The sequence below is a fragment of the Acomys russatus genome, chromosome 26 (assembly GCF_903995435.1).
Source record: "Acomys russatus chromosome 26, mAcoRus1.1, whole genome shotgun sequence".
Lineage (NCBI taxonomy): Eukaryota > Metazoa > Chordata > Mammalia > Rodentia > Muridae > Acomys > Acomys russatus.
The window spans coordinates 34,183,063-34,759,778 of record NC_067162.1 but is presented as its reverse complement, the minus strand read 5'-3'; the positions used below and the strand labels follow the sequence as shown (position 1 = coordinate 34,759,778).

Genomic DNA, 576,716 nt, shown 5'->3' with positions numbered 1-576,716 from the left:
TTCCGGTATTGTCTTCATTTTAGGCATTAGAGGGAATTGGTTGCTTTTTAAATGTGATTCTTTTTAAATGTAATTTATTATTTGAGAATTGCATATGTGTGTATAGTATATTTTGATCATGCCTACCCCCCTTCATCCTTTTTCAACTTCCCCCTCCCACTTCCATAGCATCTTCTCTCTCTCTTTCTTTCTTTCTTTTTTTACAGCTTACCGATTTCAATTAGAGCTGTCAGTATGTATACAGGTATGGAAACATCCACTACATTATGGGTGACCTACAAGATACCACATCCCTATTATAAGATTCAGTTTTAAAATGTCAGTATATTAATGTTCGTTTTTTTTTTGGTGTGGAAACAAAAGTATATGAAGGATTTGTGACCTGTTAGATAAAATTGCTCTGTTTATAAATACTGTCAGGGCTATTCCAAACAGCAAATCCTGTAGTCAGTGAGCCCTGAGTACAATAGTCACAACACCAATAGTAAGCATAAAATATGCGCTGGAGAATTTGCCAATTTAAAAATGTTTAGTTCTCTTAATTACATGCCATAAATACGTTTAATGTTTCCAAACAGAACTTTATAAACAGTAGTCAGACTGAAAATTATTAGACCATTTGCTGCCGATTATGTAATCAACAGACAGCAGAGTCAGGGTGTGACTTGGGTCTGCCTAAATCTAAACTTCTGCTGGCAGTGGCGAGACAACCCTATCATTACTACACACACACACACACACACACACACACACACACACACACACACACAGAGTGAGAGAGAGAGAAAGAGGGAGAGAGAGAGAGAGAGAGAGAGAGAGAGAGAGAGAGAGAGAGAGAGAGAGAATTAGAGTAAAAATAATAACCAGCTTGGATCTTGTAACATTGGGCAGAATAATTAAATTAATAAACCTGGATTGTAATATTTAGTGCATTTGCAAATAGGACTTGAAGCTTTTAACATACTGTTTAGAAACAAATATTACAAAATTTAAAGTTTAAGACTAATTATAAGAGTTCCACACATATGGTCATAAAAACAATTTTTGTTTGTTTTACAACTATACCACGTAGTTAAACTTCACCCTTTATTTTAACATATATTCAATACTAAAACTCGTACTGAATAGATATAACTGACAGATATAAACTGTCTTTTAAAAAAATGTTTCACAGTAATTCATGCTTTTTTAATTAAATAGTGTTGAATCATTTACCAAGAGAGGAAAAGTTGAGGTATATTTTATAGGTTATGAGTATCATTAAAATATTTTTAAATTAACCTTAAAGCAGGAGTTTAATATTGTCATTAATAATGTGCTAACCTAAAGTATGCTTTTAACTAAAATAACTTTGTGGTTCACTCTCCAGCACAGCAAAATGATAAAAATAAAAATAAAAAAATGAAAAACAACAACTAAATACAATTACGTGGTTATAGACTGAGTTGTATTCCCTCGCTATAAAAGTGTATGTTGAAGTCTTAACTCTTGGTGTGATTTCCTTTGGAGATGGGGATTAAAGTTAAATAAAGCCATAGGAAGGGACAATAATCTAATAGAACTGGCATGTGTGTGTGTGAGAGAGAGAGAAAGAGAGAGAGAGAGAAAGAGAGAGAGAGAAAGAGAGAGAGGAGAGAGAGAGAAAGAGAGAGAGAGAGAAAGAGAGAGAGAGAGAAAGAAGAAGAGAGAGAGAGAGAGAGATCACCTAGGCCATGCAGAAGAGATGGGAGGAATATTTATTTATCTCTCTAGGTCAGTGGTTCTTAAGCTTTCTAACACTGCGACCCTTTAATACAGTTTCTCATGTTGTGGTGACCCCCCCAACATAACATTATTTTCATTGCTACTTCATAATCATAATTTTGCTACTGTTATAAATCATAATGTAAATATCTGCTACCGGCTACCTGGTATGTGACCCCCAAAGGGAACACGAACAGGTTGAGAACTGCTGCTCCAGTGAATCTTGTAAATGATTCAACCCTATTTAGTTAGAAAAGCATGAATTACTGCACCTTTGCTTCCTGCAACTGTTGCCTTCTGTTTAGTTGTTCACTGTGTTGGAGCCAAGTAGCTTCATTAAGTCGGCCTGCTTTTCTGAGTCACTCAAAGTGTAACTTCCACAGCTGGTTATGGTGGTCACACCTGTTATCCCAGCACTTGGGAGGCAGAGGCAGGTGGATCACTGTGAGTTAGAGGCCAGCCTGGTCTACAGATCTAGTCCAGGATAGCCAAGGCTACACAGAGAGACCCTGTCTGGAAAAACAAACAAACAAAATCACAGAGCCCCACCTCCCGCTGCCTCCAGAGTGCTTGGATTAAAGGCCTGCGCCATCAGGTCTTGTCTTACTTTTTGACCACAATCTAGCCCTGTTTTTTGCCTTAATGGTTGCTATTACCTGAGAAGAGTGCGACAGCCTATCTCAAGAAAAATTATATTAATGAAAAAAACAGATAAAAGGAAGGGTGATATAGATTACGCTGACGGGTGGAAAGTTAGTAAGGTCAAATGTTGTACACATAACATCTTAGCTTGGGCTTCTATGGCAAAATAGTGCAATTGAGTGACTTAAACTGCAGAAATTAAGGTTCTCACAGCTAGGGAGTCCAAGTTCTTGGCTCTCCTCCTGGCTTTTAAGATGTTCATCATCTTGCTCTGCCTTTGTATGACACAGAAAGAAATAAGCTGCCTGCTTCTTCTAAGGTGGTCTGGTCTCTTCTTGTAAGGGTCCCTTTAGTCTGACCACACTGACCGACATCTACTTAACCTTCTGCGATAGTGATCCTGATTGTCAACTTGATGTGACTTTAGAAGCGTCATAGAAATAAACTTCCTGGTTGTGCCCGATGAAGGTTTTTCTCAACTAAGTTACTTAAAGTGGGAAGACCTACACTATACACCATCCCATGGCCTGGGGTTACAGGCTGAATAAAAAGCAGAAAGTAAGCCATGCAATGGTGTTCGTCACTACACAACTTCTGAGTGTGGCTGCAGTGTGTCCAGGCACGTGTGCGATGGTTGTGTTTGGTGGCCAACTTGACACACCTGCAGTGAGAGGCGTTGACTCCATCACTTGGCTGAGGGACTGTGGGGACATCTTCTCGATTACTAGTAGGCCCTCAGGGGGGAGAATCAGTGTCGCCACTCCCTGGGCCGGAGGTCCCGGGTTGCATAAGGGAGCTAGCTGAGCAGAACGCGGAAACACGCCAGCCAACAGTGTCCCCTTTGTGGCTTCTGCTCTGTGTTTCTACCCTGAGCTCCTGCTTTGGTTTCCCTCCATAGTGGCCTATTCCTCCATGGTGGACTATATACAGCCTGTGACCAGAATAAAGCCTTTCCTCCCAACGTTGCTGCTGGTCATGGTGTTTATCAGAATACCAGAAACCGAACTAGAGCCAGCTGCTTCACAGTCCTGCCATCACGGGCTCCCCGCCATGGTGGAATGTAACCCCGAAAACTGTGAGTCAAAAACAAAAATGGAAAAAAAAAAAAAAAAAAGAAAACCTTCTTGCCTTGAGTTGTGCTTTGGGGTTATTTTGTTATAACCACAAGTAAGCAATATGCCTTCCAAAATCTTCAACCTCAAATATCATCACGGGGGATATTAGGCCTTCGGCATACGGATTTGGCAGTGGGAGAAACTCAATCCAGGGAAAATAGTGAGGAGCCGGGATACAGAGGACCACGGAAATTACATTTCTGCACCTGCTCTGTCTCAATAGGAGAGCCCCAAGAGAGAAAGAAGCAACCGTTTTGTTCTGAAAGAATTAGGGCCAATAGCGAAACAGTCGAACACATTTCCCGGAGGACGTTGTAAATTAAAGGGTGGTTAAATATCAAGTGAGGAAAGCGAGCTAACTCCACACCCTGCGAGCTTTCCAGCGACGGCTTCATTATTATTTATTATTAGGAAGCATCATGACACTTTATTTTTAACTGGAATCAATACCCAACTTGTTAAAGCAGGAGCCCTGGGGAGTTGGAGTGTTAAGAGCTCACTTAATGCTGTGGTGCCTTGGGATCCATAGGGCTCCTCTTCGTGAGTGGTGAAGCACACCAGCTCTGGCAGCTGAGCGCTGGGGCTGAACTCTGCGCAGCCTAGCTTTGTAACCCTGGGCAAGGAAGACCCACGAGGTGGCTTTAGGATTACCAAAAAAACATCAAGTACTTACTGGCTATGTGCTAGCTATACCTAGGAAATGCCAGGAGGTTTTGTTGTCTGAGTTCTGTTCGGTTTTTTGGAAGGCAGGGTGCTTAATTCAAACGCCCCTCACAGAGTATTCCCTCTGATACTTTTCCTTTATAGATTCAAGATCATCAGTAGGGGGGTGGGGGGAGCAAGGTGGAAGAGGAGAGGAGGAGAAGGAAAGGAGATGGAAGACACTCGGAGAGAGATGACTGAGGTCACATGACTTGATATCTGCCACTGAGAATCTGTCTGCACTATCTGCCTGCTGCCTTTCAACCACTTGGACCGATTTCAAGAGAAGCTGTCAAATGCAGAACACACATCACCTTGGATGCATTTGCAAACTGAGAGATGTTGAAGCAGGGGCAGAGTTTGCAAACACAGTTTTGCTTTGTATTATCATTTATGCGGTGTTTTAAATGTTTGGTGTGTTTTGGTTACAAACATAAAAAGGCTATTATCCAAACATGGGTGAGGAAAACATTTACCAACCTTGACAGAATAGTGTCTTTTGGGAAAGTTGAAGGAATCAGGCACAGGAAAGGGGCACAAAGGACATCAGTTGGATTTGTCATGTTTTATTCTTTTAATTAAGCCCCAAAGCAATAGTAAATGTTAGTATTTTTTAAATTGGGTAGTGGATACATCACTGTTATATTTTTTTCTCTTTACTCTGTATATAAAATACTTCCTAAAACTCTGGAATGCGACTAGGAAGCATGTCTCCCCCGTTCCTAAATCTATCCAAACTCCAACCCATTGCAGAAATGGATTTCTTGTTCAGCTAAACCATACACACAAATTATTTTCAGATGGACACATCCATCTCAGATCCAATGTAAAAAGAGATTTTTATGATTATTAAAATGGATTATATTACTTATGTACATTCACCAATGTACACTTCAAGTTCTGAGCTATCTGTATTGAGCTGGGTTTGTATTTCATGTCATTAGTGAGGCCCACTAATACCACATCTGGGGGAAGTGTTCTGTAGTTCACAAATTGCTGGTATATATGCTGACCGTAGTCAAGCAATTGATTTCATCTCAGAGGCCAAGCCCAACTGGTAGATGTTGGCTGCCTAGGGAAATTTGGGGGAAAGGCTGTTCTGTCAAATCTGGGCCTAGCAAGTGGCAGCGACTGGCCAGGGAGCAGTGTCAAGGGCAGGGTAATGGAGTGGTATGCCACATGTCCTGCATCTTTCCAGCAGTTTCCGGATTCTCTTTCTAACCACTCTGTTCTGCTCCCTTTCTGTTGCCCTTTCTACCCATTCCTTTCATCCTGTGCTTTCCAGGATGCATCATGTCCTTGTGCTGACATCCTCAGCCCCACCCAGGCAGGTGTGACTCCTCTTTCTCCCCACAGTGGGTACAGCATTTATCTCTAAGTATTCTAATTATTTGCTTCCCATCTATTAAGCTGCTGTTAGACTGTGGGCTTTGAAAGGACAAGGAGGATATTGATCTCTGCACTCCTGGCTTTTGGCACATAGTAAGCAATCGATAAATGTTTGTTAAATGAAGGAATGCTTTAATGAACAGTGTCCTTGTTTGGCAGGCAAGGAAAACGAACTCAGAAGTTGAGACTTTTCTCAAGGTCACCTTTCCTCCAGACTAGGATTGACAGATATATTATTTTTTTTAACAGTCTTTATTTTTTTCTAAGACAGGGTTTCTCTGTGTAGCCTTGGCTGCCCTGGACTCAATTTGTAGACCAGGCTGCCCTTGAACTCACAGAGATCCACCTGCCTCTGTCTCTGTCTCCCTGAGTGCTGGGATTACAGGCATGCATACCACCATGCCTGGCTGACAGACATGTTCTTGACCCCAGCATTTCAGCCAGCTACCATCCCCTTGTTTGTCTGCAACAAAACGTCTTGAAAATTCTCTTTCTCCATGCTGCCCCAGTTCCTCTCCAGCTATTTCTCTGAAGTCCACTTCCACCTGCTCTTCAACTCTCCTGTCTGCTGTCACCCTGGTGCCTGCACTGCTCAATCCAGTGGATGAGCCTTGCGACTTGTCTTCCTTCGATTCTTCAGGTGTATTTGATACAGCTGATCTCTTGCTTGCCTGTGGGAGCCCATGCCAAATTCTGCCATGTCAGAAATCCTGTGCTTAGGCTGTATGCTCTGACCTTTACCTCACCATGAGGTCTTGTGTTCTAGGCTATCCTTGGACTATTTACCTTTGAAAGAAGTAGGGAAGTCCCAACTTCTTAGGATCAAGGAAGTTCTTACAGGGAACTACTCAGAGAACTAGAAAGTTCTACAGGGAGCTATTTAGGCTATTGTATTCTTGCCTGGGGGCTAGGGTGAGTGAGATTAGAACAGATTCTATTGACCTTGCTCTATATATGTTTCTGCTAGTTGTCAATAAAGTGAATCTTGATCAGAAATTTCCTGACTTGATTCGTTATTTCTCACGTCTCTGTATCCTACTTTCAATCCCCACTCCCTCTTTCAGATGAACCCTGATTCAATTTTTACAGCGGGCTGAGACCCAACACTTTCCATAGATAGCAGCTCCTTACTTGGACTTCCAAACACTAGTCCCCTGGCTCTCCTCGTTAGTGACTCTCTAGTCAAGTTGCCTTCCTTCCCCCACACTTCTTTTTCTGTGCAGCCCAGATTAACCTAAAACTCGCTATGTTGCCCAGGCTTGCCTCAAACTCGTGTTTCTCCAGCTCCAGTCTCCGGAATGTTGGGAATATAAACATATGTCACATGCCTGGCTCTGACATCTTAATACTAGAGTGAACCAGAACACATTCCTTGGTCCTTTGTCTTAGGGTCTCTATTGCTGTGATAAAACAATATGACCAAAATCGACTTGGGGAGGAAAGGTTTTATTTCAGCTTGTCACAACCCATCACCAAGAAAGTCATGGTTGGAAGCTGGAGACAGAAGCTGATGCACCAACTATGGAGGGGTGCTGCTCCCTGGCTTGCTCTCCATGGCTTGCTCAGCCTGCTTTCTTAGAGCACTCAGGACCGCCAGCCCAGGGGTAGCAGCACCTACAATGAGCTGGTCCCTCCCACATAAATCATCAATCAAGAACGTGCAACATAGGCCAATGTTGTGGGGGAAATGTTCTCAATTAAAGTTCCCTCTTCCAAAATGACTTTAGCTTGTGACATTAATATAAAACTAGCCAGCACAGCCCTCCTCTCTGTACTCACTCTCTGAGGTACCTCACCCATTCTCAAGCCTTAAATGCCACCTACATATCAGTGACCTCAAAGTGTGTCTTTAGCCTAGATCTGTCTTTCAACCTCTAGTCTCCTAGCATGCAGCATCCTACTCAGTGTCTGCATTAGGATGCTTTCTTGGTCTGTTTTATGTTGTTGTAACAGAATAGCTAGAATTGGGTAATTATAGCCTAAGAGTATGGTACCTGTCACAACCCCTCCAGTGGAGTCTGTGTGACAAACGTTACCATGGAACAGAGGCGACGGCCCCTACTCATAGGGAGAGCTTCCTGGGAAATGGGTCTGATGTTCTTGACAGGAGTAGCTAACTGCAGTCCTCCTCCTTTTTTCTCTTATCACTCATTGTTTGGGAACATTCTGATTGTTTTTTCTTTCTGTCTTTTTAAAAATTTTTCTTATCAAAGAACTTTTCAGATGTAACTATGTTGCTAGGCGACCCTTTACTTGAAACTGCAGCCAAAGGTCATTCAGTCAAGTTTACCACTAAGTTCCATTCCACTTGTTAATGAAAACATGGCTAAGAATTAGTCACCAGTGAATAGTTCATATTATGGCTTACAAATAAAAGTTTGAGTAAAACTCCAGATAGTGGTGGATGAGCAAAGAAAACAAACTGTCTTGACTCACAGATGTTTGGCATAATGAGAGAACATTGACCTTTGATAAACAGGGCACATGCATTGATACCAATCTAATGACTTATGAATGATTGTTCAAGATTGATGACAACATAATTACACTGCATCCTGTATTTTTTATTTGTATGGAAAAATAATGTAACCACGAGTGTACACCCCCATTTTGAAGTGTGTATATAAACCTGGCTTGCTTGTCTCCAAAACACACTCAGGCTCACGCTTCCCCTGAGTTGGTCTGTTTGACACTCACCTATCTTCTGCCCACCGACGCTTCGAGAACTCCTGACCCCAAGGACCTATACCTGACTGAGACTTCTGCGGCAGGCACCTACTTCCTCAACTCATGGTGGAAGTAGAAAGGGAAGGGAGGATTGTAAGAAAAATATAAGGGTTGGCTTTTCTTTATCACAACCTTTTAGTAATTAATACAAGTCCACGAGAATAAGGAATCATTTGTGTAAAAAGGCATAAGAAGCCACATCCGTGGCCCAAGTATGTCCCACTAGGTGTGTGGTGGTATGAATGAAGTGCCCCCCATACTCTCCCACATTTGAATACTTGGTCCACAGTTGGTGATAGGGTTTGGGGAGGCGTAAGATGTGTGGCCTGGCTGGAGGATGTGCATCCCTCGGGGTGGGCTTTGTGGTTTCAAAGCCTCCAACCATTCTTTCTGCTTTCTGTTTGTAGTTCAAAGATGAGGTTGCTCAGCTTCTGCTATAATGTTCCTGCCTCAGCTTCTTTAGTGCTAGGGCCACAGGCGTATCCCACCGTGCCCAGCATCAGTTCAGCCTAAGATGCCCGTGAAGCAGCTGCTATAGCCTGAATATGGCTTCTTACCACCCAAACTTATAATGGAGCCTTAGTTCCTCCATACGAATCAAGAAATGTGGCCCTGAATTAGTTACTTTTCTATTGCTGTGATAAAACATCAGGACCAAGGCAAACTATTGAAGGAGAGGCTTATTTTAGGCTTATACTTCCAGGCGGATAAGAGTCCAATAAGATCATGGCAGGGAGTCATGACAGCAAACATGGGCAGAGAGAAGGAAGTTTCCAAGTGTGAGGCCGGTGTGGCCCACACAGAGAACTGTAGGCCAGCCCGAACACCACCCTAAGATCCTGTCTTAAAAATTCAAAGGGCCAGGAATGTGTCTCAGTGGTGCAGAACTTCCCAGAAACACACACAAACACACACACAACACACACAAACACACACACACACCACACCACACACACACACTGAAATGGATCCAAATGTGCACTCCTCTCCCACCTACAGCCTCCTATGTACCAACTACGAGAGACTGAGATGAAGCAGAAGCTCTCTCTCCCAGTTGGGCAAACATTGCTGACATCATACACGCTAATGCACTTGGAATACCTTTACTGTGGCTTTCTCACTAATGCCTTTTAACTTACTTGTGATCTTAAGGGTTTTTGTTTTGTTTTGTTTTGTTTTCGAGACAAGGTTTCTCTATGTGGCCTTGGCTTTCCTAGACTCACTTTGTAGACCAGGTTGTCCTTGAACTCACGGCAATCCACCTGCCTCTGCCTCCCAAGTGCTGGGATTAATGACGTGGGCCATCACGCGCGGCAAGATTCTTTTTTTCTTCCACAGAGCTCCTAGGTGCTAAGTTTGCAAAAGTTTGAAAAAGGTTTGTTCAGTGCACATGATGAAATCATACTGGGCCCTATTAATATGGACACTTGACACATTCGTGAAAAATTTAGAAATGAGAGTACCGCAGCTCTAGTTCTTTGACCTTTGTATTCACCATCTGGTTCACGAAATTCATCACTTGGCGTATTTTGCTTTTGCTTCGTTTTGCTTTCTGTTTTGTCTCACTGAATTCATACTCTTAGTAATTCCTCTATAGCTTGAAGCCATCTCAGCGAAGTCTTCTGAGGTTCTGCTCATTTTAGCCTATTTCAGTCTTTCCCCCTGCAGAACGCTTGCTTGAGCGTCACATTGTTCACTTCATCTTGCCCGTGCTACATCCTGACAGCTCTGCTCGGTCCCTTCCGCCCTGGCAAGGGAAAAATAGGTGAATGCTTATTGGCACCTTCCAGCCTTTGGCTAAGACCTTTATTCCTTTCCAGTGAATATTTTGATGCCTGGAGATTACTTTCCATCTGCCTTTTATAGCCCAAGGCAGGAGCTTAGAAAGAGCTCTGCAAACACCCAGAAGCCTTTGGCACAATTTAGCCTCATTCCCTCTTCCAAGATGTTAGTAATGCCTAGTTTGAGATATCCCCTTGTCCTAGTGTCATGGGAGAAGGGGGTCTCAATGGAGGAATTGCCCAGATAAGATTGGCTGGTGGGCCTGTGAGCATGTCTCAATTATTAATGTAGGAGAGCCCAGGCCACTGTGGGAGGTATGAATCCCTAGGCACATGGTCCTATGTTGTATAAGGAAGCTAGCTAAATATAAGCCCGCAATTGAGCCAGAAAACAATGTTTTTGCACAGTTTCTACTTCAGGTTCCTACCCCAGCTTTCTTCAGTGATGGACAGTGACCTGTAATTTTAAGTAAAAAAAAACTTTTTCTCCTTTACATTGATTTCTGTGATGGTGTTTTATCACAGGCACAGAAATGAAACTAGGATGCCTAGCAACACTGTAGGCATCTTAGCTTATGCAAGTGTATGTTATGATGTTCACATGAGGATGACATCACTCAACTTTTTTAGGATGTATCATTTTTATATATGACTATTATATATACATTGATATCTACATATACATAAGAACGTATCTACCCATACATACACACATACATACACATATATGCATGGCAATTTCCTCTAGCATTCTTAGGGGAATGGGGAAATAAACTGTGGTGACCCTAACAGTCCCCAAACGACCCCAACTACACATGGTGGCAAGTGCTGCTCAGCAAGCTTGGGATATTTTGGAGGGAGAGCAAGAGACCTCACCAATGCCTTTCTCACTTACTCTTCTCTGCAAACGAAACAGTCTGTTTTCTCAGCACCCTTGACCCAGAAAGACTTCTGCTGTGCTTGGCTTTAGAGCAGTAAAAGTGGAGTGCTCAGGAGGCTGTTTCCACTCTACAGCCATGAAGAAAGAAGCTCACCGGGATGAATGCAAGAAGACCACTAGGTAGGCTGGGCCATGGGTGACTTGTTAGGGAGATGCTTACAGTAGAGTCACAGCTCTCAAAAGAAATCTGGGCGTGAGCAGTGGCCTTGGGATGGAGGACAGAAAAGATGGAGGTGAAGTGAGGTGGGGAGATCTGCAAATCTCCCTCCACTGGAGAGACTCACAGCTCCAGGAGGGTGGAAAGCAAGATCCCGGGGAAGACTGCAAATGGAGCTGCTGACATCATGGGCTTCACCCTTCAAAGGCAGAAACCCTTTAAGCATTGATGATGACCCTTGTGCCCTTCCTCTTCAGGCCCCGTCTTTGTGATGGATTGCCACCTGCATGGTGTGCTGGCATTTCAACCCATGAAATAATTGCCTTTCTGTGGAAGGGAACTACGCAAACAAGTCCAATTCCATCAACTCAAATATATTTTTAAGATTTCGAATGTGAAAGGACCAGTTCTGGTTTTAGTTAACTTTTCTGTGATAGAAAATTGTGCTTTACTATAATGTCTAAAGTGAAAATAGGGGCCAGACGTGGTGGCGCACACCTTTAATCCCAGCACTCAGGAGGCAGAGGCAGATGGATCTCTGTGAGTTCAAGGCCAGCCTAGTCTACAAAGAAAGTCCAAGACAGCCAAGGCTGTTATACAGAGAAACCCTGTCTTGAAAAAAACAAAAAAACAAAAACAATAACAATAAAGTGAAAATAGTTCACTGTTGTGTAGTGAGGTAGATATTTACCTCATGGAGCTTGTTTGATATTTTATGGTTTTTTTTTCTTTTTCTTTCTTTCTTTCTTTCTTTTTAGATCATTTTTAAAGGGGCATAGAATTTTCTAGACTTCTCTAAGAGAAAGCCAGGGTTCCAAAGACTCATGGAAGTAGAGCTTAACAGACACGTGAAAGCTCCTTAAGATTTCTTTAAGTCTTTATGGCGTATTTTATTTTTTAATTATGCATTTGTATAGGTCTGTGTATATATATATATACCCATGTATGCAGGTACATGAGGAGGCCAAAAGAGGTCACTGGACAGCCTGGAGCTGGAACGACAGAGAGCTGTGATAATGCATAATATAAGTATTGGAACTTGAAGTTGGATCAGCACACACTCTTAACCACTGAGCCAATCCTCCAGTTACTGAAGATTCAAGCACATAGCCAAACCCTGTTGATGCTGTGAATGTTCATTTATAATAGCTAATTGGCTAATAGTAGCCTGTTGACTCATTTTAAATAGTTTCAGTAACTGCATTCACTTATTATCTCATTTAGCCTTACACAAACTATACGAGTTATTATTATCAATCTTACAGATGGGAGTGTGGCTTGCAGAGTTCTGAAATTCATGTACACACTCATAAGCTGGCATGTTGTAAAGTAAGGACAAGACGCCAGCTCTGACATATGAGCCTCAGTGACCATGGGAAAACCTTTATTAGCCACCTTGGGCTGCCTAATTAATTACCTACTCTAAATCTTAGCAGTTTACGGATAGACGTGTAGAAGGATGGCGTCCAAGTGGCTTAAAGCAGCATCTGCTTTCTCGTAGATTCTGTGGCTCAGGGACCTGTGCATGGCTTAGCAGGGTGCCTCTGTTTCAGGGTTCCTCCAAGGGCGACAATCAAGGAGCCAAACAAGGCTGCAGGCATCTCTGGGCTTGAGTGGGAAGGGTCTACTTGCAAGATCTTTCTGCTGGGTGTTGGGAGGGTAGTTCCCTGCTGACATTTGACCAGAAGCCATCCTCAGCTCTTTGCCTCACAGATTTTGTCAGGGGACACATGTGACAGCTTACTTTATCAGAGCCAGGCAAGGTGAGCCAGGAGGAATTTCAGTGACATGGAGGGCCTAGTCTTATAACCTAATCTTAGAGATGGCATCTCACCAGTTGATTACCATTTATATACTAGAAGAAAGTCTCTAAATCCAGTCTTTACTTCAGAGGAGAGGATGGCACAGGCGCGCGTCACCAGGACTAAATTGTCCTTGGGGGGTCATTTCAGAAGCCATCCATAACAGCACCCTTCTCAAAACTGCCCACCTGTTGTTACTTATGGGCTGTGCTGCATGTGTTTACATGCACATAAGATACCTGTAACCCCCTAAACACAGTGGCTGAACCAGAGATGGACCCCGCTCTCTACTAGCTTCTGAGACTCTCGATTGCAAGAGCTCTAAATTGTAGTTCAGAGACACGTGTTGCTCTCTGCTGCAGACTTGAAATGGAATTAATTGGGAGCTATGGGGGAAACCACTATCTACTGCTGTGGACTGGTGGGTAGAGATGGCTAGAGGAGAGAGAGACAATAAGCGACAGAGACACACAGGAAGATTGGCTGTGGCTTCTCCCCCTGGGTTTGAAGAAATTCAATAAAAGCATTAGGATTCTGTCACTCTGCAGCCAGGGTTGAAATCCATAATATTTAACAACCAATAATGCCTAAATACCAACCAATCCATGGAGAACTCTGCACAAACAACTCGGGGTGGGGGGGAGGGGCCAGTGTCAGGTCCTGGTACCCAGCAGTCCCCTTCCCAAGGTGAGTATAAACTGCCAAACCACAGTGCTGGCCTCAGGGGTGGTGGGGGTGGGGGTGGGAGTCGGGGTTGGGGGATACACTGGGGGAAAGGTGAGGCCTAAGAACCTCAAATCACCAGGGAAGGCAAGAAGCCTTACTCTGTAACCTTGGTGCAATCGCAGCTTTTTTTCCTGTGGCCCTTTGGGAGCCAGGATAGCTGTAGACAGCCCGCAGGCATGGTTTCTGTGTTGATGTTCATGGCTTCCTGGATCTTCACTAGAAATTATTATTGAGTCGCACACGCAAGCACCTAGTCAGGAACACAAGGCCCGTGTCTGACAGAATGGGATTCGGGAAATGAGCTACTTCTCTGAAATAGAACCCATAATCCAGGGGACTGTGAATCCCTCCACACTGTGTGCGGAGTTCTGTGGATATTTGCAGATATTAATCATTTACCACATACTCCCATGGTATCACCAAAAGGCAACAAAAAGAAAGCCCAAGAATTGGTTTGGGGCAAAAGAAAAAAAAATCTGTAATGTTTTTAACTAGCATATCCAGTTAACTAGATATTATCATATTCTTGTTTTTAATTAAATCAACTAGAGTCAGCACAATTAGTAGGTGCTCACACAGACTAAATCTGCTCAGAAGGACATTGACAAAGCAGTTGTCACTAAACTCAGCAGAATTTCCACCTCCGTCCCTGTGTGTGTGTGTGTGTGTGTGTGTGTGTGTGTGTGTGTGTGTACGCGTGAGCGCATGTATGCCCATGCATACAGAGGTCAGAGGTCCATGTTGGGTAAAGGTACCTCAATCCTTCTCTACCTTATGGTTTGTTTGATATTTTTCTTCCCTGAGACTGTCTCTCACTGAACCTGGAGATCAGTGATACAATTAGACTGGCCAGCTTCCCTCTGCTCATCCTGTCTCTACCTCATCAGTGTGGGCCACTGTGCCTGGCTTTTCAATATGGGTCCTAGGGATGAAACTCAGGCATTCATGCCTATATGACAAACTGAGCCACCTCCCCAGCCCCTCCACCATGGCTTTTTTCTCCTTGTCTAGAATAAATACCAATAAGTTTAGTCTAAGCCCCAGAGAGGAAGTGAGTCCTGAAGTTTCACCCTGAATGTGACACTAAGGCTGGCCTTCTTTTGAGAACTTCTGTTTGGATAAAACTTTTCCATGAGAGGACATAGGCAGGTGGTTATTTTTCTCACCTTGGCTATGGTGGACAATCGTTTTGCTTCCTCATTCAACAAAAGACAAAGTGAGTTATTACATTCAGCAAAAGATTTATGCTACTGCCAATAATAGCAGTTTTCCCTTTTAGAAAATAAGATTAATTTTAGTACACTAGAGTTCAATGCTCAGAATTATAAATTATAGCTCATAATCCGAGGAGGTGCTTTGAGTTACAACGCATTGTAGATCTTATTTAAAAAAAAAAAAAATCATTTGGGTGCAACTCTGTAATTCTAGCTACTTGAGAGTCTGAGGCAGGAGGATCACATGTTAGAAGCCTATATGGGCTACATAGTGAGTTCAAGGCCAGCATGGGCAACTTAGCAAGATTTTATCTCAAAATACAAGCAAAAGGCTTGAGGCTGTGTCTCGGTGCCAGAATGGTTTGTCTAATGTGTGCAAGTTACTGAGTTCTAACCTTAATGCTACAAAAAAGTGCATCTCTCTCTCTCTGTCTCTCTCTCTCTCTCTGTCTCTCTCTCTCTCTCTCTCTCTCTCTCTCTCTCTCTCTCTCTCTCTGTGTGTGTGTGTGTGTGTGTGTGTGTGTGTGTTCTAATTCTGCTTTCAAACTCTTAGATGAATTGTGACACTGTCCTGTAGTACCAGTTCAACCTATGACAATCACAGGCTCATACAGAGAGATGGCCTCTGGATATTTAATCATCACTACAGTGCTTGTTGGGATGAGATTGGCCCCCACGGTTTCATATGTTTGAATACTTTGCTTTTGGTTGGTGGGACTGGTTGGGAAGCATTAGGAGGTGTGCTGCCCGGGGCAGGCTGTGACTACACTGTGTCTCTGACAGGGATTGTGGCATAGTCAGTCTTCCATAAAGAGTAGGTCTGAGGGCGGAGGCAGAAGCTCAACTGAAAAAGTGCTCGTCTAACACGCACAGAGCCCTGGGTTCAGTGCCCAGCTCTGCGTAAGCCAAACGTGGTGGTGCTGCATCCCTATAAGCCCAGCATTTGGCAGATAAAGGCAGCTGAACCAGAAAGTCAGGGACATCCTTGGCTACATATGGAGTTCAAAACCAGCCTGAGCTGTGCTAGACCCTGTCTCAGGGGTCGGAGGAAAGAGGAGCTATAAGAAATGAATATAGTGAGCCTGTTCGGAGCAGCATTGACTGAATGCAGAGTGCGCGGCGGGTCTTGCACTACTCTGGAGACAGACATATGGAACCATAGTCACCCCTTCCATGAGGGGTGACTGGGGTTTAAATACGCGAAGGAGCTTTCTCCCAGCCCCACACTTCAACGCCGCATATAATATTCGCTTAGTGATTGCTAGCACAGTCCAGCCAACTGGCCCTGAGCCAGCAGTGCTGGTGGCTTCTGTTTAAAACTCACAGAGGCAGATCTGTTCCCTCCTGGTCTTAAGCATATGCCAGTCTACAGCTTAGACCTTTCATCCTTTTAGCTGAGGGCCTCATAAAATGCAGAGGGCCCCTGAGTTCATGCCTCGGAAGAAGCCCCTTTCCTGTTTACTTTGTTGGGAGTTTTTGCGGTGACTCAAACGGGTGTGTGGTACCCTGGGGGTTGGAGAGACATCTCTGCAGTGAGAAACACTGTAAGCCTTGGCACTCAGCCTGTAAGACTCTGGAGCAAAGAATGTGGGCTGAGGGGCCAGGAACCCCTTTAGGTCTGTTTCTTGATCTGCACGATAATCAGTACTTAGCTTCACCTGTCTCAGAAAATATTTCAGAGGACCCAAGGAGGCAGTGGGTGTCAGCATGCTTTCCAGAGGTCAAAGGTGAGGAATGTGGAGAGAAGCCAGAGAGAGCAGGCATGGGAGGAAGGAGGAAAACACTGGCGACACCGAGAAAAGAACAGGACTCCAAAGAAAAGTGAAGAGCCAGAGTATCCTTAGACCCTGCACACACAGGTGCATTTTCAGGCGTCAAGAACTCTTCCTAGGACCCTTGCTGAAAAGCAGACAGCCCCTCACTCACAGTGATGCGTTGGCTACACTGCCCCCTGCTGACCATCATGTGACAGAGCACAGATGCTGAGGAGCCTTCAAAAAGAATGAACCGGGCCTTTCCAGACTTCAGCCACCCAGTTTCAAGGCCAGGATTCTGAGCAGCAGCATCCTCTATCCTTTTCTCCCGGAGGTCAGGAAAATCCACGGTTTTCTTTTCCTCGGGCACTGCTGCCATCCATTCTATAAATCAAAGTTGTGGGGCTGGAGAGACGACTCAGTGGCTTGCATCAATTGATGCAATCCCAGAGAACTGGGGTTCAAATCCCAGCATGTCAGGTGGCTCACAACTATCTATGATTCCAGCTCCAGGGTCATGCCCCTTCACAGTCTTCCTTGGTTTTCACTGGGGGCGACGGGGCTCTGGTTTTGTTGTTGTTTTTTTCATTTGGTTGGTTTTGGATTTTTTGTTTTGTTTTGTTTTGTTTTGAAGACAGGGTTTCTCTGTGTGGTCGTGGCTGCCCTGGACTCACTTTGTAGATCAGGCTGGCCTCAAACTCACAGAAATCCTCTTGCCTTTCTGCCTGCCAGAGTTGCTGGGATTGCAGGCATACTCTGCCACAGCCCGGGAGGGGGACCTCTTCTAACTACCCCAGGCCACATTTCCCACTTTTCACTTACGTTATGGCTCCTTCCCCCAGTGCCTTCCATGAAGCATCAATGGCAGACACTGGGTGGGCCTCTGGTTACACCAGAACTTCCCAGGCAGGGAGAAATATCCATGCTTTGGGCACTCTGGGGGAGAAAGAGGGCCACTTGGGGGCTTAGAGCTCATTTGGAATAAGAATGAGTGAAATTCATCTGGCTTCAAGTAAAATATAATGTCCAGCAAACCTCTTTTGAGCCCCTGTTTTGGGCTAAACAATTCATCTGCACCGAAGAGGAAGAAGAGCCTGCTGTCTTCGCAGGATTGGCCAAAGTATGGATCCCATGAGAGGCGAGATAACACTGATAGTCACAGAACGCTTTCTGTGACAAGCACTGTTCTAAATGGCATCATGTGAAGTCAGAATCCCTGAGAACAAGACTCTATTGCTATTACTCTCTATTTATAGAGCAGAACCAGAGGCAATGAGGAGTTGACAAGGCCACTCGCCCAAGGTCATAGAGCACACCAGATCCCATTATAGATGGTTGTGAACCACCATGTGGTTGCTGGGAATTGAACTCAGAACCTTTGGAAGAGCTGACAGTGCTCTTTACCCCTGAGCCATCTCTCCAGCCCAGTCATAGAGTTCTAAAGCAAGAGAGCCAGACTGGGAACAAAGTCCTCCTGGGTTCAACACCCACCTGTATAGCCACTGAGCTCTCCTGTTTCTCACTGCCAGCAACAGGATTGATCTTGGTGGCTTGCGGATTTGGACTAGTTTGGGTGTTAAGCTTGAGCCCGCCACTCTGTCACTGGCTGCGTGTTGATGTGGGCAATACTCTTCCATCCTTACAGCTGCGGCTTCCTCATCTGTCAGATGCAATGAGAGGTGATGGTCTCTACCTCAGATGATTGTGACAGAATGAAATGGCACAATAAATGAGGAGAGATAGAGCCTGGAAAATACCAAGTGCCTTATAAACAACAACTGCTTGCTTCGTTTCATACTTTTCAATCATACTTAATCCATATGTTGTTGGGAAGAAATTAAAATTTTTGCTTCAGGGACTTGACACTAATTTCACTACCAGAGTGACAATTTATTTCCCATTTGGGTCATTGCAAAACCTCTTTCTGAGCCATACTTCCAGTTCCCTCACCATCCTACAATGAATTATATTCCTATGCCCTTAAAATTAAGTTCATCCCTTTACTTCCCTGCTTCTCAACGGTTTTCTCCCTCCCTCCCTCCCTCCCTCCCCCCCTCTCTCTCTCTCTCTCTCTCTCTCTCTCACACACACACACACACACACACACACACACACACACACCACACCACACAAACATCTAAGTGATATTAGGACAGCTCCGCTGGTAAACGTGGCTTCCACCAAACCAAATAGCCTGGGTCCAATCCCTGGGACCCACGTGGTAGAAAGAGAGGAGCAACTCCAGCAAGCTGTCCCCTGACTTGTACACACACTCCATAGCACACATCCACGCATATGTCCACCCACCTATGCATGCAATATAAGTAGATGTACTAAAAACGGAATCCTCCTGCCGTAACACCTGCTGTGACTTACAAACCTGCACCTACTATGACACTGTCCACCTCGCCCATCTTGCATTTCTCCTCTGCCTCACCCTCCCTCTTTGTGGTCCATCCACACCGGCTTTCCGGTTCTCTTCTTCAGCACGAGAAACTTATGCCTGCTTTGGAGTGTTTGTTACTGAAACAGACAGAATGGTATTGCAAGACTGGCTCCTTCTTGCCAAAGCCCAGCTGAAACATTATCCACAGACACGTGTGAACTTACTCTTGGGGCCGTCTTCTCCCAGAGCCACTGCACCCTGGTAACAGAGTTCCTAGACATTACCACTTAAAGTATAAATTGATTAATTAATCCATAACAAACTTCTTCCCCAGGTCCAGCTCCCTATAAAAAAATATCACTCCAAGAATGAAGACAGCTTCCAGAAGCCCCAGCACCTGGAGCAAGGACAGGTGATGCTATGTCACTGGAGTGGACATTTTCTGGCTTTTGTTCTATTTGTATAAAGTGTAATGGTGGAGAAGGGAGAGACAGATAATAACTCTATCTGGTTTGGGCCCTCACTGTAAATAAACCTTTTTCTTTTTTATATATATACGTTATATTATTTCCTCTTAATGGGAGCAAGTGGCCAGACCCAGAGCCAGGCTGTATGGCCAGGGATTCTGGTCACATTGCTTTACCTTAACTTCTTCAAGACACTCTCCACTCTCAAACTACCCCATGCATCTTTCTATCAGTGCCTCCTGGCTTCAGTGTCACTCACTAAGATACAAAGCACGCAAGGAGTGTAACAAGGAACAAGTATTAGCAGCTCAGAGCCTGGCATCCAGTAGGTCTTCAATAACATAGATACTAAATTAACGAATAAACAAAAGAATTCCATTAGCCTAAGACCCATTTATAAAACTTTATTATTTATGTATTTGGCAATATCAGTTTATTTTTCAGCTCTAAAAGTCTATGAGCTTCAGGAGCACCCTGAGATCCTGCACCCATTAGGGAAAGGAGAGAGAGAGAGGTCTGGACTGTGACATCACAGGGCATGCTATATATGCATGCACAGTTACTATGTGCCAGGTCTAGAGACAAGGCTGTAGTCATTGTCCATGGAACTAAAAAAAGAAACAAAACAAAACCATACATACTGTCAAAGCATCTTCCAAGCTTCTTTCATTGTAGCATTTACAACCCTTTCTTAGGCTTAGCTCTCTTCACGGTCGCGACCCACGGCAAGGAAAAGGGGGACTGACTATAAGATAGTGGTGGTTTTCCTGTGATAACCGTGATAAACACGGACCAAAGCCAAGTTGGATAGGAAAGGCTTTATTTTGCTTAAAAGTTAGAGCTTGTTGTGGGGGAAGGCAAAGCAGGAGCCCGAGGCAGACACCATAGACTCTATGGCATGAAGGAGCATTGCTCTCTGGACCACTCACCATGGTTCTGTCCACCCGCCTTTCTTACACATCCCAGGCCCGCCTTCCCAGGGATGGCACCATCCGCAGTGGGCTGTGCCCTACAGCAATCAACAATAATGCAAATGGCCCCGCAGACCAGTCAGACAGATGCGACTTCTCAACTGGGGTTTTCCTTCTTCCCAGTTAACTCTAGTTTGTACCAACTTGACAAAAACTAACCACTGACCAGCCAGCTAGTGGGACTTTACCCCTGATGCACAGATAATGTAGATTCCCAGAGGTCTTGTGGGAATTTTCTTGCGAGGAATGCTCATCTTAAGCTATGTAGGCACACCAGAAGGTTCTAGAGGGACTTGGTTTTATTTAGCATCTTAGCACTAAGACTGTCATTTGGGTGCCTGCCACATCACTTTCTAAAAAATATTTTAAAATATATTTTATTAATTTATTCATATTACATCTCAATGGTTATCCCATCCCTTCTATGCTCCCATTCCTCCCTCCCTCCCATTCTCCCCTTACTCCCCTCCCCTGTGACTGTGACTGCCCCATCACTTTTTAATTATTTCAACAAATGTGTTCATCCCCTACTGTCAACAGCCAAGGGATAATCTAAGGAGATATTAGTACTTTTAGGGAGTGTCAATTGATCAAACACTAAAATGGTGGCTGTTTGTCAAATGTAATAAAGACAATGGCAAGAATATTTTTTGGGGGAGGGGGAAGGTATTGAATTTTAATCCTGTGCCATAAGTAAAAAGATGGAGGTCACAAAGGCAGAACAATCCTTGCTGATATGGAGCAAAAGCCGAAACATCAAGCTCAAACCGTGTGGGGTTGAGAATAGCTCTCCATGCTCCTCCTGCCTGAAACCACCCTCTTCTCAGCCTTGGCTTGTTTGTGAGGTTCTAATTAGCATGTTTGATCGGAAGGCCAGGGACCCTGGGGAGCTGAACCCATCGTCTCTACATAGCGCAAACTGGCTTCCTTAAGACCCTGATGTCATCACGCACCCCATTTCCAGTACACGCATTAATTTGTGTTTATCCTTGGAGGGGGGGAAGGAGGAGTTTGCAGAAAAAGAAAGGTGAAGCCTTAGGCAGTACACAGAGCCCTGTAATGGGCAGGTTCTGGTAGGGAGGAGATTGCATCAGCTTCAAATAGCAGATGAGTCTTATTTTCTTTCGCTCCTGTAACCAGGTACTCTATAAATGTCAGGTGGAGGCTGGGGAGCAGTAAACAGTTTATTATAAAAGAAGAAGGGCGCCATCTGATTCCTGTCAGTTGTTTGGATTACAAAATATTGCAATGTCCAAGTGACCTTGGGAAAGGTGGGACTTGTGCAGTGCTGAATGCTTGTACAGACACAGGAAATGCCAGTGTAGGCCAGTGAGTGTGTTTGTGCAGGCTGCAAATCCAGGAGCCCTTTGGACGTGCTCACTCTCTTTCTGCTCTCTTGAGTTGGCTGTGTTCTCTGTGGCTGGGATTTGTTCTAAGCCAACCTAGAGGCATATGGAAGGTCTGATTCTTGCCATGGAGGGTCTACTGTGCTTGGAGATCTCTCAAAACATAAGAGAAGCATTTTTTTAAAAAGATAGTGGAAGCTTGGGGGTTCAGAAGAATGTGTTTCAAGCTGTCAGCAAGGCTCAGTCATCAATGCCAGCTTAGCTAGTCACCTGCACTGATGAGCATCACAGTTCTACACTGTGACAATCCATCAGCAGACACAGTCCTGAGGTGAACACTGTTATTCAGAAAGAAAACCAAGACTTTCCGTGTTAGTGAATAATACGCTCTGGAATGGATCTTTGTCAGCCAGCCTCCAGACTTACATGTCTAAAGAAGAAAATTTTATTTAAAATTGTTTGACACCAAAATATTTACACCTTAAGTCCACTTTACACTACCTTGTGGCCTTGAACCAGCTAAACAATTTCTTTTCTCATCAAATTATTTATCTAGAAAGTGGGGATAATTATTTATGAATAAGGTTACTTCGTGGACTAAGATTAATATATGCAAAGTGCTTGGGGAAGTGGCTGATGGCTAGCAAGAGCTGCTTTTGTTGTATGCATTTCTGTAACCCAAAAAATAGTTTGGGAGGCAGAAAAGAGGAAAGTCAGTAAAAGTGAAATCTCCTCGCAGCTCATTCAAAAGGCCATTAAGATCTTTTTCCTTATGTAACCTAGACTATCTGGCAGACAGAAATCAGCACTGCGGACAGCTCCATTCTCAGCAAACAAGCCGCAGGGAGCTGCTGGCTTTTCCTAAACAGGAAGGAAAAGAGGGTCCATTCCTGACAAGTGACCAGTTATAACTGTGTTCTGGAGAGCCCTTGGTTCTACCTGGCCTGATCCTTCAGCCTCCAAAGAAACCTGTGGGCTCTCAGTTCTTTCCATCATATTCCCTTTCATGCACATTAACCTGAACATTTAAGGAAAATGTTAAAAAGTATTTAACAACTGAGTCATCTGAATCAATGTGCTGAAATATGGTGCCAGAATGATGCCAACCATGGAACTGATGGGGTTGACCTGGTGTGTTTGAAATAAATATTATTAGCTCAGTGGGTCACCAAGAGAGCACGATAAAAATCCAACACTGCCGGCCCAGAAGAAAGTACAGGGTGTGGAACCGTGCTAGACTGAGAAAAGGGATTTAATGAACTTCAAGTCAATGGACAAATTATTTAACTAATAGTTTCCCAAAAAAGGATGGTGAACTTGACCCTCTGACCTCCATGTGGGTGCTGTGGCACTCACACCCATATATACATGCACATGTGGCACATGCATGCACACACACTCACATCCCCACCATAATAATGACAATAGTATTGATACTATTTAAACTTTTTAAATAAGTAAAATTAAGTCCTGGCACTTAAGTAGTGCTGTATCACACATGATAGACAAACTAAAATAAAGTCTTGAGCCAGGACTTCCTCGTGAGCCCCATAAACAGTCTCCTTTCCTCTACTTCTGTCTCTGTATCTTGTCACCACGGGGTGGTGTCACTAAAGCATGGCTACAGAATAGCACAGGAAACCTGGCTCTTATGGCAGGCTGAGGTCCCTCACACAGGCCACTGAACAGATGTTGATGCTTACACATTGCAGACAGTTTTGCCCTGGGCTGGATTCAATTCAGTGACCTAGACAAGATAGACTGTGCATGTCCCAGTTCCAAGTGTCTGAGTTGTGCATCTTGTCCTTCCATTTTCCACACTCATATCAAAGTCAATTCCAAAAGGCCCAAGAGTTTTCCTATAACCCATTTCTTTCTGAGATTTTCTTAAGCAACGTGGCCTTTAAAAAAAAAATAAAGCTAGCATTTAGAACTTAATATCCACTGGGCTCAATCTAAATGTCTGCCTATTCATACATGCCTTAGACACATGTCAATAGCCATAAAGCATATTTCAGGGAAACTGATATTTGAAGGACTGGGATACAAAATTCAAAAAAATTTAAAGACACAGATGATGTTAAATAGTATTTTACTTATTAATTAGATAAACACAGAACTGCCATGCTTACTTAATTAACTGGATCATCATGAAGCAAAAATTTCAAACTGACAGCCATAAATTGGGTCAGACCTAAAAACGGGGGAGGGACAAGGAAAGGGTTTGTTAAAAATCAGTTGCCTACAACTTAAAACTGAGCGCCTTCATGCGAAAGTATCCACTCCCACTTTCTTTCTGAGGAAGTACACTATTGCCAACAGGGCAGTTCACAATTACTGCCTCAGCTTGGGAGGTGGTTGTCCCTATTAGGTGAACCTCAGATGCTATAGTCAACTACGCTCCCCACTTACTCAAACTGTAGTACACCCAAGATTCTTACCTCACTTTTATTACCTGCCTATGATGGTTAGGGTTTTGTCAACTTGATACAGGCTGGAGTAATCTTGAAAGAGGGAACCTCAGTTGAGAAAATGCCTCCATCAGACTGGCCTATTCACAACTTTGTAGGTCACTTTCTTGATTACTATTGATAAAGGAGGGCCCCGCCCACTGTGGGCAGTGCCATCCCTGGCCAGGTCCTGAACCTGGGTTGTACAAGAAAACAGGCTGAGCAAAGCCTGTGAAGCAAACCAGTAAGGTGCATTCCTCCATGGTCTCTGTATCAGTTCCTGCCTGGAGTTCTTGCCCCCTCTTGTAGTGGAACTATGGACCTATAATAAGCTCCAAACTACAATTAGCCCTCTCCTCCCTGAGTAGCTTTGGCCGGTGTTGTATCATAGCAATGGAAACCTAACTAAGACATTGCCTGATACCAGAGACCAATAATAAGCCACTGCCTCTTCCCGTCATAGAACTGGCCATCTGTATCCAAAAGTATTCAATAAGGAGACAAAGTTTTACAAGTATAGGCATGCACCATGTCCACTTTGTTTTTCATGGTATCCCAAGCATCTTCCAGGCGCTCAATATATTTCTGGGATGGATGAATGGATGGATGGATGGATTCATGCATGCATGCATGGAGAGAAGGAGTAGAGAGATGAAAATATATCATCAGAGTCTATTGCCTTGAAAGAGAAAAAGAAGGAAAGGAAAGAGAAGAGGGGACTCCTCAAGGACGTAAAAGAGCACCTTGACAAGCACTGTGGCCATTGGCATCAGAAGAATCTAGATCTGAATCATTGATCTGCCACTCACTAGCTCTGGCCTTAGCTAAGAATGCCTTTACTCTCTCCAGACCTCCATTTCCTAATAGTTAAAATGTGACCAATACTTACATCGCAGAACTTTTTGTGATGTCTACCCCTAAACCATTATTATATTCAACAGGCATTTAATGAGAATGTTCATATAAAGCACTTAGCAGAATAACAGAAAATAGTAACATTTTTCCATCCATTCGTTGTCAGAATATGTTAACTGTAGAAAAATAATGTGTTTCATTATGGTACTTTCAACATGTATACAATGTGCTGTGGTCATATCCACCCCCAAGTCAATCCCCTCTTCTTTCCAAATAGTCTCCCTTTCTGTATATGAGAGAAAATATATGATGCTGTATTTTATGCTTGGCTCATTTCAACTAACATGACCAGTTTCCATCTACTTTCTAGCAAACCACATCATTTTGTTTTTCTTTATAACTAAAAAGCATATATTTACATATTTATATGTTATATTCATAAACATGCTAATTCCTTAACTTTGCTATTGCTAGTGGCACTGTAATAAACACTGTGTGCAGGCATCTCAAAGAGAAATATCTTAATAATATGCATTGTCATTATATCCTCTCTTTTCACTAAACTATTAGTGTTCTCACTTCTCTGTTGATTATTTCCATAAATATAAATTTATGTAATAGACCCCATTATAAAAAAGATTAATTAGAGGCCAGGCATGGTGATGCATGGTCTACATAGACTTGTCTCAAAAAAACAAAGAAAAAAGAGAGAGGAGGAGGGAAAGACAGAGACAGAGAGAGAGAGAGAAAGAGAGAGGAGAAGAAGGAGGAGGAGGAAAAGGAAGAGGAGGAGGAAGAGGAGGAGGAAGAGGAAGAAGAGGAGGAGGAGAGAAGTGGGAATCCTTCTCTTGATTATGCCCCTCTTTAGCTACCTTTTCTTTGTTCCCTTTTAGAGAAAAACTTCTCCAAAAAAGAGTTACCTTAGCCAAACACATACCTGTAATTCCAGCACTTGGAAGGCAGAAACAAAGCCAGCCTCAGATACGGAGGGGGTTTCTTGTGTGCTGACTTTCAGATGTGGTTCCCAGCCCAGACTCCTCCCTGAGCTCTAGACGTCTATACAGAATGGCCACGTGCATGTGTCTCTACTCACGGGTCAAACAAGATCTTAAACTTAAGGTTACAAAAGTTGAACTTCTGGACTACAAGCAACCAGCGCAGCCAGCACCTCTACCACGGTATGTATAGTATCATCCAATGAACAGGACCTGGCTTCTTGGGGAAATGGCTGCCTTGAGGGCTAAGGTAGAGAATAGATAAAATGATCCTAGGGCATACACATTACAGTGCCAGAAAGTAAAGAAGCCCTAAACACAATGCACATACATGCATACATGCACACACAATCACATACATGCACACATCTCAAAACGAAAACAAGAGTACCATACCAAATGGCCAGCCTTGAAAATGTATACATACCAGTAACATTATACAGGCTGAGGTTTTATTTATAGATTTTAAAATATATACACTTATGTAGATAACAACAATTAGCTAAAGAGAGATCATGAATTTGAAAGAGAGCAAAGAGAAATACGTGAGGTATGGACGATAGAAAGGAAAGGGGGATATGGTATAATTATATTATAATTTCAAAAATTAAAAATTAAAAACCAGGAGTGGAAAGAATATGATCAATGTATATTTTATGTAAAATAATTAAGTGAAAACAAAAAAAACAAAAGTAAAGGACATAGAAATCAAATGGAGCACTTCAGTCAAAGCTTGGATAATTTTACTAAAACATAAAGTAATATTAGATTATAACCAAAGAATAAAATAAACATCCTTGAGTCCATATTGAAATAAATGATCAAACATATAAGTGAAGGATATTAGATACATACAGAATTTGAAATAATTTATGTGAGTACTCTGCCACAAAAAAGGCAGTGTGGCGTCGTATTCTTTAAGGAGAGCTGCACATGGCCTCCCCTCAAAAATCTCAGCATGATGAGAATGAGGTGAAAAAATGAAGACTTTGTAGCAAAAACACTTGAGAAACAATTCCTTATACTCAAAGTAAGCTTGGGTACAAAGGTCATGCTGACAGCACACGCCGTTGAGAGGATGGGGTAGGAAGGGCATCTCGTCTCTGGGGACTACCTCTTCAAAGTCTATAGCCCTCTCGTGAGAAAACAGCAGACAAATCCTAACTGACAGGCGCCCTACGAAATACTTGATCAGCACTTTCTGAACTTTCAAGGACATCAGAAACAGGGTAAATCATGAGCAACTGTCACAAGGGAAACCTAAAGAGATAATGACACCCAAGCTCAAATGATAGCCTGGATGCGATGCTGGACATGAAGAGGGAAGGTGGGAAGAAACCAAGGATGTGTGACAGTGTATGGACGCCAGTTAGGAAGACATGTCCATATCCATCCACTCACTGTGACAAACACGTTGAGAATTGGGCAACCCGGTTCCTAGGAGTGGCTGCTGTTGTTCCACAAGTCACAGTTTGGAGCTTACTCTGCTCATCTAGGTAAGAACTGTAGACTTGGCCTTGGTGACTAATACCCTCTTGAAGATGGTGGCATCCTTCCCAATCCTAGGAATGTGTGGGCACGTCTCTTCCTATGACAGAAGGGAATCTGTTCGTGTAAGTTACGTGGAAGGTGGGAGAATGACCATGAGTTACCTGGGGTGGGGGGTGGGGGCCTTGGAAGAGACAGCACCATGTTTCCGGCTTGAAAGCGAAGAGACCACAAGCTACGGGATAAAGAGAAGCTGGGAGCAGAAAGAGGCAAGGAAATAGCTTCTCCCTCTGGACCAGCCAATGGGACTCTCCCTGCCAACACTCTGGCTTTTAATCCAGTGTAAATGATTTTGGATGTCGTTTTTTCCCCCAGAACTGTAATATTAATATTCTAAACCACTGGTTTTCTGGTAGTTTGTTATAGCTATAATATAAATATATACAGAAGCCCAGTACAAATGACCAATACTTCTTGGCAGCATTCAATCTGACTTACTTCCTTATTCCCTAAACCACCACCACCTTAAATAATTCCTTTTTTCCATCTTTCTGAGAAACCCATTGTTCCCAGAGTACATTCCCACACTTTTTTTCCCCCCAGGAGACATTATACACAGCTTAGTTCAGTCCTGGGGCTTCTGCCAGGCTTTGGTGGTAGGTCACGGAAGACCATCCTAGAATCTCAACATCTGGCTTCTCATCTGTCTCCTCCATCACTGCATCCCTACACCTCGATGATCATAGACACAAAAACTAAATAGCCCAATTTGTGAATAGTAAAACAATATTATTAAGGACTCTCTCAACAGTAGGATGGAAGAGAACATTTTAGAATCGTGCTTCAGATAAGCTAAGGTGGTCAAGCTCACTTATGATGGAAAAACATTTATTTTCTTCATTTCTTATTTTGAGTCCCTCTAAGGGTCCCATAAACCTTTTTTTTTTTTTTTTTAAGCTGAAATGACACTTGAAATAGTTCAGCCTTGGAATAATGAGAAATAAAAAGGTCTATATTGGAGCCAGGAAAACAAGTCTGGACTTAAGGATGAGAAGTGGCCAGAAAGAATGGCCTACCATACCAATGCCTCGCTAACCATTACTAACTGCTGACTCCTTACTGATTTCATGCTTTTACTTCTGAGACTATGAAAATATATATTCATTGTTTTAAGCCCCTTTATCCATGATGATTTGTTACAATGCCAACAGACTGCCTGGTACTTCCTCATGCATTGTCTTAGCTGACTCTGAAAGAGATCAAGAGTTACATAAAATTATTGTCCCTGTGTTGGGGCAATGGCTCCGTAGGTAAAGCACTTGAGGCACAGGCATGAAGACCTGAGGTTAGATCCTTGGAATGCGTGTAAAAATGGATATGACAGCACACATCTGTGACCCCGGTAGTCTTACAGTGAACTGGCACTCACACAGGAACACACACACATGAGAGAGAGAGAGAGAGAGAGAGAGAGAGAGAGAGAGAGAGAGAGAGAGAGAGAGAGAGAGAGATTAACGAGAAACCTGAGACGTAAAAAGCTGAAGCGGGAGCCATGAGATGTCTTCTCAGTGGGTACAAACATTTCTGGTCAAGCCTAATGACCTGGGTCAGTCCCCAGACTTTACAGTGAACCAGCTCCTGAAAGCTGTCTTCTGGCCTAGTAGACATTCTGTGGTGTAAACACACCTGCACATATGTGGGGGTTGGGAGACAAGTATTTCAATACAAGTAATTGGGGGAATTTTGTTTGGGATTACAGAATGTGTATGGAGTCAGACAGCTAACAGGTGGCAGCATTTGAACCCTAATTTGTGAGACACTAAATCGTGTGGTCTGGGCCATTAGAGACCTCGACACCCTTCTGCAGTGGGGCAGGGGTTAGCACTCTGAATTAGCACTTGGAAGGGGCATGCTGGGGACACCTAGGTACTAGCTCTTTGAGTTTAGCTCTCCTCCGTTCCTTACAGTCGATGGCTAAATTCAAACTCCAGAGTCCTCTGTAGGCCTTCCTGGCCCTATTGTTATTAACTACCAAGGCAACAGTTAACTTAGTCAGCACTTGTTCACGTGGGGCCTAGGTTGTGCCAGGCACGAAGGCTGGACCCAAAGTCCTCTACTCAATTATGCACAGCTAGAAAACATTGATAAGTCTAACTCAATCTGGAGACCCAAGAGTGATGCCAGCAACATTCTCTCTTCTGGTTTTGGGCCTAGGGCTCCCAAAACCCTTCAGGTGGCCAGTAAGCACCTCCATGCTACCCTCTGGTACTTTCTGCTCAGGATGACTGGCAAAAAGAATGACCGACTCGGAAGCTGCCTATCATCCCAGAAACAGAGTCTTCCTAAATTCAAAGTCAGTGCTCAGCCCTTGAACTGGGCTATGGAGTCTTGAAATAGCCAGCCAGGCTGTGCTTTCTGTGGACTCTCCAGGCGGCTTTGTTAGGGCCTAGTTGACATTTGCAGTAAAGACCTATTAAATCCAGGCCTTCTTTCTACAGCTGAGACTCTGGGACAGCTGCAGCTGACAAACAGTGGGGAAGAGCTATTGAAATCACACACAGGGTTGACAGCACACACACACACACACACACACACACACACACACACACACACACACACACAGCTTGTTCGAAACTCACAGAATGAAAACTCTACTTGATGCCTACTTTCCATGGCGGTGACTGAGGGGGAGTTCTGGAGGGAGTCACAACGCTGGAGGAGGACAGCGGCAAGTTCAAGAGCCACCATAGTGGGCCCGGCAGGGGAGGACTTCCTCAGGTCTAACTCATTTACTCTTATTGATTTTCAGATCAAAGGGGTCCAGTTCACAAATCAAAAGATGCTTCTCCTCACCGCCTGCTAAGCCTGCAGCCTGTCTCACCCACTTCACGAACCTTCCTTTGGTCTTGATTAGCCTAGACATCTCCAGGTTGGAAGCTGTGTAATGGGCCCAGAGGCTTAGGGGTAATTTGTATGGCACCAAAGGCTCAGCATGCGTGAGCTCAGAGGTCCCAGGCATTAGCTCAGGGATGAGAGGCCTGGGGGCTTATGTCCTGACACTGGTGTCACCATCTACTCAGTATATAATCTAGGTCAGGTCGTGTAAGGCCTCCTAGCGGATCTTTTCCTAAGCTATCAAGTGGAAACAAGAGCCCATATGCCTTGCAGCTTGGGAACAAGGTCTTCAGAAACAAAAAGGACTGGCTTCAAATCCAAACTGTGGGGCTGGGGAAGATGGCTCTGTGGGTAAGACCACTCCCTCTGCAAGCACAGGGACTGAGTTCAAATCCCCAGCATCCTCGTAAAAAGTCAGATGTGCCTGTATGCCTCTAACCCATTGGCAGCTGGGGAGCTGAGAGAGTGGCAGTAACTTGCCCCATGGCACATTTTTTTTTAATTAGTAGCAATACCAGGATTTGAAACCTGCCTAAGTCTAAAGTCTTTTCAAAGACTTTTATGATTTTTCAATTGTATGTAGGTTGCATGTATGTGTCCGCGTGTGGAATATGTGCACATGAGTGCAGAAGCCCACGGAGGCCAGAGACATCAGACAGCCTTGGGCTGGGGTTACAGAAGGCTGTGAGCCGCATGATGCGTGTGACAGGAATATGCAATGCTCTTAACTGCAGCGCTACCTCTCCGGCTTCTAACCACTAAGCTTAATGCCCAGAGAGATCCGCTCCAAAGAGTGATGCAATCGCAGAGGGATCGCTTCTGTTTTGAGTTTATTCATTCATTTTAGCATTTTTTCCTAGTACATGATTTTACATTTATATTGTAAAATACACAACATTTTAACTAGTTTTTAATTCTTATTTTCTGTGTATGGATGCATTGCCTGCATGTATGCATGTGTGCTATGCATATGCAGCATCTATGGAGACCAAAGGAAGGGATTTGGTCCCCAAGAACTGCAGTTAAAGGTGGCTGTGAGCTGACATGTGGGCACTGGGGATTAAACCTAGGTCCTCTGGAAAAGCAGAAAGTGCTCTTAACCATTGAGCCTAATGTAGAGCATTTAAAAAGACATCTTGAAGCTGGCCTACGGCGACCAATCCCACTTGTGAGGGAGAGACAGAGGCAGGAGGATTTCTGTGAGTTCCAGGTCTGGTGTACATAGCAAGTTCCAGACCAGCTGCGGCCATGTAGTAAAATCTTGTCTTCCTTCTTCCAGCCTCTCCCCCAAAAAGAGGCATTTCAGAGCCAGAGAGATGGCTCAGTGGTTAATAGAACTTTGCTCAGGCAGAGAAATCCAGCACCCATCTGACAGCTCACAACCATCTGCAACCCCAGTCTCGGGGCACCCTCTTCTGACCTCCAAGAGAGCCAGGCACAAATGTGGCACACAGACATTCATGCACGAAAAATACTAATACACACACACACACACACACACACACACAGTAAAATAAAATACTTAAAATAAAAAGACATAGTCAGGCAGTGGTGGCACACACCTTTAATCCCAGCACTCGGGAGGCAGAGGCAGGTGGATTGCTGTGAGTTCAAGGTCAGTCTGGTCTACAGAGAGAGTTCCAGGAAAACAGAGAAACCCTGTCTTGGAAAACCAAAAATAAATTAATAAACAAACAAATGTCCATAAAGTAAAGATGTGTGCCTTAGTAACTGAAGAAGAAACTCCATACAACTATCCCCATTCAGCTTCCCAGAGTTCTGTTAGGTCTTAGCTCCCTTGTCCCCCGGTCTCTGCCTAGTCGTGACTGTTTAACAAGGGAGTTGGATCCCATGAAACTTCTTTATTCTGTTAAACTAGGCTGGTTTTCTTAGTCTGTATAATATGGTCTAATATAATCTGCATTTTGTCAGAGTTGACTCCTTTCGATCAATACTACATTCTAAAGAGCATTTTCAGGCCGATCAGCAGTTCAGTTGGTAGAGGTGCTGAGCTGCTGTGCACAAAGCCCTGAGTTCAGACACTACTGAAAGAACCTGGGTGTGGTGGTGCCTGCCTGTAATTTCAGGACTCAAGAGATAGAGGAAGGATTGGAGTTCAAGGCCATTCTTGAGTAGAATGGGCCATCAGCAACGAGACAGACAGACAGATAGACACACACACACACACACACACACACACACACACACACACACACACACACGGGGAGGGAGGAGAGATTTTCTCATAGGTGGAAAGATCCAGAATGTTTTAAGTTTGAAATTTCATAAAGGGCTGCAGAGACTGACTTAGTTGATAGCTGCATGGTTGAAATTGCCACCTTCAAGGAGCTGGCATGGTTCCCTTTGAAGCCCTGGCCAGGTGAGAGAGGACAGAGAGCCCACAGTTGGTCCACTTCCTTGTTCTAAGTGGCACGCCAGGCTCAGGTTGCCCTTCCACCATCCCAGCTCAGCCAGCTGCATCTAAATAGATTATTCAAGCCCGTGCCACGGTTTCCAAATCGCTTCTGGGGTCTTGTGTTGCTCACTGCCCTGAGGACATCATGACCTTTGGGATTTGGGGGGTGGGGGAGGGGGAGGTACCTGTCCTCAGAGGAACTACCTGGGTTTCCTCATGACAAGAGTCTTCCCACCATGGAGACCCACGGAGTGTCCTCCATCTTACCCCCGCCTCCTTCTCTTTCTTTTCTTTCTAGTTAAAAATATTGTGATGGAAGCTTTCAACTATACGCTGGCGTACAGATGATGGTAGAACATCCACGTTATTTTTATCCAACATCAATGCCGACTAATACACAGCCATTTTTTCCTCGCTATGCTCACTCAGGGTTGCCTCCCGGAGCCCCGACTGGACTATTTTGAAGTGAAAACTGCAGCATACATCTTAAACATGTAACATATCTTTAAATCACAGTCAGACTATGGTTACCATCATCCCTTGGTGCCATCACATTGGTCTTCCAATTTTCCCCATTATTTCATATAGTCACTCATTCAAATCAGGATCAAAATGAGTTGCACACACTCCCTTTTGTGGAAATGACCCCTTTGTGGGACATGGTACTTAGAGGATATAAACTGAATTCTGGGCTCCTTGTTGCTATGGAGCTGTTCATTACATCTAAGCCTTTCTGGAGAAAATAGCAATACAATCTCTCCCCTCTCCCCTCTGTTCCTCTGTACCCCTCCCCAATTGGCTGCTCTGTGTATGCAGTGTATGTGTGTGTGTGTGTGTGTGTGTGTGTGTGTGTGTGTACGTGTGCATGTGATATGTGCAAAATAATAAAATTGCTCTATGTTTATGTGTGGGTTGTCTCCCAAAAGTCTCTGTGTGGCTGTTGACAGTCCCCAGTTTCAGGTATTTTGTTATAATAGTGACAGAAAATGACTAATAGGAATGCTAATGTTATTTCTAATGAAATTTTTACCTAGAGCAAGTTTGGTTTTAGTTATTTAGTTCTTGGGATATATTCTACTACACGTGTGCAGTTTAAATCACCATAGGGGGTTTCATGTGCCTTTGGGGGGGTGTGCATGAGTGCCCAAGTATGCTTGAGCATGTACTTGTGGGTGTGGGTATGGCGCTAGTGATACAGGTATGCCAGGCTAACTAGCCAGCTTGCTGAGAGGACCCCCTTCTGGGCACTGGGGTTGTTACAGCTCCCAGCTGTAGTCACGTGGTTTCAGAGGATTCCCAACACTGTTCCTTGTGTTTACACAGCAAGCCTTCTACCTGATGAGCCTAAATTGCTACATTAAAAAAAAAAAAAAATCTTTTTTTTAGTGTCTCCCACTTGATACATAATGACATTCATTCCCTTGTGTCACATTTCTTTCCTGTTTCATGAATTATTCTCATTTTTGAGTGAACTGTGTTGTAATTATGTCAAACATTTAGACTACTGAGAAGGTAAATCTACAGGAAAGGTACATCTGGAGATGTCCACATCTGTCCTTGTCCTCTTCCTGTCTCTTCCCATCACCTACAGAGAATTTGCATTTTACAAGTTATCGCTACATTACTTCATTTGTTAATACAATCGATACAAATAAGCCTATAATAAGCAATACAGAATTTTAAACACATTGTGCAGTGGGGGAAGAAAAACGTGTGCTTTTATACGGGGATCATAGAGGCTTCTAAGCAAACAGCACCGTTAGGCATTTCTTTCAGGAGCTTTCCTTCAGAGTCATTTATGAGAGAGGGGCTTGTCTCATTTAATGCACAAAGAAATGGGGAGAGAGGGGAACCTTTTCCTAAGAGCACATTGCAAATCCGCTAAGGTTCCTAGCAGCTCCGTGAGAGCATGTGATAGTCTCAATGTTAAATTCCTGTAAAGCCATAGACCACAGTTGGCTTCCCTATCAGGAGGTTGTGGTAACTTAGGAGGTGGGCAGAGTTGAAGTAAATAAATCACTGGCTGTGCTCTTGAGGGTTATAATCAGACTCTCTATGCTTCCTTCGTTCCCTCCCGCCCTCACTTCTTCCCTCCTTCCTCCTAACCCTTCTTCTCTTTCCTGGCTACCATGAAACAATCAGGTTCCTGTACTTTTGCCACAGAATTCTGCATCTCCACAGGCCAAAAGCAACAGGGCTAGACAAACACGGACTGAAAATGAAAGCCAAGATAAAGCCTTCATCCTTTTGAGCTGAGTTTTCTCGGGTATTTTTGTCACAGAAAGCTAACATACCCTCAACCCATCCAGCTGAAGGCACAGACCTGGCCTGCCCCAAGAATGCTGACTTCTCTGAGCCTGGAGGAAGAATCAGCTGCAGGAACATGCAGAAGCATGCTGCTAAACTGCAATCAAGTGTGGGGGGAAGTCAGGCCCAGGCTGTGCACAGGAGCGAAGACATGACAGAAAGCAGGGCATAAACACATGGGGGTTTTGCAAAGCTCCCAGGGGATTCTGCGTAGCAGCCCTGATGGCTCAAACAACACAAAGCAACAATACCCAATCTAGTTTCTTTTATGAGACTCTTAAAGCAATTTGTTGTGGGAATAAATCCTGCCTCCAAGATACACGGCCACAAGAAACATGACCCTTATTTACGACTTAATCTCTCTTCTGATCCCTCACCAAACCAAAGAACAGATGCTAAATCTTGGCTGAAATGAGGACATTCAAATTTCTCTTCTCTGCAATATGTCCGTAGAGTCCAAGGAGCGTCGAGGGTTCTGAATATAGTCATGTGCTTCTTGTCATCTCCTTGGACTCAACCATCACCTCGCCTTCCCCACAGAAGGCGTGGTTCATCCTGACCACAGGTTGTTCAGGGTCAGTAACTCTCCAACTGGCTCTGACAGCACACCCAAGCACTGATGACATCACTATGCTGCTCAGGCTCACTGAGGCTTCTGTGACTTTCACTCTAAGAATTTGGCAACACCCACTACCTTTGGCCACACCCCACATCTTTTCCCAGTCATGGCCCAGGAAGCAGAAGGTGAGCTCTTTTTTCGAGTGAATCAACACTGTCTATACACTTGTTGCTTCTCCCTCCAACAGTCCAAGGACGCTTTATTTAGACTGATATATTCTTAGTTATTTGCTATTCATTCACACAACCTTTCATGGATACTACAAGTCTCTTTTGTTCACTAAGACCAACTTGTGAGAAGTTAGAAGCATTACCCTTTTGCTGTTGCTGTTGTTACACCCCTTACCATGTTGTGTAGTTCCAGGAAGCTACGTGCATGTGACCTGGATGGTCTTAGGCAGTGCGTAACCTGAGTGTGTATTTGCATATAGCTTTTCATAAGCAATTCACCGTCCTTATTAAAGCTTGAAAGGTGAGCCTGGGTGGTCACTTGGAAAATTGTGAACAAATATTAAAAGCGAGACTACTTTTCCTCTCTCCGATTTAGTTTACTCTCTCTTTAACCTCATCACCTCGGCACGCCAAAGAAAAAATTCATCTGAGCCTGAGTCACTTAGAATCTAAGCTGGAGACATCCGATATGACCAGGAAGACCCTTAGTCCCTTCCCAGGCTACAGTGAGTGCTGGTGTAGGTTGGGGGAACCTCGGGCAAAGTTAGCACTCCATGGTAAAGCTCCAGAAACCTGCAGGATCAGAAAGGAGCCTCTTAAAATGTACCTGGTCCAGCCAGCCTGTGCTCAGTCCCTCAACTTCTAAAATGTATCAGTTGCCATGGCAGCCACTGTCCAATTGAAATTCTCCATCACAGAGATGTCACTTTCTAGGGACACAAAGGCTCCTTTGTCCAGAAACCATCCACAGGACCTGGCCTGAGAGGAGATCAGGCCCTGACACGGAGGCACCAGGCGACAACGAACAAATGAGCTGCCCAAAAGATGTTTGCACTGATGCCCACAGTGCCCGACGTACCACCATTGACTCTCCCACTCGACAATATCAAGCCCTTTTGCCATGTCAAGCAAGGCACTGAGAGACACCGAGTCCCTGTGGCCACCAATACATTTAGCCAGGGAAGCTGATTAGGAAGCAGAATGAGAAAGCAACTTAATAAAAGCGATGAGAGCAGGCGTGCAAGGGCTGCAGAGGCACCAGACTGGGGAGGAAGAATCAGGATGTCTCCCAGGTGGGGGCTGAGCCGAGAAGCTTCTCATGCAAAGCTCACTCATTACAAACATTTCCATTTTTAAATAGGGAGGGTAAAGGGCCTTACCCACTGATGTGTTCCCTGGGTGAGGCTAGGGAGGAAAAACAAGGGCAAGATGGGGAAGAGAGTAGGTCTGTGAGGCGAAAGGGAGTCATGTCATTATCCCACCATCGTTACGTCCCACATCACAGACTTTCTGTGTGACGTCCAGTGTCCTATGTTATTTCTAGACCATGCGGGGATTCACTGACTATGAACACGTGTCTATGTTCGCTTCCTTAGCGTCTTAAGAGAGTTCTACCGAATGGCTGCAAATATTTCTGACTTCCTCAAGCTTACCCTGAGCCCACAGTTCCACATGGAAAAGTGTAAAGAAACTAGCCAAGAGAGCAGCCGCAGAAACTGCTTCTCTGTTAATATTAGAAATGGGCATAAATGTTCCATGCCTGAAAATAATAGACACGATAGCTTCTCCCTAATGACAGAGAACTGGCAGAAGAGAAGGTCAGAAATGTAGCTTGTCACCCAGGTGCGATGGTGCACGCCTGTAATCCCAGCACTCGGGGAGGCAGAGGCAGATGGATCTCTGTGAGTTCGAAGCCAGCCTGGTCTACAAATTGAGTATAGGATAGCCAAGGCTACACAGAGAAATCTTGTCTCAAAAAACAAGAAAAAACAATGCAGCTTGTCTGGAGCTTTAAAAAGACCTCATAGGACAGTATGCACAGGCATGGGGAAACTGTCAACAGATGTCATTGACCCTAAACAAGTTCATACGACCACAAACATGGAAATATTCACAAAAGTAAAGGAAGTCAAGGGGAGAACAAAAATGTAGCTAAAAGCTAACTCAAAGGGTGAGACCGTGGGAAGCTTTTCTTTTTGTTTAATAGCATTTACTACAATGAGTAGAAAGGATTTTTTTTTTTTTGCAAAGACATGCATATGTGTGTCTGTGCTTATGTGTGCATATGTGTGTGAGCACACAGATCTAGCCAGAAAGCCTCGATGTTAGCGGGTCACTGGGTAGGTGGGTGGGGGCCTGGATTCCTCTGGCCCTCAACTTGGTAGAAAGGCAGGTTTTGTTCTCAGCTCCATCAAAGTCAAGTTTATGTTGGAGACTATCACAGGGCTGCTCCCTGGACCAAGCTTGGGAAATTCAAAGCCTACTGGTGCCTCCCTCCCTTCCCAACACAGACTTCCTGTGGAGAGCTGGGGATGATGGGAGTGACACATGACCAGGGTACCAAACCATCCAGATAATTAGCACTGTGCTTGTCAAAGGGCTTGGTGTTGTTTTTTTGTTTTGTTTTTGTTTTTTCATTTTTAAACCTACTTTTATTTTTTTACACATTTTTTAATTAAAAAATAAAATAATTCATATTACATTTCATTTGCTATGCCATCTCATGCATCCTCCCATTCCTCCCTCCCTCTCGCTTTCACCCCATTCCCCTTCCCTATGACTGTGACTGAGGGGGACCTCCTCCCCCTGAATATTATGCTAGGGTATCAAGTCTCTTCTTGGTAGTCCTTCCTCCAAGTGCCATCAGGCCTCCCCATCAAGGGGACACGGCCAAATATGGGGCATCAGAGTTCATGTGAAAGTCAGTCCCCAGTCTCCACTTAACTGTGGAGAATGTTCGGTCCCTTGGCTAGATCTGGGTAGGGGTTTGATGATGACTGCACATATTGTGTCCTTGGTGCTGTTTTTACAATCTTTCCAACACATCCATTGTCTTAGGAGAGGATTCCAGGAGCCCCGCTCAGTTACCTAATGCTTCAGGAAGGCAACAAAACCACACAGAACTTTATAGGAAGATGCCCATCCCCCATCTATAATGGGGGTGGGGATGCGTCAACGAGAATATTTTCATCTGTGGCCCTGGGATTTGAATGTGAAAAGTCTCCCAAAAGCTCACTGTGTTTGAACACGAGGTCCCCTCAGCTGTGGGTGGGCCTCTTGCAGGTGAAGTGACTCATGCAGACTTGGAAGAAGGTAGTAGTATACATTAGAAGACAAAAACCCACAAACCTGGGCCGTGGCAGGGCCTGCAGGGGACCTGGGCAGAGCACAGATGGGGTTTGCCCTGGATGTTCCAATTAATGAAGCTGGTCCGGCAGGAGTCAGGGTGACAAGCACTTGAGTGTATTTATGTGTGCTCCTTGCCACCTTCTCTTAGAAATAGGAAGTAGGTGACACCCACTTTGCATCTGACAAGTAAATGACACCACGCAGGCCAGGTGCTGGGGACCAACCTCACAGAAGGCACTTACTAAGACACCACCGGAGGATGAGAAACCTTGTAGAGAACGAAGCTCGGAAAAGGAATGACAGTTTTCCTCAGGCGCCTCTGAAATTGGGTTGGCATTGTGCAAAGCCCACCATAGTTTTTTGTTGAAATACCACTTGAGGAATAAAGACCAAATCTGGGCATCTGTCCAGCCAATTGGGGACTGAAGCGCTGAGCTGCGTTCCAGGGCCTGAGCTGGGCCTCTTCTCCGTCTAAGACTGACCCTCAACTCCAGACTTGGGAGAAAAGATAAAAACAAGCTGGGCTTGCTGGGCAACGTTAAGCAGCTAGTAGCCAGCACATCAGAGACCTACAAGGCAAAGCCATTAGAAGCACAAGCTGGCTGGGCAGTGGTGGCGCATGCCTTTAATTCCAGCACTCGGGAGGCAGAGGCAGGCAGATTGCTGTGAGTTCGAGGCCAGCCTGGTCTACAAAGTTAGTCTAGGACATCCAAGGCTACACAGAGAAACCCTGTCTTGAAAAAGGAGAAGAAGAAGAAGAAGAAGAAGAAGAAGAAGAAGAAGAAGAAGAAGAAGAAGAAGAAGAAGAAGAAGAAAGCCAATTGCCACCAGGCCTCAAGGACAAAAACAAGGGGTGGGCTGACCTGGGTCTCTATTGCTGTGACTTGGTCATCGACTCCATGTCCCTTCAGCACTATATGGTTTATCCAAGAGGCCTGAAGTTGCAGAGAAGTCTTGAATTTATATCAGTCTGTCCCTGGTGGCTGAGTCCACTACCTGCCACCAGGTAGGAGTGAAACATGTCTCTAATCCCAGCACTCGGGAGGCAGCGGCAGGAGGATCTAGAGTTCAAGGCCAGCCTGGTCTATGGAGTGAGTTCCAGGATAGCCCTTGTCTCAAAAAGCAAAAGTAAACCACCACCACCACCAAATAAACAAAAACCCTATTTGTCTTTTTATTTTGGTTATAGGCCCAGAAGCGTCTAGCTTCTATCCTTTGAGATTATGCCACCCTTCTGTCTGTCTGCCTCTCTCTCTCTCTCTCTCTCTCTCTCTCTCTCTCTCTCTCTCTCTCTCTCTCACACACACACACACACACACACACACACACACACAGACACACACACCACAGCTCTTCAAGCTCTGCCACTCAAAGCCTTAGTCCCTTAGCCCAACCTCCTGGGAGAGAGAGGGTGTGATGCATTAAGTCACTCACACCTTCATGTGAACGTATTAATCAGATTCTTCCCGCTGCATTAGCCCGGTGTTAAGAAAGTCCCTAGCTCTGAGGTTACTGAAGAGATGGGAGCGGGGAGAAAAGCACAGAGCAGAACCCAGGCAGTCTCTGATGCTCTGGAGAACACCTGGGAAGGGCCAGGGACCCTTCCAAACTCTTTTGCAACCTCCCGCTCTCCAGGCCTAGAGAGAAACAGGCTTCTCGTGTGGTGTTCTTTGTCCACCGTCCCTGGGGATCTGCTTTCAAGTGTGGAGATGATGACAAGGGGACAGATGTGCTGGTGTGCAGGAGAGCCACTGATGGTAGCTGCACAACACTGGCCTTAGGGCTCATACCAGGTCGCTGAGAAGAAAGGCCAGGTGAGCGGTACCTGTCCGTCCCTCCCCAGCCCACACCTGGCACATGGTATCCTGGGGTCCGTACACCCTGCTCCTGAAGCATCTCTTCCAGACCACCAGGATAGTATCATTACCACTTGACTTAGACATAGCACCCATGAATAAACTGAACGGCACTCATGTCTTACCAATAACTTTGTCTTTACCAGACACTACGTATAGCCGCCACAGGCCCCATTCACCAAGCAAGGCTCAACATGCATCAACTGCATAGCCATTACCCACCTCGGACTTAACACATGAGAAAGCATGGAGTGGAGATGTTGGTGACACGCAGGGCCACGGAACACAACACTTAGGTCTGCCTGGTCCACATAAACACAGCTGAGCAATGGTGGCGGTGGCATGCTCTGCTGCTGTGCCACTCAAAACAAGCGTAGGGCCACAGTGCCTGTCATGAGAAAAGGCATGACTGTGACTGTTCCAGAAACCAAGGTGCTAGCCCAAAGAGCTGGGCTCTAATGAGTGGTGGGGATGGGGGGTGGATTATAGTCTGAGGGAATATCTTAGTCACCTCTAAAATCAGAGCTCCAAACAGGATTTCTTGTGCCAGGAGGAAGGCTCCCGGGGACACCTATAAGGAGGCATAGGACAATAGACAGCAGAAGAAACCAAGAGGAAGTACGTCCCAATGGGGACTCTGCCTCATGAGGCAAGGGGTCAACCCTTAACCTCTCCTATCTGTCAATCATTTGCTGTGGGCTTTCCTGCATGGGAGGTGGGCTGGGCATTTTGGGCCAAGTGACAATTCCCCCAGAGAATGGTGCAGCTGCGAGCATCAGCACCCACCACGCACAGCATATGGGACAGGCTGGAAGCTGCTAAAGGACCTGGGCAGGATGCCATGTGCATCTGCTGGGAGCAGAGGACACAGGAGGCAGGGTCATCACTGACTGCCTTAAAACTGCCACGAAAGTGTGTAGTCGTCCTTTTCTTCCTCCCCTTCTCCCTTCCAGATCTTGTAGTCCTGAGGCAGCACTGCTCAAGTATCTAACCATCGGCACTCACAGCCAGCTCTGAAGAGTACAGGAAGCACCTAGTTTGAACTCTTCCAAGCTGGGCCTGCTCACCCTGAGCCCCTTTCCTGCACTCTGTCTGTGAGGGGATTCCCAATGACGCACTCAGGAAGGCAGCACAGAGCAACGGGCCCCATGCCAGGCCTGGGGATCATGAATGAGGCCAGAGACCGGGCCAGGCTGTTCCTCCTCACCAGCCGGAGCTGCGGCCCCCAGCAGGGTGAGCAGCTGCCCTCCTGAGGCAGCCCAGGCGGGCTCAATGCCCAGCCTCCGATGGCCAAGAGCTGAGCTGGCCATGTCCACACAAGAGGTCATTTCTATAGCTTCTAGAGGGGCCCCCTGCTCCGCGTGCTGTAATTCCTTTATCCTTCATTCTTGGGTCCTACCCTTATTTGTTTTGTTATTATTCCCTAAGCATAGATGGGAGCTGGTGGAGGACGATGTGTAACACACAAAAGGTCCTATCCTCTGTCCCAGATCAGGAGAGGCCTAGGAGGAGCCTTAAAGTGTCTCACAGACAAAGAAACTGGATTCCTCTGTTTTCTCATAGGTCTGAGTTTCGTCCAGGATAACCACCCTGGGGTGGTGGACAGAGTTTGTTTTTATTTCTTTTTATTTTTTATTTTTGTTTTTCGAGACAGGGTTTCTCTGTGTTAGCCTTGGCTCTCCTAGGCTTCTAGGCTTTATAGACCAGGCTGGCCTCCAACTCACAGCAGATCCACCTGCCTCTGCCTCCCAAGTGCTGGGATTAAAGGTGTACACCGCCACACCCGGCAGTGGACAGAATTTAAACTCAGCAGCTATGCTACCTTCCAACTCATCCACCTTAAGAAAAGCTCCTTTCTCCATTGGTGAGGTTAGAGACATAGATTTGAAGGCCGTGATACCATGAACCCTTGAAGCGGTCTCTGTTCTTCCAATGGAGGAGGGAGCACTAGAGGGACCTCAAAGCAAAGAGAGACCCCAGGGTGAGAGCGTAGGCCCAGCATAACCATGCCTGACCCTCAAGCTTTTGAATTTCCAAGCTTACTTCTCCCACCCAGGACCCTCTTCCAAGCTCTGAACTCACACGTCTTCCTGCCAGGCTCACTCTTTTTATTAGTTCCTTCATCAAAAACACATATGTTTTGTTTGGGCTGGTTAGACAACAGACAACTATTTCTCCCCATTCTGGAGGCTGGGAGGTCTAAGGTCAGTGTTTTGGCAGATGTGTCTGCTGGGAACCTTCGTCCTGGTTTGCAGTGACACTCTTGTGTCCTCACGTGGCAGAGGAGAAAGAGAGGTTCCGTGCACCCACATTATCTTATGACAACATTAATCCTCTTCATAGGGGTTCCGTCCTCATGATCTTATCACCTTCCAAAATGCCAGCCACCAAATAGGATGCTGGTAGGGGTTAAGCTCAACATGAACATTTGCAAAGCATCATCAACATTTAGTCCGGAGCAGACTAATTCAGAGTGAACTCAAACAACACACCTGATGTGACTGGGGCTCTCCCTCCCAAACTGGGCTACCCAGCAGTCATAGGAGCATTTCTTTCTCCCCAGCCACGGGTGCCCTTCAGTGCCAGTTCCCATCGGCTTGCTCTGTAGACCAGGCTGGCCTCAAACTCAGAGATCCACCTGCCTCTGCCTCATGAGTGCTGGGATTAAAGGCATGCGCCACCATCACCTGGCTCAGGCAGCTCCCATTGGTTGTCCAAATAGATTCTGACTGCTTCAGCCCACATCTGCTGGCCCTTCTGAAGTCCAAGGCATAGCTGCTCCCCGAGACAGCAGAAAGGGTTCATCACTTATGCTGCTCTCTGGTCACCCCCTTAGAGGCAGAGGAAACCTTTACAAAGGCAAATCCGTCGTGGCTCCTGATGGAAAACCTTTGAGCAATTCCCAGTCCCCTGGATCTGGCGTTCTCTCTCTCTCTCTCTCTCTCTCTCTCTCTCTCTCTCTCTCTCTCTCTCTCTCTCTCTCTCTCTCTCTCCCTCTTCTCTCTCGGGTTACTGTCCCTAGGGATGACACATGTCACATACCCCATGCCCCTCCTGCACTCTAGTCCTTCTGACTCACCTGCATCTATGCCTACATGGGGCCCCTGTGCCCATGTTCAAATCCCCAGAACTCTCACCCCTCCCTTCTTGTTAATTCTCTCTCAGGGAAGCTCGTAGATTTGCTGCACACCATTCCACTCAGTGGCCTGATTTGACCAGTGTCTCCCCCACTGGACTCTTCTCTGTTTATTCATGCTGCCCTTGGACTCATATTCTTCTCTCTCAGCCTCCCAAGTAGTGGGATAACAGTCAACTACCCACCGGACTTTAGCTTCCTGAAGGGAACATCAGTTTCTGTTTTATTAACCTAAATTAAACCCCGAAGGCCTGGTACATTGCCTGGCACCGTGTAGATGGTAACTAAATTTTTTTTTGTATAACCTGAATGAATAAATATTAAACGATTCTTATGTGACTCACAGAACGAATGAAGCATAGCCCTCATCTTTCAGTGTCTCGTTCTAATATTCCTATTGCATCCTGGAGAATTCTGGAAGTGGGACACTGCCTCTCTAGGGACATTTTATTTTCCATCCTGGGTATACAGGTCCAAATTCCCAGCCACCAGGAAGTTCCATTCTGGCAGGAAGTAGAACAAATTTGTTTTTCAAACCAAGCCGGGTGTTCCCTGCCAGGTCCCTGAGCAGAGCCAAGCCAGCCTCCCTCTAATGCACAGATCCAGGTTGGTTTACTATTGTGTCTCCTCGTGTCTTGGCCTGGGCATTGCCTTCATCTACCTGCTCCTCTGTCTCTCTACACTGACCCTGTCTCCTGGTCCAGAGAGAAGTTATCAGCCCAAGGAAGACAGAGAGGCTCTCCAGACTGACGAGGTAAGTCAGTGGGACTGGGGTCCCGCAGTTCTGAGAGCCTGCCCTGAGGAAGAAGCAAGAGGGGCCCCCTGCACTGTGCTGGTCACTGCTCTGAGCACTCTGCAGACACCGAGTGGCAACAGTCCTTCCATGTGGCTTCTCCTAGCATCTCCTGCCTGGAGGAAAAAGAGGCTTGGAGAGGTTATCGAGGACCAAGATTCCTTTAGGAGATTAGGTGTCAGCTTACTATAACCTGCAAGCCAACTACAGACCAACATGTGGGGGCAAGAAAGTTTTATTAGTACAAATCTGTGTTCTTTGGTTTACTCATTTGCCTATGGCTATTTTTGTGCTACAGTGACAGAATCCCTGTAGTTAAAAATCTAAATATGTATGTGATTGCATATATATGTATATGTGTATGTACATGTATGTGTGTGTGTACAATATGACCCTTTCTATTTATTATTTTATGTCTGTGTGTCTGTGTGTGGGTATGTGCATGCAAGCAAAGTGCTCCCAGAGGCCACAAGAGGGCATTGCTCCTCCTATGGCTGATATTACAGGAAATTGCAAACCATCCAATGTGGATGTTGAGAACTGAATTCTGGAAGGAAGGAAGGAAGGAAAGAAGAAAGGAAGGAAGGGAGGGAGGGAGGAAAGGAGGGAGGGAAAGGAAGCAAGCTGCCATAAGAAGGCTTCACTGCTAGGTGTAACTAAAAAGTCTTAAGTTGCTTCAGGCTCAGCTTGATCCAGCAGCTCAAATGATGGCACCTGTGACGCCATGCCTTTTAGATTCTCTGCCCTGCCTTTTGTGAGAGTGGCTTGATCCTCAGTCTCTGTCCTCTCCCATCCATGGCCACTCTAGATTCTCCACTGGGTGATCAAGATGGCTGCAGCATTTCCAGACCTCAAGGCATCATGCCAGCCTGCAAACCAAGATGCAATCCCAGCATCCCTTTCCACTTTGGGTCCTGATACCTCGTCCATTATCCCCGAAGCAATGTCTTGGGCTGGTGGAGATAAATGTGCTATTTAGATGAGATTCCCCATTGCTTCCTTCAGTTTTTCTACTTGCAATAGCAGCTGCTTGTTATGATCCAGGTCCCGGAATGTTTGTCCCTTAGGTTACCTCCCCTAAAACTCACAAAACCTTACAAGACTATTTCCATTTTATCGATGAGGAAATCAAAGCTCAGAGAGTGTAGCCACCTTATCTAGGATCACACAGCTAGCCCCTGACAGTATTACCAGCATCCAGGAATTAAAGCAGGCATGTGAAATTCAGGACCCTGAGCTCTTTGTGTGCCTGCCTTTAGCAGCAGGACTCACTTAATGGTCACTGACCCCACCCATCACTGCTCTTCCACCACTTGCCCCTATCTTCTGAGTGTGGTCCCTTACACACAGGGGTTTTGGGTTTTTTTTTTTTCCTCAAAGACCCTGAGCTTTAGATTGTGTAACTCAAAAGTCTTGTTTCCCACCTCTGGGTTCCTCTGGACTCTATTCCCACCATCATTTCGAGCTGTTTCCATGGAAACTGCTGGGCTCCTGCATCCCTTTCATCCTTCTTTCTGGGAAGCAAGGCCAGCTCTCTGGCACCCTGGTAGCCAGGCCTGACCATTATAAAGACCAAAGAGTCAATATCTGAAAGAAGCATTTGCAGGGAGCAGGAGGGACCAGGATGCGCTCTTGAGCTTTCTTTGAAGTGCTCTAAAATAACTCCAGGTGCTCTGAGGAACACAGCCAGTTACAGTCTACTGCAGGCTGCAAGGCGTTCACCATCCCATCTCTGGCATCGCATATCATAGTCACATTCTTCCCTTCCTGGGGACCTGGTACAGAGGCTTCATGGGGGGAAATCTGCTCACCATGCCCTTGTGTTACTGATGGCCCTCAGAGGGGACATTCAGTGGGCTGGGGGTATTGGTGCAAAAAACAAGCCCTAAGCTGGCTCCCCTGGAGGAAAAAAGATCCAGCCATTGCATGTCTGGTGGGCACCAGCAGACACTATGCATGTCTTTCTAGATATTCCCCAGGAACAAGGCACCTGACATACAAGGACCCTGGTACCCAAAGTGACCTCAATATCCCACCCTGCTAGGCCCCTACTTGAGTGTTGCTTCCTCCACGCCTTGGTTTTCTTATCTTGAAAATGGGTCCAAATCTTATAAAGTATTACACATTACCACCACTGGTGAAAGAACATGGAGACACCACCACTCGCCACTACCATCATTATCATCATAGCTGTTATAAACCTCAAGTCCTAGAGGAAGAACAAAACCTCAGGCATTTGAAAGTATGTGCAGGTTTCAGTTCGCTGAGAAGCAAGCAGAAAAGCATCGCTTCTATGTCACAGCTTTAAGGTAAACTCATTGGCTCTCCCTCGCATCGCTTGCATCCTCACCTTCCTTCTGCTCATCTTAATCTGTCTGGGACCACACAGGCTGGCAGTGCCCCTTCCCACAACAGCCCTGGGACCCGGAGAGGTTTCCTACCTTCGAGGAGCAAAAACCATACCAGACACCGCTTTCCCAGTTAGGGGTCACAGTTGGAGGCAGAGAGCATTCTGGGCAAGCTAAGCAGAGTGGAGGAATCTGGCCCCTGTGTCAAGCCAAGTTCCTGTTAGCCCATGTCGATACCTGTATCTATTTTTCCATTTAGCCCTGACCACGCACAGGAGCCTTGGTAGTAAATCTTTGGCTACATCATTTGTGGTCCTTACCTTGACCTTGAGAGACTATTTTATTATTATCACCATCTCTGTTTTCTGCCCAAGGCCTCCCAACTAGTTATTTTGTTTTTTTAAAAGCACAGTTGTCTGACTCCAAAGCAGGGACTTCTAATACCTAAGTGACTTTTGCAGAATTCAGTTTGAGTAGGAAGGGGCTTGCTTGGACTCTTTGGTCCCTCATGGACATGTGGCTGAGACAAGCTAAGATGGCCCCTATTAACAGACTCATGGTACCTCCAAAATGAACAATGTAGATCATCACCATGCAATATTTGGGGTCCACAGTTCACTCATTGCATTCATACCCAGAACTTTCTTCCCCTGGTGAACAGCTCTAGGAAGAAGGAATCAGGCACAGAGCCAGCAAACAGTTTCTTCCTGAAGTCCTGGGCTGAAAGGGAACAGGAAGCACCTCAAAGGGATCCCAGTGGCAGGTGCCAGAGCCAGAAGGACTGAGCCTTACTCGCCCCTTGGGTGCACAAGAGTCAAAGCTGGTATTCTGGAAACAATGTTTGTCCGATGTGTCCCCGGGCCTCACTTTGGCATTCACCCTCCCAAGATCCAGTAGCAATTTCAGTGGTGGATGCAAAAAGTCAAGAATTTGAATCTGGACCGGTCTCCAAAGGCTTGTGTATATTAAAGGCCAAGTTTCTAACACATCAGTGTTCTGAGTTGGGATATGGGGACGGAAAAGTCAATGGATGGTAAGGGCTCAGACTTCATTTATGGATTGATGTATTGATGGGCTCATACTTGAGTAGATTACTGAAAGGTGTAGAGAGTCTGTGGGGGGTGGGTGAAGGGGACTTAGTTGGAAGCAATGTGTCACTAGAGTATTGGTGGGAGGTTGTATCTTGTCCTAGTCTCATTTCCTGGCCACAGGGTAAGGAGCCTTCTTCCACCACCACAGGCTGCCACTGTGACATGCTGCCTGTGACATTATCATGAGCAATGAGCCAAAATGCCCACAGACTAAAACCTCCGAGAGCATGAGTCAAAACAAGCCTTTTCTCCTTAAACCTGACTATCTCTGGTATTTTGTCACAGTGACAGAAAGCTGACCAATACATGGATCAAAGGATCCTTGCCGAGCTCACCAGAGATCCCAAGCACCAGCTGCACGAAGGATAGGAAGACAAACTCCCATAACATTCCAAGACGTCAATACCCACACTCCTATTCTATGAACTAGAAAAGGCGAGGCACAAAGAGCCAGTGTAATCCAAACAAGGTCTGTAGAGCTTTGTTGTTGTTTTGTTTTTAGGAACCAGACCCAAGGAGCTTGATTCTAGAGCGTGGTTTTTTTTTTTTTTTCAAATGGACTCTTTGTTAGTTTACAATAAACTATATACAGTCAGAACAGTTGTGAAACAATCAGGAAAGCCGCATGTAAAAGTTACATTCAGAATGTTTAGCTCCTTTGTATTTGGCAACCTTGAAGAAAATACTATCTATCCTGTCTAGGTGAGCTAAAGTTTTGTGCCCTGTCACATCTTGTATTTATCGACTTTAAAAAAAAACATCTTTTTTAGACCTTAAAACATTTTCTTTAGGACTAAGCCTTCTTGCCTTCTCAGAGGCCAGACTCAGGCAAGGGGTCTCCAGCTTGGGAATTTCCCAGCCCTGGCCGCAATGGATGCTGGGATACAGAGGCCTCAGCAGCTAGCTTTTCCTGCCTTTTCTTTTCTAGTCTGTTCCTGTAAACAACTTCAAAAACATAGGGCCTGGCCAGCACACGGGCAGTTTTGGAACTTGGGCTCTATGTTCTCCTTTGACGTTAGCTCAGGCCTGCCCCAACCTGACCTCAGGAGTTAGCCTGCGCCTCTCTGCGGCCCCTCCCCCACCGCTGGCTCTCCTCTCCCCTGGCGACCTGCTTTTGAGTCTCACCTCCTTCTCTTCTCTCCCTTTCGAAGGCAGCTCAGCTAACACTCATTAGCACTTGTTAATGAGCACCAATTCACGTCTCTGTCCTTCTTTTTATGGGCGGGCGCCACTGTCATTCTGAGGGTAAGAGTGTCCGGGAGGCAAGCGCAGACAGCGGACCTTTATTTAGAGTGGGGAGGATATGGGAGTACGGCTGGTTCTGGGGTCCTTACAGTATGCTCGCTGTCTGTGGGGGCTTCTGTTTTGTCTAAAAGAATCAGAGCTCAGAGCATCATCCCTGGGTCAGAGCTTAGTCCCCCTGCTGGAGTAGACACAGCCCTACCATGGACCCTAGGTGGGTGTGGTTCACACCTGGAACTAGAGGCTCCAGCCTGCCACTCCCTGGACAATGGTCTAAATTGTCCCAAGAAAATGCCAGGCATGTGGAAGATACCAGAGGGGAAAGAGGAGGTACTGAACAGGCAAGTAGCTCCTCCATCCTTCACCTGACTCCTCCCTGTGCCTTACGGATTCCAGCTGCCCACCTAAGGTAAAGATCTTGAGACCTCTGCTTTCCTGAGATCCTGGCACCCCTTGATGGAGTCCGAGGGCGTGAAAAAGAGTTCTGGGTTCAAATCTTAGCTTTGCTACTTGGTAATGTTATTGCTGAGGCTAGACACTGGATCTGCTCAGGACAGACAGAGAGAAAGGGAGGCAGGAGAAGCTTCTCCCTATTTTCAGAGAAAAGCCTGCGGTATCCCCAGCGGGCACCCAGGAGTCTCATTGGGGGGTCCTCAGGAACCTAACCCTGGCAGAGAGGAGCAGCCTCCGCCCGCCGGTGCAGCGCCGCGCCCTGCGCGATTCCCTGAGCATGCGCGCCCCCTTCTGGCAGCCCAACGTGGTGCAGCTCCGGGCCACATATAAAGGCAGCGTGGCGCGCAGCCCCAGTGCGAGAACCAGAGTCGAGCCGCACCGAGTGACAGCGCCGAGAAGCTTAAGATCTCCGGAGCGGCTCGCCATGGCTGGCCCGCAGCAGCAGCCCCCTTACCTGCACCTTGCCGAGCTGACTGCATCCCAGTTCCTGGAAATCTGGAAGCACTTTGATGCAGACGGTCAGTAAATCTCCCAACTTCTGGACCCGTTGACCCTTGGGGACCTGAGAATGGCAAAGAGGTCAGGGGCATGGCTCAATGCGGGCAGGTGGGCTTTGCCCCCAAGTGGTTTGTTCTGGTGGCAGAGCCTGCTAGGGTCTTGAGTTTGGGAACCGCCCGACTGCCCTGGTGACAACTGCCAGTAAGTTTTCCCAATGCAGGGTGCCCAGGGCCCACGTTCTGAGCAAGTCGGAGCTTTCCCAGAGAGGAGGCATGGGCAGAAAACCCTCCCCGTGACTCCCCTGCCTCCTTCTCCACCTTTCCTTTCAAGCTAACGCCCTGCCTCCAGTCCTGTAGCCACAGGTCTCCAAACCCTGCTCTCTTGGCCCCTTCCGCTCCTTACCCTCATCAACAGTACAGGAGCTGGGAAAAGCTGAGCATCCTGAAGGGAACCTCTAGGGCCTCTTTAAGCCTGGCTGGCCAGGAGCAGGAGTGGAGAACGGAGTTGGGGCTTTTAACAAACCCGTGCTTTCTTTGTGCATTATTCCATCCCCACCAATATGTGCGTCCCCAACTTCAGGAACAGTAGGTGTGGTGGGGAGGGTCCTGGTGCTAGCCTCCAGCATACTGCGTGGAGGTATAGACTCCTGGATACCATGAGCCGTTGTCTGTGGTTGGGAGGAGCAGGGGGAGTCACTCCCCAGTGAGGAACACTTTGCTCTACATGGTCTCTTCACAATGACCAACCCAAAAAGTGAGGTCCAGCTGAATGGCTTCCAGACCTGGGATTCCAAGTGTCTACAGCGATCTGACTCAAGTATACACACAGCACAGATGCACCACCCCAGGCCCTCTCCTCTCCTCTGCCCCGACCCCCCAGAAGACTTTTCTATCACTCCAAAAAGAAAAGAAGAGGGTGGAGGGAGCCCATTTAAATTCACCCTCCAAAGTCCTGGCTGAGATGAGAACCCAGAATGCGCTGGCATCTCAGACCTGTTGGCAGGGTGGTGGCTGGGGGTGTTTATCCTGGGACTGAGAGGGAGTGGTAAGAAATAGTTCTTACCAGGTGGCAACTCCCTGAATTCTCTCCCTTGTCTTTGAATCCCCTTGGTAGTGTATGGAGGTGGGCGCACAGAGGTCCTCTGCTCCCAGTGCCATGGCAAGGAAAGGGTTAGTGTCTGAGGATGCCAAGAGAAGTTTTGTTTTCCTGGAGGCAACTAGAAAGCTTCAGGGGCCAGGGGACTAGGTGTCCGGGAATACTGGGGTGGGGTGCTGATCTGCCTGCCTGGCTCAGTTGCATAGTCTGAAAAATGGGGCCAAAGAAGGGGGGCTGTATTTCTACCTCCCTGCTCCTGTCCCCACGCCCACCCCCAGCCCCCTGGATGCAGAGGGCTCTAACAGCACTGCAGCCTTTCATTGCTGCGTTGCACGGGACATGCTTTGGCTGCTGTTTCTGCACCGGAGACTTGCATGAGTCAAGGAAAGTTACCAAGCCATCAAGGTTATACCACGGGCCTCCTGCTAGATGAGTCAGCTATAAACAGCAGACTCCGAGTCTACTTTTCCCTAGGGACAACCAGTAACCCTCTCAATCATCAAGGAAATGTGATGTTTAAGTCTGTTCTGAGATACTTATTTAAGAACAAAAGCAGTTGCATCCTACCCTGCGAAGCTTCTCAGCAGATTCCCCTTGTGAGGTGAGGAAGCTGACAAAGGACTTGGTTGGTGATGCTGGCTTCCAGCTGGAGCCTGTGCCCTCATGCAAGGGGACTTCTCTTGGGGTAGAAAGAGAAATTTCTCTATGATGTAGTATTAGCCCACAAAAGATCTTCAGCCTAGCCTTGGAGGTGGTGGGTAATTCCTTTTTCCAAGAAAGGGAAACTTGGATGCAACACACACACACACACACACACACACACACACACACACACACACACACACACACCTCCTCAAGGAAGTCCCAAAGTGGGAGCAGAAATGAAAGTGATGTGAATAGAAAACACAAATATATGGACAAACTGGAATGCCACTGAGGGGTCTAGAAGTAACCCTGGGACTGCCTTCCTCTGTACCTTCGTGGCTGACCCTCTCTTTGGCCTCTTGAACACCCTAAAGCTGCAGATGCGCCCAACACCTCATCACTTGACCCACGTTGGCCCCGTCTGAGCCTCTCTCTCTTCCCCACCCTGGCTTCTGTTTGCAACTTAGGGATCTGTTGTAGGAGGTTTGTCACTCACTACTTCAGAGACCTCTGGGAGATTCTCTGCAGCTCACGGGGTCCCTGGAGTAAGCTCACTTGAGCCCAGTTAATCACGGGCACCAGGGAGAGGAGCCACCTCCCTACCCTCCCAGGCTCTTGTAAACAAAGAAGGCTTCAGAAAAGACCTTGGTCCAGGGAGAGCAGGGTACGGGCTGAGAGTGGTTACTCAGCCCCTTCAAGTCAGAAAGAAGAGGTGCTACCCAGTCCCTTAATCCAAAAAAGGTCACTAGCAATGAGGAGGGAAGGAGCAGGTATTTAAAGAGTCAGGAGCTGGGCAGGAAGGGGCCAGAGATCTCTCCTACTCTCCTATAGCACCCCAACTCTTGCTCATTGCCCACCAAGGGTAGGTGGTCCATCTCATTAATGCAATGTTAGGCATCAGTGAGGTGGCAGCCAGCCCACCCTATGCCTTAGTAGACTCTGAGGCTTTTCTACATGTCCCTGCTCTGAGTGACATAACTGTCTGAAACCTTCACTCTGTTGTTTCCTGGTCACTTTATCAACAGTATTTTTTTCCCCTCTTTAAGATTCAAGTGGCTGTCAAGCCTGGTAGCACAGGCCTATACCCAGCTACTTGGGAGAAAGACTGCAGATCCCAAGACTGCCTGGGTTATAGAATGAGTTTCAGGCCAGCCTGGGCAACTTGGTGAGACTCTGTCTCAATATACAAAGCAAAAAGAGGGCTGGAGACGAAGCTCAGAGGTGTACTGTTATCTAAATGTTTATCTGGCATGTACCAGGCTCTAGGTACAGTCATCAGCAACACAGAAAGGGGGAGGCACACAGAGAGACAGGGGGGGGGGAGGGAGAGAGAGGAGAGAGAGAGAGAGATCTCCAGGTGGCTGAAGGATGGATGCCCAAGTCACAGTGTACATACCATCTCTGTGTAGTTCCTACAGATACCACCAGGCTCCTAGTCCACTGATAACCTTCTGTGTTGTGGCTCAGGATAGAAATAAAGGAGTTCCTGACAAGCTTCCAGAAGCAGTGAGAATGCAGAAGAGAAAAAGGAACAAGCAAGCATCCACAGACCAAGAGAGACATCACTTGACCCAAGCCTCTGTCCTATCTATGTAGAAAGGTAAACAAACAAGAAAGCCTATTAAAGGAGTCGTTTGAAAGTAAAACCAAACGCGGATTATAGTCAGTTCCACGGATAGTACACAGGGTAGTACACAACCATCAACATGAGACTGAGTCTGCGTGAACACGGGAAGGTGCCCCCAAAGCGCTACTTAAGAGACAGCAAAACACAAAGGTGAGCTGCGTTTACTGGGTAAGAAGGAAAATAAATTTAATGGGCATCTTTCCCCCAGAGGACGCACAAGTAGCTGCAAGTACAGGGACCTACTCAGAGTCTTCTGAATAGCCTTGGTGGGCTAGCTTCTCAAAGCCTTTTCCAAGGACTGAGTCCTGTCCCTTATCTTCGTGGGATGTGGAGGTCCCCTACACTGAGGACTCTGAAAGTTAATAATAATAACAAAGGACCACATAGTGCCCAGGAGGGCTCTGCCTGGCTGTTCTTTTCCTCCTAAGCCCAGTGGTTCTAACAGAAGTGTCCTGAGAACCCACACACCACTGAGGATCCAGAACCACGTACCCAGGCAGTCCTGCCCAGAGTTCTGTGCCTTGCCAGCTCCATTTGTAGTTGGGGGAGGGGGAGGGGGTGTTGGACTTGAACAGGAGCAGAACCTCTCAGCGGTTGAAGTGGCCTCTGGGGAACAACATTAGGACAGGAAAGAGAGGAGCTGAGGATGTGCCAGAGAGGCTGATCATCTGCCTATCATGCCCGAGGCCCTGGATTTCAACCTCAGCAACAAACATACACACACACACACACACACACGTACATACATACCACACACACGTACACCACACACACATCACACATATACACATACCACACACACACACACACACACACACACACACACACACACACACTGACAGCTCATGGGACCTTAAACAAAAAGACTTGTGAAAACAAGGGAACAAGACACACAAGTAGAGCCGGGCGGTGGTGGCACACGCCTTTAATCCCAGCACTTGGGAGGCAGAGGCAGGTGGATCGCTGTGAGTTCGAGGCCAGCCTGGTCTACAAAGTGAGTTCAGGACAGCCAAGGCTACACAGAGAAACCCGGTGTTGCAAAACAAAAAAAAAAAAAAAAAAAGACACACAGTAGGTATTAAGTACTCTGCATACAGTTCAACAGAACGCTATTCTGCTCATGGATGTATAGAGATGACTCCACAATAAAATGCTGGCTTTGCAAGCCTAAGGACCTGAGTTTGATGCTCAGAAACCACATTAAAAAAAAAAAAAACTCAAAGAGTGCTAGTGCACAATTGTAATCCCAAAGTGATGGTACAGAGGTGGGTCCTTGAAGTTCACTGGACAACTGCAGGTTAGCAAGAGACCCTGTCTAAAAGAAAAAACAAAAACACAAAACACAAAACAAACAATGAGAAGATGAATGGCATCTGAGGAATGATATCCAAGGTTGACCTCTGACCTCAGCAACACACACACACACACACACACACATTGGGTCTCAGTTCATTACAGTCGGCAGGGTCTAGGTCTGGGGACCAAGGTGTTCTATACTTGAAGACGGTTTTTTTTTTATTTCTAATCCTGTAAGTGAAGCCCTGGTGGACATTTTGGCTGGGCTTGGCGTCAGCAGTAAAGGCTTGTTGAGAAAGCCGCCTGCCTCACCTAGAGAAGCTCCTAGGCACTGTCTGGTCCCCTTAGCCTCTTTCACCATCACACTAATTGCTTCACCAACAGTTTTCTTTGGTGTGGGGTGTGAGCCATGTGTTAGCTCTGAGCCACGCATCCTCTGGGTAGCCATCACCTCTCCTCTTGGACTGTGATTGCACCAGCCAGGAGTAGGGAAGCTAGGTCTGCAAAGGGGCGGGGCTCCCCGAGAGACAACCATGAAACAGGGCTGAGGTAACCTGTTTGCGCTGACAAGATACTGAGCTGCCTTAGCCCAGGCAGCTGCTAGCTAACCCGGGGGGCGGGGGCTCTACGTCCGGCCCTTGCTTCATCTCGCTTATTCCCACTCCAGACACAGACATTTCTACTAGCTAAGGCCCTTGGGGAGGTTGCTGGGACTCAGGAGACCCCTCGGGGAAATCTTCCCCAATTCCCACGGAGCCAGAATTAATAGAGCAGGCACTAGGCTCTTGAAGAACAGCCTCTGCAGCACCCGGCCGGCTGGCATCCCTCCTGGCTATTACATCAGATGCCCTCCTGTGCCCAGCCAGCCCCATCTGGAGCCTCAGGCTCTGGCCTTCTCCCCTCCTCTTCGCCTCTCCGCGGTCTTACCTCTCGCTCAATCTGCCCCTTCCTTCTAGCCTCCACACGCTTGGGACTCAGCCCAGCGTCAGTCTGCCAGCTGTCCACAGGTTCAGGGGACCCAGCCCAGCTCCTGGGCCCCATTCCAGAAGTAGCCCAGCCTGCGAGCAGATTAAAATGGGAGTATCCAAAAATTCTTCTTGGGGCATCAGGTCTGAGTTTTTGGGGTTTTTTTGTTTGTTTGTTTGTTTTTGTTTTTTGTTTTTTTGTTTTTTTTAACTCCAGGAGCCTCTAGGAGAGATGTGGGGAGTTGTACATGTATGTGTGATGGATAGAGAGAGAGAGAGATCCAGACAAGTACAGCTATGCGCATACCTCACGCTTGGAATGAGCAAATAGAAATTGTGACCACTGTTAGCCATGCAATAGAAACCCCTGATGCCCACAAATCTTCCTTCCCAAGGTGGGATCAATACGGCACCTGTGTTCGTGTGACAGAAGCCGAAGTGTAACAAGACAGAAATGGAAGGCCTTAGGAAATGGCCGGTGCCTGCCATACAAAGTTGCATGACCGTTGACAGGCTTCCCGGGCCCACCAATGCTGACACCACATGAGGTGAAGAACACCCAAGGCACGGTTAAACAGATCTGTGAGCACCACACCCAGTGAGAGATACAGAAAGCTGAGGGAAGGGCCTACGATTCTGCCCTTTTGAGGGGTAGAGGTTAGCTCTGCCACTGAGCTGGATTTGGCTGGCGTTTCTAACCAGATCGCAGGTTACCACCAGTCCACATCCCATGCAGGAGCAGCCAGCTGTTCTGTGGTACTCTAAAGTTACCAAACTAAGGCCCTTCCCTTTAACAAGATCCCCAGGTGATGATTATACACCTTCATTTTTGACATGTACTACCATCCTTGGAAGCTTCGAAGACACCCACACCCCAGCCGCTAAGCCTGGTGCAGGGCGCAGCCAATGGTACTGTTGTTAAAGCTCCCTGAGGCCCCAGTTGAGAACAGCAGGCTAAAGAGATCACTCAGTGGTTGTCAGGGACCCTTGAGGTTGAAGAGGTTATGAATATGAAAAATGATGCCTTCCTGTTTATAGATGTTGCATTTTCCAGGCTGTTTCCAAAGCATTGCTCTGTATGGCTCTCCTGGTGGCTCTATAAAGTAGAAAGGGTTTAAGTAGTTTTGCCCATTTGAGAGAGAAACTGAGGCACAAAGGAATTGACTTGTCCTAGAGTAAGGGACAGTCGTCAAACCGGTGGTACAGTCAGTCCCTTCTCCTTGGGTACCTTCTGCCTGCACACCTCGGAAAATCTGTACATACGAACCTCAGGGAGGAACAAATAAACCTTTCTGGGGTGCAGCATTCTTCAGTCAAGAATTTCCAGTCCTCTGTGGTCATATTAATGATAACAAAATGTTGTCTGTCCTTAGCTTCGGGATGCATGGTGGTGAGATGTGGAAGCAAAAGTAGGTCCAGGAAGGATGCAAGGTCCCCAGCTCCCTCTTAGTCCCCTCTCCCTAATGTTCATGGTTTGGAGGTTAGCAATGATGGTTACTATGGTAACCACATCTTTATCAATGCCCATGCACATGAGATTTACTTGGTCATCCCCCTTCCTCTCAAACTGTACCGAAGTCACAGAAAAAGAAAACCATCTACCCAGAGCTTAAATCTTCCTAGATGGATTCTGGCCAACTGCTCCATATTCCAAGCCTTACAGGATAGGACCTGTTAAATGATGCTTGGGGGTGGCCTTATGGTGGAAACCCTTCTTCTTGACCCACCTGTATGGCTGCTCCCCACTTCTCCCTCTCCACTTTCAATGACTTGTCTGGCCTCTTCAATGGATGGTCTCACCCCTGTAAACCGCTCTGCTTTGTGGGAACAGGCCCACTTCTGCGGCTTGGAACTGTTGTTCAGTTTAAAACAAAGGCTCATTTTCATGGAACTAAATTTTCTCCTTTTGTTCAGGGGTATGGGGAGAGTCTTATCATGCCCCAGAGGGGTGTGTGGGAACCCCCTTGCTGCTCACTCTATCCAGGAAGGGAGATTTGCATAAAGCCACCATCTTAGCTCTTGGTCCCCTCTCCCTGCCTCTAAATTTATTCTTCCTTCTCTCTCCCTCTTCCCATTGCCTGGAACTGCTCAGTGAGGCATTTCTTTCCTGTCCTGCCCAAAGGTCCTTGAGAAAAATCATCTCTATTTCTTCACATCATCATTTAGCAGTCTAAGGCTGAAGTGTTCCTGACATGGGGAACCACAGTGGTAATGATCACTGGCAGTTTGTTTCCTTTTGCCTTTTTTTTTTTTTTTTTTTTCAAAATAGGATCTCACTCACTAGATAGCTTCAGCTGGCCAGTAACTCACTATGTAGGCCAGACTTATGTTGGCAAAGTTACTGGCCCTTCGCATCAAGGGACCAACTCCTGATCCTTCTGCCTCAATCTCCCAAGTTCTGGCTGGCATGGGCAACCATACCTGAACCATTGGCACTGTTGGCATTTGTGTAGGCCACCACCATGCTTGCAGCAATGGTACTGTGGAGACTTGCTGTGGGCTAGCACTGTGCCTGCAGCACTGGCATTGTCGCAGCTTACTGTGGGCCAGCACTGTGCCTGCAGCACTGGCATTGTCGCAGCTTACTGTGGGCCAGCACTGTGCCTGCAGCACTGGCATTGTTGCAGCTTGCTGTGGGCCGGCACTGTGCCTGCAGCATTGCACTGTGGAGGCTTGCTGTGGGCCGGCACTGTGCCTGCAGCACTGCACTGTGGGGGCTTGCTGTGGGCCAGCACTGTGCCTGCAGCACTGCACTGTGGGGGCTTGCTGTGGGCCAGCACTGTAAGTTCAGTGTTCTTCCACTGCATCTCTCCAGCAGTCACAGGAGGAGGAACAATCACTGCTCTCATTTCATAGTTGAAGAAACTGAGGCTTAGAGAGGTGATTCTCACAGTCGGGGTTGGGGTGTCACAGGAAGAGAAGTGGCTGTTGGTCCCTGGCTGAGAAGGGGCAATAACTTTACCGACCCCTATGCAGCACGTAGAGGGCTAGAGAAATGACAGAGCACCAGGGGCCACATGACGAGAGGCTCAGGTGAGGGCTTTTGGTAAGGGATGCTACGCAGAGCTGACTGAAGGCGGATCTTCCTCCTGTGGCTGCCTCTCCTTCCAATTCCAGTCAGCCACCTTCTAATGCTCTCAGGGAACACACACTCACCCATGTATGCACCTGACCTAGGCTCCTGGCCCCAGCCCCTAAGGCCTCTACATCATGGACCACACTCCATGTTCATAGTACCAGCTCTAAGCCCCCAAATTCCACCCACCTTAGTCTTGGGCTTCTGGAAGCTGCAGATGGATGAAGAGCTGAGTTCACCTTCCCACCACACTTAATCAAGGGGAAGCTGCACCTAAGCAATGGGATGACTGTCAGATCACATCAGGAGAAAGAAACCACTAGAAGCCTGCCCGCTATGTGGGTCATCACCAACACCTCTACTTCTTTGCCTAGAAAGCTTCTGTTCACCCTCCCTCACCTTAGCTGGCCTCCCACGCCCTTGTAAATTTCCAACTCTCCTGTAGTACTTTATAGAACATCCTAGACAAAAAAGACAACTGCCTCATCCCGGAGAGACCCAGGAATCACCTTTTCTTTGTGGACAAAAATAAATGCATAATTCATCTCAAGCCATTCTCTCTGCACGGTATTTATTGAAGCATCTTCCCCAGGAGGGCTTGCCTCCAAGGTTATTTATTTGGGACATAAGACCTCAGGGCCACTAGGAAGGGAGATTATTTCCTCCCACCCCCACGCTACCCACAGAGGCCAAGACAAATGCTTCTGTGTTGTTGGCTTTTGTTATTGTTGCTAAGTCTGCAATTCCATATGCCCTACAAGAAAGTGACCACCTTCTTAATGATTCAAGTCGGACCTCTTCTTGGAACTTGACTTTACTGACTGTCTAACGTCGCTGTACAGGGAAACCACCTGGGAGCCTTAAAAAAGAAAAGCCACAGTGCTTAGTCCACAACCCAAGCTAGTGGTATCAGAATGTCTAGAGGTGAGAGCCAGACATCTGTATTTTTTTTAATGATCCTCAAGAGATCCCAGTATGCAGTAAATCCTGGAACTGTTGCCCTGGGCACGTCCGGAAGAGCTAGCACAGACCCGTGACCTTGGCCATGGACTCAGCACAGCACTAATGTCTGGGCCATTCAGGCTCCAGTTGCAAGAACCTATACAACCTCTCACTACTCGCGTGACCTTCAGACAAGTCAGGCTTTGACCTTCAAACCTGGTCCTGACCACTGCGCTTTTCCCTCGGGTCCACTTCCATCTTCTATGCACATGCCAATAACCGGGCCCAAACAATTCCGACACCTGTGACACACCGCTGATAGACGGTGCAATTTACATACCAAAGCTCCCCCGACTCAGCAGCTAGGGAGGTGGCTGAACAAGCATGAGGACGCGAGTTTGATTCCCCAGCATGTGTGTCAACGCCAGATGTGGTTGCACACATCTGTGACTGCAGAGCTTGGCGGGAGAGAACGGCAGATCCCTAAACTCACCAGCCAGATAATCTAGCCGAATCAAATCCAGGCTCAGTGAGAGAATCAGGTGGAAAGTGATAGAGAAAGACACACGACAGACATGGACCTTTTGTCTTCATGTGTGCACATATGGGTGCACACAACCTTCACATACATGTGCATATACACATGTTCTCTCTCTCTCCATAAAAAATCTTATGTAAGTCACATGGCTATAATCTTACCACTTGGAGGCTGGGGTGGAGGGTGGGGTGTGGGGGAGGGGAGGGCAGAAGCAAAGCAGTAGGATCGTAAGTTTGAGACCAGGCTAGGCTTCATGGTGAGATGTTGTCTCGAACAACAGCGAGCAGACCCATTTAACTATAATAACCCATTCAGCAGATGAGATGAATCAAATTATTTTCTCCCACGGCTCCCTTCTATATTTATTTCTCAGGGCTGCCATAGCAAAGTACCCCACATTGGGTAACCTAGTACAACAGAAAGGAATGCCTTTCTAGTTCTTGAGACTAGAAATTTGAAATCAAGGTGTGTGTGTGTGTGTGTGTGTGTGTGTGTGTGTGTGTGTGTGTGTGTGTGTACATGTGCTCATGTATTACTATAGGCTTTGGGGGACAGACTCTGCTGCATACCTCGGCTTCTAGAGGCAGCAGCAATCTACAGTGCTCTTCAGCGTGGAAACATGTTGCTCTCCTCTTTGCCTCTGTCTTCCCTATGCTTTCGCACCTGTCGCGACAAGTGACATCTATAAAAGCCTCACTTCCAAATAAAGCCACACGCTAAGAAGGTTCCAGGTGGATGCCGGAAGAACACTCCCCAACTCTGTGTACCTTCTCCACCTCCGAAACCCAACTTCTGCCCCAGTCCCAGGCCTGCCACCTGATGACATGTCCTGATGTCCGGTGACACTTCCTGTGGGATCTCCAGCCCTCAGTTCTTGCTCATGAACAGCGGCCACCTCTGCCAGCTGACCAAATGTGCGTTCCTCCAACGTTTCTCCAATTCTGCAGCTGTGGGCTGAATATTCCAAGGGCCCTCACTAACCTTGGATACATGCCTCCAAGTACTTAGAGAACAAGGACCCACACTTAACATAGCTGACCAAGATGCCTGCGTTCATATTAGCGGGAAAAAAGGTTTTCATGAAGTTGCTGGCTTCCTCTCTCTGTCCTAGTCTTACTGTGCAGCTCTAAGATAATTCTCTTTTGCTTGTTCTCACCTATCTTTACAGGAAATGGGTACATTGAAGGGAAAGAGCTAGAAAACTTCTTCCAAGAGCTGGAGAAGGCAAGGAAAGGCTCTGGCATGGTAAGCCTGCACTCTGTCTCCCAAGTGGGGTTTTCTGTCACTTTGATTTATCTAGCCTTGAAAATAGTCTGTCCCATGATGCATCTAGTCAGCAGACCTGGACTCTCTGGTCTTGGCACGTAAGAGTCTTTCATTTGTAAGGACATGAAGAAAAGTCAGGTCCCCCTCAGGGATGCCTCTTCTCAGTCTCCTTGGGTGTCTTAGAGACATAGCCGCCATGAAAGCCAAGAGCTGATGAATTCCCCCAACCTACAAAGGTATGTGTTTGGTGTGTGTGTGTGTGTGTGTGTGTGTGTGTGTGTGTGTGTGTGTTTCCCTGGGAGCACAGTCCAGAGTCCCGAGGGTTTATAATTCAAGATGGGGTTCTCACAGAGGGCCCCAGGTGCCTGCAGTCTAGATGAGAGTCCCTCGGCCTCAGACCTGTTGCCATCTGAGCCTGGATAATTTTTTTGTCTTTATATTACAGTGTGTTTAACAGCACCTTTGCACTTACCCAGGAGATAGCCAAGTCATGGCAATCAAAAATGTCTTAGGTTGGGTGTAATGGTGCACACCTTTAATCCCAGCACCTGAGAGGCAGAGGCAGGTGGATGTCTGTGAGTCTGAGGCCAGTAGGAAGCTACATTGTGAGTTACAGGACAGCCAGGGCTACATAGTGAGACCTTGTCAAAAAAAAAAAATGTCCCAGATATTATCAAATGTCCCCTGCTAGAGAATGGGGAGCAGAATCCAGTATTCTAGACAACAAATGCTGGTTCCTCTGTAAGGACCCAGAGGGAAACTGAGGACCTCTCAGAAGCAACCTCTGAGCCCTGAGCATACTGTTAGTATGGAGTCGTGAACTTTGAACTGTATGCAGTGACTCCTGATCGTGGTCCAGTCCCTAATAGCAGGAATGCTATTTCCTCTGGTACCAAGCTGTTGAATTTGCTAAAGCCTCCTAGAAAAGGCATGTGAAATACTGAAAAAACAAAAAAACAAAACTAAACTAAAGTGACTGGAGCTAGATCATTGTGTCCTGTGTCTATTCCAGAATATATGGAGCCCACTCCTTCCTTCTAGCTCCCTGAGCTCCTTCGAGGGTCTCTCTCTTGTCTCTTGCGTCCCACCCACTACCCCATCCACTACGTGCTAGTAATTCTTCTGGACTCTGTTCTTTAGACAAATTAGTTAAAAATGAGCTCCTGGCTCAATGCTCAGCAAAGCACCCTAGTGAGAAACATGCCAAAGCCATGGGCTTACGAGAGCTGGAGGTGGTGCACAAATGTATTTGCCAGCAGTTCTTTCATCAGCCCTCATTACTAGGATGATGTAAGCCCAGGTTACAGAAATCACAGCTTTGAAACTGACTCTGAGAATCATGGACTATGCAGAGGAATTGGTTTAATCAAGAGTTTCAAGTCTAACATCTTTTCTTAGCCATCCTCTTCCTCAGCTGGCATGAGAGTGACAAGTCTGTCCATAGCAATCCCAACTGCTGTCACATAAGATGGGTTCTCAGAGCATCTGTCATGTAGTAGAAAAGCCTCAGACTTTGGGAGTAGGGACTAGGCTTTCAATTCCTGGCTATATTTACCTGGCTGACCTTCAAGAAAGTCACTGCATCTTGGATTCCACTTAGACGTGAGATGCAGGGATGGCTTGCCCACTGGGACTATGGTAAATCTCTAAGAGGTTGCCCACATTTATTATAAGTACTTGGCATCAAACCTTGTAATACATACATATATATGTATATATATACATATATACACACATATATATTTGTATATATGTGTGTATATATGTATATATATGTATTACAAGGTTTGATGCCAAGTACTTATAATAAATGACAAATATTGGTAAATTTAGATCAGTGTCAAAGGACAAAGGTGATACAGAGGAATTCAGAAAAAGCTCTCAGAATTTGTGGCATTTCTCTTGGGCCAATCTCAATGGGCTTGAAACCCCAGTGGAAGTCCCCAGGTGAGAACAGGAAGAGCAGATGTACATGGGGTGGGTGCTGCAGCATTGACTAGAGATAAGAAAGAATTCTTTGATGATGGCTCATCTGCACCCCAAACCACAGAAAGGTTCCAGACTGCCAAGAGACCACTATACTTAAGTTGAGGGGTAATGAGCTAAGGGGACTCTTAATAAGTAATCTATCTTTCTATACTTAGAATAGTTGAGTGGAGAATTTAAATCCTCCCTCAGCCGTGTGATGTCCTCACATTCCTTCTGGCATGAAATCAGATAAGGGCACTGCAGAATTGCAAGCATGTCTTTGAAGAGGAAAACGAGGGATTCATTTTGTCCTGGTGAAGCGGTTGGAACGTATTGTGGCATAACAGGTTGAGATGGGTTGTGCTGAGAGCCATAACTCACATCTGAGAGCTGTGAACCAATCCATCTCAAAGGACAAAGGGTGTGTCAAATCACATGATACAGAACATGCCCACATGTCCTGTGTCCCTTTGATACCCATGGGACTGAGATCTCACAAAGAGACCGACACGCTGAGTGCTGGGCACCACCCGTTTCTGAGCCATGTGTTCAGGACACAAAACGCCCTGCTTCAGTCTACAAAGCATGGCGGCGAGATCAGCCTTCTTTCTCTGTCCACAGATGTCGAAGAGTGACAATTTTGGCGAGAAGATGAAGGAGTTCATGCAGAAGTATGACAAGAACTCAGATGGGAAAATTGAGATGGCAGAGGTGAGAGCCAAGCGGCTGGCTGAGGAGGGCTGTAGTCCCTGTGCCCGGCTCCCACCCCAACCCCGCACCCCGCACCCCTTGCTCAGGCACAGCCCGGAACATCCACACTTGAGCCAACCAAGCAGAACAAATGCAGCTTTCTCTGTGTGTTACCCAAGGAAAGAGGGAGCAACAAACAACGGTCTAGGGTCTGGTCCCGAAATGCTCTCAGTATCCAACAGATGCTGCAAATGTGTGAAAAGCCAAGCTTAGTGCAGTGGAAAGATTAGTTAACAGGAGTATACACACCTCGCCTAAAGGCATCCAAAAATGAAACTTAATATATATGTCATGTAGATAACTTGCATGTGTAACATACATTCCATGTAATTTCTAGATGCTTACACACACACACACACACACACATACACACAAATGCACATCCACACATATATGCTCAGACTTACACATAAATAAATATGTTAACTCTGATCATCGGTTTGTGACCCCTGGTCGCGAGGTCAGGGATGATGGTGGTAGCACGTGAATTAGGGCCTCCCTCTCCCAAGATGTATTGGTTCAAATGCTACCATAGACCTGGATCCCTAGAGTCAAAGCTTGAGACAGTGATGCCAGAGGTTGTGGCATGCTGCAGAGAACAGAAAGGAAGTGGAGATGTCTACAAAGGGGCAGAGAGAAGGGTGAACCGAGAGGCCATCTCAGCCTATCTCCTAGAGAACTCTTTATTGTGCCATAGATTGTTTCCTTTGGAGGCTCCTGTCAGTAAGTCGCTGAGCACAGGCTGCTCCATCAAAGGACTGAGGGGACCACAAACCTTCCCCAGTAGGGCTGCTCTTACTTAGCTGAGGGTGGTTCACCTGCGGGGGAAGTTGTGTCCTGCTGGCCTTCAAGCTATGGAGGGATGGCACCGTAAACCAACTTAAAATGCTGTTGTAAATCTTGGGATCAGAAGACATCTTCTTTAATAGACACAAACTATAAGAAATGTTTCGGGGTTTATGGGCCGTGGAGTCTCTGCCCACAGCTCTTCCATGCTGCTACTGTAACTGTGGGGGTGGGGTAGCCACCAGAAATAAGCAAATGAGTGGCTGGGGCCATGTATCACTAGAACTTTACAAACAAGCCTTGGGCCCTGTGTGGCACTTGGCCATTGTTTGTTTAATTGTTCCTCGTTTAAGTCAAAAGACACTACTAATGAACGAAGCCATGGGCAAGGTTGGCTCTGGCTCCGGCCGTGCCTCTCTTCTCTTCTCTTGGCTCTGTCCCCCTGTTCCAAAACAAAACCCATTGTCCTTCCCAATCCTGTAGCCATAGGGCTGCAGACATTTCATAACTCACATCCAGATACAACCGCCATGTCCTTCTGCAGAGTGCGTCTCTCTACAAGCACAAGGAAAACTTTCCCACAATTCCCAGCAGGCGCTTCTCTCACATGCCATTGGCCAGAATGGGTCACATGCCTATTCCAAAGCCAATCGCCGGTGAGGGGTGAGGGGAATGGGATTGTCTCATTTAGCGGAGTTAAGCTAATGAGGATTGACCTCAGCCCAGGGATCCTGGAAAGAAGCCGAGGTGATAAAGAGCAGTTAGGTGGGCTGCCGGCAGTGTTGGTTGCATGATGGGAATTTGCAACTTTTAAGGATGAAATTGTTGAAGTATTCATTTTGCAGTCAGTAAAAACAGCACCCATTCAGGATTCTGCCTTCTTCCAGTTTAGACTTTGAACCGTGCCATTACCACCACAATCAAGATACCTGTAAAGGCTCCTCTTCCCTGGGGTAGAGCAGGTCCTCCCAGGCACCCACCCCTATACCTGCGTCAGTATGCACTTTTAGCACGCCTTTAATCCCAGCACTCGGGAGGCAGAGGCAGGCGGATCGCTGTGAGTTCGAGGCCAGCCTGGTCTACAAAGTGAGTCCAGGATGGCCAAGGCTACACAGAGAGACCCTGTCTCGAAAAACCAAAAAATAAAAAAAAATAAAAGTTTTAAACACGTGGGGAGGATCATCCACTGGGTGTTCTTTGTAGTCTGGGCAGCCACATTTTGAAGTAGTGTTCTGTCTGTCAAGCTGCCCCCCCCCATCATAAAGACTGGGGTAACGCAAGGTCTCTTCTCAGAACCTTCTACCCCTTTGAAGGGCCACCAGCCTCTGTGGTCCAGGAAGGAAACTAAATAGAGCAAAATGCGACTTCCATGCCGCTTGTCTGCTGGGCATTTTCCATCCTTCGAAAGCCGGCTCTGTTCCCTGAGGCCCTCGTCTCACACTGATGTGGTTTTCTGTGTTTCCCAGCTGGCACAGATCCTGCCGACCGAAGAGAATTTCCTATTATGCTTCAGGCAGCACGTGGGCTCCAGCGCGGAGTTTATGGAGGTGAGCCTTCTTTCCACATACAGAGACCTACTTTCCTCCTGTACTCAGAGAAGGGCTGCCCTAGCACCCGCGGGAGAGTCGCTGGAAGATGCTAAACCCCACAAGGCTCTACTCGTTGGTAGCTGCCGTGTCACCTGGCTCCTTGCAGGCTCCCTGCTACACTGAGTCAGAACTTATGCCTCCACAAGGGCCCCAGGTTGGAAGGAACCAGTTTTCAGGCTGGAAGAGTCATTCTTTTCCGTGAAGTTTGCCCAAATATCAGATAAGGGTTTAATTTTACGCCGATTTAAAGGATTTTCTCCAGTTTTTCTGAGATGGCAAGATTCTATAAGCCAGTAATTGATGTCCTGAATCCTGTCCTTAGTTCTTCTGCCTGTGTTGAAGAAAACCGGTACACCCCTAGCATGTGCAGGAGGCACTGTTTACAAGGGTCCTTTTTTTTTTTTTTTTTTTTTTTTCTTCTGTCTATAGAAAAATGAATATGGGGCTGAAGATGCAGCTCAGTGGCAGAGTGCTTAGCTAGTATGTGTAAGGGCCCAGGTCTTCCCAACACAGAAGGAAAAGCAAGAAGGGACAGGGGGAGGAAGGATGGGGACGGAGGAGGAAAAAGAAGGAAACAAAGATAAAAAGAACAGAAAAAAAGAAAGAGAGAATTGTGCCTACTCCTTTATGCAGAGATTGGCGCTCACACCATCTCTGGCCTGAGAATGGAATGCTTCAAAAGGAGCAAAGTTCTCCCTCCCTCTCTCTCTCTCTCTCTCTCTCTCTCTCTCTCTCTCTCTCTTTCTCTCTCTCTGTGTGTGTGTGTGTGTGTGTGTGTGTGTTTCTCTCTATAGTTTCTCTCCATGTGATTAGCATGATGCTATATTCTTGCATGCCTTTACCCTTCTAAAACCATCCATGTCTGCAGAGCAACCGTGCACGCGCACGCGCGCACACACACCTCCTGGGATCCCACTCTTTCTTCCTGGGGTTAGTCATCCATTCCATTCTTAGCGTCTGCCAACATGAAATGGTCCCCCCGGAAGCCCTGAAAGGCTTGTGTTCTCCCATAGACTCCACCCTGCTCAGCACCATATTTAGCATCTAATTTTAGGAACCTCAGGATTTTTTTTTTTTTTTTTTATTCTGCAAAGCCCAGGTCTCTTTAATTCTTTTCCTCAAATGAGAAGAGAATAAGGACACCTTAGTGGATAGACACCCTGTTGGAAGGAAAAGGAAGTCGAGAGCTTAGAGCCCAGAGCCTGCATAGAGTAGAAGTGGGCTGGGGGAGGGGCTGGTGGTCAGATCTGTTGTAGGATTGTGGCAGTCGGATTAGGGCAGTGTCTGGATTCTTTGCCCTGTGGAGAAGGACTGGGTGGCAGCCACTCAAGCTGTCTTGAGTATGGATTCGCTTGTGTTTCATAAATTGAAAAAAAAAATTCAAGGACCAGATACCCTAGTATGCGGTGAAAATCACACCTTTATTTTCTGATATAAAAGAAAGACCTTAAGCTGTTCATAAGTTCTAATGCTCTTGTCAACATGAGAGGCACCTATGCAGAGGTGAAACGTGACAGAGGGCAAATTTAGGAAAGAGGTTTGATCCTGTTCTCCCTCTTAAGAAACCCAGTATGATATTCGAGTGTGGATTTGGGGCCTAGGGTGATGGGCAGAAAAGTCAAAGGAGCAAAATATGAAAGAAACCTAAGAAAATATAAAACACAAGTATAGTCTAAAGACTTAGGGGAACTGGGACCCTTTGCAACAGATCCAGGCAGAACCCTCCCTGCCCTCTCTCCCTGAAAGTCCACCTTTTACCTGATGGTTTGAGAGCACTTGTATGTAAGACTGTGTGTTCTCAGGACATTGTAAGTTGCCTATTGCTGTGTAACGAATTGTCCCCCACATGTAACACCTGAAAGCAATGATGACTTGTTATCTAATAGCTGTCCTGGGTGGCTCTGGTCTAGAATGTCTCGTGAACTCAGTCAGGATGCCGGCTGAGCTGTAGTCCTTGAAGGCTTGACCAAAGCTAGAAGACACCACATCTCCATGGCGGTGAGACTCTCATGTCACCTGCTGAAACTGCCTCTAGGAAGGAATTAAAGGGTGCAGCTGCTGCGGTCAGCAAGCTGGGCCCTTGGTTTTGTTTTGGAGTGTGTGTGTGTGAGTGTGTGTGTGTGTGTGTGTGTGTGTGTGTGTGTGTGTGTGTGTTGTTTGGTTGTTGGTTGATTTGGTTTGGTTTTGGTTTTTGGTTTTTGATTTTTGGTTTTTTGAGACATGGTTTCTCTGTGTAGCCTTGGCTGTCCTGGACTCACTTTGTAGACCAGGCTGATCTCGAACTCACAGAGATCCACCTGCCTCTGCCTCCCAAGTGCTGGGATCAAAGGTGTGTATCACCACACCCAGCTGGGCCCTGGTTTTTATAGAGTTCTAATACCTTCACCAAATAAGAGACTCAGGCCAGAGCCGGCAGCTGGTAGTGGGGGGCAGACCTAGGTCTGGAGATGGGGGTCAATCTTCCGAGAGGCAGATTTCCAAAGAGGGAGGGAGAGAGAGAGAGAGAGAGAGAGAGAGAGAGAGAGAGAGAGAGAGACTGGTTTGTAAGAAAGGTAAGAGAGTGGTGTTTGGGGACAGTCTAAAATAATCAGTTGCATCACCAATTCTGCTTCACCATTGAGCATGTCTGTGGACCCATCATGTCAGAGAGGGATGGCAGAGCAAGAACAATACACAGCAACCCCGCCTGTTCCTGCTCCTTCTGGAGTTCTTCTCCTACCCCTGCCTCACCCCTCACTCCTCACCAACAAAAAGAGACCTTCTACCCAAAGCAAACCTAAGAGCCACCAGGCCCTCGCTCTATCCCTGATCAAAACTGCCTCATTAGCACTTAGAAAAAGTCAACCCAAGAAGAGACTTGATACCCTATGAACATATACAGGGGGAGGAGGTCCCCCTCAGTCACAGTCATAGGGAGGGGAGTAGGGGGAAAGCGGGAGGGAGGGAGGAGTGGGAGGATACAAGGGATGAGCTAACAATTGAGATGTAATGTGAATAAATTAATAAAATATTTTTAAAAAGAAAAGAAAAGGCCAACCCTAGTTCACAGGACTTGGAGCTAGGAGCCGCTGGCAGAATGGCACAGTGAATAAGGGCGACTGCTGCCAAGTCTGATGACCCGGGTTCAAACTCCAGAGCCCACATGTTGAAAAGAGAAAACTACTTCTACAAACTGTCCCCTGACCCCCCACAGACATGCAATGATAAGTATACCACACTTCCCCCAACACACAAAACAAACAATACAATTCAATTGAATACCTAAGCCATAATGAATTAAAGTAAGAGAGACCTCGTCCAGGCAGGCTTAAGCAACTCTCCCTCACTTCCTCCTCTGTGACACTGAAGGGACTGGCTAAGCCATTGTCCCATGTTAGAGTGAGAACTCTTAACATCCTTTAACACCAAGACCCTACAGCCCCATTATGGAGAACTTGGAGGAAGGTGGCCACAGGGTTTGATACGTTTTTGTGAATGGGCTGACATTCCTATTGCAGGCGTGGCGGAAGTATGACACAGACAGAAGTGGCTACATCGAAGCGAATGAGCTCAAGGTATGATGGGCCCTAGGGATGGTATAGAGGAGGGCAAAGTGGTATGTACCCAGGAGCCACCCAAAGGCCTTTACGGTCATAGCACAAATGGTAAGGGGCTGCGGGTGGGGTGGGGTGGGGAGTAAGAGATATAATCTGTGTAATTGGTAGAGCTTGAAGATCAACCTTGATTGTCTAAATGAATAAGTAAGTGAATTGGGTGAGGGGCTAAGTGAGCAAGTTGGGCTCTGAACAGGCCTTTGGTGTTTCAGGGATTCCTGTCTGATCTTCTGAAGAAGGCCAACCGGCCCTATGATGAACCTAAGCTCCAGGAGTACACCCAAACCATAGTAAGTGATGGCATTGCCCATCTCCTGGTGCTGTGGGGCATGGGTCCTGAGCCCCTAAGGTTCTAGTGTGCAGGGTCCTTTCCCTGGCAGTGCCTCGGAGTTAGGTGAAGTGACTCATTATAGCACGCGCAAGCTCATAGCTCAGTGAGAGGTGCTCACTGAGGTGACTTCCACTGTGATATTGGAGTAGGGGGTTCTTCGTTTCCACGGGAACTGATAAAGCTCCAGGAGGAGATGAACCTCAGGAGGGCGGGCCTTCAGTGATGGCTGTCATGTCTTACCACCGCAGAGACGGCAGATACTGAATCATCACTGGCTCCCCCAGTGACTGACTTAGACCATGCTTGCTGGTCCCTAGCTTCAAGTGACCCCAGTGAAAACGATGTCAGGTGGGGGACCTTATGTGAGGTCAAACAGATAACCTGTGCCTCCCCTTCCTGTCCCAAAACAGCTACGGATGTTTGACTTGAACGGAGATGGCAAATTAGGCCTCTCAGAGATGTCCCGGTAAGTGCTTTCCCACCCCTCGTGTCACGTGTCACTTTGAACAGGGTTTTAGGCTGCTGTCCCCATCTGAGCCCAAGACAAAACCAGCTGGAACTGGAAATCTTGATACCACACTTTGTCTCCCCTCACCCTTCTCTCTCTCTCTAACATTCTAAGCAGCACCTGATTATGAAGTGCTCAGCGATTGTTTCCATAGCTACAGATGCTGCCTCTATCCCCTGCTTCCCATCCGAGTAGCTGCTGCCCATGGCACATTCTCTAATCTCTGCTCTAATGTTTTCTTTCCAGACTCTTGCCAGTACAAGAAAACTTCCTGCTGAAATTTCAGGTACAAACATCACCTTGCTTTCTTCTGGCTCCCTCCACTCCCCTTATTTCTCTGAGCTTCAGCCTTCTGCCCTCCTCTGCTGTAATACAAACACACGCACACGCACACACGACTTCTTACACACTTACCCTCACTCTCCCACACTTACTGTTTGGGGCTTTGTTTCTTTCTGTAACCCTTTGGTCTTTCCAGGGTATGAAGCTGACCTCAGAAGAGTTCAATGCCATCTTCACATTTTATGACAAGGTGAGAGGGAACGGTACGGGGCGGAAGAGCAGAAACCCTGTCCCCTGCAGTGTCAATGGCCAGAATTGCTTTCCAGAGGGGGCATCTGGGCCTGTGTGGATTCTTTCTTCTGCTATGTGAGAAGACAAATGCATTCTTTGATTCCTGACCTCCAGAAGCTCACAGACTTGGTTTCTTACAAATGTAATAGAAAACAGCTAAGGGTAGAAGGCTGTGCTCAGAGACACGATGTGGTCATGATGAAGCATCAAATTCTTCATCCTCCCTTCTGGGATTACTGCCTTGTGGGGTTTTATGCTATATACATAGCTCAGTCAGTTGTTTTCTGGGTCTTTGGGAGTGAGAATTGTCTCCTAGCCCCACCCCAATCTTGACGGTCCCCTGCCCATGTGACTATGGTGCTCTGCTTTATAAAGAGGGGGTTGAAAGTTGGTTTAACAGGTATACTCAGCTATCTCTAAGCTTCTGAAAGTGCATCTAGATTTGCAATTCAAATAAAAAACACCACCAGAAAAAGGACCAGGCAATTTGTACTGAACAGCATGGTTCCTGTATTGACTGCTGATGACAGTGTGAGTGCATTGTTCTGTCCTTCTGTGGTCTGAACACTTCTCTGTAGAGAAATGGGAAGGTTTAGACAGTCCTTCTAAACACACACACACACACACACACACACACACACACACACACACACACACACACACACACACACACACACACCAGAGCTCTCGAAATCAGGTAGGAGAAAGAGCTGTGGTCAGGATGTGATGGGGCCTGCGGTTAAGAACCCTGCACTGACAACTCTCTACTGCCACCCTCAGGATGGAAGCGGCTACATTGATGAGCATGAACTGGATGCCCTCCTGAAGGATCTGTATGAGAAGAACAAGAAGGTGAGGGAATGAGCCCAGGAGTGGGTTAGGGTCCCAAGGCTGGGAGAGGTGAACACGCTCAAAGAGAAAAGGGAGAACAGATTCTTTTATCTCTGATCTGCGGTGACAAGACAGTAGCAATTTGCAGGACAGAGTGTCTTTTTTCAGCTTGATTAAAAATACACTTAACAAAATTTGTCATTGTAAAAGAGTATGCCCTAGTGGTACCCAACATATCCATCACACCATATAACTACCACCATCTCCATAACCCTTGTCCTATAAAGCTGAAACCTTATACCCATAATCCCAGCTCTCCCATCTTCTCCTCACAGTCTATATACGTTGAGGTTGGTTCATTTCTCTCAGCATGCTGAACTCAACTCATCCATGTTATAGCATGTCAGAATTCTCCTTTTAGAGCTGGATGCTAACAGCCTTCCATGTGTAAGCCATCTGGTCTACCTATTTGCCACCTATGCCCACATGTGTTGGCTGTTGTGAATGATACTAAGTACAACAGGGTTGATATAGCCCATTCTGGAAAACAGTCAACGAAATGGCCATCATGAAAGACTTTTAACATAGAGACTTTGGAAGGCAGAAGCCAACGGGGGTAAAGATTGTTCCAGCTTCATTAACTGAAGAATTTAGGGCTGGGGAAGAAGAGAATCACTGGAGAGCTTGTTTCTCTCAAAGTAACGGTGGAGAAAACTAGCAGTTTTGTGGCAGGTACTGTCTCCTGGGAGTCCCCCAGCACACCATGCCCCACTCGGTCTCACCTTGGTACCCTGGGTGGGAGGGACCCGATGAAATGGTGACCAGAAGACCCGAGCCTTTGCAGCTGTCTTTCTTTACCTGCCAGAAGTTGGCTTCCATGAAGAAAAAGACTGCTGCTTTCCTTAATTAGATGGTGAATGCTCTGTAAATTCTAGAGCTGTCTAACTGCCTCGGCTGCCAACTAAGAGCTAAATTTAATACTCAATTTCAGAAAAAAAAAATCCATGGCAGCCTCAGGGCCCATTTGTCTCTCTTTGAAGTTACTTTCTGGTCTCTCTGGCTTCACCCTGAGTATCAGCCTTTATTGATTTCAACCTACATTTACATTTTAATGTGGCCTACATGTGTGTTGGATAAGAAGAGTCCGGGAGTAAGTGATAAGGATTCAAATAGTTCCTAAGAAGAAGAAAGCCTTCACCAATAAACTCAGTAAACCTTTTTTTCCGACACTGTCTCCCAACAGAAAATCATTCATGCAGCCATATGTGCTCAAATGACTATTAGGAAGACAAAAGAAAAAGAACGCCGTTGACTTGAATTGCTCACAATGCGGCATAATTAGACTTTAAAAGGCCACACCTAACACTTGAGATTGGCAAGCTCTGCACACGTGCATGCACTGAACCTCAGAGTGACCTGCATGTCACAGTCATCAACTCCCCCGGCTCTTTTTTAGTTACTATAAAGAACAGAGCCTAGAGCTGTGCAGGTCCAGCCCAGGATTTGCAGACAAAAGCAAAGAGTCAGGTGCTAAAGTTTGGAAGCACCTCTGAAGGTTGAGGGACAAGGTATTAATAAGGCTGTCTACGTGGAAGCCTTCCACGAGCGCCAGGCCCCAGGCTTGACAGCTGGGCGTTACAAGATCAAATTAGCAAATAGAAAGAGAGCTGCATGACTAAATTCCAGCACCTGGGCCGGGAAGGGAAAAGGCCATTTTTGGTGAGCTCATATAGCAGGTGCAGCCTCGTTTTCATGGTGCCTGCATGGCCTGTGATAAGGTTTTAAAGCAGATTACTGCTGGGGGCTCCTGAAGGGACCAGCTTGTGGGACTGGACATCAACAGTTCCTAAGGCTGTGGGAGGTCCCCGAGGCCGTTCCCAGGTTTTAAATAGAACTCCAAGACGTAAAATTAGGCTGTCTCTCCCTGTCACACTTCTCCTGAAATTTTTTTTCAAGCTTGGGGTTGATATGCTCCCCCCACTGAAGGGACGGCCCTTCCCTGATTCCTAATTGAATGATGGACAGTTAGGTGTACACCCTTCCCCAGTGTGTACAAATCACACAACCTTTTAAAGAACTTTACAACTTTAGGGAAGATGTTCCTCAATCTAGAGATGCTTGGGAAATGCCTTTGGGAGGGGACAGTGGCAAAACAAAAAAACAAAAAACAAACAACAACAACAAAAAAAAAAAACCCAGAAAAACAAAAACAAAACAAAAAAAAACAAGCCTAGGGCTCACTGATTTGAGAGGTTGCCTCTGAACTATATAAGAAAAACACTTGACAGTTGAGCCCTATTTAAAAAAAAAAAAAAAAAAAAAAGAACAGAACACAGGTAGGCCAGGTAAGTAGGAAGAATTTGGGGCTCTGGAACTGAAGATACTTTTGATGAGGTGATCCAACCTTTTAGGAAGTGGCTTAACCTTTATCCTTCTGTTTTCTTATTGGCATAGTTGAGATGAGGAACCATCAGCCTGTAAGGGGAAGTGTATTGTTAATACAGCTGCCAGTGTTTATCACAAAATAAAATAAAAATAAGGAAGAGGGCCTAGGGATGTAGCTTGGTGATACAGTATTTATCTAGCATTAGGAAAACTCTGGCTTTGAACCCCAATAATACAAAATAGTAATAATACTCAAGATGAGAAGAGTGGAGGAGAGAGAAGGGGGGAGAGAACAGGAGAGAAGAAGGGAGAAAAGAACAAGATGGCCACTTCCCACTACTATGGTGACCTCACTGTATGTCGGACCCACTGGCCATTTGTATTGAGGCAATCACTACAAGGTACGTCTTTAACATAATAGCTATCAGGTGTTGGTCCTCTATTTTTGGCCTCCAGTGTATATGGGCCATGGGTGTATGTTTTTGGATTCTCCACCTTAGGTGGTCCCTAAAGACCACAAGAAGCCGGTGAGAGAGAGCTGATGAGCTTTATTGCTGGAGGAGACAGAATTCCTTGTTAAAATGGAGGCAGCATATGGACATAGGATCCAGGAGGCCTGAGGACAGGACCAGGGAGCTTTCATGGCTTCATTTGCAGAGATCCAGGTTTTCCCTGAGTAAATGGAGCTCTAAGGAGATGGAGGAGTAGATCTGAGTCATACAGAGACCATAACTGTCACTACAGTAGCCCCCCATCTCTGAACCACTGGCCATCACCATGCCTCCTTGAGACAAGGGGCCACTGATTTTCCCCCATTTTTTCAGCTAAGGTTGCTGAGCCCCAGAAAAGTGAGCTGCTTTCCTCAGAACAGTGCCACCAGTGAGTGAGAGAGGGTTTTAACCCAGGTCTGCCCGACTGCAAAATCCATGCTTTTTGCCTCTCTAGGCTGCTTACCCTAGGGCGAGATGAAAGGAAGGGTTTGTGAATGTGTGGGGGGCAGTGGTGGGCGTGGGGGCTGTGTGGGGGAGGCGACAGGAGACTCCTTTGGGCAAACTCATGCACTGAGCCGGCCCTCACCTCTTTCTCCCTCCTAGGAGATGAATATCCAGCAGCTAACCACCTACAGGAAGAGTGTCATGTCCTTGGCCGAGGCAGGGAAGCTCTACAGAAAGGACCTGGAGATCGTGCTCTGTAGTGAGCCCCCCATGTAAAGGGGTGAAGGGACAGGGGCTGCTTCTGCACCTCCCCTAAACCATGTGCCCCCCCACCTCGCCCCCACCCCGCGCTGTCCTGACTCTCTGACACTCCTTCCCAGACCTAGAGAGCAAGACCTCCCCTCCCCACCCCTGCAACCTGCACACACCAGCCTGTGGAGCAGGAAAGGAGAGATGGAGAGCGGGTGGCTGGTAGCGTTCCTTTGCACTGCACCAGCCCAACCCTGGCCAGAAGGACAGTGGTGCCTGCAGTGGGTCACCAGCCACGTGGATGGTGGGTGGGGCACAGGTTGTGCTTCCCTGGTCTCTTTGCTGTGATGCATGGGCTCCTTCGCTGTATGATTTAGGCTTCTGAGTCCAACGGAGTGGACTCCTCCCGTTTGCTGCCCCCCCACTCCCACCCCCACCCCGCCTTTCTCCCCAGGCCACCGCTGACCCCCGAATTTCCAGGTTCTGCCCACCAGCTTGCTAATGATGTAGCTGTCTTCTCAGAGCTCCTGTGGAGGGTGACTGCCCTCTTCTTGTGTTCTTGATGTGTGTGTTCCTTTTGTCTTCGGGTTTCCTGTCTTCTTGTTTACCAAAGAAGAGTTTACAGAGAATAAAGTGGAAAATGTTCTGCGTGGACACTCACCCACTTCTTGTCATGGGCAACGTTTCTCTGTGACAAAGGGTGGGCGGGCCATGGGGATGGGGAGGGCACTGAGGCTACCTAATTGGGGATCAGGACCCCCTTAAGACCCCTCTGGATGTGGCAGCACATGCCAGGGGGATCAGGAGCTCAAAGGCATCCTCGGATACACAGTAGATTTGAGGCCAACCCTTAAAATAGAAAGGAGGCTGTGGTGGTGAGGGTTCAGATGGCAACGCACTGGCCTTGCAGGTACAGGAACCTGTATCTGACCCCAGAACCCAGATCAAACTGGCAGGTGCTTGGAACTGTAGCACAAGAGACACAGAGATAGGGAGATTCCTGAGGGGTTCTAGCCAGAGAGCCTGTCTAAAAGGATGTGGATGGCATTTCTGAGGATGACACCTGAGGTTGTCCTCCAATTCCATGATCATATGGACATGGGGGTGGGGGGAGTGTGTGTAGGGGAGAGAGGAACACAATTTTGTTAAGAAGAATACCCTAAAACACTATATCTTTCATTTACTCTCCTAGTTTGTTTTCCTACTGCTATGATAAACACTAAGACCAACTCGGGGAGGAAACCGTTTATTTTGATTAAATGTTACAGTCCATAATTGAGGGAAGTCATGACAGGAACTCAAGGCAGGAACTGAAGCAGAATTGCTAGGTTGATTTTATAGCTTGCTCAGCTTTATTTCTTATACAGGCCAGCACCACCTGTCCAGGGGTGGCACCACCCATAGTGGCCTGGGCATCCCACATCAATTTTTTGTTTCCGAGATAGGGTTTCCCTGTGTAGCCCTGGCTGTCCCAGAACTCTCTCTGTAGATCAGGCTGGCCTCCAACAACTCACATAGCTCTGCCTGCCTCTGCTTCCCAAGTGCTGGGACTAAAGGTGTGTGTCACTATCCCTGGCCCCACATCAATCATCAACCAAGGAAATGCCAGAGGATTGCCTACAGGCCAATCTGATGGAAGGCGTTCATCAACCGAGAGTCTCCCCAGGTGACTGACTCTAGCTTGTGCCAAGGTGACAGACATCAGACAGCACATTTGTCATCACTCGCTTGGTCCCTACACCAAACCAAGTCATTATTTGCTTAGTTCCATGTTAGTGTTGTTTCTGTATCTCAGATTATGTCGTTATGGCAGTTTCTAGTCCATTTGCGGCTTTCTGAACTATAAGTAATTACACCGAATGGCTTACTTGAACATCCCCCTTCATCCTTTAAGAGAGATGCTATGATTCTAGTCTGCGGGTGGGGCAGCTGCAGATAAACACTGAGAACCAAGCATTACATCCATGACCAATTGGGAACTGAGCCAGGGTGCACCCAGGAACTCCCTGGATGTGCATTCCAAAGCACCACCTTCCAGAGATACCCAAAGTATGTGGCAAAGTGTCTACTTTTCATCTCAAACTGACCAGAAACAGCTGAGCAAGTGCCCGTACTGTAACGCCAGCTTGGCCTTTGGGTCCACAGAGCTATCTGAGATCCTAGAATAGAGAGAGAACTGGTTTTTTAAAACTCCTCTTGCTTTTTTAAAAGATTCGCTGTAATAGCGCTTCTTTATTTAATCTCCAATGAGTCTATGAAATAGACACTATACAGATGGACAAATTAAGCCTTAAAGACATTGAGTGTCTTGTCAAGGGAGTTGTAGCTCCTGAACGGCAGTGAGAGCTTACACTTGACTGGTCACCTGTGGAAATGTCCTTCTGTTTAATATCCAGGAGCCCATCTGGAGTATGAGAGAAAAGATCCAGCCACAGGAATCAGATGTAACACTCATTCTTTCTCAACCATACCCATTTCTGAGAGAACCCAACCCTGCTCACAGACTGGATGGCCCAACCCCAGAGAGCCACTTGACTTCCGTTCCCTCCCCTGTACCTGACTGGGCATAATGTGGACGTTGATCCTAGCTTCTGGAATTTGAAGTTGAGGCCCATGCTGCTAGGCAGGAGGTGTCATCGTGAGTTGGGTAGATGTCCCCTTGGAATAGGGGGACAGTGAAGAAAATAGTCAATGGAAAACAAAGGCCAAAGAATGATGAAAGGGAGGGAAAAAAACTGGAGGAAGGAGGGGAAAGAAGATGGAATGGAAAGAGAAAGGGAGGCAAGAAGGGAAGAGAGAAAGGGGGAGAGAAGAGATGGGGGGAGGGATGGAGGGAAGAAGGGAGGGAGAGAGGCAGGCAGGCAAAAATGCGGCATGAGGCAAACTACCTACCAGTATCTGTGCTCCTCTGGTTTTTGGCTACTGTCTCCACAGATGAGGAGCTACTATCCACACTCTGTGACCTTGACCACTCCTCGCTCTGCACTTCAGACCAAAGCCCCACCCTGGGCAAGAGGAGTGGAGCAGATGCCATAGTTTAGGATCTGTAGGGCATAGAGCTGGGTCCTGTCTACTTGGCTGGAGCTCTGCACCTGGTTCCTGAAGCCCTATCTCTGGGCCATGCATTCACCCCTGTCAGAAGGGAAAGCTATGCTCTCTTGATGCTGTGGTCTTTCTAAAATGGACCCTGTTGGTTAACCCTGAGCAGAAGTGTGTAGGCTCAATTTTCTTAGCAAATATATTTTATTACAAACTTATTAACCGAGAGTACTTCACTTATAACCTGACTAACCTAAACAATTAAAGATTAAAGAATACAATAACAAAACCGTAAGGATATCAGTTCCGAGAAACAATTCTCCTGGCATAATCAGCAGGATTTCTTCTGCTGGAACCTGGAGTAACCAGAACCTGGAGCCTCAGCTGGAGTCTGGAGCAGTTCTCTCTAGGAGGGTCTTGAAGTGGAGCGATGAACAGCCAAAACTATCCCAAGTCTCCAAAGGCCCCACCTCTTGCTTTATGGCTCACATTTATGCCTCCTCTCAGCATTTGTTCAAGGATGTTTTTCATCTGCTTAATAACCAATCTCCCCCACATGGTAGTTCGACTTCTAAGGGGATAAACATCACCTGCTCTCTCGAAAGTCTTTTTCTAATCCCCCACTTGTGATCTAAACAAAAAATATGTTTATCTCTCCTTCAGAAGTATCTGTGTATCAGGACAAAAAGGAACAAGCAATCCCACAGGCACCTGGTGCCATTTGTAGCGGTCTTCAGCCTCGTCTATGCTGAAGAGACCACATCAAATGGACAGGGGCTGGGATGGCATCTGATTCATTTGGACCACTTCTCTCCTTTTGCGACTGCCTGTCAAAGATGCTTTGGGAACAGGGAGCAGGTTTACCCTCCTTTAAACTCCTTAACAGCCCTGGGGAAGGAAACCCTAGCTAAGACCCTCCCCCCCCCCACCGTGTCCTGGGAAGGCAAGAATGCCGCATCCCTGCTCTAGAAGAGAAGCTTCAAACTCCATACAGAAGATCGACAGTAAAGCAGCCACATTCAGACTCAACCTCAAAGAAATATTTCTCCCACAACTCCCCCTCCCCCCTTTTTTTACAACTCCCCTTTTGAGAGCCTATCGAAAGCCAGGCACTGATCCACATGACCTTACTATAGAGGGGAGCCCTAGGAATCAGGGCTAACCCTGGGAATCTCCCAGCCCCTATGGCACCAAGGTTCTCTGAAGCTGAGGGCATAGCTCAGCAGAACAGTTACCTGGCATGCATAATGAGACCTTAGATCAGCAGCAATGAGGGAGGGATGGAAGAGGGGAAGGATAGAGGGAAGGAGGGAGGGAGGGAGGGAAGGGGAGGGGGGACAGAGAGGGAGGGAGAGAGAACTCAGTTTTCCTGAGTTGGGGGTGGTTGTCTCCTAGAACAGGTAATGCATTTGCATGTTAATGGTGTTTTGAGGGAGAGCCTTTAGAGGTAACTAGGATCGGATAAAGCCGTGAAGATGGAGCTCTGTGGTCCAAGAGGAGGACCAGAGGGCTTAGGGAGATGGCTCAGTCGGTAAAGCGTGAGGGCCTGAGTTTGGATCCCCAGCACCCATGTCAAAAGCCAACACAAGTCTATAGTCACAGTGCTGGGGAGATGGAGCCAAGGCAGCCCCTGGACGCCTGCTGACCAGCCAGTCTAACTGAACCAGCAAGTTCCCAGTTCAGTGAGAGACTCCAGTGCTAGGGCCCAGAAGGAGCTGCACACACCACTCAGACACCAGTCTCAACATGCCCCCACATCTTTATGTACCGGGATCAAATCTTTGATGACATGGGTTTTTGTTCATTATATCAGAGATTATAGTATGTTTAGTTTATCATGCAGGAGGAACATGACTGAGGACCCATTTTTAGTATGTCAACTGGCATTATAGGAACCCATCTGTCCCTTATGCCAGGAACCCTTTTGAGGTAGCATTTCGGCCTGGTAGGTGGGACGATAGATGATGTATTTGTACTCTCTTCTGTAACTACCTTCCAGCTGACATTAGGACGTTGTTATTGGGGCGCCAGGAAGGCAGAGACGCTAGTCAAAGCCTGGGCAGTGGGGCAGTTGTCAGAAGCATCTGAATAGTTAATCCTGCTGAACGAGAGGGAGCAATCACATCAGCTGGGCTGCTTTACATCAGATTTCAGGAAGTCCAGAGCTCAGCAGTTTGCCATCCATAGGTGATCTTTGAATGGATTCTGCCAGTCCAGGGAAAATCTTCTGAGACAAATGCAGAGTAAGGACAGAATTAAAATGTCCTAGTAATTGGGGAAGGTGAAAAATCCCAAGACCAGGGGGAAATTCCCATTTTTAGGCGTAGGTAGGTGTACTTATCTGGAGCCCATTTGACCTGCAACAGGTGGATCCAAGTCATTCTAAGAAGCTTATAAGAATCTTTTTTTTTTTAAGTTTATAAAAGGAGACAAATTAGCTTGAAATAATTTAAAACCTGATTAATGTTAAAATACTAAACAGTCTTATTATTATACTCCCTTAAATCATTTATCATTTTTGAAGTTTTTATCCTTTAACCTTCATAATTTGTACTTACTAATACTAAACATCTCTCAGAGCCTCAAACAATTTTAGAAGCTTTTTAAAAAAATTATCAACTTTTAAAACATTGTTTTAGTTACTAACCTTAAAATGTCTCCTTAGTTACCAACCTTAAAATGTCTTTTTAGACCTTCAAACATTTTTTTTCTCTGACCTTCATAGCTTGCATTTTAAAGCACCTTCTCAAACTCTCAATATTTTTTATTCTTCATAATTCCTCTAACCTTCATAACTTGTACTTAGCAACCTTAAAAGACCTTCCTCTGTCCTTTATATCTTGCATTTACTAATTTTAAAATACCTTTCCTCTAACCTTCATAACTTGTATTTTCTGAGAAGGCAGTTGAAGTGTGGTTTCTGCTGTTAAACTGATCCTCAAACCCATCAGAGACCTGAGAAAGATAAATTATAATCTAATGGCCTATATATTAGTTAAAACAACAGAGGCTCACCCAGTACCTAGACAGCCATTCCATTAGGCTCTAGTCATTTTGATGGCTCCACTGGAGCTACAGGCCCCAGGCAGCATCTGGCTGCCAGGGCCAGAAAATCTGAGAGGCCTTCTCGTGGAGGAGGAACTTATGGTGGACCGACCTTACCTTGTCTTAGGCAATATGGGACAGTGAACTCTCCAGGTGTTCTGTGCGTCCACAGTTCATGCTGGGCCCTGGCAGCAAGGGAGGCATTGGGGCACTCTCTCCCAGTGGCTAGCATACCATAGTCCAGGTGGAGTGGTCAGTGCCTCATCTATCTTCTTTGGAGACCTTGGGGTCATTGCTAAGAGTTGGGGCTCTCTTTTATAGTAAGCTTTTAAAAAAAAGCATTTAAATGACATATTCAGAAGATCTCTGAAGTGCCTGAGGACCATCATCTATTAAGTACAGCTGAACTAAACAAACTTTGTATTTAGTTATCCATCCTAGGTTTAACCATGAAAACATAAAACAGGAGACTAGGTAAAGCTTAATCCTGTAATTAACTGCATCAATTCTTAACATGACTTGAAAAATATTTTTGAATGTATTAAAGGGCCTGATCATACATAGTAGCTGACCATTAGTTTGCATTTCTTAGTTATCCTCAACACTCTGTAATAATGTAGTTACTTGTTTTTGTTTAACTTTGAAAACATACATAGGTCAAATAAAGCCCATCCCAGCAATCAGTCATGACCATAAGCACAGACAGGAATAGTCCAAAGAATGCAAGCCGTTACGAGGCAACCAACAATCAACCTGCATGATGCAGCCATCTTTAACAGTCTATAATAAAATGGCAACCACTGAACTAAAGATCCTTCAGCATCAAGATCCCTAAATACAGAGACCGGGAACTTCCCTGACCCCCACATAGCACTGATCACCATACAGCAAAACAGTTCACTGCCTGACCCAGTTTACAAAAAAACAGTTATGTCTTAATATTACTAGTACTGGTTTTCTGGGACAGGGTTTCTCTGTGTAGACTTGGCTGTCCTGGACTCACTTTGTAGACCAGGCTGGCCTTGAACTCACAGAGATCCGTCTGCCTCACCACGCCTGGCTGAGGTTAAATATCTTTAAATCTGTCTCTGTTAGCCTGAATAACCGTTATGAACCAGTGACTCATTTCTTTTTGTAACCTTTTAATATCCACAGCTATGTTGTTGTGGTGGTAACATTAATCAAAAAAATAAAATCTGAATTGTAGGCAATTCTAGGATATTCCTGTTTAAAAAAAAAAAAAAAAAAGTCTTGACCTCTCTCAAGGGCTAAGAAACTGTTTCAGGTTCTTTTTGTTAGACTGCCCAAGGTCATTGTTTTATTACATCATAAGACAGGAATTCTCAGGCACTCAGAGACTTTAGCTTTTTTAATCCATCAATTCATCACGATTATATATCAATAAAGACATTACAGCAAAATATTTGATGAACTTTGAAATTTCCATAGCCTTATATATTTAAATATTTAAAGCTGTTTTTGCAATATTAAAGTACTCTTTAAAAGAATAAAGTCACAGATCATAATCATTATTTAAATATTTTAAAGCTGTTTTTGCAATGTTAAATTACAGTACTTTTTAAAAGAGTGAAGTCACAGAGCATAATCATAATTTTTTAGAAGTCAAAACCTAATTTCAACAGTGCAAACAATTCAATGTCCTTAATACCAAGTGCATTATTTTAATGTTGTATAGTTTGCTGCTAACAAGAAAAGTTCCTGTATATGAGCGCATAAAGGTGCAGTTTTAATACCTCATTAATCAAGCACAGCTTGAAATCTTATTTTTATAAACCTGGTTTTTAAGAAGTGTACAGGAATTAGTTTAAAACCAAGAAACACAGAACATAGGAAACTCATATGGTTAAGACCAGTCAGAAACAAACACACGGTGGCCATATATATATTTATATACTTAAAACAGACAAAATTCTCCTTTTGTTCTCCAGCTGTAATTTCAAGGGAGGAGCATCTTGCTACCTGCTGAGTCTAATTTTCATGGCCGCAGAGGTTTTGTAGCAGGACTGGATGTCTGTTTCCTTACTGGAGCAGCTGAGAGGCTGCTGGTGCCTCTTTAAGAACAGCTTGTACAGATCAGGCAGCCCCAGGCTGGAAAAGGCAGCACCTTTCTAGTAGCACCAGTCTGTCAGTTGTTGTTGTTGACCCAACTGAGCTGTTTTTCCATTCAGGAAGTAAGGAGGAGGAGGAGGAGGAGGGCACTCAGAACCTTCCACAGTAAGCTGGAGTCAGTTGTCTCCTATGGCACTCAAGGCCAAGGTGGGAATGGGGCTAGAGGAGGCCAGTCCGTCCATTCTCCGTGTGCCACGCCACCAAGGAAAACTCTGTAATGTGAAGACCGTTGTGGTTGCTTGAAGACAATGCTGACACGTGGGGAGAGAGTGAGAAGACAAAGAGGACAGGCCTGGTGGCCGGGGAACCATGGCTCTGACCACTCAGATGGCCCCATGATAGGATGTCCTTTGGTGTGCCTCAGCATCCTTGTATGTGTGGCCCACTGGCATTGACATCACCACTTCCTCTGGGAACCCCTGGCTGGCATCCCGCTGTCTGAGCTGGGGGAGACATCTTGTATTTGCTCCGTTGTCTTCATTTGCTCCATGTCTTTACTTAGCCTTTTCATGATGGCCCTATTCAGATAGAATGGATGACAGTAATATAGTAACGCATAGGAGCCATAAGGGTTTTAAAGAAAAGGTAAACACGGAAAAGAAGGGGTGTGGTATATGAGATTCTCTGTAAGGAGGAATATTAAAGATTCAAGCAGACACCCAAACAACATGAGAGTGAACCTTGCTGCCTCGTGAAAGCAAGGAAGCAGCAGGTTCAAAGGCACTGAAGTGGAGGGGTTTCTTTGACACGTGTAAGAAGGTTTGTTGCTAGGTTGGTGAAAGGAAGAGGAGGAGCTGGAGGGGAAGGAAAAAGTATGGACGGTAGATCACACTGTGGAAAACAGGAAGGGCCAAGTCGTGTGGTATCCTGGAGGCCAAGAAGACATGGGACTTTGAATCACTGGAAATGTCAAGGGAAGACTGCAAATAGGTAATGTCAGAGAGGTGGCAATTTATTTTGAGGGATGCTCCAGCTTCAGTGTGGATTGTAGCAATAGGAGGCCAGAGTGAAAACAGAGAGACCAGGCAGAAAGATGAGGCTCTGACACAGACGGGAAAGGCTGGTGTCTTGGACCAACACAATGACAGAAGTCATATTAAATACCAGCTTCCTGGGACCAGAAAGATGACTCGGTGGTCAAGAGCCTGCACTGCTCTTGCTGGGGACCCAAGGTCAGTCCCAGCATCCACATCCAGAGGCCACAGCCACTTGTGACTCTAGCGTCAGGGATTTAATGATGTCTTCCGGCCTTCACTAGCACCTGCGTTCACTCATGCGCACACACGCATACACGAGCACATACAAATACACATGATTTGAAACAAATCTTTGAATTATCAGCTACCATCTCTCCATAAGGTTACATCAAAAGTGCTTGCTAGGTAGGGGCTGGAAGACAGACACAAATTTAGGCTGGGTATAAGGCTGTTGGCTTGCGTAACTGCAAGCCTTTCAGACTTGAGCTTGGAAGGAGAACTGGCTTGATGCCACAAAGAGGGGCAGGGAATTCAGACCTAGGACATGCTGCCTAGCCTCCTGTGACTCCATGAGGATGCCACCAGAAACCAGGTGGCACATTTGCATTAGGCTGACTTGGGGAGAACTCGTGGTCCACACGGGAACTATTTACCAAGCGTAGGGACAGGGCATAGAGGAGCCATGGGTGTGTGTGTGCAGTAACTGTGAGTAATGTCGAGGAGGGCCGGTTCCCACACGTGGGGTGGGGGAGGGGGAAAGAGATGAGGACTGACCACCTCTGGGATTCAAGAGAAATCAGTTCAAATGTCTCTGCCTTCTCTGCCCATACATTCCTGCCCAGTATGTCAAGGGGGACCTCTTTCTCCTCACGGTGTAGATTTTGCCTCTGCAAATGTGCTTTTTATTTTTATTTTTATTTATTTATTTATTTTTTTTTTTTGGTGTTATTTCATTTGGGCTTTGAAGAAAGGATAAATAAACTGGGTGGTGGTGGTGCATGCCTTTAATCCTAGCACACAGGTGGCAGAGGCAGGCAGCTTCTCTGAGCTCAAGGCCACCGTGGTCTACAAAGTGAGTTTCAGGATGGCCAGGGCTATAGAGAGAAAACCCTGTCCTGAAAATAAAACAAACAACACCTCCCTCCAAAAAGGAAGGGTAAATAGGGACGTTCCACCTCAGCCAACTCTGTCCTTTGCACCCAGGGAGATGAGGCCCTCCAATGCCACCCTCGATGCCACCCTCGATGCCTTCTTATTCTCCCTGTGCTCTAAAATGTTTACACTTTGAACGTTCTCCTTTTGCCTCTGTGTGCTCTCTGAAGAATCCAGGCAACTCCAAAATCTTTACATCCCTTCTGTTGCCATAGAAACCATGTGCCGCAGCCATTGGAAATCTGTTGTATTTTCGACCTGCCCATCATCACTGTCACTACCACTAACAATTTTCTCAGGGATTGTGATTGTCCCTACCTGCAGTGGAGAATCCCTGTCCCATTTCCCTCTGCCCTTCTTGAATAATGGATCGACCCAATCCCAGAATATTCAGGTTGTTTCCCAGGGCCGTCTCCAGTGACAATTATTAATTCAGTCAGCTCCCGAGAGACAGCAGGCAGTGCCTTCCAATTGCATCATTCAAGGGGGATTTGTTACAAAGGTCTTTTACTGGATGGAATACAAGGGACCTGTGAGTACTGTGAAGAGCTAGGGACTGTAACAATGGATTTGGCTGCTAACACATTCAGGCCACAAGAAGCAAGAATAAGAAGCAACCAGGAACTGGAAGGAATAATGCTATAGAACAGGTTGCATATTTGGTTTAAGAGCACAGACAGGCTAAACTCTATCTGGGGTGGGGTGGGGTCAAATCCTGGATCTCTTCTGGGTTAGCAAGCATCCTACCACTATGCTACACTCCAAGTTAACTGTTAGGGTAAATATTATATTCCCAGCCCACTGGCTGCTTTCCTTCCATCTCCTTTTAGGGTCCACTTTTAGGGTTCCACATTGCCTGAAGCCAGGGGCCTAAGGTGGAGTCCATACCCACCAGCCTCAAGGACAAGAGACAAGGCTGGGAAGAGTGGAGACCAAGAAAGAGGGGACTTGAAAGAGCACATTCAAAGAAAAGTGTCTGTGGGCACTTGAATGTATGGATTCAGGGTTCTAGAAGGAGTTGAGATGGAGGTAAAAATCTGTGAAACATCTATGGAAAGATGGGGCCAGGGAGATAAGAACACCCAGGAAAGCCACAGGGGGGAAGTCGGAGACAGTGTCACTTGGCCTCCCGTGCCCAGTGTTGGAAAAGAACAGGGTGAGTGGCGAGAAACCAAGAAAGGTGGCTCCCTGAGATGCAAGCAAAAGTGTCCCCGATGAAAGGCATGATGCAAGATCTCAGATCCTGCAGAGATGCAAGGGTTGGCATTATAAGCAGCTCTTGTTTCCTTGTCTGCATCCTCCAAAAAGTAATGGGAGCAACTTGAGTGGCGGGGGGGGGGGGGGGGGGGTAGTGGCGGGAGGCAGCTGGAATGTGATGTGTCCTTAAGGCAGAAAATGGTGGGAGCAAGAGTCAGTGAGTGCATGAGTAAGGTCACCATCAAACAGAAAAGATGGGTGCTAGCCTGCGCTTTACTTGGAAGAGCTTGTAGGAAATACTATGACAGGGGCTCCGGAAACCCTGAGGCATCTGCCTCTCGGGATCTTTGGGCCACGTCTTTGAGTAGAGCATAGTCATTCATATCTCCAACCAACTTAGGCCAAAAAGGGGACTGCTGGCCACCTCATCTCTCTGGGAGCTCTCCCAGGGCAACCTGAACTGGCGATTGAAATGCTGCCTGCACTCTTTCTTCCTGTCTCTTGTTTCTACTCTGATCTGACAGCTTGATTTTCCTCAGACTAATATCCTCCATACAGCCGGAAACATGTCCACTACTGGCTACATCCCCAGTGTCCAGACTATGCCAACACATAGCAGATACCTAGTAAACATGTTGAGTGAGCCAATTGGCTCCAAGTGGAAAGAGGCGCCAGGCTTACCTTAGCTACAGCGTAAAATGTCAAAGCTTTGACTCTTCTTAGATGTAATCTCTGGCAGGTCAGCTATGGCCAGCAGGTTGCAATCCTCATTAAACCTGAATAGGTGCGTTGAGAAAGGAAATTCCAAAGGCAGAATGGAAGATTCCATTGCCAGAGAAGGGCAGCACAGTGGTCACCCAGAAAATCCCCGTATTGTAAAATATAGTTTATGATTGTGTTGGTTTAAAACTGCATTATTATTATTATTATATACTTGTTAGGGTTTATCTAAGAAGTTTCCTTTGAGTTCAGTATATAGAAGCATGCTTTGGGGGAGTAATGGCAACATGAGGGGTACTAACTCCATCAATAGATTGATCCACTGATAGTCGCAGTTGGTCAATTGCAAAGTGGTGGAAACTGGGCCAGGCGGAGCCTGAGTGGAAGACGTAGGTTTCTGTTTCTGGATGTATAATTTGTCTCTGGCCCTTTCCACTCTCCGCTTCTTGGCCATCTGTGAGGTAAGCAGCTTTGTTCCACCACTCCTGACTCTGCCATGGTCAGCTACAACACAAGCCCATAGCAATGGGGCCAACCGCACAGTCTAAAAAGTCTCTGAGATTGTGATGCAAAATAAGTCTTTCCTTCTGATTCTCCCAGGTACTTTGCCACAGCCACGGCACACTGACAGGACACACACACACACACACACACACACACACACACACACACACATTTTCTTCAGCCTAAAAGGTCAGTTTTGTTCTTCAGATTAAAAAACAAACAAACAAACAAAAACAAAAAAAACAAAAAAACAAAACACCAAACACCAGGCCTGTGCTGGTTTGTTTTCTGTTGCTGTGAGAGAACATTGACCAAAAGCAACTTAGGGAGGCGAGGGATTTCATCTTACAGTTCCGGGTGACAGGTCATCACTGAGGGGAGGTGGGGCAGGAACTCAAGGCAGGTCCACGGAGGCTGGACCTGAAGCAGTGGCCGTGGAGGAGTGCCGCTAAAGGCCTGCTCAGTCTGTTCTCTTATAGAACCCAGGACTAGGCCCTGCCCAGAGATGGCACTGCCCACAGTGGGCTGGGCCTACCCACACTGTTAATCAATCAAATGCCCCACAGACATGTCCACAGGCCAACCTGATATAGGTAATTCCTCCACTGAACTCTTTCTTCCCAGATGATTCTGGTTTATGTTGAATTGACCACCGCTAACCAGCACGTAACCATTTAAGGGCCTTAAAGTAGCCTGAGTCCTGGGCCCAGCGATAACCAGGCTACTTGGAGAGGGCAACCTGAGAGCAAGTGGCCGCCACTGTCATTATAGGATCTAACTTGGAGCTGCGCATGTGGGTAGGGCCTCTTGACATGTTGAGGTTATATATTTAGCAATGCTTTTTAGCTGAACATAAGGGAGAGTGCAGGAAAGGAGTGTCCCAGCGGCCAGTCAGGAAAACTACACAGAGAATGGAACACGGCAGCACGGAGAACCATGAAGAAGCTAGTACCTTCTAGAAAAAAAGCCTTTTCAACCTGCTCTACTCAAAGCCCCTTCACAACCAAAACCTTTGTACACAACCTCCAATATACAAAATAAATACACACAAAGCAACCATTTACTAATAATGTAAGGTTTATTTTTAAACAGATCTTTGATATACATATAATTTTGCCATTTATTGAAAGTGAAAAAAAAGAAAGTGAAAGAAAATTTGCATACTAATAAGATGGGTGTGTTTGCCTAACAACATACAATCAAAGTCATACTAATTAGACACATACCAAGAAATGATGGTAGGAAAATATTAAACATTTTTGTTTTCCATAACTAAACTATTGTGTTCCTATTAGAGCAAATATCTTTGTTTATGTAATAAAAACAGTACAGTCCACACCTTGCAATAATCTCAAGTCTCAGCTGAGAGGGTTCTCGGGTGGGTTGGTTGGTGTATCATGCCGTGGCCGTATACACACTACACAACAAAGCGTGCTGGGCTGATTTTGTTTGGTTTTGATCTTTGGAAACAGGGTCTCACTGGTCGCCCTGGCTGGCCTAGGACTCACTATGTAGTTTAGAACAAGCCTCAGACTCGGAAAGCTCTTCTGGCCTCTGCCTCCTGGGTGCTTCCATGAAAGGCCTGCGGCCACCAAGTCCAGCCCACGCTACAGCTGATAGCCTATGTTGCAGTGGAGGCAGACGCTGTCACAGGTGAGTACCGACAAAAACACCTGGGCTCACGTGTCTGATCCAGAATTGTGGGCCACCGACTATTCAGAAGCTTTTTTTTTTTTAAAATCATGGCCAAGCATTTTAACTCTACCTCCCACTCCCGGTCCTGCCACCTCGTGTGAGGTCGTGTCCCGCGGTTAAGAAACTTTGCTCTCGCCGGGTGTGGTGGCGCACACCTTTAATCCCAGCACTTGGGAGGCAGAGGCAGGAGGATCACTGTGAGTTCGAGGCCAGCCTGGTCTACAAAGCGAGTCCAGGACAGCTAACGCTACACAGAGAAACCCTGACTCGAAAAATTTAAAAAAAATAAAATAAATAAACAAAAGAAAAGAAAGAAACTTTGCTCTCATCTTCTGAAGATCCTTCTCTTGAGCACTGATTGCGTGCCCCGTTTGGTTTCAGAACCAAGAGCGAAAAGCACACGTTGGGAAGCTGCCTGGGTTTCAGCCAGTGCGTTTGAGAGCTTAAGAGAACAACGCAAGGAGCTACTATCATAAAAGGATCCGGATGCACGTGCCCCGCGTCACGGGATGGCGCCGACCAGGAGTCGTGGAGAAGATATTCCTGAAAGTGTGGGCTACCTTTCTAATCAGGTCTGATTCAAACCTATGCACCAGCTCCACCAGCAGCAGGCCTACTGTATACGCGCTGTAGTTCTCTCCTAGGGCCAGTTAGAGGACTGGCTACCTTCATCCTCACACCAGCTTTATGGAAGAGTATAACAATTGGTCACTTTTCGATGCAGGGCGGCACAGAAGAGCAAAGTAATTCACCTAAAGAAGCAATGCGGTGGTCAAGTCAGGATCCAAGCGGGCTTGCCTTAGCCCACCGCGCGCATGTTCACAATGACTAGACTCAACACGTTTGATGAGGTAGACCCCCCATGTGAGATGCTGGGAACACAGAAGTAGAGGTGACCACCTGCCCAGCTGCTGGGAACGTAAAAGACTGTGGCAAGGAAAGCAGCGTCTTGGGACGGTGTGGTGATAGTGGTGGGTCCAAGAAAAGCACGGAAAGAGCTCCTGGCTGACGCAATGGAGCAGCTGAGGTCAGCAAGAAGTGTAAGATTTGGCTATGGGGGAGGGGCAGGGCGGGGGGAGGGTGAGAGAATAAGAGAACCACCAAAAATATTAACATCCGCGGTGGCCCCGGGTCAGAGGTAGCCTCGCTTCTCCCAGGAGCTCCAAGTTACTCAGTTACAGATGTTCAGAACCAGAAACAAGAGCCTCAGCTCAAGGAACGGAGGGAATTATCTGACTGGGAGAGCCCTGCAGGCCTGCTGGCTGGCTGGGGACGTCCTTACCCACTTGTCCTAGATGGCAGCACTTCCCTCAAAATGCTTCTAACGTCTTGGTGAGGCCCACTCTGGTCAGCTACCCTCTTCACTCCACAGCTGCTACCGCTGCCGCCACCCCTCGGACTACGATACTTCGATACTACCTTTTGGTGCTCCCAGCTAGGACACAAATGCTTCCGGGCTACCCACTCACCTCCTATACCTAGGGGCACCTCTTCCATCCAGGGCTCCACCCTCACCTACTGCCCTTCTCTTCTGTAGAGCAATCACGTCTCCAGGGCTAGGCAAGCTGTGTAAAGGTCAGGATAAGGCCACACTCAAATCCACCTATGTGCTGATAACTGAATGTGAAAAATACCGTTACTCTTGTAGCCAGGGAGACTTAGGCTTGGGGAGGGGGGCGGTGTCAGAGGGTTAGGGGTGGGATCAGAGACAATGATCAGATTTCAGGGTCACATGGATTCCTCTTATGACCACACAGAGCACATGCGTAGGGAAGGAGACTCTAAATCTGTGGTCATGACATAGTGAAAGGGGACACTAGAACCAGAATAGACTGGGGTGAGGAAGACCACCCTAGTCACTGCTGGCTTTGAAAACTGAAGGAGCAGCAACTAGAATATGGAAAACAAGAAACACAGGGGCTCTCGTTCCCCCAGAACCTTAGGAGGAAGGGGACCTGTTGGTGCCTTGTCTCAACCCAGTGAGACCTGTTTGCAGATGCCTGCCCTCCCATCTTGTCCATCAGTGTGCCCTGCAGCGGCCCAGGACTCATGGGGACCCAGCTGGTTTCAAGTCCAGGAGCTGAACTCTGCTGACCCTCAGACAAAGTGCCACACAAGGTGCCTCTTCCTGTGCGTCCATTTTCTATCACTTTAACAAAATACCCAAAACTGAGTGTGTACATTGCAGAGAGAGTCTAGTGGCTGGAGGTGTCCAAAACGTGGTGCCAAGGCTGGGAGAGATGGCTCAGTGGTTAACAGTACTTAGTGCTCTTAGAGAAGACCTGGGGTTGGTTCCCAGCACCCACACAACAGCTCACAACCACACATAACCCCAATTCCAGGGGATCTGAACCCTTGTGCTGGCTTCCATGATAATCAGGCATGCATTTAGTGCATATATATATATGTATATATATATATATACACACAAAACACCCACACATAAAAATAAATTTTAAAAATTTAGATATATGGGGCTGGAGAGATGGCTCAGCGGTTAAGAGCTCTGACTGCTCTTCCAGAGGTCATGAGTTCAATTCCCAGCAACCACATGGTGGCTCACAACCATCTATGATGTGATCTGATACCTTCTTCTGGCCTGCAGGTGTACATGCAGGCACTGCATTGTTTACATAATAATAAATAAGTCTTTAAAAATAAATTAATCTTTTAAAATATATATATATATATATATATATATATATATTTTTTTTTTTTTTTTTTTTTTTTTTTTTAAAGCAGCCTGGTACCAAAGTCTTGGTGACAACTTCTTGGCTGTGACATGACATGGTAGAGAAAGGAGAGAGGAAACGGCAATGGCAGCACATAGGAGTCAACCACAGAGGGTGTGGGTAGTGTGGGTAGGGATGCTCACTTTATAATAGCATGGAAACAAAAATGAACTCACTCCAAAAGACCGACACTAAGCCATTCAGTAGGCGGTGGGCCATGACCTATTTACCTCATGCTAGCAGGCCACAGCTCTCAAAGGCTCCAGCAGCACACTGGGGAGCAGCCTCCCTATATGAGCCAAACCATAGCCCCACGGGTCCACTGGGGCCTGGCACGCCCCAAAAGCGCACTTGTATCTTTCAGGGTAGTGGATCTAAACTGCACACACCCATCCCGAGGCAAGAGCAGGAGAGCTGCTGAAGAAATCCATGATCCATGGCCCAGGCGGTGCCCCAAGGCCTGTCTTGGTGTGCCAAATCCACCCTCACATCCACGCTTTGTTTCCATTCTAAGACCACCATCCTCTGGGCAGACTTTCTTTTCTGGACCCTCAAGTTCCTATGCCCACACAAGACCCTTCAAAATAGCATTCACTGACTAGTGTGTGGGAGTGAGTGACTGGCAATGAACGATGATTGACACCACTGGACACTGGGGAAAAGCAAAACGAAAACGACAGTCAGGCAGCACACCCATGCACACCCGTGGAAAACAATGACCACTCTCAAATGTTTTATTTCAGTTTACAAAAGCAGAATCTAAATAAATTAAATAATTGTTGGGGTTTACAGAGGACCGAATTGGCAGGGGTGGGGGTGGGGCTTCCCTTAGGTAGCCTAGAAATAGAGCATTAGCAATAGTTTAAATAAATAAGAGATCACACTGAGATTCTCCTGTTACTTCATACGGTCCTATGCAATTACGTCTCATCCCTCCCTCTGTGTAGAGGACCCTGTCTGCCCACAGCAAGCCACGTGCTTCTGGATCAGGAAAGGTTGTAGAACACCAACTTGATATAGGAGGCTGTCTCTGGTGGTCTGAGGGACTTCGCATAGTCATTCACTGGGAGGCTGTACGTCTTTTCTCTTAAGAGACACAAGCTACAGTGCAGGGAGACCTGCAGGCAGAGACCTCCCGGCTGCGGCAACATTCTTACCATAACCAACCCTATCGGCAAGGGAGAGAACCCTGACTCAGCGCAGGCGACTTCTCAGCAAGCATACAAGATCTAAACACCATTTTGTCTGTACAGGTGGAACTTGAGGAATCCTGGGCATCTCTTTGAATGTGACAACTCTTCTTGTACAGCTCTCACAGCAATAGAACAAACTCTCTGCCTCTCCAAGGCCCGCCCCTTCCTGGGGAAAGCTCCAAGACTGCTGTAGGTGCAAAAGATGCTCCCTAGCCTCGGGAGGCAAGAGCTGACGTGATGTTACAGCCAACGAAGGGCGGGGGGTGGGGGTGGGGGGAACAGGTGCTAATACATGGTCAGGGTGCAGGGAAGCAAACCGTGGTTACCCGTGGATGACATTCAAAAGCCAACAGAGCCAGGAGTGTCGAAGACGTGTGTCCGCATACAAACTCACGCAGCAAACATTCACACCAACATGTGTCACGGTCTCAAAGTGGAAGCAATTTAAAGAGCCACCTACCGATGAGAGAAACGAAACACTAAGCACATTAGGATAGTGGGGTGCCATTTAATTGCAAATAACACAGAATACTGCTGCAGGCCCATGCAACATTCACGATGCAATGTGAAAGAAACCAATCATAAGGGGCCACACATTCTGAATAAAATCATGTTTACATGAAATAACCAGACTAGGCAAATCCAAATAGACAAAACATAGGTTAGGAGGTCCCCTAGGGTGGAGATGTGGAGATGTAGTGTGAGATCCCTAGAATTAAAATAAGAGGTGAGTTAGCAATAATACTTACCCCCCAATAATGTTCTAAAAACAATCATCCTGTGCTCTTTAGCAAAACAAAGAAGATCTCTTTTTATTATAATAGCCTATATAGTACATGCTGCAAAATAAATAGTAAAATGAATGTGTGCTATTTAAAATTGAAGGGGTTTCTCTGGGGGTATGACAAATCCCACATAAAACACCAGAAAGTACTCTGGTGAGGTGCACAAGGCATGCTAACCAGAATGGCCCCTCAAGACAAACAAAGATTTCACCCAGGAGCTAAAGGCTCAGACCCGTCAATCCTGAGCAGAAGTTTGCTAGAAATGTGTTCCGCCCCACGGCTTCTCTTCCGGCAAACCACACTCACTTCCTTTCTAAGTTTTCATTGTCCATGTGGCTCTTTCATACTGCGGAACAAACTGTCATTTATCTAGAAACAGGGAGTCCACAAGGGCAAAACTATTTCCATAACAACCCCAAAATGTTATCTGTGTCAACACGCACTGTGTTCATTGTTGCTCTTTTAAACGAGTCCATACCTATCTTAAGTGCCTCTGCTTTTAGTTATAGCACTGTGAATATCAATTGTTTCTTGTTTTGTTTTGGTTGGTTGGTTGTTGGTTTTTTGAGACAAGGTCTCTCTGTGTAGCCTTGGCTGTCCGGGACTCGCTTTGTAGACCAGGCTGGCCTCGAACTCACAGCGATCCACCTTCCTCTGCCTCCCGAGTGCTGTGATTAAAGACGTGCACCACCACGCCCGGCGAATATCAATAGTTTTAACCCACATAAACAAAAGCTCTTTGGGTCATCTCAGTAAATTTTAAGCACATGGGGGACAATCCCATCTCAAAAGCAAATGCTGAGTAAGAAGGAACATGCCAAACGCCACCTATAGATAGTAAAGGTGCCTATCCACAAGCGAGACTCTTGGTAGAGGATTGGTTAGCGGCAGCGTGAATAGGTTTCCACGCGTGAGCAAGGCTTGGCACCAAGAAAGCCTGGTCAAAGAGCACAAAACAGCAAAGCCTAGCTGACATCACAGATAAAGAACTGCTATCAACTATGCCACATGCTGAATTCAGCCCTCTGCACAACAGTTTCCATGGCCTTGCTCAAAGGAAAATACCATCAGCTACTGATCCTGCCGAGGCTCCAGGTGACCGTGACAACAACAGTGACGCCAAAGATTACTCCTGGATCCCCAGCACCGTCGCCTTCCCGGAGATGCCCGTCCGGAAGGATTTCCTCCAACAAAACCACCCAAAGTGAGAAGTCAAGGACAGTCAGCCTTGCTGACAAAAGACACGGTGGAGGGGAAAGGGGGGCGGGGGATGAGACTTAGACAAAGAATCCGGGAGGGGGGGGGTTGTCAAAAGCTTACAGGTGACTGCTCTTTGGAATGTACAATTGGACCGGAAAGATGGCTCAATGAATAAAGTGCCTGTATGACAAGCGTGAGGGCCTGAGTTTGATCCCTAGAAAAAGCCAACCCGAGAGGCCCGTTCTTGAAATCCACTCCAGCACTGGGAAGGCAGAGGCAGGTGGATCCCTGGGACTTCCTTGCCAGCCAGCCAGCTTCACCTGATGGATGAGGTCCAGGTCAGTGAGGGACCCCTCCCCCCCCCACCCCACCCCCCGCATCTCAAAACAACAAGAAGAACAAAAATGACTACAGCTCCCGATGAATGCCGCCCGACGCTAGCCTCTGGCCTGCGTGTGTACATGCATGTGGCCTACTTTATACAGGCCATCAGTGGCTCTGTGATAACGCCACCTGACCCACTGGGTTCTGCTTCCCCCGGGGTCGATGGAAACCCACTGCCTGTCAGAGTAACACAGCTCACCATCACTTAGAGCGAAAGCGAAGGTGGTCACTGATGGCGGCGACTGTTCCCTTTGGAGCACTGCTTCCAGCCAGGCCTCACCCTCCACCAGGCCAGATCAAGGGCAAGTCATCCTAATCAAGAGCTTCCCTCTCCCTGAATTCCACACAACCCCCTCGCCCCCCCCCATGCCGGGTTCTCCCCACTTTGCTCCTGTTTAGAAGGCCTTTGAGTCTTCCTGCCCCGTCCCTTCTCCTCGCCCCCTGCAACCCTCTGGCTGCCCTTCCCCTCCCCCACCCTCAGGAACCTTCTACAGCACGCCTCCACTGTGACACTGTCACACTTCTTCTCTGATGCAACCCTTCTTCAGAACCACGGGACCGATTTGTAGAGCCCAGGTGCTAAAAGCAAACTATTTCAAAACTGATTACAAACTTCAAGATGGCAAGAACAGAGTGTTGAGCCAACCCCAAGGCCATGTGTAGCACACTGGCACACAGGCAGGCCTTCCAGGCTAACTCCTCTTAAATACAGAGGAAGAAAGGGGCCCCCAACAAGTAGTCCAAGACAGAGTGGGCCAAAGGTGGCTGTGCCACAACTTTTTACAAGCAGGGGCATGCTGCCTCAGAGGTAGCTGGGGAAGCACCCCAAAACCCTGCCGTGTCTCTTGTGTGATTGCTACAAGTGGCCAGAGCACAAAATGCAAAACTGAAAAAGGAACAGAAAGAATTCCAAACAGTCATTTTAAAAATTAAAGTCATGTTTCAAAGAGTTTTTCCGGCACAAAACCAAGCTTTAGATCATAAAGAACTACCCACCCCCACCTCATCCTACTCCATCCCACTCTTGCTCCCTGGGGTGGGTGACAGCAGCGGTTGGGGACCTCAAGGCAGGTATCATGGAGCCCAGAAAAGGCAAGAGGCTGTGAACTACTGGGAAATCTTTTTCCAGTGTGACTTCTCTCAGCCTCTGGTCTCACCCAGCCATCACCACTCCTCCAATGGTGGGAGGTTTCACTAAAGACAGAAGACGAAACCAGCCCATTGGGGGAGGAGCTGAAAAGCCACAGGCAAAGAGAGGGAAGGAGGGAGAGAGGAAAGAAACTATCCAAAAAAAAAAAAACTTGACACCCACAAGTTCTGGAGTGCTCAGCCCACCTCCCAGGGTGTTTCTGCAATGTGCTAGGAGCGCCACAAAAGCCTCAACCTCCTGGTGCCATTTACCTTATATTTCTCTTGCCAGCTCAGCCCCAGCGCCACACTGAACACCTGCCCTCAGTATCTGATACTCCAAGAGTGAGAAAGCTGCTGAACCCCACATGACAAGCCAGAAACTCGGACAAGTCAGAACATGTTCCCCAAGACAAGATATTGCCGGCCATGTCTAAGGACAGGCAGTCCTCCCCGCTGGCATAAAGGGGAAAGGGAGGGTGCCAAAATGGCCTGGAAGGCTCAGCTAGGAAGGAACCTCACACAAGCCTTCAAAAGGCTAGCAAGGTCAGGCACTGACCCGACGAAGCCGGGAAGAACCGAGAGTGGTTTGGAAAAAAAGAGGCTATCTTCCGGTTTTGTTTCAAGTTGAGGGCTGAGGTGGGAGCGGTGAGTCTGCTGGAAGAACAGGACAAGACGCCCCAGATGCCCTGCACCTCTAGAATACGGATGTGATCCCCCACACGCAGCCCTTGCTGGGGACTGCTGCGGCAAGCCCTGCTGGTGGACAGGCAGCTGATCAGGAAGGAGAAAGAGAAGAAGCCGCTTGAGGAGGTGAGCATGAAGGCACACCAAATCAAAAGCCTGGACAAAGACCTACAGCCTCCCGCTGACCTTGCCAAGTTCCCAGTCTGCAGAGAAGCCCTTCTTCCTAGCCCTAGAGGCTAAGAGAATGCTTACTGAACAGAAGTGGGCATCTATGCAACCTGAGGCACGGTTTCCTATAAACACATGGAGGGACAGAGAGAGAGAGAGAGAGAGACCCTACAGCTGACCCATACTCTCAGAACAGCTCAAAGCAGCAGCAGCGGGCTGAGATGCCCTGAAGATGCCACAAGGCTCTCCTGGCCTCCAGAACAGAGCAGCACAGCGTCACGAGCAGCCACTAGGTAACCCAAAGGGCTGCCTCTTCTCGGAGGAGGTCTCGTCTGGACCAGAAGCCTCCAATACCATACCCTAAGGTCACTGGAAGCCTCCAGCAAAGCACAGATGCCGCCTCTTTGAACCCCCCCCCCCCACCCGCCTCCCCCATTTGGTCCAAGTCCCACACCCTGAACAAGTGCGAGAGCAGCCTTATCTTCTGAAAAACTACACGGCCGGCACAAGCATCATGGTGACATCCATGATAAAGATGCCCAACCCACCAGGAAGACCACCACTCAGGGCAGCAGAGTTTGTGGCTCTCCCTTAACTCCACGCACTCATTGTTTATTCCCTCATTTCTCCTCAAGAAGGCATAGCCTAAATTGGATCTTCTGTGTGTCCAAAAAGATGTATACATGCCATAATCTGAGACTTGGGTTAAAAAAAAAAAAAAAAAAAAAAAAAAAAAAAAGCAACTCTTTGGCCAGTCTAGAAATATCCTTCAAAAATCTGATTCTCCCAACTGCCAACAGTGAGCTTTGACCCACCTCTGCCCACCGCATGCTGGGACTCTCAGCCCTGCCTGAGGGTTGCCTGCTAAGGGAACACACTCTACTTTGCCCCCTTCCCCTCTTCTGAAGCCTTCCTTGACCTTCGATCTGTGCTTGGCTGAAAGCCTTTGCTTCTTTGGGAAAGTGCAAAGGAAGCACTGTGTAAACTCGTCAAAGGGGAATGCCCCCTTTCCTGAATGTCCTCGGGTCCTTGGCATCTGCCCCTGACTCTCAAAAGCCAGCATCAGAAGGATTTCAAAGTGGGCCACACCTGATTTGCCCATCACAGGCCAACCATGTAAAGCATCATTGGCCCTCACCATCACAGTCAGAAAACTAGGATGTGGGCCTCAGAGCATTTAGAAAGACCTCTCAAGCATCCCAAATGCTTCTGCTATGGCTCCCCTCTGACCCTTTGGAAGAACTCAATACTTGTCGTGGTGCCTACCTGAATGAGGAACCATGCACTCTCAGGTTTGTGGTTAAAAGACAAAAAAACCTATATTCATATACAAGGAAATCCATCAGGTTTCTGTTCCCTATACAACATTCACTGTTTGTCTATGACTAATATTTTACCCAACAAGAAAAGACTGAAAACAGTTCTGTGGCACTTCATAACCTTCCAAACCTTTAGGTTTGAGTAACAGGCCATACAAGAACTGAGCAGCAAGTAGGCCACTGTTTGTTTCAAATGGGACTGGGATTCAGAAAGTCTATAGTCCCTCAACTTCAAAAGCACCTTTTTCCAGGGCTGCACTGGCTCCTCCAGTCATTTCAACAAACAACAACCGCAGCAGGCTATGTACTGAGTTTCACCCAAAAGGGAACATGGAAATGCGGTGATTCTCCACACAAGGGAACATGGAAATGCGGTGATTCTCCACCAGAGTGACACTCCTCCCTTCCCTGGGGGACATTCATCAAGGTCTCAAGATGTTTTCCTTAGTTAAAACTGAGACAAAATGGGATGGAAGGTGCTACTGGCATCTAATGGGTGGAGCCTGGATACTGCCAATCATCCTACAATGCACAGGACAGCCTGCCCTCCCCCCAACACACCCAGGCCCGCACTAATGATTCAGTTCCAATGTCAATAGTGCTGAATCTGAGGAGGGTTGCTCTAAATACAGGCACTCGAACCCCACAGTTGGCATCCAACCAGAGCCGGTACCTCTCTGAGCCCCTCAGCTAAGCTGTAGACTCCGTTGCCAGGAACAAACAGTGTAGACTCTAGAAATGCAGGCAAGAGACATGGAGATGGCCAAGATACACCCCTCGTGCCTATTCATGAGGCCTGTCATAATCCAATGCCCAACTATCAATGTCGGGTACTCTTTTTTTTTTTTTCCAAGTTGTCCAACTTTTTAAAAGAGCCTCCATAACTAAAAGGAAGCTGTTCAAACGAATCGTTTCTTCTCACGACATTTAACCCTCCCAGGTGGCCAGTCGGGACCATTATCCACATTTGACATAAATGAGGGATACAGAGGGATACAGAGATTTAGACAATGTTTCCAAGGTGACACAGCTAGTAAGTAGCAAGGCCACAAAAATGTCCCTACGCTTCTTCTCCACACACACCCCCGCCGCCCCTCCCACCCCCCCAGGAGGTTCGCGTTTGAAGAGCATTTGTGGAGCCTGCAGTGGGAACCCAGGCTCCATGCAGCTCGCCATTTGGTTCACACAGATGACGTGTGAATGTTGAGCCTAAAAGAACCTAGAGACATCCTCACAGGCAGATGTGTTCCGGCAGATGTGCAGCGGTATGACACGCATGTGGCCTGTGGAGGTGGGCTCCAGGCGTTAGTCTCTGATGTTCACCGGAGGCTCATCACTGTCCTCGTCTCCACAGGGGGCAGATATCTCCAGAGTCAGCTTCAGCCAGCTCTCCACTCCCAATATGATGCCTCTGGGGCTCTGTCAGCTCCTCCTCCATTTCACGCCCTCTCGCCCGGGCGTGGGGGAGGGGGCGGTGGAGTGGCCAACAGCACCAGTGGCTGATTTGGGACATCATCAAGCCAGCTCCAGGATTCATTTACTATCCCTGATTCACCATCTCACAAGCCACCAAGCCTCTTCCTGTGCTCCCTCCAGGTCAGAAATCTGCTATTATCTAGAAATAATGAAAAGAAAATAATCATCAGTGCCTTATTTTGCTTTGGCCGAACTGCTGCTGGGGTCCCTTGGCCTCTCTCTGCTTTCGTTTTGTAGCAGGAGGTTCTACCCACAGGCCAGGCAGGCTGTAGATTATGCAGTAACCAACCTCCTCATGCCAGGAGTTGGTCCTAAGGTTGAGACTCCCAGCCCAAGGAGTTGTACCTTGTCCCCGCAACTTCAGTCTCACTGCTATTGAGTCCCACCCAGCACGGCCCCTTCATGTCCACAGGAAGCCTGTGACAATCAAGAAGCTGAACTTATCCAAATTGTGTTGAGAAGCGTGGGTTGTTTTTTATTTTTTATTTTTCTTTCCCCTGTTAGTTTAGTGATACAGTCAAATCTAATTTTTATCTGTCTCAGAAAACAACAACTGGGCTGGCCAGCTGGCTTGGTGAGGGAAGGTGCTTGCCACCAAGCCTGAGGATGTGAGTTCAATGCTCAGGTCCTATGTGGCAGATGAGGACAAACCAACTCCTATAACTTGTCCTCTGACGTGTCCACACGTGCACCAGGGCAAGCGCGTGAGCATGCGCCCACCCCCACCACTCCCCTCAGCCCTGTGCCACACACATATAATGTATTTCTTTTTTCTTCTAAAAAGAAAACATCCAGGGCTGGAGAGATGGCTCAAAGGTTAAGAGCACTGACTGCTCTTTCTGGAGGTCCCGAGTTCAATTCCCAGCAACCACATGGTGGCTCACAACCATCTATAATGTGATCTGATGCCCTCTTCTGGCCTGCAGGTGTACATGCAGGCCGAGCACTGTATACATAATAAATTAATTGATTAATTAAAAGAAAACATCCAACCAGACTTACCACATGGAACATATTTTCCTGACCCCCTTTTAAAATTATGATTTAGGGGTGGGTGAGACGGTTCATCTAGTTAAGGGGCTTGACATGAGGCCTGAGGACCCACATTTGATCCCCAAGACCCAGACTGCGGAGAGAAAGGCCAACTCCCAAAAAGCTGTTTTTTGACTTCCACATCTATGCTTCACATACAAGTGCACATGCCCACACACATGTTCACATGTGCTCAACCAATCAATAATGTAACCTTAAGAATAATAAATAATTTTTAGATTGATTTTGTGAGTGCGTGGGTGTGTGTGTGTATGTGTGTGTGATACATGTACATGTCTCATGTGTGAGCAGTGCCTACGGAGGCCTGAAGAAGGGGCCCAGCACACTTGCACTGGTGTCACTGATGCTTGTGTGGCACTGTGTGGCACTGTGAGAGTGTTGGAGATCAAAACTGGATACTTGGAAAGAGCAGTCAGTGCTCTTTAACCCTCCATTTGTAGTTCATTTGTAAAGCTATGATCGCAACACGTATAGCATTTTACCATCACCAGCCCCATCTGATGTGCAGCCCTTCTCCAGACATGTCTTACTGTTAGGGGACTGTCGTGTAACCAGAACCAACGTGGCTTGCTGTCTGGTACATTTTGAGAGTTGCCAGGCACCATACGTCCCTGTCCCTATCTGTGTTCTCAACAGGCCTCTCTGGAAAGGAGCAATCGCTCCTGGGCTAGCTGCGCAATGGGTGGCTTTTGGAAGGGACTGGAAAATGCCCCCCTCAGGGGCCTCTCCTTCCACATCAGGAGCAGGCTGTGATCCTGTGACTCTGATCCCTTCAGGGTGACGGAAGCCCCCAAAGCAGGGGTCCAGGGCCCTCATTAGTCTAAACTGCAGCCCCTTAGCCCAGGATGGTTTGGAGTTTCTCTGTGTCTTACGTTTCTTACAGCAGTGGGGGAAGCAGCCTAGAGGTAGGTGGTCAGTGTGTCAAAAATCACACAACCAGTTGGAGGATGAAGCCACAGCTAGACCTGTGTTCTTCAGCCAGGCTAGTCTGCTCCTTTAGAACCTTCTCGTTCTGTATCCCACAGAGAGCAGGCTGTGCAGAGAAGATCCCGCTGCTCTTCCACCCTGACTGAGAGGAGCCCGGGTGCTGCAGTTATCCCCAGAGAGCAAACTGCTACCTGGGACCGGACGCCCAGCCCCGGTCCTCATCAACAGGGAGAGGACCGGAAGGCGAGAAACTCCAGCTGGTGCGAGGGCGCCCTCTGCTGGCTAACTACTGAACAAGTCAAATCTTGGACACCAGTCGGGGCGCGAAGCCCCAGGAGCCGTAGTGGTGGACAAACCATATCCCGTTTCCCTCTGGCGTCATCCCTACATACACCCGCATCATCGGCGCCGTTCTATACGGCAGGCCTTGGAGATGGCACTATGGGGACCAGGAATGACTGACTTTGAAATCACTATTCAGTCTCCTGTTGAGTGAGGCAGATGACAAGGGGAAAAAAAACAAAAACAAACTCCGCGACAATACAGATTTGACAAGACAAAGGCTAGTACAGTATGCGGGGCTGGAATAGAAAAACAAATGTCAAAGAAATGTAAAAGATGGGTCTCTGTGACTGAGCTTTTAAGAGAAGGGGAGGGAGATGGGGATGAAGAGGGAAGAGCATTCTGGGAGAAGGAACAGACACAGCCACCTTATTTCTTCCCCTGTGGGGCATTTTCTATATTAATGACTGATGCTGGAAGGGCTCATCCCACTGTGGGTGGAGCCATCCCTAGGCAGCTGGTCCTGAGTTGTATAAGAAAGCGGGCTGAGCAAGCCCTTGGGGAACAAGCCAGGAAGCAGAACCCCGGCCCCCCCCCCTATGGCCTCTACTTCCTTTCCTGCCTTCCTGCCTGGAGTTCCCACTCTGACGTCTCTCAGTGATGGAGGGTGATTAAGGGTAGTTAAGCCAAATAAACCCTCCGTCCCCAAGTTGGTCCTGGCCATCATGTTCATCACAGCAATGGAAAGCAAACCAAGAAACCACCTGATTCACCCACCATGTGCCTCTCCGCCTCCAGGGTGGCCCCATCTCTCTGCTGCACCTCCCTTTTAGGCCAGGTCTGTGTCTGATGGGATTCCTACAATATCCCCCAAGAACTTACACCTCAACACAACCAGTGTATCTCACATCATTTAGACATGGAACCTACACACACACACAGACTTTTTTTTAAAATCAATGAAGAAGGAAGTGAGTGGAGCAGCTCCTTACCAGCCCATTCTAGTTTTCAGCTAGACCTGAGAACCCAGAGCCGAGCCTCTGTGGCCCCCAAGCCGGGATCACCGAAAACCAGTTCTATGTGCAAGCTTTCAGGCTGGGGAGTTCAGTTGGTAAAGCACAAGCATGGGGACCTGCATTTGGATCCCCAACACCATGTATGCGATAATCACGGGCATTGTGGTGCAAGCCTGCAATCTGAGGATGGAGAAGGCCAGTCTAACCAATTAGTCAGCTCTAGACTCAGAGATAGAAACTGCCTCAAAAGCAAGATGGAGAAGGATTGAGCACACCTGACATTGACCTCTGTCTCTCTCTCTCTCTCTCTCTCTCTCTCTCTCTCTCTCTCTCTCTCACACACACACACACACACACACACATACTCACCTTGAACTCAGATTCTCGTGCCCATTAAAGTTTGAGACACATCTGTCCTTGTTAATAAAAAGGCATTTGAGAGAGCCTGCTCCTGTGCTGTACTGACTGCCAGTAGATGTCTGCATCTATTGGGAAAGGAAGGCACAGGCATCACACAAGTACCCAGACGCCCTGTGCCTGGGCTTGCTTCCCCTCAGCAACCCCCCCAACCCCCAACCCACCCCCGCTGCACCTCCCCACCCCCCATCCCCCACCACCCCCACCCCCACAGCTGAGACCAGGCACAGGATATCATCAACTGGTGCTGGGAGCACAGCGGCACTTGGAAATCGCATGAGCTCTTACCCTATTCCCTGGGGGAAGCCCAAAGATGGTTAAGCTACTCTCCTGGCCCAAGGAGCTTCCATGCTCAGGCCAGACACGTGTGGGAGCAGCTAAGTCCATCCTCTCTCCTGGACTTGCGCTATGAAACCACCTTGACACCTAGGGGAAACAGAGAGGAGTCAGCGTGGATGTGGATTGTGGAAGGCTGCTGCAGGCGGAGTTTGTGCAAGTGGGTTACATTTCAGAGACCTAAAGGACAGGGTGGCTGGATGGTACTAAGTAGGTAGGAAAGAAGCCGGTGTGACGGTGACCAAGATGAAGGACCAGGTGGCGGCAGAAGCTGAACATTTGAATGGGATGGAGGCTCAGAGCAGACACCGAGAGCTAGTCGATACCCTGGGCTTCTTAGAAGCCGTGGGGCAGCCATGCAAATGTGTTTTGGTTGGAGGTTGGGGAGTCTGGGCCATAGAGTGACCTTCTGCTGTTGGCTCTGTCCTTTATCAGATGTTGCTCGGCGCCGGACGGTACAGGTGCCCTCACCCTGGAAGCTCACGGAGAACACATCTCAGAGCTTTTTCGTCTCAAGATGAAGAGGGAGCACATCAGAGGGAAATCAGCCTTTAGGCCAAAGGCCATCCTCAGTCAGATTAGATGGCCCTCTCCTAACCACAGGTCCATTGCGTGGTAGAGTGGCTATCACTCTGGAAACCCCCTCCTGACGATGCAATAAGGATGCCCTGTGACCGTGCGCCACATACCTGGCTTTCAGCAGGCACACAAAGCCATGACGACTCCTCTCCACTGGATCCCAAGCCTTCCCGGACAGGGCTTCAGGGACTTGGCACCACCATGGCTTTCTCTGTGGCCCTGTAAGTTGCCCCTTATTAATGATAAGATCGGTTGAGGGCTTTTTCTATACCATGGCCGCACACGCAGGGGCTCATCTCACCCTGTGATGAGGCTTTGTCACTCGAGAGGTAAGAAAATGCAAAGCCAATCCTAGTCCTAAGGAGGTGTGGGGGGTGGGGTGGGATCTGTAGCTCAGTGTTATTCTTCGCCACATAGAGAGTCAGAGGCTAGTTAGGAGTACATGAGACTGTGTCTCCATAAAAAAAAAAAAAAAAAACAAGGAAGAAAATGAAAAGACACAGGCACAGAACCTGCGTTTGGACACAGAGGTACCTGGACCAGAAGCCAGCTTAAACATGTCTCTTCTCCTACATCCTCCAATGTGGGGCCACCCAGGATTCTGTGGCCCTTGGGGAACTCTTTCTCCCTCCACAGTTCATCCTCACATAGCTATGGGCATGTCTTATTTATTATTGAGTCCTCTTTGGCCAACAGGCCCACATTGCCAAAGGTCAGTGGGATATAGACACACACACACCTTTCTCCCCATGAACCTCAAGCAGCCCCAACTCCCAGCTCTACCTGTCATAAGCCTGGGGCAACTTTTCCCTAAGCCCTCCACTAAGGAGCAAAGTTCATGCCGTGCAGAAGTTCAAGTTCCTTGTGGCTGCACTGGTCTAGCTCATAGGAGCCTTAAGGGATCTCCTGCCCTGGTTTGTGACAGGATCCAGTGGGACAGGACTCTCCTCAGTGCCTGGTACCAAGCCAGGCAGATACAGGCCTCACCTCTTTCCCAAACCAGCATCCTTGGCCGGTTTCCCTTTTCTGCTCGTCCGACCAGTGGCTAGCTCTTAACCTGTCTCTCTCCAACTGTCTCCTTACCAGCCGTGACCCTCTCTCTCCTAGCCACCTTCTAACTGCCTCTTAGAGTGCTCAGTCTCTGCACATTCCAACAAACCAACTGCTCGTTCACCTCTGTGGCGGCTCAGGCCAGGCCCCTCCCTGTGGGGGACAGGCCCATTCTCTGGGTGCCACTAGAGTTAGTTTCCAGGGTGCATCCTTCCCAGGGAACCACAGACAATTTGGGGGGCACAAAATGCCTTAACTTTTCATCCCACAGTAACTGTGGCCTGAAATTGCTAAGTAAATTGATATGAAGAAAATTAGTTAAACCAAAAAGGGGCTTTCGAATCATATGAGCATTTGGGGTTTTAAAAACTGATACGACTGTGCTTCTTGATACAGAACGTGTCCAAATTACCTTGACACGGTTCTCTAGAGGAATAGAACACGTGGCAGGATTTATTAGATGGGCCTACATGCTGGGAAATGGAGTCAACAGCGCTCCACTGGAAAAGCAAAGAAAATGGTCAACCCAAGCCCCAGCCAGGGTGCTAGAACAGTCCTGAAGAGTCGCTGGTATATCAAGTCCATGCTGAAAGGCCAAGAAGCTTGAGTCTGAAGTCAGCAGAGGACAGAAGGCATTCAGAAAGAAGGGGCGTCAATCCTCACGTGGGATAGCACCTTTAAACCCAGGGCTCAGGAGGCAGAAGTAGGTGGGTCTCTGTTCAAAGCCAGCCCATCTACATAGGCAATTCCAGGACAACGGAGAGACCCTGTCTCAAACAGAAACAAAAATGTTTTAAATTCAAAAGGGAGGGAAAAAATTAAAAAGAAAGGGAAAAAATGAAGTAGGGAGGGAGAGAGGGAGGGAGGCAGGGGGGAGGGAGGGAGGAAGGAAGGAAGGAAGGAAGGAAGGAAGGAAGGAAGGCTGACTCAGGCATGTGTGCCTACCCTGCTTTCTCCAAGGCCTCCTTTTGCATCTGGGTTACCTGTTGCCCACTGCAGCCCACAGTGGGAGCAATCCCCTCCCATCCCAGCCAGCCTCTGCCCCACAGGGCAATCGTCTCAAGACACACCCCCACAGACGTACCAGTGTGTTGAATTCACCTGATTATCCTCTTAATGTAGTCAGGGTGACCGCCAAGATAGAATCCTAGAAAACTCCTAGAGAAACTGTTATAGGAAGAGGCCTGGTTTGCAAGATTTACTCAGAGTCTCTGGGGTAAGGCCTAAGGCAGCAGTTCTCAACAGCCCCCTAACACCGTGACCCTTTAAATACAGCTCCTCAGCTGTGGTGATCCCCCCCCCCACCAAAAATTATTTCATTGCTTCTTTATAACCGCAATTTTGCTGTTATGGATCATAATGTAAACACCTGATATAGCATATATGATACATGACCCCCAAAGGAGCCTCGACCCACAGGTTGAGAACCACTGGCCCAAGGGAACTTACTCTTTGATTTTTTTTAACTTTTTCTTTTAATATTCAGACTTACAAAACGGTGATGAGGGCAATAACGGTCCCACATAGTCTTTGCTCAACTTCCCCATTAACCGTTAACACAGAGACCAGAATCAAAAAGTTCGCATTACACTACGCTACAGACTACCCAGGTTCACCCACTTGCCCAACTGCCATAGTCTTCTCCCTGTCGCTGTGATAAAACACTAACCAAAACCAACTTTGAGGGCAAAGGGTTTCTTTTTAGCTTACAGAGATCCGCCTGCCTCTGCCTCCCAAAGCTGAGGCAAGAACTCAAAGCAGGAACTGAAGCAGAGACCACAGATACGCTGCTCAGCAGCCTGCCTTCCACGGCTCGCTCAGCTTGTCTTCTCCCGCACATACCCCAGAACCACCTGCCCAAGGTGGCACCTCCCACTGTAGGCTGGGCCCTTGCACATCAGTCATTAAATGAGAAAAAAAAAAAAAAGCCTGCAGACTTGCCTACAGGCCAGACTGAGGGAGGCAATTTTTAAAGGAAACAGAGGAAGCCTTGGTCAGAAGAGCTAAAGAGAAGGTGAAACAATTAGGTAAGAGCAAAAATCTCTGTAGCTGTAATTTCAGCTACTTCGCAGGCTGAGGCAGGAGGAACTGCAAGTCCGAGGCCTGTTTGAGCCCTACAGACTGAATTTAAGGCCAGCCCAAACAACTTAGAACTTCCTAACAACAACAAAAGAACAACCAGCCAAAAGCAAAACTAAAATAAAATAACAGCAGCAAAACCCAAAACCCAAAAAGGACTGAGTGTGAATCTCAGAAGAGGGGAACTTGCCAAGGCTCTAAGTATAATCCACATCATAGAAAAGAAAATAAATCTAAAATGGAAAAATGCACAGCGCTTCTGGAAGACAGACGCTGGCAATGGAGCCAACTGAGTGTGGAGTGAAACTTTGAGCCAGAACGAACCTTTTCTTCCTTTAAGCTGCTTTCCTCGGGTACTTTGTCACAGCACTGAAAGCTAACACCATAAATGCCCTGAAAATCACTGAACTGCCCATGACCCTCCATGTGTGTGTGTGGATTTCCAAATGAGAGGCTTTTTTTTTCCCTCACCTTTTCAAGATTTCCTTATCTTTATGCTAGCACCACCTGCATGCAGTGCCCAGAGCAGCCAGAAGAGGGCATCAGATCCCCTGGGCCTGGAGTTGTCAGCCACCATATAAGTGCAGGAAACCCAGGTCCCCTAGATCAGTGCTCCCAACCGCTGGGCCACACCTCCAGCTGGTAGTGCTTTTTAAAGTGGGGGTGGGGGATGGGGGGGTGGGGAGAGGTAGCATGGATTATGAATTGGTGAGAAAGAGAAATCCTTGATAAGAAAACGGTGTGAAAACGCATGACTGTGCCTTAAGACTTCTCATCCATTATAATGTTACTCATTGTGTCCCGTTGTGAATATGCCAAAATCGGCGTATTCATTCATCCTTGGTGGGCACATTAATTTTAAAGCCTATGTCACCCTACAGCACCACCTAATAGCTTCACTGGTGACCTCTATTCATATTCTCTCTCTCTCTCTCTCTCTCTCTCTCTCTCTCTCTCTCTCTCTCTCTCTCTCGATGTTTGTTTTTTGTTTTGTTCTGTTCTGTTTGTTTTTCAAGACAGGGTTTCTCTATATCACTCCAGTTGTCCTGGACCTCACTCTGTAGACCAGGCTGGCCTTGAACTCAAGAGTTTCACCTGCTTCTGCCTCCTGAGGATTAAAGGCGCGCACCAGCTAACTCTATACATCTTATATGGAATTTTAAATTGCCTACGTCACTTAAAGGCACATTGATAGGGGTTGACAAACTGTACCCAGAAGGCCAATTGGTTCCACTACTTGTTGTTATCTATAGAGTTTCATGGATAAATTCACAGTCGCTTGTTTATCTATCTGTGGCCGTTTGCATGCCACAGCAGGCAAGACTGCATGGTGGCCGCATCAATTATAACCCATGCTAAAACAGTCACTGCTAGGCCTTTTAAGTAAATATATGCTCTTTCCAGAGCTATAGTAACAGATGGACCTCAATATTAACAAAGTTTATCTATCTTTCATGGTGTCTTGGAGTTTCATGGCTGTGAAGAGACACCATGACCACGGCAACCCTTATAAAAGGAAACATTTAGCTGGGGCTGGCTTACAGTTCAGAGGTTTAGTCCATTATGGCGGGAAGCATGGCAGCGTCGTGCAGGCAGACGCGGTGCTGGAGAAGGAGCTGAGAGTTCTACATCTGGATCCGCAGGCGGCAGAAGGAGGCTGTACACCACTCTGTGCCTCGCTTGAACATATACTTGACCTCAAAGCCCGACTCCACGGAGATACGCTTCCTCCACCAAGGCCACACCTACTCCACCAAGGCCACACCTCCATAGTGCCACTTCCTCTGAGCCTATGGAGGCCGGTTTCACTCAAACCACACGGGTTTACAGCTTCGCTCCTTGCTTGATGCACGAACATTGGCTGCCTCCACCCTCTGGATTGCCAATGCCCTGGGGTCTCTGCCTCTTCTGCCTTGAGCTGACAGAGGGGAAAGTGTCCCTGCAGGAAACTTCTACCCTCTACTTGCTTAGGCCTGGCTCAGATGAGGCTCACTTTATTCGCTCATGGTCCCCTGAGAGGGAACTCTTAAGCCTCAAACATCGGTGGGCAGAGTTGTCTCCGCCATACCACCGCCAAGCAACAAAGCAGATGGGAGAGGGCGGAGATGCTTTTACAGCCTGGAGAAACCCAGATGAAACGTCATGCCAACACAGGTGAGTCCTCCCGAAACAGTGAGATAGGAAGGTTTGGGGTACTAAATGCCGCGATCGTGAGCAGGCCATGTACACTTTTTTGCATCGGTTACTTTACTGCTGCTGTAATAAAACACCACGGCAAAAGCAACGCACAGAAGGAAGGCCTTATACGGGCTCACAGTTCCAGAGGCTACAAACGCGTCACGGTGGGGAGACACGGCAACAAAGTGGCAGGCCAGACAGCAGGAGCGGGAAGCAAAGAGCTCACATCCTCGTCCGTGGGCATAAAGCAGAGAGAGCTGCCCGCCCCCCCCCCCACCCCCAGTGACGTACTTCCTCCAGCAAGGCTGCACCAATCTAGTCCTTCCCAGACAACAACACCGCCAGCTGGAGACCGAGTGTGCAAAGGCCCTAGACTGTGGGCTTACAATTCATGCAAATCACAGGCATCAGCAGTCTGGTGCGGTCAGCACTACAGAGATCTCAGCCTCAGGCTACAGGTCGGGCCAGCTTCCTGGGATGTTTAAACTAACAAATACAGTCTCAAGTTTCTGTATGAAGAGTCACTGTACTTGGCTCCATACCCTCATTCAAACCACCTTCGGTGGACACCAAAAGCCCTTTTATAAAATGCCATAGCATTCCATGCAGCCTGTGCTCAGCTTTCTATGCCTGAAATCACCTCTATTTTTTCATTTTTAAATTTTTTTTGGGGGAAGGGGGTTCCAAGACAGGCCTGAAATCATCTCTAGATCACTACAGTGCCCATTGTGATGGGAGTACCATGTAAATAAATGTTATAATGTGTTGTTTAGGGAGCAAAACAAACAAACAAACAAAAAAAAAACCCACACATTTTCAGTGCATTGGTTATATGCCAGGTGCAAAACCCACGGATACATAGGGCTGGTGGTTCAAGTATTTTTTTCTTACGTTTCTTAATCGTTCTTGGCCACCAGCACTGCCTCTAACGTTACAAATAAAACTAACTCTGACCTAACAGTCTTTCCTTCGTGGCATGTGAATGAAGGTCCCCTGTGGCCTCTGTGTCTGAACATTTGGTCCCCAGTTGGTGCAGTAATGCTGTCTGGGAAGTTCTGAGACTTGAGGGGGTACGGTGGGAGGAAGGATACCACTGGCTGCTCCCCCCCATCCCCCCCTCTCCTCCCCATCTGCCTGTCTGGCCCCATGATCCTGCTACCCTGCCTTCCATCCTTGTCACAAGACACTGTCCCTCTGGAACTACAATCCAAAAATAGATCCTTTCTTCCCTTAAGTTGCTTTTTGCCAGGCTTATTCGATGACGGCCCCAGAAACATGACTACCAGACCCGCCTGGGAAGAATGCCGGGCCCCCACCTGCTAAACGCAGATCGGAAATAAGCCACTACTATAACTCTGTTCTCTGAAACGCGCAAGCAGGTTATTCTGTGTTTTGCTCTATTTTATTAATTCCAAAGCCATATCTCATAAAGTCACCTGCCAAACACAGAGATCAGGCATAAGGGACGAAGGTAGGGGGTGTGTGTGTAGGGGGGGAGGGAGGAAACACTCCCAGGTATGTAGTCAAAGCCTGGGAGTGCAGCCAGCCAGCCATGGAGGCTGCATAGAGGGAGACAGATGCTGAAGATGGCCAGCACTGTGAGCTCACGTGGCCTGCTCTTTATGGCTCTTCACTGGCAAGACCATAGCCCACGGCCTTCAGTATAGGAGCTGGTACACCGTGCCATTTTCCTTGGAACCCGTGACCAGATACCGATTATCAGAGGACATGTCACAACACAGTATGTCGTAAGACTCCTCTGCCTAGAAAGAGAGGGGGGAACACCAGAAAGGGGGGGGGCGGTGGGGCTTGAGCCAGACACGAGGGACTTCATGTTTCAGAGTTCACGTAGACTCAAGGCTTCACTGGGTCACGGGCAAAGCTCAAAGTAAAGACCATGGGGTTCACCGACTCAGCCCTCAGTCTCTCCCACTATAGGATGCCTTCTCAGTGGTGTTTTACAGCTCCCTCTCGGAACCACCAAGAAGGGATCAGGAGCCACAAGCTCTGAGTGTCGCGGTGTGTACACTCCCAGGGCCCCCTGACTCCCCACCTCCGTACCTGGAACAACCTTCGTAGAGACGGCGCTGCTAAGCAGTGGATCATGTCATCCAGAGTGGCCACAAAATAGGTCCCTGGCAAGGGGGAAGAACAGGCGTGGGGGAGGGGCCGGAGGCCCAGCCTGCGTTCTGGAGTCCATCCAACTGTCCTCAAGTAGACTAAGGAGAGAGCAGCTACCTCCTCTGCCTCAGCTTCCCTGCCTTATGAAAACCAGGTGAGCATACCCCAGGGCCATCCCTTCACCTGCTGCCACTCAGGCCCCACCCCCAGGACACGGTAAGTTAGTACTGAGCAAGGGGCCCACAAGAAGGAACTCCTGCAGCGGCTGTCTACCTGGACCTTCGGGCAGCCTTCTGTGTGTGGGAAGCCCCTGAGGTAAAGGGAAGCAGGAGGAGAGGGGGCCGCCGGGCGTCTGACTCACCACAGGAAGCAAACTTGAGGTTGTGGTGTTGAATGTATCTTTGGACAACAGCTTTATACTTCTCCTCCCGGTGGACGTGTAGGATAACGATGTCACTCATCTTCAAGCCCGCCAGCACCCATTCCTCACTGGGGTCGTGGGTAATGCTAAGAATCTATGGGGAGATCTGGGTAAGTGGCGCAAGACTGCCAGTGCCCCGCATCAAAGCCCACCCCTCCCCCACCCCTGGGGTTGAACTTGCTCCTGGAGGCAACCAAGCAGGCACCTCATGACATAAGTTGTGTTGCTGCAGCTTCTTGTAGCTCCTCAGGTCCCAGGAACACAGGATGGTGTCTTCGCCACCTGTCCAGAACTTAAAGCCTGTGATGTCCACACAGCGGGACCCATAGCAAGGCACTTCATGTTTCCTGGTAGGAAAACAATTCAGAGGTTTTTCAGAAATGTTTGCTCCCTAGCCCAGAAGTTACAAAGTCCCCAGGTGTGCTTTCCAGGCGTTGCCCTACTGCCAAGCAGGGAAAGGGGGCGCATCTCACGATCGAGCCCTTCCCAAAGGAGACCTGAGCGGCTCTGGAGAGGGGCCTACCTGATCAAGATTTGGTTCCGCACATCCCAAATCTCCACGAATCCTTTGAAAGAAGCCAAGCAGATGTGGGCATCGGAGGAAAGGGCCAGGGAGTAGCACGTGGGGCCCGTGGAGGTCATCTGGGCCCTGATTTGGGGGGTGGGCGCCAAGTCCCAGAGAGTCAGAGCCCTGGCCACTCCCCCTGTGATCAGACTCTGCTCATCGGGGAACAGCTTGCACGTAAGGACACGGTTCCGAGGGTCCTGTGGGAAGGACACAAGTTGTCAACGCACTTTCCGGTGCTGAGGACAGAGACAACTGACCTCCCTAAGCCTGATTGACAGCCCCTCACCTGAAAGTCCATCTGGGCCCGAGGTGCTCTGTCTGAGGCATGCAGTGCATCTTCATCCCACACCCTGATGTAGCCAGTGCCACACGTGTACACGTGGTGTGGAGCACTGCTCACGGCAATGGCGTTGACTTGCTTCCCATGGCGGAGAGTGCCAATCCTCCAGGAGCTACGTGGAGACTTCCGCTTGACCACCACCTCATCTGGGATCGGAGGCTGGAGAGAGGACGGGACTGCTCTGTCCTTACTCCCCAAATTCCAAAGCTTTCTCATAAGAGTTTGGCCCAGGAGTCCCCAAGTCACATTGTCACATCTTCTGAAGAAGTGACACTGGGATAAAGGTTCTACTTATCAGAATGGTAGAACAAAGAGGGTAGCCTCATTAAGAAGGTGGTGGTATCCCAGGCCACCACTACCTAAGAGAAAGGGATTAGGGGTGTGCAAAGACGCCACTTCTGTACTAGAGGATGGGTAGGAAAGGAGGATGACGCCTGGGTGTTGAAATCACAACATTAAGGTACTTACAATGGTGTTGAGGAATGACCAGACTTCTTTGTTGGGCAAGGACGAAGAACAGAACTGGCCTGCAGGGAAACAGCCACACCCACCTCTCATGGACAGGGTCTCATAGCCACCCCCACCTCTCATGGACAGGGTCTCACAGCCACACCCACCTCTCATGGACAGGGTCTCATAGCCACACCCACCTCTCATGGACAGGGTCTCATAGCCACACCCACCTCTCATGGACAGGGTATCACAGCCACAGAGACACAAAGTCAGATGGAAAGCTGCTCTTGTAACACCAAACCGGGTACCTCATCCACCAGCTAGGATCCAGCTTGGGCCATATCCACTCCCTGCCCACATGGCCACAGCCAGAACTTACCAGTCGCGGCTCCTGGTTGAAAGCTATGACAGAGAAGACAGAGACGATGGCCTGAAGTCCAGAACTTAGTGCCAGGCCCTCTCTGCCCAGAAAAGTCCATCACTGCCCAGCCTCGCTCATGACAACCTTACCTTGAGCTGCTTCCTCCTTCTGGTTCTGCCTCAGAAAACAACACAGGCTGAAGCCCAGATGTGTCCTGGGCCTGGGGGTCCCACCGGTGCTGGGTCATACTATGCATCTCTTCAGAAACAAAGCAATGCTGCATTGAGGGACATGGGGGCAGCTGGAGCATTCCCTGTGTACTGTCCGTTTGGTGTTGCTCTTGTTGCCCATGATGAGGAAAAACACCAGAGTTCTCTGGCATCTTCTTTATCTCCTCTGATTCATCATAAATTCTGAGGGTCCTGAATGAGTCCTCCTCCCTCTTCACTCATATTCTTGGGTCAATCAAGTAAATGAACCATCTGGCTCTAGGAACCCAGCAAACAGATCCTGGGTTCCCCATTCATCCTGATCTCCTGCACTATGGGAGAGAAGAGAAAAGGGCTGGCAAAATAGCTCCATCATTGGTAAACGCTTGGTGCCCAAGCAGGAGAATCCGAGTGCAGATTCCCAGGCACCACGTAAAAAGCCAAGCATGCAACTGTGATCCTACTGCCAGGAAGGTGGCGACAGAGGATCCCTGGGGCTTGTTGCTCAGCCATTCTTCCTGAATTGTTAAGCTCCGGGTTTAGTGAGAGACCCTCGTTGCCCTGAAGACCAGCAGCTCGGGAGCATACAGTATAGCAACAGACGTAGAGAGACCCTGCCTCAAAGAAGGCGGACGAAGAGAACCAATTCCAGAAAAGCTGTCTCCTAACCTCTTTGTATGCTCTGTAGCATGCACATACTCACATTCACATATGCATCTCTCTCTCACACACACACACACACACACACACACACACACACACACACTCACCCCCAAAAAACGCAACTTCAAAAAGGTGAAGCATGGTTGAGGAAGACAGGGACATCAACCTTTGGCCCACACACACACATGCACACATGTACACACACATACCTGCACACACAGGAACACACACACACACACTCACACTCACACACACTCACCCCCAAAAAACGCAACTTCAAAAAGGTGAAGCATGGTTGAGGAAGACAGGGACATCAACCTTTGGCCCACACACACACATGCACACATGTACACACACATACCTGCACACACAGGAACACACACACACACACACACACACACACACACACACACGGAACAGAGGCAAAAAAAAAATCAGGTAAATTGCATAGTCTGTTCAGAATTTTCTGAGAACACCTCTTCAATGTCAGGCCTTGAAAGACATGGACTGTATTTCCATGTAGACAAAAATCAAACTCACCTTTTAGTTTGGACACACCCATTTCATATATAGTTCATCCCCCAATGTACCCAAACCCTAAGGTGACAGGACATCCATACACAGGCCACGGGGTGTCTCATGGGGGCAGCATGGAGGAGCTTGGGACCACGAACCCAAATATAAGGCACTCTTATTCAGTAAGAACAAACTACAGATTATGAAGACTTGGCCTGGCAGTGAATCCTGCACCCTGAGATAATTCTAAGATGGGAACAGACTCACACCTGCTGGCCAGAACACTCTAGCAGCAAAGTGATCCATGGAAGACACTGCACTCAACTGCAGCCTGTGCAGGGGAATCTGTGGACTTAAGACAGGCCAGTGTCCTAATATTCCTCTCCAATCTACACAACAGCTAACCCTAGAGATGTCCCTGGGAAACCCCAGGTGTTCTGTTAATAAAACCTAACAAACCTCAGGGACAGGGGTAGCCATGGAGAGGGGTTCTTCAGTGGTTTTTTAAAAATACTTACTCATTTATTATTATATAGAGAGAGCTCTGCCTGCATGTACACCTGCAGACCAGAAGAGGGTACCCAGATCACATTATAGATGGTTGTGAGCCACCATGTGGTTTCCAGGAATTGAACTCATGACCTCTGGAAGAGAAGTCAGTGCTCTTAACTGCTGAGCCATCTTTCCAGCCCCTCTTCAATGGTTTTGACAGGCAGGCTCAGTCCATGGCTCTCGCTAAATGCTCTAGCAAGCCTTCAGAAGAACGCTGGCACCTTGCTGATGGTTAGTTGTGTAATTGTGTATTTGGCCCTGAACTAAGTGTTTTACATAGAAGATCTAATTTTATCCTTCCACTATATGATCTAAATTTATGCTTGGCTGGTTGTTGGCTTGAAGGGGGGCAGGAGGGGGGAGTATGCTGTAGATAAACCCAAGGCCTCCCCTGCACATGCTACCGAAAGCAACGTGTCACTGAGCCCAACCCCCAGCCTTTCTGAACCATTTTATAGATACTGTTTTGAGATAAGATCTCATTCTGTAGCCCAGGATGGCTGCAAACTCCTGACTGTCCTCCTGCCTCAGTCTCCCGAGTACTAGGGCCCATTTCATAGACTTAAGAAGTGAAACGTGGAACAAATGAGCCCCAGGGCAAGCGGCTGGAAAACACAGAGCATCCTCACGCTGCGTTCTCTCTGGCTCACTTTCCTGCTGCCCACTAGGAGGAAAGCAGCACCCACCACAAGAACCCAAGCAATCACCCCAACATAACACCCCCACCTTCACAAAGCTATTCTCTAGACACAAGTGGATATGTACAGATGGTGTGTGTTTAAGTTGAAACAAAATGCAAACACCACAGGTGAAGACCAGTGATGTAAGCTATAGCCCATCCCCACAGTGGAATAGTACACAGTAGTTAAAAAAAAAACCATACGGACATATTCACTAGCATGGACTGTTTCATGGTATAATATTAGAGGGGCAGTTATAATAAGTTCAAAATAATATGTAGAAAAAAGGACAGAAATTAGAATTTATTTTCATTTATGTTCACATATGTGCAAGAGATTAAGAAGAATAGCTGTGATTCCAATATGGAAATTAAAAAACAGGAACAAGGAACAGGAGAGGAATTAGTCACAATAAGACCTGATAGTGTTTTTATCTTCTCTGGGCATGCTTCAGCCATGTTAGAAACTGTTGAACCAGGGGCCAAATGACTGCTCCTCTTCCCCAAACCATTGCCTCATGATTCTTAATTAGTTCCCTCACTTCTTCACTTAACATATTTTCTCTGCATGGCATCAGGCTTCCTTTAACTAGGGACACTTGGGGCTCGTTTAGCTCTGATGAGAACGGGCAGAGGGGGTATAGGCCACCTGCATCTCGAGGATCCCAAAGAAGTGGGGCCCTGCTGCTAAGTCCTCTTATAGAGGTTGGGTAAAGCTTAAAGTCAATGAAACTACTTAACCAGGGCTTCCAACTCCAACTTAACCAGGCTTTCACCATAAAAATAAGGCATGGCTTTTAGAGGAGCCACGTCACAGGTTCCCCTCTCTGCTCTCCAAGAGTGAGCAAATCCACACTCACAAATACTCTGGGGTGGAAAACTCACTTCAGAAGGCAGTCAAAACCTAAGAATTAAAAGCGGGAAAGACCCAGCTAGGTCTGGATGCACCCTTCTCTACCCGGGGATTGGAGAGGGGAGTGGGGGGCCGCAGCCAAGATGCCTAGCACTTGTGGTAAACAGGGGACTAACAAATACTGAAGGCCTAGGTGAGAGCTGGGTCAGGTGTCTAGATCCTGAATGGCTGGTCAATGCCAGGGTGTGGCCACACTTGTGCTGAGCTCTTGTGTCTTTCGCTGGAGAACAAGGCAGGCATCTCTCCACACAAATTCATCAGATAGAGTGAGAAATGTCAGGGGATGAGCCTCTGGGTTTCAGCTGAGCCATAGGAGCCAGTACTTGGTTAAAAGGCACTCGCTGTCTAGTTCCCACCTCTACATGAACTCCCTTTGCTCTTGGGCAGATCTTCAGCACGTCAAAACCAGGGAGTTAGTGGAAAGGACGGGGGGCCATCCCCTCTCCTCCTCCCTGTTCTGGCTTTGCGCCTGTCATCTTTTACCAGAGTTTTTCTGAAACTAACCATTAGAGAAACCTTGCATTTTCGGTGGCTGTCTGGTGGAGGGCTTCTTACATTTGAGCATCCATCAGAGTCCTCTGGAGGCCTTGATGGGAGTGGCAGCCCTGTGTCCCAAAAATTCTGATGCACGAAGGCAGGGGCTGAGAATCTGTACTTCTCACTGGGTGCTTGGGGATGATGGTCGAGGGCTGGGAGACGTGGCTGTGGTGATTAGAACGGAAGTGGCGAGGATGATGTGGGAAGATTGGTGATACTGGGATGGGAGTAGTGATGGCGATGAAGTTGGTGGTGGTGGTGGTGGTGAGGAGAGGTGGTGGATGGTAGTGATAATTGTAGATGATGTTACCGCAGTGGTGGTGGTGGTGGTGGTCAGGGTTGTAAAACTGGGGACAATGATAGTGGTAATGTTATTGTGGTAGTTTTGGTGACAACTGGTAATGTGACCGTAGTGATGGTGACAATGGTGATGTGGTAGTGAGCATACTGATGTTGGGTGCAGCTGTTGGTGGGAGCAGCACTTCTTGTCTTGGGTTCTTGCCCTTCCAAGCTCAGCATCTTGACCAAGAGTAACGCTTTGCCTTGTTGAGGCATCTCCATTGGACTGGTGGTCTAGTTCTTGCCCCATGAGCTTATTTTGAATGATGTGCTTGGCTGTTTTGGCTGCATGTGTGCCTGTGCACCACATACCATATGCAATGCCCACAGGCCAGAAGAGGGTGTCAGATCCTCTGGGACTGAAGTTATTAGATGGTTATGAGCCTCCGTGCGGGTGATGGGAATCAAGCCTAAGTCCTCTGGAAGAGAGCAGCCAGTGTCCTTAACCACTGGGCTATCTCAGCTGCCCCCGCCCCATCTGACTTTTAAAAATATTTGAAAGAGCTTTATTGAGCCATAAGAGTTGCTTATACATTCTGCACATATGGTCTGGTGTGTGTGTGTGTGTGTGTGTGTGTGTGTGTGTGTGTGTGTGTGTGTGTGTTTGCTCGTCTCCCCCTTGCTGTCCTCTGTTCCCTGATCAGTATTCTAACCTCTCCTCCATTCATATACTGTCTCAGCTATTGGCAATTCAGTTCTATGCCCAAGGGCATAGAAGCCACCCGGTCAAGGTTGCTGGAGTCAAATGCCCCTCATTGCTTCTCCTCTTCCTCCACCCTCCTACAGCAGGGTCAAGACTAGCCCTCTCTCCAGCACTTCTGGGTCTGTGATTGTAAGCAGATTCAGCTCCCTCCACAACCTCAGTTTCCTGACACATAAGCTTCCTCACAGGGTATCCGTAAGAGTGGGCTGGGACAGTTGGCAGAGTGCCAAGATCAAAACTCCCTTCCTTGACAAGAAATCCTGGCCCCAAGGCTGCACTCTCTGACCATAGGGGACCTTCCCAGCAGCAGCCTCTGCCTCTCTGAGGCCCCTAAGGATCACTGAGCCCCAAATGAACATTTATTTACTTGGAATGTGGCATCACCGATGTGCTCTCTGATCTAGGGGCCTTGCCCCCTTCCCACACCTATCCACTCAGAAGCAAGCTTACTCCTCCTCCAGAAACAGAAGTTTGTTTGTTTGGGTTTTTTTTTATATTTCCTCCAGTCTTAGGCAAGCTGTTTATTGTTAGCTCAATTTTCAGATGGGGAAACTGAGGCTCAGGCCGGTAACTTATAATGAAAAGGTTCTAAAACTAGAAAACAATGGGAGTTGCTCAACACTGTGATTGTCACTGAAGTGTGCATATTTTGTAGCATTCAAATGGTGGGTTTCATGTTGTTCTGTATATTAAAAAAAAAAAAAAAAAGCAATAAGGAGTTAAAGACTTGTAGGTTTTACGAGCCTTCTTCCTCTCCATCCAGTGAACTCCAGAGAGTTTGGCCTGTGGTTTCTTACCTTTACAACTCTAGGAAGGCCAGTCAGCTATAGATATCCCCTACCCAGGGAATACAGTCAAATGAAGTACGCAGAGGTGAAGGTGTACCCCAGCTGGTGGGCAACACCCCGGTCATACCAGAAGAGGTTTGGCCTGCAAGCCTTTATCTGAGACCGTGCCCTCTGGTGGACACGTGTAGAGTAGCTCAAATCTATTTTCCACCCGAAAAGACTCTTGCGGTTCCTGTGCAGTTCACTAGAGGCTATGCTCAGAGCACACCCTCCCCCTTCCTGTGCCCCACTCTAGGAGCTTCTATTTCAACACAGTGTCCCCGAGTCACCTAGACACTTATTGATGACTTATGTATAAGCAATCATATCCACGGGGACCAAGCACTTCCTCACTCCCTGATAACACTGTGCAAACATCTGCAGTTCCAAGTTCAGAGGGCAGAGGGCGGTAAAGAGTACGCTGAGGTCACAGAATGGGGGGGGGGGCGGGGGAGACACAAAGGAGAGGTCACTTTTGGGAGCAGTGTTCAGGATTGCCCTTCAGGGGGAAGGGACGACTTTGGACCAGGCCATTCCTCACTATTCATCTGGTCTTCTGACGTCCCAGGGAACCTCCAACCCTCCAATCCTTATGGCGTCTCCTTTCAGACAAGCTCGACGATGACGGTGGCCTCTCACACAAAGCGCTGTCCTTACCCACACCGAGACTGAACCCTTGCATTCTGAATCCTACTGTCTGCTTTCCAGAATTCTCTGTTTTCTTCCTAGCGATCTTTGAGCTAAGCCTTGAGCTGTCTCTGTCAGGGCCTTGAGGCGACACACCTCACCACAGCTCTTCTTGTGAGCTCCTCGGTCTGAGCTGTTTCATCACTGCACTGCTAGCCCGTGGGCTAACTGGGGTGCTCTACCCTCCCCCCCCCTCAACCCCTCTGCAGGACCTCTGGTTTCCGCCATCTTTTCGGTCTCCTCGCCCTAGGAGACCGCAGGGACATTTTCCCAACCACCACCTCAGTCCCAGCTGCTCTAGGGTCCTGCGTCTGAGGCAGCTGTAGAAGAGCTTCTCCTCAGATTCAGAGCGGGAAAAAGCGCCTTCGTGTGGCCGACGGGACCTGGTAGCCTCACGCTGGTGACTTGGCGACTTGCTTCCCGCCCTTCTGGAAGCGGCCAGGCGAGTTGCTCCACAAGGAGGCAACAGGAGCGGACGAGGACTCCTAATGGCTGCTGCCCGCCCTCCTCCCCGCGCAGGGCACCCCCAGAACCCGCATACAGCGCTCATGTCCCTGCCCCCTTGCACCACGACACCAGCAGCAGGCCGAGACAGCCCTGCACGAGGAACCCCGAGAATGGCGGCATCTGTGCAGCTGCGTGCATGCGGCTCGGGCCTGCGCTGGGAGGAGCCCTCGGAGGCCCACGCCCTGGTGACAAATGGGCGACCCCAGCCCGAGTGTGCCGTGGGGAGATAAAGACGGACGACAGACTAGTCTCTTACCGTGACTGGCTGCGAGTCTCTTGGGGCACTTGGCCGCCACAGGAGACACTTGAGGCAGTGTGCGGTTGAGGGAGGCTTCCTGGAGGCTGGGCTTGGACTGAGGGTGGGTGGAGTTTCCGCGGCCGATAGGGGGGGTGGGAGCCACACCTCAAGAACATGGCAGCCATTTGAAGACCCGCCCTGCTGTGGTGGATGAAACAGTAGCAGGAAGGAGGCTCTGATCCGACAGACAACGGAGTAGGCCGATGACTCCCACCTCCCTGACTGGTTCAGGCCTTAGCAGGGTGCCCCCAGGAAGCCTGGGAGGTGCTCCACCTGATCTGTAGTGTGTGGGCTTAAAGGAAACAGGGACCTTGCCCAACCCAGCGGCTGCGTGCTTATCCCCCAAAAGGCCAAGATCAGCTCATTTCCCGTCGTCCGATTCTTGACTAAGCGGAAGGAGCTGGCAGGCATTCTGGAATAGAACGGAATGCTCCTTGGTTCCTAGTCAGGCCAGACAAGAGCAGACAAAAGTGGCCAAGTGGCCTGGAGAGTTGGGGAGATTTCAGAGGCAGAGAGGTCAGCAGAGAGTCTCCTCTCTGACCTAGGTATGCCCAGTTGTTTTCTGAGGGTGACAGGTTTGGGTGGGATGGCATCCTCCACCCCTGCGACAGATATACTGATCCAGAGGGAAGGAAAGCGATTGTAACAGGTGCCCATCTGGGCCTAGAGCTCCACGTGAAAAATGTTACAGTGTAGAAACGAGTCTTTGGTGGCGCACGCCTTTAATCCCAGCACTCGGGAGGCAGAGGCAGGCAGATCGCTGTGAGTTCAAGGCCAGCCTGGTCTACAAAGTGAGTCCAGGATGGCCAAGGCTACACAGAGAAACCCTGTCTCAAAAATCAAAAAAAAAAAAGAAAGAAAAAAGAAACGAGTCTTTGGGGCTGAGGCTCCTCATTGTCACTGTAAGGCATCTACTAGACCCGGTAGCTGTGGCCCGTGTACTCTGCCTAGTGATGCCGCTTGATGGCATGAGGTTTTGCAGGCGCCGAATAGCTTTCTTTACCTGCTCATCTGTGGAGTCTAAGCAGAAAGACCAGTCCTGGACACTAACAAACCTACAGAGAGCCAGCAAGCATCACTGACCATCAAAACATGGCCTTCCATGGATCAGCCCTGGATCAGCCACTTTCTCATATTGGCCAAGACTGTGAGCCCCAAGTTTACACATTTTCCCATTGGTGGCAGATCTGGGACATTCTGATCTCAGACCTTCTGATCTCAGAGCGTCTCTATTTGTGTCTCGATACTACATCTGCATTGAGAACACAGGAAACAGGCCTGGGGGAATTCCTGATCCACACTTTGACTCCATCCCAGACACCAGCAGCAGCTGACCATGAGCTGATACAGGTGGAGCAAGCCCTTGCCATCTTTTGTGAGACAGAACGTTTCCTGGGGAGACTCAACATACACTAGAGAGCCCACGGTAGACCAAAGTACGGATACCACCAAAGTCCAACCTGGTGAACCAATGAGTCTTATTGGGCTTACATACAAGAACAGAAATGACCCAAAGACAACTGCATCAACCAAAGGCCACCCATAGGTGACAGCTCACAAAGCTGGGAAGCTGGAACACATTACACAACCTGCAGGCAGCAACAGGCGGAAGAGTGGCTTCCCCAAGTACCTCGGTTGGTCTGTATCTCTCCCAGACAGCTCGGCTGGTTTCTGCTTCTTCCAGGCAGCTGTTCTGGTCTCAGAGTCTGTCTGAAGGGAACTCTCAGCTTTCATTGCTTTCTCTAGTAGCGGGGAGGCCTGGTGAATCTACTCAGTTTTAGGAACTTCCTGAAGCTACTTTGAGTTGTTGACCTTCCTGCTTAAGGAGCTTCCTGCATGATGAAATGTTTCAACTGATCTCGCCCCTGCCTGAGATTAGAGACAGGTGAGCCATTGGTTTTCTGTGTGAACAACAGAGTGTCCCATCCATCCCTGGAGCTGGTTGGCCATAAGTAAACTAAGGACTTGGACCCATGGCTTGGGGCCTCTCTGGGTCTCACAGTGTATGGTTTGAAACTACCCAGACCAGCACCACAAGCAACCAAGGGAAGGGAGCGTCCTGCTCCTTTCTCTCTCCTAGGTGTGATGGAGGAGGCAAGGCTTGTGTCTATCTGTCCTCAGTTCCCAGCAGCCCCATGAGGTCCTGTACATGTCACAGATGATAGGGATGGCTTCTTTGAAGTACACAAGGCAGGGCACCTGGCCAGCATTGGTGGCTGAAGCTGTAAGAGCAGAGCAGGCATGCTTTAGGGCTGTGGTGTGTTTTACATGTGCTTCTGGGAGTCTGGGGGGAGTGGGGGGGTCTGTGTAGAACACTGTCTGTGGCAAAGTTTGTGTGCATACCTTTAGGCCAATGGGAGAGAGGCTTGGACTCTTGACTTTGCACAAGTGTGTGTATGTGTGTGTGTGCACATCTGTGTACACGCATACACACTGTGCAACAGATAATCAGTCTTCACTACCACACTTGGGAAGTAGAGCCTACCACCACCATATTTTGAGTGTGATAAAAAGGGAATCTGATGATATAGAGATGCTTCTCCGACCTTAGCCGTGTGCAAAGAAATAAGATCTCCAAAAAGTGGGATGTAGGCATAACAATGCTTTTATGAGTGTTTTGTTTTTTAATGTTTCCCCCCAACTGTCCTCTGACTCTCCTGGGGGATAAATTTGACAATTGTCTAGAACCAGTTGAGGCTCAATCTTTTCGCGGCACTATACACTTGAAGCTAACATGGTGGTGGTGTCTTATAGCCTGCCTGGTTGAGCCAATGCCTACACGATGGCAGTTGCTGGTGGCAACCACCCACCTGCTTTCTAGAGCAGCAACCTGCCTTTGACCTTCCTTGTATGTCTAGGTATGAGCATGGATCAGCGTCTGTGCTCTTGAAGCCTTGTCTTTCTGCTGGCTTACCCCCACCCCGTGTTTCTGTCTGAATATCTATTTACATCAAGAATAAAACATATGCTAACAGTGGTTCTGAGAAGTTTCCTTTAGAATAAAACCAGATGCAGTCCCCATCTTTGCTAACATCAGAGCCTCAGATCACAGTGTGTGGTGTAGAAACATATCGTTCCTGTGTGCTGAGAGATGCTATTGTGACCTTTTCTTGGATCGACTCCTTTACAATCTTTTTGCTCCGGCCCCATAAAATCCTTAGTTGGGACGGATAGAGACTGGTGAATTGCCTGAGTTGTCCTGGCCTCCCAGTGTCTGGGGACCCCTTCAGACCACACCCTACAGCTCTCCCCTACATGGGCATGCCGCTGAAGAGGCCTCAGGAAGCAAGTATCTACAGGCAAGTCATGGCACCAGGAGTCCAGGGAAGGACCCCAGTGCTGGGGACAATTGATCCTTGCACTGCCCCTATCCATGCATCTGACAATGGAGAATGTGGGTGATTCTGTCTGAAGCCAGTCATGAACTATTCACAGCCTCCCAAAGAACAGACAACTCAGTTGAGGACAGTGCAACAATGATGAACTATGGCTCCTCGGAGGGGACATTCTTTAGATGTTCTGAAAGCAAAAGCAAACCAACTGTCTATCTTGAAGTGGGTTAAGCAATTGTTGTATGCCTCCGGGTGGGCAGCTTCCATCTGGCTTGAGCTTGGGGTCAAAATAGGTGATGACCAGACAGGGCAGGGTCTTGACTAGGTACTGTGGACAAGGCTCAGTGCTGGGAGATTCAACAATGCACAGCTGCTGCTGGCTGTGATGTATAGAGAAGTTGGGTGGTGGCATGGGGAGGGGGAGTGAGGGAGTTCTGTAGCTTTATCTCTGTCTAAGAACCAGATTGGGCACCCTCTCCTGAGCTGGGCCCTGGACCATAAGAGGCCAATGGAACTTAGGCCCTATCCCATCCAGATGTCTGTGCTGGCTAATTTTTATGCCAACTTGATATTAGAGTCATCTGAGAGGAAGGAACCTCAACTGAGAAAATGCCTCCATGCAATTGGGCTGCAGGCAGGCCTGTAGGGCATTTTCTTAATTAGTGGCTGATTGGGGAAGGTAAAGTCCATTGTGGGTGGTGCAACCCCTGGGCTGGTGGTCCTGATTGCTGTAAGAAATCAGGCTGAGCAAACCATGAGGAGCAAGACAGTAAGCAGCACCCCTCCATGGCCTCTGCATCAGCTCCTGCCTCTGGGTTCCTGCCCTGCTTGAGTTCCTTCCCCGACTTCTCTTCGGGATGGACTGTTTCCTGGAGGTGTGGATGGAATAAACCCTCCCCCAAGTTGCTTTTGGTCATGGTGTTTCATCACAGCAATAGTACCCCTAACAAGATCTCAAAATAAGAAGAATCTGAAGACACCATGCTAAAGGTCACAGAATAGAGGAAGGGTTACTAAGGAAAGGGGACCTCACATTTCACAAAGATACACCAGAGCATCTGAAATAAACACATGGTCAGTGTCCAGGATGAGTGGGCCCTAAGAAGTTTCCATGTGGTCTACAGGAGACTTCTTGTCACATGCCCCCTACCCTCCTCCACCCCTCAGCACACAGGTCATTCTACCAGCCACCAGAAAAAGTGGCATGGCAGCCACTTAGTACCCTGTGTGGCCTCAGGAAGATGAGCCGCCTGGCCCTGTCATCCCCTGGCCCTTTCAGAGTCAGCTCTGCAAACAGTTCAGACCACTAGGGACTGAGGTGTGAGAGAACCAGCAAAGAGGGTTGTAAGAGAGCAAAAGCGGGGGTGGGTGGGTGGGAGGGCTGAAGGGGTCTGCAAGGGAGGAGGAAGGACAGAGAGGTGGAGAGATGCACAGAACGTCATGGGAAGGTGAGGCACACTGCAGGTGGCCTAAGCATCAGGCCCCTGGACCTCATGAGAATCCAGAAGACAGACCGTGACAGCCTCAGTTATCTGGGCTCTTCAGATGCTTTTGTTTGCCTCTTGGGGATGCCCAGTTACCAACAGGGGTAGAAGCATCCTGCTCTCATAGGTGAGCCAATACACTTGCTCAGTGCCTCCCAGGTAGCACTGGTGCCCTAAAACCTGGGTCTGTTTGATAGCTGACTCCAAGCTCCTCAGCCCAAGTGTCCATTTTAATGAAGTAAGGGTGATGACCCTCTCAAGACCCCAAGTGTCAAAGAGCACTAAGACTCTCAGAGGGTGGATGAGAAAAGCACTGCTGTCCTCACCTACAGAGCCTAGCCTTGAACTCTGGAGGCTAGCTCTTCATCAGTGTCCCTCTAAGGGATCTGTCCCCCTTAAGGACACCAATTTCCCCTGGGACATTCCCTGCCCTGTGCTTTGTCTAAAGTTTTCCTCAGCGTAAGGTGATGGGCCCCAGGGATATCCCCTGTAGAGTAAAATTTGAGCTACCTGTAAGAGCCTGGCCAGGTCTGTGGATGCAGGAAGGGTGGGGTCTTCCCTTAGATCTGCCTTATGGTTGCAGCTTTGTTTCTCAGGGATCACATCACTTACACAGGCTTAACTGTTCCTACTGGCCGTCACGTTCATCCAGACCCTGAGCAAAAGGAGCTGGTAAGAAAGAGGAAAAGAACAGTGTTGGGCAGGAAGAGAAGGTAGAAGGCTACTGAAAAGCAGAGCTGGGGATGGGGGTGGGGTGTATATAGAAAAACTCTTGTCTCGGCCAGGCGTAGTGGCGCCTGCCTTTAATCCCAGCACTTGGAAGGCAGAGGCAGGCAGATCTCTGTGAGTTCGAGACCAGCCTGGTCTAAAAAGGGAGTCCAGGACAGCAAACACGACACAGAGAAACCCTGTCTCGAAAAATAAAAAAACAAAAACAAAAACAAAAACAACAACAACAACAAAAAAAAACCTGCCAGATCTTCTCCAGGGCAGTTTTACAAAGTATGTTCTTATTGTGCTGTGTGAGCAAGAAATACTAGGGCAAGGTCACAAAAACTCTGGTATTGCTTTCCCCAGTGTTCTCTCCCCTGCAGAGAACAACTTCTGAGTATCCAAAACCTGCTAGGCTGTATTCTACTTCAGCTCAGTGAAGTCAGATCTGAATTCTTTCCTAAAAGATAAAAATAAATTTAAAATAAAATTTAAAAATTTGGACGGTTTTAGCTCTGTCTTATATCTTGATTATTTTTGCATAATCTTATGTCCAGATTAAGGAGCAGGTATACCAGAACTTGATTTTTTTCCCCACCAAACCCTCTGATTATTTAAACCCAGGTACTTCCTCAGACTAAATGTAGTCTTAAAAAAAAAAAGTTTCAGCAATTTTGCAATTTATTGTTTATTTGGATAGATGAATTACACACTTCAAAACAATCAAAATGCTTAATTTTGTTATAGGTATTTTAGCTTTTTAAAGTTACATTTGTTATTTTCATGCATGCACAGAGACCAGAGGACAGCTTGTGAGAGTCTGTCCTATCCATCACACGGGTTCTAAAGATGGAAACTCGGGTCGGGCTTGGCCTTTACCTGCTGAGCCATCACAGAACTTTTAAATGGAGATATCTGGAAAGAGCTGCTATATGGAAGAAAACACTGCTACTCTGCATTGCCTAATGTCTGTGTTCACAGAATTGATAGCTTTCATGTTGCTGTGTTTTCGTTTTATCCTATTTACTGCTGAACTAAAGGCACATAAAACCCCAAAATCCCCAAAGAGATGTATGGGGGCATGAACCAAGTAAGTGGGTTTGTGTGGCGTAAGACACACATTTGGCCTCTCCAGTTCAGCACTGCTACTCATAAGGTCTCCTGCAGTCATCTGCTCATGCTCCAGTGGTGAGCTAGCTCCAAGACTGGGAGCCGACTATGTGCTAAGAGGGCTGGAACTTTTGGCAAACTTTGTCGGCTTCTGGGAGGGCAAACTTACCCACTAACAGCCAAGGACTTCATCAATCACGGCTACACATTGTGATCTCCATAAAAGCCCTGAACAGTGGGGCTCAGCAGGATGAGGCACTCCGCCTCATTAAGGGCAAAATCACTTTCACAAGGGAACCCTGAGGATCTTGCTCTAAGTATCTCTTCATCTGGCTGCTCATGTGACATTCACGATATAACGGAGAGTAAATTGTAACTGTAAACTGTCTCTTTAAGGTCTGTGGGTTACTACAGCAACTTACTAAACCCAAAGGGTCCTATTTGTAGCCAAACCAGAAATGTAGGACTCATCACTAGTGTCTGAAGATGGGGCAGAGGGAGAGAGGCAGTCTTTTCAGACCGAGCCCACTTCACCAGTCAGATGTTTATTATGGATAGTGTCTAAACTGTTATAAATTGGAGGACATCTGGTTGTCCACACCACACTGACCTGGTGTGGAACCCTGAACATTTGGTACTAGAGGTGTTTTGAGTAGGAAACCTTTTCCTTTACCACCTATTAACAGTTGACAACATGGAGAAACAACTGCTGTTTCTCAGCTTCATGACAGCTTACATGATATTAATGGCTTACTTTTTTTTTTTTTTAAAGGGGTTAAGAGACTTCAAAGACTATCTTGAGAATTCTAACATTTTCATGGAGCCCAAGACCACAGAGTTGAAATCCAAAGCAGACACCTTTTTTCTGGGCATAGCCATGTTTCTATAACTCAGCCACTACAAAATACGAACTCCAGCATGCTGTTAAGTGTATTTTATGCTTGTATGGCAGGCATCTATAGCAAAGGCGGCATCTGCGATCACTGAGGGCTGCTAGTATTGGAGGAAATGCATATCAGATACTCAATGTGACATGCAAAAAAAAGGTCTTAAGTTCCACTCCTTGGGATACTACTGAGGTGGAATACTTCTTTAGAACACTTGTGATTTTGAAGCACTGTCTGTTAATGTCACTGTTGACTTTTTAAAGTTATTTATCTTTTTTTGAAAATCTGAGTACTAGATATTACACTTTATATCACAAATTTTACAAAGGTCTTTCCATTTGTGAGTACGTGTGTGTGCGTGTGGGATAGTGCACATCCGCAGATGCACTTTACATCTCAAACTTATTTGGAATTATTTACAACACACAGGTTTGTTTTTTTTTTTTCCTTTTTTTTTTTTTTTTTTTTTTTGTTGTTGTTGTTGTTCTTTTTGTTGGTTATTTTGGTTTATTTTTGAAAGAATCATTTGCCAACATTTTCCTTATTGTTTATCTCTACTTTGGATCTCATATTTTTAAAGGCTTCTTCTAACAAGTAATTTTTTAAATGTTTCCTTTTCTCCCCCTTTTAAAAAAGACATGTAATGCATCCTTGTTGTCAAAAACTTCGCAGAAATAAGTTAATTTCTCTCCACCCCTTTTACTTGTTCCCTTTGGTTTCCCTCAGTTAAGAATCCTTAATTTTCTTCACTCCCACAAAATAATTATTCCTAGAAAAATCTACTTTTCCTGATGCTGCTGGGAATGGACGTTTTCCTTCGTTATATTTCCTCATGGGTTACTGGCATAAAACTAAGTGATTAGTCAGGCAGTAGTGGCACACATCTTTAATCCCAGCACTTGGGAGGCTCTGAGTTGGAACCCAGCCTGGTCTACAAAGTGAGTTCCAGGACAGCCAGGGCTACACAGAGAATCTGTCTCAAAAAAGCAAAACAAAACAAAACAAAACAAGTTCATTTAAAAACCCAAGTTATTTTAGGTGTAACTTCCCAGCTGTTCATCTAATCTTGATTAGAAACAGAAAAGAGAACAACTGTTTGCAAGCGAAGACTGCCATGTCCTTTCCCTCTGAGGATTTTCCTCCAGGTAATAATTGATGAGCCATGAGCCATCTCCTATTGAACAGAGTTCTTTGTTTCAGTTTGACTGTTGTTGTTGCTTTCTTTGTCTATTAGGACTTCTCTTCACTATGAGCATCTTGGTGCTGACTAAGCTGGAAGCTAAACCTGAAAGCTTTCCCACACACATTACACACATAGGGCTTCTTCCAAGTATGGACAGTCTGGTGTATAATACAGTCAGAACTGAGGCTGAAGCCTTTGCCACACTCCACACATCGGAAAGGCTTTTCCCCTGTATGGCTTCTCTGGTGTCTAATTAAATGAGCATTGACATGGAAGGCTTTGCCACACTCACTGCACTGAAAGGGTTTCTCTCCAGTGTGGATTCTCTGGTGCACAATATAGTCAGAACTACAGCTGAACGCTTTCTTGCACTCCATACACTTGAACGGCTTCTCCCGAGTGTGTATCTGCTGATGCCTAGTTAACTTGGCATTGATACTGAAAGCTTTCCCACACTCCTTACACTGATATGGCTTTTCTCCAGTATGGGTTCGCTGATGATCAAGCAGGTTTCTCTTAGAAGTAAAGCACTTCCCACATTCATTACATTCAAAAGGTTTCTCCCCTGTGTGAGTTCTCCGATGCTGCATTAGTTTTGCATTAACATTGAAGGCCTTTCCACATTCATTGCACTTATATGGCTTCTCCCCAGTATGGATTCGTAGATGCTGCCGAAGCTGGGAGTTACACCTAAAAGATTTCCCACACTCGCTACATTCATACGGTCTCTCGCCCGTGTGGATTCTCTGGTGCTGGATTAACTTCCCTTTGGCACTGAAAGTCTTCCCGCAGTCGCTGCACTCGTAGGGCTTCTCCCCCGTGTGGACTCTCTGGTGCTGAATGAGCTTTGCATTTTTAGTGAAGCCTTTCCCACACTCACTGCAGCGATGCGGCTTCTCTCCAGTATGGATACTCTGGTGCTGCCTGAGCTGGGTGCTACACCTGAAGCCCTTCCCACACACATTGCACTCGTACGGTTTCTCTCCAGTGTGAATTCTCTGATGCTGAATTAACTTTGCGTTAACATTGAATGCTTTCCCACAGTCACTGCACTCATACGGCTTCTCCCCAGTGTGGGTTCTCTGGTGTGTAATGTATGCAGAACTACAGCCAAAGCCAGTCCCGCACTCCTGGCACTGATAGGGCTTCTCTCCCGTGTGAATCCTCTGGTGTCTGACGAGACTCCCATTAACGCTGAAGGCTTTACCACACACCTTACACTGGTACGGCTTTTCTCCACTGTGGATTGTCTGATGCGTAATATAGTGTGAGCTGTAGCTGAAACATTTCCCACACTCCACGCATTTGAAAGGCTTCTCTCCATTATGAAGTCTTTGATGCCAAACAAATTTTGCTTTCACGCTGAAGGCTTTGCCACATTCTGTACACTGATAGGGCTTTTCCACGTCACAGCTTTCTGGGTGCTGATTCACTTGAGAGCTACCCGGAGAGGTTGCTGCTAATTCTTTGTGCTTCAGCGGCCTTTCCTCTGTAGTACTTTTTTCATTCTTAGTAAGCTGGGTATCAGAATATTGTTCTCCAGTGGAGTTGTTATGATTCTGGGACAAGTTTGGAGTCTGACACAATGAATACCTCTCCATGGAGCTTGTCTTAGCTCTTCCATCAGTGACACTGATGCTCTCCTTCACACTTCCTGTTGACTGGACTTCCGGTTGTTGGTCAACAATATAAGTTTTTGAAACATTTGTTTCCTGGGAAAAGTCCTTCTGAAGTTCAAATAATATACTCTTTTTTTCCTCCCACTCTTCTTTTGTCAAATTATTGCCAGTCTGGATAGTACTGTATTCTACAAAAAGAAGTAGAAAATTAAAGGATGTCATATAGAGCCATACGGGAAGAGAATATATAGTGATCAGCAAGGGTCTAAACATGTTGCCTAGGCTGGCTTTGAACCACTGATTCTCCAGCATCTACTTCACAAGGGCTAGAACTACACATGTGTATCAACATGCCCTGCTCTAGACGGGTCTTTAAAAGTCACTTGTCAAGACAGGGTTTCTCTCTGTAGCCTTAGCTGTCCTGGACTCACTCTGTAAACCAGGCTGGCCTCGAATTCACAGAGATCCGCCTGTCTCTGCCTCTCTTGAGTGCTGGGATTTTTTAAAGCAAAATACAAGAAATAGAAAACAAAGGAGATTCCAAATGTGTAATGAAGAATGAAAAGACTAGACAAGAACATGTATCTCTATTTCAGAAAACATCTGGGAAAGGACAGCTATCCAAGACCACCACAACTATAAAAGGACCCCCAGCTATACTTTCCTAAGGCAAGGCCACTGCAAAAGGCAATACCAATAACGTAAAGGTTAAAAGTGATAGCAATGGAAGAAGAGTCTAGGTCTTGTCTATCAGATCAGTTCCTTCTCGGTTGTCCCTATGGATCAAGCCCCTAATTAATACAAGTAGAAAATTATTAACAAAGAAAAGGTGGTGGACCTAATGACACACAACAAGACTGGGTTTGACAGGCATCAACAGAGCAAAAGAAGAGCTATGTGTTGCTTTCCTAGAACTTCACTCTAGCCTTCTGGAAGCTGCTCTTTCCACTTCTTTCTGTGCCTCAGAGAAGCTCTGCTCTCCTAGGTGCTCTCACACCTCTTCCCGTCCCCTCCAAATACTGCTGCACAAGCTTTTCCTTCCACCAACTCTAGAAACCAATCACCTCTAAGCAGCCTTCTTTATAATCATAATTTTTACAATACTGACCTCTCCATTTCTCCCCCAAATAGCTTCATTTTTTTCATCTATAACTTCCCCCAACCATATAAAATATGCTCTTTCATTTTCTTTAAGTAGGCTTGGCTCCCAGCAGTAGGGCTGGCACACCAACCCAGGCACAAAGTTTCCACACACATCTGTCCTGCCTATAAGTTGTGCTAGGGCAATGGTGGCTCGGAGTCTATGTCCAACACTGCTTGGATGGCCAGGAACTGAAAGCTGGATGGCTCAGAGATATCGGGTAGAACGAAACATGACTGGCAAAAAAAAAAGTCAATAAAATAATGGTGCCTAGCCCAATCATCATCAGAGAGGCTTCATCCAACAACTGATGAGAGCAGATGCAGAGACCCAGAGCCAAACATTAGACATAGCTCCGGGAACCCCGAAGAAGAGAGGGAGGGAGGACTGTAGGAGCCAGAGCGATTGAGGACACCAAGAGGACACCACAGAATCAACCAAGCAGGGTTCATAGGGGCTCACAGAGACCGAAGGGGTCTGCACTACATGCTGTTGCTGTTAGCTTGGGGGTTTTGTGGGGCTCCTAACAGTGGGAATGGAGTATCTCTGACTGTTTTGCCTGTTCTTGGGACCCTTTCCCTCCTACTGGAATCCTTCATCCAGCCTTGATATGAGGGTTTGTGCAGGTCTTATTGCATTTTGTTATGCCATCTTTGCTTGCTATCACTGGGAGGCCTGCTCGTTTCTGAAGAGAAATGAAGGAGCAATGGATCTGGGGGAGAGGGGAGAGGAGATGGAATGGGGAAGCCTTGGGAGGAGCCAGAGCAGGGAAAGCAGAGGCTGCAGTCAGATATATTATATAAGAGAAGAATAAACGGCCAGACATGAAACAGGTGGATCGCTGTGAGCTCCAGGCCAGCCTGGTCTACAAAGTGAATCCAGGACAGCCAGGGCTACACAGAGAAACCCTGTCTCAGAAAACTGAGAGAGCAAGAAAGTGAGTGAGTGAGAGAGAGAGACAGAGAGAGAGAGAGAGAGAGAGAGACAGAGACAGAGAGACAGAGACAGAGAGAGAGAGACAGAGACAGAGAGAGAGAGAGAACACTTAAAAAAAAGAGCAAGGCCTTTTTCTTACTACTTCATTATAATTATTCTCAACAACACAAGTAACCTGGCTTCCTCTAGAAAGGACTTTAAAACAATACAAACCTTTCCAAAATTAAGAATATATCACCATAGACTCACTGTTTGTTGCTGTCCATCTCTACCAATTACCTATATAAACCCTAAATCACTTACAAGAGTGAGTATCTTTGGCAGAAAGCTCATACATAGAATTAACATGTTTTAAGAGATCTGGTAAAGTTCTCTTCCCTTCTACCATATAAGGACATAGCAAGGAACTAGCTAGCTGCATAATGATCTGGAAACAGTCCTTGCCAAACACAGAGTCCACCTGCACCTTGATCTTGGACTTTTGGCCTCCAAAATGGAAGAATAAACTTATGTTCTTAAAAACCATCTGAGGTAGTCTGTTATAGCAACTTAAACTATGCAAATTATGTTGTTTATAAACCACTCAATCTATGGGGCTCTGTTCCAAAACCTCAGACTGACCAAGACATCTGTGGTAACAGAAACTTAAAAGTTCAGTTATCCAAAACATGAGTTACCTAGTGCCTAAAAGTCACTACTCTAACATATCTTTTCTTTTCAATAATTTTTTCTAATTTTTCAAAAAACTAGAGTTTTCCCTTTTTTGTTTTTTTGGTTGTTGGTTTTGTTTGTTTGTTTTTGTTGTTGTTTTTTTCGAGACAGGGTTTCTCTGTATAGTCTTGGCTGTCTTGGACTCGTTTTGTAGACCAGGCTGGCCTCGAACTCACAGAGACCCACCTGCCTCTGCCTCCCAAGTGCTGGGATTAAAGGCATGTGCCATCACGCCCGGCAATTTTTCCTTCCTTTAATGATGAACATTTTCCAATATTTTTAAAGACTGCAAAAATTTAAGAGCTTAATTACTAGATGCTCTTTCAACCTGTGGTGGTGCCTCAACTTGGTCTTCTCTTCACACTGACAACCGACTGGCTTCGCTGTCTTGATGCCCAAGTGCACCAAGGATCTCTGAGTAGAGTTTCCCTACTTACGAGTCTAGAAAACAGTATTGAGGTTACCGAGTGCCAACTTTTCCTCTAGAAGGACTAGCAATTCACACAGAATTCACTCCCCTCCAAAGGCCACATACCTGTTTTGCTACCTCACTAACACTTGATGGAACCAGGTTCTCTGATGGCTAAGTGTTCCCTCACTACTGCAGCCACAGTGAAGGTCAAACCCAAGGCCTCATGCATTCTAAGCGAACGCTCTACTGCTACGCTGCGTCCCAACTTTCCTTCATTATTATGACTTGTTTGCCTTTGGTTTCTACTAAGGATAGATATTCTTCAAAATGATTAACAGCTGTATGGCAGATCAACAACTTAATCTTTATCAATTTTTATTATTGACCTTCCAAGCCTGATGGTATGGCAAGATGTTAATATCCAGTGCCCATTTCATCTTTACTAACATACCATCCATTTAATTTTTTGAACTACTGAGCTGCCCACCAAAATCTTATTTTCCAGTTTCTAAGGTCCAGCAAGTAAGACTTCTACAGAAATCACAGGGTTGAATCACGAAAAAGGCCTTCTGTTTTGTGTTGTATGGTTTCACTGCCACCACAGTCTCCCTCTGCCCACCCAGAGCCTGTCTCATTTATCACCAACAAATGAGATTAACTGCTGCACACAGAATGAGAATCAAGCACCCGCTTAAGGGCCTCACAATATAAATCTAGATGCAGACAGTTGGCTAGGCCCAAGACCTACTGACACTCTGTGTACCTGTGAGAATCCCAAGTAACCATTTACACACTGGCATTCAAGAAGCACTGAACAGGGTACGTTTTATTTATACTCTCAATGGATAGATAATTATAATTTAACTAAGCTATACCCTTGATGTGTATTGTCACATTTAGTCTTGAGCCCGTAACATGGCACATTTGCTGCCTCTCATCATCACATTTTCAGAGATTGGTTCACAGGACAGTACAGACCTCAAATAACTGACTGGAAAGAAACAGTTTCCTCACAGACACAGATGGGATGATACCTCAGCAAAGCCTGTGGCTTTAGCCATTTCTGCCTCTGTGTAAAAAAGCTGATAAGGCTACATCCTCCACTTTTAGTGGCAGTGCTCAAAAATGTTAAGGACCTCACACTCAAATCACTAGATCCATCATCTTATTTGAAGATGGTGGGGTCAGGGTTAGGATATGACATCTGGGGAAAATGCATTGCCATAATGCATGAATGTGGCACACATCTATGTTGCAGGCAGTTTGTGCCTTCCTTACCAGTCCAGAGGCCCTGGGAGCCTGTTCCAGTGGCCAGCTGAGACAGGTTTTCCAAGTCTTTTCCTTCCTCCAGCTGTGAGATCACAGCAGGTTTGACAAGTGGAAATCCTGATTTGGGAAAAGGAAACCAGAAGAGAATGAAAAATCTCCCATGTGTGCATTCTTCACTTCTGAGACTGCCTCAGCAGTGGGGGGGAGGGGAGGACAGAGCCAGGATCCCTCAGAAAGGAGGTGGCTGGAGATGAGAAGGGTCAGACTGTGACCGGGGACACAAGCAGAGACGCTGGAGTCGGCCCAAAAGGGACACCACGTCTTGATCTTAGCCTGAAATATCCAGAGTGCATTGAGATTCTTAAATATGACTCAAGAAAAGGCAGGCAAGGGGCAATCTAAAGTGCCTCTGTAGAACAGGGGTCTATTTTTCACACTGTATATTCCAATATACAGATCCTCTAGGGTCGTTCAGAGCACGCCTTGGTCTCCACAAAGTCCTATGGTGGCCCCAACAGATCGGGCTGTGTGCTTCCAGCCGCCCACACATAAGGTTAGAAGCTCACTCAAGAAGGATTACCAGATCCCCGCCCTAGGAAGAAAGGAACCAAGAAACCCAAGGTGGAAGCATCTGAGCCCCGGGGAGAGAGGCCTTACCCACGGAGGCCAGGTTCCTATAGTTCTCCAGCATGACATCCCTGTACAGCGCCCTCTGCTCAGGGGACAGACCACTCCATTCCGTCTGGGTGAAGTACACAGCTACATCCTCAAAGGTCACCGACTTCTGAAACAACAGGTTCTTGCTGCCCTAGGGCCAATTCCATGGCTCAGGCCCTAAGTGAGGTGCAGAGGGCAAAATAAGGGCTTGGGAAGGGGGCTTGTGAAGAGCTCAAAATTAGTAATAAGAGAAAGTGAAGAAGAAAAAACACCAGGAAAGTAAGCTATGGAATATCCGCCTTCTCTTACAGCAGAGAAACCGCATGCCACTCTCACACTGGGCTGAAAGAAAAAGAATTCCCATAAGCAAATTCTACTGCACAATTGTACTCTCAGACAGGCTACTCGCGCACTGGCAGACTGGTGGAAGCATCCGCAGTTCCCACCGCATCCTTGTGAAGTCTTGTATGGTTTATTTACCTCAAGTCCCAGCCCACTCCCCACACACTGCCCTCACCCACATAAGGTAAAACCCCTGCCCTGTACCCTTCCAGAGGTAATCTGGGCTTCTAACCCATCTGCCACCTGACTCCCCACATAGACCCCCAACCAAGGACTCCCAGGTCTCCTGTCTTTCCCTTCCTTGTTCCCACTTTCTATCATCGTCCCCATCCCTCCTAGTCAGAGGCAAAGCTTCTTTCTCACTGACCAGCTCTTCTCCCGCGCCCAGCAACCAATTACCCCAAACCCCTTCAGTTCCTCAGAAGCACATGGCTTGTTCCCATGGTCCCATTTTCCAAAAGCCCTCCATCAGGGCGCTCATGTACCACAGCATACAGACCCTTGTGTGTCTCCACCTGCTAGGCTCACTTTCCTGCCACCGTCTCTGGTTCTGCCCCAGTCTCTGCCCCCTGTCTGGCCACCCTTCCCACAAGATCCAGTTCGGCAGATAAAAGCACTCTTCTTTCCAAGTCTCACCCAGAACTCTCCTCAGCTCTCAATCTGCACTGCCCACAGAAGGGGATGAGGGGCCCATAGCTCACCTGGGGCCAAACCGATGGGATCATGGCTGCCATCACCTGGTTTCCCTCTCAAGGAAGGGCTGGAGCTGAGGAGAAACAGAGGGTGGGGGTGGCGGTGAGGGTGAGATGAGAGGCAAGCCACCCCAATCAGGGGCACAGCTGAGATCTGAGGCATGGGCAACTGGTATCCAAAGAGGAACAGGAGCTGCCAGAGAAGAGGGAGGAAGCGACCCTCTCGCCGGCTCCCATGCCCAGTGTCCTTCCCAGGACACTGATGATCAGAAGTTCGCTGTCAAGAAGCCTGTGATTTGGTAACTCTTACAAGTATCATCTAAAAGTGTTTCTAAAACTTAGGCAGACCAGGAATCGATGACGCAGTTCAAGAGATGACACTATCAAATCTAATTCATTTCTCTTTCTGCAGCCAAACATCGCTTGCAATCACACGGTAAGAAAACGGTAGCTAGGCGGCAGCCTCAGCATGGGGTCTGAGAGTCAGGCTGCAGGAAGACACCACAGAGAAAGGGGACAGCTGCTCTTCCAGCTCCTGTCAGTTATCTCATTCTTAGTGTCAAGAACCCTCAGGCTTGTCAGGAGTGATGGTGCATACCCATAATCCCAGTACTCAGGAGCTGAAGGCAGGAGAATCAGAGTTTGAGACCTGCCTGCGCTATACAAGACCCTGCTCCAAACAACAACAGAAGTTATCTTGATGCTTTCTGGGCACAATGATACAAACCTGTAGCCCTAGCACTCTGGAGGCCAAGGCAGAAAGCCCATGAGTTCAAAGCTCAAGGCTACCTTGGGCCACACAGAGATCCCGTCTTCAAACCAACCAACAAACCAAAACCTACAAATGAACCCTAAGGCTTTTGTGTGGGCCTCAGCAGGCTGGCTTCCCCTGTGGCCTAAGCTAATCCTGAGAAAGCTGGGCTAGAAGTAAGTGAGGGTGCAGGCTGCCTCTCAGTTCTCAATCTGAACTGTCCACTTTTGGGTCACAGGCAGGCCAAATGGAGGCTTTCTGCATTCTCCTAGGGAGAGAGCAGCTGTATAGAGCTGTAACCAACCTGCACAAGGACATACACCATAGATACGTCATTCCTGCCCTAGGGCTTCTCCCATATTTTGAGGGAGACCCCTGCTGGGCTCTGAACTGCAGGCAAGTAAACATCTAAGGCTATCCTTGACCAACAGTGGACAGAATTTGATGGGTAAATGGTTTTCCCATTAGCCGTAGAAGGACACCCTTGAGATTCCAAGACTCCTCTGAGACCCTGGAAGACAGGCGCTGTTGAGGGCCAAGCCTGATAAGGCAACCTTGTAGTGGTTTATTAAAACAAACTAAATTGGCCTAAGAAAGCCTCCCTACTTATAAACCTGAGTCCTTTCCTGTAGAGAGAACTGCAACCTATAAACAAGATCACTTCTAACTTAGGAGCTGAGTCTCAGCCAATCACAGGCGTCAGGCTGGTCAAACTAGGTTCAAATAAGGCAAGCCAACTGAGCTGGCTCTTCAGCAAGGTACTTCCTTCTCTTTCCTGCCTATAAATATCCTGGCCCATGGCATCATCCCCAGTGACTCACAAGTCACTGCACTGCCAACTGCCCAACTGTCAAATCATTCTGGACTCAACTGAGTGTTTAATTTGTCTATAATTTTCCCCCCTATTTTCCTCCCTCTCTCTCTCTCTCTGCGTCCTTCACTCTGTCCAAGTGACTACACTCACAGATAAATTCCCACAAACAAACAAACACCTTCATTCCATGTTCCATGCCTGGAAAAAACTAGACCACAACAGGATTTTTACATTTTTCTCCCTTCTTCAACCTGTAGGAGTTTTTTTGTTTTTTTTTGTTTTGTTTTCTCGGTTATTTTCATTGTTTCTTACTTGGCAATTAAAAAACATAAATTTTCGTCTAGCCTAGCACTAACCCTTAACCAAGAGTGCTCAGGGTTTCTCATGTTATGTATTCTAACTTCTATGTTGGAGCTCAGGGATCCTGATTTGTCTCTGATATAATAGCTAAAATATATCTGTGCTGCTCTCACTTCCCCCCACTAAGCAGCTCTGGTTTTATTACTGTATGTTTAAATGGCCTGGTTTCTTATTCTTTACAGTTTTTTTTTTTAAGGTTTTTATTCTGCCTTTTGTTCATTTAGTGTTGGTATTACTGTGTTTATTGATGCCTCGCTCTTCTTGAAATACCCTTTGGAAGTTAAGAAAACTTATTCTACAATGAAGAAGATGTAATCCAACCTGGAGATAACAAGTGGACTCCGTTAATAATGGTCCACCTCAATGCCAAAGTGAAAAATCCAATATTCACATCTGTTTTAAAAATGTATATACCATGGGGGTATCCAGGAGAGGGGTGAAAACGGTCGGAACGTATTGCATACTTGTATGACGTTCTCAAAGAATTTTTTTTAAAAACTTGAAAAATGTGTCCCTGTGGATATTCTCATTTACATAATAAACATATGCACAAAATATTCACCTTTGCCTCTATTTTTGATACATAACCAGCCTGAAAACAACTTACCTACCTATCCAGTGAAAAGACAAGTTTTCTGTATTGTTTTTCTAACTGCATTATTACCCAGCTGGTATATACACTAATGAATTTACAAATTAACTATGATGCTCAAAAACCCAAAGAAGATCAAATTGTTTACATATTAGTGCATATGGACACACTTTTTAAAACAGGCAGTGATTAAGACAAAATTCAAAATTGTTGTTATCTCCAAGGGTGGGAGAGTCTGGGAGTCTTGTGAAGAACATACTGATATGTGCAGCACTAAGGACCTTGATTCATTCTTAGTATGTACACACGTGCGCGCGCGCGCGCGCGCACACACACACACACACACACACACACACACACACACACAATCAATATCTATCTCTCTCTCTCTCTCTCTTCTTGGAAAAATAGTATTTTGAGTACGGTAACTTTAACCAAAGAGACCTGCATCCACCCAAATGTTGTACTGTCCTCTACGGGGTATGAAATAGCAATTCTGAAATTATTCTGCGTATATCCCAGCTATGTCGTAATCTTGTGTGCGTGTGCGGGGCCTGACGTCGATGCAGCAGACCAGGCCTCAAGTCTTCTGTCCCCACTGGCTGAGAAAGGGGTCCCGCTTTTCCTGCGGTACCCCGCGCCCCTCACCCTGTCTGGAGCCCGGGGACACGCAGTACACACCTGAAGCGCCTGCAGGGCCGCAGCGCGTCAAAACACTTGCGGTGTCACCTCGAGCCGCTTCGCCCCCGCACGCACGCAGTCACCCTCAGGCTGCAGCGACACAGCCTCCCCGAGCAGCCACCTGCTAAGCGCTCTGGGTCTGACGTGTGGCAGCCACACAAGCCTCACTACTGCGGGCACCGAGACTTGGTGGCCAGCGAGGCTGGCTGCGGGACACCGTGCCTGCTGACCACCGGGACACCGCGAACCGCAGCGAGTCCGCACTCACCTGCGCAGCACGATCTGCGGCGCGACCGGAAGTGCGTCACTGGCCCGCCCCGCCCCTCCAGGACTGTTGCCCACCCTCGCGGGGTGCCCCGCCCGGCCTCTGCGGTCCTCTTCTGTCCCCCTAGGTCCCAAGCCGTTCGTCGCGGGCGGTGGGATCTGACTCCTGAGGACCGTTACTCCTGGGGGACCTGGACAGGCCCACCCGAGAAAGGCATCCCGAGCTTGCGTCTTGGTAAAGCTGCAGGTGCCAGCAGGTGGACTGTGCCAGTGCGTCACAGGCTGGAGGAACCAGGGTCCACTTTAAAAATAAGTGTTACATAATGCCACGCAGGCCTGCCGGGCCTTAATCGCAGCTGTTCTGGAAGCTGAGACTAGACATGTAGCTTAGTGGTACACTGCTCGTCTGGCATTCTGGATTCAATCGACAGTGCAAATAACAGCAACAACCACTTTATTCTTAGCACGAACTTCTTAACTACCTTGGGTTGACACAAGAAAACAACTCTTAAAGGAAATAGAAGATAGTTTATTCTCGAACCAAATTTAAGTGATCACGGCCTGGGCATACAGATGTAGGTTACCCCAAATTTCCATGTTCCAACACAGAAGCAATGTCATAGTTTTACAGAACAACAAGAAAGTCCTAAATCAGGGCAAGTTTAAAACACATTGGTGAGTGCATCAGAGAGGTGGTTACAGCGAGTCAGAAGACACTTTCCTATAGGTCAGATAGATGTGATAGTCATTGGCTTTTGTGTCGGTGGACGCTGGTGTCCTGTTGCTAGATCCCAACAGATGGTTAACCTATTACCAGGGGACAGAAAAAAAAAAAAAAATCAAGGAATGGCTATTCCGAGTGCCAAAGCTAGCACCAAATAAGGTAATTAGCCTCTGTACTTGCGGCATCCCACCCTCTCTGTATCACTGTGGTTCTAACCGGCCAGACTTTGAAGACACAGCTTCTCTTCAGGAATTGAAGGTTGGCACTGCCTAGAAATTTACAAACAATTCATTGTAAAGGATATGTGAAAATGATTTATAGTAACAATTCTACTTTGACCTAATGGCATATATATTTGCCATTGTCACACATAGAATTTGGATGCCACAGCCACCACTGAGCTGCTGCCTTTTACTTGTGTCTTCAAAAATAGCATCTATATGACCTATGGAAAAGCATCCCCAATCTTCCTGTAACCACCTCTCTGACGCACCCACCTGTCATCTAAAATGTTGAATGCTTTTTGGCAAAGGGGTGAGTGAAACACGGGATGGTTTTTCTCTTCATTATGCTGTAGTTAGATTCCTAGAATTACTACATGTTAAAATTGCATGAGCATGCCTAGATTCAGGTCAAGGTTTTCACTCACATGAACGACCACTTGCAAGTCTAAAGTCTTCTTCTGTAGGCAAACTGTCCTATATTGCAGGCTTTGTGGCACTTCTGACTATGATCCACCATTTAACCACACTATTGCCATCAAATGTAAACAAAACAAAGCAAAATATATATATATAAAGTCCCAGAATGAACCATGGGGGAAAGGTAGACAGTACTAAAAGCCACTAGGTCAGACCCTCATTAGATATTCTCCTTACTGGGGATGCTCACAAAATCCAGCCTCTCATGGAGGAGCTGTCCAGAATTGATGGCTGCTGGGGGAGGGGGAGTCTATTTTCTTCTGAATCAGGGGTGTGGTCCCTGGGAAGTTGCCCATGCTCCAGCACTGGCAGCGCTAAGAGGACTCAGTGAGTTTTAGAAAGAGCACACAAAGTTGTAGGGAAAGGGGTAGGGAGCGAAGGGGAGAAGCTGGAGGGGAGGGAATGAAGATAGGTTTGGTCAAAACACATTACATGTATGCATGTATGAAATTCTTGAGGATTCAAAACAAAAAACAAAAACCCTCCCCCTTCCTGATTTTGATAACCTAGTTCTCCCTTCCTTCCAGCTTGCCCTCCCCATCCCCCACCCCCACCTCTGCCACATACTGCTGTACTCGAAGGTGGAGTGTGGCCCCGCCCACCTCTCCAGGCTCTCAACCCACCCATTCTCTTTTCTGTTCCTGCACTTGCACACGTGCTGTTCTCTAGACGAATAGCATGCATAGAATGTGCTCCCCATACCATCACAGGACCTGCAACAAAGATGGGGTTTATCCATTTCTCTGTGAAAACGGTGCCAAAAACATGAGTCTGGTTGGAGCTCAACATTTCATTTATATCTTTTTTTCCCCCAGGTGTGGTCTCACTGTATGGTCCATGCTGGCCCGGGCTCACCCTTCGGTTAAAGTTTCCTCCTCCCAGATTGAAACAGTCTATCCTGCAGGAAGCTCTTTAAGCAAGAAGGTCAGCAGCTCAAAATAGCTTCAGGAAGTCCCTGGAACTGACCAGATTTACAAGCCTCCTCCCTACCAGATTAAGCAATAAAAACTGAGGGTTCTCCCTCCGAAGATGGAAGCTGAGCTTCATAGAAGACTTGCACCATACCAGCGGTGTTGAAGAAGAAGAAATAAGTCTAGCCACCTGGAAGAGGCATAGACCAACTGAGTCACTTAGAAAGGATACTTTCCAACCTGTTGAGCCACAGGCTGTGCAGTGTGCTCCAGGTCTCCAGCTTACTGGGATAGTCTTTGGTGACAAAGCCATCCTGGAGTCATTTCTGGACATCCTGGAGTCTTCCTTAAATAACCCAAATAAAACTCATTGGCTCACCAAATTGGACTTCAGTGGTATCTGTACTTTGGAGTGCCGTGGGTTCCCTATCTGGGGTAAGTAGATGTGTGTGTGTGTGTGTTGCACCTCCCAGTTAAAGTTTTGTCACATGACACTTACTGCTCAGGCTGGTTTTGAACCCATGATCTTCCTATCTTGACCTACTGAGTGCTAGGATTTCAGGAGTGCATCACTACACCTTGCTCATGTACTCCTTGATAGTGTTAATTAATTTAATAGAGAGTGCATTCTACCATGTGGATAAATACATATTAGGGAAGGAAAGGTCATCCATAAAGCAACCAAAGCTAGATAAAGAGTAAGCTTAATAAGTGTTTAAGAAGTGATGGGAACACGTGCATGCATGTGTGTGCATGCATGCGCATGCGTGTGTTCAAATACTCAGGACCAACCAAACAAAAGGACCACACTGTAAGAGTAACATCACAGGCAAGTTTCTGGTAATGAAGAGTATAAAATCCAACTGGATTGATTCTGAAACTTCTGAAACTGACTCTAAAGTTCCCCTGGGAGGAAATGTTAGACATTAATAAAGCTTATCTAATACTTGGGAACATGCAAGAATTGAAAGCTTTAAAATGGAAATATATCCCAGAGACAAGTACTGAATTAAAGAAAATGGTATCTATATTAATATCTTGCAATAATGATTTTAAGACAAAAATCATTAGATAACGAAGAACCCTAGGAATTTAGTAAAGTTGTAATATACAACATCATTCTAAATACTTATCTGACACAGGGAAGCACAGCCACATACCAAAAATTAGTAAGAAATAAAGCCAGAGGTGTTGGTTTGGCTTAAAGAGCCAACAGGAATGTGAGTGGCAGATGTTTGTATGCCTTATCATATGAGAAAGCTGAATTGTAACGTTCAGAAGGCTAGAAAACAAGAAGTAGAAACCGTGATTGCTCTCTTACATAGGCACACGTGTGATGCCTGGACCCACGCAAGGATAAACTAGGGGGAGAGGTTGCACTGACGGTCTGCTTCAGGTACGTGTTCTGCCTAGCTTCTCCGAAACTTGCTCACAGCCATCAAACTTGGATGTTTTACCACAGAGAAGACAGACACAATCTGATGTCCATTTCTGCAATGATAGCAATTTCACGTTATCCAAACAAGATGGCACCAAGATAAAACTAAGAGCTGACCGCTAAGGAAGACCATCAGACCTGCTTTCTCATGGGTGTTGCCTAGGAACTTTCTTCTTGCATATATCTAAAAGGGGCCCTGGATGTTTTCCTTAACATGATGCACTGGGCATTAGATTCTCCCTGACCTTGACTACAGGGATGCTAACCTTCAGAACAATGCAACAGCGCCAGCTTTCAACCCCACAGTTTCTGCTGTATTAAAAAAAAATCAAAGAATCCCAACCCACCCTGTTATAAAGAGTCTTGGAAAAGGATGTTGGCTTTATGGAATTACAACCCCCAAGTGCACCAAAGTCCAAAGACCCAGGAAACCATCAGTGCTCCTACAATGTGTGTCCTGTCGTTTGTAGCACAGGCTGGCCTTGAGTTCACAATCCTCCTGTCTCAGCTTCCTGAGTGTTGGACAGATATGTTCCATTCTGCATGCCCAGATAAATTTGTCTTTTGTGACATCTTTAGAAGGAAACAGATTGTTTGTTATACTGATAAGGCTCTGCATAATTCAGAATACTGTTTCAAGGAAGGGAAATTAGCATGAACTGTCACCTTATTTAGAAGGGCCAAAAGTGGAAGTTATTGGTTACTGGTATTTAAACACACACACACACACACACATTTCTAGCTTCACGTATGATTTAGTGTCATTGTTCAACACAATCTCTAAGATTTGAATGATCTTTGGCTTTCAGGACTTTGGTTGGGCTGTGCTAAGTTTATCTTCACCCTCTAAGGTATCCAGAATGGTCCTCTTAGCTTAACCAGTAACTATGGCTCATGGGAAGGAATGTGCAGAAAAGCCAGACTTCTGACACACACTCCACTTTCGAGTGGGAGGCAGGCTCCAAAACTAAGCACACTATCACCGTAAAGAAGGATAAAACAACATTGGGTGGCCAAGATGGCAGATGTGCAGCCCAAGTTTGACAGAATGGATACGTGTGTAAAGACCTGCCTGCAAAGGGGCCCTGGAGGACTTCTCACACTTGCTATAGTCATCATGTTTCTTCCCAGAATGGAGATTTTGATCCTGGTGAAGACTTTCCCACACTCCTCACATGTACAGTGTGGGTTCTTAGATGTCTTTGTAATGTTCTTTAGCAGTAGAGGCTTTCCTACAAGACACACACTCTGAGAGGGTTTCCCTTTACTGTGACTTCTTTGGCACTGAGTAAGCTCTGTAGGAAAGTTGAAGGGCTGTCACAACACTTTATAAGAGTAAGGCAAAAAAAAAAAAAAAAAAAAAAAAAAAAAAAAAAAAGAGTAAGGCTTCCCCCTGTGTGAATACAGTGATTGTTGGCTAAAAGTCCTCCCAAAGTTTTTTTTCACATTCAGTACACACATAAGGTTTCTCTCCAGTGTGAATTTTCTGATGTCAGTGGATCATTATTAGTGAGAACCTCTCTACACGTGTTACATGCATAGGGTTTCTCCACAGTATGCTGTTTTTAAACAAAGTCCCAAATGTTCAATTTTACCAGTAAAGACTCAGGAGCCAGATGTTGGGGTGAAAGCCTACTAGATCAAAGAGGCAGATAAAACACCCCCCCGCCGACCTTCTTACTCAGCCAACATCCCAGAAGTAAAAATCCCTTTCTCCTTCTCCACTCTGTCTTAAAAACCGCTCAAACTGAATGTCCCTCCTTTCTACTTCCTGTGTGTCTCTCTATCCATCCTCTGGACTTCCTCTTATTCTCTATGGCTTTTTCCTATGTTCACTCCCTGTCAACTGGTTGCTTGCTCTTAGCCTATGCTTGACTTTATTTAGTCCTGTTTAAGAAAGTTCTCAGGTTAAAAGTGTGTACTAGGGCTAAGCCACACCACAACTAGAAACAGGGTTTTCCAGTACGCAGTCTTAGAGTACAGAGTGTGATTGAATGTCCTGCAACACCAGTGTGTACTCTCCTACTTATAACAAACTCAGAACTATTGGTAAAGCTGTTTCCACCCTCCACACATTGATAGGGTCTGTTTCTATTGTATATCTCATTTGCATTACCACTGGAGGCTACATGCCTCACACTGATAAGGTTTCTCTGCAGTGCACATTCTCTGATCCTGGATTAGTGATGGATTGCCATCGAAGGTCTTCCCATAGTCCTTATACACAAAGAATTTTTTTCACAGTGTAGATCTTGTGACGTCTAACACAGTAAGAAAAATACTCCTCACATTGGAAGGGTTTCCTCGAATAGTGGATTCTTAGAACCTTTCTTCAAATATCTGCCATAATGAGGATTTTCTGGTCCTTCCCATGTTCTCAAGTTTCTGGGATGTCATTTTTCATCAATCCACAGGACATCGCCATGCTGTTCTTTGCAGAAACTCCCTATGTTGATGTAGGCTTGCTGTCAATGTCAGTTGTGCTGGCTAGCTTTATGTTGGCTTGACAAAAGCTGGAGCCACTGGGGAGAGGGGAGCCTCAATTAAGAAAAATCCTTAAGATTGGGTTGTAGGCAAACCTGTAAGGCGTTTTCTTAATTATTGATTGATGGGAAGGGCTCTGCCTCCTGTGGGTGGTACCACCCGTGGGATGATGGTCCTGGGTTCTATAAGAAAGCAGGTTGAGAAAGCCATGCTGAGCAAGCTGATTAACAGCACACCTCCATGGCTTCTGCATCAGCTCCTGCCTGACCAGGCTCCTGCCCTGTTTGAGTTCCTGTCCTACCTTCCTCCCACTGGTCAACAATAAACCCAAGTAAACCCTTTCTTTCCTAACCTGCTTTTGATCGTGGTGTTCCATTAGAGCAATAGAAATTCTAATGGCGTCATCGGTCTTAACATCTGACGTAAGAAATAGAAAACATAAATGCCACTTCAAAGTTATTCTAGAAATGAAAGAACACAAAAAAATTATAGAGATTTGAAAGCTCTATACCATACCTACCTCTGCATCAGACTGCTGGGGGCAGGGGGGAAATGCTGTCAAGATGAAAATACTCAATACCACTGAAGCAGAGAAGAACCAAAGGACAGAACATAAGTGCGCACACCACGGAGCTGCCCAAGCTTTCCTAGGCTCTTGCACTTGAATGGTATAGCTTCCATGGTATAGTCTTCCTGGTATATTCCAGGACCTTTTAAACATATGCGCTACTTATAAGCCACTTGATACAGAATTTATACACACAATGTCAACGAGGCCTCCACTTTACATAGTGGCAATGGAATTGGTAAGACTCCGCGTCGGGAAATAAAAATAAGAGATTAAAAAAGCAAAAGCAATGGATGAGCTCTTGGCTCTTTAAAATTCCACACCCTGAAGATGCCCTGAAAGATCAGATACACTGCATTAAGGACACTCAGTTGTGTCGAGACAGCGAGAAGGGAAATTACAAGTGTGCATGAAGAACAGCAGCCCTCAGTGCACAGGACTGCCTCACGCACTAGTCCTGGCGGCAGGTCCGCATCCTTGAGATGGCAACAACAGTTGCCATATCTTCTCATCAGTCTCTCAAACTCATGCTGAGAAAGCACTGCTCTGATTCTGCCTACGTGGAAGGGGCAGAACACAGAGCACTTGGTCTCACTAAGGCTACAAAGTCCCTTCCTTAGTCTCATACTGGAGACAAATGACAGGCCAACAAGGCAGCTTCTGTGTTCCTAAAACTTGACATTGTGTCTTAGTTCTGGTTACTATGGCTGTGATGAAACACCATGACCGAAAGCAAGCTGGGGAAGAAAGGGTTTATCTGGCTTACACTTTCACAGTATTGAAGACAGTCAGGGAAAGAACGCAAACAGGGCAGGAGCCTGGAGGCAGGAGTGGATACAGAGGCTATGGAGGAGTGCTGCGAACTAGCTAATCATCATGGCTTGCTCAGTCTGCTTTCTTATAGAACCCAGGGCCACCAGCACAAGCATATCCCCAGCCATAGTGGGCAGGGCCCTCCACCTCCATGAATCACTAATTAAGAAAATGCCCTACAGGCTTGCCTACAGCCCAATATTAGGGAGGCATTTTCCCAATTGAGGTTCCCTCCTTTCAGATAACTCTAGTTTGCACCAAGTCTATGTAAAATTAGCCAGCATATATTGCAATACCTATTGTATATACGATGTTAGATTGACTTAGTTTCAGTATCCAGGTTACCTAAGGCCCCTCTGACGTTATAACTTCTTCTTTTGAGGGCAAGTGAATGAGTCCAGGACCTCAGAAGACAGGTCATGGTGGAGAAAAGATCTGAGAGTGCTGTCAGGCAAATAAGCAACAGTCTGGAAAGGAATGGCCAAGCCTTCTGAGACTCTGTGATCTGTCCTCGCGTTTCTCTTTCTTGCTGCTCGGTTGTTTGGCGTCATTCATCAAAGCTGGACGTTAGTCCTTAACTGACTGTCCCTCAACCAAGCCCCTGGAACTTCACTCACCACCAAGAGAGCTTCCGCCAGAAAACAAAGTGCGTGCGCACTTCAGACCAAGCCTTCTACAATGAAACCTATTTGTAAACACCATTCTAGTCTTTCATTCTTGTACTTACAAGGGGGGCAACAGGCCTCAATCTGTTTAGACACTGACACACCAATGACATCTCAGCGTACCCCTGCGCCCACTTAGCTGCTCCAAGTGTCCAGCAAATCCATCCACTCCATATACATGCTCACTCTGCCCCCATACCTAGCCACAGAGCGTGTGTACCATGAGTCAAGGCTGGTCCTCATCAGTTTAATCCAACCCCTCTACCTGACGCTGACGGTAAGCGCCATGCTTTAGGCCTGTTTTAAGGATGCCCAGCAGAGGGCGCTCGATGCCCACGGGGCCGGAGCAGTACATTCTCCCTCCTGAATAAGTCTTCCTGAGAAAGGAAGCTTCTAGAATCTGATGGCTGCTGCTGGATAGCTCCTTGGCTGTCACACCTAAAGAAGATGCCTTTTATACCTCTTCACAGGCGTCCATCTCCTTCAAGCAAGTACACCAAACGTAGGTGCCGTTCCACCTCACTTTTTGAGACAGGGTCTCTGCAGGGGACCTGAGGCTCACTGATGAAACCTGGCAGTCTGACCACCGAACTCCAGGGAACGCCCAGTCTCTGCCTCCCCAGCACTCCCATTACAGGCACACATGGTCCTACCCAGCATTTTGTGTGTGACCTTAGACCTTCATGCTCTCATAGCAAGCTCTGTGACTGACTGAGGTGTCCCCCAGCCCCTCTTCATAGCCTTCCATCCTCCCTCTGCCTCGGATCTCTACTTCCACCATCCCTCTTGCTCCCACCCTGGATGCCCTCCTAAATTGTTTTGGTTGTCCCTTACTGCTATGGCTACTCCCACGGGCACTATCATCTGCGGAGCAGCTGCGGCCACTTTTTTAGTGCTGCAGCTGCTGTGGTTGTCCCTGTCAGCAGCAGCCAGTCCTGTGGCTCTGCCTCTTCCACAGAAGCCTACCAGCTTCTCAACTCTTGCCCTTTCTTCTGTGAACTGAAACAGGAACACTATAACTTGCAAGTTAATGGGAAGCCAAAAAAGGAGCAATACACCTTGCAGGCCAAGGGCTCTGTTTGCTGTTAAGACACTTAAGCTCCTCCACAGGCTAAGGTTCCTCTCTGTAGCTAAAAAAATAAGTTCCTGTTTGTCCCGTGTTAAGTCCTTGCAAGTGAAGGTTTCTAGGTGTGATTAAGAATAGGTTCCTGTTTCTTAGATCTGACAGAAACTGTCTGTGACCCCACTCACGTCCTTACCCTTGCTCCCTCCATCTTTCTAACAATGTGTAGCAGCTGACTCTCTCAGTCCTGTTAACACCTCATCTCTCCTATCAAGGGGACTTCAAGAGGCCAGTAGAGGCTGCTCTCTTAAATGCTGACATACAGTGAGACTGCCAGGTGGCCAGTCCCTGGTGCACCCCGAGATACAGTTTGCCTTAATTGGGCAATTGTGGGTTTGGCCTTTTCTTCTTGTGATTTAAGACTTCCACTGCTCTACCATTTCTAAGCTCAGTGTGCTGGCTACCCCAACCCCAAACCCCAACCCATACCCCTACCCCCCTACTCCCCAGCCCATCCCTCATCCCCACAACTCCCCTACACACACACACACACACACACACACACACACACACACCCTGCCCAATCCTGCTCGGTTATCCCTTCTCCATGTTACCTGCTTGGCAACTTAAGAGAAGCCTTGCATTAGGCCTAACACTATGGGGGTCGGGAGTGTGGAAGGCTGTCTTCCATCTAGTTTAGGGAGTGAACCAAATACCCTGCTTCTATAGCCACAGGAGAAGCGTTTGCAACCAATCCCAGCCAACCTCTCATGGAAACAGAGGAAGCTTCATGTTTGCACTCATCATAGCATCTTCCTTTTAACAGCAGTCTCAAAGGGAGGCGATCCCTGTTCCCGAGTCATGGCAGTCCAGCTGGCTACTTAACTGAGAAGCAACAACCAAGAAGGATTGATGGGGAGAGGGGGGTGGGGTGGGGTGGGGTGGGGGGGTGTGAATGAGCAATGGAGGTGTTAAGTCACGAGGAGAAAGGACCAAACCCGCAATTGTTTTTTTTTTTTTTTCCTTAGTGCAGCCAAACTAGCAAGGGAAAAATCCAACAGCTTCCAATGAAAGAACCAAGCTGTCCCCTTTCCCAACACGCTTGCTTATTGATAGGTAAATGAACATCAGGAGTGTTCAGAGCAAGACCTTAACATTAACACAAACGGTGATTTAAAAGCAAACATGTCTTACCGGCATGTACCACCTGCTCAGTGCCTTGGGGAGGGGCGGGTCTACTCCCTGTACCCTGCAACTGAGAGCTTGGCTTCCTGTAGGTCCTGGCAGGATGCACATTACTGGCACATGTACAATCGGATTTCACCTCCGGTGCAAATTTTCTTTTTTAAGGATTTGTTCTGTGTATGTGCATGTGTGTGGCTGTGTGTGTGTGTGCCCATGTATGAAGTGCCTATAGGGTCCAGAAGAAGCGCTGGATCCCCTGGAGCATTGTGGGTGGTTGTGAGCTGCTCAGCATGGGTGCTAGGAACTGAACGCTGGTCCTTTGGAAGAGCAGCAGGCTCTCTTCTCTCTAGCCTTTCTGTGGTATGTTTTCTAAATTTTGTGTTTCTGGCACTAGGATTCAGTCCCATGAGCATCCCGTGACTTTGCTCACTTCCAGCAACTGGATTCAGATTATCAACATAGCCTTCCAGCTTTTGTTTTTCCTGTTATCATGCTTTTTAATCTATTTTATTTGGGGTTTCTCATACCTCTATCTCCCTTCACTCCAGTCCCTTCCAACACCACAACACCAGGTAGGAGAGAAAGAAAGCCCCTGGGGAGAGGAGGCTTAATTCTCTTTGGACTACTTCCTATTGGTTAGGGTCGTCGAGTCCCTTGGGCATAGTCCCATAGTCAGGATCTCTCCACCTTCTTCTCCTCATTAAAGTGCAACAAAAACAACCAGCAGTGAGAGACCAAAAGAATTAAAAACTGTATTTCAAGACCACTGGGGCAAAGTTTAAGAAACAGGCCTGAGCAAAAACCGGGCATGATGAGGTACGCCTGGCGAGCAGGCCACCCGTGTTGCATTCCTTTCCGCCCATAGGAGATAGGGTTGCTAGAAAACCGGCCCAGAGAGAGAACAAAGAAAACCAGAACTGTTTGCGATTTTGGCATCCTCTCACAACCAATCATTTTAGAGCACAATATACTCTTTCGTATCCCAACCAAATAGGCGCTCGCCAGGCTGGAACTTCCTTATTTTGGGTGCACTGGGAGGGAAAGGGACCTATAAATTACCCTCGGCTCAGAGCTCAGGACTCTTCTCGGGGTACCTCCACATTGGTGACCGTCAGAGCCTGGCTGGAGCTGCAGATAAAGATCCTCTTGTGCTTGCATCGGTTTTGTCTCCTGGTGGTCTCTCGGGGGTCTCGAGGAACAGGCATAACAGGAGCAGTAGGGAGATCAGCACCTTCATCCCATCAGAGGATGCCCCTCATCCCATCACTCTCTGGGCTCTGATATTTATTCCCTCTCAGAGTCCCCAGAATTAAAGTATCTGTAGCTGGCAAAGACCACACCCTTCTCAAAGCCCTGCTTGAGACAGCCTGTTGCTGTGGACTATCTGAATCAGCCCCATATTCCACAGCTGGAATTAAAATAAAAACATGTTACATAACATAACTCAGGTTTTGGAGTTTTGTTTTGTTTTTGGTTGGTTGGTTGTTTTGGTTTTTCAAGACAGAGTTTCTCTGTGTAGCCTTGGCTGTCCTGAACTCAGTTTGTAGACCAGGCTAGCCTCAAACACACAGAGATCCTCCTGCCTGTGCCTCCCCAAGTGTTGAGATTACAGGCCTGTGCTACCACCTCTGGCACATAACTGAGTTTTTAAAGAAACAAAAACTCCCACTACATTTTCCTTCAAGCTTTCTCCTTAAAATAGCAATGAATTATCTTTGTGATTTTGCTGGCTGCGTTTGAGTGCCCCTCAACAGGGTTCTTCTGAGCCACCCTTTTTCACTGGGTTCATTCCAAGGCCTTTCCCTCCACCCTCCCCCAAGAGCAGGTCCAAAGTCCCTATCTAAATTGTGATCAGTAGGTTCGTATCCTACCTTTCTTAAATATTTTATTTGGGGGTCTTTTGCAATGTAGCTCAGATCTGTGTGCATGGCAGGAGTCTTTAATAATATGAGCTGATGTGGACTCCCTCCCTGGGCAGAATTATTTTATTTTCTCCTTTGGGAGAACTTCTTCAGTCATAGTTAGTGTTGTCACTGTCAAATCACACTGTATTCTATCACGTGTGGGCTGAGGGGCAGTGGGAGAGAATTAATTCCCTTATCACACTGCCCAGTACCTTTCGCAAGCAAATTACTTTCATGTTATACAATGGCATCGTCTGGTGTTAGACTGAAAAACTTCAACTAGTTTTCTATTAACCGGAAGTTTTAGATCTCATGGTCCTTAACCTCGACTTCTTCCAGAGACAAGAAAATGTTGTTCTTCTCTGACTTGTAATTTACCACTGACTTTTCACATTATCAATCTAAAACTAATATAAGCTGGACACTTCTTAGAATACAGAAATCGGTAAGTCTGGATGAGCAGAGAACAAAATAAACAAAATTCGGTCTGCATAGGACCTCTGCTCTTTATTTTCTGAGAGAGGGTCTTATGTAGCTCAGGCTGGCCCCTAATTCACTGTATAGCTGAGGCTGGCCTTGAACTCTTGAACCTCTGGCCTCACTTCCAGAGTAGTAGGATTACAGGTATCTGCCACTGAGCCCCACCATAAGCTTTATTTTTAATACAAATTTATTCTTCATGGCTACTTCAAAGGGTATGGTCTGTCATGGTGGTGAAGGCAAGGCAGAGAGCATGTTGGCAAGATGTCCTCACATCTTAGCAAATCAGGAAGCAGAGGGTCTGGACAGAGGGACTGGGGCAGGAAGCAGGCCAAACTATCATCCTTCGAGACTCACCTCCAGGACCCACAGAGGCCAGCCAGGCCCTACGTCCTTTTCACATCTGAGGAACAGGTGTCCAAGTACATGATCCATGGAATCCATTTCCTGTCCAAAACATAACACAATTATATATTTAAATAATAAATTATTATTATTATTATACTTACTATAATTATTGTTGTTGTTATTGTTGTTGTTGTTGTTGTTATTATTATTATTATTATTATTACTACTGACTTCAATGTCTACTCATTGAAAACATGTACAGAGATCCTCCAGCACAGGGGCTTGACCTACATTTCTCTACAAGACAAGGTAATATCATTTTTCTATACCTTGCTTAGATCTTTCATTAACTAAAGGCCCTTGCTCACCAGAAAGACACTTGATGCTTGGCGGCAGCCTCAGCTTGTTTGCTAGCCTCCGAAGTTGTTCACTGGCTGAATTGAAGTTTCCTGGGGCTAAAGGAACACATGGAGGCTGGAGGGAGGTAGGACAGGAAACACCATCAGAACACTGGTTCTCAAGGCTGGCTGCATCAGAACCAGCTGAAACTGTCCAAATCTATGGTGGTTGCATTCTGCCTAGAGAGCACTAACCCTCAACCTGGTGATTTGAAATGCACACCCCAAGCTCTTGGACAGCCTTTAGCTGTGGCTGAAGGTGACCATCACTGGCCTCTGGTGGGGTCTAGGCTCCAGGGTGCTGATAAGTGTTTCTTGGAGCCCAGGGCAGCTGATTTACACAGCCCCAAGTGTCAATAGTTCAAGGGTTATGAAAAGCTGCCCTACCTTTTCTCCAAGATGGCATTGAAAGCTAAGAAGGCAGTGCTGAAAGACGTCCACAGCCACAAAAAGAAGATCTGCATGTCACCCACATTCTGGTGGCCCAAGACCTTGAGGCTCCTGAGGGAGCCCGAATACCCTCAAGAGTGCACCTAGGAGAAACAGGCTCGACCACTATGCCATCATCACATTCCCCCTGACTACCCAGTCAGCCATGAAGAAAACAGAGGACAATAACACACTTGTGTTCACTGTGGACGTCCAGGCTAACAAGCACCAGATTAGACAGGCCGTGAAGGAACTCTGTGACATTGATGTGACCAAAGTCAACACTCTGATAAGGCCTGACGGAGAGAAGAAGGCGTGGGTGCGGTTGGCTTCTGATTGTAGTGTTCTGGATGTTGCCAACAAGACTGGGATCATCTAAACGGAGCCCAGCTGGATAATTCTATGTACACACTTTTTTCACCATGAAAAGAAAGAAAGAAAGAAAAGCTGCCCCAAGCTCCAAATCATTAGGTATGAGCCCAGCGTAGGCACTGCATTTTTAAAAACCTTCCCCAGGTGATCTTAACATATAGCCAGGCTTGAGAATCCATGGCTAGCATCTGTTGCTATAGAATATTCCAGAATGTAGCAAATTTACACACACACACACACACACACACACACACACACACCACTGCCACTGAGTTTTTGAGCTGAAAGCTTTCCATTGGAGATTGGTTTGGGAGATGAAGGTGTCTGAAAAGAGACGAGCTCGTTGCTTGTGTTAATCAAGCCAGGGCATCCCACAACATGCATGATGTCTACACAGTTCAAGTTCTGTGGCTTATCACTCAGCTTGTGAGTTGGCCTCCCTGGCACAACTCAGGAGCATCATTAACCACAGTCAAGCAAAGCCATCCCTGGGAACCTTGAGACCATGGCAAGTGAGAGAAGCCAGGTACAAATGGCTCCCGTTTGTGCGTTATCATCCATTTACAAAAGGGTCTAAAATAAGTAAATCCATAGAACTTGGGAGGAGGGGTGCTGAAGAGAAGGCTCAACGGTTAAGAGCATGTACTGCTCTCACAAAGAGCCTTAGTTCCCAGCCCCCAAGTCAGGCAGCCCCCAAACCACCTCTAGTCCCAGGAGATCTGACTCCCTCTTCTGGACTCTAGTGGGGGCAGGGAGGTAGCACCTGAACTCATGTGCACATACACCCATACAAGCACACAAACATAATAATTTTAAATGTGTCTTTAGGAGTGGGAGTCAGCCAGTGTTTCCCAGAGGGGTCCCATGGGAAAAATACTTAATGGGTATAGAGTACCCTCTTGGGATTATTAAAAGAAAAATCCTGGAAATAAATAGTTGAACAGCATGTTGAATATATGAAATGCCACTGAGGAGCATTCTTTGAAATGGTGGCTCATTGAGTAGTGTATGAAAAATCCTTCAGAGAAAGTTTAAGTTATTTTTAGGTAATATTTAGCATTTCTAACATAAATATAGTTACAAAGATATACTTCAAAATAAAACTGTTATATCTATCTTCTAAATATATTCAATCTTAATGTCCTAGTTATTTATGGTTGATCAATATTTTTAAGACCTATGGCCAGAGAGATGACTCAGTGGGCTGTGGCATTGGTCACCATGCCTAATGACTTGACTCTCCTTCAATTTTGATAGAAATCAATAATTAGAAACCTGTAAAATATTCTGCTGCCTACTTACTTGAGTTATTTGATTCGTTGGTTCCCAGAAATTTGTACTCTCAATCCTTTGCTTCTGCCCACCAACTGTCAGTGAGCCATCACACCTGCCTGGAAATGTTTACTGTGCTGAGATAGCCTGAGTTACATAGCAAGACCCTGTTGCTTGCAATGTTATAGCCTTTTAAAACCACACTTACAGATTCTGAGATAAAGTTCATACATCAGCAAAAGTTTTAGAGCTAGAAGAGGGAGCAGTATTGGCAGTGTGAAACATCTGCAACTGCACTTTGCCATTTTTAAAGATAGTAAACAAAACCCAGAAAAGGAGTATGAGACAACAGTAATAGTGTCTTTTCCTGGGCTGTTCTGTTTTCTCTTTCCTATTTCCTGTCACAGAGTCAGGTGACCAGCCTGATCCAGAACAGAGACTTTGGAGGAAACTTTTAAACAATATGTTTGGGCAGCCAGATTCCAACTGCAGAGCCTGCCTTCTCCTTAGAATGGAACAGCAGAAAACAATTTTTCAAAGACATTTGGAACTCTGTACGACTGAACCCAGTAATCTACATAGCCATAACTAGCTTGTGTGAAGATGCTATAAGGAAAATTTGGAACTCATGGCTGGGCCCAGAACCGAGCCTAAAAAGACAAGGGTTAGTGCCAAACTGCCGAGACTATGCTTTAAGACCCTGAGTGACCAAACGCACCTGGAAATTAAGAGTGTCCCCAAACTATACAGTTCCAGGGTTAAGGAACGCAGGGCTAGTGGAAAGTTCTCAGAGCTTTCAGCTAAACAGGTGGAGGCGACAAATCTCCTGTGCAGAGAAAAGGCTGCCTAAGAGGAACACGTGGCCCCACAGGGCCCTCGAGTCCTGTAGTCCAGGCTTAGAGCTGCCTGCTAGGGTGGGGGCTCCAGGGGCCTTCCCCAGAGCTTTCTGCACCATATATTAGATTATGAAAAGGCAGCTGTAGAAAGACAGAAGGCGAAAAGAAAGAGAGGCTTGGGCTGACCTTAGATCAGAACACGTGGATTCACAACAAAACAGCATTTTGTCACACACATGTCGGAGTGGCCAAAAATGCCTACAGAGAAAGATGGGATCTGGCCCCTTATGGGGCGGAAAGGACTTCTGTAATCCGCAAGGGAAGCTGGGAAGTACAGTCTTTCAGCACTAAACTATCGAATACTAATGGTTGAAGTTGTCGCTCAATAATATACATTTTTCTAGTATGACTAAGGCCCTGGGTTCAATTCCTGGCAGTGACAAAAAGAAAAAAATATTTTTTAAAGAGAGAGAAAGAAAGGAAGAAGAGAAAAACTTCAAGAGATACCATAAATAGTTAACTTTTAGAATTATGTTTTTAACTAATTAGTTATACCCGTCATCTTTTCACTTCAAAGACCCCTTCCTCAGTCTGTCTGATATGCTCAAAAACACATAGGGAAGTCACACTGTTACTCAAAGTACCGTCACTAACTCAATATTTTCAGTAAAATGTTTATCTCATTCCTTTTAAATTCATTTTAACTTCATTTGCTTTTATTGTTCCTTGTTTCAGATTTATTTTTATTTACCTGGAGATGTGTGCTAGGTATGCCACATATGCAGTGTCTATAGAGGCCAGAAGAGGGCGCCAGAGTTAAAAGTGCCTGGTTGTGAGTCACCTACTACGCTTACTGGAACTGAAGTCAGGTCTTGGCAAGGAAGAAAACAAGCATTCAGCCACTGAGCCTTCTCTCAAGCCTTTATTCTTCTTGAAACAGGGTCTCACTCTGCAACCCAGGCTTATGCAAAACTCATGATCCTCCTGCCTCAGCCTTTCAAGTTCAGCGAGAGACTTTGTCTCAAAGTAGAAATGAGGAGCAGTAGAGGAAGAGACCTGATGTGACCACAGGTCACATGTGCAGACACACACACACACACACACACACACACACACATACACACACCGCAAATATATATTTATTTCATTCCATTCATGGAAAAATATCATACCTAATTGGTGATTCTGATCCTCATTGTCAATTAAGGAAACCAAAGTTAATTTCTATCTGCATTGAAATAGATATTTTAATAGTCATTTCTGAAGACCGATTTAAAAAAAAAATCAAGAAACAATTTCTCAAGGTATCTTATTAGCTATATTGTTGAACTAGGCAATAGTCAAATGGTGAAGCTCATAAATAATTAATGTTTATTTGGGACGATTTATAAAATAATTATTTAATTTATCATCACTCAATCATAACACTCTAAAGCACTGTGCAGCGAAGGTGTACACTATTTATAAAGCACGAAATGTGACAGAAGACATGCTGTCCATCTTCTCTGTGTGTATCAGAATAGAATACCACTTTTCAAAGCGACTGAGTGAAAGACCTATAAAATCATAGTTTTTCTAGACGAGGTTGAGCTTGAACTTTTCCTGTGAAAGAAAGTGTGTGTGTCGCACTTACTGGTTCAGCCTGTGCATCACTAAACAGTTTACAAAAGAAAACAAGGTGATGATTTGACTGCTATTGGAACAAATATTTCAAGAGAAGATTTGGGGGGGGGAAGCCCCATGTTAGCCAGGCATGGTGGCGAATGCCTTTAATCCCAGCACTCAGGGAGGCAAAGGTAGGCAGATAGCTGTGAGTTCAAAGCCAGCCTGGTATACAAAGCCAGGACAGCCAAGGCTACACAAAGAAACCCAGTCTCGGGGGAAAAAAAAAAAGGACTTGTCAGTTTATTTAAAAGCAACAGTCATACCATATATCACATGAAAAATATTTTGAAAAACAGAAAAAAATAGGTGAAACTACTGGCACCATTTTACTTTCTTGAAATTTTGCTTCATGGCTGGCTTGGTAGAAGAGAGCTAGAATCCTTTTCCTGCATTCAAGGTATTCTGAAATTATACAATAGACCTGGAAAAAAACCACACACACACACACACACACACACACACACACACACACACCACAGACACAGAGAATGAAAAAGGCAAATGTTACTGATGAAAATGGTTCTGCACTTACAGATCCCCAGAGAGGTCCTGGGCATCACACAGATCTTAGTGCACTCCCCCCTCTCCACTCCCTCCTCCCCCCAATGCCACTTATTAGCAATGTGACCAGGGCACATTAACTTCCTCTGGAATCTCAATTTCCTTAGCACTAAAGTAGGACTAACAATAGAAAGTCCCTTTTAATGACAATGTAGATTCCTGGAAGTATAGGTTATTTAAATATAGGAAGATGAGTGGTTAATGAAAATGTGGAACATTGGAATACAATGTAATTGTGTTTGCAATTGGGACACAATGGAATTTTATTCAACTATAAAGAATAAAGAAATATACAGGAACTAGATGGAACTGGAAAACAGTAAGATAACCCAGGCTCAGAAAGACAGGCTCTCTGTCTCTTTCTCTAGCCTCCAACTGTTAAAAACATATCATATATTTAGTTGGGAATAAATACAAGAATAGGAAACTAGCAAGGGGTCCAGGAGACTGGGGGAAAAAGGAGATTTGAAAGATCTGAAATACTAATTATTAAGAGTGTTCCTGTAGGCAAGAGAGGTGGTGTAAAAGTAACTTTTATTTGCCTGATGTAATCGGCATCTTGGAGGCCCACTGCCTTCATCTGCTAACCTAGACCTAGTCCTGAAAGCTTCTAGTCTCTGTACAACCCAACTAGGCAGGTTTTCAGCCGCTGAAACTTACTGCTGATTAAGCTCACGCTTTCTTGTTCTTTCTCAACTGTGGCTCGCTGGCTCAACTCAGCTGTCCTGGCTCAAACTCCTCTCTAAGCTGACTGACACCATCTGGCTTCTCTCAGCTTCTGACTGAATTGTTTTTGCCTGGCCTCAAACTAACTCTAGCAATCTGTTCTAATCTTCTGGCTCGCTCTCGTTCCCTGGCTCTCTCTGTCTTCACCTGTGTCTACACCTGTGTGTAGCTTGTTCTCTCTTCAACCTGTCTCCGTGAAACTCTCCAGGTAAAACTGCCTCTGAACTCTACGAACTGAACTGCCAGAAACTCAACTCCACTGCACCGCCTCTCAGCTCACTGACTCAGCTGAACTACCTGAACAGAACTGACTAGAACTCAGAGATCTGCTTGCCTCTGTCTCCTGGGATTAAAGGTGTATCTGTATTCCTGCCAGATCACAGAGACCTAGAAGCTCTTTGGATGTGATCTCTTACCAGAGCAGCCATGTTCTGAATTAAAGTTCCTCTAGAAGGTGGCTGTGTGATTAGGAGTTTTTATTGCTCTACCAGAGGACCTGAATTTGATTCTTGGAATCCAAGTGTGGCCACTCTCACACACCCCTACTCCAGCTCCACAACGTTGGACACTTCTGGCTTCCACAGGCCCCTCTGGCTTTTGCATACCCAAAACCACACATGTGCACATAATTAAAGCATAATAAGTAAATCTTTTATTATTTATTTGTTTGTCCGTTTATATTTTGAGACAGGATCTCTCTGTGTAGTCCTGACTGTCCTGGAACTCGATATGTAGACCCAGCTGGTTTGCAAACTCACAGAGATTCCTCCTGCCTCTGTACTGGGATTCGAGGTGTGCACTGCCATATCTGGCCAGTATTTTTTTTTTTCTTTTTAAAAAGTGTGCGTGTAATTTTCTGGGAGAAAAAAAAATATTAATGTAGGCTGTGAGGGTGGGATCTGCTGCCAGAATGCCAGGGTTCAAATTCCAGTTTCACTACTTCCTAGCTGATTCCTTCTAGAAAAGAGCAACCCTTCTTGATCTGCAGAACGAGCTGGCTAGCAAGGCGAGCCGTCCTGGGAGCTCTGGGCTGGAGAGCCAGGCCTGACCTTGTTGAATCAGGTGGAAGAGCAGCTGAGGATGATTCTAGGCTTCAACCCTGGGCCTCCACATGCATACAAGCCAGTGTGTTCATGTATGTACATACACATGTGCCCCCAGACATGCAAATCATATATGTACACACATGAATACTTCATACATGAAAAAAAGATAAAAAGAAAAATAATACATAAAAGTATATTCCCACCCTGGCGTGGTGGTGCATGCCTTTAATCCCAGCACTCAGGGAGGCAGAGGCAGGTGGATCGCCGTGAGTTTGAGGCCAGCCTGGTCTACAAAGTGAGTCCAGGACAGTCAAGGCTACACAGAGAAACCTTGTCTCAAAAAAAAAAGTACAGAAAAATCTCAACAAACACCACGTGGTCACCATATGATATGGAAGGGCTAAAGATGTCCACAATTGGTGCTGCCACTGACTGTTGATAGCTTCGGGTGGGGGGAGGAAGAGGTAAAGGACTCAGTTACCCTTGAAGGGCTGGTCCCTGGACGACTGACCATGCTCCAATAAATATATAGGCATGTGTGTATAAAAATAAAATTAGTTTTAAAAGGAAAAAGCAAATTAAAAAAATAAATGCTTGTTATTAATTAATATGACGTGAGAACGTGGCTACCTTTCTTGACTGCAAGCTATTTGTAAATAAAAGAGTGGTGTCACCAAGTTGGTAGTTGATACCCAGCTAGTGGATTATGTAAAATGACACTCCCACACCCAGAAGGTAAATATTGTCCTAACTCTGGTGAGCTATGTTCTTGGAAAAGGAGCTTAGGGTGGCTTACCCACTGTGTTGACTCGGATTTTGCCTACATGGAGTCTCATTCATCTTTATGTTTAATTTTCACTCCTGGCTTTCTTTTTTGACAGAACTAGACAGGGAAGTTTCAAAAGCAAAACGAACGAAAACAAGATCAAATACCCAGAGGAAAATAATTCATGGACGCTCTATAGAGTGAAGGCTGCCTCCCAGAAAGACAGAGCCAGCACTGTCATCTCAGGATAATTCCTGCTCCCCAGCATCTTCCCAGAGGATGTAAAGAGAAGCACACACAGCATTTACACAGTCGTATTTGGAATCCGATTGTTTGCTAGAATTGTTAAACATGCCTGACAGAACCATTCTTACTGTGTGCATCTTGAATCTGGCACCCAAGCTGACCCAGTGGGCCATTTGTCCCTCTTATTTCAACCTGAGTGCAGAGCAATCTTAGAAATCCCCTGAGGATATACCCACAAATGGCACACTCCATCCACCCCCGCCCCGCACCCCCACTAGATAACACTTTTCTCTTTCTCGGTTTTTCCCCCCCTATACCAGTGCAAATAATGTTTCTCCTTTCAGAAAGGGAAACCTCTTGATGCAATTTAGGAATGTCAGTAGTCACAATTGTTTGGCAGTGTGTACTGAAGATAGTGGAAAGGATATTTAGACTGAGTCACATCCACTTATTTACACTCTGTCTTTTCAAGGGTGTTTTAGGATTGACGTTATCTTTAAATTGGTCCACACGATGTAATAAAATGTAAAATGAAATGCCCAATGTTTGAAACATAGCCACTGTGCTCGGGGTGAAAGGGCACTTTATCTTCGACGGCTGCTTCACGTATCTTATTGAACTGGGTTTTCTTCAGGTACATTCATTTGATTACACTGTTTGGTCATTGGAAATTGCACCTGTCGCGCACACAACGTGGTGGGTTCCTTTCCCGGGGTTGAACAAAGGTCCACTGGCTTATTCTTTCCGCAGGCTTTGGCTGAACACTTTCTTCTATAGGGGCAGGTGCCATGGTGAGTGCTGGACATCTGTACAGAGAGGAAGCTCTCTCTCTCTCTCTCTCTCTCTCTCTCTCTCTCTCTTTCTCTCTGCCCCCCCCCTCTCTCCCCAGATGAGCTGGGGACATAGGCATAAGGCTTGTGTCAGAGCTCTGCCTGGGAGACTGTGCCAGCCACCTGATGCTCCAGTAATGCTGGGTCATAGTGAACCAGGGGCTTCAGTGGTGTACAGCAACTGGTGATTTCCCATGCACTGGGAGTGGTGCGACTGTGGTTCTGCTGCGTTGGGGCCGACTTCTTGAAGTGTCATGAGGTTGGCTGCTATTGGCTGATCAAGGGTGGCTTCAGAGAGGACCCCTGTGGTGATTTGGATCTGCCTTTCACGCCTCTTCTTCTAGCAGGCAGGTTCTCATGCAAGCAGCCTAGGCACAGGCCTGACAGTATACATGATTTTTCTTCTTTTTATTTGAGACAAGCTCTCACTCTGTAACCCAGGCTGGCTTTGAACTCTGCGGTGACCCTCCCATCTCTGTCTACCAACTGTTAGGATTACAGACATGTGTCACCATACCCAGCTGCTGAGCAAGCGACCTTTTTTTTTTTTTACAATTTCATCCATGTATGTAATGTGTTTATACATTCACTCCCATTACCCCCTACCTCACCCCACTCCAGGACTCCCCGCTTCCAAAAAAAAAAAAAACCACCTTTCCTACTTTTGTGCACTTCTTTGCGACTACTGATTTTAATAACAGTTGCTTGCATGGCCGTGAGTGAGGCATGGAGCAGCCCTCTCACAAAACACAACATTAAACATGAGGTTGAAGGTCTCCGGGAAGCTCTGACACCAAATGCCATCATCAAGACTCCATGTCAACTCTACATGCATGACTATGTCATTAGTCAGCACTCACGGGACTCTCTGGAGAGTCATCCTGCCCTCCAGTGTCCTTACCTCATCAGCCCCTACCTCCCCTGGTCACAACTCCCGTTCCCTCAGTCATGTAGCCCTCACACTCTTTTCATCATCCGGAGAAACGGTGACACTCTGCCTCTGGAATGTGAGATACCAGTTTCCGGCGATTCAACAACGCATCTCCATGGCTTTCAGAGTGGTACAGGCAAGAGTGAAGACAGGACATGAAACTCTCCCGGAAGGCACACTTTGCCTCTTTCCCCCAACTAGTTAATGTTCGGTCACCTCTATTGCCGAGAGACCATAAAACCATTTGCATGTCCTTTCCTGCTTTGCGGCTTATCCGGGTCACACAAGAAGAGCCGTTATCACATGGGTTGTTCTCCAACAATTGCACGCCATCATAAATATCTCATTTTCCGACTCCGTCCCCCACTCTCTCCATCCCTTGAAGTTTCCAGGGACTCACTGTTGAGAGCAGTGCACCGCATCCTTCACCTTCCTGCTCTAAAGGACCCGGGTCTTACCTAGGCCACTGCTTCCTCTGTCTCCTCTTAAGTGACAGCTGTGTCCCTTCCTAACCCAGAGGGGAGCACTCTGGCTTCCCTTTTCTAAAGATGCTTGGCTGTGAGTCTGATGTCAACCAGGCTTCCTACTGTGAGTGTGATCACGTGACTGTTGTCACACTCCGGTCCTGCCCGAGGGGCAATACTCTTCCTATAGGTGATCTTTTTTGGAGCAGTGGTTCTCAACCTTCCTGATGTTGCAGCCTGTTTCTCATGCCATGGCAAGCCCCACCCCCCAGGCCATAAAATTATTTCGTGGCTGCTTCATATCCGTAATTTTGCTACTGTTATGAATCATAACGTAAATATCTGATATGCAGGATATCTGATATGTGACCCTTGTGAAAGGTCATTTGACCCCTCCCAAGGGGGAGCCACAGGTTGAGGACCTGTTGTCGTGAGATCCATGACATCCTTGCTTCTAAGAGCTTCTTCTCCACGTAAGCTTTGCAACACCCCTTACCCATTTGTTCCTCCTCTTACTCGGTTTCAATCCTGTTTGGTCCTCGGCTCGTCCATCGCTTCACTCCACTCCTCTGAAAAAGAACCAGTCATACTTAAGTCTGTCTCTACCCAAGTGCAGCAGCTGTACCAGGCTGGAAAGACTACCTCCTGGGACTACCACTGTCACTTTAAGCTTAGGATCCCTTTCCCTCAAAAGGCTTTTGTGTCACTTGTCAGTCTTCGTCACCTTAACGTAGTTGCTAAGCCATTTTCATAGGTATCCATTCCTGCCTCTTCTTTTCTTTTTGTTGGTTCTTTTGAGACATGATCTCATGCCGCCAGGCTCACCTCAAACTCGCTATATATTGAGGTTGACCTTGAACCCTTGACTCCCTTGTCTGTCTCCACCTCCGTAGTGCTCCATCAAGGCCTGGCTTTTCCTTGTCTTCTGTTCAAATTTCCCTAACTCTTGTCCCATCCTCTGATCTAGCAGACAAGTAAACAAATAAGAACAATGAGAAGAATTTTCCACAAAGCCCAGCATATCACCCTCCTGCCTGCATCTGTGTTGATGCACACTGATTTCCCTCCACTTAAGGACAAACTCCACATGCTCCCAAGGGCCACTTCCTCCACTTGTATATTTGATCACACTATGTTAATTAATTGTCTCTCTGACTCCATATGGGTGGATGGATGGATGGGTGGATGGATAGATGATAGATAGATACTGATATATATTCGTATATACATATATACATACATAGGTAGGTAGGTAGATAGATAGATAGATAGATAGATAGATAGATAGATAGATAATGAAACATATCCTGCATTTTCAATTTTCAATTTTCTCTCTTACCTGGATATGTCAACAAACAACAAATTAGATGTTATCTCCCTGTCTTTAGGGAAAAAAAAAAACAACTATTTTCTTCTTTTTTTGGTTTTTCAAGACAAGGTTTCTCTGTGTAGCTTTAGCTATCCTAGACTTACTTTGTAGACCAGGCCAACCTCAAACTCACAGTGATCTGCCTGCCTCTGCCTTCCAAGTGCTGGGATTAAAGGCATGCACCACCACTGCCCTTTAAACTATTTTTAAGGACACAATGGATTTAATTTTTTATTATTATTGTATTTAATGTGTGATGTTTTGTCTGCATGTATGTCCATTCACATGTGTGCCCAATGTTCACAGAGGCCAGAGGAGGGCATCAGATCCCCTGGAACTGGAATTACAGATGATTTTGAGCTACCATGTAAGTACTGGGAACTGAACTCAGATCCTCTGGAGAAGAGCAGCCAGTGCTCTCAACCACTGAGCAATCTCTCTAGCACCAAGGCCACACTGCTTATACTCTTAATCTGTTTGTCAGTTCTCTTCCCTCTCTGTCAGAGGGGTGTGTGTGTGTGTGTGTGTGTGTGTGTGTGTGTGTGTGTGTGTGTGTGTGTGTGTGTGTGTGTCTTAGGTGGTGGCATGCCCAGAGAAAAGGCTTTGGGGGCTCTTTGAGGTGATCATGCTTGGATCTGAAATGGGGTATGTGTGAATCTTGGTTTCAGTGGCAGCTTCTCAACAAGATTAAACAGACATGACAGTTACTAACACTAATGTATATGCTGCCTTATAGCATCGCACTGTGTGCAGGTGGAAAGTCAAAGGACAAGCCTTACTGTTTATTTTTTTTTTAAAGTAATTTATTCAGATTACATCCTGATTGCTATCTCCTCACTTGTATCTCCCCGTTCCTCCCCCCCGCCCCCTTTCACTCTATTCCACTCCCCTGGACCTGTGACAGAAGGGGACCTCCCCCCCACCATATGATTACAGATTATCAGGTCTCATCCAGACAGCCTGCTTCCCATTTCCTCTGAGTGCCACCAGGGCTCCCCACCGAGGGGAAGTGGTCAAATAGGGGGCACTAGAGTTTATGCCGGAGGTAGTCCTCGCTCTCCCCACAACCATGGAGAGTGTGCTGTCCATTGGCTAGGTCTGAATAGGGAGCCTAGGTTTACTGGATGCATTCTTAACCTTTCCTCTTGTTTGAGACATTGTTTGCCTGCTTGTAGGTCAGGCAGCTGTTATGTAAGTTCCTAAGGATCCTCTGTCTCTGCCTCCTATCTCACCATAGAAGTGCTGGGATTACAGACATGTGCTGCTGTGTTCAGGTGGGTTCTGATATTTTGAATTTAGCTCTTCACACTTCAGTAGAAATGCAAACACACTTTACCCACTTCTATGATGGGAGCTGTGTGGCTAGATGCTGGGTTCTGTTTGTTTGTTTTTCGAGACAGGGTTTCTCTGTGTAGCCTTGGCTGTCCTGGACTCACTTTGTAGACCAGGCTGGCTTCAAACTCACAGCAATCCATCTGTCTCTGCCTCTGCTGTCTCTGCTGGGATTAAGAGCCTGCGCCACCACACCCAGTCAGACGCTGGGTTCTTAAAGACCTATAGCATTCCACAGCACAAAGAAGACCGCTCATGGGAAATCAGAGGGAACGCCATCTTCTGATGGGGCGCTGCCATGAAAATACCAGGTGTGCACACTGCCTAACACAGTAACTGCTGTGATAAGAAATAAAGTGGAGGAGGAGGAAGAAATAAGACATATTCCTACAAAACCCAGTATGTGTTTCAACTGCTTCTCAAAGCATGACCTCAAGACAGTGGCTTCTCTGAGACCACTCCTTTCCAGAGCTGTGTGCTCCAATCCTGCCCTTAGTCTTCAGTATCTACTGTCCAGAGCACTCACCTGAGCGATGAGGAGACTGCGGGTCGGCCATGATCCAGACTCTGCTTGGGGGCCAGTCACAGCAATCAGATTTGCCAAGAGCCACTCTGTTAGGGGGCTCACTAGGCATGTGGGCTGTCTAGGAGGTGATCTGGTGTTTGCAAGGTCTTATGTCATGATGTACCCCGAAACTGCTTCCAGCCTCTGACATGCTGTCAGGAGCCATTGATTTGGGAAAGTCCAGGAGGCATGAGAAATCTCTGGAAGTGATCCGATATTTGCAAGGTCTGTATTGTGATGTACCCCAGAACTGCTTCCAACCTCTGACTACCCTGTCAATTGTGCATTCCTGTATCTCTCTGAAATCTGGCATTAGAGCCGGGCATGGTGGCGCATGCCTTTAATTCCAGCACCCTATTAACCTGCCAACCTTTGTCATTTTGAACTCACCATGAACTTATGTAATGGATACATAGATAAGAAATGTTTAGATTTAAAGCATGTAACCTGTTGTATTTTAGAATTCATCTGCTTTTGTGATTAATTGTACTCTTCTGACTATGAGGTAATTCCCTTTTCTCAGAAGTATAAATATGAGCTACAATAAACGTGAACAGGAGAACAAAGGAGAAAAGGAAGGAGAACAGAGGAGAAAATGAAGGAGAACAAAGGAGAAAATGAAGGAGAACAGAGGAGAAAAGATTGAGCAGCTTAACTTCAGTTGAAGTTAAGATGCCTGACTTCATCCACCTTTTCTCCTGGTCCTCTTCTCTTGAACGTATGTGTGTGAGTGGTTGATTTTCTATCCCTCTCTCTTACTTCTTATTTCTCTATAGATTAGCAAATAAGTTAGCAGACTCAGGGGCATCAGCCTTCTACAGCTAATAAGCCTAAGTTTACACCAGCTTATTGGAGATCTCCGTAAAGAGGCCTATCTACAGATCAAAGAGCCTCCTTTTACCACCCCCATGCAGTTTCTAGCCAGAAGCCGCTTTTACAGCCCCAGCCATAGGAAAAAGGTGGTCAGTTTAAGTTCTCCTCAGCCGCAGTACAGCCAGTCCCTAGAGAAGAAACCTTGAGCTCTTTTTCCCCTTCCTTCCTCTTTCTTCTTTCAATTCTGATCCGTTGCCTGAGCCATCAGCTCTGGCCACCCAAGAGATAAAGTGAACTAGAAGGGCATCCACATTCCAAACCCAGAGAGAAACTACCCTGGACCCTATCCAGAGCACCAGCCGGGCATTAACACAGATTATTTCTCCTTGGGGTTTGAGCCTGGAGTTTCTTCATGGCTCTCCTTGACTGCATGGATTTTTTTTCTGACCACAATGTCCCCAAAAGAACAAGCCTTTCCTTGAGTCCCTTTCATGCGATGGCTCCAGCACGTCTCATTCCACTCCGCATTCGTCAGGCCACAGTGTGGGTGTCAGGGCTGAAACTGCTCAGGGACAGGAAGCATCAGGCTTCTGGGATTCTGCCTGGGCTTCAGCACTAGCCAGAGACAGCCGAAGGTCAGCTATGACTGCCTAAGAGGGTGGAGTCTGGGAAGAGCATGAATGTGACTTCTGGTGGGCCTCAGCCCCATGCCTTGCTCTAGTAGCTCAGGTCTGTCCGTTCTGCATCAAATAGCTGTGAGATATGTTCCCTCTTACGTTGGTAGCCACTATCTTTGCTCAGGCTTTCAAGCTTTCTTGATTGAATCTATATGTCAGTAATCCTTCTTTCATCTCCGATCCCATCTTTCTTAGCCTCCACCCAGCACTTGGTGTCGTCATTTCTTTCTTTCTTTTTTTTTTTTTTTTTTTTTTTTTTTTTTTGGTTTTTCGAGACAGGGTGTCCTGGACTCACTTTGTAGACCAGGCTGGCCTTGAACTCACAGCAATCCACCTGCCTCCGCCTCCCGAGTGCTGGGATTAAAGGTGTGCGCCACCACATCCGCTGGTGTCGTCATTTCTTATGCAGCTCTAACCCTCTACCACTTCCTTGATTCAGACACTGCATTGGAACACATTCTAGACACAGCTCTAACCCCTCAGCTTGCCGTGAAGTACCTTATAAGAGCTTGGCTGTCTCTGCTGTCTGTCGTAATCTCTTTCCTTTTATAAGGTCCAAAATATCTGTGAAATGTCTGTTGTAGTCCAGGCTCTACTTTGGGTACAGAAAACACTCGTCAGGCCAACGCAGGTTGAAGCTCTTTGTAGAATGTTGTCCCGTATATTGTTATATTTGTCACCCACCCAACATCATGCGTGCTGTGAGAGAGGCAGACTGTGGGGTGTTCTGGTGGTGGTGAGGGCAGTGGGTCTGCTTTCATGGTTGGAAGGCAGAGGACAATGACATTTGAGTGGAGAGACATAAAAAAAAAAGCTAAGGTTAAGAAAATATTTGAAAAAAGACATTAGACAAAGAGAGCAGAAAGTGCAAAAGGCACTCAGTCGGGGTCACAGGCAGCCCATAGAGTGGCTTCATGGTTTCTTTCACTCCCTGAGGAATGACAGTGATTGGGTGGGACATGATGCCATGTCTTTTTCATTATTAGTGAAACTTTGGTCTAGTCTTACGTTAAACTCAGAGGTTCCTAAGGAGCAGGCATTTAGAAATGACTCTGCAGGATCATCCTGAAGATCTGAGCAGCATAAATTGTTAGAGGATCAAAGGCAGAGTCCTGGAGATCAGTTAGATGGTAGGACAGAGAAGAGGAGGTGTCAGGACAGAGAAGAGGAGGTGTCAGGATGGCATATTGATTGGGTCGTAGATACTCAGAGAACCACGTAAAATAAACAGTTACAAAGCGGAGCTGAGCCACGCACCAATTCACCAGATGTGGAGGAATGAAAGAGCAGTGAAGACTGACACAGAGATACACAGTCTTTTTTTTTTTTTTTTTTTTGAGAAGGAAAAATAAAATCAGGTTTGAGGACTGGAAATCAGGAGTCCAATTTTGGAAGAGTCAAGTTCAAGTTGCCTAGTGCGCATCCAAGTGGGAATATCAAAGTGGGAGGTTTATATATGCCAGTCTAGAGATAAAAGGAGACCTCAAGCTGAGGGTGCACATTTGAGAGTTAACACAGAGATGATATTTAGTGCCAGTGTGGGGTCCTGCAAGGCAAGGAAAGAAATCACTTCACGGAGAAAGAAGTAGTCAACTGTGTTCAAAACCTCTAAAAGAGCCAGATGTAATAGTATACATCTGTGATCCTTGACTGCTGGCATTAAAGCTGTATGCCACCATGCCTGGTTATGAGGCAGGAGGATTGAGATTTTCAGGTACGGGCTACATAATGAGACCCTTTTTCATCATCCCCCTCCAAAAATCGACAAAGGTTGTATATTAAAACATGATGCCATTGATGACCTTGACAAGAAGTTAACTCTGTGGGGTCCTGAGTATGAAAAAATATGATAAGAGGAGTTGGAGATAAGAAAGGCAGCTTGCTCTTATAATCTAGAGTTCATGGTTGAAAGAGGAAGTGAGGTCAAAAGTTGTTTTTTCACCAGGTATAGTGGCACACTCCTTTAATCCCAGCACTTGGGAGGCAGAGGCAGGCAGATCTCTGTGAGTTCAAGGCCAGCCTGGTCTACAGAGTGAGTCTAGGACAGCCAAGGCTACCCAGAGAAACCTTGTCTCAAAAAAAAAAAAAAAAATAACAAGAAGAAAGGCCCCTCCCCGGCCACTCTCAGAGTTGTCAGGTTGCAGGGAGCCATTGGGTATTCAGGTGAGACTCTTGTGGTTTTATTGGGGGTTGTCACCCACCAGCTGGATGATCTTTTACAAGAGGGTCCAGCTGAACACCCCAACATGGTAGTTGCTTGGCTCGGAGGACAGCCACTCATGATACAGTGGTAAAAAAAAATAAGATTTCATCCTAAGAGTGAAACATAACAGATAACAAAATATAGAAAGTCTTAACCTAAGTCACAGAACCCTGGTGGCCAATAAGACTTAAGGATGACATGTGCTTCATGGCTGAAGATTGTCAAAAGTTCAAAGTTCAAGACAATAATACCTGATGTCTGTTAAACTTACGGGAATTCTCTTAAGATAATCACTTACTCATGGTAACATTCACAAAAGAATGACAGTAGAGATTGAGGAAATGTCTATCCAATGCCTCGCCCAACCTGAGGCCCACCCCATGGGAGACAGCCAGCACCTGACACTATCAACAATACTCTGCTATGCTTGTAGACAGCATAGCTGTCCTCTGAGAGGCTACACCCAACAGCGGATCAAAACAGATCCTAAGACCCACAGCCAAACATTAGGCAGAGTGGTGGAGCCTTATGGAAGAGTTGGAGGCTGGGGGAAGGATAGAAGAACCTGGAGGGGACAAGAGCTTCACAAGAAAACCAACAGAGTCAACTAAGCTGGGCCCACAGGGGCTTGCAGAGACTGAAGCACCAACCAAGGACCATGAATGGGCTGCATCCTACACAGATGCAGCCGATGGGCAGCTCAGGCTTCATAAGGGTTCCCCACTAAGGGGAATGGGGGCTGTCTTTGACATGGACTCTGTTGCATTTTTCTTTTTCTTTTTCTTTTCTTTAAAAAAAATTTTTTTTTTTAATCCCTTTCCCCTGGCAGGATTGCTTTGCCTGGCCTCAGTGGAAGTTCTGGTGCTACTTGATATGCTGGGGTGGGTCGGTGGTGGTAAGGATCCTCTTTTCCAAGGAATAGGGGAAGGGAGATAGGGAAAAGAGGAAGAGAGGGTGGGTCCAGGAATGGGATGGGGCTACCGTTGGGATATACAGTGAATGAATGAATAAATAAATAAATGTGCATATGAGACCAGGTGTGGTGGCACACAACTTTAATCCCAGCATTCAAGAGGCAGAAGTGGATCTCAGTGAGTTCGAGGGCAGCCGGGGCTCTGTGTAACAGAGAAACCCTGTCTGGAAAAACAAAGAAAGAAAGAAAAAAAAAAAGAAGAAGAAGAAGAAGATGAAGAAGAAGAAGAAGGAGGAGGAGGTGTGCTAGGGCTGAGCTGAGCCACAACTAAAATGTGCATATGATCAATAAAATTGCTTGTGTTTTCACTAACTTTTTAAGGCTTCAATCACTCGGAAAAACTGAGTCTTAAAAGAAAGGATTTCTGGGCTGGAGAGATGGCTTAGAGGTTAAGAGCACTGAGTGTTCTTCCAAAGGTCCTGAGTTCAAATCCCAGCAACCACATGGTGGCTCACAACCATCTATAATGTGATCTGGTGCCCTCTTCTGGTGTGCAGATGTATATGCAGGCAAAACACTGTATACTTAACAAATAAATCTTAAAAAAAAAAAAAAAAAAAGAAAGAAAGGATTTCTAAAACAAAACAAAACAACTGTTTGGGTTTTGTTGTCTAAAATAAATCTAAATGTTATGTAAAAGTTAGAATCACACGATTGGTAAGGCTGTCCTAGTTGTTCAACAACCAGAACCTGATGCGCGTCAGCACCGAAGATAAGAGGATGATAAAGGACAGCAGGGTGGTGACCTTTGCCCTCCAGGATCAGCTGAGACCCAGGGATTGATGGGATCCTTCCAGTAAGCTGCCTTTTTCTTGATCGGAAGGCCTGTAGTCTCCAAAGAGCCTGAACCATAATCAGTCTACACCCTACAGGTGTCAATGGAGGGCGTATTCCCTGTGCTGCCAAAGGAGGCCATCTGTTCAACAGAACCCTGACTCATCCCTACAAATAGCAGGACTGGTAGAGAAAAAAATCTACAGAACTCGGGGGGCTCCTCATATCCTCTTATGAGGAAACTCTAAGTTGTATCAGCTAGCTTCAAAAATCAATCTGTGGATACCTACCTAATTTTAATGAAAAAGACATCATCCAAAAAACATTAGCTGTAGCTGGGTATAGTGGCTTGAGCCTGTAATTTTAGCACTTGGAAGGCTGAGGCAAGAGGGGCTATCACAAACTCCAGGCTAGCCTTGGCTACATAGTGATTTCCAGGCCAGCCTGGGCTACAGAATGAGGCCCAATCTTGAAGAAATAAGAACTAGCTTGACATGGACATGATATCATGTAAAGGAGCCTCTGACGTCAGTCCCTGCCAGGGAACATGTCAATCCTCTAGAATCATAATTGTAAATAGCTCTAGTGTCCATAAAAAGCATCGGTGCAGTTACACAGAGAGTGTCACATAGTGAGAAAAACGAAGCATGGGCCAGCACAATGACTCTTACGAGGATAATAGGAGAGAAAACTCTCAAAAGGTAAGTATCATGGGATTCCCTGACAAACAGGTCAAAATGAGGAAAAGCCAGTGGATAGTGTAGAGTGGTAAAGCCGCAAGCAGGCCAAGGACTGACTGAGTCCTGAGTCAGGGACATTTGAGGAACATGGAAGAGGACTTTGGGAAGGCTCCAAGTCTGGGTTTCTGTTTCCTCGGTTTTCATGAAAAGATGATGGCTTTATTGGTTAAATTGTACCCTTGTGTCCAAATTGTATTTTGTAACTTAAATTATCTTAAAGCAAAAACAAAGGGCTGAGATGACTTAGCGGAATGTTTGCTTTAAGGAGCAGAGTTCAATTCCCACATAAAGGAGCTGAGCATGGCAGAAAACGGCTGTAACCCCAGTGCTAAGGAAGCAGAGACAGGGGGATTCCTGGGACTTGCTGGCCAGCTAGTCTAGCCAAACTTGTGGGTTCTGAGTTTAGTGAGAGACCTTGCTGCAAAAAATAAATAAGTGGAGTAGAAGAAAGCACTTTTGGCATACATACATACATACATATACAGAGACAGGCAGAGAGAGACAGAGAGACAGCAGAGACAGAGAACAAATACACAAATCTCTGTGTGCTGGGGTGGCAGGCATGAGGCCCATGGCTGGTTAATTATCTAAACTTCTCCATGCCTAGGAGTGGGGAGGGCCCACAGCAGCTCTCTCTGGGCAACAGCATAGCTAAGGGTTTGTATTCGCTTCCTTACGCATCCTGCACTCAGCTCTTTGACACTTAGCAAGGAGTCCTCCTAAAGTGAGTACCAGAGCAGCACACGGCTGCCCATTTCTAGTTCTTCAGCGCTTATCTCTGAACAGCCCCTTGGATGAAGAGAACTTTGCCTCCTCTGTGCCACAGGGGAAACAGGAAGGAGGAAACACAACTGAAATCAACCCTCGGGAGCCTCCACAGGTCCTTGTCATTTGGACAATGATAAGACCTTCGGGGACACAGCTGACAGGAATCTGCTTTTCTGTGGAGCCTGGAAAATACCTCAGCCGCTGATTTAAAAAGAGGTACAGTCACTATTAGATAAGTGCTAACACATTTTCAATATTTATTTTATTTTTAATTGTGTAGGGGGGGTGTGCACATGAAAGCCAGTGCCCACAGAGGACAGAGGCTTCAGATCCCCTGGAGCTAGAATTACACCCGATCTAGGTGTTAGAACGGAACTAGGATCCTCTGTGAGAGCAGTGTGTGCTCCTAACCACTGAGGCATCTCTGGAGCCTCCGTGACTAACACTTTCAAACCCTTATTATTATTATCACAAAGCTGGACAAGGGGCTTTGTGTACATGAATCCTAACATTCGCAATCTGTAAGGTAGACATTGTCATCCTTGTTTTATATTGATTTTTCCAGTCAGACCTTGGCCTCTGTACCCCACTTTACATTTTCCCATGTATCTGTTGTTTTAGACTGTTGACAGCTAGATAAAGCGGACCAGAGTGGGTGTATAACTTGCCCACAGACACACAGCCATTATGAAGCTATACCTTTCAAGAATCTGCTTTTCTCATCAAGGAGAATTCCTTTGCCCTTTAATCAAACCAAACACCAGTAAATCTATATTCTCCTGGCCTAAAACATATCTGTTACCTCTTGCAAGGAGGTTGAAGATGTTGGCTATGACATAGGAGATCAGAAATGTTACCTCCCTGGGGTGGAGGGAAGAAACAGGTGTGCTGCTGGGAGAATAATCGTTATGGAGATAAGAGTAAGAAACAGCAGGGAGAGAGGCTTACAAAATGTTATGGGCTACTTAACTGTCTGACAACGCCCTTTCCAACTCCGTCCTCTGGTGCTCCGGGGATCTCCTTTCTCCTTCCACAATGCCTTAAAGGGACCTGACCTTCTGGCTGCCTTAGAAACACTGGACATTGCGATGTCATCTGTCATCCTCCTAGGCTAAGCCCACCTGGAGTGAGGCTCCTCACCCCTCCACCCTCAAGGTATCCGAGCTGCTCCTGCCCCAGCTTACCGGGAGCCAGAGGCTTCTGAGGCTTGTGCTGCAAGGTGGGTTGTTGCTTCAACCTAAGGGAACGGGCAAGTGAGATGGGTGGGTATGCAACACGTGAGGAGGAGGGAGCCAGCAAGGGGCAGTTCATGAGTCAGAGAAAGAGTGAATGGCGGTGCCGGCCTGGCAGGCAGTGAGCTTCTCTGTTTGTATGCACTGGGGAAGTTTAAGCCACTAACAAGGTAAGAAGAGAATTCCTCAGGGAGCAGCCACAATGAAGGGCAATCTCCCAACTACAGGATCAGGGTATCAGGTAGCTCCTGACATCTAAGCTTGGGGTTTTAATGGCTGAAGGAAGAAGGATGGGGGGGCTGGGGGTGGGGGCTCAGGGAGGACACTCAGAACCACCAAGGGAATGTTCTAGAAAAAGAAATTCCAGCTGTTTACAGGAGCCCCACTCCACCAGGTCCACCCATAGAGGATGAGCCTCAAATGTGGGCACGAATGCTGTAAGGTAGCCCCAGTCTACCTGGCCGTCCAGGCTCCCCCCTGTTCTCTGCTGAGTGAGAGATAGGAGCAGGGAGCCCCAGGTTTTGTCTGGCTTAGGCAGAGTGGCGTGTGGCCATTAATCAGATCAGATGGGCAGAGCTGTTACAACTAAACAGTCAATCAATCAAACAACAGACCTTCATTTTGAAATAAATAAATAAATAAATAAGGTAGTGGGGCCAGTGAGATGGCTCAGTGGGTAAGGGTGCTTGCCACCAAGCCTGATGACCTTAGTTTCAGTCCTGAGACCCACTTGGTAGGAGAGAATCCGTTTCCACTGTTGTCCTCTGACCTCTATACACATGTATGCCATACATACTACATACATAAGATGTAAATTTTAAGGGAAGCGGCCAGCACTGTTCAGAACATCTAATCGTATCTAGTTGGATTGTATTTGAGAGCTGCCCCTCAAAGGGCTTTGGATAATTCTGTCTCACTGGGGCTGGGATAGTTTCATATATATATGAAATAGACAGGCTTTCCTGAGCTGAGCTGCATGCCCAGCACTGTCCATGAACACTCAGGACAGCACTGGTAAGGACCCAGCTCCAGTCCTTCTATCACCAGGGCTCATTGAGTCTGTTCTTCGGAGTGTGGTGGCTAACTGTATGATCCTGACACTTGGGAGGCAGAGGCTGGGGGATTTCTATGAGTTCCAAGCCAGCTTTGGATGCACTGTGAGGCACTGTTTGTTTTGTGGTCACTTTTATCTGCGAACATAACCCCAAGAGTTTTCCAGGTCTATAGGCTATTTGTGGTGAGGTTGCTATCCCCAACAGACCTCTGTTCTCTGTTCCTGCGAAGCTACTTCCTGTGGTCTCTAACCTCTGCCTGCAGGGCCGTGATTTCACTAGAGAATCCAGAGTTTTTGGAGTCTTTAGAGCACTGGCCTCAAGATTGATAACCAGGGGGGCGATTGTTTATTTGTTTATTTGGTTTTGGTCAGGGTTTTCAATTTTGCTCCCAAAACTTGCGTGCTTCCGATTGGTCAGGGAGAATCTTTAATCCAGACCAGTTGTTGTCAGGAGCTGGAGGGAGCCCCTGACCGCTGGTGCCTTTGTGGTCCCTGCACCTGACATAGGCCTTCCACATCAACCCCCCTCTATCAGAGGGGTTCTCAAGACCTGAATGTTTTCATGACTCTCCTTTTAACGTCCAAGCTGATGTCAGGCACTGATCACTATGACCTTTAGTGCACACCTGTTAACCTCTGCACTCAAGAGTAGAGGCAGGAGGATGAGAGGTTCAAGGTCATCCTCAGCTACGTGACCAGTTCGGAGGCCAGTGTGGGCCACATGAAACACTGTGTCAAACAGAGCTCAGAGGGTTTTCTGCTTTCTAACAGTGTGACTCTCCTTGTCCCATCCAACTATCCCCAGACCTCATTGGATCAGGTGGCTTAAGGGGTCCTAATCAGTTATGGAAGTTCTGTGCAGTGAGCCGGATAAGCCGCCACTGCCTCTCTCCAGGAACTGCAGTTCAGTGAGTGGGATGTCAAGCGCGGCTGCCTCTCTCCAGGAACTGCAGTTCAGTGGGATGTCTACGGCTGTGCCCTGGACAGCAGAAGGAATGCAAAGGGACATTTGGGAGGCAGGGAGATAGCATTCTTTAGGGGAGAAAGGGGGCCTGTTGAATCTGAGGCTAGGGGTGTAAAAGAGGAAGAAGCAGCAGGGACTCAAAGGGCAGGCAGAGGAACACCCCCCACCCCCTCCCACCAGGCCCCACCCCATACCCCATCCCCCCCTTACCCTCATCCATCCCTCCCCATACAAGCCCTGGGGATTTGGGCTTCAGCCTGTATGTGTTAGAATGTTACTCCAGGGGATTTTAGAACAAGAGACAGCCAGCCTCGTGCTTTATAGAGAGGGGTGGCAGTGGGTGATGGGGAAGGCTGAGAAACAGGAGGCAAATGCCAGAGCCTCAAGCGGAGAGAAGTCCCAGTGGCCTGTAACTCAGGCTGGAACTACAAGATTTTCTCCTCTCCAGCAAGCCTCTTTAAGTATCAGGCAACCAGTGTCCTCACTTCCGCCCGAGGCCCCAGAAGTGCCACCTGCTGTTGATTATTAAGATAAGCTTTGCCTGAGATACGCTCTTGAGTGTTTGCCAGTCGGCTGGGTGGGTAGTGCCAGCAAGTACTGTTCTGAGCCTGGTGAGCAGGGACTGCACCAGCTTCACAAGAGCTTGCTCTTTCTGGCCAGGGCTCATGCAAAGGAAAAGCAGAGGACTGAAGATACAACAGCAGGAAGAAGGATCCCGAGGTTCCTGGTCTCTCCCCGACATCCACCCCAACATCCTGAGGAAGAAAAAAAAAAAAAAATAGGAAAGAAAACACAGAAAGGGCCTGGCTTGAGGCCAGGGACTGCTGGCACAGAAGGAAGGCACAAAAGGAAAGCTTGCTTCCCTAGTTCCAGGGCATGTTAGCTTTGGGTTCTGGATGTCCACAGGTTGAGTTCTCTACCAATTGTTCTCTCCCCAACAGCCTGCTGTTTCCCGTCTTTGTCCTATAGCATTTCTCATACTCAAATAGTCCCTCGGAGGAGCGTTCTGTCTTGGGGTAGTGGAGCACAGACAAGTGCATTTAAACCATAATCAGTGACGTGGTAATTTCTTATTATTCCCTCTTGGACTTCAGTTTTAGAAACTGGCCCTCTCCTAAACCACGGGGCTCAGATGACAAGACAGGAAGTGCAATTCACTGACAACAGTCCCCTGTGATAGCATCACCGGCATAGAGCGGGGCTGTACGGGCCCACAAGAGTGCACGTGAGCAAGCCACACTCATGCATGCAGAAACCAGGGCAGGGGGTCAGGTGTCCTATTACCCTCTGCAGTACTCCCTTGAGATAGGACCCCTCAGTGGACATTGGGGCCAGTAAGCCCAAGGGTCCTCTTGTCTCTGTTCTGCCACAACACTGGATACAGGCACCCAGACAGCCATGACTTGCTTTTCTGTGGGTGCTGGGAATATGAACTCATGTCCCTATGCTTAGGCAGCAAGTGCTCTTGACTACTAAGCCTGGCAAAGTGGTATTTTGGCCACAAAGAAGAGATGAGGGCTAGAGAGACAGAGCCACAGGTAAAGCGCTCACCTTGAAGACACAAAGACCTGAGTTTGATTGACAGAACTCACAGTTTCAAAAGACAGGCATGGCAGCATGCACTTTTAATCCTAGAACTGGAGCTCCCTAGGGCTCTTTGACCCGCCAGCCTACCCTATTGGGCCATTCCCAGACTAGTAAGAGACTGTGTTGAGTGGTGTGTGTATGCGTGTGTGTGTGTGTGTGTGTGTGTGTGTGTGTGTGTGCACAGAGAGGGGGGAGAAGTGTATGGTACATGAAGAATGAAATGACACTAAAAGCCAGGCAAGGTGGTAATCCCAGCACTTTGGGAGGCAGAGGCAGGTAGATCTCTATGAGTTCAAGGCCAGCCTAGTCTACAAAGGGAGTCCACAGTCAAGGCTACACAGAGAAACCCTGTCTCAAAAAAACCCCAGAAAACCAAAACAAAAAAGAAAAGAAATGACACCAAAGGTTTTAATGTGCTCTTCAAACAGACAGGCACACTTATGCATATACATACACAAAAAATAAAGAAGAGAACTGATCCTCATCTGATCCTTTTTGTTCATCCAGAGGAAAACCATGACTGACAGTGAGTGGGAGAGATGGCGGGGGGGGGGGGGGGGGGGGGGGCAGGGAGGCAGTGCCACACAAAGTCTGGTGAAGGTCATGACACACTTCCAGAATGTTCAAGGGGACTTCCAAGGGAAGCCCGAGAGTTGGCAAAGCTTGTCCTGCCTCTTGAGGAAGCAAGTTACAAATGCCAAGAATCATCTCTGTGGCTGTCTCCTCCTCTTCAAACCCACTGTCCAATACCTCCTTCCATGTTCACAGGCAGCGTGAAGACCGTCTGGCAATGGCTAAGTCACACACACATGTATGCACACACACACACACACACACACGTACTTTTTTTTTTATCGAGGTCCTACTTCGATATCAACTTGGGAAAACTGAGGTGGGGCGTGAATCCTGCGGCTGGCTGGCTGGCGACCCTGTAGACTTTCTCTGAGGGAAACCTTCCAAGCTGGAACTTATAGTTACTGGCAATAGCTTCCACTGATGGTGACAAGCTGAGGCTAGAGCTGATGGCTCCTAGCGGGGGCTTCCACTGATGGTGGCAAGCATCTAAAAAAGAAGGGGAGAAAAAACACACACACACACATACACATACACACACACACACTTACACTAGACAACAAAGTAAGACAGACTCCAGCTGGTAGGTTTCAACAAGCTGTTTCTTCTTCCTTCTATTATTATCTTCTTATTTTCATCCTTATCTCTATTCTTATCTGCTTTCTTCTTCTTCCTCTTCTTCTTCCTCTTCTTTCTGTTTCTGTTCTTATCCTTTTCCTTTCACAGTTTATATACCCCAACAAAGTCTTTCACGCAGTACAAAACTCACAATGTGTTTGCCTTCTATTTCTCTATAAATAAATGATTACAATGGATATATGTAAGAAAATCCATTTTCTTCACCTTCACATGACCAGGTGTTTTATGTATTATGAGTAAGGAAAAAAAATGAGTAAGGAACAAACATGAATAACAAGTTATTTCTGAGAACCCACATACACTTGTACATAAGCAACTTGTTACATATTAACAGAGTATAAGCAAGCAAGGGAATTTCTCAGCCCGCTTTTCTTTACTTGCAGGCTGCAATTTGCAGTTACAAAGAAGGACTCAATTATCTTAAGAAGTAATCTTATGAAGATCTTAAAGGAATCACAAATCTAAACTCCTATATAAAAATAATAAGCCATGCCTATTTTAAGTCCTAAAGGTGCTCATCTACTCATTAATATGTTTTATTAAACCATATCAGGAAGCTGAGGGCAGAAAACAGAATAAGGAAATCAATCATCATCTCAGTCACCAGCCCAGCTTGAAAGAGTCACGTTATCCAGTGCTGCTATGGGCCATTGTTCTTGCTTTGTCTTGCTATTTTTATTTGCTAAAATTATATTTGTGTGTATGAGTGTGAATGTGTGTGTGTGCACACATATGCATGTGGGTATATATGTGTGCATCTCTCTCTCTCTCTCTCCCCCCACACTGAAATATATACTTTTCATTATTATATGGTTTTTAATATACTTTGTTAATTTGAGAATTTTATACATACTTACAGTCCTCCCCCAACTTTTCTCAGATTCATCTTCGCCTCCTTACCCCTCCCGCTCCATGTCCCACCAAGTCCAATTTGTGCTACCCATAAAGTCTGGGCTATGAGGCCACCTAAACTACCTAAACTACCAAGGGTCCCCTGAGAATATTTTTAATATGAAATAAGCTTTCATTGTGAAAAGAATAAGGTCAAGTGTTCCACCAGTCTTGTGAGTTTTTATACAAATTACAAATGGAAACGTTTTCTTCAGATATTGACTATCTGGTGACTGGAGCAATTCCCCAGTGCCCTCTTCTAATGTCACTTCAGGTAATGAACACCTGACTCCTTCAGGAGGCGACATTCTCTGGGAGTGTGCAGGACAACTTGCCCAGCCATTCTAAGTCACCCTGAATAGGTTGTCAAAGTAGCCAGGCGTATCCCAAGTTGAAGCCGTAAGACCAGACAACCACAGGTTTCACCAACAAAGCTCTTAAGGCTAGCTCGCCACACCAGGCAGGAGACAGTGGCTCGGCTGATACAGGGTCAGATCACTTATCCCCTGCGTGGACACAGGGTCAGCTTTGCATCAGCTCCTTCATGTTCTTAGACCCACGGGATGAAGCTAAGCCAGAAGGTGCCTGACACCAAATGCACTGTGTGGCTCTGCCACTAAGGAGACAACTCTAAAGCCAGGGATTTGGACCGCCAACTGCCCTAGTCTTCAGAAAATTGCAGTGGGACAGTCCTAGGCTCATCAAAACAGGGGAGAGGAGTGTCTCGCTTCTTTTGGTTCGGGGAGGACCACAAGGCATTCAACCAGGACTTGGTCAGACAGACAGCTTTGCCTACAAGGCCATACTCTGTTGGGGGTGTAGAAGGAAGGGGATATGGCAGTGTCCCCTATGTTGATTAAATATAGCTGAGTAGGGACAGGCTTGGCGGCTCAATGGATGAGATAGACCGGAAGGGAAAGTTGGGTTTTGGTTTGCTTTCCCCCACCCCCCAAAACAGCGTCCTGGAACTCACTGTGTAGAATTGACTGGCCTCAAACTCACAGAGATCCACCTGCCTCTGCCTCCCAAGTGCTGGGATTAAAGGTGTGCGCCACCACCGCCCAGCTCGGAAGGGAAAGTTTTAAAGACTGTAAAATACAGAACCTAGGGATCCAAAAAGAACAAGGAATTGCTCTGCATAGAGATTTGAGTAAACGCTTATAGGAAGTTTCTGAACTTTTTAACATTGCTCCTTGGAGGCAGGGGTGTCCAAGAAAAGCCAGAAGGTAGACATCATAACAGCCTAACTCAGCCCCCATCCCCTTTGCTTGCCCCTTAAAGGTCTTCTGCTTCTGCAGGATGATGCTGCCTAAGAAGGGGAGGCTGCTGATGCTCCTGGCTTCCCAGGTGATAGTCATAGCACTCTTCTTCCATATGTTCGGCCATAGACACTTGTTCCAGGAGGAGGAGCCCAGGAGGCCCATGCATGTGCTGGTCCTGTCTTCCTGGCGGTCAGGATCCTCTTTTGTGGGGCAGCTTTTTGGGCAGCACCCTGATGTCTTCTACCTGATGGAGCCTGCCTGGCACGTGTGGATGACTTTCACCAGCAGCACGGCCTGGAAGCTGCACATGGCTGTGCGGGACCTTCTGCGTTCCATCTTCCTGTGTGACATGAGCGTCTTTGATGCCTACATGGAGCCAGGCCCCCGGAAACAGTCCAGCCTCTTCCAGTGGGAGCAAAGCCGGGCCCTGTGCTCTTCGCCTGTTTGTGACTTCTTCTCTGGTGACCAGATCAGCTCCCCCAAGCACTGCAAGGTGCTCTGCAGCCAGCAGCCCTTTGATATGGTGGAGAAGGCCTGCCGCTTTCACAGTCACGTGGTGCTCAAGGAGGTGCGCCTCTTTAACCTGCAGGCCCTCTACCCGCTGCTCACAGACCCTTCCCTCAACCTGCACATCGTGCACCTGGTCCGAGACCCCCGGGCTGTGTTCCGATCTCGCGAACACACCACACTGGAGCTTATGACTGACAGTCACATGGTGCTGGGGCAGCATTTGAAAACGACCAAGAAGGAAGACCAGCCCTACTACGCCATGCAGATCATCTGCAAAAGCCACGTGGATATAGCGAAGGCCGTCCAAACCCTGCCTGAAGCTCTGCAGCAGCGCTTCCTGCTCCTGAGGTATGAGGACCTGGTTCGGGCACCCCTGGACCAGACGTCCAGATTATACAAGTTTGTGGGGTTGAATTTTTTTCCCCATCTCCAAACCTGGGTTCACAATGTCACCCGTGGCAAAGGCATGGGTCAGCATGCCTTCCACACTAACGCCAGGGACGCCCTCAATGTCTCCCAGGCGTGGCGTTGGTCCTTACCTTATAAAAAGGTTTCTCTACTTCAAGACGTCTGTGGTGAGGCTATGGATTTGCTGGGATACCTCCAGGTCAGATCCCAAAAAGAACAAAGCAACCTTTCGCTGGATCTTCTGTCTTCTTCCCATACCTTGGGGCAAGTCTACCAAGAAGGCTGAGGAGCTCTGCCTGCACCAGCTGGTCCCAGCCTCAGTCACCATTAAAGGATTGGAATTAAGGCATCTCTAGGTGAGCAAATGGAATGCTTACTCATGCACAGCCCCAAGCAGAGGAGCCTTTGTGTCTACATTCAGGTCTATACTACAGCTGAGCCTAAAGGCCAAGGAGCAAACTCTGTCTACCGTGAAAAGACTTCGGAACCTTGAGCAGATGTTTTCTGCCCATCAGGCAAGACTACTACCTGCCTTCTCTCCTTGGCCTTCCCACCCGTGCATGCCTCAGAGACCATGGCCCCGAGGCCTATTAGACTCACCAAGCGGTGTTTGTGGAGCATGTCCATAAACCTTGCTGTCCGCATCTTTCCAATGGGCTCAGGGAGAATGTAAAGCATGGAAACAGAGCTTTCACCCAAAGAGCCTCCAGCAACTTCCACCCAGACCTGGTCTCTGGACCCTCAGAGTTCCCAGGGGATTCAAGGAAGCAGGAATGGGGGTGGGTGCCTACCTGAGAGTCTGCCCACTGGACTGTCAGTTATTAGAAACAGGAAGCTAAGTCTCTGCACAGCAGGTCTAGAGTTCAAGGCAAAAATGTGGCTGGTCTGGACGGCATCGCTCGTCAGTGTTTTCCTAACTCTGACCTCTGGTAGCGTGAAATTTATAACCTAGACTTCTGTTTTGAATTACCCATGCGTGTCTTCTAACTGCCAGTAAGCAATGCTCATTCTCGCGGGGTTCCTAACAGTGGGTGTAATCATCTTTGTAGAGTTTGGGTTTTTTTTTTTTTTCTGTCTTTTGCTATTATCTAACATGTACATAAAAATCACTAGCACTCTTGGAGTCAGATGATAAATTGGGTCTTTGTTGTCTTAAGAATTGGTAGAAGGCAGAAGCATCAACGACTTGTCCGGTGCTGCAATAGAATACCATTGTGGAAAGCATCTTAGGGGAGAACGGGCTTATTTTGGTTTATAATCCCAGGGAGGTACAGCTATGGTAGCAGGGGTGTGGGGCTAGCAGGTCACATTTCACCCACACACAGGAAGTTGGGCCAGACTGTAAAATCCTGAGAACCCACCTCCAGTGATGTACTTCCTCCAGCAAGGCTCCACCTTCTGGGATTTCTTTAAATTTCTCAAACAGTACCATGAACTGGGGATGAAGTATTGAAATACACAAGCCTATATGAGACATTGTATATGCAAATTACAATAGCTAACAACCAGCAACTCGGCCCTTTCTTGTGCCATGCGCACATTGTAATACTGTGTGCATCACCCTGGGGAGTCTCTGCAAATAATTCTTTTACTCTTAACTCCTTAGCCAGAAGACTTCAGTTCTAGTACTTATTTCCTCCTGTTTCTAGCAGTTGCCTCCCCTAATAAGTTGTTTCTCCCAGTCTTTGCACATGTCCCCAGATCCAGCTGTGCTTCGGGACCCATGGGTACAAATGCACACTGCCAGGTGCTTCCTCAAGTCTGAGAGTAATTATCTTGGAAAGTCTCTCTAGCATTAAGGGAGCATGCCATGCAGAGACCTGCGAACAGATGCCCGGGCAAGTGCCAGTGTCAGCGGAGACAAGGGCAAAAAGGGGTCCAAGAGGGCTATGATAGGCTCAGTATCCTCATGGTCACATAGAAGACAAAGAAGTACAGGCAGGCAGGAAGGACAATAAACCAAGAGGTCATGAACCCATGGAATCCTACTGCCTGGTGACTCTGCTACTGCCAGCTGGGCTTCCTCCTGTCTCCATGTCCTCACTCATAAGCACAGAGTGAGTAGCAGAGCCACATTACAGCTTCCCACCTTGGTGAGCTCTTACCCGGTGTTAGCTGTGGCTGTGCGTCACAGTACCCGGCGGCTCAAGGATACTGAGTCCTTGCCACATCAGCATCCCTTCCCTGTGCTGCTAATCATGAAGACAGGGTGAGGAGGCTGACAATGATTCCCCCCCCTCCCCCCCCCCCCCCGTCTTCTACGTCTGTGGTTCACGACAGGAAGTGATTGTAGGCCCCTTCCCCCCTCCCCCCAATGTGTTTTACTATTTTTCAATTGGCATATTGTGGTTGTGTGTTCTTCCCTGGGGAATTTGGAATTGTCACAGTTATTTAGGGGTGCCGCTGGCATCAGTAACACACAGGGAGCAGTGGAGAGAAGCTTCCCAGAGCAGAGAGTCGTCCGGTCCAAAGTAACACGCAACCACCAAGAAATCCTCCTCTACATGGACTCCTCCTTATCTCTTCACTCTCATCCAAATGAATGTACTGCCAGCCTGCGTGCTTGCCTGGGGAGAGGCCGGACCCAAGGCTTTCAACCCTTCTTAGTCATCTCAGCGGAGAGGCAGGGTAGGCTGGGGAGGGAAAGCCAGTTTTCTTCTGGGCTATGGCTCTGGACAAGATAAACATGTTCTAAGAGATGGATTCACACCCATAAACATTTAGGGAGTGGGGGCTCGAGACAGGGTTTCTCTGTGTAGCCCTGGCTGTCCTGGACTCACTCTCTCTGTAGACCAGGCTGGCCTTGAACCCACAAAGACCTGCCTCAGTTTCCCAAGGACTGAGATGAAAGGTGTGTGTCACCATTCCCGGCTTTGTTTTGTTTTTTAATAACTCACCAAGTCCAAAATCTATGATACCCAAATGTAGCCAGGCACGGTGGTGCTCACCTGTAATCCCAGCACTCAGAGAGGCAGAGGCAGGTGCATCTCTAAGTTCGAGTTCAGCCTGGTCTACAAAGTGGTCCTGGACAGCCAGGGCTACACAGAGAATCCCTGCCTCCATACACACGACCACATGCTTGCAAGCATGCATACATACATGTACAAATACCTCACACATACGCATGCAATCGGTAAACAAGGAACACTGACTGTGTCTTCCCTCTGCCTAGGTTCTACCAAGCCAAGTCCTAACCCTCTGGGGTGGTCACTGACTTTGCTGCCAAGCCAGTTTCCACGTCGGCTTCTTACCATCCTGAGAAAGCCATAAGGAAGCTGCTTTACTGTTTGTGTTTTAAATTTATGACAGGAAACGGTAGGTGCCATGGGTACCTGCAGCTACGATTCATAAAATCCAAGCTCCTTCCAGAAAGTTTGTTTACTCCACCCAAGTCAATGTGCCCGGAAGGGTAACTGTTAGGAAGATAATAAACTCTGTAGGAAACACAATAACCATCTCTGTTCTTTTACCGGGGGCTCAATTGCAGGGAAGGAACCAAACTATGAGAACTTTATAGCTGAGAAGGGCTGAGAGGGAGAATGAACAAGAACATTCTGGAAATAATTAGCCTGAATTTTTGATTGTGCTAAATTTAACTGGAGTCTCTCTGTGAGAACCTCTAAGACAAGAATGCATATATAAAGGGCCACCTAGGGCTGGAGAGATGGCTCAGCAGTTAAGAGCACTGACTGCTCTTCCAGAGGTCCTGAGTTCGATTCCCAGCAACCACATGGTGGCTCACAGCCATCTGTAATGAGATCTAGTATCCTCTTCTGATGTACAGGTGTATATGGAGGCAGAACATTGTGTATGTAATAAATGGATAAATACATATTTAAAATAAAATAAATAAAGGGTCGCCTAAACTTACCTAACCAAGGGAGACTTCATTTTTCTTAGAACTCCATGTCTATGAGGAGAGTGTTTTGAGGAAGGCCGGGCTTAGGAAGTACTGCGTGTCTTCAGCCATGACAAGCCTGGCTAGGCCTCACACCTTGCTCTCTCCCTGCTTTCTCTCAGACCCCAACCAGCAAGGGCCAAATGGAGAAAAATCACGCCCCAGGAGCTGCCTTCATAACCACCTGCTTCAGCATGAGATTGCAGGGGCCCTTCCCCCCACTCTACAAAACCACCACACCCCTCATCTGAGTCTCCCTACACCTTCCCTTCTTCCCCAAAGAAAAACCATGGACTAAGAAACTCTTCTTTCTGCTCCCCCCAGGCTGCCACGCATCTGAGTATCTCTTCCCTCTCCCTTTCAAGGTCGGTCCACCCTTGGAGATGCTGGTCCTATCAGCCCTCACCTTCTGAAGAACTGTTTGTTTTTTCAAGTTTACTCCCTCCCTTCTAAAACTCAAATTCTCTTCAACTAAACTCTCTTTAGCTCAGGTGTCCTCAATACTTGGAAAAAGGAAAAACAACTCTGCCTTGTTCCCTCCCGTGTCTAAAGACTAGCCCGGCTCCTCACCTGCCTGGCCACACCGCCCTGAGGTATAGCCACGTTCATTAGCTTCCGCTTACTCCTTAACCCGCTACCATGTGCATCTGCCACCTTCCTTTCCACTGGCCCAACTCTCGCTGACCACAAAATCAAACTCCATGCTGTTCAACTCACCCCAGCCAATGATGCAGTCTGGTGCTTGTCTCACCTCCTCCCTTAAATACCTGCTCTAGATAGATGTCTCCCCCACCTCTGTGCCTCCTCTCAGATGTCTGTGTAATGCTCTCCTTTCCTGGCTGCCAAATACTGGAGTCCCTAGGTTCAGGCACGCAGTCTCTCCTTTTCGCATTGGGGGCTTGCTATCTAACCTTACCTGTGCCACCACTGTAGATGACTTCCATGTACACATCCCTGGCCCAGACACCCCACAGCCCTAGGTCAGTACAGTCCAATGACTATAATGTAGGGTGGGGGCAGAATTCAGATAGTCCAAACCCCATAGTGTTTCTAGAAAGCCTCACAAACTGATCCTTGTGGGTGGGTGTCTCCCCTCACCCACTCTTAGGTTTTCCTCTTCACTCATAAAGCTGCGGCTCTACCAATTTGCAACATAAGTTATCTTGCTTTCGTTTTTTTTGGACCGTGTTTCTTGTACCACATGCGCGTCATTTTCCAGATGTCATATCGCACCATTTTCCAGATGTCATATCGCACCATTTTCCAGATGTCATATTGCACCATTTTCCAGATGTCATATCGCACCATTTTCCAGATGTCATATCGCATCATTTTTCAGATGTCATATCGCATCATTTTCCAGATGTCATATCGCATCATTTTCCAGATGTCATATCGCATCATTTTCCAGATGTCATATCGCATCATTTTCCAGATGTCATATCGCACCATTTTCCAGATGTCATATCGCACCATTTTCCAGATGTCATATCGCACCATTTTCCAGATGTCATATCGCACCATTTTCCAGATGTCATATCATCGCACCATTTTCCAGATGTCATATTGCACCATTTTTTTTCCAGATGTCATATCGCACCATTTTCCAGATGTCATATCGCACCATTTTCCAGATGTCATATCGCACCATTTTCCAGATGTCATATCGCATCATTTTCCAGATGTCATATCGCATCATTTTCCAGATGTCATATCGCATCATTTTCCAGATGTCATATCGCATCATTTTCCAGATGTCATATCGTACCATTTTCCAGATGTCATATCGCACCATTTTCCAGATGTCATATCGCACCATTTTCCAGATGTCATATCGCACCATTTTCCAGATGTCATATCGCACCATTTTCCAGATGTCATATCGCACCATTTTCCAGATGTCATATCGCATCATTTTCCAGATGTCATATCGCATCATTTTCCAGATGTCATATCGCATCATTTTCCAGATGTCATATCGCATCATTTTCCAGATGTCATATCGCATCATTTTCCAGATGTCATATCGCACCATTTTCCAGATGTCATATCGCACCATTTCTCCCACCTGGAATAAGCCATTGTATTCTACCACCAACTCCTGTGACATTTAAATTGCTATTTGCCTTCAGGTCCCGAGGGAAGCCAAGGTGTCACTGGCTTGGTTCTCTTCCTTTAGTTATTTTGTCCTTGTTGATGTGACAAACTGTCTGGCTAAAGCGAATTAAGGGTGAAAAGGCTTGTTTGGGCTTCACAGTTTAAGGTTACAGTACTTCAGGGTAGAGGAACCCAGGGTGGTAGGACTGTGAGGCAAACGGTCGCCGTGCATCCGGCCAAGAAGCAGACAACAGCGAATGCCAATGCTTCGTCAGTAATCAATTTGCTCCTTTGGATTCAGGGCAGGACCCCGGCCCACACAATGGTGCCACCCACAGTAAAAAAAAAAAAAAAAAAAAAAAAAAGATCTTCCCACCCCCCAGTTAACGTAATCTTCATAGGAGTACCTAAAGGCGAAGCTAATAGCTCGCGCACACACATGCCCAGAAGCTTGTCCTCTAAGTGACTGTGGATCTGTCAGGTTGACTGTATTAATCCTCACCACCCCCCTCCTCCCTCCGTGTGCCAGTACAGAGAGCTTCCCTGCCTCTGTCACAGCAAGCTTTGCTCTGTAGTAAAGCTAGGGCAGTGAGCTTCCCCGGCACAGCAAACATTGCTCTGTAATAAAACTATCCCAGTCGTACGAGCTTTGAATTCTATGAGGAAAGGGACTCTCTTATCTACTGTGATATATGTATGCCTGGCACACTGATGGACACGTGCCAAGCACTCAATAAATATTTGTTTAATACACTCAGGAGATGTATGCAAGCCGACCAAGAGTTCAAGGCTAACTGAGGCTACATATTAAGACCTCCTCTCAAAGATTAAAATAAAACAAACAGCAAAATAAAACCATGAGGGGAAAGGGGGACCTCTAGGAAGAGCTGTACTTCTGACTCTGACTTCCCTGATATTATGCTCACAAAGCTCGTTCTCCATATACCAGTTTAGGGAAGAGAAGGCACATTTAGTTGGTTAGAGAAGCCTCCATTCTGAAAACTACGGCGACACGCTTGAAGATCCAGAAAACGACACGCTAACACTTAACACGCTTCCTGTTTAATAGAAATAGAGGAAACTAGATCTTAAAGCTAGTGGCTTAGAAAGTCATGGGTCAAGCAGCATGGGGAAGGGCTCCTAACAGAGACACCCAAACACTGAGTTGACTTATATTTTCAATGGTGATACGACCGTGGCACAAAAGGCTGATAATTCTCGAGCTTTCTGAAAATGTAAATTACTCAAGTGCTCCCCACATGCGTTTGACAAGTTCCTGGCAGCTGATTGTAACTTGGTTTTTGCCAAATCTAGCAGAAATGTTCCAGCCTGGTTCTTGCTTTGTTTTCTTAGCTTCTCTACTGGCATCAAGCTGAGCCCTACCCTAAGCTATATTGATTCCACTGGAGTACAAAAACAGATGTGGAAGTCAAGCGTGGTGGTAAGATCCTGTAACCCATAGTTACAGAGGATTATGAGGATTATGAGTTCAAGGCTAACCTCAGCTACATATTAAGGTTTTCTCAAAAATTAAAAATAATATAAATAAGATAAAGCAATGTGTGTGTGTGTGTGTGTGTGTGTGTGTGTGTGTGTGTGTGTAGGGGGTATGAAAGTCTCTAGGAATCTAGTTTTTTGTTTTTTTGTTTCTTTTTTTTTTTTTAATTGACTAGGAGGAACTTACCTGAGTGAAACAGACATTGAACTAGTAATAATTATGACAAATTCTCGGACTTTAAACGGATACTGTAAAGTCTAAAACCTCTGGATATTGTCCTGATACAACTAGAGAAATATCTGTTCTGGAAGAATTAGTCCTGTAAGAACAGCAGGAATCTGGCATTTGAACCATGGTCCCCAACCCAATTCAGTTAAATTGACATTCTAACCTGGAAAGGCTAGACAGGAAAATAGGGCTCCCTCTCCGGCTAGCTCCTAGTCTAAAGTTAAGGTTTCACTCTAGGAGGGGACAGGCAGCCAGCATCTCTCAGGGCTGTTCCCAGCTCTTCCCAAGACAAGAGACAGGACCGGAATTCCCTTCCAAAACCCAGGTCCCACTTCCGGATTAGAAGCCCTATTAACCCAGAGAAAGCCAAGCATGCTGGGTCCCTAGTGCTTCTACTGGGCCCACTCCTAGGTTCCCCACTGGGAGATGCAAGGATGGAAAGACCAGAGGCCACTGGGTACATTCCAGCATCCCACTCGTAACCCAAGGCAGGTGTGTCACTTCAGAAGAGGACCCTACTCTGCCGTGGTGACAGAGATTCTCTTCAGGGAGACAGCGAAGCCTTAAGAATAGAGGGTTCAGCAGGGAGAGGTGGCACGCGCCTTTAATCCCAGCAGTCAGAGGCAGAGGCAGGCGGATCTCTGTGAGCTCGAGGCCAGCCTGGTCTACAAAGCGAGTCCAGGACAGCCAAGGCTACACAGAGAAACCCTGTCTCAAATAAATAAATAAATAAATAAATAAATAAATGGAGGTGTTGAAGGGAAGCAGTTAGGAGGCTCTTGGTTCTGCTAAATCAGTAGCAACAATGAAAATTTCAGAACATCCAGTGGTTTAAAGGAACTCCAGGAAGAAGGAACTAAGGAACTCCCCCCTGGGACCATAGCCAGCATCTAGGACTGCTTGTGTCCCACCTTACCTTGCTGTTATCAAAAACAATAAAGCAGGCAGGTCCTGATTAAAAGAGGCTAACACCTGAATATGCTACTGGATAAAGTCAGGAAGTCAGGCCTGGAGCTTTATCAGGAAACAAAGGAAGGAGCGATAAAGAGAGCTCCATTAAAGCAGCCTTCTTCTCAGATCTCCAGGGGCTGTGACTGACAGGGCTTCCGTCTCAGATCTCCAGGGGCTGCTAATAACAGGGCTTCCGTCTCAGATCTCCAGGGGCTGCTAATAACAAGGCTTCCGTCACCGATCTCCAGGGGCTGTGACTGGCAAGGCTTCCCTCTCTAAGGCCGGTTTCACATTCTAAGCGGCAACATCAGAGACAGAACACCATGGGGAAAATACACTTCCCTGATCTAGTCCAACCAAGTCACTGAAGAAACAAGCAAATGACAGCAGGCCCCAGACAAGAGAAGAACTGATATCCAGAATTTCTATAAAACCTTATCTGAAATGTATGGCAAAAGGCAGGGAGGAAAACAAACAAACAAACAAACAAACAAACAAACCCAGAATTGTGAAGAAATATGAAAGTGTTTCCAAAGTAAGAAAGAAAGAAAAAAGTCAGCCAATAGCATCTAGCTCTGAGGGTCCAGACGCTGAACTTAATGTAACAAAGGGGCCAAAGTCCTTATGTTTGTTCAAAGAACCACGCTTAAAAAGGAGAGACAGGAGAGCCGGGCGTGGTGGTGCACGCCTTTAATCCCAGCACTCGGGAGGCAGAGGCAGGCGGATCGCTGTGAGTTCGAGGCCAGCCTGGTCTACAAAGTGAGTCCAGGATGGCCAAGGCTCCACAGAGAAATCCTGTCTCAAAAAACAAACAAACAAAAAAAAGTAGAGACAGGATCTCTGTGAGTTCAAAATCAGCTTGGTCTACAAAGTGAGTTCCAGGATAGCCAGGGCTACACAGAGAAACCCTGTCTCAAAAAACTAGAGGGAAGTGTATCGGCAACACCTCAGCAAAATTAATAGAGAGAAAGTTTAAGAATTAATAAGGCAGTCACAGCATACCAAAACTTGGGCGGTAGAGTTAAGACCAATGCTTAGAAGTGAAGTTTTAACTTTAAACATAGCTATTGGTGGAGGAGATGTCATATTTAACTTTAAATGTGCCTATTGTTAGAGGAGGAGTGGACTTGGTGGAAGAGTTGTGGCCTTGAGAAAGGAGGAGTGGCCTTGGAGGAGGAGGTGTGGCCTTGAGAGAGGAGGTGTGGCCTTGAGAGGAGGTGTGTCACTAGGGAATGGGTTTTGAGGTTTCAAAAGATTTGTACCATTCTCAGTTAGCACATGTTAATAAAATGAAAGGTAAAAAAAACCAGCTCAGTATTTCAGAAGACAAACACCTAAACCCAACAATCTTTCATGATTAAAAAAAAAATCAACAAATTAAAAATAGAGGGGAAGTGTCTCAAACTGATACCCATGCTCCGTGAAAACCTACAGCTCACATCACGCTTATTGAAGGGGTTAATCGTTTTCCCAGTGGCAGAACTGTCACAAAGATGTTGACTGTCACATTTCCTTTCCCGGACAGCTGGGCAATGCATAGAAGACATATGCAGTGTGTACAGTCTCGACACGGCTGCTTTGCTGAGAGTTGGGCGCTTTCGACCCACAGCTGGGCTGTTTTCCTAATATGCCTGTTCCATGACATGTGTGTGAGGGGATAGGAGGAGGGGAGCTTCTGGTGGCCATTAGGTTATGGCTACCTTAGAAAGTATTATAAGGAGGCAGGTGTGGACCTTCTTGGTGGAGCCATATTCCCAGAATTTGAGTTTCAATGTAACTGACAGGCACTGTTTTTTTGTTGTTTTTGTTTTGTTTGTGGCTTTTTGAGACAGGATTTCTCTGTGTAGCCTTGGCTCTCCTGGACTCTCTTTGTAGACTCACAGAGATCCACCTGCCTCTGCCTCCTGAGTGCTGGGATTAAAGGCGTGTGCCCTCATGCCCAGCTCCAGGCACTGGTTCTTACTGATTAGGTGGGTATAACTCAATTGTGACCTTCTCTCTCTTTTTTTTTGTCCTATGTACAGAAAAATTTAAAAATATATATCAAAGAAAGGTCTTTAAGGAAAAAATATTTTGTATATAAACAATTTAATTGGTCAAACTATGTGAGATCTCATATTTGCTTTACAAAACACACCAGAAAAATAGAAAGATCCTGGTAACACAGCGAAAGCTGGACACGGAAGGCGGATAGATATGTTGAGGCTCATTCATTATGCTACTACGTCTACGTTTGTATGTTTTAAAGTCTCCACTAGGACTTTTTGTTTTGGTTTGGTTTGGTTTCTTTGAGACAGGGTTTCTCTCTGTAGCCCTGGCTGTCCTAGACTCACTTTGTAGACCAGGCTGGCCTTGAACTCACAGTGATCCGCCTGCCTCTGCCTTCCGAGTGCTGGGATTAAAGGTGTGCACCACCACACCCGGCTCTAGGACATTTTTTTTTTTTTTTAAGTATTCTCAAATTAGTTTCACCAGTTGGAACTAGGGACAGTAAATGTAAAAGTCAAGAACGCTGTGGAGGGCTGGAATATAACCCAATGGGAGAACAGTTGCCTCAGATACAAAAGGCCCTAACCAAGTGGGAAAGATGGGGGGTCGTGGGGCTGCCCCAGAGCCAACACTCAAGGGGAATGGAGACTGGAGGTTTATGATCCCAACCCTTTAGGTATTTTACTTCATTGATTTCTCCCCTCACAACTCCACAGCAATTCCACCTTAACCAAGGGAAGGAATTTGTGGGGCGACTGGCACTGCTCGCTCCCTGGTGGATGCAATAGGAAGTGCATGTCATCACCATAAACTTCTTGTCAAAAATGTTTCAACAATCTGATCAGGGACAACAGTCAACTACGGAACGCGGGACAGGAGACTAGTCTGGACTCTTCAAAACTGTCAACACCATGAAAGACAAAATAGGAGGAGCCTGAGCTGTTGGAGCAGACCTGCAACCTACCTACCTGGGTGGCTGGGGCTTAGCAACTACAAGTTCAAAACCCCAAGCTACAGAGTTCAAGCTCAGCCAAGGTAATCAGTGACACCCTGTCTCAATCCTAAGTAAGAAAAAAGGACTCGCGGTGTCACTCACTGGTAGAGTCCCTGCCTAGAGTGTACACGTCTGGAGATTCAATCCCCAGCACAAAATAAAGGTGTCAGGGGAGCAGAGAGAAAAGGGTTTCAAAAGTCTGGTAAATTATTTAACTTAAAAGAGACAAAGGAAGCCGGGCATGGTGGTGCACGCCTCTAATCCCAGAACTCAAGGAAGCAGAAGCTAGTGGACCTCCATGAGTTCAAGGCCAAAGTGAGTCCAAGGATACACAGAGAAACCCTGGAGAGAGAGGGAGGGTGGCAGGGGGAGACTGAGAATAAACATATAGGGGGAAATCAGGATCCTAGATTCAAAAAGAAAGGCTACAGCATCATTGTGAAGCCGGAGATGGCTCAGTTGGTAAAGTGCTTGCTTTGCAAGCATGAGGCCTGAGGCCTGATTTGATCCCCAGCACCGGGCAAAAATGCTAAGTACGGTAGCTCTCACTTATAATCCCAGCACTGAGAGGCAAGAAAACAGACCCAGGCATTAGTTGGCCAGCCAGCTCTTCCTCATCAGCAAACTGTAACCCATCAAGGTGAGTGGTCTCTGACTCCAAATTACACACACATACACACCCACCCACCCCCACACATACACACCCACATACAAGTTAACGTACCCACACATGTGTATTGGCACACAATTTCCATGTGTACACCTACACACACATGTAGGCACACACATGTACACCCATTCACACATGTGCACCCCCCACACACACATGACCCCACCCACAACTTGCATATATGACACACACTCACATGTACCCACCCACCCAATGCACCCTCATGAATATGAACACACACGGAATTATTGTGGAGATAATTTTAAAACGTGATAAAGAAGCCGATGATGTCCATAAGTAGTATTTTAGAAAACATACTGTGGAAAAAGAAAAAACAAACAAACAAATAAAAACACCTCTTTTTAAGATGTTTAAAAATTCTGTGTCAGGGCTGGAGAGATGGCTCAGCGGTTAAGAACACCGACTGCCCTTCCAGAGGTCCTGAGTTCAATCCCCAGCAACCACATGGTGGCTCACAACCATCCACAAAGAGTCCTGAGTTCAATCCCCAGCAACCACATGGTGGCTCACAACCATCCACAAAGAGATCTGCTGCCCTCTTCTGGCCTGCAAGTGTGCATGCAAGCAGAGCACTGTATACATAATAAATAAATATTTAAAAAAAAAAAAAAAAATTCTGTGTCAGTGTGTGGGTGTGTGCAGGTGTTCCCAGAGGCCAAAGGCATCAGATCTTCTGGAGTTAAGGTTACAAGAAGTTGTGAGCCACACTACCTGCTTGGGTGCTCAGAACCAAAGGCCAGCAGCAGCAGCAGCAGCAGCAGCAGCACAGGCCCAGGCCTGCCTGCCTCCAGAGCCGGTGCTGGTCCTACATGCTCCTTCCTCCCCATCATCCCAGGGAGCAGGAGGCCGAGATCCACAGCATCCCGGGATGCCGCAGTGGCTATGGGTGGTAGAGGGATCCCCTTACCATTGTCAGGGTGTCAGTGCTCACTCATTTATTCGACAGAAAATGCTGGGAAACAACGATAAACAAAACAGACCGGCCCAGGCATAGAGCCTACACTGTGGCAGAGGAGATAAATGCTCATTTAATCCTAGAGCCAGTCCAATATTTAGAATTACAAAATGGGATTTAAAAAAAAAAAGAAAGAAAGAAAAAGAAAAAGAGGAAGCAATGAGGAAAAAGGAAAGTGGCCAAAGCACACGAGCAGCAGCAGACTCCCCTGAGCCGCACTTGGAAGAGAAAATAAGAGTTAATAATGTAGACAGAGAGGAGAGTTTGAGCAGCAGAGCTGTGTGGGAAGACGCACAGCCTACAGTAAGAAAGTTCAGTGAGGGACTCTGTGTCCTGGTTTGCTACCTGGTCCTGCGATGACCAAAAGCTGCCCGGGAAGAAAAGGGTTCATTTGGCTGGCATGTTCCAGCCACACAGTCCATCACTGAGGCAAGTCTGGCCAGGACTCACGCAGGAGCCGAGGTCTGGAGAAACACTGCTTGCTCAATTGCTCTCCACGCTTTGCTCAGCGTATACCCCCCAGAGGTGATGCTACCGCAGTGGGCTGTCCCCTTCCACAACAACCTGAAGAGATGGCCCAGCAACTAAGAGCACTTTGATGCTGGTCATGGTGACACACACCTTTAATCTAGCATGTGTGAGGCAGAGGGAGATGTAGCTCTGTGAGTTCGAGGCCAGCCTGGACTACATAGAGAGTTCCAGAATAGCCAGAGCTACATAAAGCCTGCGTTAAGAAAAAGAAAAACCACGGGATGCTTTTATAGAAAACTGACCCTGCTTCAATTCTCCCACAGCTATCTGTAACTCCACTCCCAAGGTTCAGACGGGTAGCTTCAACCTCAAAGCCACATAGGTGGCCTGGCGACAACAGCCTCCTCCATGGGTAGCTTCCCTTTCCTAAGTGGCAGATAATGCCAAACCTCCCTTTTTGTTCTTATTGGCCACATTTGTATTTCCTTTGGGGAACATCTACTCTAGTGTGTGCCGTTTTCACCTGTACCGGGTGCTCTAAATGAACAGGCTGATCTTCCTAGATCTACTTCTATGTAGAATTTGCTTGTTCCTAGTGGAAAGAAAAAAAAAAAGTCACAATTTACAAAATGCTATCTCTCCATATTGACACAATGGCAGCCACCTTAACAAGGAAATCTCTGCAGATATATGTGAAGTTTGTCCTTGTAAAAATAAACAAACTGGCCAGTAAATGGATTGTGGTCAGTGAGTTATGTTTCAGGGTTGACAATCCCGACAACTCAGACTTGTAATCAGAATGGTGGCAAAGGTGTGGGTTTGGGAATGGGCCAGCCACCCTGGGGGAAACATAGCTCCTCAGGTGTAGAGCAGGAGACAGGCTGAGGTAGCTACCAGGTTAGGGAACTGGCCAGGGTATGCTGAGAGATACTGAAATCTCCCGTGTGTGAAGGCCCAAAGAAAATGGAAGGAAGAGTACAGAAATGATACAATGTGTTTCCAAAGAGGGGGCTTAGAGCAGGGAGAGGAAGCCCTGAAAGACCATCAGAGTCTACCCTATAAATAAGCAATTTCAAGTTGTCACAGAGGCGGTGTCTTTGCAGAAGATGCGAGTCATACTTAAGGCCAAAAATAATAAATAATAAATAAAGGTGGAAAAATTGTTTTGGATAGCTTGGTAATAGCATTAAATGTCATCTGCATGGACTGGAGATCTCAGCATAGGGAAGGGGAGCAGCAGGCTGTGGGGTTTCCATAGCAACAGAGCCAAGCAAAAAACCTGAAACCCTCTAAGATTCCAAACACCCAGCTAGCGATGCCAGATGAAAGGCAGTGACTCGCCCAGCAGGCAAAGATGCTCACTGCCAGACAGATGAGACTCATGCGGTGGAAGGAGAGAACCAGTTCTCATCAGTTGACCTCTGACCTCCAACATGTACACCATGCCCCTTCTGACACATGTAGATAAATGTAAGATTTCTTCTAAAAAACCAACAAACATTTTCATATCTACAATGAGTCTGAAAAGAGGGAAAGGGGAATCTCCCAAGGAATAAAAACAAGAGCAAGAATATGTTTGTACAGGTCCTGCGCAAAAGACAACTGGTGAGACAGAACTAACATAGCTGGGCGTGGTGGCACACGCCTTCAATCCCAGCACTCAGGAGGCAGAGGCAGATGGGTCTCTGTGAGTTTGAGGCCAGCCTGGTCTACAAAGTAAGTCTAGGACAGCCAAGGCTACACAGAGAAACCCTGTCTCAAAAAAACCCAAAAACCAAAACCAAAAAAAAACAAAACAAACAAACAAAAAAAAAAAAACAGAACTAACAATTGTTTGAACCTTGTTTGGCTCCTGATCCAGTGACCAAAACATTTTTTACAGTTTTAATGTCCTTTTTGTCTTTTTTTTTTTTTTTTTTTTTTTCATTTCATTTCAAATGCAACTGGAAATACCTGTCATGGTGTGATCTTGGGTCTAAAAACGAATGTTTTGGACTGAGGAGATGGTCTAGTCAATTAAGAGCTTACCACCCAAACATTAAGACCTGACGCCATTTTTAAAACACCAGGCACTGTGGCGTATATTGTAATCCCAGCACTGGGAAGGCAGAAACAGGCGGTCTCTTAGCTGCCTGCTTCGTGAGTTCAAGGCCAATGCAAGTCCCTATCTGGGAAAATAAGGTGCACAGCACCTGAGGAACAATGCCTAAGGTTGTCTCCTGGAGCACACACACACACACACACACACACACACACACACCACACACAAACATGCACACACAGAGAGGAGGGAAGGAAAGAAGGGAGGGAGGGAGGGAAGAAAGTTTAGTGGCTTTGTGTTTGTGTGCGTGCGCATGTGCATGCATCCATGTGAGTGTGTGTGTGTGTGTGTGTGTGTGTGTTGTCTAGGTATATTCAAGGCTGACTTGAACTCACTATGTAGCTCAGGCTAGCCTTCTGTCTTAACCTCCTAAGTGCTGGGATTACAGGTATGCACTACCATGCCTACCTAGAAATAATAGTTTTAGATATTTACTAGAGCGTTTGGAGGAAAATGTGATGTCTAGGATTTTTGCTTTATAATATCTCAGCAAAGAAAACAAACAAAATAAGAAAGGACTAGTATGGTAAAACACTGGCAATCACTGAAGGACGGTACATATTCGTGTGGATTAGATTCTTGTTTATGGTTTTATGTGCGCTTCATAGAGAACAATTCCAGATCATTTCAGCAAACAAAGAACTCATCCAGCATACAATCTAATTCCAGTCTCACAGAAATACCAGTTGTTTTTCTAGAACTTTCTAATGAGAACACTTCCCAGGGTTGAGGCTCAATTGACATTTGCCCTGCTTTCATGGTGAAATGCCAGAGTCAAGAAAGAAAAAAAAAAAGCCCTTTGTACTGAGATAAACCAGTGATAACAAGGTCACCCCATCCAATTCTCCCAAACTGATTCCTGTAAGTGTTTTAGTTTTATCATGCCTAGGAGATGGCTCCCAGGTGAAAGTATTTGCCACCACACCTGACATCCTAATTGTACTCAGCATATCACATGCATGTGTCCTCTACTTGCACATGGCATGCATGCCACACCCGGTGCACACCCATCAAAAATGTGGGGGTTTTGGGTTTTGTTTTTTTTTTTTTTTAGAAAGAAAGAAAAAATGTTTTCCATTTCAGATGCTAAGGTCTGAAATAATATCACACTCTTCATGAGAAAATTGATTTCTGCTGTGAACAGTTAAGTATAAACTGACAGTCTTGCAGGTTTTTTGTTTTTTGTTTTTTTGTTTGTTTTTTGTTTTTTTTTCTTTACGTTCTTTGACATTTCTATCTGGGCCAGGTGGTTCACACCTCTGACTGCAGCACCGTGAGGATCCTGAGTTAGAGGCCAGCCTGAAGAACACAGGAAGACCTTGTCTCAAAACAAAGCTAATCAAAAACAACCATGGCCTTCCCTTAAATGCCAACACATCCTCAGTGTGGCCTTCTAGACACCTTACTCCCTTCTGCCTTTTTTTGAAAGTGTCATTGCGAGGTTTCCCCGTATCACACAATTCACCTAATGCCATATACTTGATGTGTTTTCCTATTTTAAGGGTTATGCAAGCAACACCATGATCTATTTAGAACACACCTTTCACCCCAGTGCAAACCCTGCCCCACTGGCAAACACTCTCTATTTCCTACTCTGGCGCTCACTCCTAGCCTCCGGCAGCTTTCAGGTGCTATGAATTTGCCTGTGTTAGGTATTTGATATTAATGGATCCACCCATGTAGTGTTTTTCACTGGCATCTTTCATTTGGCCTACCATTTTCAACATCCAGCAATATTGAGGCATGTATCATTACTGTATTCCTTTTTACTTTGCTTTTGTCTTTTGTTTGTTTGTTTTCTGAGACAGGGTTTCTTTGTGTAGCCTTGACCATCCTGGACTCACTTTGTAGACCAGGCTAGCCTCGAACTCACAGAGATCCACCTGCCTCTGCCTCCCAGAGTTCTGGGATTACCAGCATGAGCCAACATGCCCATCTTACTTTAAATTTTTTTTAAGATTTTGATTTTTAACTATATGTACAATTGTTTTTGCCTCCATGTGTATGTGTGCACTGCACATATGTATGCAGTGCCCATGGAGGCCAGTAGGGGGCATTGGATCCTCTAGAATTCAGGATGGTTATGAGTTGCCTTGTGGGTGCTAGGAATTCAATCAGGGTCCACTGGAAAAGCAACCAGTGCTCTTAACTGCTAAGCCATCTCTCCAGTTGCCCCTTGTACTTTTAAAATACGATTCTACTATATGATTTTATTGTACTTCCATTAATAGACATTTGAGTTGTTACCCTGCTATTCGCATGTGTGCGAGATTAAGAGAATCGGGTACTTTTTATCCAAAAACAAGTCATTGTGACTTGGATGTGAGTTACCATGAATCTGTAGCGCCCTTTGGATTCTGTGAACATCTTAATATTAATTCGTCCAATCCCTGCCCATAGGTAAAAGAATGCGTCCCACGAGCCAGTGTCTCTCAGATGTTAACTCATTTCTGTTGACTTTTCTTTTTAACTCTTTATTTGGGATTCTGAAGCCTCTCCCTCCCTTCCACCAACCCCTTAACCCTGAGTAAAAGAACGAAGGTTGGAGAGAGAGGGGCCTCAGACCCCTTTACTTCTCCTGGCTGTTTAGGGTCAACTGGGTTTGGGGGGGCGGGGGGCGCAATACCAATCTAGGTCAACAGCGAACACAGCAAGCAGTCTCCTCCGAGACGCTGCATTGAAAATGCTTCTCTTCGTCTTTCTCCAAGCCGTCACACCATCTGTCTCTGGTCTCTCGAAACTACTACACCCCACACGCCACCACCACACGCCACCTTTTCTTTCTCTGGGCTCTCCTTTTTATCTTCCTCAGTCTTAGACTATAGCCCTCTGCGTGCTACAGGAAGCGGCCATGATCAGCTGGCAAAGACCACGCCCCACACGAGATATTTATCAGCTGTGGACAAACTAAATCCCAAACTAAAATCCCACACCTGGGATTAAAACATAAACATTTACACAACATAACTGAGTCTACAGAGAAACCAACACGTATGTGTTACTTTACATTGCGCTTGCCTGCTGGGTTGGAGCCTACCAAGCACGGCTCGGTAGGGTGCCTGTGCATATCCATGAAAGAAGGCGGGAGGTTGCTGCAGACGCGGGGTCTGAGCAGAGCCGGGTGTCTAACATTGGGCTCTAACAGGAGATGTGTTTACAAGCATATTTGGGTTGTTTACAGTAAGAAAGAACACAGTGTGAGACCATTCCAGTTTAGGGTACTTACAATCAGTTCACTGTAGTGTCCAGAGGGCATGGAGGTGACGGAGTCTCTCCTTGACCAAACTTTTACCTTCCCCATGTGTCTTTTAACAACAAACCCGGGCGCGTTTCACATGAGCCAACTTCTTCCTTCCCCCGCCCCCCCCCCCCCCCCCCGCTCACCTAATTTTTCATCTTCCTGACTCTGTAGAGGCCTCCTTCTTGTTGGGCCCCCCCCACCTGTTTCCCATCCCTACCACATCTGTAAAAATTAAAGTTCCCTTTCATTCGTATCAATCCTGTTACAACCGGGTATTACTGGTTAAAGTTTGCACTTGTCTCTTCATCTCTGACAGGACCACTGGAGCGGATTCATTTTTCCAGCAGCAGGCACGCAGGCCCGTGAAGGGTACGATTCTTTGAAGAAACCTTCCAAAGTGCCATATATTTTTGACACCAGCTAACTGGATACCCGGGCGGCGGCTTCACAGCTGACGGGACCAGCCTAGAGATGGGAACGCTTAGCAGGTGTTTATGACGCCCAGAGATGATTTGGCACAGAAGGAAGGGAATCTCACATCATCCAACGAAGGGGTCAGGTACTGAAGGTGTAAATAAAACCGAGAAAAAAAAAACCGAGCTATTGTCAAAGTTTGCTCTCAAGCGCCTCTAGTGGCCCTTAGCCTAGCCGCACCGCCTGCCCCCGGCCCCCAGGGGAGGGTCGTTCATCTGGCTGTGGAGGTGAAAACTGGGGTAAAAACTGAGGTGTAACACCGTGCCACCAAATTGTGCCACGGGCCAGTCAACTGGTAGGCTGTGCTCAGACCTGGAGATGTGAATCCACAGCTTGCCGCCTTCGTCCCCAGCTTCGTATCCAAGTTGTGTTATTCAGAGATTCAGACACTGATACAGAAAGGCATTTTTTCCTTAGGAATTTTTAGAGGATTTTTAGAGACTTGATGAAAGCTTCCAGATATGCCATCCCTCCTTGGACCTAGATAGAGCTCAGAACTGTAAGGTTAAGTCATGTGCATTTTGAAGGGGTAACTGTGCCTACCTACGCACACACAGCCGCTTACACCCGCTCAGAGCAGTCTTCAAGTGTGGACCCCTAAATACGCCATTTCCTCGCCCGAGAAATTGGGTGGCTGAAGTACAGGACCTGTGTATAAAGCACAGAATGTTTGTATGTGTCATTTGAAATTTGTCCAATGTGCATACATTCCCTCACCACGCCCCACCCACTCTCTCCCAACCCCGTACTTCTCCCACCCCCACCGCAGTGGTGGGGAGGAGACTAGTGTCTTGCACTAACCACTGAGCTATACAGCCCCAGTCATTTTCCTGTCATCTGGATCATTTCTCAAAATGTAGACACCAAAGAAACTGCAGAATTGTGGGGTCTGGGCAAAATTAATTCTGTTGGCGTCACCGGGTGGGGTTACCTGTGCAGTGAGAGCTCAGGGTCTTGTGTAAAGAGACGTTTTCCTATTTATCTCTCTGGAAGTGGGAGACAGGAAAAGAGGAGCCAGACATTTTTGGAAAATGTCCACACCATGGTGGCATACAGGAAACGAGTGTCTTTACCATCCCAGCCACTGTATATTCCTTCTTTATGGATTTGATAGCGGAAATTAAGATATAAATTTTGTGGGGGCTAACTGAGCTGAAACACAGGTTCCAAGGGGGGCAACTGGCGTTTATTTTTATAAAGATAATTCTACCTGGGTGTGACTGGCAGGGATGAGACCCTAAGTTCCTCTTCTAATTAAGAAAACCTGCCTTGCCGAGCCATCTCTGGACTGAGATGGTCTCATACAAACCTTGCAAGATTTGTCCCTCCCTTCTGTAAGAGAGGTGCTGAGGAAAAACTGTTAATAGGCTAGTGTACCTAAGAGGATTTACAACGTACTGAAAGATCCCAACACCTCTCATTCACAGGTCCAGAGACGCTAGTTCCGCTCTTTCCACGCTGAGTGGCTACAGCGTCTAGGCAAGGGTAGGGGACTGGTTGAAAAGGCTGCGAAGCCAAGATACTGAAAGTGTGAAGAAATACATATACATACACACACATACACACATGTACATATACATATATACACATACACACACATGCACACATGTACATATACATATATACACATACACACAAATACATACATGTACATATACATATATACATATACATACACACATGCATACATATACACACACATACACACATGTACATATACACACATACATACACACATGCATACATATACACACACATACACACATGTACATATACATATATACATACACACACATACACACATGTACATGTACATATATACATATACATACACACATGCATACATATACACACATACATACACACATATATATTTGCACCTTAAGTGACTTTTAAAATATGAGCATGCCTGTGAGGAATTATAGAGTAGGTAAACTGAGACGGAAACACCCGTCCTAGCTGTGGGCAGCACCGGTCCGTGGGTTGGGGTCCCGGAATGAGTAAAAAGGAGAAACCGAGCTAGGCACAATAAGCATTCATGTCTCACCATTCCTTCCGCTCCGTGTTGGACTGTCGCCCCCTGAACTGTGAGCCAGAATAAGCCTTCTTTCCTACGTCGCTCTGCTCAGGTGTTTTGTTACAGCAATGAGGAAAAGTAACTAGCACAGAGACCTAGTGGGTAACGGACTGGCCTGAGCCTGGGGACTGAAGCCAAGTCCCTCCCAAGAGAAAACACATCACAGAGAGGCATACTTGATAAAGTTTATTTTAAAAAAGAAAAAAATAATTTATGCCCTTGACAAAATAAAGGATCTTAAAATATAAATGTTTCTTATAAAATATATGAAAAGATAATATAACAAATATTAAAATAAATCAATATTCACATGACAGCAAAAGAGGCAATGATTCTACAGGAAGAGGCTAGGAGAAGGAAGCTGGCCTATCCGCAGCGGTGTCTCTGCAAAGGCCTGCCAGTCCCTGTTTCTCCTTCAATGAGGTGTGTTCCTGTTTAAAGAAAACCTGATGCAAGTGAACCTAATCAGTTAGGAAGCTGGTCAGTTAGGAAGCTGGTCAGTTTAGGAAGCTGGTATTTATTTGCACAGCAAGATAATTCTTTACACACACACACAAAAATTGTCAAGGATCCTTTAAATAGCAAGTTTCCTCATTTGCTTGGAATATAATTAACCAAATTCACACGTCCTTAGCTTCTTCCCACAAAGAGTGAGGTGTGCCTGAGGAGAAGCAGCAGCAGAGGCGAGTTTGGCCCTGACTGGAGAGGATCTCTTCCTACAGCAGGAAGGAATGAGGGTGGGAGCCATCCTCTGTCTTCCGTTGTTCTCATCCTGAGCTCTCACTTTTCTTGTCCCAGCTTCTTTCTGGTAAACTGTTCTCCTCGCTCTTTCAGAATAAAGATGTTCTATGGTATGTGTGCGTGTGTGCGTGTGTGTGTGTGTGTATGTGTGTGTGTGTATGTGTGTGTAGGTGGGGCTAACGGAATCATGAGTCTCTCCAGCGGAGCGGAGCGGAGGGAGGGGAGAACCTGGGTTTATGGGTGTGTGTTGCTTATCACTGGGGGGGTTGGGGGAGAAGAAATGATCCTCAATTCTTTATGTGAGGCTTTGAGGTCCCTCTCCCAGGAGGCACATCTGCCCCCCTGAGGAGGAGCAGCCCAGTCTGGTCCTCCTTGGATGGTGCATGTCTTCAGAAGAGTGAGGGCCTATTTGTCACACTCCTCCTGGCTGCCTTCGGCACAGTGGTAGTGCTGCTCACAGAACTCCTGGATCCGGCCACAAGCCTCCAGCATCATCACCTCAGGGACTGTGATGACAACTCGGAAGAAATTTGGGTACTCAAAACACTGAAGAAAAAAAAAACACACAAGGACTTGTTATCTCCGAATCTGATGCTGGTTCACCTTAACATAGCCAGGCCTCCAGTTTGCAAGACAGGGTAATGCCATTGCAACAGGGGTGTCATTTCACTCCCCGGGAGTGAACTGAGCCAACTGAGTTAATTCATATTAAAATAGATACTTTTCCTCCCACCCACAGTGAGCGTTCCCAGCTTTTCTTCCTGTTACAGAGGGGTAATGACGGAAGGGAAACCAATATTAGGTAGAAGCCATAAAACACTCCAGTTGGAATCTCTTCAAATGAGAATAGTTGGTGTGGGAGCAAACAGGCTAAAACACCACTCAGGATGAACTCTGGGATCTCCACGAGACATTGGGAATGGCCAGAGACACCAGCACTCACCGTTGCCGGGAGGCAGTGGACAGACTGCTCCGCAATTAACCTCTCTGTGAACTCCACATCGTTCTTAAACTCTGGGAAATGTTCGATCTCAATTCCAACCTGAAACAACAATAAAAGAGAGAGGCCAGCGTGTCACTAGAGGAATACAGACCAGTTCCCGATGCCAGAAATGAGGGCAGGGACTCCTTGAAAGCTGCCTGGGAACTAAGAACACCAACACTGGGGAACTCGGGAACTTGGTACAGAAAGAGAGAAGGCCTGCTTATATTCATATTTTAGATTATTGAAGGGTTCCTTCCTGGATGTTGATAAATGAAGATAGGAAAAGGGATAGAATTTTTCTCTTCTCAAAAGAGGTTTAGTTAACATTAGGACTAGGTTATTACACACACACACATATATGTATAATTTTATTATTATTTTTTTTTTACTTCATGAGTTCTATCCCACCCATTGCCAGGACACTTAGCATCCCTGGGTCACAAATGACAATGGTGACACTGAAGACAAACAAAATCCCTATGTGGTCACCTATACCCGAAGGAACCAACATCACTCTCACTCACGACTCACAAAGCACACCCCTGTATCTACACATGAGATGAGTGACTGTACTGAAGAATTATGCTGTGGAGAGACTGTTGTGAAGACAGGTGAAATCAAAGCATGGGGACCATTCGTAACAAGACAGTTTCTCAGGTGACAGGAACTAGTACCTAACTTGTCTTTGTGGTTGGAGATATACCCTGCATGACTACCCATGACGATCCTGCCAAGCCAGTCTCCTGTGATTTATCACATTTACACACACACACACACACACACACACACACACACACTCTCTTACTTACCATAAGGTACATGGATCCAGAAGGGCGAACTGGCTGGAGCCCAGGAACAGCAGCCAATGCCCCATAGCAGAGGTCCGCGTTGGACTACAGGAGAGGCAGAGAGAAAAAGAAAATTAAGAATCAAATTTTAAGGGGAAAAAAACCCATGATTTTTATATGTAATATGTTATGTAATAAAGTCTTTTTTTTTTTTTTTGAAAGAAAGAAGAACATCATTGAAGATAGAGCCTTCATTGAAGGCCACAAACCTAGGCTTAATATTATAGCACAAAGAGCCAACAAGAATAACACCCCATCACTTGAAGTTCTTAGCAAGACAGAATGGGTTACAAGACGTGAGAGGGCTGTGCCTCTGAAGAGTCACACTGATGCCCCCTCCTGATTTGGAAGCCCCATGTCAGAAATGCACAGCAGAAATGCTGGACAACATTTTCCTAATTCCGCTGATGTGTTCTTTGACTCCCAAAGTCCTCAAATAAGAGGCTACACTCTGCCCTTTACCTTAAGAAAGCTTAAAGTGTCGTGGTAGAACTCTTGAGGGGTGCGCTGAAGGATGCTCTTCAGAGCTCCTTGGACAATGGTGCACGGCCCAAGGATGCGCTGACTCAGCTTCACCAGCCCGTCTCGGATCTAGAATTCCCCAGGAAAGAAATTAGCCAGCTTTTCTTAAGCATCCCTTTGCTGTGACTCTATTCTGATCTTTCTGTCAGGCTTTTAACCTCAGGAAAGATGGCATCTAGTGACCCTCGTACACTAGACTGCCTGGGTCGGCAGCTCTTCCTTCTCTGTCACAAGTCTGTGTGTAACTATGGGCAGAGGACATAACTTCTCTGCACCCTGTTTTTCTGGACTGTAAATTTAGAGTGTTATAAGGATAAAATACAAATGGGGTTCATAAAACCTGAGTAATAGTGCTGTCGTTACTGTGGTTGCTTGCCTTTTCATAGCCTTAAAACTGGAGTCGGGGGCAAGAGGAGCATGAAGGCACCTCTTCATAGACCCAGACACCCAAATATGAGAAAACCAGGCTTGCATGAGGGATATTTATCTACGTCTTCACCCATCCTGTTTCCAGGCAGCACAAACAACACAGTCATGGGAGGAGACCCTCCCTCCGCAACACGAGCATTCAAACTCAATATGTACATTAAGTTATTCCCACCACTTCACCATAGTGCTCTCACCTCATTACCATAGGGCTCTCATGTCATTACCATAGGGCTCTCACCTCACTACTATAGTGCTCTCACCTCATTACCATAGTGCTCTCACCTCATTACCATAGTGCTCTCATCTCATTACCATAGTGCTCTCACCTCATTACCATAGTGCTCTCACCTCATTACCAAAAATGTCTCTCCGATCATGGATGAGAATCCAGCCCAGCCTCCAGCCAGGAACCAGCCAGCGTTTAGCCAGCCCACCACAGGACAGGATGGGGACACTGGTGCTGAGGGTGGCCAGTGGTTCATATTTGTGATCTGAAAACACCTGAGGAAACAAAGTGTTCGTGAATGCTTTCCTCTGGGGTTCCAGGCCTCCCTCCTATCCCTTATCTTAGATGTTGACGCACAGGATAACAGATTGACAGGCTCCTTCCCACCCTCAGGGACAACTGGATCCCACTCAGTTTGGGGAAACTTATCCAAAGACATTTAATTTGGTGTGTGGTCTGGATTAAAGGAAGTCTAAAAGGAGGAGTGACATCGGTCCACTAGCATGTACAACTGCTAGAAATCCACAATAGGTAATTATTGTAGGCCCACAATCCAATGTCTAACACTAACTCCTGGGCCCAGGTATGTTGCAGAGCTCAGACTTTCAGAGAGTTTAAAAGGCTACACAGCACATTCGCCCTGTGTAATATTCCTAAAGAAGTCTAGAATAATGCTTCCCCATCAGCAATATCAACAGTCCTTCCTCTTCTCTTGCACTTTAAAAAAAAAAAAAAAAAATCTGATGCCAAGAATAGGACCCAGACCTGAGCATGCTAGCTAGGTGTGCGTGCACTCAACCACTGAGCTACGTCTTCAGGACACCCGCCTACCCCACCACCTCCACATCCGTAAGAGTCATAAATAAGAAATCTACAAACACATTTATATCCCATGTCCTTGGCTTCTACGTTCAAGTAAATTCCAAGAACTTTTGGGTTTTCCCAGCTCTTTGATGAAATAAATAAACCCAAGGCTGTGCACTTGTGGAGAGGACTGTACGGAATGACCAATTGCTTCCCACCATCCCATTAGCCAGCTCTCTACGTCCCACAAAACAATGTGGGACTGAGACTCCTATTGTGATGTAACCCAATCCAGACTTACCATGTCACCATAGATCTCATCGGCTAAGATGGGGACACATTGCCGCTCAGCCACTAAAAACAACAACAACAATAACAAAACCATGCTGGAATCCTTTTCCATTTGGGTTACCTCTCTTCCTTCACACCTAGACCTCTGGCCTCTGCATTCGATGCTCGTGGGTCTCATCACCCTCTTGGGAACTCAATACTCCTGAAGTTCTTCTAGGGTGTCTGGCCTGCATGTGCCATTTAACCACACATCTCAAACTCTCTTCCACAGGCTGGCAGAGGCGAAAGGCAAGCAGAGCTGAGAGATACCTCTCAGCCAAAATGCCTGGGTTCGGGAGTATTTCAGATTGGGGTGTTTTATTGTTATTCTTTTTGAGGGGTTGTTTGTTTGTTAGAGGGGCTTTAAAGAGGCAGATTTGGGGACCTTTATACATACAGTCTTGCCATTTGAACATTTCTAATCTGAAATACAAAATGCACTGAGATGGACTGCTTGCTGGTTTTGGATTAGGAATATGCAGCCTGCACTTCTCATTCCACCTCCTCTTTTAGAAAAGTTCGGGGGGTCCATGATACGTCATTGACTAGAGATGCTGCTGGCGTTTCTCCATCTCCATCCAGCCTCGGGACTTAGGGACACACTCTGCCACTCAGGGAGCAGCTAAAGGATTCTGCGCTCACCTCCTCCCTCCTCTGGGAGGAGGAGGTGGCCTGGAGGGAGGGAGTGGGGAGAAGTGGGTGTATTATCTTGGGCACTCACCTGCCAAAATCTTCTGAAGGTGCCTCTTACTGAACACCGAGCCACAGGGATTTGACGGGTTGTTGACAACGAGGCAAGCTGTTTTATCATCGATCAGCGATTCCAGTTGTTTTAGATCAATTTCCCAAGACTTCTCCGGCTGAGAAAGCAGAAAAGGTGAGGCTATGACATTTCTGAACAGTTTAGGGGACTACTCAGCCCAAAGAGTTAGTGTAAAAAAAATAAGGTAAAGGATCAGGCGCCTTCAAGCCAGGCGATCTGAGAGTTCCATCCCCGGGTCCCACAGGGTGGAAGGAGAGAATTGAAATTTGTCCTTGACCCCCACACGTGTGCCACTGCATGCACACACCAAACTCACTGTCCTAATCACACACACAAAATAAATTAAATATATCTTTTTTAAAGAATAAAATCTGCCTTTGGCTTGAACCTCCCACCTGCCGACCATTCTCTGTATGACAAAGATCGTTTCTTTTTTACAGGTTAGTAAGTGAGCACTTGGGCCAAAAATTAAAAGTCAAGGCCCAGAGAGATGGCTCCGGGGTTATAAGAGCACTTGCTGTTCTTACAAAGGAGCCAAGTTCAGTTCCCAGCACCCACACGATGGCCACAACCACCTGTCACTCTTGCTCCAGGGGCTTTATCATCCTCTTCTGGCAGGCACACATGTGGTATGCAGACTAAAGGCCCATACATATAAGATAAAATAAACATTAAAAAAATTTTTTTTAATTGAAATACAATTACCAGTAGACTGTAGAGCTTGACTTCAATTCCCATAGATTCAGCCAAAGTCCTGTAGAGGGAAAAGCCGGGCCTCGGGATGAGGATGTTTTGTCCAGGATTGGCCAACACAGCTAGACAAAGCTCAATGGCCTGGCTGCAGCCGCTTGTTAGAATGACGTCCTGTAAAGAGGGCAAAGGGCAGACTTGGGAGAGAGCTCACACAACTTGTGTGAGTTGGAAGCAATAATGAACTTTAAACTCTAGTAAGTCCCTAGGAAATTGGAAGGGTTGTGCTGAGCCCTAACTAAGCCTAGTTTATCCATCTATCTATCCATCTATCCGTCTATCTATCCATCTATCATCTATATCTGGATAGCTCTATTATCTATCATCTACTTATATCTATTTCATCTACCAATCTATCATCTGTATCTATTTATCTACCTATCATCTATCTGTATTTATCTATTTATCTATCATCTATTTACCAACTATGTATGAGTCTGTCTCTCTACTAACTACCATCTATATCAAATGTTGTTGAAAGTGATGGCTACTTTAAAAACATAAGCAAATCATTTTTAAGAAGGACAAGCTGGCTACGATTCAACCAGCTCTCGAAGGGAGATCTTCGATTGACCTTGAACTACTTTTCACCAAGTTATTTATTTACTTTTGACCAGAGATTTGAAGGCTGACTTTTCTCTGAACACAAACAAGGGACACCTCTTAGATTAGAGGTAGAAAATAAGAGGGAAGGGCAGAGTCTAAGGCTGGCACTGCTACCAATTCAGTATGCCATGAGACCCCTAGCCTTCTGTCTCAGTGCCCTAAAGTGAGTGAAGATACATACATAAACACGCCCTGCTCATAAATTCTTTTAAATTAAATGATTTACTATTTGTGAATAGTTTCCCAACTATCTTTTGAAGAAAATCAAATCCAGAATGAATTTGGGGTTCCTTTGAGACTCTGTGGCAACAGTCCATATGTGATGTCTCTTACACTGTAGTGACTTTAATCACAATTACTGATCGGTGGCCCCAACTGTGTCAAAAGTCCTCAGCTTGCTAAAGCTCCCCTCAAACCATCACTCCCTGTGGGACAGCAGTGAGGAGTATGCTTGCCCTCAGTGGCCTCTGAGCTGGTACCCTGGCTCACCTTAGCTTCCAGCGGAGCCTCGGGGCAGTGGTAGTAGGAAGCGACCTCCTCCCGACTGGAGAGGTAACCTGAGGCAAGACAGGGAAAAGTTTCAAACCTATTATAATTAATGTTTTAAAAATTGCCTTCCAGAAGATAAGCTAGCAGGGACACAAATTTATTTCATCTCCTTTAATTTAAAAGATACAGCCAGGCAGCAGTGATGTACGCCTTTAATTCCAGCACTCAGGAGGCAGAGGCAAGTGGATCTCTGGGTTTGAGGCCAACCTGGTTTACAGAGCAAGTTCTAGGACAGCCAGGGCTACACAGAGAAACTCTGTCAATAATAATAATAATAATAATAATAATAATAATAATAATAATAATAATAATAATAATAATATCTCTCCTAAAGAGCTAAAGATTTTGGTCAAATGAGTAATTTCATGGCTTTATTTTCATGTTGCTAGTTTCCTCAAGACACACATGATGAAAAGAGAAAGCCAGTTCTCACAGTTGTCCTCTGACTGCCATACACAGACCATGGCCACACACCCTGGCACTCTCACTTCCTCCCCCTCCCACCCACCCCTGTATGTGTGTGTGTGTGTGTGTGTGTGAATGCATGTGTCCATCTGTCTGTCTGTCTGTCTGTCCGTCCGTCCATGTCTCTCTCTCTTCCTCTCTCTCTCTCTCTCTCTCTCTCTCTCTCTCTCTCTCTCTCTCTCTCACACACACACACACACACACACACACACACGAACATTTAATTAAAATACACATTAAAAACCAAGCATGATAGCACATGCCTATAACCCAGCTCTGAAAAGTCTAAGGCAGGAGGATTACTAGTTTGAGGCTATGTAGCAATGATAAAACCAGAACAAAACAAGAAAAAAAGCACTGTAGAAAAAGGCCCTCAGGGTCATCTCTGGGCAAGCTTACCAATGGATGGGGCATAGCCGTTGTATTTCCCTGAGTCCAGGGCATCTTTCATGGCTTGGGTAACCTCAGGGTCTGTAGGCAGATTTCCAAACACAGTAGGGTCCCCTGTTCATGGACAAGAAAAGCAAAAGAGCCACTGAGAGTTTACCTCCCCACTTTCAGGTCTTACCTTCTTTCATCCCCTCCAGCCAGCCCAAGCCGTGGGGGGGGGGGGGGAAGGTCAGGGGGGCTTAGCAGGGGGGAGGGGGAGGGGAATGCCACCAAATGGCCCAAACTCACCAATTGATAGAGAAATCACAGTTTTGTTTGGATTCGGCTTCACCTTCATGTTGTCCACGATGGCTCGGATGGGATTAAAAGTTTTATTGGACATGTCAGAGGGCCTCACATTCCATCTCGCCTTCCTGCCTTTCATTTTTCCCTGCACCGAGCTTCTCCCACCAATATTGACATGCACATCCAGAACTGAAGGCCGGCTATCGTTGTCATTCGTTTGAATCACGTAGGAGTCCATGGCTCACAAAGCCTACAGAGGTGAAAAAACATGTCCCTGTGATGACTGAAATAGTGCACTTTGGGTTAGGGAGCTTCGTTTGGACCTAAGCAGGAGGGACTGCACACATGCATCTTTCTAACTCCTTTATATACTGTCACTTGTAAGGTGGCTTTGCTAAGAATTTGGGGGTTTAAGAATGTCTCGTGGAAGGGCCAGGCAGTGTTGGCACTTGCCTGTAATCTCAGTACTCAGAAGGGAGAGGCAAGTGGATCTCTGTGAGTTCAAGGCCAGCCTGGTCCACAGAGTGAGTTCCAGGACATCCAAAGCTACTCAGAGAAACCCTGTCTCAAAAAACAAAACAAAAAGAATATCTTGTGGAGATGAAAAGTAAACAACCCATCTTTACAAAATTAGTAGGAAGCATTTAATTGAACATTTATCTATTACAAGTGGGATCTCCCTTTCTCTCCTCTCTCTCTCTCTCTCTCTCTCTCTCTCTCTCTCTCTCTCTCTCTCCTTTTATGTGCATGCACATGTTCCTGTGTGGGCTAGCATGGTCCACTACAAATGTGTGGAGTCAGAGGACAACCTCGGGTGTCAGTCCTCACCTTCCTCCACTTTGTCTGGGATGGGATCTTTGCCTCATCTCGATGAGGGTTCTGGGATTACAGATGCACACTTCCACATTTGTCTTTTCATGGGTCCTAGAGATCTGAACTAAATCCTCACACCTCGGGGGTGACAAGCGCTTTTCCTACAGAGCCATCTCCCCAGCTATGTATAAGTGGGATTCTCTATCTGCAATTTGTATCCCTATGCTTTAAGTCAAACTAAGAAAAGAAGACAGAAAAGTATTCATCAAAGCATGTGGGTTACCATCTGTCCACAGAGAGACCCCCTAAGAAGATAACTTCCCAGGACTTCAGCCTGGGCAGCTTAGCAAGGCCATGTCTCAAAAACTTTATAAAACTAGTGGGGCACTTGCCTAGCAATGGCAGGGCCCACATTAAGGAGGGGGAGAAGGGGAGAAGGGGAGAGACAGAGACAAAGACAGAGAGAGGCATGAATATTGATGCCAGTTGAAGTAAACCATCTCAGATAAGCATATCAGCCCTAGGCAGAAAAAAGTCAAGAGTATCAGGAAGAAAGTCAAGAACATCTCAATCTCCATGACAGACTAGAGCGCCTTGGGCGTTACCTTCCACGTCCAGGCAAAGCAGTCTCCAAGCACTCAGACCTCTAAGCTCCAGAGCACTCCTCCACCAAGCCCAGTGATGAGGAGTTTAGGTACAATCCTGACCCTTGAAATAGTTTCAGCCAATGGGCGTTGGGGCTGAAGCCCTTATGCTATTGGTTGAGAGTGAGAACTAAGCCCGCCCCTGGACCTCCCACACATACACTCTCTTGTTTCTCACCCTAACCCTGGGCCACCATCCAATCTGGGATTTGTCCTCACCTCAAGCATCTGGAATTCTCTGCGTTAACTCTTTCTGGGATGTTTAATAATACAGTGGAGGGTAGTTAGGATAACAGTGAATAACTTTACTGTCCTTTTTTTGTTATGAAAACTATTGTATTAACAATACAGAAATACATTTAAAACGAGGGCCCTTCCGGCACCCCTTTCTTTGTACACTTTATTCTCGCTCCTGGACATAGGCAATAAGGGCTTGGTTGAATACTCATCTACCATAAGTGCGATTTGCTATAGACAACTGTGATCTCAAAAAAAAAAAAAAAAAAAAAAAAAAAGCAACAATACGCCAAGTAAAACCAAACTCCCCCCCCCAAAAAATTTCCATCAATTCACCAAAATAGATAAATATATGGATAAATAAATAGAAATCAGAGATTTACGAATACATAAATTAATACATTTTCAAAGCTCATGTAGAATCATGCTCTCCAGCTTGTTTGACAATATGTATTTTTTATCATCATCATCATCACCGTTGTCATTACTTTTTCCTATGCCTTACTTCCCTTTACTTAGCATACTATGGAGTAGTTTACGTTAGAACACAATTCCCAAAGGCTTTCAAACCCCTGAATAATAAGGTAATTAATCCTTCTGAAAATAAAACAATGATGTATCTAAAGAGCTGTAAGGTCAGGGTGTGGTGGCTCACACTTGTCATCCCAGCATCTGAGAGGCGGAGACAAAGAGGATGGTGAGTTGGAGGCCAGCTTGTGGTACTTGAGATATCTAAGAATAAAACAGAACTGTTTAAAAATGAATATTCTAGTATAGAAGATTCCAAAATAGAGCATACCATAAACAGATTCAGGAATATGCAGACATTTAGTACAAGGCAAAGCAGCTTCCCCCCCCCCGCCCCCCCCTCTCCGAGACAGGATTTCTCTGTGTAGCCTTGGCTGTCCTGGACTCGCTTTGTAGTGCAATCCCCCTGCCTCTGCCTTCTGAGTGCTGGGATTAAAGACGTCCACCACTGCAAGGCGCCAAAGCAGCTTTTAAAATGGGTAAGGAAAGGCAGGTGTGGTGGCTGCACATGCCTTTAATCCCAGCATTTGGGAGGCAGGGGCAGATAGATCTCTGAGTTCAAGGCAAGTTGCAGGCCAGCCAGGGAAACATAGTGAGACTATGCTTTAAAAAAACAATTTATCTGGGCGAGGTGGCACACGACTGTAATCTCAACTTTCAGGGAGGCAGAGGCAGGCAGATCTCTGTGAGTTCAAGGCCAGCCTGGTCTACAAAGTGAGTCTAAGACATCCAAGACTACACAGAGAAACCCTGTCTCAAAAAACAAACAAATAAAATTACTGAGAGACACCCATTTCTGGACATACTGAGAAGGATAGCCTACAAAATCTTCAGTTTCTGAAAGTAAAACACATATCTGAGTTCCTAAGATGTAAAGGGAACGCTGTAGGGGCCAAACAAGGCACTGAGAACTATAAAGCAAATGCGAGCTAACTCCAGTGCCCCAGGGAGAACTGCCCATGGGACAAGGTAAGGACAGTGGCCAAGGTGACAGCCTGTTTGTGTGCACCGGAGTGGGAGTTGGACCAGAGTCCCCAGAGGACCCTTGAAGTCTCTTCTGTCCATCACGGGAAAGCTGTCAGCCTCTGGACTGTATTCCTGCTTCTAGAGAACCATCTCATAAATAACAGGAAACATAAACTGTACAATCTCCGTTGTACAGGATGTTCTGTCTGTTCTATTTGCAATAGAGAATCTGAAAGTTTCCCCAGGTCCAACAAGAATAAAACAAACAAGTACTGTGCAGCCGTCAAAAGGGAGGTTTCTGGGTGATGTGGTTGCCCCTGCAATCGCAGGATTTGGGAAGCTGAGGCGGGAGGCTTGGGGTTCCAAGGTCAGCCTAGGCTATGTAGACAGACCCTGTCTCAAAAAAAAAAAAAAAAAAAAAAAAAGAGTAAAATTGGTCTCTTTGTATGATACTAGGAAAACGTTCTAACAACATATTAAGATTAAAAACAGTCATAGAGAGCCAGGCGGTGGTGGCGCACGCCTTTAATCCCAGCGCTCGGGAGGCAGAGGCAGGCGGATCGCTGTGAGTTCGAGGCCAGCCTGGTCTACAAAGTGAGTCCAGGATGGCCAAGGCTACACAGAGAAACCCTGTCTTGAAAACCAAAACCAAATAAATAAATAAAGCCTTTTAAAGAAGACTTATTTATTTGATTTTTGTTTATGGGTATTTTGCCTATATGTATGATCGTGCAGCCCGGGTGTGTCTGGTTCCCACGGAGGTCAGAAGAGGGGGTTGGGTCCTCTGGAAGTGGAGGTGTGAATGGTCATGAGTCACCATGTGGATGCTGGGAACCGAACCCAGGTCTTTTGGAAGGGCAGAAGTGCTCTTAATTGCTGAGGCATTTTGGCACCTCCAATAAAATTATTAAAAATCATCGTTACTACCACTACTACTATTATGATTGTGTTGTGCTCGGCAGTCGGTTCTCTCCTTCCACGGCGGTCTCTTGAGGATGGAACCTGGGTTGTCACGCTTTTGTGCAGCAAGTGATTTTTACCAGCTGGGTGGTCTCTGCAGGCTTTGAAATTAGTTTTTAATCGCTTTATTCAAAATGTCAAAGAATCTTTAAATATGCAGTCAGTATAAAATTAACGAGGCAGCTGGCATTCTTAACGCTGAGTCTTTACAGCATGATGCCTATTTAAGAATTATTTTATTTGATGTGCATTGGTGTGAGGGTGTCAGATTCCTTGGAACTGGAGTTACAGACAGCTGTGAACTGCCATGTGGCTGCTGGGAAATGAACCCAGGTCTTTGTGGCTGGGGAATGGACCCAGTGCTCTAAACCCTGACCCATCTCTATAGCCCATGATGTCTATTTCATGGCAACAATGCATCTCATTTCAGACCAGTCACATTTCAAGAATCAAAAGTCAACTATGACTACCTGCTACTATAAGACACTGTGCAACTATGAAAACAACTGTGTGTGTGTGTGTGTGTGTGTGTATTCCATCACACACACACACACACACACTAGCAAGCCTAAACCAACTATATACATATTGTATAAACATGGGAAACAAGTTTAAGAATACACAGGAAATGGCTGAAAGTGCTTATCTTGATGGAATGGGATTGTGAGAGGGGAAGGTAGCCCGGGTCCACTTTATGTCTGTTTTATTTCTCGAGACAGACTCACACCAAGTCGCTCAGGCTGGCCTGAGGCTTCAGATGCTGTGGTCTCGGCCTCCTGAGAGCTGTGCCTACTGATGTGTATCTGGCAGGATTCAGTTACGAACATGCCTATTTGCATTATACAAGGATATATTAAACATTATTTAAAAAGTAGAAGAAAAAAATCTGTCTTTTTTTACTACAGTACGTCAACCTAGAAATTGATCCCAAGGATATAATAAAATATATATTAACATTTATGGTTTTGCTTGGCAGTTTTACCTGTAATGATAAAAACTAGACTCCATGTTATGTATAACAGTAGAAAATTACTCAATAAATCCTGATATTTTCCTGTACTGTGTTTTTATAACGTGGGAGATATTCAGGATATAACCATGTAACATGGAAGTACCATACATTAACAGTGACTCAGTATTGCTATTTCAAGGTGTTTACCCGAGAAATTAAAATGAGACATCCCCACAGAAGGTGGTGTGCGAGTGTCTGTGGCGCCATTCTCACTTAGGGGATGGGCAACATTTACTATTCTGGTTTTGTAGAATGTTATTTGGCCTTAGAAGAGAATGGAGAACTGTGGCATGGTTCTCCATGGACAAATCTGGGAAGCACTTGGTGATGTCACATGCCATGCCATCTACTTCACGGCTGTTAACTAGAGAAGCTGGAAGCAGGCAAATCCTCGTGGGCAAAAAGGCAGCTGGGGAGAGATGAAGAAAGTGCGTCACTCAGTGGCTCGCATTTTCTTCCAGGTGTTAAGATGTCCTGGAATTAGATGCTGGTGATGGTTGTAGAAGACGATGAGTGTGCTAACCGAAAGTGTCGAATCTTACACCTTAAAAAGTAGTAAAAGAAGCCGGGGGTGGCCACGCACACCTTTAATGCCAGCACTCAGGAGGCAGAGGCAGGCAGATCTTTGTAGGTTTGAGGCCAGCCTGGTCTACAGAGCGAGTTCCCGGACAGCCAGGCCTACATAGTGAGACTCTGTCTCAAATAAACAAAGAGAAGTCAGGCAGAAATAGTTGTGATTTTATTTCAACTTTTCAGTGTTGACATTCCTGGCTTTCTAGGTCCTCATGCTTGTCAGTGACAGGGACTTTGTCAGCTGGGCCATGTACCAACTTATACTTTCTCCCTTCCAAGCAGATCATCCCTAGTGATTGAATTGAAGGCTCAGGGCTTCTGGCACTAAAGTTATTTTATTATTATGATGATGATGATGATTATTGTTGTTATTGTTATTATTATTATTATTATATGATTAGATGCCTGCCTTTGCCTGGTGCATCTGTTTTTCCATTAGACAGATGAGGACATATCTGCCTGCCTCACTGGAAGGGGAAAAGGATGGCTATACCAGGTCTAGAAAGTGCTTAGAGATGGAAGGTCCAAAAAACTGAAGATTGTTCGACACCTCTGGAGACACTGATCACTGCAAATTAGACGGAGTAGACTGAACTTGTCTCCCAACAAACAGGATCTGAGCCTGGGGAGTCACCAAGTCTTGTCTTTGAGTTGGTTATATTTTTCATAAATTAGCAGGGTGTTTCAGGTCTTTCTTTTGTTCCTTCTTTTCATCTCCTCCTCCTTCCACTCCTCCTCCTCCTTCTTTTTGTTTTGTTTTGGTTTTTGTTTGTTTGTTTGTTTTTTGAGACATGGTCTCTCTGTGTAGCCTTGGCTGTCCTGGACTCATTTTGTAGACAAGATCAGGCTGGCTTTGAACTCACAGAGATCTATTTGCCTCTGCCTCCCTGAGTACCACCGTGCTGGCTAATTTCTGGACTTTCTTGTTGATATTGGGACATTGGGTATCTACTTTTTTTTTTTTTTAATAGAGAATTGAACCAAAGTAAACTCTGTACCACTGATCTGTACCAGTAGCCCTTCCTCTTTACTTTTTGAGACAGGGTGACTCACTGACCCTGAAATTCCACCAACTGAGCTACATTGGCTGGGCATATGTCCCAAGCATCCTCATGTCTCTATTCTCACAATGTTGGGAATACAGGCGCTGCACTGCCATGTCTAGCTTTTATGTAGGTTCTGGGGATTTGAACTCAGGTCTTCGTGCTTACACAACAGTACTTTCAGACAGGCGTCTCTGCAGCCCCTGTGTTACTCTGTTCCATGCGGTTTCATTTTGACATGTTACTCTTTCAATGACTACAGGAAATAAAGGAAAGAGATTTTTGTTGTTTGAGAATTAGACCTGTGCTTTGATTCTTGCATGAGGTGACTAAGGTTGGCAGCTTCTCTAGGCAAAGAAGAGGCAGGGGCCAACAGAAAGGCCAACGAGATTTTAATGAGCAAGATCTAGACTTTTAGTGAGGCAAGGTGGGCACACCAGGAAGGACTCGGTTGGGTGTCCTGAGCATTTGGCTTGCTGTAGCTTTTATTGGAGCTTATGGTGAAGTGTGCCTTTGGTCACTAGAGCTCTGTTGTGCCCAGGGTTATGTGAGCCTTGTGCTTCTAAATCTCACTGCACTTTTTCAGCTCCATTGCAGAAAGTGGACGTTGTAGACCAGCGCTCTGTGAAGGTGGAAGCACTGCACATGCGCAGAGACGCTACTACGTAAACATCGGTCTAGCGCCTCTTGTGGATGGTGTTATAGCTGCCGTCTGTGCCCGTTGGGGGGCAAGGAGCATGCGTGGTCCAAGGAATCAGATTATGTGCTTTAGCTTGGGAGAGGGACCCCGCCACTACCGTTGTTGATTGCTTTGTTATCTTTGTGATCAGTTACAAGCTGTTCTGGGAATGTTCTATTGTTAATGAAACAAAGCAAAGCAAAACAAATCACTACTTGGAAATTCTCTCCCTCCCACTCAGATCCCTAAACTCACAGACAGAGCCGCAGAGATTTTGGCTACCTTGATTTCTTGAAAAAAATTTCAACCGCCCAGTTTGTTCTAATGCAGTCCAAATTTCCCAAAATGATTGACAGGAATGGTGATATTAAGGCCGTTGGTTTTGCCCTAGTCGTTTAATCAGAGATGGTCGTTGTTACCATTTTCTTCACCCCTGTGTTTTATGAAGCATCTGTGCCTGTCTCTCATCTCTCTCTCTGTCTCTCTCTCTCTGTCTCTGTCTCTCTGTCTCTCTCTCTCTCTGTGTCTCTCTCTCTGTCTCTGTCTCTCTCTCTCTCTCTGTAGAAAATGACTCCCTCTTTTCTTAGATGAGCAGTTGGCTTAGGATGTGATTTGCAAAGCACCAGAACAGCTGCTTTCAGGCCTGGCTGGCTTGGCTTCAGGTTTACAGATCAAAGAGCAGCAGGCAGCACAGGGCTTGGCAAATGGTCCTGCAAATACTGGCGCTGACGCAGAAACTACAGGGCAAAGGGGGTATGCGAAGGGGGCCAGGGCAGCTGCATCATCAGGTCAACGCCAGGGGCACACCTTCATTGGTGCTTGGGGAGCCAACATCAGTACTGAGGTCAGAAGGGAAGCGGGCAGAACAAACAAGTTCTGGTACTACCTGCCTTTGGTAGCTAATGTTTTTCCTCAATAGAAAGCAGACCAGGTGGGGAGGGGTGTGTGTGAGAGAGGACCTGGAGCTATATAGGAAGCTTCCGTGACACCTGATAAATTGGACCTTGGGCCAAGGCCCAGAAAGCTTTGACACTCACAGAAGATTACACCAAACAGGCACAGTGAAGACCTGACACTGGAAAAACAAAAAACACACAAAGCAAACAAACCTACAGCCTGAGTGTTTCAAAACTAAACAGATAAGGTAATTAATAAATAAATAAAAATTAATATTAAGATAAAAAAACCAAATGACTCCCAGTAGCCTTTCCTAGGTGTAAGCCATCGCTTTTACCACAAGACTCACTTTGTAGACCAGGCTGGCCTCAAACTCACAGAGTTCCACCTGCCTCTGCCTCCCAAGTGCTGGGATTACAGGCGTGTGTCACTGCTCCAACTACAAAACCATTTTTCAAATAATTCTACCACCGGACAGCTGGAGAGATGGCTCAGCAGTTAAGAGCATTTATTTGATGTGCCTGCAGAGGGCAGAGATTTGGTTTCCAACACCTATGTAGTTAGCTCACAACCAACTGTGTTCCAGGGGATCTAACACCCTCAAAGAGCACCAGGAATGCACAGGGTACACTCACATGCATGCAGGCGAAGCTCTCATACACATAAGATAAAACAAGTAAACCTTTACAGGTTCTTTTTAATACTAATTCTAGCACCAGGAGGCAACCAGCATCAGTCATTTCTGCCCATAATCAACATTTTTGAAGCGTGTGTATTGTTCTAGGTGTGCTTTCTGTATCCTAGACCAGGCTGGCCTCGAACTCACAGCGATCTGCCTGACTCTGCCTCCCAAGTGCTGGGATTAATGGCGTGGGCCACCATCGCCCGGCTCTATGGGGCTCTTTTGGGGATATTTGAATAGACATTGTCCTAGGGCTATGAACCTCTTGCTAGCCTGCTTTTTAGTGGTCACTATGACCTCGAGGCCTTCATTTTCTAAATCTGTTCCCTCTCCTTCCTCTAGTGCTGCAGACTGGACAGCTGTCCCAAACAAGGTGCTGGTGGCTCAACAGGAGCCACCTCAGCTCACATCAGTCCCCAAAAGTACAGTTTTTATTCTCTGCCTTCACCCCGTCAAAACTAAGCTCCATCAGTGTAGATGAACTTCAAGCCTCAAAATATGGCTCCAGATCTCACCCCTCAAAGTGAAATCTACTCCTCATTAGGGGGTTGGGTGGACTGAGATTCGCGTCTCTTCTCCCTATGGAAGGCAGAATAGTAGACCACAAAGCAAGAGATAACCAGGGAAACCTAAAGAAAATAATGAACTGGGGCTGGAGAGATGACTCAGGGCGCTAGCTGATCTTCCTAAGGACCAGGGTTCAATTCATAGCACCCACACAGTCCACGACCACCTGCAACTCCAGCTCCAGGAGATCTGATGCCCTCTTCTGGCATCCTTAGGCACTGCACACAGGTAGTACACAGACATGGATTCAAGCAAAGCACATACAAAATAATAATAATAATAATAATAATAATAATAATAATAATAATAATAATAATAATAATAATAATATAAAAGAAAATAGCCAACTGACTCTGCAGCTCATGCAGAAAACATCCACCTGCCTTTTTCATCTCCTCACTAATTACGCTGCTATTTTTCCATCTGGAATCGTCACCAGTGTCACTTGGTTATTGGCTGCATAAAAGCGCATAGTATTTTAACATCCTCAATACACTCTGATCTCAATTCTTTATTCTCTTCCCATGTCCTTTGTGTCTTACATGGTGTTTTGTATAAAACACAGTTGCGAGGTGCACACCAGTTGGCAATAAATAGCACATTAAAAAAAGAGGGAAAGTAAAAATGGAAGAAATGGTCAGGATTTATCTGGTGTTTTGTTCATGGTTAGAAGAAATGGTGGAAGCCAGGCCTGGTGGCTCACACCTATATTCCCAGCACTTAGGAAGGCAGAGGCAGGCAGATCTCTGTGAGTTCAAAGCCAGCCTGGTCTACAAAGCGAGTCAGGACAGCCAGGGCTACACAGAGAAACTCTGGGGGTAGGGGGGGGAAAAGGGTGTGTTAGAAGGGCCGCTTAGCTTTTAAAGTTTATGGTTATTCTTTCTCCTTCAGAGTTCTAAAGTTTAAAACAAAATAAAATCTTCATCTGTTTGCAGACTGAGGTGCCTTCTGGCTCCCTCGCTCAGGGAGTTTAGCAAACAACACCACCTTATTTGTTTTGCAGTTTGCATAACCATGACAGCCCTGCCTCTTACTTCAGCCATTTGTCTCCAGGTTGAACTCAGTGTTCCTTTATCTGTGGGTCTGCACTCCAAGTCCTCATCCTGAGCATTTATCAGGAAATAAATTCCCTGTGACTGCGCTGACCAAGGAGAGTCAGAGGAGTAATTCTGAGTGTTCTGAGCACAGGCCAGTTCCTCTACCAGACCTCCTCTTGGTACCCTGAGCTTCCACGTAAGGATCCAAGGAAACCCATGAAAACCTTGCCCAGCCGTCATCAGAGACGCTTGCTCCTACAGCAGATGGGAACAAATGCGGGAGACCCACAGCCAGACAATACGCAGAGAGAGACCTTGGCACATTCAGCCCTAAAAGGGGGTTTCTCTATCAAATCCTTTCCCTCGGGGCTATAGTTACCCTGAGGAAGAAGAGCTAGAAAGAGTGTGAGAGCCAGAGGGGATGGAGGACACAAGGGAACAAAGCCCTCTAATTCAACATAACCGATGCACATACTAACCCTCAGAGACTGTGGCAGTGTGCACTGGGCCTGCACATGTCTGCACCAGCCGGGGTCCTAGAGCTGAAAGGAGAAGCGGACACACGGCCCATCTTTAAGCCAGAAGCCATCTCCCACTGATAATCACTTGTAAATGAAAACTTAGTTTTCTCCAAGGGAGTCTCACTTGGGAAACAAACTACTCTTAACGGCTGGCTGCATGGCTAGCAATAGACACCGAGGGAAAGTGAACTCACTCACTACTGGAGGTTCCTAGTCTCATAGTATCATGTCAGGGCTATATTTTATAGTCCGTCTTATTATTTTATATTATTTATATTTTCTCTCATTTTACCTTACAGGTCCTTGGCGTATATATATATATATATATATATATATATATATATATATATATATATATATATATATATAATGGCTTCTAGTTTAGTGTTTCTGTGGGGTTCCTAAGTGTGTAAGCTAGTGGATCTCTGCCTGTGTCTGTCTTTCGTGCCTTGTGTTCTTTTCCTTTTGTTTATTTTGTCCTCTTCCAGTGTATTACATTCTGTTTTCTCGTGTTATATTATATTACTTATTATTAGCTTTGGAAGCCTGTTTGTTTTCTAATGAGAGAGGGTGGATCTGGATGAGAGGGGAAACCATAGTCAAGATACATTATGTGGGGGCGGGGAAGCTATTTTCAATAAAAGGGAAAAGAGATCCAATAAGATGAAAAAATATAAATAAATAATAAAACAGTAATGTTTTTAGTAATAAATAATAGTAATAAAAAAAGTAAAATAAGGGGATGGAGAGATGGCTCAGTGGTTAAGAGCACTGGTTGCTCTTCTAGAGGTCCTGAGTTCAATTCCCAGCAACCACATGGTGGCTCACAACTTTCTATGATGACATCTGGTGCCCTCTTCTGGCGTACAGGTGTACATGCAGGCAGAACATTGTATACATAATAATAAATAAATAAAAATTTTAAGTAAAATAAAAGAAACCCAAACCCAGCTGGGGTGCTGAACAGGTAAAGAAGCCATCTTGGACGGCCCACCCATCTGAGCCTGTTGTTGACAGTGGACCAAGATGGCTGTCCATGTAACCATTCCCAGTCACCACTCAGAAGCACAAGAGGCCACAGACAAATCCAGCTGGAACACATTCATATGCAGGAAGCTCTTTCATAAACTGCCTTCAGATTGCCTAGGCTGCCTGCACCATCTGTTTCCTGCTGGATGCCCACAGATCACAATCCAAAGAGCTAAGAGCCAGCCTCTCACTGCCTGCTTAGACCACAGCAACCCAGAGCATCCCCAGCCCCGTGGCTTAGTGGGTAATACACGGTCTGCCATCCAGACAAGGCAGAGGCTGGTGGGTCTGACCTCTCACGGCAGAAAGTCCCAGGTCAGTCTCCGTGATCTGTAAGTCCGCACTTGGCCAAGAAGCATGGAATGTTCCAAAGCTTTGCTGATGCCCTCCCCCAGCTAAGCCTCAGGGTCACTCAGTCCCTACCTCACCTGGTAACAAACGCCAGAGGTTATGCAAGCCAGCAGACTCACTGCTGGGACCTACCGAGGGGAGAGGACCATCGAGGGGGGCCAAACCACAGGGGATTGCCCAAGTCTGGGACATCAAGTTCCCTCCCACAGGATAATAAGCAAAACAAAGTCCAAGAGAAGGCTCTGGGGTCTTGTTATCCAAAGGATACTGGTTTTTATCAGGGGAAGGTGGGCTCCTAGTGCCTACTTGTCATCTACGGATGCCTCCCAGCACGAGGACAGGGGGATGAGACTGCGTCTAATCAAGACTATGGACACATTTGTAGTTTTGGTTTGTTATTTTATTTTGGTTTTGTACCCAAAGAAAAATGCTGTTAGGTATGAAATGAATATCAGTTATAGGGATTTTTTTTTTTTTTTTTTTTTTTTTTTTTTTTTTTTTTTGAGACAAGATTCTAGCTACCCTGTCTTGGAATTCACTATGTAGCCAGATGACTTTAAACTTCTGGTCCTCCTGCCTCTACCAGTTCGGTGCTACGAGATCCAGTTTTATGAAGTATTGTGAACCAAACTCAGGGCATAATACCTATTACAAACGTCCCCAGCCCTGAGACGTTATTTTAACTGAGGCAAGGTCTTGCAGTGAACCTATGCTAGCCTCGAACTTGCAAAACTTCTGCCTCAGCCTCTTAAACACTAGGATTACAAGTGTGGAACACCAGATCGGGCTTCTGAGTTTAAACATCTGGGAAAATGGTTGTCTTTAAAAATCAGTAAAATAGGGGGCTGGAGAGATGGCTCAGTGGTTAAAAGCACTGGTCGGTCTTCCAAAGGACCTGGGTTCAACTCCCAGAACCCACATGGCAGCTCACCAACTGTGTGTCACTCCAGTTCCAGGGAATCTGACACTGTCACACACATACACATACAAGCAGGCAGAACACCAATGTACATAAAAAAAAAAAAAATCAGTAAAATATAGTATGTGATTTACATATCCTACTTACTATCTATTTACCCCTGTTAGAATATGCATTTCATGAGCGCAGACTATGTACCTGTCATTGCTGCATGACGTCACCTTACTGTCTAGCACATAGCAGATGCTCAAAAATATAGTTGAATGAATAAGAGGGTAAGGTAGTATATAGTAAGTCTTTGTTCAGCATCTGTGTTGGGCGCTGTTCAAAGAGCTCGTATTAACTCTAAATGGTGTTGAATATTTTATGAGAATGGAAATTAATTATAAAATGAAAGTAATGTTTCTCTATATTAGCCAGAAGAAAAAAATGAAGCAACTGAAAGAATTTGGGGGGGGAGGCCCTTTCTTTTAACAATAAAGTAAAAGTTTAGAAATAATTTTAGTCATCAACAAATATTGATCAAGCATCTCTATGTTTTTGGCATAATAATGTGTTACTTCACTAATCCCCGGCATGTGGTAGGTGCTATTATAAACACAATGCAGAAACCCAAGCTTAGGAAGGTTAAATAACTTGCGAAAGGTCACACAAATACTAAGCAACAGACCCAAACCTCAGGCCAAGGGGGTCTCCTTTAAGAGCTGTGTTGTTAAGCAGTGGGGCTATTCTGCCTCATAGGCACTAAATCATGAGGCTCCGTATTTGATTTTATTGTTAGTTAAATCGATAAAGCAACCAGAATCATTAACTTTTATAACTGGAGATCCTCTGAGCCCTGTATAATTAGGCTATTCAGTTGTCTGCCTGGTGAACCAGAGGCTGCAGGAAAGTAGGATCAGGAAAATGCCAATCTCAACTACGCTGAGACTCTCACCCCAGTCATAATGGCGTCATCAAGAAAGCCGAAAGTGGATCGGGGACGTTGGATGAATAGCAAAAGTGCTTCCTAGCATACTTGAGGCAGAGAAAGGGAGACAGGCATGAGGGGGGGGGGGGGGGGGGGGAGTGGGGGAGACAGAGAAAGAGACAGAGAGGGACAGAGGGACAGAGAGAAGCAGAGAAAGAATATAAATACATAATGGAAAAGGAAGCTTCATACATTGTTGATAGGAATGCAAATAAATATAGCCACGGAGAAATTAGTATAGATTCTAAAAATCGAATTCCCCCGGCCCCGTGACCTAGATACACCACTCCCAGATACGTCCTAGAAGGAACTGAAGTCTGCGTGCCGCCGAGATGCCTGCACATCTGTGTCTGCTGCGTTCATAACAGACAGACTACGCAACCATCCTCAGCGTCCATCCACAGAGAAGTGAATGAAGAAAGTGTGGCACACACATATAGTGGAGTTCTACTTAGCCATAGCGCGCGGGATGAGGCTCTGGGTTCAATGGCCAGTACGGCAAACATACACTCACACTGTAAATATTTATGATATGTTCATAATGGAAACCTGTTGTTCCACAAATTTAATATACACTAATTTTTTAAAGGAAACCAAATCGTAGCTCTGGGGAAAACTGAGACCAAAAAAAAAAAAAAAAAAAAAGTGAAACCAGCGTAGGGCCACCATAGCATAAGCCAGGTGGGGTGGCCCACTTCTTTAATCCCAGCACTAGGGAGGTATAGTCAGTGATCTTAGTGAGTTTGAGACCAATCCACCCTACAGAGAAAGTTCCAGGGTACATAGACCTGCACTGTCTCTAATAAAATAAAATAATAAAATAAAACAGAAGGTGGGCCCCCCCTTCTTTAGTTGGCTCCACTGTGCTGACACCAACAGGGTGTCCTCCCTGAACGTGACTCCACACAGGTATGAGGCTGGTGTGTCAATGTTCACCTTGTAGAGGTCTACAGGAAGTTCAGGATGAACCCAGAAAGAACAAAGGATACTTCATCCAGCCCTGAGCTAAAGCCTGAAGGAAGAATCTCAATTTGCCAAGTGGACAAGCACAGGAAAAATGCTGCCCAGCAGACCTCCTGCCCTCCAGACCTCATGCTGGCCCCATGCACTCCCCTAGATATCCCGAAGAGTTTTCAGTCCCTTGGAACAAAAGACAGGCTCTACCCACCCCCCCACCACCACCACCTCTGCCAGAGCAAATATTGAGAAATGTCTGCCTCGGTGACTTCATTATTGTACTTGATTGCATGTCTTCTAGCAATGGATCCACTCGCCTCACCTGCCCCACCTCACCCACTGCAAATGAGCATCCAGTGGCTGAGGCAAGACCTAAGCCCTGGGGATTGGGAAGGGAAAGAATTAGGGGGCTCTCTCTGGGACACAGTTCTCTGTGCAGAGTGCACACAGATAATGACAGAGTGCGTCCTGATGTCAGAGCAACCATAGGTAACCCCAAGGAATGGGTGTACTAGTTCTCCTGTGGTCACCCCATCTCCTTCCCTTTAAAAAGCACTAAAGAAAGTAATGGTTCTAGGAACAGGTGTGCATACACAATGCGGTGATTTCTCAAGGATTTGTATTTGTGACACACCTGCCAAAATGGCCCATACGTTTTATTTTTAATAGTTACTGACTTTTTTTTTCTTTTGTTTTTCAAGACAGGGTTTCTCTGTGTAGCCTTGGCCATCCTGGACTCACTTTGTCGACCAGGCTGGCCTCGAACTCACAGCGATCCGCCTGCCTCTGCCTCCCGAGTGCTGGGATTAAAGGCGTGCGCCACCACGCCCGGCTAGTTACTGACTTTCACTGCTCTATTGATTTAACTGCTGCTTATAAGTCAGTGAGTCCCAACATAAGCACTTTTAACTGTGATGCTTAGGGACCTTGTAAATATTTGGCACTGTTCCTAGCTTGCAGTTTTACCAAAGTGCGTACCGAGAGACTGTCTGTTTCATTTAATGTTTGTGCATTTCTGAAAGCAAGGATCATATTTATTTAACTTTTTAAATACGATGTTCAACAGCGTAATGTACAATGGGGCGTTTTTTAAAATCCTATTGACTCAAGAGATAGATGTTTAGCTCCTAGAAAAGGTTAAAATGCAAGCACATCACCCCATTATTTTTTTAAATCAGAAAACAAATACATAATAATGTTGCAATGTTGACTTACAAGTGTCAAATAAGCCAACCAAATATATGGCCTGATTAAAAGTGGTATTTTATACAAGCTCACCTATTCTGCCTTCTTGAATAGCAACTCTCACCTAAGAGAAAGGGTTTGAATCTGTTGTAGACATGTCTGAAGAAATTTCCACCACAGAGCTGGAGAGATAGCTCAGTCAGTATAAGACTTGACTGGCAAGTGTGAGGACCCGAGTTCAGCCTCAGAACACAGATTTAAAAAAGACAAAAACAAAGAACACTGGACATGCTGGTGTGGGGGCCTGTGGAGGGCGATACCAGCACTGGGAAGGCGGAGACAGGCAGAGATCTGGATTCACTGGCCACTCAGCCAGCCTCAATTACAACCAGAGTAGATGGCCCAAGTAATGACATCTAGAGTTGCCCTCTGGCCTCCAGAGGCACATGCATGCACATGTACTTGGGTATGTGTGAGAAAGTACATGACAGAGATGCTTCCAGCATGGCTGGGATCCTTCTTAGCCTCCAGTTTTTACTTAATTAAGAAATAAACATTAATTGTATGAGGCAAATTTAATTTGAGGGAGTTGGTAATTTTTGGGGTTTTTTGGGGGGGGGGGAGTTCAATATAGGGTCTGTCCGTGTAGCCTTGGCTGTCCTGAACTGGCTTTGTAGTCCAGGCTGGCCTCGAACTCACAGCAATCTGCCTGCCTCTGCCTCCCTGAGTGCTGGGATTACAGGTGTGCACCACTATGACCAGCTGACCAATTTAAATTTTTTTAATGTCTTTTTGCTTTCACCACCTGTGTAAAACATGGTGGATTCAAGATATAAAATGACAAGAAGAAAAAAGAAGTGACATCTGACACTAACAACCCCAATTGAAAACAATTATCTTCGAGACAGGGTTTCTCTGTGTAACCTTGGCTGTCGTGGACTCACTTTGAGGACAGGCTGGCCTCAAACTCATAGCAATCCGCCTGCCTCTGCCTCCCAAAGTGCTGGGATTAAAGGCGTGCATCACCACGCCCGGCAAAATGTTTTAAGTATATTAAAATCACATGATTTTTACAACCAACTTGTAAGGTCAGTTCTACGACTGTGCTCATTTTTTTTTTCTTTTTTCTTTTTTGACTGTGCTCATTTTCAGTGGAGACGAAAACTTTTCATAAGAAGAAAATTAGGTCCAGAATAATTAAATATCCTCAGGTGCACAAATCAGTCGCACACAAAAAATATAAACCCAAACAACATACTAAAGACGAAATGAGAAGGAAAAATTCCAAACTATGCAAAACCCAGTTTGTTTGATGTATTTTCATATGCCCTGCATCTTTGGTAAAAGGAAGAGGAGAGGGAGGAGGAGGAGGGAGAGGAGGGAGAGAAGGAGGAGGGAGGAGAGAAGGAGGAGGGAGAGGAGAAAGGGGAGGAGGAGGAGGAGGGGAGAGGAGAAATCCCAAGGCCTCTGAGGAGACCTGAGCCCTTTCTCCAGACTCTCCTAATCTTCTAGCTCTTACAACTGTCTTCTTCATAACTGATGGCTCAAGAGGAACTCAAGGGGACATTGTGCAAGAGGAGGCAGGAAGACTGTGAGAGGCAGGGCTGGAGGAGGACTGTTGTAAAATGTGTCTTCAGGATATGACAGGGCTGTGGCCCTCATGAACTCATAGCATCTGTGGTTGTCTGCACAACATCTACACAAGGTCAAGCCAGTCAGCATGCCAGCATGGATGGAGGAAGGGTCCACGAGGCCCTACCCCTAGCTAAGAGCAATTGCTCGCTGATGCTACTGGAGGAAGGAGAGTCGGTTTTCTTCAGGGCTATGGCCTGTCCAGCATTGCCCATGCACCAGTGAACACCCCTATATCCATGCACAAATAGGCAACACTAACAGGACTTAGTAGGCTATAAGTGAAAAAAAAAATTAACAAGAGGATACAACATTTGAGGGGATATTGGAGGATTGGGAGAAGTTTTAATGGGGTATGGAAGTAAATATGATAAAAATACATTGTATACATGAAATTCTCAAGGAGTAGATAAATAAATTTTTTAAATGTAAAATTACTTTCCCTAGCATATCCCTATTTTTAAGTCCATTAGCATCAGCTAATGTAACAGTCTCCAGTGTCAGTGGCTTAATGAGATTAATGCTTACTTCTTCTAAGTCATGCATAGTGGTGACTTATGTCATGGTGTTCATGACAACATTGCCCTCAGAGACTTTCTTCTGAGCAGTGAGACAGTGACCGAGTGACCCAGGCCCCTGTTATGTGATGCATATTGTTACTTTGGAGCAGCTGCGACCAAGGTACCTAGAGAAGAGGAGCTTATTTTGCTCAGGGTTTCAGAGGGTTCAGTTCATGGTTGCTTGGCAGACGTTATATAAGCAAGAGTGTCGTGGCAAAGGTTCTGTACCTTATGATGGGGAAAATAGAGAGAGAGGAAGTGATTTGAATCCCTTACATACCTACTTCCTCCAATCTCCTGAAGTTTCTAGAACTTCTCACAGAAGCACCATCACTTGGAGATCCCGTATACAATGCTTGACCAGGTGGGAGACATTTCATAGTCAACTCATGACACTACAGTTCCTCCATCTCTCATTAAGCGGTCTCAGTGATGTCCGGGTCTTGGGGAAGTGGAGACCAAGAAGAAAGAATGAATACAGAGAAGTCAAAACCTTTTGTTTTTATGAGATAATGTCTCCTTATGTTTGCCAGGCTGGCCTTGACCTTCTGTGTTCCTAGGTAGGTGGGACTACAAGCATATACCACTGCATCCAACTGGCAATTTCCTTTCCTTCTGAAGTGTTTACTGTTATATTTCTTTTTTTTTTTTTTTTTTTTTTTTTTTTTTTTTTTTTTTTTTTTTTTTGGTTTTTCGAGACAGGGTTTCTCTGTGTAGCCTTGGCCATCCTGGACTCACTTTGTAGACCAGGCTGGCCTCGAACTCACAGCGATCCGCCTGCCTCTGCCTCCCGAGTGCTGGGATTAAAGGCGTGCGCCACCACGCCCGGCTCTGTTATATTTCTTGTAAGGCAAAATTGCTAGCAAAAACATCTTAATCGTTAGGTATGTTAGTACCTGCCTGTAATTACTGAGGCAGAGGTATCATGAGTTCAAAGCCAGACTGGACTATGTAGTTAGATTGTTCCAAAACAAATGAGAAGAGACAGGCAGGCAGGCAGGCAGGCAGGCAGGCAGACAGACAGACAGACAGGCACTTTCGTCTTTAAAGGCTAGTTTTGCTAGGTGTAGGATTCATGTTCCTGCTTGACTTTCTTTTTAGTATTCCCAATATGTTGCCCCGATTTCTTACGACATTTATTGTTTCAATTGAAAAGTTTGCTGTTCACTTTATTGTTGCTCCTTTCACCTGATATGCCATTTTCCTTTAGAACTTTCGAGCTTTGTCTCACTATTTCTGGCCTTCAACAGCTTGACCATGACATGTCTAGGTTTTTGTTTTACTTAACATTTAGTTGTATAGATTAATGTTGCCCATCAGATTTGAGATTGCTTCAAGCCTCATTGTCAACAGTTCCCTACTTGTTTCTCTTTCTCTTCTCTATGACTCTTCTGGATCTACCAAAATTTCATATTCAGCCAGGGACAAATAGCTAGCTGATTCTGTACATGGCTTCTAAGGCCACCGATCATATATGGGTTCATTGAGGCTTACTATGACTATCTGTCTCATTTCCCAACTTCTCTGTCAAAATCTGGCTAATTCTGTTGATCTGTTTCCCACTCTGGCCCTTGGTACATCTAACATGGGCCTCTTCTGTTTGTACTAAGATCACCATTGTTTTGTTTTGTTTTTGTTTTTGTTTTCCTTACATCACTGTGCTCTCCAGCGGGGAAGGCAATAATTTTCTAGTTTGCCCGCGCTGATGAAATTATCAACCAAGGACGAAGAGATGAGAATAGCCTCAGTAAGGCCACCATGACCTCCCCCTGCTTACTCCTTGGTTTTTAGGAATTTTCTTTCCTGCGAGTACCACAGCAAAGCACTCCAAAACTTGACTACTTAAACATCAGAAATACATCATCTCCTGGACCAGGTGAGACGCTCAAAGTTGAGATGCCAGCCTTGGTTTCTTCCGGAGAAAGAGGGAGGACCTGTTCTGTGCCCCTCTCCGGCTCCTACCACTGGCATCCTTGATGTTCTTTGGCATGGGCCTGCATCATCCTGGCCTCTGCCTTCATCTTATCATGGAGTTCCCACCATGAGCACATCCAGAGTTCCTCCTTTTTTGTAAGGGACATCAGTACTCGGGAAGTAGGTTAGATCAGTGACCACATGTACTCCAGTGAGATCTCAGAGAGCTGAGGCTCCACTGTACAAGTCTGAGAAGATACAAGCCAGCTCGTACTCAGGAGCAAAGTGTTAGTTTGATGAAACAGGAAGAAACCAGAAAATTCCTCCAGTTCCAGGGTCTGTTGCTTTGTTTCCTTATCCACTAACTAGGGGGATGTCTACAAATACCTTCAGAGCATCCCACCTAATCTGTTCTTAAAATACCACTTCTAAGGGCTGGAGAGATGACTCAGAGGTCAAGAGCACTGGCTGCCTTTCCAAAGGTCCTGAGTTCAATTCCCAGCAACCACATGGTGGCTCACAACCATATAGAATGAGATCCAGTGCCCTCTTCTGGTGTGCAGGTGTACATGCAAGCAGAACACTGTATATGTAATAAATAAATAAATCTTTCTTTTTTTTTTAATACCACTTCTGAGACAAAGACTTAAGGCACAAGCTTTAAAATCTTGGCTCTTAAAAATATCTTTAGGGGCTGGAGAGATGGCTCAGTGGTTAAGAGCACCACCTGCTCTTCTAAAGGTCCTGAGTTCAATTCCCAACAATCACATGTTGGCTCACAACCATCTATAATGTAACCCGGTGCCCTCTTCTGGCCTGCAGGTAAACAAGCAGACAATAGTGTATACATAACAATAAAGTAAATCTTTAAAAAAAAAAGTTTAAAAAATAAATAAAAAAAAAAATATCTTTAGATCTTGTCTTTAAAAAGAAAAATCTCAGCAGGTAAAGGCACTGGCCACCAACTCTGACAGCCTAGGTTCAATCCTTGGGAATCACATGTGATGGAAAGAAAGAACAACCACAAGTTTTCTTCTGACTTCCACAGTTGTGCCACAGTATACACATGCACACATACACAGAGATGATACATAGGGAGGGAGGGGATAGAGATGATAAAGAGATAGATAGATAGATGGAAACTTCTTTTAAAGTCCCAGGAAAGCCACCCTGCTGGCTTGATGTCATTTTAATGTGTTCCCCAATGACTCATATGCTAGAAATCTGGTCTCCTTTGTGGTGCTTTTGAGGGGTGGAGCCTTTAAGAGGTGGAGCCTAGTGCAAGGCCTCTTATAAGGTCGGCACACTCAAGACAATTCCTACAATTCTCACTGGTTTCTGTTTCTGCTTCTCTGCCATGTGGTTCTGTTGCTGGGTAGGGGAGGGCTCACCGGAGCTGGCTCCATGCTTGCTGGACTTTTGGGCCACTAGAATTGTGAGCCAAAAAAACCAATTTTTTTTATTACCTGGTTTAAGGCTTTGGTGCAGCCAACTTAGACAGACCTTTGCTAGGACTAAAGTCTAAAAAGATTCCACACAGAGAAAGTGGGGTTCCTGGATCTGATTTGCCAGATGGTCTGTCTTGGCACCTGTGTCATGGTGACCCTGCCTTGGGCATGGGAGTTTCGAAACTCACTGCATTTGTGTGTTTGTTTGGTGCAGCAGTTGACTTCTCCCTGAGCTGGAGGAACTGCCAAGCATAGATTTGCTTTTAAAAATTAATTTGGTTTTGCAAACTTCACCACATCCTAAGATAACATTGCCCTCTCTGAGGCTGATGTAAGTGACAGCAGGTGGCCCCTGGGCACTGAAAGAGCTGGAAGTGAGAACACATGAAAACCACCCCAAGGGCTCTATTTAGGAAATTATAAACCATTGGTTTTTTTTTTTTTTTTTCACCTTGCATCAGCTGGGAGCCCTTTCGTAATAGCAAGTGTACAGATCAGAAGTCACAGATACTGAGAGAAGAATATTAATATTATTTAGAATAAAGTAAATTGATGACTGGTCTTCTATGGGTGATTTTAATTTCATCTCCAAGTTTTCTCTACTTTCAGAAATTTCTATTTTAAGGTTGTTGATAATCTAAAATAACGATAAAATATTGATGTGTGTATATGTAGCTGTTCATGTGTGGCTCCCATGCATGCATGTGTATACATGAATGCTGAGCCAGAGGCCAATGCTGGGCGTCTTCCTCCCTCTCTCTACCTTGTTTTGAGATGTGGTCTCTCACTGAAGCCAGAGCTCCGAGTCTGTGCTATTGTGCCTGACTGGTCAGTTTTTGCTGCTTAATTCAAATAAAAATCTTGCTTTGCTGGTCTCTTGTGGTTGCTTGGGTTGTTTTGTTTTTTTCAGACCCCAACAGAAGATACTGACACTCAGAGGGCACTTGGAAACCTGGGAAGGCCCAGAAAAGCCCCGAATACAGACAAATGCTTAAAGGGGATTTTGTGTGAGTGCACATACGTTTGCCACAGCACATGTGTGAAGGTCAGAGTACAGCTTGTGAGAGTTGATTTCTCTCCTCCTCCTTTAGAAGTTCCAAGAACTAAACTCAGATCCCCAGGCTTGGCAGCAAGAGCCTTTACCTGCCAAGCCATCTCACGGGCCCTGATTTCCCTTTTCCTAGACATTTATTAACCTAATTAACACTGATAGTTCATGGTCCATTTTTGCTTATTTTTCCTAATAGCATGTACGTCTGAATTCTGAGTCTATCACTATGGCTCTGAGGAGGAAAGGAAATGGCGGAGTGTGTTTACTTTACTTAGACCTGCGCGACATCTAGTGGTAGAGATGTGGAATTGCACATTTCTCTTTAATGGCCCTAGCCTGGTTAATGCAATTGGGTACTTGAGCACTCTGAATGGTGTAACTCGCTCAGTATTTGATCCAAGGTGAGGTTTTTCTTCAACATTTCATAGTGCTGCTTACACACCCACTCCTTACTCTATAGCTCCCAAGTTCACAATCTCCATCCTCAACACTAGAGTTTGGGTTAGAGCTTGTTTCCTCTCCAGAATATTCTGGATGTTTTCCTATAACAAGTTTAAGGCATTCCCCTCATTAAAAGAGAGGGATCAGTGACTACATGCACTTGCAGCACAAATCTGATGACCTGAGCTCGATACCCAGGACCCACTGTGGAAGGAAAGACACGACACCCTAAAGTTGTCCTCTGCCGTCCACACGTGTTCAGTGGGGTGTGTGTACCCTCATACACAACACAAATAGCAGTAATAATAGTTAATACATTTTAAAGCCATCTCTGATGACTCCACTCAGCCTCTAGGCTCAAACCTGACATGCAAGCCCATATGCCAACATTTGTTGATATATTGTCAGGTATGCACTAACAGGTCATTTGCACAATAAATTCAAATCAGGAAAAAAAAAACTAACAGCATTCGCAGATTGAGTTAAAGTGCTAACATGTTTCCTCCGTGCCACAGTAGAGGTTGTGGCACAGCGGGCCACAATAGTACCATCGCGAATACCCAGCCACGGAAGGTTTCTTAGGACCCGGCCCCATCCTGCTTTTTGGTCTCCTTTTCTTTCACTTCCTCTCTTGCTCCACCACTATGCTCCAAACGGAAGTCTCCAATCCTACCAGCTATTTGTTACTCCCCCTCATCTCGATGGTCTTCCCTGCCTTGGCTTTCCCAACCCCACAGATTTCTATCTCCCCAAAGCCTCTCTTCATCACCTTCCTGCTCCGGGAGCTTGCTCTGGGTTCATCCTGTCTCCCATGTTTGCCTTTTCCATCTCAGCATGTCCTAGCTGCCTTCTGCTGAGTTTGCAAGCTCTGAGGGCAGGACTGGCTTTATCCGTGTCATAACTATGTCCACTGTGTGCTGTAAACACGAGCGACCCAGAAGGAAGGTGAATAACGTGATCCCATGTACTCCACACACTGCTCTTGAAGCTTACCTCAGTTTCTTTACTGTTCCTGTGACAAAATCAGCTTAAAGGAGGAAGGGTTTTATTGTTTTATTTATTTATTTATTTAGCCCTATGAAGTTGGTACCATCACCTGTCTTGCAAATGAAGGCATTCGGCTGCAGAGTGGTTGGGTGACTTCACAAGTTCACCCGAGGAACTAAGGGAAGGTCAGGAAACTGTGTGCTGACTTCAACGGCCAGTGTTCTAGAACAAATTACACCCAGAGGATCTAGGTATGGGAATGCAGGCGTGGAAGCCAACAGTTGTGCTCTGGCACCGAGCCAGAGCCTGCGCTGCCCTCTGCTGGCCAGTTAACTTCCTGCAGCCATCTAGCCCTTCTAGAGGCCCAACCTGGAAACCCAGGCCCCCCAGAAGCCCTTTCTGATACCCCCCAACCCAACAATAATAATCATAATCCATAGTGTGTCAGCTTCAGTTAGGTCACTCATCTGTTTCCCTTTTGTTTTTATTTTTGACCCATTTAAAATAGCATTACATAGAGTCCAAAAGCACTGTTATTTTTATTTTCATCTTTATCTTGTTTCTTTCAATTTATCAAGTTCAAATTATTTATATCTATGCTTTTCATACCCAATCTCTTTGTATTTTTAGCATTAAAACATAATTTCAAACCTCTTTTGCATTGTCAGAAGTTTCCTTGTGCTCCAATTCCTTCTGTGTGCTGTCTTCCTCTGTTGCTCAGCTCAGAGCTCGAAATAAAATGCAGCTGACTCAGACCCCTCAGGTCAGGTAGCTCTCTGCCCACCAGATCTGGCAACAGCACTGTACCACTCCATGTGTCTGTGGGTGTATGTGTGTTACCGCACACTCTACAGTTCTGCCACCTGCTGCTCAGCTGGCCTGGCAGTCAATGCTGCCCTTGGGAGAACCCATGCTTCTGTGCACTCTCCATGGACCCGCTGGTTTCCCACTGGCCCGGGCTTCCTTCTCAGCCCCTCTACAGTGCCTGGAAGTGCACCTGGTGGTCTAGTTAGCTCAAAGGCCTCCTAAAAAAGCCTCACCTGGGAGGTGCACTGAAGCTTTTGGTTTGCCCCCCCCCCCCTTTTTTTGTTTGGTTTGGTTTGGTTTTTTCAAGACAGGGTTTCTCTGTGTTTCTTTGGCTATCCTGGACTCACTTTGTAGACTTACAGAGATCTGCCTGCCTCCAGAGTGCTAGGATTAAAGGTGTGCGCTACCACCACCTGGCATGGTTTGCCCCCTTTTAAAGGAACCACATCCCAAGTTTTGTTATCGGCCTGTTTCCAGTCTCTTGCCCTTTGTTATTTCACTAGGACAGTGCTTAAGGGGAGTTCTTAAGTTCTAAGCCTGGATTGTAAAAGTCCATTGTTGGTTCTGTTTCTTAACAATTAAACTTTATTATACAACCCAGCTAGCTTACACAAGAGGGAAAAAAAGGTTAAAGGGAAAAAAGAGTGAACCTTTCAGTATCCGTTCCACGGGATGGGTCCCTAGGTGTCTCTGGTCTGTGCGCTGGTCCGGCCTGTTCACTGATCCTTTTCCTGATCCAAGTGCGTTCAAGCCTGGTCTGAACCTGCTGCTTCTCCCTGTCCTCTCTGCCTGCCTGTCTGTCACGTGCAAGGGGTGGTCTCCCTCTCCCCTTGAGGGTCAATTAGAAACACAATAGTCCAGGTGGAGCCCCACTTCCGCTTCCTGAATTCCAGGCCCAGGATGGCTCCACCCAGTCTATCTCAAGGTTAATCTCAGGGGGTATCCATGGTGTGTCCAAGGGCAAAGCCCGACAAGACAGCTTTCAGCTGTGACAAAGCTTACAATCCTTCCCACAGTCCATACATTGGGCACCATTTGTAAAGATATTTTGTTGGACCGGGCGTGGTGGCGCACGCCTTTAATCCCAGCACTCGGGAGGCAGAGGCAGGCGGATCGCTGTGAGTTCCTGTGTGTGCAGCCTGGTCTACAAAGTGAGTCCAGGATGGCCTAGGCTACACAGAGAAACTCTGCTCGGGTAAAAACGATGTTTTGTTGTTGTTGTCTGATTTTTTTTTTTTTTTTTTTTTTTTTTTTGAGACAAGGTTTTTCTGTGTAGCCTTGGCTGTCCTAGACTCAGTCTGTAGACCAGGCTGGCCTCAGGAGCCTTTTCTATTCACCCAGTCCAGCTCCCAAATACATGACAGAGACCTACCTACTAGATTTATTAACAAGCTTTAGGTACCATATCTGGGCAGATATCCATTTATACTAATCCTTTATGCTAGTCTTGCTTTTTCCCAACCTCACGCCCCCAGTTACTTGCCATATTAGCCCTGGCTGGGCTGCTTCTGTGCCATCAAGTCAGTGACCTTAATCACCAGGTCCTTTCTCTATCTTTTCTTCTTTCCCCTCCTCTCCCTCACGGTCCCTACCTGAGTCCCCAAGACTGGGAGTGGGAGTTCTGCCTACCTATCTCCTCTGCCCAGTAACTGGCTGGCCAGCTTCTTCTTCTTCTTCTTCTTCTTCTTTTTTTTTTTTTTTTTCCTTTGGTTTTTCGAGACAGGGTTTCTCTGTGTAGCCTTGGCCATCCTGGACTCACTTTGTAGACCAGGCTGGCCTCGAACTCACAGTGATCCGCCTGCGTCAGCCTCCCGAGTGCTGGGATTAAAGGCGTGCACCACCACGGCCGGCTTCAGCTTCTTTATTAACCAGTCAGAGATAACTGGGGAGCAAAGTTTACACAACCTTAATCAATGTACATGGCAATGCTCCGTGTCTGATGCAACCGGGGCACAGAATTCAGTATCTGAAAACACAGCGCACCAGACCAACTCCCAACATAGTGGTCTCATAGGCGTGGATTAGTTCACAGGAGAGCAAGCTGCTGTGAAAAGAGCAAGCCTGTCTTCCTTGTCCCTTCCCTATGTTTCATGTTTCATGCAGCAGATACCAGCACTGCACTCATAAACCTTCAGAACTGTGATGTGAGTGAACCTATCGTCTTCATGAAGTGCCAAGCTTTGGGCGTTTTGTTACAGCAACACAAAACCGGCCATGACACATGGTCCACACACTAGTTCTTAAATGGATGGTACCATGGAAGGCTATGCTTCGAGCTGCTGTGAGAAATGAAATGCCAAGCCAGTCCTGTATGTAAAGCTCAAGAAAGATACTGTGCTCTGCCATGACCCTTTCTTAGAATCTACCACCAAGGGACATCTCTCTGGCCAGCTGGAGTAGATGTGCAGTCCCAGGCACCATGGTGAGCATGGGAGACACAGGGGATGTCACCAGACTCATATCTGTGGGGAGACAGGGGTCAGAGTGGGTCTCCAAGCGGGCATTTCCTCAGAACCCCATCACCTTGAAAAACACGATTTAAAAATGGCTCCCTGAGTCGCTGGTGCCTCTGTCTCCACAGAGCAGAGCCCTCCTATTTATTCTCCAGCAGTACCTTTCATGTTTTTGTCCAGTGTTTGCACTCACCAGAGTCCCAGCTCTGTCCAAGGGGACTTCACTAAGACACTTCCTGCACCTGCTGAGTACGATGCTCCAGCACACTTAATGAAAGCACTATCAAGCCAGTTCTCTGTGGCTTATTTTTAGTTTGTTGTTATTCTTGATGTTTTGGTTTGGTTTGGTTTTTTGAGACACCATTTCTCTGTGTAGCCTTGGCTGTCCTGGACTCACTGTGTAGACCAGGCTGACCTCGAGCCCACAGAGATCCACTTGCCTCTGTCTCCCACGTGCACCACCATGCCTGCCCCCCTTTTTTGTTTTTGTTTTCATTCTTTAATGTCCTTACTTTGAAAAATTAAAGGCTGACAAGTATGAACAAAATAGTTTTTCTTTCATTTCTTTTTTTTTTTTTAAGTTTTATAAATTTGAGGTTATTCTAATAAATGGACTGGCAACATAACTTCATTGAGGAGGAAGAGGAGCAATGGATGAAAGAGGCTGGATGAGTGAGCTGGTGGATATGTGGCTGGATAGATAGGTGGATATGGATGGATGGATGGATGGATGGATGGATGGATAGATGGATGGATGAGTGGATAGGAGGATGGGTGGGTAGATGAGTAGACACGTGGATGGATGGATGGATGGATGGATGGATAAACATGTGAATGGATGGATGGATGGATGGGTGGGTGGATAAGAGGATAGGTGGGTAGATGGGTAGACACGTGGATAGATGGATGGATGGATGGATGGATGGATGGATGGATGGATAAACACATGAATGGATGGATGGATGGATGGATGGATGGATGGGTGGGTGGGTAGATGGGTAGACACGTGGATGGATGGATGGATGGATGGATGGATGGGTATTGAGAGGAAAGATGGATGATTGAATAGATGGGTACACTCTGGGGGAAGCAAACCCAAGAAGCTTTGTAAGTTGATGGAGAGGAAATCGCCACTGCTGGCTTCATTTGGGAGATTAAGTCACAGCAGATAGGGGTGGGGTAGCACCACCAAAGTTTAGAGCAGCAATGTTACCAGCTCCCAGTGGTGAGCTTTCTATCAGAAGGCTCAAATCCACGCCCAGGGGCATGGAACTGTCTTAGTGGGTTTAATGATCTTAGTTTGGGACTGGGGATATAGCTCAGTGGTAGCACACTCACCTAGACATGCCAGGCCCTGCGATTAAAAGCCAGTACCAGGAAAGTAAATAAATGGATGATTGGCGTCCTGATACCTCTACGTAAGACCTACAGCATTTAAAAGATGAACTGATTTAAGCCGGGCGTGGTGGCGCACGCCTTTAATCCCAGCACTCGGGAGGCAGAGACAGGCGGATTGCTGTGAGTTCGAGGCCAGCCTGGTCTACAGAGTGAGTCCAGGATAGCCAAGGCTACACAGAGAAACCCTGTCTCGAAAATTTAAAAAAAAGATGAACTGATTTGGCCACATCCCTTCCTCTGCTCTCTGGGTCACTTACTTTTGTTTATCTCATAACTCCTAGAACCGACAGCTTTCAGGAAGAACCCGCCTCCCACTTCCTACCCCTCACCCTCATCGCCTCTGCTGGCACCACGACCGCCCCCTGGCGGCCAAGGGCAGGTGCGACCTCTCAGGACCGTCCGAAGGCAAGTGCGCACGCGCCCAGGTGAGCTCCAGCTAGCCGCTCCTTGAGCTTGGCCACCTGCCTGGGAAACTTGTGGTTGGTTGTGGCCCTCGGGTCGTTTCCGGGCGGGGACAGGAACCGGGCCATGGAAGATACTTCGGGGACTCGTGAGCCCCGGGCCCGTCCGAGAGAAAGAGACCGGGACCGGCGTCCACACCCGGACCGAGACCGCCACGTCGAGCGGCCACGGGATCGAGACAGGGACAGGCACAGGGAGAGGAACGGTGACACCAGAGGAAACGGGGACCGTCGGGCTGGGCGGGACCCGAGGACAGACCGAGACCCGCTCCAGGACAGACACAGGGACGCGGGCCATCGCGCAGCTGAACAAAGAGCCTGGGAGAAGTCCCGGCAAAGCCGTGCACGGCCAGAGCCCTGGGTACCTAGTTGGGACTCAGCCCCGACCCCCGGGCCCGCGCCCTGGGGGCCCCCGGAACCGCCGCGGAAGCAGGGCCTCGGACGCCGCGGGTTGGAGAGGTGAGGGGTGCACCTGCTGGGGGCCCAGACTGCGCCTCAACCCTGTCCTGTTCCTGTCCTGCGCCTAGCCGGCGCTCGGGGCGTGACGCCACGATCTCCCCCCAACTCTGTGTTTTCCTAGAACTAGGAAAAGAAGGAGACTTTCAGGACCGAAACAGCAATGGTTTTAGAAGGCTAGGTGGGTGGGCCTAGCCCAAAGATCCACTCAAGTGGCCACAAGATTATGCTAAGGCCACAGACAGACACAGAAGGTCGTGTTCCCAAGCTAGCCCTCCATACCTTTCAAAGGCTAGTTTGCTGGCGTCGTGGGCTGAATGAAGTTAGCCCAACAAAGAGTTAATAGTTGGACTTGCTCCTCCTGCCAAGGCCCCTGACAGACGCTGCAGCCCACCTGAAGTTCTCCAGTGATTTGTAACCTCTTTGTCAGCAAGGGCCTTCTAAGCAGCTTCTTTCAAGTCTTTTTAATTTTTTGTTTAATTTATGCAGATTACAACTCAACTGTTATCCCATCACTTGTATCCTCCCATTCCTCCCTCCCTCCACTTTCACACCATTCCCCTGCCCTAGGACTATGACCGAGGGGACCTCCTCCCCCACTATATGGTCATAGGCTATGAAGTCTCATCTTGGTAGCCTGCTTATTCCTTCTTTGAGTGCCACCAGGGCTCTCCACAAAGGGGAGGTTGTCAAATATGGGGCTCCAGAGTTCATGTCAGAGTTAGTCCCTGCTCTCCACATAACTGTGGAGAATGTCCTGTCCATTGGCTAGATCAGAGAAGGGGTTCGATATTTACCACTTGTGTTGACCTTGGTTAGTGCAATAGTTTAAGCAGAGCCCCCTGGGCCCTGATCCACCCATCACGATGTTCTTCTTGTAGGTTTCTAAGATCCTCTGGATCCTTCTATTTCCCCATCTCCTGTATTTCTCTTACCTAGAGTCCCAGTAGGTCTTATGCTTGTTTAAACCCCACCCTCCCGAATGAAGATTTCACCTCTAAGTTAGCCTGTCCTGGAAGGTTTTGTGAAAGGAGATGGAGTGGAGGACCACCGGTGGTCACACCCCCTCCTAGAGTTAGCGTGCCGTCCAATTCTGCAGATGCCGAACTAGGCTCCGCAGAGTAAGTGGAATAAAAGAGGTGTGCCCCTGATGGCCAAACCAAAGAAATGGGTTCTGGGATGAGACAGGCGTGTATGCATGTGCACGTGTGTGCGCGTGGGATCTAAGCAGTCCCAATCAAGGCATGGTCTTGCCCAATATCATTTGGGCTCCAGTCTCTCTTTATCAGGGAAAGCGCTATCAGGAGTTTATGTTACATTATCTGAGACCAACTAGCATTACAAAAGCCGCACCCAGACTTGGTGTGCTCTTTCAATCTTTCACACCAGGTATTGTTTCCCCGACTGCACCCATCTTGAACTGCAAACACAGAAGGTAGAAAACAAGAGGTACATGTGTAGGCTTCCTTTTAAACCTTAAACCAGAGCCCTGGTTACCCCACTTCAACCCAAAGTGAATAAGAAAAATGCATGTGCTCATTTTGTATGTAGTGGTTTGAGGGCAAAGGGCAGCCTCTCTCTGTCTGCTCTCCTCTTCAGGATTTATTGGAAGGCGGGGACGCAGGGCCTGGCATGTGGTAATTTACTGTTAGGGTTCAGAAACTGGTGCAGGAGAAGGAAGGGCAGCAAAAACAGCCAACTGTAGCCCAGTGTGAAATAAGCCCCCTCAGGAAAAACGGGGATTTGCAAAGAATGAACCTAGGCTTCCTTCTGAGCACCCACAGGATCCCACGGTAGGTGACCGAGAGCTGAGTTCTGTAGAAGAGGAAGATAAAAGGCATTTCAAGTGGAAAAACAACTTCCTCAGCTCCCCAGAGGGGCACTTGAGGGTGAAGGGCAGCCCGTTGCTGCTGCTTCCATGAGCCTAGGTTGTGGGTGTACACAGGTACAAGAGCCTCCTGTGCGCTGATGAAAGGCTTAAGGATTTCAAACCAAAGAGAGATGGGATGGCTTCTATGTCCTAGGAAGACGCCCCCATCCCCCCACCCCGAGTTTACCAACTGGAACAAAGCCTCCTGTTGAATCTTAGACAGAGCCCAGCATATTTTAGACAAATGGAAGAAAAGGGAATGGAAGGTGCCAGGGGGTAGCCAAGGGAAAGATCTCAAAAGGAACATGGCCGGATGTGGTGGTACGTAGCTATAATCCTAGCACTTGGAATGCTAGGAGGTAAGAGGAACAGGGGTTCAAGGCCAAGCTCATTATTTTTATTTTATTTTATTTATTTATTCATTTATTTTTTGCCAAGCTCATTATTAAGTTGAGAGTTCTAATACCAGTGGGCATGGTGGCACACACCTGTGACCTAGCACTTGGGAAGCCGAGGCAGGAGTATAAGCTGGGCTGCATACTAAAAACTAACTGAAGTCTTTTTTTTTTTTTTTTTTTTTTTTTTTTTTTTTTGGTTTTTCAAGACAGGGTTTCTCTATGTAGCCTTGGCCATCCTGGATTCACTTTGTAGACCAGGCTGGCCTCAAACTCACAGCGATCCGCCTGCCTCTGCCTCCCGAGTGCTGGGATTAAAGGCGTGGGCCACCACGCCCGGCTTAAATGAAGTCTTAATATTAAGCAAAGCCTTGAGTTGCAGGCCCATCCCTCATGTCTGTGTGTTCCTTGATTGCAGTGAGCTTCCTTCAGAAAGATATGTGCCCACACACTCCGGGCCTCCTCGACAAGAAGAGGACTATTACCCTTCCGAAGCTGAGGGGATCCTGGAATGCCACAAATGCAGATACCTGTGCACAGGGAGAGGTGAGCTTTGTGGAAGGGGGGATCCCACCTGACCATTTATATTGCAAATGGCTTGAGGAGAGGCAAGTTGGGGGCGGGGGGCATGAGTCGGTGAATTGAAAGCTTGCTCAGTTTTCCTCTTGGGTTCCTAGTAGTCTCATTTCCTTGTTTACATAGAATTTTTGCTCAAAAAAAAAAAAAAAATACAGGAATGTCAGAACACTGCACTGAGGGTCCCCAAGCTGATCCAAAGTGCTTAGTTCTCAGCATGTGTCAACCACCTTCCACCTCTCAGGCCCCTGTTGGAACTTTCAGCATGCTGGGAGCTGCCTGTGGTGGACAGAGGCTCTTCTGGCACAGCTCAGAGTCCACAGAGGAAATGTCACCCCAGCAGATAACAGAGTCCCTCCTCAAACCAAGCAGAGAGGAGCAGGCAGTCTCCTTAGAGAGCCGCCGCCCCAGTCACCCCAGTCACTGGCTTTCAATCTCCATGGTCTGAGATGCACCATAAGAATAGATTTTACATTAAGACCGAATTCACAGCCTAGCATAGTGACGTGCGTGCCTGCAATCCCAGTCGAGGCAGGATTGCTGTGAGGTCTCGACCTGCTTGGTGAACAGAGCAAGACCCTGTCTCAAATAACAAACAAAATCTCATTCATAACCAAAGAAAAGCAAAAATGTCACAAAGCTGCTTAACCCTTTCACACACCAAGTAAAATTAAAAACAAAAGTCAGGGAATAGTGTAATGGCTAGGGGGTAAAGGTGACTGCTGCCAAGCCTGAGGACCTGAGTTCAGTCCTTAGGACCTACTTGGTAAAAGGATAAAACCAACTTCCCCAAGCTGTTCTCTGATACATCAGACACACACACACACACACACACACACACACACACACACACGAAAAATAAATAAAAAACAGGCCAGTTGGCACGTGGTCAGTGGGTATAGGAGGATCAGGAGTTCAGAGACCAACCTGAGCTATAGGAGACTCTGTCTCAAGTTTAACACAACACAACACAACAAAATCAACTTATTGAGCATTTAAAACTTGCAGCTAGTGTTAGTCATCAGCTACCAGCCTGGCCTCCCCGCTTCTCATCTCAGCCCAGGTCCTGGCCTTGACAGCAAGGAAGAAAATCCGGTTTGTCAGGGTGAACCTGCTGGTGCGCGGGCTTGTGTTTAGTCTGCTGTGACTGCGCATGACTAAGAGAGGAAACATCCCAACCTTATGGGGGGTGGGGGTGGTGGAATCACAGATCTACAGCTGAAGATGCGTCCCAGGGTGACGATGACGACGGAATAGTGATTATAAGGTTATGAGGAACACTGATGAAAGGGCTTCAAGTCACCTGAGTAGGATCTTTTTTTTTTTTTTTTTTTTTTGTTGTTGTTGTTGTTGTTGTTTTTCAAGACAGGGTTTCTCTATGTAGCCTTGGCCATCCTGGACTCACTTTGTAGACCAGGCTGGCCTCGAACTCACAGCGATCCGCCTGCCTCTGCCTCCCGAGTGCTGGGATTAAAGGCATGCGCCACCACGCCCGGCTCCTGAGTAGGATCTTCATCAGCTGGTTACACATATTGCCAGATGCCTTTAATCCTCTTAAAAACTCCTGAGGCTCAGAGAGGCACAGCAAGTTACCCAGGTCATAACAGCTATTAAGTGAAGGCTCAGAGCCCCAGCCTCTCTGGTGGAACTTTCTCCTCTTGACGCTGTAAATAGCAGAAGTCAGAGGCTGGCTAACAGTTTCTCCCTAGAGGTTTTTCTCTTCTTTCTGTCTGAGATTGATTTACTAAAAGGAAAAGGACAGGGCCTGGACTTCTGACTGAAAACACACCTAGATTTAGGGTTGATTGCTTCTGGCTCTTTGACTTTCAGCCTGGGGTATGGAAGTCCTGCATCAGAGAGGCTGGAGATGGTTCAGTGCTCGGAAACTAACTGTTAGGAGCTGCTGTTCAGAGCTCCCATGCAGGTGCACAGAGGGGCACTGTGTGGAGAGACACAGCCATCTGCATCAGCACTGGCTAGAACAGGAAAGACGAGCCTGATGCCCTTTTAAGTCCATGTTAGAGTGAGTCCTTTGTGGCTTTTTCTTTGTCAGGGAAATCGTGTCATTTCCCACATCCCCCCTCCCCAATCCCTCCCAGCAAACAAGGCAAATTTTTGCTCCGTGGCCCCCTGGGACACCCTGAAGTCTGATATGTGTTTTGCTGCTAGAAAGTTCAGCGGTATAGTGACACCAACAGAAAGACATGAGCCCCAACTTCTCTCTTGCCAGAAAGAAATCTCAGATATAAACATCTTTAGGGACTGGAACTAAAGATCAGATTGAAAGTGGCTGCGGTTCTGACTGGTGCGCACGCGGCTTCCCTTGACCCCACCCCAGTCCTGTGTAGTTGTAGGTTCTGTTCATTGACTCAGGAGATTAGAAGATGTAAATCTCGCCGGGTGTGGTGGTGTAGGCCTTTAATCCCCCGCACTCGGGAGACAGAGGCAGATGGATCCCAGTGAGATCGAGGTCAGCCTGGTCTACAATGCAAGGCCAGGACAGGCAAGGCTACACAGAGAGACCCTGTCTCTAAAAAACAAAACAAAACAAAAAAGCTGTAAAACTCAGTTCATTTGTGTATGGAACACTTCTCTCTCCTCACCCATTTCGTCCTTCACCCTCTGGCTTTTGAAGCTCAGTCCTTAAATCACAGTGGTTCCTATTTACTGATCGCTCCTGGCCATTATTGCAAAGTACCTCTGAAAGTTTACATTTTCATTCGGCATGGAGGCTCCAGCTTGGCTACTTACAAGGCTGAGGTGGGAGGATCATTTGAGTCTCATGATTTAGATCAGCCAAGGCAACATAGCAAGACTGTCACAAAACAAAACAGATAGGCAGGGCTTGGTGGGACACACTTGAAATTCTAGCACTTGGGAGGCCGAGATGGGAGGATCACAGGTATCAGGGAAGTTTACACAACATAGTTCGGAAAGTTTACACTACATAGAAAGACACTTTCTCAAAAAAGCAAGCTAGAATAAAACAAAGATTTCATTTTTCTCCCAATTGAAACTGTTCTCTCCTACTCTCCCTCCTCCCCTGTGTATGCTCCAGTGTGTGTGTGCACACCATGCATGCATGTGTAAGAGTGTGTGTGTGTGTGTGTGTGTGCAAGCAAATAGGTTTAGACTGGGTAACGAGCGAGCCCTTAAAATTACTCATCTTCACCTCTCAGTGCTGACATGACAAAGGCTGGACATTACACACTCATGCATGTGCAGCAAGCATATTACCTACGGAGGAACTCCCTAGCCTCTGAGTTGGGACTAAAGTTCTCAATGGTGTGCTCGCTTGGAACCTTCAGGTGTAGCTGTTGAGAGTATTTGGGGTTTGCATTTCAAAAGGGACACTTTTAGAAGAGGAAGTTGATCCTGTTGCAGCCTGCGTCACATAGCTTTTTATACATACACATAGCAGGAAATGCTGCTATGATTAAAAAAAAAAAAAAAAGCAAAACTTCAGGGAGAGGAGATCGAAAGTCAAAGCCTCAGCGGGTTCAGCCCATAAAGATAAGGAGAATCATTGGGCTCAGCTCACTTCCTGGTGGCCAGGAAACAGAGGCAGGAGGAAGAGACGGCCTGCAATTGTCCCTCTTTTCCATTTTTGATCCATCAGAGCCTCTAGCCTGTTGGTTGGTGCTGCCCATATTAATGGGAGGAGGGGTGCGTTTTATGCTTTTAATCTCTCTGCAAACCCCAGAGACACCCTCAGAAGCTTGCTTTCCTAACCTCCCCGGTTCTTGTCAGGTCAGTCAGGTTGGCAGTCACTATCAACCATCCCGGCCAAGGGGAGAAGGGCGGGGCCCAGGGACCGTCCTGCCAGCGTGCATTAGCTTGTGGCCTCTGAACGAGATCAGGAAAGAAACTAATTTGGATTTTCAATCTCTCCTTTTTAATAAGCAATGCCCTAATATAGTACTGGTCTGAAGTGAGATTATGTCAGGATTTTCAAGTGCAGCTGACTTGAATGGGTCTGGGGTTCTTGGCCTGAGTCAGAGCATGCACTGTGGGAGGGACCCAGTATGGGGAAGGCACTTGATCTGAGCAGCCTGTTTGTTCTTTCATGGATCTACGAAGCCTAACAGGAGGGAGGAACTCCATGAGGGGTCTAGCCCTTCCGTTGTTCCTCTAGGACATTTTCTCTGCCAGGGGAGTAAAGTATATGTGAGGCCCTGGGTTCCCATCCCTAGTACCACAGACACAGACACACACACACAGACACACACACACACACACAGAGTCACATAGTAATGCACTGGAGAAATCCAAATGTCCCTTTGTCCCATTGAAGCAGTTAAATTCATTATGACGCCGGGAATGATGGCACACACTTGAGAAGCTGAGGACTAAGAGTTCCAGGCTAGCCTGTGCTACCTGGCAAAACTGCTTCAAAAAAATTCTTTTTTTTTTTTTTTAAGTATTTTATTTAATTTTAATTTATGTTCATTGGTGTGAGGACGTCAGATCTTGGAGTTACAGACAGTTGTGAGCTGCCATGTGGGTGCTGGGAATTGAACCCAGGTCCTTTGGAAGAGTAGGCAGTGCTCTTAACCACTGAGCCATCTCTCCAGCCCCCTCAAAAAATTCTTAAACTATTACTGTCATCTCTATACATCTTTTAACATTCTGAAGTGAGGCTGGAGAGATGGGGTTAATGCTGTGCTGCTCTGTGATAAGGACCCAACACCACACCAGATGGCTCACAGAGGTCAGGAACTCAGCTGCAGGCCATGGACGTCGGACATCTCCTTCTGGCTTTTTGGGGCACCTGCACACACGTGCGCATACATCCCGCACACATAAATAATAAAAATTAAAAATAAATCTCTATGGTAGATTTGTGGGGTTTGTTGTTTTTCAAGACAGGGTTTCTCTGTGTAGCCCTGGCTGTCCTGGACTCTGCTTTGTAGACCAGGCTGGCCTCGAACTCACAGCGATCCCTCTGCCTCTGCCTCCCGAGTGCTGGGATTAAAGGCGTGCGCCACCACGCCCGGCTATATTGTGTATTTCTAAAGAGGGCATGTCTCATGTAGTCCAGGCTGGTCTTCAATTTACTATGTACTCAAGGCTGACCAAGAACTCCTGACCTGCCTGCCTCTGCCTCCCAAGTGCTGGGATGAGCTAGCAGTCACATGCCACCATGCCTGTTACTTCACATTGTTGCTGGGGATCAAGCTCGGGCTCTCGAGGCTTACTTTACTGACAGCCATGCCCTGCAAGGCTTTTTTAAGTGTTACGCTTTGCTTTTCGATCAATAGGATTTCAAGAGATGGTGGGTCCCTGCTGCCTCCTAACGCTAACTGTGCAGCCTACTCTGCCCGCTGTGGGCTGTGGGCGGGACAAGGAAGCAGTGGGCTGCGCTGCCTGGGAAGGATGCCCCCTCCCCCCCAGCTGAGTCTCCTAGTCAAAGTCAGCATCTCGGAAACAGTAACGCCCTTTTCTTGCAGCCTGCTGCCAGATGCTGGAGGTTCTGCTGAACTTGCTGATCTTGGCCTGCAGTTCTGTCTCGTATAGTTCCACAGGGGGCTACACGGGCATTACCAGCCTGGGGGGCATTTACTACTACCACTATGGAGGGGCTTATAGTGGCTTCAGTGGTGCGGATGGGGAGAAAGCCCAGCAGCTGGATGTCCACTTCTACCAGCTCAAACTGCCCACGGTCACTGCAGCAATGGCCTACAGCGGAGCCCTCATGACTTTCTCCTGCCTCCTCCTCCTCGGGGGTGTCCTGCGGGTCCCATGGCACTGTCCACTGTGGCTGGTGATTGAGGGTTTGATGGATGCGCTCATCGCTGGGGCCTACATCCCAGCCTTGTACTTCTTCTTCCAACACCTCTCTGCTGCCTATAGCTCCGATGTGTGTAAGGAGAGGGAGGCCCTGTACCAGAGCAAAGGTTACAGCGGCTTCAGCTGCGGCGTCCATGGCGGAGACGTAGGAGCAGGGGTCTTTGCAGCCATGGGCATTGGGGTCTTTGCCGTGGGAGCTGTCCTGGCCTTGAGGGGTTACCGAAAAGTCAAGAAGCTGAAGGAGAAGCCAACAGCAATGCTTGAGTTTTAGACTTCTAGAATGTTCTGCCACATATATGTGATAGAAGTCACTTTCAGCCACCATCTTTCACAAGAATTCTTTCATGTGGAACTCACTAATGCTTTCGAAATACCAAGCCAGTGTAGGTATGATGGGCTTAGCTCCGGGTTGCCCAGAAAAGTGTTCTCTGAGACAACTAACTCTGGTTTCCGGACTCTTCTGTGGATGTGGAACTAACAAAAAGTATATCAACAAACCCCAAACGCTGGAGCCATGCTTGGTGGTACAGGCTTGTAATCCTATAACCCTAGCACTTGTAAGGCTAGGCTAGCCTGAGCTACACAGCAAGATCCTGTCTCCAAACAAGATAAACAGCAATGATGAAGGAACTAGAAGAGGCGAGAACCCACAGGAGAAAGGCAGAATGAACTTCATGATTAAGCCAGGGACAAGTGAACTGGAAACTTCTCCTCAGGGTTCACAAAAACCATGGACAGGAGGCAGCTCAGCCTGAACAATCTGTTTTAAACTCAGCTCTCTTCAGCCGATGCACAGGGCATCTCCACGCTGAGCATCTGGGCCCTGCACTCTTATGGATACTGGGGGATGCTTCCCTAGGGGAAAAAAAAAAACTCCAGTTTGAGGGGGTGGGGCAAGAAAAGGAGACGCAGATTAAAATCTCTGAGCAGCAAAGAAACCATTCTACTGTAAGTGTCCAGTGGCCCCGAGCACTCAATAAGCATTTGTACCTCTTGTAAATGTGCCATTGTATGAGGAATCCAACTCCACAGCTGGTATTCAGGATCTGCTCAAAAAAGAAGAACGCAAAGCCCCTTTCCCAACAGAAGAATGTTTCTTTTGGCCAGACAACTTCGTGGACTTGACTACCTGTGGGATTATGGCTTGGGACTATTACGGTATATTCTGGTCCAAACTGATTCTTTGCTTGATACAAATCCAAGCATTCCAAAGAAAAATTTTAATTTGGAGGCGGCAGGGTTTTTTTTTTGTTTTGTTTTGTTTTTTATGTTCATAACACATTATTCACTTGAACTCCATTGGATGATTTAGACAACTTTGGGCTTAGGGACAGAATTGCATACCTCTTGTCGCACATGGCTAGAAAGTCTCTTGAACACTGTGAAGTTTTGCTCGGCGAGAAAAGGGGGGGCTTATATTTTTCATTCTGTAGATACGTTGAGCGCACATATTCATTTTATTTTCACAAAATAAAAAGATCAAACTGACTTGCTCGCCTTGGGTTTTTTTCCCCGTCCTCTGGACAGTTATGTACAGTGCAAAGACAGAAGTAGACACAGAATTAAGCCTAGTGTTACGTAGTCAACCACAAAAGCAGCCTTGCTCTGAAAGGCGCTGCGTGTGTCCGCTTCCACAGACCTCCGCCATCTTTCTGGAGATTCAGCCCATCCTAACTCAGAGATAAATTACAATGTCTTTTCTTGCGCCTTTTTCTCTGATGTTTATCTTTGTGCATTAGCAGCCTATTTAAAGACACTTGTGACCGTTTGCCGTGAGTAGCTTAGCTAAGGCAGGTCAGGCTAGCTGGCACCCAGAATAGTGCCCAACAGTCATTCCCTCAACAAACCTGATATCATTGGGCCTAGCAGAAGACATAAAAGCCTTGGTTTCATCCACTTCAGGCAAAAGATGTGTGCCGTGTGTCCTGGAAGGAAAGAGGCTCCTATTTCCCATCTCTCGTATCAGAGTCCCTGTTACTGTTCTATATGCTGATGGGAGGGAAATTGGGGTAGGGGAAAATGAAAAGTGTAGGCAACATGGCTCCCCACCAGTGCCTCTGGGCTGGTTCATCGTTTGCTGTACTTACAGAGCCTGGCTGAAGAGTGGGCAGCTAGAATCTAATGCTGAATTTTAAATTAGGGCAATACAGTCTCTCAACTCTCAGATCCTCATATGCGCTGTGTCCCCTGGCTTTTCAGGAATTCACGTGGGCCCAGCTCGCGGCCCCTGGGGATTGTAGAGCTGGCTGCTGTCCCTCGAGTGCCTCAGCGATAGGCATGGCGCCTTTAGTACGGTGCGTGGTTGTGCTGATCACCGGGAAGCAGCATGCTTTCAAAGCTCTCCACGTTTCTCCTCACAGGCCATGCTACTCACCTCCCGCCTTAGAGCATTACAGAGACGCCTTGCCATCCATTTATGATTTTCCAAGGAATTTTAGTCATGTATTCGTGTCCTCAGGGATTGGACCCAGAGTCCCCTTTGATACTGAAATCTGAGAGTGCTCTGGGCTCCTGTATAAAATGGCATGGTATCTGGGTATAAGTTCCTGTATTCTCTATTGCCGGACTCCTTATTCCTAACATAATACAAATGCTATGCAACCAGTTGCTAGAATGTGGTGTTTAGGGAACACTGCTGAGAAAACGCCTGTCGTTCCATGGCCAGATGCATTTCCATCCTCAGTGGAAAGAGGTGCAGAAGTTATAGCTAGAGAAAGCCGACTGTTCTCCCTTCCGCTTGACCCTTCCCACAGACCTGCAGGGGAGGAGGCGGGGGGGGGGGGGGGGGGGGGGGGGGGTGGAGAGTGGGGGTGGGGAGGCTGGAAGCCTTAACTCCATCCAGCAGATAAAATGTCTAAGGCTTAGAAGGACTTCAGTGAGCAGGGAAAGAGCAGATACTGGAATCTGGTATGCAAATTTAGTGCTCATCTGCATTCCTCTTTGTCTCTGCACCCCAAGAGGACCATAAATAAACTTCCTAAAGTGCAGCCTGAAGTTTCCAGCAGGAGCCAGTGACAGATGATCTTGGACAAGAGGTGTTCAGTCTCAGTCCACCTGTTGGCTTTCACTGCCCTGTGGGATCTGCAGGTCTTCCAAACTCCTAAGAACCTGGTGGAGCAAACGAGGTCCACCCATACAACCAAAATGATGTGGCCACTCTGCAGACTGACCCAGGGATCTCGCTGACATACAGTAAATAAAACCAGCAAGATGCTTGATGTTAGCCGGGCGTGGTGGTGCACGCCTTTAATCCCAGCACTCGGGAGGCAGAGGCAGGCAGATCGCTGTGAGTTCGAGGCCAGCCTGGTCTACAAAGTGAGTCCAGGATGGCCAAGGCTACACAGAGAAATCCTGTCTCGAAAAACCAAAAAGAAGAAAAAAAAAAAGATGCTTGATGTTGTGTGAGCTATGTTTATGGGGAAGAGAGAGTGGTGAGGAAGGTGCAGGGCAGATTTGGATGGCAGATTTGGATGGCTCAGTGGGTAAAATCTTTGCCTCCCAGTCACGATGGCCTGAGTGAAGATTCCCAGAGCGTGTGTCAAATGAGCTTGTGCAGATCCCCTGGGCTGTACACACTCTTATGTGCAAAATTCTGTGCAGTTTTATCACAGCTAGATTATTGTGATCACTCCATCCCATCAGAAACCCCTAATGCTGCCTCTTTACAGCCACACCCATCCCCTTCCTCCTCTCATCCCACATCCCCCTGTCCCCAGCCACCACCAGTGTGCCACACTCCAGAGCGCCATCCCTCTGAGGCTGCGCCACAGGTAGAGTCACGCCCTGTGGAACCCTTTGAGGCCAGAACTTTTTTCTCCCACTCATATTTACCTTGAACCTCACCCAGGTTGTGGCCTGTCCATCCCTCTTTATTGCTGGGTAGGGCATTCCCTGGGAAGGGTGCGACACCTTATGCATTCACGGCTCAAGGCTAAATTCTCCCAGCATTTGGCTCTTACAAAGAAAGCTGCTACTATAAAGACTCATGAACATGTTGTTGTGTTGATATAACGTTTTTTCTTTTTTTCTTTTTTCTTTTTTTGGTTTTTCGAGACAGGGTTTCTCTGTGTAGCCTTGGCCATCCTGGACTCACTTTGTAGACCAGGCTGGCCTCGAACTCACAGCGATCCGCCTGCCTCTGCCTCTCGAGTGCTGAGACTAAAGGCGTGCGCCACCACACCCAGCTACGTTTTTTCTTTTTCTTTCTTTCTTTTTTTTTTAATTTTGAGGCTAACGCTCATTCTGTAGCCCAGGCTAGCCTCCTATTCATCCTCAAACTCTCATCCTCAAACTACCAAGTAACTTTTTATTTCTTTAGGGTAAATGCCTAAGGGGACAATGAGAATTACAGGGCCAGATGATATACATATGTTTAACTTTTTAAACTACCTATGCCATATATATTATATATTAATTATATATATTATAAGTCTCCAAGTTTTTCAGATTGACATTTGATTTTTATAGCAATATTTATTTTATGTATATGAGGGTCTCTCATGTGCACTGTTTGCATACCTGGTGCCTGCTGAGGTCAGAAGAGGGCATTGGATTCCCTGGAACCAGAATTACAGAGGTTGCGAGTTGCCCCGTGGGTGCCAGGAACCCAACCCAGGTTCTCTGCAAAAGCAACAAGTGCTCTTGGCACTGAGCCGTCGCTCCACCCACCCACCCTGCAATGAATTTTTAAAAGAACGTTTTAGAATCAGAACAACAAGGCTGAGAGGTTGTACAGCCCACCCGTGGAGCACTTGCCTAACACACACATGTGTTAGGAATTTTTAAATAAGAAAAAATTTTAAAAGACAAAACCAAGAATGTTGCTTAATCAGACAGGTCATCTTCAGATTCAGGAGATCCCTAGCATGACCTGGTAAGTGATCCAAGCTTAAACCGGACTCTCTTTTCCCAGGTGTGGTGCAGATAGTGGAGGTGATTTTGAATGGTATGGTCCTCATGTGCATCGTGGCCTCCTACTTTGTCCTGGCTGGATTCAGTGCCAGCTTTGCCAGCGGCGGCGGCTTCGGGAATAACTACTACTCACCTTTTGAGGGCACCGAGCTGGAGCAGGTTCGGCAGCTGGACCAGCAGTACACGATCCTGCGGTCTCCCCTCATCTACGGAGGCGTGGCTGTCTCCCTGGGGCTGGGCGTCCTCACTATGGGCGTTTTACTGCAGGGAGCCAAGAGTCTAAGGAAGCTGCCCGGAAGGTGGTTGCTGATGGAGGCCGCCTTCAGCCTTCTGGCCGCCGTGGGCTACTGCGTAGGCATTGGCTTTTACTTGCACGCAGCACTGCGCATCAATTCCACTGACACTTGTAAAACCAGAGAGAGACTCTACGCCCGCAAGGGTCTCACCTGGATGAACTGCCAGCTGGCGGGCACTGACGGGGCAGCAGCCACCTTCGCTTGCCTTCTGGTGATTTTGTATGCTGCCAGCGTGGTGCTGGCCCTGCGGGCCTACCGAGAACAGAAGCTCTACAAAGACAGCCAGGAACAGTACAGAAACTACCCCGATGTCCCAGAATACCTGTGGTCTGGGACGCTCTAAGGAGACCTGGAACCCTCCTTTGTTCCTCTCCTACAAGCACATGGGCACAACCATGATTTCCTATATTTGATTTCTTAAGCTCCCCCAGGCAGCGTAGCAGAGTTAAGTTATAAAAGGAGATCAGTTAAGTCTGTTGGCCCACCCCGTGAAAGCTTAGGGGGTGGGGGGACCGTCTTTGTTGAAAAGAGCCATCTGGCAAGCCTGGGTATGCCATCAAGGTAGGGCGTTTGCCATGTGGTAAGGTGATAGTGTTAAGTAGGAGATCAGTTGGAGAAATTCCGAGAGCTGAGAACACATCAGAAGCTAGCATGCAGTGCTACAGTAGAGATCCTCCCTCACGCTGTGCATGGCTATCGTGGAAACCAGGGAAAGGCTTTCTCAGGGCTGGAGAGATGGCTTAGCTGGTAAAGGCATGTGTCCGCTCACAAAGGTGCACAACTCCAGCCTGCTAGGAGCAGGGGATCTGATGCCCTCTTTTGGACTCCAAGGGCCCTGAACTAATATGCTGCAGGTATATACAAGCAGACAAACACTCATGTGCAGACGACTTTAAATCTCTTTTTTTGGGGGGGCGTGGGGCAACAGCAGACCACTGTACTTGGCAGTTGTGAGCTTGGGTTCAAATAAGTAACGGCTTCTCCCTTCCAGAGGGAGTGACTCTGCTATTAGAGGGTACCACGATCTTTGTCCAGAGATGGGAAGTTGGGCTCCTAGGGAGATGCTGTTCCAAGTATGTTTGTGTGTGCGTTGGGGTAGGGGTGGGAAGGGGATTCCATTGGAATTAGCTTTAGATTAAATACAAGTCTTCAGTGGCTGGAGAGATGGCTCAGCAGGTGAGGGCAGCTGCTGCCAAGCCTGATCTCTGGGGGGGGGGGGGTCCACATGGTAGAAAAAGAGAATGGACTCCCCCCCCCCGGTTGTTCTCTAAGATCCCTGTGCACACTATGGCATTTGCACACTCACACTCACACACATACATCGGTGATTCTTGTGGGGTCTGTCCAAAATAAAGCTTCAAAAGCAGCCTCATGAAGAAATGGGGAAATAGGGGCTCGAGAGAGTGCTCTTGCAGAGGACTGAGGTTCGGTTCCCAGCACCCACATGGCAGCTCACAGCCATCTGTAACTCCAGTTGCAGGGATCCACCATCTCCTTCTGCCCTCTGAGGGCACCAGGCACACAGGTTATGCACACACATACAGGCAGACAAACATTCAAACATAAGATAAAAATGAAGGAATCTTAAGAAATGAAGTAGAACTCAGAGAGAAATAAACACAAGGAAATCTATTGTCTGGTTAATATAATGTCTACTTCACCAATCACCCTTGGCCTGAGTGTTGACTAGTGTCCCACACTAAGACGTGATGAGTAGCAAGGCAACTTTAACAGTAGCCAAAATCATATGTGTGCCCTTCAACGAAAGACTAACACTCCCGACACACCATTCTCGTTACTTCCTGGTCTTCCTGTTGTACCTCTGGCCACCTTGGGTCTTTCATTGGATAAAGGAGACTGGCCTAAGTGACCGCAGCCCTGTGCCCAGCTGGCTCCTCTTCTGATTGGAGTTCATGGGTGACTAATCACACTGCCACAAAGTCCAGAGTTTAGGGTGGAAATCTTCCAGCAAACTGGATGGGATTCGTTATGTGTGGGGCGGGTTAAGACTTGTTATTCACAGATGAGGAAGAGACAAGGTCGGAGAAGGGCAAGAGCCGATGTTCCTTACCAGTGAGTCAGTGTGTGACATTATTGCACCGTGGTAAAGAAGCGCTTCCTATCTGGCACTCTGGCATTGATGACAGATACTGTTGTTTCTGCTTAATGAAGCCTTCAACAGGTTAACTTTCCTACAAAAATAAAACCTTTACGCAGCAGGGATGAGACTCGGACACAGGCTAGCGGGATGGCTTAGCAGTTAAGAGCATTTGCCGCCGTTTCCCAGCATCCAATCAGGTGGTTCATGACCTCCTCTAACAAGCTCCAGGGGACCTGATAGCCTCTTCTGGCCTCCACAGACACCTGCACACACATGTGCACATATAGATAATTTTTAAAAATATTTTTTAAAAATTGGATCCTCTCACAATAGAGATGTGGCCTTTGGGACACCAGGAAATATCACTCGAAGTGGAAAACAAACTTGGGAGTATCACTTTTGCCATCTCAGCCCATGTAATGTATCTCATGGAACTGAGATGTCAAGGCATGGAGGGTACAGCGCTTGCTTGGCACACCCAGAAAGCTTAGTGTGCTATTGAGAAACCGAGCTTCTAAAATGTTGGTGCCAGATGACGAGGAAGCCCAAACAATGACTTTAACATGGCCTTTACTTGGACTGAGAGGTAGCTTAGCTCATCTTGTTTGAAATCCACAGACTAGAAGACACTCAGTGAGAACAGAGTTAGTACCAAGTCAGAGGCTTACGTGGATGGTAATTATCTTGTGAGCCAACACTCACCAAGTCTAAAGTCCTAATGCCCCACCTTCACCTTACGGAAAGGATGCTGACCAGGGCCAGTTAGCTACCTGACTCCTGTGTTACTGTCAGCTGTTACTTACGGAGCGGCAACAGGTCATAAAACAGTTTCCCAGTTGATACCCCTCATTTAAACAGCTGTGCTGCCTGAAGTGAGCTTTCTGAGTGTCTCACATGGCTCAGGCACGCACCAAACTCACTATGTAGCCACAGCTGGCTTCGAACTCCTGATCCTCCTGCCTCATCCTCCTAAGTGCTGGAGTTACAGACATGTGCCACCACGCCTAGGTGACATCTCTTCAAACATAAATCAAAGAAGAATCCTTAGTGAGTTGTCTTCTCAAGTAAAAAAGTGCTATGGGTTGTGTGTTCTCTAGGGGCCCACTGTCTCGGAAGCCTTGGTCCACAAGATAGCTGGTGCTCTCGGGAGATGGGTCTGCTGGAAGGTTCTTGGGTCACTGGGAGCATGCTGTAGAGCACACGTGCGGCAGACGGTTTTCCTGGAACTCCTGGGAAGTTCCTGGTTGCTATCTACAATGATGTGAGCAGTCGCAAATCGAGCTGATACCTCTGCCCTTCAGAACCGAGCTAGAAAATGAGGTCAATCCGGCTTAAACATGCCCCCACTGATTCCTAGGGTTGATCAGGTCTATCTGGTTGAGTGGCATCCTCTTCCTTCTCCCTTGTTCCATGGATCTCTCAAAAAACCAAAGTGCCCTGCTAGGATCTCCAAGTAAGCTCTCAAAACTGTGAGCTAAGAGCCGGGCGTGGTGGCGCACGCCTTTAATCCCAGCACTCGGGAGGCAGAGGCAGGCGGATCGCTGTGAGTTCGAGGCCAGCCTGGTCTACAAAGTGAGTCCAGGATGGCCAAGGCCACACAGAGAAACCCTGTCTCGAAAAACCAAAAAAAAAAAAACAAAACAAAACAAAACAAAACAAACAAACAAAAACAAAAAAACAAAAAAAACTGTGAGCTAAACAAACTTCTTTCTCTTCACAAACTGCTGCAGGTGCTATCACACACACATACACACACACACACACACACACACACACGGATATGTGTGCGTGTGCATGTGTGTAGTTTGTTATAGGTACACAAAGCTGACTAGTAGAAAAAATACATATAATATTTTCATTTGCGGGGAGAATCCTTTCTGTGTTTCCTATGGTCCAGCAGACAGCCCCACACCCATGCGTTTCTGGGCAGCACTAACTGGACTTAGTAGGAAGTTATAAAACAAAATGAAGTTGAGAGGGGGTAAGCTAGAGGGAGAAAATGGGGGACGGACATGATCATATTTCCTTGTGTAACTGTATGAAGTACTCAAGAATAAAGAAAACATCTTATTCACTATCTTAACTTAGAGCTTCATCGTGTCATAAAATAGGTTTTGCATATGTTCTTTCCCTCTAAAGTGGAAAAGTCCTAAAATACATTTAGTAAAGACCCAATTATGCATATAATTGTAGTTCCTCATAAAATACTTATAAAGCAAAGGCATGGAAAAGATATCCCATTTTATTTTATTTATTGTTATTATTATTATTTTTTACAAACAATAGATTTGCTGCAACATGCTCTGGCTCATATTATTGAATTAAAAAATTTAACACATTTCAAAAATATCAAAAATACACTATAATGAGTCTTAGGACTACAATACGACAATGATTGCACAAAAACCATAAGATATGAGCCCACTGTTTGGATGACATCCACTGGCAACAGTGAGAAAACCCCATAGCATCTGGGAGAGGTGCGTGAGATTTAGGTACAAGGAGCTAATGCTGACTGGCTGATCACCAGATGAAGAAACAGAGCAGGTGTAATGTAGCTGCTTCTCTCAGGCTAGGGAGTGCCTACCCAACCACAGGGCAAAGTCACTCACTACCTGGAGAGAAAGATTAGCCTGCCATGGGGAGTCTGAGAGGCTCCACCCAGAGGGAAGTAGAAAGTGACACAAGACAGTTCTACAGTGATGCTGCAGACATCACCAGATGGCTTGGAGACAGATTCTTTAGTAACTGGTACATTTATTGGTAACAGCCAAGTGCTCCCTTATGGAGGTCTCTTCAGTAATAGTTATTGAATAGATAGAGAAGGTGAGCCTGTGGTTTCCAAGTACCTGCTTTTGCTGAAGTCTACACAGAAAGAAGAGCACTGTTTGATATTCAGGAGATCAGCCCAATCTAATTGCCTAGAAAACAGCACTCACTGCACGCACTGTAATAGCACCCAGAGATTACAAGCTGCTCAGGCGGCTCTTCTGTTCACCAGGGAAGTGAGTTCACTGATTATTGCACGTGTGTACTCCACAGTAGTATAATCAACCTTGCTTGTGTCAGGAGTGGTTTGTTCAATTACTGGACTCCATAGTGGCACCGGAACTTTCTTTCCTATCAACAATGGGATTTTCAGTATATCTCCGCTGGGTTAAAACCTCGGCTGGGGCCACAGACATTCTTCTTTGTCAGTGAGCCTCCTGAACTGCACCACCCAGAGTGTTCTTCCTTCAGAAACCCTGGCTGTTTCTGAGGCAGGGACTCATGTATACTAGAGTGGATTTGAACTCTCCACAGCAACGACAACCTTGAGTTCCTGGTCCTCCTGCTTCCAGCACCCAAGGGAGGGTTCATCTGGCCTCAGGATTTCTTTTAAATTAATGAAATGGGAGACACAGGCAGAGGCTCACGAACCACAAAGAGGGCAGGTTCTCTGAGTAATGAGTAACCTGTATTCTGGCCACCTGGAGAATACAGCCTCTGGGCAAAGGGAAGGGGCCATACCCATCTGACAGCCTGTCCAGATAACATCAGCAAATCACCTCATGTCTACAAGAAGTGCGTATTATGTTTTGGGAAATGAGCTATGGCCTTTTAACGCTCTGTTTTTTAATACAGAGTAATGATAGGACATGAAAGAAAGGCAACTACTAAAACAGAACCACTGGTTTTGGTTTGGCCTACATTGAGGTTTTTCAACACAACCTAAAGAATCCTGAAAAGTCCTCCACAGAGGACACTGGAACCCAGAGTTCCACTAGCCAAAAGCTACGTATGTTTACTTTTGTTGTTTTGTCATTTCAGAACTGGGTTTTGAGGTGACTTTAGTGAATGGGGTGGTAAACAAATAGAGCATAAAAAAAAGTTCACATTAAAAAAGACAATTTTTCTAAGACTATACTACTGAAGTGCTATTTTTTCCAAAATAACTGATTTCTCGACATCACCACCGTTCTACAGCTCAAAGGTTCTGCTGAGGAAGAGGCTGCCTGACATCATTGGCACCTTGTGTTTTTCCTTCATTCTCATTTTTCCTTTTTCTTTTTCATTTTCCCCATATAAAAATAAGGTGGAAAAATAAGATGGCAACACAGTTTCTCATCTAACACACCTAAACTCTGTATAAGCTACTACGTCCCCACCTCAAATCAAAGACCTGAGTTCTAACATTTCCCAGTAACTGACAGTAGTTTGACAAAAGGAAGTTAAGTGTTCCTGATGACTTGGAGACTCAAGTTCAGCTACTGGAGTGATATAACATCCCCTTCCCCTCCCCCCAGTGTAACCTACTGACGTGCACATGAGCACAGGGCCTCTGAAGACAGAATTATCTGTGAAAAGGTAATTCTGGATTTTAGTATTGCTTTAAACAAAAACTTCCTCCTCAAACCAAAAGAAAATTACACACGTTCAATCTTATATTTAACAATTTGTTTCTATAAAGCAAATTTAAAATTTCCTTAATCTATTTTTTAGTTGTGCAATATTCTAAAACTTCAAAGCACATTTTCCACTGAGTAAAATCAAGCAATGCCAAAATTTTATCAATAAATAGGAATTAGTTTCCTAAGTAAATCTAATGGAAAAGGCAACAAAAATACACAACAAGCTGTAATTTGCTAGGGTTATGTGGAATGTGAAAAAAATTACAAGTTTTCTGTAATTTCAATTTCTCAGTTGAATAGCCGTTCTTACCCTGGTGTTGAGCCCAGTGCTTTGAACCATGTCAGGAGAATCAGCAGTATTCAGAAGGGCACAGCGTCAAACACTATAGGGTAAGCATTCAACTCACTACCAACATACTAGAAAAACATCCTGCTAGAGAGAGAGACAGAAAGAATGAGAGAGAGAGAGAGAGAGAGAGAGAGAGACAGACAGACAGACAGACAGACAGACAGAGAGACAAGGAGGGAGGGAGGAGGGGGGGAGAGGAACAAGTCTATCTTGTGAGATCTGTCTGCCCACGTGTTCCTGTCATACTCACTCGTTATAATTCAAGGTGTCAGCTTGCCTGTCAAGAGGCTGCCTGCCAATCTACCATGTTTAGGAAAAGAGGCCAATCCACAAGGACCTGCCTTGTGATCCTAGTTCCTAGCAGGGGTCAGCTTATCCAGGACAGAGTCTCTTTTTGTCTTGGGGAAAAAAACTTAGTTCTCACTCCTTCCTCATCTTCCTCCACAGAATAAAATCCTCCCACCCCAAGGTTCTCAGGAGCTTTCATAGTCTGACATCCAACAGATCAATTTCCAGGACCTTTCCAAGTACCCTCAAAGGAGGCTCCAATGCTCAGTTACCAATGAACAAAGGAGCTGGGCTGCCTCAAAGAAGATTGGCTCGAGTGCAGATTCAAAAATAAAAGGTTCACAGTCAATGAAAAGTGCTCTCGTTACATAACATTACACACATAAATTACCTGCTTGATTGGTTCTTTATCTCCAATAGACATCATTTGATAGGCTGTATTCTCGTAGAGAATAAAAAGCCATGTGACTAGTCACATCCCACCCCACTAGTTAGTCTGAGAGAGAAGGTGATTTCTCTTGTCATAGAGATCCATCAGCAGCAATTAGTAAAGGGAATCAACCTTCTGTTATTTCCTCCACAGAAATAGTCCCTTTCCTGCCCAGGCAGGCAAATTCCCAAATGATCCTAGGAGAGAAAGGGTTAATGGCAGGTGGCAGGACTGACACAGAATAGCATCTGCTGTCTCCCAGCAACTCTGGGAATCCAATGAAGGTTCAATTCAAAGCTTAACACTGAAAGTGGTACTAGCTCATTCAGAGCCAGACCCTGCTAGTGCTCAACTTTTTGGCTCCAAATTCTACTCCATACATCTATGATTAGAAACACTGAGGCAAACATCTCCTGAAGGTCCTTTCCCCAATACCCCATAGCCCTCCCTTACGCTGCGCCCACTTGGGGCAGAATCACAGTGCTGTATCAAACTCCTCCAGGGGCTCAGCCCGGCCCTCTTCCCTGGGCTCAGGCTCGGGCCTGCTCTCCTGCTGCTGCTTCATCTGCTCCTTCACTTCTTCTTCCAGGTCACGAGGTACAACAAATTGATCCTCTGGTTCCAGCTGAGTGGGGGCAGCAAAATAGCCAGTTTTCCTTTTGGGTGCCTCTGTGGCCACCTCAATGAGGTTCAGGCTGTCTTCTAGGGGCACAATGGAGCCATTGGAGAGTTTCTTTCCATACAGACAGGAAGTGGAGGGAGACTTCTGTAACTCCATCTTGTCTTTGTTCGTTGGCAGAAGGATACCACTATTCACACTGTTCTGTCTTCGAATGCCAAAAAACAACCCTCTAGCATGTTCCTCTGAACAAGGGGTAGAAGAGTTCTTTGGGAGAGTAGGGGAGTTCTCAGAGTCTCTTCCTCGGCAGCAGTGGATGTCTACCTCTACTTCCACCCTGCTGCCATTGGTTATGACCCCTTCAACAGGCTGGTCATCATCACTGTCCAGTCCATTGTCAGACTGGTTGCTGGAAAAAGTAGCACAAGAAGGCTGGCGCTGGAAAACTCCTAAATTGGGTGTTGGGTGCAGACTACAGCGCCTCTCTGGCCTTGGAAGCAAGCTAGCCTCCAGGCCCACAGTGTTATGCTCATCAGAAGCGGTGGAGCCCACTTCACTGCTCACCTCTGAGGTGGACATCTCACTGCTGAACTCTGAGGCAATCCCACTACTAGAGGAGGGAGTGGTTGGCTTGGGGGTATCCTTGATGGTGGCAGTGGAAGCAAATCCCACAGGGCCTGGAAGAGTGAGCCCATTCATTTCACAGGTACAGCCTTCCTCACCAATGTTCAAATAAACCACCATTGCCCCCACGTTGTCCTGACAACCATAGCTCTGTGCTAATGTGCACAGCTTTTTAGCAGCAGCTAATGGGTCTTGTACATGACGCACGGCGTTGACAGCTTCGAGGTATGACAAGTGTTCCCACAGTGCTTTGTTTCCCAAAATCAGCAATTCGTCTTGAATGGTCAGTGGAGTGGAAGAGATGTGGGGCTTGGGGAGGACCCAAGGGTAGAGGTATGTACATCCCAACAGCCGGGTACAGCAGGTTACCCCGTTCACCTTGTTGTCCTAGAGGTAAGAAAAACACAAAATGTGAGGGAGAAAAAGCAATAGTGATACACAACTTGGTCTTTTTCTAAATCACAATGTTTACAGAAAGAACAGGGCCTGGCATGGATTTTTGCAACTTCAAAGCCCACCACCAATTATGCATGTCACTGAGCAAGGACATATTTTTTCCAACAAGACCGCACCTCCTAACCCTTCTCAAACAGTGCCACTCCCTGGTGACTGAGCACTCAAGTATATGAACCTATGGGGCCATTCCTATTCAAACCACCACAGAGATGTACAGTAAAATCACATTTATATTGTTATAGTATTTATCCTAGGAGCAGTACAAGTGAACTCATAAAATAAATGTATAAAAGCTTAAAACAAAATGCCATATCGTTATTATACCAAAGAGTTGAAAGGATTAGTGTTAAATCCAATTAAAGTTAAGTGACTAACAGGCAGTACCACCTCAAAAGATGCTTCTTCTAACGCGAAGGACAGGTCTCAGCATATCCTTAAATAAAAGGTTGTGTTTGAGAAACAATAAACACAAACTGTGTCACTAGTAATTTTGTTTGATATCCCGACACAGATGCGTCACTAAAAATGATCACTCTTTAAAGGGATGATGGAAGTAAACAGATGTCAAATGGGTCTGAGAATCTTAGATGGTGAAGCAGCAACATATCCTAAGGTTACTGAGCCTGCAAAGGGGGAATCTGAGTCTTAAGCTGTCTGTGGAGACTGAGGCAAGAATGAATGGATCCAGGAAGTACCTGGCGAGTCCAAACCAAGAGAAAAAGGAATCATCCAGGTTACAGATGGCAACGGTCATACACTAGACACTTTCTTTTTCTTTTTTTTAACTCTGAGACAGGGTTTCTCTGTGTAGCCTTGGCTGTCCTGGACTCACTTTGTAGACCAGGCTGGCCCTGAACTCACAGAGATCTGCCTGCCTCTGCCGCCTGAGTGCTGGGATTAAAGGCGTGCACCACCACACCCGGCCTCACTAGACCTCTTCACAAAAAAACTAACAAAAATCTCTAACCTCGCACAGCTGCAGTTATCCTGAGTGAAGCAAAGACTACAGCTTTGCATTTGTAAGAATTTGTCTGGAAAGAAGGAAGGAAGGAAGGAAGGAAGGAAGGAAGGAAGGAAGGAAGGAAGGGAATTTGTTATACATGCTAAACTTTATTTGCTTCATATAAAATAGAAATAAAAGAAATTAAAAAAGAAATAACCTTCCTTCATGAGGGTTAGAATCATAAAGACACAGTACTTGGCAAATAACATATATATGTGATTAAAATAAACATTAAAATATTTCAGAAGTGTCTAGAAGCTTAGAAAAATCTAAACATTATTGTCTATAAAAAGATTATTCTGTAAAAAACAGACTAGTCAAGTAAAACATCTCTTATCTTTCATTTGTCTTGACTGAGTAATCACTTTCCTGGTACACTGTTAATCCAAGTCCTCCCTGCACCTGCCACAGCGAGACACTAACAGACCGTGGGCTCCTTAGTGAGAGCCTAAGGTAGACAGAACTTGTGCCACGAAATGGACCCTTTGACAAAGGAGAAGGATTTTTCTTAATTGTGTGTAGACTAGGCTGGCCTCAAACTCACAGAGATCCACATGCCTCTGCCTCCTTGAGTGCTGTGATAGTTCTGGAATAACTGGATATAGACACAAATGAAACAAAACCCATCACAAGCCAGGCCTACTGGCTCCTGCCTTTAATCCCAGCCCTCAAGAGGCAAAGGCAAACAGATCACTGTGCATTCTAGGCCAGCCTAGTCTTCATAGAGAGTTCCAGGACAGCCAGGGCTACATAGAGAGACTCTGTCTCAAAAGTAAAGCAAAACAGAACATGTCAGGATTTCAGAGCTAGGGAAGATGGTTCGGAGGGTGAGAGTACTTGCTGTGCACATCTGATCACCTGAATTGGGTCCCCAGAACCTATGGAAGGAGAACAGACTCCCAAATGTTGTCCTCTGACCACCACCTACACACCATAGATGTGTGCACCAACATTCACATAGCACACACACACACACACACACACACACACACACACACACACACAATTAATATAATAGAGGGCAGCAAAATTACAGTGTCTTTTATATGTCAAGGATGACAAACTTATGAAATCTCAAAAACATGGCTCCCTAAATAAAACCTGCATGATGATAATTCCAAGTGGCACACCACTGTGGATGGGGAAAATACCAGAAAGCCCCACACAAGATGAATGAAGCATTACAGACAACCAATGGCTCCTGAGAGAAGGAGATTCAGTCTTCTTCAGGTACAGGCTCCCAGACAGGTTATCAATGCTAAGTGGTCAGACACACACACACACACACACACACACACACACACACACACACACACACACACACACAGAGACACACACACAGACACACACAGACACACACACAGAGACACACACACAGACACACACACAAACACACAGACACACACAAACACACACACACGCGCGCGCGTGCGCGCACAAAACATCAAATAGATTTATCAGTGAAAAAAAATTAAAACCACCTTTTTGCTAAACCCATGGCCCTTTAATACAGTGCCTTATGTTATTGTGGTGACCCTCAACCATAACATTATTTTCATTGCTACTTTATAACTGTAATTTTGCTACTGTTATGAGTTATAATATACATAGTTGTGTTTTCTGATGGTCTTAGGTGGAGAACTGTCTGCTAAAGGCACTGTTTGAAGAACAGAAGGATGAACCAGACACTGAGAAGTATTTGTTGAGCACAAATCTAACAAAAGACTTCTTCCTAAAATAAATTCACACACAAAAATCACTTAAAATTTAACCATAAACAAGATAACAATTTGATTTAAAATGGGCACAAGACATGCTTTTTTTGCAGTAAACAATATTCCTATATAACCAGTTGCAGAAGCAAAAGGTTATGCTAATTTCTAAAAGAGAAGAGAAACTACAAATAGCTACTTGACACATTGTCATAAAAAAGTTATGTGCATGGCACAATGTGTGCAGTAAGCACAGGAGCAACACTGAGACTGAACCTCAGGAGGGTTTCCCGCCGAGAATAACAAAACCTGGTGAGTTGGGGATTTCCTGAGGCAACCACAACCTTCACCTTACCCACCAGCCACTCACTCAAGAATCACTAACCACAACTTTTCATTATTGCTTTTGGCTAGTCACTAACTGCTTGGTGGATTTTGTTTTATTCTGAAACATGTCTCACTGTGTAGTCCTGGCTATCTAGAACTCCCTATGTAGAACAAGCAAGCCTTGAACTTGGAGAAGTACCTATCTCTCCCTTCCCAAGTGCTGAGATTCACAGCATCACCACACCAGCCTACAGAATTTCTTTTAATACTGATACTGAAAGCCATTTCTTTGCCAGGGGATAAACACAATTTACAAGTCATGAGAGAAAGAAAATCGATCCTCTCAGGGCTAGAGAGATGGCTTAGTGGTTAAGAGCACTGCCTGGCCTTCCAAAGGATCCAGGTTCAATTCCCAGCATCCACATAGCAGCTCACAACTACCTGTAACTCCAATTCCAAGGATTCTGACACCTTCATGCCAATGCACATTGAATAAAATTAAATAAATTATTTAAAAGAAAAAGATCCTCTCTGCCTTTATTCTAACAGCTTTCATGTGGGGATGTTACTACCTCTGTTATGATGGCTTTCTGACCCTTCACCCTCTGCGCCTCCTCGGGGTCATGCTCCAGGCTGAAGACTTTAGAAAGGGGTACCGGCTTCCCACCTCGGCACAGGACCGCTTGACATGCACCGACATTGGCTACAGTCAAACTAAAACTACTTGTTGGGTCAGCAGTGTCAGGCCGAATGTAGCACAGGAGAGCAGAGGAGCCCAGCTTCTGGCCCGCCATTCCTAATTTCCTGTGTCAAAAGAAAAAAGAAATTGAAGACATAGCAACTACTTTTATAGAAAAGAGGAAGTCTTTTACACCCATGGTGTACACCCACCTTCATCCACCCAAGGCAGACTCTATGGTGGTGCTAAGAAGTGTGTAGCCTAGCACTTTCTGCTAACAAAGACTTTGAAGGGGGCATTTCACGGCACACAGGGGCATCTTTCTCCACTGTTTCTGTGTCTCATTAGAGACGTCCGCTCCGGAGCTTTTGGACTTCAGCACATCAGATGCACATGAAGGGCCTGATCACAGAGCAGAACACTGGGCCTGGCTCCAAGCACAGAGCTTCTGATTTGGGGCAAGAGGCTGGCTCTGCAAGTCTAACAAGTTTCTACTAAGAATGCCCAGAATGCTGGCCCTGGAATAACACTTTGAGAAGCACCAGGGTTGTGTGTTCCTTGAGAGAGGGGCCATGATTCTCCTTGCATTTCTCTACATCCATGTATCCAGCACAGTGCAGGCAATGTAAACACACAGCAGACACCACCAGAAAGATCTAGTCTCAAGTTTCCTCTTTCATTTTCCTTTTTCTTTTTTCATTTTTGTTGACTGTAGAATCCCAGCAAGTTCTTTCTCTAAGAAATCAAATTGATAAAATTCCTACCTATTTGTTTTGTTTTGAAAGATAAGGATGGAAACTGTGTGGTACAGTATTTGGTCTTTGGCAGGTACAAACTTCAGAGTTCCCTTTTCCAAACTGTTAGTCTGCCAAGTCTCTAGCTTAATTCTACTGAAAAAAAACAAAACAAAACAAACTCTTTTCCCCACACTCTGCTTTTTAACACAAGAGATAAAACCAGCTCCAGCTATTCACTGTTCCAATCTTGACTATTCAAGTTTACAGTCTCAGCACTCTGCACGCTTTAGGACACCTACCTGAGGTACAAAGCACTCTCTGCTACTAAGAGATTTTCAGGAGTTCAGATGTGAGGTTTTTGCTTATAAGTGGCTTAGATGTTAATAAGAAAGAGGAGTTGGATAAATCCTAATAATAAGAATTCTAACACATAAATCTGAAGAGTGCTTATTGGCCTTCTGTAGGTCATCAGCTAACTCTGAAAAGTCTTCCCCTAAATGTTCACATAGTCAGGCACATACTTTTAGCATACATGTGCTAACCTTTCCAGGTCCTTAGCAAGAGTGGCAAATGACTCCATTTAAAAAGGAATGACCACCACACTCTGCTGATAACAAGAAAATGCGGCACAGGAAGGAGCAGCAGCTGTCTTTGATCCTGCATCTATAGGCATGACCTTCAGCTTCTGAGATTTACTTTCTAGAAGCAAAATGGAGTTAGGGATTATTCAACCCACCTGCTTACCTGTGAGATACCAAGAAGGTATTAGCCATAAAAACTGTGTCATTTGTTGAGTGCTGTACTTCTTCCAAAAGCACATCTGCCATTGTACACTGCAGCAGACGAGGGAGCTCCTCATTGCGGTCCCCATCAAACATGCCATACACAGCTCCCACCCCCTCTGCAAAGTTATCCATAGCCAGAGCAGACACACAGAGTCTGAAACAAGATGAGAAACATAATCACCAGATGTTACTAGCAAAGACTATTCTTGAGGGAATTCCTTTTGAAATGTATTAACTGAAGATGGAGAGGCATAGTGGTAAGTCTGTATCTACAAGGAGGCTCTAGATAAGACAGTCAGGCAGCAGCTGTCAGAGACACCATCCTAAGGCAAGGGCACGCAGCCACATTCACAGGCAGTGTACACTAACTTTGCAATGCTATCAAAAGCTGGAAAGATAGTGTTTTCTGGTCATAGTGATTAAGAACTCATTTTTGTCAATGCTCTTCATCCAAAGACCACCACAGCACACCTGCCAATAGCACTGGGTTTGTGTTCCTTGCCCCAAGAAGAATGTTTATCATAGAATAGTGTATAGGTAGAAGGTACAGGAAAAAGCCCAGTATAGGGTGTGAGCTTTGACTGGACCATTTGAAGGAAAGTCTACAGGAACAGAGGATCATCTCAGACTAGGGGCAACTGGAAAATCAGTGCTATTTATAGGACTGGGCCTAGTTATCAATTTTGCTCATAAGAAAAGAAAATTCCGTAAGAAAACAGTAAGAAGTATTTAGTACTTTGTGAACTGCACATCCATTTTTTCTTTATCATGGCTTTAGAAGGATCTTATCTCATGGTGAAGTTCTGAGACTTATGTTTGAGAGACAGATAGGACAAGGTCTAGCAGGCCTAGGATGCCATCAGCTGCCTTGTCTCTCTCCAAGCTCCAGGGCCAACATACTCACTTATTTCTCTGCCCTGCCATCTCAGCCAGTCCATGGCTCCAGAAGGTTGAAGTAACTGTAGCATCTGTGGTTGGCAAAGGTTTCTGATCAATTTTCAGGGTTGTGATATGGCTGCAGGAGGTGAAGAAGGGCATATTAAACCATATTCTCATCTGTATTTTATAAGAAATATTTTTTTAAAATAATCTTTTAACAGACTAAGACACATTTCCAGAAAGACTAAATCAAAGTGGGATGATGACTCTGGCTTTGATGTAAGAGATCAGAAAGTCGTAGGGGAAGCACAGGCTAAATACAGCTTCAACTAATGCATCACGAAGATCTCTAGACTTCTAATAAGTATCTACTTTTTAAAGCAATATAAAGAGATCTTGAAACAATACATATGAATTGTCATTTCGATGTTACAATGTGACCTCTGCCACCAGACACATCTATGCCTACCATGTAAAATGATTTAGTGCATAGCTCGGTAGAAATGAACCAAAGAAGAGAACCTAAAAGTGTTCTGGCCCCCGCGTGTGGTGGCACAGCCCTCTAATCCCAGCACTTGGGAGGCAGAGGCAAACGTTTTGCTGTGAGTTTGAGGCCAGCCTGGTCTACAAAAGCGAGTACAGGACAGCCAAGGCTACACAGAGAAACCCTGTCTCGAAAAACAAACAAACAAACAAAAAACCCCAAAAACAAAAAAAAAAAAAAAAACAACAACAAAACAAAGCGAAACAAACAAACAAAAAGAGTGTTCTGGTATAATCCAGTCTATTCCTTTATTTAACAAACATTTCCATATTTCCATAATCCAAAGATGACCCACTGACAGCTGAAAAATGGATTCAATTTCAGAAATTTTTTCCTACCTAAACATGTCCAAAGTCTTGTGTTCCAGAACCAGATTTGTATTTCCTGTCAGATCAAGGTCTTGTAAAGTAGCAGGCAGAGTCTCTGGAATTAGTATTTCTGTCAAGTCATTACAACTCAGGTCTACAAACTGAAAAGAAATAGAGAAACCAAAAGAGAATACATTATACAATAATCTCTACTCCCAAACATTCAATCTTCCCGGTAGCCTCAAATGGGAACTTAATTTCTTTCCAGGAATGAATTAAGTATATTCAGATTTTAAATTGCACATATGAGAAGAGAACAATACCCATTCCTTATCTCTGAAAAAGGGGGGATTCAGACACATCCACTGGCAGTACTTATTAGCTTTGCAAGGCTATCGAAAGCTAGAAAGATGTTGTCTGGTCATGTTGTGTAAGTAGAAGTTTTGTCAATATTTTTAAGCCGACCTCTAGGGCACACCCTTGGTTAAACTTGGCTGATTCTTGCAGTAAGTGAGACTACTTACAATGAAATCCTTGGGGTTGCGGGGAAGAGGATGTGGGAAGGAGCCTAGTATAGGATAGAGGCTGTGGCATGGTCTTTGGGAAAGTCTAAGAAAGTAGAGGACTGTACCCAATCAGGACTATTGGAAAGCAGCAGTTATATAGTTCAGTCTCTCAATGACTATTACTGGTAGGGAGGGGAAATTAGCTCAAGAGAAAGTCTTAGGGAGAAGCAGTCTCATTCATAGTCCTTACTTCTTTCTTTCTTACAAGAAAAGCACCCCCTCTCACCCTTGCCGTTCTGCAGAGAGGATGTCAGGCTAGCTCATGCAAGTACCTGAATCTGAGGCAGCTGTAGTATCTCCGGGAAGATGCTGATGTTGTTGGCATGTGCGACAAGGGTGTGCAGCCTTTTGCAATTTGCTATGGTTGTGGGAATGGCTTTAAGCTTGTTCCCACTTAGATTCAGTTCTTCCAATTGTTCCAATTTATTTAGTTTGCTGAAAAAAAGAAACATCAAAACATTATGCTGCATCAGAAAAGAGCAGCTGCCAAGTGGCACTATTTCATAGTAGCCACAGAGTAAAGATGACGTAGCTCACCGCAGAGAACCTTGAGAGAAGGGAATAAGCAGGCATCAACCGAGCCACAGTTCACCAGCATGACCTGTCAGCGTGATCTGGTACTCAGCACTCAGTGTTCCAAGGCTGGCACTGTCCTTGTTTTTCTTATAGAAGCCCACGAGCATCTTTCTGACTTTCAGGGAGTCCCTGAAAAAGTACTGGCCTACTGTTGAGAGTGAAGAGCCAGTCCTTGATGCTGCACTAACAAGACTGCAGAATCCTACGTAAGGGAAGGACAAGGAGCCTCGACTGTGTCAGCCATAAAATGAAGAAGGTGAATTAATTAAGACTCCTTTCAGTTTTACACTTCTTGGTAGCCCCTCCCCGCACTAACACTAACTACCACACTCCTGTACACACATTACCCTGCTCGGGACAGAGAAACAATTTGCACTACTCTAATAAAAAGCTTTTTTTTTTTTTTTTAAGATTTATTTATTTATCATATATACACAGTGTTTTGTCTGCATGTACATCAGAAGGGCACCAGATCTCATTGTAAATAGTTATAAGACATCAATGTGGTTGCTGGGAATTGAACTCAGGACCTTTGGAAGAACAGTTGGCGCTCTTAACCTCAGAACCATCTCTCCAGCCCCCTAATACAAAGCTTTTTACATGTTATAAAGAATATCATAAGCCTAATGTTTCCATTAACAAATTTCTCTGATTTCTTTGAAAACAAAAAATGTGTTAACGTTTGGAAAATAAATCAGCAACAGTACTAGCAATAAGAAAGAATTACTATTACAATTTCCTACCAGATTTCTCAAAATGGTTTTTAGATACTATTTATTTATTATTTTTTAAAGTACTTGTGTTTGCCTGCATGTGCACTACATGAAAGCAGGTGCCCACTGAGGCCAGAAGAGGGCATCAAGTTTCCTGGAGCTGTAGTTGTAGATGGCTACATCTGTGCACTGCTATGTACACTCGAGACTGAATCCAGGTCCTCCACTCTCAACTACAAAGCTATCTCTTCAGTCCCTCAAATAAGTACTTTATATGAATTTTCCATCTTACCTTTCTAATAGGTCACAATTTCAAGTGCTAGAAAATTCATACTTTTCAAGTGCACCTTCTCACAAGATACACACCTATATATACATTAAAGAAAACTCATCCATTTAATAAGTAAGCTTAGAAAATTTTTTCTTTTGTATATGTGATAATATATGTACACTCAAAGAAACTAAAGAAATAAAAGATGAAGAAATTAAGACAAAACAGAAAAAATATTTGTATATGTACAACTCCCCCCAACCCCCCTACCCCCCGAGACAGGGTTTCTCTGTGTAGCCTTGGCTGTCCTAGACTCATTTTTGTAGACCAGGCTGGCCTCGAACTCACAGCAATCTGCCTGCCTCTGCCTCCCAAGTGCTGGGATTAAAGGCGTGTGCCACCACACCTGGCTTGTGTATGTACAACTTTATATGCATATGCAGGTATGTGCACATCTGTGTATGCGCACAAATAGAAGCCAGAAGTTGGCATTTGGTATGTTCTTGTTTGGGGTTTTTTCGTTTTGAGGCAGGATCTCCACTAAACCTGAAGTTCACTGACTCTGCTGGACTAGCTGGCCTGCAAGCCTCAGAGGCCCTCCTGTTTCTATTTCCCCAGTGCTAGCATCACAGCTATGTACCACTACAGCTGCCTTTTTATACAGGCTCTGGGGATCTGAACTTAAGTCAAGTTTACACAGCAAGTACTTTACCAACTTTCTAAACCAACAGTTGCCCCCAAATCCAGAAAGAGTTGGATATGATGATAAATGCCTATAAATAGAGGGTAACAAAGCATCATGAGAGCCGGGCAGTGGTGGCGCACGCCTTTAATCCCAGCACTTGGGAGGCAGAAGCAGGCGGATCTCTGTGAGTTCAAAGCCAACCTGGTCTACAAAGCAAGTCCAAGGTAGTCAAGGCTACACAGAGAAACCCTGTCTTAAAAACAAACAAACAAAAAACATAGCATCATGAGCTTGAGTCCACTTGGAGTCCATTATGACATGTGCCTTTTAAAATTAAAAGTGATGGGGCAGAAGGGATGGCTTAGACATTAAGAGCACTGACTACTCTTCCAAAGGCCCTGAGTTCAATTCCCAGCAACCACATTGTGGCCCTCTTCTGGCCTGCAGGCGTACATGCAGACAGAGCATTGTGTACATACACAGATACATACATACATATACACATCTTTTTAAAAATTAAAAGGGATACAATTATCCTCTAACTTCTTTTTAAAATGTGTTCCCAAGGCTAACCTTAATTTTCTCTCCCCCGCCCCCGCTCTCCTTTTCTCTGTGTACCATGAGCTGTCCTGGAACTCACTCTGTGGACCAGGCTGGCTTTGAACTCACAGAGATCTGCCTGCTCCTGCCTCCCAAGTGCTGGGATTAACAGTGTGCATCACCATTGACAGGCTGTTGTTTTTTTTTTTTAATGTGAACTGGTGTTTTGCCTGCATGCCAGATCCGCTGGAAGTAGTTACAGACAGTTGTGAGCTGTCATGTGGGTATTGGGATTTGAGCCTGGGTCTTCTGAACAAGGAGCTGTGCTCTTAACCACTGAGCCATCTCTTTAGCCCCAATCTTTTTTTTTTTTTTTTTTAAACTCTGAGACAAGGTTTCTCTGTGTAGCCTTGGCTGTCCTGGACTCGCTTTGTAGATCAGGCTGGCCTCGATCTCACAGAGATCCGCCTGCCTCTGCCTCCCGAGTGCTGTGATTACAGGAGTGTGCCACCACACCCGGCTCCCCAATCTTTTCTTTTACACTACTCCCAACCTAGGTTCTTCTGACTTGTGACTAAAACACAGTACTCACATTCTAAATCAGCTGCTTAGTGATTGTACATCTGTGCCTAGATTCTAAAATCAGAGCGGATGGGTCAGTGGATAAAGGAAGGCACTTGTTGCCAAGACTGACTACCTGGATTTGATCCCTAAGACCCACATGGTAGAAAGAACAAGCCAGTTCCTAGAATAAGAAACTGTAGAATGCTCTGCCCTAAATGGGAAATACATATCATATGCCTATCCCCAAGGCTTGAGGAATCTTTGCAGAAGAGAGGGCAGAGAGACTGCAGGAGCCAGAGGTAGTGGGAACATCAAGGAAACAGTGTTTTCTAGATAAAACATACAACCTCACAGCAACTGCAGCACTATGCACAAGACTCACACAAGCTCAAGCTAAATAAAACCCCAGAAGCAAAAGGGGTAAGTTGAGGAGGAAGTCCTACCACTATCAAATGCCAGGATGTGTCATAGTCAGAAAGCTGTGATGTAATGCAGAATTTGTGTTTTATTCTCAAATGATGACACCTTGCATTCACTTACCTTGCAGGAAAGGTCTGTAGCTGGTTATTTGCAAGGTGGAGAATTCGCAGGTGTGGGTGCCCGACCAAAACAGGTATGCACTGATCTGTCAGGAGGTTGCTGGTCAGGTACAGCAGCTGCAGCGCACTCAGACTCTCCTCTCCAGCACATGCAGAAGGCAAAGACTCCAGACTATTTGCAGATGCATTCAAGTATCTGAGACTGACAGAACACACACAGAACATCACTCCCTTTGAGTTTGTTACCTTCTTAAGTAGAAACCATCATGTCCTTTGCAACAGGGAATGTTGTTCCAAGCTCCCAAAGTCAAGAATAAGGCCTCTGGAAAGTTTTCTCGGCATCTAATCAACTCAAAGCCAGGTGGCAAGAAGGAACATAGGCATGGTTATTTTTCTAGCATTCTTTAATGGCTCCATGCAAAACCACCTGTTCCCATTGCAAAGACACTATGGAATAGCACCATAATATACATCTGAACTATAAAGATAACATTCAAAAAGTTTTGTCTCTTTGTAACAAATCATTATCTATTTAACTAATCCCATAGTGCTCTGATAGTGTGTCTACACCGAGTATTCATACTTGTGTGCATGCGCACTATAATGAAAAGATTGGATTCCTATCAATCATGTCCCTAGTGTACAGTTCTAGAAACAGAAGGTATGGTATCAAGGGGTGTATGTTTTTAACGGCTTTTAATATACTGCCTATTTAAGGCTCAGAAAAGTTGTATCAAACAGCAGTTGTGTTGTTTCTTGGCATTCTGGCTAAGATCAAGTCCAAACTGCATTTATACAAGAATGTAATCCACATTTTTACCTACAATATCATAATTCAATTTAATCTTTGTCAATCTAACAAGTAAACTATGGAATAAGGTTAATAACCTGTTGAATACAATGCTTGTAAGCACAGAACATCCCCCAAGGAAAGGAAGCATCATTAAACTTGTGTCTTCATGTGTGTGCCTGTGTATCATAGTGTGTGTGTGTGTGTGTGTGTGCCTGTGTGTGCATAGTGTGTGTGCCTGTGTGTGCATAGTGTGTGTGTGTGTGTGCCTGTGTGTGCATAGTGTGTGTGTGTGTGCCTGTGTATGCATAGTGTGTGTGTGTGTGTGCCTGTGTGTGTATAGTGTGTGTGTGTGTGCCTGTGTGTGCATAGTGTGTGTGTGTGTACATAGTGTGTGTGTGCCTGTGTGTGCATAGTGTGTGTGTGTGTGTGCCTGTGTGTGCATAGTGTGTGTGCCTGTGTGTGCATAGTGTGTGTGCGTGTGCATAGTGTGTGTGTGTGTGCCTGTGTGTGCATAGTGTTGTGTGTGCATAGTGTGTGTGTGTGTGCCTGTGTGTGCATAGTGTGTGTGTGTACATAGTGTGTGTGTGTGTGTGTGTGTGCAGACAAGGGGATAATCTTGAGTGTCACCTTAAAAAATGCCACCGATGGAGGATGACATGGCTTAGCAGGTAGAGGCTCTTTCTACCAACCCTGACAACCTGAGTTTGACCCCCAGAACCCACAGTGTAGATGAGAACTGACTTCACAAAGCTCTCCTCTTAACTTTCACATGTACACTATAGTGCACGCCTAAGTACACTTGTAGACACAAAATAAGTGTAGTTTTAAAATTTTCTGTGTATCTCCTCTGAGATAGGATCTCTCATCGGCCTGGGGCTTACCCATGAAGCTACACTGGCTGTCCAGCAAGCCCCAGGAATCCCTATGTCCCTATCATATCTGTGCTAGAATAATAAGCACATTCAAAAAAAAAAAAAAAAGCACATGCTACCATGCCCTACAGTTTTACATGTTCTGGGTAACTAAAATCATATCCTTATGCCTGTGAGGATAGCACTTTACCAACTGAGCTCTCCCCTTACTTCAACCTATGTGTGATCAGCATCTCTAATGAGCTTTAAACTTGTGGAGGATTCTGTGTATCATCTCTGACAGCACGCTAAGTAGACGGTTCCCTAATTATCTTCAGCCACTTATGACATCATTCCGTGTGATGCACGGCTTCTTAATTAACAACTTTAACACTTCACAGAAATTTGCCCCCCCCCCAAATTTCCCTCAGTTTCATTTTTTTCTTTTGTTGTTGTTGATTTTTACTTCCTAAAGATTTTATTTTGAGGACTATCCAGCTAAGAGTATTATGGGTTAAGAGATACATAAGCTGGAAAACAGAAAACAAAAAACCTGTGGGTTACAGGTTTGGTTGTCTACTGTGACCTATGTCAAATCACTACTGTGTGCCTCTGTTTCTCCATCTCTAAGCACCCTTCTTCATATCATAAAAGATTACTATTAAATGACAATTTTATAGCCAGGTGCGGAGGCACACGCCTGTAATCACAGCACCGGGGGAGGCAGAGACAGGCAGAGGTTGGGCTAGGATTGCTAAATTTGTAGAGCGCTTACTTAATATAAACAATACCCTGAACTTAATGCCTAGCAGCACAAAAAAATAAAAACAAAAATGTCTAATTTTTCTTTCTTTCTTTTTTTTAAAAAAGATTTATTTACTATTTATTATGTATACAGTGCACATTAGATCACATTATAGATGGTTGTGAGCCACCACGTGGTTGCTGGGAATTGAACTCAGGCCCTCTGGAAGAGCAGTCAGTGCTCTTAACCGCTGAGCCATCTCTCCAGCCCTACTTTTTCTTTAAAGATGACACTTAGGTAAACCTGACTATAAATTTTTTTTTTTTTTTTTTTTTTTTTTTTTTGGTTTTTTGAGACAGGGTTTCTCTGTGTAGCCTTGGCTGTCCTAGACTCGCTTTGTAGACCAGGCTGGCCTCGAACTCACAACGATCCGCCTGCCTCTGCCTCCCAAGTGCTGGGATTAAAGGCATACGCCACCACCGCCCTATAAATTTTAAAACAGGAAGACCTGTTACTAATTTACAATGAGAGGCAAACAATACCTTGTACAAGGATTGTATGTTTTTACCCCCAAGACAGGGATTCTCTGTGTAACCTTGGCTGTCCTGGACTCATTTTATAGACCAGGCTAGCCTCTTACTCAGTTTCTCCTGCCTCTGCCTCCCCAGATGCTGGGACATGCACCACCATGCCAGGCTAGGATATTACCTTTACATGCATGTATTCCAAAGCAGGTAAGAAGTGTTCTGAGCCCAGAGAATTTAACTCAACGATTACTTAATAAAGCTAGAATAAAACTGACTTTAGTAGCATGTCCTTTTTTCCTCAATACAAAAGGTAAAATTTACTAAAGGCCCCATCTGAATGCTATTTCTCTATGAACACAGTGAAAGCTCTTGTGTCCCCAACCTGCCTGAAATTCTCTATCACAAAAAACTGCACTTAAGCCTCTGCCAAGAGCTGGAGTATCAAGTAAACTACAGCTGTGGATATCTCTCTGGGGGCAGGTCAGTGCAGCCGTGGAAATCTCTCCAGGGGCAGGTCAGGGCAGCCCGTGGAAATCTCTCCAGGGGCAGGTCAGGGCAGCCTGTGGAAATCTCTCTAGGGGCAGGTCAGGGCAGCCGTGGAAATCTCTCTAGGGGCAGATCAGGGCAGCCCGTGGAAATCTCTCCAGGGCAGGTCTGGGAAGCCCGTGGAAATCTCTCCAGGGGCAGGTCAGGGCAGCCCGTGGAAATCTCTCTAGGGCAGGGCAGGGCAGCCGTGGAAATCTCTCCAGGGCAGGTCAGGGCTGCCCGTGGAAATCTCTCTAGGGGCAGGTCAGGGCAGCAGTGGAAATCTCTCCAGGGGCAGGTCAGGGCAACCCGTGGAAATCTCTCTAGGGGCAGGTCAGGGCAGCCGCGGAAATCTCTCCAGGGGCAGGTCAGGGCAGCCCGCGGAGGCCATGACTCACTTTAAGGCCTTGGAGAAGAGGGTGTCTGGGAGCCTGGACAGAACGTTATGCTGAACGTCCAGCACCTCGAGGGGAATGTGCTCCACCAGAGCCGGAAGGCCATGGATGTGGTTATGTCCCACCATCAGCTTCCGCAGAGTCAGGCTACTCAGAATTCTAAGGAGAAACAACAGAAAGAAGCAAAAGCTAACTTAAATCCTTTTTATGTCTGTTACAGGTCAGTTAATTATAATCAGTCAACTAACAGAAACCTACTTTTAGAATATACAACCACTGACAAATGACTGAGCCAAGAAAGCTGTCACATACACCATCTAGTGCCACCCACAAGTGAGATCTTGAACACAAGTGGCAGAATCTAAACCAGTAGGTATCAACCTGTGGGTCGACCACTGCACAGGGGTCACCTATGACCATCAGAAAACAGAGATATGTACATTGTCATTTATAAGAGTAGAAAAATTACAGTCATGAAGTAGCAATGAACATTATTTTATGTTTGTGAGTCACCACAACATGAGGAACGGCATTGAAGAGTCACAGCATCAGGAAGGTTGAGAACCACTAGTGAAGCAGTTTCTAGAATCAACCTACTTTGAGTTAAGTCTAGATAGCAAATATCAATATGAATAACTGAATATGCTTATATTAATTATGCTAATGTTATTGGTATATTGATTATATTTATCCCAAGATATGAAAATTTTATTACATTAAAAATGATTAAGAGTTTAAAATGCTATGACTAGGCCATTAACAATGGAATCCAGAAGGAGTTAGTGATTTGCCAAAGGTTTAGTGGTCTGTCCAAGATCTCACTGAAAATGGCGATGTCATCTGGACGTGAAGATCTTATCCAGAGGCTTGGTGCACACCTACTGTTTGTAAAGACCCCACAAGCATACACCTTACGTTTAAGTCCTTTGGAACATACAGTACAATCTCCTCACCCTACCCCCCAAGCACCAATCTCTCTTTCGTCATGTTAGATAACTCTCACCATCTGGTAAAGGTCATCAGAGCCCATCTTACCACAAAGCACTTCCTAATTATTTCAAGTCCTTCTCAATTTCCAAAACAACGTATAAGTGTCATGATTAAGAGTAAGCCTCCAGGGCAAGACTGCAACATTCAAATGGGAGCTTCCCTAATGAAGCGCTACCTCAGACACATTACTTAGCCCTTCTCAGTTTCCTCACTCCTAAGGAGACACTGGCAGCACCGATATAAAAAGGGTTAAGGAGTAGTTAAGATTATAAAACTGAAGTTCTCAGGGCATTTCCAGCTCATAATAACCCTACGGAACAGTTAATTCATACCATCCTAAGTAACCATGCCAGAAACTCTGAGCACACGTTAGCAGCTCTCTGTGTGCACGTCACACAAGATCATGTTTAGTCATCACTACGCCCCTTACAGTACATCTCCTATAGCACCTCCTACTCAGCAGGTCCTTCATCAACAGTCACTAACAAGTCAAAGGCGACCCAAATTTAGAGAAACACTTAAACAGATATGACATATATGCACCATTTATACACACATACCTCACAGGAACCTCTGTAAGAAGATTGTAGCTCATATCTAGTATTTCTAGCTTTTTTGCTTCACAGGCCCAGTCAGGGACACACTCTAGCAGGTTTCTGCAAAGAATAAGAATTATTTTGTAACTTAAAAAGTTACTATGGCTTGGATATTAAATGTTTCCCCAAAATATAAATTATTACAATTTGTTCTAATAGCCTGTGATGCTGTTAGAACTTGGTAGGAAAGACTGGAGAGATGGGTTAGTGGATAAGAGCACTGTGGATGGTGATGGAACTAAGCCAGGGTGGTGGTTCATACTGTAATCTTAGCACTTGGGAGGCTTAGGCAAGCATGGGGATCATAAGTTCAAGCCCAGCCTGGGTTAAATATGGAGAATATTTTAAGAAAACAAACAGAAGAAAGATAAAAGGGGGAAGGAAAAAGAGGGAGTAAAAAAGGAAAGAAGGAAGAAAGAGCTCTAAGATCTGGCTTCTCCCTCTCTGCTTCTCAGCTGTCAGGAAGTAAGCCACTATGAGCTGTCACCATAATACTATATACCTCTCCAGGGACCCAAGGTGATATGAGTAAGTGACCAAGGAACTAAAACCAGAAGCTAAAAATACCTTTCCTTCTTTTAAATTGCTTATCTCAGGTATTTTGTCATATTTATGAACATCTAAATAACATACAAATGGAATTTATTTCATAAGACTCCAATGTATGCACTAAGTTGCCTATAAGCACTTTAGGACAGGGACACTATTTCCAAGGAAGTCTCCTGGATACTGCCAAAAATAAAGTCATCACTCAGAAAATGCTGTTAAAGTAGAAGGGAAGAGAGAGACAATTACTCATATGTGTAGGGCAATATGTACCAGCTGTGTCACACCGCACGCTCAGAGGAGGCTTCAAAGGAAGCAGCAGGCTCTAGTGAGACAAGGTCAGAGTTAGAGGAAGTGGCATCAAAGGTGATCAGGAATTCCATAAGAAATGATGAAGAGAAAAGAAAAGTCTGAGAAAAATAGAAGGAATAACAGTGAGAAAGTAGAGGCAGAAGACAATCAGTAGCAGGGCAAAGTTTCAAACAAGTGGAAACATAAACTTGAAGTATTTAATATATCTCCTCATCATAAGACTTCTACTGTCATCCTTTCTAGATTTCAAGGTGTCTATGAATTATGTTGCAGAATGCAGTGAGAGCTACATAAGAAACAGACATTGCTGTGCAGCTTAGTGAAGAGAACACTTTGCCTGAAATAGACCAAGGCAACTCTGCTAAGAAGTATGGCATCTGGGTTAGATTCTGAAGAATATTACACTGCGACCTTACAAGAAGATGTTCAAGCAGAGGTGCCAACATGAGTCAGAGCACAAAGATAAGACAAGGAGTGTGATGGATGAGGGGATGCCAAGCAGTTTGGCAATGCTGGAGCATGAAGCAATGGGAGCCAGAGGGGAAGTTAGGCTGAAACCAGGTCTAAATCATGTCTGGAGAGTTCGGACTTGATCCTACATGTATGAGGGTTACCTCAGGGGCTTAATAAGCAGTGTACTGATGTCGCAGGTATGTGCTTTAAATAGATTACTGGTAAATGGAGCTCAGTTAAGATAATTCTGCTAATAAAAAGAAGAAGAATCAAATGACAAGCCGAGGTGAGTAGCCATTCAGCTGAAAGGGAGGGAGAAAGCCAAAAAGTGCTAATGAAGCAAAAATGGCAGTAACTTGAGGGAGGAAGGTGCAGAATGAAGGATGAAAGCTGCTTCCAGGCTTCTGGCCTAGGTGACCAAGGATGACGTTGATGACTGTGAACAGACACAGGAAACAAGATTAGTGCAATGGGAGATGAGTTTAATTTTGCACAGGTTTGAGGCTGGAGATACATACAACAAATTTAACTGGTGAAGAAATAGACACATGAGCCTGACCTGAGAGAAGAGGGCTACTTTAGAAAACTGGGTGATGCCAACACTTAGGGGTGACTGACATCACTGGAATCAGTGAGACTGCATCCACAACAGGGCAGTGTGCCAAGTCAGAACTTGGGGATACTGACTTGAAAGGCTGCCTGAAGAAAAGAAAACAGAACCAAAGAGAGGGAAACAATGACTAAGATAGCATTAAAAAGAGACAGTAAGGGCCTGGGGAGAGCACTGACTGTTCTTCCAAAGGTCCTGAGTTCAATTCCCAGCAACCACATAGCGGCTCACAACCATCTATAATGAGATCTGGTGCCCTCTTCTGGCTCACATGCAGGCAGGATACTGTATACATAATAAATAAATCTGAGAGAGAGAGAGAGAGAGAGAGAGAGAGCGCGAGAGACAGTGTGTGTGTGTGTGTGTGTGTGTGTGTGTGTGTGTGTGTTATTCCGTAGTGTAAATGTACCACAGTTTCTTTATCCATTCTACTGAGGGACACTTAGGCTGTTTCCATGGTTTGGCTAATATGAATAAGGCTGCTATGAACATGGTTGAGCAAATTTTCTTGTTGTGTGCTGGAGCATCTTCTGGGTATATTCCAAGGAGTGGAATAGCTGGGTCTTGAGGAAGCCCTATTCCCAGTTTTCTGAGATAGCACCAGATAGATTTCCAAAGTGGCTGTACTAGTTTGCATTCCCACCAGCAATGAAGGAGTGTTCCTCTCTCTCTACATCCTTGCCAGCATGTGGTGTCACTTGAGTTTTTGATCTTAGCCATTCTGATGGGTGTAAGATGGAATCTCAGAGTTGTTTTGATTTGCATTTCCCTGATGACTAAGGAGGTTGAGCATTTCATTAAGTGTTTCTCAGACATTTGATATTCCTCTGTTGAGAATTCTCTGTTTAGTTCTGAGCCCCATTTCTCAATTGGGTTATTTGGTTTGGTGATGTTTAATTTCTTGAGTTCTTCATATATTTTGGATATTAGACTTTTGTCAGATGTAGAGTTGATGAAGATATTTTCCCAGTCTGTAGGCTGTCGCTTTGTTCTGTTGACAGTGTCTCCTGCCTTACAGAAGCTTCTCAGTCTCATGAGGTCCCATTTATTAATTGTTGACCTTAAGGCTTGGGCTGTTGGTGTTCTGTTCAGGCAGTTGTCTCCTGTGCCAATGTGTTTCAGACTCTTCCCCACTTTTTCTTCTAACCAGTTTAGTGTCTCTGGTTTTATGTTGAGGTCTTTGAGCCACTTGGACTTGAGTTTTGTGCATGGTGACAAATAAGTGTCCCTCAGTAGAAGAATGGATAAAGAAACTGTTGTACATTTACACTATGGGATACTACTCAGCTATTAAAAACAAGGAATTTCCGAAATTTGTGGACAAATGGACTGAACTAGAAATGATCATAGTGAGTGAGTTAACCCAGAAGCAGAAAGACTCAAATGGTATATACTCACTTATATCTGGACACTAGCCCAAGGGGCATGTCCCATGAAAGTCTTCACTTACCAGGGAAGTGGGACAGAAGGGAAGGCTTCCTATTGGGACTCTATGTGAGAAAAGCAAGGGAGAATGGGGAAATAGAAGGGTCCAGAGAGTCCTAGAAACCTACAAGTAGAACATTATGATGGGCAGATCTGGGCCCAGGGGTCCTGCTCAAACTATGGCACCAGCCAAGGACAATACGTGCAGTAAACTTCAAACCTCAATCCAGATCTAGCCAATGGACAGAACATTCTCCACAATTGGGTAGAGAGTAGGGACTGACTTTCACACGAACTCTGGTGCCCCATATTTGACCATGTCCCCTGGATGGGGAGGCCTGGTGGCACTCAGAGGAAGGATAACAGGCTACCAAGAAAAGATTTGATACCCTTTGAGCATATACATGGGGAGGAGGTCCCCTCAGTCACAGTCATAGGGGAGGGGAGTAAGGGGAAAATGGGAATGGGAGGATACAAGGAATGGGATAACAATTGAGATGTAATATGAATAAATTAATAAAATATATTTAAGGGGAGGAGACCATCTGTATTGTCCAGTTTGAATGATGTTTTTAAAAGAGAGAGAGCACGAGAGCAAGTGTCAATAGAGGGGAAAGTGAATGAGAGAAGCCTAAAGTGAGCTGCTGTCAGGATAAGGAAATGGCGCTCTCCTGAGAAATTTAGACAGAAAGGTGAAGACAGTAGTCACACATATCATGAAGGCTGTGGGATTAAGTAATACTGTTTATTCAGTCAGAAGAGATCTAAGTCCCCTTTTCTCTGAGGGCCTCCTCCCTTTAGCCACAGAACAGTTCTCTCTCCCTCTTCCTCTTCGGTCCCCAGTTAAGATAAGCACCAACCTTATGGGAGTGCCACACTCACCGGGAGAGTTCCAAAGAAGTGAGCAGGCTAGGTACTGGGTAGACATTCACTGCCGTCAGCCCTGTGAGAAAACAGACAACATGTTAACAATGTTCTCAGAAAAAAAGAAAAAGAAAGGAGGAGGAGGAAGGAGAAAAGAAGAAGGAGGGAGGAAGAGGAGGAAGCAAGAACTACTGGAGAGGGCCCGCGTTCAGGTGCCAGCACTACAGCAGGTGGCTCACAACAGCTACAACCTGCAACTTCCAGGGGATCTGCTACCGCTGGCCTCCAGGAGCACCTGCACATCCCTACACATACACAGACATATTTTTTTAAGGAAGAACTGGTAAACAAAGCAAAAGTGTCTTTGTGAAGATGACTACAGATAAAACTACCAGCAAGTCACTCTGACTACTGTTTAGTCTGTCTTGGAAAGCACACACAACTACTAACTGTGGGATCTTTTGCACTACATCAGGAAGCTCCTAATGTTAACAGTACAGTTAGTTTGTAACTTGAAAAATTAATGCCTAGACTTTTCTGGTGCTTCTCACATACTATTAATGGCACATTGTAAACGGTACTAGACAAGTGTACAGCGATGCTCCATGTCCATCTAACACAGTTTGCTTAAGCTCAGACGATTCGTCTTGAGTAGACTCAGGGAGCGTAGACTCAGGGAGCGGTTAATGATGACCATAGGCAGGTGCAGGACTGAAGTCTTCCAAAGCTTAACTCTTTAATCAGCACTCCCGATTTTATAAAGGATGAGATTCATCAATTCCATTCCTACCCAAATTTCCTGGTAAACCTGGGAATAGTAGGGGTTCATTTTTAATAAGGTTTTGTAGCATTTCAGCAGACCAAGGCCATAGGCCACACAATATTTTACAACACACTGGGAAAGGTCACTGAGCACGCAGGCGCCTCACGGGACCTGCCAACAGTACCTAGATTTTTAAAAATACATTTATTTTTAAGTGTGTGTGTGTGTGTGTGTGTGTGTGTGTGTGTGTTGAATATACAGTATAGGAGCCCTCAGAGGGCAGAGGTATTGGATCTCCCTGGAGTCAGAGTTAAAAGACAACTGTGAAAACCTCATATGGGTGCTAGGAACCTAACTCAGGACCTCTGCAAAAGTACCTCGAACTCTGTCCTTTGAGTCATCTCTCTAGCCCCAATATCTGGATGTTTGGTAAAAAAATAATCTCACTTTTAACTGAAGAATAATGCAAATACAGAAACAATCTTAAGTATATAGATCATTGAACTAGAACACACTAGTAGAACCAATGCTCAGATCATCAATCAGAGCATTACTGTTTCCTCTCCTTGCCACTACCCATTCAAAGATAACATTTTCTATCCTGGCTCCAAATACCAGAAAATACTTGCTATTTATAAACTGAAACTTTCCTCCATGGCCGCCCCCACCCAGGAGCTTTCTGGATAGCCCAGGTGGCCTTGAACTCAGAATATTGCCTTACCTCTCCAAGTACTGTAATAAAAGGATACATGATGGCTAGGATGTAGCTCAGTTGGCCCAGTGCTTACTTAGCATGCAGGAGTCCCTGGGTTCTAACCCTAGCACTGTATAAGCCTAGCATGGTGGTACACATTTGTAATCCCAGGCATACACATACTTTGCCATGTTTTGTTTCACTTTGAAACAAGGTCATGTGTAGCTCAGGCTGGTCTTGAACTTCCTATGTAGCTGAGGATGGCCTGATCACTCTCCTGTATGTGCTTTGGCTTAACTTCATTCGCTCCACATTGCGTTTGTGGCATTTGCCCATACTATTTCATATGGTTATATCTTTTTAATGTTCTTTTTGTGAATATGAAACAGATCAGAGAGACCAATTCCTCCCTAGGGAACTGAACATGTGTTGAACTTTGTTAAACTGTTATAAAATCTGGCAAAAATCACTATTAGTGTCAATGATGCTATTTTAGTCTTTATAGTAAGCATTCCCTCTGATGTTCATTTTCTATAATGATGTTCATTGCCTATAAATAGGCAAAGGTGATGGGAGATAAGGCAATTTGGTGTCTTTTGTTTTGTTTTGTTTTGTTTTTGAGACGGTTTCTCTGTATAGCCTTGGCAGTCCTGGACTCACTTTGTAGACCAGGCTGGCCTAAATACAAAATTTCCTTTGCATGAGAGGTTTGCTACGATTGGCATAAACACTGTTCTCTGACTATAAGCAAGTTGTTTGCTCACTTGATGAGTCAGCTTAGAGCCACAACATTTAGCCCTAATTCCAGAATTCTCTCGTTACTTTTTTTTTTTTTTTGGTCTTCTTTACCAGAGAAAGCAGCAGCGGAGACAGTGGAGCAGTAGTGTTGGCTAAGGCAACATGACACAACAATGGAGCATGCTAAGCTGCAATGGTGGCAAACTGTGGTTTCCTGAGAGCCAAGGAAGAAGCTAAGGAGAGCCAGAAGCCTGGCGGCAGCAGCAGCAGCAATAGCAAAAAGGCAACATCAGCTGTTTCCTGTGACACTGACCAACAAGGGCAGCTGAGGGAGGAGCTAGGCCAGGGATTAGAGTGGCACAGGAAGCACAGAGAAGGCAAAGGAGGGTAGAGATCTGAAATGGAACAAGGACAGAGGCTACACAACTGCAGGCCCTGGCTGCTGCCAAGTATTCAGACGCCCAGGTCTGGGAGCTCTAGCAGTGGGTGGTGCTTCCAAGGGATGGTGACTGATATTTATGTCTGTCTAGAAACTACAATGCCAACCGCAGCTACCGGCTGAGGAATCCTGACTTCTTAGGCAGTGTGTACAGGGCTACTACTGAAGGCCGATATGGGAGCTGTGGCACTAGAGGGAGCCGCCAGGCCTGCCTACCCCACTCACTGCCATGCCATGGGGTATAAAAGTTGCTGAAGCCAGCACTTTGAAGAGAGCTCCAGTCCACATACGGCGTCTATGTGGTAGAACATAAAGACCCTGCCAGCTGACTGGTGGCAAATACACCATAGATACTCAGTGTAGGGCTGCTGGACGTTTAAGGCTCTCCAGTTTAGAGTGATTAGGAATATCTTGTCCATATACATGAGAACTAATCTACACACGGGCAGTGAACATGAGCCAAGAAAGGACCCTCGGGCATACCAGCCATGGTTGGCTCTAGTAGCTGCACTGGCCGTGTCCAGTATGGTTGTATTGATTAGCTGTTACAGCACCAATGCATAGTGCCGGTCAACACTCCATACATCTGGCTGTTATTACTGTTGCTTTGGTTTTCCTAAGGGGAGAGGTAGGCTGAAATAATATTTGACTTTGTAGCTCTTGATCTTCCTGTCTCATCATCCCAAGTACTGGGATTACGTGTATGGCCCACAACATCCCAGTCTTTACTCAAGAGAATGTTTTCTTATTATTATACTTATTTATGTCTGCTTGCATGTGTGTCTGTGTCTGTATGAAGGCGTCATGTGGAGGCTAGAGGGCAGCTTGTGGGAACAGGTTCTCTCTTTCCACCATGCAGTCCGAGGGATAGAGCTCAGGCTGTCAGGCTTGGTGATGTTAAGCTCCTTTACCCACAGAGCCCTCGTGCAGGTCTGCTCAACAACTGGACCGTCTGACTCAAGCCATCAACCTAAGCCACGAGTGAAGCAGCTGCACCACGATGACAGACAGCAACTCAAGTCCCTAACGTCTTTATCCTAATAACACATTCAGACACAGAAAGCAAAGAACAAAATCAGTGAGCAGTCTCCCGCTATCATCAGCTCGCTTTTCACATGTGGATGTCTGCCTTATGAGCTTTGCTTTAACACCAAGAAGCAAACATCATCTGTGGCACAGTTTAACCTACAAAATGATGTTTTTGTGTTTAAGCTTTGGTGTAACAGTATACTATATTCACGCAGTTTTTCTTTTTTAATCAAAAGCTGTTTCCAAGACTTATTTGCACAATACACAAAGTTTTAGTCCATTCATTTCCACTACTGCACAAAATTTGTTGTATAAATACATCACTGCTGACTTACCCATTTTCTTGTTAAAAGTCCTATGTTATACACAACACTGTGACAATCACGCTCTGTTTCTGTAGCCCTGTGATAAATGCCAGCACACAGCTCTGCCACTTCTCTGGTCATCTTCTTCTGAGGTGGCCTCACTGGCTATGGCTAAGGACTCCGGGAGACTCTGAGCCTGGTCTCTGGTTACTGTCAGCACTTTCCCCATCAAGTTTGATGACTATAAAGCATTATTTAAATCATTTCTAGCAGTTAGTGAACGTGAACAGTTTTCCTTTCCTACCCTTCCTTAAACACAGAAAACTGCCAAGCACGCTAAAGCACAGCTACAATAGCAATACTTGGGAGGTTAAGTCTGAGGCCAACTTGGGTGGTACAGTGAAACTGTCTTACAACACCAGAAACTAAAACAAAATATGTAACAAGCCTAACTGGTAAAGAACTCTGCATAAAAGTGCCTCAACATGAGACTGTCTCAGACCAGACAGTGGCTTCTACAAACACAAGGCCTGTTATATTGAAAGATATTCCCACAGACCATCTCTAGTTGCTGAGATGCAGCTAAGCTCTGCTCTAAGTCATTGTATGAACAGTGGGTTTTCAGGCTGTGCACAGAAATTTTGACTCCATTTTGAGGGAGGATGACCCAGATGTTAGGCAGCACCCATCCAGCACAAACTGATAAATGGCTTATTCCTGGACACCAAAACAGAGCTATACATGTATTAGGTTAGTCAAGACTGTAGTAGCACATGGACACATTCAAATCACATCAGGAAAACCAAGCCAAATATGAGTCCTTGACCTGGACTCCATAAAGTGACAGACATTAAATACTGTGATGGTATGGCTCCATACCAACCTGTTATCCAATACCTGGAGAGAGAGAGAGAGAGAGAGAGAGAGAGAGTGTGTGTGTGTGTGTGTGTGTGTGTGTGTGTGTGTCTGTGTGTGTGTGTGAAGAATTAAGGTCTGCCTTACTATCCCTTGAGCTTCAGGCTCAGCTCAATCCCCGGGTTTCATGTAGTCTACAACTACCTGCTCGGTCTACCTGTTTGCCTGTCAAGACCTGGACCTGCCTGATGTGCTATTTCCTGCTCTTAATCCATTCCCAACTCTCAGGCCATGGTTCTGGTCAGTCTTTCACCTTGCAGCTGAACCCTGTAGTTCTGCTCTCAGACCTCGTTAGAGAACAAAATGACAGCAGCTCTCTTCTGGCACTCCTCTGGTTCACTATCTTATCAATGCTCACTCTCTGAAACCTTTTAAACTCTGCTGCAGTCTCTTTAACTTGTATCCATTCTACAGACCACATATATACTGCCCACTGTATGTCATGAGAGGTGGAATTAGCAGTTAAGACTGGAATAAAAGAACCTGCACTCACCTCAGCCAGGCTACCTAGGAAGGCAGGTTACATAACAGATTTCTGTCATTGAAACCACTAAACCTTGTGAATTCACTGTTGCTAGGTCCATTTTAACTGTGGGAAGCACAATGTCTATGTTGCTGGCATCTGTGCTCACTACACTACTGGAACAGGGTCTTCCCACAATAGAACCAAGGCACTAGGGATTGGAAAACTTGTTTTCTCTCTCTCTCTCTCTCTCTCTCTCTCTCTCTCTCTCTCTCTCTCTCTCTCTTTTGGTTTGAGACAGGGTTTCTCTGTGGAGCCCTGGCTGTCCCAGACTCACTTTGTAGACCAGGCTGGCCTCAAACTCAGAGATCCATCTGCCTCTGCCTCCCAGGGTTCTGGGATTATAGGCATGCACAACCATGCCTGGCTCTTTTTTTTATTATTATTACTATGTATAACAGTGCTCTGCCTGCATGTATGCCTGCAGGCCAGAAGAGGGCACCAGATCTCACTATAGATGGTTGTGAGCCACCATGTGGTTGCTGGGAATTGAACTCAGAACCTCTACAAGAGCAGGTAGTTCTCTTAACCTCTGATCCATCTCTCCAGCCCCAGAAAACTTTTTTCTTAAAAGGCCAAAAGAAATACTTTAGAGTCTGTGGACCATAACAGTGTCTTACTCCTATAGTTATGACACAGGAACATGAAAACAATGATGCGTAAACCAAATGAAAACTTATGACTGGGACCAATTAAACTTGATTTATGACTATAAAAATTTTAATTTCATGTAATTTTCTTTTTTAATATTTTATTTAATTTTTTAAAATTTGGTGTGAGAGTGTCAGATCTTGGAGTTACAGACAGTTGTGAGCTGCCATGTGAGTGTGAGGAATTGAACCCGAGTTGTTTGGAAGAGCAGGCAGTGCTCTCTCCATCTCTCCAGCCCCATCATGTAAATTTCATTTCACAAATATTACTGAAAATTTTTAACCCAACTCTTTTTTTTTTTTTTTTTTTTTTTGGTTTTTTGAGACAGAGTTTCTCTGTGTCGCCTTGGCTGTCCTGGACTCTCTTTGTAGACCAGGCTGGCCTCAAACTCACAGCGATCCACTTGCCTCTGCCTCCCAAGTGCTGGGATTAAAGGTGTGCACCACCACTGTCCAGCTTTTAACCCAACTTTTAAAATATATAAAAACCATTTGTATTGGCTGGTTTTGTGTGTCAACTTGACACAAGCCAGAGTCATCAGAGAGGAAGGAGCCTCAGCTGAGGAAACCCCTCCATGAGCTCCAGCTGTAAGGCATTTCTTAGTGATTGGTGGGGGAGGACTCAGCCATTGGTGGGTGGAGCCACCCCTGGGTTGGTGGTCCTGGGTTCTATAAGAAAGCCGTGTGAAGTGCGCTATAAGCAGCACCCCTCCACCCTCTGCATCAGCTCCAGCCTCCAGGTTCCGGCCCTGTTTGAGTTCCTGTCCTGACTTTCTCTAGTGATATAACACAATGTGGAAGTGTAAGCCGAGTAAAACCTTTCCTCCCCAACTCACTTTTTGGTCATGGTGTGTGCTGCAGCAGTAGGAACCCTAACTAAGGCACCATTCTTTACAGACTATGCAAAAAAGGAAGGGTAGGACAGATTTAGGCCCTGGACTGTAAGTATACCAACGCCTACTTCATAACAGATGCTCTGGTTTGAACATGCTTATCCACCCACCTGACCCCTATGATTTTGCAAAATGTCTCTTACTGTGCTCGCACAATGAGTCTCAAAGTACCCACTGCTTCAGGGCTAACAGCAAAATTAAAAAAGAAAGCCCAAGGGGCCACAACTCCACTCTGCAGAGCGCCTGAGAAAGACCACAGATGCCACACTTCTTAGAAGGCTCAGAGTAGAGCTGAAAGAGCAAAAACAAGAGGTTGGATAGAAAACTCACTGTTCCAGTTGGCGTAGAGGGTTCGAAGGGAGAAGCCACTGAGTGTGAGCTCCCTCAGCTGGTTCCGCTCACAGTGCAGCTGCTCCAAGCTACATAAGGAGCTAAGGTCCAAATCAGTCAATTGATTATCCCGCAAATCCATGTGAGTGACGTGTTTATTTCCCTCCAGATTTTCAGTCATCACCGTTTTCAACTCGTTCATCCTTAATATTCAGAAATAGGAAGTAATTGAAGAGAATTTCTATTGCGTGTATGGAAACATAGGCGAGATATGACCCTTTCCTCTCTTTACTGAACTTGAGAATTTCACTACTTGCTTCATAATCAGCTGATTTATAGAAAAAGAACTCAAGACCCAGCTAAGTTAGAACTAGTAAGTACATCACAAATTAGAGACAGGAAAAAGGCAATATCCAGGAAGAGATAAACATTTTGATCCAAGTACCTAGTAAGGCCAGGTGGGGAACGGGTGAACAAGGAGATAGGCATGTTTGTAGTGAGTGAGAAGCTAAGCAGAAGGAACAGCTCCCCTTCCCTGTAGCTGTACCTCTTTTTCTCTAGTGCTAAGATTCACATGCACCGAGAAGAAAATTATCTGTGTACTCGAATGATTCAAATGAAAACTTCACAGATGTTTCCTGTTCTTTTGTCTGTTTTGTTTTGTTTTTTTGAGACAAGGTTTCTCTGTGTTAGCCTTGGCTCTCCTGGACTTGCTTTTGTAGACCAGGCTGGCCTCGAACTCACAGTGATCTGCCTGCCTCTGCCTCCTGAGTGCTTGGATTAAAGGCGTGCGCCACCACACCTGGCCATGTTTCCAGTTCTTGTCTCCACACTACATGACTTATCACAAACTAGCCTGTTCTCTTTATCCTGTGTGCTACTAAATCCCTGTCTTTGTCTTACAAGGCTCACTATCAGCTTCCTGAAAATGATAGAACACCTAGTCAAAATCTTTTGTCACCTTCCCTTAGGGAAAGATTGTCACTATAAAAAAATTTTTTTAAAGAAGGTTTTTAGTAATGAAGCTTTGAACATTTCAACTACAATAAAATGTTATCAAGAAAAAAAGTAACTCAACAGAAAAATGGTCAAATTTATATAGACAACTATAAACCACTAGTCTGCATAAAAAATGATGTTCATCATCACCCATAAAAACTGTTCATTAAAGCAACAAGATCTATGCTGTACATTCTACTGATGATATTTTTAAAAAGAGACTCCTGAAATACAGTGCAGATAAAGGTGAGGGAATGGAAATTCTTATTATAAGTCAGACAGTCCCTCACATGTTACGTCTGTCACTGCCAAGCCCACCAGATCCTTAATCTCCGGGCTATTGGGTGAAGATTGAAGTTTACTACAGATCTGAGTGCATCTATTTTATACTGTCCTAAGTTCCTAATGTTCTAAAGAAGTCTTGATGAGGAGAAAACATCAAGGTCCATCACAGCAAAGCTACAGAAGCTCTTGTATAGAGCGGCCTCACCTTAGATCCACATGCTTAACATGGCTCATCCTGATCAGCACCCCTAGGTTCAGGACTTCCAAACAGTTTCCTGCCATAACCACTTTATCTAACATGGTGAGTTTCTCCAAAACATTAGGAATTTTACTAAAATTGTTGAAGGAAATTCCCAGAGAAGTAAGCTGCTGCAGATTTCCCAATTCATCAGGTAGAGTGGTGAGAAGGTTGCCATCGAGGCAGAAGGTCTGAAGACTGTGGAAAACAAATAAGCCTGCATTATGGACTAGCTCACACAGACAGACAGACGGACGGACGGACGGACGGACGGACGGACAGACAGACAGAGCCAACAATAAGGCTTGTAATATATTATTAAGCCATGACACTAACTATTAACAATCCAAACATGACAAAATTCCCCAAATCTTGGCCCATGGAGAGTAAACAGAGGCTTAGACATAACTTCTAAGGATGGGCTTTCAGACACTAAAGAGCAAGAGTCTCTGCTGCTGAAATGGAGGGAATGGGTCACTGCTTGGTGGCATGGCCACTCTGGCATCAAGAGCCATTGCTTAACAGAATCCTGATAAGGATGTGACTTATCTCACTGTGAAAGCTCAAAGTGTCGCTTGTATCCTAAGATCAGAGAAGGTCCTCCCAAAAGAAAGGAGAATCTAGAGAAAGCCAATACTTACTTTAGCAGATTGCCAATCTCTCTTGGCAAGTCATGAAATCCATTACAAGAAAGGTTAAGTTCAGTCAGGGTAGTAATCTCACAGAGCAACACAGGAAACACTCCAAGCTTATTATGGGACAAGTTCAGGCCCTTCAGTTGAGAAAATCTAAAAAACAAAGGCACAATACGGACCATATTTCCATAAACCCATTGTGATGGTATGAACAATGAATACACCCACTGTATGTCTTTACAGCGACCATCAATGGACTTTGATGATGTGTTTTGTTCACCGACTGTTTTCATAATTGCTGTTGGAGACAGGGTCCTTCTATATAGCCTAGACTGGCCTAGAACTCATCAGGCAGCACAGGCCAGCCTCACATTCAAACTCTTGCCTCCATTTGCAAAGTGGTAGGATCACAGACATGTGCTGCACACTCAGCTAAATGATCAGTATCAAATGCGCACCATATAATTTGGTCTAAAAACATGGTTTCCTTTATGTGCTAACAAATGTTGTGTGGACACAGAGGAAAGTAAAGTGCTGTCAATGAAACCTGGGCAAGAGAGACCCCCCAATGAGGCAGAAAGTGTACACATGGGAGCTCATGCTGCTGCAGTTCCTTTCTATCAAGTCACACCTGATACATGTAATCTCCCTTTGCTAAATGTCTATATGTAATACGCAAAATTTAACCTATTCAGTACTGTAATAGCCACCAAAACACATAGCATATTATAAGCAACTCTCTCTTTTCTTTTCTTTCTTTTTTCAATTGTTTTGTTTTGTTCTGTTCTGTTTCAAGACAGGCTTTCACGGTGTAGCTCTGGCTGTCCTGGACCAGGCTGGCAGGCTGGCCTCAAACCCACATGAATCTGCTTGCCTCTGCCTCCCAAGTGCTAGAATTAAAGCTATGGACCACCACACCTATCATAAGCAACTCTTTTTATACTAAAATTATATTGGCTCAAATGCTATTTGAAATAAATGAATCAGATGAGCTTGAAAACGTGTGACAGCAACGTATGGTAAAGTGATCTGACTGACATGAATCCCTTGTTGTTGCCATTTGTTCACAGAGTAAGTTTCTACAATCTTGCCTCAAATAGTGTGGCCATACAATGGGGGTATGGAACATCATGGTTTATATCATACAAGTGTGAGATGGTGAGAAGTCAAAGGTACTGTCCTTGAGAATGGAATCCATGGTGACCTGACCCTGATTACTTACTATTCTTTGCCCGGGTGCCTCGACTTCAAAATCTCTTCCCAAGCTCTCTAACTAGACCAGTTCTAGCTTCAGGGCAAGTCAGAAAGAAATGCTAAAGATTGGACTCCCTTAATAGTACAGCTTACCGTAACTTACTATACAAATGAGTTAAATACCTTTATCATTACTAAATATATGCTTATATCTGTAAAAGAATAGATTTCAATACCAGAGTTTTTCTGAAGATCATACTAGCATTATAAGAATAACGTTATTAACATGCCTATGTAAGACATGTCATTTTAATGTAATGTAAGGTAAAGGTAAACACTTTGATTTTCACTCTCCCCCTTCCCCAGCAAAAGCCCACGATCACATCTTGTTCATGTGCACCCACTTTTTGTGTCTCTGTAATTTCTTCAGACAAGCTGGTCTCTCATAATATCTGTTTTAGGTAAAAATATGAAGTGGAATATGGGGAGAGTAGGAAGGTAAAACATATTCTAATAAAAAAGATAGAAAAAAAATAGGTCATATTCTTATAGGGATGAGATGGTTCCCACTATCAGAAGAGAAAAGGTTTCATGGATGAAAATAGACTTGGGAGCAGATACAAAGAAAAGATAAAGCCTGCTCAGCTCAAAGCCATTTAAATTAGAAACTTTTGATTACAAAACTGTCCACCTACAGAATCTCTCTATCTATTATAGCTACAGATGATTCTTTATCACCAATGCAGACCATGCTTTACTATTAACATAAAGATTATCCCAAGCCTGACATAGTGGCACATGTCTTTAATGTCAGCACTCAGAAGGCTGAAGCAGGCAGATCTCTGTGAGTTCAAGGTCAGCTTGGACCACACAGTCAGTCCCAGGCCAGCCAGAATTACACATTGAGACCTGTCTCATGACAAAACAAAAACAAATCAACAAAAAAGGATTATGAAAATCAATGGCAACTTATTATAGTCTTTGAAACAGAACAGTTCATCAACCATCTGTCTTATAAGGAGAGTAATAAGGAGAGGGATTTGTGTTAATAAAAATTTTTGCTTCAGTGAAAATTCAGAAAATATAATATAATGTAAAATGCCAATCAGTTTGCCCCTCAAACGTTCAGATGCTGGAAGTGTGGTCCCAGTGTAGCAGGACTGAGAACGACAGACCTGTAAGAGGTGGGGGCTAGGGTGTAACTCAGTGGCACAACACTTGTCCAGCATACACAGGGTTCTGGTGTAACCCCCAACATCACTAAATAAATAAAAAAGAGGAAGAGGAAATAACTAAGTCACTGAACAGTCTGTCCTGGAAAAGGATTACATGGTGAGTCAGTTCTCAAAAGAATGGTTTGTTAGAAAAATGCAAGACTGACCACCGAATATCCCTGGTTTTCTATTTCTCCCTCTCATGTTGATTCCCACCATCCACCAGGATATCCTGCAGCAAAGGGACCAACTGATCTTACATTTAAACCTTTTTGCTTTATACATTACCCAGCCTCTAGTTACTTTGTTATAGAGACAAGGAATGAATTAATCCAGTAAACATGTCCGCTTAAAGTGTGAACCACTAAGATACTGACTACAATTCATTTTCAACACACTAGTCTGGAAACCTCTCTACATACTTGTAGAGTGTGTCGAGGCCCCCTGGTCTTTCTAATTGCATGAAGTTGTGTCTCAGGTTGAGGTAGGTGATATCTTGACTGTAGAAGAGATGCTCAGGAACCTCCTCAAGGCTGTAACATGAGAGGTCCACAGTGCTGATCCGCTGGGACACCACCTGAAGAAGAGAAAAAGAAAAGCCTCCTGAGCCATTGAGCTTTCACACAGCACAGGCCAGAACAGCATTTACATAAAAAGTGCTGACTACAAACTAAGAAAAGCAGGGGAAGTAGAGATGCTATTATTCATTTATAAAAACCAGTTAATTGGGCTGGAGAGATGGCTCAGCCGTTAAAGGCTAGGCTCACAACCAAAAACCAGGTAATTTTTACTTTTCTCTAAAACTATAAACTGCTTAAATAAACAAAGATGTAGGCCTGAAATTCTAGCACTAGGGAGGTGGAAGCAGGATCAGTCAATCAAAGCCAGCCTTGGCTGCATAGGAAGATTATGGTCAGCCTAAGAGAAAAACAACCAAAAAAGCTTGAGGTACAACAAACATAGTGGGTCCATGTTTATAATTCTAGCAATTGGGAGATTGATGCAGGAAGATCACTAAAAGTTTGGCCAGTATAAGCTACAGAGTAAGTGTCAGGCCAGTCAATACAATATAAGTGAGACCCTATCTTTAATAGGAAGGGAGGGAGGGGAGGGAGGAGGAGAGAGAGGAAGGAGGAGGAGTGGAGGAGGAGGGAAGGAAGAGGAGGGAGGAGGAAGGAGTGAGGGAGGAAAAGGAGGAAAGAAGTGAGGGAGGGAGGGAGGGAGGGAAGGAGGGAGGGAGGGAGGGGAAAAGCTGCTCATGTCTCTATAAGGGATTAAGATTTAACATTGCATATCAGAAACAATGTTAGATGATTCAAAACAGACAAGTTTTTAATAAGACAGTATGGGACAAAACGCCTTTTGTAGCCACATATCTCTGCAAAGGTTTGTTCTTCTACTGAAAGCACGTAGCACATTGCTGAGTATGCCAAAGATGCCCAAGAAACAGTCACTTCTCTTTATAGAGGCAGAAGGATGGACATTACTCACAACTAAAACCAGCTTTACACAGAACAGATTGTATAGCTGATGCACAGCAGCAACAATAACAATGAAAATAAAGGTCACCTGTGTTCTGAGACATGCCATGGCACCATAGCATCTCTTCTGCAAACTGCTGCCAGAACACAAAGGACTTCTGGAGTTGTGGTACACTTCAGTGCTGCATCTTTATTGGCTAAGCAGAGCTATACTGAAATATTATCCTCAACATACCAGAAGAGGGATTTGTGACAGAATCACAGGTCATGTCCCATCAAGTTCACCTTTTAAGTGGTTCATCAGGTCTTTTCTAAAAGTGTACAGACCAGAAGCACCAGGCTATAAGCCAGGGAAGAAATATGTCAACCAATGACTACTGTGGCAGATGGGAAACAATGTAAATCTCGTGTCTCAATTCCTTTAAAGGTCAAATTTCATTATGTCTTAACTCCATCTAAGACTCATCTCACAAAAACGGTATAGAGGGTTATGTACCTAAAAACATTTTGACACCATTTTCTACTGTGTGGCTATAATTAAGAAAAGACATGGTGAAATGCCTCTACTATACTCATCATGCACTAAGAAACACCAAGTGTGTCATTAAGGATGGTCACTTGTTGCTACGTCCTCATCTGCCATCAAAGCTTCCGACCTTAGATGCCTGCCGTTGCCATCTCTGGTACTCGGCCACAGTCTCAAAGCTGACATGATAGGTCTGAGCTTGGGCTCCAGCTGAGCTGAAAGCAAGGGAGTGCTGCCGGCGCTTCGCTTCTTCTATCTGAAGGAGGAGGGGAGAAAATCAGAGCTGCTAGTCAGAAATGACAGTCAAAAAGCCGTAACAAGACACACTCTTCAAGATGGCAAAGAATCTGAGCAGACATTTCTTCAAAGAATATATACAAATATCCAACAAGAATACAAAATAACAACCAACGCCAACAGCCATTATGGAGAGTTAAGTCAAACCACAGAGACTAGATGTGGGGTACGCACCTGTAATCGCAGCACCCAGAAGGCAGATGCAGAGAGAATTCCAAGTCAGTCTAGGCTACCTAGACATCCTTGGCTCAAAACAAGGGGACTTTTCCCTAAACTGCAACAACTCAGCCTACAGATCTGCTAAAGATACAGTCCTTCTCCTGCCACGGAGCCACTTCTATCTTTGGCATCTTACTTTGGATGGCATTGCTTCTGCATCTTGGCAAAAGAGCTACAAATTGATTTACAAGTTATACTTGCAAATCAATACATTCTAGTGCTTACTAAAGATAGAATCAAGTGTCAGAAACACAAAATACTTTGAGCAAAAAAGAAACACGCTGTAAAGATTCATTAACACTAAAGAATTTTGTAACTTTCAATTGTGGTACTCACAATATAATCAGTCTTCATTGCTAAGAAATCAGCGCAACTATAAAAATGGTGTCAAAACAAAGAATTTCATTGAAACAAACAGATAATATTCTAAAATAATCACTGGGCAGTAATGATGCATGCCTTTAATCCCAGTACTAGGGAAAGAGAAACATGTGGATCTCTGTGATTTTGAAGCCAGCTTGGTCTATATAGTGAGTTCTAGGACAGCCAGGGTTACACAGAGGAACTCTGTCTCAAAAAACTATGTGTTTATGTATATACATATAAATACATAAAAAGAATAACTTTTTAAATATATTACTATGGGGAAGTGCAGAGATGGTCAATAATTAAGAACACTTAATGCTCTTTCAGGGGAACCAGAGTTCTGACCCTAACATGTTGGTGGTTCACAGCCACCTGTAACTCCAGTCTGATGAGATCTGATGCCTTCTCTAGCTTGGAAGGGCACCTGGTACATGTGCGGTGCACAACACACATACAGACAAAACATTCATACACATAAAATAAAGTAAAAGGGGAAACTATCTTTTTAAAAATTAAGTGAATTTCATCTTAGATATATTAAACTATAACTCTGTACAACTCACCTTTCCAATTAATAATAATAATAATAATAACAACAAAAAGAACAAAAAGACTTTGCTAGGTGGGGTGGCACACACCTTCAATCCCAGCACTGGTAGGCAAAGGAAGGCAGGTCTCTGGAGTTCCAGGCCTGCCAAAGATATATAGTGAGACCCTGTCTCAAACAAACAAGGAAAGAAATAGAAAGACTAATGGAAAAGGCTTTGTGGCAATAAGCCCCACTATAAAATGATAAAAAGAACATCTGACCATTAATAGTTAATAATATCTAAAGTTACACATATGTAAAACTACAATGTCAATTTAAGTAATACCAAAATAAAATAATTATATAGAAATGTTGACTTTGATTTCTATTTCTTATGAGTAATTCATAAAACTTTCTCAGTATTTGATTATGTATGAATTTCTAGGCTTTGTGTGAAGTAATCCAGTGTAAATTTTTTTTTAAAGATTTTAGTTTTTGTTTTTATTAAAGCGTCTATACATGTTCTGGGCCCACAAACACCAGAAGAGCACACAGGATTCCCTGGAACTGGAGTTACAGATAGATGTGCCCTGCCATGCGGGTGCCGCATGGCACTGAACCTGAGTCCTGTGCTAAGCCATGTCTCCAGCCCATTATTTTTAAAGTTCAGCGATCATATTTCCATTCCCAAGGTTTTCACTGAATCCTCCCCAGGATTCTGATTTCAGATTTTTTGTTGTCCTATTGTCTCACAAAATCCTATGCATATTTATTTTCAGTGAGCCCATTTATTTCCACCTCGGTCTTAAATGAGTTTATTACTTGATGAGTTTATAGATATCTTCATTAACACAAAATTTCCTGATGCTTTCCAGGACTTGACAGCAAGCAGGAGCCATCTCTCTAGCCCCTGTTATCTGTCTTCGTAGTGAATGTATTAAGCCTGTACTGCTATGTACCTAGACCAACTGCGTATTTCAAAGCATGACTTTTAAAGGTCATTCTGTCTATGAATCCTCTTCAGTCCACACTGGTTATGATGGTCAAGCCTCAAAACACTATGTCTAGCTTCCTATAAATGCTAACCTACCTATGGTCACCTGTCACTCTGTCTGTCTAACTAGCGAATGAACTTTTCTAGGGCAGATACAGACATGTCACAATTCCCTGGCTGCTGAATTGAGACTCATGACCACCCAATTCTCTACTTTAAACTAATAGGCAAAAAGAAGAAACCTGCAAGAATATCTTGGCAGCTGCTTCTAGTCCCCAAAGGCAGCTTCTATGTAGCACCCTGGTAACAGCATCTTGGTGTTACCAGCTTTAGCACCAAGTTCCTAAGTTTGGAGCACACAGTTCTACAATAGCACTTGGAGGATGGAGAGCTCTGGAACCGCTTAAGAGTCTCTGATATAATCTTTCATAATACTCCTATTGGGGTCTATGGAAATCAGGCAGGGTATTTTATTTTATTTCCTCAAATGCTGAGAATTAAATTCAGGGACTCACAAGTGGTAGGCAAACACTGTATCACTGAGCTATAGCCTAGCATGTTCTCTCTCTCTCTCTTTGTGTGTGTGTGTGTGTGTGTGTGTGTGTGTGTGTGTGTGTGTACACATGTATGCATGTGGATGGCAGAAACCCACCTGGGCAGTCATTCCCTGGGAGCAGCAGTCCATCTTGTCTGTTGAAACAGGGCCTGAGTCACCTAGAGCTTAAAAATGGGCGAGGCTGTCGGGGCAACAAGCCCCAGGAATCTGCTGGCATTGCTCCCTCAGAACTAAAGGTAAATGCACCACCACACTTGGGTTTTTTGTTGCTGTTATTGTTTGTTCATTTGTTTTTTAAACAAGAGTTCTGGATAACAATTGAGATGCAATCTGAATAAATTAATTAAATTAAAAAAAAAAAGAGTTCTGAGGGATCAAACTGAGGAGGTCCCTCAGATCCTCCCTTACCAACTGGGTAATCTCCCCAGCCCACCTTTAATTCCTTAACGACCAAGATAATATTTAAAGTTTGTAAATCTTACCTTTCCCCCAACCAGAGGCAAAATGTGCATCTTCCCAGTTTGACAATCCTTCACCGAGGAGACAATAAGGCAAGTACCGCAAAGAACAACTAGGCGTTCAGCCCATTTGTGCAGCTGGGTTTTTCCTTTACGTACATTGTAGATGCCAGACAGTAGGATTCGATCCAGATGATCCATCTGGCATGGTTTTTCTAAAAAGAAAACAGTGCTTCAGAATGTACCATTAAAGTAACATAATACTGGGAAAGGAAAATGCATGTGCCAACATTCAGTATTCCTATTTATAGATATGAGGAATGAAGAAATATGGGTTTTGGCCCTCAGATAACACCCACCACTGCACTTATATAGTGCAAATAAGACTTTACCTTGGATGTCCCTGTCAACCTTCTTCAACAGCCACCTTTCTGGCGAGGCGTCTAGACCACGAACTTTGGTTTTAGACCCTGAAGCCGGAGTGCAAGTTATGCCAACCCCTTCAACGACATGGTCCACTGAGCTCACCTTCCTCACAGAGCTTATATTCCATCATCCTGTGCTGTCTTAGATGTATTAACCCACCTTCTAGGGTGTTCTCATAAAAAATACTGAGCATATGGGGGCACAAAAGATGTACGGGATAAACGATAGTCATTATTGATATCAATCCATTTTAGAATAAGAGTTCTCTAATTCTGTATATAATCTCCTACCTCTCTGGCTCTGGCAAGAAAGGCTTATGGGTGATATTTCAGTTGACTGTCCCCCTCATGGAAGCAGAAACAAAACCACACAACACTTCTCTTTGTTCAAGCACCCTCCTTTCCATCCTGTTCGCATGGCTGAGATACAGCAAACAAAACAAAACCCTGAGACCAAGATGCAAAGCTCTTGTAAAGGCACTGACAGAGAGATGTGTCACAAGCACAGAAACGAGTGCGGCTCAGCTGGCAAAAGTGCCTGAACTCAACCCCCACAGCGTACAATAGAAGGACAGAGCCAGCTCCTATAAATTATCCTCCGACTCCACATTTGCCGTATGGGAAACATGTGCGTGTACACGTACACGTACACACACACACACACACACACACACACACACACACACATAATCAAGATAAAATTAAATAACCAAGGAAAGCAGCAGGAATAAGAAGTTGTATAAATAGTAAACAGAGCTCTCCAGAGATCACCACGATTGACCAGGTACCACTCTGCTTACTTACTCAAGCGTTTCTACATATGTAATATGAAGAAATGGGTCAAATACTTCAAAGACTCAAAACTGCATTACTCAAAAAAAAAAAAAAAGTGTTAATACTAGACTTACTGACGGCCACTTCTACCTAAGCCAGTCCCTCCGCCTACATTCTAATTCCTGCTCCTTAGGGAATCTGGTCCTCTCAGACCTCTAGTTCCGTAAGCGTCTACTACCAACCAGACATTCCCAACAAGGTAGTCACCAACAGTTAAAATAAAGAGATACATACTAAACTGACAATATAAACTATTGATAAAGCAGTTAAATGTAAATGTAAAAAAATACAGATCATGATATTTGTATTTTACTTGTATAATTCAACACGCATGAACAAACACGGGTGCAGAAGCTGGAGGCATCAGGTCCCTCTGGAGCTGGAGCTGAGGCGGCTGTGAGCCACCTCATGTGGCTGCTGGAGCTCACATGTATCCACTCTTAAGCATGGAGCCGGCAGCTCTCTAACCCCAGCATGCCTATCTTTTTTTTCATATATAAAATTTTTAAAGGTTTTTATTTATTATTATGTATACAGCGCTCTGTCTGCATGTACACCTGCAGGCCAGAAGAGGGCATCAGATCACATTGTAGATGGCTGTGAGCCCCCATGTGGTTGCTGGGAATTGAACTCAGGAACTCTGGAAGAGCACAGTGCTCTTAACCACTGAGCCATCTCTCCAGCCCCCAGCATGCCTATCTTTTACCAAACAAGTTTCAGATATGCAAATTAACCTGAGGCTTGTCTTTTTTCTTTTTTTCTTTTCAATTTGGAGAAAAACGATGTGACTTGATATTGAAAGAGATATAGGAAAAGGAGTACTCTCAAGCTCTACTGAACAAAGTGCTTACTGTTAACATATATTGTATAATTTAGGATCTTACACGCCAGAAGTCAGCCTCTTCCCTTCCCTGAACAGTCACCTCCTGCTCTCTTTACAGCATATATCCTACATAACACTAGTTAAACTACTACAACAGGACATAATGGATCAAACATAACATCTGACTCTGCCCAGGTGGGCATTCTTTGTAGCCAGACATCAATACTGTTGTCAGTATGACAGTGACCCTGCCACTTGTAACATTTGACTCCAGGCCCTCAGAAGAGGAAAACAGCACTGAGGAACAGAACAAGGTATGGAAGTGACACTCATGAATTCCACTTCCTGTCATGAAGATAACCCAGTCACATATGCACAGCTAGCTGAGATGGGCTTGGAAATGAAAAAGATCTGGGCAGTCATCACATGCAACCCACACGCTGCCACTCAGGACCTAAACACACAAACTACTGCCTCACACCCTCACACCTCCAAACAACATGGCTGAGACTATGCGTTTCAACGTTTGGGTATTTGAGGGTTTTGTTGATGGTGGTTTTGTTTTTTTGTTTGTTTTTGTTTTTGTTTTTGAGACAGTCACATACACCACAAGATGCTCTTAAACTGAAAACGTAGCCAAGAATGCCCTTCAACTGCTGATCCGCCTGCTTCTACTACCCAAGGCTGAGTCCAGGTATGTGGCGCCTTGCCCAGCTTGCTTTTGAACTTTTAATGAAAACATACTGTGCGATTTATCATAGTTAATCATAAATCAACTTGACTGGACTTAGAATCACCATAGAAGCATATCTGAGTGTGTCTATGAAAGGTTCCCAGGCTGGGCAGTGGTGTCGCACGCTTTTAATTCCAGCAGAGGCAGGCAGATCGCTGTGAGTTTGAGGCCAGCCTGGTCTACAAAGCAAGTCTAGGACAGACAAGGCTATACAGAGAAACTCTGTCTCGTAAAAAAAGATAGGAAGAAAGAAATAAAGGAAGGAAGGAAGGAAGGAAGGAAGGAAGGAAGGAAGGAAGGAAGGAAAAGAAAAGAAAGGTTCCCAGAAAAGTTTAGTGGAAGAGGAAGACTCACCCTAAATGTGGGTACACAGCTCATGGAGTGGGGTCACAGAGCTGTAGCCAGTATCCTGTCTGCTCCCTGACTGTGGATACAATGTACCCAGTTGCCTCCCACTCAGGCTGCTAAGACCTCCCTTTAAACTGTGAGACAAAATAAACTACCTGAAATAAAATGTGGAAAGAGGCAGGCTTACGTCATCCTGACTTCCTTCTGACAGGCTCCTTATCACAAGAACAGCAACTAGAACAGGGCTCTTGTTATGGCTTCTTATTGGCATTTATATTCTTTACACAAAGTATTTTAAGCAATGTTGGCAGATATCATGGTGAAGAAGAGCGCCCTGAGCCGCTCACCTACAGCTACAACCCCTCTAGCAAATCACATCCTTAAGACTCCATTTCTTTTCAAAGGAAGAAATTAATATACTTCAAATCTTCATGACTGATCATGCAAGCCAGTCAACATCAGTGAAAAACATATTCCCACGGCTGCCACTCCTATCCCCACAGCACTGGGCAGAGAACCCAGGGCTTTACACAAGCTAGGCCAGCACTCTACCACTGCGCTCCATTCCAAACTCTTTTCCACAGCCCTTGTACTGTCTCATTGTGTTGAAACCACTTGTTTGGACTCGCTTCCCAAGTGCTGTGATTAAAAGCGTGCACCACCACACCAGGCTCTAGAATCCACTTTTTTTTTTTTTTAAGATTTTTTTTCTTTATTTTTTATGTATACAGTGTTGTGCCTACATGTATGCTTGTGTGTCAGAAGAGACCACCAGATCTCATTATAAATGGTTGTGCGCCACCATGTGGTTGCTGGGAATTGAACTCAGGACCTTTGGAAAAGCAGCCAGTGCCTAGAGTCCACTTTTTAAGGCTCACTGTCTAGCACCTGCCATAACCGCCATCAAACACAAACTTACTCTTGTGGTTTACATTGGAACTATTCTTTTAAAGGCATATTAGGATTCTGGTCATATGATAACTTATCAAGTGGTGGTAGAGAGGGCCAATAACTGTGCTATATCCTTGTATATAAAAGAAACCCCAAGGCATTTAAGGCTCAGCTTTCATTCTGGAGTGAAAACACTGCCTGCATAAAGACCCCAGTTCAATCACAAGTAAGAAGCATGCCTCCATTCCACCTCGGGGATTTTAGTATTTGTATTAATTTCATGATATGTAACTGGGGATGTGCATCTGAGTACCGGGCCCACAGAAGCTGGAAGAGGGGAACAGATTCTCAGGAGCTGCAGTTACTACTGGTGGTTGCTTCTGACCCAACCACTGTCCATGTGTGCTGAGAACCAAGGTCAGGCCCTCTGTAAGAGCAGCACATGTTCCTAGCCTCTGAACCACCATACCTGGCTTTAAGGGAAGCTTTAAGAAATTAGTAAAATATCAGTAAAAATATTTTCCCATTAAATGTTTATTCTCACCCCCCAAACTTTCTAAAATTGTTTTTATACCTTTGCCAGGTTATGCTGTATTATATTTCTTAATATTTATTTTTGTTATCCAGGAGGTCATACACCTTTAATCCCAGCACTGGAGAGGCAGAGGGCATCAGATTTCTGAGTTTGAGGCCAGGCTGGTCTACAGAATGAGTTCTAGGACAGCTAGGACTACAAAGAAACTGTGTCTCAAAAAACCAAAAAGAAAACTTTGTGTGTGTGTGTGTGTGTGTGTGTGTGTGTGTGTGTGTGTGTGTGTGTGTGTCGGTGTTGCATAGGTATATGTCTGTAGCACCCTAAGAGACCAGAAAAGGTGTTTAGATGGGCAATTTTGTTTTCGACAAACTAGAGTGATATCCTTTCAGCTAATCAAAAAAGAAAGGTACAAAAAAGTATGTATAGAGTAGGAAAATATATATACTGGACAGATGTGAGAGCTAGAGAGTGAATGAGTGATGAAGTGCCAGAAGAGACAAATGCAAATAAAATCCTGGTTTGTGGGGAAAGAATATTGATAGTTTGAAGTCAAATCTGAGAAAAAGTAGGACCAGTTTGAACTCATCTGCTGCTATAAAGCTTGCTTTTAAAAACCCAGCGTAGGAGCCGGACGTGGTGACGCAAGCCTTTAATCCCAGCACTCAGAAGGCAGAGGCAGGTGAGTTCAAGGCCAGCCTGGTCTACAAAATGAGTCCAGGACAGCCAAGGCTACACAGAGAAACTCTGTCTCAAAAACCAAAAACTATAAATAAATAAATAAATCTTCCTTTACCCCTGATTTTTTTGTTGTGTTTAGTTTCATTTAACCGACTTAAAATAACTTTTTTGTTGTTGTTGTTTTTCGAAACAGGGTTTCTCTGTGTAGCCTGGCCGTCCTGGACTCACTTTGAAGACCAGGCTGACTTTGAGCTCAGAGATCCGCCTGCCTCTGAGTGCTGGGATTAAAGGCATGTGCCACCACGACTGGCTTAAGAATAACTTTTGATAATAAATACTTTTAGCAAGTAGAAAGTAAAGATGCAAGTAATCAATTTAAAAGTAGTTAACATATTCACAAAGCTACTGATAAATTCTTACCACCATAAAATCGAATCATACAGCTGAGGTCAGGGTTGGTAGCCTCCTCCTGTATGCGCACAGGATCTTCGAATCCCAGCCTGGATAAGTAATCGTAAACAATTTGGAGAGGCCGTTCAGTGGGCTCCAGTCTCCTGCTCACACAAAACATAATACATGGTAAGTAATAACAATGTGCTTGGTTTTCTCAGCTCTTCATTTTGTCTTGATTTTTATTCCTAAAACAAGATTCTTTGTGCACATGTGCATGTGAGAGTAGTGCATGCACACAAGTGTGGAGATGCACAGAGGCTCGTGGAAGATGTTAACTATCTTCCTCTATTGATCTCCATCTATTTCCCTGAGACAGTCTCTCACTGACTTGCCTCTGAGCTGGACTGGCTGGTCAGCAAGCTCTATGGGTCCACCTGCTTCCTAGTTCCAAGCCTGGTGCCACACAGAGGCAGGCATGCACAGTTTTTCCTGTGGGTGGTGGGAAGCACTCTTACCCATGGGGCTAGCTACCTAGCCCAACATCTGTTTCAGTATTAAACTATGAATCCAAACAAGTGGCTTCAACATAATGAGTCTTAGAGTTTCTTTTGACTTTGTGAGGACCACAAGAAGCTCTGCTTACATACACTGGAGACATTGACATGACTGGATTAGAAACTAAAATTAAGAATTTCCAAATATTTACTTAAAACAATTATACCTATGGTATAACATAAATTACTTAAAATAAATTTTTTACAGCCGGGTGTGGTGGCGCACGCCTATAATCCCAGCACTCGGGAGGCAGAGGCAGGTGGATCACTGTGAATTCAAGGCCAGCCTGGTCTACAAAGCGGGTCCAGACAGCCAAGGCTACACAGAGAAACCTTGTCTCGAAAAACCAAATAAGTAAATAAATAAATAAATAAATTTTTACAAATAAAGTTTAGTAAAAGGGTGACACTCATTGCTTTTCATTTTTGTGAGTTTTTCTTTTCAGTTTTTTGAGTATCAACTCCCACAAGTTGTCCTCTATCCTCCACATGCCCACATTAACATACATATGTCCACAACACACACACACACACACACACACACACAAATTCAACACATTTTAATTAGAATAAAAATAGATCATCTCTTCTATTTGAAACAACCAATAAGCAAGCACTGTATCAAAGTCTATGTACCTTCAAAAGGTCCTGAAAGAACATTTAGGAATTACATTGATTAAAAAAATTACAAAGTGCGCATGGTGACACACGCCTTAAATCCCTGCACTTGGGAGGCAGTCAGGTGGAACTCACAGACTGTTCTACAAAGTGAGTTCAAGACAGCCTGGGCTATTACACAGAGAAGGCCTGTCTAGAAAAAACCAAAAAAATAAAAAAATTATGAAAGCCAGTGTGGTGGTTTGAGTGAAAATGGCGCCCATAGGCTCATAGGGAGTAGCACTAACAGGAGATGTGGCCTTGTTGGAGGAAGTGTGTCACTGGGAGTGGGCTGTGAGACCTCAGAAGCTCAAGCCAGGGCCAGTGACTCAACTCACACTTCCTGTTGCCTGTTGGTCCAGATTAGAACTGTCAGCTACCTTTCCAGCATCATGTCTGCGTGTGTGCAGCCATGCTCCCAACCACAGCAATGGACTAACCTGTGAACTGTAAGCCAGTGTGAATTAAATGTTTTCTTTATAAGAGTTGTTATAGTCACGGTGCTAAGACTGCCAGGGATAGTGGTGCACTTCTTTAGGCCCAACTCTCAGGAGGCAGAGGCAGAGGCAGGCAGATCTCTGTGAGTTCCAAGTAGCTACTGGTCTACATTGAGAGTTCCAAGACAGCCAAGGCTACAAAGTGAGGCCTTGACTAAAAAATAAAAAATAAAAAACAAAACAACAACAAAAAAACATAAAAATTAAAATAACAACACATAAGCTGGGCGTGGTGGTACATGCTTGTCATCCCAACACTCAGGGAGGCAAAGGCAAGCATATCTCTGTGAGTTCGAGGCCAGCCTGATCTACAAAGGGAGTCCAGAACACCCAAGGAAGATTACACAGAGAAACCCTGTCTCAAAAAAGAACAATAACAACAAATAAAAAAGAAATAAAGTATACTTCGTTATAGGGACAAAAGATATAAATGCCAGTCTTTTACATTTGAATAGCTATAAACCGCTGAGGCAACAAGATTTATGAAAAAAACGGTATAATGAAAGGAGCAATCACTATAAAAGCTGCATGCAAACACCTGCAACAGAATAAGAACAAAAGAGAAGAATCCAAATTGTTGTACAAAGCACATCACAAATAACCCAACACCTGGCCTTGCCTTCCTCCTGCTCAGCTTAGATTTGCGTTGTGTTTACTGTTATAAGCCATGCTGGCCTAGAACTCCCAACAGTTGTGCCTCAGTCTCCAAAGTACTGGAATTCTAAATATGTCCTACCACGCCCAGCTCAATATGATTTTCTGGTTTCCAGAAACTAGAAGATAAACTCAAAATAAACTACTACAACTACCACCACCACCACCACCACCACCAGCATCACCACCACCAACAAAGAAGGGGGCAGGGGAGAACATATTGCCCATAAAGACACAGAAGTACTGAACTTTTATATTACTATTTATTTAGATAATACAGTTTCTGAGACAAGACTTTGTTCTGTAGCACTGGCTGGCCTGGTACTCACTATGTAGCCCAGACTCATCTCACACTTGCAGTGGGCCTGCTGTCTACATCTCCCAACTGCTGGTATTTTAAGTGTAGGCCACAATGCTCAAGTAAATGTAATAGAAAGAGAAAAGTTTTTCAGACTAAAAGCATCAATTAATCCTTAGCCAAAGAAAATCAGAACTCACCAAGGTCTTGACAATGGTGGGCATTTTTCCAAATATATATATGTTTATATATATATATATCCCCGCCTGTCTCTGCCTCCCAGAGTGCTGGGATTACAGTGTGCACCACCTCACCTGGCTTCTCCCCTTATTTTCTTTTTCCTTCCTTCTTTCTTTCCTTCCTTCCTTCCTTTCCCTCCTCTTATTTTCAAGGTATCTTCTTTTGTTTTTTTTATTTCCTGAGAAACACCTCTCATTGAGCCTTACAATCACTGGTTTGGCTACAGTAAAATCCAGAGATCAACAAAATAAAGACACATTTTAAGAAGAATTTGTAGGGTCAGCAACATGGCTCAACAACTAAAGGCACCTGCGAGGACCCAAAGATGGAAGGAGAATTAACTCCTGAAAAGTGTCCTCTGATCTACACATGTGCACTTTGATGCAAAAAAGTTTTAAGCACACACAACATACACAATAAATAATAAACACTTTTAAAAGTATTTAAGAACTTATAACATTAAAAAAAAATCAGACTTGCTCAATATTAACCACTGAATGAGACCAGGCACAGTGAGAATTCACATTGGTAGACCTGGACCAAATATGATAATTTTGTTTTGTTTTTGAGACAAGGTTTCTTTGTGTAGCCTTGGCTGTCCTGGACTCGCTTTGTAGACCACACTGGCCTTGAACTCACAGAGATCCACCTGCCTCTGCCTCCTGAGTGCTGGGATTAAAGGCGTGCGCCACTGTGCTTGGCAATGGAGAAATCTTAATATGAGAATCTTAATATATCAAGATGCACAATAATGAAAGTATCACTTATCACAGGCTCCTGTAGACACCATCTTGGACCACATGACCAGTATCATTTTTGTACAACTTAAATTGAAGTATCTAAGCTTAAACATCTTCCTAATATAATGCAAATTCCATCTTAACTCTACTCCTTCCAGGATTTAGAATTACTGTATTTCAATACCAAAATTTCATAGGATGATCTCATATTCACAATTAATTCATTTTTTTTTTTTTTGAGGGAATACGTGTGTTTTAGTTAAAGTCCGAGAATAACTCTCAGGAGAAGTCTGGTTATCTATCTCCTCCTACCACTGGATCCAGGAACCAAATGCAGGTGTCAGGCCTGTGGGCAAGTGCCTTTACCACTGAGCCATCTTGCTGATTCCATAACTATACTTTAAAGCTAACTTTCACTTGCTCAATTTTCCTAATTTCTCTAGAAAAGAGACATAAATGAAACATCCTAATCCTGATGTATTTTGCAGGATCAAATCACGAGGCCTAATAAAGACTGCAGATTTGGGAAATCCTCTTTTTAAAAAAAATGTATTTATTTCTTATGTACACAGTGTTCTGCCTGAATGCACACCTGCATGCCAGAAGATCTCATTATAGATGGTTGTGATCCACCTCGTGGCTGCTGGGAATTGAACTCAGGGCCTTTGGAAGAGCAGCCAGTGCTCTTAACCTCTGAGCCATCTCTCCAGCCCAGGAAACCCTCTTTATATATTATTCCCACCTAATTTTTCCAGATTGCATGAAAAAATTAAGAGAACTTCCACATATGCTCACTAAGATAACATAAAATAGTTAATAAGCAGTATCTCAGGAAGCACAAGAACAAGTAAAACGAAAGACTAATTACACTTACTCATTAGGTTCCTTTGCTTTAAAAAGTAGAGGACATGGGGGAAGGAAAGAAGGTCAACAGCTCAATTTTCAAAAGTTTAAGAGACTGGTAACTAGCTATTTGCTAAATCTTTCACACACACAAAACTGTATGCTGCAAAATAGGTGTTGGAGAGTTGTTTTTAAAAAGTTATAATCAGGATTTGAACCACTTCTATTACTTCTCTGAAATAACAGAGAAACTACTGACGCCTGTGCATCTGAACATACACCACATCAGCAAGGAAGGCAATGATGTCATGATGGCAAATGATATACCTCAGCCAATAGTGTGTATGCGTTTAGTTATTCTAAACGGTGCTCTAGCTAAGGCTTATGTAATAGAAGAGTACATTTCAGTAAGCATATTTCCTAAGAGTTCTAGTTAGGGGTTAAAAATGTGGCTCAGTGGCAGAGCACTGGCCTCCCAGTAGTAAGGCTCTGAGTTCAGTCCCCAGCACTGCTCCCCCACCACCCAAAATGATTTCTACCCAGAGAGGTTGTTGCAAACTGTAATCCCATCTACAATCCTAGCACAATCCTTACAACCCAGGTAGAGGCAAGAGGGTCATCGGTTCCAGGAGAGCCTGAAATACACAGGGAAAACCTGTTTCAAAAACAGCAAATACACAGTTATAGTTAGCAGTGGGAAGCAAAAGCATATGCTGTGAAACCCACATAAGCAACACATCATACTAAGACCCCGGAGAGCGACACGCCATTCTCTACACTGAATTCAAGTTACAATTCAAGCTCCAGCCGCCTCTGATGATAAAAATCTGCAAGCATCAACTGATGATTGAGAATAATTCAAGCCAAGAGCAGTAATAAGAGAAACTCCTACCTCTTGCTATGCTGAAGGTATCTATGGTATTCAAAAATGTATTTCAAAGCTTTGCATGTTTCACAAGTAAGAAAAGGGATGTTCCCAGTGTCACAAACACAAGACAATAACAATCCATTTGAACTTGTGCCTGTTTCATTAAAAACCATTTTTTTTTTCCTTAAAGATAGTCATAATGTTCTACTTTGCTAAAATAATTTATGAGACTCAGGAGGCACAGACAGGCAGGCCAGCCTGGTCTACAAAGTAAATCCAGAACAGCCAAGGCTATACAGAGAAACCCTGTCTCGAAAAACAACAAGAACATCATCATTATCATCGCCATCACCATCATCATCATAATTTATGCATAAAATAACTCAAAGCACTTCATATGTCATTTCACTTCATGGACCCTAAAAGGCTGTTTTATATGCCTATATTTTATTTTATCTACTCTACCATCTCTTAAAGGATACATTACTTTTTTATGTACCACAGTTGTGTAACAAAGAACATGGCTGGCCTTTGTCCCTGGTTCCTAGGAGACAGATTTGAGGAGTGTCTCTGTAAGAGTAACTTTTATTCACATGTTGTAATTGTCGTCTTGGAGGTTTACTGTCTTTGTCTGATCACCTAGTTCTAGTCTTGGAATGTTCTGGCCTCTGTACAACCTAATCTAGGCCTAGAATGTTTTTATCCTCTGAGACTTACTGCTGAATAAGCTCACTCTTTCTAGATCTTTCTGAACTAAGGTTGGCTGGTCCAACTCAACTGTTCTAGTTCAAACTCCTCTCCAAACTGACTGACCCAATCTGGCTTCTCTCTCGGCCTCTGACTGAACTGCTCTGCTTGCCCTCATACTAACTTTGGCAATCTTTTGGCTTCTTCTGGTTTTCTGGCTCATTCTGTCTTCACCTGTGTCTAGGTTGTTCTCTCTTCAGCCTGTCTCTGTAAACTCTCCTGGTCAAACTGCTTTCTCTTTCTCTCTCTTTCTATGCTGCTTTCTCTTAGGTTACCTCTTTCTAAGAGTTGGGCATATCCTACTCTGTCAAATCTTTCTGATTTGCCACTTTGTCTGCCTCTCAATTAGGCATCACTTTCAAACATGGGTGCTTCCTTCTACAAACTAACTTTACCTTCATTATTTCATTATCTGGGATTAAAGGTAAAGGCATGTCTGTATTCCAGCCAGAGTAGCCATGTTGCTGGATTAAATCCTTCTACATGTCTTTGTTATTCACAGGCCCCTTAAGCTATTTGTGCTAAGAAAAAAAATTGACTCAGTATGGGATCCTGTGACCAGAACAACTGACCATGTGATTAAGAGCTGGGATTCTAGGCCAGCCTGATCTGCACTGGTGAACCAAAGGGGCTGAAGACTGCTGGGTCAGTCATATGGACACTGACTCAGTCAATCAAGCCTCTGTGCTAAGCCCCAACAAAGGTCTGTGCAGGGGATGCTCTCAGACCTTGGCCCGCCTCCTTCAGCTGCAGCTCTGACTTGCATCCTTTATATTCAAAATTAAATCCTCCTGCAGTCCTTTCTTCCCTCCTGCTGAGGCTCAGGGACCCACTGAATTTGGACAGTTTGTGGGAACTTCCAATTTGTATCTAGTTATCCAGACATGCAGGTGGCCTAGAGACCCCAAAGAGCTGCTCCATTCTGAAATAAGGTCAATACTGTTTTTTTTTTTTACTCTTTCATTTATTCTTTTACAATTTCATACATGTATAGAATGTATCTTGACCCTGTACACCTGGACAAATAAGGATATGACAGATCATACCCTTTGTGTTCTTTTAATTTTTGTTACATTTACTTAGCTTGAGTCTGTGCAAAGGGTAGGGTGCAGGCACACACACAGTATGCATATGGAGGTCAGAAGACAACTTGTAGGAGTCAGTTTTCTCCTTATACCACATTGGTCCTCGGGATCAGATGACCATCTTCCTAGCTCTTTCTTTTCCTTTTTTGAAAAATAATTTTTATTCCCCCCACAGGGGAAAAAAAAAGTAGAAAAACTCTGAGCCAAAATACATGCTGGTTTTGTTTTGTTGTTGTTGTTTTTTTTTACTAGATGAGAAATTTTTTGGTTTTTTTTTTAAGGTGTAAAACTAGGCAAAATTGTTTAATGTCAGTAAAATGTCCACATTCCGCGACCCCCTTACTTCCCACCAAACAGGGACCAAGCCCTTAATTTCTCTGGTACATTAAGAACCCTGCAGTTAGCCAGATGGTGTCAGAACAAACATTAAAAGAAAAATCACAGCCAACTAATTAAACTATCACCTGCCGTTGGCTGTAAAATATACTAATTTTATAAGTATCAAAATGTGAAACAAAGTTTGAAAATAAAAATACTGATATTATAATATATAACACAGTGCACACCTGTGTGTGGAGGCCAGAGGACAACACCCTTGGGTACTGTTCCTCCAGTACCACCCACCTTTTGATTGAGACAGACTCACCAGTGGGCCCCGAGCTCCGCCTGTCTCCACATCTCTAGCACTCAAGGGGCACACCCACAACCAGCTGTAACCCAGGTCCTCATGCATGTACTTTACTTGGTTACTGTTTACAGCACAGAGATGACGGAGCCATCTCTTTAGCCTAACCTTTTTTCTTTTAAAGTCTTAAAAGAGTACTAAAAGTCAGGTGGCACGTGCCTGTAATCACAGTACACGGGAGGTGAAGGCAGCAGGCAGCTGATGATAGGTGATACTACTGATGAAGGTCATTCTTGGTTACACAGCAAGTTCAAGGCCAGCCTAGGCTACATGAGGCACCATCTCAAAAACAGAGTGCTGAAATGTGAAGCAAAGACAAATCTCCTTTTCTTCTCTCAGTTTAACAGTCTGGTGTATATATATATATATCCAGAAACAGGAAATTGCACTCTACTTCAAAATATGGTTAAGAGGGATGATAATTTAGCTCAGTAGTAGAGAGCTTACATGTACAAATCCCTAAGTTTGATCCTCAGGACTGCAATGAGGTGGGGGGGGAGGGGAGAAAATGTCTAATAGGTATGTATCTATCTATAAAAAACAGAGCTGTGGGCTAGAGAGATGACTCAGCGGTTAAGAGCACTGACTGCTCTTCCAGGGGTCCTGAGTTCAATTCCCAGCAACCACATGATGGCTCACAACCATCTATAATATGATCTGATGTACACTGTAAACATAATAAATAAATCTTAAAAAAAAAAAAAAAAAAAAAAGAGTTGTGATGACTTATAAGAAGTCACTCAGCAGTGACAGAAAGATCAGCACTCAGGAGCCCAAATCCTCCAGTGTTATCTTCTGCTATAAGCATCCTGTCCGCTCTCAGAGCTTACCTTAAAAGACAGTTGACATCTTAGTCATTTGATCACTAAGAACAAAGGCAGAGCTATGACAGTGAGTCAAAGGGCAATCTGTTTTATTACGCATGGTCTCATTACAACTTCTCAGACGGAAAGGAATGATGGCAGTAAGCTTCTCTGATGAGTCACTTGCTGCTTAAACAGCTCAATAGAAAAAGATAAGGCCAAACAGTACAAGGTAAAGAATAGACTGAGAGGGAAATGCTTTTTCCCAAATACAGCTTGGCCATCAACCAACTACAGGAACAAACACCCAACCCTAAATCTCTGGGTCTCTTCCACATTTACAAAACAAAAGGAAATAAATGGTCTCCTCCTTGACTTTCAGAGGGAAGTTCCTGGCTTTGAAAACAGGATACTTTGCTGTTACAATAACATTTGAGATGCTAAGCTTTTCTTTCTCTTGCCCCCTGAACACTGGTCTAACTTCCCAGCAGCTGACACACCCACCTTGCCCCAACACACAATACATGAGGTGCTAACAGGCTGTTCACACCAGTTTCCTTCACTAGCTAAGTGCTACAATTCCATAAATGTGTAACCCTCCAGCATACTTTAGTCACTGTTCTATTGCTGTGAAAAGACACCATAACTAAGGCAACTCTTTTAAAAGGAAGCACTTAATTGGGGCTGGCTTACTGTTGCAGGATTATTTGATCCCATTATGAAACCCAAGATTGTGAACAGTAAAAACCTGTTTCTTGTTTGGTGTGGTTCAGCCCTAACACACACCTTTAACCCAAGAACTTTCTGTTTATTGTAAACAGGTGAGTATAGGGTGGTTCAGCCCTAGCACACACCTTTAACCCAAGAGGAGTTAATAAAGTTAACCCTAGGTCAGGAGACGAGCAAGTAACCCGATGACAGGGATTAAACAGAGAGGAGGGACTGTGAGCTGAAAGGTATGTAAGACAGTGTGGAGAAGATGAAAGGGCTTTTGGCTTTTTCCTCCTGTCCTGTCAGCTGAGCTAGCAAGCTTTTGGTCTTGAGTTTTTGGCCTTCTAGGCTTTTAGCTTGGACCTTTCGGCTTTTTCTTTTAGGATGTGAGCTGAGTAGGAAGGCTGGTTGTGTGCTTTCTTTTTTCTTTTTTTTGGGGGGGGGTTGGGGGAAGGTGGGTTTTGAGACAGGGTTTCTCTGTGTAGCCTTGGCTGTCCTGGACTCCATCTGTAGACCAGGCTGGCCTTGAACTCACAGCAATGCGTCTACCTCTGCCTCCCGAGTGCTGCGATTAAAGGCATGTGCCACCACGACTGGCTTCAGTTGTGTGCTTTCTCTGCCTCTCTGAGCTAGCAGGGTTTCACCACAGCATCTGGCTCCTGAGTTTTTATTGGTAAAAATGATATGGAATTTTCGTTTTTAAAACAACAGCTTGCAGTTTCAGAGTTTTTGTCCACTATCATTATGATAGGGTACATGATGGCATGCAGGCAGGTGCTGGAGCTACATTCTGATCCCTAAGCAGAAAGAGACTCTGGGCTTGGCATGGGCTTTTGAAACTTCAAAGCCCACCCCTAAGGGCATACTTTTTCAAACAAAGCCACACCTCCTAATCCTGTTAATCCTTTCAAATAGGGCCACTCCCTGGTGACTAAGAAATATATGAGACTGTGGAGGCCATTCTTATTCAAAACGTCACATAAACCCTTAATTGGAAAAAGAAAACAGTAAAGTTAATTTTAAAAGGAAAGAAGGAATAATTTAGGGGAAAAAAAAAAAAACATATTGTCAGGATTACCAGCAGCGGCTTAGCTAGCACAACACTATTTCTAAGAGTTGAATGTAGAGGAATTTCAACTCAGAACATGGCTACTCTGGCAAGAGCCACATCCAAAGATCTAGGTCTGCATGATCTGGCTGGAATACAAACACGCCTTTAATCCAAGAGACAGACGCAAACAGATCTGAGTTCAAGGCCAGCCTGGTATAGAGCAAGTATCTGGTAAAGAAAAGCTTAGGTTCAGGTGTGGTGGTACATGCCTTTAATCCCAAACAATGAAGGTAAAGTTAGCTTGTAGAAGGAAGCACCCATGTCTGAAAGTGATGTCTAATTGAGTAGCAGGAAAGGTGACAAATCAGAGAAGATTTGACAGAATAGGATAAGCCAAACTCTGAGGAGAAGAGAGAAGAAAGGGAAGTTAACTCAAGTTAAGACAGAATGAGCCAGAAAATAAGAAGCCAGAAGATTAGAGCAGATTGCTAAACTAGTTTGAGACCAAGCAAAGCAATCCCAGGCCAAGAGAGAAGCCAGATTAAATATGTCAGCTAGGAGAGGAGTTTGAGTCCAAACAGCTGAGTTGAATCATCCAGCCCAGAGCTTCGAAAGAACAAGTAAGGGTAAGCTTATTAAGCAGGAAATCTCAGAGGCTAAAACATTCTAGGCCTAGATTGTATGGAGGCTAGAAGCTTCCAGGACTAGGCCTGTGTTAGCAGAAGGAGGCAGTAAGCCTCCCAGACAACAGTCGAAACAGGCAAATAAAAGTTACTTTTACAGTTGAAATGATTTAGAACAACCCACATAGGTAATATTTACTGGGAAAATATTTCAATGGCTGAGCATATGCTTAGCACACATATGGCCCTAGATGCATACTTAATAGATGGTACCAGACAACATTCTAAATGCTTTACCTCATTGACACTTAAAGTGCTGAGCATCACAGAGAAGCTTAGTAGGGCTACCATCTCAAAAGGTGCACTCCTGTAATCCCAGCACTCTGGGAGGCAGAAGCAGGTGGAGCCTGGGCTACAAAGTGAGTCCAGGACAGCCAGGGCTACACAGAGAAACCCTGTTTCAAAACACAAAAAACAAAAACAAAAACAAAAATCAAGTCAGGTGTGGTGATGAATGCTTATAATCCCAGTACTCAGAAGCAAGGCTGACGCAGGAGGACTGCTGGGAGTTCAAGGCTACAATGAGCTACATAAAGAGTACCTGGTCAACCAGAGCTACTCAGCAAAACCCTATCTAAGAAAAGAAAACAAAACAATGTAACAAATCAGAATGATCTCAGGCTATCACAGATCTTCTGAATCAAAATCTGTATTTATTTATTTATTTGATTATTACTCATTTATTTTTGGTTTTTTGAGATAGGGTTTCTCTATATAACCTTGGCTGACCTGGAATTCAATTCTGTAGATCAGGCTGGCCTCCAACTCATAGAAATCTGCCTTCTTCTGCCTCTCAAGTGATGGGATTAAAGGTGGGTACCACCACCGCACTGCCAGAATCTGTATTTTAACAAGGTACCTAGGTGGACAGTTTAATAAATCTTACTTACAAATAACTCATTACTTTTCATATCAGATGCAATGAATTTACTCTTCATGATAAACAATAAAAATATTCTCCATTCTACAAATCGATAGGGCACAGAACATTATGTATTTACACTGTAAAATGTCAGTGACAGGATTTGAACCATACTTTTTCATCCCATAATCCAATCTAAGATACTACCGTATATAATTTTTAAAACATTTATTTATTTATTTATTTATTTTCATGTATATGAGGGCTCTGTCTGCATGAATGCCTGCAGATCAGAAAAAGGGCATTGGATCCCATTATACATGGTTGTAAGACACCATGTGGTTGCTGAGAATTGAACTCGACACCTCTGGAAGAACAGCTAGTGTTCTTAACTGCTGAGCCATCTCTCCAGCCCTGCCAGTACTGTATATTAAGTTTTAACTATTTTTTTCAGTTTTAGAGATGAGGTCTCAGGTAGTCTAGGCTGGCCTCCAGGTTCATGTGTAGCTGAGGAATGGATGACCAGGAACTCTTATCTTCCTGCCTTCACCTCCCAAGCACTGCGATGATACATATGTGTCAACACACCCAGCCTTGCTCTCAAAAAATAATTTTTTTTTATATCTAGTATGTGTGTATACACATACACACACCATGGTGTGCATGTCTGCTGTGTGAGTCCCACGGATCGGACTTGTTGGGCTTTGAGAGGGTTCCCTCATCCCAAGGAACGAGGCCAGGGAAGCAGCCATAGGGAAGGAGACAGAAAGGAGGGAAAAGAGAAAGAAATGTGGAGAGGAGGAGGGAACCACGGCGTCTGGGTTCTGTAGGGAAGCCCAGCCCCTGGGCCGGAAAGTTCAGGGTGGAGGGCAGGGTATGTCAGCCACGCTCTGTAACAGGTAAGGACTGAAGGATGCTGGGAGAACCTGGAGGCCAGCTCCACTTTGGTGTGTTAAATATGCGACTTAGCCTCTTGTCCTGAGCCTACAACCCAACAACTAACTGTTCATTATCAAAGTTACAGAGCTAATGAGATAAACATCCCACTTTAATTACAGTTTACATTTTCATGTGTTAATAAACTGTATCACATTTGAATGCTTAACTAATTACACAACTAGTGGGAAGGAGGTAATGGAGCGGATGTGTCTTCATATTCCTGGCGTCTTCTAATGTAAACATTAGTAAGACATCCGCTTCAACAGGTGAGCACCAGTGAGCATCACCAGCTGTAATCTAGGTCAAGGCTTTCCACCGATAAAATTAGATCAACGTGTTAAGATTTAGAAGAGCCTAAGGATCACCCTGTCTGATCCTTTTGTTATACAAAAGGATTTAGGAAATGTAGTTAACTTGGGAACAGGGAAAACATTCAAATGCTAATCTACTTTTCAGGATTTCGTCCAGATCCTAGAAGAAATACACAGTAAACCTCAGTTCACACTTTAAAGAGGCATCAGCTTTGGCTCAGCTAAAGGTGTTACTACTATTACCACGCCTCAAAGGTGTAAGTAGTTCCTCTTCTCTCTCTCTCTCTCTCTCTCTCTCTCTCTCTCTCTCTCTCTCTCTCTCTCTCTCTCTCTCACACACACACACACACACACACACACACACACACACACACACACACTTCAAATAATGCTGAATCCACTGCTTGGAATTCTGTTTCTGTTTACAACTGAAAAGAACAGAAACACAGTGAAGCCTTTAAAGAACTAATGCATTTTTATTTTTTAACGTTGAATTAAAGAGTTGAGATGCACAGTGTAAAACTACTTTTACAGTATAAAATTGTGGTGGTTTGAATGAAAATGTCCTTCGTAGGCCCATAGGGAGCAGCAGTAGTAGAAGGTGTGGCCTTGTTAGAAGTATTATCACTGGGTGCAGACTTTACGGTTCTCAGAAGCTCAAGCCAGGCCCCGTGGCTCACTCACTCTTGCTGCTGCCTGCCCATTCAGATGTACACCTCTCGGCTACCTCTCCAGCCCCATGTCTGCCTGTGCAGTGCCCTGCTTCCCACCATGACAATTGTGGATTAAACCTCAGAACTACAAGCCAGCCCCATTAAATGTTTAGCTTTATGAGAGTTACTACTCAGGTACTCTTTTTAATTTAAAAATATGTAAGGACTTATGTTCATATATGGACATTGTGCCTACATATATACTTGTGCACCTGGGGCATGCCTGATGTTCAAGAAGGCCAGAAGAAGGTGCTGGCTCCCCTGAGACCAGAGTTACAGACACTGAATAACCACCATAAAGATGCTAGGAACCGAACCTAGATCCTCTGGAAGAGAAGCTACGAGCTTTTAACTGATGAACCAGCTCTCCAGGCCCATATTTTTATATTTTAAATGGAAATATAACTCTATGAAGAAGTTGGAAATATTTATCAAAGTTATAAATGGTCATATTCCTTTGGCAAGAATACTGCACTTCTAGGAGCTTATCTTCCAGACTCCTGTGTGAAATAGCAGGTACAGAGTAATTCAGCTGTGGCACTGTCTGCTGCACTAAAAACTGGTAGCAGATTAATATCCATGATGAGTGATTAGGGAGATTAGCTAAAATTATGGTGACCTGTAGAGTGGAATAGTCATATACTCATTAAATATTTATATAAATATGAATATGGAAATGTCTCTCAGATAGTAAATCAACAGTGTATTGTATACATCATCACTGCTTTTAAAATGTGGATGTGGAGGCATGAGCATGTGTATGCTTGGATGCACTACATACAAAACATTAATTTTAAAAATCATTACGTATTCCAAAGACAAATCTTTTCCAGGCCCACTGACTGCAAAATCACCATCAGTTACAGAGTGCGATTATGATCCTAAAGGCCACTTCCAATCAAAACTACACGTGAGTATGACAGTAGACCCCCTGCTGAGGCTCAGCCCTCAGCTGGTGAGCAGTACATGCCTATAACCCTCGCACTCACAAGGCTGGAGCAGAAGAATGTGAGTCTGACATCACGCTGAGGCACAGAGGACACTCTCGACTCAAAACAAAACATTAACAAGAGGAGCTCCAGACCTCACCTGACCAGGTCTCCATGGAGCTGTAGATAGAGACTTTCTCTTCCCTCTCCAGCACATATTTCTGATGCCGGTGTCTCTACTGTGCAAAGGACAAGATGCAAGTCGGAAGAGGAGGATGGCACAGCAGAGGAGGAGGTGGTGGCGGTGGTCGTGTCTGCTCCATAAAGGTAAACGCAGCCTCTCTTCACATCTTCTCTCAGCCAGTCTCTTTCTCGAGAACCAAACCTACTTCTTCTATTCAAACAATTTCTGCTCCCATTGTGTTTCATATTTCTCTAAACAACATCAAGAAAAAGAAATTAATAAGAACATTTGTCTGCATTATGTACGTTTGGTCCTTTATACTGGTAACTGTCAAGCACCCCCTCTGTGGGGGCTACTCTTGGTTGTCAACTTGACAACAGCTAGAACGAACTGGAGCCCACGCTGTAGGGCATCAGTAAGGGACCTTATTACACAGATCACTCACCCTAAATCTGGGCCACACCTAGTGGAGGCTCACATGAAAGGACACGGAAGAGGAAGCTTTGCTTTTGCCTACCTGCCCTCACTTTGCTGTCAATGTCCTCTATCCTGTTCCTGGAACTGATACCAAATCCAACTTCTGCAGGATTTCAATACAGACTGAAAAATAGCAGCTCTTCAGGAATCTTCCCAGATCTGAGTACCAGACAGGGACTGCTGAGGCATCCAGCCTCATGGGCTCAAAAACCAACAGCGTCTCAGCCTTTTGTTGTGAGACGGCTTTTGTTGAACTATCTGCACTCTATCTGCACTAGGTCAGTGCAATAAACCCCCTTTAACATCCGTTCTCTCGGCTTTGCTCCTTTACAGAACCCTAATACGGCCTCCTTTAGGCCTCCATCTACTGTCTCAATTGACCCTTTCATTTTGTTTTTCAGGAAAGTGCTAACAAAATATAAATATACTATCTACCTGGGACAAAATTCTTAACATTTTGACTTATTTATTTAGTTCAGTTATGGGCTGAATCTGAACTACCCCAAGACAAACATTCAAAGACTTGCTCCTGGCTAGCCAGAGGGACACAGAATTCCCAGAATTCAAAGGGAAATGCTAACAGCTCTTTGTGAGTTCAAGGCCAGTTTGGTCAAATTTCCAGGCAAATCAGCACTAAAGACACCTTCCCCCCCACCAGCCCCCCACCTCTACCCCACACATGCACGCTTACTCCCCAGCTGATTAGCTATTCAGGGAAGTTGGGGGATCTTTGGAAATAGGAACTAGGCTAGCAGAGGCAGCTCACTAGGGTGGGTCATTGAAGGTTACAGGCTAGCCCTTCCTTCTAAAGTCCTTTCTACTTCCTGATTCAACATCCAGTGGCTAAAAACTCTGCCTTCCTCATATTGGTGGCTTGGGACCCTCTAAAACCTCTCTCCACTTAAGTTGCTTCTTTCAGCTAGCCTGTCCCAGCAATGCAAACATAACTCACACATCATTATTTTAAAGAACAGAATAATAGTCCATCACATATGTGCCCATGTCAACAAATACACATGTTACTCACAGTATAACATGGAGAAAAGAGGACAAGAAAAGCTGAATCAAAGGAGTAAATGCTGGTAATGGATATAAGTTTATATATATAAAGCTAAATGTTTTTCTAGTTCTAATTCTGTTATAAATTTTTGGGGGCATCTTGGTGGTGGAGAAGTGCATAAAATACATTCAATACTGAAAGTGTCAAATTTAATGTGAAGTTTCAAGCGTCTGTCTTGAAAGCCAATTCTAAATGTACATAAGTTCATTAAGTTGTACAGTCTTTGGGACTGGTTAATTTTGGTGTGTTATGCTTTTGTTTCCAAAGTGTTTTTAACAGTAAAAAATAAAAATAATAATTATTGATTCACATCTCAGATTGAATCTAATACATATAAACTAAGCTTTTCACATAAATAAGTCAGTTGATAACAACCTCCCCAGCTTAATCTGACAATACAGACTTTTGGAGAACACCAAATACAAACTTACACTATAGTATCTATCCTATTCCTGGAATGCTACAAAATAATTACTGCTAGCACTTTATAATCAGTATGTAAAACTAACATTTGTACTATGAATTCAAGCTATCTTAAAGCAGAACAACTATTAAGAGCCAGGCAGGACAGTGGTGGTGCACACCTTTAATCCCAGCACAGGAAGAAGAGGCAAGTGGACTTCTGTGAGTTCAAGACCAGCCTGGTCTACAGAGTGGATTCTAGAACACCTAGAGAAACCCTGTCTCAAAAAAAGCAAAAACAAGAACAACAAACAAAATGTCCATCCAGGCAAAGTGGGGCACACCTATAATCTGGCATTCAAACAGAGAAGCAAGTAGAGTACCTAGAGTGTAAGGACAACTTGGGCCTAGTGAGAGAGTTCCAATCTGGCCTGGGTGACATATTGAGACTGTTTCAAAACAAACAAAAATGAAACAACAAATAGTTTCTAAAAGTCACCATTTGCCTGTTGTTTTCACAATGGGCCACTTCTAGTCAACAAAAAAGAAATTTGCACTGCCTTTGCTGTGCTACAGTCCTCTCCAACCATCTGTGTCCCTGAGCACATTAACCATTCCACCACCCTGCAGTGTCTCTAAACCATCTTCTCACCTTACCCACATGCTTACTCTCCAAAGCTCTACTCAGATGCTGGGTTATCTCTGGAGCCTTCCACAGCTTCTACCCCTGTCTGGCATCAATGACTCTCCTTTCAACAGAACATCTTCTCCTTGAATACACATCTGTCTACTAGACACGTGTAACCATAAACATTTCTTTGACTTCTCACTCTCTTCACCAGAGACCCTCGGAGTTTTTAAATGCACAATGTCACAGACACAGATGCAAAGCCAAGGTGACACCACAGGGATTGACAGTCAATCTGCACTTTAGCTTCACTAATTAGTTATGGAGAGGAATTGAATAAACTTAAAAAGAAAGTCTCAGTTTTTATAGAAAATCAAATAATCTTTACCCTCAAAGTCAAAGTAAATAAAAGCGCTTTCAGTAGTCCTCCTCATTAGAGAACAGAAATACATATAAATGAAATATTAGTTTGACTGAGAATAGATACTTGAGAATAACTATAAACTAAGCGAGGCATGGAGACACATGCCTGTAATCCCAGATGCTGGAGACTGGAGAGTCGGAGGCAAAAGGATCAAGTTCTGGGCTGGAGAGATGGCTCAGAGGTTAAGGGTACTGACTGCTCATCCAGAGATTCTGAGTTCAATTCCCAGCAACTGCATAGTGGCTCACAATAATCTATAATGTGATCTGATGCCTTCATCTGGCCTGCAGGTGTATGTGCAGCCAAAGCATTTTATACATAATAAATAAATAAATTTTTTTTTAAAAGGGAGGATCAAGTTCAAGACCAATGTGGGCTACATCAAAATAAGTAAACACTAAAAACAAGGGTAGGTAAGGAAGCATTCCACATGTGATGAAATTTAAAACATGTGAATGAATGCCCTTACTTTTTAAGTTTAGGATAACACAGCAAAGTTAGCTTTTGAAAAACAGCCCTATGGATTGAACCCAGGCCTTGACGTACAAGATAAGCACTCTACAACTGAGTGACACTTTCAGCCCTAAACTGATCATTCTACAGCTCTTCAAGGTCTTAGAACTATTCAAAATTATACGAAATAAAGCCCTGACACAGGTGGAAATGCGGCCTCTATTCCCACCAAATGCACTTTTCCTCCAATCTGAATCTCAGCTGAATCTCAGAATCAATAAAGGGCTTCCAAGTGTTCATCTCGAAGCTGTCATGGTTGAAAGAAATGTTAACCTCTGAATAGTTAACTACCAGCTACTTTTGAATAATCCTTACTTTCTAATCTCTGGTAAAGACTAACAGGTCCCCCTGGCCAGTATTCTGTGTGCTAGAGTAACATTTGTACAAAGAAGCTTTGCACCCCACACTAAAATAGAGAATGAAGAGTAAGCACACACAATCTACACACCACCAAAGGCTTTGTAGAAGCTAAGAATGATGCACAAACCTGAGTCCCAAAACTCAGGAAGCTGAGGCAGGGAGACTGCTGCAAGTTTGAAGCCAGCCAGACCTACAAAGCGAGACCCTGTTGCAAACATACCAAAAATATAATTAACAGATCAAATAATGACCCATTGATCTCCATAGTCTTAGAAAGGCCCAGAACTATTACGAATCTTATCCCAAGAGTTGTTTGTTTGAGACAGGGGCTCATGTACCCATGCTGGCCTCACCCATGTAGGTGAGGCCAGCCTTGACTATCCTTCAGACTCCATCTCCCAAGTACAGGGATTACAGGTGTGTGCCACCACGCCCAGCATCTTCCAGGGGATTTTAGCAATCATTTGTAACTGTGCATTTCTTATAGAACTTTATGTTATCAAAACACACATATTTGTTATTCGTCACAAGATCTGTCTGTCTATCCTCTACACTCTGGGCATTTTGAAGTAAAACTGCTAAGGAGTTAGCAGAAGCAGGAGCCTAGTGGATATGGCTCACCTGTACCTCACTGGTAGCTATTTTAAAGGCCTTGAGAATGGATATGGCTCACCTGTACCTCACTGGTAGCTATTTTAAAGGCCTTGAGAATGGATATGGCTCACCTGTACCTCACTGGTAGCTATTTTAAAGGCCTTGAGAATGGATATGGCTCACCTGTACCTCACTGGTAGCTATTTTAAAGGCCGAGAACGAGCAAAGCAAAGCAAAGACGCACAGCAACAATAACAAAGATAGGCCATTGTGTTATTATTAGCCACTGCTAAATTGCCTGGTGTTTTCTTCTTCTCCTCAGGAATGTCTTGCTCTGCTGCCTAACACAAGAGGAACTGCTAGGAAGAACCTCTTAACAGTCAGTGCTGCTGTGACACTGTCCTCTGGCCAGCTAAGAATGAGCTTGCTTGAAGCTGCTCATTTGAGGACACTTTACTTTTATAAAAGCTGTTATCACAAACTTGTCCAAAAGAGAACACAATTATAATCATGCACCACATCAAACATGTGTACAAAGACTTCCGATTTAAAAGACAGGGTTGGAGAGAGAGCAGTCAAAACAAGCCCGTTACCCTTGCAGAGGACCCAGGTTCAGTTCCCAGCACCTACATGGTGGCTCATAACCACTTAACCAGGGGACCTAAAGCCATCTTCTGACTTCCACAGGTACCACTATGCATGTGGTACACACACATACAAGCAGGCAAAATCTTCACCCTTAGCGAGTTCCATCAGAGCATAGAATACCTTAAGGTGGGAGATGTTTCTGCATTCAAATTTTAAAATAGTAAGGGCTTTAAAAGAGCAGGGGCCAACCAGTGGCCAGTACCAAGACAAGCTCAGGGCTAGGTCAGCCCCAAGGACAGATGGCTTATTGGCCCAGGTCTACTCTGAAGACAGGGGCCAGAGGGATCCACGCAGCTGTGTACATTTAAGACAGGTGGGAAACATTCTGTACAGAGGACTGGTGATTGTAAAAATTTCTTTTGTAAAGGAGTTGGAAGATGGGGTGGGCGCTGGTTGTAAAATTCCGTCCCCACCCCCTCCCAGCAATAAATTGTTTATATAGGCAAAACAAAAACAAAACAAAACAAAAAAACACATCACATTATGGAGGGTTTTGTTGTTGTTGTTGTTTTTTATGGAGTATTTCTAAGGGACCAGAAAGAGTATGACAACGGGAAGAGAAAGAACATTTGAGCTTATTAAAAATGTTGTGGCATTGGTTGTTTAGAACCCATTCAACACTCAGGAACCAAAGCAGGATGATTGCTGCAAGTTCTAGATGAACCTAGAATACATTTTAGGACTCTGTCTCAAGAAAACAATAACTAACAAACAAAAACAAAAACCCAGAACTGAGCAGGTAGCTCTGTCGGCAATGGGCTTGGCATGCAAGGACCTGAGTTCAAGTCCCTACACATAAGTAAAATCAGGATGTGGAAGCAAACACAGGTGACCCTGGCGCTGGAAGGTTTACTGGTTAGGCAGTCTACTATAATTGGTTTAGTAAGAAAAACCATAGCTGGGCGTGGTAGTACATGCCTTTAATCCCAGCACTTGGGAGACAGAAGCAGGTGGATCATTGTGAGTTCGAGGCCAGCCTGGTCTACAAAGTGAATCTAGGACAGCCAAGGCTACACAGAGAAACCCTGTCTCAAAAAAAAAAAAAAAAAAAAGTTCAAAAAGTAAGATCAAGAATAATAGAGAAAGACACCTGGCATGCCCCTCTGACCTCATACACATACACACAATTTAAAAATATATATATTAGCCAGGCATTGGTGGCACTAGCCCTTAATCCCAGCAGTTAGAAGGCAGAGCCAGGCAAACTTCTGTGAGTTCAAGGCCAGCCTGGTCTACAAGGAAAGTCTAGGACAGCCAAGGCTCTATGAAACAAAGAAACCATCTCAAAAAACCAAGAAAGAAAGAAACTAGATTGGCTGTAACTTCCTATCATCTCCTGATTAAGCAAAACGATAATCTCAAAATCACAGGAAACACCTGAAAACCTTTTGAGCCTCGGTTAGTAATGTGATAACAGTCCATGTTGCTCACGCTGGCCTTGAAGTCTGAGGCTTAAATGATGTCTTATGTCAGCCTTCTGAATAGATGAGAAAAAGCCCTGGTCTAGGAGTGTACTCTGAATAAAATGTCCCAGCCTCTTGTACAATGGACCTTGGTGTAGCCTGGACAGATTATGTTGGCTCAACTATGGCCAGATTTTACGAAGACCCTTTTATGAAGACTCTTGAGAATAATGTTCTTGATTTGGGTGTAAGTATAAAGGAATAAGATGCCTTTCTTCTTCCTTTTTTTTTTTTTTTTTTTTTTTTTTTTTAGTTTTCGAGACAGGGTTTCTCTGTGTAGCCTTGGCTGTCCTGGACTCGCTTTGTAGACCAGGCTGGCCTCGAACTCACAGCGATCCGCCCGCCTCTGCCTCCCGAGCGCTGGGATTAAAGGCATGCGCCACCACGCCCGGCTCCTTCCTTCTTTTTTTTTTTTTTTTTTTTAAATCAGGATTAGTATTTTGATGCTAGGGCTGAGGAATAAGACCAGAACCCTGTACCCTGGGAGCACACCATCTATCAGCTGCACTCATGACCCAGAGCCATACCCCTAGGCTAGAGAAACCTTTACGAACATCTTCAGGGAAGGACATGTGGGCGAACATGCCATTCTTCAAGGTTCAGGAGTCTTCTGCTCACCTATGTATTCTTCAAAGGCTATGCTTGAGAAAGTGTCCACTCAGCAACTCAACATCAGCAACTTCCATCTATGGAACACATTAAGGCCTCTTTTCCAAGACCACTCCCCTTATTTCCAAGGATTGGAGTGTTAGCCCCTTGCAGGATGACAAGGGCTAGGAACGCCTTCCAGACAGGCTCTCAAGTCAAAGCTCAGTGCCAAGCAAGAACCGAGTTAACCAATTACTACAGTCTTTCTAATGATCGCAAAATGGGACCTTCAAAAACCAGGGAAAGACAGTCCTCAATAAAGATTCTCATTTCTCTTTCACACAATTTACCACTTCAACATGACCAAAAAAAAAAAAAAAAAAAGTTTTTAAAAAGTGCTCATCTTTTACGTACCAAAAGACATTACCTATCTCTCAAAACTATTTCCTGTAAAGTTAGGCCTGCAGAACTTTTTTTTCCCCTTAAGTCCACTCTCAATTTACAGTTTGCTATTTGCTACCATTTTACATATCCAGAAGACTTCGAGTAATTACACTCTGATTTATGCTTGAGTAAATTCTAATGTGGACAACAGTTATGACATAGTCTAAGGTAAACCTCTGAAAGGTCTTCAAGCCTAGGAGGTGACAGAAAACAAGAGTCACATCTCACCAAGCACTGGTTTCATGAAATTACCAAGTACATGAAATCTACTTTTCTGACGTTCCCATCTTTGTGCTACTTTACCAATAATCTTAACAAATAAAAGGAAATACCACTCAACAGCAATCTCGTTTAATTGCTTAATGTTTGCTTTTAACAATATGTAGATGCTTGGCAGACCGTTTTCGAGACGCATTAAATCTCAATTTTCTTCCTCTTCTTCTTTGGCAAGTTCCGAGCCTTGCTGATTGTTCTTCTGGAGCTCTAGATTAATTCCATTCCACTTCGTTTATACACTGAACCTACAGAAAATTTTCTCTGCACTATTTCAGAGGTTAGTTGAGAACTCCACCCAGCTGGCCACCCTTTAACCATCTTGGCTGACTTGACCTCACCTCACCTTCTGCATTCTTCCTGCATAGAAACTTGTCATCACTCACCTTCAAGGCTCCACTCCCCCTTTTCCTACATCTGTTTTCCTATCCTATTCTTCTCCCCTGATTGTACCAAAAAGCCCCGCTTAGCTAGCTGCCTGTTGCATAACGGCTCCCCCAATGCCTTCTCCCCGGATTGTCAGCCAAGCAGGAGTTGCCCCTTCGGGCTCCGCTCCTCCTCCCCACACCCCCGCAACACATCCTTCGGGACTGTCCCCGAGCGGGAAGCCCGGGATGTCGCGCCTTGCAGCCGGGTACCGGTTCGGAACTCGGGTAGCCAGTCCCGAGGGCAGTGTGGTCGCCCCAGCCGGCGCAGCCCGCGCACACCGCAGCGCCTGGCCAATCGCCGCCGCCATCCTCCGGCTGGGGTGATGTCTTCAGGTGTCCGCCTAGCTCTGCGTACTCGCCCGCCTGCCTGACTCCCGCCAGGCGCGGCCCGCCCTCCGAGCCCCCCGGAACCCGTCGCAGGGCCCCGGGCTAGGCCCAGAGAGGCGACGGCGGCCCGAAGGCGTGGGCCTCCCGGGCGGTGGCCAGGGATGGACAGCGCCGGGGACCCAGGCGGCTGAGGCCCGGGCGGGGGCGCGGCACCGAGGCCCACAGCAGGCCCGCGGCGCCCCGGGTCCGGTGTAGGAGGCCCAGGGGCGCAGGGCGGGGGTCGCGCGCCGCCTCGGGCAGCTTGGAGAAGGCGGCCACGGCCCTCCTGCTTCCTCCCGCCCGCTGCCGTCTCACCTTCAGGACCCGGATCCCTCCGGGCCGGCGAGTCGCCGCCGCTTCAGGTGGCTCCGGGGGCTCCAGGGGCCCCCCGGGCCCGGGCTCCACCTCCCCCATTGGCGGCCAAAGCTTCGCAGAGACGCCCGGCCGGCGCGACAGCGCGCGAGCCTCGGAGGCGCGCGCGAGCAGCAGGACGCCTGGCCCCTCCGCCTAGACCCCGCCCCTAGCCGCGATGCCCCGCCCCTGGCCCCGCTGGACCTGCGTAGCCGCTGGCCTGGTGAGACAGGAGCGGAATTGTGGAATCCTAGCGCCACTGCAGGGTGAACCTCGGCCACGCTCCACCCCAGGCTCAGAGGACTGGGGCGCAGTGAGAGCAATTTGCTGCTTTCTGGTTCCTCCATGAAGCGATCAGAGGAAGGGACAGGTGAGGCCTGCACCTGTTAATATAGACAAGATGCGGCCCTCCACCAAAGGCGACGCTGGAATTGTCTATCCAAGACGTTTCTTGCTCCCAAATGTGCCTGTCCCCTGGTATGCACTGGCTGTGAAAAGAGCTGCTGTGTATACTCACCTCTCTTAGCACAGCTTGCGACCTTCTTCAACAAACAGCCTCAAGTACACAAGTCACTTGGCTTTCCCGCCACACTTCAGTGTCCTTTTCCTGTAATCAAGGTATCAGACTTCTTTTCTCGACCTCAAACAGTAATATGGCGTATAAGCCTTTTTATTTTGCAAGGCTGAATCCCGCAGAAAATATTTGAAAGGTTGGCTTTTCTTTTAGTTCCTGAAGTGATAGTAGTTTTGTGGTCAGTGGGCCAAATTATGAGTCTGCCTACTCATTATTAGATCTATACCTGCATAAATTACTTGATCTAATTTTTTTGTTGTTGTTGTTTGAAGGCTTTTTTTTTTTTCTGAGACAGAGTTACATGTAGCCCAAAATGACCCAAATTCACTATGTAGCCAAAGCTGGCTTTGAACCTCTGATTCTCCTGTCTCCACCTCCCAAGTGCTAAGTGCAAATGTGCACCACTGTGGCCAAGTACCATTGGCTCTTCCTTTATGTTCTGAGTGTTAGGTCTATGCGACCAACACTTGCAGGCCTGGCAGTAGGGGCCAGAACAGTGTCAGATCCTTTGGACTTGGACGTACAGATGGTTGTAAACTGCCTTGTGGGTATTGTGAGGTGAACTTGGGACCTCTAGAAGAGCAGTCAGTGCTCCTAACCACTGATCATTGGTTCTTTTGTTTCTATTTGGGGTGGGGTTTTTTTGGGGGGGAGGGGTGGGGAGACAGGGTTTCTCTGTGTAGCCTGGGCTGTCTTGAACTTGCTTTGTAGACCAGGCTGACCTGGAACTCACAGAGATCCTGCCTCTGCCTTCCAGAGTGCTAGAATTACAGGCTTGGGCCACTGCGCTGGCTTAAGGGGGTGAGCTAGATTAGCATTTGCCTGGCAGTTATTAAGGAGTAGTGAACAAAACACACAAAGAGCCTAACTCATATCAGAGACTCACAGTGGCCTGAAATCCTAGATTTCCCAAAAGGTACTAACATTAACTCCTCCTACATTTTGTAAGGAGCCTTCTAGACCTCTTCATCTTCAGGGCTTCTTCTCTTATACATGTGTTGAATCTTTAACCAACTTGTAAGGAATTAAAAAGCAAAACAACTTCTGGAGTGATTGGCAAAGGTGGCGTCTACTATCCTCTGTTTCAGTTTAGTTAATCCAACTAGTTTTCTTGAGAATTTTAATTGTAGGTTTAAAGCAAGAGCGGTTGAGGTCTAACAGGGACTTGTCTTAAGATGTTTTTTAAACTTGGAGTCAATCTGTGTGTCACGAGAAAATTTTGCTTCAAAGGTTCTACCTCATACAATTGTTTATTTTATAAAAGGTATTCTCTGTCATCATCTTTTATAGTCCCAGTCTTCAGTTCTTGGTTTCCTCTTGGTACAGTAAGCATGGGCTCTCTCTGCGAGGTCTAACATAAAGTGGAAGATAAGCTCCTTCCTAGGGTTTTTCTTCTACTTTGAAATTGTTTCAAGACACTTACCTGATTTAGATTCCCATTCATGGGGTATTTCTCAGCAAATACATTGGTACATATGGGACAGACACCATATACAGACAGAAGGAGATGGCCAAGGGCAGGGAAAAAGTAGTTGGGGATGTTTCCAAAAGACTGTTTCTTGAGGTACTACAGATCTCCTGTGACCTTCCATCACATTTGATCCTGACCCTTGTCCAGCAATGAGTTTATACTAGGGAACAGATAACACACCCATGGTTATCTGAACAGTAGCCTACACCATCAACTCAAAATAAAGCCATATGCTGAAAGCTATAAGTATTTACTACTTCAGCTGGGGCACACGGCTTTAATCCCAGAACTTGGGAGACAGAGGCAGGCAGATCTATGTGAGTTCGAGGGCAGCCTGGTCTACAAAGTCTAGGACAGTCAAGGCTACACAGAGAAACTGTGTCTCAAACAAACAAACAAAACAACAACAACAAAAACACCTAAGTATTTACTACTTCAAACTGTCAATATCTCTTATAAAAGAAATACCCCATAATCCCAGCACTCGGGAGGCAGAGGCAGGTAGATCACTGTGAGTTCAAGGCCAGCCTGGTCTAGAAAGTCCAGGACAGCCAAGGTTATACAGAGAAACCCTGTCTCAAAAAACATAAAACAAACAAACAAAAAAAACCAGAAATACCCTAAGCCCAGAGCAGTGGTGCACGCCTCTAATCCCAGCATGGGGATGGAGCTCTGTGAGTTCGAGGCCAGCCTGGTCTACAAGGTGAGTCTAGTACGGCAAAGACTAAAAGAAATACCGTCCCAAAACTGTCCCCCACCCCCCCTGCCCCAACCCCCAAATGCCTCTGGGAATGTTTTTATATGCAGCTACCTTTAAAGGTCTCCATTACTTCAGATCCATCTCATCAATAATCAGCTGATGTTTCCTTTTCAAATTATGTACTGCTGTTATCATAGCATGCTGTTACAAAGGTCACAATTGGTGCTCAGCCCCAGTTCAAGGCAACAAGATGCAGTATGCGTGCCAAGTGTTATGTAACCATAACTTCTGGAAACAGTGAACAGCTGAGACTAACCCTAAAAATAAATTCCTCTGGGACTTAGGTATGAGTGATGAGTGTGTGTGTGTGTGTGTGTGTGTGTGTGTGTGTGTGTGTGTGTGTGTGTGTGTGTGTGTGCGTGTACACATGTATACAAGAAGCCATGTGCCCTCGCTGCAGGCTCTTCAATAAGCATCACAGGCAGGGAATCATTCGGGTCCCTCCTCTCCACTTCCCTTCTACTGAGGCTCTACACACACACTCAGCCTCTTCAGCACACTGTGGAGCCAGAAACTTTCCAAAGTCATCTGTAGGCCCAAACCCATTGCTATGCTACCAGAGGATAAGCCGGTTTAGGCGGTCTGTATTCTGGTTCCCAACAGTGTTTACCTAGCTTCAAAGATTGAAGTAAAAAAATTTTTTCTCTTCTTCTAAAGTGAGCCCAGGGCTTCAACATGCTAAACAAGCACTCAACCACTGAGCTGCACCTCCAGCCCATTGAATATTTTTATTTTTCACACATGGAGAAAGCTGAACTGGGGGAGATCACAGAATAAAAATCCACTCGTGATTATAAAATTAATTTTGTCCTTCTGGATTGGCAAACTGTGCGCAATTCATTGCACTGTTAAGTAAATGTCTACTGTCTGCTTACTGGCTAAACTGTAGCTTTTATTCCTTTACCTAATTATACTTAAATTTACAACAGCTGAATTTAACTACGCCATGTAGAAGACAAGTTTATAGAAATGTTATCAACCAGTGCCAAAGGGCACTGCTGCATAAAGAAGATAATCTGCCACACCCTCCCCCTCGTCATCTAGAAACTGTCTTATCTGCTCCTTTCTCAATTAAAAGGTAGTGTTAGGGATCGCTTCACAGAAAACCAAAAACTTTTCAACCTTCAGAAAAAAAAAAGGTAGATGAAGTTTGGGACGATACCTTGTCATGCAAGCATGAGGACCCGAATTCCCATAAGCCATGAAATATATTACATTTGGGTAATTAGGCCTTTCTCTATCATGTCACCAAAGCAATTTACCAAAACCAACCAAGCAAACAAACAAAACACAAAACCTAACTTAAACATGAGTGTCCTTCCTAGCTTTGAGAAGTCACCTGTGTGGAGAAAACAAACTTGACAGTAATTGCATGACTGTTAAATGTCCACTTAGTCTTTAGGCTTTTTGCTATCTATAACATCTACAAGGTTTTAAAAAAATTATTTATTAATTGTATATGAGTACTTTATATCTACAGAAGAGGGCACCAGATCACATTATAGATGGTGTGAGCCACCATGTGGTTGCTGGGAATTGAACTCAGGACCTCTGGAAGAGCAGGCCGCACTCTTAACCACAGAGCCATCTATCTCTCCAGCCCCATCTACAAGGTTTCTAAATGTTTCTCCTCTTGGTGAGATTTCTGAACGAAATAACAATCAAAGGTTTGGTCTAGCTCAAAGCTTTGGAGTAAGAACTTATCCAAGGCTTCTAATTCACATGTAAGAAGCAAGGCAGCAAATTTTAAATCATTGAGTATTGACTTTTTATTATTAGTCACTGTTCATAATTTGTTTCAACCAAAAGACAATACACACAGCAGAATTCGAATGCATCCCATGTAAGTGTTTACATCCATTTTATTCCTCACTCGCCTTCAAGACTTATCATTTCATTTTAAATTTTTTTTTACATCTCAAAAATATGTCTGCAATAATTAGAACTTCGTCAGCTGTCCCGCTTGGAAACAGCCGTTTAATAATTTTACAGTAAAGAAGATGTGATGGGCCTTAATGAAAATGTAACTTACAACATAGTGAAAGAAAAAGGACTTTACAGGAACACAGTGGGAGTTCACAAAGGAAAGAGATCAGAAGCCCTTTCCCATGAGGTCCCCAAAATAAAAATAAAAACAAAACACACAAAGCGCAAATGCAGGTTCTTAGGGGCGGGAAGTCTCCAATGCTCCATCTTGAAGCCAGAATCAAGAAGCGACTGCTCAGGCCACTTCAGCATTTTCTTCTGCTCAAGAGTTCCAGATTCTGGGAATGGGACCATGTCCATGGGACCCACTCACTGCTATTGCTTGAAAAAGGTTTTCATTTTATCCCCACAGACAGCCCTCCCTCCCCCCACAGCCTAAGCTGGTCACAAGTATTTTAAACTTCAGGACTTCCTGTGCAATTTTCTCTTCAGTGATCTCCCCCACACTCAGACAAATACACTGTGTACACAGCCCTCCCAGCCACAAAGTTCACGACTATGCATTAGTTGTTCTCTCTCAGTTTAGGACACTGTAGCTAAAATACATTCACTAGGGGGAAAAAAGACACATTCAAACTCCTTCCCCTCGTTCTCATGGCCCGAACACATTCCAATGTAGAAGCCAATGAAGTGGCACTACAAAAGCAGTGTTCCCTAACTTCCAACTTTAACTAAAAGAGCGTAGGAGTGGAAAGCATGTTATTATGTTATAGTATATAGGAGATGGAAAATTTCAAACTATCAGTGCTGACAGTTTTAAAAATCTATTTTCATACAGGAGGGAGACAAACAAAGGTTAAGAAGCACACCTGTAACCAAGCAAGGAATACACTGAGGAATGTTTCTTTAAATGAAAAAAGACCTCCAAGTTAACAGATGATATATACACAGCAGAAAACTTCCATGACTCCCTAAACCATCAAGGTAACAGCACCAAAGCATTGTGGGAGAAGCGTCTACAGTTTTCAGAGATTACTTAGAGGAATTCTCCCTTAGGATGACTCTGGGGTGGGAAAGGTTGACGTAAGAACTACTCCTCAAAGAAGGCAATGACAATGAGGTAAGTGCATGTGAAATTGTCAATGAGTGGGGCTCACTGCTTATCACCCTGGGCTTATTCAAAAGTCACAGAAATCACTTTCTTCACAATGGTTGAGGTTGTCAAATCCATCCAAATCTGTCTCCTCTTGAAGGGTTACACGTGGGAAAGGAATGACTGACATGTGCAAGCATTCATAAAACAAAGAGATTGCTCCTTTACGCTACAAGGCCAAGTGAGAAGGTACCTAATGCTGACCCTGGAAGCTAAGAAGGCACGCTGAAGCTCTCAAAGATCCATCACTCGAAACAGTCTTCCCAACCATCAGTATCCTAGGCAGTTATTGGCTGCGAGTCTGTCAGTGTGGTGTTCAGGTCCTCTCCCAAATGAATTCATAGCTACACAGCACCCTTGTGTTAAGGCCATGATATTTTTATTCCTTCTCAATAGAGTCATGGATGATCATAAACTCTACCTCAAAAATCACCCAGGCAGATGCTTTGTCAGCAGAGGAGATTTTTCCAGCTCCACTGGCTAGCACTTGGTCTTGAGCAAATTTCTTTAGATTCAACTCAGTTCAACAACAACAACAACAACAACAACAACAACAACAACAACAAAAAGCAACCAAAAACCTGAGCTGGTTAGCGACAACTTTAAGGGAGAAAATAAAGCCTCCACACAAAGAGGAATGTTAGGACAAATTCTATTCAAGAAACCCAGCAATTCAGCATTAACCCTACCATTTCACAGCATTAAATAGCCATCCAATGAAATTCATCTGCGGGAAGCCGTAAGGGCTTTGCTGCACAGGCAGAGCAGCTGTCGAAAGTGCGCACACGTCCACACTTGCTTTGCTGAACACAGGAGAAATGTCCTGTTTGTAACTCAGCTGTCCACTTAACCGGTTGAGTTTCAGTCAGCCTTGCTCTTAAAAGACTATTAAGACCAGAAACTTTCCCTTTTGGAGCCTTTAGCTCAACTCCAGTTTGTCAATGTTGGGAATAGTCTAGCATCTGATACAGAGCTAGCTTTGACAAGACACTGAAGATTTTAAGTAAAGGCTTGGTGAAATGGAGAAAAGGAGATTTGTATCAAGGTTTAAAACTGAAGCCAAAGTGTCATTTTACTGCACAATACAGTAACAATTGTAAAGGCTTTACAAGCAAGGGGGGGGCACTTTTTCTTTCTCCTGCAGTAAACTAGACATGGTGCCTGAATACCTGAACGTACATAGTACATTCAACGAGTACCACAGACCATCACCTTCACCTCACTCCAGCAAAGCAACATACAAGTTTGGTAACATCAGGGTCTTTTCTAAAAAACACTCGGCACTCTTACTGTTTAAAAAGCTCAAATCTTTAATGCAGGTGTTCATGAGATTGGTTTCTTTCAAGAGACCAATTTCTCATCCTCAGGACAGGATACTCCTACCCTATGGTGGCCATAAGACTTGCTCTCATATAGGGGCAAGGAAGCTACAAGGCTTCATTTCAACACCATAAAGCACAATGTAGGAAAAATTTCTTTAACCGTGTGGTCTTTATTTCAGTGCCAGTGTTACAGATACAACACAAATGTTCCAGTTAGAAGAAGGAATTCAAACGGAATGCCAAGGTCCAAGCCAGGCTCAGGAAATTAAAGGGGAGGTTTGGAGCAATGGATAAGCCGAGTCCAATATGCTCCAGATTGAGTCTGGTACTGCTCTTCCTATGGGCCATGGGGTTTTGTGACAGCATCTGCTCCTTAGGACTGAACTCCTTTTTTTTTTGACCCATTTACCACAGCAAGTGACGGGCTTGGGAGAATCACTGTGTTGGGAAAGGGTCATTATTAACTATTCACGTATCTTTTTAGAAAGTGTCCACTTTGCACTTTAAGGGGGAATTGATTTTGAAAATCATGGAGAGAGAACTCATGACTACAGCTAAAGAATGGAGAGAAAGGGGAGCTGGAAGAGCCTTGGAGTTTCTATTACAAATAGAGCACCATATCCTTCATGCCAAATTTCAACAAAAGCTCTTTGAACTGCATCTGTCCAGTGTTTACAAACAACCTCTCAAGGTCTAACCAGTTTTGTTTTTTTTTTTGTTTTGTTTTTTTATATAACAAACATACATACATGTGTGTCTGTGTGTATACAGCAATGCACAGAAAAGGCTGCCAGGAGCCTAATGCCTCTTTCAAACATTGGGAGAACCAGCAGAAAAGGGCAGGGCTCCCTTATGTCCATTGTTACAATCCATTCCAAATGCCTGATGTACAAAGCGCCTTACGATGGTAACCAGCTAGTGAGGAATAAACACCCCACCTTGCCCAGTCCACAGAGACACAACAGTAGAAAGAAGGGGCCACTCTTTGCTGCAGAGACAGAGTGAGTGTTTTCTTGCCATGAATTCTAGTCCTCTCCTCCAGACCAGCTGCTGATTGCCTCAGTGGCCCAGAGAATGTTGATTCTGGCTGCAATTGTGGGAGGGATGAAGTGCGGAAAAGGAAGGAGAGGAGGAAGAGTGCAAAGTAGCCTCCAGAAGCAGCCAGCCTCAACAGTGAAGGAGAGGACATGAGTCTTTACCGATGCTTCAAGGTCAGCAGTAACTTGAGGAAAACCTTCCTCAACAGTTCTCTCAGCTCCTCGTGCCCATGGTACAGTTGGGGGGACTTGCCAGCAATCACAACCTCCTTCCCAGAATTCCTTTGATTGAGTTGGATAAGAATGAGAATGGGCTGCACCCTCATTGCCAGGACTGAGGGGGGAAATTGTTCACTTCTGCTAGATCTTGCATTGCTGAGCCCTTGTGATTATATGTGAGCTTGATCCGCATTCGCAGCTGTTGCTAAAAGGGAAAAAGAACCATGAATTAATTCATTGAAATAAAATCTCCTTATCTCTCCAGTCTATTAATAAACTATTACTTGGAAACAGGGTTCCACTACATTGACCAAGGCTAGCTCCAAACCCATGGGCTCAAGGGATCCTCTGCTTTCAATGTCCCAGGTATTGAGGACTACAGGCACATGCCACCATGCCTGGCTTCACAGATATATTTAATCCTACAGGTAAATGAGGTACATCAAAGTAAAGCTGTCTCAGGTGGCACACAGACAAACAATGCCAAAATACCCATGACTGCAGACTGGAGCCTAGGAGCCGGCATCAAGACCATGCATGTCTGGAGTACCAGGTAGGCCCCAGTGTTGGGGATGAGGTGCCGGGGAGGGGAGTAAAAAGTTTTAACTCTTTATTCAAGTCTCTATAAAATGAAGGAGCACACCGCAACATACTCTACATCTGGGTCACCTGCTGCTTGGTTTACAAAGACTGAGAAACATCAATATTTCTATTTCCAAAACATAAAGGAAAACATTGGGTGCACAAGTAACAGGAGTAGATTTAAATGTATCTTATTTTATGTGGCAAATTCAAATATTAATATGTTAAGACAAATTTTGTTCCATGTATCAGGTGATAAAAATAACATGTGCTTGTTTGTACTACTGACATGACCAAAATTCAGAAAAGAACTGAGAAAGGCAAAGTAACACAGCTGAAGGAAACAAGCAGAGAGCTTCAAAGAGAAAAAAAAAAAAAAAAAAAAAAAAAAAAAAAAAAGAAAAGAAAAGAAAAGAAAGAAATCTTTTAAAAAACTCATACATAAGTAAAACCAGTTTATTTCTTTGAGAATATATAGTGAAAAAAAAAAAAAACAAACTATTGCTAAATTGATTTCTTTTGTTTTTTAAGACAAGGTTTCTCTGTGTAACAGCCCTGGCTATCCTGGACTCTGTAGACCAGGCTGGCCTGGAACTTACAGAGATTGCCTGCCTCCGTCTCCAAAATGCTGGGATAAAAGGCATGTGCCATGACACCCAGCTGCTAAATTGACTTTAAAAAAAAAAAAAAAAAGATTTATTTATTTAATGTATGAATATGCTATCTGCACATACACCTGCAGGCCAGAAGAGGGCATTAGATCATATTGCAGATGGTTGTCAGCTTCCATGTGGGTGCTGGGAATTGAACTCAGGACCTCTGAAAGAGCAGCCAGTGCTCTTAACCTCTGAACCATCTCTCCGGGCCCCGCTAAATTGATTTCTAATGCTATCTTTTATTTAACTGCTTCATTAAAAATGCTTCCAGTTTTCATAACCATACTTAGTAATTACAACAGTAAAAATGGGTTTGAGTCAACAAATGATTTTACCTCTGATTTAAACTTTTGTTAAATCCTCAAAATTATACCTTTAATCCTCACAATAAAGAATTTTTAGTTGCATTTTAATGTCAATAATAATTTGATGTCCCTGGGCTTCGTTTATCTCTACAAAAGAACAAGGAAGTTAGGCCAGGCATTTCCTACATCTCTTCTCTGAGTCAGAAACAAGCAAGCAAGCAAGCAAAATGGAGAAAGACAAAAGCAAAGGTTTATTTTAGAACCTTAGGCAGATGTGCTTCAGATGTGCTACTCACCTTCTGTGGGTTCAGAACTTTGATGACTTGAGTGATGGTCCCTGTATTAAATGCTGGGACAACGCTGCTGCTAGGAGACAGAAGCTGCAGCTGGAATGTCTACAGGGGAACAAAGGGCAGTCTTGAGAGAAAGCAACAGTGGCAGGTCAGGGTGTCAGCAAGTAAGAGCCAAGCCAGGGCTTCTCAAAGGCTGGCTTCCCAGGCACCCACCACAGCACAAAGGCAGAGAGCCTCTCACGGAGTTGGTCAGGGTCTGGTTCTGAAAACTCAGGTGGTGCCACTCTCCCGTTTCTAGCTGAAGGGAGTTCTAGACGATCACCTTTCAAAAGTTAACCAATTCTTGTTCTGAAAATTCTGCTTAGTAGTAACTGATCAACTATGCAAGTAAAGCCCGGATGCCTGTGGCCTCAAACAAAGCCAAAAAGGAGCTGAAAGAAAAAGCTTTCTGAGGATAATAAACCAGCATACTGTCACCAACTACAGGCCTTCATGTTTCTGTGTCACTTGATGACTAGGCCTCAGGGACTTGGACTTTTGTTTTCTAAAGCCCCTGCCTGTCCCAACAAGGAAAGTGAAGGGAAGGCTTGAAAAAGCTAGCATATGAGTGGAATATGTGCCACCAGGGACGAGACGAGACCCTAAAGAAAAAGAACATGCAGAACTAGCCCAAACAGCAGAAGACCAAAATAAGCCAGATAACGTAATTTATTGAGTGTGGATAAATTTTTATCTGTTTACAGAGATGAAATGAGAAAGTGCTTTAAGTGAGCCAGGTGTGGTGACACACACCTTTAATCTCAGAGGCAGAGGCAGAGGCAGAGGCAGGTGGATCTCTGTGAGTTTGAGGGCAGCCTGGACTACAAAACAAGCCCAGGACAGGCAAGGCTACACACACGGAGAAACCCTGTCTCAAAGCCCCACCGCAAAGAAAGTGCTCTTTAAGCAACCTAGGTAAAGCATACTGTAAAAAGCCTTTCCTGTGAGACTGAGACTTTTTATAAGCTCAACTATTAGAAAAGGAAAAAGCCAAACTCAAAGCATAGGCTTATCTTAGGTCTCATTTATAATTCTACTGCCAAGATGAATTATATGAGCCAAAAGTGCAATTACTAATATATCTCATTTCAATTAAAATACTATCAACTATGACCCAAATAGTTATTTTATATAGCACTAACAGACAAAAAACTGCCCATTAACTTTGACAAGATATCAAGTTTGTTCTTCTATGGCATGGAGAGGAGGTGATCAAACTTGGGCCTTGTGTGTACTAGGCAAGTGCTCTACCACTGAGTTACCTTATGGGGTCAAGCTCAGACTGAACTTGTTTCAGAGACATAAAAGATAAAGACTACATAGTGCAGGCTATGAAATGTGGCTTTTTAAGCTCACCACACATCAACAAAACGCAGCGCCCAGCATAATACTTAAACAAGGCCACAAGGGAATGCTGCGAGGCCAGAGGAATGTAATTACTATAAAACCCTAAATTGTAAGGGCTGACATTTCCTGAGCACTGAACACAAGAGAAGTACTCCCAGTTAGGTCAACCGTGAGAAATGCATTCATTCACAACATGACACTAGCAAGGAACTACCATCATCACCACTCTTCTTGCAAACGAAGAAACAGAAACAGAGAACGGCCCGCTTCATGTAACACAACTAGCACTAAGAAAGAAAAACAGATAGCTCTAGGATTTATTAGTGACATGACTATGTGACATGACTTCAAAAACACAAACTATAGATACTGGGTGTAAAAATTATGAGTAAAGTTAAAAGAATTCGCATTAATGACAATAAAGCATTGTCAGCTTCCAAATGCATGTTGTATGAATGCCATGCTCACATGTCACAAAAAGATCAAACTGGTGTAAGATTAGCTTTAGTTAAGTTATTAAAGATTAGCTTAGTGTAAAGCAGTCTAAAACCATGGAGTTTTCATTTTTCAAGTCTCTGAAACTGAAGTGCAATCTGAGCTTGAGCCCTAAGGCTGAGGATTTAGTTCAGCGCTGGCGCACTTGCTTAGTATGTGTAAGGCCCCAAGTTTGATTACCTCTTCCCAGTGCCATGCAAAAATTGGCAAATGAAAGCCGCATGCCTAATCCCAGCACTCAGGAAGCAGAGGCAGGCGGATGGATAGCTGTGAGTTCGAGGCCAGCCTGGACTACATAATGAGTCTAGGACAGCCAAGGCTACACAGGGAAACCCTGTCTTGGGGGGCGGGGGGAAGACAATGACAGCCTAATAATTGTTTTAAACAGATCGATGCCCATTCACTTATGTGCTGTCTACAGCTTGAATCACCCTCTTTCTTTCTTTCTTTCTTTCTTTTATGAGACAGGGTTTCTCTGTGTAACAGCTCTGAAACTCTCTCTGTAGACCAGGCTGGTCTCGAGCTCACAGAGATCCTCCTGCCTCTGCCTCCCAAGTGCTGGGATTAAAGGCCTGTGTTACCACCGCCCAGCTGAATCACCCTCTTTCAAAAAAAAAAAAAAAACTTTGGACACTGCTCATTCTAAATCTCATTCGAAGTTTTTCAGTATTTAAAAACAAGTGTAAATATTCCTTAAATTAAGATTTGTTATTTCAAAACATCTTAATTCACAGAACAGTCATTGTATCAACAGTAAACTGGAGGTTAATGAGGGAGAGATGCATCCCCCACTCAGGAATCAAGACATGAAATTTTCTGGCTGGAGGGATGGCTTGCCACCAACCTTGACAACCAGAGTTCAGTCCCAGAACCCATACAGTAGAAAGAGAATGGCCTCCTGAAAGTAGTCCTCCATCCTCTACACACATTATGACACATGTGTACCCACCCACATACATAAATGCATATGTACAGACAAACAAATAAATGTAACTTTCAAAGTTTAAAATATCTATATATAGTTTTTAAATTTTTAAAAATTCTAATCTAGTGGCTAATTACCAAATAGTCCTTTATTCTAATTAACATTCATTCTATGTTAAATTCTGTGGGCTTAGTACTATATTACTAAACCTATGTCAATGCTCAAGCATTAGCTTACCACCTGGTAAAATTCAGTTCTCACTAATCCTAGTTTTTTGGTGTATATATATATAAAAGAAGTAAGGTCTTATTATTTATGTAGTACTGGCTAGTCTAAAATTCAGTACTTAGATAAGGCTAGCATTGAATTTATGGCAATCCTTCCTCCTGCCTGTTTGTCCCAAGGGCTGAGATTACAAGCATGTGCCACTATATCCAGATAAATTCCTTTTATTATCCTAGCCAAAAGAATTATCTGTTACTGGGCCTGTAAAGATGGCTCAACAGTTAAAAGCAATTACTGCTCTTCCAGAGGACCGAGGCTGAATTCCCAGCACTCACTTCAGGCGTGTGTAGAGACACACACACACACACACACACACACACCATACATTTACAGAGACCTACCCAAATACATAAAAAAAATTAAAAGAGTATAACAAAATAAAAAGTATTAACTAAAATGGCATGCTTCTATGAGCTATAATGATTTTCTAACACTAAAGACTTACACTAAATCTGAAATCTTAAACTCTAAACATTAAATATATTTTTCACCAAATGCACGAAACAAAGCTAGCTAATTTTTAATCAAAAGAAAATGGCAGAGAAGACACTGTGATACCTTTGGTACTGCAGCCTGGAAAACAAAGTCCGTCATGTCTAGCTCTGTGCTGTTAGATGCCTGTATCGTTATCACTGTTACACTGGGGTTGGTGTTTGACCGTTCAAAGGTGAATTCTATCTTCAAGCCATTCTTACTGTATGCTGTGATGGAAGGGATGCCTTGGGAAATACAGAAAGGCCAGTCACATTAGACTCAGCTACTTACAGAATAACTAGTCCTCCCTTTGCTCAATAGCCACTACTTAGGGCTCAAGTGAGAATGATCGCTGTACCTGGAGCAATGTCATTGAAGAGAGGCTGTGACGAAAGCCCATCCAACAAGAAAGAGGGCTGGGATATCTGTGGCACTGAGGCAGGGGTAGGAGCAGCAGCTGGAGCACCTATCACAAATTCAACAGAATATCAATCTCAGGGAAAATCTGCAGTTAATACAAACTCAGTTAAAAAAAAAAAAAAAAAAAAAAGGATTCCCAAACATATACAAAAAACACAGACCAAACAGGAAAAAACAAATATTCAAGTACTTTAATTTCTGTTTATCAAAACAAACCAGTAAGGAAAAAAAAGTCATATGCAAGGGAAAATGTCTACTATATAACAACAAATGGGTAAGCAGTCAAAGTTACAAATGTCTCAATGAAAATGATGTCCTGAATAAAAAGTGGTAAGACATATGAACAACCAACTTAAAAAAAGAACCTGAGCCGGGCATGGTGGCGCACGCCTTTAATCCTAGCACTCGGGAGGCAGAGGCAGGCGGATCGCTGTGAGTTCAAGGCCAGCCTGGTCTACAAAGTGAGTCCAGAATGGCCAAGGCTACACAGAGAAACCCTGTCTCGAAACCCCCCCCCCCAAAAAAAGAACCTGAGCAACATGGTATCCTTTGTTTTTCTTTTTTTCTGAAAAGGGAATTTTAAAGGTGGGTCAATTTCACCATATAAGGATAGAACTGCTTGCTTGGTTGGTTGGTTTTGTTTTGTAAAGACAAAGTCTCACCATGTGTCTCAGGCTGGTCATGAACTCAAGATCTGAATACTGGCATTATAAACATGTACAACACTCAGATAAGTATTAGCTTTTATTTTGTGTTAAAATATTGGACAAACATTGAAGAATATAGTCATGCCAGGCACAGTAGCACAGGACTGTAATCCTATCACTCAGAAAGGCGAATCAAGAAGAGTCTAGATCAAACTTAGCTTGGGCTACATAGCAAGATGTCTCCAAAATATCCAAAAAGAAAGAAAAGTAAAAACATTTTAATTAAGTTAAAAGTGTGAAGACCTTGAACTAATGTTGTTTTTCAGTTACCTAGTATAGTTTTGACATCTGAGGGTCTGAGAGTCAGTCTCTGCCTCTCTCTCTCTCTCCCCCCTCCCTAAGACTGGTTTCAAACACACTATGTAACCAAGAATAACCCTGGACTTCTGATTCTCCTCTCTGCACTTCCACACCTCATTTTTGCAGTGCTAGAGATAAACCCAGAGCATCATGAATTCTAGCCAGCCCTGAAACTGACTATTTGTAAACAAGCTGCATTTTTAAACTCTGTTAAGATATAAATTGTGGGCAATGCATGCTGGTGCACCCCTTTAATCCCAGCACATGGGAGGCAAAAGCAAGCAGATCTTTGTGAGTTTGAGGCCAGTCAGGTCTAGAAACTAAGTTCCAGGCCAGTCAGGGCTCCACAGTGAAACCCTGTCTCACAAACAAACAAACAAGACCTACAGGAGAGCTCTGGGAGCCTGCTGTGTTGAGGAAGAGCTTTAGAGGGCAACAGGAAGCAGAACTGCTCCATACTCTGGACCTCTGGCTGTTTTCTACTGGGGCATATAGACTGCCAGCTCCTTTGTACATTTAAAGACACCAACTTTTCAGTAACACTTTACACAATCAGGATAAAATTTCAATCAGTGACACTCTTGGACATACTACTTGCAAATGGCCTGTGAATAAGGACAAGAAAGATCATGCTAATAGTGGGTGCCTTTCTCCCTACATTGGTTAAATTAAACAAGGGAGGAAGAATGGTAGGTAGTAAGTTAACACATCACATGAATATCCACAGCTTTGAAAACTAACCATGAACAGAAAGACATCTGAAGAATGTTGTTTTGAGGCACCAACTAAAAACAGAAGTGGCTGGAAATACATTCTTTTCAAGTCTAGAAACAGAAGAGCTTCCTATCTTAAAATACTATGAACAATCCATTCTTCCAAAATTTACTTTGCTTTTAAGAAATCCCTCCAGTAGTCTTCAGAGCATTAACACGGCAGCTTACACCCTAAATGTTGCAGAATCCAGCCTTGCTTCTCAGAGACCCTTTTAGCTGACCTCCTCTGGAAAGTGCATCTAGTATCACACTCCCAAGATGTCTGCCACTCTCCAAACAGTGTAGAGCTTCAGTCTGGTCTTACCTGTTAGGGTGATGTCTCCCAGCAAGTCAAGAAGTTCTCCACCAGCTGATGCCGGTTTGCTCGTAGGTGCAGTTGGAATAACAGGTGTTATATCATTTCCTCCCAACAAATCCAATAAGTCATTGGCCTAAATAAGGAAACATCACCTTCATTCACAAGTGATTTGTCTAAGTGTATTTAGTACAAACTTTTTTCAATACTTAACATTAAGGAAGGCAAGTATCAAGCAATTAAAAAAAAAAAAAATGAAAGGATATCAGCTAAGAAATAAGCTACAGAAACTAAGTATCACCAGAAGCCCAGACAAGCAAGTGAAGACTACCTGGCTGGTGGGTTGTGGCCCAGAGGGTGGTGGTTTAGTTTCTAGTGGAGCTGGTTCTGTCTCTCCATTTGTCTGCACAATCTCAGAAGGGCCATTTGTGGTCACTTTTTCCATGACAGGCATTCTTTCAAGTAGGGCAGACCTAGAAGAATCTGAAGTGGTTACATTCTAGGCAGTTAACCTAGACTCCCTACACAAAACAATCACTATTAAGGATTAATGTTGAAACCTAAAAGGGACATCTCCCCTCCCCACCAAACATGCACACTAAAATAAAGATAGATTACAAGAATACATACATGGCCCAAATTCCAACCTGGATACAGACAGGCAAGAAACTTTGAAAGACAAAAATGTCCATCTAAATCTCCAAACATACTCAATCATACTCCAAACACAGTCTCAGCAGCTGAGACTAGAATCAACAGGCTTAGCAGACTTGAATTCTGACATTAGATATTATGAAAAAATTAAAGCACCAAAATGTTAGAATGGGATTTGAATAGATTATTTCTCTTTTTACACACACACACACACACACACACACACACACACACACACATACATACAGCCTTTTAGCCAAATAAAATGGAAAATGATGCAAACTTTACATATGGGAGTTGGGGAGAGAGGTAGAATAAAAACCACAATAATTGGGCTGGAGAGATGGTTCAGTGGTTAAGAGCACTGTCTGTTCTTCCAGAGTCCTGAGTTCAATTCCCAGCAACCACATGGTGGCTCACAACCATTTACAAAGAGATCTGGTGCCCTCTTCTGGTGTGCAGGGATATATGCAGGCAGAGCACTGTATATGTAGTGAATAAATAAATTAAAAAAAAAAAAACAAACCAGTAATTTTGCCGGGCGTGGTGGCGCACGCAAAATACAGTAATTTTTATTTTAATTTTTATTTCTTTTGAGACAGGGTTTACCATGTAATTTTGGCTGGCCTGGAACTCATTCTGAAGACCAGCTGGGCCCTGAATTCAGATCCACCTGCCTCTGCCTCCCAAGTGCTGGGATTGAAGGTGTGTCCCCTGGCTCAATGTATTTATTTCTTTGGAGGTTAGACAAAAGAGAAAATGAACAAACAGAAGCAGCCAAGCAATGAGAACTAAAGAGGGTTATAAACTCAATGAATGCTGTGCAAGCAAGAGTCTCCTTCATGGACGTCAAGTCAAGGACAAGTTACTCAGGATGCTAGGGGTACACGCACTGCTTGGTTTCTTTTGCTCACCTCATGTGGTCATATTTCTTAAAAAGTGCATTGTATTCTACTGCCCTCTGCTGGAGCTCTACATCGATGCTGCTTCCATAGATGGAAACCACTTTCTTAATTCGGCTGTAGGACAAAATGATAAATAAAATCAAGCATTCAAAACACAAATTTTATAATGAAACAGTGAAAAATGTTAAAAAAAAAAAAAAAACAACAACAGTTTTCTGGTTAAAAATTTTGAATTATCTCTGTTTCTTTAATTCACATAGTGTTTAAGAACAAAAGATCATCCCCTTATCTCTATTCATTCACCATTATTCTAGTTGTAATGATAGATTTCTGTCTAAGTATTTATTTCACGTCCTTAAACTTGATAGAGGTCTGGGAACACAGCTTAGTGGTATAGCACTTATATAACACATGTGGAGCCCTAAACTCAATGCCAATCACTGAGTGGGAGGGGGACTTGCAAACAAAAGTACCCATCACTTTGACACAAAAGAAATTTATACTTTCCAATTCTCTTCCTTAGTAACTTTAAAAGTAAGGATTTAGCATCAGAATGCTCACCACAATCCATCCAATTAGGAATTTAAACATTAAAAATATACACTTCTCATGAAGCCTTACATTGAAAATGAAACAGAAAGTCTAGAAAAACTGTCTAGAAAACTGACTTGAGTCCATTTTTGCTTGAAATAACACCAAATAAACTTAAAAGATTTAATCCCCCCTTTTACACACACACACGCACGCACGCACGCACGCACGCACGCACGCACGCACGCACGCACACGCACACAAACACAATCATGGTTTTATTCCTACACTAGTATTTCAGAATATAGTAAATCAAGGCAGACATAGCAGTGCACACCCTTAATCCCAGTACTTGGAAGGCAGAGGCAGGCAGATAGCTCTAAGTTCAAAGCCAGGCCAGACTACAGAGCAAGTTCCTGGATAAGGCTATACGGAGAAACCTTTTCTTGAGTGGGAAAAAAACAAAACCCACTAATGTTAGAAACTGTTGTGAAGTTACAACTTTAGCTGCAAAATACTCCACAGTAGGGTGAGGCAATGACAAAACTAAGTACATACATGAAATGACTAACTATGAACTGATCATGCTGAATGTGTGGTATTAAGTAAATGAAAATTCATTTCATCGTTGTCTCTAGTTTTCTTTTTTTTTTCTAAGATTTTTTTATTTTATGTATATGAGTACTTTGTCTCTATGCATGTCTGTTCACCATCTATGAGCAGTGCCTGAGGAGGCTAGAAGAGGACACTGGAGGCGGTTGTTAACCACCATGTGGGTTCTAGGAACTTGGTTTTCTCTGCAAGCACAGCAAATGCTCTTAACCGCTGAGCCATCTCTCCAGCCCTGTTTTTGTCTATTCTTGGAGTTTGTTTTTTTTTTAAGATAAGCTTAAAAATTTTTTAGACAGATGTTCATGTAAGTTAGCTTGGCCTGAAATTAGTTATAGAGTTAAGGATGAGCATAAACACCTGATCTAGACCCTGTTTATACAGGCTTGAGATCGACCCCAGGTCTCAGGTATGCTAGGCAGACAAATGCTCTACCAAATGAGCTACAGAACCGGGGGCTAGGGAGATGGCTCAGTAGGTGAAGTCACTCCCATGATTCTTGAAGCTTTCTGGCAAACTTGTCAAATAAGTGAGTTTCCAGTTACCTAAGAGACCATATCTCAAAAATTAAGGTGGAGAATGTTAGTAGGAGATGCTCACACCCACCTCAAGCTTCTATAGGTATGAACACACACAGAGCTACAGAACAACCCTCTCACTCTGCTCTGCCTCAATACTCACTTTACAGTACAGGTAAATCGAGTAGAGAGTTTCATAATGGCAGTGAGAGCGTAACCTCTCGTCACAGAGGTGGACATGTTAGAGATCAGGACACTTTCTAAAATATCTAGCACTTCATCTTCAGTCACCTGCAGGGAAAAAGAAGACACAACATGAAATGCAACCAATCGAAACTGTGAAGCATGGGATCAGGGCAGCTTAAGGTGCTACCTCTTATGCCGCCTGTGCTAAGTTACTGCCCTGGTCAAAACAGGTATTGAAAAGACTGCTGGCAATTAAGAGTAGAAATTACACAGTACTTGGGAGGCAGAGGCAGGTGGATCGCTGTGAATTCAAGGCCAGGACAGCCAAGGTTACACAGAGAAACCCCGTCTCAAAAAAAAAAAAAAAAAAGAATAGATTATATTTTAAGTGGCAGAAGAAGAAACATACAGGCCACAAAGAGTTCAAGGCTGTTGTCAAACCTTTTCAAAAGCCAACTTTTCATGAGCAAATGGGAACATGAGCACATGCCTCGTAACTGTCCACGGGGCAAGAGAAACCAGAACTCCATTTGCTGTGAAGAAGAGTGAGACAGTGGGGGTCGTGTTTTTGTGTAAGGTAGTAGGGATTGTACCCAGTGGTAATACAGCACCTCTAACCCAACTCCATCCCCCAGTCCCTCTACAACACAATAATTCAAGATACTGCACCTTCTGAGTGCTATGCCGAAATACAGTCCAGACACCACTCCTGTAAAAGCTTCCAAAGAATCAACTCCAACTCCCCACTAAACATTACTCCATTATCAAAGCCACACCCTTGTTTCCTCCTTAGCCAAGGGTAGCAACAGATACCTGAATAGGCTCTTCCTCTTCACACTGGCCAGACACAAGAAGATCGCCATATTCACCTATACACCACGCAGCTACTTGTACCAAGGGTTGCTGCCAAAAGAAAGTCAAGACCATCAATCTTCCCAAAAATGTTTTGTTGTTGCATGTGTCTCTGGATGGGCATTGTTTATACATGTATATGAGTGTGTTTGTATGTACACTGGTTTAAGTGGTTGCTCCTAGATGCTGTCCACCTTCTTTTTTCTACTGTGTGTATGCATGTGAACACCTGTGTGGGTGTATGTGCATGTACATGAGTAGAGGCCTGAGGCTGACATCTTCACTCCATCCCCACCTTTTCACTGAGGCAGAGCTTCTCTACCGATCACAGAGCTTACAACTATGGTTACCAGGCTTGGTTTAGCCTGTTTATGACCGTCTGAGGACTAGAATCACAGGTGAATGGACATTCCAAAGCTGTGTTGGTTCTGATGACCCCAACTATGGTTTTCAGGGTTTCTGCTTGTGCAGATGGTGCCTTAATCACCTAGCAATGTCTGCAGTCTCAGCCACAGCTTGCATTCATTTGTTTTTGAGATACGACCTCGCCCTGGCCCGGGACTTCACCAAGCAGTCTAAACTGACTGGTCAGAAACCACTAGGATGATACAAGCCTATGCTCCTCACGTGCCTTTTAAAAAAAAAAAAAAAAAAAAGGTGCAGATGTGGGGAGTGGTGACACACACTCTTTATAATCCTAGCACCTAGAAGACAGAGGCAGGTAGGTCTCTATTAATTTGAGCACAGCCTGGTCTACACAGTGAGCCCCATGCTAGCCAGAGATGCATAGTGAAATCCTGCCTCAAAAAAAATGTAATAAACAATAAAAATAATAAAAACCAAATAAGGGTATAAGGTATAAAACGCAGGTTCTCATGCTTGTAGAGAAAAGAAAACTTTAATGACTGAACTACAGTCCAGACTCAAAAAATATTTAATGGAAATTATACATCACCTAATTGTAAAGTTCAAATCAAATTATATGCCTCAGTATTAGTGGCATAAAAAGAAAAAGAGTATTTTCCCAAGAAATAACAGAAAATGAAGTACTTACTTGAGAATAATCACCAAGAATTGCTTTGTACAAGCGCTGGACAGTGTAGGCGTGCATCTCCACACTATTGGTTATTAACTGAATCAGGTTGGGGACTGCGTCATCACGAACATAACTTCCTGCCTAAAAGGAAACAGGAACAATTACCCTAGAACACACAAGCGATGTTGGCAAGTACAGGTAAACAGTTCTGTCAGTTATAATGGGGAAAGACCATATATACAAAGTATAAAATTCCCAAAGATGACTCCTTTTTTTCTACTTAGGTAAAATCCTTAAAATTTCAAAAACTTTAAAAAAGCGTTCTTTGGGAACCTAATTACCACTTCTGTTTTCCACAACCCCCCAATATGGTTAAAGCACCATGAACAAGCTGTAGCACTCACTCTGGGGAAAGCAAGGAAGAGCACGTGTGCACAGCACGAAAGCTCAGATTAGTTTTGTTCTGTTTTGCTATTTTGTTTTGTTTTCAGTCTTAGGAGCAAATGTAGGGGTCTCACAAAGGCTAGGCAAACACTACCACTAACTATATCCCAGCATAGCATATGCATTTTTCTTTTTCTTTCTTTTTTTGCATTTTTCAAAAATAAGTTTATTTAAAGTATCACACTTGTCATTTAGAAACTAGTATGCCCGGTATGGTGGCACTGCCTTTAATCCTAGCACTCGGGAGGCAGAGGCAGTAGAATCACTGTGAGTTTGAGGCCAGCCTGGTCTAAAAGTGAGTCCAGGACAGCCAAGGCCACACAGAGAGACCCTGTCTCGAAAAACTGAAAAAGAAAAACTTAAAACAAAAAACAAAAAAACAACCAAAAACCTAGTACTTATTAATAGTATACAATCAATAATACAGTCCTCGGAATGGGGGTATTTTGCATTTAATTATTCATGCATTGATCCACTGATTTTTGTCTTGGCACCTAAGATTGAACAGTCTCATATTGCTACACAAAGCACTCTATCACTGAACCTTCTATTCAGTTGCCCTCTCCCGACCCCTCGCTTTTAATTGTATATGTATAAGCATTTTGCCTGCATGTACGTCCACATGTGTGCCTGGTGTCCACGAGGTCAAAAGAGGACATTGAATATCTTAGTACTGGAGTTTACAAATGGTTTTAAGCCAGTGGATGCTGAGGACCAATTCTGGGTCCTCAACAAGAGCAATAAATGCTCTTAATCATTGAGCCGTCTCTCCAGCAGCAACCCACCTCCAGCCTATCTTTACTTGCGTGTCCATGTCTATGCATGTATGTGAGCTTACATATTGAGGCCAAAGGTTGACATCAGGTGTCTTCCAGAGTCACTCTCCACCTTATTTTTTTGAGGCAGGATCTATCACTGATGCAGGAAATTCCAACTCAGCTAAGCTGGCTGGTCAGCAAGCTCCAAAACTGGTTCTGTTTTGGCCTCCCCAATGCTGGAACTACAAGAGTGCTCCACTACATACGACCTTTTCTTTGCATGGGCTGAGAATCAAACTCAGGTCCACAATCTTTTTTAGCAAGTTTTTTACTAGATGAGCCATCTCTGAAGCCCTGCCTTTTTATTTGGAGACACAGCCTCACTACTCAGGTAGGCCTTGAACTTTCAGCCTCCCAAATAGCTAGAATTACAGGCTTGAAGCAGCAGCTTTTGTTTTTTGTTTCTTTAATTATTCATTTGATATTTTTAATATTCTCCCAAATGATAAAATCTGATGTACAATCTGCAGCCACGACAAAGCAAAGCCACTTAACCTGCTGTACCTAGACACACAGGACACGGCATGGGAGTGGTTACTCTCCACTAGAGAATACAACAGCAGAGCTAACTTACAAGACACAGGTCAGGCCTAACCCTGTGTATTTTGGAAGGGGTAGGGGGACCACAAGTAACCAGAATGCTCACACAACACAAAGAAAAATGGTCAGAAAGAAAAGCTAAAAAGTTGGTAATCTGTGGTATGGCTTAGACTTTTACACACTGCTCTGTAGAACAGTTTCAAAAAGAGAAATTATCACCACAATTTGAGAGTTATTAACTACCCTATCCAATTAAAAAAACAAAAAAACATACTCTTTAAAAGTCACACTGAACCAAAAAAACAAAAACACATTTTTGGCCTTAATAAAAAGAGCTCAATACATTTTCAAGAATAAAAAACATTATATAAGCTGGACAGAGGGGCAACAGCACAGCAGGGGCTCTGAGGTTCAGGCCCTAGCACCAGAAACAGACTGCATGAAGGGGTCTCTACAGAGAATCAGAGCAAGCCCTGAGGCAGAAGTGAGGAACCTGTTCTGGTCTTAAGTCTTTTGATGGGGGCAGTTCACAGCGAGAGGCTTTGAGCAGCCTTGTTTTTAGACAGAAGACAGAAAATGGGCAGAGAGTAGAGTATGTGTGGCACCAATACTTTACCATCAGTGCCCTGTCTGCAATGAACCAGTAGTGTGCCTGTTAGTACCAGTGAGGGACAGGAAGCTGACTCCAACTTTACCATCTCCCAGGGCTAGGAAAGTGACAAGTGCAAGCATTTCAAAAGATACTCCTCCAAGAACTCTAATTGTCCTTCTTTACAGTCTCATCACAGTTAAGAAGGAGTGTTCTAATTCATCATGGCTTCTGTTAGAATATATTTATTCCCCATTATCAATAACATTTGTCAACTTTTAGTCTTCTATGAATTAACTTATTAGCAAAGTACAAACTAGCATATCCCAGAAAATTCCCTACAAAAAAAAAAAAGAATCTTTTTGTTGCTGTTCTGTTTGTTCAATGGCAGGGTTTTACACTGTAGTCTAAGCCAGCCTTAAATGCACTCTGTAGTCCAGGCCGGCTTTGAACTCATGGTGGTCCTTTTCCTTAAGCATCCTAAGTACTAAGATTGCAGTCATAAGCCACCATGTCCAGCAACAAATACATCTAAATCAACAAAATTTACTGAACCAATTCTCACTTAAGAAATAAAAATTGCTTCCAGCTTGTCTCTAATTATAAACAAGATTGATTATTTATTTGTTTATCTTGGTTTTTCGAGGCAAGGTTTCTTTGCGTAGTGTTGGCTGTTCTGGAACTCACTCTGTAGACCAGGATGGCCTGAAACTCAGAGATCCACCAGCCTCGGCCTCCCACATGCTGAGATTAAAGGTGTGTTCCACCACCATCCGTTAAGAAAAATCTTTTTACATGCATATTTTTGTACACTTGTCTTTTCTTATTCTTCTAAGCTAAAAAAAAATTGTCAATGCAACAAGAGGAAAAAGACTTTAATTATATACTTCCATACTGCACTCTGAATAAAATATCACCATTTGATTATTACACTATCAAGTGAGGAGTATGGTCTGCTTCTCTATTGTTTTAAATCTATTTTATGTGTTTGGGCTTGTGTGCTGTGGCATGCGTGTGGAGGTCAGAGGACAATTTTTGAGAACTAATCCTCTTCTTCCAACAGGAGCACTTCAAGAATTGAACTTGGGTCAATCACCAGGATTGATGGCAGTCACTTTTACCTGTTTATTTTTTAAACCAATACTAGAAAGTAATTTTAAAAGTATAATAGAAGTTAAGTGGGTTGGCCACACCTGACCTCCCAGCTAATGGAAATGTTTGCCTGGCCAACACAGTGAGATCTTGTTTCAAAAACAGAAAGTATGGCTAGAGGGATGACCCAGATACTAAATGCTAAGGCTTAGAAGCAAAAAGAGAAAGTATGAGGACAGACATGTTAGAACATTCTTATGATCACAGCACTCAGGAGGCAGAGAAGGGAGGGTCAAGAATTCACATTCAGGGGGTAACGGGAAGATACAAGTAAGGGGATAACAATTGAGATGTAATCTGAATAAATTACTTAAATTTAAAAAAAAAAAGGGGGGGGGGGAGGCCTCAAATTCAGCCTTGGCTGCACAGCCAGTTCAACTCTAGCCTGAGCTACATGAGAGGACCTGTCTCAAGAGAAAATAGCACAGACTATGATAACTTTGCTTTTTTATTATTATTTTACTAGTAAGTGTGTCTTTCTTTCTTTCTTTCTTTTTTGATTTCTCGAGACAAGGTTCTTCTGTGTAGCTTTCGCTGTCCTGGACATGTTGGCCTCAAACAGTGAACCACCTGCTTCTGCCTCCTGAGTGCTGGGATTAAAGGCGTGCGCCACCACTGCCCAGCTGTAAGTGTGCTTTTCACTTGTTAAAACTTTTCCTTCTCTTTTTGTGAACTATCCAGATGCCAATGACTATTTATTGAATTTTTCCCATTTTACTTACATAGTAGTTTTTGTTTTTGTTTTTGTTTTTTTGTTTTTCATGAAAGAGTTTCTCTGTGTAGCTCTGGCTGACCTGGACTCACTTTGTAGACCAGGCTGGCCTCGAACTCAGAGATCACCTGAGTCTGGGATTACTAGTGTGCATCACTGTGCCCAGCTGCCATGAGTTTCTAATTTTAAATGCAGTCATTATGCAGGAGTATTTCCTTTACGGTACTCATTTCTAGTAGCATTGGGACATACAGTATATCGTCTTACTGTGTCATCACAATCTACTGACTAGTTAAAAAAGAAACTCTTGAATCTGAGAAGAATGCCAAAGAAAAGACAACATCTAAAACAAGAACTGTAAAGGAAATGTAGTCATTTTTAAACCTTGCAATAACTGAGTAGAGGACAGAACTCGGAGGAGTCCAGTACTTGCCTAGTCTGTGCAAGGCCCTGGGTTTGATCCCCAGGACTGCAAGGAAAACATCATCTGCAACACCGTCCTATCATCTTCAAGATAAAACAACAGATGTGAATCTCTATATAGCAGCTCCTGCTTATGTCTTTGACTTCAAACTATCCACTGTCCCTCTCCACTTGCTGGCTTTGCTTGTCTTTCTGTTGCTTTCCAAGCAGGCCACACTTGCTACTCCAGGTCTTCTCACTCACCATTTCCTTTGATTAGGATGTACTTGAGATATCTGCATGGCCTGTTCCTCTTTCCACTCAGGCTACTCCTCAAATGTTACCTTCTCTAAGAGCCTACCACACTCATCTAACTCTTGGCCAGGTGCCTTATGCACCAGCATCCTTCGATACCTGACATTAAGGTGCATACTACAAGGTTAGCCTAGCCAACACAATGAAATCCATAGCTTGTCAGTTTAATAAAAACTACAGTCACTTGGTCATTGGAACTAAGGAACTGGGGGGGGGGGAGCATTTTCTTGATTAACGATTGAAGGGGGGGGGGGCGGGTGCAGAGCTCACTTCGAGTGGTGCCACTCCTGTGTAGGTGGTCCTAAGTTTTATAAGAAAGTAAGCTGAGCAAGCAGCCCCCTCTACTCTAATTTCTGCTCTAGATTCCTTCATCATCTTCTTTCTATGATGGAAGCTCCAACTCTGCTCCCAAGTTGGTTTTGGTCAGTGTTGCATGAAGGGAAAACCAGGACAGGTACGGAATTCCTAATCTCTCCAATTGAATACAACCTCCATGAGAACAGGGGCGTCATCTGCTTCATTTCTAGGTACATTCAGTACACAGTCTGGCTTAAAAAGCTACATACCGTTGTCAGGACACGCATAATTGTATCTATATGCCACCGTTTGGAAGGTGCATACCTGAGAAAATAAGGTGAAAAAAACTGAAATTAATAAACGGTACTATATCCAGTGACTTTAAAAAACTCTACAATCTTTTCTGGGTTATCTAGTTAAATAATTATATTTGGAGATGTTTCACCATGAAACCTAGCAGAAACCATCATTTCAATGAACAATCAAATATATACTCAAATTCACATTTCCCATAGTATTATAATAGGAGTAGCTAAGCTGAAGAGACAGGACTTTGTCCCAGTTTCTCAGAAGACAAATCATATTGTCAGGAAAAAGGGCAGCCAATAAAGAGGGCTGAGGAGACGCTCGGCGATTACAGCACTTGCTTCAGAAGCCTGAGAAGCAGAGTGTGCAGAACTCACGTAAGCGTGGTGTGTGGGTGTTGTGACAGGGAATATCCAGAGCAAGCTGGCCTCAGAGACTTAGGCACACCATGGAGCTCTGGGTCTGACTAAGAGACTATCCATCAGTGGATAAGCTGGAAGAGCAACTCAGGACCTCAACCTTAGACTTCCACATGCACATGCCAGCACACATGCAAACACACATACTGTGTGCATATACATACCAGAAGTGGGGAAAAGGGGGGTTGTCAGAGTGGAATGAGATTTAGGAAAAAAAAAAAAAAAAATAGCTACACGACCACAACTGAAAAGTACTTTGCATGTTAGGTTTTACACACAGCTTTAATTCAGATGCTTTTCTGCCTCTTCATAATAGGTGCAAGGTTAAGAATGGATACAGAAGAAAAGCTCTCAAAAGTGTAATTGTGTTTGGGCTTAACATTATTCAACATCAGCTTGTAATTCAGAGCTAGAAATAAATGCTACATGTCTTAAACGTGTCTATAGCATCTCTTAGCCCTGTGTTTTTGTTTTGTTTTGGTTTGTTTTTCGAGATAGGGTTTCTCTGTGTAGTCTTGGCTGTCCTGGACTTACTTGTAGACCAGGGTGGCCTCGAACTCACAAAGATCCACCTGCTTCTGCCTCCCAAGTGCTGGGATTAAAGGCGTGCGCCACCACTGCCTGGCTTGGCCCTGTGTTTTAAAGATGCTTTTAGGAAGTTCCAAACACCATTCTACCAATAAAAATAAAAATTAAATCTTACTTTTCTGCAGCAAGAAAGATTCCAGATGCACAATCAGCTTTAAATTCTGGCTCACATGAATCCAGAAAATAAAGTAATTCCTTCATCATGCCTCGGATATTATTCCCATTTACCAGGGCAAAGCTCAATTCCATTGCACGTCTTGTAGAGGGGGGAGAAAAAGGAACATATTTACAGTGAGAATTTAACAAATACTCAGGTATGTTCCCTACACACCAAAAGCAGTGGCTTGAACAGCTATAAACAGTCTTATGACTTCACTTTTATACACTAGAGAAGCAGGAAAATGTAGTCATATGCTAGCTCTGGTACTGTGAGTGCTAACCCAACACTTCTGCAGAAATCCCTGAGAGAACCTAGCAGTGGCCGCACATGTCTACAAGCCGACTTGTATGTATATGCTCTTGGGAGGTGGAAAAGGAGCATCAGGAGACCAATAGCATCCTCGGCTACACAGCTGGGAAAAGGCAGCCTGTGCTACATGAGACCCTGCCCCATAAACAAAATAATAAATAAGAGGATGAGTGAATGACCAAATAACAAACAACACCAACAAGAACTCAGAAAAATTCTAGTAACTATGTTTCATTAGTCTACTCTAGAAAGCTGAAATTTCCTAGACTTTAGGTTTGCAAAAAGAGGCAAAATTATTACCAATGATAATGCTTTTTTGCAGTATTCCTCTTAAAATATGTTTTTTATGTTCCACTTGCACTCCACTTCTAAGTATAAAGTAACTGTGTTTACATCAAACAGCATAATCGAACTGGGGTTGTGCTCTAGTTGTTAAGAGCTCCTGTCTGTCATGTACAAGGGCCTGGATTCCATGTCTCCGAACTACAGGAATTGGATGAAATGGGCCATGTCTATACTCCCAGCACTAAGAAGGTAGAGGCAGGAAGATAAGAAATTCAAGATCAGCCGGGCAGTGGTGGCGCACGCCTTTAATCCCAGTACTCAGGAGGCAGAGGCAGATGAATCGCTGTGAGTCTGAGGCCAGCCTGGTCTACAAGGTCAAGGACAGCCAAGACTACACAGAGGAACCCAGTCTCAAAAAAACAAAAAAAGAAAGAAAATGAAAAAGAAAGAAAAGAAATTCAAGATCATTTTCAGCTACATAGTGAATTCAAGGTCAGCCTGAGATACATCAGACCCTGTCTCCATAATAAGGTAGGAGGAAGCAGGCATATAATTCTGACATAATTCAGAGTAATAAAAATAAATCTTAAAATACACTGGTTATGGGACTGGAGAGATGGTTCTGACATTAAGAACTCAAGTCACAAGTCAGCTCACACAACCTCTAGCTCCAACTCCAGGAAAATCCAATGCCTCCAGCTGCTGAAGGCATCTGTACTCACATGCACATGTCTGTACACAAACACACACGAATGTACCTACTATTTAAAAATAATGAAAATTGCTGGGTGTGGTGGTACATGCCTTTAATTCCAACACTCAGGAGTCAGAAGCAAGTGGATCTCTGTGAGTTGAAGACCAACCTGGTCTATCTAGTTAAAAAAAAAATGGAAGTGGGCCTGGAGAGGTGGCTGGCAGGTTAAGAGCACTGGCTACTCCTCCAATCGTCCTGAGTTCAATTCCCAGGAACCACATGGTAGCTCACAACCATCTTTATAATGAAATCTGGTGCTCTTTTCTGGTGTGCAGACATATATGCAGGCAAAACATTGTATATATAATAAATATTAAAACAAATAATGGAAGAATATAAAAGCCAGGTGCAGTGGTTCATGCCTGTAATTATAGTATTTGAGAGTCAGAAGCAGGAAGGCCATCACAAGTTTAAGGCCAACCTAGCCTACATGAATTCCATGACAGCCAGCACTAAACAGAGAGATCCAGTTCCCAAAATAGGGATGCTAATGTAGAAGAAAGCACACAAGGCCTTAACCCTAAACAAAGGACTAAGTAATGCTGAGAGGGGGAAAAAAATAGTCTTCCCGAAGGAAGAGCGCACGAATTGGTTATCCAATACCAAGTGACCATCCCTGAAAACATATGCATACAAAAAACATTATATAGTCTGACAGGTTCCTTTATATATTTAGAAAGGTGCATAGACACACATACACATCTAACAACAATTAGAGTGAATGATGTCATAAATTTGAATGACAGCACATATATAAAAGTAACATTATACAGACTGAACAGGTTATATGTATATATATATTTGTGCGTTTACTTTATATATACATGTAGTGTGTATATGCATGTACATATATTGTGCATATATATGTGTGTGTATAAACATACACACAAGGATTCATATTATGTGTATATACATATGTGATAATAATTAAAGAGAAAGAGGTCACAGATTTAAATAAGAGCAAGCGGGTACATTGGGGTGGTTGAAGGGAGGGAGAAAAGGGGGGAAATGATATAATTATAATATCAAAAAATAATGTAAAGGTATGAAAAAAATTACAGTAAAAACAAACTTAATAGGAAGCTAACCATAAAAAAGGAAAAATATCTGTAAGAGCAAATAAAAGTTCCTATAGATGCCTATTGGATTTGGTAATAAAGACAAAGCTAAAAATGTATAACATACAAAACTCCGTATAAGGGCTGGAGAAATGGCTCAGAGGTTAAGCGCACTGGCTGCTCTTCCAAATGTCCTGAGTTCAACTCCCAGCAAGTACATGGTAGCTCATACCCATCTATAATGAAATCTAGTGCCCTCTACTGGTGTACAGGCATACATGTAGGCAAAACACTATACGTAATAAGCAAATAAATCTTAAAAAAAAAAAAAAACTCCATGTAAGTCTTGTCATATTCAGTCAAAAATGTAAATATTAATCAAAACCAGAATGATGGCACGTGCTTGTAATCCCAGCACTTAGGAGCTAGAGATAGGAAAATCAGGAGTTTATGGTCAACCTCGGCTTCACAGGAAAAAAAAATTGTTCTCTTCTTTTCTTTTTTTTTTTTTTTCACAGAAAAATTTTAAGGCCCTGTCTGGGGCAAAAATACTAGACATAAGCTGCATTTCAAAACTAACTTAAGGTTAAGCACATGGTTCCACATTAGCTGATACATAGCAATAGCAATTCAACCCTAAAAGACAGAATCATTCCCATAACGTACGTGTTAAGTAGTTTTATATATCAATTCCGATTAGTCTTGTATAAACCTCTGAAGTAGGTGGCCCTCTATCTGCATTTTACACAGGAGGCAGCCAGTGTACAGAAAGTGTACCTGCTTCTCACTGGCTCACTGTGATAACCAACTGAGAAGGCATGTAAGACCCTTCTCGACGCTCTATTAAAAGCTAGTATTACTAAGTCTAGGTCTTATCTGAAGACTGTCCGAGAACTTAGCATTTATTCTGTGTACATTAATGTTTATTTACTGAATAACTTCAAAGATCACTTTAAATCTCCTTTGTGTTGAGTCTGAACACACACCAAGAGCTCACTAAAGTTAACAATAAACTCCACACTTCTGGAAAAGAAGCACCAGATCGCACTGATCAAAGAGATCTATGTCTTTTGAGCGTCTCAGCTGCCTAGCAGTCATTTCTAGATGTGCTATTCTAAGAACACAGTTGTCTCCTCAGTCCTGAGACGCGAAGTGCTGTGAAAATGTGCGCTGTCAGCAATCTGAGTTTCAGCACAGTGGTAAGACACTTAGCCGATGGATCACTCCTCATTTTCATCCTCCAGCACACAAAACACAGCACCTCTACTAAGTCAAGTCTGGCCCAATGTATTTGTGGCAATTATTTTACCTAAGAACTGAGAGCAACTCAGTATTTCCAATGGGTCTCTTTAACCGACATAAACTACTCTTGCCAATCCTTTATTTAAAAAAACAAAAAACCTCATTTCTGAACACAATGATTAAATACCTAATGCCTACAAATCAAACTGGTGGAGGACACAGACTTATGCAAACTCTGTGTAACTTAAGCACTTTGGAGAAAGAGCCTCTTCCTTACCTTTTTATTGAGACATCCAGATCCTTTAGACAGTCCACAATTGTGCTTCTGTGCCTCTGGACAGCATTATGATCTGTCTGCACAGTCTTCAACAGAGATGTCAGAGCAACATATCTGCAGTTTCACAATAACCAAGTTAAAATGCAAAACTCAACAAAGTCTTCCCTCTGCAAAGGTGTCAAATAGACTAGGAACTGTACAGATCTTAGACGACTCCAAGGTAGGCGCAGAACTAACGAACATGAAGGAGTAACAGCACAATCTGTATGACCAGCTGGAGAGGCTCTGGAACTGGCCTTGCCTTCACAATATCCATTTAAACTTCTAACAGTAACTGACTTAGCCTTCTCTAAATCTAACAAAGGGGGGGAAATACAGTATGCCTTTTCTACACTGCCTTACCCACAAAGTTCAAAAGGAAATTATTTTAATTCTATTATTTGAATATGCTTTGCTCTTTTCTTTTATACCAATACCAAAGCTGCTTCTATCTATAAGAATTTAAGTTTAAAGCTGGCCGTGGTAGCACACACCTTTAAACCCAGCACTCGTGAGGCAAAGGAGGTGGATCTCTTGAGTTCAAGACCAGCCTGGTCTACAAAGTGAGTTCCAGGACAGCCAGGACTACACAAGAAACCCTGTCTCAAAACCACTACCACTCCCCCCAAAAATTAATTTCAGTTTTAGATCTAAAGCCATGGAATTGAGTACTTGCTATTACACCCTGTGGTCTGGAAAGCCTAAAATGTTTACTATTTGGCCCTTTATAGGATACTTGCCCTTGACTTATAAAGTAAAAATTAAGCCATAAAGGAAATCCCCAAATTCTCTACAAAACAGCAATTTTAACACTAAACTAAAACTAAAAGTTCTGATTTCAAAGTCTACATCACAAAATACATAATACACATATAATCCTCAGTAAAGTCACTCTGTAAAAATACTAATTTTTATAATATAGAAGATATAGAAACTTTCAGTTAACTTACCTAATATTTTTGTCATTGTTCAATAAGAATCGACCGAGAATATTTATGGCTAGAACCTAAAGAGAAATAGCATAGGTTTTTCATTTTGTTTTTGTTTTTATAAATCTATAAAAAATGATATTTTGTTTTCTGACCCTAAAGAAGCAATTTCCAGTCTCTGGGTAGAAGCTGCTTAAAGATGGCAGCTAGTTATCTATAAATTGTTAGTAAAAGAATAGGTTATCTAAAGGCAAATTCTTAAAATCATATTCAATTTATTTCATGGGCCAGAAAGAGGGCTCAGCAGGTGAAGGTGCCTGCCGCCAAGGCTGATAGCTTGAGTTCAAGCCCCAGATCCCATATGATGGAAGGACAGAACCCATTCTCTCAAGTTGTCCTCTGACTTCCATGTGTACACAATACTGAACACATACGGATGCACATCCACACACACAAAATAAATCCTTTTTAAAAATCCCTTTCCATTTCAGCAGTAATTATTGAAATTACTGAAAGACATAATAAAAATGATTCTATTTATGGAATGCTGCCCAATTCTAGAATGACAGTAAAGTCACCTGAGATCCTGAAACCACTCCATTCCAGCAGTTTAATTCTACAAATTTATCTGACAAATGCAGCTATACAAGCATAAACACAAAGTCTCCTGGAGCAGTATCAACAAGGAACACGTGATAGGAGACATCCTAGATATCCATCAGCAACAACGCTGCCCACGTACTGTTGCATGTACAAGTAGGCATCAGACACATGACAAGACACAAGTGAGCCAAGACACTATCCTCAATAAAGACACAAGCAAAGGGATAAATACTATGGTTGCACTCACATGAAATACATACTGTGAAATATGCTGTCACTTATTGTTCTCATATCTTGACATACAGCTTCTAAATCTCATTTAGTTTTTCAAAAGGTTTGCTTTTAAAATGTGTGTGCTTATATTCATATGTGTGTATGTTGTCTGTCTGTCTGTCTATGTCTGGGTGTTTTATCCCTCAGAGACCAGAAGAGAACATTGGAAGCCTGGAGGTGAAGTTACAATGAACTGCCTTAACATGGGTGCTAGGAACTCTAGTCCTCTGGAAGAACAGCAAGTGTTCTTAACCACTGAGCCATCTCCATTCCTATATTCAGTTGTTATAATAGAACTTTGGATGAATCCCTGATTAACCTCAGGATGGGCTTAGCTTGTCAGAAGAAGCAACCATGTTATTAATGGAGTTTTCAGCCCATGCCCAAAATCCTAGGGAAAGTACTGAAGGTTATAATCATTACCAGTGGCCAATGACCTAATCAATCACACCTATATGAGGCCTCCTAAAAAACCAAAAGCACAGGGCTTTGGAGTAGCCGAACACATGGAGTTTTCCTTTCCTTTTTTTTTTAAAAAAAACATTTATTTATTTATTTATTTATTTATTTAATATGTATACAGTACTCTGTGTGTACTCCTGCAGGCCAGAAGAGGGCATTAGATCACATTATAGATGGTTGTGAGCCACCATGTGGTTGCTTGGAATTGAACTCAGGACCTCCGGAGCAAGCAGTGCTCTTAACCGCCGAGCCATCTCTCCAGCCCCTCTTTTCTTTTCTTTTTGGCTTTTCGAGACAGAGTTTCTCTTGTAGTCCTGGCTGTCCTGGACTTACCTTGTAGACCAGGCTGGCCTCAAACTCACAGTGATCCTCCTGCCTCTGCCTCCCGAGTGCTAGGATTGAAAGCATGCGCCACCACACCCAGCACATACGGAGTTTTCTGAAGGATGGTACATGTGGAAAGAATGTTTCTTACCCACTTCCATATGCTTTGCTCCCTATATATCACCAGTCTAGATAACTCTCCTGCATACTCTGAATATCCTTTATCATAACAAGTACAAGTAAGTGTGGCCTTAATTCTGTAAACCATTCTAGCAAATTAGCCAAGCTCACAGAGAGAAATACAGGAACCTAGAATTACAGCAGGCTGGTTAAAAATACCAGTCATATAACTAGCATCTGATGTAGGAACAGTCCTGTGGAACTAAGCCTTCACTCTGGGAGTAATTAAATGGAACTAAATTGGAGAATACCAACTGATGACCACTGAAAATACCACCCCATAGATGGAAGTAAAGTACTGAGAGATTAGAAGGGAAGAGAGAACATTTTTTTTTCTTTGCTAAAGTGATGGAATCCAAGACCTTGTGAACACTAAGCAAATACTCTACCTCTGGGGTGCATCCCCGTCACATTTAATTGTTTATTTTCTGTATCTTTGTAGAAGTATTGAGGAGAAACCCATAGACAGAACAAAATGTTGTTTTTAGGGACTAATTTTCCAAAATCCTTTTCTTTATTAAAAAAAAGGGGGGGGGGATGGTGGGGAGAACAAGGACTAGAAAAATAGTGCAGTGTTAAGGACACTGCCTACTGCTCTTCCAGAGGACTTGGTTCAATTCCCAGCACCCTGTAGTAACTACTAAGCATCTGCAAATCAAGTTCCAGGGATCTGACACCCTCTTCTGGCCTCCACAGTCACCAGACCCATGTGGGGGACAGACAAATTTGCAGTAGAAACAACCGTACACATAAAATAAAATCATGTGGGCCGGGCGTGGTGGTGCACGCCTTTAATCCCAGCACTCGGGAGGCAGAGGCAGGTGGATCACTGTGAGTTCGAGGCCAGTCTGGTCTACAAAGTGAGTCCAGGACAGTCAAGGCTACACAGAGAAACCCTGTCTCAAAAAAATAAAATAAAATAAATAAATAAATAAATAAATAAATAAAATCATGTTAAAGAATTTTTTAAAAGACTTAGTTACTTATTGTTTATACGGTGTTCTGCCTGCATTCTAAAAGTGGACGTCAGATCTTACTATAGATGGTTGTGAGCCACCTGTAGCTACTGAGATTGAACTCAGGACGTCTGGAAGGGCAGCCAGCGCTCTTAACCACTAAACCATCTCACCAACACCAACACCAAATTTTCTGTAATTAAAATATTCCTTAAGGGCTGAAGAGATGGCCAGTTCCCAGTAACCACAGGGCAGCTCACAAACAGCTGCAACGTGTACATGTAGATAGAGCACTCATAAACATAAAATAAATAATAAATAATAAGAAAAAAGTTAGGAGGTGAGGAACAGAAAAGTTTAGGAAATTAAAAAAGCTCTGGACAAATATGGCAGTTCTAGTTACTCAGCTATGTAAATGTACTGATGTCATTATTATACATCCTTACATGACCCAAATGGTCAGTTATGTGATATGTACTGTACTACAACTGGAAACACACACACAAATCGGTCTTTATGCATGAATAAGAAAGTAGCTTCAAGCTAGCAGAATAGAGAACAATATACAGCCGCTGCTTTTGTTTCAAAGGAGAATAGAAGAAATTGATCTAAGTTGATATGGCACATCACAGGATAACACTATATTATGTGCTAGCTGATAAATCTGTTTCTTTACAGGCTTTGGATTAGCAAGTCTAAATTAATATTTGATTGGATTAAGCCAAGCAGGGTGATGCACACCTTTAATCCCAAGCACTTGAGAAGCAGAGGCAGATGGGCCTCTGAGACCCAGGGCAACCTGGTCAACAGAGTGAGTTCCAGGACAACTAAGGCTTCCCAGAGAATCCCTGTCTTGAAAAACCTAATGGTGGTGGTGGTGGTGGTAAAATTGGATTGATTTTTAAAAAAATTCATGGGGGGAAACCTCATAGAACTCATATTATTTAATGAAGAAGAAAATATGAAACCAATATTAGAATATCATCCTAAGAATTATTAGAGACTAGAACATCTGATGGATACCAAAAATCATGGGCAAAAGCCTATAAGTATACCTGCACAGGTCAAAGTGTTTCCCAAATCTTAATTACAAAGGGAACAAGAGTAAATATACAGTAATAAAGACACATGGGCTGAAGAAATGGCTCAGCAATTAATAGCCTGTTGCTCTTGTATCAGACCTGGACTCAGTTCCCAGCATCCACACAGTGGCTCGCAATCATCCATAACTCCAGTAACAGGCGATCCCATGGCCTCTTCCAAACTCCATAGGAACTAAGCACGCACATGTATGCATATAGGAGATAGATACACACACACACACACACACACACACACACACACACACACACACACACCACTTAGTCACTTAAAAAAATAAATAAATCTTTAGAGCTAGCATAATGGTGGGGGAGGCACACCCAGTTGGTATCAAAGTAGTAAGAAAATTAGGATTGTGCCTGGCACCCAATATGCTCAACTCCAAAGGACACATCATAGCTGTGGAAGTTTGCCAAGAAAAGTATAATTTTAATCTATAAAAATATGAAAAAATATCAGGTTGACTAAATTGAGTTACATTCTACAAAGCAACTGATCAGCACTTCTAAAATATCAAAATCATGAAAGATAAAGAGAGACTAAAGAGAAGTGACAATTACATGAAATGTGGGATCTCAGACTGGATCCTATAATAGAAAATCAACACCACCTGGAAATGCAGTGAAAACTTAATGAAGTCTACAGTTTACTTAATAGCAGAGTGTCCATGTTAAATCTCCTATCTTCATAGGATGTATAAATCTATAATCTAGTACACTAGGAAAGTTGGGTAAAAGGTGTGGCTATAAAGGAGCACTGAGGCTTCAGGGGCTGGAGATGGCTGAGCACTTCAGAGTACAAACTTGCTGTTCTTCCAGAGGATCCAAATTTGATTCCCAGCACCCATGTTAGGCTGCTCACAACCACCTGTAATTCCAGCTCCAAGGAATCCAACATCCTCTTCTGGCTTCCACAGGTGCTGCTCTCACAACAAGCACATAGATATACACAATTAAAAAGGAAAAAAAAAAAAAAAGAATCTCTCAAAAGATCTAAAATTATTTCAAAGCTAAATGAAAGTAGGGAAAGGGCTGGGTGTGGTGGAGTACACCTACAACCCTGGCAGTGGGAGGCTAAGGCAGAAGAATCAAGTTGGAGGACAGTCTACCGTACGAGGAGTTCCAGGACAGCCCAGTCTATATTATATAGTAAGATACTATCTACTATAGAGAAGGTATTGCAAAACAGTGTTTTCCTCTGAAGGAGGCCTAATAGCTATATGCAAAAGCTACAGAGCTAACATTTCTTTGGGACTGCCTCAGTTTCTTGCTCTATAGGTTTATTCATTAAATAAATTTCCTCAAATATTGTATGTTCTGCCTTGTTTAATTAAAGTAATGGGCACAATTCAAACAGTGGCTCTAGTAAAAGCTACAGGTTTGCTTAATAAAAGATAACAGTACAGGGAGTCCTACCTGTTCTTCCCAGCTTTACTATTTGCATTAAGGTTAAAGCACACAGAAAACAGCATCATGCTTTGGCACATCAGCCCTTCCCAAAGCTCAGAATGGAATAGTTTCCATACTGAAACCCAATGCAATCACTCTAAATAAATGTTTACAGGTAAGAGAAGATTCAAAAACACTTACTCGCAATCCACTCTCCGATTTAATATCCATAATAGTCAAAACCGTTTCATAGAGAATAGCATTTCCTACATTTTTACTAGTCTCTGTATTAGTGGCAACCTGAAAAGACAGACAGCAGCACATAAGTGATAAAGCAACACCTCCAAAAGCTAGCTAGTGGCAACAAGACATAATGTGATTGCAGTCACTTGCTAAAGGGGAAACTTCGCCCGAATAATCACACGTTCTGCTCTCTGCTGGATGAAATGATACATCAAGTGGGATCAACTCACCTGTGCTAATATATCATTCATGGCTTCACTTGAATCATCATCATTCCGTCCTAAAATTCTTAATAACCGCAAAATTCGTACCTAACATGCAAGATACAAAAATATCAACAAATTATGTCAGACTCAGTCTCACCCAGTATGAAATTCAAATAATTCAAATGAAGTTAGATCTCATCAGAAATCAGTCAGGAGGATTTTGTACAGCTTTTTAAAGGAGCCAGGCACACTTCTCCACCCATCCTCATGGCCCCACATCCTTTAGCTACGCAACTAGTAATTACGCACCCAAATACTAAATAAACTTTACATTTACACTGTCATCTGATTTATTAAACATGATACTTATTTGGTTCTGGTTCACTTATTAATATAATTGATGAATTTCCAAATTTGTACCCTATATAAACTTAAGCTGATGAAAACAATCTCTTCAGAAGTACTACATTCACATGACATTTATCCAAAACGTTTTCCAACCTCACCTGCAAGAATGGGTCACTGATGCCAGAAACATCATGTTCTGGGGAATATCCGGACATGATGAGGTTCTTTAGAATACGAACTAATTGGGGCACAAGCTGCAGAAAAGAAAGATGCGTCAAAACAACAACAACAGGAAACAGTGAATATATGAGACGATCTTTCAATAAGCACATTGTTTGGGTTTTTTTTAATGATGCAAATTCTGAGTCCAAGAAATTTCTCCTGTTACAAATAGAGGATTGCACATGGGTGAAAAGGATAACTTAGATATTTAGGCCAACACCTAACAAGTAATAAGCACTTCATCGGGATGAAAATAAGCCAGATCTGTTTCCTCCAGAGTTCTATATGTAAAGACACTAGAATCATATTGGGCCAAGAGCTGATAGGAACCAAATAAAACAGGCCAATGGGATGTACTGCAACTCTACTTTTGTAGAACTTGCAACTCTTGAGTAACAAAAACAGTTCCTTTTATCCATTCTGACAAATTCATATAAAGCATTAACAAATGATCTTATGAAAATAAAAAGCATACCACACTTCAAATAGGAAAAGACAGGTTTAGTTACATATCCTTTCCCAAAAAGCAGCAGGAAATACCAAAGTGATCAACACAAGCCAAAATGAAAAAGATAGATGAAGGACGCACACCTCAGATACCAAGGCCCTACCCTACCCTTTACTCATACGATGGAATTCTGCCAAATTTAATATCAGTACTCAATTATGTTTTCTTATGGTACCAAAGAGACTATAGATCTCTTATAGTCAAGAATTCCTTTGTCCTTCCTTTACTAGGTCCATGTCATAGAGGCAAATTACTATTGTCAACCTAAAGTTACAGATGTTTTCAAGTAAACATAAGCACTCATTTCCTTTCTGTTGATCAATTACCACATGCTGAACTGCTATTCCACAATGTCTGCCATAACTGAACTTTCCCAGTCTCCAAAAGAAAACCCCATTTAGCTACATGAACAGCTCTTACTACCTAAACTAAATAAGGAAGGGTGCAAACACTATATCTTCCTAGAGGAAATCTGAACAAGGCCAACTCTACTGCAACTCATTATTTTTCCTTTGTATTTATTCTCTCCCTCCCTACTCCCCAAGCCTACAAAGGCATTGAGATTAAAATGGAATGCCAAGCTACACTCAAGAGATGCACCCAAAATACTCAAAACATCCAAGGCCATTTATAAATGTGAGAGAACAAAATGTGAACTTAAGTCAGGCTAGCCATGATACTTCAGAATTGAGTGACTCCTTCAATCATCAAAACAAAATCTAATTTGGACAACTCCAAGATTAAGACAAGTCTAAGCTATGGAGCTCTGTAAACTCTAAACAAAATCTCACTCTATCTGTGACTATGGTGTGAAGATAAGTAGCTCACCTTACATACTCCCCACAGTTTGCATTTTATGTACTACATACAACCCTAGTCACTTTTAAAAATCTGATTTAGTTCTTGGAGAAGTCCTTTTTCCTCAGGCTACTAAGTTCAGAAAGTGTTTTATTTGCTGCCAAGGCCAGCACATTCCGTAAGACTGCCATGGGTCAGAAAGCACGTGACTAAGTGCTCAGCATACAAGTTCTTGGAACCCAGCTTTAGTTTTCAAACAAAAATGCAAGTTACTAAAACTGATGACAGGACAAACAAGGTAAGGTGACAGAGGGAAAGCTGCAGCCATGAAAGTCAGTTGGTGCCGAGTACTCTACCTCTAAATCCTTTCAGTATCCCAGAGTTCCTCAGTGAGATTAAGTCCAGGTAAGGGGGACTAAAAGCTCGGAGTCTGAACCCAATGTTCAGAAGTACACATGGAGCTTTTTCAAACATGAGTTACCCACAGACGGTCTGCTTCAAAAGAGTCAATGTTTTGTGTAAGTGTTCCAGGCAGATCTGGAGCTGCCACGAGCAAAGCTGCTGGGCAGCTGCCTAAAGCCTCTCACATGAAGATGAAGGCAAGGTAGAGGAGGAGGGGTTGCAACTCAGGGAAGGCTGCAACTGAAATCCAAGGCTGACTTCGGAGTCAGGAGATTAAGAGACAAGACAGAAACTGGACCAGGGAGTTAGCCAAAAATGCTAGAACAAATAATTCACAGTATTAAGCACAGCTTCAGCATTAGTACAGTTTAAAAGCCACACTTGTGGGTGAATACACAAAAGCTACTAAGGACCTAAAGCCAGCATGCACCATCTAAAAAGAGGGTTAATTCTTACCTTTTCATTCTAACATACAGCAGGATTCCAAACAGACAACAGGAACAAAACATACAAAGCAAGCATTAGGGACAGATACGGGTCTCATACTATTTTACATTAATTTAATCAAGACATGAACGTCTAAGGGAGAGGGAGCCAAAATAAATAAATAACCACCTGTTGTTTGATCTAAAATATGAGCTCTTTCTAACTGCTCAGCAACCTCTCTAAAGGAGTCAATGTACGTAACTACACAAAGAATAGTCCTTCTGAATCCTTCTGAATCCTTCTCAATAAATAAAGGGAGAAATAAAACTGCCTACTTTAAAATACTATTTTAAAAAAATAGGGAAAGGAAGCTGGGCAGTGTTGGCATACACCTTTAATCCCAGCACTAGGAAGGCAGAGGCAGGTGGATCTCTGAATTCAAGGACAGCCTGTTCTATAGAGCAAGTTCTTAAACAGCCAGGGCTACACACAGAAAACACTGTCTGGAGGAGGGGGGAAGACAACAACAAAAAAGGGGTACTTTAAAAAGGTAGGAGTTCACATGAATCAATGACTTTAAAATGAACACTGTAACAAAGTAATAAAAGTCAAAACCCTATTTGCCATTTTCACCTTAAGGAAAAAAAGGAAAATTACCTGTCTTTAAAAAAAAAATCCTACTTGTAATTTGACCTCAGGTTACATTTCCTGGGTCACTGTGAAAACAGCAGATAAAACACGTGGGCAGTTTGTATGTCTGCCAACAACAAGGAAAAACTTCAATTCTGAAAGGGAAAACACTACACTAATGCCAGCTCTTATATACCTAAATCTGGCTTCCAGCTCTACCACACAGCAGGGCTAGTTAAATCCTTTATTCAATTTCAAAGCTTGCTTTCAAAAGAAAATCCAAAGTGAAAGAAAACAAAACAAAAACAAAACACCTGTACTTTTCAGGAAAACCATCTTTTAATCAACCAAGGCTTAGGCACGCAGAAGGCACCTACCTTTCTGAAATGTGCGAGCATGTCTGGGCTCCGTTCACACATCTCTGTGAGGAGGACTACAGACGTGTGAAGGACACCTGAGGAAAGGCCAAAGGGAAACAAAAATGAGGGCTATACAGCTCCAGAGAACAGGGCTTCACGTTCCTAAAGGTCAACTCTAAAAGGAGACTCACTACTCCTGTAGTTCTCCAAAGACCACACCGTGAAGACAAAGCGCTCAGCAGAAGCTGCTGCTTTAGCACTGATCAAGCCAGAACCTTTCCAGTTGCTAAAATGAGAAGAGCAAGCCTGCCCGTCTGAGAGCATCCATGCTCACAGTTAGTATAAGCCAGATCACTCCTCCATGTTTATTCAATACATTATTAGCTACATTCAGATAGATAATCCCAAACAAAAACCTTAGTAAGATGCTATATTTCTACATAAAATATAATAAAACACCAAGATAATTACAAATAACATGTTAATTTTCTTGCGTCAAAGACAGTAAAAGGAATCTCTAAGGATGTTTCACTAATAAATTATTAGGCCCAACTAACCCTTCATGTGTTCAGTACTTGTCTTAAGCATGCTGGGAACAGCACAAATTTAAGACAACTTAAATTAATCAAACTGCGTATATTGTGTTATTTTTTTCTTAGTATTTAAGACACACATTTTCATTTATTCATTTCACTGAGTTTAAGATAAAAACAAAAGTTTGAGGAAAAAAAGCCACATTCCATTTAATTCCTCTCAAGCTTAATATATAGATATCTGGGGGCTGGTGAGTTGGCTTAGAGGTTAAGAGCACTGACTGCTCTTCCAAAGGTCCTGAGTTCAATTCCCACCAATGACATGGTGGCTCAGAACCACCAGTAATGAGTTCTAGGGCCCTCTTCTGGCCTGCAGGTATACATGTGGACACAACACTGTATACATAATAAATAAATCTTAAAAAAAAAAGTATCTGAATAGATACTACAGATTCCTGTCAGAAATAACATAAAAGGATTTTTGCTAATCTTATATTCCTAATACTTGATAACAAAGGAAAATTTTATTTTCTTTTATTATAAAACAGCAAAGAAATCAGGGACTTTACATGAAAAGCAAAGATACAATCATTTGTACACCATACTGTCAGACAAGACCCTATGGTAACTGTACTGCCTTGAAACATAGGGCTGACCCTTCCTTTCTTGGTACTTTATAAGTTCATCCAAATAACATTACCATGGTTCTTCTCATTCAATAAATTTTTTGTTGCTGGTAAAAACATCTCCATAAGTTCAGGAACCTTCCTGATGACATGAACAGCACACAGTGCTGCCTATAAAAATAAAATAAAATAAAAGGACAAAAAAATTTATTTCAAGTAAGCCAGGGCAACCAAACTTTTAAAATAACTTAACCAACTAGTTCATCTACTTGAAAAATTCATCAGTTGGATAATGGAATGTATTAATGTGAACTGCCTGGGGCTTTCCAGTACATATACTAGTGCATTAGTGAGGAACTTGGCACTCACCTGTCTCTATGTTCACACAGTTCCAGGCAAGTGAGGGAAACACTTTCAATTATATCATAGTTAATAAGCACTTATCACACAGTTAAATATACGTGGGATTCTGGAGAACTGAGAAACAGGGCTTCCTGAGTCAGGTGGTAAGTGCATCTAACAGGACATCTGACACCTGCTGTAAACCTAAGGCTGCTTTAACAACATCCTGCCCTCAACTGACTCTTCTCAAGTCAGGGAAGTCACTCAGGGGGTTAGGGAATACAGCTCAGTGGCAACTGAATTTACTTCTCAATAAAAAGCAGGAAGAAAAGAGGAGACGGAAGGAGAGAGGGAAAGTTGGTTAGTGTAATGTACTAACTAGTCTCTACTAACCTGTTTTCCAGAAAGAAAGGATAGTTAAGACTGACTGTAGTGATCTCTCAAAGTAACTGCAGCCTTTACTTTGCTCAAATGTAGTAACAGCTTAGATAGGATGATTAGAAAAGATTTCTGCTAACTCCTCTCCCTTTTATGAGAAGGCACTCAAATCTGATGAAATGCTTTATTTAATGCAATATTGTGCATTCTCAAAGAAGAGAAGCTCCCACAGTAACGGGAAAGGGCACTGAGGAAACATGTTTGTGTGCATCGCTGTATTGCACCGTGAACAGCACAGCATCCTGTATGCCCTATACGCTCCTTTTTCTTACACCAGTAACAGATTCAGTAAGTGCCAATGAGGTGACAGTTTATGCTCATGTCTTAGACATATACATTATCTATTTCCTTTACCAAGGTTTTAGTATTAAAGCAAAAGTTAAAACTCAGTAAAAAGTTTTTTTTAAGCTGGTCATGGTGGTGCACGCCTTTAACCCAGCACTTGGGAGAAAGAAGCAGGTGGATCTTTGAGTTCCAGGCAAGCCTGATCTACAGAGTGAGTTCCAGGACAGTCAAGGATACACAGAGAACCAGTCTTGAAAAACCAAAACCAGGGGCTGGAGAGATGGCTCAGTGGTTTAGAGCACCGCCTGCTCTTCCAGAGGTCCTGAGTTCAATTCCCAGCAACCACATGGTGGCTCACAACCATCTGTAATGTGATACTAATGCCCTCTTCTGCAGATAAAACGCTCATATACAATAAATAATAAATAAATAAATCTTTAAAAAAAAAAAAGAAAAGAAAAAAGAAAAACCAAAACCAAACAACAACAAAAACCAACCAAACAAAAGCAAGTAAGTTAGAAGAGGAAGATCATTCTCTTCGTGGTCACCATCCTAATCAGACACATCCATTTTACAAAGTGTTTCCATCATTCCCTCAGCGCTATCTAGGCCCAGTGGAACTGGCCTTTTAGGGATACAAGGGCACACGAGGACAACGAAGTGAGTATAGGTGCCAGTTATTAATACAGAAGTCAATGAAAAACTGATCATTATCACAATTTGTGCCACTGAGGACATAGTTTGTCTTTAAACTATATCTTTAAAAATAGAGGAATCAAAATTCATGTATAGCTCTTTATATGTATTTGCTAAACAAAGAAAAATATTTAATTTCAACTAAGCTTTTAAAAACAAGTAATCTGCCTTCTCTTTTCCATAACACTACCTAAGCCAGACAGACACTTGACTTGATGCAAAGTTACCTTTTTTCTTAAGTACGAGTTGGAGGTTTTCAGAAGCTTCTCTACCTCTCCTGCAAGATCTCTGCACATCTCTGAGGAGCCCATGCAGCCAAGGGTACAAAGTGCTAGCCCCTGTACGAACTGCGTGCTATGATTAAGGTCACTGTAAGAGAAAGAAAGGGAAGTAGGAACAAACACACTGCCCACAATGAAGGCTGACAAAGTCTCACGATTACTCCACTAATAAAAAACCAAACAGTCCAAACAGTTGGGGCTGAGGAGATGGCTCAGGGGAAAGTGCTTGCTTTGCCACTTAAGGACCTGATCCCATGCAAAACCAGGCTCAGCAGTGGCGGGTGGGGTTGGGGTGGGGTTAGGGTGAGGGTTGGGGTGGGGGTGGGGGGCTGGGGAGAGCCTATGGCAAAATGGGACGTGGAGACAGAAAATCTCCATAAGCTTTGCAGAGTTGCCAGTCTAGGACATGAAATGGAGGAACAATGAGATCTTGCCTCAAACAAGGTAAAAGACAGGACACTATGGCACATGTGTATGTGTACACACACACACACACACACACACACACGATATATATATATATATATACACATACATACACACAATAAAATTTCATTTAAAATTAACAGAATTTATGCTTATTCCAACTTTATTTCAAATTACTAACATAGTGAACCTACAGTGTTTAAAATTTCTATCCAAGGTTTCCAAATGGCAAAGTAACATGAACGTGTTGCCTGATACTAAAGATAGCCACTTTAGAAAACTCAGCAACCACTGAAAGCAAAACAACAACAAAAATGGTTCAAAACTGTCTTGAAAGATTTCTAAGAGATGGTCCAGTACTGCCTACAAGGAAAGTTAAAATTCATAGTAACTTAAACTCTTTTATAGCCAGGTGTGGTGGTTCACACTTTTATTCCAAAACTCCAAGAGCAGAGGCAGTAAGCTGTCTATGACTTCAAGGCCAGCCTGATCTACATAGCAAGTTCCAAGTCAGTCAGAGCTACATAGTAAAACCCTGCCTCAAAAACTAAATAATAATAAAAAACAACCAGAAAAGGAAATCTCAACTGCTAGAGAATTTAAGATAATATAAACAGAATAACAGATAAACAACAGAAATATAATTACTCTGACCACTTGGTCTTATGCGTTAGTGTTAGCCACATTACATTAGCTTATTTTTTTTATTTCTAGATATACTTATTCAAGAAGAAAAGTCAGTAACTGTTACTCCTATGACAAAAGTAACACACATGAAAACACCTATAACATACTAAGCTAAGCAGCACCAAAATACCTCCTAAGCTTTTCCCGAAAGACCAAACACCACGTCTACAGGAAGCTAGGAGCCCAATGTGCTCCTGGTGCTGACAGTGGAGCTGTGTCCCCAATGGACCAGACAGTGGGATTCTTAAGACAAAGAGCTTTGTGGGTCACTGAAGCCCTGCTGCCTCAGAAGCAGCACTGGTGTTGAGAGCTTTAAAGGAGCAAGCAATTTCTGCTTCCTTGTTGACTCCCCCTTTCCCACAAGTGTGCTCCTGCTGTGTGTGATGCTGTCCGCCACAAAGGCCCTCCCCAGAAGCTAAGCCATTTACTAGGATGCCTCATCAAGGACTTTCAGCCTATAAAACTGCAAACTAAATAAGTATTTTCTTTATATATTACAGCCTCAGAAATTCTGATTATAATAGAAAATGAATACATTACTGTGTAAAACACTTCTTATTCAAAAGAGCCCAAGTATTTAAAACATGAACTGTTAAACACATTTATATCTTGAAAGTAGCTCTTGAGGCTGGAGAGGTGGCTCAGAGGTTAAGAGTGCTGCCTGCTCTTCCAAAGGTCTTGAGTTCAATTCCCAGCAACCACATGGTGCCTCACAGCCATCTATAATGAGATCTGATGTCCTCTTCTGGTGTATATGCAGGCAAAACACTGTGTATATATGATAAATAAATAAATCTTTAGAAAAAAAAGTAGCTCTTGTTACTCAGAAGGCAAACTGTCATAGGATTTATGATACTTCCACAGTTTTTAATCATTCTGTATCATTTAGCACAGTATGATTCAAAGCAGTGGTTTTCAACCTTCCTAACCCTCAGAACCTTCAGTATACTTCTTCATACTGTGGTGACACCCAAGCATAAAATTATTTCTCTACTACTTCATAATTGTTATTTTGCTCCTGTGAAAGGTTGTACAGCCCTGAGTTTGATTATTTCCAGACGTCTACTCCTCATGTGGAGTGTAGGGACTGACTTTGACATGAACTCTGGCACTCCATATTTGACCACCTCCCCTTGGTGGGGAGGCCTGGTGGCACTCAAAGAAAGAATAAGCAGATACCAAGATGAGACTTGATAGCCTATGACCATATAGTGGGGAAGGAGGTCCTCCTCTGTCATAGACCTAGGGGAGGAGAAAAGGGTGAAAGCAGGAGGGAGGGAGGAATGGGATACAAGGGATGGGATAATAATTGAGTTGTAATCTGAATAAATTAATAAAAATTTTTTAAAAAAGAATGGTTGTAATGTAAGTATCTGATATGCAGAATATCTGGTATGACTCAAGGGGTAACAACCCACAGGTTAAGAACTGCAGGTTCAAAGGATTTGTGGAAGTCTCAAGAGTTTTAAGCTATTTTCATAATCCTAACTTTCTGTCAACTGTGCTGACCTCTGCATTTAGTAAAAACTGTGGTGGGAAAACTGCCTGTCCATTCCCCAGTCAAGGCAGTGGTCCTAAACAATAGCAGCCACTGTGTTCACCACTGCACTGCTGAGGGAAAGGGCAGGTAAGAGAAGAGCAAGATAGAACAAGGAAGGCAGGCAGCGGCATTTAAACTAACAGGCAGCAGTAGTAGCACACAGCTGTGGTCGCACCATTCAGGATGCTGGAATCAGCCTGAGAAACATTTTCTCGACAAAGACTCAATTGAGCCTTTAACTTCAAGACAAACAGCTGATACTTGTTGCCAATGATGTAATTCAAGCTTTGAATTAAAGTTGAGTTTTGAAAAACTTCTATCATCAACACAAACTTGACAGTTTACAAGTAATGACTGTTCTGATGAAATAAGTGACAATACTAGTCTATGAAATGTTTTAATATTTTATGACAAAGTATAGTAATATCCAGAAGTGAACTTTTTCCCCAAGTGGTTCTATTGTGGGATTACAAAATTACCTGTGGGTAAAAATGTTATTACTTAAGGGGAGAGTAAGACGGCTCAGAGGATACAGGTACTTTACTGCCCCAGCTGGTATTATTGAGTTCAATCACCAGGACCCACAGAGGGTAGGAAACCAATTCGCCCAAATTTTTCTCCAACATCCATACATGCACTGACACACTCACCCCAACACACAATAAATAAATGTTTAAGAATGTTTTCTTAGCTGAGTAGTGGTGGCACACACCTTTACTCCCAGCAGGCAGAGGCTGGTGGATCTGAGTTCAATGCTAGCCCGGTCTACAGAGTGAGTTCCAAGACAGCCAGGGCTACACAGAGAAACCTCCCTGGGGTGGGGGCAGCGTAAGAGTCTTAGCATTAAAGTGTGACAGACCATGGATTTCTCAATAACAAAGTATTAACACATCAGGCAGAGTCTACACTGTATCTCACTGTTAAGAAATGGGCACATGTCCCTTTTTAGCATAGGAGCAAAGAATGCTAAGTTATCTGAAAGCCATTGCTCTTCTCTCTGTGCTGCTGGTACTGAAGCAGGTATATGTGAGCAAGAACTCTATCTACCAGAGGGCTATAGATCCAGGTATATGTGAGCAAGAACTCTATCTACCATAGCACTATAGATCCAGGTATATGTGAGCAAGAACTCTATCTACCATAGGACTATATATCCAGGTATCTGTGAGCAAGAACTCTATCTACCAGAGGGCTATAGATCCAGGTATATGTAAGCAAAAACTCTATCTACCATAGGGCTATATATCCAGGTATATGTATATAAGCAAGAACTCTATCTACCATAGGGCTATAGATCCAGGTATATGTGAGCAAGAACTCTATCTACCAGAGGGCTATAGATCCAGGTATATGTGAGCAAGAACTCTATCTACCAGAGGGCTATATATCCAGCTGTGTTTATTTTATATTGAAGCAGAGTCTGGCTAAGTTGCCCAGATCCAACTTGACCTTCCTGTGTTGCCTAGGCAGGCCTTCTCCACATCTGTCAACATACTACTATCAAGGAGCTGAATGAAGACACGAATGTCCAAGTACTCTCCTATGCCCCCGTTTTGTTTGGTTTGGTTTGGGTTTTGTTTTGTCTTGTTTTGTTTGTTCTCTGTGTAGTGTTGGATGTCCTGGACTTCCTTTGTAGACCAGGCTGGCCTTGAACTCACAGAGACGAGCCTGCCTCTGACTCCCAAGAGTTCTGGGATTACAGACATGTAACACTCTTTACACAGGAAATTTTTTATTTCATAGAAAATATTCCTTATAGCTGGCCACATGCCCACAATCCCAGTATACCAAGCTAGTTTGAGCTACATAGTGAGACTCTGCAAACCCTTCCCGCCCACCCGCCAAAAGGGAAAATTACACAATTAACATAATAGTTCGTTATTACTCTCTGGGGAAGTGGGGCCCACACACATGCTAAGCAAACACTTTACCACTAAACTAAACCCTCCAGGTCGTTATTAGTTTTTTGTTTTGTTTTGAAAAGGGTCTCTTTATTATGTAGCTCTGGCTGTCTTGGGAGTTCACTACACAGACCAGGCCGATCTTCAAGTCACAGAGATCCACTTGAGTCTGCCTCATGAGTGCTGGGATTAAAGGAGTGTGTGACCACATCATGCCTGACCCCACTATTAGTATTTTTAATTTTAAAACCCAAACCAATTTTAAAAGAAAATAAAGTTAAGTTTACTCTTTCATACCAATTTTAATAGTTTAAGATAAGGTGGTTAATATAATGCTTAAATATTAATCACAATTTTAAAGACTTAGGGGCCCAGCTCCTACAAGTATCTAGTTTACTTTGCATTCACTTTTCAATATTTAAGGATATTTTTAAAATGCAAGTTCTTCAAATATTAGATTCAGTTTCTTAAAAGACTTCATTCCAAGATCTTTAAATATCTTCTTTTTCCTCTGCCAATAAATAAGGCAATTATTCAGTATTAAGCATTATAGCTGTTTCTACACCATGAGCTTTGTAATACAAGTAAACCCACACATGAAAAACAAAAAACAAGGCGGGGCATGATGGCACACGCCTGTAATCCCAGCACTCGGGAGGCAGAGGCAGGCGGATGGCTGTGAGTTCATGGCCAGCCTGGTCTACAAAGCAAGTCCAAGACAGCCAAGGCTACACAGAGAAATCCTGTCTCAAAAAAAAAAAAAAAAAAAGCTGGGCGTGGTGGCACACGCCTTTAATCCCAGCACTCGGGAGGTAGAGGCAGGTGGACAGGTGGAGTGCTGTGAGTTCAAGGCCAGCCTGGTCTACAAAGCGAGTCCGGGACAGGCAAGGCTATACAGAGAGACACTGTCTCGAAAAACCAAATAAATATAAAATAAAAACAAAAAACCCACACACACACTTGTCAACAGATGTTCAATATTAGGGAGAATAAGGGATACATGGGATAGATAATGCAATGCTTAAAATGAAAAGCTTGGATCAATTTTCCATTATCTGAAAACATCCTCTCCTAAATCTACCTAGGATTGGCTGGCCTAGCAACTACACACAAGCTAGGAATCATGTCATGCAACTGTAATGCCAGCACCCAGAATTCTGAGGCAGGAGTATCTTGAGTTCCAGTCTATTGTGGACTACATAGTGAATTTAAGACAGCTTAAACCTTTATGTTTTTTGTTTTGTTTTGTTTTCCTTTTTCTTTTTAAAACAGGGTCTAACTATGTAGATAAGGCTGACCTAAAAACTCACAATGATCCACCTGACTTTAGAGACATGTGAAACTATACCCAGGTAAGATTTCACTTAAAAAACAAAACAAAACACACACACACACATTTCATTTTTATCCATGTGTCCCATTTTCAATCTTTATCAAGCTCCAAAGCTACCCTTCAGTTTGGTATTAACTTTAAACACGCCTTGCTGCTCAGCAGAACTACCAGCTTATCTGCACAAGACTGAAAGGCTGAGCAACAGACCATGAAAGAACCAAAGAAAAGGAATTCCTACAGCCATGTCCACAGGAAACTGTAAAAGGGAATCATGAAGACCATCTAAGGATGCGTTCTCCTGTCACTAGGGGAGGCATCTAAGGATGCATTTTCATGTCATTGAGGGAGGGCTGCTGTTCATGCTTTTCTACCCTTCACCCTGGTGCTTACAACAAGCCCTGGCAAGCAGGAGGTGTGCACTAAAGGTTAATCATTAATCCACTTGTATGGTCACTGCTCATATTTCACAGACCCTCCCCCCCAAAGAAAAACAATTCGTCCTAAAATTAAGTTTATGGACTGTATTTAAATGCAATATGTCAGTTACAACCAAATCATGACTCTCATTTTTAAATACTCTAATTATACTGTAAAAGTTTAAGTAGATCAGTGCTAATAGAAACACCACAATTTAAATGTCTATAAAGATATTCAGCTACACCCCTAATGTCTGTCATATCCCCCTACTTCTTCCTGCCAAATACAGAAATAATACAAACAAAAAAGAAAATTTAAAACATTAATTCAGATAAACCAAAACCAAAAGGTCCCTTTGACCGTTTAAAACTTACAGAATTTCCATAACTTTCTAACAGAATTACTCTGTTTTTATTTATTTGTTTGTTGACACTATCTCACCAAACAGCCCAGATTAGCTCTGACCTTATAATCCCCTGATTGAGTCTTGCAAGTAGTGAAATCACAGGCACGGGCCACTGTAGCCACCTCACAGAATATTCTAGAAGGGATACTGGAGAAAACAGCTAATTTCCTACTACAGTCCTCTCACTTCTCCACACAGCAGGTGTTCCTCCTGCACAACGTAAAAAATACAACTACTGCATCAGTGAAGAATAATTAGACTTTAACAGAAGCTATGTGTTACATTCCAAGGACAAGTCTGCTATACACATTGCATTTCTAACCTTAACACTGCAGACCAAGAGGAGCCAGAGTTCACACAGCAATACTGTCACAAACTTGTTCAGGGCTGGTGAGATGGCTTACTGGTAAAGCACTTGCCACAAAAGCCTGATGACCTGAGTTCAATCTCTGAAACTCATGTAGAGGTGAAGGGAGAGAACCAACTCCACAAGAATGTCCTTTGACTTAAACAGAGACACAAGCCATGCTCCCCTCACACACTCAGATCATATAAACACACAATAATAATAAGTCTAATATTTTCACAGGGGTTAAGCACACTTTGACACTACTAAAATTTCAGTTCCTTACTCAGAATACAGATTAGTAATTCTTATTCTTATTCTTATTCTTTTTTTGGTTTTTCGAGACAGGGTTTCTCTGTGTAGTCCTGGCTACCCTGGAGTAGCTTTCTGGACCAGGCTGGCCTCAAACTCACAGCAATCCACCTGCCTCTGCCTCCTGAGTGCTGGGATTTTAAAAGCATGCGTCACCACACCCGGCTAGATTAGTAATTCTTAATAAAGGCAATATTCATAGTATCCAACATCCTAGAAATACAAAATATAAAAATCTAGTTTTCACCAATGCTTTCTTTCTTCTTTTTTCTAAGAACAGCAAATACTTATCCAACTGCTAATTATATATTGTGCTCAAAGATGCACAATGCTTTGGTTTTCTTTTGCTTAGTATCTTTACAAGATTAGCTACAGTCAAGAGACACTCAAAATATACTCTACACAGCAAATATGATATCAGTAAGTAGATACTCTTACTCTCATAAGAAACCCCTAAAAGAGCAAAGTAGTTGCTATGAGGGGAAGGAAAAGGTAAGACTTACTTCTTGATACAATTGGTCATGAGAAGATGCACATCTTGTCTTTCATCTAATAGCAGCATTGCTCCTAAATACCCAATGCGTTTGTCTGTGAATTTTTGGGAGGCGATTAGCTTGAGGCACTCCAACTACAAAAAAAAAAAAAAAAAAAAAAAAAAAAAAAAAAAGGAAAGAAAAGAAAAAAGGAAACAAAAAAGAGGAGTGAACAGAGAGGGAAAAGCATTGTTTTCAATTCATAATTCACAGAAGACTGAAATTTAAATTTGTATGGCTTAGTGGTTAAGAGCAAGCACTTGCTGCTCTTGCAGAGGACCTGGGTATGGCTCCCAGCTTCCATGTCAGGTAGCTCACCACTACTGAAGCTCTAGAGTATGTTGACTTCCCTTTCTGGCCTCCTCGGGCACTTGTACACATGTGATACACACTGAGGCAAACAGATACACACACACAAACACACACAGAGACAGACATAAAACAATAAAATACATATTTTTAAAGGATTTAGTTCCTATTTTGATAATCAAGACACTCAGCAATTGGTAATAAAGCACTAAACAGTATCTTAAATATCAAAATGTACAATGAACTCAAGACCTTTTGATATAAAGTGGGAAGTATCACACGTAGGGCTTAAACCATGAAATCAAATTCAGGAAAAAAAGAAAATCTCCAGAGCAAAATGCCATAGTGATCTAAAAATGTTCCCTATAATTTTTTCTTCACATGGTTATTGGTGAACACTTGTCTAGACTGAGTGAGGTACCGGGTTCACAGAACAGTAATAACAACAATTATTATTAAATAGCTCCTCAGGGCCTAGGAGCCATTGTAAATAGCTCTGCCTTTCTTGAAAGTCACTCTGATACACTTTAAGGTTCCAACTGGACAAAGAAAAAGCCAAACATTCCCTCAGGACTAGTGTTTCTCAAAGGGCACACACTAATCAAACTCGCCAAGAATTTTTAAATTACACTCTCCTTTTGAGTCATGCTTTGGCTTAAGGGCCTCCAACAGAGACCTGTGTATACAGGAAGCATCAGTCAGTCACATGAGACTACTTTCCATTATGAATTCATAATGAGTGAAATGGAAGGAAGTATAAAGCAGTCTCACAAATAGAACTGTTTCAGGCTATTTTTAATTATTCTTTTAAAATACCAGGATTTGCAAAAGCACCTCAAATTAGGTGACTGACTACACTATCACCACACTAGGATCCCAAGACCAGGGTCAAAAGGGAAACCATTTTCTATAAAGGGGTGGGGCATGAGAGTGAAGAGATGACCAGCAGCTTACCCTATACCTCCTGCTACAAAATACGCTGCTGCATACTCTATTCAAATCTTAAAAACAATTTCTGAATAGAAGTTGAAGTTGTTTTTACAATGTGTGCAGCCCTGCTGGTGAAGGAGACAATCAGAAGCTTCCCTTTTTGGGGAGGCCTTGTAAGGTAAGTTTGTAATCCCAGCATACAAGAGATGGAGGGAAAATGGTCAGTTCAGGGTCAGCCTCAGCAACACAGCAAGTTTGAGGCCATCCTGGGATATATATGATATACTACTTGAAAACCTGAAACATGCTGTAACAAAAATTCTACTTGTTTTTCAAACATTGCATTGAATAATTCTATAAAAATTTTGTCATTAAATAAAATGCTCCAAGATTCATTCTTATCACAAAAGTTTTTGTCATCATTCCTGAATTTTGCTCATGGTCAACTCCAAGCACTATGCAAATAAATTATACAAAAACATTTTATTTAGATTGCCTAGTGAGCAGGCCATACTTCCTAAAGCATCACTCATCACTCATTTGTTAGAGCTATGTTTTAACACAGTCACAAAAAACTCACCATCTCTTTCTTTACTTTTGGGCTTGTGTGAACCGCATTGTCACTGTCCACCCCCACCCAGGCTGAAGTTACCTGAATTCATGAGACCATGCCCCGTTTGTTAAGTGGGTGCTGGAATTTGAACTCAGGTCCAATAAGCACTCTAAACCACAGAGCCAGCTCTCACACACTCACCTTTTTATTTTTTTGGAGACAGGGTCTCTCACTGGCCTTAGGCTAGGCCAGTGGCTCCCAAGGATTCTCCTGACTTTGCTTCCCAGCCCTGAGATTACAAGGGCACACCATGACACAGCTTTTCCTGTTTTGTTCTAGAGAACAAGCTCAGTTCTTCATGACTGCTGCACAAATTCCCCAAACCCAGTGCCCCACTTACATAGCAATATCCCAGACAATCTTAAAAGAAAACTGACTTGTATAACAAACTCCATGGCCAAAATCAAATGGTAAATGCACTTTTTAAAACATATTTGCAACTCATTTCACACTCATGAGGTCCTATGTTAATGGCATAAGATCCTACCAACTGATTTTGAAAAAAGACCAAAAATACAATATTAAAATAAAAAGAATAAGCTGGGAGTGTTGGTGCATGCCTTTAATCCCAGTACTTAGAGGTAGAAGTAGGAGGATCTCTGTGAGTTCAGGCCAGCTTGGTCTACAAAGCGAGACCAGGCCAAGATTACACAGAGAAACCCTGTCTCGAAACAACAACAATAAAAATGAAAAAAGATTAGGCCAGACAACTCATAGAAAACAAAAACAGTTCAAACAAGTTAACCTCATAAAACAAATGCAAATTAAAATAAATAAATTAGCAAGATATTGAATCTACACTTTAAAAGCAGGAGCTGGAGCCAGGCATGGTGGCACACACCTTTAATACCAGCACTCAGGAGGCAGAGGCAGGTAGATCGATGTGAGTTGGAGGCCAACCTGATCTACAAAGTGAGTCCAGGATAGCCAAGGATACACAGAAAACTCTATCTCAAAAAAAAAAAAAAAAATTGAGTTATGTGATTTATAAAATGAGCCTCAATAAAGATGCTTAAAGGGAGTTATAAATCCCAACCATACAGAGATGGTTCTTTGGGGGGGGAGGTATTTCGAGACAGGGTTTCTCTGTGTAGCCTTGGCTGCCTTGGACTCCTTTTGTAGACCAGGCTGGCCTCAAACTCACAAAGATTCGCCTGCCTCTGCCTGTCAAATGCTAGGATTTAAGTGCTGGGATTTAAGGTGTGTGCTGCCACCACCTGACTCAGAGATGCTACTTTTAAGACTTATTTTTATGCAGAGGTTACTGCTGGTGGTTACTCCTTTAGTCCTAGCACTTGAAGCAAAAGTGAGCAGATCTCTGAGTTCCAGGTCAGCTTGGTGTACAGAGTGAGTTCCAGGACAGACAAAGCTACATAGTAAAACCCTGTCTCAGAAAATAACCAAAAACATTTTTACTTATGCATATGTGTGTCTGAATGCACATGTATGTACACATGGATGCTGGGCGTCTTTGGAGGTTTGAAATTTGACTAATTTTATGTCAACTTGACACAAGCTAGAGTCATCAAAGAAGAGGAGCCTCAATTGAGAAAATTCTTCCATAAGCTCAGACAAGCTTGTAGGGTTTTCTTAGTGATTGATGAGAGGGCGCAGCTCATTGTGGACGGTGCCATCCCTGGGCTGGAAGTCCTGGGTTCTATAAGAAAGCAGGCTGATTAAGTCATGTGAAGCAAGCCAGTAAAAACTACCCCTCCATGGGCTCCGCAGGTCCTGCCTCTAGACTGCTGCCTGCTTAAGTTCCTATCTTGACTTCCTTTGATGATGAGCTGTGATGTGGAAACATAAGCCAAATAAACCCTTTCCTCCCCAATTTGCTTTGGTCGAGGTGTTATATCACAGCAATGGTAACCCTAACAGAAGATAAGATGATACCAGGACAGTGGGGTATTTGCTGTGACAGCCTGACCATGTTGCTTTTGGGGAGGATTGTGGAAGGACTTTGGAACTTTGGGCTAGAAAAGTCATTGTGTATTAAGAGCTCAGTCAGTTGTTCTGTAGGAGCTTGGAAGATAAGAATGTTGAGAGCAGTGCAGACTATGGAGGCCTGGCTTGTGAAGTTTCAGAGAAAAGCAAAGACTCCATGGGGTTTTTTTGTGAAAAATCTGTGGTTCTGGTCAGCTAGGGCTGAAGACTCAGCTGTGATTAAGAAGAGACCAGAACTACTAAGATGAAACTTTGCTCAATTCTAGTCAGCAAGAGCTGAGAAACTTGCAGTAAGAGACCAGCAGCCAGGCGTGGTGGTGCACACCCTTAAGCCCAGCATTTGGGAAGCAGAAGCATGGGCAGATGGATCTCTGTGAGTTTGAGGTCAGCCTGGTCTACAAAGCAAGTCCAGGACAGCCAAGGCTACAGAGACCCTGTCTCGGAAAAACAAAAAAGAGGAGGAGGAGGAGGAGACCACCAGCATTGTTGAGGAAAAGTCTTTTAGAAAATGTTTCCTAAGAGTCAGACACAGAAGCTGTTCTGGACATGGCCAAGGTTGTGCCTTGTGATGGCAGCTGAACTTGGTAGTGTGTGAGTCACCCAGGTGGTATATGGAGAACAGCTGAGATCTGAACTGAGTGGCAGGGCTAGAGTTCCTGAAGAGAGCCTGGAAGAGGCTACTGGTGAAAGTACAGCCCAGATGCAGCAAGGGACTCCAGCAGTTTTGGAGATGGCAGTGCCATGGAGGCATGAGATCCCTTGGAGTTGGAGTTACAGGTGGTTGGAGTGTGTTTTACTAAATGTCAGTCCTCTGCAAGAGCAGCAAACAACCAGTAAGCCATCTCTCCAGGCAGTACTTTTAAATTTAGATTTGCAAAGACCAACAATCATTTGATAACATGAGGCCTTTATTTACAATGGGAGTATAAAGTGGCACATGATATAGAAAGTTCTGGTCTATTTAAATGATAAATGTATACAACCTTTGATTCATCAATTCTCATAAGAATCTGCACTTAGAATCATATATGAAAAATAATGATTATTCAAATATCTCAAACTGAAAATAGGTGCCATTAGTAAGACATCGGTATAAGTAATAATGACTCGGATATGTAGCAAGACACTGTGCAAATTATACTGCTATGAGCACATCAAAGAAGCTGGGGTAAACAAAGACATGTGTCTTTTGTGTTGCTGGGAACGGATGGAGCCCAGGGCCTCCTGAAAGCTAAGCATTCTACATGACGTGGCCCAACAAACTCTTTTTTAATGTGTATGGGTGTTCTGCCTGAGAGTTCTGTGCTCCATAAATGTGCCTGGAATCTGCAGAGGCTAAAAGAAGGCATCAGATCCTATGGAACTGAGGTTATGGGCAGTTGTAAATCACCCTGTGGGTGCTAGGGATCAAGCCTGAGTCTTCTGCAAGAAGAACAAGTGTTTTTAACCACTGAACCATCCATCTCTTCAGTCCCTGAGAAAGGGTTTTTATACATTGAAATGATGCACTGTTATGATGTAGTGATATGATATATTGATATTAATTACTCTTCAACACAGATTAATGAGTGTCCAATGCAAAAGAAACCATATCTCGGGGGGGGGGGGCGGGGAGCAGGAGTTGAGCCACTAGTAGCCTATGGAAAAAGTAAGTGATGGAGACATAAGGATAGAAAGGAGAATTTTTATCCTAATCCTTTTGTATCTTTCAAATGTATAATCAATTACACTATCATTACCTATTTCAAAGACAAATAATAAAAATAACACCAGACTAGGAGGAAATAATTAAATTAATTAAAACCGATATGGAAGTGGCTAGCAGTTTTAAAAGCTAATAATAGAGCTGAGGGGGAGATTGCTTCTCTATATATAGCTGGGCAGTATGTTTCAGAGCATAACTAAAACACTTGAGTGTTAGAGCTTAACACTAAAATCTTAGGAAGATATAATGCTTAGTAAAGGGGAGAGCGCACCATTGTTCATAAAGAACAATTATTACGAGTCTTATAATTGCTGAAGGTGCTTGTCAGAGCTTCTGTATGCTTGTCCCTAGTCCCTGATCCTCACAGAAACCATGCTTTTTTCTACTAACAATCACTTTTTACATCCTTTGCCAGCATCACTATCTACCTTGCACTGTCATATATTTTACTGTTCCACCTCTGCCTCTCTCCTACCTTTAATCCACAAGCCTGATGGTGATCTCTTTCCTAGTCCCTGATTTTCTTTTTAACATTCTCTCCCAGGGCAGGTGTGGTGGCGCACACCTTTAATCCCAGCTCCAAGGGGCAGGGGCCAGCCTGGTCTATAAATCAGGTCCAGGACCGCCAGGGCTACCTAGAGAAACCCTGTCTGGAAAAAACAAAAAACAAACAAACAAACAAAAACAAAACAAAACAAACCATTCCCTTCTAATTGTGAGACACTTTTTTGAGATGGCATGGTTACCACCACCTTGATCTCTAAAGACACTCTGCTCTAATGTAGTAAATTTCTGCAGTGTAGCAAGCCATGTGTCAGATATTCTCACTGACACTTAAGTTAAAGGAAATATAATAAAATCAGTATCTGCTGGGCATGATGGCACACTTCTGTAATCCCTGCACTCAGGGAGGCAGAGGCAAGCAATTTCTGTGAGTTCGAGACCACCCTGGCCTACAAAACAAGAACAGGACAGCCAAGGGTACACACAGAGAAACCCTGTCTCAAAAAGTCAAGAAATAAATAAAATAAAATCAGTATTTACAGTTTACATGTAAATGTGACAGTGATAATCATTAAGCATAAACTACTATGAAAACAAGGGTACCCGATTCTTGTGGGGGAAAAAATGATCAAAAGGAAGAGACTCCTATCTCCTTACAAAATACATACTGGGCTACTAAGAAATCAGTCTGAATTAGGACCTGGGCCTCCTTAACTCTAATCCACCTACGAGCCTGGCTTTACCATCACTGTCTTCCAGATAGTCACTAATTCTGTGTAGCTGACCTCAGAATCTTCCTTGGCAGGCACCTCCAGCCAGCCATGAGTAGCAAGCCTAAGACACTTGAAGCTCAGTCCCTTTGGAACAAGCAGAGTCTTAGGAATGTTTCCTGGACTGGACTGGTGACCATCAGCAGTCAGTTTTGAAAGTATACAAAACTTGTAGAAAATTCTTTTTATGTTTAGCTTTTTGATGGAGGGTCTCCTATATCCCAGGCTGGTCTTGTGTGCCTCAAGGATGACCTTAAACTCTTGATCTTCCTGCCTTCATCTCTCAAAGTGCTATAAGTTATAGTTATGCACCAGCATGGCTGACTACTTCAAAGGAATTGTGAATGAGTAGATTTTAAGTAGACTGTTTGTTTGAGACAAGAGTCTCACTATGTAGTCCTGGTTGGCATAGAAATTGCTATATAGAGCAAGGCTGGTCTCAAATTCAAAGAGATCTGCCTGCCTTGGCTTCCTGAGTGCTGAGATTAAAGAATACAACACAACCCTACCCAGTTAACAATTCCATTTTTACAAATTTTCCCTAGATTCTAAATGACTTTTACTGTTCCATTTTAAAAGAAAATTCCAGAGCAATTTTCAAATGAGGACTTCGGGGTTGAAGGAGCTGTCTTGAGGACAAGTGTGTGACGTATAAGCATGAGGACTTCAGCTCATACCTGACCTCTATGCAGCTAGGCTGGGAGCTCGGGGGACGGCCTGGAGTTACAAGCACTTGCTCTTGCAGAGGACATAGGTTCAATTCCCGACACCCACATGGTAGCTCACAGATATCAGTAACTCCAGTTCCAGGCTATCCAACAGGTATGCACATAGTACAGAAACATGCATGAGGGCAAAACATTGAAACATGTAAGTAAAATTAATTTAAAAAAAAAAAACTGAAGTTAGGCTTGAGGGCCAGTGAGGTGACTTATCGGGTAAAATCGCTTACCACCAAGCAATTCCTGAGACCCATTGGTGGAAAGAAAGAATGGATTTCCACAAAATGAACTAATGATGTCCACACACAAGTCATGGATCACATGACACTTTTTGTTCTTTTAATTTTTAAGACGTGAGGCTTAGCATCTGTGATCCCAGCAATGGGGGTAGGTGGAAGACTAGGCTTAACAGGCTGACCCCAAACATGCACTACTCAGTGACACTTGATGAAACTGCGAGCTCCAGGGTTATTAAAAAGATCTTTCCTCAAAAGTGAGTTGGGAAAGCACCTGATGATAGGCCACATCAACCTCTGGCCTCCACATTGAACCACATGGCCAAGGGCGCCAGCACAAAAATACCAAAAAGAAAAGAGCATTCAACAGGTTTCTGGTCTTGTTACGCTTTCCTGAAGCAAATAAAAATGTCCCCTTTATCAGTGTTTGACATGGCTGTCACCGTTAATTCCAGTACACAGAGTCAGAACCGGGTAGATTTCTGTGAGTTCAAGTCCAGCCTGATCTACAAAGTGAGTTCTAGGACAGCCAGGGCTATACAGACAGGGTTTTTTCTTAGGGGAAAAAAAAAGAAAGGGGAACTATAAAATATTTTATTCAAAATACATAAGAACTCAACACTAGTTGACACATCAACTACTTTTATCAATCAACATTTTGCCCTAATGTTAATGTGGAGGCTGGGTGACACTTGAAAATCAATTTAGTCTAGGATCCATGCTAGGATACAGTTTATCACTTTGTCAATAAACCTCATATCCTTTTGTTTTGTTGTTTTTAGGGCAGTAACTCATGGTAGCCTAGGCTGACCTCAAATTCAGTGTAACTGAGGATGACTGAACTCTTGATCCTGTGTCCCCATCCCAGGTGCTGGAATTACAGGTTTCTGCCACCTGAACTGAACCCAGGGCATGTGGCATACTAGGCAAGCACTGTGCCAACTTAGCTACAGCTTCTGCCGTTTACTTAATTTCTACTATGAAACAGTGCCTCACTAAGTTGTCCAGGCTGGCTTTGCACTTAAGTAGCTAGATTACAGATCTGGACCAGCAGACCTGGCTGACATTTTCTTTTCAATATCATAACTTCAACTGAAGCCCCTGCAGGTTGAGCTTCAGAGCCATTTGCTTCCTCTCCATTTCAGAAGTCACCAACCATCTAAACCTGCTGTCTCTGCCGTACGTGTGGAAAAGCTGTTTTGAGGTGTTTTAAACATTACAAAAATATACCAAATACCAGATCTTCTCGATTCCCATCAATATCATCAACACAAACTCTAATTTAGCCCCATTTACTGTACTGTTCTGCTCCCCAGCCCACATTCCCACACATGTGCCCCCTACTTGTGAATATCAACTTACCTATTGTTTTGAGGATGACTAGGTTGCTTTCAATGTTTTACTAGGAAAAACAATGCTGCAATGAATACAGTTACATGGGGTTTTTTTCCGCATAATGGACAAGAACTGCTTTCCATTATATAAATTAGATGGCTTGATCAGATGCAGGTTTTTCAGTCTTAGGTTTGTTTTGATTTGCTCTTGCAATTATGTACCACCCTAAGGTAGCAACATCCACTTCCATCAGAGGGCACGCCATTGTTTACAGTCAGCAGTACTGCGATCAGCAGGAATGGCAACATAGGAAGTTCTTCTACACGCTCCCTTCGTCAGCTAAGCAAAAACTCTAAGAAGTAATCTCCCTAACCATCAATTCTTTCAGAAGAAACACTGGTAAGGAAAGTAAAGATAATGTTTCTTTCCTTCTACTGACTAGCTTCTAATGAGTTAATTCTATACTATCTTTTAGAATGACCAATAAAATTCATAAAATTTTGCTTAAATATTAACTGGCTTTCATGGATACTAACTTCCTCGATGTTAAAGATAGGCTTCCCTGGAAGAGTACAAGCTTAGCATGCTCCAGTGCTGGGTTCAACACCCACATGCTGGACTGGGGAGGGCTTGTGTAATTTTAATCAATTACATCGTCAGCCCCAATACTCAGTTATCAGAGGTGGACACATGATAGCCTCTTCCAATGACTGTTAACAACCTCTGGAGCTAGTCTTTCTGGCTCCTGACAGAGGCTAATGGTTCTAACTTGTTTTGTACATTTCTTAACCTGCATTTAGGATCTATCTTCATTCAAAAGGCCTCTGGTTCTTTTAAAGTGAAAAGGCATTTGCAGATCATAATCTAGGTCTGTTAATGATCTGATCATTGTTTTTAGGACTGTTCTTTTCTTTTCCTTTTTTTGAGACAAGCCCCATATATCCTAAGCTGGCCTCAAACTCTGTATAGCCTAGCATGACTTTGAACTTCTGTTCTTGTCCCTAGCTCCAGAGTGTTGGGATTACAAGCATGCATCATCATCCAAGACTTCTTCTATATCTTGGCAAATACTTTCCAACCTGAGCTACATGTCCAGCTCCTGTTTTTAGTACATGCTAATAGACATAACAAACTGAAATAAAGTAATATAGGTTCAAATATTGGTAATGTCAATTTAACAATGTAAAAGAAAAAAATCCAAACTACAAAAGAGAATAGCAGAGTGACTAGTAATAAAAATCACTAACAGTGGTTAAAAGAGAAAACCATGATTATTTCAACAGTGAAAAGCCCTTTTGACATTAAATATCAAGGGTTTTCCTATGATAAAGAGTAACTACCTAAAGCCATTCACAGTCACCATATTTAGTTATACTGACTCATAATATATAATAAGATCTTTTTAATAAGAATGCCTACTATCATTGTTTCCCTTTTCATTTCTTTTTTTTCTTTTGAGGCAGGGTCTCTCTGTGTAATCTTGGCTGTATTGGAGCTCGCTGTCCTCCAATTCAGAGATCCTCCTGCCCCTGCCTCCCAAATTCTAAGATTAAACTCACACACACACACACACACACACACACACACACACACACACACACACACACACTCCCCTCATTCCCTCGTTCTCATCTCTCTGTGTATGTAGCCTTGGCTGTCCTGGACTCACTTTGTAGACCAGGCTGGCCTCAAACTCACAGCAATCCACCTGCCTCTGCCTCCTGAGTGCTGGGATTAAAGGCGTGCGCCACCACGCCCAGCTAAACACTGTCTCTATTTGATTCTGCAGTACTTATGTAGTATAATAAGCAGATGAGAAATGTACTGAGAAAGACAGAAGAAAAAGAATTGCCATTGTTCTCAGACAATGGAACTAACCACATAGAGAGCAGCTCTGCAAACCAAGCTCAATTGTTGCGAGGCAAAGAAATGTATGAATACTGTATTTCTGGGGAGCTGGAGAAATAGCTCAACAGCTAAGAGCACTAACTGCTCTTCCAGAGGGCCACTGGATGCCTCCATTCTGCAGATAAGGACACTGTGACACACAAAGGTCAAAGATCTTAAAGAGAGAAGAGGACAAGAAAGGAGAAAGAGGGGGGAAGAAGAGAGGGAGGGAAAGGGAGAAAAGCCAAAGATCTTGTTCCAAACCACTCAGACAGTAGTAATATGGGAAGGAGTCACACTGGGCAGGCAGCCTGGCCCCTGCAGGCTTGCTCTTGGACCGTGACATTGGCAGCCATGGAGTTAACTGTCTCCTCTCTTACTTTGGCTGACACAACAGCTACATTGGTCTCATGATTTGAGCTCCTTCTCCCAATTCTGAACTGTTTTGTTCTTTTCAACTGATGCTGGAAATTGTCACTATCTCAGTCGCTCTGTGGTTTGGCAGAGCTAAAGTACATAAACGTAACGGAAGTAGCAATATAGAATTTAACTAAGCCCAAAAGCCAAACAGGCTTTTGAGTTACAAAAGGCTGGACTACTCTAATATTTACTAGCTGAATGAATTTAAACAAATCACTTAAAACTCTGATTCCTCTTGCCCCTGGCTCCCTCTACATAATGTACGAATTCATGTTTGAGAGAATTACCTACCTTGAGGCTTTATTGTAAAACTTAAATGAGATATTTATTTAAGTGCCTGTCAAAAGTTTTACTTTTTGGTTTTTCGAGACTGAGTTTCTCTGTGTAGCCTTGACTCTCCTAGATTTACTTTGTAGATCAAGCTAGCCTCAAACTCACATCAATCTGCCTGCCTCTGCCTCCCTCCCACGCGCTGGGATTATGGGCTTGCGCCACCACGCCTAGCTCAAATTTTACATTTTTTAATGTATCTTGTTTAAATTTTTTTCTTAGCATTTTTGAGACAGGGTTTTAATATATATAGCCTAGCTTCCCTCAAATTGCTATGTAGCCTAAGCTAGCCTCAAAAGTGCTGCGATCCTTCTGGCCTTAGCCTCCCAAGTGCTGGGATTATAGGCATGCACCACCATGCCTGGCTCTTTGTATTTTGTTTCTAGTGACATCATATTGCTAGACACTGCACTAAAAATTAAAAAGAAACAGGTGAAATTAGTTTTAATAACATATTTTATTTAACCAACTTGTCTAAAGTATCCTTTCAACATATAGTCATAGAAAGTACTAAATATTTTACACTTTTGTGTATGAGGCTTCTAAATACAGTATGTATGTACTTTATACACTTATAGCACATTTCAATTTGTATACATTTTCAGTAAGAAATACTTTAACTATATTCCAATTTCATAACTATACAATGGATAGACTCACGTATCCAAATTGCTTAAAACACATTTAAAAATTTTCCAATAACTGAATCAATACTCAAAAAAACTTTATTTTCCTTTTAATAAGTCACCTTAGTTAAAATAGCCATATTTCAAGAGCTCAGTGACTGACATATAGCTCTTGACTTCCATAATGAACAGCCCATCTGACAAATAAAATGCAATTATAGGGCAGCTGTGATATACAATTATACAAGAATGGCTGCTACTCACACATGGAAGTGAGAGAGTCAAGATATGAACCTTTTTATGGACATATTGTAAAGGAAATCACTAATACAAACAAGGAGGGACTTAACTTAAAAAAAAGAGTAATGAACTTAAAATTATAATTCCTAGCCTCAAACAGAATGACCTTTAATTTTTACCAAAATTTTACCATAGCTTTCTTTCTTTTTTTTTTTTTTTTTTTTTTTTTTTTGTTTGTTTGTTTTTCAAGTAGCCTTGGCTGTCCTAGACTTGCTTTGTAGACCAGGCTGGCCTTGAACTCACAGTAATCCACTTGCTCTGCCTCCCAGAAAGCCTGGCTCTTCTGCCACAGCTTGCTTTCTTGCTTTCTTTCTTTCTTTCTTTCTTTCTTTTCAAGACAAGGTTTCTCTGTGTAGCTTTGGCTGTCCTGGACTCGTATTGTAGACCAGGCTGGCCTCAAACTCACAGGGATCCACCTACCTCTGCCTCCCAAGTGCTGGGATTAAAGGCGTGCATCACCACCGCCCAGCTGCCACAGCTTTGTTTAGTATTCACACTTTTCAACTATAACTGCAGTGTTTTATCAAATAATTAAGTTCCAAAAATTCCCAAAATGTCACTACACCTTGAAAGTAATTTCTATTTTCCCCCCTCTTTGGGTTTTTCAAGACAGGGTTTCTCTGTATAGCCTTGGCAGTCTTGGACTTGCCAGGCTGGTCTCGAACTCAGAGATCCATCTGCCTCTATCTCCCAGAGTGCTGGGTTTATAGGTATGTGCCACTGCACCTAACTGAAAGAAATTTCTCTTAATGTGGTGCTATGGATCAAATGTAGGCCTTACATATACTGGGCAACAATTCCACCGTTAAAATGTAGCCCATCCCATGTACTTTTATTTAATCATGTTACAGAAATGAGTCTTAACTTTAAATATGTGTGTATACACGTATGTGCATGCATATGTATCTTTTTCAAAATAAAATTTCCTCCAAAACCTGTTTATTCTGGTCTTATATTCAAGAGTTTTCTCCCTTAGGATTTCCTTGGGAATATATAAATGTGCTGTTCACAGGATATCAATAGTGGACATCTCCACATGGAGGTATTCTGAGTCTTTCCCCAACTAAATTGTCTTATCTTTTTAAAGCTTAATTCTTAATATCAAATTTCTATAAATCAGACCTAATGTTTCAATTGAAAATCAACCTATATGAATACCCATGTTTTCTATCATGACATGCAATGTATAGTAACTACCTGAATCAAATTTAATGTAGCCTATACTTTCAAATATTAGCATCTTTAGGTTCAGACTCCACTAATTCTGTTAGAATAAAATACAAAATCTGTATCAAAGGAGGCACTGACTGTATTTTTAAAGAAAACTATTAATGACAGATGTGAAAAAATAATACTATTTATGACTACTCTGATGGAAATCAGATAATGAATGAATATATCCACAGGAGATAGCACTGTTTTTGCTGCTCCCTTTCTTCTAACCCAATCTTTCTTTTTACAGTAATACCTCTGTTTTCCTCAGAGGAACTAATGCTCTCCCATACCCACTCACATATTTTTAAAGACGTATTATTTATTTATTTATTTGTTTATTTAGTATATGTGAGTCCTCTATTTGCATGTACACCTGCAGGCCAGAAGAGGGCATCAGATCGCATTATAGATGGTTGTGAGCCACCATGTGAGTGTGGGGAATTAAACTCAAGACCTCTGGAAGAGCTGCCAATGCTGCTGAGCCGTCTCTCCAGCCCCCCACTCACATACTTCTAAAGAGGCTGGCCCCACTTACAACTCCCAACATGAGCATGAGCACAACACTAACTAAAACCAAGCTGATAAAATTCAACTCCTATACTTTTCAAGTTGGCAGCAGGAGAGTGCCTTCCACTGAAGTTGCCGAGCTAAGTGAAAGCTGACTGCTATCCCTGACAGATATATCAAGTCATCTTTGAGAAAAGCTGGGTGAGTGCGCTTTTTCTTCCTTAGTATTGCACATTATTTCAATTTTGCAGCCCATTCCTTTAAAAGACTAGTTAGCACTGAATCTTAGGTAAAATAGAATTTAAGACTAAAAATATTAATAAGAATTTTTTTTTAAGTTTTTTGATACAGAGTTTCTCTGTGTTATCTTGACTGTCCTGGACTTACTTTGTAGACCAGGCTGGCCTCAAACTCAGTGATCCACCTGTCTCTGCCTCCCACACGCTGGGATCAAAGGTGTGCACCACCACACCCCGCTAATAAGAAATTTAAAAACCACTCATAGATCCTTCTCTACATCTACACCATAAGCCCTTTATCACAATACAAGTATCAAAAGAGAAACCCCCGATAACTGAGACTATCACATCTCTCAACGCACAGACCAGAGAAAGCAATGAGCATGCACTCGTGCCAGAAAGAAGATCAGCAGGCAGAAAAGTGGCATCAACTAAGGCTTGAGGAAATCAGGACAGAACAAATGCAAGGATCCTGCATCCATTTAAAAAACTTTAACTTAAATGCATCTGTCACCACCTTTTTCCATGTATCATGCAAAGGGAAAGTAGCTAACAAAACATTTAGCAAACATTAATTAAATATTCACTATAGCAGGTCCTCTGGCAGAACAATCAGTCCTCTGGTTAAGCCCAGTAAATATTTAAGCTAGGAGGCACCATTAAAAAAAAAAAACCCAAAAAACAAAACAAAAACTCTCATCCACATAAAATGGTAAGGACAAATGAGGGAGTATTAGGCCTTGCAGCAGGACCTATTAAATAAACAGAATGAGCTAATTGGTAAGGAAGCTATAACAGATAAATGCAGGTTTATTACAAGTGGCATGGGAATCCGAGCATGGTAGCACACACCTTTAATCCCAGCACTCGGGAGGCAGAGGCAGCTGATCGCCGTGAGTTCAAGGGCAGCCAGGTCTACAAAATGAGTCCAGGATGGCCAAGGCTACACAGAGAAACCCTGTCTTGAAAAATCAAAAGGAAAAAAAAAAAGAAGAAGTGGCACAGGAGGGGGAAGGGAGGAGAGCATGCATTGGGGGTGAGGAAAAGAAAAGGAGAGAGGGTAGGGAGGTGGAGAAAAGGGGGGGCTGGAACCAAAATGTCTGATTTATATAGTGAATCTCTGGGAGAGGGGAAGCCCTGCCCTAGGTAGGGGGCAGGCCATGCCAGTCACGCCCTGTGGCAGGACCTAACACTGAGTATCATGCCTTTTCAGGGACATGGTTGCTCTCTCCATCCTACCCTTGGTACCACAATGAGCAGACTACAAACTACTATTAAAGTATCTCCCTGCCAGGAAAGGTTTCATTCCCTAAGTCACTGCCATTCGAAGAGTGTCCTTGCTAGATTTAGTCTCCACTCGGCCTACCTGTCCAAAGTGAGCAGGGTAGCCCAGCATGTGCATATATAGTAACTTTGCCACATTCCGACACCGGTATGTATTGTCTTCTTCTCTAAATGATGACCGGATTGCAGCACATTCTTTCTGGATCATTTCTCGTTCCTCAGCTTGGGTTCGGGCTGTCCGGATGGTCCGGATCAGCTCCCGCAATCTGATGGGGGCTGGCATCCTCTGGATATGGAAAGACATAAAATAGAAACGTCCTTATTTCTTGCTCCCAAAACCATTCATACAACTTCTAACATAAGATATTAGCTGGTTTTTTAAGAACACAACTTGCTAAATCCAGCTTAGATATGATAGTTTGCTAATAAGCTTCAAATATATTACATGCTAATCCTGCACCTGAGTAAATGTCTATAAAGTGTTAACTACTAAAGACATCAAAACAAGACACAGAAATATCAGTATTTGTCTGGTGTGATGGCTCATTCCTGTAATCCCAATATTAGAGAAGCAGAGCAGGAAAATTACCATGAGTTTAAGGCCAGCCTGGGGTACAGTGAGTTCCAGGCTAGGGTCAGACTACAGAAGTTGAACCAATACCAGCTACTGAATCATTTTGAACCGGATTCCCTTCCTGTCTCCCCCAGATCAACACTCTGTTTGCCATGATGTTCATAAAGACCCCCATACTGCCTGTGTATTATTCTTACATTTTATGAAAAATAAGTCATTTTCTCGTTTGTTCTGCTCTTTTCCTTGGTTTTGAGTCAGGGTTTTGTGTTATCTGGCTTGGCCTGAAATTGCTCCTAAACTTGATGCTGCTGTTTCTGCCTCCTGAGTGTTGGGATTGAAGGTATGTGTGTGCCACTGCTCCTAGTTTAAGTGGTACTAGAAATGAAACCCAGGGGACTATGCGTGCTAGGCAGGCTTTCTACTAAGTTAATTACATCCCAGACCTCTTTAGACCACTTTGTAATTAAGGTAGAAATCTTGAGCTACATTTTGCCTATGAAGGAACTTAAGTTTCAACAATTCTGCAATTTGCTTAAGATCACAGGTGACAGAAGGAACACCAGAGCCAGCTCTCTCAATACTTCAAAATGAACACTGCACTTACAGATGAACCAACACACCTACTAGGATTTGTTTTAAAGCACTCTAGAAAAATAACAAAACAAACAAAAAAACAAACTAACAAATAAAAACTGGGGCGACAGAAGTTTTAAAATGGGCAAAATATGATCATTGCTGAACGCATAAATGTTCCATGTTCTGGTTTTGTGTACATGACATTTTCATAATCAAAAGTTTTTAGGAAATCACCAAGCTTTCATGTAAGGCTGTAGTGGAGTTAGCAGAGTGCTTGCCTGACATGCAAGAAAGCCTGGACTCAATTCCCAACACTCAACACTCATGCAGGGTAGTGCACACCTGGAGGTGAAGGAGGAAGACTCAGAAGTTGCAAGCCGAAACAAGGTATCTGAGACCCTAATCCAGGACAGAAGAATAGAAGGAAGGTTGAAAGAAAGGCAGGAAGGGAAGAAGGAAAAAAAAGAGAGATGAAAGTAGGAAAGGAAAAGGAGAAAAGGAGAGAAATTGTGAAATTTCAACAAGCAAAGCATGTAAACACTTAAATGTCTCATTGAAAATAAGATGCTTGCCAGGCATGGTGGCGCACACCTATAATCCCAGCACCCGGGAGGCAGAGGCAGGAGGCCAGCCTGGTCTACAAAGTGAGTCAGGACAGCCAAGGCTACACAGAGAGACCCTGACTTAAAAAAAAAAAAAAAAAGAAAAGAAAAGAAAAGAAGATGCTTAATACTTAAGGATCTACTCAAAGAGCCATTTCTTTTTTAATAGTAACTATAAATGCCACAGGCTTCAGGATAAAACATCTGTAACAAACTGGTACACTGCATACGTAGTATATAATGGGAAAATGTTTTTTTTAAAAAAAAAAAGCATCAAGAGAGCACAGCTAGCTGGGTACAGTGGTGCACATCTTTAATCCCAGCACTCGGAAGGCGAAGACACGTGGATCGCTGTGAGTTTAAGGCCAGCCTGGTCTACAAAGCAAGTCCAGAACAGCCAAGGCTACACAGAGAAACCCTGCCTGGAAGAAAAAAAAAAAAAGGCATCAAGAAAGCACAGCTGCTAGTGTCAAGCTGCAAGTAACTGCCCACTCTACTTTCAAACAGTAAACTTTACATAGCTCATGGATTCCTAAAGAAGAGAAGTCACCTGGCTTGGCATGGCAGCTCAGCCTGTAACCCCAGCATTCAGTAGGCTAAGCTGGGAGGATCACTTCAGGTCCAAGGCTAGAGACAAGTAGCTGGAAGGAATAGGGTACAGCTGAGTGGCAGAGAGCTTGCCTAGCATGCACTGATGCCCTTTCACCTTAGCTAGCACCAAAATAGCTGGGAAGCTCTGCCAGAAAACACTGTTTCTCAACAAATACCCTCAATGATTGTACAAAGCAAACACAAAGACTGTTAGAAAAGCTTAACTCTTGTCCAAGAACATGTATGTAATCTAACTTGGAAAAAAATCAAGAATTTAAGCTAGGTAATAGAGGAACAGGTTATCTGGCATAAAGTCTAAGTAATGAATCACAGAATCACAGAAAAGAAGTCCATGAGACCAGATTAATTTATTTTTAAGCTCCAAGACAATTTATTATTAGAGTTTGAAAGAAAACCCCCCCAAAGAGGGCAAGCTATGTATCTTGACAGCAGCAGGAGACAGAGAGAAAAGAAAGAAAACCATGCTGTTTGAGTTAGGCCAGCATGGAAATCAGTCACATGACAGACAAACAGCCACATGACCAGGAGGGGAGGGGGGGTGGTTGAAGAGAGGCCTAAAGTACCAAAGAGGCACACTTAGGCTCTGGCTAGTACCCAAAAGTCAAAGATAGAAGAAAAGGGGGTGGGGGGGGGGGGAGATAAGGAAAACTCAACAGAAGTTTTGGTGGGCCTGGCCTGACTGCAGAGGGCAGAAATTCTGGGGAGGAAAAGTATAGTATCTTACTGTGAAGATGCTAATGTCTCCTGCTTGGCTTAAGGTAGATCCTGACAGGGCAAGGCAGCTTGATGGTTAACTATTAAGGGACAAGACAATGGCAGGTCTCCACCTAGAGGTAGATTCCATTCTCGCCTCTCCCCTCCCCCTTCCCCCGGTTTTTTGTTTGTTTGTTTGTTTTTTGTTTTTCGAGACAGAGTTTCTTTTGTAGTCCTGGCTGTCCTGGACTCGCTTTTCAAGCTCAGATGCGCCACCATGCCCAGCTAGAGTCCATTCTTTACTGTAACACTCCCTCCTGTGAAGTAACCCTAAAAGGGTTTAGGAGATGGACTAAAGTTGGGGGACATAACTCATTTCTACCATCAAAGTCTAGGGATCTGGTTCCAAAGCTTTTCACCAGAAGGGAATAATATCTGAAGTCTCAGTCCCTATCTTCACAGATAGCATCCGGTTAGGGGTGATCATTTAAGAGGAGATAAGAAACCAGAGCTGCCTTCTGGCATTCCTAGCCAGAAAACCAGGGACATTTCTGAACAACTACTTTCAGCGCCCTAACTAGAGCTGCCCATCCAACCCTGTCTTTAGAGAACGGAGGTGATGACTGAATCTGGCTTCTTCCTGGGGTGGGTCTCAGGTATGGAAGTTAGGGTACCCCCTTCAGTGGGCCCATCGAGGGGGACTGAACATAAAAGCCAGTGAAGAAAGAAGTCCTTGGCTGGTGCATGAACAGAGAAATGTGGGAGAAGTAGAGAGTTACTAGAATTACAAGACCTAGAAGAAGCCAGAGCAAAGTACAATTTTAAATGCCAGTAAGTTTTTATGGAGCAAATTTAGGGGCCTGGCTGCTATATATACCGTGAACAAGAACACAGAATTAACTATTTAACTCACTCTTTGTGATTCTGCAGTTTGCCCAATACTAGGTTGTCCTCAACTAAAAGAAAAGCAACATTTTTCTCTGAGTTATTACAAGTCAGTATTAATTGACATCCTTATATATCTTAATATCCCAACAAGCACAGATTGAAAACAGAAGTTAACTCAGATGGGAAAAAACTGGGCACAAGACCAGTGAAATGGTTCATCTGGTAAAAGCACTTGCCACCACACTGATCCCGTGTTCAACCCCTGAACCCACACAGTAGAAAGCAAGTGGACCCTGAGCTTCAGCTACAGAAACATGATGCACATTCTACCCTCCCACAACCAACCCCACCCCCTTACCCCACCCTACCCTGAGACACTGACAGACACACACACACACACAGAATTGGACAAAAATTCTAAAAACACATTCAAAAATCAAAACTAAGCACACTCTGGATCCGGGGAAGAATAAGTATGTGCCACCAGTGGTTCTCAACCTGAAGGGTGTAACTCCTTTGGGAGTTGAAAGACCTTTTCTCAAGGGTCACCTAAGGCCATCAGAAAACATTACAATTCGTAACAGTATCAAAATTACAATTATGAAGTAGAAACAAAAATAACTTTATGGTGGGGGGGGGGGGTCACCACAACAGAAGAAACTGTATTAAAGGGTCTCAGCATTAGGAAGGTTGAGAGCCACTGCTAAATAAAAAGCATTGCACAGTATCCTGAGGACTCTCAAATGTAGCAACATGGAGCAGACTGAAGATGTATGACTTCAAGCTCCAATGAACTCAACACAAAGTTTTCACCTTCCCTTCAGCTCTGTCCAGCCTGGACTGAGAGCAACAAACCAAAGTACTCACGGACAGAGAAGGAGCTCTGTGAAAAGGAGGACCAAAACCAAAGAGGAAATAAAATCCCCTCTGGGCTTTCTGCTTCCCTCCCTTCCTTCCTTGTTCCTCCACCTCACTCCCGCAGCCCTGCAGTAGTGGTGGCACAAAGCACAGCAGCCACAGCCAGGCACATGAAACACTGAGGGGGTTAAGGCACTTCTTCCCAGCCTAGCACTGGGAAATCATTCTCTTCCTTTCTCTCTTTCCAGTGAATGACAAAAGGTAAAATTCACCAAAATGAGCATAACAACTCTCAATGTTAAAATATACCTAAGCAATGTAGCTAAATAATACACAAGAAAACACCTGGTGTAGTGGCACATGCATTTAATCCCAGCACTCAGGAGGCAGAGATAGGAGGATCTGTGTGAGTTTGAGGCCAGCCAGGTCTACAGAGCAAGTTCCAGGCTAGCCAGAATTATATAGAAAGACCTTATTTCAAAAAGAAGGGGGGGGGGGGAGATGGACCCACAATACAAAACTAACAGATACACATTTTTAAAACCCCAATTAGAAACCTGCAGCATGCTCATCTCATAATCTGCGGGTAGAAAGAACATAGATGACTGAACCCCACCATTAAGTAATCAGAACTAGCCAGCACTTAGAAATGACTCAAACTGATAACAACATTTACTTTTCAATTCAGGATGGCTTCAAATTGAACAGCAATCCGCCTGCCTCTGCCTCCCGAGTGCTAGGATTAAAGGCGTGTGCCACCACGCCTGGCCAGACTATGTCCTGATTCACAAAGAATTTAATAATCAGGTTGGAGAGATGGCTCAGCCGTTAAGAGTGCTGGCTACTCATCCAAAGTCCTGAGTTCAATTCCCAGCAACCACATGGTGGCTCACAACCATCTATAATGGAAATCTAGTGCCCTCTTCTATCTGAGGCTCTCTTCTGCCATGCAGGAATACATGCAATAGAGTGCTTATATACATAAACAGAATTTTTTAAAAAGAATTTAATAATCATACAGAGTATAAAGCTGACAATGATAGCACTAAACTAGTAATCAATAACAGCTGTTAAGGATTATATCAGGTGGGGCTGGAGACATGGCTCCGTGGTTAAGAGCACTTGTTGCTCTTGCACAAGACCTGGGTTTGGTTCCTAGCACTCACATGGCAGCTCACAAGTGTGTAAAACTCTACTTCCTGGGGATAATGGCTCTGTGATCACTACACATGTGTGGTACACATTCATGCATACAAAAGTCACATACATAAAATGAAACAAAGGTTTTATAAAAACTATCAGAGTTAAACAGAAACATTAACACACACACTAAAGCAGTGCTCAAAGCAATGGTTCTCCACATGTGATTTACAACCCCTACTCACAACGGTTGCCAAAGAATATCAGAAAACACAGATATTTACACTACAACTCACAACAGTAGCAAAATTAGTTATACTTTTACATATTTTTTCTTATAATTTATACATTATAAATTTACAGCTACATATACAGTTACAATACTGTATAAATATAGTAGTCACAAAAATAATTTTACGGTTTGGGGTCACTACAACATGAGGAGCTCTCTTAAAGGGTTGCATCATTAAGAAAGTTGATAACTGCTGGCTTACAAGAAAATCTACAGCACTAAATGATTACATCAGGGGGGGAAAAAAGCGCTCAAGCCAGGAGGTGGTGGCACACAACTTTAATCCCAGCACTCGGGAGGCAGAGGCAGGTATTAGAGGCCAACTTGGTCTACAAATCAAGTCCAGAACAACCAGTGCTAAACTACACAGAGATGTCCTGTTTCCAAAAACCAAGAACAGAGCTGGACATGGTGGTGCACATTTTTAATCTCAGCACTCAGGAGGCAGAGGCAGGTGGATTGCTATGAATTTGAGGCCAGCCTGGTTTACAAAGGAGTTCAAGATAGCCAGAATTACACAAAGAAACCCTGTCTCAAAAAAACAAACAAAACAAGAACAAAAAAATACCTAAATTAATCTAAACTTCTACTCTGAAAAACCTAAGAAAAGGCGTAAAATAAATTAAAACATGTTTCAGGGATCTTTTCTGTACTTCATTTTTATTTTATTTTTTTTAAAAAGCAGTAAGAACTTGGGGGATGGCTCAGCCTGAGTTGATCCTGGGATCAATATGGTAGAAAGAGAATCAATTCTTGTGCAAACATACTCCACCCCCCTCTCCCTCCCTCCCTCTCTCATTAATAAACAATTTGAGCCGGGTGTGGTGCCTTTAATCCCAGCATTCGGGAGGCAGAGGAGTTCGAGGCCAGCCTGGTCTACAAAGCGAGTCCATGGCAGCCAGGCCTACACAGAGCAACCCTGTCTCGAAAAACCAAAAAAGAATAGAACTCAAACTTATAAAAAAGGGGAGAAAAAAAAAAGAAAGGAAGGAAGGAAACCAACACAACCTACAATCCTAGCACTAGAAAGGCTAAAACAAACAAACAAACAAAGCCAGGGGATGGTGAATTCAAGGCCAGCATGAGCTACATAGCAATACTGGCTCAAAAATAAAAATTTTCAGCCAATAACAATAAATATCAATCAATAATAGCAGGCACAGTGGTGCACGCCTGTAATCAATCAATCAATAAACACTAGCCGGGCACAGTAGTGTACGCCTGTAGTCCCAGCATTCCGGGAGGCAGGAGCAAGCAGATCTCTGTGAGTTTGAGGCCAGCCTGATCTACATAGTGAGTCCAGGACAGCCAAGCCAACCTTGTCTCAGAAAAATAAAATAAATAACAAATATAAGAATCAAGCACAGGGCTGGGTGGTGGTGGCGCACGGCATAATCCCAGCACTTGGGAGGCAGAGGCAGGTGGATCTCTGTGAGTTCGAGGCCAGCCTGCTCTACAAAGTGAGTCCAGGACAGTCAAGGCTATACAGTGAAACCCTGTCTCAGGAAAAAAAAAAAATGAATCCAGCACAGTGATGTGCTCCTATATATATAGTCTAGGCCACTAGGTTGGCTCAAACAGAAGGATCACTCGTGCCCGTAACTTTGAGACTATTCTGTGCAACATAATGAGGCCTCTATCCAAAAACAATTAGGGAGCTGGAGAGATAGTTCAGTGGTTAAAAGGACATGTTGCTCTTGCAAAGGACACAGTTTGAAGAGTCCCAGAACCCAGGTAGTAGCACATATGTGTCCCGCTTCTAACCTCCATGGGTAATAGGCACATACATGATTACATACACACATAGCGTAGATAAGCGCAAGCAAAACACTCATACATATAAAATTAAATCAATCTCAAATTTTTAATAAATAATTTAAATGCAGTAAGCGCTTAGATTTAAAAAAAAAAAAAAACAGAAGTTGTCTCACTTAAAAGAGGGTCATTTTCTGTGCTGTTAGACTAGAAAGGTCTCTACAGATCTGAAGCAGAGATGTCAAGTTGTCTAGAAAGAAGTTTCTGTACTGGTGTGACGGTGCACACCCCGGCTCTCAGGGAGGCGGAGGCAGGTGGATCTCTGTGAGTTTGAGGCCAGCCTGGTCTACAAAGCCAGTACAGGACAGCCAAGAGAAACCCTGTCTCGAAAAACCAAAAGTTTAGGGCTCTGATACTAATGTATCAGAACTATGAAAGAAGTTAAGTTAGTTTCTGAGCAGCTGACTAAAAGACCATACCCTGCAAACATTCAAATCAAAACAAGTGCAAAGGTAAGCCCCTTTAAAATTTCTATGTGGGGGGCTGGAGAGATGGCTCAGAGGTTAAGGGCAACGACTGCTATTCCAGAAGTCCTGAGTTCAATTCCCAGCAAGCACATGGTGGCTCACAACCATCTATACTGTGATCTGATGCCCTCATCTAGCCTGCATGTGTACATGCAGGCAGAGCACTATATACATAATAATAAATAAATAAATGGTTTTTTTTTGTTTTTTTTTTTTCTATGTGGGAAAGAGCAAAGATAAGCAGCTGGTACTCAGACTTCCTTTTACCCTTACTCTATGGAAATAAGTCTGTTCTGAAAATTCTAGGCATGTCCGACGCTACAAAAGAAAACAATAAGGAATGGGCCTTTATTTTGGCCAAGGTGTTAAAAATTAAAAAAGAGTGAAGTAGTCTATGGGAAAACAAAACAAACCACTAGAAGTAGTAGCAACTAAAATAAAAGAATTATAATGAAGGAAAATACCAGAATACAGAAATGGAGCTGCTCAGCCAATCTCTTCACCTACGTTCCCTAGTCTTCTTGTACTAATAAGCCTTGAAACTTAGGGTCTTATATTTTGAAAGATTTTGAGTGACAAGTGTAAATGGGAAAGATAAAGCCAAGTTCTCAAACCTTTAAAGCACTCGTAGCACAGCATATCCCTCAGATATTGGAGCTGTAAAGTTCTCAAGCCTTTAAATGTGCATTCTTAGTGTCATACATACTTCTCAGACAAGGGACTATTACAGAACAGACTTTAAGAAACTCTCCAGCCAATAATAAAACAGACTCTAGGACTGTCAGCCAAGCCTCCTAGAGCAGGCCTATAAACATAACTAAGCCTCTGCCCCACCAACTTGAAAATAAGGACACAGAGCGGTCTCCATAGGTGTGGACAGCATTTGCTGGTCCCGTTACATATCATTCTACCTCAATTTAATGTCAGTTGTATAAATGATAGCCTCGGGATCAATTCCCTAGGTTGAATCCTAGCTTCACCACTTAATAGCTGTGTGTCCTTGAGTAAATGACTTAAACTCTGACATCTTCAGTTTCCTCATCTGCAAAATGTGGAGAAAGCACCTATCTCAAAGGGTTATTGCAAGAATTCAATACAACACATATAAAGTAAACACATAAAAGAACATATCCTAGCTTTCCACCATGGCTCATGCCTATAATCCCAGAACTTGGGAGTCTGGAACAAATGGACCAATGAAGTTTAAAGTCAGCCTGGACTATGCCATATTAGAGACGCTCTGGTTTTTGGGGTTTTTTTTGTTTTGTTTTGGGGGGTTTTTTTGGGTTTTTTTTTTTTTTTTTTTGGTTTTTGTTTTTTGAACCATTTTCTTTACAAATAAAACAGTGCAGAGGTCTGACTATACTCATGGAAAATATAGAGGTCAATCCTAACACATGGCCCACCTGTGCGGAGAGTTTGTGCAGGGGCAGATGGAGACAAGGGATCGCTGGTAAGTTCTTCTTATTGCTCACCATGTGTATGTCTGAAATAGTCCATACTAAAGCTAAACTCAGGGCCTGAGGAGAGAGAGTGATCGCATGGCATGAAAAAGGCCTTGGGATTAACCTCCAGTCCTGAAATAAACAACTGTAAATTCAAATTTATCTAATTCATGTAATAGTACTGTAATCCCATTATCTGGAAAATATAAACTATCTGCTTGTATTGTTGAGTTTGTTTTTTGTTGTTTTAGTTTTAGGTGTTTGGGGGGGGTTGTTTGTTTGGTTTTTTTTCAAGACAGGGTTTCTCTGTGTGGCCTTGGCTGTCCTGAACTCACTCTGTAGGCCAGGCTGTTCTGGAACTCACAGATCCACCTGCCTCTGCCTCCCAAGCGTTGGGATTAACGGCATTTAGTTTTTAAGAGAAGGTTTAATGTAGCCATGTCTGACTCCAACTGGCTATATAGTTGCTGGCCTTCAACTCCTAGTCCTCCCACCTAATCCTACACACACACACACACACACACACACACACACACACACACAAACTGAGGTTAGGGGTCTGCATTACCATGCCAAGCTTTATTTCTCAAAGAACTAAAAGACCAAAAAGGGCTAGGGTTGTAGCTCAATGATGCAGCGCATGCCAACTATGCACAAGACCCTGCATTCAGCAACAAAAAGTGCTGGGGAGATGGCTCACCAGGTGTGCTAGCTACTTCTACGTCAACTAGACACACAAACTATACTTACCTGAAAGCAGGCAGCCTCAAGAGCCAGCTGTAAGGCATTTTTTAAATTAGTGATCAATACGAGAGGGCCCAGCCCATTGGGAGCGTTCCACCCCTGGGCTGCTGATCCTCGTGGTTCTGTAAGAAATTGGAAGCCGGGCGTGGTGGCGCACACCTTTAATCCCAGCACTTAGGAGGCAGAGGCAGGCTGATCACTATGAGTCCAAGGCCAGCCTGGTCTACAAAGTGAGTCCAAGACAGCCAAGATAACACAGAGAAACTCTGTCTCAAAAGCATAAGTAAAAAAAAATTTAATTTAAAGGAGGAGAAGGAGAAAAAGAGACCAGCGAGCTAGCCATGTTGTTGTTGCACGCCTGTAATCCCAGCATTCAGAAGGCAGAGGCAGGTGGTTATCTGTGAGTTCGAGGCCAGTCTGGTCTACAAAGCAAGTCTACACAGAGAAACCCTGTCTCAAAAAATGAAGGAGGAGGAGGAAGAAGAGGAAGTGGAGGAGGAAGAGGAACAAGAACAAGAACAAGAAGAGGGGGCTGGAGAGATGGCTCAGAGGTTAAGGGCACCGACTGCTCCTCCAGAGGTCCTGAGTTCAACTCCCAGCAACCACATGGTGGCTCACAACCATCTACAATGTGATCTGATACCTCGTCTGGCCTGCAGGAGTACATGCAGGCAGAGCACTGTATACATAATAATAAATAAATAAATAAATAAATAAATAAATAAATAAATAAATAAAAGAACAAGTCACCCATGTGGTATTGGTTTTGAAGGTATGAAGGGGTCATGGAGAGCAACCGAGTCTTGGCACTATGAGAGGCCATTGGTGAAGGTGCAGCCTCAGTGGCAGTTGAAGGTCCAGGACTAATGAAGTCTTGTAGGGAAGCTGAGCTTTGGCACCAGGAAGACAGCCTATGAAGTTATTTATGTTCTTAATGTGAGATCTTGGGGATGAATAAGGAAAAGTAGGCCGGGTGTGGTGGCGCACGCCTTTAATTCCAGCACTTGGGAGGCAGAGGCAGGTGGATTGCTGTGAGTTCCAGGCCAGCCTGGTCTACAAAGTTAGCCCAGGAAAGCCCAAGGCTACACAGAGAAACCCTGTCTCGGAAGAAATAAAAATAAATAAATAAATAATAGTGATGTGTGTGTGTGTGTGTGTGTGTGTGTGTGTGTGTGTGTGTGTGTGTGTGTGTGTGTCAAGTTGACAAGGGTCAGGCTATTTGTGAAAGTGCAGCTCAGTTGCAGCAAGGGGCCCCAGCAATTTCGGAGATGCCAGTGCCATGGGATGACCACCAGAAACAGCAGCAGCAGTGGAGTGGAGCCAGCCTGAGCCTAGAAGACAAACTATGTGCCACAGAAGGAAAAGATGGAGAAGTGACTCAAGTTCTTTGGAGGAGCCCAGAAGATTGTGAGTGAATCCCAGATAATTGGACACTGAATTGTTTATACTGTTGGAATTTGGTTTTGGCTGGTTTGAATTGTGACTGCACCCTGGTTCTTCCCTCTGAAGAAAGTATTTAATTTTGATTTTTTTTTTTTTTTTTACAGGAATCCACAGCTAAAAGACTCTGAACTTTTAAAAGAGATTTTGGATTTGGAGAGACTGGATTTTTTTAAATAAACTTGGGAAGTTTTAGAAACTTTTTTAAAAGGTTTGTTTATATTTATTTATTTATTTATTTATTATGTATACAGTGCTCTGCCTGCATATACACCCACAAACCAGAAGAGGGCATCAGATCACATTATAGATGGTTGTGAGCCACCATATGGTTGCTGGGAATTGAACTCAGGACCTCTGGAAGAGCAGACAGTGCTCTTAACTGCTGAGCAAGACTGGATATTTTAAAGAGACTGAATATTTAAGGTCTTTGAATTTGTAAAGACAGGGATTTTAAAGTTATTTGTTTTTAATGTGAGATCTTGGGAATGAATAAGAAAGGAAAGGTGAACCGTGCACGGTGGCGCACGCCTTTAATCCCAGCACTTGGGAGGCAGAGGCAGGCAGATTGCTTTGAGTTCAAGTCCAGCCTGGTCCAGGGAAACCCTGTCTCGAAAAAACAAACAAAAAAAGAAAGAAAGAAAGAAAAGGTGTGGCTTAATAGTGATGTGTTTGTTTGTCAAGTTAACAAGGGGTCAAATTGTGCTGGCTAGCCTTATGTCAACTTGACAAACTAGAGTATCTGAAAGGAGGGAACCTCAGTTGAGAAGATACCTCCATGAGATCCAGCAGTAAGGCATTTTCTTAATTAGTGATCAAAGGAGGAGGACCCAACCCATTATGGGTAGTGCCAACCCCAGGGCTGGTGGTCCTGGGTTCTATAAGAAAGCAGTCTGGCCGGGCATGGTGGCACTTGGTAGGCAGAGGCAGGTGAATTACTCTGAGTCCAAGGCCATCCTGGTCTACAAAGGGAGTTCAGGACACCCAAGATCAATCGATCCCCCCCGCCCCCCCCCCCCCGTCTCTCACATGGGCACACACGGGCACACACACACACACCTGAGTAAGCCTGTAAGCAGCACCCTTCCATGGTATCAGCTCCTACCTCCAGGTTCTGTCCTGTTGGAGTTCCTGCCCTGACTTCCTTCAATGATGAACAGCAAATAGCAATACGGAAGTGTAAGCCAAATAAACACTTTCCTCCCCAACTTGCTTTTTGGTTATGGTCTTTTCATCACAGCAATAGAAACCCTAACTAAGACTTCAGGCAAGAGCACTTGCTGTGCAAGCATAAGGACCACACTTCAGATCTCAGCACCGAAAAACCCCAGACATAGCACACTTGTGACTGTAATGCCAGCATTAACTAGGGAGGGTAAAGAGACAGCAGAGAGGAAGAAAACTGGGTTTTGCTGGCCACCAGCCTATGCAAACCTGGAGTGACTCTGCTCCAGGTCCAGTGAGAGACCACGTCCCAAAGGAACAGGGAGGAGAACAGTAAGATACGCCTGTACATCTGACTGTCACACACACTGACAGCACTGCATGCTCTTCTAGAGGATCAAGCTTAATTCCAAGCAGCCACACAGAAGCTCACAAGTTAACTCAGGTTCCAAGGGAGCCAACACTCTCTTCTACAAGCATGTGGTAACAGACATACATGCAGGCAACACACCCAAACACATAAAATAAAAATAAGCAAATGGGGGTGGGGGTTTGGCTCGTTAAATTACTGATCAAGTTGAACTATTGGTCTAAAATTTATCGCCCAAAAGAAGAAAACTCTCAGTTTCCAAAATCTATACAACTATATCTGAGATAAAGAGCTCCCACAAAGAGTAACACCATTCTCAAGCCAGGATCACCACTTTTGTCCCATGAAATGCTCACTTCCTCACTCCAGGGTAAGATCCCCAAGGCTGAGTCACCCTTATCTTTCCTCACCTCTGAAGTATGACCCAAACAAATACTCTTTCTATTGACTCTGGAAGAGTAAAACAGTCCTATCTAAAAAGCATGTGTTTGTCCTTCAAAGCACATGAGCTGAAGGTGTACTGGCTGCTCAGCCCGGTTCCTGGCCCAGATAACTTTCTTCCCACATCAGAACTCACTACCTGCTGAGAGCTTTGAGCTACTGACAGCCAAAAGTCAAGAACACAAAACCAAAAAGCTGAAGCTCCTATGGCTACAAGGTCATTTTGTCCCCTTAACCTAAAGACATTTGATCTCTTAAGTCTTTAAAAAAAAAAAATCTAAATTAAAAACCAACTTTTCTAACCAACAGGAGGATTTTATTTGAATAAGTCTTTCTTGCTAAACACTAAAAAAAGACTTGAGTAAAGGATTGAGACTGCAGTTCCCTTTGCCACTGATTAATTACTACATAGAGCCCAGTCATGGATTGTGTGCCTAAGACCTAAGAGACTAAGTTAACTGGGCATAATCCTCCATACTTCCCTCGTTTTGCTTTCTTTCTTCCTTTTTTTTTTTTTTTTTGTTTTTGTTTTTCCAGGCAGTGTTTCTGTTTTTGCTCTAGCTGTCTTGGAACTTGATCTGTAGACCAGGCTGTCCTCGAACTCACAGCAATCCGCCTGCCTCTCCCTCCTGAGTGCTGGGATTAAAGGCCTGTGCCATCATGCCCAGCCATACTTACCCTCTTGTAGTCTCCAACGAGTCTACACTTTTGTGTTACTTGACATGCAAAAAACCCCCACACCAGATTTTTCTCTTTCTTTCTTTCTTTTTTTTTTTTTTTTTTTTTTTTTTTTTTTGTTTGTTTGTTTTTAATTTTTCGAGACAGGGTTTCTCTGTGTAGACCAGGCTGGCCTCAAACTCACAGCAATCCTACTACCTCTGCCTCCCGAGTGCTGGGATTAAAGGTGTGTTCCACCCCGCCCGGCTCAGATTTTTATGTCATATGTACAACTAAATGAGTGCATTTACAAACTGCAAAGGGCTACGTATGCCTGGAGCAGAACACTAAGAAGGTTAAACAAGCAGGGCTAGGAAAAGGGCAGAGAGGTCTGTATGTGCTCTGTGCAACTGCCAAAAAACAAATTTAATTTTTAAAAAAAAGGAAGCAAATAAGCCAGTTAGCTTAAACTAAGAATGGGGATTGTGCTGGGCGTGGTGACACACACCTTTGATCCCAGCACTAGGGAGACAGAGGCAGGCAGATCTCTTGAGTTTGAGGCCAGCCTGGTCTACAGAACAAGTTAAAGGACAGCCAAGACTACACAGAAACCATGTCTCAAAAAGTTAATAAAGAAAATAAGGGAGGGGGTGGGGCTCGGCTGATAGAGCGCTTGCCTGCCTAAGATGAACAAAAACCATACAAGCCAGGCATGGGCATGTCCAGAACAGGAGAGTCAGACATGCAAAGTCAGAGGACAGAGAGACAGCTCAGTGGTTAACAGCAATGAATGCTTTTCCAAAGCACCCAGGGTTAGTTCATATCTACAGGGCAGCTCATAACCACTTGTCACTCTGGTCTGTCCAATTTCCTCTTTTGGCTTCCTGGGACACTATAGACACACACATAATCCATAGTCATACACACATGCAAGTAAAAACGCTCATACACATAAAATAAAAAGTAAAAGAAAGTGCAAAGCAAGCCTGGTCTATATGAGCCAATGGCTTTAAAAAATTAGATTTTTCCTTTCTAATATCTTTCAGTGTCTTAGTGCTTTTCTTAGGCAATGGGAGTGAGGTGAGAACATAGGAAGGATGAATGAATACATATTTCCTCGATATGAGGACATGTGTTCATAAAAGTAAGGTCTACAGTGTTAAGGAAGGTTAGTATCAGAACATTACTGGGACAGTGAGACGGCTCAGCAAATAAACAATGCTTACTGTGAAGCCCAAGACCTGAGTTTGATTCCTGGGACCAACTCCCCAAAGTTCCACTGACCTCCACAAGTACACCACCGCAGGCATGCACCAATACCACCCCAACACACACAGAGAGAGAGAGAGAGAGAGAGACAGAGACAGAGAGACAGAGACAGAGACACAGACACAGAGAGAGACAGAGACAGAGAGATAAAAGCAGACAAGGGCTGGAGACCGGCTCAGTGATAAAGAGCACCTGCTGCTATGTAAAGGAACTGAGTTCAGTTCCTAGCACTCCCATCATCAGGTGGCTCTTAGCTCCAGGGGATCAGACACTCTCTTTCTCACCTCCTTGGAAATTCACACACACTTGCAATGCATTCACATAGATATACACTCATCCACATAAAAAGAATTCAAAAGATAGCTTTTTTGTTTTGTTTTGTTTTTGTTTTTGAAGACAGGGTTTCTCTGTGTAGCCTTGGCTGTCCTGGATTCGCTTTGTAGACCAGGCTGGCAGCGATCCACCTGCCTCTGGCTCCCGAGTGCTGGGACTAAAGGCGTGCACCACCACTGCCCAGCTAAAAATAGCAAATCTTAAAAAAAAAAAAAAAAAAATTCAGACCAAGGACCCAGGTAGAATTAGGCAGGATTCCCAGCAGCCACACCGGGGGGGGGGGGGGGGGCGGATCTCTGTGAGTTCGAGGCCAGGCTGCTCTACAAAGTTAGTCCAGGACAGCTAAGGCTACACAAAGAAACTTTGCTTAGGGGGAAAAAAATCCCATGTCTAGTCATAGAATCTAGGGTCTAGCTATGCACATTTATGTCAATATGGTGTTTAAGAACCCAGAAACACTGCAGGATACACATCTTCTACGCAAAGCCGTTGGAGAGTAACCATGGGAGGTCTGAAGGAAATCAGTAGCTTTCTTAAAAGCCTTTCAATTTTGTTCACTTATTATAATAGAGTATATTGTTTTCTAGATTACAAAAGATGAAACATAAAATCAGGCTTAATGGACACACCTTTCACGCAGCACTTTGTGAATCTGAGGCCATCTGAGTCTATATAGCAAGTCCCAGGCCAACCAGGGCTACAATGAAACCCTGTCTCAAAAAAATAGATGAAAAAAATTTTGTTTTGTTTAGTTTTTTGTTGTTGTTGTTTGTTCGTTTTTCAAGACAGGGATTCTCAGCATAGCCTTGGCTGCCCTGGACTCATTTTTGTAGACCAGGCCAGCCTCCAACTCAGAGATCCACCTGCCTCTGCCTCCCAAGTGCTGGAATTAAAGGAATGTGCCACCACACCCAGCCAAAATATAATTCTTTTTAAAATCTCAGAATAGGGGCCAGAGAGATGGCTCAGAGGTTAAGAGCACTGACTGTTCTTCCAGAGGTCTTAAGTTCAATTCCCAGCAACCACATGTGGCTCACAACCATCTATAATGTGATCTGATGCCCTCTTCTGGCATACAGGCAGAGCAATGTAGACATACTAATACTTTTTTTTTTATCCCAGAATAATAAAAGTATATTATTAAAACTCAAGGGAAGTGGGCACTTGGAAGGCAGAGGCAGGCAGGTCTCTTGTGAGTTCAAGGCCAGCCTAGTCTATATAGAAAGGGCCAGGCCAGGCCACAAAGTGAGACTCTACCTCAAAAACAAACGAAACAAGGAAGGGAGTCAGTAACTTATCAGTGAACTACCAAAACATTCACTGTGGAGAAAGAGACTGCTGTTGGTAAGATCATTAGCTTTCTGGACAAGATGGATTACAGAACAAATCCTGAAAAGAAAGAAGGGTGGTGAAATTCCTTTACTGCCACTTGAAGCTTCTGAAGGGTACATCAGGAAGAGTCATGCTTAGTGTCAACTTCAGAATTAAATCTAAATACCCAGACATTTCAAAGACACACAGTCAAGACTACCTGCCTTCTGTTTTGTTGCTGGTGTTTACGTTAGAAATAGTTTTTAAAATTGTAAAACACGTATGTTGGAGGTGAAGGGTACACAGATGGAGATCAGAGGACAACCCAGTCTCCTTCTACCTTTACACGGTGAAAGGATCAGATGAAACTTAAGTCACCAGGCTGGTACAGCAAGAACCTTCACCCACTGAACAACCTCAGCAGCCTGAGAAGTAAGTTTATAAAGGTTCAAATAAATAGAGATGGTTTTCTGGGTCAGTAGGAATTTTCAACAAACTATACCATCGTGTACTGAGCTAAAAACAAATACTTTTACTGTAAATTTCAATGTAATTTTCTGTGTATGATTTTCTAAGGCAGTGTATTGATTTTGATGTTTGTAAACGTCCTATTCTCTCAACGTGTTCCAGCTGATAAAAGCTACTTTGTGCCAGGCAGTGGTGGCACACACCTTTAATCCCAGCACTTGGGAGGCAGAAGCAGGTGGATCGCTCTGAGTTTGAGGCCAACCTGGTCTACAAAGCAAGTCCAGGACAACCAAGGCTACACAGAGAGACCCTGTCTCGAAGAAAAAAACAAAACAACCAAAGAACCACACTATCCCACTCCCTTGCCTGGAGCAGGGCTGCATTCCTATAGGGGAAGGGCAAGGGAGCATTTGAGGGATGGTTTTCCCAGGTGAAAGAAAAGAAGGCATTACAAGTACAGCTGGAATATAACATTAAAAATAAATATGAAGGTCTGGCATAGTATTCCATGTCTATAATTCCAGCATTTAAAAGGCAGCGATGGATGGATGGATGGATGGATGGATGGATGGATAGATGGATGGATAAATAGAAGCTAGGAAACAGCAAAAAACTCAATGTATGGGAAAAAAAATAGGCAGAGGCTGGTGAATTGAAACCAGCAGTAGGCTACACAGTGAGACCTTGTCTCAGAGAGAGAGGTGGGAGTGAGAGAGGGAGGGAGAGGGAGGGAGAGAGAGGGAGAGAGAGAGAGAGAGGGAGAGAGAACAGTACTACCTCTAAGATGCCTTTAATTATTGAAAGTACAAAGGTCACATATATTTTCATCTTTTTCTTAACCTATTTAACCTTCGATGACAATGCTTCTAGCTTGTTAATTTATTTTACAATGGTCTCAACTGCATTTTAAATTTTATTCATTTTTAATTTCTGGTGTTTTGCTACATGTATGAGGGTGTCAGATCTTGGAGTTACAGACAATTGTGAGCTGCCATGTGAGTGCTGGGAATTGAATCTGGGTCCTCTGGAAGAGCAACCAATGCTCTCAACCACTGAACCATCTCGCCAACCTCCACTATAAGCATTTTTTAAAGGGTTAAACTTCCAAGTATTAGTGGCCGGGCACGGTGGCCCAGTTACACAGAGAAACCCTGTCTCAAAAAAACAAAAAACACAAAACCCTCCTAGTGCTTAGGGTGAAAAAGCATTTCTCATGTCAATCATCTCACTCTAATCTTTGATACTAAGCACTAGCTAATGCTGATTCAACAACTTTGACAAATGGATTGCTTTTTTCCTCATCTCTCTAAACCTTTCAAACTTTTACATTCCTAGTAACCAAAACTCATGCCAAATTAAGTATTTTGTATTATTCCTTCAGAGAAGAAAAACAGCTTGCAGGTATTTTCTAGGTGGAAATGACATTCCTTTTTTTCACTTTTCTCTTCCCTGCCTTCACTGAAATGAAATTTTATTCTCCGCCCCTTCCCTCCCCATTCTGGAAAAATCTTAATAACAGATTTTCTTTCTTTTTGTGTGTGTGTGAGGGAACAGTCCTGGCTGTCCTGGACTCACTTTGTAGACCAGGCTGGCCTCGAACTCACAGCGATCCACCTGGCTCTGCTTCCTGAGTGCTGGGATTAAAAGTTGTGCCCCACCACACCCAGTTGGGATTTTCAAAACGTTACAAACCAAGAAATGGGAGTTCATACACACATGCATGCTCTCTCTTTGCTGTGGCTCTTATGGCTACATAGCTATGAAGCGAGCCCTGGCAAGCATGGGAGTTACTAGGCTGGCCTGAAATTTGCAATGCTCTTCATGCCTCTGCTAGATCACTCATAAGAGCTACCACGTCTAGCTTGTTTTGTTTGTCTTTCGAGACAGGGTTTCCCTGTGTAGCACTGACTGTTCGGGACTCACTTTTGTAGACCAGGCTGGCCTAGAACTCACACTGATCTACCTGCCTCTGCCTCCCTGCTGGGATAAAGAGTACACCACCACACCCACTGGCATTGGCGGCTCTTGCAGAGGACCCTGGGTTTGAGTTCCAGCACTCAAGTGGTAACTCACAACTGTCTGTGTAACTCCAACTTATAGCCTTTATGGACACCAAGTATACATGTGATGATGCACAGACATCATATAAGCAAAACACCAATACAAATAAAATACAATTGTCGTTTAAGTTTTCTTCTGACCTCCACACTCTCACACACATAATATACTACATTCATGAATACACATAAAAAATAAATAAAAATTTTAAATAGAATGGAGATTTTTTAAAAGCCTAAAATCAGTAACTGAAAACTATTCATAAAGAATAAAAGGTTAAAATATAGGCTAGGTACAGTGGCACATACCTTGATCCTAGGAAGGAGGCTAAGGCACTCGGAACTCTTGAGTTTCAGGCCAGCCTGGACTATTTATATAATGTGCCGGGACAGGAAGAGGGCTACATAGAGAAATCCCAAAGAATGAATGAACAGAATTAAGATGCAAGCTGCTAACATAATAGAGAAACTCCGCCTTTAAACAAACAGAATAGAATTAAAATGAAAGCACCTAAAACAGCTAAACAAATTGCTATTGTTTAAGGAAGCAGGCTTTTTGTTTGTTGGTTGGTTGGATGGTTTGTTGTTTTTTGACCAGCACATGCCTGGAGCTCCCCAAAGGCCAGAGTCAGATCCCTGAAATTAGTGTCATGGACGGTTGTGAGCCTCGAAGTGGGTGCTCGAAACCAAACCAAACCTTGATCTTCTAAAAGAGCTGCCCAGTATTCTTAACCAGGCATCTCTCCAGCACCCATAAAGGTCTTACTTTTATATTCTCGAGCTAAATCTAAGTATTTTCAAGTTTTAACTAGTTATGTCCTACTATATACACAAAAATTTTAATTCCTAGCAAACGTAAATAAAGGGATTAAACATTTTAAAATCTGTCTTGATCTATAGATTCCAATTCAACTTTTTAAGATAAAAATAACATTTGGAAGAACTCATTTGACCTTTTATTCTGCATAAAGAATTTTTACTGATTCACTTAAAATTACTTGGAGTTTTTTCTGCTTTGTGTACAACCCTGGTTTTGACTTTCTGGAAGGCGCGGTAGGACAGACCCTATAGTTCAGTATACCAGGCCAGCATTCTGCTGACTTTTCCCCCGAGACAGGGTTTCTCTGTGTAGCCATGGCTGTTCTGGGCTCACTTTTAGTCCAGGCAGGCCTCTTAACTCACAGAGATCCACCTGCCTCTGCCTAAGTGCTGGGGTGCAGCACCGCGCCTGGCTTACAGGTTCATTCTAAAATTCATCCTTACATTATATAGTTGCTGTAAGCAAAGCAGACTGGGCCAAAAAACATGTAACTTCACAAAGAAGATGAACGGAGCTGCATATACCCTGGAGTGGCTGCTGTCTCAGCACCGGGAAGGTAAGAGACGTTCTAGGCCAACCTGAGCTACATAGGAAGACTGTCTCAAAAACCAAAAGCTGGGCCAGGACAAGTAGCACAGACCTGTTAATCTCAGATAAAGCAGGAGGATCACAAGTTAAAGCCAGTCTGAACAAACTAGCAAAGCCATTTAAAAAAAAGGGGGCGGGGAAAGGAAATAAATGGAAGTTTACTAAACACAAATGTTAACTTCTAGTGCAATTCTCAACAGCCAAGACATTCATATATGTGCTGATCAATGGTACACAGAAAAACACTTTGCTAATAATTTGTCAGCAAAGGGTTACTTTCTCCAGGGAAACTCCAAACCATCTAAGAATGAATGACATTTAAACCCCAGTATGTTATACCATTAACTTGAACTGTGTTAAATAATTTTTTTGTTTTGTTTTGTTTTTCGAGACAGGGTTTCTCTGTGTAGCCTTGGCCATCCTGGACTCACTTTGTAGACCAGGCTGGCCTCGAACTCACACCGATCCGCCTGCCTCTGCCTCCCGAGTGCTGGGATTAAAGGCGTGTGCCACCACGCCCGGCTGTGTTAAATAATTTTTGACAGCTCTTCCTATACTTGTAAAAAAAGTGAACTCAAAACCAGAACACCTCGTAAGTAAAGTACAAGGAGACAACACTGAGTTCTTTTAAAACCAAAAGAAAAAGAAACAACTTCAGAGCACCACATTCACAGAACTCATATCTAATAGTAATTAACATAGTTCTGAAGGAGCTTCTTAGAGCAAGAGCACAGACTATTTACACTAAAAATACCCTCCTCTTTGACACTGTATGACCTGTAAAGAATTTACCTAAGTCTCATTTCAAAAGCTTATTAAGAATAAAGCAAGCCTAGTGTGGTGGTGCACACCTTCAATCCCAGCACTCAGGAGGCAGAGGCAGGTGGATCACTGTGCATTGGAGGCCAGCCTCGTCTACAGAGAGAGTTCCAGACAGCCAGGGCTACACAAAGAAATCCTGTCTTGAAGAAAAAAATGAGGAGGAGGAAGAGGAGGAGGAGGAGGAGGAGGAGGAGGAGGAGGAGGAAGAAGAAGAAGAAGAAGAAGAAGAAGAAGAAGAAGAAGAAGAAGAAGAAGAAGGAGAAGAAGAAGAAGAAGAAGAAAGCAGCAGAGGTCTGAAGAGATGGTACAGCGGTTAAGAGCACTTACTGCTCCTATAAAAGACATCGACTCCTTCCCAGCATCCACAGGGAATCTGCATACCCTCTTCCACCTGACATCAGGTATGCACGTGAGGCACGTATATACATGCAGGCAGGACACTCACACACATAAATTTTTTTTTCAAAAAATGTTGAATAAAGCATCAATATAAAGTTTACAGATACTGAAAGAGTTGGCTCCGTTCAAGTTATAAACAGGTTTCAAGTCACTTAACTGTGATCTCAAAGAAGCTGTTTCTCTTTTGCAGAGGTAAAAACGCAGGGTGAAATAAAATAGTGGTGATTCAACCAGACTCACCTAACTTGAAATGTAGGAAACAACCAGTGACTTACTGTTAAATGCTTTTTATCCAAGTACACTAGACTGCAAACTGACTTTCAGAAGAGAATTGAGTAATGAGGCTACCAGTGGCTTTGAGGAGCCACAGGTTTCGAATCAAAACTTAAGAAAGGTATAGTCTGGCAAATACTACGGACAACGGTGGAAATGGATGCTTAAAACCTAACTACCCTGAGAAAAGTCAACATACGAAGTCAGCAAAGATCATTACTCTACAAACACCTGAGAGGCGAGGTCACTAAGCACTCATTCAGCTCGCTCTTCTGTTAACTAATCCCTAAAGGAACCAAAAAAGTTATTTTCCTTTCTACCTACGTCAGATTATTATTCTCCAAGGGCAGAGTTCCGTGCTCAAGCATATGTAAGACCAAAAGAAAAAAAGAAAAAAGTATAAGTGCCCCAAAGCTCAGCTTTCAGAACAGAAAGAAAATCCATAAAGTATTTTGACAGCTCCCTCCCACCTAAAGCCGCTTGGCCAGCTTTAAGCCCATTTGCTGCTGAAATACACCATAGGTGATTCGAAGACTTTCCAACACCAAGCCCTAACTGGGAGGCATAAGCGGCAATTCCAGGCAATGAGGAAGATCCTGAGAATTACTAGAAACTGGCGTCCGCAGAAACAAGAGTTGAGAGGAGAGTGAACAGTGCAGTCGCAGGTGAGTTTTTCTTTCTTTCTTTTTTTCTTTTTCTTTCTTTCTTTTTTTTTTTAAAGGAAAAAGGGAGGAGGGGGAAAAAAAGGCGGAAATTTTTGGACAAGAAGTTAGTTGGAAGGTTAGTGAGAGGCGAGGCTGATGTCCGGCTCTGAGCGGACGGCACTGCAGGGACAGGCAGCATTACCCCTGCATGTGAAAATGATCCGAGTTCTCAGATCTGACCCGAGTCCATGACACAAGAACGCAGCTACGTGGCTCGGAGAGGACACGCGGGGGTGGGGCCCGCCCGGCCGCCCGGCCGCCCCGCTAAACCCCAGGCTCTCTGAACGAGCTTTCAAAGGAGGATCGCACCCTGATAAAGTCAATGGGTTCAAGGAGGCCTGCGCCGGCCAGACAACGCCACAGTGGGGAAAGCGAGCGCGCACGGAAGCTCCGGCTCTGAAGCCTCCGAGGGTCGGCCCTCAGGAAGTCCGAGCAAGCCCTGGGGCTCCCCGGTCCCTCCTGACCCAACCTGGGTCCTCCCCCCCCCCCGCCGGCTGAGACCAGACTCCTGGGATGACAGGAGGTTTCCAGCCGAACGCTCGCAGCTGCGGCGGAGCCAAAGGCACAACCTGCTCTCAGCGCCGCGAGTGACACTCACCGGCCCGAAACCTCGAATGAAACCAGCAGCTTCGGGGGCGGCGGCAGCAGTGGCAGCAGGAACCGAACATCCAAAATGGCGGCTCCCTCGGCCTCACCACCGCTACTGCAGGCGGAGGGATCCCGGGCAGGGAGGGAATTTCTAACTCACTTCTCGCGCTCTGGAGAAGACGCCGCCGCTCAGCTCCCTCTCCTCGTCAACTCCGCGCCCCTTGGGCTGCTACCTCTCCTGTTTCCCACCTCGGATGACCCGAGAACTCGGACCCTGCCGGGGACTATTTGCCAAGGAGGAGGCGACTGCGCCTGGCAGAGCGACGCAAAGCGTAGCAAGGGTCGGGGCTGTCACTGATGACGCTAGACGCGGCTGCCGAGTCACCGCTGCGATGAGTTTGAGCTAGAAAGATCCGGCCGCTCCCAGAGTCTGCGCACTTCGGTTCCGCTTGGCGGCAGGGTGGAGGAAAGCTGTGCTACCAGGAAACGGTGGGGCCACCTGAGGGGGCGGAGCCCGGCAAGGTAGCTGGGAAAGTCCTAGCACAGAGGCAGGTGGAAAGGCAGCACTCTTAACCAGGGGGTAGTCCGAAAGAATTCCTAAGCGGTTCCCGTCCGGTCACCTTTGAGTTCTCAGCTTTCTGCTCAACCTTAGACGCATGCTCCAAGTGGTCTTGGAGGCCATGGTTTTATGGTATATTCACGAAATTTTTACTAAAACAGGTAGGTGAAACAGAAAAATGGACTCCCAAGCTCAGCACCATCCCTTGTGCGTTAGTCACTTAATCTCTGCCACGTTTCAGTTGCCTTTTATGAGAAAAGAGAATCTGGACAAATGACAGCTAAAACTCTTCCAGAACAGGCTTTCAATCTATGATGGGATGAACTAATAACCTGAGCCAAAGAACGTCTAAATAGACAGTTCCTGGGCTGATAAATAATTGCTAACTTGTGACAAGTGTTTTCCATGTGAACCTAGAGATCCTTTGATATCTTGTCTCATTTAAATGGAAGGTGACCTACCTAGAATAAAATCTTTCCAATAGATTGGCAACGAAGTCGTCCAGGATGTGAATAAAACACAGCACTAGACTGAATGCCAAGGATAAGGAACTAAGCACAAATCCTGAGCTTGAGACTTGAGCAGCATAAACAGGAAGTTGCACCTTTTCCCTTAGGCCTTCGTTTTTCATGCAAGGATTTCAAAATACAGACGTTGCACTGAGTATGTCTGCATGTACAGTTTGACCTTGAATTTTTGGGCCATGCCAAGTGGCTGGAAAGAAAAGACTGAAAGGGCATGATCAATTTTTTTGTATTAAATATTGGTATCGCATTGTTCATAAGGCACTGTCATATATACAACCTAGCCCTCTACGCCATCTCTTGAGTAAAAATAGGTAATCTAATTTTACAAATAGAGCGACGTAAGACTTCAGAGAAACGGTGACTCTATCTCACACTGGATTCTACTGTAAGATGCCATCTTACAAATTAGAAAATCCATCGTACCCCAAACATGTATTCCAACTGAGAGCTAAATGGTTTAGATAACAGAATGCTATGGAGTCAGGCCCCCCTACCCTGCACATCTGTACAGGACAGCCCTAGACACAGCCTGAAACTACATCATAATGCTCTGAGACAGGCTTTTGCATGAAACATGCCGAATTCACTTAGAAGTTTCCACTTAAAGAAAAAAAAGTCGGATGGTGTTGGCACACGCTTTTAATCCTAGCACTTGGGAGGCAGAGGCAGGTGGATCTTTGAGAGTTCAAGGCCAGCCTGGTCTACAAAGTAAGTTCAGGACAGACAGGACTACACAGAGAGACTCTGTTTTTAAAAATTAAAAAAAAAAAAAAAAGTTTTCAAGAGAGATGCAAGAGAAAGGTAGCCTAAATATTCCATTTGGGAGAGTACTAAAATAGCCTAAGGGCTAACAGTGTTTACCATAGCAAACAACAAAAGAAAAGATTTTCTTCCTTTTGAGATAGGATTTTCTCTGTGGATCCCTAGCTGTCCAGAAACTCTGTAGACCAGGTTGGCCTCAAATTCACAGAGATCCACCTGGCAATACCTCCCAATGCTGGGATTAAAGGCAAAAAGATGTTTGGTGGTTTTTTGGGATTTTTGGGGGAGGGCGGGAGTTGTTTTGGTTTGGTTTTGGTTTTGGTTTTTTAAGACAAAAGTTTCTCTGTGTAGCTTTGGCTGTCCTGGACTCACTTTGTACACCAGGCTGGCCTCAAACTCACGGAGATCTGCCTGCCTCTGCCTCCCAAGTGCTGGGATTAAAGGCATGTGCTAACACCACCCGGCTTTTTTTTTTTTTTTAATGGAAATTTCTAAGTGAATTCTGTGTGTTCCACCTGCCTCTGCCTCTCAATTGCTGGGATTAAAGGTGTGCACCACTACACCCAGCTGAGATAATTTAGTTCTTAAGAACACTGGCTGCTCTTGCAAAGGACTTAGTTCCCACAGGTTGGGTTCCCACATCCACAAGACAACTTACAGCTATCTCTAACTCTGGCTGCAGCGGACCCTCTGCTCTCTCTTGGCCTCCTCAAGCATTGCACACATGGTGTACATACATACATACAGGCAAAATGCTCATACACATGAGAAAAATCTCTTTTTAAACTAACCCTGCCTTCCTTTCCTATTCCTGAGTCACTTTACATCTTTGACCTATCTGACCCTTGATGTCTCCATCTGAAAATGAAGCTAGTAGGGCTATTGGCATTGTTTTGTTTGTTTGTTTGTTCAAGACAGGGTTTCTCTGTGTAGCAGGTCTAGCTGTCCTGGAACTCACTCTGTAGATCAGGCTGGCCTCGACCTCATAGAGATCTACCTGCCTCTGCCTCCCGAGTGCTGGGATTAAAGGCCTGCGCCACCACAGCTGGCTGATATTGGCATCTTTGAGCTGAGCTGATCAATGAACTGATACACATAAAACAGTAGCTAGAGCTGGGCGTGGTGACACACGCCTTTAATCCCAGCACTTGGGAGACAGAGGCAGGCACATCTTCATGAGTTCAAGGACAGCCTGGTCTACAAAGTGAGTCCACCAGGACATCCAGGACTACACAGGGAAACCCTGTCTTAAAGAAAAATGAAAAAAAAAAGGAATTTTAAAAAGGTCTTGCCGGGCATGGTTGCACTCACCTGTAATCCTAGCACTCAGGAGGCAGAGGCAGGCAGATCTCTGTGAGTTTGAAAACAGCCTGGGGCCGTTTTTTTTTTGTTTGGTTGGTTGGTTTGGTTTTTTGTATTGTTTGTTTGTTTCTAGACAAGGTTTCTCTGTGTATCCCTGGCTGTCCTCGAACTCCCTCTGTAGCCCAGGCTGGCCTCAAATTCAAAGATCCACCTGCTTCTGCCTCCCAAGTGCTGGGATTAAAGGTGTGTGCCACCACCTCCTGGCTCATTACATCATTTTAATTTGCTAAACATAAGAATTTAATTTTGTTAGGCTGGGCAGCCAAGGCTACACAGAGAAACCCTGTCTTGGGGTAAAAAAAAGAATTGATTTTGTTCTGAGCATAACCCAGGTGGCTAGACAAAGCATTTTAAGATAATTGCCTGGAATTTAAGGTAGGCGAGCTCTCGGGGGCTTTGGAGCTCTCTGAGAGTAAGGAACACAGCAGGATGTCGCAGCCTTAACTCTAATAGAGCGTCGTTATCTTTAACCCAAACAGAACATGCATTTATCATCTATTGTTTATTCTAAGCATTGAACTTTCCTGGTTCAATGGGCCTGAGAACTTAATTTCACCTTACAATCAAAGTGGAGATCAGAGTAAAATGGCTTCTTATCTGCTAAGAGCTATAGCTGGTATTAGCAGAGGAGCCACAGTTATGCTAGGAACTAAAGTAGGTCTCAAAGGAGGAGCTGTTGGTATGTGAAGAGTTTAAGATGATTATAACAGTGCCTTTAATCCCAGAACTTAGGAGACAGTGGCAGGTGGATCTCTGAGTTTGAGGCCAGTCTGGTCTACAGAGAGACTTTGAGGACAGCCAGGGATACACAGAAATAATCTGTCTAGAAACAAACAATACGAACAAAAAAAAATTTTTGTAAGATAGGTGTGGTGGGGCACACCTTTAATCCCAGCACTTGGGAAGCAGAGGCAGGCAGATTGCTGTGAGTTCAAGGCCAGCCTGGTCTACAAAGTGAGTCCCGGACAGGCAAGATAACACAAAGAAACCCTGTCTCAAAAAAAAAAAAAAAAAATACAAAAGAAAAATTTCTCTAGCTATTTAACTATTTAGTATGTGTTCGTGTGCATGTACCATAGTGTGCATGTAGACATTTTCAGGAGTTTGTTCTCTCCTTTCACCGTGCGGATCCTGGGAACTGAACTCATGGTGTCCATCAGGCTCAGTGTCAAATACCTTGGCTCTCCCAGTCATCTTGACAGCCCAAGGTTTTTGGCTTTTTGAGGCAGGGTTTCATGGAAGATGGCACATCAATTGGAACATAAGGTTCTCAAGTGACTCTTCTGTCTTGGTGTAGGTATATGGTAGCACAACCTGGTCTTGAACTCACTATGTAGCTAAAACTTGACCTTGAATTCCTGATCTTCTTGATGTCACTTCCCAAGGGCAGGTTTGTGCTCTGATGCCCAGCAAAGCCGTGGGTTTCTTTACTGACTCTGTGGGTTATCAGCCCCTGAAACCCATGTGCCCTTTAGACCAGACAGAGACAGCTGACTCTGAAGAAAAATAGTCAGGCCAGTTGACAAAGGACATTTCCTGTCTCCTTGCATGCCAGAGAGTTCAACTGAGAGAGGAGAGTGACAAGGGGACGAATCTGTAGGAAACACAGTGAGTTGTGAGTCAGCCCCAGAGGCTTCTCTGCTGGCTGGTTTTGTTATTGGTTGAGTCACAAAAATCTATAAATAAGCCTGAATGTCAGAGAGAAATTACTCTTTCTGCTGTTGTTTATGCTGTTTACACACATACACATGCACACACACACAGACACACAGACAGTTCCATGATACTTCTTAGCGTAGTCCCTGGTGACAGTAGGTCCTGACCTGGAAAGGGGACTTAGGAATTAATCCTTTAGGCATCCATCAGAAATGATATAAAAATCACAGTTCCAAAAACCAATTCCACATATTATTTAACCTCATATTAAGAGAATTAAAGGGTCTGGAAAGATGGCTCAATTGTTATGAACATTTGCTCCTCTTACAGAAGACTTGAGTTTGGTTCTTTTCATGCACATGGTGGCACACGACTATGTGTAACTCTGGTTGACCTCTATGTGCACCAGGCATACATGTGTGTACATACATTCATGCAGGCAAAACACTCAGACACATAAAATAAACAATAAAGCTGTAAGAGCATTGGACAAGGGCTGGAGAGATGGCTCAGAGGTTAAGAGCACTGGCTGCTCTACCAAAGGTCCTGAGTTCAATTCCCAGCAACGACATGGTGGCTCACAACCATCTAGAACAAGATCTGGTGGCCTCTTCTGGCCTTTAGGTGTTACATGGAGGCAGAACACTGTATAAATAAAATAAATAAATATTTTTAAAAAAGAGTGCTGGACAAGACCAAAACCAGAAGGACCACGCTGCATCTTTTGTGGAGGTGGGGAGGGTGAAACGGGGCTTGGGGGATTCGAGACGGGGTTTCTCTGTAGCCTTGGCTGTCCTAGACTCACTTTGTAGACCAGGCTGGCCTCGAACTCACAGGGATCCACCAGCCTCTGCCTCCCATGCGCTGGGATTAAAGGCGTGCGCCACCACACTCGGTGACCACACTGCTTCTTTGCTCTAGAAAAATGTTTTAAGAAGCAGCTCAATGTGGCCGGAGAGATGGCTCAGAGGTTAAGGGCACTGGCTGCTCTTCCAGAGGTCCTGAGTTCAATTCTGAGCACCACATGGTGGCTCATAGCCATCTATAGTGAGATCTGGTGCCCTCTTCTAGTGTGCAGACGTGCATGCAGCCAGAATGAATAAATAAATCTTTAAAAAAAAAATAAGCAGCTAAAAATCCCACTTGCTACTATATGTCACAGTGTTCTCCCCCTCTCTGTGTGTGTGTGTGTGTGTGTACTAGTAGCCGTAGTTTTGACTTGCCAATAACTCTGTATTATGCCTTTAATCCAAGCACTCCTCAGGAGGCCAGACCCTGTTCATAGTCCATCCTGTTCTTCTAAAAATTAGCTTCATAAGTTGCTTTAATATTATTCCGAGAGTTCCAACAAGCATTGGGACATATGCAGTAACTGAGTCATCCAGTCCCTCATGGCCAGTTCAGGGGACAACAAGCTCCTCCTGTGCCCAGTAGGTCGCATGTGCCAGAGGCTGGCCCAAGACTTCAGCAGGTGCTACTGGGAGGTCTTTTCTTTGTGAGGAGAAGAAGCAATTTGGCTCTACCATATCCCTCCCTCACCTAGTACTAGAAGGCTTTTTGAGATGGGGTTTCTCTGTGTAGCCTTGGCTGTCCTGCACTCCCTTTGTTGACCAGGTTGGCCTTGAACTCACAGAGATCCGCCTGATTCTGCCTCCCCAAGTGCTGGGATTACAGGCTTGCGCCACCAAGCCAGTAAAACACTATATTTTTGAAATATATATTCTGCCCTCACACAATACTGCTAAATCCAGTGGTTGGCAAGTACTCTATCACTAATTAGAAACTTGTTTATTATAAAGAAGGTAAAATATTTTTCAAAGAAAATACCCATTTGTAGATACCACATTCTTGTAATGGAAGCTCTCTTGTACACAGAAAGAAAGGAGCATTCTGAAATAAAACTTTTTTCCATAATGAGTAATTGCACTAAAAAAATTAATGTGCAAGCCTGTGATCCCAGCACTCAGGTGGATCTAATGAGTTCAAAGCCAGCCTGGTCTTCAGAGAGAGTTCCAGGACTGCCAGGGTTATGACACAGAGAAACCCTGTCTTGAAAAAAACTAAAAAAAAAAAAAAAAAAAGGCAGTGGGGAGGCATGGAGAGATGACTCAGGGTTAAGAGCACTGTCTGCTCTTCCAAAAGACCTTCATTAAATTCCCAGCATCCACATGGCAGCTCACAACTGTTCCAAGGAATATGACACCCTCACATCAAAGCATATAAAATAAAAAATTAATTTTTAAAAATTAAAAAATAAAAAAGACAGGAGGGCTAGAGAAATGGCATAGCAGTTAAGAGCACTTGTTACTCTTTTCTTATTATTATTAAAAAACATCCATTTGCTAAACAGAATTCTCAACAGAAGAATATCGAATGGCTGAGAAACACCTAAAGAAATGCTCAAAATCCCTAGTTATCAGGGAAATGCAACTGCAAAAACCCCCAAAACATCCATTTACTTACTGTGGAAGGGGTCAAAGTAGGAAAAGCAAGAACTGTATTTTTTTTTCTCACATGGTCTTCTTGAGTACCATTAAATCAAATGAAAAGAAAATGGGCTTAGCATATCAGTTAAGATATTATCAATTTTGAAAGACCTTAGTATCAAATCAAACCAAGTCTGCCTCAACAAATTACAATCAAGATAATGAAAACTTTTCCTTTAAGTCTGTAGCCAGATTCTGAACTTGCAAGACCCTCTTCAGAAAGACTGGAATGTAAACTGTTGAGTTCATTTTGGATATCATCAATGTCTTCATCATCATCTCCAATGTCATCAAACTGAATTTCATCACCGTCTCCAGGACCAAATGTATCCGTTTTATTGCTTTTAGCATGCTCTGGGAGCTCGCCATATGCCTTGAGACTTCTAGCTTCATCCACGGTGTATTTTAAGATGATGTCGGCTTTGTTATCCTGGTAGTCTCGGAGGCCCGCCAATATGACATCTGAGGTATTTATCCAAACCTTTTTCCTCAGTTCCCCTCTGATGTGGCATAGCCTCTTTTCACCATCGAAACACATTGCTTCTTTTTTGTTTGTTTGTTTGTTTTTGTTTTTGTTTTTTCGAGACAGGGTTTCTCTGTGTAGCCTTGACTGTCCTGGACTTGCTTTGTAGACCAGGCTGGCCTCGAACTCACAGCGATCCGCCTGCCTCTGCCTCCCGAGTGCTGGGACACATTGCTTCTGTCTGTTTCCCAGCATTTTGATGACCTGAGCAGACTCTTGTTCAACCTCCTTGAACACTAGCTCTCGCTTTTCAGATTCATTCTCATTCTTTCGTCTACCTCTGTTTTTACCTCCGTTTCCTTTATTTTTGGGCATGGCGGCAAAGACTGGTTGGCAGCGTATGGGACCCCGATCCTGAAGGCGGCAGGAATTGGCAGTGACTCTGAAGGGCGACGGTGAGAAGCGTATGGGATGAGGGGCTGTGAGGGAGGCCGAGAAGTGGGCTTGACAGAGCTGGGGTTTATTTTTTGTTGTTGTTGGTGGTGGTTGTTTTTTTGTTTTTTGAGACAGGGTTTCTCTGTGTGGCCTTGATTGTCCTGGACTCGCTTTGTAGACCAGGCTGGCCTCGAACTCACAGCGATCCACCTGCCTCTGCCTCCCGAGTGCTGGGATTAAAGGCGTGTGCCACCACCGCCCAGCTTGTTTTTGTTTTTTCAAGATAGGGTTTCTCTGTATTATAGTCCTGGCTGACCTAGAACTCTCTTTGTAGACCAGGCTGGCCTTGAACTCACAGCGATCCGCCTGCCTCTGCCTCCTGAGTGCTGGGATTAAAGGCGTGCGCCACCACGCCCAGCTGCACTTGTTACTCTTGAGAGCCTGGGTTCAGTTCCCTGCGTGGCCAGTTCCAGAAGCTCAGACACCCTCTTCTGACTTACACTGGTACCAGGCATGCATGTGGTGCACAGACATACATGCAGACAAAACAAATACATACAAAATAAATAAATCCAAAAAAATTAAAAATAGAGGGCTGGAGAGATGGCTGAGAGGTTAAGAGCACTATTCTTCCAGAGGACTTGAGTTCAACTCCCAGCAACCACATGGCGACTCATAACCATCTTTAATGTGATTTGATGCTCTCTTCTGGCCTGCAGGTGTACATGTGCAGAGCATTGTATACACAATAATTAAATAAATAAATCTTTTTTAAAAATGATAATTAATTAAAAAAAAATAAAGTATAAGGGCTAGGAAGATGGCTCAGCAAGGTAAAAGCCTGAAAAAAATGAGTTTGGATGAGCTGGGCATGGTAATCCACCACGCCTATAGTCCCAGTACTTGGTGAAGTCTAGGCCTCTGAAAATGGTATTGCCCAAGAGATTCCGTGCTCCTTGGTCTGCACAGTTGGCCATATCCACAGCTGTCTTTTGCACATGGCTGGTCATATCTCTCCAAGAAAGAGTGAGAGAGAAATAATGAAATTATGTCATATTTGCTTTAGATGAGGAACCCAAGAAAGCAAAACTCACTTCCCTGTTATGTCTTGGAATGATGTTCTTTTAGCTTCCAAACAACAACAACAACTACAACAAATGCTTTGCTTTTAAGAACCTGATCAATGGGCTGGAGAGATGGCTCAGAGGTTAAGAGCACTGACTGCTCTTCCAGAGGTCCTGAGTTCAATTCCCAGCAACCACATGGTGGCTCACAACCATCTACAATGTGATGTAATGCCCTCTTATGGAGTGCAGGCATATGTGCAGGCAGCACACTGTATATGCAGGGAAAGCACCAATAAATATAAAAATAAAATAAACAATTTTAAAGAACCTGATCAATTCAACACTTAAAACCTCTTGTAGTCTCATCCCTCACGGCTTATGAAGTATGATACGTATTATCCACAAGAGCAATCCAATCTTATTTGGTTTTAATGATTGTTTATTTTCTCCCACAAAAAGTACTAACTTTTTTCAGTTAAATCAAGACTCACACACACACAAAAAAATCAATGCTGTTTCCCTTTTAAGAGAGGAAAGGATTTCTCCAAATTCTATTGGAAAAAAGCAACAGCAGCAAACATCTCCCTCCCTCTGCACCCTCATTAGAACACAGGCAGCTCAAACTGGTCTAGCTGGCTATTTCTAACTTAGGCACCTCTGTCTGCAGTCCAGCAGCTGCCCAGATTAGTCCAGATCTGGGTTCAGCCAAACCAGAGTCCAGTTCTCTAAGAAGAACTCAACATTATCAAACCCAAGAGTTCATGTTTCCTTCTTTTCCTCACTTCCAAAACATCTCGTGGCAGCTGATTGTCGTGGTGCATGCTTTTAAAGCTAGCAGTCCAGAGGCAGAGGCATGACCACCACTGCCTGACAAGAATTCTTTTAAGAATAATAGTGGAACATAAACCTGTATGTAAATATATTGTGAATACATATGTGCATTCATGTATGCATGCATGTTTTTCCGTATGCTGAACCTTTCTTTCCTCCCTCCCCCCACCTCTCTCTCTCTCTCTCTCTCTCTCTCTCTCTCTCTCCCTCTCGACAGATTTTCTCTGTGTAGCCCTGGCAGCCTTAGAACTAGCTTTATAGACCAGACTGGCCTCGAACTCAGAGATCTGCCTGCTTTTGCCTCCTGAGTGCAGGGATTAAAGGCATGTACCACCAAACCAGGCTACTTGGAGGTAATCTGACAGCTTTACCCTAGAAGATATTTACTGCACCAACTTGCAGGAGACAAGGTTCATGTTAGAGTTGCTGAGAAATGTTCTCATGTGCTCAATTTATTTATTGATTCTTAAAAATTTCCCCGTACTTGCACAACTTCTTCAAAACCCCAAATGCTTGGCGATAACTTATCAGGGATCATATTGAATTCATTACAAAGTGGTTGTCATGTGAGCGCCCTGGCGCCTTAAGGAGATCTCGGTGTCTGTACTCAACAGTCTGCAGGTGAATTACTCCAGGAAGGGTGCTGTAAGAAAAATAGGACATGATCTCTCTCAAAACGCCAGCGTGCAAGCAACGCCTTCATCGTTTCCTGCCTGGCTGGTGGGCAGCTGATTCGTGTGGTCCATGCTACTTTCGACTAGCCAAGCATGTCTTCTGTTTTACTGCTGACGTCTGTGCTCAGGGAAGGGAAACCTTTGGGCCCTTCTTTCAGAACTCTGAAACTTGATTCAGAAAGATGTCTTTCCTGCTTGAGTACCTAAGAATCTAGCGAGAGAAAAATCCCTGGAGTCACTGGCCACAGATTCAGATAAAGGGCAAGCAAGATGTCTCAGCAGGCAAAAGGCACAAGCTTTATAACCCCAATGCAATGCCTGGAATCCACAGCGGAAGGACCGATCAGACTCCCACAAGCTGTTCTCTGACCCTGTACCTGTGCTGTGGCATGCAATTGATCTGTTTAGGCTGGCTGGTTAACGAGCTCTGGTGATCTGCTTGTCTCCTTGCCTTTCCATTGCTGGAGTTATAGACACCTGCAGAGGCTGGTCGGTTTTATTGTGGCACTGAGTGTTGGAACTCAAATCCTCCTGCAACAAACGCTTTACCAGCTGAGCCTCCTCCGGTTTTCAGGTTAGTTCTGATTTTGGTTTTGGTGGAGGTTTGGTGGTTGTTTATTTAAGAGCGTTCTGTTTTGTTTTTGAGACAGAGTCATGCCGTGCAGCCCAGGTCGGCCTTGAGCTCTTCATCCACCTGATTCAGCTGGAATCCCCCGGAATCAAGCTGCATTGAGGCAGCAGTAGGGCGCAGCTCCAGGATCTCTATGGCTTCCACAAGGTAGCCTTCCAGTACAAAGTGCTCTACAAGGATGCAAATGCCTTCATCCTCCTTAGTGGCCAGATGATGGGCAACCTCTTTCCCTGCTTCTGGTACTGCTCAGATTGCAGACAGGACTTTACAGCTCCAGGGGCTTAGTCCTTGGAGGGGAGCATGGCTGTACACAGGAAAGCAGGGTGCTGGAAAAGTAGCTGAGAATTCTACATCTGGATCCAAGCAGGGAGAACGAGACTCTGGGTTTGGAATGAACTTTTTGAAACTTCAAAGCCCACCCCCAGTGACACGGTTCTTCCACATCCAGCTTTGTCTGAGAAAAAAAATTTTTTTTCAAAATAGGGTTTCTCTGTAGCCTTGGCTGTCCTGGACTCACTTTGTAGACCAGGCTGGCCTTGAACTCACAGAGATCCACCTGCCTCCGCCTCCGGAGTGCTGGGATTAAAGGCATACGCCACCGTGCCTAGCCTGCTTTTTTGTTTTTTCAAGACAAGGTTTTTTTGTGTAACCCTGGCTGTCCTGGACTTCATGTGCCTCTGCCTCTGTAAGTGCTGGAATCACAGGCATGTGCCACCATGCCCGGCTCCAAAAATAAGTTACACGGGATGAAAGGCACCTTATCGTCTTTGCACATGAGTGTAACATCGCATAAGCTATCACCTGGCAGAAGGAATAGCTTTTTTTCTAAAAGCAGCTAGGGATCCACTCCAGAGAAATTTGCCCTGAGGGCCTTGAATTACTATCTAATGCGACTCTGGCAAGACTGACAAGATAACGTTCCACCTTAGTGGAAAGGAGCCCAGGAATCTGGTCCTGTTACATTTTAAACCTTTGGAAACTTGCAGTTAAACTTTATTTCGTGTGTGTGATAATTAGAGATTACTTATTGTAGAGAGTCCGTGTTGTAAGAAATAAAACAGAACGATCAGGAGTTCTCTTTATGATATTTTCCCTGGAGGCAATCATCTTGCAAAACTAGAGTGGATTATTAGAACCAGAGTGTTGAAACCGATCTAGTCAGGATACAGAACAGTCTGTGGAGACCTTTGAAACAGGTACATCACCATAGGAAGCAACTAGCACATTCTTGAAGTGCAGAAAACTTTCCTTTACACTCCACATTTTCTTTTTTCTTTTTTTTTCTTTTTTTTTTTTTTTTTTTTTTTTTTTTTTGGTTTTTCGAGACAGGGTTTCTCTGTGTAGCCTTGGCTGTCTTGTACTCACTTTGTAGACCAGGCTGGCCTCGAACTCACAGCGATCCGCCTGCCTCTGCCTCCCGAGTGCTGGGATTAAAGGCGTGCGCCACCACTACACCCAGCTACAGTGCACATTTTCTAAGTGTAGGCTTAGAACATACATCCCAGCAAGATGATTTCACAATGACCAAGAGGCAGCTAGCAGGGTTGCAGGAAATATTTTCTTAACCATTCTTTCCTTTGATTTCCTTAGGAGTCCCAGGCAATTGATAACCTGTTGTAAATTAACCCAAAGGCACCCAGCTTTGAAAGCCGAGCTGGAGCCTGGGCAGTAGTGATCCACTCCTTTAAGCCCAGCACTCGGGAGGCAGAGACAGGCAGATGCCTGGTCTATAGAGAAAGGTCCAGGACAGACAGGAATACAAAGGAAAACCCTGCCTCAAAAAACAAACAGACCAACAGACAGACAAAGAACAAAAGAAAGAAAGGGGAGTTGGCTGTGATTCCTCTCCAGGATTTGCAGCTCACAAACCACATTGTTGAGCGAGCCTCCTACAGCAAACAGAAAAGTGTATTCCAAGAGACACTGATTTTCCCCACCTCTACTTTAAAGAATTCCATGTAAAGAATTCTTGGAGGTTCAAAAATGGCCTGAATGGAGCCGGGCGTGGTGGCACACGCCTTTAATCCCAGCACTCGGGAGGCAGAGGCAGGTGGATCGCTGTGAGTTCGAGGCCAGCCTGGTCTACAAAGTAAGTCCAGGATGGCCAAGGCTACACAGAGAAACCCTGTCTCAAAAACAAACAAACAAACAAACAAACAAACAAAAATGGCCTGAATGTATTTGTTTCTCTGTGGCCAGTTTAGATATTACTCTCTTAATTTAAATAAAGATTTTGTGAATGGCTGAGCAGGTTAAATTTGGAACCAACTACAAGTTGCCCTCTGACCTTCACATCACACACACACACACACACACACACACACAGACACACACACAGAGGCAAGCATGCACTCAGGCAAACTATTGTAATACTTTTTGTTTTTTGTTTTTCTTGAGACAGAGTATCTATATGTATTCCTGGCTGTTTTGGGACTCATTACATAGACCAGACTGGCCCTGAATTCAGAGATCCTCCTGCTCCTGCCTCCTAAGTGCTGGGGTTAAAGGCATGTGTTGCCACATCCAGCCTGTAATCATCATCATCATCACAACAACAGCAATAATAAATACCATTTTATATTGCTGCAAGATATTTGATCATACAGTAACCCCTGAGATTGTATTTTTTACAGGAAAAAACTGTTTTTAATTGTGCTGTTCTTAGACACTAAGGAGGAAGGTTTGCTGGGTGCTTTCTCTGCCTCTGTGAGCTAGCAGGCACCTGGCTTCCAAGTCTTTTTTTTTTTTTTTTTTTTTTTTTTTCTGGCTTCCAAGTCTTTATTGATAAAAATCAAACTATTGGGATTTTGTTTAAAATAACAATATAACAAATAATAATAAATACAATAGTAATTATTTTTATTTATTTATTTATTTATTTATTTTGAGCTGCGTTTCTCTGCATAGTCCTGGCTGTCCTGAAATTTGGTACATAGACCAGGCTATGTAGACCAAACCTGATCTGACGTACATCCCTACCCCTGGCCATAATTATTATTTTAGGGTTAGGTTTCCTTTAGTATAGTCTAGTTATTGGTGGGATTCTTTTGTTTTTGTTTATCTTTTGAGATGGGGTCCTGTCATGCTGGCTTGTCTAAACTCAAACTCATATATAGCCCAAGTTGGCCTTGAACTAATGGCAATCCTCCTGCCTTACCCTCTCAAGTACTGGGATTGCAGGAGTGGGCCAACATCCATGGCTTTGTCAGTGTTTTACTGCAACCTTTGAGAGTTCTGTAGGTTGTTTGGCACAAAAATGCCCAGAGTCTTAGGCAAATATCTGAGGAAACAGAAAAAAACAGGGAGAGCCCCTTCCCCTAAGGATAAATTAGTCATAGAAAAAATTATAAAACCGGGGCTGGAGAGATGGCTCAGAGGTTAAGGGCACAGACTGCTTCTCCAAAGGTCCTGAGTTCAATTCCCAGCAACCACATGGTGGCTCACAGCCATCTGTAATGTGATCTGATGCCCTCTTCTGGCCTGCATGTGTACAAGCAGGCAGAGCACTGTATTCATAATAAATAAATATGTTTTAAAAATTATAAAACCTTCTAACTAGACTTTTTCCCCCCCCGAAACAGGGTTTCTCTGTGTAGCCTCGGCTATCCTGGACTCGCTTTGTAGACCAGACTGGCCTCAAACTCACAGCAATCTGCCTGCCTCTACCTCCCAAGTGCTGGAATTAAAGGTGTGCACCACCACGCCCGGCCCAACTAGACTCTTAATGAATCCAAAAGGGAAATCTCCCCTGCAATCTGGAGAGGACATAAGAAAGCATAAGGAAATGGTGATACATAGAGAAGTAGATAAGTCAGGACTTGCAAACTGCGTATGTGCTCCTCCCTGGACAATGAGAAAAGCTTTTGGTAGGTGCAAATGCTCACTAAACATCTGAGTGCTTTTGTGATTCATTGTTTCTGTGGTTGGTGTCTGAAGATAAAGTTTCTTTCCTAAAATGACACTTTGCATTCTGGGACACATGAAAAGGAAGACGTGTCAGTGTGGAAAGGATCATCTAAGTCTCCTCGTCCTTTCATGGAGGTTTTCTCAAGTTAGCAGTGCTCTGTCTGGTTCAATCCCTGATGTCCCACACATTTGGGGAAGTTTTCTGAGCTTCCTCTGACTGTGCTGCAGGTGTCCAGAGAGCAGAGAGGAACTGGGGAGCTGGTGTGGCTTTCCAGTTCCTGAGGTCTTAGGGAGAGGTAACCAGCCTCGCAAGGCTCTCTCTTGATTACCTCTAGCACAGAGTTCAGGCTCTCCCATCAAAAGAATTTCAACTTCACACAACAAGGGAATTCAACAACTATCCGGGGAATGGGAAGGGGATAAAACCAGTTGAAGTTCAACTTTTCAGCCCCCACATAACCCAAATACTTTAAAACAAACCAAAACAAACAAACCGATCTCAGCAGCAGTGAAAATGCAGAGGGGGAAAAAATTAAGGACGTCCAGATTGAAGAGAGATAGCCAAAAGCAAGGAAAGGGGGAGGGGGCAAAATAATTGTCAAGGAGGGGCTGGAGAGATGGCTCAGCATTTGAAAACTGCTGCTCTTGCAGAACACTGGAGGTGGGCTCACAACACCCATATCAAACACACACACACACACACACACACACACACACATACACACACACACACACACACACATCTACAGTGTATCTTTTAACATCTTTAACATTATATACACATTATACTGTACATTCTTGCTTCCCCCTCCCTGCCCACCCCCCACCCCCACCCCAGACAGGGTTTCTTTGTGTAGCCTTGGCTGCCCTCATAGACCAGGCTGGCCTCTAACTCACAGAGATCCACCTGACTCTGCCTCCTCAAGTGCATCACAGGCATAAGATACTGAGCCTAGCTTTGCCATTTTTTAATTTTTTTCCTCACTTTACAAAATGTTCGGGAAGGTTTTTTGTTTTGTTTTGTTTTGTTTTGAGACAAGGTCTTACTCAGTGGCCCAGGCTGGCCTGAACTTGAAGTAATACTCCTGCCTCCGCCTCCCAAGTGCTGGGATTATAGGCCACTATGTTTAGGCTTTTTGGAAGTTCTTTCTATAGCTTCCTCTCACTCATTTAGTAGTCAACTTAAAATAGTTAAAAAAAAAGTCAGACAGCCATACATAGAGACCAGACGCCAACTCCTTCAGCTAGTACCTTTATTTTTTTTGTGTGTTAAATGCACGTGTGTGGTTTTGTTGTTGTTGTGGGGGTTTTTTAGTTTTGTTTTGTTTTTTGTTTTTGCTGACTGGGTCTCCTGGAATGCCAGCTGGATGACCATGAACTCCTGATCCTCTTTACCTCTATCACAAGAGTGCTAAGATTATAGGCCTACACTACCATGTCCCATTGCATTCAGTGCTGATGGATGACCCCATGGCTTAATGGATGCTAGGCAAGCATGCTACTAGGCCACACCCCCAACTTGCCAGTACTTAAAAACAAAAGCAAAAACAAAAAAAAAACCACACACACAGCCGGGCGTGGTGGCGCACGCCTTTAATCCCAGCACTGGGGAGGCAGAGGCAGGCGAATCGCTGTGAGTTCGAGGCCAGCCTGGTCTACAAAGTGAGTCCAGGATGGCCAAGGCTACACAGAGAGACCCTGTCTCGAAAAACCAAAAAAAAAAAAAAAAAAAACCACACACACACAATAGCTATTTATTGAACAGTCACTGGAAAGGGGAAAAAAAGAAACCCATTCAGCATTGTCCTTACAACGCCCTCCAGCTTCTCTTTTGTTCAGTTTGATTTTTATAAAACACGCCTACTCACTTTTTCAGTATACTTGTAACCTGAACGCAAGACCAAGTATGATCCCAATGTGGTAGTGCATGCTTGGTGTGGCTTCCATATAGGCTCAGATGTCCCAATCTTGGTCCACAGTCAGTGGTGATGGTGAAGTAGGTTTAGGAGGCGTGGCCTTGCTAGAGGAAGTACATGACTAAGGCGAGTTTTGAGGTTTAAAGCCACAGACGATTGATTCCCAGTTCACTCTCTCCACTTTGTACTTTGCAGTATTAGGTGTGAAGCCTCCGCTTCTGCTCCAACCGCTGTGGGGGCTACTTGCTGCTTTGCTTTCCCACCACGACGGGCTTCTAACTCTCTCTAATGGTAAGCTCAAATAAATTATAATTCTGTAAGTTGCCTTGGTCATGGTGTTTTATCACAGCAATAGAAAAGTAATGAATGCACCTGTAATATCATCACTTTGAAGAAAGAGGAGGATTAAGAGTTCAAGCTCACCCTAAGTTCAAAACCAGCCTGGGCTACTTGAGAGCCTGTCTCAAAAAAAAAAAAAAAAAAAAAAGCCAGGCATGGTGGCACAACCCTTCAATCCCCCAGCACTCTGAAAGGAGAGGCAGGTGCATCTCTGTGAGTTCGGGCCTGGTCTGGTCTACAAAAAGTGAGTCCAGGACAGCCAAGGCCACACAGAGAAACCCTGTCTCGAAAAACCAAACCAAACCAAACCAAAACCAAACGAACATCCCCCTCCAATCAGCAACCCAAATCAGCTGTTCATTTTTGTTATCGCTTAAGCCAATAAAAATTTCATTCAAGTATTTACTAGAGTTTGTATGAACTAGAATTAATGGATGACAGGATTTCAAACCGGGAACCAAGCCCTTTGTTGACTAAACCAACCTGTTTTCCGCTGTACTGAACCACATCCCTTCCTCTCATTCCCCACACATTTCCAGGTCTCCAGTGTTTGCTTCATCTTTCTTAGGTCCTGCACAGGGTCCACTATTTTGTCTGCCTTGGGCTATTTCTAATTTTATAAGAGTCTTGACTCTTGAAAAGATCTGAGGCCAGCTATCTCATTCTGACCCTTTGATAACCTTTCCATCTATCCAGTCTAGTAAATTCTGGCGCTTCCCAAACAGACTTCCCCAGGGAGCTCCACTGTCTGGATTTCTACTGATGGCCTGTGCATCTGGACTTTAGAGTTTAAGGAAATAGCCTCTACTCACTAGACCCATTCAGAGGGATAGGTGTTCATTTTCCCACCAAAGGGGGCGCTGGACAAGATGGGCAGGCTGCCAGCTTCCTTCTCCCTAACATAGGCGGTGCTCCCCGGGCAGAGCGTGACGTCATATATGTGCGTCGGGGCGGGATGAGCTTGACGCCATCTTCGGGCGCCCGGCTTGGGGGGGGCCCGCTGGGTGTGGGGCGGCTCCGGGGCCGGGGATGGCGGCGGCCGCGGTGGCGGCGGCTCCGGGACGAGCGGGAGGAGTGCAGGGAGCTCCGTGAGATGGGCCGGTGAGTGTCGCCTGGAGTGGTGGCTGCTGGACTGGCCTGAGGCCAAACAGGCCTGGGTTCAGAGCTCCGGTGGAAGGGCCCCCTTGAAGTCCGTTGCCTCATCGGGGCCGAGGGCCCCCCAAACAGTGGGCAGAGAGAGCGAAGGAGGCCGTGCCTAGTCTTCTATATGCTGCTTTCCCGCCTGGCCCGGAAGGCGTCTTCAGGCCCTGATACCCCGGCGGTGTTGTCCCCGCGGGCCAGGATGTCCGAGTTTTCAGGGCGGGAAGGGGGCCCCCAAACAAGGAAGCGTCGCCAGCGGGGCCTGGCCTCAGCCCGATGTCCCGACCCCCGACTCTCTAAACGTAGAATCCCCAAGTTCAGGCCTTACACTTGTCGGAACAAGGATTGAGGGATCATCCAAAGCCATCACCCCATGTCTCTCAACCAGGCTGCTTCCTTTTTATGGGGCGCACCTCTTTCTCTCAGTGAATTTGGGTCTTCCTAAGTGTGCAGTTTCTTGAATCCGTTACACGCGTGAAGAGGAGCTGCGTTCTCGGCAGGCTCTGTTGGCAAGTCTCTGGAATGGTTCCCTTGCCCCTGAGCTCAGTTGGGTTCACAAGTTGTGTCATTTCCCATGAGAAATTCTCCAAAAGCTGCTCCATACACCCACACCCAGGTTTCAGATTCTGAAATGTTTTGCCTCCTGGGAATGTGGTGCGCAGGCCTGGCTCTCTTTTTTTGGGGGGTGGGGGATGGAGGTGGGTGTTAGACTTTTTGCCTCTTCACTTTCTTTCATTTATCTTGTGTTTGCTAACTCTCCAGAGACAGGTTTTCTTAGCTGTCTTAGCTACAGAGGGCAAGCATCGTTTGGGGAATTAAGAAAATGAAAGGAAGCTGAGTGCTTTCAATTAAACTCTTAATGAAGAATGAATGCATGGCATTGTGATTTGTTTGTGGTATTAGAAATTAGTTTTTCCACATTTCCATCTTTTGTGTACTCTTGAACCATGCCAGTCTTGGGTAAATGTTGCTTTCAGTTGGATCGAGCTTGCAATATTGTGTGTGACTTTGACAGACTAGGCAGGAGTTTCTCAGTACTAGGCAATACTGCTAACTCTGTGCTCAGTTGTTAAGACTTTGTTTGCCCTGTTTTTTTGTTTTGTTTTGTTTTCCTTTGAGTCTTACGGAGCCCAGGCTGACTTCTGACTTGCTCTATAGTTGAATGTTGTTGATGCTGACCTTGAACTTAGGATCCTCTTCTTTCTATCTGAGAAGTAGAAGGATTACAAGTGTACCCCACCTTGTCCAATCTGTGTGGTGTTGGGGATTAGGGCTTGGTGCATCCCAGGCAGGCACTTTACTAACTGGGCTGTATCCGGAACCTTGAAAGGCCATGTTTTTTATTATTGATGTTTCTGGCAAGTGTAGATTCAGATATTAGTAACTTAGTAATAATTTTGCTCCCCATTGTTAGCTACATAGAGTCAAAGTGGTATTTTCATTTTCTTCCACAGATCATTCTGTACTTAGTGTGAAGTTGTCATGTAGAAAATTTCACATATGGGCACACACACACACTCAGAAGCTCTTTTAATTTTACTTAGAAATTCTGTTAGTATGGCTTTCACTTTGAGTAACTCTCCCTTGACCTCTTTTTCTGTCCCAGAAACATAAATGATTGTTCCTTTTCCGAGAGTGCCACCTTTCTTATTTAAATAATCTCTACATTTGTGATTCATAGGCCCTCAATAAAGGTGAAACTCCCTGCTTCTCATTGTTCACATGCAAACAGTATTAAGTCTTCCGTTTTTATTTCTGCATATAACCAAAATGTGGGTTGGAAGCGAGTTTAGTTATTGGGAAATAGGGTAGAGAATGAAGAATATGATTATACAGACACCATTGAAATTTGACACATGGAACTTTCCAGGAATATTTTACAGAAATTAAAAGCGTAAGAGATTTTTTTCCCCCTTTTTTGTTTGTTTGTTGTTGATTTGTTTTTAATTTGTGTTGAGGCGAGAGGCCAGCTTTCAGGAGTTTCTCTCTGCAGCTTGGGTGCCAGGGATGGGACTTACATCATTAGGATCTGCAGCAAATGCATTTATCTGCTGAGCCGTCTCACTAGCCGCAGACTTTTTCTTCCCTTCAGTTTCCTGGGTATTGTGGGTAAATGTCATATTACCTCTTGAGTTGAGATTGAAGCAAGAACTCATAGACATTAGTGGGGTTTTTGGTAGCGTTGGGATTACCTTTCATGATAACCCTGGGGAAGGTCAGAGACGCCTGCTTACTTGGTCCTTATGTCTTCTAGGCTTCCAAGCCAGAGGAGAGGACACTTGCCACAGCCACTCAGGAGCACCACCAGAAGCTCAGGTAATAGACACACTTTGGATTCCTTGTTGCAGAAAAAAAGTCTGGCACGTGACAGTGGAAAAACAGAACTCAACCTGATTGGAAAGACTGTTGTCAAAGTGTATATGTAGTGCAGTGTTCATGGGAAAAAGACATTTTTTATTGTTGTTCTTGTTGTTCATGTAGCCCAGACTCTGATTCATTATGTAGCTAAGGGTGACCTGAAACTTCTCAACTCTTCCCTCTACCTCCTAAGTGCTGGGATTATATGCATGTGCCATCACAGCAGCTCTAAAAAGATGCTTTTTGACAGTGGGTAAAAGTGATTCAGAAGCTGGGTGTGGTGGCATAACCCTGTAATCCCAGCACTTGGGAGGCTGAAGCCAGCAGATCTCTGTGAGTTCAAGACCAGCCTGGTCTACAGAGCAAATTTCAGGACAGCCAGAGCTACACAGAGAAACCCTGTGTGGACAGGGGAGCAAAGGGGGAAGTGATTACAGAAATTGAAAATAAGAGAAAGGGAGAGAAAACTTTCTTCTGAATCCTATAGTCCTGAAATAGTAAGTGAACACACGGGTGGAGCAGTGGAACCAGAAGGTTACAAAGTAACACCCACAGCAGATCTGCAGTGGATGCGGTGGTGGATGCGGTGGATGCGGCCACTGGCAGAAGAAACACGGAAAAAGAAGGCAAGTTGAAGGTGATCAATGAGAAGAAAAGACGATTTTCAGACCAGAAAATAAGAAATCGTGTGTGAATCCAGAGCTGTTTGGTTGGTCGTCAGAGAGAGTGGAGGAGAAAGAAGCTGTAGAACAAACAAGCTGGGCGTGGTGGCACATGCCTGTGATCCCAGCACTCGGGGGCAAGGCAGGTGGATCGCTGAGTTCGAGGCCAGCCTGGTCTACAAAGCAAAACCAGGACAGTCAAGGACAGAGAAACCCTGTCTCAGAAAAACAAAAACGAAAACATACCAAAACAGAAACAACAAACAAACAAAAAAAGAAAGAACAAGCTAATATAATCATTCTCCTGAGACCCAAATGGGAACGTAAAGTTTCTTGGAACAACAGTAACAACAAAAATACTGCATTTCATAATACGTTTAGGGAACAAGGTTTAATAATAATAGAGACAAGCAAACCTCAGCACTAAATAACATGAATTTAGCCAGTCTTGGGGTTAGAAGTGATGGGAGAAGGTGAGATCATAACCCAAATTAAGCTGGGCACAGGATGGAAGAATGAGATCATACATTCAAAGAAGATGGCACATTCGACTTTGATAGCAAAAGGAGAAATTTAGGAAAGAGCTAGCAGCAAAGATGTGTGTTCAAAGCCCCACTCCAGGGAGGAGACTGAGAAGAGTTAAGGGCCTCGTGAAAACCCTGATGAACCCCGAGGTTGTAGTGATGAGACTATGGGCCTTCAGGTTATTTATGTATCTTGAATGTTCGTCCTTGTAGCTCTTAGTGGATTTTCCTGACTACTTTTTTCCTTGTCTTGGGCTAACAAGTAAAGAGACAGACTTCTTTTTTCAGCACTCTCTTCTTTCTTCTTTCTTCTTGGGTACAATTCTTGATATTTTCTTTGACCTGATACCCTAGGTTACTTTTCTTTGCCTCTGGTTTATTCCCCAGCAGATGTGGGCACCCCAACCAGCAGCAGAGAGGGTGCAGGGAAGCCACAGAGAAGTCCCTTCTGATGCCCGAAGGAGCAAGCAAACCCCATCCAGGCTCCAGGAACATCACAAAGCAATATGAAACCTGTTCATGAGAGGAGTCAGGAATGCCTTCCACCAAAGAAACGAGACCTCCCTGTGACCAGCGAGGATATGGGGAGAACTACCAGCTGCTCCACCAACCACACACCCTCCAGTGACGCCTCTGAATGGTCCAGAGGGGTTTTGGTGGCTGGTCAGAGCCAGACGGGAGCCAGAGTCAGCCTTGGGGGTGACGGAACTGAGGCCATCACTGGTCTGACAGTAGATCAGTATGGCATGCTGTATAAGGTGGCTGTGCCACCTGCTACCTTCTCACCAACTGGCCTCCCATCTGTTGTGAACATGAGCCCCTTACCCACCACGTTTAATGTAGCGTCTTCACTGATTCAGCACCCAGGAATCCACTATCCCCCAGTCCACTATGCTCAGCTCCCATCCACCTCACTGCAGTTTATTGGGTCTCCTTACAGCCTTCCTTATGCCGTGCCACCTAACTTCCTACCCAGTCCTCTTCTTTCTCCTTCTGCCAACCTTGCCACCACTCACCTTCCACACTTTGTGCCATATGCCTCACTCCTAGCCGAAGAAGCTACCCCACCTCCGCAGGCTGCATCCCCAGCCCAGTCATTTAACAAATCCTCTACTGCCACCTCCCCACCCGGCCAGTTGCCGCATCACTCGAATACTCAACCACTGGATCTTGCTCCAGGCCGGATGCCCATTTATTATCAAATGTCTAGGCTACCTGCTGGATATACCTTGCATGAAACTTCAGCAGCAGGCGCCAGCCCCGTTCTTACCCCTCAGGAGGGCCAGTCTGCTCTGGAAGCAGCTGCTGCCAATGGACAGAGACATCGAGAGCGAAACGTCAGACGAGAAAGTGAAGCCCTTGACTCCACCAGCGGCAAGGGTGAGAGCCAGGGACTGGTGCCGGTGGTAGAATGTGTGGTAGACGGACAGTTGTTTTCAGGTTCTCAGACTCCACGAGTGGAGGTGGCAGCACCAGCACACCGAGGGACCCCAGACACTGACCTTGAGGTCCAGCGTGTAGTTGGCGCTTTAGCTTCTCAGGACTATCGTGTGGTGGCAGCTCAGAGGAAAGATGAATCCAGTCCTCTTAACCTATCCCATCATACCCTTGACCACCAGGGTGAGGGACGAGGGTCAGCCAGAAATCCTGCAGAACTGGTGGAGAAGAATCAGGCCCGTGTGTTCTACCCTCAACCCCATCAGGAACCAGTAAAACACAGACCTTTACCCAAAGCAATGGTTGTAGCCAATGGCAACGTGGTGCCCACTGGAACTGACCCTAGCCTGTTGCCTGTGGGCTCAGAGATCCTGGTGGCATCAAATCTGGACATGCAGGCCAGAGCCACCTTCCCAGACAAGGAGCCAACGCCACCTCCTGTCACCTCCTCCCACTTGCCCTCCCATTTCATGAAAGGCGCCATTATTCAGCTGGCGACAGGGGAGCTGAAGCGGGTGGAGGACCTCCAAACCCAGGATTTTGTGCGCAGTGCCGAAGTAAGTGGGGGGCTGAAGATCGACTCCAGCACAGTCGTGGACATTCAGGAGAGCCAGTGGCCTGGATTTGTCATGCTGCATTTCATGGTTGGTGAACAGCAGAGCAAAGTGAGCATTGAGGTGCCCCCCGAGCACCCCTTTTTTGTATATGGCCAGGGTTGGTCTTCATGCAGCCCTGGGCGGACTGCACAACTCTTCTCTCTGCCCTGCCATCGGTTACAGGTGGGAGATGTCTGCATCTCTATCAGTTTACAGAGCTTGAACAGTAACTCAGTTTCTCAGGCCAGCTGTGCTCCCCCAGGCCAGCTGGGTATACCCCGAGAAAGGCCTGAGAGGACGGTCTTGGGGCCCAGAGACCTATGTGACAGCGAGGGGAAGAACCAGCCTTCAGGAGAGGGATCCCAGCCTGAGCCTGGTGCTCAGGCCTGCTGGCCAGCCCCAAGCTTCCAAAGATACAGCATGCAAGGGGAGGAGACACGGGCTGCGCTGCTGCGTCCCTCTTTCATTCCACAGGAGGTAAAGCTGTCCATTGAAGGACGTTCTAATGCAGGAAAATGAGCCTCCTTCCCAGCCCAGGACTGGGGCTTCATCCCTAGGGGTAAGCCTCACCGTGAGCAGTCAGAGAATTTGCACATGCCAAGCAGAGAATGGCTCTCTTGGCAGTGAGATTCGGAGGAAATAGGAGGCATGAGGTCAGCCTCCCAAAGCAGGATCTGTTGCTCGTTACCCCGTGGCATCCTTTCAGGATGGCCCTAGAGGGTGCTGAGATGAGGAAGAGCAGGCTTGGAGCAAGAGAGGGTGGGAGTGCACATAGGGTAAGAAACATTCCAAAATCAGGGCCTCCCTGGTTTTCCCTACTTATCCCTGGCTCCTGCAAGGGAAGAAAGTACAGGCTTTGGGAGCAGGTGGCAGAGGGAGGGAGCAAAGAAAGAGCCAAAAATGATCCACAGCTTATAGTAGCAGTCAAACTGTTTTCTTTCTTTTTTCCTTTTCTCCCCGCCCCTTTGGTGGGAGGGCAGGAGGCCCAGGGGTTGAAAATAAGAGGGTTCCCACCCAGAACTCTTCTTGTAAGAGACGTGCACTTTAAAGGGTGATTTTGTTACAGAAGTTTATGGCTGGGTTTGGGGTTGGGGAGCACCATAATCTACAGAACTCTGCTTGATCCTTCGCTTCTGCCCGTTGCCATGTCACCTCACCATTCCTCTTTAAGGCTTTCTAGCAGTTTAGGGGCCAGGAGAGAGAGAGAGAGAAAAAAAGAAGCCCCTCCAGGATTGAGAATGAGGGACTGCCTTGCCAGGAACCCAATCAGGGGTCTTTGGGGAGAAGACTTGACTGCTAGATGATGAGCTTGAGGCAAGGTGTTTGGAAGGCGGCTAACTGAAACCCCACTCAACATGGCAGGCCCGCTTTGACCTTTCACTGAGTCTCTCGTAGTAACTTTGGAAAGACCTGGAGGACCTTTTCCCCTAGGCACCTACACTCCTCCATTGTCTGTTTATGTTGTGCCTAAGTGCCTGCGCTGCCCCCCACCCTCTGCTGCCCTGACCTCTGCATGGTGTCTTGACCTGGGCCTTGCGTGTGGCTTCACTGCCTTTGTCCACTAAGACCTCTAGTGTTTGGTGTATAAGGGTCTCTGCTTTCCCTGTCAGCTATAATTTTTATATTTGGAAACTCAAAATCATGTCCTCTTCTATTGGCAGAAATATAGTGGAGAAGCAAGAAGAAAACCATGCCCTAGCTGGGCAGTTCCCATTCCAGTGGTTTTACTTGGCCTCCTCCCACCTCTTAGCATTTCAGCCTCTCTCAGCTGTGCCCTCCTACCATCAGCTCTGGAAGTCTAAGATAGTCCTTGTAACATCATAGCAGATGTTTCCTTATGTGGCGGTGGATGCTTCTACAAAGAGTATTTTTGTTTGTTTTTCTTTTTTTGTTTTTGAGACAGGGTTTCTCTGTGTAGCTTTGGCTGTTCTGGACTCGCTTTGTAGACCAGGCTGGCCTCGAACTCACAGAGATCCACCTGCCTCTGCCTCCCAAGTGCTGGGATTAAAGGCATGCGCCACCACCGCCCAGTTTACAAAGAGTATTTTCCATCTCAGTTATATTTTGCTGCCATCTGTCTTATGCCCACATTTCCCCTACAACTTGTAGTGTCAGCTTGAGCTGTAGAATTCACTGGGTATTAGGATTTAGGCCCCCCCCCCAACTTTCAGGTGGTTGAGTATTTTGGGGGGACAGGTTTTTCTTTCTTATTTTTTTAAAGGGGGAAGTTGGTTCATTGGACTCTTGAAGGCAACTCAGGGTACTGTCCACCCAGCTTTCTAGGAAGACTTCTCCCAGGGTATGATTGTGGCATTTCCTTCATAGATAGACCTGGACCAGCCAAGCCTGGCCTGTCATCCGGAGTCCCACACTTCTGAGGTATGAGCAAAACTTAAGGCAAGTCTTGTGATAGCTCTTTCACTTCCTCCCCAGCTGCCAAATGGGGATAAATAATCTTACCTACCTCCTGGGGGGAGGGGAAGTTCTGAGAATGGAGTCATTCTTAGTGTTCAGGTGCTAAAGGTTGTTCTCTTTGGGAACAGAGTGACAGAAACTGGCTAGTTTGCTACAAGCTCTACATTCTGTCTCTTACCTTGAGAGCAGATACCTGTCAGTGAGCTTTCAGGGGGACATTCAAAGGAAGCTGCTTGACTTGACTGCAAGTCTCTGGTCTGTGTCAGAATCAAGCATCAACCTTGTGCTGCATTGGTGATCATGTCCTTCCCCTTCTCTTGCCCCCGTTCTCTGATTGCTGCTTCTCTGGCTTGTTTCCTACAGTGGGGGCCTGTGGGGTTGAGTCTTGAATCCTCTCAGATGAGAGCCTTGGGAGAAGGCCTCATCTCTTGACTGTTTCATGAGTAACTCATTCCTCGGGGTTATTGCATGCATGGCTTTCCCACATGCCCCGCTCCTCAGAAGGTTCATCCTGGGAATTTAGCGACATGCACTGTGGATGCTCAAGAGTGTCCCCTTGGGATACCACTGAGCTGCTTCCTCATGGGCAAACACATACTGGCTAGTAGTTGAAGGTAGGTCACTCTGCACTCGGGCTACGTGTAGTTTTCCAGCCTGGAAATGCTCGCTGAATCCTGGAAAAGGAAATTACAGAGACCCTCCACAAATTGGGCACCAACCTTTCTGCTGTGGTTCTTTTCTGTCCCTGTCTGGTAAAGTAACAACAGCACTCCTTTGCTGTGGGGCCATGCTGAGAGCTACCTTTCCGGAAGTATGCCCCGTAGTAAAGAGGCTCTGCGCTCTCATGCTTGTCAGGGCTCATAGTGCTTACTGCATGTAAGAGACACCAGTGGCTTCTAGAGTGAGCATTTGAGTGGTAAACTGTCAGCTTTTAGGGACTGGGCAGTTGACAAAGACCAGCCAGTTCCTAGCTAATGGTAGTACATCCCCAGAACTTGGAGCAAGAACTGCTTTCTGAAACTGAACAGGAATATCCATGCCAATTTAGAAGAAGGGAAACTTGGTAAAGGATAATTAGCAATCTAAGATTGAGATCATCCTTATCAAGACGGGAAGTGGGGAAGGGGCTTGGCCCCACAGTTGAGAGTTTATCCTGGAGAAGAGCTAAATTGACCCCTCTACACTAATGGTCCCCTTTGGTCTTAACACCGTGGCCTTTGTTTGCTCTGCTGCTTTGCCACTCCTTTTGTCTGCCCACTGTCCTACCTGTTGCCCATTATAGCTCCTGTCCTTCATGTCTTTGGCCATGTAGCTTAAGCTTAGGCTTCTTGTCCGTTCTTACCTGCGTTCTGTCAGTGTTGCTGCGTAGCACAGTCATGTTGAATAGGGAAGGTCTGAATGTGCTAGATCGGAAAGGACTGGCTTAAGTGCTCTCGGGAGCCATTTGGCTCCAAAAATTTGCCTGCCTTTGAGAGATAAACAAGCAGGTTCTACTAGAGATTCTTCTTTCTTCTTTATGGTACTTTATATCCTGTTTCAGAACAAGAAGGCTCTAGCCAGCATCCCAGTGCCACTACTCTAGCCCCAGATTCTGGGGTTGAGAATGTTTGAAGTTGGGTATCATAGGCATTTGAAGAGAGCAGGATGGTAGCATGATTTAAACCTGCATTGAGTAGGCCTGTTGAAGAGTTGAGTGGTCACAGTGGCGTGAGCTGAAGATGGACACTGGGAAAGGCTCTTTGGCGTAAAGATGACCAGATCAATTGAATTGGCCATGGGAGATTAGGCCACAGTCTTAGAATAGCAAGCAGGACAGAGGCCAGGTTTTAGAGATGTGTTGACCTCCTAGGACTAAGTTTACTAAACTACACTGAACCTATTGTACTTTCTAGATCGGAAACATTGTACACTACGGTTGAAGAGCTGAATTCTACTATGGATGGATGTTGTTAGCCCTTGCTTGGAAGCCTTCACCTTCTAGCTTTCCCAGGGTAGGAAAGGTCTCCCACATTATGCAATAATAAAATAAGCATCTGGGTCTTTGCAGCTGTCAGTTGTTTTTTTCAACTCTGGATCCATCTTTGGACTGAGGTCTGGGCCTAGGATGACACTGGCCCTTGACGTAGAGTTGGCTGCATTCTCTCCTTACCTGCAGACTATGCACCGTTCCTGGGGCAGAGGGAGAGGTGGTGTGGCTTGCCCTGCTGAGCCTCCTCAGCAGGAATAATAGTAATAAATGCACTTTCACACTAAAGGTTTCTTTGTTAGTTCTCCTGGTAAGCCTAGATCTTTCCCTAGTAGATTGCAAACTCAACAGTCTGTATGATCCCAAAGCCATTCCACTGCAAACGCCTGGCAGTAATGATGGCCCCAACTGGGTTCCTGCCTGCAGTGTGTGGCGGTAACCCATGTGCCTTTACCTAATGTCAGACTTGCGTTTAGTCTGTCTTTATGTTAGGGGGTCTTAGGTACTTCAAGAGAACTGGTAACCCAGTGGTTTGATGCCCACCCACCCCCTGGCAGGGACTTTGCGTGTGGCTGTAAATGGTGAGGGTTGGTGAGCTGCTGGTACTGCTGAAGGCAGGGCAGAGCCCTCATTGCTTCACAGTGCACTCAGTGAGTTGGGTTGGGAAGAGACTGTACTCATGGCTAACTTGAAGTATTAAACTATGGCTGTCCTCTACACACTTCCTAGTCATACAGGATCCCTGTAGCCAAAACAGTCTATGTTCCAGCTGCAGAGAGCAGCCAGCTCTCAGCTCGCACAGCACCTTAGGGGAGGGGAGGGTGTATGGGTAGGTAATGGGGTGGAGGAAGGATGGGGACTTTGCCATCCAGGTGGCTTTAGGGTCCTAAGCAGAGAAGGATGGCACTGGGGAGGTCTGGGTAGATCTGGTTTGTGTAGGAGTTCCTGTAGATAAATTACTGATCCCCCAACCATTATCCCCAGTATGTAATGGCTGAATTAATATGTAACCAACTGCATTGTATCTAAAGCCTTAGAACTAGTCAGGTGCTCCTCCCACCCAGTACCGTTTCTTACCCTCTAATCCTACCTGATCTTTAACAAAGCATTAATAATTCTAAGGATAATCTCTATTTTGTTGTGCTTTTTTGTAACTGTTTTAAATAAATCAATTTGTACTGTATATTTGTACTTTTGTGAGATCCTTTTTGCTGTTTTACCATTTTAAGTCTCTGTACTTGGCTACACACAGATTGTATTTTTATTGTTAATGCTCTTCTTATGGATACCTGCATTTAACTTGTGGACTATGTAAACACAATATATATCAATATCTATATATCTATATATCGATCTATATAAACTACTAGCTTTTCCTTTTGGTGTTTGCGCCTTTTTCCTATTATCAGTTTGATGAGTGGCCATTGGGTGGGAGCACTTGGAGTAAAGATGGTGTGGGTCATTGGTAAACTTGGCAATGGTGGGAGCTACCTGAATATTAATCTCCCACTGCTATGGACTTCAGAGTCTTGGAAATCTACCTGTAGACTAAGGTCATCAATCACTAGGACCCACAGACGTCTTAACTGCTGGCCTTTCCACGTGGCCCTTTACTCTGGCATACTGCTACACATTGCTGAGGTCATCCTAATCATAGCCACTGCTGACTGGAAAGTTTGCCATCAGTAAGTGACGAGACACTCAAGCACATTTATTTGCTAAGTACCACAACTATCCTAAGTGTGTTATCAGTTGTCTATTGCTAGTATTACTACCATTTTATGACAGGAATTGAATAACTGGCTCAACTTACACGGTAATGGGACAGCAGGTATTTCTTGGGACACAGTGCATCCAGTCATTGGAAAAATTCCCATGTGTGTGGAACTCTGGGAAAGGCATTTGGACCAATTAAGTACTTAATCTCTCTTCAGTGTATTTCTTTTCTTTCTTTTTCTTTTTTTATTCAGACAGGGTTTCTTTGTGTAATAGCCCTGGCTGTCCTGGAACTTGCTTTGGAGACCAGATTGGCCTTGAATTTACAAAGATTTTTCTGCCTCTGCCTCCCAAGTGCTGGGATAAAAGGTGTGCACCTACACACTTCAGTGTAATTCTTTTTTTTTTTTTTTTTTTTTCGAGACAGGGTCTCTCTGTGTAGCCTTGGCTGTCCTAGACCCGCTTTGTAGACCAGGTTGGCCTCGAACTCACAGGGATCCACATGCCTCTGCCTCCCGAGTGCTGGGATTATAGGCGTGAGCCACCACGCCCAGCTTTCAGTGTAATTCTTAAAGAGTATTTTTCAGCTGGTCAGGTAGGGCTTAACTGTAGTTGGGGGTTATTTGTCCCTTTTAAACAGTCTTAGACCTACAGAGGTGGGAGAAGAATTTAAATGTCCCTGTTGCATTGGAAAAGGTCCACATTCCTGGTGTGGTTATTTTTCTAGCAACAAATTAACTAGGGCACATCCTTCTGGACCTCAAGCTCTATAAATATCCAAATTGTACATAAGCTTTGAGGCAGGCTAAGAAAAGGTCTATGCTTATTCTTGTACCAGCACAGAAACACAAATGAGCAGCTCTTGTCTCTTCCATACATACTATGGCAGCCAAACTGCAAGAGTGCCCAGTTGCTAGGATCTAGCCTTTGTCATGGGTGACCTGTCTCACCTAGCTCCAGCCCTTTCCTTGGAAGACCAACTTAGTTGAAGAGCACTCTGCCTCAGAAAAGAAAAGGTCATTAGAAGTCATTATCTAAGCTGGGTGTGGTGGCGCATGCCTTTAATCCCAGTCTGGTCTACAAAGCGAGTCCAGGACAGCCAGGGCTACACAGAGAAACCCTGTCTCCAGGGGGAAAAAAACCCCACTACTTAAAATATCCCCATCAAACTCTCTCCTACTACACATCACTAGATGAAACGAATGAGACTTAAAGAGCAAAGGGTCAGTAAAGATAAAATTAATTTATTTGCCCTCATAGCTTCATGGACTGTACTGGGTCCTACAGTCACATAACCCTGGCTTGCCACTGTTGGCTGAAAAGTCCAGGTTTCTGGAGTGCCTGCTCCCTTGTCCAGAGCTGCACTGATGCAGGTCCCTCCAGACCCCATCCTGTTCCCACATGCAGAGGGTGCACAGGTTTCCCTGCAACCAACCCGGACCTGCCTGTGGCAGCAAGGACTGTGGCCTCCTGGGTGCCCGCAGCACCAATCCTTGTGGGCTGGAGTGGATGGAAGGTCAGGCAGGAGGGTGTGGTTCAGTGCAGAGAGCTGCTGTTCTGTTCTTCAAAGGCCATTTTACCCAGCAGCTGGCTGTCCAGCTCTACCCCACTAACAGGCAGTGGGAAGAAGTTCATTTCGGCTGCTAAGGCTGCCATGGCAGAAGGGTCCTGACCGAACTGGGCTCGCAACATCATGTCCATTTTCTCCAGTCTCCTCTTGAGCCGCTTAGCCTCGCGCTCTCGAATGAGTCGGGCCTGCCGCTTCTCTGGGGTTTCATTGGCCCGCTTCAGCCTCATGGCCTCGCGGTCTCGCTGTAGCCGCCGAGCTCGCTGCTCATCTGTCTCCTGCATGCGCTGCAGGCGCTTGGCTTCACGGTCCCTCATTCGTCTCACCTCCCGCTCCTCTGGGGTCTCGTTGTCCCGCCGACTCTTCTTGGCTGTGCGTTCTCGTTCAAGTCGTTGTAGCCGTACTTCCAAAGGCTCATTCTGGCGACGGAGGGCCCACTTGCGTACACTTGGGGTCTGTGTCTCCAGTAGCTTACGGTAAGCAGCACAGTTGTTGCACACAAGCAGAATTCCAGCAGGGTACACTGGAGGACTACAGGCAATGTCCTTTCCTTCAGCACTGGAGGAGCCCTCACTGTGGACTTGGGGTAGGGATTCCATATTAAGTACTTCAGGAAGTTTCTCACTGGGAAGAAAAGATTTTCGACAGTGTAGTATTTCCCTGAGGCAAGCCTCAGCTATCTAGGTAACTGGCTCCTTAACCATTAGGCAAACTATTCAAGTCCCCCACTGTGAGGGTTGGTCTGCATGCTTGGGAGACCCCTTTCTCTTCTTTGGACTAAAGTAGATATACTAAGTTTTAAAGCCCACCTTGAATTAACAACTGAGCCACCTGCCATAAAAAACTACCCAGTATAACCGCTACAAGGCGAAGTCAGAATGCAGCTATGCTGACACTGCACGTCTCGGCCTATCGTGTGAGTGAAGAGGGTCAAGAGGTGGAAGTTTCCTTCACACAGACACAATTCACTGCCTTATTTCCTCCTGCGTGCCACTGCTCACCAAGAAAAGTAGCGTGTGCATTGTACAAACAAGGCAAAGGGATGAGGATGGTGTTCTAGGCTTCCTAGCACGCAGCTGAGCTTGCTCTCTGACCAGGTCTTCTCGGGGTACGGCAATTGCGGGTCTATCGTGATGAGTGGTCTTGCTTGTCTCTGCATCACTTTCTAGTTGGAAATATTCTGCTAGGGAAAGCAAAGCAATTCGTTTCCCTTGAGAGGTATCTACTGCACACTGCCTAGCCTGCCTCCTCATCTCCTTACTTGTATTTCCAGACTGTTCTATCGGCCCACTTGCATTACTCACATCTAGCCTTTCTTTTGACCTGGGAAAGCAGCATCTTATACCTAGTAACTTGCTGTTAGCACAAGGTTAGGTGTTCTACTAACCTGTTGAAAGTGGCATGGCTAGTAAAACGGGCTCCACACACAGCACAGTTAGACCGCTGGTCTTCCGAATGGATTAGGAGGTGGCGACCCAAAGACCCTGGGGAGCTAAGGGCCCGTCCACAGACAGGGCACATGTAACTCTTGGCACTCACCACTGCAGCAGTATGCTGTAAAACAAAGCCTTCAGGTGTCAATTTTGTGTTATCCAAGACAATCTGCACCCCTTCCTTCTCTTTACCTTAGACTGAGGCACTTGCAACTATCTCTTTAGCTCCTGGGAAAACCCCAGCCTGTTGTGTTAAGGATTTCTAGATGAGCCCAGCCATTAAGACCATCGCTCAGATTTTATCACCGTGAGTTCTGGCCATATTCTGGGACACATAAGTGGCTTGAAAAGCAGCCCGATTCCAGGCCCTCCTGAGAGCCTGAGGGGTTTGCACTCCTGGTGGTTTTGGCTTCCCTGCCTCATATTGTGCAGACACAAGTGCATTTTAAGAGTACAATGAAGGAGTTGGATGAGCATAGTGGTGTGTGACAGGTATTCACAGCCTGCTTCTCCTCGGTCTTCTTAAGAAATACTCCTAACAACCAACCGTCTTTATAGGCACAATCCATAAAGCTTTGGACAGCCTGGGCTGTGTACTGATGTCCACTCGGAATAGCTACACTCTTAGTTTTAGGGCAAAAAGTCTTATTTGTTTTCTTTGTACTTTCATTGGCCCCCTCAAAGTATGTCATTTGTTTTGCGTGCATGCCACAGTATGTGTATGTAGAGGTCAGAGGACAACAAGTGACAAATCAATTCTCTCCTTCCGGTCTCCTTCCTGGGGATTGTACTCAGGTCACACCAGGCTTCGTGGCAGGTGCCTTTACCACCAGAGCTATATTGTTGGCTCACATTGTGTATTTTTTTTTAATTATTATTTTATTTTATTTTTTGGTTTTTCAAGACAGGGTTTCTCTGTGTAGCTCTGGCTGTCCTGGACTCACTTTGTAGACCAGGCTGGCCTCGAACTCACAGCGATGCCTCTGCCTCCTGAGTGCTGGGATTAAAGGCGTGGGCCACCACTGCCTGGCTTCACATTATGTAATTTATGTTAGCCCTACCCCACCTTTAAAAGCCATCACTGTTAATAGAAGTAAGTTTCTATTTCTCTCCTGAATGTGTTGAATATTTTAGTAAAACAAGATCATGTTACTTATTTTCCACAGTGTATCTCTCTGGGAACTCAGAACCATTTTTTTTCTAAGATGCTCTGAGGGGTGGAATGGACCCTGTAGAACCCACAGCCAGAGGCAGGGCCACTGCAGCACCTAACCTCCGAGCTGCTGGCACTCAGTCCCAGGGCCCCCTCCTCATCCCATACCTGGTACACATGTGCAATCAGCTGCTCCCGACTCCCACAGTCTAGCTGGCAGAGGGGACACTGGCAGAGTTCAAGCAAGGGGTCAGAATTTAGGTTTTCTGTGACCTGCAAATCCACCAAACAGGTGTCATGAACACTCCTCACTAGTCTCTTCCCAGCACCCCCACCCCGCCCTTTCATAAGAGACCAATCCCATGTGTTAGTCTTGGGTTCCCACTGAGACTGAAGGGTAAAATATTGTCTTTAGTCTTCCAGGTTGTCTACCCTGAGGACACCATACTCTGCAGGGAAGGGATTAGCTCCCCTTCTGCATGCTCCATGCATGAATACACAGGAAATGATTTAGTTGGAAGCTGGTTCCACAGGACAGTCTGCCTGACTTAACCCTGAAAACACACTCCAGAGTGCTCCCTGGAGGAGTTCTCCCTTCCCTAAGGTGGCTGCTCTGCTTGGAAAGAAGTGAGAGCTTTTAGGGCTGCTGGGGTGGGGGTGGGAGCGAAAGCTGGCGTGAAGAGGGCTGCTGGGGTGGGGGTGGGAGCGAAAGCCGGCGTGAAGAGGGCTGCTGGTCACTTGCCTCATGCTCTACTTCATTCCCACTACCAACAGGCTGCTCTGCAGTCTCTAACTCTTTCTCCACTTTGACTACCCCACCATCTTCCTCTGATGTGTGGGAAGACACTTCGTCTTGCGTGGTCTCTTCTTCGTCACCTTCACTGTCACCTGGAACACATAAACTGGGTCACTTGTTCTGATTTTTACAGGAATACATCCTGAGGTGCTGTCCACTTGAGAGTTTGCAGCTATAATGAAAAAAACATTTTCAGACTTCAGGTAATACAGTTTGCATCAGTGCTTAGGGGCTACAAAGCAGGGCAAATGGAAGCCAGCTGTGACTACCACTCATTAGGCCATATGCATACTACAGGGAAAGTGGGAAGCAAACCTGCACTAAAAATGGTACCTAGCCTTCTACATTACCATAAAATAACTGTTGTTTATGAAACAGGTCTCACTATGTATTCAATTTCTGATCCTCCTGCCTGTTTCCCAACTGCTGTGATTATAGCCATGTACTGTCGTGCCTGGCAAAATAACTATTCTGAAGTCATGGTTCTCAAATATCTTACACTTGAGATCGTATCTCCCAAGCACACCACACCAAACTCACTCCCACAGCACAACCTGACTCAGCAATACTTCTTCCTGATTTTACTTACTTGTCTCTACAGCCACCTGCACAATTTCTCCATCTTGTCAGACAATTCTATCCCAATGCCACTAATCTCTTCTGTCACAACAGACGTCAATACACACTTCCAAAAAATAGCAACAGAATTTTAGTTCCTCTTATCAGTAAGGATATAAGAATAAACTAGTTTAAAATTATGTTAGTTTATAGGGAAAGGGCTATATATTACAGTGGAAAAATAAAATTAGCAACCTTGGGCAGTTTATTTTTATAGGGGTGGAAGGTGTCCAAGTTTATCCTCTCTCCTCTTCTCCCCTCACCCCCAACCCCTTATTACTGTGTTTCTGAAGATGGTTTTACTGTGCAACAAAGGCTGTTTTCAAGTGCATAGCCCTGCTACCCCAACCTCCCCAAGTGTCCACTCTGTTCTCTCTCTGACTGAGACAGAGTTTTTCTGTGTAGCCCTGGCTGGAAGTGCTGGGATCAAAGGCGTGTTCCACCTTTCTCCGCTGTCCACTCTGTACTTGATCCACTAGGTACTGCGTATTTTAAGCTAATAAAGCCATTGTCTCAGATGGCTCTTTGGCTTATCTAATGGATATCTAAGTGTGAAAGACGTGGGCGTGGAGGAGTGCCATTCTTCACTGCAGACAGAAGTACCTGGGTCTGTTTTAGTTTGGCAGGGAAGGATGTGGTTGTAGGCTAATCTGCCTGTGGCTATTGAATCTGCAAGGTTTGTGTGAGCTGATTTTGTCCTTCACTTGTAAAATAAAGGGGGGGGGGCGATGATTGGGGGGAGCAAAACCCAACAATAACAAATGAGGTTCAGAGTGGGTGCTTTAGAGGTCATGGAGGAAGCCATGCCTAATGGAAGCCATCAGCCGGTCAGGGGATAGCCCTCTCATTCCTGCTTGGACCCTGGACTGCTAGGGCTACCGAGAGTATCTCAGCATGCTCTGCATGTTCAGTGAGGCTCACATTCCCTACTGACAGTGCTAGTCATCTCCCTTCTGTCTTGCATAATTTCTCAATCTACAATACAAGGTCACTCTTTCTGGGCAACACTGGGCTAAATTTCCTTTACTGACACATTCCTACCAGATCACCTGCTGGAGGGTACATGTTAGATGTATCAGGCATGTGGTAGACTTCATTTGGGAGCTGAAAAGTATGGTATATTTTCGTTAAAGCTTTCTTTCACTTGAATCCACCTCAATTATGAAGGGTCGGCCCAGACTAAGTCATAACGTATTTTCTCACTAGAATCCAGTGTGGAACACTTGTAAGCATAGTCAAAGGCACTGCTGCATAAAATACACTTTTGTAGCCATGCATGGTTAGCTCACACCTTTAATCCCAGCACTCAGGAAGCAGAGGCAGGCAGATCGCTGTGAGTTCGAGGCCAGTCTGGTCTACAAAAGTAAGTCCAAGCTGGGCGGTGGTGGTGCACACCTTTAATCCCAGCACTTGGGGGGCAGAGGCAGGTGGCTCTCTGTGAGTTCAAGGCCAGCCTGGTCTACAAACGTGAGTCCAGGACAGCCAGGGTGACAGAGAAACCCTGTCTCAGGGAAAAAAAAAAAAAAGTGAGTCCAGGACTACCAATGCTACACAGAGAGGCCCTGTCTCAAAAATCCAAAAAAGAAAGAAAAGAAACAAGAACAAAAAAAGAAACTGGCTGGGCATGGTGGTGCATGCCTTTAATCCCAGCACTCAGGAGGAAGAGGTAGGTGCATTGATGTGAGTTTGAGACCAGCCTGGTCTACAAAATGAGTCCAGGACAGCCAAGGCTACACAGAGAAACCCTGTCTCGAAAAACAAAACAACAACAACACAAAAGAAACTGCTGTATATCTTGAAAATAAAATAGTAAAAATTTTAAAAAATTTGAAAAGATAGATGGAGCGATGCTGCCGTGTTTCATAAGATCCCTAGAGCTCTCGGGTTCGTTTCTTTGTGCCTGCCTGCTAAGATGTATGTGTTGTGTCTGTGTGCTTGCTGTTGCTTAAGTAATAGTTTAGGAAAAACTGTAGAACTCTGTACAGAGTTCAGAACAATATACTCTCTCTCTTCTCTTTGTTCTCCCCAAGATTTCAACTAGTTAAAAAAGCAAAACAAACCAAAAATCCCAGAGGTTTCACGATAAACTGACATCTAATAAAAAGCTGGTATCAAATGGTAAGATGAGGAAAGTGTAGACAGCCTTCTGGGAACTAACACAGCTTAGCATGTGCCTGTACAGGCAGGTCATGGAACACACAGCCTGCGGCCTCCACTTGCAAGACTTTTCTTTTTTTAATCTCCTAAACACAGAGATCTAGTATGGGCTTAGGTGTGGGAACCAGGACTTGAGCATTTTATGTGCTGCATAAGCCCACCACTAACAAATCTGTATGACAGTAAGGCCGGGACCTCAAGCAAACATTCATCAGTGCCACTCTTACATTTCATTAATTATAAATGAACAGACCTAAAGCAAGGTGGTTTTTTTTTTTTCTTTTTATTTGACCTGGCCCACAAGCTGCCTAAACACTGTCTGTCTTATAATGTCCTATCACAACCACCAGAAACCTGTCTGTATATGACACTGTGCCAATTACAACATGCCCACCTGTCCTCTCTCTGAAACATACGCAGACCCTGGAGACCCACACATCTTCTTAGATCTTCCTCCCAACCCCCACACACAATCCCCAGAGCACACACTCTGTTAGTTCTGCTCCCATTGCCCTGAGTCATTACCAGAAGGTGCAGAACTCACTGCTACTGGAGTCCTGATCTCTTAGTTGCTGGATAGCTTGTCGCTGACTGCCAAGGTCTCCAGGAAAATCCGTTTTCATCATCGCCTGTCGGGCTTGTTCCTCTAGCCCAGCAAATACTTGATCCCCTGGTGGTCACAAGGAAAAATAGTCAGGCCACCACTTGGGCAGTACAAGCCTAGGCAAACTAGTTTGAAGGTCAGACCATTCAAAAGGAGGAGACAGGTAGGTACCCTGTATAGATTCATTCATCTCCAAGGCATGCTGCTATCTCCAGCAGCTTCTGGGTGGAAGTGCTCTTCCTCAGCAGTTAGCGTATCTTAAATCCCCCTATTTTTGATCCCTGAAAAGGTGATTAATCACCACTTTACAAACTGAACTGCAGAATCTCAGTCCATTGCAGCCCTTCATCAGGACTGGGGAGACAGAGGGGTAAGAGGTGAAGCAGCGTGGTGGAGGCAGGGCAACAGACTGGCAAACGTCAATCATCTCAGCCTTGCTGTTTCACACCCAAATGCTTCAGGGAATCCTGAATAAATCTCCAATCCCATCTTTCTCCAACAGTCATCCCAAGCTATGTCCTGGCCATCCCTCCTGCCTTTCTCTAATGTCTGTCAGAGTTAGCATGAGAAACAGGGCTGGAAGTAACAGGTGGGAGGGGAAGGGAGAGTCCATCATATTCTCACTCACTGAAACCCATCCCTGAAGCACACCAGCTAATTCACAGCAAACGCTGCTTACAGTCTCCTTGGGGCAGCACGGCCTTTGTTTGTATATAAAGTGTCCAGAAGCCCTGACCAGTCCTGATTTTGCATTTACTTTTCTTTTTGTTTGTTTGTTTGTTTTGGTTTTTTGGCATTTACTTTTCATGAGCTCTGCCTGAGACCCATGTTACTGACGAATTAACCTGCAAGTGCTGTTTAATTTCCAGGAAACTAGACAGAGATAGAAAAGAGCGAAAGGCTTCTCTTACCTCAGAATGGAAACTACAAGCCCAATTCCCCAGCCAGCAAGAGGGAATAATAACAAAACCCAGTGAAATGTTTCTAGATCGGGCCCTTTCTTAACTGAAAGGGAAAGGACAGTATACAGGCTAAGACTGAGGGGAGACAGGACAATTATATGGTGGTAGTTCTTTTGGTGTGAAAGTTGATGAGGGGCACGGGGGGGGGGGGGGGGGAGGAGTCAGCTCCATGTGATTTACCTGGTCACTCATTCAGAAAACAATCCTTATTTGCTAGTAGTTTATTCAGCAAATAAACTATATGCTAAGCACTAAACACCAATTATAGTTACTATGTGGTATGTGCCAGTCCAGTCTTTATAAGTACTGTATGGATCTCACCTTAATTCTCTCTTTTAAAATTTAACTTTTTATTATTTGTGTGTAGTGAGGATTAGGTGTGCCACAGTAAATATATGGAGGACAGAGGACAAATCTGTGTGTCCTGGGGATTGAACACTGGTTATGATACTTACACAAGCCCTTTGCCCCTCTAGCATCTTGCTGGGCCCCTCACCTTGATTCTCTATAGGTAGGTACTCACCTACCTTCCTAACTACCATACACCTACACTACCTGCATGCAGTTAAAAAGATGACCACAGGCGATGCAAGGATGGCTCAACAGTAAAGTGTATTGCTCTTGCACAGTTTAGTTCCTAGTCATCATGTCAGAGGCTACAGATGCCTAGAACTCCAGCTTCAAGGAGAATAATGCCTCGGCCTCCACAAGTACCTGTACTCATGTGTTCATAAACACATAATTAAAAATAAATCTTACAGGGTTTCTCTGCATAGCCTTGGCTGTCCTGGACTCGCTTTGTAGACCAGGCTGGCCTCGAACTCACAGAGATCCGCCTGCCTCTGCCTCCCGAGTGCTGGGATTAAAGGCGTGTGCCACCACGCCCGGCAATAAATCATTTTTTAAAATGGAAGAAAACTAAGGTCTATGATAAAACAAAGTATTGAAGTCTACACGACTACAATATCTTCTCTGGGTCTCCCTTCCTCATCTATAGTATGTGTTTCTCTTGGGATAGGGGTTAAGATAAGGTCTTGTACATGCTAAAACATACTTTTAGCACTGAGCTATAACCCTAACCCCTAAAGTCCAGATTTCGCATGTGCTGCCACTGGCGGTATGAATTTCATGTTCCAGGGATCCAGTTAACAACAGACACTTCTCTCTGTGAGACGGAACAGCTCTGATCATAGCGCCGCTGTTACATTCACATCACGCAACAACCACTCAGACATCGCAATGTGTTTTTAAGGCCGCAGCGTCACAGAAGAAGGAAAGGCAGTTCTCATGCCATTGCCGTGAGTTGTCATGCCTGGATTACAGAGACTGACAGTGTGGCAACTGTGCCTCATCTTGTGGTAAGAATGGAGATGGAGATTATCAGAATGTAGTCCTAGGTACACAGGCTTCAAGAAAAGAAAAAACTAGTTCATTAAGGACTGTAGTCACATTTTTTTTGAGTGGTGGGATTAAAGGTACACAACACCTTGCCCAACCTGTGTTCGCATTTCTGAAGCAACACATGGACTATACGTCACTATAAGAGAGGGCACGGTGGTGGCGCACGCCTTTAATCCCAGCACTCAGGAGGCAGAGGCAGGCGGATCGCTGTGAGTTCGAGGCCAACCTGGTCTACAAAGCGAGTCCAGGACAGTGCTTCCTAATGCCTCTCTGCAGAAGTATTTCATTTATCCATATTGATGCCGCCAAAGCAGCAAAACCACCTGCAACAATACTCAGGTCCTCTACACTGGTTCAAGATTTCGGAGCTAAGGGTCAGAGATAGATCAGGTACTAAGGAATAAATTAAATATTGGCATGTACTGTGAATTGTAAATGTCAGTAATTCTCATCAATAAAACTTCAGGTTGTAAGGAAACTAGTTAGAATTATGACAGTGAAAGAAGTAAACAATAAAAAATGTCCCTGTCACACTGCACTAGTAGAAAGACATCTAAAAGGAAGCTGGAGAGATGGATGGCTCAGCAGTTATAGGCACTGACCATTCTTCCAGAGGACCCAGGTTTGATTCCCAGCACCCACATGGTGGCTCACAACCATCTATAAACTCTGGTTCCATGAGATTGCCCACTTTGGGCCTCCATAGCTACCAGGCACGTAAGGCAAAGCACTCATACACATTAAATTAAATTAAACCAAACTTTAAAAGGTAAAAGCAGATGATTCTTTCAAAATGAGCCAATATTTCAGTTTAATCTTTACCAACATGAACTCAGAATTCTATTAAGTTTAATTATTCCAGCCTTTACAGATCAGAATGGAGTCTCTTCATTGTGACTCTCCTAAGATTCTTGCTGGCAATCTCGGGGAACTTGGGTGATGCACACTTCCCTCCCCAAAGTAATTTTTTATTTAATCTACATTGGTATTTTGCCTGCATTTGTGAGAGAGTTGGATCCCTTGGAACTAGAGTTAGGAGAATATGGAGCTGCCATGTGGTTGCTGGGAATTGAACTTAGGTCTTCTGGAAGAACAACCAGTGTTCTTAACCACTGAACCATCTATCCAGCTCCAGTGAGGAAACTTGGGATACATACATTTTTTTCAGTAGTATAGAAATACTACTCTTTTATTCCATTACTGACTATGAAAAAGCTTAAAATAAATACTGTTCTTTAAGGCTGTTTCTATTTTAAATAGCACCATAAAACAATATGTATGTGTGTTTTTAAATCTTAAAGGTGATTTTATCAACCTTCCTAAAAAGAGTGAATGATTTTTCTAGTAGTTACTTCTCCCTCATCTCCACACCCAACTGTCTAGAGTTATTCTTTGGACAGAAGGTAGTGGAAGCTGCTGAAAATATGTTACCCTGGGGCTGGTGAGTTGGCTCAGTGGGTAAAGACACTTTCTACCATGTCTGAGTTCAATTCCTGAAACTTATACAGTTGAAAGACAGAGCCCACAGTTTGAAGCTATCCTGATTTTCATGGCGTGTGCTGTGGCATGCCCTCTCCATCTCATACACAAAATAAACAAATGTAAAAAATTTAAAAGTTATCCCTTTTTGCCAAGATGGCACCGAAAGCGAAGAAGGAATCTCCTGCCCCTCCCAAAGCCGAAGCCAAAGCAAAGGCCTTGAAAGCTAAGAAGGCAGTGCTGAAAGGCATCCACAGCCACAAGAAGAAGAAGAAGATCTGGACGTCACCCACCTTCTCGGGGCCCAAAACCCTGTGGCTCTGGAAGCAGCTCAAATACCCTCAAGAGCGCACCCAGGAGGAACAGGCTCGACCACTACGCCGTCATCACACTCCCCCTGACCACTGGGTCAGCCATGAAGAAAACAGAGGACAGCAACACACTATGTTCATTGTGGATGTCAGGGCTAAGAAGCACCAGATCAAACAGGCCGTGAAGAAACTCTGTGACATCTATGTGGCCAAAGTCAACACTCTGATATGGCCTGACGGAGAGAAAAGGCGTGTGTTTGACTGGCTCCTGATTATGATGCTCTGGATGTTGCCAACAAGATTGAGATCATCTAAACTGAGTCCAGCTGGCTAATTCTAAATACACACTTTTTTCACCATTAAAAAAAAGTTATATATCTTAATCCAAGTATGGTACATACAGATATTAGTGACTAAGAAATGTAGAATTACCTATTTTTGTAACAGAATTATTACTTCTATCTTCAGACTATTGGAGTGAATGAAAATGTTCTAGCTCCCAGATATTAGTGTACGGTCAACTTCTTATTAAATGTGTGTAATTATCTGCCTATCAATAGCCAAGCTTCACAATAAAATCCAGGTAGTCTCCTCTCTCACCTTTTCTTAGTACCATTTGGTAAGTGCAGTTCTGGGCTGCCTGAAATTACTCAGTTAGCACGTTCTCTAAGCAAGCAGATGTCTAGGAAAAACAGCAGCACTGGGAGGAGGCGCTTCAGATGCCTTCCCAGCTGGCACTCTTGAGGAGCCCGGTGCTGTCTCTGTGGGAGCAGCAGTTACACCCAGGAAAGCCGGCAGCACCAATGGCTTCTCAGAGAGCAAAGGATCTGGACATTTTACACCTGAAAAGCTTTCAGCTGCAGCTCTCCTGTCTCAGCATCTGCAACCTGAGAGCCAGTGTCTTGAGGAAAGCTTTTTTCTTGGTGTCTTCCTTGATCCCAGCAGCGAACTATGAGTATACAAAAGACTGTATTTTCAAGTTCTCCACACAGTTGGCAGACTTGTACTCAGAAAGGGGAGACGTGGGAAAACAGGTAAGGCAGGTCTAAAACACAAGGTTTCAACTCAGCAGTAGCTCCTTTATAACAAGTAATTCTGGGTTTTCACTCTAAAATTTTGCATTGAGTATACTAAGGAGAAGGGACTGGGCTATCTGGATGATTTAGATATGAAAACTGAGTAAACAGCCTGCCACTGGTTTCAGAGGACCCAGTGTGATTCCCAGTACCCACATGGTGGCCCACAACCATCTGTAACTCAGAGGCTGGAGAAATGGCTCAGTGATTAAGAGCACTGGCTGGTTCGATCCGAACACCTACTGTTTGCAATCCTCTTCTGGCATCTGTGGGCATCAGATATACATATGGTACAGACATACACACAAAATACCCATACACATAAATAAAATATGAAAAGTAAAAGATAGGGACTCAAGTATTTCAACTCCAGTACCAGCCCAGTTTGTTTTGGCGTTGGCTGTCTTTGGTGGGAGGAGATTTAACTGACAGATATAAGCTATGTAGACATAGGCACAGGTGACTCAAGCTTTGCTGGTTCCCTGGCTTTCCTACAATTGTGCTGTCACCCTACAAGCTACTCTACTCTGGGAACCCTGTGGTGGGTGATTTATATGGGACATACCTCCTCTGTCCTCTTTACATTAGGCACATCACATCTGTTTCAGCAGCGACTTCTAAATCTCCCTAAATCACTCACCTTTATAGTAAGCAGTCTTGGAACTCTACCTAGCCCAGAATAACAACTGGAAGCACCCAACTGGTTCTAATTTATTCAACATTTCTAGGACTTAAACAATGATTATATATGAAGGTTTGCACCCAACATCATAAATGAAAGATGTCAAAGCTATCATAACTTTTTTGGTCACACTGTTGTCAATAACATTCAGTCATCTTAATTTCTTGCATAATGAATCAATCCTCTTTAATATTTTACTTATTGATTGCTTTTTAAAAAAGCCTTACAGGGTGGGGCTATAGCTGGGTGGTAGGGTATCTGTCCACCATGTGATAGGCCCTTCACAGAAAGATCATGTAGACCTCTGTGTTTTCTTCATCTGTTGCTGTACTGTACTTTATTTAATTAGTTCTTTATAATTGTCACTTATCTATTTTATGAACATTCTGTTAACAATGCTTCTCTAAGCCAGGCATGGTGGCACACGCCTTTAATCCCAGCACTTGGGAGGCAGAGGCAGGTGGATTGCTGAGTTCAAGGCCAGCCTGGTCTACAAGTAAATCCATGACAGTCAAGGCTACACAGAGAAACCTTGTCTTGAGCCCACCCCCACACCCCACCCCTTCCCAAAAAAAGAATGCTTCTCTATCCAGATTACAGGAAAATGGCTAGTTATCACAAATCTAATAGTAACTAATTATTTTGTTTGGTGTGTGTATATGTGCACATATGTCAATGCCAGAGGTCAATGTCTTCTCTTTTGCTCTCTATCTTATTTTTTTTGAACACGGTATTTCACTGAAAGTAAAGCTTACTCTGTTAGCCAGACTTTCTGGGCATCAAGTCTCCAGAATCCTCCTGTCTCGGTCCTCTCCCTAGCACTGGGACTGCAAATTTAGACCACTATACCTACATTTGTTGTTGTTATTGAATGCATTATGTTTGTGTGTATGAGAGAGTGAGAAAGAGCAAGTAGTGAGCATGTATGGAGGCTAACGGACAACTTGCAGGAGCTGGTTCTTTCCTCCTACCATGTTGGTCCCAGGGATCCAACTCAGGTTGTCAGCATTCAAAGAAGGTCACCTGTTGAGCCATCTCATTGATTTTTTTCATCTCATTTTTTTTTTAAACTTTATTTTTATGTGCACTGGTCTTTTACCTGCATGTACATCTGTGTGAGGGTGTCAGATTGCCCTGGAACTGGATTGGAGACAGTTGTGAGCTGCCATATGGGTGCTGGGAATTGAACCTGGGTCCTCTGGAAGAGCAACCAGTGCTCTTAACCGCTGAGCCATCTCTCCAGCCCCTCTCATCTCATTTTTGGTTTTGTTTTTAATTATTTTATTTTTATTCACTTGGGTTCAGGTCCTCGTGCTTGTACAACAAGCACTTTGCCCACTGAGTCATCTCCTCCCAGCTCTTGTTTTGATTTTGGTTTTTGTTGCTGTTTCTCACTATGTAGGAGGGACACCCCTGACACACCCTGGGTCTGCGCAGCTTTCCTTGGCTGAGGAAGGAGATTCCACAACCCACCTCACATCCTTGACTCTAAAGCCAGAACTCCATGGCCAGAGCCTCCAAGTTCTGCTGCCTGATGGGGCTAGAACTTGACTCCTTGTCCAGTTACATTGGTATCAGCTTCCTGTTGTTGATTTCCTACACTGCTTAGGATTTTCTTTAGTTCTTTTTCAAAAGTTGGAAATTTAGCTGGATGGGGTCTTACTCTGAGGTCACATAGCCTGAGACTTTGGACAAATAAAACTTCTGCTTGAGAATAAATTAATAAAAAAAAAAAAAACCAAAAAACAAAAAACATCTGCTTGCAGAGCTGGGCATGGTGGCGTATACCTTTAATCCTAGCACTCAGGAGGCGAAGGCAGGCTGTGAGTTCAAGGCCAGCCTGGTCGACAAAGAGAGTTCTAGGATAGCTAGGGCTATTACATAGAGAAACCCTGTCTTCAAAAACCAAACCAAACCAAACATCACTTCTGCTTGCTAGAAGTCTCCCTCTTCTCTAACAGATCATATGCACTCTTTTTTCTTTTCGTACAAATCCACCTTTCACCCTCTAAGGCCCAGGTTGAGTTCACAGTCTAGGGCCTCTTCCATCAGGCATTCCGTTGTTACTCGGGTCAGCGAAACTACCCTAACTACTTTTAACTTCTGGGATACACAGTATGTAGGGCACCTATTTGGCATATAGCAGCTGGTATTTTTATGTTTCTTCTGTGCGTATGTGTAGCTGCATTACAGTTTACTTATGTTATATTGTTTTATAGTCTTGAAACCTAGTATATTTTCACAAAACAAATTTCCTATAATGGTTAATATATTATAATGAATCTAATGCATATACCCCCTTGGACAAGTTGGACATCACTCCAGTAACTTCACACTTCAAATCCATATATGGAAACCTTTAACCCTTTTCTCTCCCCCACAAATGAGTGTGAGCTTCTCACCCTAAATTTAGGTTTCTCTTTTATCCCAACCCGCAACTGCCCAGGTTCCAAAAGAAAAAGCCCAGTACTCACAGTGAACTTTATTTGGATTTGTCTGCTTCCTACGGGACATGTTTCCCTGATCCAAAAGCTCTGCTCGTCCCCAGCTTCACCACTGGATATGTCACCACCTCCTTGTAAGGTACTGACCTGCAAAAACAAACAAACAAAAAATTTAAATGATATTGTTAGACTGTTATTCTCCCCAGAAATTACAAATGAGAAGAGTATATAAATCTCAAGCACCATGTCAAGGTCCCAAGAAGCTTAAGAGACTTCTTTTTAGAGGACTTATGAGATTTTTTCTCTAAAGCTGTCTTTGGAATGCAGACTACTACTACTGATCACAGTCAAGGTCACAGGACAGAAAGGGACGCAAACCCAGGCAATCAAGGTTAGAAGTACTGTGAGCTGAAGGGATTGCTTCTACAGATGTGAGACAAAGTAAAAAGATGACCAAGACTGTAGTCGCTGCAAATGGAAGCCAAGGCCTGCAGTCGGTACCTCTAGTTCTCTAAGAGGTAATGCTGAGAGGTAGCAAAGGCGTCGCGTATTGGCAACGCAGGCGCACTAGCAGGCACCTATATGACAGCACAAGAGCAAATCAAACTTCACCACTTGGGACAGGCTCTCGCACAAGAGTAGGTGGCGTTCGCACTGTGGAGTGCTAATCCAATCTCCCCATGTGGAACACCAGCTGGCCCTGCTCCTTTGCTCTGGAGAGGTGGTCAAAGATCATAATTTCATAGCCTCGTCTCAATCCTGCTATGTAGCAAGGAGACCAGGGAGGAATAAAGAGAAAAGCTCCCTGTAGAAGAGCGGCAGAGATGTGCGTCCGTCTGCCCCCCTCACAATCAGCCAGCAAACTCTTAAGCCCGGGGCTTCCTTGTTAACTGCGAGACTGCTGTAGCCACAGCATGGTAAGAGACTGTGAGGTGGATCAGCTGCAGAAGCCGTGGCCTTTTCTTTACAAGGCAGAGTGAGGCCTGGGGATGTGAAACAGCAGCAGAGCACTGGGCCTAGCACATGTCAGGCCCTGGGTTCAATTCCCGACACCACCAAACAAGACAGATAAACATATACCAGAGTGAACAAATAGAAAATCAAAAGAGGGAAGTAATCACTCTCCATTTCCTTTCAGTTCCTGCCTTCTTAAATTGGACTCGCATATAGAAATATAGAGTTTACTGCTTTAAGAGAAACTACTAGTTGTACTGTGCATTCCAGTTAATGAAAACTCACCTGCTAATGCCAACTAAACTCCTCTATGTAGCTAGAAAGGCCCTCAAACCTGTAATCAAACCCTGCCTCCCCTTACCAAAAGAAAGAAACCGCAAATGGCAAAGACAGGCCTCCACAGGAAGTGGCAAAGGAAGCAGCTTTCAGGCAGTCTTCTATCATATCTGCATACCAAACACAGTTCTTTTCAGACCTTCAATTAAAAAAAAGAAAAAAAAAAAGAAAAATAATTCCTAATATGTACAATAGAAAAAAACAATTTTAGAGAGCAGCAAGTTGATGTCTAATACAAAGGGTATCTATTCTGATTTGGTTTGGTTTTTCAAGACAGGGTTTCTCTGTGTAGCCCTGGCTGTCCTGAACTCACTTTGTAGTCCAGGCCTCAAACTTACAAGAGATCCACCTGCCTCTGCCTCCCGAGTGCTGGGATTAGAGGTGTGTGCCACTGTGCCCAGCCTTCTCTCTGTTTTTCTTGGAAACACAAGTCTCGTGTATCCTTAGTTGGTATTCAACTGGATAAGTAACCGAGTGACCATGAAATTCTGATATTCTGTCTCAGGAGAGTACAGGTGAGTGCCTCCATAGCAGTTCTACATGGCGCTGGGGACTGAACCTAAAGCTTTGTGCATGCCAGGCAGAACTCTGTGCATAACGGGCAAGCACTCTACCCACTAAGCTAACATTCCCAGTTGCAAGGGGTGGTCACTCTTCTCTGTCCTCTCTCCCCTTAAACTCCTGGACTCAGTGACCATCTGGCCTCAGCCCTCTGACTAGTGGGATTAGAGGTGTACATCCCTTCTAGTGATTTTAGGACAAGCTGTGACTCAACAGTATACTTTAGTTCTTCTGTCTGTGGAGTCCCAAAGTGGAAAGCTGAGTGAGGTGTAGGTTGTCTTGTTTTTCTATGCTTCTCTATTGTATAACAAAAAACCAAAGGAAATCTCATCTACGCTTATTCCCATGAAGATCAGGAATCAGAGCTATGAGATTGCGATACTAAAGTCTGTTTGAAGGAGTGCCAAGTAACTTGACGCAGGCTCTATTTAGATCATCTTGGCAAGCCAACACTTCAATGCTAAAGCGACAGGGCAGAGAGACGGAAATGCTGCGCTGCATATCCAGAAAGGCAGCAGCATCCACTGCTTCTCACGATCCTCCTAGTGGCCTAATGAGGAACTGACCAGATGGTACCTCCTGGGACTTCACACCTGAGAGATCAAGGGAAAATAAACACACATCCTCCCCTCTCACAAAACAAAGCCAAGCCACAATAATTAAAACACACACTAGAAGAGAAAGTCCAGAGGAGGGGGGAAACACTTAAAAATAAATAAGGAAGCAGACAAATGGCACTGGGAGGGCACACCTGACCCAAACGACAGGGTCTCTGTGGTTAGTTTTATAAGTGGCAACCCTATTAAAACAAATCAAAAGGTACACAAGGCCACTTGGTCCCCTTTTGCTTTCAGCACTGCCCGAATGTGAAACTTAAGCTAGGAATGTAACTGGAGAGCTGGATAGCTAGCTGCCTAAACATCTTCAGCTGGGAGGAAATTGGGGAGACCGGTAAACTGAGGTTCAGACCTACGAGGGATGCTACTTTTAAAGAGAGCTTTTTTATTTTATTTTATTTTTTTTTGGTCAAATAAAAAGTGTCCTTGGGAGGGTGCACTGGCCCCCTTCATCCCTGCCTCTGCTCTCTCACAGGTGTTAGGATGCAGCTTTCAGGGCACACTATAGATAGATAGATAGATAGAGAGAGAGAGAGAGAGAGAGAGAGAGAGAGAGAGAGAGTGAGTGTGTGTGTGTGTGTGTGTGTGTGTGTGTGTGTGTAAGGCCAGTCTGAAGCAAAAAGGATGCATGCCCACCTCCAACTCTGGTGAGGTTCCCACGGAGCAAAGTAAACTCGCCTGAATCCGAGTGATGTGAATCTGCGGAAAGGGAGAGAAGAAAGGCGGTCATACATTCGGTTCACTGTCCCCGGGTCCTCTCGGGTGCTGGCTGGGGCTCCGGTGTGCCATCAGTTGAGATGGTCCCTTTGGCATTTTCGAGCAGGGGCACAGGTAATTCCCAGGTAACAGACTGGAGCCAGAGGTCTCCCGAGTCGTCTCAGACCAACCCTTAGACCACTTAGCCTTCTCCGAAATCTAAATTTAGTAGCTCCTCGGTCCGCCCGCGCCAGGACCGCCCGGGCCCCCCGCCCCGTCCGCTCTCCCACGCCCATCCTCCCCTCCCCCAGCTCCACCCCAGCCTGTCAGACGCCAGCCCGCGAGGCCCTCACCCAGCCGCCGCAGCACCCAGCTCGCCCCTCCCCAAGAGCGGGCAGACAAAAGGCGGGCGGCGGGCGCTACCCGGGCAGCTGGCTCCTGGCGCGGGGGCGCTTTACCCGCAGCCTCCGCGCTCCGCGTCTCGGGCCCCGCCTCCGGACAGACAGACCGCGGGACAATGGGCCCGGGCTGCAGCTCGCGCTGGCCCGGCCGAGGCTCCCTGGGACCCGGACCCGGCGGGCAGAGGGTGGCAGCGCGCCGGGCCGGCGGCGGGTAGGCGAGGGGCCGCGCGGCAGACAGACAAAGCCAACAGCAGACAGACAGACGGAGGGGGAAAAAGATGGCGACGCGGATGACGGGAGCGCGCGGCTCGCGCTCTCGCATCGAGTAGGGCGCGTGCCGGAACCTCACCTCTCTCCTCCCGCCGCCGCCGCCCCGACCCCTCCCGGCTCCCCAGGCGCGCGCCTGGCGTTGTGGGCGGGGCCTCAGGGAAAGGGTCCGGGAAGGCGGGACTTAGGGAGCATCCAATCGCCGGCGTTCCAGAGGGGCCCCGCCCGCGTCCTGGCACAGGAGACCCCCTGTTGAGCACCTCTTCAGGCTTTCGGTGGTACCCTCAGTCCCTCCGCGCCCCTTTTAGGGTGGTGAACTCCACTCAGCTGTCATCGCCCCTGGTTTCCTATCCCAACATTGAGTTCAGCCACAGAACCCACATTCCCCGACCACAGCTCCACCGCAGGCTTCCCCTTCTCCGTAGCCATACCTGGGCCACCCGCCCCATAGTCCCAAGCGCTCTTTACTCTCACATGCCCTACAGATTCTTCAGCGCCCCGAGGCATTTAATGTGACGAAAGAGGGCCCACAGCATCTGTGGGAGGGACTAAGTTCAGCTGTCAGGACCTCAGACTCGAAAAATGGTTAGATTTATTTGAGGTGTTTAATTTTCCCTCTGGTCCTCGACACAGGATGTAGGTAACTTGTGGTCCTCATTGCTATCTAAAAGGTATTTGGAAAGGTTGAGAGTGGCTGGACTTCCTTCTAAGGCGACTCCTGTTACTGTCCCCTTCTTTACTTCCCTTGCCCTCATTCTCCAGGTGAAAAACCCAAAGTCACTTCTGAAGTCTCTCTTACTTGGAGAAGTAGAGAGTGACATGGAAAGAAAAGCCCTTGTTTTAGAAGGCCCAGCTTTCAGTCCTAGCTCTGCCAGTGACCAGTCTGTTCACTTTGACCAGTCACTTCCCTGTTCTGGGCCTTTTTCTCTCAGTTGTGCTGCATACAATCTCTGAAAGCCCTGTTCAAGTTCTCTTATGATTCCTGGCTTCACAAAGGCAGAACTAATGAGGGTGCTGACTCTTCCTGATAAAACAAGTTGAAACTTTGTTGCAAATTCTTCCTTCTTGAAATCTCAAACGAGATACTTTGTAGATATCTTGTGTAGAATGCTCCAGGATGGCGGAACAGAAGAATCTTGGTCCTTGACTGTAGATAAATCAATCTCTCTCTCTCTCTCTCTCTCTCTCTCTCTCTCTCTCTCTCTCTCTCTCTCTCTCTCCTCTCTCTCTCTCTCCTCTCTCTCTCCTCCTCCTCCTCCTCCTCCTCCTCCCCCCTCTCTCTCAGTCAATAAAATATTTCAAATCCAAGAATTTGATTTGTACACATGCCGAGGAAATGAAACATTTTCACCAAACTAGCTTTTAGACTATTTGTGTATGACTAAAATCTGAAATAACATTAACCATAAGAACCCAGTAATTCTTGATAACCTAGGTTTAGAGATGCAATGTGGCTTTGCTGTATCACTTTGAAACTGACCTGACATTTTCAACAAGAAAATAGCTGACTAATAAAATTAGCTTCTGCTCTCTTACTTCTTACTCAGCTTTCCACTCTTCCTCAGTTTCTGTCTCTGTCCCTCTCTTTCTCTCTCTGGGGTACTCCTTCCCACTTTCTTTCTCCCTCCCCCCATGCTCACTTAATAACCCTCATATAATCTAAAAACTAAAAAATAAAAGTAAAAATTAGCTTCCAAAGAAATGTCTTGAGTTATTAAATTATTGTTATTACTATTATTTGTTTTTGTTTTTCAAGACAGGGTTTCTCTGTGTCACCCTGGCTGTCCTAGACTCACTTTGTAGACCAAGCTGGCCTGGAACTTACTGAGATCCACTTGCCTCTGCCTCCTGAGTGCTGGGATCAAAGGCATGTGCCACCACCCCCGGCTACATTGTTATTAAATTATTGTGTACCATTGGGCAGCTTAGATGCGGTGGGTAGACAAGACCTGGGTTCATTCCCCCAGAAATTGTGTGTGGGGGTGCTGGGCTGCTTATGATAAAATGGGATCATAATAACACTATTCTTGTAAGCTTCCTGTGTTCTTAAAATGTCTCCACAGAGTTGTGATTTAGGTTCATGATCAAGTAATGAAAAATTTATTCAACAAAGCACGTACTTTTCCTCTGCCCTCACCTAAACTTGTTCTCAATCTGGAAGACTTTTTAATTAGTAATGGCTATTCTTTTTCATTTTTACTATGTCTGTGCTAGGGCACATGTGTATACATGGGTTCACGTGTGAGTACAAGCACTCATCCACAAGTGTGGAGGTGAGAAGACAACCACAGTGTAAACCAAGCTAGCTGGGCAAGGCATGGTGTCACACACCTGTCATCCCAGCACTCGGGAGGCAGAGGCAGGCGGATCGCTGTGAGTTCAAGGAGGCCAGCCTGGTCTACAAAAGTGAGTTCAGGACAGCCAAGGCTGCACAGAGAAACCCTGTCTCCATTTTATAGCTTTAGGCTTCTACAATTATTTCATTAAGGCTTTACATTACAATAGCAATGACAGGAAAACTTTTAGAACCCCAGTTAGATTTTGGGGGGGCATGAATATGTGTGTGTATGGTGATGGTGGTGGTGGTGTGTGTGTGTATTGTGTGTGCAGGGATGTATGTATGTGCAGGTACACCAGTACATGTGTGTGCATCTGAGTGTAGGGGCCAGAGGTTGATACCACATGTGGAGGAATTTTAATCCAGCAACAAGTCTACTTTGGCTGGAATGCAGTCACTCCCTTAATACACACCTTTACTCCCAAACAATGAACGTTAAGTTGGTTGTAGAAAGAAGCAGTCATGTTTGAAAGTGAAGTCTAATGGAGTGGCAGACAAAGTGAGGCTATGCTCAACTCTCATGAGAACAGAAAGGAAAGAGAGGCTACTTAAAAGGGAGCAAGGGAGAGGAGGTGGCAGTTTTCCCAGGACAGTTGTAGAAAGATAGGTTGCAGAGAGCACAAGTTAAACACAGGTGTAGATAGAATCAGACAGAGAATAAGGAGACAGAAGGTCAGAACAGATTGCTAGAGTTAGTCTGAGGCCAAACAAAGCAATTCAATTAAAGGCAGAGAGAGAAGCCAGATTGAATCAGTCAGCTTGAAGAGGCATTTGAGTCAGAACAGCTGAGTTGAGCCAGCCAGCCAGAGTTCAGAAAGGGCTAGAAAGGGTGAGCTTAATCAGCAGTAAGTCTCACAGGCTGAAACATTCTAGGCCTAGATTAGATTGTACAGAGGCTAGAAGCTTCCAGGATTAGGCCTAGGTTAGCAGACAGAGGCATTAAGCCTCCAACATGACAAATCAAGTGAATAAAAGTTTAACAGTCATGTGCCTCTCTTCACCTTATACATTGAGTCAGGCTCTCTCACTTGAACTCTGAGCTTGGCAATTCAGCTAGTCTAGCTAGCTGTCTCACTCAGGGGACCCCCTGGCTTTCTAGCCTGAGCAGTGGGGCTACAGGCAGTCTACTCTTCATGATTTCATGGCAGTGTCTTTGCTTACTGAACCATCTCCCTAGCCCAGGCACTTTAAAAAATATATAGTTTATTTATTTTATTTGCGTTGGTATTTTGCCTACATGTTTCTCTGTGAGAGGGTGTCACATCCTCTGCTACTGGAGTTACAGACAGTTGGGAGCTGCCATGTGGGTGCTGGGAATTGAATTCAGGACCTCAGGCAGTGCTTTTAACCTCTGAAATATCTCCCCAGCTCAGGCACTTAAAAACAAAAAACAAAGCAAAACAAATAAACAAACAAACTATAATTCATGAGAGCTGGCACAATGGCTCCATGGGTAAAAACACTTATTTTGAAAGCCTCTTAAACTGGGTTTAATCACTAGTACCCACATAAAGATGGAAGATGAGGAAGGTGAGAACTGGCTCCGGGGTTGCCCGCTCACCTCTACAGAGACTCTGTGCCACATGTTTTTTCTCCTCACTAATAATAATAAATAAATATTTTATTTATATTTATTTATTATTTATACAGTATTCTGCCCCCATGTGTGCCTGCATACCAGAAGAGGGCACCAAATCTCATTACAGATGCTTGTGAGCCATCATGTGGTTGCTGGGAATTGAACTCAGGACCTTTGGAAGAACAGGCAGTGCTCTTAACCTCCGAGCCATCGCTCCAGCCCCCAATAATAAACATATTTTTAAAAGTATACTCCACAGCCTGGGGAAATGGTTTATGGGGGTAAGAGCACTTGCAATGCAAGCATGAGGACCTGAGTTCAAATCTTCTCCCCTAAATAATAACTGAGCATGGCCACACGTGGCCTGTCACACTACAGCTGTCCCATGTGGAGGCAGAAGGATTGGTTGAACTTGTTGGCTGCCTCCAAGTTCAGTAAAACATCTCATCTCATGCTGGGAATTGAAACCAAGTCTTTGTATGTTAGATAAGCACTCTACCAACTGAGCTATATCCCCAGCTTTGTCTCCTCCCCCCCCCCCTTTTTTTTTTGAGACAGGTTTTCTTTGTCTGACCCTGGGTGTCCTAGAACTTGCTCTGTAGACCAGGCTGGCCTCAAACTCACAGAGATCTATCTACCTGCCTCTGCCTCTTAAATGCTGGGATTAAAGTCATGTACTATCACTGCCTAGACCCCATCTTTTTTGTTTGTTTGTTTGTTTGTTCGTTCTTTCATTTTGTTTTGTTTTTACACAGAATCTTGCTATGTAGCCCTAGCGTGCCCTCGTACTTGGCTATAGAGCACAGGCTTAGCCTCAAACTCACGGTGATCCTGTGTGCTGCCTTAACTTGCCAATTTAACGGGGTTTGGGCATGTCTGTAAGGGATTACCAAGATTAGGTTAATTAAAGTAGAAGAAGCCATCCTAAATGTGAGTGGGCTGGGGTCCTGGACTCAGTGAAGAGGAAAGAAGCCAGCTGAGCACAGCCCTTCCCTGCTGTCTGCGTCCTAACCGCAGATGCAGGTGACCAGCTCCCCATGGCTCCAGCCTCCATGACTTCTCCCACACAACAGAGCACAGCCTGGGACTGGAGGCCAAAACCAAACCCTTCCTTGAGTTAGTTTTGTCAGGCATTTTGTTTCAACAACAGGTAACTATTCTGGGTTTATTTCTGGTGCTGTGAGAAAACATCTTGGCCAAAAGTCACTTAAGGATTTATTGGGCTTTACCATTCCAGATCACAGTCCATCACTCAGGGAAGGCAAGACAGGACCTTGCAGGCTGGCCTGCTTACTGTTTCCACAGTATTACCTCAGACCAAGGAACTTGATTCACAGCCAAAGGAGTTCAGTGGGAGCTATGGAAGATACTGCTTGCAGGCTTACGCTCTGCTAGCTTTCAGATGCATTTCAGGACCTCCTGCCTAGGGCATGGTGCCACTAACTATTAACAGTCAAGACAACAACGACCCACAGACATGCCCACAGGTCAGTGTCTTTTGTTGTTGTTGTTTTGGTTTGGTTTTTGAGACAGGGTTTCTTTGTGTAGTCTTGGCTGTGCTGGACTTGCTTTGTAGACCCTGCTGGCCTCGAACTCACAGCGATCCGCCTGCCTCTGCCTCTCGAGTGCTGGGATTAAAGGCGTGCGAGACTACACCCGGCCAGGTCGATGTCTTCTAAACAATTCCTTAATTGAGATTCTCTTCTAGATACTTTTTGGCTCTGTCAAGTTGGCAGCTAACCATGCAAGCACGCTAACACATTCTGCCTCAGTTTCCCGTGGCCTTGTTATGTGTGTGCCACTGTGTCTGATTGAGCTGTCTCTTTATTTTATTATTTTGTTTTATTTCCATGCGCATGGGTGTTTTGCTTGCATGTATTTCTCTGCAGTGTGTGCATGCCTGGTGCCCAGGGAGGCCTTAAGCAGGCATTGGATCCCCTGAACTGGACTAACATTTGGTTGTGTGCCACCATGTGGGTGCAAAGAATTCAGCCCAGATCCCCTAGAATGCCCAGTGCTCTTAGCGCTGAGGTGCCTCTCCACCTCCACCTCGGCTTTAAAGTTCTGTTGTAATAGCTTTTTTTTTTTTTTTAAATGTATTCCTGATATGTTTACCTTATTAAATATGTGGTTTCCAACCAATTCCCTCCCACTGTGTATGTTGTCTTTTTACTTAATAAATAATGTCATTCAAAGCTGAAAAATTCTCCCATTTACACAAAGCCTGTTCCCCTTCCCCTTTGGTTGCAGTTATTTGGCTGTCATATCTGAGAAACAGTCACCAAGTGATGGAAATAAATACTTATAATCTCTTTAAAAAATTTTACACGGCCGGGCGTGGTGCCGCACGATTTTAATCCCAGCACCTAGGAGGCAAAGGCAGGCCGATCATTGTGAGTTGGAGGCCAGCCTGGTCTACAAAGTGAGTCTAGGGGAAAAAAAGAGAATTTTATGCACTTGGGAGGCAGAGGCAGGCGGATCTCTGTGAGTTCAGGGCCATCCTTGGTTACAGATTAGGTTTGAGGTCAGACAGGAGATTGTCTTTTTGTTTTGTTTTGTTTTTTGAGACAGGGTTTCTCTGTGTAGCCTTGGTTGTCCTGGACTCACTTGTAGACCAGGCTGGCCTCGAACTCACAGCGATCCGACTGCCTCTGCCTCCCGAGTGCTGGGATTAAAGGCATGGGCCGCCACTGCCCAACAGGAGATTGTCTTTTAATCAAAACAAAACAAACAAAAAACAAAACCTATGTAGTTAACTGTGCCATCATTTTTCTCTTACACACATGCAATGCTTTATTGTATGAGTTAGCAAAGGTTTTCTATAAAGGACCAAGTAGTAAATATTTTAAGCTTTGTGGGAAAGGTAAGGTCACCACCTCCTATCTCTCTACCACTCTTTCCCAACCTTGTAACAATGTAAGAAGCCATTTCTAGCCAGAGGGGTTCTTCAAAAACAGGTTTGACAGGCCTACTAGTGAGAAACTCACTTTACTGAGTTCGCATTGTGTTAGATTTTAGTTACAGCCACTAATTATAAAGACTTACACCAAAGAGAATACATGGGTAACCAAAGAAACCTTACATGTTAATAATTTCTGTCATACAACAAAAGAATTTCGAGTGAAAGAGACACTTTACTTTTGATCATATTTAGCTTCTGAGTGAAACTGGTCTGTTGAGCCAAGGACAGACAGTGCTCCCCACCCCCCTCTCCAGATAGCGTCTGAACAATTTGGCTGTTGCAGCACAATTCGTAACAGAGATATTATAGTCTCTAACATTACACTGGTGGGCTTTGTTAAAACCCAAGGTAAAGGCGATGGCATCTGAGTTCAAACAAACTCTCACACAGGAAGTGATTTTTCTAAATAAATCCTGACACTAGACTGGATCTTAATGACAGTTTTAGTAGCTGGCTGGCTTCAAACTTGCTCTGCAGGGAGGACAGCCTTGAACTTCTGATCCTCATGCCTCCAACTTGCAACTGTTTTTGAGACAGGGTCGTATACTGTAGCACACACTAACATGGAACTCAGGGCAATCCTTTTGCCTCAGCATCTTGAGTGTTGGGATTACAGGTGTAAAAGTAGCTATTTCCTTCTTAGGCTTTGATCAAGGTTACTATGATGTCAATGAACCTAAAAGTTATCCTATTATACTGTGCTGCCGTGGCCAAGGTGAGATAGAAAATTTCATGCTGTGGTGTAAACTGGTATCTCTATGAAAGGTGATAGGGTGATATTTATTAAAATAATAAAAATGTACCTACTCAGCCGGGCGGTGGTGGCACACACCTTTAATCCCAGCACTCAGGAGACAGAGACAGGTGGATCTCTGTGAGTTCCAGGCCAGCCTGGTCTACATAGTGTGTCCAAGACAGCCAAGGCTACACAGAGAAACCCTGTCTCAAAAAAAAAAAAAAAAAATGTACCTACTGTTTGATCCAGTTCTTTTGTTTCTGGGAATTTACCCGGTGAGTACAGGTCATGCCAGTAAACATCTAGCATTGTTCATAAGCAAAATCTGGAAATAATCTAAATGCCCATCAGTAGAGCTCTGCTTAAATAATTACGGCCTAAGCCAGTTGTGGTGGTGCATGCCTGCTGGCCCAACAGTCAGGAAAAAACAAAACATAATAGGAGTTGGGGGACAGCCTGGGCTACATGGCAAACCCCAGCCTCAGAGAAATATTATGGTTCCTTTAAAATCATGAGAATTAATTCAGAACCATTAAAACAACAACAACAACTGGGCCTTATATAGGCCGGTTGGCCTTAAACTCTCTATGTAGTTAAGGACATCAGGGAAATTCTGATTTTCTTGCCTCTACCTCCCAAGAGTTGGGATTACAGGACTGCAGAGTTATTCCTGGTGGTGCTTCTTTCCTTTTTAGTTTTAAGTCTTATAAACTTTATTGCCAAAAAAGTTTTCAAATAAGTTCTGGCTGCCCTTGAGTTGTCTATGTAGACCAGGCTGGCCTTGAATTCATGGATGTCCTCCTGCCTCTGCTTCCCCAGTGCTGGGATTAAAAGCATGCCACCACATCCAGCAAATTTATTCCTACTTTTTGGTTAATGACTCCAAATATCCGTTAAAAATTGTTTTAAAAAGCCGGGTGTAGTGGCACATGTCTTTAATCCCAGCACTCGGGAGGCAGAAGCAGGCGGATCTCTGAGTTCGAGGACATCCTGGTCTACAAAGCGAGTCCAGGAAAGCCAGGACTACAAGAGAAACCCTGTCTCTAATAACAAAAACAAAAACAAAAAATTGTTAAAAAATTATATGGGTGGCAGGCCTGGAGAGATGGTTCAGTGGTTAAGATAGAACACTCATCTACATAAAATCTAAAAAAATATTTTTGGGGTAGGGGCAGCTGGAGAGATGCCTCAGAAGTTAAGAGCACTCACTGCTCTTCCAGAGGTCTTGAGGTCAATTTCCAGAAACCACAGGATGACTCTTAACCATCTATAATGAGATCTGGTGCCCTCTTCTGGCCTGCAGGTGTACATGCAAGCAGAACACTGTGAATGCAGGTACTCAAGAAGGCCAGAAGATAGATCCCCTAAATTCAGAGATCTATCTGTCTCTGCCTCCCAAGCGCTGGGACTAAAGGCGTGCGCCACCACTGCCCGGCTGTCTCTAGGCACTTAAAATCTGAGCAGTCTGCCCCTTTAAAAATGGTGATAGTGGGGCTGGAGAGATGGCTCAGTGGTTAAGAGCGCTGCCTGCTCTTCCAAAGGTCCTGAGTTCAATTCCCAGCAACCACATGGTGGCTCATAACCATCTGTAATGTGATATGGTGCCCTCTTCTGGCTTGCAGGAGTACATGCAAGCAGAGCAGTGTATAAATAAATGAATAAATAAATCTTTAAAAAAAAAAAAAAAAAAAAAAATGGTGATAGTGGAAAAAAAAATGGTGATAGTGATGATGATGGTGGTGGTGATGATTTTGGTTTTTCGAGATAAGGTTTTCTCTGTTACACAGGGCCCTTGGATATCCTCGCCTCTCTTTGTAGACCAGGCTGGCCTCAAACTTACAGATATCTGCCTGCCTTTGCCTCTCCTCCCGAGTGCTGGGATTAAAGGCGTGCTCCAGCTACCATGCCCAGCTCTGATTATTATTATTATTTTTTAAATGCTGTGGTACGTTACCATCTTTGGAGACAAACAACAACCATCTTCAGCAGTTAGCAGTGCCCACAGGCAAAGATCATCCCCTCATGAAAGTGGGGGGTCAGGGGGGCTTTGGAACCCTTACCTAGGTACCCTGGCACTCTATACCACCTTTTGTACCCTATTCTGCCCAAATTTCATGTGGCCTGGGGATGGGCTAGAGTATAGACTGGCGGCCAGCAGGGGACTGGACTCCATCTATGCCTGGATAAAGTGCAACCTTATTTCAGAGAGAGTGATTATCCACATGGCTGTTAAGTGACCTGTCACCTATGTTCTGTAAATAAGCCCAATAAACCAATTTGTGCCTCAGGGAGAACTTTCCTCACTATGTACTTTGTAGTTGGGACTGTGTGTGTTTAGTCCGTCAAAGAAGAAAAAAAAATTTATTTTTAGCAACAAACGCCATCATCTTGTCGCAGAACTACAATTTATATATGTAACTATTTTACCGGGGGGGGGGGGAATCCGAACATTTTAAGGGAACCAAATATTGTGTACTCTGGGGTCCCGGAATCCTGGCGCATGGTTACCAGCCAGTTATCTTCAAATTCATACAATCCTCGCAGGGTAACCCGCTGTCCTCGTTTTACGACTGACCCGAGACAAGCCACAATTTTGGGCTTGGAAGCTGTGGCCTCTACAGCAGGGCCAAGAGCAAGAATATTGGAACAAGGCTCTTTGACGCTAATCCCAGAGAGAGAGAGAGAGGTGTGTGTGTGTGTGTGTGTGTGTGTGTGTGTGTAGGGAGGGTGTGTGTGTGTGTGTAGAGGGAGGGGTGTGTGTGTGTGTGTGTGTGTGTGTGTGTGTGTGTGTGTGTGTGTGTGTTTGTGTGTGTGTGTGTTGAATCCTGCCCAGCCGCTCCTCCGAGGCCGACCGCCCGGTTTTTCCAGGGGCTGAACAACAATCTGGAACAAGGGTCCTGGGCACGGAGTCCAGGAACACCCTCCACTCCTCTCGCCGCGCCGGGGGCAAACTCCAAGGCGCGCCCCCTAGCATGTGACTCAACCGCTTGAGTGACGTGACGAGGCACAAGTCTAGTCCCGCGCCTCCGCCGTGGGAAATAGTCCCGAGCCCGGCCCAGCGCTGCGCGCGCAGCCAATCCCTGCAGAGCAGGGCGTGGCTATCCCGGCCCCGTGGATTCCTCCGCTGGAGTTCGCGGTGGTGAGGTCGGGGGAGTCGCCATTTTGGGTGCTGGGCGGCTAATCGGAAGTCAGTCTCTTCCGTTTTCACGTCGGGATTCCTCCAGGTGAGCTCGCCCTCCTTAGCCATAGGCACCTTCGACTACTTCTTCCTTCTCCGCCCCGCTTTTACCGGACCCCAGGCGGCGTCAGGACCGTGAGAGCAAACCATCCCGCGGGTGTCAGCGGGAGAGGAAGGGAAAGCCCTGGGGTCAGGCCGGAGGTGGGGCTCGGCGGCTGGAGGGGGTGGGACCGCGACGCGGCTGCTGGCGCCCCTGTGTCCCGCCGCCCCTTCCCGGGCGTGGGGTGTTGATCTGGGCTCCGAGGAGACGCCCCTCTGCCGTGTCGTCCGGTCGGGACCCTCGGGAAGGCCTCGTCTACACCGCCTCGGTCGCTGGCGGGGTGAGTCAGACGTGGATAGCCCGAGCTCGCAGCGCTCCTCTTCCGGGTGCTGCGGTCAGGAGTGGCACTCGGCACCTGGAACTTGCACTAGGATGCGGACCTCCTCGCTCGGGTTTAGGCTGAGGGAGGCTAAGGCTGCCCCCTCTGCCTCTGCTTAGTCTGATGTTGAACAGTTCTCAGAGGAGATTGTAGTTTCTTTTGTTATGCTTTCATGGTGTTTTGTGTTTTTATTAGGAGAACAAAACAGTATAACTCCTCCATCTACCTGAAAAAAACAGCTTGTTTCAGTCATACTTTTTTTTTTTTTTTTTTAAGATTTATTTGCCGGGCACACGCCTTTAATCCACTATGCTCTAGGGAGGCAGAGGCAGGCGGATCGCTGTGAGTTCGAGGCCAGCTTGGTCTACAAAGCAAGTCCAGGACAACCAAGGCTACACAGAGAAACCCTGTCTCAAAAAACCCCCCCACACACAAAAAGATTTATATACAGTGTTCTGCCTACATGTATGCCTGCACACCAGAAGAGGGCACCAGATCCCGTTGTAGATGGTTGTGAGCCACCATCTGGTTGCTGGGAACCGAACTCAGGACCTGTGGAAGAGCAGGTGGCGCTCTTAACCACTGGGCTATCTTTCCAGCCCTAGTCATACTTTTCTTTAGGCATATATCTTTCCAGCCTAATAAAACCTTAGGTGATACTTTTTTTTTTTTTTTTTTTTTTTTTTTTGGTTTTTCGAGACAGGGTTTCTCTGTGTAGCCTTGGCCATCCTGGACTCACTTTGTAGACCAGGCTGGCCTCGAACTCACAGCGATCCGCCTGCCTCTGCCTCCCGAGTGCTGGGATTAAAGGCGTGCGCCACCACGCCCGGCTCTTAGGTGATACTTTTAAAAACATCTCACACCCTCACACCCCCTCAAGCTTTTTGAGACCTTCGTGGGGAACTTCACGCCGCCTTTGTGTTTAAGTCATGCGGCTTCTTCATAGTCTCACTTGATAAAAATAGTTTTCTTCCTCAGATTGCTTTTTGTAGCCCTTCGATTTTCTTCCTGTGCCGCTGGTTTCTAACAAGACCTGCACCTCTGTAATCCCAGAATAGACTCTGGTGCACTTTACTTTAAGCTCTGATCAGCATCAAGTCCCGGTTATGTGTAACCTGTGGTGGTTTGAAGTAAAACTGCGGAGCAGAGTGTAGTGTAAGTTATTTCAGGTGGAATAAATTATTGATAATGAGATTTCCTTTGCTTTCTTTAAATATTTGTTTTCATTTTATGTGTATGGTGTTTTGCCTTCATGTGTATCTGTGCATCATGTATGTGCTTGGTGCCCGCGCAGTTCAGATCCCCTGGAACTAGTTATGGACAGTTGTGAGCCACTGTGTGGGTGTTGGGACTCGAACCCAGGTCCTCTCCAAGTGACATCTTACAGGCTAGGAACCAGAGTGAATGAAGAGGAGGCAGGGTAGATAGGAGTTTGCTGCTCAGTATCTCCGTAGTAGAAAGAGAATCCACAGTTGTTCCACACTTGTGGCCCTTGCAAATGAATGTGCACACACATATACACACGAAGAAAATTTGAAAACGCTTCTAACTTGAGCTGGCATTCTGAGCTGTTTGGTCCACAGTCATTAGCAGGCAGCACAGGGGTGGCTGTCTTTGCTGGTGTTCTGTTGCTAGATGGGGGAGCTGCCGAGGGAGGTGTAGTGAAGCCTCTGAATGTAATCGGGTCGTCACGTTTCTCCTTGGTATGTGTCTCGCGTGCTCTGAGTCTTGTCATGAAAGGCATTCAGACTTACAGTTGCATTTTCTCGGTCAGCACACCCACTTACGTGTTGTGTAGTCTAGGCTGGTTTCACATTTATGATCCTGCCTGCCTGTCTCGCAGTGCTGGGAATCCAGGTATGCACCAGATGACGGCGACGACTACCACCACCACCACCACCACCTCCACCACCACCATCACCACCACCTCCACCACCACTACTACCATCACCACCACCACCACCATCACCACCTCCACCACCTCCACCACCACCACTACTACTTCTCCTCCTCCTCCTTCTTGTGTGTGTCTGTATCATGTGCATGCCTGGTGCCATCATAGGCCACAAAGAAAGCATCAGATCAGATCCCCTGGGAAAGGAGTTAACAGCCACCATGTAGGCGCAAGGAATACCAAGCAGGGCCATGTGGAAGAGCAGCCAGTTCAATGCTTTTAACTGCTATGATGAGCCATCTCTTTAACTGCTATGATGAGCCATCTCTTTAACTCCCGGTACCACCATTCTTGACATCTCTGGTTGTTGTTTGTTTTTCGAGACAGGGTTTCTCTGTGTAGCCTTGGCTGTCCTGGATTCCACTTTGTAGACCAGGCTGGCCTCGAACTCACAATGATCCACCTGCCTCTGCCTCCCCAGTGCTGGGATTAAAGCATGCGCCACCACACCTGCCTTGGTGGTTGTTGTTTTTAAGACACAGTCTCACTATAAAGCCTAGGCTGGCATGGTGTATGCCAGATTGGCTTCAAACTCACAATCTTTTGCCTCTGCTTTCTAACTGTTGGTATTAAATTCCTTTGCCACCGTGACTGGGTCATCATCTGCTTTTTTTTTTTTTTTTTTTTTTTTTTTTTTTTTTTTTTGGGTTTTTCTATGTAGCCCTTGGCTGTCCTAGACTCAACTTTGTAGACTAGGCTGGCTTTGAACTCACAGTGACCTGCTTGCCTCTGCTTCCCAAGTGCTGGGATTAAAGGCGTGCACCACCACGTCCAGCTTTATCATCTGTTTTTTAACTGTGTTTTTTTACCATTCACATCTAATTATATAAATTTGAATGTCTACTTACCTTTTCTCTTTGTTCATTTTTTTAAAAGATTTATTATTATGTATACAGTGTGCTGCCTGCAGGCCAAAAGAGGGCATCAGATTACATTACAGATGGTTGTGAGCCACCATGTGGTTGCTGGGAATTGAACTCAGGACCTCTGGAAGAGCAGTCAGTGCTTAACCTCTGAGCCATCTCTCCAGCCTCCTCTTTGTTCATTTTTTCATTGCTCTTACTAGTTTTGCTACCTTTTAGGTTACTTGGTCACTTTTTAATATTTTGGTTTAAAGCCCTATGTATTTTAAAGTAGAGATGGCTAAGGGGTGAAGAGTGCTTACTGCTTTTCCAGACTCCAGTTTTTGTTCCCAGCACCCACTTCTGGTGTCTAACAACCTCCAGTAAATCCAGCTCCCACATGTGCCATACACATACACAGATACACATGTACACAAGAATAAAAATAAAAATCCTTAAAGTATTTTTATTTGTGTGTGGCTGTGTTTGTGGTTGCTGTAGAGGTGATAAATGTGGCTAAATGGTTAGAGTCAATATTTTTCCACTTATGGTAGACTGCAGAACTCTTACCATTATATAGGCTGCTTCACCTTCCTCCCTTTATATAATGACTATTTTAAGTATTACATTTATGTATATTGAAAATCTCATAAAAATGCTGGTTTTGTTCTAAACTGTCAAGTTTAACAGTTGAGAGAAACAATTAAATTTATTCATACATTTGCCATTTCTATATCTTTATGTGTGTGGGAGGAGTGCCACACATGATGCTGTGTGTGTTCATATCAAACAATAACTTTGTGAAATTGGTTTTCTTCTTCCACCTTTTTGTGGGTTCTGGTGCTTGAACCCAGAAACCCAGATCACCAGGCTTGCCAGCAAGCACTTTTTTAAAAGAAAATTTGTTTATTATGTATACAGTGCTCTGCCTGCATGTATACCTGTACACCAGAAGAAGGCACCAAATCATGTTATAGATGTTGTCAGCCACCATGTGGGTGCTGGGAATTGAACTCGGGACCTCTGGAAGAGCTGTCAGTGCCCTTAACCTCTGAGCCATCTCTCTAGCCCCTCCAGCAAGCACTTTTACGCTGAGCTCTCATTGGCCTTTTCTTTAGCAGTTCTTTTACAGCAGTTCTGGTGAGGACAAAACTTCCTCATTTTCTTTCATGAGATCGTGTCTTGTTTCACCTTTAATTCTGAGGGATAATTTTTTAAAGATTATTTTTTGTATATGAGTGCTCTATCTGCAGGTCACTTGCATGCCAGAAGAGGGCACCAGATCTCATAGGTGGTTGTGAGCCACCATGTGGCTGCTGGGAGTTGAACTCAGGACCTCTGGAAGAGTTGATAGCGCTCTTAACTGCTGAGCCAGCTCACCAGCCTCTGAGGGATAATTTGTTGGATGGAAGTTTCTGGGTTGATGGCTCCTTCCTTTTAGTACTTTGAAAATGACTTTTTCTTTTGGCCTCTGATCTCAGGTGACATTTATAGCTTGTCCCCTCCTTTCTGACTTTTGGAATCTTGGATGTGTTGCCCGTTTGGCCTCAGGTGATCCTCCATCCTTATCCCAAGTAGCTGTAGCAATAGGTTCATGCCACACTGTCTTTTGGCGTTTGATAATGCCCAAAGGTAATATAGATAATAGGTAATATATTACTTTTATCTGGCTTACTTAGTTGGCTGGGTGTGGTGTTGTACACCTTTGATCCCAGCTCATGGAGAGGCAGAGACAGGAGGATCTCTTGAGTTCAAAGTCAGCCTGGTCTACAGACTGAGTTTCAGTACAGCTAGGGAAACACAAAGAAACCCTATCTCTGGAGAGAAAAAAAATCTCTGACTCTAGGGCATAAATACCTAGGTTTTATTATGTTAAAAGTTTTTTTGAGTCTGTGTGTATATATGTTGATTTAGGGAAATTTCTAGCTACAATCTTAAGCTTTTTTGGGGGTGGAGGGCACAGTACAAACCTCAAATCTAGGGCAAATGTTTTAGCATTGAGTTATAGTCCCAGCATCTCTGGAGTTTGGTACAAACATTAGTCTCTTCTACTGACAATATTTGAGACTTTGATAATTACATTTTTTTGAGATTATAATTTAATTACAATTTCCCCTTTTCCTTACCTCTTTCCAGGTCCTCCTGTATACCCTTCCGTGCTGTCCTTTGAATTACTGGCGTCCTTTTTCATACATTGTTGTGTCCCCTCACCCTATTTCTACATATAGCCCTGGCTGTTCTGGAACTCCTTGGTAAACGAGCCTGGTTTCAGAGAGGCTAGAACTCAGAGATCCAACTGCCTTGCCTCCCTAGCACTGGGATTAAAAGTGTGTGCCACCATCACCTGGTATACTTTCTTCATTTTTATTTGTGTTTATCAGTTTGGTGTCTGTGCACATGTATGTGCAGGTGTGAACATGTGTTCTTGCATGGAGTCCTGAAGTGGGTGTCTTGGTGTCCTCTATCACATTGTCAGTTATTTATTTATTTATTTATTTATTTATTTATTTTGAGGCTGGGTATCTCTGTGAACCTAGGAGTCAAGTTTTCTTGGTGAGGTTGGAAGCTAGCAAGCTTCAGTGAGCCTGGCTCCACTTAGATCAGTGCCAGGGTCACAGGTGTGTGTGGGTGTTACTAGCTTGTTACATGCGTGCTTGGATGCAAGCTCTCATGCTCATGATTGTACAACAAGCACAGTCTCCAATTGGGTTTTGTTTCGTTTGGTTTTTTGTTTTTCGAGACAGGATGCCTCTGAATAGCCTTGGCTGTCCTGGAACTCTCTTTGTAAACTAGGCTGGCCTCAAACTCAGAACTCACAGAGATCCGCCCGACTCTGCCTCCCGAGTGCTGGGATTAAAGGCGTGTGCCACCACCCAGCCTGGTTTTGTTCATTTTTATTGGAATACTTTTTTGTAATATTTTAATTGATTATTTGGTAATTTCACATCATGCCCCCATTATACTCACTTCCCAGCCCTCCCATGGCCATCCCTACCCTTGTGACCCCTCCCCCCAAAAAAGAGGACGAAAAACCCCCAAACAACAAAAGTCTGGTTTGGGTGCCTATATACTCACTGTTGCATGGTCAAACTCCTAGTGCAAGCCCATAAAAAACACCCAGCCTTCCCCACCTGTACCCCCTGCCGGAAGCCCTCAGTTGTGGAGAGCTACACTTTAGCATCATCATAATTTTTAAGAGTTCTCTTTGATGGTTTCCTGTCTAGGTTGTTAAATTTTTTGGAGGGGAGAGGTTGCCACTAATTAAAAAAAAATAGTTCTTTTATTTTTAGTTTGTTTTTGAGACAGGTTTCTCTGTGTAACCTTGGTTGTCCTAGAACTTGCTTTATAGATCAGGCTGGCCTTGAACTCAGAGATCCACCTGCTTCTGCCTCCCCAAACTGGAGACCTTTATTGATCTCTCTTTAAGTGTGCTGACTCTTCTGACATTTTTCACTCTGTTGTTGATTTCTACATCAAGTTTCTTACCCTTCTAGGATTTCTTTTTGTTTCTTTAAATTATTTTTGTAATTTTTTTTCTGAGACAGGGTTTCTCTGTGTAGCCTTAGCTGTCGTGAACTCACTTTGTAGACTAGGCTGGCCTCGAACTCACTAAGATCCGCCTGCCTCTTCCTCCCAAGTGCTGGGATTAAAGACTTGCACCACCACGCCTGGCTGTTTTTGTAATTTTTGCATGTACATAAGTACATCATGAGCACACCCGTGAAAGCTGGAAGAGGGCACCAGGTCCTCTGGAACTGGAGTTACAGAGACAGTTGTAAGCCACACTGATTGCTACTGGGAACCAAAAGCAGCAGGTGCTCTTAACCACTGAGCCATCTTTCCAGACCTTGTTTTCAACCTTTTTTTCCCCCTTCTTTCAAGGCAGAATTTCTCACTGGGTGGTGGTGGCTGTGGCAGTGGCAGCCCATGCCTTTAATCCCAGCACTCAGGAGGCAGAGGCAGGCGGATCACTGTGAGTTTGAGGCCAGCCTTGTCTACAGAGTTCCAGGACACCTAGAGCTGTTATTCAGAGACCCTGTCTTTTGTTTTACGAGACAGGGTTTCTCTGTGTAACAGCTCTAGCTGTCCTGGACTCACTCTGTAGATCAGGCTGTCCTCAAACTCACAGAAATCCCCCTGGTTCTGCACCACCACACCCAGCTTAGTGCCCAGTCTTACTGTATCTTCTTGTTAGGCCATGTTGAGTGGATATTCCTGGGAGGACTGCTTTCTTTCTTTTTTTCTTTTTTTTTTTTAAGGGAAACAGAAGAGTTGATCAGGGGGAGAGGGAAGATGGGGAGCGGGAGTGGAGGGAGAGGAAACTTCAGTCAGGATGTAATATATCAGAGAAGTTTTAAAAAGAAAAAAACAGAAGAAGAAAATGGGGTTATGGCAGGGGACTGCAGAGACCGTTTAGTTGACGAAGTACTTGCTGCTCAAATCTAACCTGAGTTCAATCCCTAGGAACTACATAAAAAGCTGGGCATGGTGGCATATAGTTGTAGTCCCAGCGCTGGGAGGAGAGACAGGCAGATCCCTAGGGCTCAGTAGCCACCCAGCCTGGCTCACAAGGTGAGTTCCAGGTTTCCAGTTAAGAACCTGTCTCAAAAAGCAAAATTTGTGGCCGGGCAGTGGTGGTGCATGCCTTTAATTCCAGCACTTGGAAGGCAGAGGCAGGTGGATCGCTGTGAGTTTGAGGCCAGCCTGGTCTATAAAGTGAGTCTAGGATACCCAAGGCTACACAGAGAAATCCTCAAAAAACAAAACAAAAACCAAACAAACAAAAAAGCAAGGTTTGCTGGTACAGTGGTGCATGCCTGTAATCCCAGCACTCGGAAGCAGAGGAAGTCGGATCTCTGAGTTCAAGGCCAGCCTGGTCTACAAAAAATCCAAAACAAGGTTGACAGCTCCTGAGGAACAGTCCTGGAGGTTCACCTCTGGGCTCTACATGCTCAAATACCCTCCACGACATATGTACTGAATGCCTTCTATACTACAGCAAGCCCTTGCGATGGCTCAGTGGTTAAGAGCACCACTTCTTGCAGGAGACCTGGATTTAAGTGCCAGCACTGACATAATAGAGAGCTCACAACCATTTGTAACTCCAGTTGCAGATCCAGTCTTCTTCTGGCCCACCTGAGCACCAGAAATGCACATGGTGCACAGCCCTACATTCCTGATCAAAACATTCATACACATAAAATAAATAAATCTAAAAAGAAAAATAGTTACTGCCCTTGTGGAATCTATAATCAGAGAAATGTATCATAGCACTAGTTTTAAAACACCCCATTTTCAGCCAGGCATGGTGGCACACGCCTTTAATCCCAGCACTCGGGAGGCAGAGTCAGGCGGATCGTTGTGAGTTCGAGGGCAGCCTGGTCTACAAAGTGGGTCCAGGACAGCCAAGGCTACACAGAGTAACCCTGTCTCGAAAAACAAAAACAAATAAAAACAAAACCCAAACCCCACCTCATTTATATTTAGGCCTTGTGCTTGTGATCTGAGCTCTATTACAGTTTATAGTTCAATAAAGGTGCAGGGTACTGATTGTTTACTGGGGTTTGGTTTCAGGTGCATTTAGGGTTCAAATTAATGCGTCTCCCTATATTGCTCAGGTGGGAACTATTAAGATTCAAGGCATCGGGGGCTGGAGAGATGGCTCAGTGGTTAAGAGCACTGCCTGCTCTTCCAGAGGTTCTGAGTTCAATTTCGAGCAACCACATGGTGGCTCACAACCATCTTGTGGGTAGTCACACATGTAGGCAGAACATTGTATACCTTAAAAAAAAAAAAAAAAAAAAAAAAAAAGACTCAAGGCATCTTACCACTTTTTTTCAGTGTTTAGGGCTACAGATGACATGCTTGGCTTGTTTTATTCTTAGTTCTACCCATAATTGCTGGCTAATTTGGTGCAGGTGACTAGAATGTAAATGATAGTAGTTGTTAATGCTTTTCTTTCTTCCCACTTCCTGTTCATCTCTGCTTATGAATGCCTGAGAATATTGATACCTTTTGGATCTGTCAACAGGTATTGTACTAGAGTATTGGGAGTCTTGACTCTCAGAAAGCTTCTTGTTTTCTGGAACCTGGGATTTTTACACACACAATTCCTTGTGCTTGGAAAGGTTTTGGTTTGAGACAGGGTCTTGAAATGTGTCAACTCGCAGCACCACACCAGCCTCATGCTCTCCCTTTACAAGTATCTGGTTTGTTCTTTAGGGTGCAGCATAGGCTTTGTGATCAGGAGAAGCTTTCATTATAACTGTCCTAAGACTTTGAGTCATTTCTTCACATACAATAGGTTTCTCAGTCTGAAGCAGATGTTGTAAGCCATTGTTTTATTTGATTTTGTATGATTAATGGCATCCTAGGCTCTGCCTACTAGTTGCTAATAGCCTCCTCCCCAGTTATGACAATGCAAGATGTCTCCAGTCACTCTCAGTTGAGAGACCCTAGAATTACAGTTCTTTTCAAACACTGTTATAGTTGGCAGGATTTTAACTTTTTTTTCTTCAATAGAATATAATTTCCTTGTGAGAAGCAGGGCCTATAGTTATTTATTTCCAGTCTGTAGCCAGAGTCTGACACATAATCAATAAATACTTGTTGAAGGGACTGACCATAATTCAGCATAGTGGATAAGAGCTATTTTGTGACATACAGGTTATTCCAGTATAGTTAGCATAAAGGTTTCTGGAGGCAATTTCATGAGAGGAAGTGCTCTCTTAACTTCTGACAGTGCTTTTTACACAGGGAAGTACTATTCCTAGTGTCTGGGCATTTTGTCTATTTTAATTGTCTTTTCCTTGGCTACTTTGTCAGATCAAGCTCCTGTTAGATATTATATTTTTAAAAAATTTATGCATCCAGAAATAAAATTGAGAGTAGAAACTGTACTGTCTTGAAGTAGAATAAACAGTAGTCAGTGCACAGTGTGTATCCTGACACCCCGTGTACTGTGCTGACTGTAATGGCTTCTGGAGCAATTCTTGGTAAATAGTGCTGTTGTAGAATTTCAGAGCAGGGTCTTGTTTGTAACTCTTCACAGACGCTGTGTAAGTGTTTGTGCTTGAGTAGATGTTAATGACATGTCAGTGATACCAGACAACAGCTTTTCTCAAAGGCTTAGATTTAGTAGCAATACACGAGAAATTAACATGAGGATTTTTTTTTGTTTTAAAGATTTATTTATTACATATACAGTGTTCTGCCTGCATACCAGAAGAGGGCACCAGATCTCATCACAGATGGCTGTGAGCCACCATGTGGTTGCTGGGAATTGAACTCAGGACCTCCTGAAGAGCAGACAGTGCTCTTAACTGCTGAGCCACCTCTCCAGCCCCCATGAGGATATTTTTAATTTGGTTTTAACTTTGGCAGTTTATTAAAAAAGATTAAAGGCATGCACCACCATGCCCACACCCCTCCCTTTAAAAAAAAAATATATATATATATATTTATTTATTTATTTTGTATACAATGCTCTGCCTACATGTGGCAGGTGAGAAGAGGGCATTAGATCTCATCACAGATGGCTGTGAGCCACCATGTGGTTGCTGGGAATTGAACTCAGGACCTCCTGAAGAGCAGACAGTGCTCTTAACCTCTGAGCCATCTCTCCAGCCCACCCCTCCCTTTTTAAATGGTAGTACTTCCTGTCTTGTTTTGTTGTTGTTGTTTTTACATTTTGAGACAGTCTGTCCCTGTAACTATGCCAACCCTGGAACTCATTATGTAGAGCAGGTTGACTTCAGACGCAGAGATCGGCCTGTTTGTTTTTCCTGAATGCTGGGACTAAAGGTGGGCCCCACCTTGCCCGGCCTCTTTGTCTACTTAGTCACTCTGCTCCCATGACCAGTGCCTACTTAGTAATTTTATCTATCACCAAATTCTTTTAGATTTCATAACTACTTGTTGCTATTCAGTCAGTTCTTTGAACAATGGTTAAATACATAAGAAAGATGTATCACTGTTTTAGAAAAACTCTAGCGGCTCAGTGGTTGAGATGTGCTTAGCATGTGCATGGCCTGGGTTCACTTCCAACTCCAAGAAGGAAAAAGAAAGAGACCACTCCGGGTTATGTACTAGTGTGTCTCTAAGTAGTGCTAGTTCCTGAACTAACCTGACACATCATCATGTTGCTACTTTTCCCAGGAGGAGCAGCAACAGCATGCTGGGCTCCGGCTTCAAAGCTGAGCGCCTACGAGTCAATCTGAGATTAGTCATAAATCGTCTTAAATTGTTGGAGAAAAAAAAAAGTGAGTACTATGCTGGACACCCCCCCCCTTTTTTTTTTTAAACAAAACCAGGATGCCATCATCCCCAGCTAGATGTTTTAGGCTAGTACTGTGGAGTCAGTCCTTCTCATAGCTGTGCAATTAGGGTGCATGTCTGCCTCTGGTATATAGTTAAACTGAAACACTGTTGCAGAGAACGGGACATAATGTTGACTCTTTTATGTACCTTTTGTTTTTTTATTCTGTTTTGAACTCGCTTTGTAGATCAGGCTGGCCTCAAACTCACAGTGATCCACCTGCCCCTGCCTCCCAATGTTGAGTCCTTCATATTTGTATGCTTTGTATTCAACAAATGCTGATCAGAACATATTCAGATCTATACTGAATATCTACAGACTTTTTGTCATTATTCTAAAATAATACATTATAATAGCATTTATGTAGCATTTCTGTTACATGGTATAAGTAATCTAGATGTGGTTTAAAGTACACAGGACACTTTTAAGTATAGATGATCTGCACATTTTGTGCCATTTTTATATGTCCCAGGCACTTGAGCCTCCCTATTATGGTATACATAGGTATCCTAGAGCCAATGGCTCCTGAGTTGGAAATGTCAGCCTACGTCATGGTCTCATCTATACAGGGTGGCAAATTCTAGAGCATGCTGATGAGAGAGATGTGCTAAGCGAGTGTGAGCTAGGATATTGTAGATCAGGGCACCTGTCTTCTCAGGCGTCTCTGGTGGGTGGAGGTCGGCCTACTGGCGGTTCTAGTGTACTCCTGCTGTGTGACGGGAGTGCGGTATGTGTTCCAGCGGAATTGGCTCAGAAAGCAAGGAAGGAGATTGCTGACTATCTGGCTGCTGGAAAGGATGAACGAGCTCGCATCCGTGTGGAGCACATTATCCGGGAAGACTACCTTGTGGAGGCCATGGAGATCCTGGAGCTGTACTGTGACCTGCTGCTGGCCCGGTTTGGCCTTATCCAGTCTATGAAGTAAGATATCTTGTCTTGGAGGCTGAACATACCTGGAATTCGAGAGTGGAGTAATATTATCTCAGTCTTACATGTAACTACAGCAGGCTAACACCAAGAGGTTCTTTCACATTTCCAAGGATCTTTTGTCTATTAGTGAAAAGAAAACAATCTGAAGTCCAGAGTTCCAGTTTGAGTTTTGGTTCAAATTGTCTGAGGTTTGTGGACTTGGGCATGTCACTTAGTTTCTGTTTCACCAGAAGTAGAATAGGGACATGAAATGGCTGTTACCAGAAGCCAGTATAATTTGTGAATTAACTTTGGAGGTCATTTGGTATATGATATAAGAACTATGAGTTCTGTTTGTTTTTTGTTTGTTTGTTTGTTTGTTTTCCCAAGACAGATTTTCTCTGTGTAGCTTTCGCTGTCCTAGACTCACTTTGCTGAGTAGGCTAGCCTCAAACTCATAACTATCTGCCCTGTCTTTGCCTCCCTCAGTGCTGGGATTACAGGTGTGGGGCACCATGCCTGGATTGTTTTAAAGATGTTAAGTTATATATTTATATATATATATATTTTCATAAGGGACCTAGATTCCGGTCTGGCTGAATCTGTGTCTACACTGATCTGGGCTGCTCCTCGGCTGCAGTCAGAAGTGGCTGAGTTGAAAATAGTGAGTACAATCAGTTTTTTGTTTTGTTTTGTTCTTTTAAACAAAGTCTCACTGTGTCATTCTAGTTGGCTGGGACTCATCTAAACCAGGCTGGCCTAGATTTCACAGAAATCTACCTTCTCTGCTTCTGAATCCTGGGGGTAAAGGTATGTGCCACCATGCCCAGCCTGTGTAGTTTTTTTGTATCATTATAAAAGTCTGTTTTAGCTGGGTGTGGTACGCATGCCTGTAATCCCAGCACTTGGGAGGTGGAGGCAGGCGGATCACTGTGAGTTTGAAGCCAGCCTGGTCTACAAAGTGAGTCCAGGACAGCCAAGGCTATACACTTAGAAACCGTGTCTCGGGCTGGAGAGATGGCTCAGAGGTTAGGAGCACTGTCTGCTCTTCCAGAGGTCCTGAGTTCAATTCCCAGCAACCACATGGTGGCTCACAACCATCTATAATGTGATCCAATGCCCTCTTCTGGCCTGCAGGTGTACACGTAGGCAGAACACTGTATACTTAATAAAAAAATTAAATATTTAAAAAGAAAAAAAAAAGAAAAGAAAAAGAAAGAAACCCTGTCTTGAAAATCCAGAAAAAAAAGGAAGAAAAAGAAAAGTTTGTTTTGTACACAACTTTCTGGTTTTGAAATAGACTTTGGGAGTGGGCACGGTGGGCATGCCTTTAATCCCCACACTCAAGAGGCAGATCTCTGTGAGTTCAAGGCTAGCCTGCTAGCCTGGTCTACACAGACAAACTCTGTCACGAACAACCAAAAACAAAAAACAAAAAAAACCAAAAACCACCCAGGAAAGAAATAGGCTTTGGTAGTCAGTTACTCCTTTTCAGATCTTTATAGCATAAAAATTGTTTTGAGAATTTAAACAAGTTTTTTTCTTTTTCTTTTCTTTTTTTTGGGGGCGGGGAGGTTATTTGTTTGTTGTGTTTTGTTTTTTTGAGCCAGGGTTTCTCTGTGTAGCCTGGCCGAGAATTTGAACAACTTTCTAAAGGGCTAGATTTATGTGCTAGCGGTTGTGCCTTAAATTATTTTTTAGTTGAGTATGGTAGTCTGTGCCTATAGTCCCAGGACTTTGGAGGCTGAGGCAAGAGGGCAGGAGTAAAGGCTAGTCTGGACTATATTCTCTTTCAAAAGGGGCAGGAGTCAGGGGAGGGACAGGGAGAAAACTTACATATATTATACACATATATATTTGCTTGACCTTATTTGTATACATGGAAACGCATTTTGCTTTCTGTCTCTTGCTTTTGTGGTGCTGGGGGTCAGACCCAGGGCCTCACACATGGAGCAGGTGTCTATCACTGAGCTGTGTCCATCTCCAGAACATTTTTGTTTTTAGATTTTTATGTGTATGAATGTTTGTCTGCCTGCATGTGTGTGCACGCGTCATGTCCATGCCTGGTTTCAGCAGAGGCCAGAAGAGGACATCGGGCTCCTTGAACTAGAGTTGGAGGCAGTTGTGAACCACCATAGCAAATGCTGTTTATTGCTGAGCTGTATGCCCTAGTGTTTCTTCTTTTTGAGGCAGGGTGTCTTACTCAGTGTTCTGTTGATGTGAAGAGACAACATAACCATGGCAACTCTTACAAGGAAAACATTTAATTTGTGGCTGGCTCACAGTTTTAGAGGTGTAGTTCATTATTCTCATGGCAGGACATGGCAGCCTGCAGGCAGACATGGTGATGGAGGAGGAGCTGAGCACCTGAGACCTCAAAGCCTGCCCTCCACAGTGACGTACTTCCTCCAGCATTGCCACACCTCCAAATAGTGCAGTCCCTGTGGACCTATGGGGGCAGTTACAGTCAGACTACCACAAGGACCTCATATAACCCAGGGCAGTTTTGAATTTGTTATGCAGTTGAAAGTGACCTTGAGCTGGTGGTGGTGGAGATGGAGCATGGCTTTAATCCCGGCCCTCAGAGGCAGAGGCAGGCCTCAGATTGCTGTGAGTTTGAGGCCTACAAAAGTCTACAAAGTGAATCCAGGACAGCCAAGACTACACAGAGAAACCCTGTCTCGAAAAACCAAAAAAAATTTAAAAATTAAAAAAAAAAGTGACCTTGAACTCCTGATCATCATTCATCACTGCCACTACTGTTACTTTACACAGAGATTATAAATACAACTCCCCAGGGATAGTGTGGCTCTTTTTCCTTTTTTTTTTTTTTTTTTTTTGAGACACTGTTTAACCAGGCAGTAATTGTGTGTGCCTCTACTCCTAGCACTCAGGAGATAGAGGCAGGTGAATCTTTGAGTTCAAAGACAGCCAGGGCTACACAGAGAAACTTTTTGTTTTTGTTTCAAGACAGGGTTTCTCTGTGTAGCCTTGGCTGTCCTATACTCATGTTGTAGACCAGGCTGGCCTCAAACTCCTCACAAAGATCCACCTGCCTCTGCCTCCCTGAATGCTGGAATTAAAGGCATGTACCACCACTGCCTGGTGACATTTTTTTTAAAAACCCAGTAATAAAAATGTGTTTACTGTTGATGGAGGAATTGTGAAGCTGTGTATGGGAGTGATTTCTGTTACAGTTTTCTTTTTCTTTGTAGGTTGCTGATCAGCTCTGTGCCAAATACAGCAAGGAATATGGCAAGTTGTGCAGGACCAACCAGATTGGCACTGTAAATGACAGGGTAATGAACCTACCTGCTAAGTAGCACCCAGGGGGACAGGTGGTTTATTACCAGCAAGTGTTTGGGTTGTGCAGGCACGTGGTTGAGTTAGTTGGGGATAGGGTCGGGCAGAGGGCTCTGTGTGCAGTGTGGCCCTTGCGCCGCCTGCCACTTGATTGTGCTGCTTTTCTCTTTTCCGTCCTCTGGGGCGGGAAGGAGAGTGGACAGAAGGGGCGGAAGAATGAGTGGGGAAGGTATCAGTGCTGAGTCTGTTCTCAGTACCTGTCTTCATACACAACTAGAGAGAGTGAGGAAAGCATGCGGCCTGTAATGTGCTGTCCGCCTACAAACAAAATAGTTCTTTATTCTTACTTTTCTCAGTTTTACCAGTAAAATGAGAGGAACTACAATTTTTAGGAAACAGGTTAGAGCTGGGCATGGTGGTGCACACCTTTAATCCCAGCACTCAGGAGGCAGAGGCAGGTGGATTGCTGTGAGTTCAAGGCCAGCCTGGTCTACCAAGCAAGTCTAGGACAGCCAAGGCTACACAGAGAAACCTTGCCTAAAAAAAAGAAAGGAACAGGTTAGGGTTAGGTTGGTGGTATAAATGCTTCTTAATGTTGATCTTTTATTACAGCTAATGCACAAACTGAGTGTGGAAGCCCCACCCAAAATCCTGGTGGAGAGATACCTGATTGAAATTGCCAAGAATTACAATGTACCCTATGAACCTGACTCTGTGGTCATGGTAAGTTTATGCCAGAGCACAAAGAGAAGTGAGATTCTATGTAGGACTTCTTAGAGATGGGGGAGCTGCTATTTATACTCGCTAACTTGTGAGTGTAAGCCTCTGTTCAATTAGTACCTTCTTGTATAACAAAACAATAAATATGCCTGCAAATATCACAGGGCACTTAAAGCAGGAGATTGAGTGAACAAAGGAGGATCGCTGTGAGTTCAAGGCCAGCCTGGTCTACAAAGTGAGTTTAAGACAGCCGAGGCCACACAGATAAACCCTGTCTTGGGGGGGGGGGCGGAGAAAAGCAGCTAATCCCATTAACTAGGGAGGTATAAACAAGAGGGTCAGTTCAAGGCTAGCCTGGGCTACATGAGAGCAGCGTCAACAACTTGTATGCTTGTGTGTGTATCCCTAGACTTCTAGGGAACCTGGCCATGGCCATAGATTAATAAGTGCGTGTGTCTTTTTCTTAGGCAGAAGCTCCTGTTGGGGTGGAGACAGATCTTATTGATGTTGGATTTACAGATGATGTGAAGAAAGGTGGTCCTGGAAGAGGAGGAGGGGGCGGGTTTACAGCCCCTGTTAGTGCACCTGATGGAACAGTGCCAATGCCTATGCCTATGCCTATGCCCATGCCCATGCCATCTCCAAATGCTCCCTTCTCATATCCACTGCCAAAGGGACCAGTAAGTATGTGTATACGAAGAAAGTGTGGATGTGTGCTTTAGAAAATGCTGCAGAAGAGGACAGATGGCTCTAACACACAGAGGAGTTGCAGGCTGCCAGCAATACAGAACAGTAAGAACATCTCTGTTAGCTGAGTGATCAAGCAAGTGTAGTGAGGGACAGCAGCAGATTCAGGAACCTCCTTGGCTTCAGCTGCAAGCACTGAAGTAGAAAAATCTAAGGCTAGTGCTAGGAAAGTCCCTTTAGGAAGGTTACTAAACACCTGGGTACCTGTTGCAGTACTGTTAGTACATTTTCCTTTCCTGAGAATGAAGAACTTGCCTTTATTACCAGGCTGAAAAGCCTTTCTTTGTTGATAGGATGTTGCTAGCAAGAAAGTGATTCAGTTTTTGCTATTTTTTGTTTGTTTGTTTGTTTGTTTTTGAGACAGACATTAAAGCTCTTGATGTGGTAACTGAGGAACAGCCTTTGTAGATCTCTAAGCTTGTAGTCTTTCTGACCACATGTGATCCTTTTGAGCCTTTCTTTCCTCTGAGATCTTGAACACACACATAAGTGTAGACTGTGCATTCACTCACGTTTCTCCCCATGCCACACAGGAGTTTCAGAGTGGGAGCAGGGTTTCTCATACTGCTTTTCTCTTGCAGTCGGATTTCAGTGGCTTGCCAGTGGGGACTTACCAGGCCTTTCCTAACGTTCACCCACCCCAGATACCAGCAACTCCCCCATCGTATGAATCTGTAAGTGCCTGAGCCTCTTTGATAAACGGCAGGAGAGCGAATCCCATGAAGAGAGCAAAATAATGGCGACAGGGAAGGCAAACTTTTGATCAACTTAGCATGGGTCTTGCTCTTGCTTCGGGATTCTTCGTTGCTTTCATACTGCCCTGGAGATGGGGAGTTCTGTTGGTGGCATTTGTGGTGGGCATGCTATGTCAGCACTGAAGCCAGGAATTGGGAAGGAGCTGTTCTTGGGGAGTGAGTGTTCATATAGGCATGCTGGCACATGCCTATAGTCGCAGCCTTTTGGAGGATCAGGGTTCAAGGTCAGCCTGGACTACATGAGCCTATGTAAGAAAGTGAAGCGGAAGCAGTGCTCTCCTAGAGCACGTAGTGGAGAGGGCTTGCTGCGCTGCACAGCCGAGAAGCTCATGGAGCTGCTGTGCTCAGATAGTAGAATGTATTTATTAGACTGTCTTGTTTTTTCACAGTTCCCAACAGTCATGGGAAAGGATGGGAATGGGGTATGTGACTTTTTTTCTTTTTATTTATTATTTTTTTAATAGGGTATTTGACTTAAAAGTGTCCACTTAGTCATTTTTGGCCTGTAGTGTTGATTTCACATTTTATTCTTGTAGCTAAAACTTATGTGGAGCAAACCTGTGGCACAGGTCAGTCATTTTAGCAGCTTGGCAGTTGAAGTAGATTACATATCTAAGACCTTAAATTTCGGGCGTGGTGGTGCACGCCTTTAATCCCAGCACTTGGGAGGCAGATACAGGATTTCTGTGAGTTCAAGGCCAACCTGGTCAACAAAGTGAGTCCAGGACAGCCAGGGTTACACAGAGAAACCCTGTCTCAAGAAACCAAGGAAGGAAAAAAAAAGCAAAACAAAACCTAGGGAAGTAGTTCAGTGGTGGGTGCAGGGCTATTGTGCACGAGGCTCTGGTGCAGCCCCCGGGGTGTGGGGGTGTGGGGAGATTTTCATAAAAGGCTCATGTGGTGAAGATGTCTTGTACTGTGGAAGAGTAGCCCTGCTTGAGAACTGCTTTCTGCCAGTCTTGTGCAGACTGACATGACTCATACATACATGCCTTTGAGAGCTGTTTCCAGCTTGTGAGTTACTTAGAAAGCAAGTAGGTGTGGGACGTGCTATGTACATTACTCACCCAGGAAGCTGCCTCTGACCCTGAGTTTGCTTACCATTCTTCTGATTGGTTTCCATCTCTAGTTGATGTGTTTTCTCCTGGAACTGAGTCTTTCTCATGCTTTAGTATTCCATATATCAAAACATGGCCAGCTGTGTGGAGTGAGGTGGCTCTTCATCAGTCCTTGATGCCTTGGCTCTTGTAGACTCACTAGTTGCTTTGCCTGGAAGCTGAGAAGTGCCACAGTGTGGTAAGATCTTTCCCTCTTTGCCCAGCAGTTCAGAGGTTGGCATGGAGAGGAGGAGGAGGAATCTTCCTAGGAGCAAATTCTGTTGCTTTTGGGGAACAGCTTCCTTTCTGGAAAGTGAGCTGGTGCTAGTGTTAGTATTTGGTCTAGAGATGTCATTCATTGCTTTTTCCTTTGGTAACAATCTTTGTTTTGCAGGTTGATGACATTAATGGTGATAAAAATGTTTCTTCTGCACAGATTGTTGGTGAGTGTGGTTCAGAAAGCTTCACGGCTGCTGACTCCTGTTATTTTTGTACTGTCCTCCCTGCATGGTCACGGCATTGTACTGATGGTCCATGTCGCTTTTCAGATAGAATGCACCTGAGACAAGACTCAGGCCTTCTTGCTTTGAAACATCAAATAATTTCCCCAGCCCCAGTCTTCCAACTTCTCTGTTCATTTTAGTCACTTTCAAGTTTTTTTTAATCTTTTAAAAAATTTTATTTGTTTATTATGTATACAGTGTTCTGCCTGCATGTACACCTGCCCGCCAGAAAAGGGCACCAGATCTCACTATAGGTAGTTGTGAGCCACCATGTGGTTTCTGGCAATTGAACTCAGGACCTCTGGAAGAGCAGCCAGTGCTCTTAATTTCTGAGCCATCTCTCCAGCCCTACTTTGTTATATTTAAATACATTTTTTATATGTACATGGGTTTATACATGAGTACAGGTCACTATAAAGGCTGGAAAATCCTCCAGGGGTTGCAGTGATGGGTCACTTGTTTGTTAGAGATAGTCTTGGCTGTCCTGGAACTCACTTTTTAAACCAGATTGGCCTCAAACTCAAGACATCCACCTGCCTCTTCGTCCCAAGTGCTGGGAGGCTGAGTCATCCCTTCAGCCTTTCCTCAGTTTAAAAAATATTATTTTATTATTTTGTGTATATGTGTGTCTATACAACATGTGCATGCATCACCCTTGGAGACCAGAAGAGAGCACTGGATCTCCCAGAACTGGAGATAGACTGTGTGAATGACCATGTGGGTGCTGGCGATCAAACCTGGGTCGTAACCACTGAGTTATCACTCCAGCCCCTCACCCTAGTTGGTTTTTACAGTGAGGTATAAAAAAGAGTTTCTTAGTTTCTATTGCTCTGATAAAACACCATGATCAAAAGCAACTTGTAGAGGAAAGGGTTTATTTTGCTTACATTTCTATGTCACAGTCCATTGTCACAGTCAGGCCAGGAATGTGGAGGCAAAAACAGAAGCCAAAGCCCAAGCCATGGAGAAATGCCATTTACCTGCTCAATCTCATAACTTGCCCTATTTATTGATTCTTTGTAAATTTACATCGTGCACTCAATCTAACCCTAACCCTAACCCTCATACCCACCCTCTGCCCTTGCAACCTCCCCCACCCCCTCTCCCCAAAAAATCTTGTTGTGGAAGCTGTAGTGTGCCATAGTGAATCCCACAGTATGTCCTTTTGTCCACACTTATTTGCTTGCAAATGCTCATTGCAGTGAGTCATTGGTCTGGTACAAGGCCTCAGGTCATTGGTCTGGTACAAGGCCTCAGGCTTCTGCTACCCACTCAATACCAGGACTCCTCTCAGATATACTGTTGTTGCTCTGTGTCATGGAGATCCTGCAGCTCTGGGTTTGTAGGACCAGCCTAGTCACAAGCTTCAGCAGGTCATAATGGGGTGGGCCAACTCAAAGCCCTGGATCTGGCCTTGGGTGGTAGCTGAGCTGGTCAGTGCACCACTAGGGCAAGCTCTCCAGCACTACTCTGGACTTCCTTATCTGTTGGCTTCCTAGTTTGGGCAGTTACAGGCCTATGCCACCATACTGTGTTACATGCAGTGCTGGGGGTCAAACCAAGAGCTTTGTGCATGCTAGATAAATACCCAAAACTGAGGCTGCACCCTAGCCTCTCCTCTCCTCTCTCAGCCAGAAGGGTTTGTGGGGTTTGGGGGGATGGTTTGGCAAAGGATGGCCAAGTCATTTCTATGCCATTTGTAACATTATGCTCTTTGCCCTAATTTAATTAGGACCCAAGCCAGAAGCTCCTGCAAAGCCCCCTTCTAGACCCGTGGATAATTACAACACCTTTGTACTGCCAGAGTTGCCATCTGTGCCAGACACACTCCCGACTGCATCTGCTGGAGCCAGCACCTCAGCATCAGAAGACATAGACTTCGATGATCTTTCCCGGAGATTTGAGGAACTGAAAAAGAAAACATAGGTGTCCTAAAGAGGCAGCATCCACACTGGATGTTGATACTGAACAGTTTTTCTTCCTTGTAACAATGAACCTCCATCAAATTCCGTTTTGTCTGTTCACCGTCACTGAGCACTCCTCCTTGGGGCTCTGCTGCTGTTCTACCAGCTGTGCTGCTTTCCAGTTCTCTAGTGCCACTGAGACTACCAGCTAGACTCTGGCTACAGCCCAAGAGTTGGCCCCTCTTGGCCGTGGTTGCCTGTTTGTCTTCCTGTCACATGGATCCTTGGTTCTTTCCTGGTCATTCCATTCCCAGGGAGTGAGAAGAGAAGTATTGTGGGTAGAGTTGCCAAAGATGGCTGGATCATGGACAAGAGTACCCTATGACGTGTCTCAACCTTGACTTGTAAATACAACGCTCTGCATGGGAGTGATTGTAGAGAGAATCAAGGCCACTGTGTTTTCTCAAATGAGTTAGAAGATGGCTCAGGAAGCCACCAGCATGGTTCCTGGAGGCTGGGCCTCTCATTGACACATAACACTACTCCTTGCTGCAGGGTACTGTTCTGCCTGGATCCAGTTGGAAAGTGTGTTTGGAAAAGCTCTCTCTTGGTTCTACTGGATTCTCAGGGAGCCCTTGTGGCCTTTGCTTTGCCTACTGTGTTTCCCTTTTAGGAAAGGGCAGCACTGTAGAAACTTGTTTTTCCCCATTGCATGTTAGGAAGGAAGCACAGGATTGTCTAAGCTTAGAGTGGGCTTCCAGTTGCCTTAATAGAAGTACCCAAGTCTCTTGGGTAGAGATATGGAAGCCTACAGGTGAGGAGGGGCACATGTTTTCATTTGAAAACTTTATGATTAAGGGAATCTTTACAACTGATATCTTAAGTTTTAGTGCCATGCAGCTGTTGTTCACTGCTTTCCTGGGTGGAGGAGACTCTTTATCATGGTAACTTCTTTGCCCCTAGCCAAGGCTGTCCTTCCCCAAGAGGTTAGCTTTGGGACTGGAAGATGAGATTTTTGCTTACATGTAATATTTCTGTACATACATGTTTCAAGCAACTTCAGTGTTTTTGATGTGTCTGTATCTCATAGCTTACTAGCTGCTAATAAAGACTCATGTACTGCTCTTTCTAGTGTTGGTGGTCACATGAATGAGTTTGGATTGTAGTGGAGAATTGTTTGCCCAGGTGACTGACCAATATCAGTGTACACGCCAGACCCAGCCTTCACGCTCCTCTGCCTCAGGATCGCAGGTGGCAGGAACTGTTGGGCTCATTTCCATCCCTGGAGTGAGCCCAGAAGGCGCCCAAGTGTCTGTTCAGCTGCGACTCTACCTTTAGTAAGCTGCAGTGAGCACACTCTTGGGCCGAGTGCCGAGCAGTCTGTTACCTGCTGATTGGCAGCTGAGAGGGTTGGTTTTGTGATTTAAGGGAATCAATATCCCAGTGACACTGCTGATGTCCACCAGCAAGACTGGAGACAGGATTTTGGTTCTCTCCTAACACAAAGTGTGGTATTTCTGCCGTGAAATGTAAGTATGACTAATGTTAGAGTAAAATGTAAGCTATGCTAGGCGGTAATGAGATTAAGATATTTACCTTAAAGACAGCGATGTCAATACCCAGTGCAGTCAGCATGTTTTTCAGGTGAAGGATTCTGGTGCTGGCGGATTCCTAACAGACTTGAGAGCTTTTGTAATAACATATCTGCCAGTGTAGCTTCTTTCTAAGTATTTGAAGACAAAAAGAGAAAAGTAAGTGAACTGAAATTACAGGCCAGAGTACCAAGGATACCCTTCTAAGTAACCCTCCCCCGCAATATATAGTGAATAGTAAAGATACTAAGGCTTTAATGGCTTACTGTCAGATATTGGGTGTGACTACTGAATGTTTGAAGACCAGCTGTTTACTTCTGGTTACAGAATATAATGTCTTGGCAATTTTTTTCCATAGGAAAGTGGTTGAGACCACTGAAGAGAATGTGCTGGTCTTGTGTGTGTTTATAATGTCATGGCGGTCTTACTTTATAACCCAGGTTGGCCTTGAAAGTAGTTCTATCTCTGCTTCCAAATGCTAGGATTACAGGTGTGTGCCACCATGCTTACATTTCTTTTTTCTGTCTTTCTTTTTGTTTGAGACAGTGTACCAGCCCTGGCTGTCCTGATACTTGCTCTGTAGACCAGGCTGGACTGTAACTTACAGAGATCCGCTTGCCTCTGGCTCCTGAGTGCTGGGACTAAAGGCGTGTATGACCACTGCCTGGCCCCATGCCTGTATTCTTAAAGCAGCAGTTCTCAGCCTGTGGGTTGCAACCCATCTGTGGGGGTCAAATGACCCTTTCACAGGCGTCGCCTAAGACCATCAGGAAACATATTTACAGGTGATTAATAAGTGAAATTACAGTTATGAAGGAGCACTGAAAATAATTTTCTGGTTGGGAGTCACCACAGCATGAGGAACTGTGTTAAGGGTGGCAGCATTAAGAAGGTTGAGATGGCTCAGAGGTTAAGAGCATTGGCTGCTCTTCCAAAGGCCCTGAGTTCAATTCCCAGCAACCATATGGTGACTCACAACCATCTATAATGAGATCTGGTGTCCTCTTTTGGCACGCAGGTGTCCTTGCAGACAGAATACTGTATATATAATAAATCTTTAAAAAAAAAAAAAAAGGTTGAGAGCCACTGTCTTTCAAGGATCATTAAGCTTTCCAGTTACAGGAAACTGACAGTTAATTGTTCAGTTATTGGGACAAGTACTCACCTTAAGGGCCTTCCTTTCTTTTCCAAAGACAATGAGAATAGCAGAAACAAAAAGGTTAATGGTCACAAGTCCCATCAAGATGATGTTAGTGAGGACCAGAAAGGAGCCCAGGATCGGGTGTAGAGCAATAACCTGGGAAGACAGTAAGGCCTCTTGGAGTTTCCTTAACAAACTGTGCTAATACCAGATTTATATATAAGCACACACTTGAATCTGATAAAACTGGGGAGAGAAAAGGAAAATACTTTTGAATAAGGATATTAAATTTTGATTTCTCAGCTTTTACAAGAAAAACAGGTAAGTAATAGGATTGTGACTCCAATCCCAGCTAAGTTTTGGCAGCTCTGAAAAAACGTCTAAACATAAGCCGGGCGTGGTGGTGCACGCCTTTAATCCCAGCACTCGGGAGGCAGAGGCAAGCGGATCGCTGTGAGTTCGAGGCCAGCCTGGTCTACAAAGCAAGTCCAGGACAGTCAAGGCTACACACAGAGAAACCCTGTCTCGAAAAAACAAACAAACAAAAAAGTCTAAACATGAAAGCTTGGGGCAACATGCCTGTGGGAAAAATAAATGCATACCAGAAGGGGGCATAAGGCCTGCCTGCCATTGGAGAAGCTTCTCTAGACACACGAGTCTTCCAGTCAAAGGTAAGAAAAACTGGCTTTTGGCTGTTCGTGCAAAGCTTTGGAAAGAGGAGGGAAACTGAGTATGTTTCCTCCCACCATGGTCTTGTAAGGTGTGAAGCTCATAGTTAAGTTCTTTTCCTTTTCTGCATAGATGTCTGTAAATTCAGGTCTTAATAGAATGGTTCTATACTTAGACTTTTGGTCATGTGTCGTCGTCCCTCCCACACTCCACCCCACCCATCCCCTCGCTGCCATCATGGCCCATTCGTTGTTGCTATTAGCCTGTAACCAATGACTCCCTTATGAAAGCTGCTGTTGAACCTATTTAATCAGCAGTCTGAATCGTGGGTACATTTGCTGGTTAGTTTTATATCAACTTGACACATCATAGTCACGTGAGAGGAAGGAACTTCAATTGAGAATTGAGAATATGCCTCCATGAGATTAGGCTGTAGGCTGTAGATTGTGGGAGGGCAGGGAGGGTGGTTGGTGGTTGGTACCACCCTGGGCAGGTGGTCCTGTGCTGTATAAGAAAGTAGATGGAAGCCAGGTGTGGTGGCACACGCCTTTAATCCCAGCACTTGGGAGGCAGAGGCAGGAGAATGTCTGTGAGTTCTAGGCCAGCTTGGACTACAAAGCAAGCCTAGGACAGCCAGGGCTGTTACACAGAGAAACCGTGTCTCGAAACAAAACAAAACAAAAAAGCAGATGGAGGGCTGGAGATGGCTCAGAGGTTAAGAGCACCATCTGCTTTTCCGAAGGTCCTGAGTTCAATTCTCAGCAACCACACGGTGGCTCATGACCATCTATGAGATCTAGTGCCCTCTTCTGGTGTGCAGGTATACATGCAGGCAGAATACTGTATAAATAAATCTTTAAAAAGAAGAAAGCAAGCAGATGGAGCAAAGTCATGAGGAGCAGCTGATGAGCAGCACCCTCCATGGCCTCTGCATCAGCTCCTACCTCCAGGTTCTTGCAGGGCTGGAGTTTAGGCCTTGGCCTCCCTCAGTAGGCTGTGGGGCTATGCAAGCTACATGAGCCCTTTCCTCCCAACTTACTTTTGTTCATGGTGTTTGGTCACAGGAATAGAAACCCAGGACAGTGGTCTTCAGAGTGATTAATTGTACAAGTGTTGCCAGTTCCACTAATTCCTGATCACAGCCTTTCAATGTTAGGACCCAAATCCTCACAAGATGCCTATTTCAGGTTTTCCTTTCACTTTATTTAATTTTGCAGTAAGTTACACTTATGGTACTGTGTGACTTTTTAAAAGTTAATGTTCTAACCAGTATGCCTAATTCAAATCTAACTCTGTGTGTGTCTGTGTAGTACCTTCTCCTATGTAACGTAGGAAGACGGAGTTAGTGGGTGAGGGAGGAGTAAACTCACCACGAGGAGTGGTAACTGTGCACAGAGAAAGTTGTTTGTGGCACTCTGGTTACTCACATTACACAGTTTCAGACGGCCATCAGCCGCTTGTGCTACTCTGGCCAGGTGTCCTTTGGCAGTGCCTCTGCCTCCCAGGTGCTGGGATTAAAGGCATGAGCCACCACCGCCTGGCTCCCATCCCACTAGTAAAGCTGCTAAATCAAGCATGAATCTGAAAGGTAACTAGCTAGGTTGCTTCCACCCTCCCTACCTACCTATGCATCTTACCTCCTTGTGCTTAGACATTCCTATCAAGAGGCTAACAAGAGTCACTGCAGAGCTGAAGAAACTCCGGTAGTCAGAGATGCTCCATCCAAACAGCAGGTTGAACTGAGGAGAAGGACGAGTCAGTGGTAACCAATCACATTTCTTTCTGCTCTGAGGTGCTTGATGTGGCCAACAGAAGCAATGGGAATGCCTTGTGGCTACTAGGTTACTATGACTACAACATTTATCTGATGTCCATACTACATTTGGCCTCATTTTGTCAGTATCTTAGAGACATGACAAACATCTGGGTTTAAGACATTAAATATGGAACACGATTAAACCCAGCTTTCCTATCTGGCCTTATCTCCAAACCCGTTGCTAACTGGGTGGTTTTCTGTGCAGTGGCCTTTCTTTTCTGAAGGAAGGTCGCTTGGGGAAGGTGCTGGGTTTGGGGCTTACGGTCATGGCATAGCTGCTCAGCAGGATCGTGATGATCAGCATAAAGCCCACCACCTCATCCCAGGCCTTGTTCAGGGTCTTGCTGATAATCTGCAGCCGGGCATGATGTCGCAGTAGGTCCCACAGCTGCACAGTTGCCAACAGAACCAGGAAGCCCATGAGGTGAGTGACAGCTGAGCTCACTTTGAGTGCCTCAGAGAAACTGATGAACCTGTGACCAAGGAAAACTGGCTGGCACTCAGTGCGAAGCGGAGCTGCCAGCACTTGGCAGCAGCCTTCCTAGGACTTCCTCTGCAGGTTAGGGCTGAGCCACTGTCAGACACCCACTGTGGTGAAAACTACTTTCTAGGGTGGCCCCAGAAACACTATGAGAAAAGGCTTCTTGCCTGGAGCTATCCTGAAAAGCTTTTCAAAGCGCCTCCTGGCTGGTTTCTTTCCCTCATACTGATCCTAGAAGTAAGAACCAGCATTCATGGCTGTTGGCGCTGAAATCTCTCAAAATGAATTAGTCTAAGGGGCTGTGCCACCGTCGTGTTTGTTTTCTCACCCTGTGCTTTCTGACAGTAGAGACACTCGTGAGCTGCCACAGTCACACCGAGAGTGAAAACCGCAGTTCGATCTTGTTGTGGGAAGTACATAATTTTATGTCACAGCAAGCGGTTTACTTGGAGAGACTCCTGTGGCTATAGAACAAGTTGGCAAGCACAGATCCTTTGCCTAAGCCAGCGGTTCTCAGCCTGCGAGGCGGACACATTCGGCAAACCTTTATCTCCCAAAATATTTACATTATGATCCATAACTATCAAAATGACAACTATGAGGTAGCAATGAAAGTAATTTTCTGGTTGGGGGTCTGTATTAACATCTGAGGAATGGTACCTAAAGGGCCGCAGCAGTAGGAAGGTTGAGGACCGCTGTTAGACAGTTCCACATAGCAGCCTGGAGCTTAGCTGCCACAACCCTCTGGGCTACACAGACTTACTATGCCAGTGTAGACAGTGCAACACAGAGTTAGTTCGCTTGATCTAAAAGTGCTCAACAGCCTGATCATAGGCAATAGAAAAACAATGCCTGAAAAACAGCCACTTCATGTAGGAAAAAGTGTCATACTGGGGTTGTATCCTTTTTGAAGGATGATCACTTGTCTCGTCTTAGGCTTTATGTGTACAAAGTAACCCAAGGTCAAAACCCTTGCTATGAACTTAAATGCATTATATTCTACAGATCCTTCTGCACCAGAGAGCCTTTCAGCAGGGCTGTGGACACAAGCCCAAGCTCTAGTTAAAGCTGCACTATACAAACAGAGCAGATCTGGTGAGGAAGTGGAAGAGAAGGGCAGACAGTGATCAGGACGCCTCACGTCTGAGGTAGGCGTGCTGTGCACCTCAGGTCCCTCACCTGTCCGGGTCACGGCGGTATTGCAGCATGTTTTTGTGAAGTAGAGAGAGGCGCTGCATGTTCAGCCCCAAGATGCTGAAGCTAATGAGGATTATGCTTGTGTCCAGAATGTTTCTTTTCCTAGTGAAGAACCCCAGCCTCTGCCGCTTCAGCCGACAGCCCTAAGCAAAGATAGCACAGTTACCACTGTTGTCTGGATGACCCTAGAGAGAGCAGTCTGTCTGGCCACTTGGGATTTGGCAGGCAAAGCCATGGGCTGTGGACGTGTGACTGCCCTACGGTCACTCACACTACTAACAGGGAAATTGGTGCTAATAAAATTTTCCTCGGTATGTAGTTTATTTTATTTATGTGTAATAATATAAATGTATATGTAAAAATATAATAAAAATGTCTTGAAAAAATATACGTAGATTAAAAAATAAAATATCAAAAAAACTTGCCAGATAGAATTATTCTTGGAGATTATAAAACTATTGTGTGTACTTAACTAATTTTATAAGCTTTTAAATTTTCGTAATTTATCAAGCTTGGCAATAAAATACTGTTTACAATAATTCCTGCAGTTTTTTGTTTTGTTTTACTTTGTTTTAGTGCTTTTTGCCAAGTATACTTTAACATTATTTTACATAAAGGTTAAGAAACTATATTTGGGTGTTGTGGCACAGACCTGTAATTCCAGCACTCTGGGAGGCAGAGGCAGGTGGATCTCTGTGAGTTCAAGGCCAGCCTGGTCTACAAAGCAAGTCCAAGACAGCCAAAGCTACACAGAGAAACCCTGTCTTGGAAAACCAGAAGAGGAAAAAAACAAAAAACAAAAAACAAAAAAGGAAACAAACAATAAAGGGACTAGAGAGATGGCTCAGTAGTTAAGAGCACTGTTTGTTCTTGCAGAGGACTTGAGGTCAGTTCCTTACCCCCACATGGTAACTGGCAACTATTTGTAACTCAGTTCCAAGGAGCCAACACCTGAATTCTATGGGCACATGGTACACATACATAAATGCAGGCAAAACGTTCATTAAAAACGAGCTTAAGAACCAGCTCAATTCGTTGGACGTGCCAGAATTGAGTGAGCTATTCTAGACGGTAGAAATCAGTTGCTGAGTCCAGGCCTTGAAAAAAGGATTTAGGGCCAGGCGTGGTGGCGCACGCCTTTAATCCCAGCACTCAGGAGGCGGAGGCAGGTAGATCGCTGTCAGTTCGAGGCCAGCCTGGTCTACAAAGTGAGTCTAGGACAGCCAAGGCTACACAAGGAAACCCTGTCTGGAAAAACAAAAACCAAAAAACAAAAACCAAAAACCAAAAACCAAAAAACAAAACAACAAAAAAAGAAAGAAGGACGGAAGCACCAATTGTGTTTGTGTCGCCAGCTCATGACGAGCCTCCAGAGAGGGCTTGTCTGGTGGCTGTCCTCGCATCTGGCATTTTCGGCTCACCTGTATGAAGGTGTAGTAACAGATGAGTAGGCAGTAGGTGACTTGGGAGGCGATCCAGGCAGAGCCGCTCTCTGATGACTGAGGGCAAGTTAAACTGTCCAGCCGTAGGGAGGTGAAGAAAGTCCCTGACGAACAGAACAAGTCAAGATTCTAAGTGTTTCTCCTTTTCATAAAATAAACCAACTACTCCCAACTGTTCCTGTATCACCAGTTTCAAACATTTCAGTCTCCACATTCTACTTAGTATTTCCTGTAGAACTATCCAGAACATTCAATGAATCATGGGCAAGCTCCTGGAGAAATGGCCGTTTCGTTAAAGCTGGCAGAGATCTCAGCCTGAGGGGTAAGCATTGGCTTCCACCACTTTTCAACTTAGAATGGCTGCACAGAGCAAAATCTAAGGCACCAAGCTGCGTGAGGATGGACTGCAGGTTTGAGATGTGGCTAGAAGGACAGTGAGGATGGCTGCGATTTATGGTGCTATAAACTTTCATAATTTTATGAAAGGTCTTGTGACTTCTAGTCCTGAAACCCTGGAAATGAGATGTTCCCCTGGTAGGCAGAAAGTACACGTAGGAACAAAATTTTCATACTTTGACAGATAAATCTCAAGATTTAAGCACCTCCACCCCCATGTTTTTGGTAAACAAAATCCTTTAAAGAACCCAAGGAAACCTTCAGGGCTATTTAGAGCAGTGGTTCTCAACCTGTGGGTGGAGGCACCTTTGGCTGTCCCATATCAAAGGTATCCTTCATATCAGAAACTTACATTATGATTTGTAACAGTAGCAAAATTACAATTACAAAGTAGCAACAGAATACTTTTTATCATTGAGATCACCACAGCATGATGAACTGTACTAACAGGTCACAGCAAGAGGAAGGTTAAAAACCACTGGTTTATGTCTTGAAAAACCAACCAACCAAACAAACAAACCACTGATTTAGAGAGAGAGGGATAAATTCCTCAAAGAAAAGCACCACACAGTGGTCAGTGGGAGCGCACCTGTAAGTCACTCCCAGGGTAGAGAAGGGGGAGGAGGAAGGAGATGGGGAAATAGAAGAATCCAGAGGACCTTAGAAACCTACAAGAAGAACATCATAATGGGTGGATCAGGACCCAGGGATGCCTGCTCAAAGTATTGCACTAACCAAGGACCATACAAGTAGTAAACATCAAACCCCTACTGATCTAGCCAATGGACAGGACATCCTCCACAGTTATGTGGAGAGCAGGGACTAACTCTGTCATGAGCTCTGGTGCCCCATGTTTGACGACCTCCCCTTGGTGGGGAGCCCTGATGGCACTCAAAGAAAGAATAGGCAGACTACCAAGATGAGACTTGTTAGCCTGCGACCATAAAGTGGGGGAGGAGATCCCCCTCAGACATGGACCTAAGGGAGGGTAATAGGGTAGGGGTGGGAGGGTAGGAGGAATGGAAGGATATGAGTGATGGGAGAACCATTGAGTTGCAATCTGAATAAATTAATAAAAAAAGAGAGAAAGAAAGAACCTTGAGCCAGGCTTCCTGTCAGTGTTTGTGAAGGCCTCGGTGTTTGCCTTGCAGGCGTAGCCTGTTGAGCCTGTTGTAAACGAAGTGGTTGATGATGCAACCAAAGACGTGGTGTATAGAAGTTATATTGACGTCAGTGTTGCAGCTGCCACCCCCGAGGGGGTCTCATGGGTCCTGTCATCAGCAATGTAGGAACTATGAATTATGCAGCTATTAAATGGACCACTGACGAGCTGGTACTTTTACCATTAGCAATGGAGGAGTTTTTGGCTCACTTTTTGGAACACCCGTTATCAACTCCCCTCAGTCTGCCATTCTGAGCATGCACGGCATCTTGTGGGAGGCGAGGTGGGAAGTACAGCCTATGATCTTTGTCGCCCTGACCTATGACCACTGGCTGGTTGATGGCAGAGAGGCTGTGACTTCCCTCTGAAAAATCAAGGCAGCAGCAAGAGTCCTCCCTCCTAGACCTTTTAGGAGGAAGCCACTCCTCCTACGTACTGATCATGCAGGGACTGAAAAGCAGTCTTCTCTCTGTCCCCTCATCCGTCCCAGTTAGCCTGATGACATACTGTTGGTCTCAAGCAAGGAAGCCAGGACACTATGAACCAGCCTTCACAGTGTTCCCTCTGGGCCTTTGTCTATGACCTCTCCTGATACCCTGGGGCCTGAGAGAGAGAGAGAGAGAGAGAAAGAGAGAGAGAGAGAGAGAGAGAGAGAGAGAGAGAGAGAGAGAGAGAGAGAGAGAGAGAGAGAGAGAGAGAGAGAGAGAGAGAGAGAGAGAGAGAGAGAGAGAGAGAGAAATTTTGAGAGGGGGGGGGAGATTTTGAGAGAGAGAGATTTTGAGAGAGGGGGGGGGAGATTTTGAGAGAGAGAGATTTTGAGAGAGAGAGAGATTTTTGAGAAAGAGAGAGAGAGAGAGAGAGAGAGAGAGAGCCTTAATGCATGCTCATTAAATATTCCTGCTTTTCTTTCAGCCATCTGCAAAGACACATTTGCTCCTCCCCTGTAGCAGCATAGTATCAGAGTACCACCAGGGACCATGTGCTTTGCGTTTCTACCTTTGGAAAGTGTTTTCCAAAGATGCCTCGGGGGATGCTTTGCCTCCCAGGCTCAAAGCAGCCTCCGCCCCAGGGGTACACATCCTCACTTGAGTCCTGTGTAGGCATTGAGCACAGGCAAGGAGGTGCTGCTCTGCTCCTTAAATGCACCACCATTCTGAGCTGTCAGTGGCTTCAAGGTGCCTCTCTCCCTACCTCTTCCAGGAAGCACAGGCCAGGGGATTTGGGGATGGGCAGAATTGTGCAGTCTCCTGAGGTTGCCTAGTACACTCAGATGGGAGTTGAACCCTGGCTTGCCCTCGCGGGCTCCATTGTGTGCTTGCACTGAGAAGATTCTTCCTGGTATAGTCACAGCTGTGGTCATCCAACCCTCTCCAGGCTTCTAGTAATCACCTAGGACCTCGTGCTCATTGAGAGCAGAACTTACCACAGCCTGGTGGTGGGACAGCCTGGTGAAGGGACTGTGCTGGCCAGATTAGGGTGACTAGAGCTTTCAAATTCAAGGTGGTATGAGCATGTGACGGGAAGAGGCAGTTCTCTCAGGAGTCAGTATAGTGATGAAATGGATGACGTCATCTCTGAGGTCACCCTTTGGGTGCAGGTGTAATCATTGGAATTTCATGAAGCTTGGCAAAATGCAGGCAACAGGTTACAAAAGTTCCTGGCCTTGTGTCCTGCCTAAGACTGCTGACAGGTGACACGGGCCCTTAGTGCTAAATGCCCTGTTTTCTTTTAATTCAAGACAAGCTTGGGGGAGGGGAAGAGGTCAGTATAGAGTGGCTGCAGTATCTGCCACTAAATCCTCACCACTCAGAACTTGTAACTTAGATATTTAAAGAAACTGCTTTTCAATGAAAATTAAAGGTCAAATGTTCTTTAAAAAAAAACAAAAACAAAAACAAAAAATCAAATCATACTTCTGAGGAAGCACTCTAATGAAATCTACTTGAATGAATGATATCTGATCAGTAAAGGAGGCCTTGGCCCGAGATGAGTCGGCCTGCATACCCGCACCACTGGATTCCAAAATGAGGGTCACCACACAGAGCAGATTGACATTAGCATTGAAGACCGTGAGTTCCACAAAGAGGGCTTTCGTGCAGTGGTCCAGCCAGCGCCCCTGCTCCAGATGCTGCAGGACTCTAGGGACACAGAGAAAGAAACAAAGCCAGCTACTGTCTCCATCCAGCACCCTGGCACTGTTGCAGACTGCATGAGAAGCCATATTCCTTGGTCTAGTGGGTCTATAACAGACTTCATGACTAGGAAGACCCAAATGCCCAGTGCAGGAAGAAACAGGGTTAACTAGGAAACAGCATGCTCACAATAGCACTCACACCAGGGGCAGAGACTGAGGGAACCCTGTTTGACTTTTTTTTTTTTCCAAGACAGGGTTTCTCTGTGTAGCTTTGGCTGCCCTGGACTCACTTTGTAGATCAGGCTGGCCTCTGCCTCCTGAGTGCTGGGATTAAAGGTGTGTGCCACCATTGCCCGGCTCCCTGTTTGACATGGCAGGATTAATTTTATAAACCCTGTCAACGACTGTTTTGAAACATTAACTACTCTGCACCAACACCTACTCACTCCTGAGACATGAAGGCAGTATAAATGCCAGTATCTGACTGACAATTGTTTTTGAGTAATGCCTTGCTGCTATGACTTTGAAAATTATATTTATTGTGTGTGTGTATGTGTGTGTGTCACGGTGCGCATGTGGAGGTCAGAGGACAGCTTGAAGGAGCCAGTTCTCGCCTATCATGTGGGCCCTAGGGTTCCACCTCAGGTCCTCTGGCTTGGTGGCAAGCATCTCTACCAGCTGAGCCATTGTGCCTGCTCAGAAAACAATTAGACTTTTCATTCATGGTGACAAGGACTATCGGGGCTCATGTATCAAACTACTCTCTAAAGTCCTGGCTATTTAGTTTAGGCATTTGAACTTTGGGTTGACCCTCACATCATGGTTCACAAGGTAACGTTTCCATTTGTATCTGAAGATTACAGTGTGTCTAAGATAGATTCACCTGAGTTCAACTACTCCTAGAATTGAAAATGTCTTTCCAGATTGAAACTTTCTTCTTCTTCTTCTTCTTCTTCTTCTTCTTCTTCTTCTTCTTCTTCTTCCTCTTCTTTTTCCTCTTCTTTTTTTTTTTTTTTTTTTTTTTTGAGACAAGGTATTTCTATGCAACAGAGCCCTGGCTGTCCTGGACACTCTTTGTAGACCAGGCTGGCCTTGAACTCACAGAGCTCCACCTGCCTCGGCCTCCCAAGCGCTGGGATTAAAGGCATGCGCCACCATCGCCCGGCTATAACATCTTTTTTCAAATGGACAAAACAAAACATATCTGTAACACAAAGCTGGCCAAGGACTTTCTAAATGTAAAGGTATAGCTCCAGGGGCTGGAGAGCTGGCTCAGCCGTTAGGAGCACTGGCTGCTCTTCCAGAGGACTGGAGTCTGATTTCCAGAAACCACATGGCAGCTCACAACTGTCTACAATTCCCATCTCAGGGGATCCAATACCCTCCTCTGGCCTCTGAGGATACTTGACACATGTAAACAGACATATATGCAAGCAAAACAGCCAAACACACCAAACAATAATACAAAGCGATAAAAGGTTTACTTCCACATAAATGTGGACAAGTACCAGAGCCAGTTCAGAAGCATTACAACAGCTGCTGGAACTTCTCACCTCAGCCCAAATTCCCAGCTGACCTGTGATGGGCATCTTGTTCAGGGACACACTCACCGGGCTGCAGCGCTGGAGTTTCTTCCAAGTCTTACAGCGTACCCGCCTCCTGAGTAAGGGGCAAATTCCCCTTCGGCTGGATAGCCTCCCAGTGACTCTTGACTCTGATAATGCCAAATGCTGTCCGCTGTGGTGATGTTTGTACCCAGGGGCGCCCAGCCAGCGGCACACTTCTCTCTATCCTCCTGCCATTGGGGAGTCCACTTCACATGGTCACGGAGAGATACCGGGAAGAGCACATCATTAGAAATGCGAATCTGACGAAGCAAAACATTGCCCAGAAGGAAGGAGTTCCCGTCAGTAATAAATCCTAGCAAGAAAGGAAAAGAAACAATTTTAAAAAGTTGTCCTGTTGCTAGCTGAATGAGGTAATCCATTAAACTTCATCACCAATTGTGAAACCATTTAGAGGTAGGAGCCAACGCAACCACACAAAAAGAAGTATAAAACCAAATGAAATTGTGTGATAATTTATAAATGATATATATTATTTAGATAAATTAAGAGGATGAGTAGGAAAGCTATTAACTTAAAAATGATAATTTAGAGGCAGGCGTGGTGGTACATGCCTGTAATCCCAGCACTTGAGAGGAAGAGGCAGGTAGAGATCTCTGTGAGTTCAAGGCCAGCCTGTTGTACAATGCGAGTCCAGGCCAACCAAGGCTACATAGAGAAACCCAGGCTTGAAAAATCAATAAAAACAACAACTTAGCATGGTTACTGGGCACAGAATACTGGTATCTGTCCAGCCATACCACTCACAACAGCTATAGAAATAAAACATCTTATTTAAACAGCAGCACCAAAGATCCTAATAAAAGATGGGAACACAGGCTGGAGAGATGGCTCAGTGGTTAAGAGCACAGTCTGCCCTTCCAGAGGTCTTGAGTTTGATTCCTAGGAACCACATGGTAGTTCACAAGCATCTATACTGGGATCTCATGCCCTCTTGTGGCCAGCAGGTGTACATGCAGGCATAGCATTCATACACATTTGAAAATCTTAAAGGATGGAAAAATAGACATCCATTCATTCATCTATTCATTCTTCCAACAACACACTTTATGTACTGACACAAGCCAAGCCCTGGCCTAGGTGCCAGGAACAAACAGTGGCTGCAGGGCCATTCCTGGCCACCAAGAGCTCACAGGTGAGCAACGAGGAGGACAGGCCCGACGTAACGTTCAGCTTGCAGAAGCAGCGCTCTGTGAGAAGCGAGCAGTGCTGTTCAGATAACGAGGGAAAGTTTCTCTGACAGAGTGACCCGTGAAAGACGATAGTAGGAGTCTGACACATAATGAGGATGCCTGACAAGGAGGGAACAGCAGGCTCCAAGATTCCAGGGTGATGGCATGTTGATGCATTTAATGAAAGTCACAGGAGCACCAGTGGCTGTAGGCGAGCAGGGTTAGAGGAGGAAGGGATGGATAGCGGGCGTTTGGGCTGGGCAGAGAAGGCCCCTGTAAACCCTGGGAGGGATTAGATATTTTATTCTAAATGTCTCTGTTGGGGACTTTGAACAGGTCACTCACTCACAGCTTCATGGAGAAGATGAAGAACGGGAAAAGCATGCCTTTATAAAGGTGGAAGGTGGTGCCCAGTATAGTTCTAACTTATGTTTCTGTCCCGAGCGAAGCCACAAAGCCACTTGCGTAGTTTGGAACCAATTCCCCATCCTGTTAGGGGTATGGGCAATGGGGAACATTTTATTTCAGTGCTGGTGATCAACCACTGCGCCACACCCCTGCGCCCTTGTTTCTTTAGAGATAGTCTCACTATGGCCGAAGCTGGCCTCTACTTCGCAGGTGCCGAGATTTCAGACATCATGAACCGCCACATCCAATTGACGACACTTATTTCAGACTCTTTAGTTTACGTGTTGGAGTATTTTGCTCGCATGTACTTATGCGCACTGCCTGCATGTCCGGTGCCCGAGGTCAGAAGAGGATGTCAGATCCCCTGGGACTGGAGTTATAGACAGCTGTTAGCCACCCATGGGTGCAAGGAACTGAACTTGAGTCCTCTGCAAGAGCGACAAGTGCTCTTAGCTGAGTAGGCTGCTTTCCAGCCCTGGCAATATCTTTTTAAAGTTAAAAATGTAGGGTGCTAGAGCGATGGCCCAACAGTTAAGGGCGCTTACTATTCTTAGAAAATTCAATTTGGTTCCCAGCACCCAAGTCTAGTGACACCTGCATACATACATAAAATAAAATTTAAAAACCTGTATATATAAGGACTAGAAAAATGGTCCAGTGATTGAAAGTAGTAGGTGCTCTTGCGGAGGAACCAACTTCAGTTCCCAGTACCCACATGGTGGCTCACAACCACCTGTAACTGCAGCTCCAGGGGACCCAACATCCTCTTCTGACATCAGACTCCTGCACACACACACACGGTCTACATGCATTCATGCACGCAAAACATACTCAAGGAATAAGAAGTTCAAAAATGTGTAAATAACTCCAACTTAGCAAATCTTCCCCCAAGGAATTTCTCAGACACACGTGCCCGTGTGAGGATATGATGTTAGCAGTCTAAGCTGATTACAGAAGTCACAGTGCATCTGTACTATAACAGACTTCTGCATAGCAAGTGGATAAACAGTAAGGCAGCCTCATATATACCGATGAGGACTCCCCAAGATAAATTAGGGGAAAAGCCAAATTTATGACAGGGCCTGTAGTATCTCTCCATTTCCTGTCACCTGGTCACTTTCCAAACACTCTGACAACCGTCCCTGAGAAACTGGAGAAAGGAAGGCTCAGTTTTGTTTTGTTTTGTCTTATGGCTGCAACTCTGTGGGACTCCCAAGACTCTAATCCTCAAACCTCTCCAACCTAGATTTAGTTATGAGTGTTCTCCAAAGGCCAGTGGCTTGAGTGAAAGAACTAAACAGGCGAGATGGGGTGGTAGCAGTTTTGAAAAGTGATTTTTAAGAGTTGAGTAGGTAAAGCACGTTGGTGTCAATTTTAACTGTTTTCACCCTATGCTTACGTGATTGGATTTCTTTTCATTTTTATTATTTGATTTTATTGTTTTGGTTTTTCAAGACAGGAGTTCTCTGTGTAGCCCAGGTGGGCCTCGAACTCAGGATCCTGCCTCTCCCTTCCAAGTGCCAGGCTTATGACCACCACCTGTGGCATGCCTCTTGCCTTCATCGTGAGGTTTATTGTACCTGCCAGTGTGCCCATCCGGGTAGCTGGCATCAGTTCTGTAGCTTGATAGCAAAGCTACATTTCCCAAGTGCTGACACTGAGCACCCACTCTCAGTACTGTGTGCCAGGCACTGTTCTGGGCCCTCAGAGCGGTCATACAGGCCAGGGCCGAAGATTCTTCCCAATGAATAGGGGAAAGCGGAGCAGCAAAGGCTGAGAAATCTACCCAGGATTACATACTGGTAAACGGGCATGAGCCTGCGTAGCCAGGCCCTCAGCCTGCTCTTTGCACTGTGGTGCTATGGGCAGCCAAAGAGTCCAAGAGGAGACCAGCCCTATGATGGCCTCAACTCTTGCCATCTCAGGCTCTACTTGTTTTGTCCACATTTTATTCATCACTGAGTTACATAGGCATTGCCTCTGTAAAAGCGTTGGATGCACCAAGTGCTGCTCAGGGAACCGAAGGACGATGGAGCTAAGGTGAACACATCCTTCAGATTCTCTCCAGGAACATGAGCGATGTCCTGAATCTCAGGGTGAAGCCACCAGCCCCGACGCACCAAACCCCAGCTTCCCCAGGAGGACCCTCAGTTATGTCAGGGAAAAGCTGGGTACCTGGCAAAAGCTGAGGACAACAGTGAGCAAAGACTGCCTTTGAGGGGGAAAAACATTAGCCACGCGCACGTGCTGCAGAGCAAAGCTTGGGACCGCCTCTCTCCGTGACGTCATTCAGGACAGAGGCCCATCGTAACTGTTTAAAAAAAAAAATCAGCGCCTACGAAGTGTCCCCGAAGACTATAGCTGTTCAGTGTATGTTTGTGGGACTAAGCTGAGTAAACACTAAATAGAGAACTTAGGCACACACAATCAGAGAGGTGGGGAGAAAACGGCCCAGGGGGCCAAAAGCCCATCCCATGCAAAGACCATTTTTATTAGGCCACATTCTTGTGCTCAGTGTGTGGCTGAGTCCCAGGGCCCCTGCAATTTCTTTTTATGCTGTAAATGAACCAGTGCTCATCCTTGTGACATGAGCCAGTGGGGATCAGAAGCCATGGGCCACCACGGGTCACCAACGAAACCTTCTTGGATGGAGTCCAGGGACTTTGCAGTGTCCACAGAGGTGTGGCCAAATGAAGAGGCCAGCTGACCTTTTCCTAGTTGTCCCTGGGTTGAAGTAGGGGTTTCAGGAGGACGAACTCACCTTCAGTCTGCCCCAGACTGTCCTTACCTCTGTAATCTCCATAGAGGTTAGGAAGGAGGGTGCGGTTGGCCCAGCGGTAGAAATCCTCCACAAGTTTGACTTCCGACAGATGGTGAGAGAGCCTCTTCCAGATAGCTCGATGGAGGAAAAATCGATTGGAGTCATTTGCAGAGTAGACAGTGGTCATCAGCAAGGTCAGGAAGAGGATTTTCACTGGTTTACAACAGCAGCCAAAAAAAAAAAAAAAAATCATTTAAGTAGTTATCTTAGAACTCTAAACTCTTCTCATTTGTCCTATGCTTAGACTTTTTCGGGTCTGAAAGAGTCAAACTGGAGCTGGGCATAGTATGTGAACTTTTAATCCCAGCACTCGGGCAGGCAGAGGCAGATGGATCTCTGTGAGTTCAAGGGCAACCTAGTCTACAGAGCGAGTCCAGGACAGCCAGAGCCACACAGTGAGACCCTGCCTCAAAAAAGCTAAGCCAAGCCAACCAACTAACCAACCAACCACAAAAACAGTCAAATGGGAAGTTTCAAGTAGTTCAACCCAATGTGTGTACACACACACACACACACACACACACACACACACACACACACACGGGGGAGGGTACTATAAGCATACATCTTTATACACAGAAATATGTGTGTGTGTATATATATATCTTTCCAGAATCATCCTGCTAATAATCATAAATTTAACTCAAGATACATAAAATCCCTCAAGATATATTGTATTTTGCTTCTTGGAGCTAAGTGCTCTTTTGCATTCTGGCCTATCTTGACTGAATTCATAAAATGGAAGGAATGAAAAAAAAAAAAATGGAGTTTGGTCCAGGGAATCCTGTAGCATACTAAATGTGTTAAATTAGGCACTCAGCCACTCGGGAGGCAGAGGCAGGTAGATCGCTGAGAGTTTGAGGCCAGCCTGGTCTACAAAGCGAGTCCAAGAGAGCCAAAGCTACAGAGAAACCCTGTCTCGAAAAACCAATAAATAGATAAATAAAATTAAATAAAATTAGGCACTCAGCACTTAAAAGAACCACTTTCCAAAGCAGTTTCATCGCTCCCCTAGTCCAGGGAACATGTAAGTTAGATGTTGTTTCCCCTCTCAGGTGGAGACCCTGACCTCCACCTCAGTGAACCCTGAGGACCCCTAGCTCCCCGTCTTCCCATTGCTCACATCACCTGAATTGCTGGAATTACAACTTTGTTTTAAAAGACACTTTTCTGCCCTCCTCTGAGGTCCATCTCCCCCCACCCCCGCTGCCCTCTCCCTCTGCCCAGTGTGCTACAGAGATGCAGGCTGCCCCCACCCCTTCATACCCAGAGTACCGCCCGTCATCTTGATCAACTGCTTCTTCCAGGCTCTCTTTGGGTGCTTGGCTAGCCTGCTCATTGCTGGGGCGGTATAGATGGGATTATTCTTATCTCTCAAACCGGGTGCTGACGAAGAACACTTTGCTGTCAGAGACAGAAATATAGGCCAAATAAATGTCCTATTTCATTACATGGTGGTTAACTGTTTGTTGAGCGTCTACTGTTGAGCATTTCCTGTTGAATATTGGAGGAGCTGACAAAATGCTGCCTAAGCAGCGCCTCTCTCTATGGAAAAAGGCTTGGGTTTCCCTTAAAATTGCAATCCATGCCAGTCAGTGGTGGCTCATGCTTTAATCCCAGCACTTGGGAGGCAGAGGCAGCTGGATCGCTGTGAGTTTGAGGCCATCCTGAGTCCAGGACAGCCAGAACTGTTACACAGAGAAATCCTGTCTTGAAAAACCTAAAAACAAAATGAAACAAACAAACAAACCAAACAAACAAAACCTGAAAACTAAAGTAAAAAGAATTCCAGGGTGCCAGGGCTACACAGAGAAACTCTGTCTCAGGAAAAAAAAAAAAAAAACAAAAGACAAAAAAAACCAAACAACAACAACAAATTCCAACCTAATGGAATCCAAACTTGACATTATAATCAGTTACCAGAAAAATTAAATTAAATGCAAGTATGGGAGTGTAGCTCAGTAGTAGAATGACTAATGTGTGAACCTTGTTACCATAGGCCACAGTGTCATGTCATGTCATGTCAGTCAGTCAGTCAGTCAGTCAGTCAGTCAGTCAGTCTGGCGCTCTCTCTCTCTCTCTCTCTCTCTCTCTCTCTCTCTCTCTCTCTCTCTCTCTCTCTCTCTCTCTCTGTGTGTGTGTGTGCACGTGCACACATCTCTCTGTCTCTCTTCTTACCCCACTCCTTTTCTGGTAACATCTCTTAGTTAGAGGTTTTATTGCTGTAGTGAAAACACCATGACCAAAAAGAAGTTGGGGAGGAAAGGGTTTACTTGACTTACACTTCCAGATCATAGTCCGCCAATGGAGGAAGTCAGGACACGAACTCAAAACGGGCAAGAACCTGGAGGCAGGAGCTGATGCAGAGACCATGGAGGGTGCTGCTTACTGGCTTGCTCAGCCTGCTTTCTTATAGAACCCAAGACCACCAGCCCAGGGGTGGCACCACCCACCATGGGCTGGGCCCTCCCCCATTGATCACTAATTGAGAAAATGTCTTACAGCTGGATCTCATGGAGGCGTTTTCTCAACTGAGGCCCCTTCCTCTCTGATGACTAACTTGTGCCAAGGTGACACACAAAACCAGCCAGTGTAACTGACCCCTTGTCAACTTGACACACAAACAAATCACTATGAAGCTACAACCTTTCCTTTCTTTTTTTTTTTTTAACAAGATTAAAAAAAAATATTTATTTATTTATTGTATATGAGATCACATTATAGATGGTTGTGAGCCACCATGTGGTTTCTGGGAATTGAACTCAGGACCTCTGGAAGAGCAGGCAGTGCTCTTAACTGCTGAGCCATCTCTCCAGCCCAGCCCTTCCTTTCTTATTCATCCCTAAGACTCACATTAAAACCATAAGTAACTTTAAAAGACCACAGCCTTTACAAATTCAAACACATTAAAATTTCTGTCCCTCCTTAGGCCGTCAGCACATACGTAACAGCCTCGGCCAGTTCTGGAACACAGCTTCTCTGAGCTCTCAGGAAACACTTCCCAGAAGATTTCACCTCAGTGATGCTGGTCTCTTCCGAATCACCACTGATTTCTTAGCTCCAGCTGACCAGCATCAGTTGTCCTAGTAACACAGAGGCTTCACTTCAGTAGTTCTGGGATCTTGTTAATCACAGCTGATTCTTCAGCCCCAGATAACCAGAACCACAGAATCTTACATCAAAACATCGAACGGCCCTGATATATTCTTTGCTCTTCCCTCTGAAGCTTGACAAGCCAGCCCTCCATCATGGGCTGCACCGCTGTCAACATTCTTACCTTCCAAGTTCCCACAGAACTTTCCCCTGAGCTCTCAACACTCAATGGCTTTTCTAGCCCAAAATTCCATGGTCCTTCTACAGTCCTCCCCCAAACATGGTCAGGGCTGTCACAGCAATACATCACTACAGTGGCACTAATTTGTCCTAGTTAGGGTCTCTATTGTTGCAGTGAAAACACCGTGACCAAAAAGTAAGTTGGGGAGGAAACTTATACCCAGCTTACACTTCCAGATCATAGTGCATCAACGGAGGAAGTCAGGACAGGAACTCAAGCAGGGCTCGAACCTGGAGGCAGGCATTGGTGCAGAGGCCATGGAGGGGTGCTGTTTACCAGTCTGCTTTCTCATGGAATCCAGGACCGCCAGCCCAGGGATGGCTCCACCCACCATGGGCTGGGCCTGCCCCCATTGATCACTAATTGAGAAAATGCCTTACAGCTGGATCTCGCGGAGACATTTCCTCAACTGAGGCTCCTTCCTCTCTGATGACCCTAGCTTGTGTCAAGGTGACACACAAACTCAGCCAGTACAGTGTCTGATGTCAGAAATATACCCAGGCTGGCCTCACATTCGTGATCTCTGCCTCAGCCTCCCAGATGCTCAGATCACAACATGACCCGACCCACTAATAAGGCTTCTTCCAGTGCTGGGAATCCAGTGCAGTGCCCCAGGCAACCAGACAGGGCCCCTATCACTGAGTTCATCCCTAGCCTTTTCATTTTAAAAATTAGATTCACAGCCAGGGGTGGTGGCTCATCCATTTAGGGCCAACACTCAAGGAAGCAGAAGCAGGCAAATCACTGTGAGTTCAAGCCCAGCCTGGTCTACAAAGTGAGTCCAGGACAGCCAAGGCTACACAGAGAAATCCTGTCTTGAAAAAACAAAACAAAACAAAAAAAAGATTCAATAGGCATAAATTAATTTTCTGTATGCATCTGTCTAAGACTAGAGGCCAGGGCTTCTGCTCAGTGGCAAAGGCTTTGGGAACACTGTTCTCAAGTTTAACAAGAATACAGACCATCTGGGTTTCTATTCAAAGTACACTCTGGAATAAGGTCCGACACTGAATGTTTTTGAAGCATCTGGGAAGTGACAATGAACTGGTCTAGAGACTTTACTGAGCAGAAGAACAAATAGATTTATAAGCAAAATGGAAGGTGAGAGAGGGCAGGGAAAGAGACGGAGAGAGGGGGAAGGAAAGAAATGTTCCCAGCACCTGCAAATGCCACACAATCACTGGAGCATAATCAAAACTTCCCCAAAGAGAGCTGGAGGTGCCTCCACAGAGGAATCAAACTTGATTTTTCTTTTCAGTGCTGGGAATCCCACCTTAGGGCCTTTCGTATGCTTGCAAGCACTCTCCCCCAAACTACAGCCCCTGCTACGTTTGTCTTGAAGGGCAGGTCATAGTCCAAGGTCTTCAGATGGGGAAGGACAAGAACTTCAAAAAAGAAGCCACTTCCCATAAAGAAAATAGTTCAAACGCACAAGAAATAAGAACAAGAGAGGCAGTTCCTTTTTTTTTTTTTTTTCCTTCTTTTTCTTTTTTGTTTTTTCTAGACAGGGTTTCTCTATTTTAGCCCTGGCTGTCCTGGACTCGCTTTGTAGACCAGGCTGGCCTCAAACTCACAGTGATTCACCTGCCTCTGCCGCCCTGAGTGCTGGGACTAAAGGTGTGCGTCACCACTGCCTGGCTAGAGAGACATTTCCATCTCCGAGTGAGACTGTCAGTTTAAAAAACCTCCCTAGGATTGGTGTGCCTGGCCCTTAGCGTGTCAACTGCTCAGTTTAAGGAAGTGATTGCTAGCTTCACGTCCGTCACATTCTCCTCCATACTGTGCCCCCTCGTTCCTTCAGATTATTCTCATTCGTTTCTTCAGGGTTTACAAATAAATTTATAGGGGATGCACGTATGCCCTCTAGCCAACCCACTCACTGTGCTAACATTTTTGCATCCCGCGCTTCTGGCTCAACACTGGTTACAACCTTTCCCCAGGTGCTGTGAGTAATTTTTAGTCAGGTTTTTAATTTTTATTTTTTTGAACAGGCTGGATGCCCTCAGGCTTGGTGACTGAACGTGGGGAGTAAGAGCATGCCGGATTACACTAACAGCGGTAGAGAGCTGGGGCGGTGCCACTTGACTGAAATGAGAAAACACAGAAGAAGCGCGGATTTGCATGGCAGGCGGACACCTCAGTCTGAGACAACCCAACCGAGGGCATTTGGGTGAAGATGACAGGCAGTACCCGGGAAGGAGGAGACATGGAGCAGAGCGTGGGGGGCACTGAGAGGACGCGCTGGCTTCCGGAGGAATGTGTGAGTTTGGGACACTGGGCTCCTAGGCAAAGGAGGAAGTGCAGTCAGCGCGGATCACAGAGGTAGCTTGAATTCTACTGGTTTTGACATGGATTGCTCTGTGTAAAATTAAACAGTAGTTGGAATGGTTTGAATTACCCCAAAGTGCTACAACTCTCTTGGCGTGTCGTTCCTTGTCTCTGTTGAGCCACGGGATCTGGTTCGCCATGAGTGAGAACAGGAATGAGAGGACAATCACCTGGAGACAAGAGTCACAGGGGAACTCAGTGAGCACGGGTGTTGTAGGGCCAGAGGACGACGTCATACATACAGATGAGGGTGGGGACAGACAGCTCGTCCCATTCATGTCCACATCTACGCTATCTTGTGGCCATGACACGCAGGTAGAGATCAGGATAACTTCCAGTCAGTTCTCTTCTTCTACCATGTAGACTCCAGGGGTCAAACCCAGGTTCCTATGCTGCTGAGTGACCTGACCAGCCCCTTGTGTGGGTTTTCATGGTAAGAAATTGTTAACTAGAGCTGGGTGCGGCGGCGCATGCCTTTCATCCCAGCACTCGGGAGGCAGAGGCAAGCAGAGCTCTGTCAGTTCGAGGCCAGCCTGGTCTACAAAGTGAGCCCAGGACAGCCATGGTTATTACACAGAGAAACCCTGTCTTGAAAGACAAATAAACCAGAGAGAGAGAGAGAGAGAGAGAGAGAGAGAGAGAAGAGAGAGAGAGAGAGAGAGAGAGAGAGAGAGAGAGAGAGAGAGAGAGAGAGAGAGAGAGAAAGAGAGAGGGGGAGAAATTGTTAACTTATTTAATTTTTAGGGAGATACAGACAAATTTTAGAGATATATAGACAAAAATCATGTGAACTTTGGACATATTTTTCCATAACAGATGAAACAATATCGGCTATCACTAGAAACCTTGGATGCTGGGTAACAGAGCTTGAGGATTCATTGTGCTATTTTTCTATACTTTAGTGTTTTGACTTTTCCTTAATTTAAAAATTAAAAATCCAGCTAGGTGGTGGTGTCACATGCTTTTAATCCCAGCACTCAGAAGGTAGAGGCAGACAGATGGAGTTTGAGGCCAGTCTAGTGTAGAGAGTGAGTTCCAGGACAGCCAAGGCTACACAGAGAAATCCTGTCTTGAAAAACAAAAATATATAAATGTAAAATATAAATACATATTTCTAAAAATAAAATATAAATAAATATTATTTTAAAATCTTTATGTTTCTTTTAAAAAGATTTATTTATTTTATTTTCTGTATGTGAGTGTTTTGCCTATACCACTTGCATGCCTGCTACCCACAGATGTCAGAAAAAGTATCCCATCCATGGAGTTACGGATGGCTGTGAGCCACCTGTGGGTGCTGGGGATCAACCCTGGGTCCTTTGCAATAGCAACAAGTGCTCTTAACTTCTGAGGCATCTTACTAGCCCCACTTACGTTCCTTTAAAAAATGACTTGTCATTGTTTTTTAAAAGTTATTGTAACTATTTTATTTATCATTAATAGTAATATCATTGTCATTATGTTTTGTTTCTCTCCTTCTATTTTCATGTAGGTTTCTGGGATGATCAACCTTAACTCGATCTCTGAGGGACCAGAGAGCAAGTGCCTTGACCTGCTGAGCTCTCCCATTCGCCGCATGTTTGATTTTCACAAACCGTCCCCATCTCCAACTTTTTCTGTGTACTTAGTTCATCTATCAGGTGCTAGTTATTTCTGTTGTTACTTTGTATATCTCTAACAAATCTCACTCTGCCAGCCAACTTGTTTGCTAACTGCCAGAACACTTGGCCTCGGTTTATCCGGCTCCCCGCAACTGGAGTGGCCTGTGCGGCTCTTCACACACCTTTACCGGCTGGCTGACGAAGACATCCTGAAGTACCGACAGCACCATCGAGGTGACCCAGCTGCTGGCCTGGTCTTTGTTCAACTCCAAGCTATAGAGTGTTATAAAAAATGCCGACGCCAGGCTAACGACACCTAGAAGGAGCCAGCAGCCATATTTCAACCACCGGAACAGGCAGAAAGACGTGCCCTTCCTTCCTCCTTCCGGGCTTAGGATGGGGAAACTGGTTGAGTGCCTGGAGAATAGAAGTTGAAGAAACCATCTTCCTGACGATGACGGAGAGGCTCAGAAAGTTTACGGGTGGTAACAGGAGCCCCATGGTGCTTACCTGCATGGTCCTTGCCCCCTGGGAAGAATCTGGGTCTGCAGGACTTCCTGGAGGTTTTGAAGTTGCCTGACTGCTTCCAAGAAGCCACAGGGCTGGTGGGCCTGCGCAGCACCGAGGGCGTCTAAGTGCAGTCTGAGTCTCTGCAGAACTTGGAGCAGGTAGCGGCAGAAATGGTAGTGGTTTTCAGAAACTGCCGTGGGTTTGTTTCAGGTTGACATGTTCACAATAAATAAAGGGAAATAAATAAAATAAGCAGATGTCAGTGATGGAAATGAGCAACGTGCTAGGTGACAGTGTAGCTAACCTTCCCCAGCACCGATGGAGACAGGCTCAGCACCTGCAGTAGCGCTCCCGTCTGAGGGTGTAGCCGCATCTCACCACTGTACAGTTCTAAACTTGGACCTGGACACTTTAAAAACCTTACTGAGCTTTCCCACCAGAGAGGCAGCAATGCAGCCTAGATGGCAAACGCCCAGACTGCAGTGAGTCTTGCAACCTCTTCACTCAAAGGAAGACAAAGATGACATGACAGGTTTCAGCTGATGGAATATGAGGGTCTGAATATTTTCACATTTTTACAATTAGTACTGTAGCTTTGCCAGCAGGTTGTGTCAATCTCAAGAGACCGAGGCTATCGGCTCATGGTTGAAAGCTTAATGAAATTAAATAAGGGCAAATTGCCTTGTGCTGAAAAGCGAAAATGAGTGACACCTTGAGGTGTGCTTGGGAGTGGAGGTGACACTAGAAGACTGACTAAAATCACTGACTGGACTTTACCGCCTTCTTGGTGGGATTCCGTCTGCTGGTGACAGCCTTGATCGTCTAAGTGACAATAAATGAGGCTGGATAAAAGCTTCGACAGCTTGTTAATGTCACAAGAATGCCACGAAGACTGTTCACACTCCGAGAGCAGATGTGTATTTCTCCTGAGCAGGAATCCCACAGTTTCCTTTAATTCCTGGATATGGAACCAAGTGGAGAGACTTCAGTCTGTCTTGCACTAGCCCAGCACTGGGCGCAATTATAGGTGGCAAGCCTGTTTCTTTTAGTCAGGGGTACATGCTTAGTGTAAAGAAACTCAATGCTTCGTTTTAAAATGTTTTCAGAGGAGAGTCACCCCACAGTGCCTTCAAAATCATTTCTATGAGGGACTATAGAATGAAAGAGGGACGGTTTGCTTAAACATCAAAAACCAAAACTGCTCCGGAGTAGTTCACACTGCCCTGCTGTCTCTAGAACAGTTCATAACCTTGGAGGAAAGCTAAGTCTGTGACTGATTACAACTCAGTGGACAGGAATTAGGGGAAAGACATCAAAGGGACCAGGATGATGTGTACCTCATGGGAGATCTTCTATGACTCTTTCCCACAACACAGAAGGGGAGGGCACTGTCCATGTAAGAAATTAGATACCATGCTTACCTTGACCACCTGTGTAAGAGAGGGCACCTCACAAACAAGACCGGAGGGGCAGGCAGCCTGGGTGGGAGGAAGTGGGGGCAGAGTTTCCGGCGGGTGAATCAACTGGAAGAGCCGCCCAAAGAGAAGATGGATAGGGAAGAGGATGATGGAAGTCTGGATGCTGATGAGCAGCTCCGACAAAGTCACAGGAAGTGGACCGACTGAAAGGAAAGCAGGACATCAACTTTGACCCTCCAGGGTAAGAACTACTTATAGAGGGCTTTATCTGGTGGGTAGAAAGTGTTCTATGGCAGTAAAGATCCTGGTATGTTCCTAAGACTGTCTCATTTATCAACGAGAGCGCCAAGAGAATGTGCCATCCTCTGACCGACGTCAGGGCAATGGACAGGAACGTGATGGCACACCATTGCTCGGGTTCTAACCCTTAAAGTAAGGAGGGGAAGACAGACAAAGCATCACCCATTGCAGACAGCACACAGCTGGGCTCGTGCATACATTGCTCATTCTTCTTGGCAGTGGTGCCACCCATCTTCCAGAACATCACATTGATGACCATGTCACAGAGAAGAAGTGTCATGCAGCAAGAGAGCCGCTGGACTCTCGTAAACTGGTTCCAGGGATGTCGAGTTGCAATGGAGAGCCACAGATAATCTTGGGTGAACTTTTCTATGATCATGGAGGCAAAGAGGGGTCTAAAAAGAGAAATTAAATGAGAAAAGACACAAATGGCATAGCCATTTATTTTGTATGTTTGTGTGGGCACATATGTCACATTAAGCGTGTGGAGGTCAGAGGACAACTTGTAGGTATCAATTCTCTCCTTATACTATGTAGGTGCCAGGGATTGAACTCAGGTCAAATGCCTGCACCCACTGAGCCATCCTACCAGCCTGGACTTTCTCTTTGAAGGAGCCTAGACCAAGGCCTGGTTTGTTCAGCAATAAGATGCACAGCAACTTCTCAACTTCTACTGAACACCTTTCCAACCAAGCTCTCAGATAATATGTATTGTATGAGATTAAAACAATATTTAAGATTTATTTATTTGCTGATATTTGGAGGTGGGTCACAAAGAGCGGGGAACTGCTTACTTCTCTTGAAATGCCAGTCTAGGCAAAGCTGGTCTCAAGGTAACAACACCCGGCTACCCCAAGGCTGCTGTGCTGGGGTGGCCATGTGTAGGCGCTGTGTGGCTGACTGCCAGCACCACCTGCTGACTGTGGTGCCAGTGTAGAGTCACAGGTGGCTATAGACCCAGACAGCCCAAAGGAACCCAACTTCTAACCCTCAAAATGGTGACAAAAATAGAATGCTTGCTGGAGGGGTAATTTCTTTGGCAGCAACACAATGACAGTGGCTCCTAAGAAATAACAGAAGTTTACTGTTCCCACCACACAGGAGAGAAAAGGTGGCATTCCTGAGGAGATGTAATGGGCCACTCCCCCCCCCCCCTTTTATACATTTAGGTATTTTATCTAAGTTTTCCCATGCTTGACCTCTTGCAGCCATTCATTTTGGTTTGAGGAGGGAAATGCCAAGAAAAGTCCATTATCTAAAAGACAGAGAGGGCCTGGAGAGATGGCTCAGAGGTTAAGAGCAGTGGCTGCTCTTCCAAAGGTCCTGAGTTCAATTCCCAGCAACTACATGGTGGGTCATAACCACCTATAATGTGATCTTCTGGTGTGCAGGTGTACAGGCAGCCAAACACTGTATACATAATAAATAAATAAGTCTTTTTTAAAAAGACTGTGAGAAATAAACAGTGGAGACAGGTCTGCACTACCAGTGGTGTCTCAATTGTACCTGAAGGAAGTAAGCTCCCTCCTGGAGGCTGGTGTGAAGACCACATCGTGCTCACAGTTGCCCAAGTCCACAGCCAGCCAACAATTGCACTGGAAATGCCATTTCTTCTTCACAGTCATGTCGCTGACGATCACCTGGCTTACATACCTACAGTCAGATAGAGATCACCATGTTAGGAAGGGGAGCACGGGCTGCTTGCTATGTGATAAGAGGCCGTCTTGCCCTTGCACCGAGCACCTGAGTAAGTAACTGGTGCTCTCCAAGGTAAGATGAGAGGTAGGCAAGCTGATCCCACCTGCTGCCCTCAGAAAGTTCATGTCCAAGATGCTGACTGCAAACTTTACTCCCTGAGAAGCGCGCGCGCGCGTGTGTGTGTGTGTGTGTGTGTGTGTGTGTGTGTGTGTGTGTGTGTGAGATAATGACCTATTTTTGAAGTATCCCATGTGCCTCTATTTTTTTTTATCATTGTTATTCAACATTTATCCTAATGACTTCTCAACCTGTCTGGGTCTGGAGCCATATCAGAACTATAGAGCCTCAGATCCTCCTATACGTACACACACACACACACACACACACACACGTACCTATATATACACACATATATAATTTATTATATATAATCCTCAGGCCAGTTAGTAGCTCCACAATGGCTTCTAAGTGTTCAAGTGAGCATCTTACAGCCTTTTTCTTTAAATCAAGAACCAAGAACGATTAGGCTTAGTGAGGAGGATATTCAAAGCTGAGACAGGCAGGGCACTGGTACCCATGGCCAGATGGAAGCCAGCTTGGGAACACAAGGAAAAAGGTCTTGAAGAAGATTAGCATCACTATTCTAAGGTGCACCCAGATGAGAAAGCAGAACCGGCTTTGTGTCAGTAACAGAGAAGGTTTACTGTTCTGGGCAACGTCAGACCAGTCACAATGTTCCCAAACCAGAGCTAGACAACACTGTAACCCTCTTCAGTTCTCTGACGGCCTCCCAAGGTCAGGCAGCTGCAGAAGAGGCTGAGGGTGGCCGACCGGCTCACGCAGTTTACAGCAATAAGCTGCTCCTGAACGTGGCAGTGCAAAGGGAAGGACCAGTGCTAATGTAGAAGACACAGAAGAGAATCCAGAAGACCCAGCTAAGACCCTGGATGAAGAGGGCTACACTCGACAGATGGCCAGTGTAGACGAAGCAGTGCTGTGTTGGAAGAAGAAGCCGTCACACATATCCCTAGCAGAGAGGAAGAGTCAATGCCGAAGGTGAGCGGAAGCCATAGTTTTCCATTTTGAAAATCTTAGGGTCCAGGGAGTTAGATAGAATCTGCTCTTCCTGTGCTCTGCAGATGGTTCAGCAAGCCTGGATGCTTGCACATCCATTTATAACACGGTGTAGGGAATATTTGAACTCATTATTGGGAACTAGTGCTCAGAGAAAGATTTCCTCTAACACTGCAATTGCCATAGGTAATGTACCTGGTGCCTAAGATCTCTGATGGAGATGCACAGTGAAGTTAATGCTGTTTTGATGCTGCCTAACCCAACATCCACTGTGTAGCCTATGGACCAAGGAGTCATTCCAACGTGCAAGTCCTATTAAAAAATAGACGTAGAAAAGATTTTTGGCTGGGCGCAGTGGTGCACTCCTGTAATTCCAGAACTCAGGAGGTAGAGGCAGGTGGACCTCTGTGAGTTCAACGCCAGCCTGGTCTACAAAGCAAGTCCAGGACAGCCAAGGCTACACAGAGAAACCCTGTCTTGAAAAACCAAAAAAGAATTATGGCTGATTATGGTGGTACACACCTTTGACCCCAGTGCTTGGGAGGCAGAGGTAGGCAGATGTCTATGAGTTCAAAGCCAGCTTGGTCTATATAGAGAATTCCAAGCCACCAAGGACTATACAATGAGACCCTGTCTAAACCAAGAAAGGCCGATTGTTTTCTTTATGTGTATGTGTGTGCACCATATGCTTTCCTGGTGGTAGTGGAGACTGAGTCTTCAAGAGTTTGATGCTCTTTAAGAAGACAACTGCCCCCCCCCCACATTCATACAAAAATCCAGAAGAGATATTCAAATCAATGGATGTTAGTCACAACACAGGAGTACAGATAACAGGAAGAGCAGGTCACATGACCCTTCCATAGACCAGGACTCAATGACTGCACGCAAAGACACGGGAGCAGCTAAAAGGCCAGATGATGACGTCAAAGGATCAACGAACAGAAAGAGGATACAAATTAGCAGATGAATTCAGACCAGGACCTGTCGAGGAAAGTCAGAAAAAATGAATTTGAAAGTCAGCAACATGGGTTACACTCAATCCTGTTTTTAAAGAAAAATTAATTTCATTTTCAAACATCATATTTTGTTATTGTCACTGTTATCATCTGCTGTTCACAGATGACACAATAAAAACGAGGGAGAAAGCTTGTCCTCCGTTACACAATCTCCCAACTGCACGGTTAGCTTCCTTATTTCTTCTGAAGACAGGAACCCAGCAGCCCCTTGCTATGATTTGGCTGAGCATTATTGCTTACTGTGGTAACTTAACTGGACTCTATTAAGGCTACAAGGGACCTAGAAACAAGGGCCAGTGAAGTGGGTCTGTGGGTAAAGGCACATGGCACCCAGTCTGACTCCAGAACCCGTTCTCACCTTTAACCTCCACACGTGGGTGAGCCATACGCATATACACATACAACATAAACAAAGGAATGTTAAAAAAAAATTTGAAAGAAAAAGGATAAGCGAGCCAGCATGGGGCAGGTACTTATCAAGAAGGGCTGTCGCCGGAATTGTCATGCCACAGCCGAAGGCCATGCAGGTCCCCTAGCCAGGAGCCAGTGGAGAGAAGGAAAACGTCTAGTGCTCCACGCTCAAAGACTGTCTTCTGTGGGTCACAAAGGTGGTGGGGCTTGCTGCACCCCTCTGAGCCATACAGGGTGATAACGACCTAAGATGTGATGGGGAAAGATAAAATACAAGGCACTGCAGCACCGTTCCTTTGGGCTCTTCCTTACACAGAAGGAAGAAGCCATTGGATGTAGGACAGGAGGCCATTGGATGTTGGACAAGTCCGGAGGATCCCTCACATCACACATGAGGACCAGGTAACACCAATCCCCGTGAAGCATTATTGGACACCAAGGTATTGTCAAGTCAGAGTGTGCTGAAGACACACTTTGTAGCAGGCACCCAGTGTGAGTGCAGGCTGTGCTTACCTTGGCTGTCGTAGCGGCCCTCCTCCGATACCCGGTGTAGACCTGGATAAGGTAGTGAAATGAAGAGCTGGGGTCATTGTCATCCAGGATTGTCACCTTTACCTGCAGGAAAAGCAGAGGCCATGAGCTTGCCAGCTCTCTCCTTTGTACAGCCCCTGCTGGGGACAGGCTTCTCTGTGGGAGCTTTGGAGGCCCCTCAGAAGCAGGGGGAGGTGGTGTTACCAGGCCAGCACACAGGCCAGTAAAGTGACCAGAGCGATGAGGTCTGAAATTCCATCAGGATCAGCTTACTGGGCCTTGGGCATCAAGCCCTCCATCTCCATGCCACTCAAGTAGGAGAAACACACAGTGCGGAGGACACCCAGGGAAACTGGAGTTTCAGATAAACCGTGAGGGCACTGGGGCCTGCCAAAGAGTCATTTACTGTTTATAAGAAATGCAAATGAAGTTGATGCCTTGTATTTTGTTTGTTTGTTCTTTTGTTTTTCTAGACGGGTTTCTCTGTGTAGCCCTGGCTGTCCTGGACTCGCTCTGTACACCAGGCTGGCCTTGAACTCACAGCAATCCAACTGCCTCTGCCTCCTGAGTGCTGGCATTAAAGGCGTGCGCCACCACCGCCTGGCTGATGCCTTGTATTTTTTTGTTTTTTGTTTTTGTTTTTGTTTTTCCAGACAGGGTTTCTTTGTGTAGCTTTGGCTGTCCTGGACTTGCTTTGTAAACCAGGCTGGCCTCGAACTCACAGCGATCTGCCTCCCAAGTGCTGGGATTAAAGACGTGTGCCACCACGCCCAGATCTTGTATTTTTATTTACTAAAGCTGGTGACACTCTACCCAGGACAATAAGAAACAGACAGTCCCCTCTTAGAACTTCAAGTATAAACAAGAGGAGGCTGAAGTGTAGCTGTTGGTAGCTACCTTCCTAGGATATATATGACCTTGAAGAAAAAAATGTAACACAAAGTAAGAAATATATGAAACTGGAATTAGGGAAAGCTGCCAAAGGATTTCATCATTTATATATTTTTTTCTAGTCTTAGCTAGGTGTGGTGGCATTTGGAAGGCAGAAGGAGGGGGATCTCTGTGTGCTTGAGGCTAGTCTGAGCTATGTAGTGAGTCTCAGGCTAGCCAGGACTGCTTCCTGAGAGCTTGTCTATTTTTTTTTTAACCTAGCCAAGTATGGGGTTCACATCAATTTTAGCACTTGAGGATTATGTGATGGCAAGACTAGCCTGGGCTATATAGTATGTTTCTTGAGTCATGTGTGGGGAGTGTATGAGATCTTGTCCCGAGACACAGAAAATAATATTAAAGAAATTTAGCATTTAAGCTGCGCGCAGTGGCATACACCTATAATCTCAGCACTCAGGGGAGGCAGAGGCAGCGGATCTCTGTGAGTTTGAGGCCAGCCTGGTCTACAAAGTGAGTCCAGGGCAGACATAGCTATACAGAGAAACCCTGTCTCAAAAAAACCAAAAAAAAAAACCAAAAAAAAAAAAAAAAAAAAAAAAAAAAAAAAGAAAAGTCAAAAGAGCAAAAACCAAAATAAATAAATTGCATTTGTTTAGGTGTGTGCAGGGTGGTGGCACGGGTTGCCGTGGCACACAGGAAGAGGTCAGAGGGCAACTTGTCTTTATTTCCTTCCCATCATATGCATACTGGGGACCAAACCGAGGTCGTCAGGCCTGATGGTAAGTATGTTTGCCCACTGAGCCATCCTACCAGCATCAGAAAAGAATTCCTAGCTAGGCATGGTGGTGCATGCCTTTAATCCCAGCACGTGGGAGGCAGAGGCAGGTGGATAAAAGTGAGTCCAAGGCCAGCCTGGTCTACAAATTGTGTGCAGGATAGCCAAGGGTACACAAAGAAACCCTGTCTTGAAAAAAAAAATTCCTTACTAGCTTCTTGTTGTATGCTATATTTATGTTAAATTATAATTTGACTCAGCATGATTTTGTCTAGTGTACAAGGTGGGATAAATATGAGTCTGATTTCAGGTAGGTTCCTATGACAGGTGTTTTCTGGTGTGTTTCTGTCAACTCTTGTGACGATCACAGAAAACAAATAAAGAAAAACAAACCCACTTTGTTTTGAGGCAGCAAGCATGCAGAGACATGTAATCCAAGCCTGCTCGCGTTTCTCCGCTCCCTCGCCCACAATCCCTCCTTCCCCCTATCCGGCCTGACACACTCAAGCCTTCTGACCTTCTGCATATCCGCTCGATCCTTCCTCCACGCCCATGTGACTAGGAGGATATAGAATCCGAAAAGGCTGGCCAGCAACGACACCCCAACTGGGTTGTTGGTCACACGAAGAAGCAGCTTGATGGTATTTTCTACATCTACCGTCCTGGGCACGATGAAGAAGTCACTGCTGAAGAAGGTCAGGTGGTTACAGAGACACTGTGTCTTCAGAATGGTGCTCCGCGGCCCCACCTGGAAGCAGATGGAGGACCGAAAGTGAGTTCTCCCTTCCTACGGGATGGACGGCTTCTAGAGAGACTGAACTCGGTTGCCAGGCTTGGCAGCCCTGGACATGTGGACTCTTCGCTGGCGCCCCATTCCGGCATGTCTTGTTTCTATGGCGGGCACCTCACGTGTCAGCTGTGCACCAAGCATGTGCTGAAAGAATGAATATGCACGCAAATACAGAACCATCAGTGGCTACCCTCAGCCTGAGAGAGAAATGAGCGTACTGAGGGGTCCGCGGTGGCTTCTATTGTTCCTAGTGCTTTCTTATTTAAAACTCTGAAGGAGGAGCTAGGGATGATGGGGCAGGCCTGGAAGCCCAGCATTCAGGAGCCAGGAAGCAGGTGCATCTCGAAGAGATTCAGGGCCAGCCTGGGCTACACAATTAGAACCTGTTTCAAATCAAAACAGCAGCAAAATAGGGCAAAAGCCCTGAATTAGGAAAATAATAACTTTGATAAAGCTGAGTGAGTGGTATGTTTAAAACTTTTAAATGATTTCCTGTAATTTTCCATATGGTATAATATTTCTTCACGGCGTGTACTTTAAAATTGTACCAGTAAATATGAATATTGGGAAGCTCCCAATGTATGTTTGAGTTGGTGCATGAAAAGCCTATGTGGGCTCAGTGACAGGGTGCTTACCTACCAAGCGTGAAGCCATAGCATTTACCCAATTATTGCTCTGTGAAAATATTCCCTCTATGACTTGATTCCTTAATTCAGTGGCAGGAGGCTAAGCCCTGACTGCTCAGTCCTTACTCTGGCCTGGGAAAACCTCTCTCCTTTTACTGGGAGACACAGCATCACAGAATGTTCCAGTGGAGAAGCATCTCAGTGGTTCTGGCATCACCTCTTATGTCTCGAGAGCATAAATACTCTTGAGTTTGCTCCTCAATGCATGGTCTCCCCAAAATGTGGTGTGGCACTGTCTGGCTCACCCACAGCCACCACTGTAGAACCTGCTTTTAGTAAGCTCCCACCTGGGGGATCTGCCTGAGAAGTAACGACCCAGAGATGACTGCTTGAGGCAGCTGTTTTTTTGAGAATTCCATTTTTTTCCTTGCTAAGCTCAGATGATGATGATGATTAAAAACAGGGTCTTACTATGTAGCCCAGACTGGCCTTGAACCCTCCTGTTCTGTCTCCCAACTGCTGAGACTATACATACACACCAGCACGCCCACATCAGTCTCAGACCTTTGAAGGACAGCTTCAGGATTCTAGGGCCTTGCACGCAGTGTGGTGTTACCGAAGCAGACACTGGATCAGGCTGGCACCCACAGGATCAAGAGTGTGCAAGCCAAGCACGGTGATGAATGCCTGCAACCCTAACACTCAGGGAGACCAAAGCAGGAAGATGAGGACTGTAGGCCTCCTGGGCTATATGCAGTGAGAGGCGTGACGCCTTCTGAAAGGGTTAGACGCCAGGAACAAGGTGCTGATTGTCGACTGACAATCTGTCCTTGTCTGCCTGGGGTGTATGAGAATCTACAAGGCATTCTCTCTCTCTCTCTCTCTCTCTCTCTCTCTCTCTCTCTCTCTCTCTCTCTCTCTCTCTTCCCCCCTCTCTCCCCCCTTCTCTCTCTCTCTCTCTCTCTCCTCTCTCTCTCTCTCTCTCTCTCTCTCTCTCTCTCTCTCTCGCCTTGGATATCCTGGAACTCACTCTGCAGACCAGGCTGGCCTCGAACTCATAGAGATCCACCTGCCTCTGCCTTCCTGAGTGCCGGGGTTACACCACTGCCCAGCTCTTGTTTAAAAAAAAATTATTTATTTAAGCAATTTATTCATATTACATCTCAACTGTAATCCCTTCACTTGTATCTTCCCATTCCCTTCCCTTTCCTTCTATTCCCCTCCCCTAGGTCTGTGACAGAGGGGACCTCCTCCCCCACCATATGATCAGAGCCTGTCAGAGCTCATCTGGATAGCCCGCTTCCCCTTCTTTTGAGTGCTACCAGGTCTCCCCACCAAGGGGAAGTGGTCAAATAGGGGGCACCAGAGTTCATGTCAGAGTCAGTCCCTGCTCTCCACACAACTGTGGAGAATGAGCTGTCCATTGGCTAGATCTGGATAGGGGGTCTAGGTTTACTGCATGCATTGTCCTTGGTTGGTACAGTAGTTTGAGCTGACCCCCCCTGGGTCCAGATCCGCCAGCCTTAATGGTCTTGTAGGTTTCTAGGACCCTCTGGATCCTCCTATTTCCCCATTCTCCCTTACCTCTCTCACCTGGAGTCCCAGTATCTATCCCAATCTCCTGCTAAGTGAAGACTTTCAGGGGACATCTCTGTTGGGCTAGTGTCCAATTATAAGTGAGTATCTTTCTGGGTCTGGGTTAGCTCACTCAGGATGATTATTTCTAGCAGCTCTCATTAAAAAAAAAAGCCTTACTTTTATTTTTTATTTACATGTATGTGTGCATACATGTGGTGTGTGTATGTGTGTGTGTGCGCGCGCGCATGCTTGAGGAGGCCAGAAGGTGGCACTGAATCCCCTGGAGCTAGAGCTACAGGTGATGGCTGTGAGCCAACAGGCGGGTGCTGGGGACTGAAATTGGACTCTCTGGAAGAGCAGGAAAGACTCTTAACTGTTGAGCCACCTCTCAACCTTCTGTCTTTAACATATTCTCAACTAGAAGAGTTTTCTTTTATGTAACAGGAGGCTTGCTTCATTTTAGCTGCAGGGTATTTAGCACATAGCTTCCCCATTTGCTTCCTGCCTTTCATCTACAGCTAGCAGCTGTCACTCAGTGCCCAGCACTGTCAAACTTGCCTGCAACTGTGTTGAGATAGAAATTAGAAAAACAGCACTGGCCTGCTGTTCTAGAGACATACCTGCCCTGATACTAAGGGACACCCTCCTCTTTGGTCCCAGGTTGTTGTTTCTGGTCTATCCCCAAGGAGGAAAGGTCCCAGAGAGTCCCCCATGCCCTTCTTACTTGGCATCCATCGCTCTTCCACGTCCTGTTGTGTCGGTCCCAGAAGTAGCACTGGGTGACAGCTGTTATCACTGAGACCAGGATAGGTGTGTGCTGCGTCGTCTCTGTACTTTTATTCTCCACAGCCATTATGTAGTAGGTGCCAATCCCATACTGAAGGCTCTCTGGTGTCAGCACCCATGTGTACTCCTCATCTTAGGACAAAGAAGAATGCTGGGTTGTAGTGAGAATTTTGGTTTCTTTAAAAACACAGAGATGTGGCTGGGTGTGGTGGCACAGGCCTTTAATCCCAGCACTTGGGAGGCAGAGGTAGGTGGATCGCTATGAGTTCGAGGCCAGCCTGGTCTACAAAGGGAGTCCAGGGCAGCCAAGGCAAACACAGAGAGACTCTGTCTTGAAAACAAACAAACAAACAAACAAACAAACAAAAAACACAGAGAAGTTATGGGAATATGTTTTTGTTTTAACACTGGCTGTGGGACACAGGGCTGCTGCAGATTGTCCCAGCAGCTGACTGTGATTGTCTCATGCTCCGGGAGGCACTTGATTTTGTCAGAGCCCCAAGAGGCAGCCACTGCTGCTGCTGCTCCTGCTGCTTCTTTTGCTGGTTGCTCTTTGATGGATTGCTGGTTGCTGGCTGCTGGTTGGAGATAACCTGCCGACGAAGATTGGACTTGCCCCAAGGAACTTGATACCCCTAATCAGCAGGAAGTAATCTAAAGAGACTTTCTCTCCTACCGGGTGTTCAGGGGTTTGAAGGGATTGGGGTGGAGAAAGGTGGTAGGTAAAAGAACTCCATAAAGCAGCCAAAGAGTATGTTTACACTGGGTTATATTCCCCAAGGGATAAAACCCCATCAGCTTCACAACTACTATTCGTTACTATTATCTTATGAATGAGGACACAAGCCTAGCACGGGAAATGTGCGCAAAACAGACCATTGACACAATCCTGAACTCGGCGTTATATACAGTCCAGGATTCATTTCCTTTGGATACATGCACATCTAGGTCTAGTGAATTGGAACTGACTAGAGTTCTAGAAAAGTGAAACCATCACACAAGGCTCTGTGGTGGTTTGAATAAGAATGGTCCCACTAGGCTAATGTATCTGAATGCTCGGTCATTGGGGGTGGCATTAGTTGAGAAGGATTAGGAGGATTAGGAGGTGTGGCCTTCCTTGTGGGAGGAAGTGTGTCACTGGGGGTGGGCTTCGATGTTTCAAAAGCCCAACCCTGGCCCAGAGTCTCTGTCTTCCTCCTGCCAGTGGATGTGGGTGTTGCACTCTCACTGCCCGCAAGCTGCCATGATGACAGTGGACTAAACCTCGGAAACAGCAAGCCTCAATTTTTAAGAGTTCTGTGGTCATTCACAGCAATAGAACAGTGACTAAGACCAACTGAGCTACACCCTCAGCTCTGCTTTCAGAGACCCCTGACCTCTCTGGTGATGTCATTTTGTCTTATATCAAGGTTTACTATCTCTGACTCTTACCCACATCTAAGACTAAAAATAAAATTGGGGTGCGTATGTCATATACACCCAGATATATCCTATTGAGCTTGAAATACATATGGTGTGGCCCATGGTGCTGGAGTTTTATTTCCTCAGTTGGTCTAAAAAAATTATTTTTTATCCTAAGGATAAAAAAAGCCTTGTCATTTTAAACACATAGTCTACCACTGAGCTACACCCTCAGTCCTAAGTCTGTTTATAAATATTTTCAACCACACTAAAAGTTAAATTTAATAGTACATATTCATGTTATCACTGGGTTCTATAATTAGCATTTTATAAAATTTGTTTTATCATATATACATATGTGATCTCTCTACATATTACATATATTTATATAGATAAAATTACCCTTCTATGCATCACATAATCCATCTTTAGTTACATAAAACAAAGTGCACATATATAAAGAGATGAATGCTTGGAATCCTGGGACCATCTACTGAGAGTTCATTGTGTCAAGGTCACTTCCTACGAGGGCTGGATAAAAAGCATGTGTGTTGTTTTCTCTCATGGCTGCATGTGAACCTACAATCACCTCATAAGTGCAAGTTAAAAATAAGAAAAACATATCACCAATTAAGCTTCAGCAGCGGATGGCCGATACCTTTCTGCCACACATGGCCCCTCGGAAGGCTGATGTTGAGGTAGAAGTGAGTGTGGTCAGGCTGGTCCTGGAAGCCCAGGGAGAGGGTCATTAGAAGGGGACTTTCGGGCTCAATGGTCACAATGAGGGATTTCTCCAAGGAAGTGACATTCACTGTGACCATGAACCGCTCTGTACTCGAGTTGAGGCTGGTAGGCTGGGTCTCCATGCTGGCATTTCTCCAGAGCACGATCTAGCAAGAGAGACAGTTAATCTCCCAGGTTAAGCTGGGCCTTACCTTTTCCTTGTAGCAATGAGGTAGCAAATGTCCCCAGGCTTCTTGGTTAGGTCTCAGCAGGCAGCACAAAGGCAGTGTTTAGTGGAGTCTCAAATGGGCTTCTCCTGGGACTGAGTTAGCTTTATCTCTTTTTGTGAGATGTGTAACAAATTACTGGCCCTGACATCAATTAAAAAAAAAAAAAAAAAAAAAAAAAAAAAAAAAAAAAAAAAAGGCAGTAGCCTTTCTGTCATAGAGAACTCACTATGTATCCTAGATTGCCTTGAACCCACAGAGATGGCTTGCTTCTGCCTCCCCAGTGCTGGGATAGAGACAAGGGCTATGTACTTGGCTCTTTCATTCTCTTTCCCAGCATGCCCTGTTTCTGTCAAGACACTTGTACCTCAATATTTTCTCTTAAGTCTTGGACTTGGAGCGATCGGTAGGCAGAGCTCAGCAGCACGTTTCCAATGCTCCCAACAATGTTCCTGTCATCCAAAGTCTCAAAAGGGTTGAAAGCCAGACCTGTTACCTGCAGACGAAGCAAGTTTCAGTTCCTCCAGCTGCCCAGTTGGTCATAAACAAGTCTCACAACACATTACAAAGTAGCAGCTATAAACTAAATGCTGGGACCCCAACAATGTGTCAAGTGAAGGTATGTTAACACTGTGACACCGATGAGAAACAATGAAAGACAGCGCATTTGTTCTTTTATACTATCCTTTTTTTTTCTGTCTCAGAAACACTTTTATACTATACTTTTATTCTACACTCTAACACACTCTCTCTCCCTCTCTTCCTCCCCCCTCTGTGTTTTTCTCCCCTCACTGAATTAGTTATGATTCAGATAATCTCAACTTTGCCAGGACATAAGTTGAGATCAATTCTAATCACAACACAGAAACTTAGTGAAATACACATATCCATTTTATGCTCCCAAGATCCCTACTGGATTTTTTTTTTCTCTTTAAGACTTACAATTAGCCAAAGCTATCCTTGAACCCTGAATTCACAGCAACCCACCTGCTGCTGCCTCTCAAGTACTGGGACAACAGACATCTGCCATCAAACCTAGCTATATACTAGGTGTGTGTGTGTGTGTGTGTGTGTGTGTGTGTGTGTGTGTGTGTGTACATAGTAGTAACAGCTTATGCCAGAGAACAGGCATGGAGATGCCAGAACAGGACAGTAGGTATCTTCCTGGAGATTCAAACTCATGTCCTTTTATGGACAGACCATGTGTTCTTACCCACTGAGCCATCTCTCCAGCCCCTACCTGATCATTTTAAAGAGGCCTTTCTCCTCTCAGTATGAAATATAAATTAGTGCCCACCGCACTCCTTCATCTGGCCCAGCTGGTGTGTACATCCCCTCACTGCCATCGCGTGCCGTTTTCACTCTCATCTCAGCCCAGTTCATACTCACTTGAAGGTTCACTCCTGGGTGTTTATTCAAGAGCTCCCTCAGTGCTTCTGCTGATGGGAAGCCTAACCTCAAGGGTGCAGGCTGCCCCAGAGTGTACGTGCTCAGAGGCAAAGATGACGCATCTGGGCTGAAAGAATGTAAATGCAAATCAGTTTCTGTATGCCCTCTACAAGCCCCGGTCAAGATGAAATGTCCCCAGTCCTCTAGCCTGTTAACCTGCTCAATGCCAGAGTAGCCGTGGAAGAGGTCAAGGTCACTGCCGGCTCAGGACACAGGCTCTGTTGGCAAAATGCCTTGTGGATCTCCCCCAGCGCCATCAGGAACATCTCCAGCATGTCTTCAACCTGCATTTAGAGCGAGATCTAGCCTTCCTAGTCCTGGGATAACAGGCGTGCCGGCTATACCCAGCTTTTTGGGCTTAATTAGCATTTTCCTAAGAGCTAAGAGCATTGGGCATCTGGCTGAAGGTTTATAATAGGCTTTACTGAGTTCCATTCACTTGCTTATGAAGTGAGTACTCAGCAGCCTTGGCCCGCTGCTGGGTGGAGGAGGAGACCAGAGATGACTTAGCTGTTTCTCCAGCAGAATTCTCCTTTGAAGACTGGGGAGAGAGAGAGGCTGTGTGCCTGGATGTAAAGATGAGAGTCCCTGGCAGAGCTGGCCACCTGCAGCGAGCACACCCACCTGCTCAGCGTCTTGCTGAATCATCTGCTGAGTGGTCTGGTTTGTTATTATACTTCCAAGCGAAGAATGAAAGGGACAGCTAACTTCTGAAGGCTTGAAGCCCCAACTGTCATTTTTCTGGAACGGGAGCGTCAGCAGCTGCTTACTCAGGTCCTCGAGTAAATTGGCCACACTGACCTAGGGATGTCAGGAAGGAAACACATGTAGCTGCTTGTGACCGTTTTACATTTATTTGTACCTTATTTTAAGCAGCTCAATGTTCTCTCCCTCCCTGTGTCTATGTATCTGTGTGTGACGTATGCACATATTCATGTGGGTGTATGTACATCTGGAGGCCAGCTCCATGTCATGTGTCTTCATCAGTTGCTCTCCACTATGTTTTCAAAGACAAGGGTCTCTCATCGGACCTGGAGCTCACCACCCAGCTTGACTAGCTGACCAGCAAACTCCAGGACTCCATCCACTTCTATCCACCTCTCCATCACTACATTTCAGGACATGCAGGGCCACACCTGGCTCTTACAAGGGTCCTGCAGGTGTGTGCTGGGGTCCTCAAGCTTGTGCACAGGCACTTTACCGACTAAGTTACTGGCCCAGCCCCACAGTTTAATATCTGTGATAGAGTTCAAATGTATTTTTATAAAAAAGCGACATCATCATTTGGTAGGCAAGGAAAATATACGACTCCATATACCACCGACGGGGGAGGACTGTTTCACGTTATTCTAGGGAATGCTGAATGCTAAGCAGACAATATTAGAGAACAGAACTGAACTAGAAGAGCGACGCTCGGGAACAGAGCAAGGCCAGGCCAAATGCTGACTGGGTGGGCTCTTTTTTAAAGGCATGGGTGGTGGCATCAAAAGCTTTGAGCTACCCAGAAAACAGAGACCAGGGAGAATTTTTTTTGGGGGGGGGGGTTCAAGACAGGGTTTCTCTGTGTAGCTCTCGCTGTCTTGGAACTCACTCCGTAGACCGGGCTGGCCTCAAACTCAGAGAACCACCTGCCTCTGCCTCCCAAGTACTGGGGACTAAAGGTGTGTGCCACCACCACCTGGCAAGGTGAAGAGTTCTAAAAACAAGAGAAAACACCAGTTCTCTTTTATGCAGGTCTCTCTCATAGGAAACAAACAGAGTCAAAAAGGCTTAGCAGGCAGGCGCAGTGGAACATTGCCTGTAATCCCTGGACCCAGGAGGCAGAGACATGAGGGTTGCAAGTAAATTCAAAGCCAAGGCTTTGGCTGCATGGTGAAACCCTGTCTCAAATCAACCAGCCAACTAATACCCAAAAGGAAATGCTAGGCAAGTTTGATTGGATGATTACTGGACATCTGCTGTAGGTACTAGTATTTTTATTTTAGGGTGTTATTTCCTTCCAAAGTTATATTTATTAAAAACATCTGTGAAAATCAAAGGTATCAGATGGACAGTGGTGCTGCATGCTTTTAATGCCAGCATTTGGGAGACAGAGGCAGGATCTCTATGAGTTCAAGGCCAGCCTGGTCTACAGAGTGAGTCTAGGACAGCCAGGGCTACATACAGAAACCCTGTCTCAAACAAACGAACCAACATATACAGAAATGAACAAGTAAGAGCCTGGCACAAAGCATTTGAAGTATGAATAACAACAGTTAGTCTCGATAATAAAGACTCATAACCAACAAGACCAAGTTGAAGAGTGGGCAGAATGAATGAAGGCACAAAGCGACTCAGAGACAGGCTGAAGGGGAAGAGGAGAGGGGCATGTCCCAATGGCAGAAACCATGCTTAGGTCCAGGGCCAGGCATAACAGTCAACAGAAGTGAACTCATAAACATAGCTGCAAACACACAGCTCAAAAAGGGAGGCCAGGCTTCATTAGAACCCAGCACATGCCTCTCTGCCTGCTGCTTGCTTGCTTGTTTGTTTATTGTCAACTTGATACAAGCTAGAGCCATTGTGAAGGAGGACTGTCAGTTGAGAAAATGCCAATCGTAAGATTGGCCCATAGGCAAGTCAATAGGGCATTTTATTGACTACTGATTGCCATGGGAGGGTTCAGCCCATGGTGGGCAGTGCCACCCTTGGGCAGGTGATCCTGGGTTTATAAGAAAGCAGGCTGAGCATGGCTCTTCCATGGCCTCTGCTTCTGTTTCCCCTCCAGGTGCCTGCCTTGGCCTCCCCCATGAGGGAGCATAACCCATATGGCAAACAAGCCTTTCCTCCCCAAGTTGCTTTTGGTTATAGTGTTTGAGCCTAGCAATAGAAACCCTAGCTGAGACACCTTCTTTTTTCTTGCTTGCTTTTAGAATTGGCAAAAAAAAAAAAAAAAAAAAAAAAAAAAAGACTGTGGGGCCACAGTGGAAATGAAAACTTTGAGAACAGTTTGGCCCTACCCATTACAAGCCTAAAAGCCCATCATTGCTTTGACGCTCCACTGTAGCATTCAGGATTATTTATGTAAGTGTTCAATGTACTTACAAGGATGCACATAAGTAGGCTGTGTCCGTGAATGAACAAAAAATTCAAATGAGTGCTAGTCAGTTAATCTGTGCAGACAGATGTGGAAAAATACCTGTAAGAATGTGTTGAGTTAAAAGAAGTCAAAGGTGCCTGGCAGGGGGTGCGCATGCACTTAATCCCAGCATTTGGAAGGCAGAGGCCATCGATCTCTGAGTTCAAAGGCGATCATAGAGTGAGTCCTGGACAACCAGGGCTACACAGAGACATCCTGTCTCAAAAAAAGTTGAAAGAAAAAGTCAAAGGTATAAAAATATCTGTTTGTTTGTTTTGATTTTTTGAGACAGGGTCTCTCTGTGTAACAGTCCTGGCTGTCCTGGCACTTACTATGTAGACCAGGCTGGCATGAGTGCTGGGATGAAAGACACGTGCTACCACACCCGGCTCCTTATGATTTATTTTTTAAGAAGTTTGTGACGTAGGAAATAGTGAATATATATGGTTGTTCACAGCCAGTCAGGGGCAAAGGGAACAATGATCGCTTCTAGCTCATGAGATTTGCAAGGGCAAAGGTGTGTGTGTATGAGTGAGTGTGTGTGTGTGTGTGTGTGTGTGTGTGTGTGTGTGTGTGTGTGTGTGTTTCTCATTACTGTATTTGCCCAGCTTTGATTTTCTTCCTAACAATGTATTATTTCTGTAACTGAAAAACCCTGGCAGGATGGAGATGCAGCTCACTTGGTCGAGTGCTTTAGCATCAAGCCACAGGCCTGAGCCTGGGTGTGGAGGTGCAGGGCATGAAGAGCAAGTGTTTAAGGTTATCCTAGGCTACACATCAAGTTTGAGATAAGCCTAGGATACATGAAACCCTGTCTCAAAATAAAAAAAGTGAAAACAAACAAGCAACTCCCCCCCCCCCCCCCACATACCAAAAAGCCAAACCAACCAACCAAAGCAGCAAAAACCAGAGACATGCTTATTGTGGTGTATTTACAAATAGAAAAAAAAAAAAAAGAACACTGAATTTCTTAGGCTACCACTTTTTTTTTCCGAGACAAGGTTTCTCTGTGTAGCCTTGGCTGTCCTTGAACTCACATCCATAGGCTTGCCCCGAGTGCTGGGATTAAAGACGTGTGGCACACGCCCAGTGGCTACCACCGTCTTATGAGCAAGAAGCAGCTTGACCAATTATGAGGAAGTGATGTCACCAAGCATGGGTGCAGACAACTGCAAGGTCAGGAGCGTTCTGGTTTTAATGCCTGTCTCAAGACCACACCACCGCATCTATGCAGGCTCCGCATCTATCTTTGTCTCATGAATTCTCCTAACATGTGTATTAAAATGAAGTGACCCAAGCAGCGAACCAATGGACAGGAACTGTGACTCTGAGAATACCCATCAAAGCACTCATTTCCAGACTTAAAGATACAGTTATGTTCGCTGCTACTCAGCTCTCTTTCCACCAAGTACTTTTATGATGCCCAGTGCTTTGGCGGGCACGACTGCTCCATCATCCCTCGTTTCTGCTTACCTGAGCTGATGTGGGAGATGGTGGAGGGAAATCTCGCAGTCTCTGGAGAATGGTACAAGCTTTCAGGAATTCACTGTGAGCTTGCAAAGCAGTCATTGTTGGCATCAACTTCTCTGTTGTGTCACCTATGACCTGTTGGGAAGAAACGGTTTTCGCCAGGCTGGAGAGATGGCTCAGTAGGTAAAGACACTTTACTACTAAGACCGAAGGACCCCAGTTAGATCCCTGGAACCAAAAGGGTGGATTCTCTTTTTGTTGTTGTTGTTTTTGGTTTTTCGAGATAGAGTTTCTCTGTGTAGCCTTGGCTGTCCTGGACTCGCTTTGTAGACCAGGCTTTTCTCGAACTCACAGCGATCCGCCTGCCTCTGCCTCCCGAATGCTGGGATTAAAGGCTCTGCCACCAAGCCTAGCCAGGGTTGATTCTTACACGTTGTCCTCTGACTGCCACATTACCACTACATGAGTGACATGGCACCCACACTCCCATATACACAAATAAATGAATGAGCGTAAAACATAATACTTTGTCAAAATTATTTATACACAATTATTATCATGTATTTGGAGTTTGGTATACCATGACAGTGGACACTGGCCATGGATGACATTCTAAGTTTCCTGAACCACAGGCTCCCAAAGGGCTGTTATTTTGGGAAGAATCCCTGCTGGTGGGTGGGGTTGATTTCCAGCTCCTTCATACATGGGAGAAGATGGGTAAGAGTTTTACAGAATGAATAATCCGAAGACAGATGGGGTTCCTGGTAAAATTCTAGGGATGAGTTCACAGAGAGCTTATCTAGCAAGGACAAGGTTCCAAGTTCAAGCCTCAACACTGGGGAAAAGAGATCATGTTCAAAAGGGGAAAACCTCAAAGTACCATGTAGCAGGAGGTGGCCGGTGAACACTTCTCTGGACAAACTGAGCAAACAGACAAAGGCCCAGGCTTATAAGGCTTCTATGCTTGAGGCCCAGCCTTTACTGATGTCCACACAGACCCAACCTACTTGCTTGAATTCTGGAGTACAGCCCACGTATCTCACACATCTTCAAGAGACGTTTGCTAAGGCCCTACTGCACTCTGCAGATGCTCTGTTAGATGGGAATAGTGGGTCATGACCCTGTCTGTCTAACTGAGGGTGTCTGTTGGTGTGATGACACACCATCAGTAAAAGCAAGTTGAGGAGGAAAGGGTTTATCTGCCTTACACTTCCATATTGTAGTCCATCACTGAAGGAAGCCGGGACAGGAACTCAAGCAGGGCAGAATCTGGAGGCAGGAGCGGATGCAGAGGCCATGGAGGAGTGCTGCTCACTGGCTTGTTTGGTTTGCTTTCTTACCAGCTCAGGGATAGCACCACCCACAATGGGCTGGGCCCTCCCCCACTGATCACTAATTGTGGAAATGCCTTACAGCTGGATCTCGTAGAGGCGTTTTCTCAACTGAGGTTCCCTCCTTTTGGATAACTCTAACTTGTGTCAAGTTGAAGTAAGACAAGCCAGCACACTATTCTTATGGGTCACATGGTTTAATAGGTGATTCCTGACTTTGAGAGGTCACTTACAGAAGGACCCTGGACTGAGAGTCACTATACTGTGGCTTTGGTGAACTGAGGTGCAAATAAGAAAGGATGAAGACATGAGTGAGCTGCAGCTGCTGCCCCCTGGCCCAGTGGAGGCTTTCCGGATGCTCTCTTAGCTACAGGCAGCGTGGAGTCACATACTTCATTTGGTACTTTAGAACTCAAAGTGTAACCAGGGCCACATCATGACACATCTTAACATTGATGTGGCCCCAGGCTGGCCTTACATTTGCAATCCTCCTGCCTCAGCCTCCTGAGTACTGAGATAAAGGTGTCTGTTACATCACTTGCCTGTGTTTAATTTTCTCATTGTTGCATACTTAGTTTTAACATACATCTTGAGCTGGGCAACATTACTGAAGTCTCTTAACAGTTTAGCAATTTATCTACAAATACTTCCGGATACTCATTCTACATTTTTCCCTCTTAATTTAAGGAAAGGAAGCAAACCCTATTATTGGTTTAAGCTACTGCAAGGTGGTCCTTCCCTGGTGGAAGATGATGCTGGGGCCTCTAGCTTCCGTTGCCATGGGAAACAGAGCAAATGGGGTATTTAAATGGGAAAGTGCCAGGCTGCATATAAACAGGGTTTGGATTTTTAAAAGTAGGAGTGGGGAATGGGATTCGTGTCAGTCACCTTGACTTGATGGCTTTTCTTTTTCTCTAGCATCTCTCGTAGAGTGGGGCAGGCCAGCAGAGGTCCTTCACCACCAAATGCTGACTATCTGAGTCCTAGACAAAAAGGATCCTTCAAGTACTTCTATGGGCACACAGCCCACTGAGAAAGATTGTCTTGGAGTCAGTTCATCTTTGCTTTTAGTGTACAGTTCTCCTGGGAGGTATAGGGGTGACCATCTGCTTCTAAAAATCATAACCCTGGAGATGTCATGATAGACATCTCACGTATGTTCATATGTCCATATGTGCTCTTTTTATGACTATTTTTTTCACTAGTGATGGCTGAACCTGGGGTCATGTACATGTTAGGCCAGTGTTTCACCCCTGATCTACATTCCTAGCCCTGTGCTTTTTCAGTGTCATGGAGGTACCCAGTTATTTTCTGTTTTCCAGATTTACCTGATGGGATGCACTCTGAAATGACATCTGTGGATGGGTGGAGATGATTCCCAGGTAAGAGTCTTCTTTTGGGCTTGAAGTGATGTTTGCCAAAGTTCTTCCAGCAGGTATTGTGGACTCAGGCATGGAGACCTCTGTCATCACAGGCCGTGGTGGGCTGCTGGGTGCAGGTGTGGCTGCTGTCACCTGTGGCGGGCTGCTGGGTGCAGGTGTGGCTACTGTCACCTGTGGTGGGCTGCTGGGTGCAGGTGTGGCTGCTGTGACCTGTGGTGGGCTGCTGTGTGCAGGTGTGGCTGCTGTCACCTGTGGTGGGCTGCTGGGTGCAGGTGTGGCTGCTGTGACCTGTGGCGGGCTGCTGGGAGCAGGTGTGGCTGCTGTCACCTGTGGTGGGCTGCTGTGTGCAGGTGTGGCTGCTGTCACCTGTGGTGGGCTGCTGGGTGCAGGTGTGGCTGCTGTCACCTGTGGCGGGCTGCTGGGTGCAGGCGTGGCTGCTGTCACCTGTGGTGGGCTGCTGGGTGCAGGTGTGGCTGCTGTCACCTGTGGTGGGCTGCTGGGTGCAGGTGTGGCTGCTGTGACCTGTGGCGGGCTGCTGGGAGCAGGCGTGGCTGCTGTCACCTGTGTTGGGCTGCTGGGAGCAGGCGTGGCTGCTGTCACCTGTGGTGGGCTGCTGGGTGCAGGTGTGGCTGCTGTCACCTGTGGTGGGCTGCTGGGTGCAGGTGTGGCTGCTGTGACCTGTGGTGGGCTGCTGGGAGCAGGCGTGGCTGCTGTCACCTGTGTTGGGCTGCTGGGAGCAGGCGTGGCTGCTGTCACCTGTGGTGGGCTGCTGGGAGCAGGCGTGGCTGCTGTCACCTGTGGCGGGCTGCTGGGTGCAGGTGTGGCTGCTGTCACCTGTGGTGGGCTGCTGGGAGCAGGCGTGGCTGCTGTCACCTGTGGTGGGCTGCTGGGTGCAGGTGTGGCTGCTGTCACCTGTGGTGGGCTGCTGGGTGCAGGTGTGGCTGCTGTGACCTGTGGTGGGCTGCTGGAAGCAGGTGTGGCTGCTGTCACCTGTGTTGGGCTGCTGGGAGCAGGCGTGGCTGCTGTCACCTGTGGTGGGCTGCTGGGAGCAGGTGTGGCTGCTGTCACCTGTGGTGGGCTGCTGGGTGCAGGTGTGGCTGCTGTCACCTGTGGCGGGCTGCTGGGTGCGGGTGTGGCTGCTGTCACCTGTGAGCTTCTGGTTGGAGATGGGATAGTCATCTTTGGTGTGGCTTTGGGACGTACTGAAGAAACTGGCTCGATGTGAAAGCACTGTGTCTCAGACTAAAAGATAAAAACATGTCAAGGAAGAGGCTGAGTTTTATTTTAGCAAGCACAGCATCGCTGGGGCAGAGTTCTGTCTTCATGCTGGGCCTACCATGTCTGTAGGATACAGCTAGCATACTGATGTCAAACACCTGTGGGGGAACTGTACCTTAAGGACCAAGGTTTTATTGTCCATCATTCACTTACTTATCGAACACCTACTATGTGCTAGCATGCGTTCTGGTGAACTGGGCCGACTGAACAAAATGAGCCCAGTGTCTGGCCTCCTAGGGCCTCCACAGGAGCGGAGACTGACAAATTATACCAGGACTGTGAAGGAACCGTCTAGGCAAGCAAATGGGGAAGAAGGGCTGTGCTTCAGACCAGACTCAGAGGTGAGAGTGAATACAGACCAACAGTGGCCTCTGCCAACATGTCTGAGGACCTCTGGGGGCAGGGTGGGCGCAAAGCCTGCTGGGTGTATTTGAGGAGGAAGTAGAAGGCCAGAAGAGAAAGGTGATGAGGAATGGGGTGTCCAGTGGCAGCAATCAGGCTCTCTCTGACTCCGGGGCTGAGGTCAGACAGGAAAATTAGGGGCAAAGAAACTGAAGAGCTGAGGGGGGCAGATATAGCAGTTCAGACTTCATGGTTCCTCCTCCTGGCAGCATTTCAAGGGCTGTGAGCTTAGCAAGTGCCAAGGCGGGGCTTTTACTTCATCTTTGTCTTTTTATATTACTAGAAACACCTTTTCAGTTAATATTGGAACAAAGCAACAAAACAATTTAGACAGGCCCTAGAGGGTCACCGTATAGTCTCTGAAGAGGAGACAGCTGCACTGACAGTGGCTGCCTTCCCTTCCCTCGGCTGCCTTCCCCTCTTAGACTTTCAGATCTTACTGTGTTTATTGCACATGTTCCTAAAAGATGCCACAAGTTCCCTGAACGAACCAGAGGGCAAAGGAGCAACAGCAAGGAGATGGGTATGTTATCTGCACAAAACCACAAAGATGGGTTGCTAGAATCTGCTACCCTAACTCTTTCTTGTATGTTCCTTTCTAGAAAGCTGTGCCCAGCACACTCTAAGAGACAGGAAGATCCTGGCAGGACCCATCAAAAGCAGAGAAATTAATATTTCACACACTACGGTACGTACAAGATCACGAGGACCACGATGTCGACAAGAGGCTGACGGAGGAACATCTAGAAAAATAGGAGGGCAAAGCGGTATATGATTACTTTGAAATAATTTGGGAAATGACCATTTATAAAGTCTTAACATGCTACCATTATTGCTTGCCTGCATTTCTCCTCAGTGGCCCAGGATTCAACCTAGGGCCTCTTGCATGCTGGGCAAGCACTCTATCACTAAGTCCCCAGCCCTCTCTCTATTGCTTTCTTTCTCCTCCCACATTCTCCTTTAAGATGGCCATCACCTGAAGCAATCAAGTGACGCAGAGCTTGGGAGATCAGACCACCTATAGAGCCAGTCAGAACAGCACAGACTCCTATGGTTTTGTTTTTTATTGTGTTTTGTTTGTTTGTTTGTTTTTTCGAGACAGGGTCTCGCTGTGTTGCCTTGGCTGTCCTGGACTCACTTTGTAGACCAGGCTGCCCTCAAACTCACAGTGATCCACCTGCTTCTGCCTCGGTTTCCTGAGTGCTGGGATTAAAGGCGAGCACCACAATGCCTGGCTGAGCCTTTGTTTTCTTTCAATCAAATTTTCTTAGGCAGCCAGTGAGCAGTAAGGAGTAGTTTACAGCTCCAGATGAAGTTGCAGGGCCCATTGTGAGTCTTAGTGACTCACAAAAGGCCTGACACAAGCTACTTGAAAGAGGAAACACATATTTGGACTTAGTGTTTGCAGTGCAGGCATGGCAGATCTGTTTCAGTAGTTCACAGTGTGGAGGATAAGAAATCAGAGGCCATAGAACTCATTATTCTCATGATTGTCACATGGTTCTCCCTGCTGTATGTAGTTTGTCTTATACATATGTAATAAAAAAAGAAAAAAGAAAAAAAAAAAAAAGAAATCAGAGGCCAGCCTGGTCTACCAAGAGAGTTCCAGGACAGCCAAGGTTACACAGACAAACACTATCTTGGAAAAGCAAAGCAAAGCAAAGCAAAACAAAACAAAACAAAACAACAACAACAACAAAGATTTCAGAGCTTTCTAGCTTTCTCCAGAGGAGAAGCCTCACGCCCATGGGACAGTGTCACCTCACATTCCAGGTAGATCTGCCCTGCTCTCGGCATGCTCTCTGGGAGCACTGGTACAGACCTGCCCAGAGCTATCCATCACTGGTCTCCCAGGTGACCAGCCTCCCAATCAGGCTGACAGTAAGAACTGCCCAGGGCAGAGAGTCTGTGAACTAAAAAGACTGTCTTCAGTGTTTTCTCCTGGCTTGTTACAAAGTACCTACAAACTCTCTTCTCCTGCTTTCCTGGACTAACATCTTGCTAGTAAGATGGGATAAAAGATGAGGAAAGCTATGGTGACACGGAAGAAGGAAAGGCGCCCTTACCTGGAGTCTGGTTGAAGTCTCTCATGGGATGAGTTAAGAATTTTTTAAAAGCTGGGCACGATGGCTCATGCTTGTATTCCTCACACACAGCGGGGAAGAAGCACACACATGCGCCCCACCCCGCCCTGCGCCCCACCATTAGTTAGTAATAAACTAGAAAAATTTAAACTCCTTAATCTTGGTAATGTACTTTTTAACCTTCACCCCCAAGATTTTATTAGTATAATCTAAGAGCTATTACTCAACTCATACTTTTCCCTGGCAGTCCTGGAGATCAAACCTAGTGCTACATGCATGCTGGCCAAGGGTTCTTCTACTGAGCTAAAAGCCCAGCCCTCTAAACTAGCACTTTTTCATGACTTAAACAAACAAACAAACAAACAAACAAACCAATATTTTATTAACTCTTTGAGAATTTCATACAGTGTATTTGATCATATTTGTTCTCGCTTCCCCATAATTCCTCCCAGATCAACTCCCACCTCCTCATGCACCCCAGCTTCATTCCTCTCCTTTTGTTTTTCATTAGCCATCAAGTCCAATTTGTGCTGCCCATATAGTCCTGGGGAACATACACCGGTGCTCGGCTGACCTACTAGGGACACACTCTCAAAGAAAACTGACTCCCCGAGATGGCTTCTCCTCCAGAATACAAGCTACTTATAGTTGCCCAGATAAGGAGAAGGGATTAAGTGCCCTCCGCCTCCTCATTACAATGTTGGGCGGCTGGATCTCCAGCAGGTCTTGTGCCAGCAACCACAGCTCACGAGTGCAGCTGTCCCTGAGGACACTGCTTAACTCCAGTCATCCCTGCCCTCTGGTTCTGACACTCTTTCTGGCCCCGCTTCCTGGATGGTGCCTGATCCGTGTTGGGTATAGAGTTATATAGGAGCTCCATTCGTGGCTGAGCACTCCACAGTCACTTATTCTCTGCACTTTGGCCAGTTGTGAGGGTCCACATTAGCCACCATGCACTACATTAAAAAACCCTCTACTGGGCGTGGTGGCTCATGCCTTTAATCGCAGCACTCTGGAGGCGGAGTCAGGCGGATTGCTGTGAGTTCAAGGCCAGCCTGGTCTACAAAGCAAGTCCAGGACAGCCAAAGCTACATAGTGAAACCTTGTCTGGAAAAACAAGAAGAAGAAGAAGAAGAAGAAAGAAGAAGAAGAGAAGAAGAAGAGAGAAGACGAAGAAGAAGAGACGAAGAAGAGAAGAGAAGAGAAGAAGAAGAAAGAAGAGAGAAGAAGACGAAGAAGAGAGAAGAGCAGAGAAGAGAAGAGAAGAAGAAGAGAGAAGAAGGAAGAAGAAGAAGAAGAAAGCAGAAGAAGAAGAAGAGAAAGAAAGAAGAAGAAGAGAAGAAGAGAAAGAAGAAGAAGAAGAAAGAAAGAAGAAGAAGAAGAAGAAGAAGAAGAAGAAGAAGAAGAAGAAGAAGAAGAAGAAAACAACAACAACAACAACCCAAAACAAACAAAAGAAGAAACCTTTTATAGGTTTTTTTTTTTATTAAGTATATGGGTGTTTTGCCTACATGTGTGTTCGTACACCAAGTGCATGCATGGTGCCCATGGAAGGTGCTGGATCCCTTGAGATTAGAGCTACAGACAATTGTGAGCTGCCATGTAGGTGCTGGGAAACAAACCTGAATCCCCTGGAAGAGCAACCAGTGCTGGGTCACACCTTTAGAGAAGGTACACATTACCTGGGGACATGTTTCTCCCTGTCTGGGCTCCTCTTTTTTTCTTGGTTTCTTCATTTCCTCCACCTTGCTGGGGAAAGGTAGCTGTGTGGAGCCAACACAAAGGTTTATCTTTTGGTTATGGCTTTGGCTCTAAGCTTACAAATAGTCATCACACACACACACACACACACACACACACACACACACACACACACACACGACAATCAGGGAAACACAAAGATTTTTAATCATTTAAGTAACAACGTGGGGATTCTGAAGTAGCCCCTTTGCTCTGACCACAGCCACATCTGACTGCATGCTACTGGGACCTAAAGTTGGGTCTAATTGGGCCAACATGTGAGCAACAGAGGGTTAAGCTACTTGTATGAAAGGACCTGCTGAGCAAAACATCCTCCTTTGTGGTTTTGTAACTCTGGTCGGTATAGAGCTGAGGGTCCAGAAATGGGAGGAGGGGCTTTTGTGGTGGTCCAGGCACTTACTTTACCGTTGAGCTACACTCTCAGCCCAACAGTGACTTCTGGAATGCCTCATTTTCTCCATCCATCCATCCATCCATCCATCCATCCATCCATCCATCCTTAATACATACACACATCTAGTGAGGCCAATTGAGCATCACTAAAGCAAATCATGTAACTATATTGGCTACACCTCGACTTAAAGTTAGGCCCACAATCCTCCTCAGCCTGCACCACCACTGCCTGGCCATCAGCAGTGTGTCTAGTCTACTCACTACTGTTCTTGCACTACTTTTTTTTACTTCCTTACTCAACTAGAAGCCTTCTACATCCTCTTCTGGCAGACGGCAACTTACTTTTTACTTTCTTTTACAGTGTGTGTGTGTGTGTGTGTGTGCACGTGAGCTTGGATGATACTGACCCCGATAGTCTCATATATTTGAATACTTGGTCACTAGTTATTTGAACTGTTTGGGAAGGATGAGGTGGTCTAGTTTGTTGGAGGAGGTGTGTCCCTGCCTGTTGAGGTATTAAAAGCCTGTGCCAAGGCCGGACATAGTGGCGCACACCTTTAGTCCCAGCACTCAGGAGGCAGAGGCAGGTGGATCTCTGTGAGGTCGAGGCCAGCCTTGTCTCCAAAGGGAGTCCAGGACAGCCAAGGCCACACAGAGAAACCCTGTCTTAAAAAAAAAAAAAAAAAAAAAAAAAAAAAAAAAAAGCTAGCTCTCTCACTGCCTTGTGCTTGTGGATTAGGTATAAACTCTCCGTTGCTCCAGCCACCTGTCACCATGCCAACCAAAACAACAGGACCAAGAAACCAGCAGCTTTGATCGCCTCTGTGAACTTCTGGTTCTTTATTCATCTTAAGCAAAATTATTTTGAGAAAAGTATTGAACAATTCAAAGTTTCATTTTCCTCCATTTTACTTTTGGAAGGATTGTTTTTTAAAGTTCCTCATCTGTTTTGTTTTTTTTTTTTAATCATCGTTTTAGTTTGTTTCGTGCTGACAGAGTATCACCGACTCCACAGTCTATGAAGGACAGACATTTAGGGCTGGGAGTGTGGCTTGGTGATGTCCTTTCTGCCCTGTTTCCTTCCTACCCATCAGCCACTAGTGTCACTTTTTGTTCTGCTATGTTCATAGGTGTGTCTGTGTGTGTGCATGTACACACACTCACTCATGGTATATTTTATTTTTTTAAAAAAGATTTGTTTATTTATTTAATGTAGATGAGTGCTATACATTCCGGCATTTGCAGGCCAGAAGAGGGCATCAGATCCCAGTATAGATGTTGTGAGCCACCATGTGGTTGCTGGGAATTGAACTCAGGACCTCTGGAAGAGCAGACAGGGCTCTTAACCGCTGAGCCATCTCTCATGCTATAGTTTAAAAACAGCCCACTCTATGTGTTGTTCTTCACTTGGCTTCATTCCCCACTAGAGACCATAGCCCACTGCAGTGTTCAGAGATGCTTCATTCCCCACTAGAGACCATAGCCCACTGCAGTGTTCAGAGATGTGCATATCTAGGCACAGACGCTCAGGCATCAGGCTGGGCGCGCCTGTCACCGCAGCAATGGGAAGGAGAAGCAGGAGCGCCACAAGTTCAGGGTCATCCTTGGATACACGATAAAACTGGGTACAGTACAGGAATGGGTTGGTTTGTATTATAGAGCTCAAAGGCAAGAATTCTTGAGAGTGTCAAAACACTCGACTCTCATTCAAAACTGATGCCTGTATCATCAAGTTGGCTATATTAACTAAAACTGCTTTTGTAGGGCTGGAGAGATGGCTCAGAGCTTAAAAGCACTGACTGCGCCTTCCAGAGGTCCTGAGTTCAATGCCCAGCAACCATATGATGGCTCTCAACCATCTATAATGTGATCTGATGCTCTCTTCTGGCATGCAGGTGTACAGGCAGACAAAGCACTGTGTACATAATAATAAATAAATAAAAAATTTAAAAACCCACAAATCTTTTTTAAAAACTGCTTTTTTTTTTTAACATGGAAGTGGGCTGTGATGGGCAGGTGACACATAATGGCAATACAGCTGGTGAACATTAGGGAGACAGCTTGTGAGGAGGAAGCAATGGCTGCTGACTTGTGAGAGCTTCAGCCTTATACCTTGGTCTCATTAGCAGCAGCAAGCTGCAAGGGTCAAGCAGAAATGACCACCACAAGGAAGAACTGGGAATGGTAAAGACCGAGGGACTTGAAGCTGGACAGTCACTACATTGAGACAGTGGGTGCCTTCACGCTCTTATTTGAGGAAGATGATCTCTCTATTGGGACAGAGAGACTGCAACGAATCCTGCTTTTATTAGCAACAGACACTCCATATGTTAGAAAGAACACGTTTGTAAATTAAAAAAGCAGAATGAAGTGGCTGGGCATGGTGGCACCCACCTTCAGTCCCAGCACTCAGGGAGCAGAGGCAGCAAGAATCCTTTTGAGTTTGAGACCAGCCTGTTCTACAGAGCTAGTTACAGGACAGCCATGAGCTACAAAATGAGAGTCTTTTGGTCCCCCCTCCACACCCCCCAAAAAGTGGGATGAGACAATCTAGATTGTCTGAGATATTGTAAGGACTTCAAGAATCCACAGTGCTTTATGAAAGCAGATGCCACTGCCAGGAGTATCACTTAATTAAAAATGGCAGTTATGCGGAGAATTAGCTTAGTGGGTAAGTGTGCACACTGCTCTTGCAGAGGATCTGAGTTGGATTCCTGGCACCCATGCCAGGAAACTCACATCTGCCTAGAACCCCAGCTGCACGGGCTTCCAATGCCTCTGCCCTCTGGCCTCTATAGGAACCTGAAGTCATGGGCACATATATAAAAATGACTGTCACACACCCACTGGTGCACACTTCCAAGAGATCATGGCCTCTCTCGTCTTCTCCTTTGCCTCTGCCACATTCTCTTTGCTTTCCCATTTTTGTCTCTACAACCCAGTGCTGACCAGACTAAGGGGTGCAAGTGAAAGCCACCACCTCAGTGTCTCCTGCACTTCAACCAAGTCAAGCATGAGAGGACTTCAACAAGCAACTGGGATAGTGGGATGTGTGCGGATGTCATTCACTCCAAGGGGCAATGTCATGATATTCAGTGTCATGAAAATAAGAATTGCAGGCTGGACAGATGGCGCATAGAGAAAAGGCACCTGCCACCAAGCCTGATGACCCAAGTTTAAATCCAGAACCCACATGGTAGAAGGAAAGAATTGACTCCCTCAAGTTGTCCTCTGGCCTCCATATGTGCACTGTGGCACATGTGCCACCCCATTCCCATGGGTGCACAATACAAAATTTAAAAGATAACTAAAAATAGAAAAATTTGCATCTGCCCTATGGTCCATTGCTGATTGCTTAAAATAAATCCTCTCACATGCATTCCTTATACAAAAACAGTTTTGAAGTGAGAATTGATGTAGTTTTGTCACTCACCGGCCTGGCAGATGAAATGATGCTTCTTTGTGCACTGGTATCTCCTTGGGAAGGCATCTTTAGCATTTGTGACCATGGAGAGGCACTGGCCAAGCTTTGAGTCCCTGGAGCCAGTGACATGTCCTGGAAGGGCATCACACTCAGTTAAGTCTCATTCTTTCCAGTCAGACATGGGAGATGGCTCAGTGGACAGCACAGTTGCTGCATAAGTGTAAGGAGCCAGTTCAGATCCCCAGAACCCATGTAGAGCCAGCCACGGTAGCCTATAATCCCAGCACTCCTAGGTGAGAGGGGAGGTGGAGGAAAGAGAAGCCTAGAGACCCATGGGTCAGCTAGCCTGGGGTGTGCTGTGGCAGATAACAAGAGAGACCCTGCCTCAAACAAGGACAAATACCTGAGGTGGATCCCTGGCCCCCACATACACACTGTGGCACTAAGGGGATGCATACATGTTCTCAATATGAAAGCCCAATTTGTCTGGCTTTCAGCAAATGAAAATTTATGATTTCTTCCTATATATTATAGATTAATCTTTAATATTTATATGCTTTTAATCATAGAGGTTAGAATCAATTACCTAGACATTAACAGAGGAATGATGATATAATAACGTGTTGGATTTTTTTTCTCTAAAACTGATTATGGTACCTAGTTTTATAAGAAAGACCATAAATGCCAGGGTGGTGGCACACACCTTTAATCCCAGCAGTCAGGAGGCAGAGGCCGGAGGATTGCTGTGAGTTTGAGGCCAGCCTGGTGTACAAAGTGAGTCTAGGACAGCCATGGCTACACAGAGAAACCCTGTCACAAAAAAAAAAGAAAAAAAAAAAAGAAAGAAAGAAAGAGCCAGGCATGGTGGCACATGCCTTTAATCCCAGCACTTAGGAGGCAGAGGTAGGAGGATCACTGTGAGTTCGAGGTCAGCCTGGTCTATAAAGTGAGTCCAGGACAGCCAAGATAACACAGAGAAATCCTGTCTCAAAAAAACTAAAAGAAAGAAAGAAAAGAAAGAAAGGTAATTTCTCTCTTGGCTTCTGTTTTAGGAAACTTGGAGGCAAGGATAACAAAGAAAGTCACCATAATAAATTTCCCTCTTTAGAATCTTGTATAGTACAAGCTAGTTGTATACATGGAGAGACAATGTCCAAGAGGCTGAGACAAGGGGATTGAGAATTTGAGGCCAGCCTGGGCTAAATACCAAGTTTCAGGACTTCCTACACTACAAAGCAAAACTGTCTCCAATACAAATCAAAACTGAACAAAACCCCCAAACTCCCAAAATCAAATAAAACAAACTAGCACCATACATGAAGATTGGGGAACTAAGCTTCTGAGACAGGCTTTAACAAAAAGCCCACTGCAGCTGGGTGGCGCATGCCTTTAATCCCAGCACTTGGGGAGACAGAGATAGGCAGATCTCTGTGAGTTCAAGGCCAGCCTGGTCTACAGAGGGAGTTCCAGGACAGCCAGGACTACACAGAGAATCTCTGTCAGGGGGATGGGGTGGAGATGGGGCACTGCCTTTCCTACAGAGACAAATGAAGGCCTTGGCACAAAAGTGCAAAACCTGAATTCAATTCCCAGCAACCACATGATGGCTCCAACCATTTATGAGATCTGGTGCCCTCTTCTGGTGTGCAGGCGTTATATACAGACAGAACACTGTATAATAAATCTTTTTTTTTTTTTTTTTGGTTTTTTGAGACAGAGTTTCTCTATGTAGCCTTGGCTGTCCTGGACTCGCTTTGTAGACCAGGCTGGCCTCGAACTCACAGTGATCTGCCTGCCTCTGCCTCGAGTGCTGGGATTAAAGGCGTGCACCACCATGCCTGGCAATAAATAAATCTTAAAAAAAAAAAAAAAAAAAAAAAGCAGAAAACCTGCAGGGAGAGATGAGTCAAGTCAACCCTTTTTCTGAATTTAAAAGCTGAAAGGTTAAAGATAATTTCCTTCTGTCCTAGAACAATGCACAAGAAGTTTCTTTCCTCAACACAATGCTGGAACCCTACCTGGCTGGGTTGTCCCTTGAAGCTTTCTCGATTGGTTTTGGTTTTCCCCGACCCACCACACTGTTTCTTTTTTCAAGGAGTGTTGGATGAGAGCCTGAAGCTTTGGGTTCCAAGGGTGGGCCAGGCGTCCTCCTTGGTCACGGCAATACTTCTCTGCGTCTCGGAAGCTGCAGGAAAGTCTATTCAGTTGATAGCAGTTAATTTTTTCATGTTGCTCAGTGCTGCTCAGTTCATCTCCCAGAATGACACCTGTGCTCATGTACAGCCAGAACCAGGACCATCTCCGGAAGAGCATTTTCCCCTCTGCGCAGTGCATGGGAAAATGTGTGGAGGTTCGGCAGCTGCCTGGCCTTTTCAACTCGACTCAGTGGGTTTCTCATGATTGCTCCTATTGTGCTTTTGTGGGTTGGGAACAACCTTGCATGGAAATGAGGTAAAAGGTTTTGCTTTGTTGAGAGAGCCCACATGGAGTTCTTACCTGCTGCAGATGAATAGCAAACAAGACTTTAGAGCCGGGGGCGGGGGGGGGGGGGCACCAATGTCTCCATCTGTACGTCCATCCATAACCAGACGGTATCTTCAGCAAACAAAGGTCCATCATGAAGCCAAGTCTCTCTGTAAGCAGGGAGCGGCTGGTGCATTGCTAAGCCAGTGTTACTGGACAAAGTGATCTTCATTTTTGCAGTATGAGGATCCAACGCAGAACCTCACGCATGCTAGACCTCACGC

The 576,716-nt window shown here is 45.0% G+C and overlaps 12 protein-coding genes, 1 non-coding gene and 2 pseudogenes across 18 annotated transcripts; 6 read left to right on the top strand and 9 right to left on the bottom strand.

Annotated features, from left to right (window-relative positions):
• Window positions 1-50,439: 50,439 nt before the first annotated feature.
• On the top strand, window positions 50,440-76,638 carry Calb2 (calbindin 2). The gene is made up of 11 exons (XM_051168757.1): window positions 50,440-50,623; window positions 61,956-62,032; window positions 64,643-64,732; window positions 67,024-67,104; window positions 70,644-70,700; window positions 70,952-71,029; window positions 71,481-71,536; window positions 71,825-71,864; window positions 72,057-72,110; window positions 72,932-73,003; window positions 76,462-76,638. Exons 1-11 carry the CDS (start codon window positions 50,530-50,532, stop codon window positions 76,576-76,578), a joined length of 816 nt encoding a protein of 271 aa, XP_051024714.1. The 5' UTR covers window positions 50,440-50,529; the 3' UTR covers window positions 76,579-76,638.
• A 37,019-nt stretch (window positions 76,639-113,657) lies between these two features.
• Window positions 113,658-124,222, bottom strand: Tle7 (TLE family member 7). The gene is given in 12 exon segments (XM_051168752.1): window positions 113,658-113,762; window positions 114,061-114,134; window positions 114,482-114,635; window positions 114,747-114,888; window positions 115,065-115,306; window positions 115,396-115,608; window positions 115,918-115,976; window positions 116,282-116,304; window positions 116,413-116,521; window position 123,071; window positions 123,652-123,783; window positions 123,786-124,222. Coding segments are annotated over 12 exon segments (1,287 nt in total). The 5' UTR covers window positions 123,819-124,222.
• An 8,210-nt stretch (window positions 124,223-132,432) lies between these two features.
• On the bottom strand, window positions 132,433-143,664 carry Znf23 (zinc finger protein 23). Of its 2 annotated transcripts, none has more exons than XM_051168749.1 (5): window positions 143,646-143,664; window positions 140,189-140,253; window positions 139,146-139,272; window positions 138,498-138,605; window positions 132,433-134,207 (listed from the first exon to the last, which is right to left on the bottom strand). In XM_051168749.1, the coding sequence occupies exons 2-5, from the start codon at window positions 140,219-140,221 to the stop codon at window positions 132,448-132,450; spliced, it is 2,028 nt and encodes a 675-aa protein (XP_051024706.1). In that variant the 5' UTR covers window positions 140,222-140,253; window positions 143,646-143,664; the 3' UTR covers window positions 132,433-132,447. The 2 variants fall into 2 exon arrangements, with proteins under 2 accessions (XP_051024706.1, XP_051024705.1); XM_051168748.1 differs by lacking the exon at window positions 143,646-143,664 and adding an exon at window positions 143,378-143,571.
• A 14,058-nt stretch (window positions 143,665-157,722) lies between these two features.
• Window positions 157,723-158,131, top strand: LOC127209269 (60S ribosomal protein L23a-like; annotated as a pseudogene).
• Window positions 158,132-185,888: 27,757 nt separating this feature from the next.
• Chst4 (carbohydrate sulfotransferase 4) lies at window positions 185,889-187,291 on the top strand. Its single transcript, XM_051168751.1, has one exon. The coding sequence runs from the start codon at window positions 185,921-185,923 to the stop codon at window positions 187,085-187,087; it is 1,167 nt and encodes a 388-aa protein (XP_051024708.1). The 5' UTR covers window positions 185,889-185,920; the 3' UTR covers window positions 187,088-187,291.
• A 22,199-nt stretch (window positions 187,292-209,490) lies between these two features.
• On the bottom strand, window positions 209,491-218,693 carry Tat (tyrosine aminotransferase). Its single transcript, XM_051168750.1, has 12 exons — window positions 218,578-218,693; window positions 217,163-217,409; window positions 216,884-216,988; window positions 215,960-216,027; window positions 214,820-214,978; window positions 214,073-214,211; window positions 213,323-213,375; window positions 212,340-212,492; window positions 211,503-211,631; window positions 211,002-211,085; window positions 210,151-210,249; window positions 209,491-209,753 (listed from the first exon to the last, which is right to left on the bottom strand). Exons 2-12 carry the CDS (start codon window positions 217,395-217,397, stop codon window positions 209,613-209,615), a joined length of 1,365 nt encoding a protein of 454 aa, XP_051024707.1. The 5' UTR covers window positions 217,398-217,409; window positions 218,578-218,693; the 3' UTR covers window positions 209,491-209,612.
• Window positions 218,694-246,835: 28,142 nt separating this feature from the next.
• Window positions 246,836-261,740, top strand: Marveld3 (MARVEL domain containing 3). Of its 2 annotated transcripts, none has more exons than XM_051168755.1 (3): window positions 246,836-247,340; window positions 250,021-250,148; window positions 260,881-261,740. In XM_051168755.1, exons 1-3 carry the CDS (start codon window positions 246,949-246,951, stop codon window positions 261,516-261,518), a joined length of 1,158 nt encoding a protein of 385 aa, XP_051024712.1. In that variant the 5' UTR covers window positions 246,836-246,948; the 3' UTR covers window positions 261,519-261,740. The 2 variants fall into 2 exon arrangements, with proteins under 2 accessions (XP_051024712.1, XP_051024713.1); XM_051168756.1 differs by lacking the exon at window positions 260,881-261,740 and adding an exon at window positions 255,629-256,396.
• Window positions 261,741-268,229: 6,489 nt separating this feature from the next.
• On the bottom strand, window positions 268,230-338,609 carry Phlpp2 (PH domain and leucine rich repeat protein phosphatase 2). Its single transcript, XM_051168754.1, has 19 exons — window positions 338,461-338,609; window positions 329,454-329,728; window positions 314,451-314,584; window positions 308,788-308,978; window positions 305,475-305,600; window positions 303,760-303,914; window positions 300,936-301,082; window positions 300,262-300,492; window positions 298,773-298,975; window positions 291,512-291,572; window positions 287,248-287,343; window positions 285,701-285,856; window positions 281,863-282,063; window positions 278,246-278,408; window positions 277,438-277,568; window positions 276,581-276,691; window positions 275,636-275,830; window positions 274,048-274,279; window positions 268,230-270,364 (listed from the first exon to the last, which is right to left on the bottom strand). The coding sequence occupies exons 1-19, from the start codon at window positions 338,557-338,559 to the stop codon at window positions 269,210-269,212; spliced, it is 4,062 nt and encodes a 1,353-aa protein (XP_051024711.1). The 5' UTR covers window positions 338,560-338,609; the 3' UTR covers window positions 268,230-269,209.
• A 6,630-nt stretch (window positions 338,610-345,239) lies between these two features.
• On the bottom strand, window positions 345,240-432,756 carry Ap1g1 (adaptor related protein complex 1 subunit gamma 1). The gene is made up of 23 exons (XM_051168737.1): window positions 432,608-432,756; window positions 408,270-408,473; window positions 392,282-392,406; window positions 384,357-384,498; window positions 382,443-382,539; window positions 381,228-381,304; window positions 378,023-378,118; window positions 377,541-377,621; window positions 377,269-377,367; window positions 371,802-371,857; window positions 370,813-370,926; window positions 366,843-366,983; window positions 365,684-365,738; window positions 360,164-360,286; window positions 359,071-359,160; window positions 358,235-358,362; window positions 356,423-356,527; window positions 355,186-355,327; window positions 354,864-354,990; window positions 352,718-352,825; window positions 352,444-352,604; window positions 348,798-348,896; window positions 345,240-347,163 (listed from the first exon to the last, which is right to left on the bottom strand). Exons 2-23 carry the CDS (start codon window positions 408,468-408,470, stop codon window positions 347,062-347,064), a joined length of 2,469 nt encoding a protein of 822 aa, XP_051024694.1. The 5' UTR covers window positions 408,471-408,473; window positions 432,608-432,756; the 3' UTR covers window positions 345,240-347,061.
• On the bottom strand, window positions 370,458-370,543 carry LOC127209732 (small nucleolar RNA SNORD71). Its single transcript, XR_007833241.1, has one exon. It is a non-coding gene; the product is annotated as a small nucleolar RNA SNORD71 (small nucleolar RNA).
• Window positions 432,757-440,088: 7,332 nt separating the features above from the next.
• LOC127209268 (eukaryotic translation initiation factor 1A, X-chromosomal-like) lies at window positions 440,089-440,787 on the bottom strand. Its single transcript, XM_051168862.1, has 2 exons — window positions 440,643-440,787; window positions 440,089-440,489 (listed from the first exon to the last, which is right to left on the bottom strand). Exons 1-2 carry the CDS (start codon window positions 440,785-440,787, stop codon window positions 440,089-440,091), a joined length of 546 nt encoding a protein of 181 aa, XP_051024819.1.
• A 10,408-nt stretch (window positions 440,788-451,195) lies between these two features.
• On the top strand, window positions 451,196-461,412 carry Atxn1l (ataxin 1 like). Of its 4 annotated transcripts, none has more exons than XM_051168741.1 (4): window positions 451,196-451,312; window positions 453,606-453,667; window positions 455,286-456,997; window positions 461,236-461,412. In XM_051168741.1, exons 3-4 carry the CDS (start codon window positions 455,402-455,404, stop codon window positions 461,260-461,262), a joined length of 1,623 nt encoding a protein of 540 aa, XP_051024698.1. In that variant the 5' UTR covers window positions 451,196-451,312; window positions 453,606-453,667; window positions 455,286-455,401; the 3' UTR covers window positions 461,263-461,412. The 4 variants fall into 4 exon arrangements, with proteins under 4 accessions (XP_051024698.1, XP_051024697.1, XP_051024695.1 ...); XM_051168740.1 differs by having other exon boundaries at window positions 455,286-457,405; XM_051168738.1 differs by lacking the exon at window positions 461,236-461,412 and having other exon boundaries at window positions 455,286-458,141.
• Window positions 461,413-464,121: 2,709 nt separating this feature from the next.
• On the bottom strand, window positions 464,122-483,604 carry Znf821 (zinc finger protein 821). The gene is made up of 9 exons (XM_051168689.1): window positions 483,331-483,604; window positions 482,813-482,875; window positions 481,024-481,137; window positions 479,739-479,855; window positions 471,294-471,419; window positions 467,921-468,066; window positions 467,347-467,451; window positions 465,980-466,146; window positions 464,122-465,216 (listed from the first exon to the last, which is right to left on the bottom strand). Exons 4-9 carry the CDS (start codon window positions 479,776-479,778, stop codon window positions 464,562-464,564), a joined length of 1,239 nt encoding a protein of 412 aa, XP_051024646.1. The 5' UTR covers window positions 479,779-479,855; window positions 481,024-481,137; window positions 482,813-482,875; window positions 483,331-483,604; the 3' UTR covers window positions 464,122-464,561.
• LOC127209123 (60S ribosomal protein L23a-like) lies at window positions 475,352-475,821 on the top strand (annotated as a pseudogene).
• Window positions 483,605-515,677: 32,073 nt separating the features above from the next.
• Window positions 515,678-576,282, bottom strand: Pkd1l3 (polycystin 1 like 3, transient receptor potential channel interacting). The gene is made up of 32 exons (XM_051168861.1): window positions 575,988-576,282; window positions 573,979-574,101; window positions 567,004-567,050; window positions 564,574-565,869; window positions 561,918-562,049; window positions 557,951-558,127; window positions 557,483-557,610; window positions 557,267-557,393; window positions 556,245-556,373; window positions 555,586-555,817; window positions 553,465-553,658; window positions 550,264-550,494; window positions 548,063-548,164; window positions 547,617-547,794; window positions 544,857-545,004; window positions 543,549-543,745; window positions 543,054-543,253; window positions 542,410-542,590; window positions 541,633-541,822; window positions 541,305-541,539; window positions 539,592-539,691; window positions 535,126-535,263; window positions 533,827-534,012; window positions 529,444-529,753; window positions 527,704-527,837; window positions 524,121-524,245; window positions 522,682-522,842; window positions 521,284-521,494; window positions 520,843-520,944; window positions 518,561-518,692; window positions 517,423-517,526; window positions 515,678-515,807 (listed from the first exon to the last, which is right to left on the bottom strand). The coding sequence occupies exons 1-32, from the start codon at window positions 576,280-576,282 to the stop codon at window positions 515,681-515,683; spliced, it is 6,372 nt and encodes a 2,123-aa protein (XP_051024818.1). The 3' UTR covers window positions 515,678-515,680.
• Between the last annotated feature and the right edge of the window lie 434 nt (window positions 576,283-576,716).

Coding starts and splice junctions, on each gene's coding strand:
- Calb2 (XM_051168757.1), top strand. CDS start 50,530: ATGGCTGGCCCGCAGCAGCAGCCCCCTTACCTGCACCTTGCCGAGCTG. Junction 67,105..70,643: donor CCAGCGCGGAGTTTATGGAG/GTGAGCCTTCTT, acceptor TTCCTATTGCAG/GCGTGGCGGAAGTATGACAC. Junction 70,701..70,951: donor TCGAAGCGAATGAGCTCAAG/GTATGATGGGCC, acceptor TTGGTGTTTCAG/GGATTCCTGTCTGATCTTCT.
- Znf23 (XM_051168749.1), bottom strand. CDS start 140,221: ATGGCAGCCATGATCCCATCGGTTTGGCCCCAG. Junction 139,273..140,188: donor TCCCATCGGTTTGGCCCCAG/GTGAGCTATGGG, acceptor CTGTTGTTTCAG/AAGTCGGTGACCTTTGAGGA. Junction 134,208..138,497: donor CTCCCAGGGCCTCTGGACTG/GTAAGGAAGGCA, acceptor TTCTTTTTGTAG/AATACAGTACTATCCAGACT.
- Chst4 (XM_051168751.1), top strand. CDS start 185,921: ATGATGCTGCCTAAGAAGGGGAGGCTGCTGATGCTCCTGGCTTCCCAG.
- Tat (XM_051168750.1), bottom strand. CDS start 217,397: ATGGACTCCTACGTGATTCAAACGAATGACAACGATAGCCGGCCTTCA. Junction 214,212..214,819: donor TCAAGCTCTACAGTCTACTG/GTAATTGTATTT, acceptor CTGCTTTCTCAG/CCGGAGAAGTCTTGGGAAAT. Junction 212,493..213,322: donor ATGAGATCTATGGTGACATG/GTAAGTCTGGAT, acceptor TTGTTTCCTCAG/GTGTTTTCAGATCACAAATA.
- Marveld3 (XM_051168755.1), top strand. CDS start 246,949: ATGGAAGATACTTCGGGGACTCGTGAGCCCCGGGCCCGTCCGAGAGAA. Junction 247,341..250,020: donor GGACGCCGCGGGTTGGAGAG/GTGAGGGGTGCA, acceptor CCTTGATTGCAG/TGAGCTTCCTTCAGAAAGAT. Junction 250,149..260,880: donor ATACCTGTGCACAGGGAGAG/GTGAGCTTTGTG, acceptor CTCTTTTCCCAG/GTGTGGTGCAGATAGTGGAG.
- Phlpp2 (XM_051168754.1), bottom strand. CDS start 338,559: ATGGGGGAGGTGGAGCCCGGGCCCGGGGGGCCCCTGGAGCCCCCGGAG. Junction 276,692..277,437: donor AAGACTTTGGACATGTTTAG/GTAGGAAAAAAT, acceptor CACCTCCTGCAG/CCATATCACAACCCTGAAAA. Junction 275,831..276,580: donor ATGGCAGGGCAGAGAAATAA/GTGAGTATGTTG, acceptor ATCTTGTTTCAG/ACTCTGTGTGTCTGCTCTGG.
- Ap1g1 (XM_051168737.1), bottom strand. CDS start 408,470: ATGCCAGCCCCCATCAGATTGCGGGAGCTGATCCGGACCATCCGGACA. Junction 352,605..352,717: donor CTTCAATGACATTGCTCCAG/GTACAGCGATCA, acceptor GTATTTCCCAAG/GCATCCCTTCCATCACAGCA. Junction 347,164..348,797: donor AAGTTCTGAACCCACAGAAG/GTGAGTAGCACA, acceptor TTTCCCTTTTAG/CAACAGCTGCGAATGCGGAT.
- LOC127209268 (XM_051168862.1), bottom strand. CDS start 440,787: ATGCCCAAAAATAAAGGAAACGGAGGTAAAAACAGAGGTAGACGAAAG. Junction 440,490..440,642: donor GGGAAACAGACAGAAGCAAT/GTGTCCCAGCAC, acceptor ACAAAAAAGAAG/CAATGTGTTTCGATGGTGAA.
- Atxn1l (XM_051168738.1), top strand. CDS start 455,402: ATGAAACCTGTTCATGAGAGGAGTCAGGAATGCCTTCCACCAAAGAAA.
- Znf821 (XM_051168689.1), bottom strand. CDS start 479,778: ATGTCCCGTAGGAAGCAGACAAATCCAAATAAAGTTCACT. Junction 471,420..479,738: donor AAATCCAAATAAAGTTCACT/GTGAGTACTGGG, acceptor TGTGACCACCAG/GGGATCAAGTATTTGCTGGG. Junction 468,067..471,293: donor AGATCAGGACTCCAGTAGCA/GTGAGTTCTGCA, acceptor TATGTGTTCCAG/GTGACAGTGAAGGTGACGAA.
- Pkd1l3 (XM_051168861.1), bottom strand. CDS start 576,282: ATGCTCTTCCGGAGATGGTCCTGGTTCTGGCTGTACATGAGCACAGGT. Junction 565,870..567,003: donor ATCGTGGTCCTCGTGATCTT/GTACGTACCGTA, acceptor TTTATCTTTTAG/TCTGAGACACAGTGCTTTCA. Junction 534,013..535,125: donor GATGACGGGCGGTACTCTGG/GTATGAAGGGGT, acceptor GTTGTAAACCAG/TGAAAATCCTCTTCCTGACC.